This window comes from Falco punctatus, assembly GCF_963210335.1.
Source record: "Falco punctatus genome assembly, chromosome: 6".
NCBI classification, from domain to species: domain Eukaryota; kingdom Metazoa; phylum Chordata; class Aves; order Falconiformes; family Falconidae; genus Falco; species Falco punctatus.
In genome coordinates, this window is record NC_137585.1 from 1,432,808 (window position 1) to 2,009,523 (window position 576,716).

The 576,716-nt window shown below is 44.3% G+C and overlaps 7 protein-coding genes and 2 long non-coding RNA genes across 18 annotated transcripts; 4 read left to right on the forward strand and 5 right to left on the reverse strand.

Moving 5' to 3' along the window:
- Nucleotides 1-23,158: 23,158 nt before the first annotated feature.
- Nucleotides 23,159-41,616, reverse strand: CD86 (CD86 molecule). Of its 5 annotated transcripts, XM_080392339.1 has the most exons (6): nucleotides 39,255-41,616; nucleotides 33,457-33,506; nucleotides 31,844-32,182; nucleotides 27,628-27,939; nucleotides 25,443-25,577; nucleotides 23,159-24,653 (listed from the first exon to the last, which is right to left on the reverse strand). In XM_080392339.1, exons 1-6 carry the CDS (start codon nucleotides 39,326-39,328, stop codon nucleotides 24,634-24,636), a joined length of 930 nt encoding a protein of 309 aa, XP_080248465.1. In that variant the 5' UTR covers nucleotides 39,329-41,616; the 3' UTR covers nucleotides 23,159-24,633. The 5 variants fall into 5 exon arrangements, with proteins under 5 accessions (XP_080248465.1, XP_080248463.1, XP_080248467.1 ...); XM_080392337.1 differs by having other exon boundaries at nucleotides 23,159-25,577; XM_080392341.1 differs by having other exon boundaries at nucleotides 23,159-25,577; nucleotides 31,844-33,159; nucleotides 39,255-39,305.
- LOC308065835 lies at nucleotides 35,354-44,520 on the forward strand. The gene is made up of 2 exons (XR_013928938.1): nucleotides 35,354-35,648; nucleotides 41,616-44,520. It is a non-coding gene; the product is annotated as an uncharacterized lncRNA (long non-coding RNA).
- Nucleotides 44,521-63,827: 19,307 nt separating this feature from the next.
- On the forward strand, nucleotides 63,828-208,455 carry MAN1A2 (mannosidase alpha class 1A member 2). Of its 3 annotated transcripts, XR_013928736.1 has the most exons (14): nucleotides 63,830-64,662; nucleotides 93,020-93,275; nucleotides 108,516-108,612; nucleotides 126,530-126,648; nucleotides 129,053-129,133; nucleotides 153,290-153,384; nucleotides 155,978-156,101; nucleotides 156,510-156,603; nucleotides 175,042-175,157; nucleotides 181,860-182,079; nucleotides 191,457-191,629; nucleotides 199,795-199,910; nucleotides 203,753-204,268; nucleotides 207,054-208,455. XR_013928736.1 is itself a non-coding variant. In XM_080391112.1 (13 exons), exons 1-13 carry the CDS (start codon nucleotides 64,355-64,357, stop codon nucleotides 207,061-207,063), a joined length of 1,809 nt encoding a protein of 602 aa, XP_080247238.1. In that variant the 5' UTR covers nucleotides 63,828-64,354; the 3' UTR covers nucleotides 207,064-208,455. The 3 variants fall into 3 exon arrangements, 2 of the variants coding, with proteins under 2 accessions (XP_080247238.1, XP_080247237.1); XM_080391112.1 differs by lacking the exon at nucleotides 203,753-204,268 and having other exon boundaries at nucleotides 63,828-64,662; XM_080391111.1 differs by having other exon boundaries at nucleotides 203,753-208,455.
- On the reverse strand, nucleotides 207,135-231,021 carry LOC308065305 (3 beta-hydroxysteroid dehydrogenase/Delta 5-->4-isomerase-like). The gene is made up of 4 exons (XM_080391116.1): nucleotides 231,008-231,021; nucleotides 230,518-230,739; nucleotides 224,934-225,098; nucleotides 207,135-222,036 (listed from the first exon to the last, which is right to left on the reverse strand). Exons 2-4 carry the CDS (start codon nucleotides 230,669-230,671, stop codon nucleotides 221,222-221,224), a joined length of 1,134 nt encoding a protein of 377 aa, XP_080247242.1. The 5' UTR covers nucleotides 230,672-230,739; nucleotides 231,008-231,021; the 3' UTR covers nucleotides 207,135-221,221.
- Nucleotides 230,676-338,666, reverse strand: HAO2 (hydroxyacid oxidase 2). Its single transcript, XM_080391115.1, has 12 exons — nucleotides 338,214-338,666; nucleotides 290,685-290,864; nucleotides 283,107-288,761; nucleotides 270,972-273,561; nucleotides 251,036-253,826; nucleotides 246,076-246,229; nucleotides 245,167-245,318; nucleotides 244,025-244,308; nucleotides 243,440-243,655; nucleotides 241,595-241,753; nucleotides 239,108-239,177; nucleotides 230,676-237,812 (listed from the first exon to the last, which is right to left on the reverse strand). Exons 5-12 carry the CDS (start codon nucleotides 251,037-251,039, stop codon nucleotides 237,757-237,759), a joined length of 1,095 nt encoding a protein of 364 aa, XP_080247241.1. The 5' UTR covers nucleotides 251,040-253,826; nucleotides 270,972-273,561; nucleotides 283,107-288,761; nucleotides 290,685-290,864; nucleotides 338,214-338,666; the 3' UTR covers nucleotides 230,676-237,756.
- WARS2 (tryptophanyl tRNA synthetase 2, mitochondrial) lies at nucleotides 338,657-381,088 on the forward strand. 3 transcript variants are annotated; one of them, XM_080391118.1, is made up of 7 exons: nucleotides 338,657-338,827; nucleotides 350,702-350,803; nucleotides 359,816-360,073; nucleotides 372,440-372,520; nucleotides 374,254-374,339; nucleotides 376,993-377,111; nucleotides 379,205-381,088. In XM_080391118.1, the coding sequence occupies exons 1-7, from the start codon at nucleotides 338,774-338,776 to the stop codon at nucleotides 379,651-379,653; spliced, it is 1,149 nt and encodes a 382-aa protein (XP_080247244.1). In that variant the 5' UTR covers nucleotides 338,657-338,773; the 3' UTR covers nucleotides 379,654-381,088. The 3 variants fall into 3 exon arrangements, with proteins under 3 accessions (XP_080247244.1, XP_080247245.1, XP_080247243.1); XM_080391119.1 differs by lacking the exon at nucleotides 350,702-350,803 and having other exon boundaries at nucleotides 338,661-338,827; XM_080391117.1 differs by lacking the exons at nucleotides 338,657-338,827; nucleotides 350,702-350,803 and adding an exon at nucleotides 339,220-339,339.
- Nucleotides 381,089-389,194: 8,106 nt separating this feature from the next.
- LOC308065523 (uncharacterized protein) lies at nucleotides 389,195-406,010 on the reverse strand (the record flags this gene model as incomplete). Its single annotated transcript, XM_080391590.1, has 5 exons — nucleotides 389,195-393,926; nucleotides 397,682-398,075; nucleotides 398,666-398,802; nucleotides 400,315-400,732; nucleotides 405,992-406,010. 5 exons carry the CDS (start codon nucleotides 406,008-406,010, stop codon nucleotides 393,407-393,409), a joined length of 1,488 nt encoding a protein of 495 aa, XP_080247716.1. The 3' UTR covers nucleotides 389,195-393,406.
- Nucleotides 406,011-406,152: 142 nt separating this feature from the next.
- TBX15 (T-box transcription factor 15) lies at nucleotides 406,153-504,105 on the forward strand. 2 transcript variants are annotated; one of them, XM_080391113.1, is made up of 8 exons: nucleotides 406,153-406,366; nucleotides 464,668-464,881; nucleotides 473,495-473,596; nucleotides 475,394-475,565; nucleotides 475,938-476,105; nucleotides 479,502-479,566; nucleotides 487,147-487,244; nucleotides 501,932-504,105. In XM_080391113.1, exons 1-8 carry the CDS (start codon nucleotides 406,165-406,167, stop codon nucleotides 502,714-502,716), a joined length of 1,806 nt encoding a protein of 601 aa, XP_080247239.1. In that variant the 5' UTR covers nucleotides 406,153-406,164; the 3' UTR covers nucleotides 502,717-504,105. The 2 variants fall into 2 exon arrangements, with proteins under 2 accessions (XP_080247239.1, XP_080247240.1); XM_080391114.1 differs by lacking the exon at nucleotides 406,153-406,366 and adding an exon at nucleotides 409,092-411,527.
- On the reverse strand, nucleotides 503,730-544,589 carry LOC308065308. The gene is made up of 2 exons (XR_013928737.1): nucleotides 509,708-544,589; nucleotides 503,730-509,677 (listed from the first exon to the last, which is right to left on the reverse strand). It is a non-coding gene; the product is annotated as an uncharacterized lncRNA (long non-coding RNA).
- Nucleotides 544,590-576,716: the final 32,127 nt, after the last annotated feature.

Below are 576,716 nucleotides of genomic sequence, written 5' to 3' on the forward strand. Positions count from 1 at the left end.
TTATTGTGCAGAATTAAGGCAAATAGGATCTCACAGACTGTCCTTTGGGGCATAGCTGGACAAGTTATGTTAGACTGCTGATCCTTTTGATGATGCCTCTGATGATCCCTGGTCAGGAATAACGGCTCTGTTGGACGGCATTGCACACCCATCTTACACTGGCTGTGTGGATGACTTTTGCCACTCCCAGTTAATTTCCTAGTGAGTAGCCAGAGTAGGGAATGTGCAGGTACCATGAGGTGATGGAGTTCGCAAAGGCATGGGGAGTGGTGAGGTCATGTGTAGATGTGAAGAGGGCAGGTGTTAACCTATAAGGCAGAGTACTGAAGGTTGCTCTCTGCATACAGACATTTTGTTCACCCACAGAAGTGTTTTCCTACAGAAACTCAGCAGAGGGACAAATCTGTCCATCATCTGGACAAAGATGTAGGTGACCTCCCAAACAGAACTCTTGCAGCTCTCAAGTCCAGCAGTCAGGCAGCTCTCCAAAAGGGCTTGGAAAGCCTGATTCACCTCGTTCTAGTCAGGAGGATGGACTGGTGCTAGAACAGGCTTGCTGCTCCGTAAGTTAGCCTCTTCCAGCAATGTGTCCCTTATTCAGGGCACGATTGTAGTTGGGGAAAAAGAAAGTGTCAGGAGGAAAGTGCAAAGGCTAGATGGCAAGGTGTGAAGTCAGATGGGATAACTGGAAAGTCTGATGTTCATTCTGACAAAGCTCTCTGAGGGTGCCGCTGGTACTTGCCAGAGGTATGGTTAATAAAATGGGTGTGGATGCAAGTGGCTTCAGCCTGTTGCCTGGGAAGCTGAAGCCCAAATTCGAGCCAGGTTACTGATGGCTGAGTCTTGTTCCCAAGGCCTAATGTGCTGAAGAGAATTGTACTGATAAAGCCTAAACCAAGGTCTCTATTGTTCTGTTCTGTTACAGAAGTTGGGAGAAGTGTGAGACAGGGAGAATGACTGTCTGCCTCAACTTCTTAAACTACTTCTATTGCTAAAAAAAGAAGCTACACTGATAATTTGATGACTGATAACCCAAAAAGCTGAGGTCTTCTCTCCATTGGACAACCTGAGCACCACAGGCAAGGAATATCCCTGGCTCCCTCTACCCCAGAATGCTCCTCATCTTTGGCTTGTATAGGAAAAAAGGCTTTATTCAAGCCTTCCTCTCTGCTGAGACTGAATGATGAGTACTCGGAACATACACAAGCTGAGTTTTGACTGGGATTCCAAGAACATTTGAGCTGTTAGGCTGTGAAGGAAATACTAGAGAGGGGCTGGGGCTGTTACAGGGGTGTGAAGCTGACATACTTCGGCTATGAAGATGTGGCTATATCACTGTCTAGTGGCTGTCCCATGGAACACAAGTCCCCTCGCTGCAGCTAGACTTTATGGATACACCACATGCTCAGATAATGAGTTCTATGTTTTTCAAGCCAAAAATTCTTCCTCCCCTGCTGAGGACCATGAAGCCTGTATATCTGCAGCACACGGATCCCTTACAGAGGAGCAGATTTGCTCTTGGAGAGCAGTTGATGTTGTTTTGGTCAGTGCAAGCATGAAGAAAGGAATCAGCTTTTGGTGACTAAATGCTGAAAGGACTAGGCTGGTATTACACTACCCAAAATTAAATCTACTGGTCCAGCTAGGAGTGCAACACTAAAAGGGCAAAATCTGAATTAAAGGCTGCTAGAGAGAGACAGCACCCAGTGTGCATTGGATAAAACCAGCAGCCCTGTGGACTGAGGACAATCCAACAACAACTCCAGCCCAGCTCCACAAATGTTATTGAACAAGTCTCACGAAGGTGTGTCCTATGTGAATTAGCCTTAAACAAAGAGGACTAAAAATCTCAAGCCTGTTCCTTCTTCCTCCCTGCTGTCTTGGTTTAAAAAGTTGAAAAGTCATGATTAAATTGGCTGAACTTGTTATTTAATATGTTTTATTTAGTTTGTATCTATGATTTTTTAAATATTTATCGTATTGCTAAAGAATGGTGACTGTTTTCATAGAAACTGGAGATGGAAGAGACCCAGTAAGTTCACATCCAGTCCATCCCCCCTGCTGCCATTGCAGACTTGTTCTGCATGTACATTTTCCAGGACCACCTCCAAATTAATTTTGAAATGTTCTACTTTCTTGGCGAGGGTCTGTGCTCCTTGTGTACAGGTCTGGAAATAGCTGGTGATGTCCATTCCCATCTTTTCTTTACTCCTTTCTCTCTTCATCTTCTTTGTTCTCAAATTCCCTTTTCAGGCACAGGGGCTTCTTATTTGGTTATCCTTAAGTGTTTCTTCTCCTTCCTTAGCTTTTTAAAAATGATCTGCACAGTTGGGCAGGGCTACTCTGGCAGATACAAGCAGCCTAAGCAATATCATTTGAGCAGTTATTTGTTGAGCAACCCTGGAATATCCTGCCCTGGGGAGTATGAAAAACCAAAACAAAAGCTCCAAGGTATTTGCTGAATATCAAAGCAGAAGCATACAGAGAACATTGTCCCTCTATTAATCACAACCAAGCACACTCTTCTTAAAATCCTATTTTGCTGTAACTTCTCAGCAATGAATTTTCTGTTAAAAATGTTATTTATAACAACGTAGCTCCTTTGTTTATTATTCAGTCCCTTCACTTGTTTGATCTATAGATCATATTTGGCCTACTTGGGGCAGCTTAACGAGCTGGCTGTTTTCCCTCATGACAGAGTCATCTTGTGCTTCAGGAGCTAGCCATGGATAAAATAACAGTTTCATGTCCACATTTTATGACTGCAAAGAAAACTTTCCAGATGTGAGCCAGTCAAAATGGATGTAGTGATATCTGCACCAGAAGGCTGCCAGCTCCAAACAGTAACTCTGAGAGGTAAGACTTGCTTTCCACATTTCAGCTCCAGAGCCTGTTAACAACTATTTAAAAATTAGTGTGGTGAACAGTATCTCTGTTTGCTCATAAATGAAAAGAGACAACTAGTGTGAAAAAACAGGCCGCTGAGGATGAAGCTTTCCAGTGTTAGCACAATAACTTAACTGAAGGCAAAATTTACTAGTGTCTGGCTGTCTGCTTTTTGCAGTCAGGCTCCTCCTGTAATCTCTGATCTCCTTTCCTCAGTCAGGTGTGGGGCTTTTTTATTTTATTTTATTTTATTTTATTTTATTTTATTTTATTTTCCTTCTGATATTAGTTCTCTTGCTGTCTATCCTCATTTCAACATCTTTATTCCTTCTCTGTATTCCCAAAGTTTGATTCAAGAGAGCTACAGAAAAACCTTGTGCACACTGCCCTGTCTTTTTTCCTCAAACTGAAGCACAAAGGCAGCGCATCTATCTAAGGCAACAGTGATTACTGTCTGCCGGTCTGTAAATGTTATTCCTTTTGCGTTAGTCTGCAGTTAGTGCAAGTGAAGTGTTGGGATGGAGAACCATCAAATCTGACCTCAAAGGAGGCTTGTAAACATCCCTTCAGCACTGACAACCCAAGCAAAAGTTACATCATAGGATTAAAAACAAACACAGATCCATGTTGAAATCAGAAGACTTTGAAGTTACAGCCGCGTAGCTTAAGAATGTTTCTCCCCCTATATTTAGAAGTGCTTTTGGAGGACCTGTATGTAGGTATTCAAAAATTTCAAGGTCAAACCTGAACCTTAAGTGCTCATTTACTCTTGGGAAACCTCTTGATCTTCCCTTGTTTCCCACAGCTCCTTAGCTCCTGTCCTTCCTGACCTCCTGCTGCACTTCTATTAAGAGAACATGTCACAGAAGTGCTGCATTTTAGCCAGATTTCTAGCCATATGCATATAAGCTTGCTTTTCTGGGTTCTTCTCCCAACTCCTTCCTCTTGTAATTTCTGTTCCACTTCTGAGTTGCACATACAATCTGTCCCAAAACTGTAGCATTCCCAGAGAATTTACACTTCAGATAATAAACAGCCTTCTAAGAACAGAAGGATCTTAATTAGCTCACACACTAAAAAGAATTTCAAAATGTAATTTATTTAAAGAGTCAATTCTGTTTCATGCGGTTGCAGGTGTGAGCAGATTTTGACAGATTGACTGGGTGTGGTGTGGATTTTGTGTTTGTTTTTTGTCAGTTCAGGTTATCTGTCTGGACAAACATTAACTGAGAGATGAATCTTAAGTTCAGCTGTTGTCATGGTTAATTATTCATGATGATGAAGGTTAAGAGCTGCTTTTCCCTACGAGCTTTGTAAGTGAAAGTTTTTACTGTAGTAAAGGCTGAAAGCTAATGCAACCCTTCACATAAATAACAGCGATCTGCCTTTCCACAAATTAGTTGTTGTCTCCTGTTGTTCTTTAATAACAATAGACAGATTAAGAGCTGGCAGTGCAAGCAGTGATCTGTAAATGCAGATCCTTTAGGATACTTACTGTAACACACAACAGAAAGTGAGTGAAAGTGTAAGGCCCTATCAAAAGATCTGAACGGCCCCCTGGAGGTGCCCATCTCTATGGAGCAGAGAGGCGGCATGAGGCAATTTTTGCTTCTAACCAAGATACTCCAGTCAGGGCCTTAAAATTTAGATGAAGAAAAGTATCTTAAAAATAGGATGAATGTAGTTCTCAGTTATCTTTTTAGATTCACACAAAAGGCCATCAGTCTTACCTCAGCACTTCTACACAGTCATTCACAACAATTTAATCTGTTCAGCTGACGCTGGGCTGTTCATGATGGGTAATCCACAAACATTGACATTTGTTCGTGTATTTGCTATGGCTTAGTCCTCAACTGCTATGAAAGGAGTTGGACATCTCAATGGACATGTAGATGAACATCACATTCACCCAGACAGTGCTGCACAGAAAAGTGTTAATTTATAAACTGAGGATCTTCTGCCTCTGATTTGCACTGCTGTGGCAACAGATGGAATGATGCATCAAGACCAAGTGTTACCACTTTAAGACAGATGGCCTTAAAACTGGAGATGAGCAAGAAAAGGGATATAAGAATTATTAAAGATTTGAAAAAAAAAATACGTCTCTGAAAATTTGAGAGAGATTTGTTTAGTTTATGAAGAGGAAGGTGAAGGTGTGAGTTTATCACAGCCAGCAAGTATCAACATGGCAGGAGGAGATAGTGGTAATAAAGAGCTCTTCAGTTTCAAAGGCAAACACAGTTTTATGGTAGTAAAGCAAAAAGTAGATAACCTTACCTGTTTGGGGTTCCAAGCTAGGCAAAGAGAAGGGGAAACCCTCTGCTCCTCAGAAATGGACAGACACCCATTTGCCCGTGTTTACACCCAGGCACCTAGCAGGGCAAGAGACACTCAGTGGAATTTGAATTTAAGCAACTGCAGACTTGAAATCAAGTAAATTTTGTAATACTGCTGACAAATAAAACAATTACCAAGAATTTCTGATACAATCTCATGCCACGGAAATCTTTTCAATTCAAAAATTTTTTTTTAATAGTCAGGATGTTACTTCCAAATCCAACAGTCTCTGTTACAGAGGAGGTCAGACTACACGTTCACAATGCTTTCTCTTGTCTTTATAACATCCCAGCCTCTGAATTTATGCCTTTATTACAGTATTGTTTGATCATTAGTCTTAATGAAGCTCTCATTAACCACCTATGCTTTCCTGTGAAAGGGTCACATGTACTGTTCAGCCATTACTGAATAAAGCTAGTCGTTAAAGAAAGGAAATAATTATTCTCCTTTTGTCTTCTGTGTCACAGCTGCTAATGGGATGATATATCTATAATGTACATCAGAAAGTACATTCTGTTTCCTTTTAATAACATAACAGGTAATTTAACATGTTGCTATTGTTTTGCACCTACTTGCTGTCATATACTTTTCCACCATTATCATGCCTTAGAACATACTTCATGGGCAGAGTGAGTCTTCAGGCTTTTATAGACTTTTAAATACTCAGTTATTGGTCAACATTGACAACATTTTTGAAGGATAAGGGAAGAAGAGGTGTTATGTTTCGCTAGATGTCCTCCTACATTCTTTTTTTACATCAGTCTTAATAGTTTCTATGACTTAATGTCTCAGTTAAGGAAGTATTTTGCTTCTTGGAAAGTTCTTTGTTCCAAAGACACACTCAGTTAAGTATTGCATCTCCTTCACAAACAGGAATCAACTCACTTGAATTCGTATCCATATTCAGTATTGCAGAGATTAGTTTCAGATAGTTACAAGAATGAGTAACTGCAAACAGCCTCACTCTCCTGCTGGGCAGTGATTTGTTACATAGGCCTTTAGTGCTGAGTATTTGAAAACCTCTCCACCTTACCAGCTGTGACTTGGTCTAATTGTCTGTAACAAATCTTGGTACAATCTTGTTTACCTCACGATCTGTCAGTGATCTGCTAGTTTAACTAACTGATTCCGCAGCCACATCCAGTCCTCTGTGGTAGCTGATTCAACTAAGTCACTATCGAAATAAAACAAACGGACCTATTGTCATGACACTGATATTTCTGGATTTTTAGCGGAAAGAAAGGGTCTAACAAGATACACAGATGAATATCACATATCATCTGTCTGTATTGGAAGCTAAAGCTCCAAAAAAATCCTCCTAGCAGAGCCACAAGGTTAAGAAATTCCTGCTTGCCTCCCTTGAACCCAAACACTTATTCACTCCTCTTTGTTGTGTGTGGTTGGCCATGGAGTGGACAAGAAATTTGAGAACTGATCTGATTAAAGAATCAAAATTAAAAATACATATGGTTTTAATCTGGTCCTGTTCCCTGTACATCCCCACAATCACTGCTATCACCACAACTAAGTGGGCTAGGTAGGAACAGAAAAGGGAACCCTCCTGAATTAGGAGAAATAGCTATAAACAGTGGCCTGGAAGAATGCCTTTATTCCTGGAAGATTCCTGAAATTTTTCTGAGAAATAACCCAGAAAACATTAATTAGTCTGAGGAAGATTCTTCCAAGCTAACCCTCGCTTAGGAATTCTCAAAATGCTTTTGTAAGCTGAATTCACTCCTCAGGTTGAAAGCCCCCTTCTCAGTATAATCGAGTTTCAATGAGACATTAATTGAAGTTTTTGCCTCTCAGTGCTCACCTCATACTTCTAGGCATTTGGGGAAAGATTGATAGAAGTACAATTATAATCTAGTAACTCAATTAATTACACATTTTCAACTCTGAAACTACAGGAAGCACTTTAAACATAACTCATTTGTTATAATAAGGGTTCAGCAATCAGTATCACCACCTCACAGTTTTCCACTTTGAGATGACTGAATGACAGTACTCAGAGATGGTATCTCAGGTAGTATTCCAGAGTCTTAATATTGGTATTGTACCTTTTTCTTTATGTGGGTCATTGCATAGTCCTCCATCAGTACTTGTCATACTGCTTTCACCATTTGCCTTCTCTTTTAGTCGTTACACTTGTTTTGCATCATTTGCTTTTCTAAGTAGCACTTGCCACCCTCAGAAATTATTGTAGTTATTAATTTTTTAACTTTCCCAGAATCCAATTTATTTTGCTTGGAGTTTGAAATAAATTGATCATCAATCATCTTGTAAGGCAGAAAGCAACATTTGGCACTGTAGCTTGGTGTTAGTAACATTTTTCCAATGTATTTTTCTGCTGCTGGTTAGTTTTGGGTGATGGCAAAAATTTTGTTATTTTGCAGTCATTGGACATTTTTCTTCTTGGTTTTTGGTGGTTGCTAATTTTATTTATTTCATTCTTTGTTTTTTAGAAGTATTTGTATAGTATAAGAGGACTTAAATCTATTACAGCTGGTTGCAGTTCAGCTACCAGTTATTTGCCTTTTGACTTGTTGAATCTAGTAGACTAGGAGATGCCATGGGAACTAGAAGAGGCACAAAATAAAGGAATAAGAATATTCAGTGGACTGGGATAGCTCATGTGCTGGGAGACACTAAACAGGCTATTCAGTTTGGAGAGGAGGCAGCTGAGGTATGTTATGATAGAGGTCTGCAAAATCGTGAATGGTTAGGAAAAAGCAAAAAAAGAAATTTGCCATTTCTCATAATACACAAAGCAGACTGGGAGGCAAGTGAAGTGATATGGAGAACTGTTGAACAAACAAAAGGATGGAATGTCTTTGCCACATAGATTGTGGAGTTCAGTGACAAGGGATGTCATGGAGGCCAAAAGTATGAATGGGTTCAAAATGGGATTTGACAATCTCATGAAAGAAAGCACCACCCAGGACTGTTCCTGTTTAGGAAGGACTTGAACTGGTGGATTTCTAGAACCTGGAAGAGAACTGAACCACATTTGGACTGTTCTTTTACTCCTTCCCCCAGCATTTGCCACTGGCCTGTAGAGGCAGCAGGATACCTTCTTAAGTGGACCTTTAGTACAATTAAGGATGGTTGTTCTTATGTGCTTCCAAAGGTTGGGACCAGGGAGGGTGAGATGAGGAGGAGAGCTGAGCATTAGACTATTAGATCAAGTCATCAGTGAGACAGTGCTGAGTAATGTGATTGTTGAGTGCTAGATGGGAAAGGCAGAGATGAGGAGACCATGGAAAGCATATCTTTTCCTCTCTTTGTTCTGTACTTTCAAGTGACTCACTTTGCGGTTTTCAGTGTGAGGCTACTGCCTTGTCTCCTATCTTTCTCATGTTTTCATTCTCTTTATGACCCTTTGGCTTGGGCAAGCAGTTTCCTTCTTTTTTTTTTCTAAAATCTTTCAACATTATCAGTATACAGGTATGCATGTAAGGTGTTTGTGGTCATCTCTGTTCCTATTCCTGTCCCTTTCATAGCCTCACAACATTCCCTAGAGGCAAAGCATCAGTTCAAAAACAACTGACCTGAAGTGAGCCTTCCACATTCCATACCATCTCCTTTGTCACCAGAAGCCCTATAAAAATTGAATTTCTTCTGCAAGCTTCTGTTCCTCTCTTCTATCCATCACATTTCTTATTCCACACCAGCTACTTTAATGTCACTAATGGTTTCCCCTTGTTGTGCACCCAGTGTATAAAAAAAAGTTCTTTTTGCACAAAACAAAGTCGAGTTATCATCTTCGATCAGATTGTTTGGATCAGGTTCAGCTGACAACTACAGAGTTGTTTTTCCACCCCTATGCATTTTCAACACGCTGCAAATCCCTTATGCTTGTGGGATTTCTGTTTGTTTGCTTGGGTTTCTTCAGAGGTTAACTTCTCCAAAGAGCAGTGTGGAAAAGAGAGGAATGCAGCAAATTTCCCAGATCTGGAGGACAAAGAATGTGTGCTGCTGGCAGACAGAACATGATTGCTAAGAAACATCTTGGATGCCATCAAGATAAAAGCGTAAGGGCTGTGAAGTGAGAGGGCATCCACAGGAAAAAGGTGAAGCTGAAGCTGTCAGGCCTTTGAGCATATGGTGCACACCTGAAATAGATCTTCAAGATCAAAGGTTAAAAGTTATTTTTTAACTCATGTAAACAGTTCTTTTGTGCTTCCACAGTACCTTTTGTCTGAGGATGCCAAAGCGTTTTTGTAGCTTGGGGGACCATTACCTTATCTAACAATCAGGGACACTAATGTGCAGTTGAGGTGCAAAATCCACTCATGCAATCAGAAAGTAAGGGCTGGCAACAGCAGACACTACTCCTTTCTCTGTGGACCTTATTTTTACAGTATCAAGGATCTAATTTTTAAAAGGGCCAAATACTTTGTTAGTAGTGTAATTATTAAACTGGCTAACCCTTCCTATAGCCAAAAGACCACCAAAATGTGACTTTATAATGTGATTTACCAAAGGGGAGACTGATGACCGGCCAGGCAAGGAAGTATTGTTATTCCCATTTTAGAGATGAGGTACTCAACGCTCAGTCCTGTGTCCTAATGAATGAACAACATTTGCAACAATTTTTATGCAGCTATAACTCTACTCTGTCCACCTTTGTAAGAACATACATACTGAAACACATGCAGTCAGACAATGCAGCGATGCTTACTTAAATCCTAGCCTTGCTGCGGGCTCTGATCGACTCCTTGCCTCTCCACCTGGGACCCTGTACATTGCAGTACTGGTGCAGTCAGTATGAAAGAAGTTATTTAGTGGACACAGAACTTGACAAAAGCAATGCTAAGCATGCTTTGTCCAATGTATTAAACATCAGTGCCCAAAGTTCAAATTCAATTTGTGCTTTTCAGTGCTTACATATCTCTTCACTTGCCCTCATCAGTCAGAAATGAAACTAGAAATAGCACAGTACTATACAGATAGGTCAGATTGCTCTTGCAGTATTTCAGACCCTGGAACTGAAATGTGGGTTGTTTCTTTCATCTAGAAAGTCTGAATAACACCTAGAGTACCAAAGTGATCTACAGGAAAGGGCACAATGGAATGTATTCATTTTGCCAGTGTCTGTGATTTTAAATGAACAATGCTAAACACAGGCAGATGTTTGGAAAGTAGGAAAAGCAATTGGCAAAGGCCCTAATAAGAACCGCTGTAGAAGAGTGCCTGATTTGTGATATCTGGATAGGCATCAGTGATGTGAAAAAATAGAGGTTTACAGAGGAGTCTCAAGCGGGTTTTTGTTTCTGTGAAGGTCTGATTTTGAAGTATCTCTTCTTCCTGACATGGCATAAAGACCCTAAGCTTCTCAAACATAGTGAATGGAAATTCTGTGGGAAATAATCTGGGGGGGGGGGGGCGGAAAAAATAGGGGAGATTTGAAATATTGTTACGCTGATTTCAAAAACCACATTTTCCATTTGAGCTTCTAAACATTCTGAACATTTAAAACAAAAATATTTGAGACAAAAAGATTTTCCAGTTGAAAAAGAAGGCTTCATTTTGAAAACATTAAATTCAGATATCATAACTACATATTTTTTTCCCCAGACTACTACTGAGCAAATTCATGAAAAACTGCTCTTTCCCACTAGCTGGGCTGGTTTCAAAGAATTAGCTTTTCATAATGAACAGTGTTACTTTGGAAAGTCTGTAACCAGTTTTAAGAAGGACTGTGTTTAAGAGCAATGCAAAACTCACATGGGGGCCTGGGAGCACATGCTGCTTGTCAGTAACATATCATCACCTGGTGGTAACAAGCTTTTTATCAACAGCTGTCAAAAGGTACAGGTCAGCAAGACCAGTAAGACCAGCACAGAGAAAAAGGTGCTGATGCAGGTATCCTGAGTAGGAGTCCTGACCATGTAAGATGTAGAGATGATAACAAAGGGTTGGTTTTTTTTTTTTTTTTTTTTAACAGGGGCTGGAATTACTGGAGGCCACATGGATATGCCCACAGGGAAGCATGTTCTTTATGGTTACAAATGAGACAAGAAATTATTTACAAGGCAATCTGTCTATTTCTATATTGTCCCTAGCCCAGTAAAGTTCAAAAGCTCCCGATCAGCTTAGGAAGCTGGTCGCTGCTGCCTACAGACGGCTTCCTGGCACTTTCCACTAGCTGTATCTGCTCTGTACTGCTGATGCAACGCCTTTCCTTGGGTGTTTGGGAAGTGAGCGACTGCAGAAGGATTACTGCAGAAAATCTATTGACACTGCTGTGTACTGACTGCACATGTACAATGGTCTAGGATGCAGGATCCATGGAAATGCCAATGCCTGGTTTAAGAAATGCAGTTATTATTACAGGTTAATATACTTGTTGGGAAGGATGACAAGCAGGGATATTTGCTCTGAGTAGTACAAAAGTATATTCTGACAAGAATATGGGATACTTAAACCTATAAACCAATAATTCCTTTAATCCACATTTGTCAAACTGCTACTTTCAAGCCTCTGAATTGTTTCCTTCTCTGTGCTCTTTTTCCCTTGCAAAGTCTGCCCAGATTCTTAAACCTGCCTGTTATCCATTTGTCATTCTACATCCTTTTTTAACCTCATTCAAGCAAAGCTCAGAATGTGGATTTCCTGTTGGAAAAGAGGCCTGCAGTGCCTGAGATCAGTTGCTGAGCAGTTGGCTCAACAAGGAAAAATGGCCTTGTAGATCAGACAGTGGAGTGATTCTCAGGAGATCAGATTCCATACCCTGCTTTTTCAAAGCTTTCCTGTATGGCTTCAGTCAAATTGCATAACTGTGCTTTAGTTTTCCCATGGCTGGCACAACATGACAGTACTTGTCTACTTCCCTTGGGAACTGCTTGTATATTACAGTGATGCTGACAAATTGAGCACTTAAATGACTAGATAGCTCCAATGCCAATTTCTGTACCTGCCCTGACATACACATTAGTTCTACAAAGACACCAGGACCTTCACAGGTGCCTTCCCTTAAAGTTAGCTTCCTAAGTGTTTCCTCAGGTCTTTTTTGGAGCTGTTTACCTCCATTGTTTCAGTTCCAGGCTTTCCCTATTGCTGAAAGGTTTCATTTATGCCAGATTATAAATCAGATTGCAGCTAATTCTAACAGCCATTTTAATTTTTTCCTATCTACTTTCAAATGCAGGCTTTCCCTATTGCTGAAAGGTTTCATTTATGCCAGATTATAAATCAGATTGCAGCTAATTGTAACAGCCATTTTATTTTTTTCCTATCTATACTTTCAAATGCAGGAAACAAGCATCTTGGAATTTTCAGCTAGTCAGCTGTCCTTCTAATTTCCTTTGAACCATTTGTTCTGCAGGCGATGTTAAACAATTGCTGTGGTCCATCTCAGATATTTCAGTAGTGAGCTGTTCCTGCATAGAATGAATATGACACATACAGGATTAGGCAGGCCTCCCTCACTGAAGGTAACTTAATCTCTCAGGCACATTTGCTTGTGGCTGAGAGTCCATTGCAGGATCATTCTTGGGATGTGTTTAGCAGTCTTCTGAAAACCAGTAGGAGATAACTGGGCCAGATCTCAGTTCCCTATTTTCACATGGGGGTCAGGCTGCAGGAGAGAAGTCATTAAGGATAAGGGTCCATGACACCAGTGACTTGTTCTTTCCTTTCACCAGGGACATTGCAGAGGGCCCTGTGATTCTTTTTTTCTATTACTTAAAGGTGGCAGATTCCTCCTTTGGTCTGTGAATCAAGAAATTTTACTTACTTCCCCCCGCCCTCTGCCAATGCTTTTTGCCTTATGATACATCACACAAGTTGTGTAATTATACATTAGGCTGGACAACTAACAGGGCAACAACATTCCTCTTTCACTGAAAATAAATTCCACCTAGCACTCTGCTGAAGAAGTTTCGGAACAGAGTGGAGCTTCAGGCAAATATCTTTACTCTTTCCCGTGTGAAGAAGCATGAAACATCTCCAAATATGCAAACTCACACAGGTAAGTTCTCCTCCTGATGGTGGTCTATGCGTACTTATCAGAAAGATAAGGGATGAGGTTTTGATGTTTCTGCTAGTTCGATTCATGCAGGATTGGTTCCAGGGCCTGTTACATTTTCTGGTACAAAGTTTCAGAAGTTAGCCTCTTCTCACATACCTTCTTAAGATCAGTTAAGAGTGGCTTTATCACTCAGCTGCTTAATCACATCAGCTACTTCCAGCTCTCTGAGGAATAGAGTAAGCTTGTTCCTCTTAAGTAATAAACATTTTAGTTAACCACTGGGAGAAGACCACTGGACAAACATGTCAGAACCATCTGCATTCTCTACCATGTGTAAAATCTAACTCACTTTTTCCTGACACCGCATTCCTACCAGCTACATTGGACTACATACTGAAAAGCAGTAGATCTTCCCACTGAATGATGAGTATGCATTCACTAGAAGTGTTGCCATAAAGAATGTTGGGGGTTTTTTTCTGGTTTTCTCTTACTGAGCATTGTGAAGGTAGCTCTTGCTACCTCTGCATTGTGCTAATGCACCAAGGTCTAGATTTACATAACCTAAGGCTCAGAAACTTATCATCAGGAGCTACAGAGGATCTAAATTTTTTTCCACTCAGAATCTTTTGTAAAGAAATCACCTAAGCTTGTGGTGACCTGCTGTCATCTTCATCTTTTCACATAAACAGCATTTTGGTTGTATTTACATCACCTGGAAGAGCCAGGAAGGCAAAGACCCATTGCAGTTGCCTGCCACCCAATATACTGTGTTTGTTGACATACCTATTAGAAGTTATTTAAGGGGTACACTTGAATCAGGAAATTTACTTCTCTAGATGTTTTTCCTGCATATGTTTTTGAAGCTTCTTGTGCAATTTGGCTTTCAGGCAACTTTTTCTTCTCATTAGTAGGGCTAAGAGTATACAATGACTTTTGTTTCTTAGCCAGAGACCTAAGGGCTGGCAAGATCAGTACAGAGACTGTTCTTTTCCTTCGAATTCTTCAGATATGTACAGTGACAGATAGAAAAAAGATGCTCCTACTACAATCAAGGTATCAACTGCAACAGCCCAAGTAATATTGATGGCTTTCTTCCAGAATATTTTGTATTCTTGGAATGTGCAGAGCTGCTGTCAGGACTGGATGGGTGGGCCATTCCCTATTCTTTTTTTTTCTTTGGTTTTTTCCTGCACATGTGAGAGGGAGAAAGGGAGGAAAAAGGAGTGGGGTTTTAAAGTACTTTTTAAATATTGCCAAGGCAAAAATTTCAGTTAATATTGCTTGTATAGCCAGAGTAGGGAAGTAAACAAAGACAAAGTAGCTCAGAGAATCTCAGTAATAGGTAAGTAACATTTTTATATAAAGCCAATGGGTAGTTATGGTAATGACTCCAAGACTTTAAGTCCCATGTGCTCTTGTTTACCTCCTAAAATGCCCAGGGAAAGCAAAAGTTGGCTGCTAAAAATCCATAATCACAGGAATAACTTGCTTCATTCTGACAAAACCTTACATCTCCTTTGCTGCTGCCTTAAATAGTGCCATAAGGACATGATAACACTATCTTTCCAGAAGATGTTGAGGTCACCAGGGAATGTGGCAAAAGAATGCTTTGCAAAATGTCACTGTGACACCCTTACCCAGCTTCAGACTTCTGTCAGTGCTACTTTACATCGCACAGTGGGAGTCATTAGGGGTGTGTAATAAAAGCCATGTTGGACCCTTCACCTATAGGTGCCTATTCAACCTACCTAAATGCCTGGAAAAAAGAGGCATGCAAGAGAATGGATCTGCATATCTCAGATGGCTGATGTTCTGTTATATGGAGTGCTAGTGCAAACTGGAAGGATTTAGTACTACTGTTTCTTCACAGTTCTGTCATATGGAGACCCTTTTAAGGGGGCTTTTCTTGTGTGACCTTCTTGCTCTTAGCAGTATTAGTTATTTCCATTATTTTCTTATTGTTATTTATTTTTCAAATTGTACTTATTCACACCAATGAAAGATTCAGGAAATAGAGCGGATGGAGAAGAGTATACACAATGGAGTTGTACGTACTATGTAGCTTAAAAAACACTGTACTTCCATTGATACATGTCTAATGACACCTGTTAGGTAGTGGAACCTGTCTAACCAAAACTGTCAGGCCTCTCTATTCACTAGCAGATCTGTCTCCCAGCATTTCTCTTTAGGTCTGTGGAAATCAGCCCATGGAGAAAATTCAGTGCAGAAAAGCCTTCAGGTATTAAAAATAAAATTTCAACAGATTTTTTATTCCTCTTGAAAATGCTGAAAACAATTTGCAAAAATTGTCTTTGGAGGGGGACAAATAAAACTCAAAAGGATTATTTTGATATTTTATATGTTCTTATTCTGACCCTTATTTTGTTTGGATGGTATAGTACTGACACTACTGAAATTAAATGCTGAGACTAGATTTTTTCCCAGTTTTACAAATACTTTTTTTTTTTTTCATAATTCCCTTTAAGAGTAAGAGTATACTTCAAATTATTAACATTTTCCCTGAGAGGAAAACTGCTTTCTATCCACTGGAATTTTCACCTGCGCCATTTATAAGTTTCATGAAAAAGGAACTTCTCCCCTTAGAGACTTTCTGTCCCTGTCTCTGATGTATTATCATCCAGATTCTCAATTGTCTGTATGAATTCCATTCTCCCTGTTGCATTCAGTTTTCTGGATATCTTTTCACTTTCAGACACACCTTATAATTCATTTCCCCTCTTTTCTAAACCTCAGCCTTGTTGTCCCATGGCTTCTTTTTTTGCCTGGACTGACTTACAGTTCTGTTCACATGAATAAATCTCTTTTTCTCTGTATCTTCTGAGTACCTGCTAGTTTTACATGTAAAATTCCCAAAAATGTGAGCAGAACGAATTGCAAAGAATGTGTTGAGAGCGGGCTAGACTTGTGGGATTGGTCATGACCTAGGCCTGAGAAGAGGAGGAGAAATGACAAGAAAACTACAATGTGACATTAAATACTGTCAGCGTGAATACATAGCTACACAGTACCTCATCTCCAAAAGTGCTAGCTGCCGCTGCGGAAAGGACAGAGTGCCATCAGTAGTGAGCAGGGTACTGGTGAGATGATTCCTGTCTGTGTAGGTCATGACAGAATTGTTCCTGGCAGCAAACAGGGCTGGTGGTATCCGGGGCTGTGTTGACAGCAGCATTGCCAGTAAACTGAGCGAGGCGACTGATGGTGGTTTTTACTCAGCACTTCTTAGACCACATTCAGAACACTGTGTCCAGTCCTGGACTCCCCAGTTCAAGAAAGATGCGGATAAATTGGAGTAAGTTTGGCGGGAGACCACCCAGACGGCGATGGGGCTGGAGCACTTGCACTGTGAGGTGAGGCCAAGGGAGCTCCCTTTGTCTGGCCCGGAGAAGAGATACCGGATCGCACTTTCCCATACCTACAAGGAAGCTACCGAGAAGATGGAGCCAGGCTGCTCATGGTGGTATGTGGTGGGAGGATGACAGCCAACAGTCAGAAACTGAAAGAAGCACGGTTCAGGCTGCGTGTGAGGAAAAACTTTTTCCCTGTGAGGACAAGCAAGCAGCAGAGCAGGTCCCCACTTGAAGGTTTTCAAGACCTGACTGAACAAAGGCCTGAGGAGCTCAGGCCGGCCTCAGAGCTGGAGCTGGAGGGTAGACCAGCAGCCTCAGAGCCCGAGCTGGAGGGCAGACCCAAAGCTGGAGGGCTGACCCGAGGCCTCAGATACAGAGCTGGAGGGCTGACCCGAGGCCTCGGAGCCAGAGGGCAGGCTGGAGACGCCCTGCCATCGCTTCCAGCCTGCGGCGCTGTGACCCCACACCCGCACGCAACGCCCTGCCACCGGCAGCGCCTCCCCAGAGCCGCCCCCGAGGGCGCCGGCCCCGCTGCCCCGCCGCGGCGCCGCGGGCGGAGGCACCGAGCCGCCAGGGGGCAGGCGAGGCGCGCGCGTCCCGCCAGCGGGCGGGCGGGTCCGGGGGCGGCCTGGTGGCACCGCCGCGCCTCGCTTCTTTTTAAGGAAAAAAATAATGTCTAGAATGTAAAGGGCACCGCGGCGGCAATGCAGCCGGCGAGCATGGGCGGCTTTTCCCTCAGCGAAGGCCACGGGCTGCAGGTCGGGCCACCTGAGGGGCGGCCCCGCCTGAGGGGGCTCGGCGGCGGGAGGAGGCCGGTGTGCTGGGCCGCCCGCCGGGCAGGGCCGAGGGAAGGGACGGAGCGGACAGGGGAAATAAGGCGCCAAGGCCAGCGGCCCGGCTGGGGCCCGTCGGTTTACGAGGGTTTTTGCTCAGTGGCGTGCGCGGGTGTGGGCGTTCAGGGGCCCTGAGCCAGCCTCCCGCCCGCCCGGCGGGTCAGCGCCGCGGTGGGGGGCCCGGAGCCTGCCCTTCAGGTTGCTTTGGCCAAGGGGGGGAAGCCAAGGAGTGGTAAAAACCGATAGAGAGAATAATTATGTGCCGTGGTTCCTAACTCTTGGCTTCTGGGATCAAATAGCTGCTTTGCGTGACTTCAGGGGCAGCTGGGTTTTGATGCATCGGTGTGTTATGCTGATAAAGCATTTTGGTGTTTTGCTTGATCAAATCTACTCCATTCCTCTACTGCAGTTGTTTTTATGCATTTTCTGCTCTGGGTGCTTACCTGATATTGAAGGACTTAACCGATGACCCAATTAGAAAAAACCCTTCCTAGTGCTTACAGTCTAATTGAATTTCTATACAGGTTTAGGTCTGCAGGCTGGTTTTCACTCCTGAGCACTTCTAACCTGTTTCCCATGATTTCAAAGATGTTAAGCAGTATCTTTACATTCTAAGTATAATGATCACCTCTTAACTGTGGTTGCACCAAAGCAGAAGAAGGAATTAGTTGTTATTGAGAGGTTCTTTACTTTAAATGATCTTTCTTGATACATCTGGACAAAGATGACTGGTCATATGTCTGTTGTTATCCAGCCACATAATTCTGCCAGTCCCAGGCAAGCCTATCTGACCAAACCTCACCCGGGACACTCTCCAAACAGCAGCTGGAGAGTGGATCTTGAACAATATCCCAAATATAGAAAGAAAATCTCTGAAGAGAGAAGATGTCAGAGTTTTAGAGTCTTCCTCTGCTGGAAGCTTGACTCACAATATACTCTGTTGCCATAGGCAACTTGAGTAGTGGAAGCTGTGACCACTGATAGTTCTGCCAAGAAGCTATCTAGTGATGAGGGAATGTGCTACTAAGCCTCATATTTTCTTTCCTTGGGTTGGCTTGGCTTTCCTTCACAGATAGGGTCTCTTGCTAGGTGTCAGTTTTTCTCCCTCTAATATTTTTTTTAAAGTCAGTCACTTTCTATTCCACAGTACAAACCTTTATTATGTGCTGGTCCTTTCAGATACATTCCAGTATCTGCCTCTTTTAACCTAACTTCTTTGTCTCCTTTCCATGCAGTAGCACATGCTGGGAGCTGACAAGCTGGAAAGCAGCTTTGCAGGAAAAGACCTGAGGGTCCTGGCAGACACAAAGCTGAACATGAGCCAGCAACATGTCCTTGTGGCAAAGAAGGCTAATGGTATCCTGGGCTGCATTAGGAGTGTTGCCAGGGATGTGATCATTCCCCTCTTCTCAGCACTGGTGAGGCCACATCTTTAGTACCGTGTCCAGTTTTGGGCTCCCCAGTACAGGAGTCCTGCAGTGGAAAGGATCTCTCATGTCTTCCTTACCTAACCAGTCATTCCAAGTGTTGGAATGCTAGACAGATTCATCAGGTCCTTTCTCTGTTTTCTTCATCATTTCCATAGGTTGAACTCCATAAACTTCACATTGTAAACTTGCTTTCTAGAGCCTTAGTCACTCTTTATCCCTTTTCTATTTCTAATATTTTAATACCTTTTTGAAATGTGACATGGTTCTGGATACAGTAGTGCATTTAACAGTGCAAGGTAAAGTAGTAAGATCTCTACTTCTGTGTCTTACCTGGAGGCACCGCGTTACTCCTCTCAGCTGTGAAACAGATTGTCATTTTGGCAAACTGAAAGGCAAGTGAAAGCTGTTTTCATGGTGTATCTGGAGTCCCTTGAGAAAAAATGTCTCTTAGACTGTGGATTTTGTAATATTTGTGGGAGAGTGGGAGGGCAAAGATGAAAAAGAGTGCAACCGAAAGTTGTTAAGGTGGTAGAGAGGATCTCAGTTTTGAACACCCTGAAAAGGGAGCAGTTTCTCTTGCCAACAGCAATAGGACTAGGCTGAGGAAAGCTTTAGAAAATTACTCTGAAACAAACTAGTTATGCTTTTGATTTAACTTCTGTATTTCAGAAGAGGGTGGGCTGTTCATCAGCTGTTGATGCATGTATGTAACTGCAATTTGAGCTATTCTCGCCTCATTTTCCACTTTTTCCTAGATCTTTATCCTTCCAAAACAAATAAGCACTGGTTGTTAGGAATAGGAGGCTAGGCATAATTTTTATGATTCTTATGAGTTTTTGTTTTAAGAGCGGTATTAACAAAAGCAGTGGACAAAAGTTATGCAGGTCTCAGCATCCGGCACATGCCAAGTGCTAGAAAATTTGATCTTGCATATCTGCCATAAAATTCACAAGTATGTCAGGAGGTATGGCAAGTCAAGGACTGTGAGAATGTTCTGGATTTCAAGATTTCTGTGCAGAAGCTCTCCTTGGTAGTGGCAATGCTGCTGACTGGAGAGTAGCCTTCCCCAGAAGGCAATGGGCAGACAGTTGCCAGAACCTTTTATTTCCTGGGGTCTGTGAAGCAGGGGCTTGTGCCTAGGCTCTGCATTTGATGCACGTGCACTTCCAGTTGCAAGCTAGCCCCGTGTGTTACTCTTTTCCTTACACTTTCTCAGACTTTATCCATTTCTCCCCTCTTTCTCTTCTTTCACCAGCTTTCCTGCCTAATTCTATTTTTTCTCTTAAGAACCTTCTGGTAGCCCATTCTGAGATCAGAAAACATGTCTTCCCTAGATGCTTCCCTACCCCAGCGTTATGGCCCTCCCACTGTAGAACATGGGAAAGCAAAGAGGGACCAGCTATGAATTATGACAGAGTTTTTCCTTCTGAGTTTGTAAAGGAGGAAGATAATTTGAAACCAAAACACTGAGGTAATACACACAAAACCTAGATTTCTGTAATGGAGTTGCCATATTTCTGTGGTCAAATGTAATCTCCAGTAGCAAATAATTCACCTGAAGAGAAGTCCACCAAGGAGCATTTGCCTTGAAATGGTTTATTAATGACAATCCCCTCAGAAGGGACTGGACTATTCTGGAAATACAATGCTTCACTGTCCCCTCACCTGTTAACCATAGGAACGTATTGCTTGTTGCAATAGCACTGACTGACATTAAGAAATCTGCAGTAAAACTATACTGACTTTCCTCTTCACTAATGACCTTGATGATGGGAGCGAGTGTACCCTCACCAAGTTTAAAGATGATAAAAAATGGGGAGGAGTGGCACACCAGAGCGTTGTGCTGCCATCCAGAGGGACCTCAAGAGGCTGGAGAAATGGGCAGAGAGGAACCTTAACAAAGGGAAATTCAAAGTCCAGCACCTTTGGAGGAATAACCCCATGCACCAGTACTGGCTGGGGCAAACCATCTGAAAAGCAGCTTTGCAGAAAAGAACATGGGTGGCCTGGTGGACAAGTTGAAGATGAGGCAGCAGTGCGCCCTCGTGGCAAAGGTGGCCAACAGTATCTGGGCTGCATCAGGGAAAGCATCGCCAGCAGGCTGAGGGAGGTCATCCTTCCCCTCTACTCAGCTCTGGTAAGGCCCCACCTGGAGCCCTGTGTCCAGTTCTGAGCTCCCCAGTACAAGGGAGACCTTAACGTACTGGAGATGGTCCAGTGAAGGACCACAAAGTTGATTAAGGGACTGGAGCATCTCTCATCTGAGAAAGGGTTGAGAGAGCTGGGAATGTTCAGCCTGGAGAAGAGAAGCATCAGGGAAATGTCATGAGTGTGTATAAATGCCTGAAGGAACGGTGCGAAAAAGACTGAGCCAGGCTCTTTTCAGTGGTGCCCAGTGACAGGACCAGAGGAACTGGGCTCTGACTGAAACCCAGGAGCTTCCCTCCGAACACAAGGAAACCCTTTTTTGTTGCGAAGGGTGACCGAGCCCTGAAGCAGGTTGCCCAGATGAGTCGTGGAGTCTCCCTCCTCGGAGGTAATCAGAAGCTGTCTGGACATGGAGCTGGGTAACTTGTTCCGGATGGCCCTGCTTGAGCACGGGGCTTGACCTGGACAATCTGCCTTGGTCCGTTCCAGCCTCAACTGTTCTGTGATTCCGTGCTTGTTAGTCAGGAAACCTGAAGCAATCTATCACAAGTGTAAGTCTGATGTCAGGATTTTACCTTAGGGTATTGGATACTGATTTAACACACCATTTCCATTTCTTTGTTAGCATTTTCTGGAATTCAAAATGTTACACCCAAAAATAAAGGAATAGTGTTTTCAAGTGAAGCTGTTACATGCTGTGGTATGTAGTGGGCATATGCTCATTTGTTTGCTTGCCATGTTTATAGGATCACTAAATGACTGAAAGCATGCTGTCAGAGGAAAAAACCCTACAAAGCAGGTGAGGAGATAACCTGGAAATCTGAATGTATTTGTATGGAGGACAAAATATGCCAGTGCATCAGCTACTTTTTTCTTGTGCCTTGCTACTGTGCTCATTACACCTGCTAGTGCAGAGGATTAATGCATTTGAGCATAACATTTTCCCTGAAGCCCTTCTCCTTTTTTTCCCCTTAACTGTCTTTAGCTGCAGGAGGGAATTAGAGTTGATTTTTAAGAGCAAGAAAAGAGGAGGTAGAGAAACTGAGCAGGTAATAGAAAGAGGTTGGCAGCCTAAAGTAGAGAGATGGCAAGGGGTGGGGGGTGGGGGAAACAAACAACTGCACTAATTAGGAACAAATTAAGGATGGAAGGTAGCTGCCAAAAGATAACCTAACCCACCACGTGACTTTTCCCACTACTTACAGCTGCTGGTAGTGATAGCAGATGGTGTATTGGGGTGCAAAACCCCCTCAGAGGTACTAAGACATGTTGCAAAAACTGCCGAATTTCCAAGTGTTCAGAATGTTGGGGGTTTTTTTCTGCTAATTGAATGTGGTAGAGGAGTCCCAAATCCTATATTTCCAGATACCATAGGGTATAACCACCTCCATAACTACCTGGATAACTATTGTGAAAGAACCGGTTATTGTTTTTCTCCTACAGACAAACATGAAAGGTCAGTGATGGTTTTTTTCCTCAGTGCATAAATATCTGACCAGATAAGCAGCACATCAGGATTTAGGGACTAGTAGGAGAGTTCTGAGACTGTGACTTCAAAAGTGTATGTGTACGTGCATAAACCTAGTCATATGGAAGACAAAAGACCCACGAGGCTTGTTGTTTGGGTAGGAGCAAAGTAGGGTTTAGCTGTTGTTCTGACCACCTCAGTGTTAGTGAGGATTTGAGGTGGATGACTTGAGTGCGAAGGGGAAAAAAATGAACTGAATTACAGCATGTGTTAAAAAAAGCAGAAAAGACAACACAAATCGAGTAAGCATCTACCTGATTTAGTATACCTGATAGTTTAATACATCTTTATTTAAGGAGCCAAATGTTAATCAAGAGTTAGAAAAGATTGCATGACCCACTGGAGATACATTTGACAACTTGCAGCATAGAACCAAAAGGCCAGGTTTTCAGAGTGGAATTTTGTATCTAATCTTCGAGGTGTATTGGTCAATAAATCAAGGAGGTATGCACACACAGAGTTGTGAACATATATCCAGTTCCGTGAATGAATATATGAAACCTTCAGTTATGCCATTCTTGGTCATTGCAGCAATACCCTTTTTTATTCATTTGCTTCTGAGAGATAATTCTGGGAGTGTTTCTTCCCCGAGAACTCCCAAGTGCAGATATCCCCAAATACACTGCTTTAATGGCAGGAGAATAAAACACCAATACAGAAAAAGATGTATATTTTAATAAGTCATTAAATAAATTTGCTAGCAAATATAAACTTTTACATAAAAATAAAACCTTTAACTTTTAATAAAATGTGAATGATATTAATCTGAATTAAAATATTTGGAATGCTAGTGTAATAGCTTAATAAAGTGACTCCCAAATGGTTTAGCTAACTTAGAAGGGCATGCACATTCTCTTACACTCTCAAAAAGGGTAAAAATTGAGGTGAAATCTAGCAATTCACAACATCATTTAACAGAAAAGAATATTTGTACTCAGCAGAAACTGCAGAGAATTTATGTCCCTGGACTGCAACTCTGAGCTGAAATTTGTCTTGAGAATGTGATGCTAATGTCCCTGCTCTTGCTGAAAATGTCAGACCTACAAATGCAATCAAGCCCTCAGAAGAATTTTGTCACAATTCTGGTGCGTGCTTCCTCCTGAAAGATGTCAATGCTGTTGAAGAATATAAAGTGCAGAGATTGTTCAAGATTGGAGAACTGGCAAAGTAAAGACAATTTGTTTTGAGTAAACCAGACAATCTTTCTTTTCTGAAAGGTAAAACTACTTCCTATAGCTGAACATACCATAGCATACAGATTGCTCTGTCTTCAAGATTTGAAGCAAAATTAAGAAAGGGAGAACATAGTCAACAAAACTGGAACATGACCTACTTATATAATATTTTTTTTTATATCTGTTTATCTTAGTTTTGTATATTTCAATTTATACAAATATGAGTGATACCTCATGCTTTCATTTTCTATCTCTGCATCCACCTGAGCATCTGGTCAGAATACATAGGACCAAAGTGTGGAGGTACTAACTGTCTGGGCATATTAGACTTGGATGATAGTAAGAAAAAATAAATTAAAATAACCAGAAATCATGTTTAAAACAAGTCGTTTTTCCTTCAGGTGATTTCTAGTTTCAAATGCCTGATAGGAATTGCATGTCTTTTCTCAGAAGGTGGGTGGGGAAGTGCCCTGAAGTTCTTCTTTCTGCTGTGGAGCTTTACAGGAAAGTTGTTGGTACAAAGCCACACGGGCTCTGCCAAAAGCATTTGTGGCTCATGACTAGCTTGCCTCTGATCATGTTTCCAGTGATGGTTATGATTCACAGATTGTAGCCTCTTTCTGTTTTTGTGACCCACGCAGCTCTGCTTTCTTCATTGACTGTCAGGATTTTACAGTGACACAGTGCGTAATGAAAGATGCAGCAAAAAGTCATGCAGACAGGCAGAGCATCATATTTACTACCATTCTGGAACAAAAATAAAAATGGAGAACACGGGACAGTGGATTTCGGCCACCAGACAAAACCATCGTGTGTTGCTCTGTAGGGTATCTGGGGAGGATTCTTGTTCTGGCAAAACATCTAAGAGCATGGGACCTCAGGCCTTGCTATGCGCAGAGATGGTTCCCAGTCAGCAGTCTGGCTGATGTCCTCAGTTTCAAGCTGGATAGCTTCTAGACTGCTAGACTGACATCTAAAATAGATGAATATGTGATTGATAGAAATGTGAGAAATAGGAGCTGAAAAAAGGTTGATAGTAAATGCCCAGTTATCTTAGGATTTGGAGAAAGAATGAGGTGGGGCTCAGGACCCTTGGCTGTACAAGGAAACAGGACTGACTGTGAGGAATGCATTTCCCCCTTGCTGTGAGAAAGAGTAGACTGTGATGTCAGCTTGAGGATCCTTTCAGTGCAGAATAAAGCCTGGACTGCCGAGACCTAGTTCTGGATCAAAATAGAGAAATGCAATGCAAAGATTGAATTCTGGTCCTAGTGCAAGATGATCCTTCCAGTCTGATGTTGGGCAGCCTGTGGTGGAGCAATCCTTGAGCTCTGTGGTGACAGAGATAGTTGCTTTTACTGGACAGAAGTGTTACCTCATCCCTGCCTCAGCTCCACTCTTCTTATAAATGGTGAGACAAGAAAGGTTTATACAGCCTAATGATTTTAGGAACCAAATCTACTGAAAGAACAGAAAAAAAGGATGAAATTGCAGGCAAAGGTGGTAAGCTGGTTCCATGGCAGTCTCACAGAGCACAAAGAGGGAGAAGGGGATCCTAGGACAAGACAGGAGGAAAATGTTTTGCCTTGCTTCTGGGTGGACTAAGTTGTTGCGGGAAATAAATTGTCCAAGGAAGTTAGCTGAAATCCAGCATGAAACCTAACTTTCTGTCAGCAGCTTGAATGCAGGTAAAGGGATAATTATAAGGAGCAAAGTCTGTGACTTGAGGGACAATTGAGCTGAATGAGAAGTAATAACTTACTCTGGTCAGTAGATGAGGTATTTCTATTCTTCTTCATTATCACAAAACCCAGAAGAATTGTGATCAGTACAATCACAGCTATAAGTGGGCCAAAGAAGTTTATCTTCATTTGCTTAATTTCTTCCCCCTGTATCTCTGATTAAGAAAACAGAGGAGATACACACAGCAAAGATTTAATTTGGTGACAATTAGCTTGAACAACCTATCCCAAAGTTATGTGAATTAGAACTTTAGGGAAAGGCCCTCAGCATCCTTTGCTTTTACATTGCTTTAATAGTGTCAATAAATCACTATCCACATTGTTTCATTTCCAGTAACTAGTGAAACTGCCAGGTCTTACTGGCCACTTCAACAACGGTAAGGCAAAGTACTCTTTCTGAAATTTGGGTAACATGTGAGTGATCGGCAACTTAATAGAGGAGCCTATGGGGCAGCTACTGTGCTACTCTGTGGTGCTGTGCACAAGAACCTGGGATATGTTACTACTTGGTATCTGTTGGAAATTATGGTCAAAGCCTAATGAAATGCCATAAGGGATGTGAAAGTACCAGGGAATGCCCAGGAATTCCCCTCTATTTCTGGTTATTGAGCTTTGGAGGTTTTGGTTGCTAAGCTTAGAAACTGATAGAGCTTCAGTTATTGCCAAACCAAGCTTTTATGTGGAACTCCTAGTTTCTTGCCCACCATCACTGCTTATCAGGTGGCTACTCTCATAAAGCCAAGGAGGAGAGAACAATTGACTAGGGAAAAGCAGGATGCAACACTATAGCTGATATAGCAAATATAGCCATGTTAACACTCAGGAGCAACACAGAGAGCTGTGCAGACCTCAGAAGGCTTCTGTATTGCATTTTAATATTATTTCAAAATCCTACAATGTAAGGACATCAGAGACAGTTTGCCATATCTAGCATTGATGATTTAACCCTTTAGCTAAATTTATATGAAGAAAACTGCACTGTGGAACTTTTTTCAGAATAAGTGGCAAGCTTCTTTTACACCTGCATTAGTAAGGTGCATGCCTGGACTACCCTGTTAGGCTTTCCTGCGATGCTGCCATTCCCTCTTGGCTCCTCCTTCCTGTCAGCTGAAGCACAGTTCTCCATCTTCAACATTGTCTAAAGGAGACGTGCAAGCCCAACAAACTTATGAGCAGATTGGAAATTGTCTATATTTTGATGTGCTTGTGCCATAGCTTACAAACAAAAATACGTCAAAGGATGTTTTCCTGTTCCAGGAGTTAAATAAAATGTCGCTTTATCTTAAAGAAAGGATCAGTCCTGTGGAACCCTGAGATAATCCAGCAGTAAAGTCTTATTGGACTTTACTGAAGCAGATCCCCAGCTTCTTCTTGCAAGGGGTGTCTGAAAAAAGAACATCATCTCAGAGAAAAAAAAATCCCCAAATAGTCATTTTGGTATGTGCACTTCATTGTGCCCAATGTTACGAAAACCACGAGGAACGCTTCTAAGACTAGTCAAAGTTTTATGGTCTTTATACTTAAAGTCAGCACAGTCTATTTGGCAGTTTCTGAGCCTGATCTGGTCTGAGGGACTCCTTTGTTTAGACTTCTGCCTTTCTCTAAGGAATGGTTAAGAACAGCAGCTCAAGCACTTAAACGTCAGAAAAAAGCTTTTTTACTGTCAGGGTGGTCAAACACTGGAACAGCTGAGAGAGGTTGTGAAGCCTCTGTCCTGGGAGATATCTAAAACTCAACTGGATAAGGCCCTGTGCTACCTGTTGACTCTACTCTGAGCAGAGTGGCTGAGCTAGATGCCTCTTCTAGCCTCAACAGTTCTCTGATTCTGTGAAGCGGCAACCTCCCTTAACAGCTGTCACCTCTGGAGACTAGTGGCCACCTAATCCAGCCATCCAGGCGGCTCGGTTGCTACTGCAGCAGCACCTAGGGAGGGGATGAACAGGGCTGTGTTCTGGACTGTGCAGCAGTAGCCTTCCTTCTCTGTGCCCTCTCCTTGCTGTAGCTTCCTATATGGAAAGGGGAGGGAATTTCGTGGCCGTGGCTGTTGGTGAACAGGATGGAGAACATACAACCTTTGTAGCCAACTCCTGCTGCTCCTTAGGGTTTATTCGCTGCCTTGACTATGCTGCGATCTGTGATCGGCTCTACTGCAATGTGCCCTGCTCCGACCCATGCAAAAATTGGAATGGGCAAATGGAGACTCACCTATGCCTAGTGGCACTGAGACAAGGCTCCCCAGCTGCTCTCCGAGGTGAAGCAAGCAGCTAATATTAGTGAGGGTGTTTGCAGGAACTGTGATACTCAGCTTGCTAGTAACATTGTACAGCTTTGTTACAGCATCCTGTGAGATGTCCGTGTGATGCATAAACCTGCGTGTTTTGTTTTCATGTGAAATTAGCCAAGTCATCTGCTTGGGCTTTGGATAACCTCCGCTGGAAGAACAGGAAAGATTCAAGTATTCGTTGGGCTTTAGCTCCCCACCGTGCAGCTGTGCTATCTCAGGTTGACTATAGTTGGCTGAAACAGACCAAAGAGAAAGCATCGTGAGTCAGACATAGCACATCTCCTGACGCTTCCTGCCAGGGGGTTAAGATTTTCAGGCAGAAGAAAGCTTAAGCAATTTTCTCAGGAAAACAATGGGAGTCCCAAGAAGGGTTTGTTATGTTTTTGGTACATGTAGATTTGCTGCTCCTTGTCCTCAGGGTGTTTCTGAGTCTGATCAACCAGTCAAGGGACCTCTGTCTCTCCCACCTCCTATAGATCCATTGACACCTCAGGATAATCAGACCTGGCCTGCTTGCAGGTCAGTGCTTAGGCACAAAATGGGAATGGGACACAGTGCTGCCTGCTCTCAGCCTCCTGGTTAGGTAAGGGGAAAACCACTGACTTCTAAATGTGAAATGCAGAGAAAGAAATCGTCTGAGGGACTTCAGATGCGGTAAATTGGAGGTCCACTGTGTCATAGGTAGAAACATCCTTGGTATCAGTATCATGAGTAAACATTTTGCAGCATCTAAAGTAGTTCACTCAACTTCCTAGCAGGCCTCCTTTTGCTTGTTTTTTTTTTATGTGGAGGTGAGCACGACACAAGGTTTTTACTTTATGTTATTGGATAATAAATCCTGCTCAATGAAAAACATAGCTGTTGCTTAAAAAAGTCAAGTTTCCCAGGCAAGAAATAGTTACTGAAACAGGATTGAAAAGATTTTTTTAAACATAAAATATGAATGATAAAGGGAAGCTTTTAGTGAACACTGTCTTTTAAATCATCTCCCAAATATTTTCATTCAGGATTTGTTTGGTTCAGGGGTCGTAGTAGAAATAGTAGACTATAATGGAAAAGGAGGAGAGAACGTAGACATAATATTGACTGCATGTTGGTATACAGCAGTTTAAAAAAAAACAAACCCAAAACCACCACACCACAACAAATACCAAGGAACAGACTCAAGACTTCATTGAAAATACGTCATTATTTTAGTGCCAATAGGATTAAAGACAATATGGAGAAATATTGGAGAAGGGAAAAAGGATTCCTAGAAACATATGAGCCTAAGAGGGTCTGACTCTTCTGCACACGTGCTCAGTGTGCTGGATCCAGGCTCTCATCCTTGCCCTAGCGAATTCTTAATATTGCTGGATGAAGAAATATGATGTTGCTTTTATTTGCTCTATCCCAACACACAGCGGGTAGGATTTAGCTTAGTCACTGAAATCCCCAAGAGATTCCATGGCTGTGAATTCAAAATGGAAAAAGCCCCACCCTTTTTAGACCCCAAAATTTAGTTATGTTGTCCCTCAGGAGAGCTCAAGCTTCCTCTTTCTCCTCAGGGTCTAACTTGCTTAGCTGACTGCTCACTCCAGCTCCTAGTCTGCAGCATGCGTTCTCTCCTTGGCATTTTACAGGGAGGCAGGAACGTAAATCCATGGCTGTGAAACTTGCCACATTGTCCAAGTGATAGAAGAGTTTCCACCTTATTGACAGGAAACAAGTGGAAACAGTGGAATATACCCTGAACAAAGCACTTCTGTTTTATGGCTTCTGGAACCTCGATTTACTGAAAAGTGAAGCTGGTTGCATGCAGGGTGTGGGCTATGTGTGTGTGAGCTTTGGATTGTTAACATAAAAGCATGTTTCAGGAAGTCTCCTGTATTTAAGGATGATGTGTCTTCCAAAAAGGCAATGGGCTTAGATTTGAATAACTCAAGAGACAGCAGATCCGTCAGGCCCTTAATATTTGTCTCAATGGCTTAATCACTCTGCCTGGTTTTATTCCGTTTTGTAAAGTGTCAACATGCCTTACTTCTCACTTGCCTCCAGCCACTGACTGTTTTTATATCTTCGCTGAATAAATTAGCCTTTTTTTCTTTTGATATCCAGTATTTTATGTGTATTTCAGAATCTCACACTCTGAAAACAAGACTCTTCTCAGTCTTCTGTGTTATAAGGTAATCAGATTGATCTTTTAATGTCTCCAGTTGGACTGTATTTTTCCAGCCTTCAGAAAACTCTAGTAGAGCTTTTCTTCACGCTTTTAATTTTTTAAACATCCCCTTTAAAATGAGGACACAAACTGTTAAGTCTCTATCCTGCCAGCAATTTCACTCCCAACACTTGGAACAGCGTGTATTTTGAACTAGCTTCCCTAGTCTCACCTGCTTCTGGAGACATGCTGTAGCAGCAGAACTTGCAGTTAAGCTGCTTGTCACCACGGTCCCTGCCTTGCCTGCTTTAAGACCCAAAGCTTCCCAGTGTGAAGCCCACCGTTCCTTCTGGAGAAGGTTCTGTGTTCGTTGTTCTTATACAAATCATCCTGGCTGTACACAGTAGAATATCTGGCTATATATTGTGCTAATGTAATTCACATAAATAACAGGTGTAAACTGTATTAGAAGGTACTTCAGTATTTCTGGATGGGCTTGGTCACCGAGTGGTTAGATAGCTTTGTGTGACTGCCCCATCATTCTTGTACAGGCTGCAGTCCTTCCTATGGCCATTCCAAGTGTGATGTGCCATGCTACAGAGACCCCTCCATACTTAAGAAACAGTAGGTGAGTACAGGTACATTTCAACATTTCTGGTTTTCTTCTAATTATTTTTAAGGATTTTTTAAAAGTATGATTTTATATTGCTCTTTGAGAGCTTATTGAACAGAGAGTCATTTGGAAGGAGCACAGCAGCAGAACATAGTTTAAAACAGTCTTCCTAAATTAAACCTTAAAAGGTCTAGTAGAGTTTTAGTGCCAATGAATGAGACTTCTATAACATGTTGCTCAGATGTTGGCTAAGCTGATCACTTATTTAACTGCTTGAATTAACTGAACGGCTGATGCTAAGCATCAATTAAATTGGAGGCCTTGATACTGAGTGCATGTTATGAGTTTCTGAGTTCTAAAACTTTGCTGAAAATACTTGTCAAGTAGATTCTGGGAGAATGAAAATTGACAATCTAGGTTTTCTGTCTGTGGATTTGAGGGAATGCTTGCTGGTAGCACAAAACTCAATAGGCTGAGATGTTTTGGCACTCTGTTTTTGGCTGCCGTTACACATGGCCTGTCTCTCTTGAAGCACTGTGGTGACTGAAAACACCAGTGGAAGTTATTAGCTGTTGTGATTAATGACTAGCACTATCATAGTGGAAGAGAGAACACAGGCATATGGACAAAGGTTACTAACAGGACAGTTTAAAATAGAAAATCATTACGGAAATATATTAGGAATTACTGAAAATATTAGAAAATCTTAGGAAAAGATTGCTTCCTCACTGCCATTCCCCTGTTAAAAGATTTCCTGCCTTTTCCACTGATAAACATGCAAGAAATCAGGCTGAATCTCATCAACGTGTGCATTTTTTCTTCAGAGATATTTTCAGTCTCTCTTTAACTGAACATATGAATTTCTACTCCTCCACATGTAAGCTGCTCTTTTCTTTATTTTCCCTGTGATTTATATGATCATAAAATAGCTGGGTGTTTGCAGAAATCTTGTTATGTTTCAATTGTAATTTACCACCAATGATGATAACTACTGCTACTTTTAATAGAAGGTAGTGTATCAGATGCAAATAAAGAAGTGTGTTTTTCAGAGTCCTAAAAGCCACAAAACGTGCAGGAGTCAAGAGGAAGAAGGCAGAATAGTTTTCACTATAAAGTATGACAGGCTGGGAATCAGGAATAATACAATATTGAGCAAATTATTGCCTCATTTTCTACTTCTGATTGCTTCCACCTGAGCACTTTTCATCCAGAGCTGAGGATTTTCTATTGAGGATGCTCTTATCCATCTTTAGAAATTCTGCCCCAGTGCAGGTGCATCTTCAGTGGCTTGGGGACAGTACCACACATTTCTGGACAGAGCAAAGTGACAGAGAACTCCCCCTCAAAAAACCCAGACCAGACGACAATTAGAAGAGTCACTTACCAATGACGTTCAGTAAGCACTCAGATGTGTGTATGACCCTTGGTGATCCTTTCTCTCTCTGCTGTATAATACACATATACTGTCCCTCGTCCACAATTTCTGCGTTTAACAATTGCAAGGTCCATTTGTCCATGTCCATCTTGGTGCGATTTATATATTTAGGACTAAGGTTATCATGTTTTTCTTGGCCATAGTATACTTCATGCACGACTTCATCATCTTTTTGCCAAAATATTCTTAAATCCTTTATGTCGGTTTTCTGAGAGTTTGGAAAATAGCAGGATAGATATGCAGTGTGATTGAGAAATGACTTCACCTGATGCACACTGGCAGCAATACCTTGGACAAAGAGAGAAGAAATTAGGATTTCCATCAGCTACAAGAGAACACCAAGTATTTGTGCTCACAGAGACAACACTTAACAACAGTAACTATAAAAACACCAGCATTTAGACACAAATTCTCCCTCTAGGTATGACAGGAGACGTAGTTCTTCAAACTGACTCAGTCTTCTGGAGTTCAGGTCATAAAAATCTTTCTTATTTTTCCTCCCATATTTTACTTTCCGAGGAAGGCCTACCACACAGAGATTGTGAGCGTCTGTATTTTAGAAGACTTATCTGCAGGCAAAAGGTCCAAACCATTCTTATACATAACATCCTGACTGTAATGAGATTCTGCCACAAAGGAGATAGCTGCACAATTTATTTTTTAAAAGTTGAAATCGTTCTCCTAATAAAATAACACAGCATTGCTGTTTCGAAGAAAATGTGAAGTGCACACTGTGTAGTAAATGTTGGTGTCTAAGGAATATATGACCAGAAGGTCAGAAATAGGTGAACACTTTCAGTCTTGCTGAAGAATTAATCTAAAGTTTAATGACAAATTAAATGTCAGATTTAACTGTTCTGTAATTAATCTAGAGTTTGATGACATATTGAATGTCAGATTTAACTGTTCTGATGCTGATCTTGTTAACAGAAATAATAAACACGATTATGCCTTTGTGCAAAGAATGGATGAACTGTGTCACACAAGGGATGATTTTTCTCCCGCTTTCATCAGTGTGCGTATCCGTAGGGGTGGCGATGGGCCAGGAGGGCTGTCTCTTCTTGAGATGAGAAATGCAGTCCTCTGTCCCAGAAGAATTAAACACCTTTGCTCCATTCAAAAGGAAAAGGTTTACAGTCTCTCTCCTGGTACAAAATGATGACTGCTCTTCCAGAGCACCAGACTGCAAAATGATCTCCACGGCTGCCTAAAACTCCAGCTGTCCCATATCAGACTGTCAGCCTTCAGTTTAATACTGTTCTCCTCTGTAATATACAGAGGTGATATACACACACTTTAAAGACAGATTTAAATTGAAAATTTAACAGCAACATAAGTGTAATGTAAAGATATAAAGTTGAAGAGAGAAAGTAATTACTATATATTTTAGAGCGTCCCTGCATACAAGTTAAATACATGTCACATAGGCTATATGACCTTGATTGTGCAACAGAAACGATTAATTACTGCTGAGGAGTGAGCTGCTTAGTGGATGAGAGAGAATCGCGTAGCAGGACACAAATAACCAAACTGGCTTTTACAATTAAAAATGCGCCTTTTACCTGGGAAAAGTATCATAGCGTAAAGGAAGAATATGCAGACCTCCATGATGCTGTAAGAACAAGGAATGAAAGAATATGTTAGAGGTTGAAAACACTCCAGGACCTTCTCCAGTACTCCCACAGACACAGTAAAACAAGAAGTTTTAGCAAGAGAGGGACTATTGAGAAAGTTAATCTCACCTTTTCCCATGCACTAGAACTTCTGTGTGCTTCACAGCCTTTAGCAACAAGAGGCATGCCATGACAGATCTCTGGTTTACAGAGAAGGTGATGTGGTGCGAGATTGCTGCAGACAGGGTCTGCCATGGGAGGAACGCAGAGCCCCCGCGGTGCAAAGGACAGGACGAGCACCCAAAACGCCTGGTGTGGAGGAAAGAGGAATGGGGAGCATGCTTGACCTGGCAGGCTGGGGAAGAAGATGGGGGAATTGAAAGTAGAGGGGGAGGAGAAGGTGACACAGAAGGAGGAGGTGGGGGAGATGGCACGATGATGTCAGCTACCAGAAGCGATGAAGTGGTGACCTTCAGTTTTTTAACAGGAACTGTCCGTCACGACAGTAAGTGCAGTGTCCTTCACAACAGTAAAAGGTAACTGAGATAAATCCTATATGGTTTAAAGAGTCAAGGCTAAATGGTGCATAATTTGGGGTCAAAACCCCCTGTTACCTGTTTAGAAAAAAAGAAAAAACCCTGTAATTCGTCTCATAAGCACAACACTTCTATGGCTGCTCACGTTCCTGTGGTGTGAGGGGCTGTGACGCCGGTGCAGAGCCGAGCGTCATTCCCACAGCCCTGACAGCAGGGCGCCTGCGCCTGCCCGGCTGGTGGTTGTGGTTTGCATCTTGGCAACGCCTTCGTGTTTTTCCTGTGCCTTTTCCATATGTTTGGGAGAAGCTTCCACACCACCCCTGCCAAGGTCCTTCACTCTCCTCCGTTAAAAACCTCCAAGGAATGCTCTTTTGCTGGAGCAGATGTAAAACCTCTTCAGCTCTCACACTATTTAAACCCGGCGAGACTGCTGTCTGCTGTCCTCACTGGTAGTACAGCTCCCTGATGGTTTCCCATTTTTTGTCATGTTTTATTTTAAGCTGGTACACTTGGATCTTTACATTTACCCCAGGTTTCTGGGTGCAGGAGTCTCTTCTGTTTAATGCAGAATTCTCCTCGATCTGCTGACATGTTTTTTGAGTGCATGCCGTAACGTACAGAACTGTGAATGACATTTCTTCCAGACCAGATCCATCCTGCCTTTTCTTAGGAAAGGGGAGAAGGAAGCCCAGATGTCTCAGAGGGTTTAGGGAACTTTCTTTGTGATTCTCCTGCTGGAGCCGAGGAGGAGGGAGGGCTTGGGGTGAGCAGCGGCTGCTCTGCCCCAGCCGCCCTGTTACGCGGTGAACTTTTATCAAGGGGTTTTCCTCCTAGGCTGGGCCCCGCTGAATTAAACCACACAAATGATCGCCTAAATGAAATTGCCTGTGCCAAGCCACTGAAAACTGCAGAACCTCCTTCTCAGCACTTGTATTTCCCTTCTGCAAGTAAGAATTTTTGCTTTCAGTCAGGTAAAAAAAAAATAATAAAGGATAGCCCTATTTTTTTGATCCAGTGCAGGTGTCTAAGAGGAGAAATTAAAGCCATTTAGCAACTGGAAACGTAAGTGAAGCAGAGAGAGTGCACGCTATAGCTAGGTGTGTTTTGCAGTGACTGTCTCACAGCAGGAAAGGCCAAAACCGGAACTGAAAATGAGAGGGAAAGACAGAAATAAAGCCCACGCACAAATACCAGATATCACCTCTCGCCTTGCTGTGTGGGTTGGGTTTGGAGCTGGGAGGGCAGAAGTCTCAAAGATCCTACGTGGTGCCCTGGCTGCTGCCTTCCAGGAGAAGGTGTGTGGTGGGGGATGGCTGCACGGGGGAGGGTCCCACGGGTGGGCAGCGGGGGGGACACCCACGTTCCCTGCAGGGGGAGGCCACCGAGCATGACAAGCTGCTACTCCTAACGTGAGCTGCTTCATGGAGAGTTGCTGAATCATGAACCGGGCACTAAAACTTCAGTGCTGCGAGCAGCTTCTCTTCCTCTTTTTTACGAGATGCCTTTAACCAGCAGATGCAAATCCTTGGAGCCAGTGTCCCAAAAACCGAGGGGAGGAAGGAGAACTATGCAGTCTCTGTGTTGGCTACTTACACCGTTGCTTCGGTATATTCATTACAAATTCTGTGCTCATTACTCTTTTAGGTCATAGAAAGTCTGGTTGTGTCCCAGAACTGTTTGGCAGTCGAAGGGGACGAGGTAAGAGGGGGAAGAGAGGTTTTGCATCAGGGTATGGTCCGCTGTTGGCGAATGATACAGACCGAAGTGCCCTCTTCATGGCCAGGGCCCGTGCGTGAGCACGCTGCTCCGCTCCGCAGCCTTGTGGGGCTGCCTGGGCACGCGTGGGCTTTCTGTTTGCGTGCTGGGTGCATCCAGCGGTGGAAGCGGCACTTTTTCATGATGCCAATGACAACTGATGAGGTGGGAGTGGTTTGAAGACCCAGGGATTAAAAATTGTCTGACATGCAGAATGCTGTGAGGCCGATCCACAGGGAGGTAACCACTTTCCCTTGCTGAAGGAGGCTAGCACTATGTGGCACGGCCTTTTTCGCCCCTTGAGGCTGTTCCAGGCTTTCCTAGAGATGTCTCCATGACTCACAATTACAAATCATGTGTGGATGCAGGGGTGAAAAATGGGTAAGTATATTAATTGAAATTATGTCAGTAATCACATTCAACCCTTTATTTACTATCTCTGCAGTGCAGTCACTGAAAGGGGAAGGAACCATGGGAGTACATGCACTTTACTGGCTCTTTTCGTGACTGCTTTGGTTTGTCCCAAACCAGTCTGAGAAGAGTCAGGAGGCAGTTCCCGCTGGGCTGAGTACGGGCGGATTCCTTCCCTGGAGAACTCTAAGATCGGTGTCTGGGAAAAAGAGGCAACTTCATTCCCTTTACGTTTGAGGGCAATTGCCAGAAAGCCCTGTGTGACTTAAATGTGCAGATTAGCTTATGCTTTCTGTCTCTCGTTCCTCCCACTCTAGCGTGTGAATCCAGCATGTGAAAAACCAATACACACAGTGAAGCGTGAAGGTCTTGCAGTAAACAAGAGCTTTGTGTCTGGTATGCTTGCCTGGGCTTTCATCTGCTCTCCTGTACCGTTTGCATTTTTGGATGTAGTCATCGTTTGAAAGGCACTGTCAGATCTTTGCTCTTTGACTCTTAAATGCCATCACTGCCTTTCAGTTCCTTTCAAAATATTCCTTTCTTACATGTTCTTACATGTAATTAGCTTTAAGGGTAATTAGATGCAAGAGGTAAACTAATCACATTACATCAGGTACATATCTTCTATGGGAAGGCTCTCCTTCCCCAAGTTTCACAATGAATTCAGAACAAAACTGGCCACTGAACTAGTAACCTTTTTTGACTTTTCTAGTGTGGGGATTTTTTCTAAAATTTCCACCCGATGCCATGCTGAGCAGCTCCATGAGCAGCGCTGTGAGCCCCTGGAGACAGGACATCTGTGACTCAGACTTTCCACCGCAGACCTAAAAGCTATCCTAGAGACTTCTGCATGAAATTCTGCTAAAAATGCATTTACCAGCCTTCCCCCATGTTGTAAGCACAGATTGATCTGAACAAATGTTAACAAAGGAAATTGCAACTTAAGAAAATTCCTTTAAGGTGGTGAGGTCAGAGAATTCTAGGATGCCCTACACACAAATACTAAGCCACACGATCACATATATATCCAACAAGGGACACGTTAAAAACATACCATTACCCAGGCAACCTGTGTTTCCTACGTGCTTCTCCAGTTAGAAAGCGGCACCATTCTAATCAGTTGCTAAACATTTTCCATTGCTCATTCTTTTAGAACAATCTTTAAGTTACATTTAAAAATTCTGGGCTTGATGTTTGATGATGTTGTTATTACATGAAAAAAAGCCCTCCATCTCCCTAATTTTTGATTTCTGAATGCATTTTATATTCCTTCCCACTATCTTTCAGTAACATCTTTTTATTACATCTAAGACCTCCAGGGGAACTATGACTTTCTTTATGATTCTGGGATCACTTTGCTCTAACATCCAGAAACTGCCCTTTAATAACAACCAAACACCACCAATTATTTAAATAATACCTTTGGTCCAAAGGTCATGGAGCATTCCACTGCCTCTGCAAGCAGAATTCCTCCTCCACCACTGAAGGGCAGGTATCCCTGGCAGAGAGCGCAGTGAGTGCCCCACGGCACACAGCCCCGCAGCACAAACCATCGGGCACGGGCTTGAGCTCCATGGCGGTGAAACCGTGGGGGAAGTTTGGAGGGGAGGAATGTCATCAGCCAGGGTGAGACCTTCACTGGGATCAGCTGTGGTGTGTGTCCTGCGGTCCATCGAAAGCCTCGGGCAGGTTGCCGTCTTTTTTACATGCTGTAAGCTACACCTGGCCACAGAACTGGCAAGTTGGCTGAGCCACCTCTGCATCACAGGTACCAGCCACCTCAGGTGGCCTCTGTCCTCCTGCCCGGCCCTCGCACCCCAAGGTTATTAGCCGAGCAGACTCATCAGCTGGGAAGCAGCAATTACCGATCCACTTCTCACCAGATCATGCTAACTGTTTGTGCAACGAAACAGAGGAGGAGCGCGCCCCTGCTCCCACATGGGTGACAGTTTAGAGATGCCAGCTCCGTAACAGACCCGTCAGTCGCTGGAGTTCCCTCGAGAGCCGTTGTACAGAAGAGGGAATTCAGTGCCCGCTGCCGGGTTGTTTCTCTTCTGCACAGGACACTTTGCCTGGAAGTGGCAGCACGGCTGCACACTGCAGACAGGCGTAACCTCAAACGGCAGCTCGCAGGGCACCTCGAGCACAAGATACGTACTGCACGCAGGAGGGAGCATCCCTGCTCCATTGCCAACCCCTAACCAAACACATGTGCCGAGGATCAGCAGCCATACAGCACCTTATATGTTTCGTCCTCGGGTACTACATTCTTTATTTTCAATTAAGTGTCTTTCAAAATCAGCTAAGCATGTGACACAAACCTCATGCTGCTTCTTAAGCAGGAGGATCACTCATCAGGAGCTACTTTTTGTTGCAATAAATTAATCTCAATTGTTAAATGAAGATGTGATATTCAGAAGTGCGATTAAACGAGCCAAGCCCTCCTGCTCTCGGTTCCGGTGCAGAAATCGCTCCGGGGACACATACTGGTTTTCTCACAGTGCTTCTCATGGCACATTAACTGATTTACAAAGCTAAAGGAAAAGGTTTTGCCTTTTGGTTTTGGTTCCCTCCCTACAACCACCAGAATTACAGTAGTTGGGTACAAAGGACCCGATTCTCCTATCTACTGGTGGAAAATAAGACCACCATCCTTGTAACACTCATGATTGGAAAACGCCCTGCAGATCCACTTTGGTTCTTTTGCCCAGTTTCCAATTATAAATGTCCCGCTCCAGGAATTCAGGAATAATTGTGCTGATGCCACTATGGGCTCTGGCTCATTCTGCTACAGGCTGGTCAGCTTGCTCCAGAGAGTAAGGGATGTATGTGAAGCTGCTGCAATTAGCAGCTGTGACTCAAATGAAACAGCGAGCAGCTGTGGAGTCACTTTACTAATAGCAATTACATTTTTACAGACCTATGCTCCTACTTGTTTATAGGAACATTACAAAGGCTTGCCTCTGTAACTGCTCAAATTGTTACCAGATAAATAAAAAAGCGAAACCACTCAACTGAAAGCATTATCACAATCCTAGGGAGTACCTTATTGCTTTCTCCAGGCTTTCTGTCTCACAGGCAGCGAAACACTCCAGTATGGATCTCACCAACAGAAACATTCATTCTTTCTTCTGTCCTCAGTGCCTGCCCTCCACCACATGCAGAAAGCCTAGGTCACAGGGAATCGAACCCTTCCCATCACAAATACGTATGTGCTTCTTTTACAGCAAGCACCCTCTGTCCAAAAGAAGCTTCCTCTTTCTAAGCTGAAATTCCCCTTCTTTCAAAGCCCATCCAATGCTCTCGCAAGCCGCAGCGGTATTCACAGTGCCCCTGCGCTGCGGTGCAGCTCTGGTCTTCAAGAAAACCTTTGCCTGGGTTTTGCCTGAAGGAAATAACCCGTCTTGAATAAGGCTTAGTTTTCCTGGCTGGCAAATTCCATTTGCTTTTGTTTGCTTAAACAGGTCTTGTATAATAGAATGGGAAATGTATTTGTTGGCAAGGACCTAAGTTTCTCCAATGCGATCAGACAAAATTGTCTGTCCTTACCCAATACTCTGCCGCAGAAAGTCACCAAGTTAATTTAAGATCTGATGACACAATAAAAATACAGCTGAAGGGATTCTTATATAAGAATGTTGATATCAGGACTGATTCCGTGACATTTATGGGAAATGGGAGAAAGGTAAGGCCATACCTTTACCGCAGCTGCCGTGCTTGCCATGTTCCAATCAGTTTTTCTATATGACTGAGTGAAGAAGTCATGCTTACGTGTTTGACTATTTGTATGTAAAATTCTTTGATAAATTCATCACTTTATTCTCCTGTACTGTCAGTTTGTTGACACGGAATCTTATTTCTTCTGTAACCACATTTTGATTCTGCCACCTTAGTAAAACCGGCAACTTTATCACCCATTAAGGTTTGTTTTAAGGTGGCTGATGAGCATGCAGTGAGCCTCATAAAAGCCCAGCCTAATGACTGCGGTTGTGCTTGCAGCCGTAGATCAGACAGCATTCACACCTGAATCTTTTTTTGTCTGAATCACACTTTATACATGGCTTTCAAAAAGGGGCTGTCTGGGGAGAAACATTCATCCTGTGTCTGTTGCCTATTAAACTCTGTTAGAAATGAATTCCAAATCAGCTTCTATACACATGCTTTTCTTTGCCCAGGACAAACTACTCAACAGCTCTGATTAAAAATAGAGGAGTAGGCTGTTATGAGTGAAAAAGGGGAAGTTTTTTCTCCGGTCTGTAGCAATCTGAGAACTGTAATTTGCTTTTAACTCAAGTTTCCTGTGGAAGCTGCCAAAAGAATAATTTCTTCAGCTAGATTGATTGAAAACTAATTTGATCTAATTTACGTGTTTTCCAAACAAGTTCAGCAAAAATCTAAAACCTAGGAGCTTTTACAGGCTTCATTTTTTTTACTTGCTTGCAACTTAGTCTAGTAGTTAACAAGAAAAACAGGAGAGGTGCAGAGGATTTTCAGAGGTGATGGGCTATCTTCCCCCCACCCTAGGATGTCACCGAAAGTAATGATGGGTGAGACCTAAATGTACTGGAAGTAACCAAATTGAAAATGCTAAATATTGCTTGTCTTTCTGCTTACAGAGTCTCACCATTTGTACTGAATGCCATACAAATGTATTGAGTTCAGTTTCCATCTGAGTCAAACCGCCAGCCAGGCTGTTGCAGTTTTAGTGCCCTTTGTATGAGCCTGAGTAACTTGATGCGGTGGGATTTGGTTCCTTGCTCAGGATGAAAGTTTTGCTATGCATTTATGGGTTGGCTTTGCCTGTACTGTTAGTGATAACGATACTGGGTGCTGATAGCTCAGTTTGCAATGTATTGCCTGTGAGTCACTCTACAAACTTCCTGAGCGTCATCTGAAATAGAAGCCAATGTGGCTAAATCAGAAGAGAACCTAAAAGATTTGGAGCAAGACAGAGACGGTGTGTAGGCAAGGAAAAAGAAACTATATCAGGCTTTAATTGAAACATGAAATTTACATAAGAAGACCACGGAGAGACAGAGATTTTGTAGAATAGAGTTAGGAGTTAGCAGCAGATAAGAAGATTTTTAAGAAGACGTTAGTAAGAACACTCTTTTAAGAGTGTTACGGGAAAAGAAAATACTTGATGGTAGATAATGAAGAAAAGGTAAGCAATTATTCAGAAAGACAGACTGAACTTTAAAGCTCAGGTTTAAGAGTGATTTTTCATCAACTGTTCAGCCACTTTTTTTGTCTGTTGCTAGAAGAAAAACATTGAAATTGAAGAAACAATGTCAGGATGCAAAGTAAGGATTGAAAACAGATCTCCAAGATACCAGGCACAGAAAGAAGAAACACATTCTTTTTTGAAATGGGTCACACTAAACATTGTGCATATTTCTAATACAGCACCAACCGTACAAGACAACAGGTGCCTGGTGAGAGGTTTCCTTGCAGCCTAGATTCCAGATCCAGAGAGGTTTCCCCTGGAGATGCATAGCAGCAAGGACAAGATGCTACGGACTGCACAGAGCCTTGCTGAAATTCACAACGGTGCAGCAGGGATGCAGGTGAAAAAGATTTGCCAGTCTGGAGCTGCTTGTGATGCTGCAAGTCACTTAAATTACAGTAAAATGATACGCAAGAGATTAACTGAAGTATCCATGGACATACGCCTGCCACCCGCAGCACGGGTGCAAACGCCGTGAGCAGCTCAGGCTCATCCCCCCTGCACAGCAGATGCTCCAAGCTGCCAGGGGGCCAAAGTGCGGGTGGCTGAAAGCTTGAGTGTCCTACACACAGATACTACTTACCAGCTTAGTGTTGTAAGTAGATTTTCCTTACAGTAGGCAGTCATTTTACAGATACTTGCCAGAGTTGAACAAATGGCATGAAATGGTCAAAGGCAAGCAGATCTGGTGTCCTGCATCATGTGCAGCTATGGGGAGATTTTCTCAGAAAGCTGGTACTGGTTTTGCTGGGAGGGAGATAAAGGACATCCTGAAGGAAGGGATCGTAGTGCCCTAGGCGATGGTGTGGCCTGCGAGTGAGTGCTGCCTTCCTTGGGAACCCCAGAAAGCTTCCAGAGGAACCGTGTGATTCGTTGCCTGAGGCTGAAGTAGCCACCAGGGAGGCAGGTGAGAAATTTCCAGCAGCCCAGATCCTGGGTGATGCCGCCTGTGGCAAAGGGAACAGTCCAGTTTACGGTGAGAGAACCCCTCAGCCCTGTGCAGGATCTCGGTTTTCTGCTAAAGGCATCAGGGATGCCAAGACTCTCTTCATTAGCCCCAGAATATTACATGCTGATGCAGAGATGCTGCTTGACTGATTAAAAAGAAGGATGAACTCCAAAATGGAGGTGTGGTACAACAAACTGGGAAGTACCCAGGGTATTGTTGGGAGGCATCTTGAGGCTCTGGAAGTACAATTATGGAATTGTTTCAGCATAGTCAGTCTACAGTTTCTGTACCACTAAGGCCAAACCCTCTGCTAAGTGGTCTGAGGGTACAAAGCAAAAAAGATTGAGAAATGAAACTGTCTTGCTCATACCGCCCCAGCCCCAGCACCCTGTGAGAAATAAGAACAGCCCTGGCACGGAGGTTTCCCCAAATGGGTTGTACAGGACAGATTTTAAAATCTAGGAAAAGTGGTAATACATTCTTAGCCATAAATTGATAAGAATGTTTTGTACGCAGAGAAATATTTTTTATTAGATCCAAATATTGGTGGAAAAAACCCAGAAAGAGCTTGAAAAGGCTTGGAAAAGGCCTGAGAGTGTGCTTTCTTTTCCCTGGTGCATAAATCGCTCCAACAGCAAACATCATCTCTCTGCAAATCTTCCTTCACTTTGACTATCCTGGCTACAGCAAGGCTACTGTTATAATTAAGCCTTTGCATGCCCACATCCAGAAAACAAGAGATGCCAAAGATACGGCTTGCACAGTTCATGGGAAGAATGCAATGGTTCAGCATGGAAATGTTGACAATTAGCATACCGAGGAGGGAGCCAGCACAAACATATCTTCAATCTGACCGCTTTCTGCAATGTGGCTTTTCTTTGTGCCAACAGGTACCTGCTTTCCCACAGGATTCCCAGTCTAGAACTTTTCTCTGCTAACAGGTGTAGAGGAATTCTAGAGGCATGAAGGCAGGTTAATTAACATTGACAATATGCAGCTGTGGGCTGGCTTCAGGGGCGGGGTGGCTGATGGGGATGAGGTGCAGCCGTGGCTGGTTCCTGCTAAGGAGTTAAATGGCTCTAAGGGGGATGGAAGAGGAGCAGTCAAGGAAGAGAGAGCTGGAAGAAGCAGAGGGAGGAGAGAGTGCCCTGGATGAGGAGAGACAAGGAGAAGGATGCAGCAGAGGGACTGGCCTGAAGAGTATGAAGAAACAGCAGGAACAGTAGATAAATCTTAGAAACCTTGTGGGGGTTGGTGGCTGTGCCAGGGCAAGGTGTGGGAACCACTTATTGAAGTTAACCTGGGGTGGGAAGGTAAAAGCCTTGTTGCAGCTTGATAGTTTGTTTCTGCTGCAACAAATAGGTGCCTTCTTCTCCTCCTTTTTAAGGGAAGGGTGCACTGCTTTGTTGGAAGAGTCCAAGCAAATCCCCTTTCTCTTCTTTAGGAGCCAGGCCACTCGCTCGGCACACAGGAGGCCCATGTTCATGGTCACCGTGAGAAGATTCTAAGTTACTTTTATGCACTGCTGCTCTGTGTACCAGGCTAAAGGCAGTCCTGGAGTAGGACCAAATAATTCCTGAGCCAGTTCTGCTTTGCCCATAAGTATTACAAAGCCTCTGGGTCAGAGGAGAAGGAGCAGAATGGCATTCATTTTCTGGTGCTCCACGTGGGACATGGGAGCTGTGGATTCATATTGTGGCTCCCAGGACTGTTTCAAGAATTTTGCATTAAATATTATGCCCAATACGTTGGTGGTGGCTTGGGGTTGAGGAAAAGAAGACCAGGAATGACCTCTTCTGTGAGACTGCTTTCATCATACAGCTAAAGCAGTGTTCCCCTTTCCTACTTCCCAGATTCAGGGGTGGTTGAGAAATCCCTCTGCCAAGGAATGTCTACAGTGCTGTTTGGGAACCTGAGAGAAGGAAGTGTGAAGACATCTCTCAGGCAGGACGGGGAACTGGCCTGTACCCTCTCCATCTACTCATCAGGGCTCTAACCACTAAGAAGCTGTGAAAATAGTCCCAATCTAATAGGCAGAGACAGACAAAGTCCTTCTAACTGTATTTCAAAAGGAATAAGGGCCTGCAATCCAATTTTGTGCAGAGACTGATTTAATAAATATATTCTGAGACAACTACTATGTCAAGTCCATCAAATGAGACAGAGGAAAGGCTTTCTGCTGGGGCTGAATCGGTAAACCCTAAGAATATCAGGTTTTGTCGCCTGAATCCCTGGAGACCTATAGAATTTAGGTTAAGTAATGGCTGTAAAGGGGCTTTCATGTTTGTCAGTCTGTGTTCGGATGCTGTAAATCCAGCCCAGGGACCGCCCTTGGTACCGAGACCTCGGTGGATTTGCCCCGACTGGACGGACCTTCCCCCCTGCCCACGGCTGGGGCAGCTCCGGCATTGCCCGCGGTTAGGTTGTTGGTCGCTGGGGATTGCCAGTGCCTGCTGGAAACAGCATCCTGCATCATCTCGTAGTGTGGCCAAAATGCCTGGAGATTAAGGCCAATCTCACAGGGGATGCCCACGGCGGTTCCTGGGAGCAATGCCCAGCAGTGCCTGGGAGAACGCTCTAGCCCTCAGGGAAGATGGAGATTTAAAATTCTGCTGGTCCCAGGGCCTATTTCGGTGAGAGTTGTCTAGGAATAAGAACCCCATCAGAGTGCTGAGGCACACCCTAATTAGCTCTGATTCAGAGAAAGAAGCAGTTGCCTTTATGGGGCAGGGGAACTACATTTAAACTTCAGTCCTTCAGGTGCTTTAATTAGCTGTGTCCTACAGGAAGTTCCAGTTAAACTGGGAGCAGGATTTATTTAATATACAATGCCCAAGTCTTGTGAGACAAAGATTAAAGTATCCAGTGTGCTTGGAGAGGATTTCTTTCTCATGGCTTCTGGTTTAGCAACATGCCTAAACAAAGCGTGTTTCTTTGATGTGGAAGTGATGGTAACATAAAGGGAATTGAATACATAAAATTTAAATTCAGGCAATGAGCTTACAGACATATAACACTGTATATATGCTGGTTCACTGAAGTGATCCTGCCCATGCACCCTGTAGACTCACTCACTTTTTTTTCTATATTATGCTAACTGGAAGAATGATGACATTTAAGACCAGGGCAGAGAGCGCAGCCTTTTCAGCTCAAGCCCTCCCAGAGCACAAGAGACTCTGGCAGTCCTAATGAAAAAATAAAAACTAAAACTGGCTGAAAATGGAAGAACGTGACTGTAATCTGTTCTGGAGTGCAAGTCCACTGTATGGAAAAGTTATCAAAAGAGAATTGGCATGTGAAACAGGAGATTTTGCTCTTAAATGGTTTGCTTTTTTAATGTAACTTAAAATAAATATTGCTGAAAAATAGGGGAAAATCACTTAAGAGGTTAAGCTGACAGTTTATCATCACTTTTCTGTGTGGTTTTGTTTTCTTTAAAGTATTGAGAATAACTAGTTTTTCTTTGAAGCCATCACTTGGAGGCAGCAGCGAAATAAGAAGCCCCTTTGAACAAAGCTGGGGTATTTAAACCTCTCTTTCCACCCTCTCCTATGCTATGCTCTGCTAATGCTGGTTTTCTTTGCCTGACTAAATTTCTTATTAATGGAACTGCAAACAATTCTTTTGCCAGGGGTGACCTTCCTCTAGCTAGGGCGAACAAAATTACTTCACTTCCCTGACCCTTTGAAGCTAATAGGACTAAGTATAATTGAAGACTCATCGAGTGCGTACAAAGTATTGACATGTGCACTGGGGGCATCAATGAAGTCAGAGAAAATATTGGTGAATCAGGTCATCGATGAGACTAAACAGCCGGAGGGAATGAGAGAAAATGACATATCACCAACTCATCTTTTATCCTGTGTGGGAGTTGAGAAAAGAGCTGCGCAGTAATCTCCTTATCCCGAAAGCTTCATGTTTTGAGACCCTTCTATCATTGCTTTAAAAGAGTGTAATAATATGCAAACTGTCAGGAAAAGTGTTCAGTTTTCAGAGTTCTGATGTGAGGCTAAATTGAAGATCACCAGAAGTCAAAGGGGACAGCACAAGGAGAGGAGGCAGCCTGTTTCAGAGAGGCAAGATGTGACACCCCTCAACATGTTTGGGGAGTTACAGGAGAAAGAAGGATCCCATCCATAAGGGGAAGCAGCCCGGACGGCATCCCCTTGGAGCAGCAGGATGCCAGCACTGCTGCCCGAGGTGAAGCCAAGGCACCCGCCGCGCGGGGCTCTGCACACTCCCTGCAGATCCTTGCCTACCGGTGAGTAATCTTTGTAACCTTTAGAAACTGTGGTTAAGTGTGTCTGCATGATAGCTTGTAAGCATCCAAATACGCAGAAATTGCTATCTTAAATCATATTGCATTGCGAGGGTTGGAAACTGTGTTTGCAGAGTATTAGCTTGCCAAAATGGGAAACAGAGGGTTTTAAGCCATTTTGAATAAAACAAGAGCAATTAGGTTGAATAATGGAAAATTGCATAGGTTGCTCAATAAACAGCAATTTTGATATGTCTAGCAGCTGCCTCAAAGAGACTGAAGGAAGGTTATGTTTGTTATATTACCATTATTATGTGTTTTTAAGGCTCAGACAGGTAATTTCACAATCTGAATCCCGCTTGTGTTTATCTGAAGTGCAGTTGTTGACTTTATGCTATATCTTAAAAATACATTAATTCACTTTATTCCAGTTGTAATGTTAATTTGAGCATTATCTTGCTGGAGTTCAGTTAGCTTAGTGGGAGACACTGTTTTGTTAGGATATGAATGCATTTTAAGCTTGTTTGTTTATTAATAGGCAATCATCCTTGTAAAAGGCTCTCAGGTGTAGGGTGTTTCCCTTTCAGAAATGCAGTAAGGTTGTAAAAGCTACGCTCACTTTGCTGGTAAGTATTTGTCTCTGCCTCTTGATGTGTACTGCATTCGTCACAGAACATTATGCACCTCTGAGACACTTGCTTACCTTATCTTTTAAGACCATGACATTAGATGCCTGTATATACACCTCTGTGTGAGTGCAAACACAAATAGCAATGTATGAACCAGGAAAAAAATGTAGTTATTTCTGATGATGTATAACTTCAGGAGGTTTGATGGACTGTTTGTGTAGTTACAGTCCCCTAAAAACCTGTTTGGTCCACACTGCATCTCCCGCTGTGTTTTGCCAGCCCTCATCAGGAGGCTCTGCTCTTTGAACTACTGTAACTTGTAGAACTCAAAGTACTTCACCTTAAAATTGCATTTTGTGTAACAGCCAATGGATCTTGAACTACCGCTCAAGGTTATTTCACGTACTTCTGTTATCTCATTACAGTTCTGGCAAACTCCAGTGAAAAGCTGTGGAATTTATTAGCAATGCTCTGATATATTTACTCCATCAGAATGTGCCAAAAAAGGATTTTATAATCCCCAAGCATCTCTTTTTTTATACCTTCTAGCTTTACATCTATATTGCAAAGGCAAGCTATCCAGGCTCCGAGACCCCTGCACACGTTGCAGGGCTCAGCCTGTCTTGCCCAGAGCCTTCAGCCCCGTGGGCCCGCAGGAGCAGCGTGCCAGGAGCGGTCCCTGCGCTGCGGTGGAACCAGGTCCCCTGGAACTGAGGCAGCTGCACCTGCCTCTCTGTGGCACCATTCAGGCACCTCCTGCAATGCGTTATTTCTGTCACGTACTGTCTTTTTTATCCTACGAAAAGTCATGAGCAGCATTTGGGTACCTCAGTGCTATGGCACACTAACATTTGAAATGAGGCATGTTTTGAAAGATTTTTTTATGAAGCGTTGGGTTGCATTCCGATGAGGAAAAGACCTGAAGAAATGGAACGGCCTTAGTTAAAAAAACTGACGTTATCAATGACATTGACCTGCTCAGATGTTAATGACGTGAATGTTAACACCTCTGGTTATGATGTGATTTAGAAAAGAGCTTCAGAGGTAGGACTACACAGGGAATATATGATAATCTTGTTTTAGGCATGTAGGTCATAGAACCAGGGAGAATCTACATTGGAAGGGACCTCTGGGGATCATCTAGGGGAACCTCCCTGCTCAAAGCAAGTCTAATTAGATCAGGTTCCTCAGGGCCATGTCCAGTTCAATCTTGAGCACCTCCTCCTGGGACGAGATCCTGTAACCTGTCTGGGCAACCTCTCCCACTATCTGACCACTCTCAAGGGAAAAAGAAAAAGCAAACCAGACTAAAACAAAAAATATGATGTATGCTTGAGATTTCCTGTGTTCTAACTTGTGCCTTTTGCTTCTCATTCTGTTGCTGCGCACCTACAAGAAGAGATAAATCAGAAGTGAAGGTTCTGAATGGCTGTAGACTAGTGTGCCAGTGAACGCTGCCTGGGAAAATACAGCTGAGGTGGCTGGGTGGAAGGAGACAGTACGAGGAACTTGAAAAGGGTCACCCTTTTAGCTTAGAAGGGCTACAAAACTAGTGATTACATTGATGACTTACACCTAAGCAAGTTTCTACAATGGGTAGAATTAAAACCGACACACTTATGGGGAAATTAAAAACTGGGAAATTTGCAGATACTAATAAAATATCAATAGACTTTCTCTTTTTTGCTCAGAGACTTTCAGAGTCTCTGGCCAGAGGGGACCTCCCTCTTCACCCAGGCTGACCCTCCCTGGGCAGAGCCCGGGTAATGTTTATTCAGAACTAGATCAAAGAACATCTCTTAAAAAGAGATCTAATCTTGTCTTCTGCATTCAAAGGGATGGTGACCTAACCACTTTTTCTGAAAAGCTGGTAAAATGTCACTTACATAACTTAAAAGCCTTACCAGGGTAAGGTAAATATTTTGGACATCACCGCAAGGAATAGAGATGGAAGTTGCTGAATTGGAAGTTGGTGGTTGCCAAGAGACCAGCATTCACGGCCTGATTGTATTTCACGTGGCCAACCACAGGGGAGTCCCACAGGCAGCATGAAAAGCTTTGATTTCTCAAATCTCGAGAAAGTTATAAGCAGAATCAGTTGGGGAAATATATCTGGGCAGAGCGACGTAAAGGGCAGATGGTGGCTCTTGAGCAGGGTTTATTCGCTGTCCAAAAGTCACCGTCAAAGAAAAGAGCACTGGCCGTAGGGCTTTCAGTTGCTGAGGGAAAGCCACGATTCAAAATAAATAAATAATTTATAACAAATGGAAAAAATTTGAAACGGGTCGTAAGAATGATGAATGTGGAGCCACAAATCTTGGAAATCTGATATGGGAAGATAAGCCTGCCAAAGGCAAGGTCTCTGGCTGGAAGGTCAAAGGACAATATCAAGTTATTTAAGAACAGTAGTATTAAAAAAACCCAACCAAACCAGAAATGTTTCAGACACAGCTGACAGAATTGCTTCTAATGGTGCAGAAAAGAGAGAATAATTCTTTTACTATATTTAGAAGAAAACAGTGTGATATATGTATGGCAAATTAAACTGGTGAACTAATTGCTGACCCACTAATTATTGACATGTTAAGTAACAGCTGCTAGCATTGTTAAATCTGCAGGCCCCAATAATCTGCTCCTAGGACGCATGAAAGAATTGGCCGAGTTGGCTTCTGCGCCTCTGATAATGTTTAAAAAATTTTGGAATGATGGAAAAACACCAGAAAAACAAGTCTCGGTGATAACATTGTATCAGTGTTTAAAGAGAATGAGAATGGCACCACTAATTACAAGTTACTGAGCCTGGTTCAGTCATGGTAAAATAAGGGAAGAGTGGTTAAGGGATTAGCTGAGAAAGACCTGAAGGGTAACATTATAATTAATGGCAGTTAGCATATTTTTAGGGAAATTAGTCAGATCAAACAGTTGTGCTGGGAAGACAGCAAGTAATACTGATAAAGACAACAACGTTGATATAGTATATATGGATGTTTATAAGGCAGCGGATTTAGTACCTCATTACACCTATCAAAAAATTTGCATGGTGAGAAGAGAAGAGAGCCCCCGTTGACGGGGTTAATAGCTGACTGAGTGAGGGCTACCAGCACCTCTTGGCCAAGCTGAGGTGTCACTAAGCCACCGAGGTTCCTTGCTCAGAAGTGAGTTTGGGGCGGCAGTGGGCAGTGTGGGCACCTCTGACCCTGCTCTGGGGTGGCCGCGCTGTGACCGAGCCCGCAGGGAGGTGGGCTTGTGCTTGGCAGGACCACGTTGTGGGGCAGCTCCATAATTGCAAAGAGCCCGAGGACTCTCACCGTGATTAATTTAGCTGTAGGTAAAACGGACCACAGCTTCCCCTTAATTTGGGGGAAAAAGAAAAAAAAGACACCCACTTTCTTAGCGAAAGAGTGGGAGGCTTTGGCTGAGAGTCCATGCTCACAGACAAGTAGCTCAGCGGAACACGGTGAAGATCAGTAGTCTGATAACCATGGGCTGGCTTTTCTTGGGTGGGAAAGCCGGAAATCCGGAATCCTCCCTGGCTGTGGCACGAGTGCCCTGACTGCATCCAGCGAGATGCTTTCAAAGTCTCGTCATTTAAGTCAGTCAGAACTTTCTTTTTCTCAACTCATTGTTCAAGTTTCAGATGCTTTGGAGACAAGAGTGTAACAAAAGAGGAATTCCCCCTGCTTTCCTGATGAAAGAGGCTGAAACTGGTTTTGCTTAAACTTAACAGAAGAAAATTCAGCAACTGGGTAAGCCAGGCAGAGGAAATTCTTGTCATAAAATTATGGGTAATTGCAACCAAGGGATTAGAATTTAAACCCTTATGCTGCCTAGCCAAAATGAGCATTACTGATTCAATAAAACTGTATTGTAGATGATGCATATTTTGGTTAATCTCAGCTTTTCAACCCTTTTTCTTCTTTTCTTTTTTTTTTTTCCCCTCCCAAAAAGGCTCAGGGTAGGCACATATTTCTCCGTTTCCCGCGACTGGTCTCTAGGAGCACTGAGCAAGGTCAGGCGGAAGGGAATTTTTGAAGGATCTTTCAGAATGAATCTTGGGTGCTTTCTTCTTAGGTGCATTTCTCTTTTAGTAATGATAAAGAAGTCCCGCAGTGGAACATTTATTCCGACCTGCGGGGAATGTGTCATGATCTGTTTTCTGCTGGCCGCTGATGGAGCTGTGTGGTGGTTTAACTCCAGCCACCAGCGCAGCATCGCCCAGCCGCTTGCCCGCTTTTCCTGGGTGGGATGGGGGAACGGGTGGAGAGGTAAAAGCCAGAAGACTCACGCAGTGAGATAAACACAGGTTAATAGGTATAGTGAAAGCAAAACAAGGAATTTGTTCACCACTTCCCACCACAGGCAGGTGCTCAGCCATCCCCAGGTCAGCAGGGCTCCATCACACGTAACACTTACTCGGGAAGACGAACGCCATCACTCTTAACATCCCTCCCCTCCCCCTCCTGCTTCTTCCCCCAGCCTTATATGCTGCGGATGATGCCATATGGGGAGGATTTACCCCTGTGGTCAGCTGCCCCCACTGTGCCCCCTCCCAGTTTCTTGTGCCCCTCAGCCTACTTGCTGGCGGGGCAGCCCGAGGAGCAGAAAGGGCCTTGGCCCTGCGTAAGCGCTGCTCAGCAGTGACAGACATCCCTGTGTTACCAGCGCCGTTTCCAGCACAAATACAAACCACAGCCCCATACCAGCTATGGTGAAGAAAACGAACTACCCCAGGCAGAAGCTGGCCGAGCTGCCTGCGGGCGAAGCGCGGCCATTGGCCGTGCTGGCAGGAAGGCATCTCTGGTTTCTAGAGCCATCACCGGGCACAGCCCACGCTGGGGCGTGCAGCAGGGCCGGGGCGTTTCTGGGAGAAGCAGGAGCTGCGGAAAGGGAAGTGGGACCGAGGGAGCCGCGAGCGGCCGGGCCGGGCAGCTGTGGGTGCTGCTCCTGGGGGCAGGGCGGGCTGGTGGGGTGGGTGAGGGGGGTCCCACCAAACGAGGGCGAGAAGCCGAGCTGCTCAGTCGGAGGGTGACTCCCACAGTGCCCAGGCCTTTGGGAGAGGTGTGGAAGGTGGAACGAGGTTGCTTGCTCTAACTTCTCATTCCTTTGCTGCCCAGGGCCTGGGCTGTAGAGGCATGAAGGCAGGTTAATTAACATTGATAATATACAGCTGTGGGCTGGCTTCAGGGCGGGGTGGCTGATGGGGATGAGGTGCAGCCGTGGCTGGTTCCTGCTAAGGAGTTAAATGGCTCTAAGGGGGATGGAAGAGGAGCAGCCAAGGAAGAGAGAGCTGGAAGAAGCGGAGGGAGGAGAGAGTGTGCCCTGGATGAGGAGAGACAAGGAGAAGGATGCAGCAGAGGGACTGGCCTGAAGAGTATGAAGAAACAGCAGGACCAGTAGATAAATCTTAGAAACCTTGTGGGGGTTGGTGGCTGTGCCAGGGCAAGGTGTGGGAACCACTTATTGAAGTTAACCTGGTAAAAGCTTTGTTGCAGCCTTGAGAGTGCTGTGATGCTGGGTCAAGACCATTATCTCCCAGTGTACCTTAGAATGATCTTAAAAGTCTGTCAAATTAGTTTTGTAAGAGACTTCAATTATTAAACAATGCCTGTGAGGGAGATTGAGTGCAGCTGATGACAACATCTAAGGTGTCTTTGCTGTCACCAACCACACCTGAAGTTTAGGTTGCACTTAAAAGCTTCCTGTCTAATGTAAGCAGTACGTTTCTTCTACCTGTTGGTAATCAGGTAAATAGATGTGAAAAACCATGAAACAGCATAAGCGGAACTATATCAGGCACAGATCTACACTAAATGTTACAGAAATTTGCTTTATTTATTATGGGATATCCACGAACAATCTCTGAATCTCTGTCATGAGGAAAAGTCAACCAAAACTAGATTTCGATGTCTTCCTAAAAAGAAATCATAAAGCCAGAATGATGATGCTGGTATTTCAACAGTAGCATCTGAGCAAAAATGAATGGCTGTAAATTAGTCCAACCAAATCTAAAACAGATGCTAGAAGATTTTAATCACTGAAGAATGAATTTCTGGAACATCCTTGCACACTGAAAGGTAAGTGCAACCCAGGCTGAGACAAATATAGCACAAAAGAGGCAGAAAATGTGGGCATGGGTTATCATAGACTCATAAAAATGTAGCTGATCAATTGAGAAGCTGGTGGACCCAATGACAGGAGAACGACAGGCTGGGGAGGATGCCGGCTGGGCCACCGGCTCTGCCAGAGCTGCTCCTCTACGCAGGAGCAAGCAGGGTGAGAGCAGGCATGGGGTGGGAACCAGACCTGGAGGTGGGTACGGAGGTCCTTGTAGCTGCACACAAGCATCGCGGCTACAGAGCATGCTACGGGCGAGTGTCGTGAGGCAGCATCTACCAAGCACATCAGAAGAACAAGTCTTTAGTATCGTAAAAAAAATATTGTAGGCTGCACTGATTTCTAAGGCTTTTTATCAATATTCTTTTGTCTCTGAGAGACATCTCCTTCCTCTATGCGATGCGCCTGGCTGCTCAGGTGGGCCAGGTCTGTTAGGGAGGGTGATGCCCCGTAGCTGCATGCACCTTGCCCAGACCAAACACCTGCACCCCCTAAGATTTTGCTGGAAGCTGGCTGGCTGGCTGTGCCCCTGCGCCCTTATTTCACCGTTCCGCAGTTCCCCTGACTTGATCCTGCCTGGTTACCCAGGCCTGGGATTTCTCCCCCCACCTGGCATTTCAGTTATTCCTGTTTCTGCTTTGACTTTCCCAGATGGTTTTCTGGCTGTTCTGTATGTATGCTGGCGTGTGAACCGTTTGTGCCTGGTTTTATTAGGTATTCTCAGAAATTGCACATTCTTCCATTACCCTGCCTATAAGGAGCTTATTCCATCTTCAGCCCAAACATTTTTCCGCCTTGTGTGCCCATCTTTGGGAACTAGTTGGGCTCACCACTACAGTTGCTGGGCTTCTGCCTGGCACTTGAACATTTGCTATTCCACCTGCCAGCTGCTGTTTTGCAGACACTGTTTGGCACGTTTATTTCCTTTGCTATTTCATTTTCTCTCATCTTTACTGAAATAGTTTAAAACAGGTTGCTTAGTATCATGTAATCTGTGCCTTTTAAGGGCCTTTGGGATGTTGATTCAGTGGTCTTTCAGATATTCCTTTCTGTAATGAATCACAGGTTCTCTGGTCATTAATGAATAGTCCCGAATTAAAAAACAAACAATAACCGCACAACAAACAACAAAGCTCTTCAGGGGGTTTGTGTGTGGAAAAAAAAAGAGGCTGCTTCTGGTTTTTTTCTGATCTCTTACTGAGAAAATGGGAAACACTTCTTCCTGTGCACACAATGTTCTTCCTACCCTGGCAGCAGCATTTCAAATCGATGTTCACCTTTATCTCCCTATACAAAATGCAACCAACGCTCACCAAACCAGTGCCATTCCTTTAATCATCACCCATTTTACTAGCCCTAATGGTTTTCACGTACAACAGAAAGTGGTTGAATCTGACCTTTTTCAAGGATTAATCAGCATCTCTCATAACTTTTTAAAGCTGCCAGGTTATTTACATGGTGCCACCCCAGAGACTTTGGAGCTTTGTTTTTATTGTGATTTTTTTTTTTTTTTGTACTGAGATTAGTAATTTTTGTCCAACATCTTGGAAATATAGAACCATTTAGATTGGAAAAGACCCTTAAGATCGAGTCCAACCACTAACCCAGCACTGCCAAGGCCACCACCGAACCACGTCCCTGAGCACCGCACCTGCTCGTCTTTTCAATGCCTCCAGGGATGGTGACTCTGCCGCCTCCCTGGGCAGCCTGTGCCAGTGCTTGACCACCTTTGGTGAAGAAATTTTTCCTAAGATCCAATCTAAACTTTCCTCTTGTCCTGTTACTTGGGAGAAGAGATGGACACTCGCCTCACTCCAGCCTCCTTTCAGGCGGCTGTAGAGGGTGATGAGGTTCCCCCCTGCACCTCCTTTTCTCCAGGCTGAGCACCCCCAGCTCCCCCTGCTGCTCCTCATAGCACTTGTGCCCCTGCCCCAGCCCCCTGCCTGGCTCTGGACACGCTCCAGCCCCTCAAGGTCTGTATGGGAGTGAGGGCCCCAAAACCAGACACAGGATTTGAGGTGCAGCCTTGCCAGTGCCGGGTACAGGGGGACCATCACTGCCCTGGTCCTGCTGGCCACGCTGTTGTCCCCCTTGGTCACCTGGGTGCACTGGGGGCTCGCGTCCAGCTGGTCCTTTTCCTCCAGGCAGCTTTCCAGCCACCCTGCCACAGCCCGCAGCGCTGCATGGGGCTGGTGTGACCCATGGGCAGGACCTGGCATCATCTTCCACTCTCCTGTTCTTTTTTCTGTATTTACTGGGATTTGTGATTTCCACTTTTAGAACTCCATTGCATTCCAGGCCTATTAACTGCAAATGTTAGGTAACAAAAAGGAAAGCAAACAGCAAGCACAGCACTCGTGCTGCTATCTCTCAGCCTGACTTTAGTCCCTGCCTCTACTCAGGAAGGATTATGTGAAAATCTAGCAACAGTCCAACGCAATAACCTGCCAGCGGTTATTTAACCATTGGATGGAACATAAACCTCCGTTGCAAGGCTGCAGGGAGGCTGGACAGGCTCTCTGAGGCATGAGGGCGCTGGCTGCAGAGCTCTGGACGTGTTCAGATGAGATCAGCAGATTTTTATTCGTGCTTGAGAGGGAAGGATGAGGCTGGTTTCCTTCCTCCTGAGGGGAGATGGCTGGGAGTTACTACTTGTCAGAGTGCGCACACGTGTGTGCGTGCGTGTGTTTCTAGAAGGGAAAAGAAAGAGACTATATAATGTGGCGGAGGTATATAATCATGGCTGCAGTAGAGCAGAAGTTCCCAGCCTATCTCTGGGGGCATTCCCATCGGCAGTGGCAGCACCGGTCACCACAACCAGCAGAGGCAGCAGCAGAAACACCTTTTCTCCTCACCCCTTGTCACCTGCCTAGATTTCCCCAGAGAAACTCCGTTTTGTTCCCGGAGTGCCAAGCTTGCTGGAACTGCAGGATTTTTAAGTGTATCCGGTAGATGCAAGTGGCTGCAAGTTTCTTGCACGGCTGCTGCACCAGGCGGCCCTGTGCCTGGAGGTCACGACGGCTCCACGCGCACACTCGGCGGCTGCTGCGTGCCTGCCCAGCAGAGCTGACGCCGCAGGATGCGCTGGACTCAGTTACATCCCTCTGCTCCTCCGTCAGCTGAGCCTAAGCAGCGTTTCCAGCCGGTGCTGGGTTCACCCTGTGTGTATGACTTTGATTCACACCTTAATAAATGCAGCATGAGCCGAAAGCTGAGGCTTGCTACTCACAGACACCTACGTACATCTGGAAAATCCCAGCCCAGCAGTGGGAAACCACTCAGCCTCACACGGCACCGCTGGAATACAAGCAGGGATCCGCAGGGATTTGTGACTGGAAAGCCTCCTGCAGTGGGGGTGGGGAGGGTATTGGAAGGCGCTTGAGGCGTACCCGAGCTGCCGGCTAGGGGCACTTTGGAGACACCGCGCAGGGCCTTGGCTGGGCAGGTTTGCACGGTGGGTTCCGCAGGGAAGCCCTGAAGTGCTCGCCTGGCCTCTGGGCACGTGTGGTTACAGACCCGAGCACACACTCAGCTCGGAGGCTGTGGGAAGGAGGAACCGTGGCCACCTGAGGGCTGGGCAGCTTCAGGCAAGGTGGAGGGAACGATGGGAGAGAGGGAGAAAGTATTAGATAAGGGAGGGGGAGGATTATTGGAAAGTGCAGTGGGCAGACTGAGGGATGAAGAGAAGGCCTTGTGTCTGTGTGATGGGTATCATCTTTCCTGGAAAGCAGATCCACTGCCTCGACTTTCATCCTGCACAGAGGTGGGTGGGAAATCCCTGGTTTAGTGCTGCCAGCCCTGATGGGCACCCTGACACCTTCGCAAGGTAGGAGGGATGAGCACGGTGCGTGGGACGCAGCGACGCAGCTCTCCCTGCTGCCCGCCCGGTGCAGTGAGCTGCGTGCTGCAGGCTGGGCACCGGCGTGCCGGGCCGCGCTGGCTGAGCGCCGCAGCCACGCAGCACAGCCGTGCGTTCGCCCACTGCGGCTGGTGACGGTGCCTGTGACCTGGCTTTTCCTATTGATTTGGAACCAGGGAGCGTCGATACATGAACCTTATCTAGTCCACGACGTATGACGCTACGTGACAGCTGCTGTGCCTGGTCAATTTGCCTTGGTGCCTTTGGCTGCGCCCGCGGGCGTGATCCAGCCTAAGCGATGCCAGGTATAAAGGTAACGTGGGTGCAGGTGGGAGAGCTGCTGTCTGTGTGCAGCCTTCCCTCCCGCCAGAGCTGCGGCTGGGCTGGAGCAGGGAGCTGCTGATGTGAGAGCTGGTGCTGTTACTTCACATCAAGCGGTATATTCGCCTTCAACATCCGAATGCTTCACTGACTGCCCATGGCCTGACGAGCCATACATCCTACCTAAAGGTACTGGATACATACTACCACAAGGACTGGCGTGTCAGCTTGGTTTAGTTCCAGGGCAGCTTAGACTTGAATGTCCATCTTTCTTTCATGGTTTTTCTCTTTCTAAAGATTTTTATTTTATCTTTTAATTGCTCTTTTAGCATGGAATGAAGATAATACAGAACTATCAACAATGCAATGAGAAGATGTCGACTGGCAATATATGCAGGGGCCCTTCAGTTTTCTATGTATTTATGACTGACTTTCTTTTAATAGAAAACATTTTTTTCTCCTTTCAGTGTACAGATATAGAATAAAATCACTTGAAAGCCAAGAGTGAAATTGGTTCTCATTAAAACACGGAGTTAGTGAAATGGTGACAGATGGGCCTTGCTGGGAAGGAGAAGATCAACGCATGAGACTGGGATAAGTTAGTGAGTTTGCAATTATAAAGCATGTGGCTTTGTAATTTCTAACCCCCAGTTTTGTAAAGTAATCAGTGCAGTCGGACCCATATGCCTGCAGGGAGGCTCATTGAGACAGGCATGAATATCCGTGTGGAGGAACAGGGACGTGCAGATATTCCCAAACATAGCTGCAAGGAAGGGGATCTCTCTCTTTTCTCGCCAAATTTTAATCTGCCCTCTCTAGAATGGAAGAACACTTCACTATGAAATACGAAGCTGATTTCCAGGCTCCCCTGCAGCGGTTACCAGACCTGAGCTGGAGTTGTAAGAAAAACCTTAACCTTTCCAACACTGATTGATCTGCTGTTGTTCAGTGCTGTCCATCTCAGCAAGCCTGTGGCGATGGGCGAGAGGTTTCCTTAATTATGTTTCTAAGTGGACTCTGACTTGGTTTTGATAATGTTGAAAATCTTTGTCTTGACTCATTTCTGTAATAAACTTTTGGCAACGGGAAGCTATAATTTATTTACTTAGAAATTTCTCATCTCCATTATCGTAAAGATGCCTTAGCAATTCTGTTTTTAGGATTGCACAAGTGGGGCATAAATCCTGTTTTTCTTTTAAAGCAGATTGTGCTTGGATGTAAAACGTCAAATGTGTGAGATTTGTGTCCATCTGAATGATCAGCTTGGTTTTTATTTCCAGGGACAACTTCAGTCATCAAGTCCCGTCATATGCAAACCCAGACCACCATGTGGATGATATATTTAACTTGTTACACAATCTCTTCCGTATGTTTAACAAGCTCCAGTGATTTAGGGTTGGTCCCCTCAGTGCACAACTACAGGCAACTATTTGGTCTCAAGGTCCGGAAGCCATGTTGCTCTTGGTCCTTTTTTCTGAGCACCTTTGGAAAACTTACTTTCACTCTCTCAGCCAAAGAACAGCAGTGCTACTGCTGATCCCAACACACACTTGTAGACCCACATTTTCTTCTTCAGTCTGGTATTTATGCCCATTTTGTGTCAATGTACAGAAGTTGCCATAAGTAAGTTCAGTTTTCATAGCTGCAATTTTACTGGTATAGTCTAACACTCTTTCATGGTTCCAGAATTTCCTTTTTTTATGTACAAGTCCTTTCATGCCTTAGGGAAGCACAGAAGAAAGCATGGAAGTACTTGAAATGTTAATAAATAGGTGCTGGAGGCTGATATTATAGGCCAACTGGGTGTAGGAGGAGCTGGTGTCTTGGTGATGAATCAGAGATGCTGGGAGAGGAGGGAGGCATGTCAGGAAATATTGGGAGGATGCAAAGATTGAAGTGACACAGTAAGAGCAATTGCAGACACAAAATTATTTTTCCAGAAGCACTTTGAATGGATGGGAAAGGGGCAAGACTGCCTTTGTGAGAACCAGAGCCCAGGAAGCAAGATAATGCCTCGGTGGAATAGTTTGGCCGAGGTGATGGATGGCAAAGTGCCTGTCTTTGATATGTAACGCAAAAAAAATAATCAACAAGGTGTGGTTCAGAACTTGGATGTGAGGATGGAAGGAGAATCAGAGCAGAGGCCAGGCATGAGTTACGGGTCTGAACTAGGAGAAGATTGTGTTCTCCACCTCAATCAAGAAAGGAAGTAGGAGAATGAGATCAGGGCAGTATTGATCACCCTGCTGTAGCCATGCTGAGGATGAGCAAGGCTGGTCTTCCTCACCAAGATCTAAGACTAAGGCTTGTTTGGAACAAAACGGGATCTGAATCGGAGAGGTTGATTTGTGAGTTATCCACATAGAAATAATGGTAAAACATGTTTACATGCATTCAGCAGCACGGGGAGGAGGTATAGAGAGAGCTGGGAAACGGCCCAAAGACCAAAGTCTTATGGCAAAGCTTGGCTGCGGGTGTAGAGTCCCTTCCAAGGAAGTAACTGTTGGAGGGATAGGGTGAGAAACACGCAGACACAGGAGCCACTAGAGACCAGATTTCACAAAGAATGTGCTCGCAGGACCCCAGTCACCGTTGGGTCCAAGAGTATGTGAGTGCTGTTTCGAGCTGTGTCAGGCTTCCATGGAACTTCGAGGCCAGAGGAACAACTGGAAGGTGTTTGGGGGAAAACTGAAGAAAAGGCTTTGCAAGTAACGATTGCAGCCCACGTGCCCAGACTGTGACACCAGAAGGGAGCACTGCGGTCATTTCAAGAGGAAAGAAGTGATACGGGGACATGGATCTGTACTTCCAGAGGACTGACTTTGCTTTTGAAAAATGTGAACTACCCTAATAGCTCTCCAGATATGTTGGTGTGTGGAAATACAGTGACTTTAGTGCTGATGATCAAGCACTTTTGCACCTCATGCTCCCAGATACATTAGTAATTGATCAAAGACAAGGCAGTGAGTACAGGAAATTTCTGGTTCTTGTGAAAACCTTTAGGTTTCAGTGCAGGACACTTCTGAAAATGGTCTGGGCATCTCTGTGAAAATACTAATAGATGCAGAATCTACACAGTGTAGCACGGGCTCACAAAAACAACAAATTCAGTATAGTTCTATATTTAATGTTGTTCAGCTACAAAGCACCACTACTGCAGCGTGGAAAATCACTGGCAGACTTACAGGAATATGCATATTACCCAGTATGACAGAACCAAAGGATGAAAAAATACTCTTAGACTTCAGTAAAGAGTAGGGAAGTCAAAACAAGCACAAAATTGTAGAAATACAAAACTTCATCATGGTTTAGACACAGATGCTTTAGAATTTGGAAAGGTCATCATAAACTACAAAACCTACAGAAATGTCACTTCCTTGCAATGAGCTAAACACAAAGAAACATTTTATAAAGAAATTGGAAAGCTTCTGCTTAGTCTTTTAAAGCCAAAGGAAAACTAGCACTTGGCGGAGAAGAGTAAAGCAAAGGGCAAAAAGACTGAAGAACAAAAGTCTTCACGGACTGATCTTTTGCAGACTGTGCAAAAGCAATTTAACAAGTGAAGACTTGAACATACTTGAAAATACTTCAGTTTACCAGATCAAAACTAGAAGACAGCTGAAATGGCCAACAGACCAGTTGAAGCCTGTTGATCCTGTAGTAACAACACAAAATGTTAGGTGTAGTTGCTGTACTGGTTGGAGTGCATTGTGGTATCATTGATAATGCATCTCTTTTCGGGTATGTCCTCTCTTTGGTATTGCTGTCCCACACTGGCTCTTTGGTTTTTATCACCTTGTGGTGGAGTTTCTCACTTTATTTTGTTTTTTGCTAGTGCAAGACTAGTGAGCAGGGTCCGTCTGCCTGCTGCATGGCATTGTCGTGGGTCGTCTTTGTAAAAAACAGAAAAGGAAGCAAAAATGTAAATTGATGGAAGAGTTTAGCTGGGTGGGCAAATGGGAAAGGCCACTATCTCCGATATGTTATGCAAAAAGATCCAGCAAGGTGCGATTCGTAGCTTGGATGTGAGGACACGGGCAGTGATCAGAGAGGAAGAGTTAATCTCCTGTGGAAGCTGGTCACCTTCACCTTTATCACTTAACTTCAGATAACCCGACTGACCTCAAGGGTTTATCAATCTGGATTTTTTTGACCCACCCCACACCCTTGCCACTGCATTGACCATCAGAGTTTTTTATTAGCTCAGCTGCTTTTCTTCCCTGGAATCCTCCCAAGTTAAACTCTCTTGGGGCTTGATTTCCATAGTACACCGCAGACCAGAAGCCCAGCACTAACCTTCATTAATTGAGTATGTCCAGCTGGGCTTGGGACATTTTTTTCACAGGCCAGCATAATTCCCCAAAGACTCAAAATATTTAGAGCAAAGTGTAAGACTGATAACAGACCTAAATGCCTGGTACTACTGTTGTCACACCTGCCCCGCTCAGATACCAGCAGCGGCTGTGCCTGGGATGAAGGGCACCCCAGCTGCGGGCACTGGCAGCATTGGTGGCAGTGGGCTCCCGGCTCTGTGCCTGCTCGACACATGCCTCAAGGCTTTCTCTCCCACTTTCCTTGTGTATTGACACTGTAAACTGGATCGCTCACCCTCCTGCAGCTCAGCTGGGGCTGAGGACGTGGTTCCCTGCAGCGAGGTGCTGCCTGCCCTTCAATCCAGCCCTCGCCCTGCCGCTCCTGCCGCAACCCGGGGATGCTGCCTTACACCCTGGCAGTCCTCCCCAGCCCAGCCAACCTCAGCCCACCTGGCCTCCCCCCTGCCTTGGTGCTCCCTCGGCTGGGATCCAGCCTGGCCTGCCAGGTTGGCTGAGCACGCTCCGCTCGCTCCGTGACCTGGGAGCACCCAGGCTCCAGCAATACCGTTCAATCTTTATCCAGTGAAAAACATCCTACTTGGGAAAGAGCTGCGGGTGTAACCTGTCTCCCCAATTTATGGGCATGCTTTTCTTTAACTCCTCTGAATGTGGTTCCTGCAGCTCACCCAGGCCTTTTATTTGACCCTTCTGTTTGCTTTTTGCATGAAACCCGTTCCAGGCCGGGCAGCTCTGCCTGGTGCCTGTGTGCAGGTGGCAAACTGTGGCTGAGCAGGGTAAAGGGGTCACGTTTAATATTTGTAAAGGGTAATTCAGTTACGGTTTCTGCCCATCACTTCATCTACGTCCCTTCTCATAGCACTTCTGCCTTGACCCTCGCACAGGTTCAAAGCAGCCAGGGGAGCCGGGTGGCTCAAATCGCTGAAGTCACCAGCCCTGGCAGTGTTTCTTGCCGAGCCTCAGCCACACCAGGCTGCCTGAACGGACCAGAACAGCTGTGCCGGGCTCAGCCCCAGGCTACGCAGGGTACGGGGCACGCTTAGCCCCAGGCTACGCAGGGTACTGGCACAGTCCTGGCATAGCTCTTGTGACATGGCTGCAGTGCTGGGGACATGTATTGCTCCTTCGTGGGGCTGGGTTGGATCTGCACAGTGTTGTCAGAAAACGGCTTGGGTTCAGCTGCCCAACTGTGCCACCCTCATGGCACCGCTGGCCCGGGGCTGGCCCAGCACGGTGGGATGCGCTTTCCCACTGGGGCAACGGTGAGTGCCGGGGGAGGCTGCAGTGCTGGTGGCGTGCAGCTGCCCTGCCCTGCCTGCCCTGCCTGCCCAGCCTGCCCTGCCCTGCTCAGCTCTGCCCTGCCTGCCCTGCCTGCCCTGCCTGCCCAGCCTGCCCTGCCCTGCTCAGCTCTGCCCTGCCTGCCCTGCCTGCCCAGCCTGCCCTGCCCTGCTCAGCTCTGCCCTGCCTGCCCTGCCTGCCCTGCTCAGCTCTGCCCTGCCTGCCCTGCCTGCCCTGCCTGTCCTGCCTGTCCTGCCCTGCCCTGCCTGGCCTGTTCTGGCCCTTCCATGCCCGTGCCATGCCATGCCATGCCATCCTGTCTCGTTCTGTCCCGTCCCATCCCATTCCACTCTGCCCGGCCAATCCCATCCCATTTCATCCCGTCCTGCCCCACCCCATCCTGCCCGATTCAGCCCCATCCCAGTCCACCCGGCCCGGCCCTGCCCATCCCATCCCCATCCCCATCCCGCCCCGTCCCGCCCCCGCCCCGCCCCCTGCCGCGGGCCCCGCCCCGCCCCCGCCCGTGCCCCGCCCCGCCCCCGCCCCTGCCCCGCCCCCCCGCCGAAGGGGCGGAGCTCCCTCGGCCGCCGCTTCCTCGAGGCCCCGCCGCGCGCGCCGCGCCTGCGCGCTGCCGCCGCGCGTGCGCCGTGGGGCCGGGGAGCGGGGCCGGGGGGGGGGCGCGGTGGCCGTTCCCGGCGCCGGCGGCAGCGGCGCGGCGGCGATGAGCCTCCGGCCGGCCCGGCTGAGGAGGGCAGGCGGGCGGAGGGACGCGGCGCCTTAGGCCGGGCCCCCGCGGCCCGTGTGCCGCTCGCCACTACCGGCGGGGTCCCGCGGCCGCGGAGCTGAGGGAGCGCCGCTGACCGCAGCCGCCCGCTCGGGCCCTGCCGGCCCCGGGGCAAGCGAGGGGGACGCGCGGGCAGCGGGGCGGCTGAGCACCCCCCCCGGGGGGGCGGGGGCCGTCGGGGCGGCCCGGCCCCCCCCTCCCCTCCCCTCCCTTTCCCCGCGCCCGGTGGCCCGGCGGGCCAGGGGGGGCCGCGGCCCGGTGCCCGCGGGCAGGATGGTGCAGCCGCCCCCAGCCCCCGCGCCGGGCCGGGAGGCGGCCGGGGCGGGCCGGGCCGGGGCCGCCGGCCGGAGGGGCTGAGGGTGCCGCGGGCTGCGCGGCGGGCGGGCGGCGGAAGGATGACCACCCCTGCCCTGCTGCCGCTGTCCGGGCGGCGGCTGCCCCCCCTCGCCCTGGGGGCCGCCGCCTTCCCGCACCACAGGGCTACCCTGAGACTGTCGGAAAAATTTATCCTGCTCCTTATTCTTAGTGCCTTCATCACCCTGTGCTTCGGGGCGTTCTTCTTCCTCCCCGACTCCTCCAAGCACAAGCGCTTTGACCTGGGGCTGGAGGATGTGCTCATTCCTCACGTGGACACCAGCAAAGGGGGCAAGAACCTCGGCGGGTTCCTCATCCATGGCCAAGGGCACGACGAGCACCGGCACAGGTGGGTGCTCACCCGCCGGGAGGGTGGCGGGGCCGGGGTGCTGGGGGCGTCCCTTCCCCTGGCTCTTTCCCGTGGCCGTGTCCATCCTCGCTCCACGGCCCCGTGTCTTCAGACATCGTCACGGCTCCCCCGTGGGTGCCACCTCGGGGTGCCACCTGGGGAGCGCTGGCCCTGGGTCCACTAGCTGCCCGGCGCGGCTGTGGATCCGGCTCCATGGTTTTTACCTTTTTCCAAGTGAATTTAGCATTCTGGCTAAGTCCCTTCTGTCTAGCGAGGGCTGGGAGGATAAACCTGAGCTCTCCTCCAGGGACCGGTTTCTTTCCTCAGCCTAGCCCCTTCCCAGGGTCAGTCGTGGAAAGAAGGGGGTTAAGTTGTGGCATTGGTGGAGACGGTAGAAGTGACTGAAAACCCGCCACATCTTTTCTCTAGCTTTCATGTGTTTACTCAAAACAGCTGCTTGTTGCTGAATAGCGTAGTAAAACTCCAATCTGACGAAGACTTCGTGCTGTGATCCGGAGGCTGTCAGCCGATGACATGCAGGATGTAGAAATAGCGTAGGTGGCACACAATCGCCTTTCCTGGCCCTTAAAATCGCTTCTTGTAATGTTATTCCAGACAAGTGGAGGTGCTGGTGGTTAAGCTTCCTTAATTGTGGTTACCAGCATAAGGAAATCGGATATAAAATAGCAGTTTGGAATAACAAGGGTGATTGTCATGCTGTGGATAGCTTTTTGGGGCCACCTAAGGCTTTGTGCGGTGCAAGCCTCTAAATGTTCAAGGCAGGGTCACGTGGAGTTAAGCCTTCAAAAGTGACATTAAAAAACTTAAATGAGGCTTATACAGTATCTTTGCATCTAACATACTTTAATTGCTTAGGTGCTTCCCTAGCACCTGGATCACAGTGAAGCCGACTGATCTCTCTTCACCGTCAAAAATGTGCAAAATGTGATGATGGGTAATGAAATACATGCTTTTCCATACTCAAATTAGTAATACAGTGAAATGTAACGAAAGGTTACTTTTGCTGATAGTGTTCCTTTGAGAACAGCTTAAAGCGTATCCTATCGATTGATGTGATATAGGAACTATTTAAAGGTTATTTGTGCTAGCTTAGAAGGGGAGGGTATAACTACCTCATCTTATTCATCTGTTGTGAGTTACATGGTATTCGGGTTGTCTGTGTATTTGTCCTTAAGGCATCTTTGCTGTTGGATGACTTTGGGCATTTATCATGAGCTTTTCCTCCCTAACTGAAAGGGCATGGATGCTTAATATTTAACAAAGGCTTCTTTTGTCTATGATGTGAATTGCTGGTGCGGTTAAATGTTGCACAAAACATAGGTTTAGACACACTCTAATGTGACTTAGAAGGTCTTATCTTTTGTGGTCGTGTTTTTTTTTTTGTTTTTTTTTTTTTTTCTGTGATCTTATTTCTTTGCTTTCCCTGTCACTCTGGTACATACAGTCAAATTGAGGTTTTAAAATAGAAGACAAATGAAACAAAAGAACAGTTCAGAAATGTTCAAAACTCCAGCTGTGACTGTTGTACCTTTTGTTGCCCAGTAGATGGGCCGAAGAAAAAGGAGTTTGTTGATGCTGATAATTCTGGAGCGATGCTCTTGATTGACCTACATATGTGGGTCCTTTTCAGGTTTCTTCTTTAAGTGTAATTACTGAGGCTACAGCTTTAGTAACGAGGTTTGTACTGGTTTTGTCTGTCATGTACATAAGCAGTAACTTACAACTGTCAGAGCTAAATGTGTTTTGCGTGTTTGGGATCTGTTCTTGAAGGAAATGGTAATCCCATCATCAGTTAACTCTCCCAGGGTTCCTCCGTTAGCTGCGAATGTGTACACCTCCCTGTGCTGCTCCCCGCCCCCCCCCCCCCCCCCCCAAACTGTCCCTGTCATGTACAGTTTTTTATGGCTGCCTCTTGAGTTATTTGAGAAAACAATAGATATTACCCTTGGTTTAGCCCTGCAAGTGTGTTTTAACTACTAAAAAAGCCCACCTGCTTAACCTGCTTGTGAGACACTTGTGTGAATGCCGCAGCAGGCATTGTGAAGCAAGGCCATGTGCTTTACTTTTGGAGCACCTTTTTTGGCTTGTTACCACGTAGTCTTACCAACAGGCTATTTGCTAACTTGGTGCTGATGTGGTGACTGTTTTCCATGGAGGAAAACACCTGTTGCCGTTTTTGTTGCTGGGTTCCTGCTGCTGGATTGGCAGCAACATGGCCAGACAGCATTTTGGGACAGTATAGCGGCTTCAGTAGTAAATTCTAGCGTACTCAGTATCTGTTTGGGATGGAAAATTGTGTTTAGCATACTATCAAGGAGCAAAGTTGTATGTCAGCTACTCCGTAAGTATTGTTTTTTGGATGGCATTGAGGAGTTACAGTACAAAAGGTAAATTAACCTACTGGTAACACAAAGGAGGGTGCAGTCTTGTATGTGGAGCGTGATGATGGCTTGACAAGCTGTATTTCCAAGAACTGCAGGACTTCAGAAGGAATCAAGTCAAAGGTCATTCATGTGAAGTATACCACTCTATCATGAAATGACAGGTGTGTTGATTTAGTGGCTAAAGGTAAGTGTTTCTTCAGTGAATGCTGGTATTGACCTGTATCAAATGCTAAAACCCACATATCATTATTATGCTGCTCCCTTGGTATATAGGTGATAATATTTTAATGCCCATTTCCCCCTACCCCTTACATTTTGAGCTGTGCAGTTTATTGGGGCATGTTCATGTTTGTCTTCTAGCAAAATAAAGCGATGGTGTACGTAGAGTCTTGTTGTGCAGCCGTGCCTTAGTGTTGTTGGGTGTGCAAACAGCCATTCTCCCTGGACTTTGTACTATACTGCTTTCCTACATCTTCCCTGCCTCCCTTAACATTCTTGAGTGTTTTTATTGTTATTGTTAGAGTGGTTACTCCTTGGTGATGTTAACAATACACCTTCCACTGACCTGTTTGTTGTTGGTTTGTTTTTTTTTTACTGTTTCTGTCCCTCTTCTCCCCTTCCAGACAGAAAAAGGTGGGAAAACCCACTCCCTTCCTGATGGTCTTATTTGTTTCTGTTTAAGGACTTGTTTTTGTAAATAAGCATTTGTTAAAGAATTGCAGTGTCCTTTCCTATCATAAAGAAAAAGAGCTTTCTTGTGAGAAGATGGTTAAAATCTGGAATAAACCTGCAATTTCTATTTTGGGAAATGGATGGGCTGTAGTGCAAGCTAATACTTATTTTTAGCTGTTCATATTGTGGGTAAGCTCTTCGTGTGCACTTGCAGGAAAATGCGTGGGGAACGGGTTACTAATATTGGAAAGGTGTACAGTGAGATTTTGCCTCTGGGAGGAGGGAGGGTGGAAAAGGCTTGTCCAGGACTTGTGAAGATATGTGCATACACATGCTTTTTAAAAATCAATTTCACTTCCCAGAGATGAATTTCTCTCCATTTCAAATAGGATATTGCAAGGATTCTGGAACGAGAGCAGCATGCTTTTGAAAAGACATCTTGTGAAACAAACTTGTGCATCACTCAAAATTTATTACGCTGTTTTGGGTAACTGTCACTTCTGCCAAACTTCTGCATCTCCCCTGCCACACAAAAACGCATAAGGTGTTTCTCACTACCCTGTTACTTTCCAGCTATCTTAGGTATTTTATTGTTTGGTGCCAGGTCTGCAAGACCGTTTTGTTTTCATTCCAAAACTTTCTTACGGTTTCTTGGCATCTAATGTATATGAGTGAGGATGCAGATGCCCTGTAATTCTCTTGATTGATCAGATTTTTTTAAAATAAGATTATCTGTAATATGAAAATTGTGCAGACTTGTTTCTTTAATGATGTGTCAAGCAGCTGTTCTTTATATTACTTGACAAAAGCTAAGATGATTTCTGTGGTAAAAGTACATTAATCTTAGAGGCAATGAGTAATGTAATTTTATGAGCTGAAAGCTGCAAAGCCACTTTGTAAGAGCACTTGGACTACTGTTGTGCCAACCATTCAGTGCCTCAGAACTTGCAGAGCTGTATCTTCAGCTGCTAAATTCCCGTGTATTACTCCAACTCATTATTCCTGCCTGTGCCTAAAAAAGCCCTAAATCAACCACCAGCCCTTATGTTATCAGATCGATAGCAGGTGCTGCTAATCCCATTGACCGCCTCAGCTGGCTTGGCCTTGGCGTGAGTAGGTGCGGATGGGTGTAAGTCACGCCTTTGACTTGGTTCCTGTGAAGCTAAGGAATATTGACTTGTGTTATGCGAAGATATAATCAGCTTGGCAGTCTGGTATGGCCGGTTGTGGGTCAGCAGCTGTATGGCAATAATCTAAAAGTGCTCGCTCTGCTCTTGCTCAGTGTATGGCTGTCTCTGGCAGTAGCAGCTGCTGTCTCTACTCTTAGGAGGTGAAAGTAACAAAAATGACTCTGAAGACCTTTCAGTCTTAATGTCGTCTTTTCAATTGTGCATTATTTTTTTTTTTTAAAGAAATGTGACAGGCCTAATATCTCTTTTTGAATACTTCTGTCTTTGGTCTATATGACTTAATTAGCCATAGTAGAAGTGGGCAGAGGAGGTAATTTAACCTCTGTTGCTCAGTGGGATCAGTGTCTCCTGTCATCCTCAGCCATGCCATCAAGTATAAAAGTGTATAAACCTCTTAGTTTTTTCTTTCCTGCCTTTACTTGAGGCACAGCTCATTAGGGTAATTAAGATTATTTGCTACTGTGATTCAGAGAGCCTGTTTTCTTCCCTGAAAAATCAGGAGCTGGTCTAGTGTCTGGGCCCTGACTCCTGCTCTGTCCATTTTTTTCTTGCATGAAATTGAGACTGTCCTCGGAGTAGACTCCGCAGTCTCTCTGCAATGTGGGTACTGAGTTTTAAGGTGAGGGGCTCGGTGTAGAAACGAGGGCTTTTTAGGGTGCAACGTGCAGGAGGTGCAGCTCCTCATGGTGATGCCTGTGGAGCTGAAAGAGGGCAGGAGTGGAACATCCCAAGTCAGGGTTCAGACACGTCTTGTATGCCTAGGGTAAGAGCTCCTGTATGTCTGGTGTCGGGCTTCAGCTGCTGAAGCTATTACAGGAGCACTGCCCATCTGTACCTGGAGACTTTTCTCAGCTGGAGTTTTCAATAGCCACATGCCATTCTCTGTTCTGGGCTCCGTTTTGAGAAGAGGCTTGAGAAGCGATGCTGGTATTGAAGATTTGTGGGAGTTTGATTTGTCTTGATTTCTTCTGGAATCCCCTTGTTTTACCCTTAAACCCCATTTGGATTTCACCTGAAGTTGTACTGGATTGCAGGAGAGGTACCCTCTTGTATTATTCCAAAGATTTTTCTGAAATTAGCGTGTTATGTTGTAGGCTGAGAAATGCTTTCATTGTGGAATTACAAAATGCAAATTCTAGACCATCTGTCTAGATGTCCTCCCTCCTCCCCCCCATCTGCTGAACAGCCTACATCATATGTACAATGATGCTTTCTTCAAGTTATCTTGCTGTACTCCAGTTTGTCAAAGTATTTCCTGTATTATGAAAAAGGAGTTGAGAGCTGGTGTTCTCCAGTTCTTATGCTTTCCAGGTTTGGTTTTGGTTTTTTTTTTCTCCCCCAAAAAAGTTTTAACTTGTAGCTCACACAGAAACCCAACAGTGTCTACAAACTGGAATGCAGTCGGGCATGGGGAACTGGCAGAAAGTTTGCCGGCTGGATTTAGGCCAGCTAGTGGGTGGGAGGCAGTAGCACTTTGGTTCATTCGGAGTTTTGGAGATTAAAATCTCAAAAGAACCTAAGTATAAATGTGGGTTGCTTGATGATGGTAGCAGTGTAGGCAATAGTAAGAAGCATGGCTAGTTGTGGGCATGTTGCACTATAGGAGTTCTCCCATCTTCTGGTCTTCTCGATTTGCTGTAGTAAACGCAAATGTTTCAGTCCTCCCCAGCTAGTTCTGAGTGACAGGTTTTTGCTTCCTTACAACAAATGTGTGTAAAACTAATGGTGAGTTTGGTGACATCGTGGTGTACGTGTTTTCAGCACAATTGAACTGAGGCAGAATGCGGGCGAAGAGGAAGCATTTTGTAATGACTTTTTTCTCTTCTTATGCCATTCCCTGGGAAGCCTGTAAAGTCCAAAACGCGGTCAGTGCTCGTATTCCACCACCCCAGGCTTTCGTCCGCGCAGCGCTGGGTGTTGAGGACCCGGCCTGGCGGGTGGGCCGCCGCTGTTGGGGCTAGCAGCGGGAGCTGGGGCGCGTGTTCGGGTGTAGCTCCTGGGATTTGTTCTTTTCACCACCAGTTGCAGGCTCAAGGGAGTGCTATCACCTGTCTTAATTCAGCAGCGAGATACCACTTTATTGCTAGAATAGATTAGATTCAGAACACTGTTACAAGTTAGCTGTTTGTGGGGAAAGGAGCGTTCAGCAGGCCCACAAGGTAGTAAGGCAAGAAAGGGGAAAACCAAGTGCCTTTCCCCAGCTGCCCCAAAGCTTGAAATAGAAAGTCGGAGGCTCTCGATGTCCTGTATGACTAACTTTTCTGAAGTACCTGCGTTACAACGTAGATTTTTACCTCTTACTTGATCGATATGACTTCTGCTATTTGTTGTTAAAGTCAGCAAATACATTTTACTTTATTCGTTCTTGATACAATAAGGTAATACACTTACTCATGGGGGGGAAGTATTGGGAAAAGCTTTGAGAGCTGCAGAGTTCTGGCAATATAATGTTTGCTCATAAAATTTGTAGGCTTTTGGTTCCTTTTGTCTTTATGTTGTCTGATCTAGAGTCCTGTACAGAGCAAATAAGGTACCTTCATCCATTCATTTGCTCAAATAAAAGGTCAGGAGTTTCGGTATTATTTGTGTCGGTTAGTATTTGCAGATTTCAAAAAATAAGGGAGCTGATTTTCCCTGGTGAATTCTATTCTTGTTTTTTGAGTACCCAACCAGGTACACTGGTGTTTCTAAAACAAAACAAAAAAATTGGTAAGATATTTTATAGGTTATTTATTAACCTTTTCAAAGCTAGAGACTACTTTTAAAAGGCTGCTTTAGCCTTGTCTCCCCAGGAAACAAAGTTTGTGTGGCTGTGCCATACGTTCATTTCTAGCGCTGGCTGACCTTGTGCTGTTCTGTTCCCTCTTTCTCCCCCGTGACATCCATCAGCAGCAAAGGGTGACCTGTCAAAATAAGTATGTTTCTGTACCTTGTAAATATCTCAGGGCTGGGTGAAAGATAAAGACCTTAATTAGCAATGGTGCTGAAGGAAGAACTGCAGCCATGAGCCCAAGAATCCTTTGTGGTACTTGTTCTGCTGGTCAGCCTGTGCTGGGGTAGCTCTGAGCCAGCCCCAGCACGTGTCCTCTGTTCTTCCCTCATCACTGGAGAAGGGTGGCTGGAAATCAACACCGTGGTGGGAAAGGGCTGGGGTTTGTGGGGTGCCAGTAGTGATGGGGAGCATTGCTGAGGCGGTGGGAAACGTTGGGAGAGAAAGCTGAAGGCTGTTGAGGTGTGAAATACAGGGCTATGTTTATTCTGCTCTCTGCAGGTTTTATTCACCCAAATGTTGAATCATATTTGTGATTCTTTCTGCCTTCTTTTTAAAAATACTCTTATGATGCAAACCATGAACTGGATTACCTTGCATATGGTGTTCAGCACATTAATGTTTTATGTGCTTTCTTACTTGTTAGCCACCTCTTAAACCACCGGAGGATTTTGTAAGTGCTTGCCTGACTGCTTGCTGCAGGGCTGCCATCGAGGCTTACGGTGATCAGGTAGCTGTTCTCTGTGATTCCATTTGAGAGCGCAAGCTGGAGGTTTTTATTTGGTTTAACATGACCTAATCTGATTGGTACGGCATGAGCAAAATCACAGCTGTACGAGAGTGCATACGATGGAAGTATTTTCTTGCTGTATGAAGTTTTAAAAGCTCTTAAATGAGGTTACTTTGTGTCTATTAACACCAGCATGCAGAAATGTAGGTTTTCACATTTAGTATGTGCTGGTAGCAACTTCTGCAAGATGACATGCATCTCAGCTGAGGTTTAGCCCTGTTTGTAGGCCAGCAGAGCATCTGGGGTTTGCACAGGCAAGGTACATAAGTAGTTTCTCCCTCTCAGTAATTTTGTTACTGTATTTCCCTGGGACCTGCTGGCATGTTGGATGTCAGCATGCATGACATGGCTGGAGTGTACGGTCAGGCCACTTACGAGCAGGTGACAGTCAGTGGTAAATCAAACTAATCTGTTTTCCTTTTTATTGGATCAAACAACGTGCTCACAAAGAGTAAGAAAAACATCTTGTGTATGGGAACGGCATATCCCTTAAATCCTTCAGTGGGAAGGGGAGGATGACGTCTGCAGTGTTCTTGCTCTGAATATCCTGCTGGATAAGTAAACTTGTGCTTTAGGTTTAGGTTTGCTTGTGGTTTAGGTTTGTTGCTGGCAAAAATAGCTTTTCAGCATGTGCTGTGTCCTCGGCAGATGTTTCTTGGATATGTTGCTATCTTTACAAATGTATTGTTTTGAGTGCTATTTACTATTTTCCATATGCATATTAGGGGATCTGCTTTTGCTCCAGAATACTTATGTCCTTTCTGTGATATATTTCAATAAAATCATGATCCAGAGCTGACTTTCTGGACCACAGACTTCCTGGTTGTTTTAATTGCTTCTGTGAAATAAAATTTGCCTTATGCTTTAAGAACAAAACTTGAAAAAACACTTGCCACTCCTCTGGGCTTGAGATGATAGTAGTAGTGGGAAAGATGCCTCTTGGAGAAGAGGGCAGTTATTTTTCTGGATAAGATACAATATTCTTCCCTCTCTTTTTTTTCCCCCCAAACAAAGAGAAAATCCAGTCCTGAAAAAACTAGTGTGAACTAGTTTGACTAAGAACCATGTTTCTAGTGACCTTTTAAATCTCTTGTTAATCAGGTTTATCTTGGAAATGCTGAAGACTGTTTAATTCTAAACTGAATAATTGCAGATGATACAAGAATGTGTCTGTTTTCCTGGTGCTATAATCACACATCCTTAGTTTCCTAAAGGCATCTGTTCTGCTGTCATTGGCTTCTATTTGAGTGGAAAGTGTTTTCCAAATTATTAAGTAACGCATGTATTGAATTCTAAGTTGCAATCCATGGTGTTTTGGAGAAGAAAATACTGCAGAGGGGTGAGCTTTTCTGCATCACAGAGTTCTGGTGGTATAAAGGGTGTTCAGGGAATTCAAATTTCTACTTTTGTGAATAATTCCACCTTCTAGAGATCGTGGAATCTGTGGCAATTAAAATATTAATGGGTCTGTGAAACAGCTGTTTTCCAGTAAATAGGAAAAATCAAAACAAGTAAGTGGTGCTAAGAATTAGATACATTTTTAACTTCAGTTTTATCACTGTATTTTGCATGTTATTTTAACTGGTTGTTGTTGCTATGAACTGTTAAAAATGCTGATTTAGGTACTTAAACAGTCAGGTTGAATCTTCTAACAGTTAGTTATACTTGTGAAATTGGTCCAGATCAGTGTAGTGAGAAGTTCATACAGTATAAATGTTGTGCCTGTTTCTGTCTGAAATTAATTACTATTTCCCATCCCAGATGATGGAAGGGAACTTAACTGTACTGCAATAACTGCCACCCTGATAACTGAGATTATTTTTTTTTTGTAGTTTTAGATCATGTCTGGGAACTTTCTCATATTGAGGGACAGATACCTACGGAAGGATACCAAGGTATCTGTATATATGATATCCGTAAACTACTCAGTGAAGTGGATAATCAGTTGTTATTGCTGTCACTTCAGTGCTTGCATGTGAGACTAAAACCAGTGGCTAATGAGGTGACTGATATTCTACTGGAAGATTTTATAAATAACTTCTGTATGAACTTGGTTTAGCTTTTTCTTGTGGTGATACTGGCGAACAGAATGTTTGGGAATAATTCAAAGTTGTATTGGTAACCAAAGCTCTTTTATAAAACCCCATCAAACCCCATCAAAAAACCCTAGGCAAAACCGAACAAAAAGGACCCCATTACCCCATCATTCTTGGTATTGCTTGATGTGAAAAACAACCACAGAAAAAAAACCCCAGTGATGGAAGAGAACTTTCTGACTGGCTTTTAGCCAGTAGTGAGAGTTGGCACTGCAGCATCTGATAGCTGTTTGCTGGCCAGAGGCGGCGATGGGAGCAGTTTATTGACTCAAAGTCAAATGCCTAATGGTGACTTTGTTCTTTTGTGTGTTTTTGAAAAGCAGAATTTCTGAGATTGTGTTACTAACACTACACATGAACCCCAGGTCCTTGGTGTGCTCTGGCTTTTATACATCTGTAGTCTTTCGGTATGTTTGTTTTGGTTTCTATAACTCACGTGAGTGCTAATTTTATTCAGATGGATATGCTATTGCAGTTATGCATAGTCGTTTGCTTGACACCCCCTCTCCCCTCTTTAGACATAATTTTCTCAGAATAGCATCTGGCCGTCACACTACGGTGGGACTAGATCATCCAGTCTGCTGCTATTACAAAGAAAAATGAGGCTTGACATATTTGTGTCAATTTGGCAAGATGCCTGAATCATTACGCTCAATGAAATATGTGACGTTTGAAGTGGCAATGTAACCAGCAGTAACTCTGGCAGGAGAAACTTGGGGCACTGCAAAGCAAATGGCACCTTACCTTGGTCTGGGGGGCTCGGGCACGGGCATGAGCCCCCACCAGTCCCAGCACAAGGCTGCAGCTGAGGCCATGCAGGTATGCCATTTTATTCCAAAACTTTGTGTGCTCTGGGGTTTGCTGGTGGTGATCCTGGAAAAAGTTAAAGTGCCTTTTGAGTTTAAAAAGAAAAAAGCCCAAGGAAATCTCTGTGGAGCTTCCTTTCATGCAGTAACAGGTAGACAAACCAGCAACTAGCCTGAACCCCAAAATGGTGTGTATTTTTGACTAGGTTGTAATTACTTAGTAGTTCTCTGGTTCCCTAGCAAGTTTGTTTTGAAAACAAACTGTATAGTAGTGTCTAGTGTTCTAGTAACAAGAAAATATGTGGAAGCATAAAAAATTAAAATATTCCTTAAATCTGATACTTCACAAATTCATTTTTCTGTCTGACTTCTGTTAATAAGAAAAAATTCTAGAACCTGCGCAAACTGCAAATAGAGTTCTTCCAGGCTGCCTTGAAAAATTGCCTTAAACTGCGTCAGCCATAACCTGCCTCACCAGCTTTCGGGTGGATTTAATAATGCTTAAAATAAGAGTGCCTCTCGAGATTCAGGAAGCCTTACATTTACATCAAACTATTCAAAAACATTTGTGGCAGGTGGTTTGTGGGTTTATATTTCATTTCAGTTTCTGCTCTGCCTCCCCTCTCTGTAGATGTGGACGCCTGTTTTGAGCCGTCTGGCCCTGCGGGTCGGTGCCCAGCGGCTGGAGCGGGGCAGGGCTGGGGGTGGCGGCGCCTCGGGGCTCTGCCAGGCCACAGCGTTAAACCAGCATCACCATCTTCTCTGCCATGTGGAGGTGGGAAAGCTGGGAGGCGAGGGAGGGTTAGGAGGGGTCAGATAGGAGTGTAACCCAGTTTTTAATCTTTTTCTTACGCTCCTTTACGCCGTGCAGGTTTTCAGATTACAGGTAGCCCTTGCCGCCACCTGACTCCCCCAAAGGCTAGGTGTGCTCCTGAAACACGCTGTGCGGAGGTTTGGCTAATACTGCCTCATCTTGTAACCCATCAAGGATCACTGAACGTTAACCTCTGAGAAGCAAGAGTAAATAAAAACCTCCATAAAAACAAAGGAATCTTCAAGAAGGGAAGCTGCGTTAGGCTCTGACAGCCATCTTAAGTATCATGTTTTGTGTTCTTTATATTTTCTCCCATCCCTTTCTGGAATCCAAAATGATAATGAGTGAAGGTGATGTAATGTTTATAGGGGAGGGAGTTAAGCTTCCATTGCCTAGTCTGAGTGCTTGATTTTTGCAGCATCTTTACTTCAGCATTGGAAAGAATGTCCAGCTGATACCAACTTTCATGCATGACGATTGCAAGGATACGAGTTTTGCCATGGTGATAGTCTTTCTCTATAAAATTGCCATGGGTATGTTTGGCATCTTGCAGCATACACAGAGGTTCCTCAAGCAGGAGATACACAGCAGTTGTTTTCTGGCTGGTGCGGAGAGCCTGGCCAGTTAGCTGCGTATCGAGGACTGACGTCTGACGTGCTTACCAGCTCCGTGAGTCCCTGCTGGCCTGGGAGCTGCGCGGTAGGAAAGTATCAGCCTGCTTTGGTTCTTGGAGTGGGTTGGTTCTTGATCTTGTTGAGTCAACATATTCCAGCTCCACTTTTTTCTTTCTCAGATTTTTATGCCTTTTTGAGTCAATATTTTTCTTTGGAGTTAAGTTAGTGCTGCAGCAATTCCATGTTTTTTTTTCTTACCTATTGTGGCTTACAGCCATGGGAGTATCCTCTTGTGACTGTTTGATTTTGGTGGAGGTGAGCCCAAGCTCGCACTGGTCTTTGGGTGGTAAAGAGGGGAATCTTTTGGTCTGGTGGTCTTGGAGCCACGTGCTTGTTTACTCTGGACCAGTGTGTTTGAAACTACTGGGTCTGAACTTCCCCAAATAAACATGATTTTGTTGCCTGCAGCCAGTGAAGGAAAGAGCGGTGGATTGTTCCAGAATTTCCATTAGTCCAATCAACGATGTTATCCTGTTTGAGTTATCTCTTTCTTATGTACTGTAATATTAAAGATAATATGCTTGTTGGGGAAATGACCTCTTTTTTTTCATGAAAGAGGTAAGGAAGTTGCCATAATCATCTGAGCTAATGAAACAGATTTTAATTTAATCTTAGGGGAATCAAACATATGACTGCAGCTGTCCATGAACTGTATTTTGTTGCTGGGAATTTAGATAGTTGACTATGGAGGCAGTGGTGGTGATGGAAGAAATTTGACCTTACACGCTCGATGTATGTGTGATTGTATTAAGCAAATTAAGTGCAGACTCTGCCGTTTATAAAGCTATTTGAAAAATCCGAGGTCCTGTGATCTTTGAATTGTCTTCATCAACATCAGTAAGACATTTTATATCCCCAGCTCTTCTGTTGTTTTAGATTCATGTTCTGAGCTACAGTACTTCTGTGTGCATTCTGTCTTGGTCGTGTCAAGAGTAATTTGTGTCCAGCTCATCTGTTGTTTTACAGCCTACATACACAGGCTGTATGTATGCAACACTTCAATATTAAAGCGTTCCACTGGTAGTGGAAGTGGCATTGATAGCTGTTAATCGGCATTTCATTGTTTTAGTTTAACCTGTTAATTCTGTCATAGGTTTATGAAAAACATCTGTGATAGTCCTAGATGTACTACTGTACTAGAGTTCAAGATGTATATACTAGTGAAACATTGCTAGTTTGCTCTATTTTGTTTCAATTCTTGTATCTTGACTATTTTTATTGCAGATGCGTATGAACAAAGATCTGCTCAGCAGTTCCCAAAGAATGCCAAGTCATCTTTTGCTGACTTAATTGTAATGTGTAAAAGTAGTTTATACATCACAGTTTCCTCTTTTATACTTTTCTTTGTGTTGCATTTAAGGTCCTGATGGACATTACCTTGGTTGTGGCTCAGGCATTCCTTAGACTATGTCTGTGTGGACGTGGTCGTGGAGGCTCTGGGTGTCACTGCTGGAGCAGGGGGCTGGACCAGATGACCTCCAGAGGTCCCTACCCACCTCAACCTTTCTGAGATTCTGTGATGGGGACTGTATTCTCTTCTGATGTGCAAAAACCTACTTTCCATGTTCATATACGTGCTGAGTAGCATAAGCCTTGCTTGTTGTATTTTTTGTCTGGGGAGTTACTGATCCAGTGGTGCTTTTCTGGCCTTTTTCAAAAGGAAAAAAACAACACCCAATTATCTGTCTCTTGAATCAAAATTGTGTAGTTTATTAGCAGGGTGGATTATTTTAATATGGAAACTTATTAAAAGCACCTGGAAGGCTAAACCATTTGTCTCTCAGTTGCCTTTCATCCTTTGCTTTATTGACAAGATTAAAGAACTTTGGGAGCAATGAGATACAGTTTTGTTCTGTGGAACAGTGCAGATTAGACCGTGCGTCATGATTTCCAGGTATTTTGTTGCTCTATCTTTAGGTACTGTTTTGGCTGATTTGCCAAGTAGAGAGGAATACAGCTTTGCTGTTCTTTCCTTCTAATCAGTCCCAGTGGTGCTGTATGGGAGAGGAATTTATATAGATTATTTCTATTGTGATTAATCCAATATTACTGTTAAAAATATATCCACACTGCAGTCTGTGTCCTCTTATATGAAATCCTTTTGAATCACAGTATATTTGGATTTTTCCTCTGAAATAAGGATTGCGTTTGACAAGAGAACGTTACCTGCAGCTTCTGTCCTGTCGGGATTTTTCTCATGACATGTTGCAAAATACCTTCTGCAAGCTATTGATATTCTGAGACAGAGTTCAAATTAATTTTTTTTTCCTGTTGCCCCATAATTCTTCCAGTTTCTGTGAAGCAGGGCTACATCTTAAACTGCTGCCACGCAGAGGGAAGGGGGTGCTGGCGGCTGCTGTGGTCCCACTGATCCCATGGTGCAAGAAGCTGATCCGTGTCGGTCAGATGGATCAGACGCTGCTCTCGCGCCACGGCAAGGGCAGTCGGCTGGCGCTGATGCTGTGTTAGCCAGGAGGGTTATGCGTAACCGTTTCATGGTGGCAAGAGGAGCAATTCAAGAGAGATTGCTGTAGACCTGCGTGTGGACTAAGCTGCACGCCCCTAGAACTATCGTTCCCCTGTAAGGAAGAGCTGGTGTGGGACTCATGGTGGATCCCAGTGGTTCCCCTCTCCTTTTCCTCTTCAGCTCTTTGCTATACAGCATTTAGTGTATGGTGTATGATGCCATGTATATTGACGACTATTATTTTAAATGCATTGATAGACGGGTATCAATTTACCAGATAGCTTTATGGTAACAGTTGTAGGTGGAGGGAGAAGATGAATCTCAGCAGTACGTGTGAGCTTCCAACAGGGTGCTTAAAGCGGCGTTGCTGCTGGGGTGTGCAAAGCAGCTCTGGCTGGGTGAGTAAACCAGCATGGAGGTGTGGTAGCTTGTGCCGGTGGAACATTCTGTGTGAGGGCAGTCACTTCTCAGGGCTCTGTAGGACCTGCCAGAGGGTTTCGCATGCAGAGGACTCTGGTACCATCTGCTCACCTGAAAGTTTGCCGTCTCCGAGTCTACATTATATGCTGCTTGCTACTTGCTTTGCAATAGCCTTTTTCTCTTTGTCTTTTTTTTTTGTCCTTTGTCTAGACTAGGACCACACTAATATCACAGCTATTGCTTTAAATCGCTAACTTTCTCCAGCTGTTTTTCTTCTTCACCAGCTAAGGTGAGAGCCTTAGCATTTACTGCTGGAGATCAGGCTGCCTGGAGGACTCATGGTGTAAAAGGAGGGAGCTGCCATGCTTACTGTGGTACCTCTTCTGAACACAACATCAGGAAGAGGGCATTGCTTCAGTTAATAACATTCTCATTTTTTCCAGTGTAGGGGGTGGGGAAAATGGAAGGAAGTACCTGACTGATCAGTACCTGAGAACAGGAACCTGGAGGGGAAACTGAGCCAGGGCTAGCAGGGGGCCTGGGTGGTGGTGAGTAGCAGCAATTAGTTTTTCTGTGGAAGCTGGGGATGGGAACTGCACATGCCACAAAATAAAAGGGGGTGGGATGGCTGTGAAATTGTGCTTTTTGCTTCCGTCCCCTTTTTCCCCAAGCAGAAAAAGATGAGTGCTGGCTGAGGCAGCAGAAGAGGCGGGCATGGGCTGAGTTGAGGTATCAAAGACTAATCAGAGTGACCTTGGGTAGAGGAGACATTTGAAGCAAGTTGGTGCCCGGTAAGACATAAATAAAATTTAGGATGGTAGGGAGTAACTCTTACCTGATGGAGGAAGCAGTGTCATTGGGATAAACTAGAGGAGAGGAAAGGGTACGGCTGCGTGGGGGGACAGAGGTGGTGGCAGGGGAGGGAACGACGGCAGTTAATGGCCACCTGAGTTTGTGTGCAGAAAACATGTTCCTTTTAGCTTGGGCTCTAAGTTAACAGCCCTGAGCATGCAGGTCTGTAACACTTGAAGCTCATGCCCTGTTCTGCTGTGTTCCCAGACATTTAATCTCACCTATATCCTTGTCCGCACAGCAGTGTTTGGGCAGTCAGCCCGTTAGGAGACCTGATTTGGCCCAAAATGATCAGTGATTTTTCAGCTGGCTCAGCTCACCACTGGCTGACTGGCTTGTTGCCTGGTCTCCTGATACCGGCGTAAGGAGTAATGGAGCTTCCTTTTGTAGGGTGACTAAAGTCCTGAAGCTTAGAAAATTTGCGCAGAGAAGGTGGGCAACGCAAGGAATACAGAGTTGTGATATCCTTTATTGCATAAACCGATATTCCAGCTGTTACTGTCGATCATATTAATGCTGCAGTCATACGGGACCAGTCTGTAACCTAATAAATCAGCAGCATGCGTGGGCATACAAGAATCCTTCATGTGCACGTGCTAGTTGTCTTATTTCTACAGAACCACTAACGCCGTGGCCGTCAGTGCCGCGCTGCAGCAGCACCAGGGACGCTGTGTTCCCGTGCGCTGCCTGCCTGCTGCTCAGGAGAGGGGACCCGTGCTGATGGTGGGCAGCTCTTACTCATGCAGGGGTATTCTCCCACCAGTCCCCGCAGGTGGACTCCTCTGCCTCGGGCATTGGTGTCGTCATCTCTCCGATGCAGCCGGGTCTGCAGGTGGCTCCCCTCCCAGTCTGTCAGAACTTGCCAAGGTTTGACCGGCCGTGGCTTGTGCCTGCATTGGCAACCTCTCCTCTAGGTGCTGTGTGTGGTGTCTAGTCAGTTCATTTATTTCCCCATGATTTTATCCAATAGTCCTTGGTTTCCAGTAGATCCTTGCCTTATCACTGTCGGCTCTGACTGTTTAACTCTGAGCACTACAGTTAGTTTTATTCCTTCTTACCCCAGTCACCTTAAAGCTACAGTTCACACACTTGCTCTGTTAAGGGAAGGCTGTGTGGACTCAATCTGAAGGTTGCTCTTGCTTCTATACCCGTGCTAGCTTGGACTGTAACGTGACCCCACCGTCAGCTAATTCAGGGAGCTAACTCCATGCAAACCCCCTCAGAATGAACACATGCCCAGGAGAGTGCTACCGAGCCCCCAGAGGGTCTATGGTGTGAAGACCCTCAATCAGTTCACCAGCCGTGGACAAGCGCCAGAGCTGGTGCAAGGTTGAGTGGGACCTTTTACTTGGCAGTAGTTTGGTATTAATCAGCTTAAATATAATGTGAAACTGTAGCTGGAATCTTTTATTTTTCTGCTGCAAGCTGATACGTGTGAAACCCTGTCAAGGTATTTTTCTCTTCCTCTGTTGTTGACCTACATAGTAACTGATAGCAGGAGGCTGTCAGCCTCTTTTAGCTCAAATGGTGGAGTCTCTCATGGATGTAAAGCTCCAGCCTTACCATTTTGAATCATAAGGATGTTAAAATGATTGTCATAATTTTTAGTGATTGCTGCTTCTTAGTTTCCTATAAAAAAAAAAAAAAAAAAAAAAAAAAAAAAAAAAAAAAAAAAAACAAAAAAAACCCCAACACCCAACCCCCCCCACCCTACCCCCAAACACAGTTCTCTACAGCAAATGTCTTTTGGCACCCCGTTCTTCTCTTCTAGTGCCCCAAGCTCTGTCCTTAAGGTTACTTACTTGACACTTTCAAAGGTCAGCTGATATTTCTGCTCACAGTTGGTGTTAACTTTTTTCTGATTGTTATTTGAAACTAAATAAAACTTTTAAGTCTTGTTCTTAACAAAATAAAATCAAGTTAATTATGTAAAAGTGAGTTATTAGAGGTGTTCTTGGTAACTTGAAAAGTTTTCTTGGGTCTTTTTTTTTTCCCAAGGCAGGAGTAGACTAGGAGTTATTTTCTTTCTACTGTTGTTCTTCCTGGACTCACACATTTATTACAGGTTTTTGAGGCAAATTCTTTTCAAGTGTGTGCCCTCTTGTTATTTCATTTATAACAAGCTTATAATGTCTGTGGAATGTCACAGAGGCATCGTCTGTCCTACCACATGTGGAGGGCGAGGCTGCCCCAGTATATTAAGTATTTAGTATGTTTATATTTAGCACTTCCCATTGCAAGGAATTAATGCAGCTTTCGTTGTGACATTTTTATGTAGTGATTTCAGCAAGCCTTTGATATCTGCTGGAGGGAAGTTTTCAAGCTGTATTTGTGAAGGTAAACGGGTAAAATCCTGGTTTTCTTCTGCTTAAATGTTCTTTCATGTATTGCTGTTTCTGTATCTCAGGTGAAATGTTAGGAAACTTTTCATAGCTTATTAATTAAACTGATGTCACTATGTTCTGTTATTGGACTAAAGGATGTGAACAAGAGCACGCTATAATCCAGAGATGTGCTAAAGCAATTCCTTTTCTTCTTTACCATATGGGTGCGCAGAAGGAAAAGGAATTTCTGAGCTGGCCAAGACTCCTGCTTAAAACTTTTGGAGGCTATTTGGGTCCTTTCAGTCGCTCCTGAAGGTTTTCAGCATGCCTCTAGGAACTCTTTTCCTCCTCTGGGAGTCTCACGTGTGCAAGCGGGGATTTGTAATCCTGGGGGCAAAGCAGATGAGGAAAGAAGGGAGAGCAAGGATGCTCTATGTAACACACAATACGATTGGAGTTTGTTTGTCGCTTTTGTTCTTGTTTCTGGCCCCATCTCCTCCCAAAATTCCTGTACAAATCTAAGGCGGTGATGCCAGCATCCTGTCTTGCACAACTTGGGGGATGTAGCTAGTACAGAGGGTGAGGAAGCAGCAAGTTGGTGCTGTCGTGCTGAAGATGTAGTGCAGGCTTCTGTAGAGCGTATACTGAAACAGCTGCTGGTGTGGGGCAAAAAGGCACCCATGATTCATTTATTCAGGTAAAAAAGTGATGTAAGGGTTACGTTTTGACAAACCAAAACTTTTCACTCCAGGGAGTGTTAAAATGTTCAGGAGGTGCTAGTTCTGCACTTGCACATGCAACTTTAATGTGGCTTTTCATGTGTTCAAAAGGGTGAGAGAATGAAGGTGTAGTGGAAACCAGTGATATTCTTCGTTTTCAGGTGTTTGAATCTTTTTTTTAATCTAAAATTAGCCATCTAAGTCTGGCTAATTCTAGGATTCTGTTTAATAATGGACAGCTTAAATAGGACTGTGGTTTTTGTGGGCAAAAAGTTGCTATCAAACCAGGTTTGTTTTTATCATTGTGAAAATGAGTGTTTACAAATACTTTTGTCTAGAATAAAGAAAAATAACTTTTGTAAGGATTGTAGTGTGTTGAAAGATGAGCTTAGTGGTATGGAAAATACAGCAATGCTTCAGACTCTGCAGCAACTCCTGTGATCCATGCCAGGTCACAGAATGCACCACTCTTATTTTCCCTCCTGGCTTGTCTTGTTGGATTTGTCTCTGGTGGTTTTTTTCCTGATTGAAAATTTGGGTTTTGGTAGTTGTAGTTGTAGACTGGACATAATATTTAAGAGCTTGATGCTGTGCATGGGAGCGCTCTGGTTCCTTTTATTTCTGCTTGAGCATATGCTTCAGTATCCGATCTGTGCCATCGACATCAGCGGGACTGCTTTGTCCTATGTGTAAATGTGGTTATTTGTAAAGATGCCTCCTTTAATATTAAGCAGAGCTGATGCATTGCTCTTGCGTGAGAACCCAGTTCATTGCTTTCGCAGTAGTACAGGCCCAGTTATGTAGTATTCTGCCTTGATCAAACTTTTTTATCAATAAATAATATAGTATACAAGATGTTTGTCCATACTGTCTTATACTTGATTGTGATGAGCAGAATGTATAATATATTGCTATATACGTATCAAACTTGCACGACAGCAGTGATGGCTTATAGTAGAAAATTCTGTGGTTTGACATTGTTAATTCTAGTAGGCTTCCACGGTTTTGAATAAAAAATATCCTAGTAGTTTTTGGTGCTGTTTGAGGTCTGCATCAAAATAAACTCTGTTTCCAGATCTTTGTTCTTTTCTACCTTGCTAATTTCTAACTTCTTATCCTACCCAGTTCTCTTGTTCAATACTGATTTATTTTTCTGTTTCTTATTTCTGTAGTCAGTATGTATCTTTCACTCCTTGTAAAGTTCTTCAAAGCATCTTTATTATTTAAAAAAAAAATATCTGTCTCATTGGGGTGCTAATTGGAAAGGAAGATCCAATGCTCCAGTCAGCTTCCTGCCTTCCAGCATCATACTGTTTAAAATTCTTTTGCACAGGGCAGATAGCAACATTCGGGTTTCTTGATAAAACATGAAGAGATCCTAAATTTCATTGACTTTTCATAAGACTTAGGCTTTTCAGTATCCTTTTTTAGAAGGAAGATTGATTCCTAAAAAACAAAGTATTTTTTCTCTGTATTATTAGCATTGTAAGTGCTTTGACAATCAAACTTAAGATGTTGTGCTGTAGAGGCTTAATATTCTGCACAGAAGTAATTAGCTGCAGCTGTTAAATGAAGTTTCTTTAATCAGCAAAAATTCTGAAATAATGTCTACTTTTATTATATGTTAATGCCTTAAAACAAATATAATTGTACTCTTTTACATCGTATAAGCAAAAGGATATAAATGAGATGTTTGATAGCTATAGTGATTGAAAACTCTACATTGTTGAACTTTATGCGTCTATTGCTTTTCCTAACAAAGTGGTTTTGTACCTGAGTGACATTAAGACACTAAAAACTGAATGACTTTGCTTACACGTAGTTGAAAACTTGTGCAACCGTTACATGCAATTTATGTTTTTTGTTTGCTCCTCACTAATGAAAGTTGCATTCGTTGTTGTAGTCAAAGTATTATATTTCTTAATGAAAGAGTTGATCTGATTTGTCTGAAAATCTGTTTCAGCTGATACTGTAACTACAAAACTAAGAAATGTTATGTAAGCTCTAAATGCTTACGCAGTTTCTAGTGATCCTTCTTAGTGTTTGTGAGCAAATGCCTGGCTGCTGATACGAGTGCAACTGTTAGAATGTAGAAAGCATCCACCTTTCTTCACCAGTAAAACCGAAGCTGTGCCAGCTGTGATGGTGCTTAAGGGTCCCAAGGAAGCCATTGATTTGACCTTGGTACCCTCCTCCTTTTGAGCTGATGCTTGGGTGTAGGTGGCTGCTGTAGGCGGAGGTGAGGAACAAATGCCTTGCTAATGGTCACAGCGCATGACAATCTCAAGATAAACTCTCCCAATTCTGTTCATGTTAATGCGTATAACACAGGAAGCAAATAATTCCTGAAGGATGACCCCTTGCCTGCCTGTCCTTTTTTTTTTTTTTAATCCTTCAAAGTTATAAATGTTCTGCATTTGATAATGGAATCTGTGTTGTTTGGTTCTTAACTAGAAGCTACATTTTGTACGTTTGATTATCATTGTGAAAGAAAACAAGAGATATCTTATTAATGCACTTCACTAATGAAGTATTTAATTAGCTGTATTACCTTAAGATGATTTAGGAAGATTCTGACTATGTTCCAAAAATCTTATTACAAAAATACTTAGCAATACTAAGGAGTTCTTTGGCTTTCAGTTTTGCAGAGGACTTGCTCTTCATGCATAAGGGATGTGCTTCAGCTCTCCACTCCCTTCTGCAAGTTCTGTGTGGTTTTGAAATTCTGTCTAAATGTATTCCCCAAGGGTTTTGCTTGTCCTCATTCCAGAGCTGCTTCCAAAGGCCCTGCCTAAATTACAAGACAAAGGAAAACTGGGTAGAGATGGATACCAGAGTAACAAGCAGCAGTGGCCCTTAATGATCAGCATGGAGATCTGTGGATTTTAACATATCGAACATCTAGAAGTGGCTGTTTTCTTTCTGTTATGCCTAGAAAAATATATACAATGAATTACCATTTTTGCAGGAAAAAACCCCACCAGAATGGCAGTGCAAGGATGCAAATAATTAAGTGGCTTGTCTTCTGAACAGAATTGCTGGATGAACAGAACAAGATCAAGCTCTGAGGCTTCTAACTGTATGGGTTAAGAAAGGCTGCATTTAAAATATGGAATCTAAGCAGAGAAATTTGGGTGTCATCAAGTTCTAGGAAATGGGAAGTGTGCCCAGGCACTGGCAATCTGGGCAATGGGGAATTTTCCACTGCTGAACAAAAGATGTGGGAGGAAGATTAAACATTAAGTTCCAGTTCCTTTGGCTTGGAGGTGACACCCAGCTAGAAAACAATGTCAGAGCCAGAGGTTTGGTCCAGACGAAAGGACAGATCTGGAACAGGATCTGTGAGCTTCCAGCATCGAGGTGGGAGTTTTTGAGGGCAGTGAGGGTGAGGTTCTGAGAGCCCAGATCCTTGGTCTAAGACTTGGCTGCAAAAGAGATCAGTTAGGGCATCATTGCGCAGAAGTGGAAGGAAGTTTTGTGTGTGGGAAGCCTATGTGGGATTTAAAGGAGGGTGTTTAGGATTAAAGGAGAATGCCCGTGTGAGAATCTCCTCTCCCTAGCAGGGTCCAAAGAAGCTGCATGACGAAAGCAAGGAGGGCTGGTGTTCACAGTGGTGGCTGTGCCTTTGCAGAAGCCTGAGGAAGCAAGCTGGTGGAGCCTGAGTTGGTGCAGATAATAGTAAGGGAAGGCAGGAAACAAATGTGGAAAAGGTCAAGGGGAAGCATGATGGCAAGAGGGAAAACTTCTGAAGCTGGATGGAGAGGGGTAAGAGGACTTGAATAAGGACTCTGTGTCATGCTCCTTGTATTTGAGGAGCAGTACTCATCATGAACACAAATCTAACCACTTGCTAGAAATAAATTCTACTGTCACCTTTGTCTAAAAAAACCCACTTGAGGAATCTGCAACTTGGGTTAATACCGTGGGTGGTGAGGGTTAGCGTGTATGTGTATATATACATACACGCACACAGACATCTCCAGTGTTCTTGTGTGTTGTGAATGCATATTCTCCATATACCAGAACATGGAGTTGTAGTATTTATGCATGTTTTAAAATCGTGTATGCTGTAAGATTGGAGGGAAAGCCAACTTTTGTAGATAATGTGAAATGTTTTTTAGGTGCTGACTCTCAAAAGATTATTTTTTTTAAAAAATTATCACCTATCATTTTGTTTCACTGTGTCTCTGACAGTAGCCTCTGGTTGAAGATTAAACTTGGCAGAAGGTTAAAAGTTCAGTGTTGCCACAGGGATTTATTTCTGGATGACAGACTTACACAAATATTTATGTGCTTTAACAGTTCTTGTCTATCCATCTGCTGAAAATCCAAATGATAATAAACTGGTTGTCCTTTTGCTGTGGTGGCCCAGTGCTCTGCTATTTAGTGTGAGAACAGCTGCTGTTGGCCAGTTTTTCTTTTCTTGACTCCATTCTAATTTTTATTTCTTTTGGAGCTTGAATCTTATCAAGAAGTTTGAAAGCATTTTTGGGTTTGTTTGTTTTTTGCAATTCAGCTTCTAAAGAGCCTGTTGTCACAGCAGATAGGAGAGACATGTTAAAAGTCATTGTCTTGGTAAGTGAAACTTTAGCAGCCATTAAGTTCAGAAGGCTCACTACTGTGTGCATAATTAAAGCACATTAATTTTCGGTTAATGATTTGGTTATCAAGCGTTATAATTTATGGTCTTTTCTGAACAACATTTAGACGGTTCGTGGGTGCTTTGAGAGTAGATGCTGTTCCTGCATAAGCATCTGCAATAGTTAATTGCAGCGATTGTTTAAAAAACTTGCACCTGTTTCTAGTTTCATATTCTAATTGGTCTATTTATGGTCTTGCTGGCAAAAATAGTTTAATCGCAGATTCTTTTAAATAATGTTTTTAAAGTACTTACTGCTGTAGTTTTGTGATACTTGAACGTCTGTCATGAGACTTCAGAATAAACGGTTGGGGTGACTAAAGGAAGCAGCAGCTTTCTGTTAGGTAAGGATTTTGAAGGTTTACTCAAAATACTGTGTATTTTAAGACCTTGCTTATGTTGCCTAGAAGGCGGGGGTGGGTACTGGATAGGGAAGCTGACACATTTGGGTATATGAGTTTATGCTGGGATTCTTTCCAATCTTACATTTTTAGATTGCTTTCTGAGGTCTCTAACTCCAAGTATGTGAATGTAGTGCTATCTGCATGCATCAAACTGCCTGCCCGCCTTGTGCTGGATGGAGAGCTGCTTGGTGTTTGGGTGTCACTTGGGGGGAGCGGGGGGTGGCAGCTGCTCACACATTTGCAATCTTCTCATCCTCTTATCTTTATTCTGTATTTTCACTTAGTTCTTGTTGCTTAAGAACTCAGAAGAAACACGTGGTATTGGTATTTAGGGGTGTGATTTTATTTTTTTTTTCTTCCGTTAGGCTCATATACTTCAATATATTTGTAAAGTAGATCTTCAGCTGAAGTGTAGAATATGACATTTCCTGTAGCTCATGTTGTCTATCATTGGTAATTGCATAGAGAATATGTGTCTGCAGAAGAAGCTCTTGTAGTACCTCTTGTAAACTCCCTCAAATACCTGTTGACCTTTCTTTTCATCTTACTGTTTTCTTATTTTGTCTCCAAATGTCACTTCCTGGAAGACTTGGAGCTGATCATACAGTTAGTGCTAGAATTTTTCATCTCTATTGAGTCTGTGTGCTTTCTTCAAACACTTAGGTATTCTGCTGAGTGACTGAAGGAAAGTAAACTGTCATTCAGACCTCCTTAATGAGTCTAATTGGGTTATAGTGCTGTAGAAATCAACAGCTTTTGTATGTTTATGTAGTGGTTCCTGCAGTGTAGACAGACGTGAGTTCAAAACTTGTTTTCCAATTTATGGCTGTTTCATGCCATTTGAATCTAGAAATAAATGAAGTTGCTAGAGTGACAGAGCTTTTATTGTTACTGTTGTGTGCAGCACCTGGGACTGAAAATTTGTTGAAGGAAAGGTAAAGGCAAAATCTTCATGGCATTTGATCTTGATGGTGCACAAAGCCCATCACCAGTGACTCAGTTTAGGGAGTCAGGCTCACTTCTAGATACTCAAACACTGTTGATCTTTTCTACGCAGAGGGATTGTTTCTGGGGGCATGCATGTTAACCATGGGTTTTAGCAAAAACATTTCTGGTTATGAATAAAGCACACTCGTTGTAAAGCATCATCTTCAAATTAGGTTAATGTGGATGTGCCTTGGGTGTCTATTTATTAAAGTCTGAGATACATTGTTACCCTGTTTTTCTAAAAATTCATGTTTTTCAGTGGTAGTTGATCTTTTGCAAAAAGGATTTCAGTATCTATTGGCAAAATGTGAGTAGATCCAGTCAGAGGGTAAAGGCTGTCACTTGCCTCCAGAAACTAAGTTTTGAAAATGAGAAACATGCCTCCAAAATACATATTCCACACTGAAGTATTTTGATTCTGAAATGTTCAGTAACACATTTCTCATTCTCAAGCCATCTCCTTGGCTCCCGTACAGCATGCTGTCTCTTGGTGAGAACATGACTGTGGTGAATGATGTCTCGTTCTGGCGATCTCATTCTCTCTAGCTGCAGCTCGGCAGAGCCCTCTGCTAGCCCTGGGAAAGCGTTCCAGCCTACAAATGTATGGATTCAGATCCTTCAGCTGATAGAAATGTTCGGCTGCTTTTGTTACTGGGTTGAACACATCACTGCCACAACAGAATGTCGATAACTTTTGCAGGAATATGAAAAGTTATTTTCCCCATAAGTGGGTCACAGTAGAAGAGTTACCCTAAACGGCATTACTTGTGTTTTCTCTCTTTAGAATAATGTTTTGACACTTTGAAAGTTGTTTCTTTGCTGGACAGTTGAGAGAGAGAAGCACTGTTACTGTTAAACAGTATTAATGAGCTCGGATTTGATAGTCAAAGTGAGGAGCTCAGTCCTTTGTTTTTTATTGGAGAAATATGAATGTGATGTGGGTCATATTGAGAAAAGCGGCTGAAGAAATTCAGTTTAAAAGCCTTTCAGGCAGTGCATCCATTAAAACCTCTGCATTGTATCTCTAGTACTGAAATATTGAAAGGTAATAATGCTGCTATAATTTTTTTAAATGCAAGCCTAATAGCACTTCAGAAAAATGTAAGGGCTAATAAACCACCCTGTGTAACAACGCATTTTGCTGCAAGCACAAATGCTATAGTGCAGTGGTTTTCCCCCAGCACACTATGCACATTGGCCTGTAAACTGGGAAGTTATTTTCTGGGTGACATCGAGTAGTGTCAGACTTAGTCAAATTGAGAATAAAATGTGTGCCTAAAAAAAAAAAAGTCTCTATTTTTCAGCTCTTGAGCTCAAGCTAAAGACTGCAGAAAAGAGCTGTATAAATTTTAACTTAAAAATACACTGGATGTTATGAGAGCAGTCAGGGCTAGTGCACTGGGGGTTTGAACTGTGAATTTCCAGAACTAAAAGCTTGATTTATTGCACTTGGACCTAAAATCAGCTCTCCTTAGGCAGAGGACTGTAACAAGTCATAAACCTTGCACAAAATGGGCCAGTCTGGTGGGATTGCTCTGATACTATTGTGTCATAACTCTATGCCAGTTATTCATTACCAGCTTCATTGTTTGACCTTTATTTGTAAAGGTGAAGCTGTGCTCTGTAATAGACATGACATGATCTGTGAGATTAATAAAAATAGTTCTGTTATACTTGCAAAGCGCAGTGCGATCTGTCGTTATAACCAGATATTCCAGCATAGCACCCGTACAGAGTTCCGTAAAATTTGTTTGAATCTCTGGAAGTGTTAATTGGTTTATCATAGATTTTGTCAAACACTTTTAATAACTGTTGTAGGAAAAAAAATCACATTTTAAATGTGTAGATACATTGCTGTTTCTGTTGTCAGTGTTTGGTTATCATTTGTCAATCTTGTGTTTGTTTTTTTCTGTAAGTTTTGGATTGGCGTTTAGTCGCAGTTGGAGTAGGTGGTCACTGTAGGTCCCCTCCAGCCGAACTCTGTATCAGATGGTGGTTGCTCCTTTTCACCCATATGTTTTCAGTATACTGAAAAAAATGTGGTATGGATCAAGGGGCTCAGTTCCTCCTAAAAGCAGTTAGGCCAAGCTTGATATTTCTTATATGGATTGCTGCTTGTCATCTTTCCATTATCCATTGTCGTCTTCATACTCTTTGAGGAAAAAGTGTTTTTGCCTGGAGGAGGAAACTGGGAGGGAGTGTGGTGTTTTGTTGGTGGGTTTGGTTTTGTTTTTTTCTGCAATTGGTGCTTATTTTAGATCCCTCCAACTGTTTTGGTTTATGTTCGTCATTGAGCAACTATGTTTTAAAGACTCACAGAATGGTCGGGGTTGGGAGGGACCGGGAGAGCATCTAGCCCAGCCCCTGCTGAAGCAGGTTCCCCTAGAGCGGGGTGCACAGTCATGTCTAGGCAGGTCTTGAATGTCTCCGCTGAAGGAAGCTTGAATAGGTTGTGTTGTATTGAGAGCCTGATGTGTATCTTTCCGATGCCTTGAAATATTTTAGGACTGGAATGTCCTGAATAACATTTTTGTCTGTTGTTAGAATAGCCTCTTGTTTAACCCAGGCTTTAAAACAGCATTCTTTCATTTTGTGTGTGTCTCAAAACTTTTGCTGATCATTAAAGATTGTGATGGAAGATTGTGCTTAAAGCCAAGATGTTGTTTGTTTTGTTGACTGTGAGTTTCAAAATCAGGCTTTACTAAAAGCTCTTAATGTTCCTAAAAGGCTTTATAATTAACTCTGCATTTAACTTGAGGTTTGTGGGCCGTACTGACTGGAACAATGAGTTCTGAATTCAAGACAAAACATGCTGTGGTGGGGTTTGCAGCTTTTGCATTGCACACCTCATTGTTAACAAAAGGAGTGGCCACAATTTATGTTTTTTTAGTAGTTAGTTCAGATCTTTTCAAGTTGCATGCGATGTATTTATTGTGCAGAAGGCAAGTGAGAGCCCTTCTGATCTTTTTTCCTTAAACTGAATGATTGCTAGATCTGCCTCTGCATGCATCCTGCGGCTGAAGCACAGGATGTAGGTCTTTTCCTCTCTGAAGTCTTGAGCAGAAAAGCAAAGATGCTGGGACATAATCTAGAAAACCTCTACAACACATTTTTGTACAATAGTGTTGCTGATGTGTATGCTCTTGTTCTTTTGGGGTTCCTGGCGAAAATAGTGTATGCGCACTAACACAATTCAGTAACTGGTCTGAATCGCTGGAATTACTCTGAGTAAACCAGCTTGGGATGTGCCTTCTGTTTTGAAGCTGCAGTTTGTTTATAAGCAATGTGTTTTTAGTAATGAGATGCTGACTAGCATTTTTATCTCCAGAGAAGAAGAGGAACGTCTGAGAAATAAGATCCGAGCAGATCATGAAAAGGCTCTGGAAGAGGCGAAGGAGAAACTGAAGAAATCACGTGATGAGATTAAAGCTGAGATTCAGACAGAAAAGAACAAAGTAGTGCAAGAGTTGAAAAAGAAAGACAGCAAGCCATTGCCCCCTGTTCCTTTACCAAATCTTATAGGGATAAACAGTGGAGAACCAGCAGACCCGGATGTGCGAGAGAAGAGGAACAAAATTAAAGAGGTAAAGATGATGATGATGTGGTCCTATGTGTTCTTGTATCTGATAGCAGTTATTTATATGGCATTTAGTTGGTGTTATGATTTATATTAAAAAGAAAAGACAACCAGGATTACAAGTCTTTTTAATAAACAGTAAGCTGAAAGTGCACAGGAAGTATTCATGAACACCAACGCTATTGCATGTTTTTTCCTGGTGTTGGGGTGTTAATTTTTTAAGTTGTTATCCAGTGAAATATTATTTTAAGGATTTCTTCAGCTTAGTGGTATGGGTTCAGAGTGAGTTTGTTGTTAGCACATGGAACAGCACCAAGTGCATCTTCAAAGCAGAGCCTGACCTTGTAAGGTTCCATTCAAAGAATGGGATGTGCTAGTGTGTCACAAGATATTTTTAAATGTTAAAAAGGTGGATTGAAGAAAGGGGGGAAGAAATGACCTGTTGCTAAAATTTTCAAATTATCAAATTACCACACTCTTTTCAAAATGTTTTTAATGGGCCTAAAAAACTAGGAGTTCATTGAAGTAATTGCCTCATTTACCTTGTAAAACATTGACACTGAGATACTGGCCTAGGCTTTTGATTCTGTGGCAGCTTATGCTATGGGGATTGCTGTTTCTGGTCTTGTCCTTTCCACTCCTGGTTGGCCATGTGATTCATTGCCCTCTTTAGTCTGGGCAATGCCAATTTCCTACTGTTACTGCCAGGCGTTTTTCTCAGTCTGTACTTCTAACTGGTACGGCAGAAACGTTGTTTCCTGCAGTCTGCTTAGTTTTGTGCCCAAAAATGAAGTTAGCAACCGGGGATGGTTAAGGCCAGAGGTAGACAAACACAGGCCATGTAATTAAGGAACATCCAGGACAATAGGCGCTTAGTGGTTACATCAGCTAAATCTTTTAAATGATAATCTGAGTTTAGTTAGCTCATAAAACCAAATAAAAAAGTCAGTCATACACCTGCCCTCATAGCAGGGAGGAGTTGCAGCTGTATGTGCCGTGCTGTGGGTAGGTCACAGAGGCTGGAATTTTGCTTTGAGTATTAATGATGACTAGATGAAATTTACTCTTGTCAAAGAGTGAAGAACTGCTTTAGATGCACGAGTGATACGGCATGGAGCTGTATCGCTATTTGAATCTCTCGGGTAGCAGATCCTTCCCCAGAAGGTGTTCCTGTTCAGTGTCTACTGCAGAACCAGTTTTGACTGAAGCTGTGTGTGGAATATTGGACCCCCTTGACCCTGCTGGGTTAGGGCTGTTTCCCAAAGGACAGCACTGAATTGGGGATTTCAAAAGGCTCTACTGCTTTTTAAAACAGCCCTCCAACGTTTCAGTGAGAACATGCGGAGAATCTTGCTTTTCAAAATGTCTTTTGCAGGGTGAAGGTGAACGGTATGGTCATGTAGTTGTCAAAACTACTTAATTTTAACTACAGATTACTGTATTTAGATACCTTTGAGTTTGCTACTGATGGATTTAACATGTAGAATGAAATTGAGTGGGCCAAGCAATGCGAAAGTACTGAGCACAGCTAACAGCAAAGAACAAGATGTGAAAAATAATCAGCTAAGGGATTGGAGGGACTGTTGAAAATTAGTATTTGTGTTTCTGAAGTTGTTTGGTCAGAATGTAGACTGAGGAGTTGAGAAGCTATAGATCAATACAGAATGGCAGTTTTCTTGGTGACATGAATAAGTAGTACAGTTTACATCAGCAAGAATTGTCCAAACCTGGAGGTGTAGCAGTTTGTGGGTAAGGAATCCAGGGCAGTTTGTGACTAAGGCAGTAGGTCTGGTGATCCTTAGCTGCAGTTGCCCCAGATCTCCTGCTGTAAAAGGCTTACTCTTTTTTTTTTTTTTTTTTTTTTTTTTTTTTTTGTGATCAGCCTATGTGAGTCACGCTGACAAGCTGGGGTTTTATTGCTTAATATGTTGATGGGTCTTACTGTGGTTTCTGAAGTGTAGCTTTTCATATCCAGACCAAAGATTTTGTGGGAGTATCTATTAGGTAGGTAAGTACTTCAGTTAGGATAATCGTACCTTTGTACTGAGCAGTCCTCAATAGTTTGACCACTGTGCTTCAACAGTCCAGCATCGTAATGGCATGACTGAAGTTTCTGTCTTTGTGTGAATTGCCTTCACTGAGTCAGGCTTGTTAGTACTGTAGCTACAGGTGTTCTCCAGAATTTTTAATGTTTTTGATGCAGGGCAGCAGAATTATCACTTCTACAGCCAGGTGTGTGAAGACGTAAAATACAGGAGTGGAAGGTCTGCTAGTGAGAAGGGGAAACGATAATGCTGAGGAGCCCGTTGTTGGTGTATTGTCATTTTTGTTTGGCTTCTGGATTTTGGCATACACTGTCTTGAGGTGAATATAAATATAACATGGCACAAAACCCATGTATCGACAGTATCAGATAAATAATATTTTGCCTAAAACCTGTTTTTGACAGTATCAGATCTATCTGCAGCGATTCCAGAAATGCAAAGTGCCTTTTGAAATATGCTATGATCATCACCAAGGTATTCTCTCACTATTCTTGTAACCAGTGTGGACTAATACAAATGGTCTTTGTAGATGAGATAAAGACTTAGCAAAAAAAGCCCAGGTTCCAGGAGACAGTATCTCTAACAGAGGCTACACCTAGCACATATGCCATTTCTGACATGCAAGATACTATGGTTACCTGGATTGAGGAGAAAAAAGAAAAAAAAAAAGTAGCACAGGGAAGCTCCTAACTCTTTGGAGGCTGCTTCAAATTCCACGTGGACCTGGAATGGTGTTTGGCCTGTGCCGTGCTTTACTTTGAAGTGTCCTGATGCATATTTGAGGAACTTCACTTTCACAGAAGAGCTTTAGACTGTTTAAATTAACAAAATGAATGGGTTTATACAGTCTGTTTTGCCTAATATGAGATGGAGAGAAAACTATGTAGAATTGGGCTGACTACTGGGGACAGTTTGTAATACAATCAGGGGAGAGACTGGAAAATTTTCAAAGCAGGATTTAGTTTCTATCCTTTTTTACAGAAAACTTATTACTCCTTTTTCTTTCTGAAGAACAACTCAGTGAATCTTTTTTTTAACATCTTTTGTATAAAAAGTGGTTTTGCAGTACTTAAATATTTTAAAAATACGTATTGATTTTTTAAAGTGTGTATAAAAGTGCATACACAAAAAAGAATTTGTGTAATGCTCATAAGAGAGCTTTGTAAAGCACTTGAAAGCTTTATATGATAGAAATGTTTACTGAGCACAGAGAGGGAGGCTTCTTAAGGTCACAGAATAAACCAGGAGCAGAGTCCACATCGCTTGGTTTGGTTTTTGTGTGTCTCTTGGTTCTCGTATTTATATTTAGCGTTACATTGCATTCTCGATTGTAACTAATTCACAGAATTGTATAATTTGTCTATATTCTCCTAACAAGCTTTTCATTCAGTTATTTCAATAAGGCCCATTTAAGGGTTGGCTGGTTATTTTAGATGCACAGTGACAACTTTGAGAAGTAAATGTTTTCCACCTGCTCTTTGTACATGCTTTGTAGCACTACTTTAGTATATTAGCTTCCTGTTCTAGCTTTTAAAAATTGCTTTGTCTTTTAATTAACTGGTATTTAAGAATAATTACATCTGAAAATTATTCTTGCTGCTACACTTTTGTATTAATATTTTAGTGATTTTTTTTATACCAAGTAAAAGATGAGAAAATGGTTTTATAAGAGGGTGGGTATAACTTGTATAATTTTCCAAACAGATTTTAAGATTTGGGTTTTTTACTGTAGCTAATGCATAGAAATTAAGAACAAAACTCATCTTTTGGAAGTCATTGGATTCATTTCAAAGTTAAATTAGATATAAATTGCATGAGCACTTGGAATTTTTGGCACTTAATTTCCATTATTATGCCCTTTTAAATGCTGTTCAGAATATTTAATTTTTTTCTGCAGTTGAAGTTTAATCATTACATAGTGCTCTCTTAATGAGTTTTGTTTCCTTGAAGTTAATTTTTACCCAGCGAAATAACGAAAACTTTAAAATTCTTGTCACCCTACTGAGGGTTCATTTCAACCTAAGATTTCATGGTATTGTCTTACTGCCAGAGTTCATCTCGGATATGGGTTCAAATAGCGTTTTGCACTCAGTGATGGTACTAACCCCACGCAGGGTATTCTGTGCATGCACCTTGTTCTAACCGCTGTTCTGACTTGTTTGTGTAGAGTCCTTGTGTTGCTAAGGTCCGTAGGTGTTTGGTCAGTGAATTGTTGAAATAATGGATGTATAAGTTTTGCGTACAAGTCAGCGTGTATTGCATTGCATATGCACTGACTGCAGAGCACTGGGGGAGGTTGTCAGGGCCCTGGTGGCCTTGGGTGGTGTCCCCTTGCTCCTGCTGGTGAGGGGAAGGGGGTGCTGGGAGGAGGGCACCGGCAGTGCACGGCAGCAGCTGCTTCTGCAGGTGGTGTTGGCAACAGGTTTTGGGCTCTGCACCATGGGACCCTGTTTGCAGGGGCTACCTGGGAGAGATGGGATCCACCTCCCTGAGGCAGAACAAAGGTGTCCTTGACCTTGTCAGGGCTTTGGGCTAGGAATGATGTGGGAGGGAGAGAGCAACTAACAGCCCTGTGAGGGAGTGACTGACGGGGCGGGTGAGCAAATGGTGTGCAGTGATGTGGCAGAAAGGCATCACAAAAGCAACAAAACGGGGCCTGAGCAGGGTCACCTCTAGCGTTTGCACATCAGCAAGGAAGTGCCTCCAAGGCACTGCTATGGAGAAATCCCCAACACCATTTCTGGGAGATCAGCGTGCCCTGAAGCGTGTGGACAGTAACGCAGCGTGGGGAGTGACCGCGGCGCGGCAGAGATCTGTGCGCGGTCGCAGGGCTGCAGGCGGGATGGGAGATGTGGAAATGGATGGAGGAGCAGTGGGATGGCTTGCATGGCTGGAGCGCTGCAGGGAGGGGCACAGACTCCTTAAGAACAGGACAGGAAAATGAGGGGGTAAAGCATGTGCAAGAGCAGCTGGGGTGCCTGGAGCTCTGCCTGGGGATGGATGATGAACGGACGGAGTGAGGATTAAAGAGCAGACTGGCGTGGGTGACACTGCAGCATGTGTCTGCGTAGGCCACCTGCCCAGGAGTAACAAGTGGACGAGGTGCTCTGCAGACAGATTGGAGCAGCATCATGTTTGCAGGCCCTGGCCTTCATGGGGTGCTTCAACCAACTCTGTATCTGCTGGAGGCACAACACAGCAGGGCATAAGCAACTTGAGTTTTCTGAAGCGCATTGATGACAACTCACTCCTCCAAATGTCAGCGCAGCCAACAAGGCGAGGTGCTCTGCCAAATCTTGTATTCGGGAAGGAGGGGGTTGTTGGGGATGTGAGGTTCAGAGGGGGCTTTGGCAGTAGGGACCATGAGGTAGTGGAGTTTAGGATCTTGAAAGGAGGAAGGGCAAAGATCAAGCTCACAACCCTGAACTTCAGGAGGGTGGATTCTGGCCTGTTCAAAGATCTGCTTGGTAGAGTCCCTTGGGATAAGGCCCTAGAGGGAAGAGGATTGTGGAGTCTCCCTCTTTGGAGATACCCATAAGCTGACTGGACGTGGACCTGGGCAGCCTGCTCCCGATCACCCTGCTTGAGCAGGGAGTTGGGCCAGATGACCTCCAGAGATCCCTTCCAGCCTCAGCCCCTCTGTGATGGCACAGTGTTTGTTGGCTGAGCCTGTCAGCTGGAAAAAAGCTTCTCCAGAACGTGACGCAAGTGCGTACAGAAAAGAGTGAAATACCTTCTATGTTCTAGGTTTCAAAGAAAGACTGGAAATTCTGAGTTCCCTGGAGCTTGTGTTCTACTGCTTGTTTTGTATTTGTTGTGATAGACCGTCATGTCATTAGGCAGTGCTAATTGTATGTAGAGTTTTTTATATTCAGCTCAAAGGAGATGGGGTGTTCAGGCAAATAAGCCAGAGCTGTGAGGCGAGCGCAGCCGCTGGCAGTGTGCTCGCTTCTTGTGCGGTTTAAAAGCTGCTGCATTAAGGAGGTGGGACAGCGAGGAGGTATCTTAGCTACTTCTGATAAGCTCTTTTCAACGCAGCAGAATTTTGGTTCTGTTCCTGCTCGTCACGGCTTAATGGTAAAAAGAAGCAGCAGAGAAAGACGTTTAAGCAAAAGTTGTGAAATGGGTGTGCAGGGAGCACGGAGCTTCAGCGAGGGTCGCAGGCTGTGCCGACACCTGTGGAACCAGCCGCTGGTATGTTTGGATGCTCTGCACAAGTGAGGAATAAAGTCCTGGCTGGGAAGCTGGGGACCTTCTGGCTGAGACCGTTTGCCAGAGAACTTACTGTGGCCTGCAGCAAAACTTTCGGTGTATCCTCTTCTAAAATGTGGCTTGGGACTATGAAGACAATTTATTTAATATTAGTGGAGGTGGCTTTGGAAGTACTGTTAGAAATGTGCCAGGAAAAGTGATTAAAATGTGCTTTCATCATGGCCTCTGGACGATGCTCAAGAGGCTGCTAATGTTGAAAAGTAACAGGCAGTTTCAGAAGCAGTAAAACTAAGTTTCCCGTGGATTTTTGACCTACATCCCTTTATACCACCCCCTGCTCCTCATGCACACGTTGCTGTGAACACCCTCTTACCTTCCCTTTGACAGCGTGAATTGCAAGGTGTTCTGTGCCTGGTTTAGAGCTACCTGCACGCTTAAAGCTGCCCCTCTGACAGAATAAAAGGTCTTTCTAACCTATATGGCTCTATGAATAAAGGGTTGGATTGTAACTGCCTTCCTCTCAGTTGGGGTATTAATTTGTGTCTGTCTACCTTCTCTAGCCACAGATATTTTTTTCTTCCCCCCCCCCCCCCCCCCCCCCCCCCCCTTAAAAGCAGAGCTCTCAAGTGTCCGGTTCCTCTAAGTCTGTAAAATCAGGTTTGAAATGAGAGAACATATTCAAAGGCTACTGCAAACGTATGTGGTAAATGACAGCTATAGAGACAGCAAGATTGCATAAACCTTATTCTCTTAAGAAATCAGGTTAAAAATAGTGTCTCTTTACCTCAATTCTGTTTTGTGTGCTCCTTGAGAAAAGAACTGCACAGAAGAAAGAAATGTAGAGGTCTTTTCATGCTGCATAACTCCTGTTTTCGTAGTTACTATTTATACAACTTACACTGCTAATCTCATTTATTTTTTTGTAATTGCAGTGTTTCTGATCTAGCCAAATAGGCTGCCTGCTGTGACTGGGGAACTTTCTTTTTTTCAGTATCTAAAGCGAACTTAGAACGATCTTGTTATTGCTGACACTTCATACTCATTTTGTGTTCTTGGTCAAACTTAGTTGGACTTCTGGTTGGTTAGAACATCATTTTTTAGTAATAGATACCTATTGTGTTAGAGTTCTGCATTGTATTTTGTAGCTTGCTGCTCCTGGCTTTGATCCCGATAAAGAAGCACAATAAGTATTACAACATATCTTTCTCAGTATTTAAGACAACACTCCCTGCAGTGTGTGTGTTTGTATAAAATATATATACACACGTACAGAGCATATGTCCCTGAGTATTACATACTCTGTATGTGTGTATGTGAAAATGTGTTTGTGTCTATACATATGTATACATACACGTAGTTTGTGAAGTGTTTTTGTTTGTGCACTACTTGGATTCTCAAATGTAATTCAGCGTGTTGAGAACATCTAAGTTGGCTTTAAATTAGTTTCCCTGCACTTTTTTTAGTGCTGATCTTATTTTTACTGAACGAGTAAAATCTGCGTAAAGTAAGGATGGGTTCTTTTTGATTAAGCCTGTTAGTAAACTAATTTTCAGTGGATAGATTAGAATGAAAATAGTGCAGTTAGCACTTTGGCCAGTATAGGCAAGTTAGGAATGGCCCTACACAAAGTTGTGTCCCGGCATGTTGGGATGATTGTATAAAGAACTCATTTTACATTGGAGAATCTTTAATTTTTCCCTAGGAGAAGCTCTGTAGCTTTGTGTATTTATTTTGCTCTAACGGAAGGATGAAAAGAAGGCTCCTAGTGTGGATAGTGCGGTATTTCAGCTGCACATCCTGGACAGGTTGCTTTGGTTGGTAACTTAGAATGTGCTGCTAATGAGGAATTAAAGTTTGTGTTTGAGGATATTTAAAGAATGAATCAGTTTATTCATGTTGTAGCAATTACAAAATTCTCCAATTATGTGCATTATTGGAAGCATGTGAAAAGTTCAAGGTCTTCATTATTTAAGATTTTTTTTTCCCAGACTATTGTGGGAAGAACCTGTCTTTCAACAGTAAACTAGCACATTTGCAGTATTTAAATTTCATAAATGCAAAATAAAATCAAGAAAACAAGGAAATATTTCACTTCCCTGATACAATCAGCCAAACAAAAATGAGCAAAACCCCAGGAAAATTACTTATCTTCAGAATGGGTAAATGAAAAGATTCCGTGATACCTGATTGACCATGCTGCTATTTTTTATTTTATGTGCCATTTGTGCCATACTACAGAAACGTTGGTAGCAAAGATAATTAATTATGGCTAGATGGAAGAGAGCTCTATGTTAAATTAAACAAGATCTGTTATACACGTGACAATGTGTGTTTTGCAGCTATGGAGACTGACTGGAAAGCAGGAGCATCCTCTTAAATATAGTAAAACTCCTACTGTTTGTTAGTTGACTTTGCATAATTTCTCCTGTAGTCCCTCCTGTGTTTCCCAGAGCAGCTCCACAGAATATATGCCAGCGTGTTCTTTAACATAGTTTTCCTGATGATGTTACATCTCGGAATTATTGGTATTAATGATGTAATTGATACACCTTAGAGTGGATGAGTAACCTTTCATGGTGTGTTCTGTTAGGACACAGATATCAGTGTATGATACTGTAATACACGCAGCATGCAATAGTTTACTCTGACTCAATTTGCTCTGAGATTTGGATCTTTGATTTGCATTGCTGACATCCATTCTTATTTTCTGCTTTGTTACCAGAGGACTAAAAAGTGGCTAACAAGACATCAGTTATGGAAGGGGGTTCAAGGGGACATAAAAAAACTGCAGACCCCTATGCCTGACAAATCAACTACAGATTAACAGAAACCAGAACAGGGAATAGAGTTGTTGAGCACCCAGATATGTAAGGTTTCTCAGTGTATTTCTAGTGATGTCATGATGCACAAAACTGTAGAAGATCCCTGAAAGAGTCAACAAGCATGTGAACAAGGGAGACGTGGTTATAAAAGTAATTTTACAAAAAAATCTTTGGCAAGGTTTATCACTGACAGCTGTGGAACCAAGCAGCTGTGGGACGGAGGATTGTGGCTTTGCTGGGGGAAATTGGTTAGAAGGTGGGAAGTGGAGAGTACAAATTAATGGTGCTGGAGGCCACAGAAGACATGTGCTGGGGATCAGTGGTCTAAATTATAAACCCAAAACATTTACAGTTTGAAAATGGATGAGTAGTGATATGATCGATTTTGCTGTCAACACAGAGATCTGGAGTACGAAACTTCAGGCCAGGCTGAAGAATTGCAGAAAAATTTTATGGGACTGAGTGATTATCTTTTAGTTCTCAGCTAAATGTAAAACGATGCATATTGGAATTTCTCCCCCTCCAGCACCAACTTTATGCTTAATATGAGAAGGTGTGAGGTGACATTATCACTTGAGAATGAGAACTTGTGTTTATGATAGTTCCTTGGAAATGTCACTGTAGTGCTCAATAGCAGACAGAGCAAATATTCAGTATTTTAGGAAAGGAGAACAAAACAGGCAAGGTTCTTACGGAAGTGTGTGGAACTAAGGCGCCTCTGCATCTCGCATGCTTCATGTAGTTACAGTCTCTGCTTCAAAAAGGATACAGGAAAACTGGCAGAGGAGCAGGGGTAAGGCGATGAAGGAGGTTCCATTGATAGCTGGAAGAAAGGAGCTGCTTTCTGCTGGCTGAGGTGCAGTCCTCAAAATGATCTGGGAGGTTCTCATTTTCCGACTACCACAGGACTAGTCAGACCCGTGAATACCAGTTTCTTCTGAAGCCATGAGGATACATAAGGTCAAAAACACTGATTCATCATCTTGGGGAAAAAAAGCAGTTGGCTTTCTTGTATGAATCTGAGCAGCTGGTTCACTGCTCCAAGCTCTCCAGGTTTAGGCTTTTTACATCTACTGTTCCAGTTCTCACCAGTCTGAAGTATTTTCCCCTTAGTTCTGTCGGGAGTCTTAGACTTCAAGTATTTCATGCCAACAAAAAAGGACAAGCTTCTCATCTTGCATATATTTCATAAACATTTTAGTTCTGTTCTAGTAATGGATTTGTTACCAGATTTCAGTGTGTCTTAGGGACATGTTCCGGTCATCTTCAGTGGCACTGTTCAGAAACGCACAGCGGAGGCAGAGACTGATGCCTGAAATAATTTCTTTTTAGGCAGAGATTTGTAGCTCCTGGAAGAATAAGTTTGCTAAGTTTCTTCAAAAATCTGAGTATCTGTACAAGGTAGTTCTTTAACCTCCAAAAAGTACTCTCTGCAGACAGAAGGAAAGCAGTTATTAATTTTTAATCTGCTGATTGAGCAGTAATCTTGTCTAGCAAGTCTTTGGTTAATTTTAAAATAGAATTTTGAAGGTGGTTTATGTAAATCTCTTGAAATGGTACCCTTAACCAGAACATGGTCCTTTGAAAGCAAAACCTATTTGCTCTCTCTGTTATGCACGTTCCTGATGGAATGGCAAGAAGTCAATAGGTTTCTCATTTCTAGGCACAACCAGTAAATGCTGCAATTTGCCAGTAAATTGTTTCTTTTGCTTATTTCTCAGGGCTCTTATTTTCTATTTGCTAGGTGTCTGCCCTTTTTGAGGAGTGGAAAGGGGCTTTTGAACCGATCTGTGGTTTGAATTATTGTTTCTAACATGCTGCTGTGGTGATAAGAACTCCTTTATAGAAATCTTTTCAATCACTGTAACATCCTTTCACTGTTATGATTATGATTATTGTCAAAAGAGATCATTACCGCTCTGTCTTTAGGAAAACCCGGTTTCCCAGTGACTGTAGAGGATCAGATCTCATAAACATATTCTGAAGTCATTAAAAGCATCTAAATAATGATGTACCTACAAAAGCAGTTTGTTTCACGTGCCCTGCTTCTTGTCGTTCAGGCTCTCTTGCAGCAGAGTCCAGGTTCATCATCTTGTAGAATTTTCGCGCTGTACATGCAACAGCATCTTGCTGGCCGTTGTATATTGTGCATCCCATAATTAACATTTACAAGACTGGTATTCAGTGGACCTATCCCCTATGAATGATTTTTGCCTTCAAAAGCAAAATCTGGCATTAATAGCATCAGTAGAAAGTCCACCGCCAAACCTGTTGGCTCTCTGGCAGACAGGCTGCAAGGTCTTCACACGACGCGCCGTCAGGCACCAGGCCCTGGCTGGGCACACTGCTCCAGCTGTGCACGCTGCAGCTGTGGAAATGTACACCTCGCCTTTTTCACACTGTTCATCCACGCCTGGATCTGCTGCTTGTTACCACTCTGCTGAGCTTAAGGTGCCTCTGTCAGTGGGTTCTTTAGGGGTTGGCAGGTGGGGGTTGTGGGGTTTTTTTGCAAATATTTTACCGTATTTCTATTATCATTAATGCTGATGTTCCAGTCGTTGTCTGAGACTTCCCTCTCCTCTAAGAGACAAGTTTTTGGGATTTTTCCATGGTTGTGGGTTTTTTTTTGTGTGTGTTGTTTGGTGGTGGTTTTTTTGTGGTGCTTTTTTTTTTTTTTTTTTTTTTGTTAAGAAAAGCCTATCTATACTTGCAGCTATTCCACAGCATTTACGTAGCGAAAGCTGGAAATGCTGTCTGGCATAACCATAGAGATAATCTTGGTTTTTTTCAGATCAGGAGTTCATGTTGCTTGTATTTGCTGAGCCAAAGTGGCATCCTCTTAAATTTTTAGCTGTTAAAGGCATCTGTCTTCCATATCTCAAAAGCTGCTGCGTGCACAACTGCTCCCAATAGTGTAGATGATGTACCTAGAGTGTATCATGCTACGAGTTTCTGGCAGTAACAGAAATGTCCACGTTGTTACAAGATCTTTTAGCATATCATCCTTACAAAACTTAATACCACCTACAAGAGCTGTGGGGTTTCTCACTTGCCTGTGATGTGCCGTTACCTGCTAATGTGGTACCGAGAGCTCTGCTCGCTCGGCGGCAGAGGAGAGTGGCGAGCTGTGTGCCAGAGTGACGGTCAGTGTTCATCTGGAAAAAATCAGTTAACTAGTTAGTGTAATTAAATCAAAAGATTCTCAGGGAGAATACCCTACTCTTTGTACACTGTTTGGGGGAGGTGAGGGGACAGGACAGACACACGTTTGTCTTTATCACCGTGGCTTAGTGTCCTCAAAACCGTGGTGTCCTGTCTCAGAACCTTAGGTGATGCGGTCAGCTGCGCCTGTCACCTGCCTTCAGTGGAGTTCCTGCTCTCGGTAGTGTATTCTTGAGTTACTTCTGCATTAATTCATGAATCTAGTGAAATTGACCCCTTTACAGTTCTATCTTAAAGAAATTTTATCTTAGGGTAAATTCTATCTTATGGGTATAGGGGTATAGAAACATCTTGCATTGTGATGTTTTATCCCTTTGTAATTTCCATAATTTTCTTGGGGTTCCTCAGAACTAAACAGTCTGTAACAAAATCCTTCTCCCCCAGAAGCCCGGCAAAGTGGGACAGTGAAATATTCCACAATTAACACTCTGCTGTGAGGAAAAATGTCATTGTTGTTCTTTTAGCCTTAGCTAGTTTTGATCTGTACTGATATTTGCCTACACTTTGAGATTCTTAAAAAGCTAAAATGTCAATGGTCATTTGATTCTCCTTCATGAAGTATTTATGTGATGTATCCAGAGGTCTCAGAAGCCCTGTTTCCCTTATGGGGAAGCAAGTTTGTTAGATCTGCCACGTCATGGTAACCTTGTTTAAACACCCATCTGCTACCAAACTCGCGCAGAGGTCGCTGGTCAGTAATTCTTTATTTTCATCCTCTAGTGCCATCCAAAACTACAGGTCTGTGTTTTCCCAAGTAGAACTTTTAGGACTTGAAGGTGGACTGGCAAGCTGCGAGTTAGAGCAGGACACATTGTGGAGGCTTACTGTCCCATTCGGGATGGAGGAAACCTTGAGTCCACCTGAGTGGAGAAAGCCTTCTGTTAAGCCTGGTCTGATCCCAGCAGGAGGCTGACCTAGAGACATCCTGGGCGCCCTTCCCACCTGGATGATGCTGTGGTTCTGGATTCAAGGATCTTCAGTTAACAAACAACTTTTGATCTTAAGTTAATGAGCAACTTTGCATAAAAAGTTGTAGGTTGATTCTGCGTATTGTTAGCAGGAGATCTCAGAGGAACTTCTGTGCTGCCTGTGACCAGGCTTTTATGGCGTTTATTGTGCTGTAGTTTTCTTACCTGTCAGGAGAGGAGCACTTCACCTGAGTCACCTCGAGGTTCTAAGAGCTGTTAATTGGTCAGCTCACTAAGTGACTTGTAAACACTGAGGAATTTGTGAACACTAATGAAATTGCTTTTCTCTCCTCTTCTAGTATCATGAATATTATTAGTGTTTTATTGCCTAATCAGGGTCAGAATCCCTTACTGCAAACACCCAAAAGTGACACGTGAGCTGACCTTGAATGCCAGGCGGTAGAAGTGGGACCTGTGGCATCCTGAGGGCCGTCAGTGCCTAGGTGGATGCCAGCTCACCTTCCCAGCTCCAGGCCCGTGCATGTACCTTTGTTGCAGGTCAAGTTTATTGTCCGGATATTGTCATGGCTCTTAACGGAGCCGCAGGAAATTTGAAGGGAGCTTATGTTCAAAGGCATTACAGCTGCATAGGTTGGACAGGGATCTGCTGCTGCTTGTAGGGAGACAGGGACTTTGTTTTGCACGTTTAGATGCGGTTTGAAAGATTTGGGATTACCAGAGGCAGACTTGCGCTAAGTCCTGAACCCGGTAAGAGAAGAGAGCTGAGTGCGTGCTGGTGGGGCAGCTGGCTGCGCCTCGCTCTCCAGCCAGCACCTCCTTGTTCCCTTCCATCGTCTAGGAGTACAGTGACTCTCTGATTAAAATGGGAGAAATACAGTCCTGTAAATTGCAGTGAAAACTTTACTTGCTCTGGTACAATCAGATTCTTAAAGGGTCAGAAATGGTCTGTTAGTTACATTGGCATCATTTCTCCTTTCAGAGAGCATTTCTCAAACTAGTGGGGATCATGCTTTACATCCTGTCATTTTCTTGGGGATTTTGTTTATATTAACAAAATTTTAATACCATTTTTAAGATGCACTATAAAGATGAAATATGTATAATGCTGTGGATACAGCCACATGGCTGTTGTTTTAGAACAGATCTGTTCCTGACCTTGTGTCGGGGCAGTATCATTTGGAGTCTGATTTCTTCCTGTTTTAGTTAAATAATATTTAATTTTTATATTTTTTAATTGCATTTGCTATGCAGTCTGGAAGCTGCTGAATTTCTGCTTTATACCAACAAGCAAGGAATTTGAAAAGTTTTGGCAAATCCATGAAAGCACTGTTTAGTGGCTGATGAGCACAACTAATACTTGTGGGTCAACAAGATCCTTTGTTTTTTTTGATGTACTTTGCTTACTAGGTGGTAGAAACATTTATTAAAGAGCTGGGAATGTTTTGTGGAACAAATATTAATAATTTTATACTGCTTTGTTCATTGTGCTTTCTAACAAGAAAAACTTGATGTTTCTTTTCATAGAAGCTGTATGACGGTGTATCTTTGTCAAGTAGGTGTTGCTAATAAAAAAACTGATTTTTGCAAAATTGTTTAGTCATACTTGGATGCACCACTGTAAATCCCTTTTATGCTTTAGATATTGGTAGATATTTTTTAATTTTTTTGGTTCTTAGATGTTAGCTGGTATTTTTCACCAATTCCTTATGCTTAAACACATTCCTTACGGCTGTGTCTGTATTGAAGGGAAAGAAAGAACAAGAAAACGATGTAATGCAGAGCATCAGGCTCTATAGCTCAGCAGAGCATCAGGCTTTATAGCTCAAGTCAAATAGACTTGGAGTTGTTTCCAAATTTATTCATGCTGTACAGTCTGATTTCTGTAACAGATAGAAATAGTGGCAAAGTAATTATCAGTATGCTGGGATGACTGTGAAAGATGAAGTCTCAAAAAAATACTGTATTCATACAAAGTAGTTCTATAATGTAATCAAATCCTATTTTTTCCTTCTCTTAGATGATGAAGCATGCCTGGGACAATTATAGGCAATATGGATGGGGACATAACGAGCTCAAACCAATTGCCCGGAAAGGACATTCCACCAACATATTTGGTAGGCTATGTTTTCTGATTGTTTTTTTCAATATTTCTGTCCATGCTGTCCTCTTCGAAAGTCTACCCAAACCTACTAGCAGTTTTTAAAGTGTGGATGACAGAAGTGTATGGATTATTTCAATTGTACTTCAATGAATTGCTTTACTAAACTTTCTTTTGGGGAGCAATATGTTCTTATTGTTGCAAAAGCCAAGCTGTTTGTGTCCACTGTTACTTTGTGTACACACACATAGAAATAAAAGTTACACCCCAAAATATCATTACTGCATTGTAATGAAATAGAAATTTGTCTTTTTAAAAAACCAATCACATCTTGTCCAGACCTTTGTGGTTAGTTCCATGAGAATGTGATACAAGATAAAACATACATGCAACATGCTGAAAAACTGCTGGTACCATGGTGAAATCTAAAGTGGCCTTTAAAAAAAAAATCTGAGTAAAGGAGAAGTGACATTGTTACTTGATGTGTGGCTTATGGATCTTGAACCTGTAGACTGGAATGAAAGAAAAATAACATTCAAAATGCATAAGTTTGAGGGTAGGGGCAAGTTTTGAAGAAATTCAAGAAATGGAGTGTGAACATTTCAGCAGTGGAGTGTGAATGAGTGTTACAAATGACATTTAGAATAGTATGAAACATGAGGAAGGTAAAGATCAAGAAAATAAATAGCTTTGTGTTGCGTGTGTGTGTGATCAGACTAGATGACTTTTCTTCCTTAAAATGTCAGGGATCTGCAGTAGCACTGCTTTTTTGGTGTACTTGCACTGGCACAAAATAAGTAGAAGAGTGATTGGAAAGTGATAAGCATTTTATTGGTACTGGAACCAGGAAAAAAACCTTTTTTTGTCCCCAGTTCTGTAGGACTGATGGTTGAAAAGACCTGGTTGTAACTGTTGAGAACTGAGCCCTGGAGGTTCTGTAGGTTCATCCTCTGGTACAGCGAAACACATGGCCTTGATGGTAGTGAGTAGGGCTGTGCTGCCCAGGGCGCACAGCACCTAGGGTGGCTGAACCAGCAAGTTCATGCATTCATTTCTGAAACGGGCACAGGAGAGCTGCTCTAAGACTGGGTACGGTTTTCTGAATTTTCTTCAGGGTTTCATACTGCATTCATCCGCTCTGGTATCCGAAGGAGGTACAAATTTGTCATAACCGCTTTTTACACCAAGAGTGAGTGTGAATATACTGTGTATGCCCTAATTATGTTAGTATCGGTTATTTATAACAGTTTGCCTGAAATCAAGATGTTATTGGCTTTTATTGTAAGGCAATTGCCTAACGACTTTGGGGTTGGTTCCCATTGTAATTGGTGTGTTTCGCTTATCTTGCTTTAAATCTTGAATTTTTGTGGATGATGGAAATACAGATTAGGACTGCATACAGATCATTTTCTGTGTTTAGTGCCTGAACCCAGAATAAATTACGTAAACTTAAATCAAAATGTGGTTAGCTTTTTCTTTTGCTGTTCGTAGGGAAGAAATAAACTCCCAGAGGAAATCTTCCAAAAGAAGAGTCAAAGGACTTGTTTCAAAAGTATTGGAATACTTCAAGGGATTTTTCATTTTTGCTCTGTCCCATCCCCTAATCTCCATACATTTTTACCTTGAAATTGGTCTTATATCTTACCAAATAAACAAGTGGTTTTCTTTACACCCAAACAGTTTTTCCATCAGATTTATTTGTACGATGAATTACAACCTTAAATGTGTGTTCGATATGGAGAAGGGAGAACTTTAACTAGGCATGCTGCTTCTTGCCCCTGCTCCCAGCGATGGAAGGAGAGCCTTCGAGTTAATTTTCTGCAATACTTCAAATCAAAAAACTGCCCACAAATACACCCTTCTCCCCAAACCTGCAGTGTGTAGAAGCCTATTTAAATCCATAGGAGAATTAATTCCAGCTGCTGTGCTAGTCCTGCCTGCTGTAAGCACTGTTCACCTTTCCCGCAAGCAAACCCCTCAGAGCCTGGCGTTGACGGCTTCCGCTCATGCGCCGAGACCTGCCTTCTGGCACTTCGGGGTGGTGTGAGAGCTGATACTGCTCTACCTCTTTATATTCCTTTATATAGAAAATGACTGGGTCAGGGGGAGTTGTCTGGCGGGGGAGATGAGCAAGCTAGCATGCTCTGGAGAGAAAAGCATCTGGTCTGGAGGAGTTTGAAGAGTGAAATGGAAGAGTCTAAGATGCAGCCAGTACTGAGTGTGGGGCTGCAGGGAGGGCCAGAGCAACAGGCTTCTGCCGTGGCAGATGGAAGGAGATTTCTGGGATTCTTAAAGAGTATTGTGTAGTACTCTTAGATAATTTCTCTTTGCTACCTTGTACGTCAGCACTGCTTTCATTTCTACTAGAAGAATCTCTTCCGAAGCTTCCTGTGATCTAGGTGATCTGTGTTATCTCTAATACATGGGTTGCCTTTACATTTTTTTTCCAGTTGGTGAAGTTTGGTCTGACAGCGGAAATCTTTAATATTCACCTGTATGATCATGTAGTTTTTGCTGTTGAATTTATATGCAATTCTGTTGCTTAATTTGCCAACTGTAATTTTAGATTAGCCTTAGTTTGTAACCTAGACTCTCTGTGAAGTGAGGTTTTGTCTTTATATGGCAGGAAAACATTTTTCTAATGTTTGTTTTTAATGCAACTGACACAATATTTTGAAGCAATTTTGAATTATCATTTTACTGTAGTCTTTTCTCTCTGTTCCTCCTCTGCTTGCTTCTAACATGTTTCCTAATGAGTCTGGAAGACTTCTACTTTCGTTTTTCTCCTTGGAATGCTTATTCTTTGGAGTTTTGGCATTGCTGTCTGAAAGAAATCGCAGGCTTCCTCCACATTCAAGTTTCTGATCCTCTTATTCCAGCTAACTCTAGCAGCCAATTCCCTGTTTCTCTTTTGAAAATCTGTTTTGTGCCATCTAATTTTTAGCCAAATCATGTCAGGGTTGCTCTGTTCAAGGCTATTTCATAGGAAAACCTTTCTGAAACAGATCATCTGGAGTATATACCAAGTCTAAAATAGAATCAGCTATTGTTGGTTTGGTGGGTGGTTGATGGGAAGGGGGAAGAATAATGGTCCTTGTACTGAGGACAGTCTGGGATTGTATTGTTATTGCTAGTACTTTACAAATTTCTGTTACCTGTAATGACACCATTCCCAGTGGTATTTGCCTTTATAGAAGCATTACATAATTTCTTCTGGAATCTGATGCTATTTTAAATGAAAAGCTGCTCAACAAAACCTGTTTATAGTATTAATCTCAATGATGATTTGACCCAAGCCCTTCCCTGCCATTGCTGCAGAATGCTGTATTCCATCTGTTTCAATTTACAACACGTCTGAGATTCAGCGAGATGGTATCGCTGGTTGGCACCGCAACCCTTCGCATGAATCTTTGGGAAATCAGGTTTACTGATAACTCTCAAGCGAGGTAAAGGCCATTCAAATTTAGAAGGCAAATAAGCCATTAATCTTCCCCTTTCCCTCTGAAGCAGTGTATATCTATGTCTGTGCCAAGAGGAACATCAGTGTTCCTATCACTGCAAGATCTAGGAGGGTTCAACCTGGGATCAGAGAAGGGAACAGATTTCCTGCTCTGCTGCCATAAATCTTAGTTTTAAGTCATTTAAAAAAAAAAAAAAAGGTGATGAACTTCCAAGCAAGATGCTCTGTTCTCAACTGAAGCACACCAGCAAGAGCATCTGTGGGCTGCCCCAGTTATTAATTTGACTTTTTTAACAAAACCTGCCGGGGTTGCTTTAGCTGACCTGCAGCTGGAAACTCTTGACAGTCTTTTTTGAGGTGTCTGACCTGGTGACTGTAAGTTGTAGAGGAGAGCCAGTTAGAAAGGTTGCCCATCAGGCATAGTCAGTCAGCAGTTAAACCCTGGACTGGTACCTCTTCAGCAGCTGGGGCACAGCATCGGTGGCGGGGTGCTGCCCTGGGGAGGTCACTGGGCATTGGTGGCCTTTTAAGTGATATTTACACTTAGGTGACATATGGAACAAACCTTTATAGGTTCTGTGTTGGTGAAACAGGGTGATAACTTGCTCTATTTTTGTAAAAGTTGCCTGCTTTTGAAAGGGCTGGTAATCTCAAGATTTATTCTCACCCTGTAAGATAAAGTATAAAAGGCAAGAGAGGTAATTTCTCTCTTCAGTTTAGATTTTTATTTGCAGCTCTGCTGGTGGTTGTAGTGGCTAAGCTATAAAAAAAAGTTAACTTTTTTGTTTGGTTGCTTAAATTGCTGGAATAATTTGATGACAGCCACAGGGTGTTATTGCAGAGGTGGGGCTGAATGGAATCTGGGTCAAGTTCTCATTAGAACACAAAGGGGGAAGAGAAAAAAGGCTGATGGAAAATGATGTGTATAAGATAATGAGCAAGCATGACAAACTGCGCTTCCTTCAGAAGGTTTTTCTGGGTTTAGCAGAAACCAGAGTAGTTGATGGTATTGTCGGATTCTCTTGCTTTAATGAAATCTGATTGGATTTGCTTTTGAGGATCAGAGTAACCATCTGAAACATGAAGGGACAAATCATCTTTAAACAGCGCTTGTCTGGTGATCCCCAGGTGAACATCTTATGGAAAGATCATTAAAATTACTCAGTCCAGATATGAGTCAGCTTTAAACTATGTGTATCTGTGGCATCTTTAACTTCAATATCTTATGAACTAATTAGCATAGCACAAGCTTTGAGGATGCTTTACTGTGAGTTAAATTGAGCAGTTTGTACTAATGGGTTTGTATCAGTCTTCAATCTTTATTTTTCTAAACCAGTGCTTATTTGGGAACTTGAATGACTCTAAGGGGGGGAAAAAACCCTCAAAAACTGGGAAAAAAAACAAAAACCACCACAGTCCTTGGGCAACTCGGAGCATTTTCCTTAGCACTAGAAATAGTGTGCTGTCATCATACCTGATGCTTTCTGAAATGAGAGTTCTGAAATCTGTGGTGTGTGGGGGGTTTTATATAATATTAACTAAGAATAAAGTGAAGATGTGCAGTTTGGTAGTCAATGAGTACATAAAACACTGATACAAACTTTTGCAGAATTGTAAGCTTCCCGTATTACTAGCAGTGCATTCCTAAACCTTGCATTTGGACGTGTTACGTCTAGAGGTGAGCTGTATTATGTGAAGATGATCTGATGATGCACATGTATATCTGTTCATGTATGTCTAGATGTGTTTTGAAAAGTGTCTTTCCGAAGTAGTAACAATGTGGTATTTTTAAGTTATAGATGCTTGCATGCAGACGTGCCCACTCCCATGTGCAAAGACTTAATGAAATTATGATTACTTATTTTGTCCTACTTGAGCTGTCTCATGCATCAATAGCACTTTCATGCCTCTCCTCATCTCACATGCCATGCAGATGGTCAGTTTAATCGGAGATGTCTGCCAGTTCAGTCTTGGGATAACGTCTTCTGGAAGGAAGAGAGAATTGTGAGTGAAGTCACATTGTGGTTGCATTTGTATCACCTGGTAGTGCCTGAAGGCTGCAATGCAGTGCTGTATCTCTTCCCTAACACATGACCAAATAAAGCTGGTCTCTCTTTTTATGGGGGATTTTTGTCTGGCACATTCAGTGTCATGAACATAATGTGGTGCTGCTTCGTACATATGGAAGAATTAAATTTTGAGGTGTATGTTGGTTAACGAGCAAGACTTGTCCAAGGGTTTGGCTGGGGCAGCTAGTGAGCTAAATTTTTGTAACTTGCCAGTGGGGTACTTGGTTTCTGCCACCTTGTTGAGTGTGTTCTGTTGCCTGGCTCGCTGCACAGCCTGTCTCAGCCTTCTGCTGCCAGTTCCGCTGATAAACTCCCGTGACCTGGGAGAAAGTTGCTGAGCCAGCTGCCAGCTGCCCACTGCCGCAGCGTGGGATGCTCTTGCCGCAGATCTTTGTGTTGCTAAGCAATGGGGATCTGACAGTGCATTTCTCCGCTGAGCCGGAGAGCAGGAGCAGCGATGCTCCCAAGCCCCGTGGAACAAACGCATTTGTCAGACTGCAAGGGCATGAGGCTGTTGCAAGAAGGAGCTGAGTCAGGCAAAGGAATCTGTTTTTCCAATACCTTTGGCAAGTACAGAATAGCTTGGGAGCATAATGCAATTTTATTTTTTTAATCCAGTTTGTGGTCTAGAAAACAAGAGGTGGAATATTTCTTGTAAGCACTACAAGAAAATACTTTAACAGATCATTTTTTTAAATCACCTTGGGAAATATTCATTAGTTTATTAGACATTTTTGTCATCTGTCATTGTAACAGCTATTGAGCTGCTCTGACATTATATCTGCTGTCATCTGATTAGTTGTCATTTATTTTTGAAGTTCACATAATTGAGTGTCAAGGCTCTCAGGTTTCATGGAACTTTTGCTTTTCTGGGTTTTTTAGCTGCTAAATAACCTGCAAATTTATAAACATTATGGAGACTAACGTGGGGAAGAAACTAGATGATACACCCTGAAGTAAAGGCTGAGAAATGACCTTTTGAAAATATAGCTAAAAACTTCTGGTATCTTTTCATTGTAAAACCCTAATGAAGACGGAGGGGAAACAACTGCTGTTAAACATCTTTTTCTGTGCATGTTTTCAGCCTCTGAATTGGTGTGGAGGATAAATGAATGCAAAAGAGGAATATGAGGTATAAGTGTTCTTGACTTGGCATTTTGATGTAAAAAAACCTACTTGGTGAGCAGTAGTTTTTAATTGTACGTGCACAAGTAATCTATCCATCATTGCCTTTTTCTGTGGCAAATGAAAGGAGAAAGAAAATCCATTCACACCAACTAGTGAACGGAGATAACTTCACGATGCAAATCTCTCTTATTTCAGGTTCTGTTCAATTTTAAGGTAAATGAAACTGGCCTTGGAACAGGCCTGTGTAGCTGTGTCCTCACCAAATCCATGGTGAGGGACTACACTGTGGCAGTATTGACTATTACAGGTACATCGAATGTGGTGAGGATTTTTTGGGGGGCAGTAACACAAATTCTGGACAGATAAAATGTTAAGAAAGACCATAACTCTCAAGGGTTGCTGGCCAAATCTGTAATTGGCACAGTGTTCTGCTAATGCAAGAGAAGTCCCTTCAGGTCAGGTGAAAGATCAAACGTGATTGTTACTCATCCTCCAAAACCTGCTGGTGGCAGGTGCCTGGGGAGGAGATGTGGGAGCAGGGAGAGCCTGCAGTCAGGGAGCATTTCTCGGGGCTCAGCAGGCTTGCAGAAGTTCCTCAGCTTTAGTGTGTCTGTGGTCAGAGGCAACCAGCTCTATTAAACCACTTTTAGCTCATTTTTCTGTGATTTTTGTCCAGTCTGCTTTTGAGTCTGTGCAAACCTAAGAGCACCCACCAATCCCATTAGTGAGTGCTTCCGTAGCCTGAGTCCAAACTGTGTAGAACGCTTTTTAGCCTGCTCGGTGTCCTGGGTGACTAGTTCTGGTACTGGAAGAACCCAACCCATTATTCATCTCTCCCTTGCCGTTCCGGAGTTTGTAGAACCCCATACGCCCTCAGCTGTGTGCCTGTCTTATGTGGAGAGTCTTGGTCTGTTAAGTCATTTCTCATACCTGTGGGGTTTTTTCATATCCTATACATTATCTCCTTTCTTTGTATATTTTAAAGTTTGGGGTTTTTTTCTTTGAAAGAAGGACCAAAACTGTTCTATTTTCTGTTTTGTTCACTGTTCCTTTCCTAATAATTGTGTTTTGCATCTTTTTGCCTCCTTTATGGAGTCCAGAATCTCACTATAGGGTGGCTTTTCTGCAGTAGCATTCCTTTTCAAAATCCTCATCCACTGTATACGGTACTTCCAAATTATGTATAAATATGATGATTTAGAAGTATTTCCAAATTATTTCATAAATAAGCATGTTGCCCAAGCATTCATCTCTGTAGGATGCCACCGGTGGTTTCCCCTCACGATGATAACTGGTTGTTTATACTTTCTGTCTTACAATTATTCATCTGTGTGAGAACAATTTTCTCTTACCCTGTGCAGGTTAATTTGCTTTAGAACCTTTGTTAAGGGATGTTCTTACGTACGTTCTGTATATATATCCTCTGTCCATATGCAAGTTCACTTCTTAAAAAAGTCTGTAATGTTGATGCCGAGGTAAGACTTCACTTTGCAAAACTTCTGACTTTTCCTCAGTTCATCTGATACTTAAAGCTGTCCTCTGACTGACGCCGCTAATTGGGCAAATAGTGTTCTGTAAACACTGTTTTGCTCCGCTGCAATGGATGTCATCGTGTTTATTCAGGAGACGGTTGTTCTCTGCAACTTGCAAATGTGTGCAGGCAGGATGCAATCTGGCTGCGCCTTCCCTCTTGGCGATGCTGGTGCCACAGACAGACAACTGTGGTTCGCTAAAAATATTTTTTGAATGTTACTGCGATTTCATCAAACTGTCACAAGTGTGCCTGTGTGTATCAGGAAAAGTCACCATGAGCAGCTGTTGTCTTCTGGTCTTTTTAATAATCTGCTGAATTCTTCTCACCCAGTTTGTACTAGCTTGTCTGCGACACATTTAGGTCAGTTGTTTTCAGTGGCTTTTCGTACATGTTTCTGAACCGATGGTGTTAAATCCTATGGCATTAGTCAGAAGGTTGAAAATTCTGCCTTTAAAAAAAATAAAAATCATTACATTCACAGATGCAAACTAGAATTGGAGAAACACCTCATTTCTAGAACCTGTCTTACAGAATAGGTGAGGCAAACATCTCCATCAAATGGTAATGGAGAAATCAAGCCATGTTAGAGTTCGGGGCTCAGGCTGAAATTGAGAATTTTTGCTCTCTGCAATAGTATCCTCTCCTGGTTTTCTCTTACAAACCAGATGGTTTGCTCTGAGGAAAGAAGTATATTTGTTTCCTGTTGGGAATCTTTGGACTTAGGTTTATTTCGATTTGGGAATTATTTAGGTTATGTGAATGCTATTCCTGAATTTAAACTTGTTTCTCGTCATTTGGAATTAAGAACAGAGGGTGTGATAAGGAAACACAATTAAGGCTAGCCAGTCTATTTTGGACTGTTAAAATATTAAGTAAACAGGCATGACAACTAAATAAGGATTAGCATACTGAGCTCTAAAAACTGAATATGCTCAGGGCAGCGGCACGGGCAGGCGTGTGAAGGGGAGGCAGCGGCAGGTACGCTTGGATGTCACCCGAGGCCAGCAGGTGTGTGAGGCAGCCGTAACTCGGAGCCAGTGCAACTGCGCTCACGCTGCGCCTCTGCCCTAACACACTGATGTTGTTTACTCAAGCTTTGCACCGTTCTGATGAAGTTTTATGGCTACCACATTGAAATCGGCTCCTCTTCAGCTGTCTTAAAGAAAATTTAGAATGTGGTTTGGACCAAATGTGTGCAGTGGCTCAAGCTTTTATCTAAAGATAGAATGCGACGTGACGGCTGTTAGAGGTGCAGGGGTTTGGGGTTTGTTGATGCTTTTCCCGCTGCGTAGCTGACAAGGTAGTTTAACTTAAGATTATCTGTAAGAAATTTTATCTTCACTGTCTTGGAAGGTCAGTACTTCATTCTGTGCTCAGGTCTCTCAACTCTACTCGAGCCCAGGCAACATCTTGCTCTCCTGTTTACTGTCAAATGCTGACCTTGCTTTGCTTGCTGGTTTGCTGCCTGCCGCCTGCATTTCAGTTCTGCCGCCTCAGGAGCCCGTGTTCCCAGGTCCGCTGCCCTTCAGTCCGTTGCTTCCTGACGTCTCCAAGCGCGGCTGCTCCGGAGCAGTGCTTTGGTTAGGTGTAAGTGACCACGTCACGCGTGTGGCTGGTGGCCATTACCATTCTCCTGTTACTTTTGCCTCCCTTCTGGTGTACTTCTGTGTCCCCTCCTTTGTACTCAGTGTCATCCTCTCTCCCTCATTCTTTTCCTACTCTGAAGCTCATTCAAATCCTTCTGTCCTGACACCCCAGCTGCTCAGTTATCCCCCGGTCTTAACCTTTCACTAACTCAGATCATAGTTCCAGCATTAATCTTAATTATGGTCTGCCCACAGTCGTCCTTCTGTCTACAGTGATGCAGCTTTGTGTTTGTGCTTAAAACCAAAGTAACAAACAAACAAAAAAATAAATATGGAGGAAACAATTGGAAAGAAGTGTAGAAAATGGAAAGGATCTGGTGTTGGGATGTTAAACCCTTTTCAGGTTCAGTTTGGAGGACATTCAGGCTTTGGACTCGAGGGACTGCGTTCAGCTCTTGCTTGTATGAATTTTGAATTAAGCTGAAGGGCCACGTATGATTTAGTTGGGAAGTGAAGCAGTTCAGCGAGGAGCGGAGAAGAAGAAGGTTTACTGCAGGATAAATTTTTAGACAAAGTTTTTAAATTTGGGTCGTAAGGACATAGCTTTTTAAGCAGCAGTTTGTGGTTAATGACATCTACCTGCAGGTCCACTCTTTAATAAGATTAAAAGGCTAGCATACACTCCCATTACTTTCTCATTTATAAAATTAAGGAAAGCATTATAATTGATTATTTAGTGTTATTTATATGCTAAAATACTTTACTGTCTGGTACAAAAGATTAGGAACTCCTTTTCGTGTTGCCTATTATCAGCAATTTAACATAACTAAGCAATCAACGTGCTTAGGTTTTTGTTCTGCTTCTTTAATTAGTCTGAAATGTTAAAGGCAATTGGTTTCTTCATGGATACTTAAAGGCTTATTCATTGCATTTTATGGCTGAGCTGAAATCATATGTTGCAGTTTTGTATGAAATGTATGGTTTCATTGACTAATTTTGTGACCCATATTTTCACAGTGGAATTAAACTCTGTGGTTCAAAAGTTTAATTCATTTTCTTAAACGTTATCTTGTTCCTTGTGAGTCATTAAGGTATTTTACAAGTGGTGTGCTTCAGTAGTGGCAGCTTTATTGCCAGAGCCTCATAAGAGATACAGAAAACTGGGTTGATAATTGTTTGTTTTTAATTTTTGTTATGTGTTTTTCTACCATGTCTGTAACTGTCTATCACATAAAGAAATCTTGTTGCTACAGTCAGAAAACTTGAATTATTTGAATCTTTTTGAGTAGAAATTTCTACATTTTCCCTAGATCAGTACCACTTTTCCCAGTCTGCATTTTTCAGCCATTCTGGAGCTGGGCAGTCAGGAATAGCAATAGCAAGAATACTTTTTTTTTTAAGACTGTAATAACTTGGTATTTAATGTCAGGCTGAATTTATCAAGGAAGCATTTTTGCTCTGTTGCTAGGGTTTAAAACACCTGTCTGCGTGAAAAGTAACTAATCTTTCAGGTTCCAAGTGTAAAGCCTGCTCAAGGAGGTATGCCCTGGCACGCCGCCTCTTCTGTTCTGGGAGGCACCGTGCCGCGTGGGGAGGCTGTGCTCTGCGCTCGGTGAGCGGCGCTGGCAGTAGTGCTGGGCCGCTCCGAAGCTCGGGTCACCTGCCAGAGCGGGAATGTAACTTGGGAGTTAAGTTAAATTACGCCTCGAGACAGTCCTCTTGCAAATTGGTCCTCTCAGCCCCCAGTTAGTCACGCCGGTCGTCGAAGGCATCCTGCACCAGCGGGAGCAGGTTCTGCGCCCGGTAAATGCCCGTCCGGGGCCCTGAAGAAACGGAGAGCTGTATACGAGTGGCGGAGACCAAGGCTGCTTCTGGCGCGTGGGGCTGGGGGTGTCTGGTGGTCCTGTCCCTCAGAATGGCCGTCCTCTTGGCTATGCTGTTTTGAGAGCGAAAGCCCTTTCCTTATCTCCAGATCTCTAGTCTTTACACATAGCTAACTAAACATTCCAGCTTTCTATTGCTTATGAAGAGGAGCTGGCCTTCTAGAGTATAAAATAACTTCTCTAGCAGGGACGTCTTGACACAGAGGTGCTTGCTGTTTGTGTGATATATAGAGGTGCTTGTCTTCAGTAACAACCCAAATACTACTTCTACATCCAACTGCTTGTTTTTCCTCAAGCAGTCTTGCCAATTCCCTTGGCTTTCTTCAAAACGTAGCTGGTGGTGGCATCCGCAGGCAGACCTTGGAAACAAGGGGGAAGAGTCTCCATTAGATTCCTCTGGGATTCTTTTTTTTTTTTTTTGTCACCAGTTCAGGAAATATTAAAACCTTACCTTGATTGTAAAGAACTGATGAGCATCCCACGTCTGGATCTTTCATCTGCTATCTTGTCTACTGAATAATAAATATTTCCCTTTCAGTGACTGCATAAGGTAAAAGGGTAAGAACAGTTACGTGCATCTATTAGGCCCGTTGTGTATGACTTTCCTTGGAGGCAGAGTGGCCTCATGGTCATTTCCCACTTGGGCTGGTGTCCTTGTCTTTGCAGCAGCCCCGCGGTGACCTGGCGTGCATTTTGGTAATGAGAGATCCCTTTGAACAGGCTGTACTTCCGTCGGGTTTGTTACTCCTCTAACCGGTCTCTGGGTAGGTGCAGAGTGCGGTGTAAGACACTAACGCAAAAGCGTTACAGCACAGGCAGAGAGTGGAAGGGAAAGAAGGAAAATTCTCTCGCCAGCAAGGCAGGGGAGAAAATAAGACCAAAAGCAAGAAACCCCATGGGTTGAGATAAAGGTACTTTAATAAGTGAAGGCAAGGGGTGGGAGGGGAGGAAGGAATTTCAAGGCAATCGCTTGCCACCTACCACAAAGCAGACTGAAGCCCAGCTGGTCCCCAAGGAATGGCTACCTGCCAGGCTAACCCCCTCCCTGACTCGGCTTTTCTCGTGAAGCGTGATGCCGTATGGTGTGGAGCATCCTTACGGTCAGTCTGGGTCAGCTGTCATGGCTGTGTCCCCTCCCAGGCTCTTGCCCACCCACAGCTTATTCACTGTGGGGGGAATGGAGGTGGGGAAGAAAGGGAAAAGCCTTGATGCTGTGCAAGCACGGCTCAGCAGCTACCAAAACTGAAGTGTGATGGGCACTGGTTTAGTCACAAACCCAAAACACAGCACCGTGCAGGCTGCTGGGAAGAGAATTAACTCCATCCCACCAGAGCCAGTACACCTGCTCAGCCCTTGACTCGGGCTGATGACAGCTCCCATGGAAGTGTTTTTTGGAAGAATGAGGTTTGTGTGTGATGTCTACCTGTTGAAGAAAGGAGTAGGTATGGGCGACTTGTCAAATAACCAAAATTTCCATGAAGCACCTGTTTGATGACTTTTCAACTCTGAGTGCGTGGCTTCGGTTTGCTGGCAAAGTTTTATTGTGTTACCTTGTTCCTTGTTTACACAATGTGCCTGTGTCTCGAATTCTCAAAGTCTTCTCTGATCGTGATCGATCTGTGCTAGTTTGCGTGGGTTTTTTTTTCTAGTACCTCACTGCTCCTAGTTTCTTCTGCTTCCACATAATAAACTAAGCAATGCAATAGCTGGTATCAGACTTTCCAAATCTCTCAACTTATCATTATGGTGTAATGAAAATGGGCTATTTATTTTCTTCATGTTCCTTTTGTCATGGAACACATGAAAACAATCTGTCTCCCGGTACTTTGATAGTCTCTTGTGAGACTTTAAAATGGTATAAATAAACCCCTTCTTCATCTAGCACTTTGGCATACCACGAGGATTTTAGATTGGGAGGCCATTTTTCTTTTAATGGCCCTGCTGTTTATACTTAGTCATATGATTTGCAGGATATTTCGCACTGTAGATTTATGTGCTGTCAAGTGAAGGAATTATTTGTCTAATCTCGGGAAGCTGAAGTCCAGCTAAATATAAATCTGAATTACTATTTTGCAGTCCTCTGGAATAATACTCTTGCTTAATGAGAGTGGGCATGATTTTGTTAATAGTTCAGCTATTTCACTGCTAAATTCCTTCCATTAGCTTATGATGGATGTTCTGTTTTATTTAGAAGAATGAGCGTTGCATTCATTACGCAAACTTCATTAAATTTGGAGCTCAATCAACTAGAACTATAATTATATGGAGAAGAAACTTCCTAATCTGACATTTGTAAAACTGAGCCCTTTTGGAATCAGTTACTATCTTCTGCAACACGACTGACCGAGCCTTTGTGTTGAGCAGAGGCAGACCCTGGGAGGAGTGCCTTCAGCTACGAGAAGTGTTATTTTCTATTATAATTTAATTGTTTCATAGTCTTTTTTGCCACAATGAGACATCTGTGCTCTCTGTATCCAGAGCAATGATAGATCAGACTGGTTGAGGTGGTGTGTACTCCTATAAACATCATTTTGTTGTTTGGAATTACTTTATTACTTTTCAAATGACACCTTGTATCCCGGAAAGACTGTATTTTTGTCCTTTAAGGCAAAATTTATGGATCTTAGCATAGTTATGAAAGGGGGGAAATAAACCCCATACTATATTATGAATGGAAAATCATTTCTCTTTGTGATTTTTAGATTGAATGGTTTGTATTGACATCAGGAGGAGGGACTGCAGCTGCCTATCCCTTGTAGTCTGTTTTGCCTGTGGCACCACATGTGACCAATGCTGGCCAGTGACCTCTGAGCACTTGCTGTTCCTTCCTGCTTTAGATGTCAGCTGATACCTTGCTGGTAGTGCCAGGGCATCTGAAGGTAGAGGAAGACAGCTATGACGGCATCACTGCCTGTTCTGGTCAGGTTGTGGACCTCAGCAGATATACAGAAGAACTCAGTGGAAGTTCTTACTTAGGAGCAAATTGAGAATACCATCTGCTCCAGGTAGTCCTCCAAGAAAGAAGCTGAGAGCAATTAATTAATTTTGCTCTCTGACTCAGCCTAGTGTAGCTCACAAATGGTTTTCAGTTGTACCTGTCTTGCAACATGGGGCAGCCAAGGTGCTGCGTTGGTGTATTGTCCCCTGCGTTGCCTTATGTCCAGTTCCACCCTCTGTTCTTGTAGGCACAAGGCTTCTGCGTTCTGGATTCCTCCCCCTCGGTGCCCAGAAGGGAGTCAGCTGGACCTGTGCTGCCTGGCTGACACTAAAGGAAGACGACTGGGTAGACAATCTCTTACAAAATATTGACTTGTCTCTTAACCTTTTAGAAATGTGTTCAGCCAAAAAAGTTTAAAAGGCAAAGGTTGTTCTTCTGAGTCTTCCTCAAAGAAGTAGTGCTGGTGTGCAGTTAGGATTAGCTGCCATATGTTTAAGAAGTAGAAGGAACAATAAACCAAATTTGGTTGAAATAGCCTATTTATGAAAGAAGAAAACCTAATAATTTATTATGGGTTGGGATACAAATGCTATCCTTGGGAGACCAGGGTAAGAAATAGTTGGGCTCTCCCATAAAGTCTAGAAACTCTAACCATACCGATCTCCATCTCTGCAGCGGGCGTCGTGGCTGCAGGGACGGGGGCACGTGTGAGCAGGAGGGGCTCTGCTCGGTAACGTTTCGTTGGACGTTTGTGCTTCTGGGAAAGGCAGACACAAAGGTGAAAGAAAGGGGCAAAAAGGCAGCGGGAGGGAGAGCTTCAACACATGGTTGGGGGGTGGCAGAGACAAAAGCTTGGAGTATGAACCTGTGCCGGTGACCCTCGAGGGTGAGAAACGCTGAGCAAGCCTGGGTGGGCTGCCCCTGCAGCTGGAGAAGCCTGTGTGAAACGGGTTGTCATCAGTCCCTGTTGGGCACTCTTGGCTGGGGGGAGGTTTGTATGTTGAGCACTCGCTCAGTGCTGAGGTTGAAAGCAGGTTCCTGGTCTGTGTGATGGGGCTGGGGTTTCAGTCCCTGTGGGATGCGTCAGGAAACCGCGGAGGCGTTTGGGCAGCTCTGGAGAGAGCTCTGTCCCTGCAGTCCTGGCCTCTGCGCTCTCAGTCCCTGGGTGCATCTGTTGGCTTTGTGAGGTGGCAGAAATAATCACGGGCTTCTGCGTTTCCATGGCCCTTCTTCCACGGCTCTGTGCAGAGAACTCCGTGAAAAACGTTCTTTAAATTTGTATTTTTTAAGATAGCTTCTGGAGGGCTGAAAAGCAGGTATTCTGGAGCCCACCATACTGCTGTCCCACCTTGCAGACACTTTGGTTTACTTCTGAGACCCAGAAAACTGTGGGTGACTTTACAGTGGGGTCTCAACTTCTCTCTAGCGTGGTGGGGGATGCTGACCTGCCAGTCCATCCCCGTGCAACGTATTCTCCTCACCCCCTGCCAGTGCTAGAATATGAGTGTTTACTGATGTGGTTATCACTGTGTCTGACTATTAAGTTAAAAGGTTTTCATTTTTTGAAATTATTACGGGAGGAGCTTTCAGGATTTCCCAAGGCTGTGCGTCCCTGTTGGTTCAAACACCCTGTGTATTTGAAAATTTCCATCTATGTGGTTTAAATAAAGGAACAGAAATGACTTGGAGTGCCATAGCAGTATAACACACTCCAACTTCGTCAAAAATACCTTGTCAGCTAATCCTGAAGTTAGTCCATATGTGTCATGGTCTAATTTGCATATTTTTGAAGTGATAAATTAGGTAACTGTCACATCATGCTTATGAAGAGGTGCGAAGTTGAGTGCAGCCTCCGTGCAGCACAAGCAGTGGGATTTGGCACTTGGCTGCAGGTGTTAAACCTTCCAGGGCACCACGCTGGATCCAGAGAGCTGGAGGTGTGCCTGGTGGCCAGTTTGTCAAAGGAGGTGTCTTTTAATTAAATCTTGTGACAGGTAGCGTGTTCCAATCTGTACTTGAATATTCTTAACACACCACTGACTTTAGGCTTTCCATATCTAGTTTAAATTAATTAAAACAGATGCATGGCTGTCTTTGAAGAAATTAGTGGGTGATTACTTTGTCATAGAGACTGTTTAATTTTTATTACTGGGGGGAGGAAATCCCTGAAAATTGAATTAAGTTTACTTGTAAGCGTTGGTCATTTACGTATGTGAAAAGAATGCAATGGAGGTGATGGCTTCATTCAGTTACTGTTATGCTTGAGAGAGAAAAAAAAATAAATCTCTAAACAGGTAAAAGTCATTGTGGATTCCATTATGGATGAAAAGTACATTAAAAAAAAAACAAAACACAAAATTGGCTTAACTTGTTAGGAGAATACTGTCATTAAATTGCTAATCATATAGTTATTGTGCTGTTTTATAGAGTGCTGGTAAGAGCAGTGAAATTCGGCTGCTTTCAGGGCGTAGGCAGTTCTCTACGCTCCGTGACAATGAACCCTCGGCAGTTGTTGCTTTCCCCTGGCAGCAGAGACCCCAGCCCCCCGGGGCAGCAGCTGAGTGCGGGGTGGCCCGAGGGGGTGGGGGCTGGGGGGGGCGGTGGGTCCCCCCTCCATCCTCGTCCTGTCTGCTTGTGCAAACCGGGGAGTCGCTCCTCAGCCCGAAATTGCTGCTGTTTCAAGCGAATGGCGGTTTAGGGTGAAGCACCATTGATTTTTATTTGGCTTTAAGTGCTCCACACTAAATGGTGACGATTGAGGAGCCATTAGCAGCTCGTCGTGTGGGTCCCTGCGGGGGGGATGGGAACAGCTGGGGGCTGCGGCTTCACCCCAGCCCAGCCAGGGCATCCCTGCGCGTAAGCCCGTGCTTCCCTGCCGAGGTGGCTTCCGTAACTGCAAACCTGGGGAGGTTTCAGTAGGAAATGGGGAATGCAAGGCATGGCTGCAAGTACCGATTGCTTTTGTTGTAACACTTCTATCCTAGAATTCCCTATAGTTTTTTGAAGCTGAATGTCTTTGTCCTTTTGTTTTGTTTGTGTGTCAAAGTACAGTTGCTTATGTTCAGGTTAGGAAAGCAGATGAGAAAGTTGTTTGTGTGTGTGTCTTTCTTTAGTCTTTTCTCCCCAGAAGCCAGACTGCCAGAGGACCGATGCTTTGGAAGAGAAGAGTGATCCCCCTTATGCTGCTGCTAATTCCTTGCTCATTTTGATTACTCTGTGCTGTTACCTTTGTAGTAACTTTGTTTTGCTACTGCTTGGCTTATTTTCTCATGCTTGTGATGTTTGAGAAGAGTAATGAAATGATGATTTGTAATAGAAATCCTTTTTCTGTGTAGGAAACTCACAAATGGGTGCTACCATAGTAGATGCATTGGATACTCTTTATATCATGGGGCTTCACGATGAATTCAGAGAAGGACAAGAGTGGATCGACAAAAATCTTGATTTCAGTGTGGTGAGTAGAGCTTGGCCTAATCTTTCTCGAGTCCTTTTTGCACTGTTCCTCTTGGGGGGGGGGGGGAGACAGAAGGGGTCTTTCAGCTGGATCTTAAACTTATGATTTGAAGTATCAGATGCAAGCTGTAGTGAAGTTCTCAGTGTTTGTAACTTTATCTTGAACAAAAAAACCCCAAACACCCAACCTTTTCACACTTTAATTATAAGTAAAGATACATCTATATATTGTATTTTCAGAGTACAAATTGGATAATGGAAGAAAGGGAAAGTGGTCAGTGAGAACTAACAGGGTCTCAGAAATGAAGGCAAGAAGGTGGAGCTTTACTTGCTGGTAGTGGTTGGAGATAGTGGAGCTGCAAAAGACAATTTCTTTCCAAACTACGGTGTATAAATTACTTAACAATACAATTTCTTCTTCTTTCCTGTCCTTAAGATGTTTTAACGTGATGAATGCCACTTGGGTCACCTTGGTTTGCTGACAGGTTCTGAATCTGTCACAGGATGTTTCCAGTTGGCCAGGCAGCATTTGACATTCTTCATTGTGTGCAGAGTTTGGAAGTGTTAAATGGAAGAAATGGCTCTTTTATCCTTATTGATTACTGTCCTTACTACTATTTTGGGACTGTCACAGACTGACGGAATTTGTATTTAAGTCCTTGTACTTGTCCTGTGGTTCCAAAAATAATTTTCATTCAGTAATGCACAAAATGAAATGTAGGTATACAGTCAAAACTGGGCAGATGCTTCCCATTGTTTTTATATTACATCCTACATTTCAGAAATGAGGAGTCTGGGTTTTTTTTTTTCCTTTTGTGTTATACATCAACTGTCTGGCAAACATTAAAAAATTTCTGTTCTGCTTTTTTCAGCTAGTGCCAGATAATTATTCAGTCTAAAACTGAAGACCCTAAATATATCAGAGACAGTGTAGACATAATGGTACCATTATGAGGGTGAACTAAATTATTTCTGTAATTCTTGTCTGATCCGAGGCAATCTCGATATAAATTTGCAAAATTAATCTAGGATTTGGGTGGAAGAAATTTGCATGACCCACTGGGGTTCAGTTACAGCTTTCTGTGTATCAAAAGACATTTCTGGAGGTTAATGCCTTGCCTTATATATACACCAGACTTGACTTATTTCCTTATATGGTTTGAAGCTTATAAATAAATACTTTAATTTGCTCCTCTTGGATTCTTTTACTGGGAAATAGAAGTCATTGGTTTCAGTCTACACTGTACTGTTGCTTGTGTGATTCATGTCTTTAATAGGTATTAAGTGGAATCCTGTGGTGTATTGTTGATACTTTTCTTGTATCACCTGTATGTGAATGAAAATATGTCTCTTACTAAAAACCTTTATTTGGGAGTATTTCAAACTTCAGACTTCTAATCATCAGTGCTATTTGAGGAAAACTTTAAAGTATTTATATAATCTTTTAGAAATAAGTAATATGTGCAAAATGCATTTATTTTGGATACATGCAAAATGCATGATAGAAAGAACCACAGGTACCATAGAAATAGTGTGGAAGGAAAGACATAGCTGCAAATATCATTTTGACTGTGTGCTACTTGGTGGGTCAGCTTGTACAGCGCACATTGTAGTGGCTTTTCTGGATAAAAGGAAGGAAGGAAAAGTCTCCCTTATCTCAAAATCTTTTAATAAAACTATATTCCTGTGTCTGATGGGTTGAATGAAGAGATTACGGGGCAGACAGATGGGGTGTGTCCAGGCAAAGGAGTCAATGGGGGAACAGAGGGAGGCAGAAAAATGTTAAAACTATCTAGTTCCTCTTAATTTTTCAGAGGAGTGAGTCAAAAGGTACTGGTAAACTTAGCCCAAGGGTGTTAATGTGGAGGAAGGCAGTAAAATGGTTTAGTCTGTTCAGTTTCTCAGTGGTCTTGCAGTAAATGTCATAACATTAAATACGTAAAGGCTGTTCCTAGACAGAGACTGTTAAAATGGAGCTCTTGGTAATTCAGATTAAGAAAGCGCATTACAAGAATTCTCTTAATTATTGTTCTACTTCACCCTGTAAACTCAGAAGATTTGGTGTTATGCTTAAACGTAAAAGATGCTGAATCATGGAAATGTACAGTCCTTGCCTTCTTTCTCACCATCCTCAAACAACTTTAGTTGCACTTTGTGGTAATAATATGATTAGAGAGCAGGAGAAAAAACTAATTTGATTTTTTTTAAAAAAAATCAGTTTAAGCTGTAACTACAATTAACACTTGGTGTCATGAAGATGTGCACAGGAATGTCAGTATGGATCGAGATACCGAAACACTACAAACCTTTGCATGTGGATTGGCGTGCCTCTGCCTTGATGATTTATTTTTTTTCCCTTCTTTGATTAGGGGGTTGGTTAATAATTTACTCTCTTTCTGTTCTAGAATTCCGAAGTGTCTGTCTTTGAGGTCAATATTCGCTTCATTGGCGGTCTTCTAGCAGCATACTACCTTTCAGGACAAGAGGTAAGGAGGCTGGAAGGTGTCTGTGAAATACTCTAGCAAATGTTGCATATGAAGAATTTGCTAGAATCTTTGTTTCTCAGTAGTTTGCAACCTAATTTTACAGCAGCAAGTTGTCTAAAGTAACCAAATTCTTAAGAATATGAAATCTTTAAAGCTTGTTTCTGTGCAGGTCTCAGCCAGTGTAGCACCTTTTGTTAGAGCTTGAAAATGCATGTTTTATCAAGATATTTTCAGAAAATACCCACTCAAGTAAACATCAGCCTGAAATGTCAAGTCACTAACTTCTCATGCCAACAATAACTTGGTTTGTTTTGATATTCTGTAACTATGATGAAGAAAGAATAGTTTTGTCACTTGTCCTACAAGGCTGTCGGTTTGCTTCACAAAAGCATTACACAACCTTCTTACCATTTTCTCGGTGACAAACTGAGAAATACCAAGCCAATTCTATCCTGCTCTTGAAATTTCTATTAAAAAAGCTCATAAACTTATTCTTCTGAGCACTTATGCAAAGACATGCTTAGATTGAAACGATGCATATACCCAAAGACTTGCAATCATAGCCTACTTCGGTCCAGCAGTAACGCTGCTCATAGCTCTTATTTCACCTACTTTAACAAGGCTGGAGCCCTACCCAACCTAAAGTCAAGGCTCTTTGCGTGTCTTACCAGCTACCTGTCTTTTGATCTATTGCCTGTGTCTTTGATTTATCTGGTTTTATCCTTTATTTTTCATGGCCCTTCTGTAGCCCGCTACCTAGAATATTAGGCTTCCAGCCATATTTCATGGCTTAAGGTTTGATAAGCGTCAAGGCATTCATATGTATCTTCCTTCTTTGTTTAGGGGAGCACCACATAGGTATCAAAAAGTTCTAGGGGATTTTTAAGACCTCAGCCCTTAAAATAACCAGGAGAAAACCCCATATTTGTTGGTTCTTTAGGTCTTTGGCATCATCCTGGGATCTGAATTTTCTCCTGGAGAAGTGTCTTCTCTTTGGAAGAGCAGCTTAGTGGCAAAGCAAAAATCCAGTGCTTATCTTGAAAGAAATTGCTAGTCGATTGTTCATCAAGTGTTACTGCTTCACTTCTTTAGTGTCCACACCCTCCAAGCCCTCCATCTGCAGAAGGTTCACCTGCAAGCCATCCTTTCTGCTACGGCGGCTTTGTGCGGTGCGTTACAGGAGGCCCAAAGGGAAGGAAGGCAGCGCACCATTTTGCCCCTCTCTTTCCTTTGTGGCAACTGAAGAGCCGGCTGGGTGTTTGTGGCAGTGAGCCCGTCTGCCTTCGGGATCTGTCAGGCTTAGGGCTTCCATCAGAGCTCCCTCGCAGCTTGGTCAGGATGCCACCTTCAGAGGGTGGTGCTGGGCGCTGGGGTTGCTGGTCAGCCTTTTGAATCTGCTGTCATGGCACTGCTGCAGGTATACAGCCTTTGTAGCAGCCATCCCTTGTCTTGGAGTAGTGGTGAAGCTTAAGCTTGTTAGTTTACACTTTTGTCCTAACAAAAAAAGAATAAAAATCAGCGGATGATCAGCCCAAATATTAACTTGAGGCAGCTTCTGCGTTTCATCTAGGTCAGCTTCATTAACCTACCAGTTTTCTTTGGAAGGCTCCCAGGACAGGAGCTTTCTTTTGCTGTCAGACATAACCAAGGACAAATGCTTGTGGTTTTGTTTCTGTAGCCAAGAAGCTTCCCGGAGGGCAGCCTGAGCCGTGTCAGCCTTGTGCTGAGGAGCAGCTGCCGTAGCGAAGCCGGAGCTGTTTGGCGTGGCCATGGTGGTGCGGCCTGTAGGAGCTCAGCAGCACGGTGAGGCACGCTGCCTTGCCAGAAATCTGTGTCTCTTTTGCTTGGAGCACAGATCACACTGAGTACTGTGTGATCGCTGAAGCCTTCAAGCATTGAGTAGAGCGGTCCCACATGCTCTTTCCAGCTGGGAACGTTGATCCTGTCTCTGGGTAACTTACTGAGGCTGGAGCGTGCTCCTTGGAGTCCTCTACCATGAGCATGAGACACCTCAGAGAAAGAGCAATCAGTAGCTGGGTTGTTTGTATAGATCGATACCACACCTCTGCACAAGCTCATGAAAAGAACTTTTTTGCCCCAATATGCCTGCGGGTACAGCCAGACACCACCAAAACACGTGCTTTGCCTGCATTTGTGAAGCGGAGTATTTCTTTTCCTTCCAGTTGCTTCTAACCGCTTGGTAGAGTCAGAACAAGCTCCTTTGCTTAAGGACTTTTCATCACCACATTTCATTTCTTTCCTTCTTACAAAGCTTTTATCCTCTGGCTTTCCTAAATTTTGGCCACTGGGTTGACTTTTGTTTTTAGAAATATTTTTATGGCATCAGTCTCTCCAGTGGACTTCACATGCTTCATGACTTGTGGCAAAAAACTATTCCTGTCAAAGTGTTCATATGATTTTTTTTAATTATTTTCCAAAAGAAGAACTCCTAAAAAGTGTTCAAACTGAATTTCTCTCAAACTAGTGTGGCAGGTGGGGCTGCCGCTGGTACCTGAGAGACTGCTTCCGAGTTGGGTGGTTGCTCTGCAGTGTGCCGTGTGGGTAAGGCAAGGAAGGGGCCTTGAGGCTTTCCAGTAACTGAGCCCAGGAGATACCTGCCCCTGAGAACTTACTGGGCTTGGAAACAGGTTTGAGATGCCGTTTCCAATCTGGTCTCCTCCCTTCTGTTCCCAAGGAGGGAAGGCTTTCCTCAGCCCGGGGCTGGGGCACGCTGCATTCAGCCATGAGAGCCACTCCTCAGCCCTGCTAAGGCAGGCGAGCCTGACCCCGCCGTCGGGGTGTTTTGCCTGGTCAGGTTGGGAACATGCACACGGGCTTATGCCCCTGGGGGCGTCTCTGCCTGCTGGTGGGTATCCTGCCTTTGTTCACCAGGCCATCGCTTGCTCATATCCCTGTCCTGTACCTTCTTGACGTTCCAGTCCCCATCTCCCTTCCTCCAAGCCCCTACTTCTGTAAGACTGTCGCTAGATACTGCTTTAGAAGGTTTTCATCCTAATTTCCATACTTCTGATGCCTTGAAAAATTGGTCCTGTACAATGAACAGTCTGCTTGGAATGAATTCTGGTTTTCCCCTTTTAGTTTATATAAATTCTGCTTAGGTCTGCAACAAGAGTTACTGCTACTTGATGACAGTTATAAAAGATGTTCTTATTCCATTTTGACTTCTGTCACTCAGTGCTGGTAAAGAAGCTGTAGTGACAACTATAAAAGAAAGCGTCCAAGACTCAGTTATGGAGGTTCAGTCATTAAGTGGTCTCATCTGGAGAATTTGCTTGTCAGTGTGCTTTATCTATATGCTTTTGCCCTTTGTATGGAGAGGATAATTGTGCTTGGTAGGATTTTACCAGATCATGAATCGTAATGGTAGATATTGATCACAGTTTTTAAATACAGCTGGCTATTAGTTTAGGTTTTTGTTTAGATTTTTAATTTTCTTTATAGATTGTCCTGTTTTTAATGCTCTTACTAGAAACATGTTTTTAAAAATTAGCATGACTCTGATCTCCATACTCTTATTTTAGCTGTCGTGTTAGTGGTATTACTCGGAGGAGCATCAACTGTGCTCGTGGTTTTAATGATGCTGGTTACTGGTGATGGTAAAATTTTAAACCTTTCGTGTTAAGATCGTGGGTGTTGCTGTCCCTTCTTGCAGTAAGAGTTCCTTCTCACTGCAGTAGATGGGGGAATAGTGAAACGGAGCTTTAAAAAAAAAAAAAAAGCTGCTGTTTTTAGCAGCTGACAACTTGGCTTGAAATGCTGCAGGCTTGTCCTGTCTGGTGTTGAGTCACAAGCCGTTTTTTGTGGAACACAACACCTGTGAATTTTTTAGCAGCTCAGCCTTTTACATGTGGGAATTTCTGCTGGGCTTCCTCAAGTGATGAGCATGAAAAGCTGAAGTTTGAGGAGGATGAGTTTGCACGTCCCTCTGGCCAAATGTCTTGGTTGTCTTGCCTCACTGTACCTTTCTGTTGATGTAGAGACAAAACAGTTTCTCTGCCTAACAGACAGTGCTCCCGATTTGAGGAAAATCACCATCTTTTTTTCCATTTTTCCACGTCAGAATGCTTTTTGGATAGAAGAAAATTAAGGTATGCTTGTGAAACTCAACGCTGTGTAAACCTGCCTGTGCGTTCTGTTTCAGTCTGCTTGATCTGGAACAGCACTGAGGTTTCCCTGGTGGCAGGGAACGTCGGTCTGCAGCCTGGGAGGCCCTGGATTAAATCCTCTGCACAAGGAGTTCTTCCGGGCTGATGGTGGACGGGCCGCCTGGTGTCTGGCTAGGTGTATATTTGTCAGGTCGAAGAGTGTGCCTTCTGTCTCAGCTCCTACATCGCAGTGAGGTCCCAGTCTGTCATTGCTTTTGAGATTCTTGGGGATTTTTTTTAAGCTTTGAACCTGTGCCTTTCGTCCGAAGTATATTATTGAAATATATAATGAATATATGCTAAAATAGTGGAATATAGAGTCATAGAATGGTTTGGGTTGGAAGGAACCTTTAAACGTCATCTAGCCTAACTCCCCTGCCATGGGCAGGGGCACCTTCCACTAGACCAGGTTGATCAAAGCCCCGTCCAGCCTGGCTTCCAGGCATGGGGCATCCACAACTCCCTGGGCAACCTGTTCCAGTGTCAGCACCCTCACCGTAAAAAAATTTTCTTCCTTATATGTAGTCCGAATCTACCCTCTTTTATTTTAAATCCATTACCCTTTGCGCTATTGCAGCAGACCCTGCCAAAAATTTCACCCCATCTTTCTTACAAGCCCCATTAGGTAATGAAAGGCCTCTATAAGGTCTTCCTGGAGCCTTCTCTTCTCCAGGCTGAACAACCCCAACTCTGTCTGACTGCCCTCGTAGGAGAGGGGCTCCAGCCCTCTGAGCATTTTTATGGACGTGCTCCAACAGGTCCATGTCTCCTTTTGTACTGGGGACTCTAGAGCTGGATACAGTACTGGGGACCCCAGTACAAGTGGGCTATACTGTATATTGGATTATTATTATTATTATTATACTGTCAAACCAAAGAAAGAAAAAGAGACTTGATAAGAAGTGGAGGAAAAAAGCGTGAGATCTCCTGGGAGTGCTGGGTGTGCAGGCAGGCTCTCTTCTGTTCTGCTGTGTGCCAGAGCTTGCTGCCTAGTTTCCACTGAGCAACCAATACAAAGTGTTTACTTCACTCATTATTCCTTCTTAAGCTGTACATTAATAGGTGTTATCTCTGTGCACCAAAATCTCTAAATGGGAAATGCAAGATTCATTGTTTCTGTACCCAGTCAGGAGCTACTAATTACATATTTTTGCAGATAAAGGGTTTAGGAGAGTTGCTTTGAAAGTGGATGAGAGCCTTATCGTGAGAACTAGGCACTCCTTTTCTCCATCCCAGGTTATGATAGAATGGATAAAATTTCTACATTTTGCATTTTGATCGAAAAGGAAGCACGATCTTATGTTAAGGTGCGTGGACTACAAGTTTTCCACCTCCTGAGTTCACAAGCACCCCTGTGCTTCCCGTTTGCTGTCTGTCAAATGGAGTTAATGGGCCTCGTTAACGTGCTGGCAGTGAAATATGTAATGACTTCTGATCTGAACCGAGCCAGGCTGTTCCTTGGCAATCCCTGCAACAATCCTTTAACTTCTGCAGGGACTAGGCATGGCCTTCGTCATGCTGGGGGCTGGGGGGAGCGATGACACTGTGACATAGTTGGTAACAATAAGTAGAAATGAAATGTTCTGTATACCTAGTCTGGAGTAAACATTGAGTGTGGCAGTTTAGGATGAAAATCATCCTTACATGAATTAAAATAAACAAAAAAACCCCTAAAAAAAACCCCAAACGAAAAAGCAACATTTCTTTGTGTTTGCATTAATAGATTTGTCTTCTCTTATGCATCATCCTGGCACAAATCCATTTTTTTGTCTTTAGCTATGAATCCACTTTTTTTATAGTTTTCAATGATGCCTATCAAGGCATTCTTTAGCATTTTCCCTAGAACAGTAGGTTCCTTTTTGTTAATTCCCTAAACTTACTGTATAAAGGTGTTTTGTGTTCATCTTTCACTTCTTACCTAATACTAATGAAATAAAATATCTTGATATCACTCTTGTATGTAAGAGCATCAGGATGGAAATGGTTAATGAAAATATCATGTATATACAGAGATCAGAACAAGAGCTTGCATATCACAAAAAAAAGGATGCTATTGCAATGTACACTTTTATTATTGGAACTTTCTGTTCATACAGTCTTGAAAAAATCTCTTTCCAGGGAGGTTCCTCTGTTACTTGGAAATCAGCTGGATTTTATAGCTTATTTCTCAGGATGTGGTTTGAGAATTCTTTCATCTCCCATAGCGTCTATCCAGTTCTCAGAATTAAGACTTTGTTCAAGATCAGTCGTGTTTGGTGCTTGCTTCTTCACTGAGTAACATGAGGTTTTCTCTTTACTTTGTTGCTATTGGTAAATCCTTCTTTTCAACACATTATCTAATTGCTCTTTATTGGGTGTATGATTGGTTACATGTTCTTCTACTTCTGTCACATTTGTGGATCTGGGACTTTTTTGGCATCAATGTAGCTGATACTGCTTTCCAAGGAAGGCCAGGAGAGCTGCTTCGTAAAATCGCCGCCTGTCCAAAACGTGTTCAACTCCTGGCACATAAAAGCAACAGCCAGGCAAGCGGTAAGAATGAGTGGCACAGAGATCTTTCTGTGTTAATGCTGAAACAACAAAGCTTGCCAGCAGACCCCACAGCTGGAAGCTACAAAGTCGATCCGTGATGAGTGTGCCTGAATCTCATATCTGTGAGAGTAGGGTACCAGGAGATCAGGAATTACTATGTCCTCAAGGCTTAGGACAGCAAGATGTCTGTCAGAACCTGATGTAGGGTACACACTGGAATCTTCGGCAGAAATGGCATTTTCTCATTTTCTCATGGTGTGCTGAATCAAATGTTCGAAAAGCTCTAATTTCTATTATGCTGTCCCCACGCCTGGTTGGTAGGGGAGCAGGAAGTACAAGTAGGACATCACAGACCAGCTATGCCAGCTGAAACAAGCTGCAGCTCTTCATATCGGTTATGTCAACCTCTTTGAGCTCGTAAAGGCAGATGGAGATTTCCTACAGCATCTTGCAGGATCCCCAGCCCACTGTTCCCCATTTCTGAAGACCATCCAAAAGATGGCAGTGATGCTGAACCCTGCCAGGAGCAGTTTCTTCGCTTCAAGCCTTTGTGGAGACACTGTAAATTAACTTTCTGCTGTCCAAATAGGAGTTTGTTCAAGGAAGGAGAGAGACAGCTGCAGAGCCCAGGCAGTGCGTACATGCAGAATAATCCTGTAATTAAACACACTATATGATCATAGGAGCAATAAAGCATAAACAAGATAAAGAGCAGTGTTGCCATGTTTTTGCAAACAGAGAAGATAGCAGCGCTGATTGCTGCAACTGCAAAAAAAGCCGAAGATTTTCAACACACATTTGATGAATGCGCTTCTCCTTGACAGCTGCTGCCCAGTAGCTCCCAGCAGTGACTGCACCCACTGCTGGAATGACTGTGACACTAGTACCACGTGCCAAATGCCTGTCCGACTTCTTGAGGTATAGATAAAGTCCAGATTTTTGAGCAAATCTACAGGAATTGTTTCACAGTGATCCCAATCATAGGCATGTCCGCTGTCTCTGGATACTGTGACATCTCCCCTGAGGCTTAATAATCCTACAGTACAATTTATTCCCTGGAGCCCTCAAAGAAGTTGCAGTTACCTTTCCTGGATGAGGCCCATGCTATCACCATCATCCTCACCGAAGAGGGAAGACGACATAAGGCTGAGAAAGGTGAGTTTCTGATGGGGCTGGCACCAGCAAGGCTGGCTATCCCTGCTCTTCAGGAGAAGGGACTAAGAAGCAGTAATATCATCCCATCGCTGGGGTAACTTCAGGTCCAGTTTGCTGAGTCAGCATTTGCAGAAGAAACAAGAGCAGCAGGAGGCGAAGAAGCAGTGCCACTGTCTTCCAGCTGTTCTCCATGCTCTGGGGCTTCTTACTCCTCCTTTGTTTCAAGAAAGTGTCTCTTTCCAGAGTGACTGGGCATGCTTCCTTGTTACTTGGCAAGTCCTAGCCAAGCAGGAACGAGCCCCGTCCACTGATTGTTGTGGCGTTATCTGCATTTACCCAACTGAGGATGGAGTCTCCTGCCTTTGATGTGTCAAGTCTGCCCCTGCCCCATGGCTACAGCCTCACCCTTATCTGTGACACCGTGTGGCTCGCCATGGTGGCAAGCCCTCATTGCCATGGACATCTTCCATGGTGTCACCCGTGGGTGGGGAAGCTCCTTCAAATAACAGCTCTTCTCATAGTCCCACCTCTCCCCTTGGCTCTGTGAATTGGAAGGGGAAGTCCTTTGCTAGCAGAGTTTCACTAATAAATCTTCCTGCAGTGTGTGGTACCTTCATAAACTTTCAGCCTTGGTTAAGGATTTTGACGTATCCTCTGCATTATTTTTTGTGCTCTCATGTTCCATGTGTGAGGAGTTGGGCGAGATGCTGTGTATATGGAGAGCGGAAAATAAAATCCTCTAATGTTGAGAGAGAGAGTATCTGGGGCAAGCATAGCCAGGGTGGAGAAGGCGGGATGCGAAATGCATGTCATTGCCAGGAGGCTGAAGGGATGTAGTTAACTGAGACCAAGAGAGTCAGAGGAATGTGGTGTTACATGGATTTCTTTTGTTTCACTGCAGACTTTCTTTCAGGTACCTGGATTATATTGAAATTAAGATAAATCCTTTAAATGTGCGGGCTTCCCCTGCTTTTTTGAGCTTTGCCTTTGGGAAGCTTTATTCTTTCAGCCTTAATAACCCAGGGCATGAAAACTAACTCAGGTTGAAAATGTATTTAATGGAAATCTCGATTTGAAGGAATTTAAACATGACATCACTTCTTGTAGTTGATGTTTTGCATAACTTAATTGTGTCTTTCTGTATAGGCAAGAGCTTTATTTACATATTTTTGTAGTCTGTCTTCCTTAATGCTCGTTTTGAGGGGGAAGCCTATTTGTTTTCTGATCCTCAAGAAGTCTTTGTGCTTGTTTTGATATGCTTGTGCCATGTTTGGGTTTTTGTAATTGTATCAGGGGCTCTAGAATGCATCTTCTCAGGGGGTGGCTTTGGTATGGGTTCCCCCCAAAGCGGTGTGTGTGCCACTGTAGCTCAGTGCTGCAGCTCCTCCATTCCAGCCGGGAGATGGGCGGTAGGTTGCGGGTGCTTGGGGGGTATAGCCCTGTCCTGAAAATCCATGGGATACCAGCCCAGCCAGAGGGGAGGTCACAGGGGAAGAGCTGCTCATCACTCCTACCTTCTATGCAGGAGCTTTGACGGATGGCTCACAGCTTTATAGGCACCCAGGAGGAACCTTCTAAATCTTCCCTGTAAAATTGTCTTGGGCATGTGCTCCGTGAAGGTTTATGGTATTCTTGGGAGGGTCCGTGTTACCATGCTAGTTTCAGACATCAATAATTGCATAGTGGATGGACTTAAGGATAAAAATACTGGAGATATTCACTGGATTTGGGGTGCTTCTGTAAACAGAAGTGCGATTTTACCTTTCCTCAGCAATTAGCGTTCTGAGTGCCTGTGGTCCTCCCAGACTGGAGTCCTTAAAACTTCCGGAAATCTCACATGATGAACCACAAAAAGGAATGGTGCAGTTAGCAGGGGTCCCTGAAAACTGGGATGGAACTAGCATCTCACAGGGGTCTATAATGAAACCAAACATCGAGGCCACGGCTTCTGGGTTCCTCCCCACAGAGGTTGGGCCACAGCTGTTTGCAGCACCATTCAGGGGTTGTTCCCAGTTCTTGCCTACGTTCTGGTTTGACTGAGAGGGCTAGTTAAGTGATACGTGCTTTGCCTAGAACGTTTGTTAGCAGTCTGTAAAGATTTTCAGGGTGTGCAGGAGTTAACCCCATCTTGCCTTTAGAGCAACAAAGCACCATCATCGAAGCATCAGCATTGTGGAGATGGAGAGAGTGCACAAGCCACCTGCTGACTGCTTGCTTCCCCCGCCATGAAGTGGAGCTTCACAAATCATTAAAACTCCTAGTGTGACTGACAGAGGCAAATAAAATATTCCTGCTAGCAATAATGCATGGAAGGACAGGAGCCTGGAGGTGGGTAGAGGGTCAGTTGTACAGCACACATGGCCGTGCTTGAGAAACGGCATCAAGTAAGGAAAACAAAGTGAATATTATTCTACCTGCTGCTGTGTGATGGTGGCAGGAGGACACTTACACCATTATGACAGTGTGTTCTTGTCTGCTGATGACTTATTAATACAATAAAAAGGGTGGCTTGTTGTTGAATAAAGTTATTTAGGGAATTTGCAATATAAGAAAAATTAATGATTTACTTTTGCCAGCCTTAGATATAAGCAGTTCCTTTACATGATTGTCTTCCTCATCTTTATAAACACCATCAAAGCAATATATCTTTCTGGGCAAAATAATAATGTAATTCACATGGATAAACCCAGCCTGAAATCTCATTTAAAGCAGAGAGCGAGGGCTGTTAAGTACCTGATACTCTGTTAACAGATAATTGAACTAATCCTTCCCAGGAAACTGGCAGGCAGCATCTCTTCTGTTCAGGAAGATTCTTTAATCAGATTGTTATGTATACCAATGGATGTCCCCAACAACTGACCTAAATATATAAAGTATAGGTCTTCAGTAAGCAAGGCAACGTATTTTGTGAACTGGTTCATCTTCCAGTGAAGATGAGATTTCAGTTTGCTGCCAGGAGATGAGCAGCTTGTTCATAAGTAGTTGTGACAGCTCACTGGTCTCTTAACAGGACACAGCCTGAAAAAAAAAGATATTTTTCCCCCCCCCTTGATCTTTAAAGCATTGTTGCATACTGGGTATTGCCAGTACTCACTGCAGTGCAGCGTGTAATCCTTGTGCAGTTTGCTTACCACACTTGTAGTAAACTCTTTCTTGGATGGCAGATGACACATGGCCCAATTTACTGCTGCATCTTGGTACCACACAGTGCCCGAAGAGGAGGAAAGAAGGGGAAAACTGACTTTGCAATTTTGCTTCCTCTAAGTCTGATTGGAAATAAGTTTGCCTGTTAGTATGACCTGCTTTAAACTGGTAGAAATAAAGGACAAGGTGTTTTGGCGATAGAAAATACAATAGCCATGTAGTGGTAGCCGCTCTGAAAGCTCACTCTTTGCTCCAGTTCCTGTAGAGGGCTATAAAAGCTGAGCAGGTCGTTTGTAACTACTCACATCTGTCTATCTCCTGATGACCACGACTGTTAGTTTCTGGCTCCCTCTTCAGTCATGCTGATGCTGATGGGCACCAGTGACAGCAAGCACAGTATCTTACCTTGTTATTACATTGGTTTATTGGCATTGCTGTTGACACCGTGACATGTTAATTTCTACCTGCTGAGTTTTCCTGTGTTCGTTCTCCTTAAGTTAGTGTCTGCACTGAGGGTTTTCGTGCTCGGTGTGATGTAGGAGAGGGAGTATGGCATTCTCTTTTATCAACCAAAACCATAGTTCTTCCAGCAGGATTTTTTTTTCCCCGACTTTAAAACAAAACAAAAATGCAACTCTGGACTTGATACCACTTTAAAACCCAGGCGTCTTTGGCTGGTTTTGCCTTTTGGAACTTGTTTTCATTCAGTGCTGACTGTTATGTTTTCCTCTTAGAAAGCAGTTTGATTATTAAAAAGTGCTTAGACAAGAACAGGTAGTGTGAGGGAAAAAGAAAAGCCATGAATGCTAAAGCAAGGCTACTAAAAACTGGCAAAAATATTAACAAAACTCACGTTGCCTCTAATGACATGCGCAGCTATCCCATGGTAAAGGTGGTGAATTCTTCTGCTCTCAGGAATCAAAGGGATGCTGTCTGCAGTAGTGTTGCTACCATTTATGAGTTTGATTATCAGCAAACAGATTTTTAAGGAAATTACTAAGAAGCTCTCTAGCCCATTAACATTTATTTTTTAATTCAAGATACAAAATTGTGGATGCGTTCTCTTGGTTTAGGCACTTAACTATGTGTTCAGAAAAGGTCCTTTGAGGTGACCTACGGATCGGTGAGCCAGTTCATCTGGTTTCACTCCTCCTCCCCATCCTAGAAATTCACTTAATGGAAAATCAGAGATCATCAGTATAGTAGTGCCTTGACAATAGAAATCTTCTCATAAGAATTCATAGCTGACTGTAGATTTGCTCATGGTGAGATGGCTAATAAAGAGAAAACTTCAGCAGAATTGAATCAGTTGTTCAGCCTAGCCTGTATAAATTACATCCATTTTAATGTTGCCAAAGGTGTAGATACAGGCTCCGTGTTACAGGAACAACCAACCCACATTGGCCAGACTGACATGGGAACAGAACAAGGGGATGTGTTTTGAGTAGCTGCGGCTTTGAAGAGTACGTGGCCCTGCAAAAGGCAAGCAGCTCCCTTTGAATTTCTGGTATGAAATTCTGTGGCAAAAGACCTGTGAGCATTTGGGTTTATAAATAGGAGATTTGAATATGAGGAGGGATTTATTTCTGTATAAGTCTATGAATAAAGGGCCAGTGCTGGTATGCTGCAGACTTCTTGGTAATAAAAGGTTGTGTAAAACCAGAAGTGGTGGTAGAAAATGATGAGAAGGTAGAGGACCGAGAGTTACCTCTCCTGGACATATGTGGTGTATGACTCAATCCAGATACATCTCTGGAAGAAACGTTTCACTCAAATACTACTTACTGATGTAATTATAAAGGTAACTTGGTAATTAAGCTTTATACAGATGGTCTGATGAGCATTTTTAAATTTTGATTGCATGGTATAAAAGAAGAAATTTGTTGTCTCATGTTTCTGGCCTTGAGTTCTATAAATTATGCGGCAGGAGTTTAGGGTATTTATCTCACCATTTTTCAAAATAAATGTTTGGTTTTTCAAGTGCCTTGCAGAATTTATGCAGCTATGAAGATTCAGTGCTTACTAATTCATTGCTCATAGCTTTTGTTTGTCAACTAATTTTCTGTCAGGACTTGGTTCTCCTATATATACGTGTATATAAACCGTAGATAAGCTAAATGTATTTGTAAATCTGTGAAAACAAGCCAGTTCATCCGCTTAGAAAAACTGCACAAAACATTATTTACTCATTTTCATCAGGTGCAATGTAATGTACTTTGCATCTGACATAGTGGAAAGGATATGTTTTTGAAGGTGTATAAGCTATGTGGTTTTAATTTTTTTTTCTAGACTCTCTCTCCCTGATTTTTGCATTGTGATCTTTCAGATCATACTGAAGGGAGGAGGGAGGCTGTGTGTAGTGAGTGCACATAGTGTGAAACAATATGTAATTTCATCTCTGTGTAACTTTCTCTGTAAAGGCAAATACTGTCTAAAGGCGGGGACTGAGTCATTTCTGGCAAAGTCTAAAGGGGAAATCAAGATTAATTTAAAATTGAAAGCTTGGCAGCACATTCAAGAGAAACAGGAGACAGGAATAACTGAGAAAGTAAGTAAATTGATACAATAAGCACAGAACTGAAGGGCAAAAAGATGATATGGCAGAGAAAAATACAGGGGAAATTAAAGAGATATTAGACATGAGGGGAGAACATGTTAGGAGTAGGTGTTACAAAAAAAAAGCTATTGCCAAAGAGATTAGTATCAGAAGGCAGGTATTTTTTATTGCATGAAAATGATTCTCATAAGATTTGCAAGTATAGCACGAAAAGCTTAATTACTTAACTTCTGAAGCATTTCTTAGGGTTTGTAATACAGATTTTCCTTTTTAAAAACCATAGAGAGATTGGATCTTTGGTTGGGTTGGGACCTTGAGGAGCTTAATGCAGCCCGTTACTCAGCTCAGTAGAACAGCTGGTAGTACCAAAACACCTAAGATCACAGACTAATTAAAAAACCTCCCAAGATTCATTTTTTTGCCATTTGCTTTGCCTGGATGTATTTGGCTACAGGGGCATGTTTGGAGGCTGATGTGTTAGGGTCAGCTCTGGCTCCTACTGGTACGTTCTGGAGATGAAGCCGCCTTTGCCTGTCGGTTCCCCAGGATGTTTCTCATACTCCTGTTCCGTACAAGTACCCTCTTGGCACTCCCTCCGTGGGCCTTTCTTACGTCTTGTCGGCTTTAGCACTCCATTCATTCCCTGTCCCTCCTCCTGATATCTTTTGTTTCTTCCCTTCAGCTCCTGTCCGTGCTCTCTCCACTTCTCCTGGCACTTCACCTTGCACCGGGGGGACTGGAAGCCCTCTGTCCTGCCCTGCTGCTGCCCCGCTGGCAGAGCTCCGTGCCCATCCTGTCCCTCGATGGCTCTTGTGCTCGGTTCCCTGATGACAGTCTGGTTCATTTTGCTCCCTGCCCTTTCCCCACACTCTTGAAATCAATTTTCCTCGTTGCCAACAGCTAGTGGGAGAATGTTTTTAAGCCAGGTGCCAGACATTGTCTGTGCTCTCACATCTGGTTCCTTGTGCTGCAGGAGCTCCCACAGCAAGAAGAAATCATCTGAAAGGAGACTCTTTCAGAGGCCCTCTTGCATCCATGGGGTGCTTAGGCAGGAGTGACTGTGGCTGGTATGTTGTGCAAACTCAGGATTGTTGCTTCTAGTCCTGAGACAATTTATTTGCAAAGGTGACTAATCTGGCAGGTTAATACTGCTGGTGCAGGTAAACTTGCGGTGAAGTCGTCAGTGATGTGAAAAGCAGGGAAGATAAAGTATGAGCCTTGCCTAGGCTGAAAGCAACTTTCTAATAGCAGTAATAGACGAGACAATTAACTCGACTGCCGTGGGTTTTGGCTCATTTAGGAGGGATGAGAAACGGTGCGTTATATCTTCCTGGAATGATCAGATCAATTTGTATTAATTAATTGTACAAATGTATGGCATTTGTATGCCAGATTTTCATCACATTTATTCTGAATTTGAAATGATCTGTGATGCTGACTGAACGGTGTAAAGTGCCTTGGATTTGAAGGCCCTTTAAAAATGGAGAATGTGTAACTTTTCTATTCAGATATGCACAAAACCCATGCCAAGGAAGCTGATGGGGCCATTGAAGTGAATGGAAATTGAGTTTAATTGAGGTATTATTAGCCAGTGCTAGGTAGCTTAAATGTGATTAGCTGGTTGTCCAGTACGTGCCAAATTTTTACATTTAGATGTTCTAGAGCAGAAATTTCAAATATTTCTAATAAGCTAATATATGCACAAACTCTTACGTGGGTTTTTCAAAAATATCAATAGTGTGAAACCAATGAATATTTCATTAGATCCTAAGATGCTTCAGTCAACAGTAACTAGATTCCTCATGTCTGTTTTCCAGGAAAGCAGCTTTGGAAAACTTCAGTAAAAGATAAAGATAGTATCACTTAAGAATTCTGTTTGTGACTCTTTCCCTTCTGATGGTAGAAAGCCACCATAGCGTTTATTATCTTCTGCCTAAGAAGCAGCATTTGAACATATAATTGCTAATTTGTAAAATGTAAATAGGGAAGGTTTTAGTCAACCAGAGAATATCAGTCTTTTCTGCATTTAACTGATGCAGTTTAAGTATTTTTCTGTGTTTATTTTTCTGTCATTTGTAGACTGTAGCTGAACAATATGATCAGACAGGCATGTTAATGCTTTTCAGTGCAACTGGAACTTAAGAACTGCCACTAGGATAGCGTTCCTGCGTGATCTAGTCTGTCCAGATCAGTTGATATGATGGGGTAGTTTCTTGCCATCTCTTTCGCTAACGCTTTACCTGTCCCTGTATTCAGTATTCCAAATAAACCATGGCCTTTATTTTCATCTCGGAACAGCCTAGAGCCCCTAGGAAAGGGGAGATCCAGCGACGTGGGTGTATGAACAGACCTGTATGCTTCTGTGAGCTTTACTGAGCTTGTTGTTTTAGAAGTAAAGTGCAGGGCACAGTTGCAGCTTTTTCCTTGAAGTCAGAATAATGCTGATACAGCAAATTTATTTTTCTTTTTTGCAAGCTGAATCTTTAACTCTCCAGACAGAGATACTAAGGATAACGAGGCTTGTGTCACCATGACTTTGATATTAGAGGCAACAATTCCATCACCTGATTTCATGCATCATCTGAAACCAGACAGCCTTTCTAGCCTTCCTACCATTCTTCCAAATCGCCAACAAAAGCTAATCTTTCAGGGAGGTATCCATCGTGATTTTCTTTTATAAAAGCATTTGTAGAAGTCTTACATGCAATGTTACTGGCTAGAGAAAATGCCAGCCTAGTCTGCATGTTTTGAAAACTAAGGCAGTTTCAGAAAATCCCTTGACAAAGGTCTTTCAGTGCAAAAAAAACCTGGTTTGACTTTAGGAAGCTTTAAAGGGAAGAGAGGCATGGATCACAATGGGTGCAGGAGGCAGCAGTCCTAAGTATTCATAAATGTGGACTTTCTGAGTTTGCTGAATTAGTGATGGGGTTTCTGTTTTGGTATGAGTTGGGGGGGGGGGGGGGTTGGGGTTTTGTTTTTTTTTTTAGTAGATCAGCAAAGCAAGTTATATAACATATATGGATGAAGTACTATCTGCTTTATCCTGTTATTCTTGAGAGAACAGAACTCTCAAGGCACAGGAGGACTCTGCAGCAGCAGCTGCATGAACAGAAGTAACAAGTCCTGGGCTTCCATCGGGTTGAATTTGGCAGTGTTTTGAAATTTTGGAGGCTGATAGAATTAAGGAGTTAAACCCAGTTGCATTCTCTCTGCCTGTGTAAATCTTTTTTGTTTACCAGGTGCATGCCTTACAGAGTAAGGTTTAAATGAGTGTCACAGGGCACCAAAGCTAATGCATAAGGTGAATGGCATCACCCTTAGATCACCCCTACCTTCAAAGAGGGGCCCAGGGAACTACAAGGCGGTCAGCCTTACCACAATCCTTGAGAAGGTGGTGGAGCAACTGTTCTTGGAAAGCTATTCCCCAGCCCACAAACAGCAACATTCTTGGGAGCAGCCAGCATGCATTCCCATGGGGGAGGTCGTGCTCTGCCAACCCTGAGAACATGTGATGAAATGACCTGCTTGGGAGATGGAGAGCGAGCAGTGGATATTGGCTTCTTAGACTTTGGTAAGGCTTTTGGTGCTGTGTCCCGTAAGATGCTCACAGACAAGCTGGTGAAGTGCAGGCTGGATGAGCAGACAGTGAGATGGATTGAAAACTGGCTGAATGGCTGGGTGGTGGTCCCAAGTAGATTTGAAGTGTACTTCGAGGCCAGTACTGGTGGTGTGCCCCAGGGCTCAGTACTGGCTCCGATCCTGTTCAGCATCTTCATTAATGATCTGGGTGATGGGACAGAACATACCCTTAGCAAGTTAGCTGATGATGCAAAAATGGGAAGAGTGGTTTATATGCCGGAGCGTCATGCTTTCACCCAAAGGGACCTCAGCAGGCTGGAGAAATGGGCTGACAGGAGCGTCATGTGGTTCACCAGGGTAAGCACAGAGCCCTGCACCTGGGGAGGAGCAGCCCCACGCACCAGTATGTGCTGGAGGCCAACCTCCTGGAAAGCAGCTTGGCAGGGAAGTGGTGGACACCACGCTGCCTGTGAGCTGGCAAGAGTTGCCGAGAAGGTGAGTGGTGTCCTGGGCCGTGTCCCGAGTGCTGCCCCAGGTTGGGGAGGTGAGCCTTCCCTTTGCTCAGCACTGGCGCGGCCACGCCAGGAGGGCTGTGTCCAGTCCTGGGTTCCCTAGAACAGGAGATGTTGGACATACTGGAGAGAGTCCAGCAAAGGTTGACAAAGGTGTTTGAGGGCCTGAAGCATCTGTCATCCGAGGAAAGGCTGATAGAGCTGGGACTGTCCAGCCTGGAGAAGAGAAGCCTCAGGGGGAATCTCATCAATGTGTGCAAGTACCTGAAGGGAAGGAAGTAAAGAAAGCAGAGCTGGTTGACACCATAGCCATTTTAAGGTGACATCACAGTCCAGATTTGAGTTGACTCCTGTGTTTTTACCTCTGATCTTAGACTGCTGAGATGGGTTTAGGTTTTTAAATTCCATATATAATTTTATTTTCTGTCAGAGAAAGTAATATAAATTCACAGAACATCCCTTCGCAAGATAAGTGTCTCTTGTTTAAGGACTTGTAGTCTTTTGGAAATGCTAAGTGCTGTTCATCAGTTACTTTGGTAATCATTACAGCTCACTGAAGACAGCAAAATTACCTTAGTTATGGCGTTGTCTTTGCAGTGTCTGCAAATATTCCTTCATTTCTTCCTTGTGCATCTGCTAGGACTCGAGAGACCTACAGTGCTGAAGAGGTGCTGTTGTATCCATGTAATTCTACATAGTTTCACCACTACAGGTGGTCTAGTTTGTAGCTGCCATGCTAAGTCTCATGTGAACGTGGCTTTAAGTTCTCCAGGGCCAGTTCTAGATGTGGTGGCTGAGTGCTCTCCCACTGCCAATTCATACTAGGACCTGAACCGGGAATAGACTCTTAAAGCATCTCCCTCATCTCACAAGATCCTTTGTAATTAGGTTTGTGGAATGTATTGGAAGCAAATATGTGAAGAGGGAGTGATGTCTTGGTTTCCTGGGAGCAGGATAGCCCCCACTTGCAGTGGGAAATGCCCCAGGAACACTGCGCTGCCCACCTTGAAGGGGGAGGTGTGTTGGAACTTGGAGCAGCATGCAGGCGTCTTGCCGTGCAGTAAGGCTTCTACAGGAACAGGCAACAAAACAGCAATGCTTACTAAGCTAGCTACTTGGTTGTTTGTGTTTGGTTGTTTTTTTTTTTTTTTTTTTTTTTTACAACTCTGCTTTATTTTCATCAGTATGATGATCACCATGAGCCTCTATCCCTGCTCACGCAGAAGGTCCTGCCCCACAGGCTGAGCTCTCGGTGGGTGGGTGGGTGGCCACAAAGGGCAGCAAAGAGTTCGCTGCTGCAGGCTGAACTCTGAAGGTAGAAGGGGAACTATTCTAGCTGGGGCTGAGAAATACCAAATATTTTCCACAAGGGTCTGAGTCTACTCTTGCAGTCAGATGCTCTGGGAGTTTTCATCTGTGTTCAGAATTAGATAGGTCTGCCTCATCATCTTCGTGCTTAGCGTTTGAAGGAATGTGGTAGTAATAGTAGTACTGATGGTGAGTACTTGAGTACAACGTGTTTGTGAACTTCTGCAGGGTTTCTTTGTCTGATGCCTGTTTTTTTGAGGACCCAAAGTCATCAAACCTACAGAACCAGCCATATTGCATGACTGTGGATACTCACTAGGTAATAACTTCCCGAATTAAGCAGAAGTCTGGCATTTGTTACTGTTTAAGATTGACTGAAGGGCTAATCTGTGCACATAAATAAAAGATTCTTTACTTGTGTAAAACACCTATAATCCCCCTCAGAGCTAAGAACAGTGGCCGTTGGTGGTGCTGGAAGGAACGCCTAGCAGCAGCGTTAGCGCGGTACGCTCTTCTCAGAGCTGCAGCCGTACATCTCAGCAGTCACTGCATCAATCAATAAGGCTTTTGAAAGAATCATCTTAATCTTTAAGGCCTTTTCTGCTGAATGTTTTGGCCTCACTTGGATTAATGAGCTCAGGAACAAGCTGTTGTGTTGTGGGGTGGGTGGCAGGTTCGATGTTAGGCGTCAATTTAATGGATGGAAGTGGCTGAGGCCCTCACGGCTGCCTGCTGCATGCATGAGTTTTTCGATACTAATTGATGTTTTCATCTTAACGGGGGATCCGCTTACCCGATTTGGGGTTTAGGTTTTTCTGCTAATTTTCTCTTCCCTCCTAGCTGTAAACAGTTTGATATGTGTTTGATAGGAGGAAGAATCCTTCTGTTGCTGTACACCATTTGCAGAAAGAAGAGTTAACCGACCAAAGGCGGTGTAAATGGGTAGATTTAGCGTATTAGATTTTGCCATACAGAATGGAAACACTTCTCCAAGGCTGTAGTGGCTTCTGAAAATTTTCTGAAAGCATGTCTGTGTTCTGAGAATGGACAGATCAGCTGCCCTGGGGTTAATACCTGGGATTAATTCCCCTCACACCTCCCTTCGCTCCCGATGTCTCTCCCCGCACTCCCCAGACGGGGCTGGGGCTGCGGCCAGTCCCTCCCACGCTGTCGCTGCTGCTGCTTCCCCCTCATGGGGAGGGTCCTCACACCCTGCCCTGCCCCAGCGTGGGGTCCTGCATGGGCTGGGGGGGGATCTGCTCCCCGTGGGCTCCATGGGCTGGGGGCACACCTGCCTCACCGTGGGCTTCATCACGGGCTGCCGGGGGGGATCTGCTGCAGCACCTGGAGCCCCTCCTGCCTCCTCCTGCCCCGGCCCGGGGGGCTGCAGGGCTGCTGCTCTCACACAGCCTCACTTCTCTCTCCCGCTGCAGGTTTTCCCCCTTATTCTTAAATCCGTCACCCCTGAGGTGCTGCCGCTGTCACCGCTGGGCTCAGCCTTGGCCAGCGGCGGGTCCGGCTGGGAGCCGGCTGGTGTGGGCTCTGTCGGACACGGGGGAACCTTCTGGCAGCTCCTCACTGAAGCCCCCACTGCAGCCCTTCGTGGCGCAAACCCAATTCAGCAGAAGGGCTGGCGGAGCGGTGAGGAAGCTGTGTGGCTCTCAGTTACTGTTCCATTCTCTGGCAGAGCGAGATCACACCAGCCTTCTTAGCTGCATGTGTCGCACTGTGCGTTTGTGGAAGCTGGAGCGATGACTCTGCAGCAGTCACAGCCATGCTTCGCTATTAGTTACTCTTATTAGTTATCCTTATCACCAACATTTTCCTGGTAACTAACTTTCCCTTGCTCCATTTTGGTGTTACTTTGTATTCTCTGTGTCCTCGGAAAAAGTTACTATTTTTCCTTGTATGAGCCTTTTTTATACTGAAAAGTCATTGTCTTGTCCTCTTTTGAACATTTTGCCTCTGCACTGAATAACCCCAGTTCTTTCACTGTTTCCTAATGAGCTCTGTTTTCAAGCCATCCATTCAGTTTTTGTTCTTCTCTGGCCTTCTTGCCTATATGTTCCCTGAAACACATTGCCTGTCAGCAGGGAACCGCCAAGGCTGAAGTAGAATCGATCAGTTCAACCTGTCTTACTTTTTTTTTAAAAAAAAAAAAAATACTTACTATATGATAAGTAACCATGTTGTCTGATGCCAGCACATTATCTAAAAGCTAGAGCCTGAGGCATTTACTGATGCTTTTATGGTAAGTTGGAAACTTAGTAAAAGACGTGACTTTAATGAGCTCAGCAGAGCACTCCGGTCACATCTGCAGTCTCCCATAAAGGGCAGCTCATCTGCTACCACTTGCTACATCTCTATTATTTTATTTTTTTTCTTTCCTCCTACATCTCTCCAAATATAGTCTCCTGGTCACTTTGCTCCGATAGAAGCCCACACTGCAGTCTGCACGAGTAAACGCTGCAGCAGGCTGGGCTGGCTTTGTCCTCCAGAAGCAGCAGACAGGGCTGAGGTGTCGGGGAGGGCAAGTAATGGCATCTCCTCAGCCAATTTAAGAGCTTCCTTGCGTTCGTTCTTGGATAAGAGGGACCTAGGGAGGCAGCGTTTTGCCTTCTGATGCGAAATGCAGGGGACATGGAGCGCTCGGCCCAGCAGAGGTGGCAGGAGGGCACCTGTGGCTGCCGCGGGCGCTCGCAGGCGGAGGGGCTGGCGCGGGGCTGGCCTGGCTGCAACTGTCAGCGTCTACACTCACCGACGCTGAGATCAGCTCAGCCCGGACTTCATACGCTCCTAACAGAAACTCCTTCCAGTACTAGAGCTTGTTCCCCAAATATCGCAGTACATTTCAGATGGATTAAAAGCTGGGTAGTGGTGCGTAAATAATTTACTGTTAGGAATTTTATTCTAGCGAGGGTGTTTTTAGGGATGTTCTCCCACTGAATATTCTTACCTTAATATTTCAGCATCTTTTATTAATGAATAACACAATGCATAGCACTTTCAGATGGTGCAGGATCCAAAAGCTGAAGCTAAAATTAGTGCCGCAGATGTCTTTCTGAACTGTGTACCGTTCACCTGGCAGTTGTCCTTCTCTGCCACATTCGGTGGTGAAGCTTGTCCGTGCTGTAGAGGAATGCCCTGCAGATGACTGCCTAGAGATCGGTCTGGTCTTGGCCCACCTACCCCTTAAAAATCTAAAAGTTCAGGATGAATTGGTGACATGTATTTACAGATGCAGATCAGGTCGTTTTTGTGTAACTGGGCCGAGATAGAGCATTTATTTCTCTCTGAGTTTTTTTGTTTCCCCGCTTACCATAGACTCCACCAGTATTATACCTCTTATTTATACAATGCCTTCCTATTTTGACTTGGTCCTTTATTCAAGGTCAGAGTCTTACCTAAATTTTACTGCTAAATTTCTGCATTTTTTCCTCAAAGGCTGTCTCTTGTCAGTATCTTTGCTAAAAATCGTTCCAGCCCATATTGCCTCTGTTACGTTACAATTCTGTCAAACCATATTCTGAGGTGCCCTCTTTTTCAGTTTAGACACATCCTGTCTTAGAAGTCATTTAGAGTACCTCTCTAAAAGTTCTTTTTCCTGGCTCATTGCTTTCAGATCCACCTCCATCTCTCCATACTCTACTGCATCAAATACAATTAGATGTCATCTTTAATATTCTTTTCTGGTTTGCTTCATGTCTCGCTAGTCATCTCCTCAAATATTAAGATATTGATCTTTTCCAACCCTCATATGAAAAATGAGGACGTTCTTGATTACTTATTTTTCAGCTACTTTTCAGCTTGCTTTTCTATTGAGCATGTTTTCCATTTTCCTCCCATAGACTTTACAAAAGGGAAAAACCTTTTTAGAAATCCAACAGAGTTGTCTTGTGGTCCTCCTTAAAGCTCTTACTCTTCTCGATTACCCAGTATTGGTCAGGTAGCTGGTAATAATAGAATCATGGAATATCTCAAAGTGGAAGGGACCAGTAAGGGTCATGGAGTCCAACTCCCTGCTCCTTGCAGGACTACCTAAAATGAAACCGTTTGATGGAGAGCATCGTTCAGATGCTCCTTGAGCTCAGACAGGCTTGGTGCTGTGACCACCCTCCCAGTGAAGAACCTTTTCCTAATGTTCAGCCTGAGCTTCCCCTGTTGCAGCTCCATTCCGTTTCTTTGTGTCCTAATGCTGGTCACCAGAGAGGTAACGTTTCCATAGTCCACCCGTGTTGCAGAAGTTATTTTGGGGCATGGTAGCTCTTTTTCACATGTTCGTGCAGTGCTTCAGACTGGTGAATAGCATTATCTCCAAATTATAAAGATACATCTACAGAAATGCAGTGAATACTGACAATGTGTTAATTAAAATGTACACTAACAACTAGCTGGTAGAAACAGCTTTATGCCATGGGACTCTGCCAAACGCCTTCCTTGGGAAGGGTGTGTTCCAGAGGCTTGGAAGGAACTTTCTCCCAATGGCTTGTTTAACCGATAAACATTAAGCTCTGAATAAGCCTATTGCAGATTTATGTTCCAAAAGTAAGCAGAAACAACACTAGAAATGAAGGAGGTTTTGTCTTGTCAGGAATTTCTGTGAGTAATCAGATTTGAGAGGGAAGATTAAGCCTATCATTATTTTCTAATGCATTATCAATGAAGGAAAAGCCATAGAAAATTGCGGGTTTTATATGGTTTTTTTGATATGGTTTTGCATCGGCAATGTTCATAAAAGAACAGGAACTTTGTCTGCACTATAAATCTGTCTCTCATTAAGAAGATATTGGAAATTTGTAAAAGTTAAAATACTTGTGTGGGGGTGGGGGAGCTGTCTCTTGATTTCTAGCTACGAAATTTAAAGTACGATTTAAAGACTGCTTTGGAAAGCACTTAAAATTCCTAATATTGGTGGAGGGAGGTGGGAGGAGAATTGATATTCTTTTTTAATAGGAACCTAAGCACTATCGCTGGAGAGCATGGAAGGGAAGAAATGAAAATGACAAGTTTTCTTTTCATGTTGAAATCGTAATGAGATTTATAAAGTGAGCAAGTGAAAAATAAATGATAAGTTAATATATTTTTTACAGTGTAAAACTTTTCTAATACAAAGAGGTGGGTGGGGCAAGGAAATTTCAGCCTTTATAATTCTTGGAGATAAATCAGACTTTGTAACTATTTGCAATTGATCCTACTATCTTAGGTTTTCAAGATCAAAGCAGTGCAACTGGCGGGAAAACTTCTTCCAGCCTTCAACACCCCTACGGGTATACCATGGGCAATGGTGAATCTGAAAAGGTAACGCATTTTCTTTTGTGGGGAAGTGTGCTCCTCCTCCCTCTGACTTCAGGTTAGTTACGGCATACGTCAGTTTTCCTTAGCAGTAGAGCTGTAAAAGATGCAGACAAATTGGCATTCCTGGCACTTCGGGGTAACCTTAATAGAGTCCAAAGCATTCTACCTCGTTAACTGCAATAAATTGTGACCGTGACTTATTTTTTTTTCTTCTCCTCCTGATTCTGCAATAATTCCACATGTCGTTAGAACGTACCCAGCGTATTTTGCCACGTGTTGCCCTGGGGCTTAATCATTGGCTCTCTAGTCATTAAAAAACCTATTAAAAACCATAATAATTTCCAGGCAGTGGTTGGATTTACTGGGTTTTATGTACTGTGTGGGCTGTACGTTACCTTCAGAGGACTCATAGTGTCTGAGAAGATGGTGGGACTGAAGGTAACAATGAATTTACAGTTCAGCTGAGGTGTAAGGAGCAGGTGGTGAGCCCGCTGGGGTCCCTGCAGGTGGGGAGGCTCCTCGAGGTGGCTGTTGGGCTCGGGTGCCGGCGCAGGCTGCATTGCCCTGGGGAAGGGCATCGCCTTGCCCGATTTATCTGGAGCTGCTTGTTCAATGCCGGGATTCCCATCGGCTTTTGGGAGCGCGGTTTTGATGTGAAGTGTTTTGTAAATTTTTATGTTCTTAAACGGTAGCTGAACTGGGATGCGTGTCTGGGTTGTGTGCACAGTTAAGCAATTCAGCATAGTAAATAGCAGGGAGTTCTTCAATTGTTTTAAATCTTACCCTTTTAGGGGAGATATTTGTCATACTTTGTTAGATTGCGAAGAGGTTTAGGATTTCTTTAAGACTATCAGCCTCGTGTGCCACCTTGTGAAGGGGAAGAATCCTGACTTTGTCGTCACCCTCAGGTGAAGCCCGAAGCCCGTGGAGCCGGGGTTTGCCCCTCTGCTGGTGCAGGGTCTCACCACCCTTCCCTGGAGTTCTCTGCTCTGCTTGGGCTGCGTTTCCCCCTCCGAGGCCGTTTGTTGGACCTCTCTACAATTAACATTGTTTTGTTTAAATTTCGTGATGTGCTTTCTGCACGGCACTACGGTTTTACTCAGCCTTGTGTTCTTTCCGCAGTTTCCTAGGGCTTGAAATTCCTCTAAGTTACTATTTTTGCTTTGTTCAGCCCAAGCCTGTGCCGTGGTTGCCGTGTGCTTGGTGGGCCAGGGTGGCCACGCTCGCGGGCAGCACGGCGGGTTCCCTGGCTCAAGCGGCGCGGGCGGCGAGGTTTCGGAAGCTGAAGCGGTCGCTGCGTGGGGGCTGCAAAGCACAGGGCTGGTGGCTCGGGTATGGGGCGCAGGCAGGACGGCAGGGCCAGGGAGGAGGGTCTGCAGTAGGCGGAGGGGAAAGGGCTGGGGTGCCTGGAGCTCCCTGCGTTGCCGGTTCTGGTCCTGCGGCCGCTGTGTCGGTCCGGCTGAGGTGCAGAACCAGCCGGCGTCGCAGCAGAAGCAGCGCCTGTGTGCCGGGGGCAGGGGCGGCAGCAGGCGGGGGCGGGGGGGCGTGCGGCTGCCATGCAGTACAAGATGAGACCTGAAAAAAGTATTTGGGGAATTATTGACTTGTATTGTATTAGGTTTTGTGTTCATCATGAAACACCTAATTTTCTTTTTCTGAGAGCTGTACACCAAAAAAGCCCCGGGCCAGCCATGATTTTGTCTCTGCGCTCTAAGCAGCGGCTCCTGTGTTTTAAAAGGGGTTGTCAGAGCTACCAGGACTGCCCTGTGAGCAACATCTTCCCTTTACGTTTCCTCTTTCTAATTTGTAATCTAAAAAATAAGTAAAAAGACACTCCTGAGTGGTTGTAGTCTTACTGATAACTGAAATCTTTTATGAGAGGAGGTAGAAGTAATCTCCAGGAAAATGTAGTTACCTTCAGGAATTAAAAGACCTGATCCTGGAACGTGGTGAAAAACTCCCATTTTCAGTGAAACCAGAGGGAATTCAGGAGTTATGACTTAGCAAAATAGTATTTCTTAAAGTGCAAAAGACACGATTTATATGATACTTGCTGTTGATTCTTTACGTGAGCCTGAGGAACTCGTACTGTTCTGCCTACGGCAAGCATGCTGGTTTGGGGTGCAGGTAGGATAGGGCCTGCTCCCGTCCTGCTGGAGTGTCCGATACTGCCTGGAAGCACATCCCACCCAGGCCAAGGGGACGCAGCAGATGTCCAGCAGAACAGGGAAGCGAGTGCTGCCACCTTCAGAAGCATCCTCCTTCTCTGAGAATTGCTTTTGATTCACGTCCTTAGGGACATACAGTGAATAAACAACTGAGGTTGTGCCCAGTGTTAGGTCGTTATATTTCTGTGATGTTGAGATATTATTTCTTTTAATCAGAGGACTTTATGTTGATGAGGTTACGGTATCTTCTTTCCAAAAAGACCCAACCAATGAGCCAACTGATCAATCGAACCCCAACTCCTGTAATCTGAAGTAGGGGTTAATATTTTGCTGTTACTTGGTTAATTTGCTGCGATGTTTTTTACTAGTGCACAGTAATTCTGAATCTTGCTGTTTTCTCTTTTTTATGCATATTTGTTGGAATTCAGTGGCGTGGGTAGAAACTGGGGCTGGGCTTCTGCCGGCAGCAGCATCCTTGCAGAGTTTGGAACCTTGCACATGGAATTTGTCCATCTCAGCTATTTGACAGGGGACCCTGTATACTACAACAAGGTGGGTCTCAAATTCAGGTTTTTATCATACAAGTGTCTCTTATGCTGTTTCATCATAAATTGCAGTAAAGGGGAAGTACTTTCTATATTGAATTGTGTTTGCATTCTTGGTAGCAGGTAACTATTTTCATACTTGTATTTCTTTCAAGTAGAAATTTATGACAACACAAGTTTTCTTACATGTTTCAGCATACATTTAAAACCCATAATTTTTAAACATGTTTGTGTGAGCAGTCCTTTAAAAACAAAAACGTACTAATCTGCAGGAAGCCCTCAAGAAAGCAAGCTTCTGGGTTCAGATTAAGAAAATTACTGCTGAAAGAAAAAAAAGAAAAAAGATTAGATTTAACTATGTGCAGAGAGCAGATGAACCTTGTTAGTGGTGATCCTGATTCTTGATTTAATTTAGGTCATGCACATTCGGAAGTTGCTTCAAAAAATGGATCGTCCTAATGGACTTTATCCAAATTATTTGAATCCAAGAACAGGCCGATGGGGTCAGCGTAAGTATTCTTATTTTATTCATTCCTAATTAAAGCTCTACTTCTTACTTTGTTGCTGAGTGGGAGATCAGAAAGACTACTCTGTAGGGTACAAGCAGAATTGCTTGAGAACATGCAGCGTAGCAGTGTAACTTGGGCTTGAGATCTCCTGAAACCGATTTTTGCCTGTCACTCTCTGAAGGCACCAGCTCAGTTTTTATGGTACTTCCTGAAAGCAGCTTCCTGCTCGTTCTGGTGCCTGTCCTTTTAGCAGTCAATAAAGTCTTCAGTAGCAAAGCATGAGGCTGCAGATGGTTTCCTCACTTTGGTTTTGTTCTGCAAACCATCTGGTAAGTGGCTTACTGTACAGTAACGGGGAAGTGATGTGCGTTGTGGTGGTTAAATTGGAGTTCCTTCACCTGGTGTTAGGGCCGACGTTTACAAACATCGTTCTTCTGCTTAGTGGCATGTGGAATGGCACCACGAGCCTCCTCATAGATCCTGCTGGTATCAAGGTCTCATTTTTTATTTTTAAAAAGGAAGGGGGAAGGGGCTTTGGAATAAAAAGAAAAAAATGTTTTTGTTGCTGACAGCGTGAGTGGAGAGAGAAAACACAAAGTCACAAACACAATTCTTTTTCTTGAAGTGATTCTTCCAGGAAAACTTGAGTGGTGTAGTGCTGTCAGAGTGGGTGTGATAAGAGAATCTTTTTCTTCAAGGTTTCTGTTCCTGTTTCTTTTATGAATGCAAGTTTATTTAAGAAAAACAAGCAAGATCTATTTATGAACTGTTTGACATCATTGACAGGTTTCGAGGATTTCAGTGGTCGGCATTAGATACCTAGCAGAATGTGTTGTGGCTTGCAAACAGAATTTGCATCTGCCTTGGAGCCGGTGTACGAGGGACGTGCGTGCGGCTGGCGTTGCCACGACTCTGAAAAGAGTCACCTCATGCCATCATTAAGGCCAAAATTCTCTCCAAAGCATCTAATGTCTTTGAGAGAATAGTGACACCTTCTAAGATGGACACATGGGTAGATGACAGAAATTCTTCAGACAAATTTAGGTTGATCAATGCACTCAGAAAAAAGGTGAACAAATAAAAATATTCATCTAGTATTTATTCCAAAGACATTTCTACCTTGTTCTGAAATAATTTCTTCTATTGCTTTTTGCTGTTCCTAACGAGTTGCTCCTGCTGCTTCTATCAAAGGTGGTCTAATGTGGCGTATCACCTGGATTCTGTAGGGGCTGCCTGTCAGTTGCAATAGTAATGCTCAGAATTAGCAGCTCTTGAAGAAAATAATCCTGGTCACTAAGAATAAACATACAGTGAAAATTTTAACTTTGCAGAAGTTTGATGGAGCTCAAACATACTATTTAAATGAATTTGGAAAGATAATACACTTGGGACTAAAGCTTAGGGTTACAGGCTGAGACTTAAGTTCTTAGGATAAAAAGAATAAAAAGAATACAGCTTCATAGAGCCTTTAATTTTTCTGTGCTGCTCATGAGTCACAAACCTATTTCCTCTAATTTGGTTGTTGGGGGGTTGGGTTTTTTTTGTTTGTTTTTTTTTTTTTTTTTTTTTTTTTAGCAAATAAGCTTTCAGTTACAGATAGAGATGTTCTGGTAGTATTTCTAAGATTTTTCCCCAAATGAGCAAGCTTCTATAAACGTATCTTGAAATTTTTTGGGGGGGAAAAGATAGCAAGAATTGATAATTCTATTTTTCCTTTTGCAGACCAGGTGAGAAACAGTCTTTATTGTGTCTTTGATAGATTGCTCCTCACTGAAATCTGTTTGCAGAAGTTTAAGAGGTTACAGTAAGGGTGCATGTGCTCTGGAACCCTGGACACGTGAGCTGGAATAGCTGTGGCTTAGGCAGGAATTTTCCTTCTGCCTCTCTTGCAGAGACTGTCCCCTGCATCACAGCAGCCGGTTACGTGAGGGTGATGCCTTTATGCGCTGCATCTCAGTTCACTGGAGGGCTGGGGTCTGAGTCTGTGATACTGATACTGCCTTGAGTCCCATTGTTGTTGTTAAGGGCAGGCGAGGCTTTCATGTCCTCCTCGGAAGGTAATTTCAAAGAGCATTGTGTTTGGCTTGTTACTTACTTTAGTACTGGAAAGGCTGAGACAATGGGAAGAGTATCAAAGCGTAACTTCTCTTCTTGCAGCTTCTGGGAAGGCTGCCCTTTTCATCTTTGCTGTGACCTTTCCTTTGATGCATCTTACCTTGTGCAAAGTACCTTCTCCACAACTCTTTATTTGCCTAGATACGTGTAACTCTTGACTCTGACCTTTCTGGGGTTTGTTTTTCTTTTTTTTTTTTTTTCCTCTTCTGCCTCACTTTTTTTTTCCCCCCCTTCTCAGACTTTTTTGGCTCAATTTTAGTCAGCTTTTCTATTAATTTGTACAGTATTCCATCTAAGTCATGAGGGGTATGAAACAGGTAAAATAAATCTACCTAAATACACTGTTGAAGAAATATGGGATGTAGCTGCAATACAGCATCATTCTAGCAGTGGGTTTATTTTTTGTTTCCGTATCCGTCATTCTAGCAGTAGGTACATTCTAGTGGCGGGTACCTTTATTCAAAGTAAGAAAAACAGCAGTGATGTGCACATAGCAGTCTTAATATCAGTTGATTGTCCAGAGAGTATTAAACAAAATATATAATGGAAGAAACCACTGAGGTCAAGTTTTCTCAGTGTTTATTTTTTGTAAAGAAAAAATTTAGATGATTTGAGTAGAAGAGAAAAGATAGTATTTCTGTGTTGGTTTTCTGATTAATTTTGTTCTAGCAGGCTGATAGGTAGACTTGAATACTTAAAGGCCATTCCTGTTGTGAGACAGACTTGTGGAAGAAAAGTGAAGCCTCGTTCTCTTGGCTTTGCTGCGGCCCCAGGGGCCTGTAAGCCGGCTGTAGCTCTACTTGCAACAAGAGTTTATCTACCTTGATACCTGGTAACGTATTTCGACACCTTCTCTGAGGTGTTTGCACAAGGAGCCTGGGTACATCCTCATTTTGTGTTTTTAACCGAGAAAGCTCACGAGGACTGCATCTACTTTGACTTGCCATCCCAAGAATTAACTGTTAGCGTGAGCCACTAATGTGCCTTGAAATACCCCATCTGGAAACCTTCCCTTCCTTTGTCGTCTTTGCTCCGGGGATCTGTGCAGTCGTTGATGCTGCCATGTAAGCAACTTCTTCGCACATGTAGGGTCTCACGACATACTGCCTTTCTTTTTTTGAATCTCAGATTTTGCAGAATCTAAATGTCACGTTGGCCGTCAGAACGTTATATGAACTGGATATAATTCGTAAATGCGAAGCTTATATCTCAGCTGCGGGTGTTGGGAAATCAGAGTGTTAAGTCAGTGATAGGTTTTATGGAGGGGGAAGGTGATATTTATTTGTTTACAGAGTCATTAAACGAGCCTGGTTTTAGCTGCTGTCATTTTCTCCTACGTTTAATTCACTGATACTTGTGGGTACCAAACCACTTCCAGTTGTCTGGACTCAGAGAAGAAAGGGACGCTGGCTACCCAGTCCTTTTCACCTATCTAGGGTTCTTGGATGATGATGATCTAGCTTTTGGACAGATCTTTCAGAGCTTCTGGACATCAGCAATATGTTACAGCGTTTTTCTGTGCCTCAGAATACGTGTGTGTTTAGCCCGCGCAGATCTGAGGCCATGTTGCTGTGCCTTGTCTGTTTTCAGTCATTCAGATGCCTGCTTTAAATGTGGTCCCTTCCCTTGGGTTAGGGGAAGGGGAACAGTGGATGTGACATTCTGCAACCTTGTCGCTGTCCTTCTGCTGGTAGGGTGCAGGGTCCGATGAGTCATTTTGCTGCGGTTTGATTAATCAGAGCACAGGCCCTTTGATCTCAGCGTAAACAGTGTGTTCTGCAGTTTCACTGCTGGGGAGCGATGCTCTGGGGACAGTGCCCCAGCCATGCAGACCGTCCTTTTTGCTCATTGTTCCGCTGGTGCTCACAGAGATACGTGTTTTCATTCAAAAACCAGTCGATGTTTCTGAGACAAATACCTAAAAAGGTATAATCAGTAAAGTAACGAAACCAGTCAATTAGTAACTATGGTTTTGTCAGGAAGGATGTGACTGACCGTTGCTTTCAGGTTCTTCACAAGCTGTCGCGTGGAGTCATATTGTGTGACATAAATCTAATCTCTAGCCATGTCTTTGCAATGTTTACATTTTTATGAGCATGTTTCCCTGTGCATTTAATGCATTGAAGCAGGGTTCTGGGGATGGATTACCTCCTTTCTTTTTCTGCCTGCCTCATGAAGCAGCAGCAGCCAGGGCCAGGAGCCGCAGCAGGCAGGGCTGCACATGGGCTACTGTTGCATCCCATCATTTTTTTTTTTCCATTTAATGCCATAAAACCCAACCCTAAAAACTGTGGGGGCAGTGTCTTCCTGGTCATTGCTAAATCTCCGTGGTTTCCAGTGAAAATGCTTCATAATAGAGCTGTACACGGTGGGGCCCTTGCTGCTTGGAGCAGGAATGGAGCTCATTATACCCCAGAGGAGGAGAATGATGTCATGTGTAGGCTAAATATTTGTGCTTAAGATTGTAATGCGCAGGTATTAGCACAGCGTGAGTGGCGTGACAGACAGCTTCTTAATGGGTTCTGCTCAGGATTTGTCAGCTCACTGGGGATTCTGCTAGAAGGCAGAGCTATCATGCCCACAGGAGTGTTGACAGATTCAATTTTTACTTACAAACTGAGGTGATGGTCCAGTAGGAACAAGTGATTTACAACACTTCTGCCTTCGGGTTTCAGTTTCTGTAAGATTGAAAGGAAAATAGCCAGCAAGAAACATTTTCTAACCTCTCACAATAACCTACATTTAACTCTGTTAGCTTTTCATTTCACTTGGTGAGTGGCTGGTTTGGTGTAAGCATCAGAACTTTGAATTTAGATTATTTTCAAAAACGGTGACAGTGCTTTCTAGAGGAGCCTGCTAAGCAGATACAACTAGGATTTTTATTAAAAGCAAGAGATTTCAGAATTGTGGAAATTATTTGGTACTGAAGAAAGGTGATTTTTTTTTAAATGAAAATATATTGAGAACATTTAATTCTAATTTGCATTTGCAAACAGGTTAGCTGAGAATACCAACTAGAGCAGCAATAACAAAGAAAACACCCATTTGCATGTTATTGCCAAGTCAGGACATGACACTTGTGTTTGCAGATTTCTCTGAATTGGGCACTTTTCTGCTTTCCAATAGTGGAATAAATCACTGCATTTCATCTGGTTCCAATATCTCTTGCAAGTGATAGCGTCGTTGGAGGGGAACCCAGATCGCCCTGACTTCCTGCAGCTGGGCTACCTGTGGGATTACCTGGGCTGGTTACATTAGCAAGCTGTCGGCTTAACTAAAATCTGGTTTTAAGCTATATATGGCTTCCATATGCAAGAAAACAAGCAGAAGTACCTAGTCTATGTTAGCCACCTGTGTTTATTACACCTTAGTGATATGTGAGCACATTAACAAGTTACTGTAAAGTGAGCTAGTGTGAGAATTTACGGTGTGGGCGCTGAGTAACTATTGCTATTAGGAATGTAATAGCAAATACTGAAATTACCACCCCTGAATGCTGATGTGATGAATGTTCAGACTGCAGCCTGTTCCACAGTGCTGTGTTCACGTCTCCTCACTGAAAACAAGCCCCTTAGCAGGCAGATTTGCAAGTGGACTAAGTTAAAAGCATGATGAGGGGGGTACCCTGGTAGTGCAGTTACATCGACCGACATCGTGTTGCTGGTGAGTCCTTGTATGTGTATTAATGCACGGAATTTAACTGCTGCCTTTCACGTACAAAGTGATGACTGGTCTCTGAAGACAAATAAGAGGGTTAGACATGTTGCCTTAGCACCTTTTGGTGATGTTCTCACTTCCTTGCAGTTCCCTGCATCTGTTACTACAGAGCAAGTAAAGCACAACCAAGGTGGCTGAATGGGGGAAATCTGTACCCTCGATTTCCCCGTTGCTTGTGCTGTAGGCTGGCCTTTAAATGAACCAAAGCAGATACCTTTGTAGATGTGCATGTTTCAGTTTCTTCAGGTGGTCTTTCATTTCTAGCAATACATTACTAAATTAAACCAAACCAAGCACTTTTAATTTTAAAATATTATTTAGAGAAGGCATCTGTTGATTTAACTTAACTGGATGAGATTGACACTTCCATTAAAATGGTGCAATTTTCACAGGTAGAAAAAAACAATAAAAACAATTTTAAATTATTGTCATCAAGTTAGTATGAATACTGGATGAATATTCCTAATTTTTTATGCCTCTCTGTACAGCTGGTTCTGCACTAATGCTCTTGGGCTGAGCTACGTAATTAATGGAACTGCTTAATTTAAACTCTTGCAGGTAATAGACAAACCATGAGCAATACAACCCATCTATTTTCATTTGTCATATGATGTGGTATCAAATACATAGCACCATCTGTCTATATTTGTCAGTATTTAAAGGAAAACTGAAAATAAATTTGATCTAAGTGTTTGTAATGCAGTTTGTTAAAGAAGTTCATAAAACCACTGTGTCCAGCAGTCTCCAGGACTTGGAGATTCCTCCTTCCCAGTCGCTGAAGCCCAGCCAGGCAGGGGTCCCTCCATCTCAGACTGATGGATGCAGCTGCTGCTGTTACTGGGTGCAGGTCTGGCCAGCAGCGAGGCCGAGGATGTGTCCTAGAGAGGTGCGCGCGTATGCTGCGAGGAGGATAATGCGGCTGCCCGCAGGCTGCACCAACGGCGCTGCCTTTGTAGCACCCGGCGCCGCCGTGATGCGCATAAACCATACGTACAGGTCTTGCTGCTCCTTGATGTCCCCTGTCAGGTAGATGCATATGCTTGCACGCTCCTTGCAAGTGCCCGCACACTCGTGGATCCGTCAGCACCCGTGGGGCTGGCAGCCTGCCCGATGCCTGTGCTCGAGCCCTGCAGCCCAGGCACAGCTGCCGCCTCAGAGCTCGGGTCTTTTCAGGTGCAGGTCTCCTCCTCCTCACTGGTGTGTCCAGCTTGACGTTTGCTGGTGAATTCCATGTACACACATGCACTCGGGGTTAAGTTCAAGGAGGCGTGGGGAAAACACAACACGGTTGTTTCCAGTTGCCAGCACATAAACCACCATATGGACCTGCAGCCCCTTTCTCCAGTTGCTGGCACTCTGACCATGCAACATGCTTCCCAGTCCCTCCAGTTACTGGCACCAGACCTCTCTTGTGTGCCAGCCTGTCGAGGTGCTGGCATCTAGCCCTGCCAGCTCTGCAACCTCTGGCTGCTTCTCCAGCTGCTGATGCTTGCACCTTGCAGCACTCACACGTAGGATAGTGAGTGGGGTTACACGCTAAACCAAAGGATTTAATAAGAAGATAAGGCAGTCAGTGCTGGTAGGGTGCAGGGCTCAGACAGACAGCTGTGGTGATCTACAGCCTGTTTATGTGCGACCAGACCCTTTTAAGCCACCTCGTCTCCATTTTTTCCCCTGTTCATTCCTCCCCAGTCCACCCTGATCCTTCCCTTTCCGTCCCTTTGGCCCTAAATAGCTCATAAAAGTTTTATCTAAAGCCACAGGCCCTTTCTGCTGTCCCATAAATAGATTTTACAGTTCTGCAAGTCCCCTGAAATATCTCACAATGCTCATGACAATCATGTTGCCCCCTTCTCACCAGCGACAAAGTTCAGGGTGGCTCTCCCACGTTGTGCCAGAGAAAAGTTCCTTCAATGGCCCGTCAATCAGTAGCTGGAGAGTTCTGCTCCGGGTTATTGTTTGTTACCACCTGCCTGTTAATGTCCATGTTTAATTTACCAATTTCCTTGTCATTCGTTACTACTTCTATACTGAGTATTCCTCACCCAGATAACTTGATGAGGAAGGTGCTTTCCCATTCTGTGTACCCCGCGTGAGGATGCTGAGAACGGTCAGCACATCGGCTGGAGGGTGCTGTCCTGGCTCTCTGGAATGCAAACTGTCAAGGGTGCTGCAGAGGCTGATAAGTAAACGCTCTTTGGATTTCTATTATCGGCACTTTCATTGTTCAAATTAAGCAGGAAGCCCTTTCAGTCTTCGCACCTACCTCTGGGAGATCAAAGCCCTTGCAGATTGTAAGGTGGAGTGAATAATACTGAGAAATGAAGTGATCTTTCAGAAGATCAAAGATATATTGCAGACAGATATTTCAGATAAAAATATAATTGTAGCATAAACTAACAGGTTGATAGCCTAGTTATGGGTAGTGAGAAGGATGCCAGTATTGGATAATTCCTGTCTTTGCCAGCTGCAGCTGCTAGCGTTCTCCTTTAATTATGAAGGTGCTTTGAATTTTCTGCCCCCCACCCTTACATTGTTCATATATTTACTTAGATGCTTTGTTTAGCAGAATTAGTCTCTTAAATGTTATCTGTTAATACCCCTACAGGCTCTAAGAAACCAGCAACACCAAGAGTTGCAGAAAATCAAGTTGCGACATATAATGTTAGGTTCTGGCAAAAAATCCATAACCCAAAAGGTATCGGAGGGAATTGTGCCAAGCAAACCTGTATTTTACAAAATGTATTTTACAAAAATCTTCAGATAATTGCCTTCAATTTCGAACTGCGGGTAATAGTTTCTAATGCTTTAATTCTTGGGTGATTTTTTTCCTTTCGGTGCAAGGAAAAGATTTTTCTTTCTTAAATAGAAATGGTGCAGGATTAAAATAAATTATCTTGTCTATTGTAGAAATACTTGTAGGAATAGTTCCCAACCTGACTTCATCTTTGCACATGTATTTGATTTAGCAAGTGAATTTCTTTTTTTATGTGTGGTTGGAAAGTCAGTTATAGAACTGGAGATGTGCAATCTGCGAGGTGGTTACTTTGCTGACTGATGCAAGCCTTTATTGAGGTGGGTTTTTTTTTATTTCAAATCTGCTTTCAGTTGAGTACATTAAGAACAAATAAAAACACAAGATGATTATTAGACTTCCAGCAGCAGGCATGCACGTACCAGTTGCGGATGAGGAGGTGGGGGTGCTTCTCTGCTGTTTAATTTTCTTTGCTATCTTGACAGATGTCCTTAATTTTTCTTTCCAAAATATTGGGTCTCATTCTGTATTTAGGAACATGCATGTGTTTTGAATAGAAAATAATCTATGTAATCTCTACTGGGGAATTCCCCCTGCCCTTTTGCTTTACAACCTGGTACAAATGTAATTAACTATGTTCCAAGAAAAGGTTGCATTCAAATTTGTTTATTCATTAGAAGCCAAGAGCAAGTTAATCTGGTAAAACTTTGCTTTAATGAAATACAACAGAGCTGTGCGTTATAGGGAATAATGCTTTCTCTAAGTCTACAAGGTTAAGACATTTCACTGGTCTGTTGAGCAAGATGCTGAAAAAGCTGAACAAATAAAAGCTTTGTTTAGTGTGTTAAAGATTCTAGTGTTGCTGGAAGGTTAAACATGTGTATGAATTATGTATTTGAAATGGAGTGTCTATAAATAATTCCTAAAGGCAGGAGCTGGATATGGTGTTAACTGGGTTTTGAAAGTGCTTGCATACGTTACTGTGGAAAGAGGTGAATATTTTATTTTGCTGTACCACCAAACCGTACTTGAGAGCATGATCTTGGTGGGGAATGAATCAATATCTAGAATTTTAAATCTGTCCTGCAACAGCTTTAACATTTATTTTCTTTGCTGTGAATTCAGTAAATTAATTTGCATGAAGAGGGTCCAGCATGTCTTAGGGTACTGCCTGGTATTCCTGAGGGTTTCATTTTTTGGCTCTGCAGACAGCTAACTGAGAACAGCGGGGGAGTACAGAGGCATCCTTCAGTACATGCTCTGTGAGCTCCTGTGGAATCTTGCTATTTCTTTAACAACTGATTTTTGTCCTAGGGTCTCCGTATAGGTAAACTGTATTTTTGAACTATTCTAGATTTACTCATTTCTTACTAAAGGGGAGCCTGACAAAGTCCGGTTACAAACTTGTTGCAGCCTGATTACAGCTATGTGTGTTTATTTTATTCCTTCTGCATCACTTGCTGGAGCCTGTGCACCTCTGGTTCTGTCAGCGTTGTTCTCCAGCCCCAGATAGATCCAGATGATGCATAACAGCCATTGCGTCTCATTCTGTCTGCAGCATGTGAGACTTCATAGTCTGAGTTACATGTGGACGCTTCCAGTTTGGTGACACTGAGGGAAGAGGGTCTGTAGTTTTGTTCAGTGGATGCTGAATGTGTCTTCCTGATGAGTGCTTTTAATCGTGCCGTTCCGCTGGGAGCTGGGCTGTCCGTAGCAGCGAGGTAAAGTACCAGCTCCTCTTGGGCATCTGCCTGAAGAGATAGCTGATGCCTGGGTGCAGAGCACGCTGTAACGCTCCTTGGCCTATGTGGTCAAAACAAAAGGGAAGGATGGCGATGGCTGCAGTGCAGACATGGGCTGTGGTACCTCAGGCTCAGTCGTAGCATGTGAACGGAATGATTCTTACCATCAGCACAGTGTCCTCGCACCTACTGAGTGACCAGAGCCTCGGCTGGCTGTGTGCGCCGGTCAGGTGTCTGTCATAAGAAAAATGAGAGAGATAGACACAAGTCTAGAAGGAACAAACATGCAGAGTACCTGGATTTGTATTGCAGGGGGCGTAATCTGTAAGTACATAAAAAACAGAGTGAGTCTCGCGTTGCTCCTTTGACTCTTTTGACTGCCGGCGTTCGTGTCTCGTGTACATATACACGTGTGTGTATGAGTACGTGAGCGGCCGCGCTCTTGGTAAAGCTTGGAGGAGAAGGCGAAGTTGGTGACTGTGGGTTTGCCATTTAATTTTGCATAGATGGATGTTGGGTTAGATTTAGTCTAGTAAGGGTTTTCTCTCTCCCATGTTTTTGGTTTTAGTCAGGAAGAGGAGAGTTGAGATCTTACAGGTGAAGACTGAGGTGAATAAACTAAAGGTTGCAATGACCTTAAGAGCTTGGCAGTCCCCCACATAGACACTGTCCTTCAAAAGGGACTCTAGGGGCTATGGGCACATACCTACTGCAGCGTTGTTTGTAGCAGGTGATGTTACCACCCCATAGCTGTTTTTTCACAGCCACCTTATCAGATAAAAAAAAAAGTCACCAGAGGTAGACGTGTACCTCGCTTCCCATCGATCCACTGCAAATTCCAGCAGCTTCCAGTTGAAGCTGCCGCTGCAGGTGGGATTACACTGACTCCAGACTTGGCAGAGGCAGGCATGCTTCGTTCAGGGGCTCTCAGTGAGTGTCAAAATCTCAAAAAGGCAACTTCAGGTGATAAAAGGCCACGTCACTTTTCACTAAAAGCACCAATGTTTAATGTGTTGTTCATTTTCACAAACGGACTTGATGTATTTAGATGACTAGTCTTAATTCGTGGACATGTCTTCTAAGAAAAGGTCTCAGTCTTTCCAGAATTATAAATAACAGCTGGAATGTTTTGAAGTTTTAGGGAAGTTTGAATACAAAAAGGAAAGTATTTGTTCCAGCTGTGAGTTCCTGAGTGTGAAAGGAGAGTCTCTTGTAAGATGCCAAATTAGGATACTACTTTGACACTGCAGAATCAATAGCTGCATTTTGTTTGAAGATGTGTTTTAGTTCTAACGCGAGTTACCTAAGTATGTGTATGTTATATATATATATTGGGCTAGCTGTACTTGCTGGTCTGTTTCAAATTATTTCTATTGTCTTTGCACACACCTGAATTGGGCAAGTTTGAGAATTTTAATCTTTAGTTTGATAATCACTACAGTTCTAGGAAGTCATTTTCCTCTAGTTTATTATACAAGAAACTGGTAGCGCTTAATATTGCTCTACACTTTCCATTAAGTGATTGTGTTTTCAGTTCCTTGTAGCTGCCAAACTTCAACTCTTCCAACTGAATTACTCTGTCTGCCTCAAGCTGTTTTGTTGGGCTTTTTTAAACAGCTTTGATAAAAATCCTTCAGACGTTTCTAAATGAAGCTAGAGGTGGAATGCGGTTCTACCCAGAGTAAAGTCTGTTTTTTCTCAGGGTTACAGTTAGGAAACTCAGGAACCATCATGTTTTGGATATGAAATACCATGGGAATTATTTGTTTCAGGACTGCATGAGGAGAAAACCATCCATATTTTTCCAAACCTTTCGAAAATACATCTGTTTTCTCCATATGTAGTATTTGGAGTTGAGCTGCTACGTTCTCTAGAGTTGTGCGTGCCGAGCCGGCGTGATCGCGTACCCCCAGGCTGGGAAGGGCTGAGCTGTGTTTTTGTTGTGACAGTAGAGCAGGAAGCAATGCGTGTCCGGCTGCTCCTGGCTTACAAAGGCTTGGCTTTGCAACCTGAACTGTTCTTGGGAGTAGTTCTGTTATGTGACAACCTGCGTGTTTTCAGAAAAAAAATGCGTGCTGGTACCATGTTCTTCAGTGATAAATGATTCAGAGCTGACTAAAAATTGCACCTCCACCTCCTTTTATCAGGCTTGCCTCTGCTGCAGTTAATGTACAAGTGTTTGCACTTTTAAGCCATCCTTTATGGCTTATGGCATCCTTAGGATGAATTTCCACTGTGAATTGCAGCAGCTGCAATTTCCAGGGCCTCAGCCTTCTGGATTAAAGGATTAGAAGGGGAGCTTGCACCTATTTAGAGCAGCTGAGGGGCGCTAAGCCCAACTACACGAAGTAAAGATTGAACTGAAATTTAATGAGAGCCACTCTAAAGGCAAACAGAAAAATAATTCTTCAAAAGTTTCCTGCACAGGGCAAGAGGGCTCTTGCAGCGTAGGGCCAGTTGGTACCCAGATCAGCTAACGGTGAGGGGGTGTGGGGGTTTCTTAAGGAAAGTTAGTATTAGCTTAATCACTTCGCTGCTCCCTCCTGGTCACTTAACTTTTCCACTCCTTCCCTGACATACTACAATAGCACTTTGTCAAAAATACAGTGTTCGCAATCCTTGAGGAAAATCAGTCTCCCTCTTTACTACGTTCTTTTGTTGCAAAGTGGTTCTGCACTGCTACTCCTCTGGTTGAAATGGATTGGTAGTTTGTTCACCTTGGTCTTTCCAGTCTGTTGGGTGCAGCACTGTGTAGGCAGGTTTAAGTTAATTGTCCTTTACTTCAGAGTCACAACTAATGATTCCAGTTCTAAGACTTGAGTTGCTTTTACATATTGCCAATTTCCGATTCTTTGCTTGCTAGTTCTCTAGCTGCCTGTACTTAAAGATATTAAATCAGTGTTGTAGGTGCAAATTAGTGAATTAAAAACATTGTGGGTGTAGTTTCTCCTCATCTCCACCTGCTTGTGCTTACATACAGGTAGAAGGTTACCTCGCCGTACTGCCTTTCAGCATGGCAGCCTGTGCACGCTAAACACGCTTCTGCTTAGCGCTTTATTTCATCTTTTTCATTCCGTGTGCAGTGAGTGATGCGTAATAGCTTTATGGACACAGCGGAAGGACGGCAGGAGGTGCCCGGGGGTCAGGACAGGGCAGTGTCTCGCCAGCCATCTGCTCACGGGTGACAGGAGTCCTCACCCCCCGGTGTTGTGACTGCAGCATCCCTTCTGACATGATGTGCTGGTTTTAAAACAGCGCCTGGCTTCTTTCTTAATTCCTTCTCATTGCCAAGAAATGACAATTGAACAATTAAGGCACAAAGCAGAGAGGGTTTAGCAAATCATGAACTGTTTTTAATTTGCCTCGTTAAGCTGCTGTTAACTACTTAAAGCCATCTGCTTAAAAATAATTTGCACATCTTCAGTTGGCTCTAGAGAGCAGGTAGGCCTTCATTAGAGCAGGTTTTGTTATTAATGTTATCTTTAGGGGGCTTCGGTGGTTGTGGAAAATATTTTATTGCTCATTGAACCCAACTTTCCCTGTAAACAAAGCAAGTGGCACGTATTGGTGAGTTATAGTGGCTGCCAGAACCGCGTGCCTGCGAACCACTGCCCTTCGTTCCGAAACTGGCTGGCTGTGGAGGAAACTATTTTTCAGCCACCGGGTAGATCTGGGTATGATCTCCGAGGAGGGTGAGCTGTGTGAATGCCCCGTGTCTCTGTTCCCTACTGCCTTCCCCAGGAATTAGTCCTGGGGAGGAAGAACAGCCAGATGCATCGGAGTGCCTCAGCTGTAACTGAGGCAGGGGAACCCGGCTGCCTATGCCCTGGGGAAAAATGAGTTTGTCTCCCTGGATTTGTAAAGAAAACTAGTTCACTTACAGAGAACAAATCACCAGAGCCACAGCCTCTCCCTCCCGTCTCGAGCTGAGCTGCACTGTCGTGTCGGTCAGTAAGTATGTGCCCCCCGGAGCTGCCGTGTTTCTGCGGTTGGCTGTGGAGTAGTTGTCCTGCTTTTCCTCGGAGGAGACTGTCTGAGCAGTGAGCTAACGGGTTGCTGATATGAATAAGAACATTTGGAGTGAAACTAGATTTAGAAATATTCAATAACGATGGCGTGAGAAGTTTTTTAAAAGAAGATCCTCCACTCGTTCTGTGGAAAAGGGGTGGATGTGATTTTTGGAATATTAGCTGAGATACGGTATTTGACTTAATATAGATCTTCTTTTATCAATAAATTAAAAACTCATTAAGATACTGCTATGAAATTGATTGTATTGTTTATTTGTTTCTTTCCAATTGTGTGCTGCTTATTAAGAAGAAAAATGTCAATATTTACCAGGATGTATATCTTGTGAAGTATCCAAGCAAAAATGTTGCTATGAACTGTAAATATCATACTCTTTCTAGTAGGATTTTTCTTGGTTCTTTCTGGCAAGAAGGAAGCCTACAAACGGACTGACTGTGCAGGTTTGCACACGTGTTTCCAAGTGTGTGACAAACCAGAAAAAATAAGGGCTTTCTGTAAATGCTTCTGGTTGCAATAGTTGAAGGTATTCTTTGCAGCTGCTGTGTCTTTTAGTTTAAAATAAGACTTCCCAAGGAATCATTGACTTGGAATACTTTTAGGTTTGCCCAGTCATCTGAGCCTACATTTGAAAAAAAAATTGAGGAATGAAGAAAATATCTTTGTCCTGATTGGAAGGAATGAATGTTCTAAAAATGTATACGTGTCATTGAACAGGGTGTGTGGCTTCTGCCATGTTTGATAGGCCCTCGTGCTTCTGCTCGCTTTGCTATATTTGTCTTAACCTGGAAAGAATTTTCTTTCAGAATTTCATTGTGAAACACTTCACAGTAAAACCCTTTAAATGACATAGAGCTAATTAATTCTTGTAGATCAAATATTAGACATTTGCCAAATATTTATAAACATTTTAAACATGATACCCTCACAGCTGTCTACTGAAGAGTACCCAGTGCCAAGATGCTGTTGCAAACTCCGGTACTGTGATCATGAGTTGTTCCTTTTTAGTGCTCTGGATTGACATGCGAGGTTAGGGCCGATTGAAAAACTTAAATATTTTACGGGCAAAACGTTTATGAGCGAAACATTTTGAGTTGATCTTAGTTAAATCCCTGAATCCATCTAGGCTGTAGCTCAAATAGCAGGAAAGAGTGATAACTGCAGTGGACCTTCTGATGATAAGTTTGGGTAGAGAGCTTTGTTTGTAGGAGAGAATGATACATGATGACCCAAATCTAGAGTTTTCACCAGCTGTGTATTTGCTAAGGAATCTTGAAAAATAGCTCTTTAGTATTTCCACCGTAGGTGAGAGCAAGTTGTCAAAGTCCCACAGTCTGTCACAAAAAATATTTTAATTTTCAGCCATTTCTAGTTACAGTTGTTACACAAAATGCAGCAGATTCTGCTTTAGCAGTACCTTCTGACACTAGCAGAAGACCTGAAGAAGATCTTTCCAGGGTGCGGCTGTAGAAGTTGGAAAGCTTGCTGTACTTCACCCTCAGCTGAGCTGCTGCTGTGGCCTCCTTTGCACTTCCACCCTTCCCAGCTATTTTTTGCAGATGTGGAGGGGTCAGGGCAGTGAAGACAGCTGTATCTCAGCGCACTGGGCTCCCTTGAAATACTGCTTCCCGTCTGTGTGAAAGGCTGTGATGGCTTACCGTGTGCGACCACCAAAAATATTTCATCTGTCCCTGTACCACTACTGAAGAGAAGGATCAGAGTCAGTTTGCCCTTTCTGACAGGTCTGCCCTCTGATCCAGCTGTGAAGGGCATCAGCTGGGGAGTGGGGGAGCCCGCTGTTCCGTGAGAGAGGAGCCTTGAAAGCTCCTACAGTTGGGAACTGGAGTGAGCTACGTGAAACAGGGATAAAGAAAACGCTGCTGCCGGGAGCTGCGAGGCCCTCGGAAGCCTTTAGCCTTGCCATGGTTGCTTCTCGCTTGCTGAGTGGGAGGACGAGGATCTGTATCTGGGACGCTTGCGCAGCTCTGTTCTCCAAATGCGTGAAGAAGGTGCAGAAAGGGCTGTCTAGGGGATGGCTCAGAGTCCTGTGTGTCCTGATGCTTCCTGCCTTCCCTGTGCTTTCATCTGAGATGAGAAGCACGATGGAGGCGGAGGAGAGCTGCTGACAGAGAGACAGACAGTTCTCAGATGACTGCCTGAAGAAGTAGATGTGAAACGGGGTCTGTTTCTGATAATTGACTTTGGAAACTCACCTGGAACGTGGATTTCTCTGTTTAGGAAATAAAACTTTTTCCATTCATCTTCCTGCTCTCTCCTGCCCTGAAACCCAGCTGGAGCTGCTCCAAGACGAGCCCTGCTGAGGGGTCAGCAGCCTTGTCCTGGCCGGGGAGAAGCGCTGGCTCCAGCGGCTGCAGAGCTCGGCTGGGGAGGAGGCAACGGCTCAGCAGAAGGAGTTTTAAGCCGTGTCTCCTCTGAAGTCAGTCCCTGAGTAGTGCTGGCATGAGTCGTAACTGAGGTCTTGGCATGGTTTGCTGCTTTTTTTCTGAAAACTGTGGAGCCTTAGTTCTTGTGCCTCCTTGAGACTGTAACTGCATTGAAGGAATAATTTCTAGCCCTTGTACTTGTGGAAGAAAGTGACTCATGACCTGAACGCCCTCTTACAGCTCAGAGCTAGAAGGCTTATGAAAATGCATTGTTTGTAGTTAAATCACTGAGTAGCTGGGTGTGAAAAGGCTGTCTAAGAGAGACTGAGATAGGAGAGAAGGGCATGAATTAATTTGCTCTGGATTCACAACCTGAAACCAAACGGCTAAGCTATAGGCTGGCTCCTTCCTTTGTTCAGAAATCCATTGTTACGGAGCAGAGGAGTCAAGAGGCAGCGAGAAGAGTTGACGCAGAAGCATCTACCAGCTCTAACCTCCTACTCACATCTTCAGAGCCAAGCAGGCGTGCTGGGGCAGGACGGTGCTTGGAGGAAAAAGCAACAGAAGGAGAGCTCCAGCCTCTCTTTTACCCCTTTATCCCAGAAAGACTGTGAATACCACGTTTTTTGAGGTACTTTGGTGAAGGAAGTACCGTATCTTCTTTGTTTTCACCTGGTAAAATGCGTGACCGTAACAGCGGTGCAGTGAGTTTCTGGCATTGTGATGAAGTTGGTCTTAAACCTTTCTCTCGCCTCACTTCTGCTGGCCGAGGTCCACCTGGTGCCTATGTGTGGGGGGCTGTGGTGCTGGCAAAGCAGAAGGTTGTGTGGTTGTGTGCGCTTCTGGTTGGAGCCACTGACTAAATCTCATAAACGTACTGCCTGAGCGAGGGGTGCCGCGTGGGAGCAGGCGTAGCTCACCCGGAGAGGAACGTAGGTCGTTCTCATGGGGTCTGCCGGCACAGAGCGATAACTACGTGTGAAAGGCAAACCCTGCAAGAAAAAAAAGATATTTTAAAAAAAAAAAAAGAAAAAATATGCATGTTAGGAGTTGTGGTTTACGTGGTGGTGGATTTTAATAGTCAAGCAGCCTTACCCTGCTGCTCAGGTACAGTGGAACAAAGCAGGGCTGGTGCTGAACGCTGCAAAGGCAATTTGCCTGCCTTTTGACGGAAACAATTTAAATGAGAACGTTTACTTTGAGAAATTCATTAGTGTGTTAAGGAACTACCTAGCTGGAAATAAAAATCTCCTGGAAAGATGGGATTCTGTGTAGTTCATGGCAGTTCATAGCCAGCCACAGGACCTGGTTGCATCCTGGATACAGAGACCTTATGGGTGTTTATATATACTTTTACAGATGTAAAAAAATATTTAGAGAAACCTCAAACTCTAGCAAGCAGCAAAACAATTAGGTTTTGTGGAATGAAATAAATGAAATAAAAAGAGAGGTTAAATTATATTTTGATACGAGGGATAGCCTGTGCAGAATGAGAAATAGTGAAGGCACAGAGCTGCTTCCACGCCTATGAAGTTCGGACGGGACAGGAGATACAGTGCAGCCTTGTGCTGCTAAACAGGCTTAAAATATTGATAATTCTACAACAGTAGACCTTAAAAATGTAAGTTCATGTTTTGAATAAATTTAAGGTGCTATTATATAACAACTTCAACTTTTTTTTCCTCTTTCCCTCCTACAGATCACACATCCGTGGGCGGGCTGGGAGACAGTTTTTATGAATATTTATTGAAAGCCTGGCTTATGTCAGACAAGATGGACACGGAGGCAAGGAGAATGTACGACGATGCAATTGAGGTGATTATGATTCATTGAGTTTTCCAGTACAGTGGTACTTAAAAACCATCTTTTACATTTAACAAACAAAAAAACCCAAAAAAAACCCAACACGCCTCTTCCCCCCAAAACAAAAACCAACCAAAAACCCCATAGGGATTGCTTTGATTATGTAAGTTTTAAGAAATGCAGGAATGAATAATACTAGCTTTCACTCAGAGTAGTTTAAAATGTATTGTTGTGGAATACATCTGATGCAGATTATTGTGCTAAAAATAACCAGCTTGTCAAAAATGGTTTAATGTAAAAGCCTAAGCCATAGTTTATTGGAAAGAGATCCAGCAACCCTAAGGTGTGTGCGGAATGACCAAGTCACTTTTCTTTAGTGTTCAGAATCATTCTAGGAGTTGAAGTCCTGAATTGTTTTATTCTTTCAATTATTTTCTAAAATGTTTCAATGTTATAGTCCATACTTATCTTGTAAAACGTAGTTTGTACCCGTTTCTTGCTCTGTGACTCTTGTGATACAGCGTGGCTCCCTCTGACAGACACGTCGTGCTTGCCCAGGCAGGGCAGTACCGTGGGGCAGTTCGGTGGGCATTGGGATGGGGGTGGGGGCCCTTTTGTGGTGCCTCTGAGCTTCATGCAGCCCTCTTGCTTGCGTAGTTTCCCCATACACAGGCATCTTCTTTCATCCAGCTCGCTTGTGCCCCTGCGTGCCAACATGCCTGTGCTACGGTTAAGACATGTAGAGCGTAGCTAAGCTAATTTTAGTCACTAACCGTGCCACCAACAGCGGCAGGGACTGTCTAGTCTTGTCCAAGTGCAGACGTGTGTGGTGCCTAAGCTGTTCCATGCTCTAGGCATGCTGTGTTTCTTGCAACACAAGCTTTTAAAGCTTAGATTTAGTATAGTCAGTCTCCTAAAACAAAACACCTGTTCTTGGAGTTCTCAAAATTCACATTTTAAAAGACGCATAGTGGAAGTTCAAATCCGAAAGTGCTTTGAAGCTGCACTATGTCTTATTCCTGACCTGAACTTGGTACGTTTGGCTTTCAGCTACTTGAACTTTTTCATTCCCTACGTGTTTTAAAGGGTTATCTGCATCAGGCGGCTGGTTACTAACAAAGGCACGCTCAGCGTTCTCTCCTGAAGGAGAAATGCATTATTTTCTTTAGTCTCACAATATAAAACAGATCTTGAATTATTCTTAACCTTTTTGCTAAGTACTTTCGAGTGTCTTCAGTATGGAGACAAGAATATAATAGTTCTTCTAATGTCATTGCCTGATCTGTTCTCATTATCCTCCTCTTCATCCATCCAAGAGCTGTTTGCACTCTCCACCTTTGCTTTCCACTGTCATCCATCCACTTCCCAGTTGGTTTTGCTCAATGTGTGATCTTGTCTCTATTAAAATAAACACAATTGTTCAGGCAAAACCCATTTTGTCAGCTGCTCTGAATGATTTTACAGGACTGACTTTATCACTGTCTGCAGCTCCATCAATTTTTGTGTAATCTCCAAATTTTTTTTAGCATTTGTTTCTTGCGGATCACTGGTAGAAATGCTCCCTAGCATTGAATAAAAGTATCTTTGCAGAATCTTCATGGGTGAGGGCTTTCCACAATTTTTTGTTTTCACTTTGAACCGTTCTAGCAAGCCAACTTTTAATCCACTTGATATGTGCTGCCCTGAATTTGTTTAGGACTAATGTCTTGTACAATACCAAGGAAATTCCTGAAATTCCTAATATTCCTAATACCAGCATGCACTTGTCAATCAGTGTCAATCAAACATTTAACACCACATCCTTCATTTTATATGATTTTTCTATTAATATTTTAAGATACTGTTAAAGCATCAGCTATTTCCCAGTCCTTTTGAACTTCCTTAGCTTTCCAGGGTTTGTTAAAGTCAACATCAGTAGTTTAAAACAATAGTTGAGTACTTCTAATATTCTAAAATAGTCTATTGGGTCCTGTGGGTTTTAAAATGTTTAGCAGTTGATGTTTAACATGCATTGTAGTTATCATTGAAATATTTTATTCTGATTCCTAAACTGTGAGCACTTTAAAATTAGAGGAAATAAAACTTTCCCTTTCATCCTCTACCCTGTAAGCCCAGCCTTGCAAACATTTTCTATGGGCAAATCTCTGTCTCTGCATGGAGACACAGCAAAGCAGATCTGGGACTAGGTGAAAACACGCTGTGGATAGGAGGGAGAAGGAGCTGAGCTGCTCGCACTTCGTGTGACATGACCTGCAGCGCAAGCATCAGCTGGTTTCCTCTTCGACTTTCTCTCATCTAAGCCCACTGTGTATGTTTGAGTCTGCATGAACCGTACTGTTTAATGCGCTGTGGAGCATCCTTCTGGTTCAGGGTTTGTGTTTGTCGCAGGTCCTGTGTGACACTGGAAGATGTGGGCAAAGACTCAGTGAGTAGGATTTATTTTACTTAATTGCAATTTGAATTTTTATTTTAAAATTTAACATATTTTTAAGAGCCCATTCCCTTACTATTCTTTCATTGTTGCCCATAACATAGGTCTTCCTCCATAGCTGACACTTCTTATTCTTTGTTTTTCAAAACTTGGAGCAAAAGCTCATCACATCGTTTATGCAAGCAGAAGGGGGAAGGTGTAAAATACATTCCTCCCACTCAGTACAGCATTGGAAATGTTCTCAGCACCTGCCAGTCTAAAAGAAGGTCTCTGTCCAGCCACACTTCACTCCTTAGCTTAGGAGATAGACAGCCATACCCTAACTCTCAAGACTTGCAGTAGGCAGTGATACCCCATTCCTTGGTGGTATTAAGAGGAAGAAAGATAACAGCGTCTGTTCTTCAGATGTTATGATTTCCAGTCCATGGCGTATGAAGTGTTACCAGTCACTGCATACTTCATAACCAGAGTACAAACGAGTTCTGCATCTGTGACCTCTGCATGCTGTGTAACAGCAGTGCAGTCTTCCACTGTAAAGGACACTTCATTTCTATGTCCTAGTATGTAGATTCACAGCTGTGATGAAAGCTGAAATTGTGAAATTTGCTGAGAATTCTTTGTTGATATAAATATTGAGGTTGGGCCTCTTAACTTTGATTTCAACATTATTGTGTGGACCTCCCAGCTAGTCTAGTTTAAAGTGTCTTTTCTCCTTCTCGCATCAGCTGGAGGATAAGGAAGCTTCCCTTTGATCTGTTGCCTTAAGTAGTCTAGTCTGTTAGGCTCACAAATTTGATCCTCACTTTTCGTACTGCACAGCATTAGGTAGCTAAAAGGATTTAGCCTTGTGTTTGACCATCACAACATAGCACGGCAGCCCAGAAAATGCTTTTTTTTTTCTTTTTTGTAGTCATAAAAATAGCAGAAAGCATGAACATCAGGTAGAGAACATTGTCATTTCACATTGTGGCCTATTGTTTTGGGCATTTCACAGACTACAGAAGCTTCTTCCTGCAGTTAATCTCTTCGTTGATGTGAACAAAATCTTGTCTTTGGGAGCTTAAGGATACGTGCCCACTCTGGTGGGTGGGTACTCGTGGTCCAGTGGTATGGTATTGCTCTACGTACCCCTCGAGGTGCTCTGTGGCCCCAGGCACCCAGCCCAGGGTACAAATGTCACATCTGTCCTGCTCAGCTCAGCTTTTCTTGTCTGCTAGTCAGTGCTGCCAGCAGTGCCCAGCAGTTCCCTGGTAGCTATGTAAATATCGGTTGTCCTTTGTATACAGTTAGCAAGTCATGGGTTGTTGAATGATGAAGTATTTTGAGAGGGTTGCATTTTTATTTTTTTTGGTCAAGCTTCCTTTCTAACTCCTAAGACTTCAGCAGCCAACAGAACTTCATTTTCAGATTTCAAAAACTACCCCTTACGCAAGACAGCGATGTTCAAGTTCAGATGATGTGCTCTCTATGTAGAAGAGAGGCATATTGCGCCTAGATGATGTTCTTCAGTCAAACCCTGAAAGCAAGTTTAGAATGAAGGAGTAGCTTGTGGAGACGTGTATAAATTTGCCCTTTGCTGCCTGGTGCCAACCACAGCGGTTTTGTCACCCTGGAAATGCTCCTGCAACCATTTAGTCCTCAACAGTTATGAAATTACATAAAGATACAACTCAAAAGGGAATTTCACACAACATTTGGGAAAAAATGGAGTTTTCCTTCAGGAAATAAATAATCTAAACCCTTTTAAGTCTTTTTGCTCTATAGTAAAAGTGGCTTTCCTTTAAAAAGGACTTCTCAACTTTTATGTACCATATGGTCAAAAAAATCCTATAATCATAATGTCAGTGTTGTCACAGTCTAGGGTAATTGAATGAACAGCGCTGGTGCTAAAGGCGTCAGTATCATCTTCAGTGGCAGAATTTTCAGCACATCCAATCTTTCCTCTACCTGTACTTCCAGAACAAAGGGGCTTGGACGGTCACCCACCTCAGGGTCCCCGGCCACAGCAGCCCTGGTGTCGTGCCAGTCCTCATGGCCAATTTGTTAGACAGCCACTCTGGCAGCTGTCAGAGGCTTAGTGGCTTCTGCTCCATCAGTTATTTCTGTGTTGTTCTTGCTGGATCCTGCCGTCAGGACACCCTTCAGATCCATCAGTGGTATTAGTGAAGAAATGAACCCAACAGGAATGCAGACCAGCACTTCCCTGTCGTCACCTTCAGAACTCACAGGCTCGGTGGAGGACAGTGGAGAAATTTTACTATCCCAGTGATGGCCCAGTCCCCGGTGGAAGTAAGGAGCGGGGCCCTACTGATGGTAGTGCTGTCTTCTCCCTGTAATCTGCTGCACTGGCTTTTAGCTAGTGCACTCGCCGTGGCCATATGGGCACTGCCAGACCTTCGCTGGCTGCATGGCTGAGGTGTAGATTCGCATTGCTATAACCGTTCTGAGAAGTTGCTCCAGGCAATGCAGCATCTCAAGTCAAGAACGTATTCAGAAAACCATCCAGGAGCACATACATATTCAGAAACACAGCTATTTCATACTACCGTTTATATTATCGTCTTCCCCAGATGAGGCTCCTAATCTTACAAACTCTGCCTTTTCTAACTGTAATTTCAAAAACTTTGTTTCTAAGAAATTTTTTTTTGTTGAAGAAAACTTTGAAAGGCTTTCAGATGTTATTTCAGTACCTGGATGGAGGAATTCCATGTTACAAAATCTTGCTGGCTTTAATACGGCTGCTTCAACAGTCCTCTACCAGTTAAGCATCAGCTTGATTAAAAAAAAAAAAAAACAAAACCAACAACAACAACAAAAAAAAACAACAAACAAAAAAACCCCCACAAACAAACAAACAAAAAAACAAACCCCAAACTTGAAATACCTACTGTGGTCACAGAAGAGCTTGAAGCTTTTTGTTTGTCCATTTTGTGGAAAAAAAAAGTCTCGCTTTTTTCTTATTTGGAAATTGGTTATTTCACTGTCCACTAGTAAACCTGAAGTACAAGTTGCAAGCTTATTAATCTATTTATTAAATCTCTGTTGCAGCGAACTGCATAGTTTGTGCTGTGTAGATAGCAAGGAGGCAGTGGTGTGCAGCAGACGTGACCTCCACATCCATGATACCCGCTTTAGTTGTATGCGAGATCCTCTGCCTGTGTGTTCTCAATGTATCTAGTTTTAGTGCAAAATACAGTTGTGGACATTTGGGGTGTCATTTGCTGCAGGTACCAGAAGGGTGATGGGGAGGGGTGTTCACTGCTGGAATGGATCTTGAGGGTGGCAAGAACAGTAAATGCCTTTTTAATGGCACTTTAATCCTTCAACTCTAATCAGCCTTGGAATACTCTGACCAGTCACAGGTCGCGCACTTTGAAGGAAGTTGTGAACCCATCAGACGGTTATGTGTAGAAGTACAAAGGAGATTTCTGGAAAGAAGATAAGAATACTGTCTCCATGGTAAAGAAGATAGTGGTCTTTATTGTAGGACTGAAACTGTAACGAGATTCTAGTTACAAGAAAAACTGTCTAATGCTAAGGTAGAAAGTACTGCGGTAGATTGTGGGGATTGTGAAGCTCTGAAAGAAGTAAATGTGTTGTTCCATGTAGTTTGAAAACTAAGGTCAACTATTCTCCTACTACCACAATAATACCATTTATAAGTCAAAAGCAACAGCATCTATTGGTACAAATGTGCAAAGAAAAAGCAGGAGTTGCCTCACCTATAAAATAATGTGGTTTTGTGAACAGCTGCTCTAACCTTCACCCATCCCTTGACTGTGTACAATCAGAAAGCTGCTGTGAAGAAGCAGATAGAAGGTGGCTGGAGCATTCCTGTTAATTAATGCTATTAAAGACTGATTGAGAGTGCAGGTGCTGCCTTTATATGTGTTGCTGACCAAAAGTTTCCAGTGTAGGTGTATTTTTTAACTACACACAGACTGTACAGCAGTGCAAATGGGTACTTGTCTGAGTTAATAAGTAAACAAATATTGTTGGAGCTGTAAAATTTGTGCTGATTTCTCAGCTAAAAGTGCAATGTAATCTGTGTCGTTATTTTCCTGTGTTTGATTTCATTAGCATCGTTTAGCAGTTACGGTATTTTTTTGTGTGCATTGAAATTAAATTCTTACGGTTGTTTGTTCCTGTAGTGCTCAGAAATGAATCTGAAAGAAGAAAATTCTTTTTGTTTGGAAAACAGTACATTTATTCCTTGAAGGCGAGCTGGTATGTAAAACTTGCATGTGAAACAATATTTAAAAGTTCTCTTAATCTTCTTGTAGGCCATAGAAAAACATCTCATCAGGAAGTCCAATGGAGGACTGACCTTCATTGGGGAGTGGAAGAACGGGCACCTTGAAAGAAAGATGGGCCATTTGACCTGTTTTGCAGGGGGAATGTTTGCCCTTGGAGCAGACGGTTCCAGAGATGATAAAGCTGGACATTATTTGCAGCTTGGAGCTGAAATTGCACATACGTGTCATGAGTCATACGACAGGACAAGTAAGATAACGTTGCTGATCTGGTTATTTCTGTAGTTGAAATACAGAAACTGTCATAATCATTTTAAGTTTTGTTATGGACATATGCCTTGTCTAACACGTACTGGTTTTATACCAGTATAACTTCTTTACACCCGTGTATTTACTTCTGATCTACATCATGGTGAGTAAATGTAAAAATAGTCTTTATATGGTTCCTTCCTGCACATTTATCCCTGTTTTTCGATTAGTCAGCTAAGATGGGTGATATGGGCACAGGGAGGAAGGAGTGTGTGTGAACTTCTGTCTTCCACAATATATAGGGCAGGTTTTCATTTCATATATACTGTTCTTACAGTTACGTAGAGTGAAAAGTTTGCAAATAATACCTTTTACTGTTTTCAGTAACGGTGTATTCTGGGTAAGTACAATTAAACCAGAGAGAAGGAAGATGAGTATGGCAATGGTGAGATGGCCAAAGACGTGAGTAGTGCAGAGGCAATATCAGACTTCATTGTTGGGCTGGAAGTTTCTCAAGTTCAGTCTTTTGGACCAGGTTTATTTTCCATCTTTAATAGTAACCTTGATGCATGAAGTCCAAGTGTGCTGATGGCACTTACAGCGGCTGTGAAGTCCTAAGACACAATTAAAACAGAAGAGTCTTAGAGGAGTAAACAGGAAGATGTTGAGGACTGGACTGTCAGAAATAAGTTCACTAGAAAAAAGGCAGGAGCTCTTTCTGTAAACTGGGAGTTGAAAAATGCCAGTGCAGTCCCAGTCTGTATCAGCTGTAAAATTTCCAGCAGAGATTAGTGCGTTAAAAGACACGTATAATTTGTCATCCAGAATACGCTGTACAAATCTGAATTTCAAGCAGAACAGATGCAGAGAAGGACCAACAGAGTTATTAGAGCAAGAGAGCTTTTATCTTACAATAGGAAAATAAGAGAGGTTGGCCTGCTCAGACTAGAAAAATAATGCTAAAGAAGGGAATAAGTTTGTTGTCATCTTAAGGGGTAAACACTGAAAAGAAATAGAGTTATTTTAAGACATAAACAACAGAGCTGTACCAAGAGCAAGATTTGTAAGCACCCATGAATAAATGTAGGTTGGAAATTGGAAATGGCTTTGTGTAGCCATCAGAGAAGTGAGCTTCTGAAATAACTTCCCAGTAGAAGTAATGGTAACTAAAACTCAAGGAGTTTTAAGGTGAGAATTCATGCATTTATTCACAAGATCATGTAGTATCATTGTGTAATTGCCTGTCATTTTAAAGAATTCAATCATATGAGTGATACTTCTACCCGGGTGGCAACAGCCTTAAAAAAGAAGAAAAAATGTGGGGATGCTTAAGGAAAAAGGGAGGACAGAGTAGCTATTGATGCATTCTGAAAAACTGTGTTTAAATGTTTGATTCAACACAAAAACAAGCAATGCTAAATTCACAGTTGTTTGTGCAGTCCTAATTTCATTCCTTCAGATGTTTATTCTGTACCCTAAATAAGTCAAAAGATGGAGGGGATAAAAGTTTTGGTTACGTATTTAATGACTATATAAGAACACACATATGTAAGAAACAGACTGAAAGTTGTACAGACAGCTATAAATTTTAAGTGCCCTAGTTTTCTTTTGTTCAGTCGTGCAATCTCAGGAATGTGGAGAGAGATATTTGGGGTTTTTTTGCCTGGACTGATTTTTCAAAGAAAATAAAAGAACTGTTATGTGTGAAATGTCAACTTCATTATCCTTTAACAGAAAGATTTGAGGGATAATTGTACACTTTAATGACAGAACTAGCTGGTTGCAGAAAAAAAACCCTCTCTTTCAGAGGGTAGATAGTCATCCTGGTTCAGCTGGTAGGTTTATGTTTGTCAGCCTGATCCCTTACTGCTATAGACCTGGAGAACTCTTGCCCCATTTGGTGGCCCCAGAGGAGAGAGCAAGGTGCTGAGGCTGTGCTGGGGGTACAGAGCTCTTTTCTTCAGACAAAACAGCCACAACTGTCCCTTCCTGTGTCTTCCCAGGGCTGCTCGTAATAAACTGCAGTATAAGCCTGGTTTTATAATATTTTAGTATAAAAATACTTTATGAAGCAACCTGAATTTTCATAAGGAAAAAATAAATGCTGTTTCAAGGTCCAGTCTCGGCAAAATCAACACAGAATTTCACAGAATAAAAGCATTTCTGGAAAAGAGCAGCATTATATTGTCAGCTGTCAGCAACCTGTTGCACATATTGCAGGTATGAAAGCCTGTTTTAAAAAAAGAATAATAATTTGCTATTTCAGAAAGTTTGCCTGAAGCTGTATTTGCTGCTATCTTTACAATAATGTTCTCATGAATTATGGAATACAATCTCCTGAAATTCTGATTTGAAATCGTGCTTTCCCTGTCTTGCATAAATAAACAAACACGGTGACATGGCAGATGAATTAGGGTCCAGGACTTCTGGGGTTTCAGGTAAAATTCCACTGGAGTAACTTTGATCTGGATGGATTCTACCCATGTGATATTAAGTAAAATGCTCTTGTCTTGCAGTAACAGTCCACATGCCTGTTTAGCATTGAGGTGATTTTCTGCCATGACGTTCGTGGCTGGAGGTTCTTGATGTATTAGGATTTTTTAAGGCAATAATAGTGTCCTCTCAGGTCACTCTCATACATTACCCTGTGTCTCCAGATAAACTCAATCACCCTCTGTAAGGCAGAGCATTTGTGGTAAGCTCAGCCTTCTTTAACAAAGGGCGGCCTTACTTATTTTGTCAAGCTAATTTATAACCCTTTCACTTGTTCTTGTATGTTTGCCTCTCTCCTTCGTTCACTTGTTATCACAATTGATGTGAGAAGTCGCCTGTTGAATTATGATTGCCCAAACTCTCATCACTTCTAAGACCATCTCTCTGGTCCCTTGATTACATTTGCTTCTGTTGATGGCTCCTCAGACCCTCAAGGTCTTAGGCCATTATGAATCCTTCTCTGCTTTCTGGTCTGCCCCTTGATGTCAAGCATTCTGTCGCCATCCAGTTTGTGCTCCCAGCAGTGCACCTTCCTGGCGCTGCAGAGCTCCTGCCCCAGCTGGCAGTTATACCCTCCTCTCCCAGCTGCGCGGGGGAGCAGCAGATGGTGTCGCAGGAATTCCATGCAGGCCTAGCTGGGTTACAGTGCTCCCAAACAGATGATAACCGTTCCTCGACTCAGATACTTCTTTTAGGTTCCCCAGAAGCATGCTAAAAAGATGTGTGTTTTGCCACCAGTTGTTTGGGGAGGATTGAGCACCACCCTGCAGATAGAAAAGCATCCTGCTTCTTCACCTCTTTACTGGTGAAAAAATATCCTCTGCTTCCCATCCTTTCATTGCGTTTTGGTAAATAACTTCGCCATGTAACCAGCAGAAGTTGCCACATGGTCACGGATTTGCACAGTAATTTGTTGACTGACTGACTTGCTTAGCCTTGGCATCATTGGGGTGAGAGCTTTCCACTGTCATCCTGGCTATTCCTTAGTCCCCTGGAATGTGTATTTAGTGATCCCTTGCAGGTTTTTTGGCTGCTCACAGTGCATCACTGGGGCTTGCTGAAGATTTTAGGACATTTCTTAACTTCATTGAAAGTGTGGCACAAGCTAAAGCCCACCATCACATTTGGACAGATTGTTGCTGGCGTGACACCGTGCCACATCTCCCGACAAATAAATAAGGCCAACCTCAGATCTGTGAAGCTACCTTAGAGAGGCCACAGCCTGTTGCACCTGCATGTCTCACTGGGTCAAGCAACGATACTTGATCTCAACCCACACAACTCAGTCTCTTCCTCATTAGCTAACACCGTGATTGTTGGTAGTTGCTGCTGCTCTAGCCAGGATTACTCAGCACTAAGATGAATAGTTTTTTCATAGATGCAGATGTTGAGGAAGGATGAAACCCCATTTGGACTTACAAGGACCGCATGTGTTCATCACCATCCTGAGCTTATGGATGGAGGAGATCATTGCAGCTCTGCAGGGAGAAGGGCTTTCGTCTTTTGTCTCTTAAATTCAAGGATACTTTATTCTACATCTCAGTCAAAACAGGTAACAGGAGGTGGGTCTTGTGGTAGAAACAGACCTATTCCAGTTCAAAAGTCAGGTGCTTGACTTCTGCACAGATCTGAGGCTTTTCATAAGGTACTTGGCCTTCATAGTAACCAACTTGGGTGAAAGTATCTGCTTTTGTTACCCAAGTGGCTGAGTAATTAAAAGCAGGTTAATAATTCGCTTCAGGTTAGCTTGGGGCTTTTTAGCTTTGGACAGTTAAATTGAGTCAACACCCTGCTGTTTTTTGGGAGCAAGTCTTCCAGACCTACCCCCCAAGAAGATTCTGCTATCCTTCCTACACATGCTTTTTGCTCATATCAAGCCCAAGTCTTATTGTCCAAAGGTAAAGCGGTCTGTCTATATGTGACAGCTTTCTCCTCTGTGGCTTGTTACAAGTTGTGGCTTAATCCTTCTAGATGTTGCTCCATCCTTTGTGTTCTCTTTCCCACTAGATTGCTTTCTGTCAGCATGTAAGTTACCCATGTCATCTCTCATGACGCTGCCTGCTCCACAGTGCTGATAAGTACAGAGAAGCTGGAAAGTCCTTGTGACCATTCCTGGTGTATTTCCATGGGCATTATGTCCCAGTGACAACTGGCATCCTGCCATGTAAGCAAGGAGAGGTTTATGCAGGGACACAGTCTCTCTGATAATCCGATTCACCTATCAGTGTTCTTCAGGAATATCTGAGAGAAGACCTCAGACTCCTGAGTTTGTGGGCTGGAGGGGTGGCTGGGGATATCCTGAGAAGCTCAGGCCCTTCTCATGGCTCTGTGAAAATCCCAGTAGGTTCTGCTTAAGCTGAGGACCAGTCCATAGCACTTTCTGTAGGATGCCTTCCTAACTCACCAGCTGGAGGAAGCTGATGGCCTTTGGAAGGTGAAGGCAGGGGGTACAGGCATGATTCTGATCTGCCTCCGAGCAAGGGATTTGTGTTTCCAGGATCCATTGAACTTGTCAGGTTGAGACCCCTGAGGCTCTTCCTCTCATCAGGAAGTTGTGACTGCATGTGGCACCCCTTGAAAACACCAAAGATTTGAGAAGATTTATTGACAGTCAAAGTCAGAAAACTTAACCATAACCAGGATTTTCTTGTGATCTGTAATCTACATGTGCCTCTGCTTCCCACCTGCTCTGCTTTTTTCCGTACCATAACCCATTGATAATTATCGCTGCAGTCATCCTAAATCTCCCATCCTGTGATGGGAAATGTGAAGGTTTTTCTGTAGTTGCGCGTGCTCTCAGTTTGGAGAGATGATTGAGAGAACCAAAGAGAAAAGTACACCCTGATCTTCATGCCCCTGTGCCAGCACAGCACAAGGAGTCACGCTGCTGTCGGTGGGCACTGGTAAGGCTAAAGGAATACAGCTTCACGTGCTCTGGGGGCAAGTTTCTCCGTGTTTCAGCTTGTGTGTGGACTGCACATCTGGAGGTATTCCAGTTACTGGGGATTAGTTCTTTTTTACATGCTTAACACACACCACTGAGAAGCACGGCAAAGGCATAAAATAACTAGTAATGTGAAATCCATAAATGGTTTAAAAAAAAAAAAAGTCCAGCAAATGGAAAGCATCAAAAGACTGCTAACAAATGAATCTAAATAATTATCTATCAGGTGTATTGTAGAGGTTAGATCAATAAGCAAAATCATCTATATAGATGGCAGCATGTGCTGATTTATAGCACACCATATTTTTAGTAAAATATACCATCCCTTATGCATAAGAATTTTACCATCCATTAGCTGGTAGCATGTAAAGTATTCACTGACTACAGACAGATTATTTTAGGATGAAGTTTTTTGCACATCTTTAAAGTTTCTTGATGAGTACTGTCCTCGCAGTCTGGGTGCAGCTTTAGCTGTTTTTGTAAGTGTGACAGTTCCACTGCAGAATAAGCCCGATGACTAAGATTTCAGCTGAGACATTATAAGGGTATGAGTAGGTGCTGTGTCTGTCCCAAGACTCTCAGTCAGAAGCTAAACAGGTAAAGATGAAGAAACACGAATAATTACTTGTTTTCAGGAGAAGTATAAAATAACAATATGTGTTGATAGACTGGTTCAGAGAGTCTCAAACGAAAGTATCTTGGAGATTCTCCAAGTTTTGTATGAGTTAGATATTATGTATCCTTTCTTACTTACAGAAAAATTGTTGCTAGCTTAACTGTAGTCTTAAAGGAACACAAAAAAATTAATGTTTTCAAAATTATTTCTCAGATATATAAATATTTATCTAGAAGTCTGAGGATTTGCCCTTATTTTCAGCAGTGCTAAGTACACGCTTATTGAAGTCAACTTTAAATCAGTTAAAATCTCTTTTTAAATGGTGCTGGCTAAGCTTTAGTTTTGCACTACGACATGAAATTATTTCTCATGCGCTCTCCCTGCCTAGACAGGCCTGTCAGCCCTATTAATACTAAAATACCTGGATTAAAGTATGACCACTGTAGCACTGTAAAATGGCCTTAGGTGGTTCTTTGCTTAGAAGCATGCTCCCCTGAAAGGTACTGTGTTCATAGTAGCTTCTTTAATTTAGTCAGCTACTAATAGAAGTGCTGTAATTAATTTTATATCCTTAGTTTCAGATAAATAGACAGTGAGATTGTCACAATATACAGGGGTAACCTGTCCTTGGGTGGTATAATTTCTTGGAGTGCCCAATAATAGTAGAAGTAGATAGAAGTAAATAATCAAAGATATAATGCAATGGCAAGCTACAGAGCAAGAGAAGGTGTCGTCGTTTCTGTAGGTGATGCATCACCAGAACTGCCTGAAATCCACCTTCTTTGGGGGATAAGAGTAATGCAGCTGACATGGTTTACCTGATTTCCAAAAGGCTTTTTCATAAGTTCTCTACTAAGGCCCTTTAAGGATATTAGCAGCTGCTGCGTAAGCAGCAAGTACCTGCATGGAGAAAAGAAATAGTTGTAGTATGACAAATAAGGTGGAGGTAAATAGTCAGCTCTTACAATGAACAGGTGGTGATATTCTGGTATAGCTGATGTATATTTATACACACATGTGTATAGATGTGTATAAACTTATAGGATATTTACATTTTATATTTTAATATATGTGTGTATATTTACATATATGCATATGTAAATGATTGGGGAACAGGTAGAAATGGTAAGTGTGCTGTTAACAAAAAAAAATTACTCAGGATAGCAAGGATAAAATAAAGCTGGAAAGTTACACAAGGACTATATGAGGTTGAGTACTTGTGTAATAAATTACTAAGCTGAATTCAGTGCAGTTAAATGTAAGAAAATGTAAAGTGAGGCACCTATGAAAAAATTATTCCTAACCTCACATATAAAATTATGAGCTCTTAACTGACCGTTGCAACTCAGGAAATTGCTCCTGAGATTATGAAAATGTCAGCTCAGTAGCAGTCAGGAAAAACTGAGAACACGCAAAATAGAAAAAGTCATTATGTCACTGTATTAATCTTGGCTGCACTTCTAGCATGATATTCAGAGAGCTGGGGCTCTCATTTCACAAAGGATGTAGTAGAATTGGAAGAGTGGCAGAGAAGGGCTAGAAGGAAAAGTAAAGGTATGGAACAGTTCTCATTCAAGGAACAACTGAATTGGAATACTGTTCTTCCGTGTGGAGAAGGGACATTTTAGGTAGGATACAACAGATTTGCAAAATCAGCAGAGGACTGGTGGAGTGAATACGAATCAGTTGTTCACTCTCTTCTCCAAGACAAGACCTAGAGACTATTGAATGGATCTAGCAGGAACCAGGCTGAAAATGGAGAAGAACAAAAAAAGGTGGTTCTGCACCAAAGAGGTATTGGAGATGTGGAACTCCTTAGCAAAGGTGGGTTTGGATGCTTAAGGTTTGCACAGGTTTAAGGAAATGCCAGATAAGTTCTTGGGAAATAAATCTACTAAGAATTACTGAGCATATTAAAATATATGTCTAGATTGGGAGAAGCTTTGAGCTCAAAAAAATTGGAGACTGGTGGAGAAGCTGGAGAAAGGTATCTGAGATATTTGGCCTGTCCTTTCTCTTCCCCATCCTGGTCTGATTTTGGCCATTGTTGGAGATGTGATACTGAACCAGACAGAACTATGATTCCATCTGGTCCAGCATGGCCATTCTTATCTTCTTAGTTTTGGATAGGTAGAACTCTGTATCTAATATCATTGATTCTGCAGTAAAATTTGTAAATTATTTTATGAAACTGGTAAAATGACCCACTTTGAAAGAAGTATCATAAACTTTTCCTGTGGACTTCACTCACCACGCATGTGGCTGAAGCAGAGTGGTGCTTTTATTTGTTGGCATCCAGACATGTACTCCCTTGAAACAAAAAGATGAAGGAACTTTTTTTGGATGCCTTCTGCTGGGGCACACACTGGGAGGTGCTTATATTTTTCATTGTAGTATTCTAAGGTTCCCCTTTCAGACTCATGAGACCATGGTTAATTTGAGCCTATAGCCCCACAGGAATTATATGATTAATTGGTTTGATAATTTTTAAAGCTCGAGTGCAGCTTCAAAGTTCATTGCCTTAAAAATTCTCTGCCAAAGCAAAGGCTGGGCTGCAGCTGTAGATAAGAGTGCGTTATTTATGTCAGGTTCAAGGAATAATGTGGAGCTGTATAATAAAAAAAATATATGTAATCGCATCTTCATATTATAGAGGGTTTTTCTACAGGTACCTCCTCATATGAATAGTCTTCAAGCTGCTGGCACAGGGCCATTACAGATTCCTTTAAGGGCTGAAATAGTGAATCTCTTAGTTCAGAGATTTATTTTCAGGTGTGGCCGAGTTTTTGTTGCCTGGTGGTAAACTCATTACTGGAGGATCACCTTCTGAAGCACAGCAGTGACTGTGGTCTGACAGCACTTCCCTAAACCAAGAGAGTTTGGATAAAGATGTGGGTTATTTGAGATGGTGGTAACTGATTGTATTCTAAAATCTTTTCTTGCTGTGCTGGGTGGGATCAAAGGACGTCAGAACCTTTCCTGACCCTTCTTATTTTTCTTTTGCTTGCAAAGAACGGTCACTTTAATTTTGTCCTATAATTGAATGTGTTAATGTGTTTATATTCGTAGTGTTTCATTAGTTTTCAAGAGGATTACTGTGTTCCTGTCAAGATAGGTAGTTTTCCCACAGGAATTAGATAAATTATTCATTAAAAAAATTATAGGCCTCAACAATAGGAAATATTTATGAGACTGCTTAAAGACAAGCTAGTTCCTGTTGTTCTCTAATGCTTGGGTTATAGCAATCTCCTATCTACCCTTCCTGCAAAGGTTGGTAAGGAATATTTTTTTCTTTCTTTTTTATTTTCCCCTTTTTTCTCTGCAGCATTAAAGCTGGGTCCAGAAGCATTCAAATTTGATGGTGGTGTAGAGGCGGTGGCAGTGCGGCAGAACGAGAAGTATTACATCCTAAGGCCAGAGGTGATTGAGACCTACTGGTATATGTGGAGATTCACCCATGATCCCAAGTACAGGCAGTGGGGCTGGGAGGCAACGCAGGTAACTGTATTCATTATCTGTCAGTAATCTAATTCTATGTATTTTTCCTTTTGTAGCCACTTTAATCTCATGGTACTGAAACACTTCAGATGGTAAATGATTTTTCAGGAGCTCCTGTAAACCAGGGTACATACGGGGTGCGCGCAGTTATTCCTGTTTTGCAAGTGCTGAACCAGATGCACAGATGAGAATTGTGTTCAGCATTATACAGCTGCTGAGTTTTAGGCGTGGAAATAGAATCCACTGGTCATGATTCCTACAGTTATCAGTAGTCCATAGCCCCCAGGAGAGATAATTTATCTTGGGAGATGAAGGTGTTTTATAAATAACTGTTAAGCATGCGTTTGTACTCAGTTTAGATTAATTGACGAAGCTATTCTTACAGTTTCTTCTTGGTTGGCTATTAAAACACAACCGGTAGAACAACTGTTCTCAGATGGTTTGTAGACTAGATGTCATGTACATACGTATATATGGGCTGGTGTCATGGCTTTTTCTTTTCTTAGCTGTCTGATTGGAAGGAAAAAAATTGCCAGTCGGTTTAGATGTACTGAATTATAACAAAAAATTACAGCATCACAAGTAGTAGGTTGTAAAAGAAAGTCAGAAGTGGCACATATGGCAGAACTTAAAAATTGTTGGTAAGGTATTGTAGATTGTTGCCTTTTTTTTTTTTTTTTTTTTTTTTTGTAGCTCCTTTCCTGGGTTTAAATCTAGTTGTTGAATGTTTTAATCAAATTCGTGAGTGTGAAAATGCTTCTGAGTCTTTCTCATTGGAAATACTTGTACGGGTTCACAGAAGCCATGTGTTGTGGGACTGGGATATACCGTTCTGTGCCCATGGCCTGCCTGCCTTCATCCTCTGTACACAGATGGATAACTCCTTTATCTGGTGGTCATACACTGTGGGGTATGAGTAACTAGGCTTCATTCTCACATGGCAATATAAAATTATAATTGTAAAAATTACTTGTAATCCCCAAGAGACTTCGGTTTTTAAGTGCTTCCTAGGGCTGAACTTCTTGTCTTTTTTGGTCTCATGTTTCTCACTGCTCCCACCTGCTGGGCTGTACTGGGCTTTGGTCATTTGCTGGCCGAGCAGTTTTCAGGTCGTCTTCAAAAACTGCGGATTCCCACAGCTCGTCCACTTCCCAGCTTACAGCTCCAGCAGTCTTTGGAAACACAGCTTAAAGCTAGTTTCAGAGATGAGAATAAACATTAAAGATAACGAGACACTAATGCAATATTTTGACTACAGCCAAAGGAGATGAGGGAAGAGCAAAGGAAGAGATATGAACCAAGAGCCTGGAAAAACTTTATTCTGCAGGTGAAAACAAGTTTTGCTCCAGAGACAGGAGACCCAGAAAAAGTACTTGGAGGAAGAGATCTGTTGAGAAGCCTGTATTCATCAGGTGGAAGATAGTTAAGGCAGGTTCAAAATGTTTAGCTGAGCTGATCCCTATCCTGCCCTCGGCACAGTTACAATCACATAGAACAGTCCAGGTATTTTAAGAATGTGTCTTAGTCTTGGTTAGGTTTTGCCTTGTAGACTGTTCTGTTAAAACCAACATGATGTTATTCTGGAGAGAGGTTCTGTATTTGTCACATTCTCTAAAACATTAAACATTGAGTCACATCACCCCTCCTGCTCAAACTATGCATGTTTCTAGTGTGACAAAGAAATGGATTCAGTAACCTCCTCCTTGCCAGTGTGCGTGCGTACTACAGATGCTTTCTGATCTAACACCAGCTCCTGTCAGAAGCTATGGCTGGATGATCCAAGCTGAGACTGGGTCCTTTCTACTAGGTTAAAGAATTTACAGATGTACATTTTTTCAGCCCAGGAGCTGTCTTTTAAGCGCACTGCAAAGCATGTCTTTGAATTGAGTTTTGTTTGGTTTTCTCTATTTGCCTTCATATCTTGGTCCCCATTAATGCTTTCAAACCAAACCCTCCCTGCCTCCTCCCCTGCCTCCAGTTTCTGCGGCGTGCAGGGCAGGATTTTATTTTATACCTCTGTCAACCTGCATCAAAGTTGTCAGTCAAGCAGCCCGTGTACTTTAACTGCCTGTGTCCTTACAGAGTGCCTTTTTTTGCTTGCTTCCTCAACAAAAAGTTTCTTTATCCAGCATAGCTGTAAAATATTCTTTAACTCTTCATAAATGGTTTTGCATACAACTCCCTCCCACAGTTCCAGATTTTCTTACTCTACCAGCTAATTAACTAACTACTAACTCAGCAGCTTGGGAAGGTTTTTTGTTCCCCAGGGCTTTCTATTCCCTGCATATAGATAATAAATTCTTGTGTTTACTCCTCACACCTACACTCTACTTTTCCTTCTTCCCTACCACACGCAGCTCTTGTTGAGTTTATTCCTCCATTTATAAATAATCTGGTATGACACACAGAGCTGTCGGCTTGCTGCTGTTGTACAACACTGTCTGCATTAACTTCCCTTTTGCCTTTCAACCACTGAAGCATACTTTGAAATCTGTATTGTAGACGTCTCGTGGTGAATGATATTTTCTTCATCAGAAGTCTAGTAGCTCTTTTAAACTTTTGGGGAAACAGAGTGGGGTGGGGTTTTTTTTCTGAGTTCTAAATGGTCTTCATTTTCTACATTGAACCTGTGTAGCCTGGTGTCTGAGGACTGAGTTCTTGGTGGTCTCCCTTGTTTGCTTCTTTGAGTGGATTACATTCCTACCTGAATGGGTTTGGGTCAGTTCACTGATGCATTAGAGATCTGCTGCTGTCATTTTGACACTTCAGGGGTGATCCAGGATACACTGCAGAACCACCTGGCTTTTAAGTATACTGCATTACTTAAGTTTCTTTAGCACTTCCAGCCCAGACCTCTCCCTTTTATCAATGAGTATTTGCACAGAGGGCTAAATTGTGTGCATGTGCAGATCTATGTACTGTATTTTCTTAGTTAGTAGCTTTTTTTTGGCCTTATTTTCTAGATTTTTGGACAAAAATTGGGCGTTTTAGTGCAGGGGATGTGCTTTGACCAAGGCCCGTTTTGTCACGTCTTTCCAAATCCAGTGTCTGTGGGGGAAAAAAAACAGGTAGTTGAATCTTATATTGCCTCAGCAATCATAAATCCCTGTGACAGGGTGTCTCTCTTGCCCAGTAAGAAAAGGCTAATTCTCCCTAATACTATACTTAGCACTAGAGACAACAGCCATCTCAATTGTATTAGGCCAGCCAAATTGGATGATGGTAAGCTGGGGGGGCTGGCTGGAGTATTACAGAAATACGTGTGCAAGATATTCAGGGTAAATACAGAAAATAACTAAAATCCTTTTTAGACTAATTATTTGAAAGCAATAAGAGCCACCACTTCACAGTAGGCATGTAAAGCCAATTACTAATCTGAGTGAATGAAGGGTTCAGATATTTGTTGGGGACTTGCATATCTGACTAAGTAGGATTGCACCATGGAGGCTGCAGAGTTCATTCAGAGTTTCTACTTACAGTAAAAATGATATACGATACCTTGAGTTTGGGCTAACTTCAGGCAAATTGAGGATTGATGGTAAGATGGAGTGGAAAGATCTATAGCTCTCTGCTTAGTGAAGCGGAGTAGACAGAAAAGAGCCAGGCAAAAGTTGGAGGTGAAAGAAACATGGGTTCACAGTTGAGGGCTTGGTAGCTGTGAGTACCACGTCTGGTGAAGAAACTGGCACAGTTTCTATGAGCATGTTGTTGGCATCGTCAAGGAGAGTCACACTTGCAACCACAAGAACACCCTCAGAGGAACTGAGGGAGCTGGGGTCCAATCTAGAGGCACTTCTGATTTTATTTCCAAAGAACTTGGAGCAACTCTGACCTCCCTGTATGTCACAGGCCCTGAAATTTCACTTTGTGCCATTTTTGACACACATGCATTTGGCAAGAGTACACTGTTGCATATTCTTCTGCTCTATTCTTGATTTGAATAAAGGGACCTGGAAAATCCACTTCTTTTGGTAGTTTGTTCCATTATTTAATTACTTGTGCCGTTAAAAATACGTGCTTTATTTCCCATTTGAGTTGGTCTAGTTTCAGCTGTCAATCACTGGATTTTCCTATGACTTCCCGTACCATATTAAATGTCTTTTATTCCCACATGTTTTCTTTTCAAAGAGCTTTTATAGATTGTAATAAGCTTACTACCGAGTCTACTTAAGATTCTAAACAAATTGTGTTATCTTACTGTAAAGCATTTTCTCCAAATGTCTGCACCCACATCAGTTCATCATTCTTTTTTTAAAATTAATTCTAGAATTCCGTACTCCAATTTTGACTTTACCCACAGCCCTGTGCAAAAGTATAATTATATCCCTGCTGCTGTTTACTGTCCCTGTGCGTGCACCTGCCACAATAGCCTAGCAGGAGCTCCTCCTGAATTGTCTCATGTGGCCACTGAATTCTTTGAAGTGTCTCTGCTTCCCCAGCTAATCTGGTTCTGCAGTTACACAGCCTTTATGTCTAGATTTAGGATTATGTGCCTGGTTGTATGAAACTCGCTTTGTCTGGGGCCCCGTTACTGCCAGATTACGCTGTGCTGTTATTTATCTCTGTCATTTTTGCCAGCAGCGGCATTCTGGTGATTGATAAAACTTCAGACTGCTCCTTGTGGATCTCTGAGAGGCAGTTCTATTTGGTGATGATTTTACATTGCCAGTTCGTTCTTAGAGCACTGTGAGTCAGTTTTAAATTAAGACAGTGATATTAGTATGGTGTAGAGCTGCTTTGTCTTATCATAACATCCTATGGTACCATGAATTGCTTTAGAAATTTTTAAGTTTATTACAGCTCTGCAGTTACCTTTCTTTGTCAATTTGTAGACCTCAAACAATGAAATCAAGCTTGGGAGCAAGATAGTTTTCTATAAAACCGTGCTGATTGGTGTCAATTATCCTCTTATATTCTATATTTTTACATGTGTTTCCATAGTTGTTTGAAGCTAACGTCAGGTATGTCATCCTAAAATTATGCAGCCTGCCGATGCTTCATAATAGTAGCATTGCCTTGATACCCTTCCAGTCATCTAGGACTTCCAGGGTGCAACAAATTTAGCATCACTTTATCAAGGAGACTGGTCTCCAGCTCTTGAGTGAAAGGGCATCCAGGTGGCAAATCAGATGCCTCTACAGCAAGTACTCTGCGATCTGTGTGAAGGCAGAGCACTGCAAATGTCAAGTGCCTTTTAAGCAGCTTGTCTATGGCACCAAACTTTGCAGCCAGTGTCCTGAAGTTCTGTGCACCTCTCAATCAAGGACCATTTGTTTATCCATTTTTGGATGAATAGCTGTATAGCAACCTTTCAGAGGAATTTTTCCTCTGTTGTTTATTACTGCCTGTAGTGTCTAGATCTCTGATCAACTAGGATAAATCCTCTGCCTATCCTGAACTCCAATCTAGCCAGCGTCTGGTTCCCCAAGGAGAGATTTCCGAAGATATAAAACTACTTGGTAATTTCAAAGGGGGGGAAAAAATCTATATAAATCACATATTTTTTTCTTTCTTCGGGCTTCTAGACCTGCTATAGCTGCACCAGTGTTGCGCTTAGTTATCCAAGCATGAGAGCCCTACAGCACAGAGCAGGATCTCAGTGATACCTGTTATCTGCAATCTCCAAAATAAACGAGTTGTGTCTCTTACGATGACTTGGGGATTTAATTCTTCAGGGGGAAGGAGACAGTGTCCTCACAGTGATACCATTTGTTACTTCTTTTCATTTTGCCACAATCACTAGCAAGGTTTTCCTGTCCAAGCTATGGCACACAATGTCAGCATCGCTGAATCACTGACCAGAGGAACACCTGCAAGGTCAGGCTCTGCATGCTAGAAATTCTGGCAGAATTGTAACTGTTGGCGCTTCCCCCCCACATCTTGCCGTACTCCAGAGCAGAGACAAGGTCGTGCTCCGCAGTACTATATAAAAGGGATGGTGGCAAGAGGAGGCACTTTGTTGCCTGCCTAGAAAGCCAAGGTGCTTCGGTTCTTGTTGACTGACACGCCACCTGCCTAGTAGCTGTAGGACTCGTGGGGAGGAACATGCAGATGGTTCCATAAACAGCATATGCATCATTTCTTCAGAAGTCAGCCAAACAATTTTTTCTTTTCCCATTTTGGTTTGGGAGTTTTTTGGCTGCCATGTGATAGCTAGCATCACTTGTGGTGTGCAAGAGCATGCAGACAGATGGTCACGTATGTGATGCTGTTGGGCTAGATGTGTCACATACACCTTTCTCTCCAGACTGTAGAGAAAATATGGTCAACCCAAATCCTAGCATGTAAATAGTCTTGGTGTAGCCCTGGCCTGCACCAGTAACCAGATCGGAGAAGAATTCATGCAGACTCTTTCTCCTTTTAGGCTCAAGTCCTGACAAAAAAAAAAGGGAGTTTCCATCCAAACTTGAAGAAAGCTTTCCTTGACATAAGGAATTAGAGAATTAGATTTTGCCAAGAAAGACTGTACCTTTCCTGCATAAGCTCAGGCTCTAGAGCCACAGCCATTCCAGTAACATCTTTTTGCCAGTCTCTCCTCTCACTCTTTAAAAATCTTGGCCTTTAGAAATTTAAAAGAACTTTGTACAGTCTGGATTATTCTTTGGTCCATGAACAGCCTCACATTTCCACAGGGTAAGAGTGATACTCGGAGGAGGTTAGCTGTAGTACCTGATGTGCTGTGACTTACTGCCCTAGGTACCTTGCTCGTTGACTTTTCACTTTTCCTCCTGATTTCAATGATGGCATCTACAAGCATTCTTCATACATGTGTCCAGTGGAAAATTCTCCTTTGTGTCTCGATATTTCTAGTATCCAAAGGCTATAGTAAGGACCTTGGAGAGTTAATTTTTGTTTGATTTGTTTTCTCAGCAAAGAGGGACATCACTCAAAACTTAATTGCCCCCTGCCTTGACTCCCCTCAGCTTCTGTTGGGTATAACTAGCAAAAATCAGAATTAACAAAAATCTGGGCCTAAAGCACCATGCAGAGGGAAACTTCACACAGGCTAACAGGCAGAGTTGTAGGTCACCGAACTCGGGGAGCTGCCTACCTTCGGTGGCTGGTAATGACAGACATCCTGAACCAAACATTTTCCTTCATCGCTGCACCTTTTCTGCCCCTGTATGAATCTTTTGAAATAGTTGGTGTCTACTGAAGAAGCACTGCCAAACAGCAGGGAAGCACAAATAACCTGTGAATCATTTCAGAGTCCTTTTTTTGGGCCTGGTTTTAATGGCTGATATCCTTGTGTGCTGCAAGGTGGTGCATGTGAGTGGAATAATGAAAGCGTAGGCGAGAGGCGCTCTGAGCTACTAACACGTTCTTTCCAGTCTCCTCCTCTTCTATTGTGCTTTTTGCAGTACTGTGTTGGAGCTGACTAGCTGGGTGATTTGTGAATCACGGATCCACTGGCCCCTTTCTGCATGGAATGTTTATGGATTTAAACTTCATGCTTTAAAGATAAAGAGCTCTTCCGCAGCCCAGCACACAAGCTGACTTGAGTTTCAACTGTGTAAAGGGAAAACAAAGAGCAGCACATGTAGGAGATGGAAATGTGGGGAGAAAGCAGCAGCTGGAAGAGTTCATAAGGTGAATTCAACAGTCCCTAAAGACGAGTACAGTATTTTATTCCTACTTTCAGTAGGTCCCTATGACTTGCTACTAGTGACAGAGTTCCTATAACTCTTCAAACTCTTCCAGCTGTGAAATCCAGAGGCATTGGTCATCTTCCTGTGCACCTCAGCACATGTTGCATTGATTAACTGATGGATGTTCTACTCCGTGTTACCTATGAGGAGCTGTACCAGCTCAGAGCAAAAGTCTGCTGAGTCCATGTCCTGTCATTAATATCAGTCAACAGTAAATACCTAGGAAAGAAAGTATTCTTCCCCAGAATACTTTCTTAGCACCTGGCAGTTTGCCAGATGTGCTGTCATTAGTAGCCTTGGAGGGATTTTACTTCTGTATGTGTCCAGTCCCTTTTTTTTTTATTTTGGTCAGCATAAACTGTTAATATCCACAGCGTCCTGTGACGAGGAGATTCACAACAGAATAATGGATCGTGGAAAGAACTACCTCCTTTGTTGATCAAGCCTGATCCTTTAATGTTTCCAAATTTTGTTTTACAATTAAATTCTCCTTTTCTTTTTCCTTCCTCCTTGCAGGCAATTGACAAGTATTGCCGAGTCAGTGGTGGGTTTTCTGGTGTCAAGGACGTCTATTCCTCATCTCCTACATATGACGACGTACAGCAGAGCTTTTTCCTTGCTGAAACTTTGAAGTAAGTGCTCTTTAGTCTTGCATCTTCCTGTAAAAGCTGGCATCTAAGTTCTAGAAGAGTGTGGTGGGTCAACAAATAATCTTGCTTGTCTTGTCAGCATGGGTTTTTGCTTTGGGCTTGCTTTTGTTCCCAGGTTTTTGGTCCTGGATCAGTCTGTTTTACAAGCAGAAGAGACAAGTGGAATTTCCCATAAAAGAAGCTTGTGCTGAGAGAGCTTTAGTTTTTAAGATTTCTCTTTGATTTCTGACATCACAGCAGAGAAGAGGTTATCTTTTTTTAAGAAATTCCCTTTGCAAAAGACACTTTTTTTTAGTTGGATAAACTGACTTGACCTGTCTTATACAAGTAGTTGCTACGCTCTGATGTTGTACGACCTGTTTCTCCTGTGTTCACTGTAAGGGAGTAAATGCATGGAACAAAAGCCCTTCATGCCCTTGGATGATTTTTCTGTATTTATCCCACAACATGTTTTTCTAGAATGCTTTTTGGCATAAGCAAGAATATCAGGCATATTTTATAATCTGTTACATAAATATTTTTAATTCAGTCAGATCAGTAGGACACCTGTAGTCCACCCTGCAGAAGCTAATCCACTCTGTTGTGTATTTGGTTCAAGGTAAAATGTTCAGAGTCATTGGTCTCTCACCATGTTTCTTTTCTAATTAATAACAAAAAATGCTATACTAGAATATGCTATAACGTCTGACTTGTGGAGGTGATGCATACAATAAGAAAAACTAGTATAAAGATAGGAATATGTTATGGGGATTTTATTAAGAGACACATTTTTAAAACTGAGCTAGCTATGTCATGGCTACTCATCTTTTTCATCATTGACACAAACCAGCTATCAAGAGCACTGTTTTGTCACATGGTTGTCATCGCTCTGAGGTGTTTTGCCCATGAAGCAATGTCCTAACATGTGGCAATTTTCTTAATACTCAAGTTACATCAGCAAGTTTGGTAATACAGCTCTGGCATTGAAATCTCCCAAGATTCCTGTATTGGTTACCTCCCTGAAATCTTGTGAATTGTCTACTTTTGTAAGAAAAGTGTCTGAATTGGCTTATATTCCTTACGCCCCACCCACCTTTTTTTTTTTTTTTTTTTTTTTTTTTTCTCCTCCTGCATAACAGTTTGGAGAATGTTTTAGTTTGTTAAATTCATAGGCAGGTGCCACTGCTGGGAGTGTGAATGCGGCCAGAACTGCTATTAGGAGACACAGTTGTTGCCTCTGCTTACATACCTATACCACTTTCTGCCAACGTGTGATGGAAGGGATGATACATACGTTGTTGCACAAACGTGTTAGCAAGGAAGGCTCAGTAAGGTGCCCTTTCTGTCTTTACAAACCGGTGATATGACAAAAAAACCTGTTGTAATCATTTGGCAGTCTAGCATGCCATGCAGGCTTTGCACAATAAACAGGGTTTCTGTACAGTGTCAGCAATGTCAAATATTCAGGTCTTAATGGTAGCTGATGTATGTGAACATTAATTTTGGGTATTGGGAGATCAAAATGCAGCAGGGAGAAAGCAGGTCCTGAAAGTGGCAATGCTGGTGCCTACTTCAAGCACCACAATGTTTCACTGGCAAGAAGGGACTCCGGGTTCATCACATGTAAGAGGAGAATCTGGCTACTCTATCCTTCTGCTGGCTCCGTACCAAATTCCTCTACGTAGTCACAATACTACTTTTCCCCAGGTTATCATTATAAAACAGAAAGTCACCCACTGCCGCCTCTGTTGTTCTCAGGATCTGGAGACTAAAAGCTATACTCCCAAAAAGAGAGGCAGCAGTTTCAAACAGGTCCAGTCAGAGAAGCAATACCTCCCCAGGAACTGATCTTAAACAATGGATCTGCCTATAAAAGCCGAATTAGAGAAGGAACTCTGTAGTGGCAAGGCTGACTTTTGAAGTATCACCAGAATTCTGTCTGCATCTTAAATAATCACAAGGAAATCTGAAAATTCACTGATGCATCACTCAGTGGTGGGATGTACTACAGTGCAAGCATTGCAAAAGAAGCTAGTTCTAGGAAGGAACACAGAAAATTTTATTGGCTTTTAGTTAGGATCATTTCCCGCTTGTGGGACAAAGTGAAGTTGTATCGGAGAGCTGGATATTAGATTTTTGACATTGATGCAGTTGGCATAGCCAAACCAGAAACTGGTATCACTTCAAGATAAAATAGAGAACATAAGGTCAGGATAGCTCAAATGGCTGTGAAAATAAAGACAGGGTGTGATGCCATGAGGAAAATGAAGATGTCCCTCAGAAGAGGGACATAAAATGTGTGTTATGGAATGTTTGCTGTGACCTTTTCTGGTGGTGTTAACAACTTCTGCATCTTTATTCCTCTCAAATTCAAAGTTGATACCTCTCCCAAACATTCACTGTTGCTGTTCAGGTACTTTGGCTTATCAGTGATACTTGGCAAATTATGAGAGTTTGGGCAGTATGAGTGGCAGGGAGGTAGCTGTTGAGTGGGAAGGAGCAAGGCCTAGAAATAGGTAGCTTAAGTTATTCCAGGGAAGAGCATTAATCAAATTAGGAAGGTGAGTTTGAGTAAGATGAAACATTGCTGCTGTGGTGAAAAAGAGTTTGGAGAGCTGCAGAGGGAGAACGCAAGGTAGGAGTACAGAGGAAAGGAAAGGCGTGACTCTCTGAAGATGAATGAAAACCAGAGAAAGACACCTAGACATGTGGAACAAAATCATCTCATCACGAAATGTTTATCTGTAAACAGTTAATTGGTGAGGAAGGAGAGAAGAGGTAGAACTTCACTGACTGGATTGTGCTGTGGACGCAGCTGGCAAATGAAGGCCATGGGAGAAGCATCAGGCAGTGACACACAACTGTGGGCAGTAGACGCTACCAGCATCTGACTGAGGGAGAGGGAAGTGACAGCAGCCTCAGCAGAGTGACTGCAGAACATGTGTGCACATTGTGGATGTGACAGAGTGGGAAAAACACCCCATCTTTGTCACATGCTGCAAGACCTATTATTTTGTGGATGGCAGGAAAGCAAGCTGTAGCAGGAGCTTAGAGGTCCTCTACACCCATGGTGTTATGCTTGCACAGTCAGGTTTTCTGGAACAAGGGAAATGTCTTTAGAATTTTAGCAATTGAGTTTGGAAGCCTTGACGAATATCCCTACCACCAGTATCTCCTACAAAGTACGGCACAGCCACAGTCGAAAGTGTGTATTAAGAAGAACCAATACACATCTTCCACCTATGTCCAGAAACCTTAGCTTTGTTAAACACCGCATTTGCTCTGCATTGCTTTCTGATGTACAACACTTACGAATCCCCTCTGCACGATATATTGGCTCATTTCATCCCACCAGAAGCTGAACCAGCTTCCAGGACAGTGGTAACAAGTCAAATATCTGGCATGTCTTAGTGGCTTCTCTTGTGCTTTCTTGAAATCTTTGATGTAGGTGAAAGAGGATTAGTAATCTCCAAGTGGGTTTACTCTATTAAGAAGAATTTTTTGCTGTCTTCTCTGCTCCCCTGTCCCCCAAATCCTGGTGCCTGGGGTCTTGACGTTTGTTTTACATTGCAAGTCTTTGAAAGGAGTCTTGAAAAACAAGTTATTTGGAAAGATTAAAATGCTGTCTTCATAACTTTTCATTGAAGGGCTTGATCATGATAAAAATGACTCTTCAGATCACTCTAACAGGGAAGGTTGTGTGGGTGCTATACAAACGCTGAAAGCAAGTAACTTGGTTATAGCTTTAGCTGCTTGACTGGTGGGGCCTGAAGCTGCTGTGTTGCCCCAGCCTCTGTTGCTCTGCTTTAATACCCACCATTTTTCCTCTTTGTCTTGATACCTAGGTATTTGTATCTGCTTTTCTCCAACGATGACCTTCTACCACTAGACAACTGGGTTTTTAACACAGAAGCTCATCCTCTGCCTGTTTTACATTTAGCCAACACCACACTGTCAGGAAATCCTGCATATCGATAAAAACAGCTCTTTGAAGAGGATAAGAGACTGTTTTCAGCTCTGTTTTGTTTACATGGACCACTTGAGACTTTAAGCAGGAGAGGAGACAGATGCTTGATAAAACTAGACCTCTGAGGAAAGCAAGTACCGGCGTGAGAAATGAAGCACTTCAACATATAGATAAGTTAAAAGTTCTGTTTTACACATGACCAAAACACATTAGTGTGGTATTTGCAGGACAGAAACTTCATGTGCTTTGAACCCTAGCAAGACATGGAAGCTACTGTTTAATATAAATGCAGCAGTGTAAGGAAGAAGAGGCTTTCCCATTCAGGGAGAGGAACTTGCTGCTGCTGCTGTTTGCTGTTGAAAGGAACAACACGCCAGTCACGTCTTCAGATCGGGTGGGTTCCAAATACCTAGATTTTCTTTTTCTTTTTCTTTGTTTGATGATGGCATGAACAAAGCAACAACAAAAAGCAACATCACTGCACCAGCAGCATCAGGATTTGAATATTTTTTTTCTGTACCTGTCTGAATTTTCTAAGGAGGATCTGTTTGTCCGGATTGGCAGCCATTCTCAGGGCCTCTAAGCTATTAAAGCTAAACTCTAAAAACTATTTCCCTCCTCATTTTCCCTTTTCAAATAATGCTTTTATAATAAGAAAGATCTGTGTTGTACGCTTACATCCAAAAAAACAGTTAGTAAGCATTTAGTTTGTAGTTCACTGTCAGCAATGTGGGCTTAGTTCATTTGGCAAGTACAGTCACAGAGTCTGGAGCATATCATGGGTAGGAAGGAGGCTAAGTTTCCCTTCCTCAGAAATCCTGTCATATCAGAAAAAATCTTTCTTATTAGTCCTGGTTCTTAAAGCTAAATAAACACAGATGACAACATGAGAAAAACAGTCTCTCAAGATTTGTATAGGAGGGTATGTTATATGTTACTTAAAAATGCTCCCTGTAAGCTAAGCAGTAGGAGTTTGTTGCTTTATGTTTTTCCACACCATCTGGATTTTTCCCAAAAGTTACAATTTCATTCTCTGGGTACTATTCACAGAACCTTTTTTGCAGGTGTGTGTATGACAGAAGCCCCAAACTGCCTTTGAATTAGTTTATAAAACTCCCTTTCTTCTGGGTGCTCCAGTACAAAGCCAACGTGATCATCTTTGAAAAAAACGTAACATCTCTTGCATATGAGTGCGAAAAGACACGGTCTCTTCTTCCCTTAGTTTATGAGAAATTAAATGGTACCTGCATGTGTTTTTTCAAGTACTCCTGGGCTTGGCAGAGCAATATCACTTAAGTGGAGTCTGCTTTAGTCTTCACTTATTAGCTAAAAGAAGTTTTGTCTTTTCAGGTATATCTCAATCTCTTTGTTTTACTGTTGCTCTAGAATCCTTACAGCTCAAATTATTCCTTTTATTCCCCTTCATAGCTCTCAAATTCTCTTACCATGGTGGCTGGCCCCTTTGCTGAAAAAGAGCTGTGAGGTGCACCCTTCCTCCCTAATTAGTGCACAGGCTGAGTGTCTAAAAAAAATCTTGATTGTGTTTTCATACTGAAGTGAATGGAAGAGTTCTTCAGTGAGCTACAGCAGTACAGCATCAGATCTAAAGCGAGTGAGTGCTATTTGTCCCCCTCAAAAAATCTTTTTATATGAAGGCTTATATATAAAAGCTTTTCTCTCTATCATATTGTAACTGACTCTACGTTATACTAGCATTTCCCCCATAAGATTTTTCTTCACTCATCTTTGACACTTAAACATAGAAATCAGCACATGATCTAAGAAAAAAATGCTATCAAACGCTTTTTTCCAGTTACTTTAGTTTAAGAGGAGGAAGACCTAGAGCCTGGAAAAAACTCCCATCTCAATGTTTTTACCTTAGTACCAGTTATTTAGCTACTGTAATGTGCAGTAGTATCTTAAAAATAATTCGAGAATTATAAAGTAATCAATATAGTGAATAATAATGATTCAAGTAATTGTTTATTTAAAATGAGAAGTAGCTTAATAAATTGATTCTTCTTACTGGTCCCACTTTAGTTCATTTTTCTAATTAGTATTCAGTGACTTACTGAAGAGCTAATCATTTTTCATTTTCCAAAGTTCAGATATGTTGCATTTTCAAATTGAGTTCTTCCCATCCCATGAGAACTGTTATTAGTTTAAAACTGCACTCGATCACCTTGTTCTCCTAAATCTCTCTGGGTACAAAGGAGAAAAACGAAAAGCAGAGACTTCTATTTTCAAAAAGAAAAAAAGAAAAAGGCATTTGCCATGTCATACACCCATCCCTGTACACCTCCTGATAAATGCAGATGTAGAATGGCTGCCAGTCTGTTCAGAGAAAGGTCAAGCACAGAATTCTGGAGTCCCAGAAACAGCAAGCTTATCATTGCTGCTCTTCCATCGCCCTCTTGTGAATCAAAGAGCGACCCCTCAAATTAACCCCTCCATGAATCCCCATGGGTTAACTCACTGCCACAAGAATGCTTGAATTGAGGACCTAAGCCGTTTCATGTTATGGGATGGTGTTTTTCTCAGAGCAGGTGTACAGTACTGCTATTTCTTCTTTGTGTAGACAAGCAGCAGGTACCAAATAAAGGACGCTTGTTTCTCGTTTTCCAGTTACCCCAACGGCCGTCAGTTTCTACTCTATCACTCTTTAAAATACAAACTATCTTTTTGCTCCAGAAGCTACTGATGTGCATAGTCCATCAAAAATAATGCATTTTAAGGACTAATTGCTGTGTCATTTATGAATCTGATCCTGAGATTTCCTAACGCAAGCTGAGTTTGGAGGTAATGGGTTCTGGGTGAGGTGTGTGCATAATAACCAAGCGCCACGGATATTGAACCTTCTGACTGAAGTGACATGCCCTCGGTCTGAGTCCTTCACAGAGAAGTAGGTTCTGATCTGCAGGGTGGCGTTACGTGCAACCCAAAGTTCAGACTGTTTTCCCTCTGGGTACTTAAGGTACAGTAGAATATTGCCATTTTCATTCCGTTGCTGCTGTGTTACATACTTTCATGAAGATAGAGTGTAAATTTAAGCACAAAATGACTTTTTTAGTCCTAGTTGTTTCTGAGTCTTGCACTGTATTCTCTAACAAAACAATCCTCGTTTTCTTTAGGTAGCTGTCCCACTTTACCGATTTATACAATACCCTCTCCTCTTACAGGATGAATTAAAGAACAGAAAATCATGTACGGTTTTGGCACACTGGATTTGGGCAAGAGCCTGGAAATCCCAGAATTGTCTATTTCCTGTTTGCATGCAGTCAAAACAAGGATGTTCAGTTCTTTTCCTAATCCAAGCCTCAAGCTTGCCTGTTGGTCAGGATCTGCTAGCAGTAAATTTTTTTCTAACACTTACAGCTTGACTTTTCAAAGAAGCCAGATTTCTGCAGCTTCCATTGATCACCCCGGAGCTGTGTGCGTCCTGCAGTCAAGAAGTCAACTTCTTAAGCTTTGTCTTCTAAATAAAAACAAAATCCTTGAGTCATATTCTGGGTGTCCTTAAAACTGAATGTTTAAGAAAAGTATGGAAAATAGTAGGTACTCTGGAGTAAAGGGAAGAGCAGGTAATTCCCTGTGCCAGTCTCACCTTTGAGGCTTCTTTAGTTCCCTACTCCAAGTTTGTGGATCATTGTCTTCTGTCTCCTAATCGCTGACATGTTCTCACCCAGTATTTTACAAGATTTGAATGTTGATTTATCTGGGTTCTGAAAAGTAAAAAATAGTTACACTCCCTGTAATACCATCCTTTAAGGTTAAAGGTCTACGCTGTGCTGACCTGCAGCTAAGCAAAGCCCCACTGGGCTGTCTTTTATGACCCTGTCTTCTGCCCCTGAGGAAATGGTATTACAAACCTTCATAATAAGTCGCTAATGGCATCAACTTTGAAAGGATTAACAATGTCACCTGGCATCCACAGAAAATGGTGATTACTACAACATCTCAGGGTTGTAGTAAACAGGCTTTTAGCAAATTGAGCCTGTTACGTACATTAATAGGTCTAGTCCGTGTTTTTAAGGAGACAAATAAGAAACAGACTTCTTGTTATTAGGGAAAAATGAAAGCAAGCTGTTGATCCCTGATAAGGCATCCCTCTTTCACTCCTTGAATGTTGAGAAACAGTCTTCTGACTCAAGAGTTTAAGTTGCCATACAAAGAGGAAACCCAGGCTCTTTTGCAAGTTATGTGCGTACAACTGTAGCAGAGATGATAAGCACTAGCTGCTTCGGCTGTCACCCCCTTCTAACAAACTGCTCTGCAATTGCCCAGGAAAGTTGGGAGCCACCAAAGTCAAAGGAGACAACCTGACTTGTTACGGTGAATTGTTGCCTTTAATCCTAATCGCTTGGTGGAAGTTGGATTTGCATTCTACCTTTATTCTTGCTTTGTCTAAAACTGACAGATTATTTTTCCTCCAAAAATAATAAAAGGGCAAAAGTCTATCTTCTGATGTGGAAACCTTCTGCCTCTGACCTGGAATCCTGCATATGTACTTTTTACAGATTAAAAATAATATTGTATATAAAAAAAAAAAAGATTGAATAAAGAATGTCTTTAAGTGAAAAAGGTGTGTTTTGTGTCCTTTGCCTCCAAGAGCAACCTCCTGTAGCATGGGACTGTGAAGCTGATCCTGTGTCGTAGGCTTGGTGGTGCTGCAGCTTTTTTCTCCCCCACAGCTCTGCTCAGGACTTTGCCAACTTAAACGTGCATCAGGACCCCCTGTTGCAAAGTGAAACCCCTGTACCCCTTGCTTGCTTTTAACAGGTCACTGTAGTGCTCAAATTGTTCTCAAGATGCAGCTAAATGTACAACAGTTCGAGGCTGTTTGTGTGCTGTTGTGAAAGCCACCAAATCTCACAAAATTTTGAGATTTCTACCCTTTTGTTAAATTTGCATGAAAGGGGCTAAAAATTTCAAAGATTCCTAGTGATGAGGGTAACGGGGGCAGGCAGACAAGCAGTGCTACTAAATAAAGTTCTTAAGACACCAGGTTGAAGCCCCAGGTTTTCTTAATACTAACTAGCCAGTGAATTGGGCGATTAAATCTGTCTGTTCATTCCTCTGCCTTCGGTGAAAAGGAAGAAGTTTAAATGTTGTTAACAGGGAAATTGGTGTGAGGAAATTGCTTTGAGTGAGCCTGTTTCCCCCTGCACATTTAATTCACTGGAACTGCTGCTATAGCTTTCTGTTTTGCAGGACAGCAAGTGAAGAACCAGGTTTGCTTTCTGATTCACATTCACTGTGGATAATCCTTACTGTCTGGCATCACCCGTATTGCTCGTAAGTGGTCCCTTGTTTCCATGGCGTGCTGTGACTGCCATCCTGTGTGTCCTGTTTCAGTGCTTTATATCCAATGCCCAGCCTTCCCAGGGTGCTTCTGCCTCAGGATGCAATGACCTCCTGCAGTATTACTTCATAAGAGAAAATTGCTTCTGAAGTGCCACCGTTCAGTGCAGCACGTGACACCACGTATGTGCCTGGTGTCCTGGTACACTGTCCATGTTGAGATCCAGTTTCGCATTCAGCTGCTGCTCCCCAGCTTTCCACACAAGCACGGCATGTTCATCACTACTGCAGCGCCACTACCAAAGCAGCATCTTTTGTATCCGTTTACCTTCCTGTGGTGTCCTTAGCCCTTAAGCCACCTCATTGAAATTCACTTCTTCGTTCAAAGCGTGTTTGCTATGCCTATCTGTGTCACACCATCTCAGCCGCTGAGCTCTAAGGCACAAAGCCTTGCCTCCTGCTCTCTCTCTCTATCCTTGTCTATAATATTTTGGCCCATATGGAAGGCCTTGTTACTGTCCTTACTGCTCTCCAAATGGGATCCTGCCCTTGATGGTTGCACTGCATTTTCTCTGCCTCTTCAACGGTGAAGTGTTTCATCCCTCTGTTTCTACCTCTTCTGAAACACGCTTTCTTTGCACGTCCTCTATCCAAGGATACATAACAAATATCCTCTTTTATTTCTGCTTTGGCACTCTGTCTGCTTGTCACCCACCCCCTTCCCTTGTAGACTTTGTGATTGTGTGTGCTCCTTCCTGCAGACCCTGTGCCTTTCCTATGCATATTAATTAGCTGTATTTAAAAATCCTGAAATTGATCCTTAATGGGTTATTTTTAGCCTTCATCTTGCAGCTCTGAGACTTGGCTTCTCTCAGTGCAAAGCCATAGGCGTTCTGTGGGCTTTGGAAAGGAAACATTACTCTATTTGTGCCAGTTCACATGTGGGATGTGTGAAGGTTGGTGGTGGTGGCTTTCTTTTTAATGTGGCTTTTTCTTTTTAATGTGAAGAGCAAGAGTCTTCTTGATGACAATATTTCAGACTGAGCAAACTCCCATGTGAAAAGGTTTAAGAGCAGTCACTCATATAACCAAATTACTTGCAGGGATTTGGGGAGGAAGAAAAAGCTCTGTGTGTCCATGTGTACCAACAGTTTCAGTTTTCTTTCTCATGTGGTTTCCATTGTACAAGTAGTTCTAGGCAACAGGTACGATACCTGTCTGTTAGCATATAAACCAGAAACGGTGAGCTGCTACATGATGAGAAAATAGCATCATGTGTGGGTACGGGGTCATGTAGAAATCCCATGTGAACTGCATTATGGTAGAGCTGCAAAAAGGAAGAAGTAATTTCTTCCACAAGCTGGTGGTTTGTATGTTCATACCCATCTCCACCAATCCATGCTGAAGCTTCAGCAGGCAAATCAGTGGAGGAGACCCCCAAGAATGCAAGTGGATGCCAGCAGTCTGCTGCAGCAGCTGTGACAGAGGCCTGTGCACGGGTCTCGGGAGGTGAGGTACAGGAAGATTTCTCTCATGGACAGACCGACCCGTCCATGACTGGTGTGTGTATCATGCCGGCATTCCTGTGGATTCCTCCACAGAGCCTCTGGCTTGACTGGAACCATCTGTGAGACCACAGAATGTATTTTGAAGGGTCACTAAAGATGTAGAATTGCTTGGGAAAAAACAGTTTTCAGGGTAATCAAATACTACTTTTTCTTAGCTCTATCATTCTCCAGATGCAGAATGTCAGGTACATCTCGTGTAACTGAACTTCAGTAATGTATGCAGTACTACATCTTTATTAATTTGTCTTGAAATTATGAACACGAGGGCTGCACAGTGGATAAGGAACTGGATAAAGGAGAAACAAGTATAAAATGGAGAAAGAAACTTCTAGGTGTTTTTGTGAATGTCACTAAATCCTGGTACTAGGGACAAATCTTCTATACTGGCAAGAATTTGCAGAAGAAAGTTAGGAAGAATCTTCAACAAAGAGAATGAAGGGTCAGATAATCCTGAGACCTGGAACAGCAGGAGGCAAAAGAAATTTTAAAAAAGTCAAAAGGCAAACTTGTTCCTCCAGGGGCTAGGAATTAAACCTTTCACTGTAACTGGGATGTTGTCAGTCTGAAATCATTAACATTGGTGAAAACTGGAACATCCAGGCAGCCATAGTGACACAGATCAGCAATGCAATGGGAAAATAAGCAGGTGAAAATAAGAGAATGGCTGTGCCGTATCAGAACTGATGTCTGCCTAACCTAGCGACTTGGCTGAACAGTGACCAAGGGCAGATTCCCACAGAAGAGTAGAAAAATGTAGAGGCATGAAGGCAGGTTAATTAACATTGATAATATACAGCTGTGGGCTGGCTTCAGGGTGGGGTGGCTGATGGGGATGAGGTGCAGCCGTGGCTGGTTCCTGCTAAGGAGTTAAATGGCTCTAAGGGGGATGGAAGAGGAGCAGCCAAGGAAGAGAGAGCTGGAAGAAGCGGAGGGAGGAGAGAGTGTGCCCTGGATGAGGAGAGACAAGGAGAAGGATGCAGCAGAGGGACTGGCCTGAAGAGTATGAAGAAACAGCAGGACCAGTAGATAAATCTTAGAAACCTTGTGGGGGTTGGTGGCTGTGCCAGGGCAAGGTGTGGGAACCACTTATTGAAGTTAACCTGGGATGGGAGGGTAAAAGCTTGGCTAGTTTTGATAGTGATATGACAGAAAAATAAGTATATACCCTAAAATGATCTGCAGCTTCCTGAGCAGGGGAGATGTTCTTGGTAATTAGTCTGGTAAGTTCCTGAATCAGTAGAGGCTGTCAGTGTGCGGAACAAGCTCTGCCAAAGAGCCTCGTGGTGCTGGCAAAGCGTGTCTGTGCTGAAAGGGTACTTTGAGGAAACTAAAAAAGCATCCATGTTGTACAAAGCAGGGTGGACACGCTGGACATAATGTGTATGGCTCTGGTCACCAGTGTTTAGAAGGGCTTGTTGCAGGCACAGGTACAAGACAGGAGTATTTAAGTTTATGAGGGAATGGAGAGCTGGCGTTATGGGAGGTGAGAAGAAGAGTTTAGCCTGGCAAAATGGGAGACTGACAGAGGCAATAACTGCTGTCCACAACACATCAAGTGTTTAATCATCCTGGGAGAGAAAAAGGCTGTTTTTCCTGGAGGACAAACCTGGGAGGGTGGGGGATGACAAAAAAAAAAAAAAAGAAACCCACACCCACCAATTGATCCCTGCAATATCTGACATTCCTGACAATTCCTGACAATGAGGTCCTAGAAATAGGAAACATGTTGATCTGCTGAAGAAAAGGATGGTGTATGTGCTTGCCTGCAGTTTTAGATACCTGAATCCAGGATACAGGAGGTCCCTTCCTGTCCTACATTCCAGAGCCCCTATGGGAGCTCTGCATCTAGAGCTGACTTTACAGAAACGTTTTCCTTTGTGCTGTTACCTCTTTCTAGTGCAGGACAAGTGCAAAATGCCTTTGGCTCAGAAAAAAAGCCCTCCTTATCTACACAGATGGGAGTAATTAGTTCACGTTTGCTATGCTGGTTGAGTAATGAGTAGAAAATCACCAAAATACTTGCTATTAAGTTTTTTAACATGATTATCTGATCAGTTTTCACTGCTGGATCAGAAACAGGCTGCAATGTGTTGAAGCACAGCGCTATCAACATAGGACACCGATTTCTTTCATCTGAAGACTTGTTATTGAACAAGAAAGAAGGAACAAGGAATGCGATACTAAAATAGAGTGGAACAGTCCACAAATAAAGTCCTTTGTGCAATGATTCTTACACAGCAAAATAAGTAAAGATAAGTAAAGTGCGCTTGGAGAGACATTCGCTGAAGATACCGTCTGTTGTGTGCATTTATGTTCTGTTTTGCCCATATTTATATATGGCTCATTTTGTCTGGATACACATCCCATTATTACTTGAGGTGCTTTATGTCTGTGGGATATTTCTATATTACTTAATGTTTACATCAAAGGATTTCCCTGACAGTTCTGTGGCATTTTGCTGTTAGATCTGCACTGATACATAGTTAGGCATTTTGCACACTTTAGCCAGGCAAATAGTTTCAAACAATCCATACATTATTGCTCTTAGTATGCTCAAGTCTTAGAAACAGTGTCACTTGGGCAACCATTTATGTCAAGCTAATACTATAGTCTGCTAAAGCCTTATGCCAAGCTCCTGTAAACTCAGACCCTTTCCTATTTGTATCACAGCGAGGTTAGGTTTTCAGCTTGTCATTTGATATTTTTCAACTGAAGTGGAAATTTCCCCCAGGAAAAGAATCCCCAAAATCTTTGAATATCCACCAAGTCATAAACTTGTGGGATTAATTGCTTTCCTGTGAAGCAGACTTTGATGAGCTTAGTCACAACAGGGCAAAATTTACCGCCACATCCAGGAGACATCATTACACTGATGTTTTTTATTAGCTTGAATAATACACAGATGCTGCTTTCCCAGGTGTGTAGTCCAAGTAAACCTCTGATTTCCACCAGTTCCTGCTCATACTATTTCTTAATAGAGCAGGAGTCTATGAGGAAACACATCAACCCCTTCACAGGGCACAATGTGTAGCCCTGGAGATGTTCCCTCTGAACAGGTTATGTTCAGTGCCAGATGCTTGTTAGCTTCATCAGAAAGATGCTCTGCCCACGTCCGTGTGTTACCCCTGCAGCAGAAACTTTTCCGCCAGCTTGAGCTGTTGGGAAGGGGCACTGGTGTGGCTGGCTGTACACTGATGCTGGTCCCATCTTGCTCACACTTCTGCTGGCTACTGTATTCTGTGTTCAAGGCATATCCAGGCTAGTCAGCCCAAAATGTGAAAGTCATGATTTGTTTTCAATAATAGTTTCAATAATAGACTAAGTTCCAAACTGGTGACATTTGAACACATAGGTTCAAATGTCACAGTCTGTCTTCCAAACACTGGACGTCCTTTGCCCAGAGCTCTGCATGTGTAACACCTGATGCAGCTGACTCGCCAGGATGTGTGAATTCCCCTGCTTCAGGAGCCAGCAAGGCTCAGCAGACCCAGCCAAGCCCAGTGGACGCAGCAGTCTGCCCTCAACAGATCAGGAAATCAACACAAAGGATGGTGGTGAGTTTGTGATGTGAGACATGAACTGTGACTGTGAGGAGCTTTCTTCCTGCAGGGGAGCAAACACACCTGCCGGGGGTGGGGTCAGTTTGGTAACCTCTCTGGAGACCGTGGAATTTCGACTGGCTCCTGGTGAGAAAGGACTGCACTTTCATTTTTAAGTTTCATTTTTAGCTGCTTGACAACCCCAGTTTTTCATAAACTCTTGAGTCAGGCTGCAAGAATTATGAGATTGCTTCTAAATAATAACTTTGAGGATCTGTTTCCATGTCTCCAGTTTTTTGGCTTTTTTTATCTTGAGCCTTTGAGTCACACTTATTTAAATATTTCTAAGTCCTTTCTTTTTCTTTCAGTATGGTGAAAACACCCTTAAAAATAAAAGAAAAACAAAACTTGGCATGTCTCCCCATCTGGCAGAGGCTGCAGCGTCATGAAATGATCAAGAGTGGGCACTGCTGCATTAAGCTCACCCTGACCACTGCTACAAACGTTAAAGTAAGGGCAACTTGCTTTCTGGAAAGCAACTTTTTTTTAAACTTAAATCTGATGCAGATACAGATCTTTGTTCCCCAGACATACCAGGCAATTTCTCTTTTTGACAGCTCTGGTTCAAACACAATTGGCAGCATCCTGTTTTTAGTGAGATGGCTCACAGTAACCAAGTACAAAACGCAACACTGAATAATGTCATGGCTGAGTACAAAGTTCTCTGTTACAAATCTGAGCCCCACCCGCAATTACTTTTGGGTTCTTGCACTGATCTTTATACAGGCAGGTTAATTTTTCTACTCCGAAGTGAATAATGAATGGAATTCATGCACTTAGCCTTAACTCTATCACCTGTAGTTTTTCCAGCACCCACTGCAGGAGTACTGGAGGGAGAAGGGAAGGGAGAAACCTGGAGGTTTTTTTAATCCTGTGCTACATATCTACTTGTACAGAGAGGCCAGTGCAGACTGTCAGTGTATTAAAGGTTTTGTGCTTAGACAGGAGCAGGAAGCTAGACAGTGTCTAGCTGTCTCCAGACTCTATCTGGGCTGTGCTCTTGTTGTTCTGTTGTCACAGCTAAACGTGGCATCGCTGCCACTTGGGCAATCCTTAGAGGATGAACCAGAGACCTTTTCTTGAAATAGATGAGTCAAGCCATTCCCCTAAAGCTACACATAGTGAAATTTTGACTTGTAAAAGGGGCTACAAAGCACCCAAGAATGTTAGCAGGAGAGGAGGTGAGATGAATACTTGCATGAACGCTGGACACGATGTACCAGTTAACCTTTTGGCTCTCTGTCTGAATCTACCATACCCAGTAGCAGGCAGTTTGCACCAGCAGCCTTGCACTGTTATATGTGATAGAAGTGCAGGATCTGTGAATGCAGAAACTCAGCAGCCAGAATATTAAATTGGGCTTTATAGAGCAAGCGAGGGGAAACTGTTGCTAAAGATACCATCTTGTGGTAGGAAGAGGCACAGACCAACAAAGCCGGCAGATTTAAATTGTGTGAAGCTAGCATCAATCCTATCAAATAGCTGATCATAAACTCCTTCCTCTCAAAGCAAATGATGCTACCGAGGAGTAAGTACTAGGCTCAGATCCTTCTCTGCCCGGTGTGTCCTAGTCCAGGAGCTGCATGGAGGGGATGTAAGAAAAATCACAGGTTTATACTGCACTCAGCCCACCCAGCAGTTGGTCTGTGACAGCCCTTGTCCAAAACACCTTCCCCTGTGAAAGGGTGATGAGATGAGACTGCGGACCTTGTCCTTACACTGAGACATTGCCCAGATCTGCCTGGTGGCCACTTCCCACCTGCCTTCCCAGTACAGCAGGAAGCTTTGCCCTCAGTGCCTCTGCCACCAGCCCCCTGGGCCCTGATGTCCAGCATGGCTTTCAGAGCACGGCACGTCTGCCCGCTGCCTGCTGTTTTCCCACAGCCTGCATCCAAGCACGGAGGCGCTGGCACTAAAGCTGGGTGGGAGAGATCCCAGCTGTCCGGCAGCGGGACCTCGTCGATTTGCCATCTATCACAGTGCTCGTTACAAGAGGTGATCAAGCTCCTGCTGTGAAATTTTCTTACTTCTCTTCCCTCATTCATAACAACGCCATGAACAGAGAGTTCAAAGTAAATGAGATCATGGTAAAAGTAACTACTTTCTCTCTCTCTAAATATGTAACTAGTAAATCTGGGGACTGAGGAAGAGTCCCTAGAAGGAAGAAAATTTGAACACTGCAAAACAGTCGCCTCAGCCACTTCTTAGAGGCAAAACCTACCGTGCCACACTCAGTGTCAAAGAGTTTTCATGTCTTGATTGTTCCTTGTGGCTGGCCAGAAAGACCACATTGCTCTAGCAATACTTGTGTGCCAGAGCTTATTTCAAGAGCCTCATAGACAAGAGATACCAATTGCAAGATGGACCAAAAGAAGCTTGCCATGAGGATGGCTGTCCTGAATGTAGTGGTGGGTATACACTGTTCCTTATGTTGTCAGTGTTTATAGTGTGTAGAAAGCCCAAGAACGCGTAAAAATCCAGTGTGCTTTTGGTCTAGATCAATAAAAAGCTTACATGCCTAAAGTTGCATGTAGGATTATCAGAAAAATTTATATCTACCTCCTGATGAAATCACTGCATTGAAAAATTTGAGGTGCAAGAATATTTGAAAAAGAAAATAGCATGTAATGAGAAACTGAAGAGGCTCCGTTCCTGTAATTTAAAAAAAAAAAAAAAAAAAAAACCAAACACAAATGATGAGGTGATTACAAGGTATACAAGTACCTTCATTGGGAGGAACTTCAGAGTTCTTAAAAGCTTTTTATGCCAGTAGAGCTAGCATAACAAAAATCAAAAGCCAGAAACTGAACCTTCACAAATCCAGACTGAAGAATAAGGTATGAATTTTCAACAGTATAAAGGCTCAATCACCAGGCAAAGTGATACATTCTTCTTCCTTTGACACCTGGAGATGAGGTCTGGATATTCTTCTTTATTATATGTTTCAGTCAGGCCCAAATCATTAGGCGCACTGGACATAAGGTGGTGAAAGTCTATGGACCACATTATTCAGGCAGTAGGAACAGATAATGCAATTGTCCCTTTTAGCCTTGAGAACTATCGCAATAATTCTTAAAAGGCTTGGTTGGCTTTCTGAATAGTATCACTCGGTAATTAATGTGAGGAGAAAGTGCTACAGCAACACTTCAAAAGAGAGATCTTCAAACCAGGCTGTGCCTTGCTGAAGGAGAAAGTCCCTGAGAAGGGATACGGGTGAGACTCTGGGTTTGGAGTGCAATAGCTGCTTAACAAGCTAGGGAAACTCTCCTGTGTATTGACGCCTTAAAATTCTTTAATCATGTTGTCTTTTACAAAAACTGAGAAATACCTATAAAGACTCACAAAGGCAGATGTATTGTAGCTATTCTGCATTAGATAGTAAAGGCTCTCCTGGCTCCTGGCTGAAAAAACTTGATGAAGAAATGCCTCTCTACACCTTTCTTGGAGACTCTACTGCTTAATATCCAGTGCTTGCTGCTAGCACTGGAGAGGCACATTTTATTTAAGAAATGTGGGAAGTTCAGTTGTGTGAATGAGGAACTTCTAGAAATGACAAACATTGGTATGAGAAAGAAATGCATGGCACGGCCATGTGTGAATTCCAGCTGTCCAGTGGTTTTTGAACCTGGAGATGCAGGTGGAGATCTTGAAAGAGGGAGAAGAGTATTACGTGGGACTACAAGGCTCGTGACAGGAACTGGTATGCTGAGGATGTCTTTTGAAACGTACCCTACTCTACTCGAATTTCCAAGTTTTCAGGACTGTTTATTGCAGACGCTCCGCTATTTTGGGCAGATACCTGAAGGGAGAAACAACACAGACACAAACCTGAGGGTGCCCAGGGGGGATGGTTGTCTGCGTCCATCTCTCCTCCTCCCCTTCTGCCGGCCCTCCCTGCGCCCTGGCACCAAGAAACTCAAAGAAAGGATTAGAGGTGTAAAAATCCCCACCATGCTGCAGAATTACAACTAAAAATAAGTAACGTAGGCCTTATTTTTTCCCTCCTTTTCTGCTCTCAGGCAGGTTTCACAGCAGCAGACACTCTGGGGCATGGGGTGCAGCTCCACGGGGCAGTGAGCTGTGAGAAGCTCAGAGCAGGGAGCCTTTCTACAAATTTGAGGCTCTTCACCATGGTTTGGGTTTCACCCTTACCTCATGGGTTTGTTCACAACAGACAGGAGGTGCTGGGCGGCTGGGGCGAGGTGGGGACACCCAGGCCTGCCCGGGAGCTGCCCCTGCCCCCTTGTGCCGCCATGGAGGCCGCAGGGCAGCAGCGGGAAGCGCTTCCCGCCTCAGTGTCCCCCCCGTGCTGCCGCAGCAGTGACGGGGACAAGGGGAGACTGGCGGGTCCCCAGCCCGGGCCTGAGGTCAGGGCTTCTCCCAGGCGCCTTCCCGCCACGTCGGTGCCGGACACGCCGCGTGCGCAGCCGGCACAGCCGCGAGGCGAGGCTGCCTTTCTCACCCTGTGTGCCTGGTGCGGGGACCGCTGCGGGCAAGGAGCGGGGGGGCTGCGGCGGGACTGATGTGACTTCATTTTGGTCTGTTCTGAGGCCTGGGTTTAAGCAAAACTGGAAAATCAAACATAAACCCGAGCTAAGCGCAAAGCTAGGCAGCAGGGGCTGATCCTTTCAGCAGCTGCCTGTGGACAGGAGACCACCTTAAGCCATATTTTATTGGCTCTCTTTTTGGATAGGGCAATCGCCCAGCTTATGAAGTATTTTTTTTAGAAATGTGGGTGGCCAAATTATGTCCACCTGACAGCAACGACTACAAACATGTAGAGGGCTCCCCGAGTTTCTTCCCATTTGTTTGTCACAGGTTCCTCACCGCAGAGATGGAGCACAGAGAGGAGCAGGGCGCACGTGCCAGCTGCCCCTGTGTGTGGACCTGTGGCTCCTGCCGAGGTGTTGCAGCACCTGAGGCACAAGCACTCGGGGCTGTTCTGTTGGCTTTGCTCCCGGGCAAAGGGATGGCAAGGACCTTTGTAAACTGCTGCTGTAAGATCAGTTGGACCAAATTATGGCCTCTCTGGGGAATTAGTTTATTTATTAACACTATCTTTATTGTACTAATGTGATGTTGAGGCATGAAGGTCTCCTAGTAGTGGTTATACACCTAGTTTGCAGTCCTCACTGATGTGCTGCTCGTCTGCCACAAGCAGATTCAAATGTGTGAAGTAATGCATTTTATCTGTTTTTAAACTTTAGTGCACACGTCACTTTGCTTGGTGCAGATTCTATTGAGGAGTTTGTAATTCCAAATTTCATTTTCAAGTCACCTGTTCTTTAAGGTTACTGCAAACCTTCTCACCCTCCATCAGTCCCTAGAGGTGTTATTGACCTACAGTGCAGCTGGGGCTGTGTCTCCATCGGCGTGGGCTAGATCTGTGTGCTCACTAATACAGGAGGAACTCTGAGGGAGGTTTTAAGAGTACTGCTTACTCAGTGGAGAATGGTGGAGGTGTTGACATGGTTATCTGTGAAGTGATGGCATTCAAATAACATCCACAGTACTAGTTTGCTGAGTGTTTACAAAGCTTTCAATGGGAGCTTGGGAAACTTATTTCTGTGTCCCAGAATATGAGTGGAAGTTCTGGTGACTGATATTCTACTGCTTCAGATCTTACATACTTAACCTAAGATGTTACTAAAAAAATGGTAATATTCGCACTGGGACTACCTAATGTCTAGGGCACTGAATAATTAAACTCAACACAGACTTCAAGCTGCAAGCATCTCTGGAAATGTGATTTATTAGTACTGAGTCAGGTAAAATGTTTCTGTTCAGGGCACCGTGAACAGAACAGAGAAATCTGAATATCTTAGAGCTGTTTTCAGCAAGCAAGCTGTATGTTTAAGAAGCAAACACTGCATCACATCTATTTGTTCAGACAGGTTCTACATTTTTGGCCTGAAAGGCAAGTTAAGCATTCTGCAGAAACTCATACAGCCATCAGAAAAGCACAGGGACAGCACATGTGCATCTATCAGCTAAATTTAGGTTTTGTTCCCAGCTGAAACTTGGAAATAGCATGACTTTTTTTTTAAGCGGTTTATTTTTCCTCAGTGTTCATAAATGTCTTGACTCTGCAATGGAAATCCTTCAGTGACTAAGGCTGTCCTTCAACATTTTTCTCCTTTTCATCTTGTTGAAGCTGTTATTTTGCTGGGCAACCATCAAATTTATTGTAAAATAAACTAGGAAAATGAGAATAGATGAGAAATTCTTCACTTGACCAAATCTCCCCCTTCTCTCCCACCACACACCATCCTAACTAAAACTGTGTTGCTCTTACATTGTACTTTTGGCCTCACAATGCTTGAAGTACCCACATTTGCTCTCACGTTTGACTGTCAGGTGAATGGCACATGAAACTGGACAATGCTCTTGGAAAGAGTCAGCAAGATTTGTAACAGCTTTTGCAATTGGTGGCTTCTACCTGCTGTGTGTTTGGTAAGGCTGGCAAGCGCTGCGTGGGTAGGGTAGAGCTGAGTAGTACATATTTGCAAAATATAATCATAGTTCTAGGGCAAATTGTGCTTTGCAAAAGCCTCAAATGTGGCATGGAGTGAAAAGGAAGGCTGATGTGTTCACACCATGGGCTGTGTGAAGTCTTAGTAAAATAATGCCTTTGTGCTGCACGAGATGTAGAAGTTCATGCGGACTATACAGTAAAGCTACCCTGATCCGCCTGTAATCAGCAAACAAATGAACATTTCGCTTTTATTTTTTCTAGGTTGGGGGACATGGGGCAGATAAGGGGCTGTTACACAATGTCTTCATTTAAATGCTTTGTAGTTTGCTGCTGCTGCTGTTCACTCAGCTCTCCTCTGGCTCAAGGCCCTACTTGTTTAGCCAGGTCTCAGCTCCCCTTAAGACTTAGGCAGCCTTGCTTTTCAAGTACTCCCTTCTCTGTGGGACCATGGAGGCAATCCACTGACCAGTACACTGCCTGGCCTCTTCCCACGTGTAGCGGGGCACATAGCCAAAATCCTTCTGTGCTTTTCTATAAGAGAAGGTGAATGGGGTGTTCAGTAGAGTGACCAAGTGACGGTTGGTGGAGGGGATGTATCTGACAAAGGGCCGGAGCAAGAAGCTCACGAGCTCCAGCAGCAGCGAGAAGTAATACAACATTGTCAGAGGCATGGGGAGCTGGGACTCGATCCCAAACCCCAGCTCCCTGGTCAGCTCGTAATTTAGATCTGCATAGCTCATATGAGGAGTGTCATCTGAGATGTAGTAGAACTGCCCCCTGATGTGCTTGGCTTTCTGTGGGACTTGCAGGGCTTTGGCTGCCTGCACGTGTGCCCAGGCAATGTTCCCCACATACACAGGGTTCACCAGAGCCTCCCTCCTGGAGAAGCGCAGGAAGACATTTTTGTTCAACAGACACTTATCCAGATGACCTTGAAGAAATGGGCATCCTTCTCCAAAAATGTACATGGATCTCAGGGCACAAGTCATCAGCACGCCACCATCCTTTAGCACCTGGCCATCTGCTTTCAGCACAGAATCCTCTGCCAGTCTCTTACTCTCGGCATAAGGAAATTTGGATGTACTCTCATAAGCTGTGTCTTCATCACCATTGAAAATTGGGTCACCTTTGCAGTTTGGGCCTGTCACTTCTATGGTACTGGTATATATGAAGTGCTGAATGTTACAGCGGATACATGCCTGCAGCAGCAGCTGAGTACCTTCAAAAGAGAAACACGCAAGTCAGTCTAGACCTCCCCAAGCAAGAAAAAGTGGGCCTGTAGATCAGAAACAGCATCTCTGGCTTGAGCTTGGCCAGGTTTCCCCTCTCTGCAGCTGGAAGAATCCTGTCCTGAACCAAGCAGCACGTTCGATGAAACTGAACCTGCTCTTAATCTGTGTTTAAGTGCTATCAGTGCACCTGCTGGAGTTAAACAAGGATGAACACTTGATCTTAACTGCATGTTGTGGGCTTTTTTATGCCAAGAGTCAAATTTTGCTCTTGCTAAGATTAGTATGGATACTGATGACAGATTCAGGGGCTTGTGCCTGTTGGTTGGATTGAGTTGGCTTAAGGCAGAGAACCTTCAGAAGCCATCCCTCTCATTAGGTACCATCCATCCTGTATGCTGAAGCCCCAGTTTTTCAGGCTTGAGGATGCTTTAGGTTAGTTTGCTAAGGAGGGACAGAATTAACATGGGACCTGAAGGTTTGCTCCAAAATCAGCTTCACCCAGTGGAAGTCTATCCACTATTCCATTGGCTTCAGAGGAGGGCTTGAAGAGAACGATCTTATGTCAGAGCAATGCATGATACCATGTAGTCAAAGATCATAAAGTGCAGTCAGCAAAGTGAATCTTGTGTATGTATGCCTCCTTCTTCAACACATTCTGGCTTTTACTTGCATTAATACAGGATTTCTTACTTCTAAAAGCCTATCATAATGTTTTCATCAAGTAGAATCTTTTCCTTTGCTTCTGAGCTTTGAGGCAAAAACTGCCTTATTTGTTGTGCATGATGTGATGAGAGAGATTATATGTGAAAGGGCCAGTGACTTTGGAACAGAAGATACAGCTCAAAGACATTTGAAAATGTTTTTGGCAAAGGAACATTAAATCAGGATGACTGATATGATATCAGAAGGGTGTGGCCTAAAATCTGGGGGATAAAATCGAACACTAGCAATGAGGCACATAAATGATCTAACAACTCTGCTCAGTCTGTTACGACAACTAAAGGCAGCACTGGAGGGAGCATTGCTAGAGAGAGTATGATGAATAAAAAAGGTTCAGAGGACCAAGGAATATTGGCAGCAAAATACGGACCTATTAATGAGTGAAAAATGGGAAGAATTATTGAACTGAATATTGTTACAGCACCAAAATTCCTTTTTTTCAAGCTTGAACAAGAGAAAGAAAAAAGTTGAAACAAATGGAAAATAAATCTGCATGAGGCTTTAAGAAACACTAAAGAAGTGCAAAGAAAAACAGTTTACACAGCCAGGAATAAATTCATGTGAAAGGTGAGTTCATGGAAGTCACTATGTCTAGGTGACACACAAGTCAGGGTCATCTGGAAAATTAATTAATTAATTAATAAAATATATTATTTTGAAAATTAATAGCTTAATTCCTGCCATCAATGCTGTTTAGAAAGTGAGGGAAAGTAATACAGTGCAGAAAGGCTAGATAAAATCAAACGAGATTGCAAGTTTTTAAAAAAAGCAAACATAAAATTATCTTGACAGTTGGTACCTGGTCAAGATCAATTTCTCCCAAATAAAATGTGTTTTGTTTGCAAATCAAAGTTGTATCTAAAAAATGAAAAGGTTTTTCCAGTAATGGGAATCTGAGCATCTTTCACATACCATGTAATGAAGTAAATCTTCTACGGAGCAGGTCTCCAAGTTTTGCTTGGCTTTGACTGAGCAGAAATGAAAGGGTCTGGAAGCTAAACATACAGGCAATGACCCAGGCTACGGCAGCCAAAATGCCATCCCACTGGTTTTTAAGGTGCACGTGAGAGACAACGAGACTACAAAGAGTGCTGTCTTGCTCTGAACACTGGTGAGTAGCCAATATTTGTAAAAGTGGTGCCTGTAGAGGTATGTTGCTTATTTCTCTGTGAAGAAGCCCTGTATCTGTGGCAGAGAGGAACAAAGAACCAGGAAAACTATTCACGGGAAGAAGAACATCTTCCTGACATCTTCCCCAAGGACTGAAGTGGCACAGCCAGGGAGGTCAGTGTGCATGCAGGTGAGGCAGTACCAGTTCTCTGAAAGGCATAGAGGGTTTGGGGATCAGAGAGATGGGGATGAAATTGTTCTTTTAGGGAACAGATTAAAATTTCCTGGCAACTGATGCCATACAGGCTATTCTTAAGCCAAAACCCTCCCGCTTCATGTGGTATTTTCATGAAACACCGGGGCTCCTCAGTAGAAAGGGAGATCCCGTCACTGAGTGAGAAGTCACTGAAACCCTTCCCTCCCACAGCCTTGAGTTTGATGGGGGATTTTAATGATAAGCTCAAGGTGGGAGAACACCTGCTCCTCTGAACTGCATCCATGCCCACAGAGACATCATGGCAAATGGGAGGAACAGAAGAAGAGGAAGAAAAAGTATGGGAAGCAGAGAGCCACAGCATCTGGGATGTTAGCAATGCAAGTTTGCTGTGATTGCAGCCAAAGCCTGGAGTATTTGTAAAAATGGAAAAATGTACACAAGCAGGGATGCTACACAGCGAGGGAGAATAAGAACCGGTTTCTTGGGTGCACATTGGCGTTTCAGAGGTGAATTGCTTCCAGAAGGGTCCACTGAGCACAGGATTATGGCTACCCCGACTGAAGGCAGAGCCTCTGCAGACCTCAGGATGGGCATATGAGAGTGCTGACGAGTGAATGATCCTGCAGTGCCCTGCAGTGGAAGATGGATGGATGCCGGGTGTGGAGAGGACCAGGGCAGCACATACGTGTGCTGTGCACTCACAGGTGCATCTGTGCAAGGTGCAGAGCAACCCAGTTAATCTGGCTCAAAAAAACTGGTCAGGTGCTCCCTTTGCTGAGCAGATGATGGTCAGGACATAGTAGACCTGGGTTTGACAAAGGTGTTTCACCCGCTCACCTGTTACATTGACTTCCCAGAGCAGCTGCTTCTCTACAAGGCCCAAGGTGTCGATGATGGAAGCTGTATGAATGACGAGGGAGACCCCCTGACAGGCTCTGTGCAGGAATGTCACATCTCGGATGTCTCCTTCCAGGATTTTCACCTCAGTCTTACCTTGGAACTCTGTGAGGGCAGCAGAAAACAAAGCAAAAGTCTGTACAGGCATCCTAAGCAGAGCACTGAAAGGAGTGGCGAAGGGCTGTGAGGAAGCTGATGCTGCGCCAGGGAGGCGCTCACCACCCAGGCACAGGAGCGATTTTTTAAGGCTGGCAAAACAAAGGTGTTTTCCAATGGCTATATTGTCAAGTGCTAATTACAGTGCTATAGAAATTTATGTTGCATTACTGTATTTTTGGAACCAATATTCAACGTGGTTCTTTCCTTTTTTTTTTTTTTTTTTTTTTTTTTTTTAGGAGAAAACATTCCCACTGCTAGCAAGGGCTTGAAGCTTCCTTCAGGTGTGACTATTTTATTGTTCACAGATGGAGGAGCTTAAGCGATGCATGTGCTGGTGACCGGCTATTGATAGGTATTAACCCAAATATACCAAGCAGCCAGGCACTGCATACTTCTGTCTTCAGGGTGATGAATGATGATCTCCACCTACAGCACGCATGCACAGAGCTGTGTTCACACCTGTTTTCAGCCCCTTGACCTTGCCCATCTTTTTTATGTCCCTCAGGCAGGACTTACTGTGGTTCTTCTAACTCCAGCTCTGGCTCCATTTCCATGTCTGTGCTGCAGGGTCATTTTTAGCATGCACATCTTTCTGGTCCAAATCTGACTTCTCAAGGCTTCTCTCCTGAGCTACCTCAGCCCTGACTTGCTTTAACTCCAGCCTTTTAAGGCCTCTCTCTCCCCAGCAGCTAGTGTGTGTGACCCTGGAGGAGCTCTAGGTCTGAGAACTATCCTTCCCCTGTTTTGCTAGGCAGGAGCATCCTTTATACAGCCCAGAGCCACACTAACAAACTGAGCCAGCACAGTATGATCACCTGGAGAAATTTACAGCCTGAAGGGATGCTGATCTCCTGGGAAGTCTGCTGGCCCAGCTGCAGCTATGTGGGGAGAGGACTCTCTCAGCATCACCTACAGCTTTTAAGGTGGTGGTGTCCTTACAGCAAGTCCTCTTGCAAGATTCTGCTGTGGCTGCGCTAGAGGGCTGCCAGGCACAGCCGTGGCAGGGCACTCGGCAACACGGGCAGGTCCTCTGCCTTCTTCCAGCATAATAAAATGCCCATTTTAGATTAAGAGAAGAACCTGATTAATTTCTACAGCTTTTAGCCTCAGCCATGACTGAAATCTGAAGTATCCTAGTGTCACCAGCTCCAAAGCAGGCACTATTTCATCCCATATCTTTAATGGAGAAGCATGAAGAGAGACAGCTGATGCCATCTGGAACTGAGTAAGAGTATCTTTTTAAACGGTTTTATCTCATTATCTTTGTAGCAGGCTAGAATGTAATCCTGTATTAGTTTAACAGTTATTCTGATGCAACAAGCTTGAGGGGTTTTTGTCTGTTTGTTTTTGTTTTTTTTTTTACCACAACCAGTTGGTCTGAGATGTGAAATTTGTGAAACGTTCACAAAACTGTTACTAAATCTGGAGTTACTGCCCTCCCAGCACAGTCACTGCCACACAGTCTCTTATGCTTTTTTATTTTACAGAGTGCATTCATTTCCTAGGGCTCCATTTCCAGAAGGTTTACATTGACTTTTACTTCTGTGGGTGCCAAAGTGTCAGGCTATGTGGCTAGGCTTTTTGTTTAGTGCGTGGCAGTTGGATTTGCTCTAATAAACACTACTCTTTGTACAGCCCTTAGGCTGATGTTCTCCATGCATAAAGCTTTGTGGGGTTGCAAGAATCCAAAGGCTTGACATACATGGGTTTCAAAATTAAAAATGCTGACTTGGCCCTTTCAGAATGGTCGTGGTGCCTGAGCAGGAGTTAGGAAATAGAAGTTTCTACATATGCAAATCAAAGCTTTCAGGAAAAATACAAAAGAAACCTGTCCCTTTTAAAGTTGTTCACAGGAATAGTTGGTATTAGTGACTAGAAAGCTGCGGTCTAGCTGCTTTGTGCCTTGTTTGGGCTTGCAATTTAAGTTGTGTGTGAGGTACTAAACAGGAAAGCTGCTCGCCATTCCGATTTAGCCAGCAGAAATGGCCCATAGGGGCCTCGTTCACTTTACCAGCATCAGTGAGATGTCAAGAATCAGCAGCTTGATCTGGTTTTGTTCTGGGGCAAGAGGAAAACTACAGGTGAGCTTGGAAGCACAGAGAGGAAAGAAAAAATTACAGACGGTGGTTTCAGTCTGAGATGGACAGTGGAGAGAAAATTGATTTCCATCTGCACAGACCGTAGCGCAGGCATCAAAAAAGCACTTGTGTGTCAGCTGGAAGGGGGATGAAAAGAATAAATTCAACTCAGCTTTCCATTTTTGCACACTGTGATTACAAGAAAGTACCTACCCACTGGGAAAGCTGCTTTTATTTCACCGAAGCTTTCTGTGTCCTCCGAGCTGTAAGCAATGCTCCCTGCTTGCTACAGCGTAGTTTTTGCTTGGAAATGCAATGATTGCTCAATAAAATTCAGTGTCCTGTGAGCAATCCAGTCAGACTATTTGCCCTAAACGGTCTCTTTTTCCTATGTGTTGTTTGTTATTGAAGCAAACAGCGATGTCTGTGGGACTCCGCTTGAATTTTATAGAGGGCCTAACAGCTGTGGGGCGGATGGTGGGGAGGCGCACTCCTCATAAGAGATCTCCACTTCCCTGCTTAACTGGATGGTTCATCAAAATGGTCTACTTTGTGTATTCATAGGAGAAAACTAAAAATTGTATCTTATTTTCATTTGTAAAAGGTAAAGCAAATATTTCTTTAGAGAAGCTGAACTATTTATTCTGTTCCCATTTCAGCTACTGGGATGTTCTGTTGCTGGCTCTGCCTTTCTGCTCTGAATGCAGCAATAAGGCAAATGAATGCCTGCAATGTTGAGCAAAAAGCCAGGAGCAAGTTTCCCAGAGCAGGAACTTTGCCCCAGAAAAAGTTGTGGAAAAAAACCCAAAACATTCCTTCTTCGTCTCCTTTCCTTCTACTTTGTAACAGTACTGGATTAGCAGTGCAAAAACACGCAATGCTAAAGCATCACACAACCTGTAAATGTCTGAATAATGATGTGAAATGAGGGCTCAGCAGGAAAGAGGGGAAACAAGGGGAATTCAGTGCTTTGAAACAGCGAGAAATCCTTTTGAGAACAACCTAGGAGTTTCCAACTTTTCCAGAAATGCCAGAACAAAAAAAAAAAAAAAAGGATTGCGTAAGTGGAAACACCGGAAAGGCAGAAAGATACGTTTGGAGATGGGAGGTAGGAAACCCAAGGCACCAAACTACCATCTTCAACATGATGTTCATTCTCGACCATGCGGTGTGACTGGGTAGACTCCAGCTCACAGCACGACACCGATTGCCCCTCCTAGCCTCCCCAGAGCTGTTTCATGCAGACTGAGTATGACAGCCGAGGTCTCGGCAAGAAAGTTGTTTGGACACGAGAGGACTGTCCCTGAGTGCCTCCTGGTACAAGAGCTGTAGCTTGCACATACTCCTCTGCCTTACTACTGACAGCCCTCACTCTGCAAAGGTGCTGCAAGTAAAAGGTGCTGAAGAGCTTAGTGAGAAGGGCAGCCACAGAGCTCTGTTCCTGGCTAGGCAAGAAATCCAAAAAACGCAGGCTAGCAAGTAAAAATCCCGGCAGTAAAAATAATGCAGGTCAGAAGACTCCAGTCCCTTGGTTTTTGCAGCAGCCCTGCATTTGGAATATGAGCCACTGTGCTAGAGAAGGGCTTGAAAGGGAATGGCAGGAAAATATTCAGGTAGTCCCAAGCACAAGCACTCTTGGGAATCTTGAGAAGATGTAGCTAGAGAGGCTGATACAGGCAGAGGAACTGCCAGTCAAAGGGCAGGGCTTCAAAGCTGTTAAACACATCTGAAATGCCAGCTTGTTGTTCCTATACTACCTGTTTGGGGGGGGGTGGGGGTGGGGGGGGAAACAAGGCTCTGAGGGGGGGAAAAAAAAAGGCTCTGAGAAGTGATTTTTCCCTTCCTCATGTGCTGGTCAGATGGGCAGCAAGAACGTTACAAGAATAGGAGTGTCTGGGCAGTGTTTGGTGGAGGAAAGAGTGAGGGTAAGGAAAGAAGGTGCAGAGTTTTCCTGTTAACTAAATAAGAACAGTGAAATCTTTGCTGCAGTCCAGCCAGGACTGTGCTCACAGTCATTTTCACTCCCCAGGAAGCTCAGAGCTCTCCTGGCCCCAGTCAGTGCTGATGCTTTGGTCACTGCCCTGCTGCATCAGTGCTAAACCACACGGGCTCCTGCTGCTGCAAACGCTTCAGCCTCTGCTGCAGCTGCAGGTTTTGTGACGGTAGGAACTGCCTGGGAATCAGAGCAGGAAGGACTGCTGCAGGGCTCAAGGGCATCCAGCAAATCCTCAGTGAAATGCTGGATGAGGTTTAATGAGGCAGAAGTCCAAGTTGTATAATACCATCCTAAACGCTTGTGCAATTTGCACCAAGTTTATGGTGTGCTGTTACTACACTTTGATGACACTTACTCTGTAGATTGTGGCTCTTTAGCAAACCGTGTGCGGATAGTCCATAAGGGTTCCCGTATAGTTGCTTGTACAGAGGAAGAACAGTCTCAAGGTTAAGATGCGATGGAGGAAAATGTTATGTGATGTGTTGTAAGGACTTAAGAATTTGATTGAATTTAGGTTCCTATGTGCCTTTTTATAGATGTGCTCAGGATCCCGAGAAATGGGACATTTAAAATATAATACTCTGAGCTGCTCGCCCCACCTGAGACCATTTCTGATCCTGGGCATATCACTCATTCGTGCTGTCTCCAGTCCATCCAAGAAGCCAGAGCCCTGACTTGCCCTTTGGAAATGGGTCCTGTCTCTTCTATGCATAGCACAAAACCAGTCAGCTCTCTGGACAATTGTGATAATAACAATAACAACATTTTTTTAAGATTCCTCATCACAACTCTCAGCCAGAAGATGCCTATTAACCAAACTAGTCATAGCTTGAAGAAAACCATTATTAGCATTTGCACCCACGGCTTTGCCGCTGCCTCCTAGCCTAGCACATCCGAGCCCAGGACAGCAGGCTCTGACACCCCCACCCTGCAGCAATGCCTGTTTTCCTTCCCCCCAGGCAGAAGCTGAGGGTTTTGCACTAATTTAGCTCTGTGGATTTTGATGTAATAGAAGTCAGGTTGAAGACAGCCTGTTTACTACATGAACAGTATATAAGTCTCTCTTCCAATCTAGAGAAGCCTCAGGGTCTGGCAAAAAAACCCTCTTGCCTTTACATTTTATGTCTGATTTCTGCGCTGGAGGGAGAGGGAGGGATAAAGCAAGACTTCCTTGAGTTAAAACCTCTATCTGCAAAGCTGGTTTGGATGAGAGGCAAAGACTTCCAGGCTATCCACATGAGACAACAGCACATATACCTGCAGCACACAGTCCTCGCGAGACAGTACTTACTTCCAAATCTCCCAAGTGCTTCATTGCTAAAGGCTTTGTCCAGCAGTCGGATCTCAGCCAGTGCCTCCTCTTCTTCCAACAGCAAGCAGACAATCCTCTGGCCAAGAAATCCTCCTGCTCCTGTCACCAGACAGCTTACCCCAGCCAGGGACATAGCTCTGGGCTGCTCCTCGCGGCAATATGCCTGTCCCCCGAGCTTACACGATCCGGTTCCGTTTCTGCCTGAGGAAATGCACACAGGACATCACCCTCTGGAGTCTTTATAAATCAAAAGTACTGGTGTTACCAGGAGACACTACTAGAAAGCAATCTCTAGTTCCTACATTAAACAACATTTTTTTAAAGCATGTCTTACTTTTGCTAGTTATTTGTATTGAGAACTAGCCTACGCGTTTTTCCATGCAAAGAAAGAACTCTTTACAAACTATTGCAAACTAAAGAAATTAACAAATCTGAAAATGCTCAAAATCAACTTCAATGCCAAACAAACCCCACAAAAGTCTGCTTCAGTCCTTGGCTCCACCTCTATAGCACTCAAAAGGCTGTGGGGGAGATTTGCCTGTATTTATATACTGCAGAGCACCACCTCGGTCATTTTTCTTCCCCTCCCTCTCACATGTCCTTTGCCGCAAATGAATACGGGGCTTCCACCCCCACCCACCACCCACCCCCAAAGAGGAAGGCTCTGGATGTGGTGAGGTCTGAGCCTAGATGTGGTCCTATATGCCTAAATCCTTGGAAGGCAAACCCTCATACTGATAATTCTCTGCAGCTGCACTTGCTTGTGTAATACAGTGTTAATATGAAAATAGAGAACATTAAAATTAAATGTAAATAGCAGGAGTAGCTGTTTGTAATGGTTTGAGACAGGGACCCTGCTGCTGTCGTTTTGTGGGATACGGGGCTCCCCCGTTGTAGCGTGGGTTTCTCTCTTTTTGCAAGATTGAAAACTAACCTCTGGGACTTTGTAGTTGTTCAGTATACTTGAGGCATTTGAAGTGATGGGAATGGTCTGATGTGCCACTGAAGTTAAATTAAAGCTGTAGGAGAAAAAGATTCACCTCTGAAATGTCTGGTGTGGGAATACCTAGTTAAAATAAGGCTGTGGATGGCTGTTTGTGCCTTTGCAGTGACCTGTATCGATACTTTATACATCTCCAAAACACCAGGGAAATGCTCAGATGTTTCTCCATAAGGTTTCATCCCAGTTCTAGCAAAACTCCTTTCTAGCGTGACCAGGGCAGGGCTCAGGCATTAGCCTGGAGCTCCTTATACCTGCGCTGCCTTCCTGGGGCTTTGTGTACGTCAGAAAGTGCTGACTGGAGCTGTGCTTTCTCTTGCACACAGGACTAAGCAGACATCCCTGCTGAAGCAAGATTATAAATAGGTAGCTGCCTTGAGCAAGAAGGAAGTTACAAAGAAGCCCAGCAGCACAACTAATTAGGCTGAAATCACTGGGAAGGGGATCACTGTGACTGCAGGCACAGCCCTCTAAAACAGCTTTGCTTGCATTGATGCGACCAACCCCTGAACTCCCCTTTTTATTCTGACATTAATTTTGTTCATTCATTAAAGAGAGCCCTGGAGAAAAGCTACAGAAGCAGCACCCTCGTACTGTTACTTTTTTAGAGCAAAACTGGGCCTGAAAGTGACAGTAGGAAAGAAAAAAATTTTCTGTTGGAGGAGAAAAGTTTTTAGCTGACCCAGATGACAGTGTTTGGCAACTTGTTTCTGTTACAGCGTCCTTGAAAATCCTTCCCTGACCCCAACAAAACTTTAAAAAAATTGCTATCAGTATGTCTTTCCTTGGCTTCTCTCAGGCAGGACCTTGATGCTGTATGTTCTTATCAGAAGCTGTTGCAAATTAATTTTGTGCGGTGCCTGCATTTTGCAAGGAGAAATAACTAACCAAAGCCTGCTGCTGCAACAAGTGTTCTCTGAAATCATGTTTCATTTTTACTGTTAGAAAGGAAATAAAATGCCTTAAAGAGGCATTATAAAAACAGACAACATCACCTCTTAGGGTAGAAAACACTCTCCTGCACCAAGCTTGCCCTTTAGAATGACCAGGTTTCGCAGAAGAGCGATGTAATCCCCCCTCCCGTTCCTTCAGCCATCCCAGGCTGAACACACCCTGTAAGAGATGTTAAGAAAAGTTCACAACCACTTTCTCCCTTCTAAGGGGAGAATTTTGGTACTAATGAAACAGGAGATGTTTTCTTTGTCTGGTTTGAATGCACAGAAACACTGAAGCCTCTTAAGGTGGTAATCTTCACACCTTGCTTCAAGTGTCTTAAAACTGTACGAGAAGTTGTGTTTACTCAGCGTTCGACTCAGCATAGCTGTCCAAAAGTTACTTACTTGAGTCTTGTTGCTTCTTGTCAATGTGTAACCACAAAAGAGAGGAGGGAAAGTGCCTCCTGCTCTTGAAGACAGAAGCTTTCCTTGAGTAAATCTACATCTCAAAGTAGCTCTTTCCCAGAGCTGCCAGCATCTAGGCGTTTTGAGCTTATACAGGCATTATGATGCCAAGGAACACCTTAATTTTTTCACATGAGAAGCACATAGATATTTTTGTGGGTTTTTGGTGATGATTTTGGTTACAATCTATGTTTAGACAGCAAAAGGTCCAGTTAAAATAATGAGAATGCCTTTGCTTTTCCCTGCTTCAGTTCTCACCAAGTCTGGGCAACAGAGCAGACTCCAGAAACCTTTTTCCTAAATCAGTCTCTTGTTGCCCATCCTTGAAGTCCATCAAAATGTGCGACGTGGTGTAATTCCTGAGTCTTATCTGCTGAGTTGTCAGTCTGCTGGCAAGGTTTATTGTTACTGGAACAGAGGGAAAGGGCTCCATGTGAAGGTCTCTGAAAAATCACTGCAGACACTGTTATCTCTGCAAGAGACTCAGGTCTAAACAGAGTGAGCTAACAGTGCTGGCGCCTCTCTTCTGCCTCCTTAACTCTAATTTAAAGTAGGGCTTATGCAGAAGGTTGTTTCTTGGTAGCATGGTCCTCCCGTGCATGCCAGGGAAGTGGGCACCAGGGCAGCTGCAAGGCAGGGGGGTCTGTCCCGCTGGGAGCTGGCCCTGTGCCCCACAAGTGGTACTGTGCCACAGGCAGGGCCTTGCCTGTGAAACCGCAGCTGAGGAGCGGCCTTACCACTCGCTACCCTCTCCCCAGGATGCACATGCCCAATTCTGTAGCGGTTCCCCTTTGGTACTGATCCCTGTGGCATGATCCTTGCACAAACCTGACCCGCGACTCTTCCCTTCCTCTTACTCCTGGGGGCATGCAGGACTATCCAAGTGCACGGACATTGCCTCTGTTTTGGAATACCTGTTGATCTGAAAGAGAGGAAGGAGCTAAGAGGACGTTCTCTGTCATTGTATAGTTTGAAAAATCAGGTAGAAAAATTGTCTGGCTGCAAAGAGCCAAAAGCTAGAGACAGGACTGGAGAACAAGATACTTCAGCTCTGTGACGCTGCTCATTCCAGATGCTTGCAGTCCTGGACCCCTGCTGATCTTCATTTCACTCACAAATGCTCCATGCCTCTCAAAATCTGGCTCCAGATGTACTCCACCAGACATCCAGATCACAAGCGTTGCAAATTAGTGGCCTCTGCAAACATTTTTGGTTTAAAACGTTTATGCTATTTCAATACAACAAACCTATGGAACAGCTCGATCAAAGGCTGCTGTTTGTCTGGCTACCTTTAGTAGGGTTCACAAGTCCTTCAGCTCCACCTGCCCTCCCACCCTCCACCCCCAGCTTCAGTAAAAACAGAAAAGGTGATCACGAAATAAACCACTGGGCTGATTTTCAGGATGTGGCATTGCTTTTCCTTCGAAACAGATTTCAGTCCTATGGTTCTCAGCAATGGTGTAACTGAAGCCACCACAACCCAGCTCAGCAGTGCAGACAGTTGCCATCACAGTTGTTTCAGCTCCAGCAGATCTCTCTGAGTTTCTTAAGGTGGCTTTCCTCCTCGGAAAAGATTTCCTTCACAATTGTAACAGCCATATCCTTTCCAGCATCTTGTTCTGTTGGTTTTAAATGAAAGCCGAGATTCTGCAGCCTAAGATGAGAGGGGTTTCTGCCTCAGCAGAGGGGCGCTGAGCAGAGCCTCTGCCCAAGCAGCGCAGACTGCTGCAAGGAGCAGCGCGAGCAGACCAGCCATGCCACGGAGCACTGACGGAGTCTGGCTGCCAGTGAAAGGTAGCTAAGGGAAATGCAGGTGAGAAATGGGTGATTTTTTCAGTACCTGGATTTCTCCAGATGAAAGGGATTTCTTTCAGTGAATGGAAGTGTAGAATAAGGAGCGAAGGCCTTGATGGCCATCTGCCACGGAGACAGAGGAGCTCATTTTCATGGAAATAGAGCTTAAATGCAGTTGTCCCAGCCTTTCACCGCTTTCCCATTTCACAGCATCAGCTCCAGAAGACAGCAACTAAAGTCAGGCACCTGCTTACTCTCACACTTCGCATGCCCGTGTTTAGGTCTTCTAGATCATCCAGAAAGAGATCTAAAAAAACCCCCAGGTGCTTAGACGCAAGTCACCGAGATGAAGCCTGCTGGAAATCCTGCTCCTCCCCAGAGCTCAGCCAGATGTCTCAGGTCTGCCAGCAGGCCTCCTCAGCCACTGACGTCTGCATAAGCTGGAAGACACTCTTCTAGCAAGTTTAGGACCTAATGAGCCTCATCTGGTTCTTCTAAGATACATGCAAAAGGAGGTGCTGCTGCTTTCCCTTGTGCACCAGGAACCAGTGGGCAAAGTTCTCAGAGGGAACTGGGGGAGCAGACGTGCCATCTTCTCTGCAGAAAAAGCAGCTCCTCTTCTCTGCCAGGAGAGACCCTCGACCGGAGAAGCTCACAGGCAGTTTCACGGGAGGAGAGCTGGCACTTTCTTGTTGAAACTTGGCCACACAGCACTCCAGGGTTAGGTAACCATGTGGACCTGTGCACCAGTGGCTCCTGTGGCATCTTCCTCCAAGTAACTACTGGATAAAGTAATGACCTTGCATCCCCACCTTCACCGTCACACACAGGACAACCTCAACCACTAGCCGACAGAGCATCACTCTTCCCCACCCCTTATTTTTGGTGCTTTTACCAAGAGCTCCACGAGGAGCTGAGGTCGGTCCCAACTGGGGATTCCCACGCCTGGAACCCAGGGCAGTTTGCAGGAGACCACCGCCCAGGTTGCCTTCTGCCAAGAAAGGGGGCTTCATGTGCATGGGAAGATGGGAGATGCCCTGAGCAGAGGAGGTGCCCAGCAGGCTGGTACTTCTTTGGCACAAAGCAACATGTGGCATCCCCTTGCTGCCCACATCTCTCAGTCATTTTGCACAGCCATAGAGCACCACAACAGCAGCAGCTGCACCAGTGGGTCTGGCCTTAAAAATTATTTACAGGAAAACAAGGTCAGGTGCCTTACCAGATAACTTTAAGATCATGTTGCACTTTTAAAGATGAGGCACATTTGCAGTTTTCATGTATGTACAGTTCCAGTTTGCCTAGCCTCATTTAAAAGACCTGATTAAGCATGAGTAGTTAAATCAGTTAAACTCTTTATGGCGATTCAGCTTATTTCTAGTTACTCTGGCCCAGTTCCCCACTGATTTACACACCACGTTTATAACAAAGACCAAATGTGCACACAGGGCTTTAGCCATTTTAGCCACAGTTTTAGCCATTTTAAAAAGAAAAATTCTGTTTACACCTTTACTCGGGCAGCATTATATAAAGATTAAAAAACCAAGTGTTATTAAACTCCTCCTAGGGACAACAGTTCAGAGTAAATACTCGTGCTGCAGCCTGACACAGACAGACCCCAAGGGATGTCAGCTCCAAATAACACAACAAGAGCCTCACACGCTGGCTGCGGGACCCTGTGCCGTGTCCCTGCTCCCCAGCAGCCGCCCCAGCTCAGCCAGGCTCCTGCGCGGCGCCCGGGCAGCCGGACAGCAGCGCCGGCATTCCCACCAAGGGCCTGTGAGTAGCCTCAGTGAGGACTGAAATTGTCCTGAAGAGAGATAGTAAGGAAGGGGCACTGGGGAGGGACAGTGAGATGATGCAAGCATATGGAATGAAGGAGGAAGACTAGGTGGTGTAGCTGAAGAGTGTGCTCTAAGGAGTGCTACAGAGATGGAATCATCCAGGTGAAAGAGGACTAGAGGGAAGGAATGGAAGGAGGGGAAGGAGGGAAGGAAAAAGAGCGTGTGAGCTCCTAGTTCTTGTGAAGGAGCCATCACCAGCAGGTGACAGCAGGTGGGTAGCATAGCCACAGGTGTTCTTCCTCATGGGGATGCAAGACCCATGTCTTTGGAAGACACTTGGACAGGGAAGGGATAAGCACATGGTTCTGTCACTGTAGAGAGCACAAGTTTCTGCTGCTCTGCGCTGACAGCAGGCACACCACTGCCTCTGCACCATCTTCCAAGAGCAAAGGCCACGTGGTGCTGGCAGCTCCTGCCCACTCCACCAGCCTGCACTGACAGTGCTCAGCCCTGGCAGAGACCGAGGCACCCAGTGAGTTATTTACGCAGTGCCACAAACCTGTGACGTGCTCAGAGAACACATAGTCCTGACCGCTGCTCGGGTGAGTTTGCCTTGCACATTAACCGTGTAGTGAAGAGGGAGGCACTCTCAGCAAGGAACGCAGGGTGTTGCTTTGGTTGCTAGTGATTTCATCGCTCTGCATTTAGAAGCAGTGGGCAAGAACTGCCCCCACCTCCGAAGGGTAGCTGGGTGCTTGTGAGCTGCTGCATCTTGTTTCTGTATCTGCTACGACTACATCCAGGGAAGCCCAAGCCGTGCAGGGTACCAGCACCACACTTGCTGCCCTGCAGCAGGAAAGATGCGTAGATTGAGTTGCACTCAGACTTGGCAGAGCAACCAAGTGGGAGAAGCAAGGGATGTAGTTTTCCATGTCTGACTCTCCAGTGTAACAGAGCTTCGGAGTAAGGCCCAGCACAAGTAATGCCACAGAACACCAGTTTAAAGTAAATGTATTTAAGCAAGTAACAATTACCCAAAGTCTTAAAGAACTCATTGGTCTCAATAAAAGCAGAGAACATCCTTTGCTAAAACGGAGCCCTTCCTAATCTCCTCAGAAGTTCCCTGAAGGCCTTATCAGACACATATTGCACATTCAGCATCTGCCCCTCCTTTTTCTCTCTTGGGTCTGGCTGGGACCTCCGAGCGAGCTGCCTTTGTTCGGTGGGCATCGCAGGGGGCTGCTCACAGCTTTGCGAACTGAACTAGGTGTCGGCCAATCTCTGAGATGCTGGCACAGCCTGGAAAAAATAGAGAAATGAAATGTGTTGGTGAAAGGGAAAGGTCTGTGGATAAAACTTGGAAGCCCTCTCTGAATCATGGTCTACTCTGGTACGAGCCATGCGGGGATGGGTTGGTGCTTCAACAGCCCTGCTCCTCAATGGCACCTTCAGCCTTGAGGTTAGGCACCGGGCTGCACGCACAACAAGAGTTAGAAACATGAAAATACAAAGGATCCTGATAAGAAGCTGAGCAGGGCACCATCTGATCCAGCCAGAAGCGAAAGGCAGACAGAAAAGACACAGGGATTGCTGTGTGTCGAGTAGAGGTAGAGATTTGTATTGCTGTTATCATTCAGGCAAATCTGGGTGGAATTTCACAGCTCTGCCAGAAAGGTCCCAACCTACAACTCTTGCCAAGTTCAGTGCCCTTTTGCATGTAAAGAAGTGTGACAGCCTCCTAGAAAAAAAAAAAAAAAAAAACAAAAACAAAACTTGTAGGAATCTTTACTAGTTGAAAAAGTAACCCAAAAAACCTATTAAGAAATGCCCAACGGGATTTCAGTTCCACTCTCCTAGTCAGCATTGCTACTCGTGAACTACTTGAGTTCATGGTTTCATGGAGCATGAAAATCTTTAAACCATGATTTGAAGTGGTATAAGACCCTTTGCTGATGTCTGAATACTTGGGCACTGGATCCACATTGTACTTGTTCGCGTGTGAAACCGGACTTTGCACGGCACTCTGCAAACTGCTGGTCAGCGAGGGGCAAACACAGCGGCTACAGGAGGGAGCCCAGGGGAGAGGTGCAGGATGAGGAGCAACAGGAAAAGCTTGGAGGAGACACGGAGGTTTTTAAAGGCATGCGGGATGCAGAGAATTGAGCCTGCACCAACAGACTGTATTCTCTAATAGCCAGAAAAATATTCTGCATCCATTTTTCCCAAACGTTTCACGCAACAAAAAAATTGATTGCGTTTCACCCTGGTAAACGTTAAATTAAATACTGAAGAACATATGTTGCAATTCCCAGTGGAACAGAGATTCCAAGTTCTGCTCAGCAGTTTTGTGTCTCTTGAATTGCATCAGAAAGCTGCTTTAACCTACTCCCTCCTTGCAGGCTTCATTGCTATAGGGCCTGAAGTGCCAAGTGGTTTCACAGGATGTAAAGAATCACCTGAAATACAGCAATGAGGACCAGCACAGCTTGCGTGGATTGCCTTTTTGTGACCCATCCATCAGACTTCTGATTTTAGCTGGCTTGCATGCAGAAAGCTCGGTATCACCAATTACAACCAACCTGCAAAACGCTTACCAGCTAAGGCCATCGATAAACGAAACTCATCTTGCAAAATTCTCAAAACATCTTGAAGACCTTCTTCACCCTGCTCCAACAAAGAAAGCAGTCAGGGAAAAAGGAGCACTGGCACAGAGCAACGCTGCAGGATGCTTGCACTGTGAGAGCTGGGACAGTCCCTTACGTCTGTGCCAATTCCAGTCTCTCATACAGATGAATGATTAAAATGATGTGATGGATGTGCTCAGCTCATCACAGATTAGTTCAGATGCTTTTCCTTTTGTGATACATCTGAACAGGGAAAGAAAACAAAGCTGTTTTTCACTTCTGACATTTTCTAGCTGGCTTTTTTCTTAGCTTTCAGTTAACCAATGGGCTTGTTTTAAAATGTCAAGCCTTGTAATGCTGACAGTATTTTATGAAGTAGTAAGAGTTTTATATATGGTACAGCTTTAAAAACTTCAGTTTACTCAGATACCAGGCTGAATCTTTAAAAATAGTACACTCTGTTTTCCTCCAAGCAAGTTACACCAAGAAGCTCAAAAACCAATCAAATGTACATATGATTTTGATCTTACTGTAAAATATTGAAAGATTTTTTTTCTTTTTTCTCTTAAATTTTAATTTTATTTCTCACAATAAAGAAAGCTTTGGGTGCAGACCGTGTCAGTGCTTCTTCATGCCCTAGTCTAGTCTGTTCTGTTCTATTCTTCTATTGTTCTGTTTTGTTCTATTCTACCCTATTCTATTCTATCCTACCCTATTCTGTACTTTTCTGTTCTATTCTATTCCTCTGCTCTAGGGTAATGCCACTGAGATACATCTTTAGGAATATTCTGTGGAATATAACAGCAAAGCACAGATGAACTCAGAAAATCCCATCTCCTTTCTATTTACATCAAGGAAAAAATGCAGGCACTCACAGTGAGCCCCCCTCACGTTAGGCGCTTTGTCCTGCTTACTGGCGGCAGAAACAGTGCCGCCAGCTCTTCCAGGTTCTCAGAAGGTTCAGGTGATTTCTCACTGAAAGTCTAGCTGCCAGAACCCCCAGCAATCACAGCACTGGGCGAGAGTCCCATTTAAAAGGCAGGAAATGTTTCTAGACCCTAAATATTTCCCTATCCAGTTTCAGTCTCGTGCTGGACCTGTATCTTTCCGCATAAAGGGGGGTGGGGGCAGAATCCGAGAGAAACACCTGGTGGGGTGGCCAGCGCAGCCAGTCAAACCTCCAGTCACATCGACATGGTCATTATGAACACTGACCTGTCCAACTGCTCATGGTTCCGTTCCAGGACAGCTTTTTTCCCTTAGTAACCCTGCCAGAAGTCCTAAGAATCCCTTCGCACACTTGAAAATACTGGTGTAGCCATCTGCCCCTGCACCCACATACATACCAAGCAGTATCGCCACAGTGGTTTGTTTAATTCTAATTATGCAAATTAGAAATATCCCAAAACTGGTACAGTACTCAAAACGTCTCTGTTAGATTATTTATATTATCAACACAGAATGATAGTGCTTTGACAGACATTTACTTGCTACTGAAAATATTTACATCTGCTGCGGTTTCGTTTTATTTATGTGTTGGAGAGGTGGTATATAGGTATGTGGAAGCACTCACTAATGTATGGAGTGCTCAGAATGGGAATGTAGAAGTCCATTTGACATCTCTCCCCCCAGAAGACCATACTCTAAAAAGAGCTGGGATGTAATTTCAAAAAGCCTTAGAAATTTCTCACTGCAATTTGTCCAAAATACACCAAAAAAACCCATAAAGTACTTTTTTCTTCCAGAGAAAAGTTTGAAAGTGCCAGTCCAGAGCCTAAAAAGCAAAAATTTAGCAAACAACTGGTATAATTACATTTTGATTTTAAATACATAAACTTCTGCATCAGAGGCCTGATTCATGACTCTGGACCATAGGAATAGGCTGGCAGTTGGGAAGCAGCGAAGGTGGGACAGAGAGCAGTGGCACACTCCGGCACCCGCGGGACATGGTTCGGCTCAGTCTTGTCCAAAACATTTCAGACATCGGTGGGATGGAGTCCTACATGTATTTCTGAAGAATTCATAACACCACTAGGAAACTGCTGTATCAAACCCACATATTATTTCCCAGTAAGCTAACAGCAAATAAAATTATCAGACTCTGCGACAAATGAGCCGGCTGCCAATTTTCAAAAGCTCTGATGGTCCCAAGTCCTACAGTATTTTAGCACCAAACAGCAACACCAAGAAATCAGGTCCCACAAAACCATGTTATCAGCTTCAAAATAATATTCGAAATCATAAAATTCAGTGGTATTTTTAAATCAGAAAATACCTAGTTTTGATTCCGTTTGGGGCGTTTCCAACTTAAAATTCAGCAAAACCAACGAACAAAAAAAAAAATGGCTAAGAATCTTCACTGGTAAAAACTGCCTCTATTGACTTTTAAGTAACAACAACAACAGAGTGTTGGAGAGTATGAGAAGTCCACATGCAAACTCAAAGCTTGTTACTCACCTTGTAAGCCAGACCCCACAGAGCCGGTCTGCCAATAAAGACGCATTTTGCCCCCAGTGCCAGCGCTTTTAACACGTCACTTCCTTTCCGTATCCCACCGTCTAAATAAACTTCAGCTCTGCCTTGTACTGCCTCCACAACCTCAACCAGAGCATCAATCTGCAAAGGAGAATCCGATCTCAGCTTTAGGTCAGCTTTCGATTCCAAGAGACACTCCAAAGAGACAGACAGGGATGCAACGCTTTAACAGCATCTCAAAGTGAAAAGTGACAGCGCATCACGTCTAGCTCAGCACCAAAAGCTGCAGACCAGAGTGTGGCTCCCTGCCTGTTTGCCAGAGTTAATTCCATTTTCCAGTGCTTTGCTTATAGTGATATTCTTTGCTAGCACTTCTGATAAACGGAAAAGTTTATTCACTCGGTTTCCGAAAGATTTGGAAAATAAATTTCAGTGGAAATACCCGTTGTTTGTATCTTACTTTCAAGACAGTGGTGAATGAGAGAAATGTTTGTAAAAAAGGCTGACGTCAAACTTCCCCCTGCTACTGTTCAAATTGCCTGAACTTACGTTCCAGCCTAATCCTGGTAGCCACCTGTCAAAAGCCTCCGTGACCCCCCTGAAGCATCTGTGAAGGATTTCATTTGCTATGTACTACAGTCAAGGTACCATTTACTCTGGGCTCATTCTCCCAGTTCCCTGAGTCCTTCCTGCGGGCGCAGCGCGGAGCCAGGCTGGTGGTGCAGGGCAGCACCGCGAGACACTGGCTCCAGTCCCCAGGGCAGGACATGGCACTAGACCCTTCACAGCAGACCCAAAGGTCTCTTTTCTGCAGTCTCTTACACTCTTTTGCCTTCTTTTTATCTTTTGGAAGTAAAGCAGCTGTAAGTAAGATTACTAAGTAGATTTTTTCCAACCGGTCATAATCTTTTTTTCAGAATTTCAGACTGAAAAGTTTCAGGCTAGGAAGAAGAAGCAGAGCTGAACGAAGTACCTGCTGCTTTGTCTGTGTACGTAAAGAAACTTTTAAGGTAGAAGAGCATTTTAATACGGATGCCATTTCCATTATTACGTCCTTAGCATTAGCATTTAGATTAATATTTTTTTTTACTCATTATTGTCAGCCTTGGCATAGAAGTCCCTGGTACCTATTTTTAGTTTTGAGGAAAACAGAGAAAAGAAAGCCCCAAAGACACTGTGCAATACAGCACTGTAAAATCAGAACAAGTGGAAAAACTGACAGGAGCCAAATTAAACCAGTGAAACTCACATATGTCCAAACAATCCAGAATTTCTTTGTACAGATTAAAAACAGGGGATTTTTTCTCCAGATAAGTTATCCTTTTTCTGGCTCATGAAAGTCAATAAATTCCCATTTAGACTTGAGCCTGCAAAGACGCAAGCGGACCTCTCACTAAATCGAGCTGCATTGTTTGTGCATGTCCTGGCAGATGTGAACAAGGAGAACACATTCTGCTCTCGTTTGTACATTTTTGGTTCCAGAGTTTCAATTTATTTTTGCTGCAGTGCGCAAAGCCTACGTGTGCACTGCATCAGCTAATGAAGGCGTAGGCAGAAAACTTTCACTGTCTTAGGCCAGTAGTTCCTCTGCAGTAATGTGGGTTCAATGCTGCTTATACAGAACCCTCCCCAGAAGCTAAGAAAATACTCCGGTGGGTAGCCCATGCCAAGGCACGCAGCTCACCAGTTCAAAGCTGGGGTGCATGTGCACACCGCCACAGCCACGCGACGAGTCCACCAGAAGCACGTACACAACAACAAGCACAGCAACACCCGGCTCGGCACAGGCACAATAAACGCTCGTGGGGCGTCTGTTTTCTCACTTACAGTGGCAGGTACTCCATCCAGCTGCCTTCCACCATGGTTGGACACAACAATTGCCTTAACGCCATGCCTCACTGCCAGCTCAGCGTCTTCTTTCGTCAAGATGCCTTTGATGATGATGGGCAGGCGGGTCAGGCTCCGCAGCCAGTAGATATCGTCCCAGGTGACCGAAGGGTCCAGGCTGTTGGGTGGCAGGCCGTACTCAGAGTGGTCATCTCCCTGCAGCGTAGGACAGGAAGAAACCTCATCTGAGCTGCAACAATATGCAGGCCCCTTGAAGTCTTTCCTTGTCCTAGAAATGATTGATTAAACTGGCTAATGGATACGTTCATCAGCTCTGGAAAGCACGTGTCCCTGGAAGAGAACAATTACAATGGGAATGGAACCAGTGTCTTTGAGGCAGCTGGACTGGGATTTTGAAGCCAGAACCCAGGCTGGCAGGAGGTCAAGCCAGGACGCTGCAAAACCAGAGGGAGAGAAGATACGCCCCGGGTACAGCAGATGCCAAGGCAGCAGTTACCCAGTGGGTTTTGTCTCATGTGGTGCACGCCAGGGCAGGGAATGAAAGGACGGGCTCATTTTACAAACCTCAAAAGCTCCTTCCAAGTTCTTTAATTTCATGTGTGGAGGAAGGCGGAAACCATTGCGGACATCGTCGCGTCTTTTGCCCGTGTAGGGCAGATCTGCGGTGAGGACGAGGCCCTGGAAGCCCGAGACCTCCGCCCGTTGGACCAGCCGCTGGGCAACTGCCCTGTCACGGTGGATGTAGAGCTGGAACCAGTGGAGGCCACCGGGAGCAGCGGCAGAGATCTCCTCCAGCGTGCAGGTGGAGTACGTGCTGGCAATGTAGCAGGTGTTCATTGCTTTGGCCGCTGCCAGAGGAATTGGAAAATCATCAGGTGCAGAGTCATTTGAACCGTCCTGCCAGACACTGGGTACAAAATTATGTCCTGTTTGCAGAGACCACCTGAACTCCTGCATTACATGTATTGAACCAAGCACAGCACCGTACCAATTGGCACGTGCGCCCCTGGGATTAAAAATGGCTGTGTTTACCGTGTACAGTTGTTGGATCGTGGTGAGAAAGCAGGAAAGGGAGAGGGAATTTGCCAAGTGGTGCTTTCATTTTACAGCAATTTTTTTAAAGGATATTTATTTTAAATGGATATTATCTTTATGACTGTCCTCGCAGGAATGCACTGCTGAATGTGCTCAGTGTACACAGAAGCACAGACAGGAAAAAAGACTCCAACTTTTGAATTGAGTCAGTCAGTTCTCCAAACCCAGCACAGGATTTGGGAGGACATGTTATCCTTTTCTCTGAGGGAGACACTGTTCTGAACCAGTAGCAAGGAATTTACAGGCTGAGTCCCATCCACCACCTGTATGTCCTATCTACAGCCCCCAGGACTGAGAACTTTGTGTATTCGTGGTGCGAGACATGTGTCCACTGCCTCTGTCTTAGTTTGCAGCAGCCTTCACAGGGTCTTAATAGTGTTATTTTATACATATATATAAAAAATACATCACTTAATAGTGATAGCTGGAGAAATGACGCAATGACCAGGCCCAATGGGTCATCCACAGGCAGGAGTGTCAGAAAGTGGGAAAGGAGCTTTCCCCTTCAAGCCTGAAGATTTTGCTCAGTCACACTTCAGGTCATCCTAAGAGCTTCCTGAGGCTTTTCCGCAAACCCCTTCTGGCTACGTGGCAGCGAAGCAGCAGACTACCTCTGGCTGTGCTTTTCTCTCCGTCAGGCCATGCTAGCTGGTGGAAGCCGGTAGGGGCGATTCCTACAGGAAAGCTGATTTCAGTCCCCAGGAGCGTGGTCCTGATGTCCATCAGGGATACGTCCCGCAGCATACGGGGCCGGAAATGGATTCTGTAAGGCAAGTAAATACCCTTCGGGACAGTAACTGTTCGGTGGCTTTTCTAAGGTTTCATGGAAACCAGGACTTCATTTACCTATTGCAATGCAGGAATCTGAGCCAGTAAAGAAAACAGCATATAGGAAACGATTTCTGGGCTTTCTGTTTGCTTTTAGAGGTCAGTTCAGCCACTTCCATTTTTCATTAACCCCGTACTCCTGCTTACTGGCCATAGTATATAATTTCTGCATTTCCCACCTCTGCTTTTGTTGTCCCTGTGTCCATCCCACAGATTCCTTCTGCTTGCAGCCCAGTCCCAGGTCGCTGCCTTCCACCCCACCCTTCATACATCTGCCCTCAGCGCACACTGTCTGCCCCCACTCTCAGCAGCGAGTTCCTCGGATCCCACCCTACTTACACACAGGCATCCTGCTGTCCACCAAATGCTCCTCATTGCATCTCATTCTATTCTAGTTACTCATCCCCTTTTCTGTTGTACCGCACCATACCATACCCTTGTACCCTGAGCACCCCTTACACCTCATACAATCTGTCATATTCAGGATATGTATCAGAGAATAAAGCATATGTCATTCAGGTATGTAAAATTCAAGCGCATTTTGCTTGGGGACCACCTTGAAAGGGCAAGTGTTAGGTATCTTGGCTTGAAAAGACAGCGTTAGCTACCTTTGCTTGTGAAGTCCAAACACTTGCAAAAACCATAATTTAAAAGCTTCCAGTACAACACCCCTCCTTTCCTCCTCACATTACCTTTTATATGCCAGGATATTTTCATCTCGGGTGCTACAATCATCTGCTCCAGCTGCAAAAAAATCCCAAGCTATCTTGGGTAAATACTTTTTAGCGTAAGCTTCAAAGTCTGAGAGACACACCATAGCCATTGCCAAGAGAGGTTCTGGGAACCCTGGGGAAAAAAATAACATGGAGCAGAAATTAGATCCCTGAACTGTCATTCTGTCTTCCAGGGCCTCTAATGTCATTTAATGCAAACCTGGGACCCATCTGTCTTCTAGAGGAGTTGCCGAGAGGTTTTCTCAGTCTATCTTGCTATTCAGCCTCTGCCCTCATATGAGAAAAATGTGCAGATGCAGCCGTAAGAGTAGGAAGAAGCTTGCACCTCTGTGCCTCGCTTCCTCCTGCCTTAAACAGAAGCCCGAAGAGGACATTTTAGGTCCTCTGCTATTTTAAGACACACCAATTGTGCAATTCTGTCATAAATTCCACCTTAAAACTCGCTGGCTTATTTGTTTTCCTCAAAGGTTGTCCCAGAACATGGTTTGCTGAGCAATTAGTTACGGGGCGCAGTGACTAGGATCGAGCTTGTGGAATCTGGAAGCAAGTTAATACAGAATCTACATCTAACCTGCTCCAGCATGAACGCATCATAAAAATATGTCCAGACTCTGAGTGCAAGTCACTGTCAAGGCCAGTGCTGGGGAAAAACACAGTATTTTCTACAGATCCTCATTCCTCTTTTCTAACAGCTATCTTCTGGGGTTTGCAGGACGTGCTGGAGCACCGATACATACTAAAAAAGGAGCACAGAGAATTTGGACAAACGATGAGAAAACACTGGCAAAAAGAAAATTCCACAACATGAAACGTGATTCTAAGAACTACCCTCGGTTTTTCAGGGAAGAGAAGTGATGCTGTGCGACCAAGATGTCTAATCAAGCTGACATAAATACTGCCTACCAAATGCCTGCCCTTTCCTGCTTTTGAACTAGCCAGCACCAAAAGCTCTGCAAATTGATGTTTTAGCAAGCCGTGCCCCTGTGCGAGGAAACACGTACAAAACACAGACAAAATCAATTTGCTAAATCATTTGCTGCAATTACTTCTGCAGCACTGATTAAAACAGGCATTTTGCAAAGCATATGAAAGCATTAAGTTTTAAAATAGCTGTGGTTTGGTCTAATTTTTCTAAAAATGCATGGGAAGAAGTAAATATCCTAGTGTTCAGGACCGCAGATTAGCAAGGGTTGCAAGCTTCACCAAAACCAGCCCCGTGGGCCTGACGTGTGCCCCTGGCACAGATAAACACCCGGGTTACGTACACGGAGCCAACCTGTCGCACTGCAGACAGTCTCACTGACAGAGGTGCCTCTGCATAGACTTGAAAATTAAGACTCATCATTCTCTGCTAGGAAAGGGCCCAAGACGAGGGACTCATTGGGAGGTGAAGAAGAAATGTGACTGATTTCATCAGGTCTGGCTCCTCTGACAGGCACCAGGTGATACCAGTACCCCGAGTCCTCTCCATATGCCTCAGCCACCAAGTGCCGGTAGCACAAGTCCTGATCTATCACACACCACAATATACCGTAACCCACGTATCACGACTTCTGCTTTTCCAGCCATTAGAAAGGCCAAAGCCAGCAAGCACAAAAAGATAAACCCAAGTCCTCTCATGACAGAATAAATGGGAATTTTAAATAACCCAGCCCAGTCCTCACCACCTCCCAGTTCAGATCTCAGCTCAGACTTACCTGTTTGGGGGCGAGACCTTTCCCTTGAGCCAACAGCACGCAGAGGAGGGCTTTTCTGCTTGTCACTGAGCAGCTGCTGGGTTTTCAGGGGTCAATAAGCAACCACCAGAGATTAAAGCTCAATCCTGCAGCAAACTTTGTACTGTTTATACAACACTAACTCTGTTTTGCTATCAGGTGATTAAAAGCTGCTTCCAAAAATGTGCATCCCCTTGTCAGCAGCACGGCTGCTTAGGGCACGGTGCTGGCGCGGTGCTCTCCGGCTGCGGCTGAAGGGTGCGTGTCCATTTAGGGAAACAAAAGTATTTTGGGGGGTTTGATGCAATCTCTAACTGTTGGTAAATTGCTGCTGAATAAGCTACAAATCCCATCAAAATGACGATTTGCGACATAAGTTCTTACAGCTCACAGCTATGGAGCCTTGAATCATTACCGCCAGGTGTGGAAAAGACCTTTTTTGCTTCCTAGCGTATACAAGCAAGTCAAGTGTCCTTTGCCTTCTGCCATTTTTAAAGGGCTGTGAGTGCTCTCATGATCCAGTTGCTCTCCCACTGTGCTGGCAGATTCCCTCCTTGGGCTCCCCAGAGGACCACTGATCACGTCCCTTCCTCATGCCTAGAGCTGGTGAGACTTCTCTGTGCTTCCCCCCCATCTCCCCTGCTAAATATTACGAGCTGGGACTGAGGCGCCAACAGATTTATGATATTGACTAAAATTTGCAAGATATGAAAAGTAAACACTGGGTAGGTTTATTTGTCTTTTGATTTTTTTATCCTTTATGGTTCATGTTTTCAGTTTTTCCATGCAAGCACGAGAGCTTGAAACTTTGATTTTTACTAACTGCAAATTGAGATATTTTCCCCATAAACATACAATACCAGGTGCAGAGGGTGAGGCAGAAACTTGTGAAAACATTCCCAAAATTTTGCCAGTATTGTTGCCCTCCCAGCCCCAGCAGCGGCAGTGAGTGAGCCAAGGGAAAAGAGCTGGAAGCTCAACAGAGCTGCAGCCTCGGGACCGGGTGTCCAAGAGGCTGGGCTGATCCAGGGCTGGAGATCTGATGCTCCTGGCAGCAGAAGGCCCAGGGCACTGACAGCAGCTGGCCAGCTGCAGGGAACACCAACGCTTTGGTTAGATGTATTCACCTGACCCTGCCCAGACTCTGGAGGCAAGCTCATCTGTACTATCGGCTACTGAAACAGGGGATCCTGCTCCAGCAGCTGGACTAGATGATCTCCAGAGGTCCCTTCCAACCCTGACCGGTCTGTGCTTCTACGAAACTTTTTTAAATTCAGCCTTCAGAGCCTGTTATCCGCTGTGAAGCTGGCTGCTGGCATCCAGCTACGGATGCAGGGCTCGTGGACGAGATGAGGCGGGCACGCTGGGCTAGAGGGCAAGCAGGCAAACTGGTCCTCTGTCCTGCCCAGGGCAAGCCAGGCAGCAGGCGGCCTTCGGGTCACTTCCGAAGCGAAGAGCAAAGAGTCTTCATCTGCAGGCAGGGGAGCGCATCCCCGGGAAGGGAAGCCCTGCGCTCGCTCTCCCTCCGCTAGATGTCAGCTTCGGGTCACGTACCGACCCGCGCGGGGAGCCACCGCCAGCCAGAGCAGCCCCGACGGCCCGCCAGGCACTACGGCCTCTACAACTGATGTGCTCACATCACCAGAGTGCCTGCTAATACGTTTGGAAATCTTCATTCCCCATGGTTTATTCTTAACATTCTCTGGTGCGCAGCACAGCAATAAATGTAGCTACATCTGGTCTGGCCTGATCTTCATTTCAAGTTCTGTGGGGTCCTCGGGCATATTTCTCATCATGCTGATCTCACTGCTCCCCTACTTTAGGAATGCACACCGCAGCCAACTCCCCAAACCATAAAGTTCACGGTTTAGGGGTTATCATGATTTCACATGAATTAAAAATGGTCTATGACTACTGTATTTCAGATCATGAGAGGGGAAACCTCTCTACTTTGGTGCTGTGGGGTTTAAGAGACTGTACTTCACATCAAGATAAATTCTCTTCCTTCAGCAGTGGGCTCAATTCAACATATCAATGACTTCTTGTCCCATAAGTAGTATTTTCTCTGATACTATTAATACTTCCGATTCAGCTATAAAGCTCTAAGGAAATCAAGATTTGCCACAGAGGTGATTTCTTTCATCAGAGCCCCTGCTATATACTGGGAAAAAGCAGAGAAGTTTTAAAGTTCTGGATCCCTTTCACTGGAGTACAGCAATAGACTTAAAAAGACTCTAAAAACTCTTCTGGAAGCCTTGCTGGCTTCTTTGGAGAAGTGAAGAAAAAAACATCAGAAATACTCACGCTGCTGACCCAGCCTTGCAGGTAAAGTGTCAGGCAGTCAACAGCCAAAGCTGGATTTTTGCACAGATCTGCATAGCTGCGGTTTTACAGTTGCTTACTTTTCAGTACTGACATAGTCAAAGGCTCGTGAGTCCAAACACAAAGATCCTGTGTAAATCTGTGCTCCAGTTCCTATTACAATCACAATGCTCATTACTCCAGTGGGTTATATTTGTTTGCTTTTCACAGATGGCAAATTGCCGTGGGTCAAGCTGTCATCTGTCTCACTCATGTATCCACTAGTGGTGGGTTCAGTCTGGGACTTTACAGCACTTCAGTGAAGAATCTGGTGAACTCTAAGCAATGTAAATAACTCCAATCACATAACAGTTTGCATACAGTTACCGCTTTTTCCTTATCAGATGTCTTTCTTGGGCATAAGCCTCATGTTTGTAAGGAAAACACTTTTTCCTTGCATGTCAGTCATGCAAGAAAGTTCTCCCAAAAATTCAGTATTTAGATAGCCATCCCTCTATTATAGGTGGAGATGGCAACAAATCTTATATTTAACATTGCCTAACACTTGTTATTATAAGATCCAGTTTTCAGTTGCTTTTAATTTTGTCATATTTTAATCATTCTAGTCTGAAATTTTCCATCCTTGGTCTGTGTCGGGCTGAATTTTTTTGGGAACATTTCACTGAAAGCCGGTCAGCAACTTCCAAGAATGAGGTTAGTGAAAAATACGGTGGTTGGCCCACGCTGAAAATGTCTTACAGCGGTTCCACTGCAGTTTGGTGCTTCATGCAGGGCCTTGAAATTAGCGGGGGCTGATCCCTGGGGGCATCAGCCTGTACTCGCTGGCCAGATGAAAATCCAGCCAGCTCTGACCTAGCTGTAAATCACTGCGCTCCACTTACACATACTCAGCAGAGCTTGTCTGAAATCCAGATGTTTGCTTTGCTGAAGACTTGCCTAGTGCCGAGCATGCGTCTGCCCGTGGCCAAAGGACCTCAGAAAGCCCCAAAGATGAGCAAAGGGTTGGCTGCCCCCCGTGCCACTTGTGCTTGGATCCAGCCTGAAACAGCACTGGAGGGGAGAAGGAAGAGAAAAAATAGTGGCTTAAAGCCACAGGACAGAACCCAGGGACAGGCAGGGCGGGATGTGCAGGGGCAACAGGGTCAGAGACAGAGCAGGGGGGAGTAGATCAGGACAGGGGGAGGATGACAGGACTTCAGGTGGGTAGAAGAACCAAGAGAAGGGTCTCTTGTCTGAGGAAGAGGCAGAAGGGGACAGCCTGTGACATGCTGGCCAGAATGAGTTCTAGGAGACTACCAAATATTTGGCTGTTCTTTCTGTAACCATCTCTGTCTCCAAAGCCCAGAAGAGAGCTCCATTTGTTCTTGGCATTACTCTGTGGAACAGCAAATACTACAGAGCCTGTTGGGAAAACAGGTCTCATCTACCCCCAGCGTTAGATTCTCAAAAAGGAAAAGTGTTTCCCACTAGGTGATGCCTCCTCCAGCTCATGTGGCAGGGCTCTGTGCTGTGTCTGGATGTCTGACCATATAAAGTCTCACATCTCCCGTATACTGTCATATGTGGCACAACGTCACTTTTGAGCTTTTCTGCCCAGCTCACCTAACGGCCAATGTGTCACCCAACTATGAGTCTCCCCAAGAGGCAGCTGCACCTCACCTTGCCATCCGAACCAGAGTTAGAGAAAGGGTTTGAAACCACCAGCTGTGACGAGCGTGCAGCAGGAGAGCACCGAGCACAGATCTGCTGAGCCAGGGACAACAGGGCACAGGGAAATTGCAGGATGCCAAATCAGAGTGGGTCTGCAAGGAAACACCGAGGCTGGTAACCCACCGCCGTTACCTGCTGGTAGCGCTGGGTGGGCACAGCCCCTGCCCCCTCGGTGAGCACTCGGAGCTGTTCCTGGGGTTACTGCCGAGCCCTAACCTCTGTGCTCCGCACTCTCAGCTGCAAAACAGAGATCCCACTGTCACCACACTCAGCACCGCCTCGGGACCATTCTTTCTTGGCTGGGTTCCGCAAGAGGCTACTGGACTTGGACTGCCTGAAACAGGGCAATTCAAATTCATGGACATGCTGGGAAAACCATGCCTTTTTGAGTCCTATCCCAGCTGCCTCAGGCTGCCGCTACGGTCCTGGATGTGACATCTCCTTTTTCCTCTGGAGAGTTTAGGTCAGAAAAGCAATGATCTTTTTTCCTTGCAAGGTGCAGCAATCCCTTCTGCCCTCTCACAAGGTGAGGGGAATCAAGCACAGCAGACTTTCCAAATCACAGGCTGGATTTCCAACTTCATCCCAATCCAAGCCATGGCAGGACCTTTTGGCTGATCACTCCTTTGGAATTGTCCCACACCACATCTGTCTTAGTTTCCCTGGACATGGCAGCTTGTAGGTGGAGCACAATGTATCCTGCCATCCATCAGTCTGAATCTTCCTACATCTCCAGATGTAACTCAGTAACCTGGATTTTTGTGGTATCTTTTCTTTCATCTCATTCCTACCCTTTTTCTCCCTTGCTCCTTTCCCTCCCCACCCCACCAAAAAAATTAAATAAAAAAAACCACCCAGGAGAAAGCAGGAGCATGCTCCTGGGTCCTACTGTGGAAGTCTGTTCCCTTGCATCTCTTCAAGTAAGGAAGGTCTGGAGTGCTTTGTGGCACTAAAGAGAGATGAAGCAGTCTTCTCACCAGGTTACCCCTCTTCATAAAGATGCTGGAACTGCAGACTGACACCAGAAACGCTGGAACCAAGCCAGTAGGTTGGGAGGAAAGTTCACATCAGGCTTTGATGTAGGAGATGCACTCGCTGTCACGTGAGGAGTCATGGGCTGCAGGTAGCAAGGAGAGAGTGCACCAGCAGGGTCATAAACTGAGTACACAACCATTAAAAAAAATAAATTCAGAGAGCAGTTCCAGAGCCATTTAAATATTGCTTGGAAGAGCTGAAGAAGGGAGCACAATATTCTCAGTGTGAAAACATACAGCACTGCTCATCTCAGGCACGTATCTAAGACTACTGTCAAGCAAATAACTGCACAAGTAAGCACAGCCTGAAGCACATATGCAAAATAGGAGTAAGGGTATGAAGAGAGCAAGAAAAGAGTTAGGGAAGAAGGGCTGAATCCACTGTTTCCCAGAACACCCTTTGGTTCTCACTAGCTGCTACTGAAGCTGCCTCCAAAGACACTGTGCTCACACAAGGTGGAGCAGCAGAGATGCTCAGGCACCACTCAGCTTTGAGTTTCCCCCTTGATTTTCATGGGCAGCTGTTCCTCTTAAAGCCAGGGAGTCAGAGGCAGCTGGGTACAACATTAACCAAAATACACCCTTATGTAGGTTTATTTTGTCCATCCCCTTACCTGGGCTACTCTGCCGGTTCGGCTCACATAGTGCATTCTTTCTCTTCCTGCTTTGCCTTGTTTTTCAAGTACCACGGTGCTGACAGTGAAAGAGGTAGCTCACTCAAACCCACAGAGCACAATAAAAAGAGAAGCAAAGTGTACCTGGGACCTGCAGCCATCTGAGATGAAGGGCACGCCAGGCTTGATGTCCCACTTCCATTTTACAAGGTGAGCAAAGCCACCACAGCTGGGAGTTGCCAGGAGAGTGCTGCTGCTGTCTGACCACCACCTGGGAATGGGCCGGGACCAGGGCTCCACCTGCCATTGCACAGCTGTCACAGGAGAGCAGGAAAGCAGGGCTGAGAGAAGCCACTTAGTCCACTCCTCTTCGCAAAATCAGGATCAGCTATACCTGTGCCCATCTCCACTCCTCCAAAGAAAACCACTTTCACTGATTTACCACCCTCAACACAAGGAAGGCTTATCAATATTTCACCTGGATCTCCCTTTCCCTAATTAAGCCATTACCCACCTGCAGTGGGCACAGAACAAGATTCAATCCTGTTCTCTTTATGTCCATCTTTAAAACATGTAAAGAACATTGCCGTTCTTTTGTACCCCCCGTTGTCTCTTTTGTAAATCAGACTATGCAAACTCCTTCAGCCTTTCATCATGAGCCATGTTTTGTAGCCTTCTGGTCATCCCCAAATCTGACTCCCCAGCTGTTCCACATCCACCCTTAATTACAGCACCAGAAACTGCTCATCATCCTCCAGCTGAGCCCTCTCCTGCCCTTATCTGGGACAGAGCAGAAAGAACATGCTAATGCTCCTGTTTATTCAGCTGTGATGGTAGAAGAGTATTTTTGTGTTCATTACTCAGCAGTACATTCCTTACTCGTTTCTTCAGATGTGCTGTTCCATCCTGAGATAAAGAAAGGATCCAAATGCTTTTGTTCATCTCTTTCAGACAAAGAGGTGCTCTCATCCCTTTTCCAACTAGGATAAGGGTAACAGAAGTCTCGAACCCCAGAGATCAGCCACCTTGCTAAAACTACCAATTTTCACAAAAAATACTGAGAATAGATGCCATAAGACGAGTCCATCCCAATACACAACAGAGACACCCAAACACACCCAGGATGTCTCCTCAGAAACAGACAGAGAAGACCTGATATACATCATATAAAGGAGGCCTCTGAACAACAGCATCAAGAACAGTCTTGATCGTGATTCACATCAACCTGGAGATTTTGTGGTGATGGAAGGGCAGAAAATAAAGGAGATTTTCATGACTCGGTCCAAATGAGAACATGGACTCAAAACAGAGGGGCTCCTTTTAGCCTTGAGACTCAATTAGTAGTTAAGCAAAGCCCAGGACTCTGGAATCCCAGAACTGATGCCATCAGGAAAGGAAAACTGTACTGGTGCCTTGGAAGCTGGCTTATTTATTGTGGTTCACAATAATAAACAATTATTCTGTGGCAGCTTTCCACGGAGAGATTTCTCTGTCTCGCAGCAGCATTGCATGCACTTTCCAGCTTGGGCACACTCCCCCCTGCAGTGCTGCTCTCTAGCTCATGCCCAGCTGATAATTGATAGCTAAAGGCAGAAGATGTTTTCCTAGTAAAAATTGCATCCTAGTTTTTCCAGACTATTTCTCCAGTTTCTCAAGGTCAGCTAAAGTAATTTCACACCCTCCCAATTCACTGTGATATGGGAATATAATGAGTGTTCTCTAGTCCATCATCCATTCCATTAATTAAAAAGTTAGCAATAGAGATATCAACATATACTTCCAGGCTAACAGTGACCTAGCAAGAACTACTCTCCAAATATGCTTTTCAACCAATGTTGCATTCATCTGCTAAAAGTTATCCACAGCAAATATTTCCTTCTCTTGCTTCTGAGAGGCCCATAGGAGACAACGTTCAAAGTGTTACTGAAGTTCAGCAACACCTTTCTGCTGTTCTTCCCTATCCACAAGTCCCATCACAAAAGAATATTATATTAGCTTGGCATGATTTGTTCTTGATAAATCCATACCAGTTGCCACTCACCTTGTAGTTAACTTTTGGAGGCTCAACAATTGCTCCCCATGCCCCCTCATTACTGAAAAAAAAAAATACTAAGAGGCATTTATCTCTGTATGCCCCGATTCCTCAGGGGTAACAGCTAATAGTTCTGGCTTTGCTTCAGACAATCCTCCCAGCATCCTAGCAGGAATTTGATCAAGTCCAACTGATTTGAAAACATCCCAAATATCTAACTCTTTCATGCTATTGCCTGGTCTTGCAGCAAATTGAAAACATTCTCAGACATTCTTAGCAAGAGGAAGGCCATAGACAGTCATTTTGAAATTAAAATATTCCCTAACAGGCTGGAAAACCCAGGTATTTGGGGAAAGCTGACAGGTGTGGAAAAGCCCAGACTCAGCATGAGCACGCTTATGAGAAAAAAAAATAAATAGGAAAGTTCTGAATCCCGAAAGAAAGCACAATCCAGAAGATGCAGATAATCCAGCATGGCAAGAGAAAAAACACATGAGGTTTTCTACAAGGTACCAATAAAGGCTCCAAAGCAGTGGTACGTTCACTTCTACACAATGTTTGACATCTAACAAGTAGGTTGAGGAACCAGAATGTCTGCTCCAAGCCACCAGACACTGACATCCAGGCACCCTGGGACCCTGGGGGAAGGCAGGCAGTCCATGGGCCACACCACAGAGATAAACCATGCCAGAGCCGGAGCAGCGCTTCGCCTTACTGAAAGCTCAGCATCAAGTCACATTTCCAAGCTCACCAACTCAACAAGTGACAAAGTCTGTACAGGTTGAAATTCCAGGCCTAAATAAGACTACTATAATTATGAAATATAATGTTACTGACGTGGGATAGCAAAATGCCTTGGATTCCATAAGCTGAAAAAGTCAGAGAGGCAGGAAAAACAGTAAAGTAATGGGAGAGGTCAACTGCCCTCCTGTAGGTTGACAAATGTCATGCCAGGACATGAAAGAGATGACATCTTTGGGCTCTGTCAGCAATTATGCCACGGAGCAGCTGGTTAGAGAGCCCACAGGAGCAAATGCAGCCCTGGTCTTTGTGGCTCTAGCCCTTCCAGTGGAAGCTCCGCTCTGCAACAGTGACCACAGAGGACTCAGCTCCACCAGCTCTACATGAGCACCACAGGCCAAATATGCCACTGCCATTGTCCTCAGCATCAAGAAAAGCTATGCAGAACTGGGGAAGCTTGTTAAAAAGAAGCTAGAAAGGTCAGCAAAGAGAAATCCTAACAAGCGGCGTGGAAACTTCTGAAGAACACCAGACTGGAAGCATAACACCGCTGCGTATGACCTATTGAGAAAGGCTGGAGAATGGATTAAAGGAGGCCAGCACACATAAACAGCCAAGCAAGCAAGTTTATTAGCAGTAAGAAGGCATTTTTCAAAAAGATGCCTATTGTATCCAAACCAATAAAATGAAATGAATAGCATAGTCAAGCAGATTAAAAGCAAAATCCTAATTAGGAAGGCTAAAAAAGAGTTTGAGGAGAACTAGCTAAAGAAAGTACTAGTTTTAACTAGTACTTCCTCAAAAATGTCAGAGGCGAAAAAAAAAAAACTGTGAGAGACTCTGCTTGGCCAGCTAGTGACATGGCAAAACTTGGAGACAGTGTAGCCACTGCACATTGCTGGTCACTGGGAAGAACTGGGGGAAGTTTTCACATGGGGGAAAATGTAGAGGACGTGCCTGAAATCAAGGTGATTATGGATGAGATTGTTTCAAACAGACAAAGTGAGAAAGAACAAAGTGAGAAAGAACAAATTGCTGGAGCCAGATGGTACCCAGCAGAAATCAAGGATGAAAACACCAAGTGGCCAATGACCACTTGTCATGTGCAACCTCCCACTTGAAACCTCCTTGGGACCTGAAGACTGGAAGGTGGTATGTATGGAGTCAATCTTTGAAGCGTTTCCTGGGGGGCATCCAGGGAAGCACAGGTCTTATGCTTCATATTGTTTTTTAAGCCTAGAAAGGTGAGCAGCTCAGCTCCAGAGGACCAGGGTGCGCATGTGTGAGCGGGCAAAGTCTGCTTTTGATGAATCGTTAGCACACATTAGATAATTCATTGATATGTGATTAAATAGAACATACTTCAGGAAAATGCAAAATTGCACGTGTAAAGAGAAGTCCTGTCTAAGAAGCTTCCTTGGACATTTCTGAAGTGATCAGCAGCAGGCGGGTAAAGATGGCCCCATAGACAGAATCTGCCTTCAAAAGTTGCTTGCTAGAGGCTGCAAAGTACACTAAGCAGCTAAAGTATAGGAAGGAAAATCCTGAAAAAGATTTAGTTGAAGTAAAGGAAATAGAATGTAGGAGCAAACATTTTCAGACCTGGTGACATCCGTCTGAATTGTTGCACAAGGGTCTGTGCTGGGGCCTATGTTCAACTCACAAATGACCTGATGGCACAACAATATTCAAGCTCACGAGGACAAAGGCAGGCTGTGGAAGGATGGTGGAGGGATTTTGGACAGCTGAGTAATGAATGAATAAATTGGTGGGCAAAATTTAGTGCAGATAAGTAAAAAGCAACATACACAAGGAAAAATTGCCATTTCTTATATGAACTGATGACCTCATGCTGACCATTACCACTAAGCATTGAAATATGAGGGTACAATTCCATGAGGATGCTAGCTCAGTGCTCAGGGGCAAGTAAAAAGCAAATCAGAAGTTAGGAGTCACTAAGGAGACAGCAGACAACAAAACAGCAAGTAACAACATGCCCGTGTATAAGGCCATAGTTAGCCCCAAACTTGAACCTGCATGCAATTCTATTGCTACCAGGTATCACGGAACTGGAAAACATTCCCAGAACAGCTACAAGGATGAACAAATGCATAGGATGACTTCTGTAGGAGAAATGACTCAGTAGACTAGAACTTTTCTGTCTGGAAAATAACTGGCATAAGAGAGTTCTGCAAAAGCTTGAATGAAATTGTGATTATGCATAACAATAGACTGTCTACTCCAGCTCAAGAACTAGGGACAACAAAATGAAGCTATCAGAAATCAGGTTAAAAAAACCCAACAAACAAAAGTGAGTTTTCAAACAAGTAATAAAACTTGAGTACTTCATCTAAAGATGTTTTTGATGTGAAAAACCTACAAGGATTCAAGAGAAGAAGGACAAATGTTTGGAAGTACACTACATCAAAGAGATATTTGAGAAAAAACATCAGGAAATCTCTGGAGCTAAGTTTGTTTGGCAGTTAGGAGTATCATTAATGCCTCACCTGTTCTTACCCTTCTAAAGACACCTGCTGTGGTCATTGTTGCACAGAAGCTACCAGGCTATGAGTATCAAAGCCAGGAGAGCGGTTCTCATACCTCTTTCGCACATAGAATCATTTAGGTTGGAAAGTGTTACATCACTATCAAAACTAGCCACGTGTAACAAGGCTTTTACCCTCCCACCCCAGGTTAACTTCAATAAGTGGTCCCCACACCTTGCCCTGGCACAGCCACCAACCCCCACAAGGTTTCTAAGATTTATCTACTGGTCCTGCTGTTTCTTCATACTCTTCAGGCCAGTCCCTCTGCTGCATCCTTCTCCTTGTCTCTCCTCATCCAGGGCACACTCTCTCCTCCCTCCACTTCTTCCAGCTCTCTCTTCCTTGGCTGCTCCTCTTCCATCCCCCTTAGAGCCATTTAACTCCTTAGCAGGAACCAGCCACGGCTGCACCTCATCCCCATCAGCCACCCCGCCCCTGAAGCCAGCCCACAGCTGTATTTTATCAATGTTAATTAACCTGCCTTCATGCCTCTAGAATTCCTCTACAGAAAAAGACCTTTAAGATCATCGAGTCCAACCACTAACCCAGGAGTGCTAAGGCCACCATCAAACCATGTCCCTAAGGACCACATCTACACATCTTTTAAATACCACCACGGATGGTGACTCCACCACCTCCCTGGGCAGCCTGCTCCAATGCTTGACAACCTTTTTGGTGAAGAAATTTTTCCTAATATCCAATCTAAACCTCCCCTGGTGCAGTTTGAGTCCATTTCCTCTTGTCCTATGGCTTGTTACTTGGGAGAAGAGACTATCTCCCACCTCACTACAGCCTCCTCTCACACAGCTGCAGAGAGCAATAAGACCTTTTCTCCAGGCTGACCCCCCCAGCTCCCCCAGCTGCTCCTCATAGCACTTGTGCCCCAGCCCCTTCCCCAGCTCTGTTGCCCTTCCCTGGACATGCTCCAGCACCTCAAGATCTGTCTTGTAGCGAGGGGCCCAAAACTGAACCCAGGATTTGAGATGCAGCCCTCCAGTGGGACAAGGGGGGCAATCACTGGCCTAGTAATGCTGGCCACACTATTTCTGAATCAAGCCAGGATGCTGTTGGACTCCTTGTCCACCTGGGCATGTTGCCGGCTCTTGATCTACACCTCCAGGTCATTTTCTGCCGGCAGTTTCCAGCCACTCTTCCCCAAGCCGTAGCTTTGCATAGGGATGTTGTGACCCCAGTGCAGGACCCAGCACTGAGCCTGGCTGAACCTCATACAACCGGCCTCGGCCCATGGGTCCAGGCCATCCAGATCCCTCTGCAGAGCCCCCTGCCCTCAAGCAGATCAACACTCCCCCAAAACTTGGTGTCACCTGTAAGCTTACTGAGGGTGCACTCAAGCCCCTTGTCCAGACCATTGATAAAGCCATTAAAAAGGACTGGCCCCAGTACGGAGCCCTGGGGAGCACCCTGTGTGACCAGCAGCCAGCTGGATGTAACTCCAGTCCCCACCACTCTGGGCTCGGCCACCCAGCCAGCTTTTCACCCAGCAAAGCATACACCCAGCCAAGCCATGAGCAGCTGGTTTCTCCAGGAGCGTGCGGTGGGAAGCGGTGTCTAAGTCTGTCAATACGGTGCCAACAGCCCTTTGAGTGACCGGTCTGGGGTGTGCACCGTAGCTACATTCAGGCCAGGAGCAACAAACAGTACAAGGGTCATCATCTACCTTATCCAGGCGTTATCAAAGCCCCGTGCACTCAGCCTCTCCAGTGTACCCTCATAGCCTGAGTGTGCAGTAGATGGTACGGAGTGTCTTTTCTCTAAGCAGGCTTTCTAACTCGTCTATTCCCCATTTTTAAATAGATGGAAAGATAAACATTGTTTGTAAACATGAACTGCAAAACCAGTTACTAGTTCACATCTGGCTCCTTAGATAATGGCAATTATTTCAGCAGTTTATAGCTGTCTAAGCGCAACCACACGTCTCTGTGCAGCGCACAGTAAGACCAGTTCTGCTGTCCAGCCTACGTTTCTTGTCCAGTTTCACCTGATCGTGCCAAGGTGTCACCAATGCAGTTCCAGTCCCTTCTACCATCCATCTCCTTGATCCAAATCATCCTCTTTTCATAGTGTTTACGCAAAAAAACTGGCTGTCAGATATGCATACTTTTGTACTACCCCACAATATTAAATCATCAGCCCTGACAGAACAGAAGGAACTCCTTGGGATGAGTTTGGTTGGTTGAATTGGTCTGCTCCATTGGAACAGGGCAGGAATTGCTCCATTTGGCCAGCTCTCCTACTAGATTATTAAAGAACTCTTTAGAATGTAGTATCTATTACAATGAGAAATTTGAATGACTGCATCATTTCCAGTGTGGTTTTGATTTTTTTTTATATGCACCACTTCTTTCTCATCATTTTATTTTAGAGCAAACGAAAGCTTGGGGGAAAAAAATAAGCAATCACTCTTCCTTAATTAAGGGATATCATTCCCTCTGGTGAATTTGTGGAGAGCAGGAACAGAATAAATTTCTTTTCATTTCCTCACTGGGAATATTAAATGCAATGCAGCTAATTTGTCTGTGAATTAAACTTCCAGCTTTTTTCAGCTGTTTAGTGCTGCTCTTATCTTTTATTTTACTGTAGCAGGGGAAGATGCAGCACTACGCTAGCTGAGGTGTAGTGGAGGGAAAAAGCTTTGTATTCTGCTTGCTTTTTCTGGTATTGAATTTCTGTAACAGAGAGGCATATACAGAAAATAATACATGTAGTTGCTCTACGACTCAATTTCTTATCAATCTTCTCAGCCTATTGAAAACAATAATTCTCCTTTAGAAAGCCAACTTACAACAGCTGACAGGGATTCTTATTTTTCAAAGTGGCATTCTTCCTCCATTTTCACAGGTTTCATGTGTGTCACTTCTGCCGGCTCCTATCAGCCAGCGGCTCTGCGGCAGGAGCATTGAAACCAGCCCCTCTCGGTGCATTTCCACGTAGGTCTGGAGCCTGGGCAAGACTTGGGGGGGGCTGCTGGGGGCAGGTGGCGGTGGCAGTGACACACATCCTCAGGCTGGGCCGAAGGACACCAGAGCCTCTGTGCTGTGTTAAGACTCCCTCCAGCCTATTCCTTCCAGAAGCAAAGGCAGTGCTATCCTGCACTCAAGCAGGATGAGAAGGATTATTTCCTTTTCCTTTCATCCTGTCCTGATGAAAAGGATTATTTCTTTAGAGCAAAACCGTACGGAGTAAACATGTTTTAAGGTAGCAGACCAACATATCTGCTTGCAGACAGAACCCACTGGCTGCCCCATACATTCATCTTCTCTCCCTTCCTCCGCTCCCAGCACTTTTTAACTGTTCAACGTCTTTTCCAGCTGTGTCACTTTTGAAGCCTGAAATCTGGCTGTTGCTCGGTTAGTTTGGAGGTTGGCTGGAAACGTTGCTTACTTGTTGGCTACTGCATTGCTCTCCTGCTTACTTTTCCTGCAACAAGGCCAATTCTTGCCCCAGTGAAAGCATTATAATCTCAAGTATAGTAAATCATCTCACTAATAAAGTCACCCTAAAATTATTATATCTCATTATTCTTAATTAATTTGCAGTGTTTCCACATTTTTCCCCAAGCTCCATGCTGGAGAGAAGAGGATATGCAGCCTTTCTCAGAGCAGAATTAAGGATGCGCTCCAAGAAAGACCCTAGGGTAAATTTTACTCAAAACCAACATCCATTTTGTCCCTAATGTTCCATGTTTGGGCTGTATTTTACATGTGGCAGAGTGGACATTTAAGTTTACACCGAGTTTAACAACTCCTTGACTGTTACTGAACAGGAAGAAATAAGACTGGATATGTTTGTTACATTCACATGTGAATTGATCATGTAAAAACTTTCTTGCCCTATTTACTGTAAGAGCTTACAAAAACCTGTCCAGATATGAACCTGGTACTCCTTTAAGCAGGCCTTCTATGGGCTGCTGTTCCACTTTTCCATTACATCTATATCTGCCTGAAAATCAAGTAGAGTATGCAGATAAAAAAGTGTTCCTGTGTTACATTTCATGTTTGTAGTTCCAGCTGAGCTATGGTTCTCCTTCACAAGCTTTCTGAAGTGGCCGAGGAAAGCAAGGACGCTGCGGCTAGGAGAAGCCTGCAGAGCACAGGTAGTGGTTCCCTTGCCCTCCTCGGACACCAGCAGGCTGGCTGACCTTTGGCCATTCACTCCTCAGGATGTTCTTTCACTTGGGACTTCTATTTTCGTCAAGGAACAGTGTCCTGAAGGATGTACTGTTTATGTCATCCAAAGAATGGTGTAGGACACTTGACAGAATGCAGTTGCCTTATCATGCAAATAGTTGCCTGCTATATCAACATCTTAATTTTCTCTCCTTATCTCTTGAAATTTTGACATATATCCTCCTGACTGGCCTATCCCAGACCCACACACCCTAAATCCCAGCTAGCCTATGGGATGGGAATGGATGCAGAACTGGTGGATGGTCTGCTGGTAAAGCGGGGAGAGCACAGGTCTACCCTCGTGCTCCTGGGCTCTCGCACTGTTCAGGCACCTCAGGAGATACCAGCTGTGGGTAAAGGTGCTGATGTTTCCTGGGAAGGTGCATTCAACAAGCAGCAGTGGGAAGCTGAACCTCTGCAGTGAACCTGTGGAGTCCATCGGACGTTTCCTCTGCTCCCCACCTGCTCTTCTCAAAGTGTCCGCATTCAGTCCCTACAGCTGACTCCACCGTCCCGGAAACAATCCTGAGGACTACAGGGCAGAGTCACATCAAAAAGGTGTCACCCTCAACTGAAAAGAGCTCCTAAAGCCTCATGAAAAATTAGGAAGAAAATGCCATATTGCATTTTAGAGGAAACTAAGAAATAACGAAGGCTAAGGGCAGACAGCAGTGCCCTGCTTTGGAGGAATATCTTGAAATGGAAGTTTGAACGCATCTTGTGTGGCTTAACATCTGGTAGAGTGGAAAACGTGGGTGACAGCTTTCGATCCAGGTCTGAATAACATTTGCATCCATTTAGGTCAAATGTATGGCATATATTTGATCTTGTTAGGCTCTATGGCTTAGACTAGAGGAAGAGCTAAAAAAAAAAAAATTAAAAAAATGGAGCCTGTGTCTCTTCTCCAGTATGTTCAGCACACTTAACGTAGCTGTCTTATCCTTTTATGAAAAACATACACATATTTGAAGTCCTTTTCTCCACCTGTCCTCTCCTCAAAGAGGCAGGGTCTGGGTTTATTATTTCCTGCTACAAGCAGGCCCATGACACAGGAACAGGGGCTCAAAAATTTTGTTCAGAAAAAAAAAAGAAGAAATAAAAAATGCTTTAAGCCATCTATCCTCCACTCATTACAAGGAATCCATATGCTCGGGGATACAAAGCCAGCCTCTTCCCTTTTCACACAGTGGAGGTGCAATAGCATTTAAATATAGCAAACACAGAAGTAAAAGGCGTGCTGGCAAGAGGAGACGACTGGAGCCCCAAATCTCTTTTGTGAAAACACACATGAACAACATCAAGGTTACAGCAGAGCAGCTGATACTGCCTTAACACAGCACAAACCTGCTCCCAGGGTCTGTTGCTCCCTTAGGCTTAGATCCCTTCCATTTGCACAGCTTGACAGTACGAGGACAACCGATGCTGGAAGAATATGGGCTCAGTATGTCAGTCCAGCAAAAGGAGATGAATAAGTATCATACAGATGGTGTGTGCTTGGAGGAGAGGACAGGATGGAGACACTCTCCTTATAGCTGGCCCAAAATTTAATCATCTGTGCACCTGGCTTCAGACAAGAGCGGAGATGTGGTTTTAGTTAGGGGTGTATGCTGCATCACAAAGGCAGAACGTCTATTAGTTAATGGCTAGTATCAGCTTTCATGCCTTTTAAAGCCATAAATATTTTAAATATCAAGGCCTTTTTCTTTCATGTGTGTATCTATTTCTCTTAAGTGCATTCCACTGCTGTCTGTCCCCTTCTCCTCTGCTCTGCTCTGCAAAAGATTAGACATGATTTTGTCTGGTGGCCACCTCCAAGCCTTCAGTCACAGAAGGTGTTGCTGGCTTACCACAGGTCACGTCACATTAATCCATAATTATTTCATAATTCCTGTTCCCTTTGAGAGAGGACTTCACATTAGAAGGCTGGGCACTCAGTCTCACAAAGATGTTGGAGATTATGGCTCACAGCAGGGATCAGGCACTGCTCTGGGAGATATGGGTTAATTCAAGAAAGGCAGTGTGAAGCAGTGACAAAGCTCATATTCCACTTGCCTGTCGATGCCTGGGACTGCTACAGAAGCACAAAAGCAGGCCTGTCCCACACGGTTAGAGCAGCTTCCGAGAGCCTCGAAAGTGCAGGGTGGGGCCTGATATCTGTGTCCGTTTGATACGGAGTTGCTGTTTGATTCGCCAGATGTGCTCTCCCCCATTCCACTCACCCATCATCTCATTTCCTCTCCATCAGCGACTGTGGTATTCAGAGTGTGTTCTACATATAAGGGCTTTCCTACTTGGTGCTGGGCAGGTTTTATTGGAAAGGCGTACTGTTCCTTTGCCCTTGTGATGGGGAATACACTGACCTCTCCCCTGCCTTGCCTAACGTGAGTCTTCTCCCACTCCCCACTCAGCTGGCACGACAAGGATAAATGGACTTGCCCCCTTTTCTATGTATGTATTCCGCTCCACAGGAAGTCCCCGCTCTTTGCATTCATTAGACATCAAAATCAGTTAGTGATGTCTGTTTCCACGGTGACATACAACAGAAATCTCCAAGTGGGGGGGCTGACAGCACAGGTGAATCGTACAGTGATGGGGAGAAATATGAACGTGAATTTACCCTTGGAGAGAACTGTTCACAGTACAGACAAGCTCCAGGGATGTGTCCAGATCCCCTGAATTCCCCTGAGAAACACTCGTGTAATTAATTTAAAATAGACAATTCCGGCTCCTCCAACTTAAGTTTTTGTTTTAATAATGCCAGATGTTAATAAAACTGGCAGCCTTTTTGGTTCCAGAAGTAACAATAGGACCTAAATAGTAGCTAAATCCTGGCTGAAGGATGTAGGGACAGCAGAGATGCAGCTCCATTATTCTTATCCTAGATGTGGCATACAAAGAGGAATAATCCTGTTTAACTTCTGGCATCATCTGGTGGCAACAGAACATGACAGAAACTCAAGACTTTTCATCGTATGAAGCTTATCTGTCTTTAACACGCTTTTTATGAGTGCATACTTTGCAAGTTTTGTCATTTTCTGGGAGTAAAAGCCTCCCTGCACAATTGGTCATAAATGCAGATTCGCCTGTGTATGCCACGTGGGTCGCCCGGGTCCCTGACGGTTGAGCACTCAGATGCTCTCTTTAGGCATTTCAGCATTGAGACTCTGCTGCATTATGATCACTAGCAGCACGAAAAATTCCTACTTTTATCAAGGTTGATGAGCAGGTAAGTTTGTAATTGCTTGTCTGCTGCTGAGGCTTATGTGTCCAAAACTAGATTAGCTCTGTAATTTTCCCAGTCATATATTTAGAGGTGTTTAGCTGAAGTGACTTCTTTAGAGACATCAATTGTTACTTTCACATTGTCCTTTAAGAACGATCTGCTAGACCTCGAGCAGCTGGGGTCCAGATTGGAAAGAAGATGCCTACAGCAACTGAATATGTCATTTAACATCGTAAGCTTCACAGAAGGTGTTAAAGGGAGCTGGCATGCACGCTATGCAGGGGCCAGAGGGATTCAATCATACACTGTGCAGTTTCAGACAACCTAACTGCAAAGAAAGAATGAAGTGAAATTTGTGCTATTATCTAGGAACGGTCCAAAACACTTTGAAGTCAATGGAAAGATTTTCACTGACTTCCAGAGCTCTGGATCAGGTCCTGGATAGTCTTATACAGAATGACAGGGAACTTTCATCTTCAGGAATTCCTTTCAAGGGACGTTGCATTAAATGGCCTTTACTAGCTGTCAGGGTCAGCATATCTTTAGATAATGAAATGGAAAATGTTTGGATCTTCATGGCAACTTCAGCTGTTGTCCACTAAGTGATTCAAATCTAGACACCTACACTGAGATGTATAGATCTATATTTAACATCTCTGTAACTGAGGTCAGATGTGCAGAGAGGATGAGCTCTTAGCGCTTGGCATTGAGGTTTATGACAACTGTGGGTGATTATTTGATCTAAAAGACTTGTGTTTTGCTGCGGTGCCTAAATGCAGATTAAGCAGAGGGATGGACCCGGGAAGAGGCCCTGTATCCAACAGTGCATACCCATGTTTGCTCACAAACACACCTTTGCTCTTATGCAAGTGTCTGCAATCAAAAAGCAAGCATTCCACAAACGTCCTGAGGGATCATACACTAAAGGGCACCATAGCTGCAGTCAAACCAGCCAGCTGTTTGAAATTTGAATAAATGGTGTTTTCCCAACATTTGAACATTTCTCGTATAGAGTTTATGTAATCATTTATGTATAAAGCACTATATATACACACACATATAATATATATACACACACACATATGTGTCGGTCTTACCAGCTCTGTCACAATCTTTGTTCCTTTCCACTGGATTCCTCCAGTTTGTCAATAACTGCCCAGCAATGACACGGCTACAGCCCCAGCTGGTGTGAACTGGTGCAGCTCCACTGGCTTCAAATCCCCTGAAACTCTCAGGTGTGGTCACACCAGCCGTGTAGAGGGGGGGTTGTTATCATGTTCTCTGATGTGGTGCTTTCGTGCACGCATCCCAAACTGCATTGCTGACACATAGCAAACTTGTGTCTGATTTACTGTCTGTGCTCAAGCTTAGGTTTCTTTCAGCCTACCTATTGCCATGGCTCCCTCAGTGAATAATGTGTTTTAGATAATTTTCCCCATATGTATCATTCTGCACTTTTTCTCAAGTAAGATTTCATTTTGTCACCCAGTGACCTACTTTCTGATTCTTTGGCTTCTCCAGTTTTGCTCTGCTCACAGTGCCCTGAGGGAGTTCCCTCCCGCCCGCAGGCCCCAGGGACCTGAGGCTCACCCTCTTTTCCATTATGAAAAAGCTAGAAAACATCATAATTACTACTCAGTGTCCAATATTTTATGCAAATTTCTGGAGAACTATTGATCATTAACTGGTTTTCAGGCAGTCCTCAGCTTGCCTGTTAGTGACAAAGCATTTTAAATTGTGCTACTAGAACCAAAGGCACAAGGCTAGAGTTACAACGTGATTGACACAACCCTAAAAGCAAGACGGGGCGAAGCAGCTTAGCAGTGCGGTACCTGAGCAGGGAAGCACCCTTAGCGCTTCCCAGCCTGGCCATCAGCGCCTCCGAAGAGCCAGAACCGCTCTGATTCACCTCACCGACCTCAGGCCGGAGGCCAGGCACGGTGGGGACGGGAAGAAAGCAAAGGCGACAGGTCTGCATTGGAGACCTGGAGCAGGGATAAAATAGAAGGCAGTGTGGCTGCCTTGCTGCAGGGCAGGAAGGGGGGTGCTCAGGGGGCCATGGAAGGGACATTTGAAGCTGGGTCTGTGCCAAAGATCTCGTGTCAGACCTTCTCACCTCCTGCCCTCCTTCTTCCCATCCGTCCCACACACTACTAAAACCTATTTTAAAAACTTCTCTCTGGCAAAGTCTGCTTTCTCTTCATGCTTCCCTAGTGCAGATCCCACTGCTTGCTTATCCCTTGGCAGGTGAGATCAGACGCAGAGGATCAGGGCTCAAAGGCAGCACTGGGTTTAGGCACTCAAATGATGTACACGCAGGGGGATCGTGGGGAAGCAGCTGCAGCAGAAGGTGAGAGCTGAAGCACAGAAAGTCTGCCAGGAGCTCTTCATAAAGTGGCACAGCTCATAAGGTGGCACACCCCAACCTGCAAAGCATGGCCACAGCTTCTCTCCAAGTTGGAACCCACATTCCCGGTGTGTCCAGATCATAAAATCACAGAGGCTGTGGTGCTGTACCACAAATGACTGGCATAGGGAACTTATGAGTACTTATAAACAGAATAGAAATTAGACATGTAGGACACTGTTCATTTTTAATAACATTCTAATTGCTTTCATCAGGTTTTCCAGTACCATCTCTGCTGTTATCAATCACGACTTCATCATAAAAACTAAATTTGAAAATAGAATGAGAACTTGCCTGCTAAAAAATCATAGCCTACATCTACCCCAGCGTCTACCCTGAATATTAAACAACAGCCAGGCCCAGGCAGTAGAAGTGGTGCTCTGTCATCTCCCTGTTAAATCTCCGCAACTGCCCTTTGGTGCAACCTTGGTGTAGAAACCCTTAGTGGAAGGCAAGATGAAGGGTCCTTTCCAAAGCAGGGACCTCACAGTGTACGGGATGGTTATCACCTTCCCAGGTGGGGGGAAGCCTTGCGAGAGAATGGCGTGCAAGGCAGGGGCAAGGTGGAGGCTCCTGAATACAGCAGCAAGGGCAGAAGAGTTGGCAAAGCGTGGGGGAGCAAACTAGGAAGGTCAAGCAGATGAGATCAAGACAGGGCAGAACCTGGTAGCACCTTTCTATTGCATAAGGGACCAGACAGCAAGTTGTGGCTAAACTGTGCTTGGAAATCCAATGTTCCTTGGCTCCTGCTTTTATACCCATCACAGATCTACATCCTGGATGTTGCAATACAATCGCCTTGTAGTAATGCACAGTACATTGCCCTTCGCTGGGCTGTATTCCTGGTGAGCACATCTGAAATATCCAACAACAAAACTGAAGTCACTTACTCACCGTAACAGGATCCGTATTTCCCTCTAGTCTCATTCAGTTTCTGCTACTGTCTTGATATGTGGTTTCTTCTACAACAAGGTGACTGATTTTGCCATTTTAACTCGAACTCATGCTCAAGAACCTCCTTGTTGAATGTTTAGCTGAACAGCTTTTTGAAATACCTCAAGTGGCAATCTCTTCCCATCTCCCACCTCAAAAGTGCAATGTCCTCCCAAAGCCTTTTGGGTGCCCAGATAGCCAAGCCGAGATTTTTTTCATGCCACTTTTCCTTTCCCGTGGTTTTATCAGATTCTCATGGTTGTTTCTGCATTTGTCGTACCCAGAAGGACATCGCTGCTCCGCTCGGTGGGCCCGCAACTGACTAGGAGCGGAGCTGTGACCTGCCAGTGCTGGGGACAAAGCAGGCTGGTGCGCAGCCAGAAACTCCCCTGGATTTTAATTCAAAATAACTGAAATGTTTTCTGTAGGTGTTTTCTTTAGGTGATGGCTTTTGTTCAAGCTGAAATATTTCATTTCATTAATGCAAACTCGCTGCTGTGTATTTTATTAAAAGATAAAGCTTATTATTATGCTTTTATTAAAATATTGTATTAAATAAACCAGTCTAATAATAGACATTTCCAAGTGAACTAATCAAAACATTATGGCAAGTTATACCACTGAAACTAATGAGGTCATTCACACATTTATGTAGTGGAATTATAATAAAAAAATCGGCCTAGGAAATAATTGTAGCTATCTCCAATCGTGTAAGTATGCAGTGAATACAAAAACAATACTAAAAAATTCTATATAGAGTGTAGAAAATCAGGAAATAGTAGATTATGTAAATACATTTCTGACCACTGAGGTAGGTGGGAAAGGTAGCATTCACATAAAGCAGAAAACAAAGTCTTTCAATATAATTCAAGCATATATGAAATACAAGCACAAAGCTGTGGACAAGTAACCTCAGCTGTGGGATCCTGGGACCCTGACAGCAAGCTGCTGCTGTTGTCATCTGTGTCCCCTCCTCTCCTGCCTTGCACGGGCAGCCCCACGTTCACCCGCACTCCCTCGTTTCCCCATACACATTCTGTCAACCTCGTCCCCCTTCATTTTCTGCTGCCTCCTTCTCTTCCTCACCACTCATTTTCACTCCTGTCCCAGCCCATGATTCCCATTCAGGCTATTCACACCCTGCATCCCCTTTTGACCCATCCCAGTCACCAACCTTCCTACGGCTCCCTTTCTTCTCCCCCACCCTTCATTTTCTCAGGAATTCCTACCTCCCCTCTAGGACAGTTGTATTTTGAAGCTGCCTGAACCTGCAGGCTCTCCCATCAGCCTGCCCTTGCACCCACAGCCCTGTGAGCCCACCAACAAAGACTAGCAACAGTCTTCCATACCTCCTGGAGCTGTGTCCATCCATCTCCCCGCTCTTCCTCACCTCCATCTTTTGTTTCCTGCAGTCACCTACAGCGACAGGTACTCTGAAATCATCTTTTCTTCTTCTCCATTCACTCCTTGTTGCCTTTCCTCAAGTGGCTGGCTTGGTGCCATTAATGACCTGCTGGGCCCTTAATCTCTTCCACAGTTATTAACCAAGCCGCGTGAGGAAGGGTCAGGAATCAATGTGAATATGAAATCCAGTCTCCTCCAGGTCCAGGACAAGACTGTAAGAAAGGGCAGACAGAAAGGCCCCAATGACCTCATTCCATGCGAACCCCTCACCCCCCGCACTGCTAAACCCCAATTCCTAACATGAGACCTGCAGCACAAATAGCAAAAACTACGTGTATCCCATGGAAAAGAACTGGTGGTATAAAAATTACAACAACAGGAAAACTCTGACGGAAACATTTTGTGCAAATCTGGCTTCAAGTTAAAGTGATGCTGTTGGCACACCAGACCTGGCAGAGATCTAAATTCCACCAAGTCCTAGAGCCTGGTATCTCTGTCAGGCTCTGAGGACAGCTAGCGCTCAGCCTGAGCTTAGGCTGTGTGTGGATTGCCACCCAACTTTGCAGCCACGGTGTCTGAATCTTTGTGAAATGAACGTCAGGGCCTCAGCCCGTGGTCTGCTCGTTTGCCGACCACCGGCACCAGAAGGTGAACAGGGAGCTGTGCTGAACGCCAGAAGCTCAGCAGGTAGCCAGGGGATGCAAGGCTCTTGAAACACCAGCACTGCCTGGGGTCCCCCCCGGGGTCCCCCCCTCCCTCCTCCCTCACCCCAAAACTCATGACAGAAGTGGTCAAGCAGATGCCCCACCAGCAAGCGGCTCTTTCCCAATCTCGGAACCCTGGATGTGGGGGCACCTACGGGGCGCACGGCACAGCAGGGCAGCTGTAGCCATTGTGTCGAGCAATCTGAGGTGAAGAACAATTTCCTTATGACCCTAAATCTGGAGAGTGGTTTAACCTGGAGTCTACAAGCAAGCCATGCCACACCTGAAAGCTGAGAGGTCCACCAGTAACCTCAGGACCCCTGTCTTAGCTCCTAATCTAAGGAGTACACGTATTTCCTCCATGCAGGCTTTGGGCCTGACTACGAAGGCCAGCAACATTTTTGGTTGAATCTGGAAAATTCTGCCATGGGGGTTCCCAGTGTGGCTCTGTTGTGGATGGACAGGTGAGTTACCTACGGTGGCAGACTGCTGCTCCTCTATCTCAACTGCAACACTAGCTGCATCACCTTACAACTGCTCATTGCCATTGTGCACAAGGACACAAAAATATTCCTTGAAAATAAATGCAAACCATGGCTGGATAAACAACTCATAGCTCAATGTCACTTACTTCTCTGTGTTCCCAGGTCTCGGTGTGCCAGATATCCCACAACTGCAATACCATAGGCAGAAGACAATTGTTTTAATTGATTTTTATTGGCAGAATCCCCATCTGCAGATTGAAATTCCTGCATAAATGGTAAAACAGATCTCTTGGCAAAGGACAGAGAGATTGATTTAGCAATTGGGAGCTAAGAAAGAGGAGAAGAAACTTCCTCTTGAGGGAAGAAAACTGGGAAACAAATCTAAAACTACATTAGAAAACTCTTCTCCACAGGTACCAAAACAAAAACCAGTCAGACGCCCCACCTGCCTCCTTCCTCTCCCCCATTAAGGACCAAGGACTGAGAGGCAGGTATACTCACAGCAATTAGAATTAAGCAAACAAAACAAATTGGAGAGGTCACAAGTGTGTTACCCAAGCGTAAGAACAGGCCTCTTGCATCAGCATTTAGTGGGCCAGCATGTGAGAATGATGGATGGAGAGCCTGGGGGAAGGGAGATAAGGAAGTGTCCTCACTGCTGAAGCCCCCGTTGAGTTTGATTGGAATATGTGAGCAGGAGACTTGCAAGGAATATGGAGCTGATAATCAAAAACATGACAGGGAAACAGATGTTGCCTGCTTTGGAGACTCTCCTTGCACATTCAACACAATGGAAAGGGCTCAGATAATAAAACAGAGAGGATCCCAGCAAGAAATATAGCGTGCTGACACTTTTATGACCTGAGATGCTTACAAAATACAGAAATGGCGTTTTGTTTGCTTTCCATGCGCAGCTTGATATCACATGCTCAGCTCTCTCTGCTGCCACTCGGAGTCAGGAAGGACGATATATTTTCCTTTCCAGATAAACCTAGTGATTCTAGTCAGGTGCAGAAAGCAAATAAATTACATAAGAAGACTTTCTGTATCTATTAATCAAGAGGCTTGTCATTTTCCAGGCCTTGATCCACATGAAAGAGAGGAGGGGGAGGGGACCGAGGACGAAGGGAGGATGTGGAAGAAAGCAGAGAGAAGATGCTTGCTGGAGCTGCTTGAGAGGTTTCTCATAGCACGAAGGGCCACAGCATAGACAAACACACTGAAAAACAACTCCCTACCCTCTCCTTTTGGAGTTTTCCTCTGCAAGCCAAGGGGATGCAGTCCAAGAGGAGGAATGCACGAACCAGAAATATCCCATTATGCTTTTGCAGCAGTTGTTCTAACATTTCCTTCTTCTTTTGAATGTTGAGAGGAAAATTCCCTGCCGCTGATAAAAGGACACACATTCAACACCTTGCCTTCACGTACGTCCCCACAGGCCATGCCCCATGCTTCGAGGTGCCCTTCCAGCACCTAGCCAGGTATTTCTGGAGTATTTATGGCATTTTTGAGATCTTCCAAGAAAACAAACTAGAAAAGAATAAAATTACTGTATGGAAGGACTGAATTATTGCTGCAGCCCAAACATGAATCAGAATAATATCCCACATGGAAAACTGTCAGGAAAGTTCTTGAACCAGGAACCTGGTTCACAGCCAAAGAATAAATCTGGTTCTCTCTGAATCAACTGCCTGAGAAAATCTGTCTACACACTGCTAGATAGGCATGCAGCAACAAGATGGGCAAAGCAATTTTCTCTCTGAGGATTCTTACCAGAGCTAACAACCTTGGCTTGGGGAAGCTGGTCTCTCTACGTTCCCTCTACCATTTGTGACAAGAAAATGGCTTTTCCCAGAGGCAGCTTGGAGGACCGGAGCTTGGGCTCTTCTGCACTGCTTCCTGGAGCTGCCTGTACAACCGCGTGGCTCTCACCTGTCTGATTTCTGCACAGAAATGGGCAATGAAACAGTTAGTGCCCACAGCTGAAGTATTATTTTGCCCAGGGATGTGGTGGAATCACTATCCCTGGAAGTGTTTAAAGAACGCATGGATGTGGTGCTTAGATGCATGGTGTAGCGGTGGACTTGGCAGTCCTGGGTCCATGGTTGGACCTGATAATCTTAAAGGTATTTCCAACCTAAACGATTCTATGATTCTGTTATTGTGATTGCAGCAATGGTTCTAGTTTTGGTGTCCACACCCACGTGAGCATGGCAGAAATTGGAAGGGGTTCAGAAAACAATTTAATGACTAATACGAGATCAGGAATAACTGCTGTATAGTAAGGAAGGCAGACAGACGCAGCTTACCCAATCGGCACTTTAGAAGGGATTTCACCTTACCTACAAGTACCTATGTGGGGAAGAGGTATCTGATAAGGAAGTGGCCTTTATTTTAGCAAGAAGAGACTACAAGAGTTACAAATTTGGATTAGAAGGCATTTGTAATTAAACACTGAAATCACCTACTGGGAGACATGAGGGATTTTCCATTACAAAAATGCTTTACATCAAAACTGAAAAGATTTGCAAAGGATATGCTATAACTCAACCACAGGCTACTAAAGTAGCTAAAAAAAATTCTGAGTCCTTTTGTTTTATTACTTTGATCTTAAATCCTCTAGAGACCTACAGTTTTTTGCAACTTCCAATAACCTCTTAGTTTGTTGGCAGTCTCTGCACTTGGTAATATTATCAACATATTCAAGATCAACCAAAGATGATTCAGTAAGTTTTACTCCTACTTTAACATCTGTTGTCAGACAGTCAATGGGAACACTGAAAATACCGGCTAACAAACATTCTTCTGGCACATCGCTGTTGAAAGTGAGTCCAGAAGACATCCGTCAAGCCTTTCATAATTAATGGCAATGCAGTTAAGTTTCCTAACTGGATACCTTAACTCCTCAGGCTGGGGATACATCTCTAGATTTACATTCTGACTTGCTACATTTATACGTTCTGTGGGTCCTGATAGCTAGAACAGAATACCAACCACAAAACCTTCTTCTCATCTGCATTCCTTGTAGAGATATTTTGTTTGTCTATGGCCTCAAGTTGGACCAGGGGATGTTTAGACTGGATATTAGGAAACATTTCTTCACCACAAGGGTTGTCAGGAATTGGAACAGGCTGCCCAGGGAAGGGGTGGAGTCACCACCCCTGGAGGAATTTAAAAGATGTGTAGATGTGGTCCTTAGGGACATGGTTTGGTGATGGGACTCAGCAATGCTGGACGAGTGTTGATCTCGATGATCTTAAAGGTCTTTTCCAACCTAAATGATTCTATGATTTTAAGTGTTGCTCTCACTTTCATTATATTTCCTGTTCTGGAGGAATCCAGTTACTTAATTAATAAACCTCCCCTTTAACATTTTCTTCTGCCTTAGGAAAACCTTCATCAAGTACCTCCTGTAATATAATGCCAAAGTATTCACAGCATTAAAATGTATCCTCCCAATTCCTTTTCGGTTGGAGCTCATATAACGTTATCAAGAGGGGAACAGAGGAGCAGCTAATCACTGCATCGATCTGGGCATTAATAACCTTTACAAAGAGCTGAGAGGGCAGGTACAGCGGTGTTTGAGGACAGCCAGCAGCCAAGGTGTCCCTTAGCATGGCATCACTCCCCAAGACGGTGCAGTGTGAAGCTGACCTTGGCAATGGCATGCTGGCTTGCAGAGGACAACCAGGCTATGTGGTCTGCACTGCCCAGGCTCAGTGTGGCTCAAAGCGGCCCGCCTTTCCCCCAACATGTCGGGCATGCTCTTGAGATGCCTGCAGCATGAAGCATTCCCATTCTCTATTCGTTCTCTAATTACTGGTAGGTCTTGAAGTGCCAAGTGTTGTTCAAGATGGCAGGTAATTAATACATACCCTGTGAGACTCAGTAAGGTCCTCAATCTACAGATATCCGTTTTTCCAGTAATCCCAGCTCCTCGCTCAAATTTTCTTCCATTTTCTGTGGAGGTCCCTATTATTCTAAATGATTTTAAATTAACTAACAGGAGCTGGGATGGGAAGATGCATGATTTGCAGCATTAAAAAAATCATTATGCAAAATGTGTGAAGAATTTAGAGATGAGATATATAGATGAGATATAATATAGAGATATGAGACAGGGTAGCATCACAACGTGAATGTGTCAGTACAGTGAGCATCAGCTTCCAGGGCTGACCACACAAACCGGGGATTCCTTCTGGTTTAGGCTGTGCTATGCCATCACTGTTGACTATCAGTGGTTTGCAACAGAAGATGGCATTGAGGGTGGTTACACGTGATCACCTTCTGTTCCTGTTTCATCTTCTGGTAGGCCATAATGGGACCATCACACACCTGTGGAGCATGAGTGACGGGCTGGGAGGTGCCCATTCAGCTATGCATTTGCAATGGGTGGAAATTCTGCCACAAAATGGGGCCCAGGTGGAAAGCCTGTGAGAACCTACGGATAACTGTCACACACCAGGGTTGGGGTGCTGCACCCTGCTGAGCCCACACAGCTCCTCACGCTCTGAAACCGACGCAACCACCCGACAGAAGCAAATTACATCGTAGAACATAAGTTTTAATTCTCCACATTGTAGACATGTCCACCACACTAGATGTGGCTGTTTATAACATGTTGTCTTTCATTTTATTTGTTTTATACAGTAGGTACCCTATGCTGCTCAGGCATACCCCACCAAGAAAACCCCAACAACCTAGCATGGTTTTGCTCTGCATTTAATCTCCACTTTCCCTCTTCCACTCCAACCTTCACAACCGCAGCATGTTTTTTCCATGCTGCATGTACTGTGTGGTCCCAACAAACAAGGCTAACTAGGTCTCCTGACATCCATTTCACTTGTAGATTTTACTAGAAAGTAAAGACAAATTATCCGAAACATTTCTCTCTATACAAGTCCTGATACTCACCCTTTCCATACGCGCAAAGGCTTGATTTAAAAGTCCTTAAGTACTAAAAAATCCCCCATGTCTCTAAATAAGTTGCTTCAGTAGTTAGCTAACTCCACAGCTATGCACATGCTTCATATCCAGTCTCAATTTGACCAGATTTAGCTTTCAAACACCGGGCCTCTTGTGCCAAAGCTGTAACCCGTCATACAACATATGCATCCTATTGATTTTCAAAATCTAAATAGTATTTTTGTGGCCCAGCTCTTAAACCAATCCCTTGGGAGATTTAGCACCTCCACTATACAGATGGAGGTTGATGCCTTATTAATAAAGACTAATGCTAACAGAAATTTTTATAGAAGACTCATTTTTCTAGAGGAAGGGTTCATAAATGTGAAATGTGATTGGGCTGGAGCACCTCTGGATCTCACAGGTGTCTATTCCAAAGAGAACTAGCAGGCATTATTGTTGCTGATTCTGAAATTATCTTGGCTAACACGTGTGGATCCAGCACTAAGGAATCTTGAACTTTCTTTTTTTTCCTATTTTTTTGGTAGCTAATATATGTGAGATCTTTTCCAGCGTGATCGCAGGGGAGTGTGACCAGCCTGTCGCAGCAGTAAATACTCATCAGTCCACATGAGCCATAAACGATGAAGTTCAGAAGAGCACCAGATTCCCACTTATGCATCCAACAGACAGAATTCACATACTTCCACCCTGCGCATCTAATGTTCATTCCCAGATCAATATTTTCCTCACTTCTCAAGGAAACTAGCCATATCTGCACCCAGGTCCTCTGCTGGGAAACTACCCGGGCTGGGGACAACTGTTTTTGAGACTTCTTTCTGATCATGGAACATGATCTAACCGCATTTCAAAAATGCTTAATTCCTGTTTGTTTCTAGATTATGAAAACAAGTTCTGTCTGGTGTTTAGGGTACCTTTTACCAAGACACCTCGACCTTTTGGAATGACATCACATCTTAATAGACAGATTTCAACTGATGTACTGTCTACCACAGAACTGCAGAAAGGTCTGGAAAGGAAACTCAAGGATTCCCATCACCATTCATATGAAATTTGGTGACGTGGTCTTCTTTACAGTGAGAAAATGTCATCCTGGTCAGTTCATACAAGTGGAAGCTAAGTGTGATGCAATCCTTAAATGTATGTCCATGCAGAAGAGATTTCCAGCAAGACAGAAGAATGTAAAAGGGAACCCAGTGACCAGAAACTGAAGGAAGAGAATTTCAGACAATAAATAGGGTATACATTCTTGTCCATTGAAAATAGCCATTGAAGCCACTTACCCAAGCAACTCTTCACCAGTTGAGATTTTCAAATAAAATAAAAAAGAACTTATTTCTAAAAGCTCATTTAGAGATAAAGCAGAAGATACTGTTCTATTGATAGAACCACCAAGTGCAATTGCTTGGCCTATCTTATGGAAAAGCCTAGACTGTAAGTACTGTAGTGGTTCCTCTGGGCTTTAAGATCTCTGAAAACATCATCAGTGCCTTGTGTTCACAGGGGCTTAGTCTTTATTTTACCTCTTCTGTTTTTAATAGGTTGATTTTCAGCTTTTAGCCACATGCAGCTTCTTTATGTCTAAGTGTCTCTCTTCTTGTGTTGAGCAGCTTCCTTCTGCATACAGGGCATCATCAATGGAAAAAAATTGCTCTTTTTAAAAAATACTTATCCAGACAGAGAGCAAAATGTGGTTCTATTTAGCCCACTGAGATGATGACATTTTCCTCTCACATAGCTTTCTCAGTAAGTGAGGTTTCAACATCCTCCTTTGACAGAAGCGGGAAAACAAACTTTCAGAGAACCTGCCGAGATCTCACCAGCTGGCAGATCCCCACTGAAAGTGGGTTGGAAAGCTCACTTTGGCTTCCTTGGGCTACAAAAGGGCTGGTGGGTGTGGGAGTGATGAGTGACCAAGGGGGTATGGTTTATGTTCAGAAAACTTAAAACATGATTGTACGGGGGTGGGGGTGATGTCTTTATTAGTGCCTGGATGGGTTAGACATTAAAAAAAACTAAGGGAGATAGAACGTGCAGTACCAGTGAAATCAAAGTGTGGGCACTGTACATGACAATCAAGAAGCATTTCTTCCCAGCAAGACCTATCATTTTTAGATTAATGTGGACTCCTGAGCTTTGCTGGCAAGGTCAGGAGAGGCCCTACATCCCAACAGTTCAGCGCCTCATTCCCTGCATTGTGCTGCCTTACATCAGTTGTCAATGTGCAAGCCCATGTGAAACACATGTAAAATGTGATCACTCATTTTTGACGTGTTTCACTTTACGTCCTGGCCGCAACGTAGCAATGGATGGTTCTCCATAGCCTAAGGAGCTTTCACAAAAATAAAACCATTCTTCTTCCTCCCCATCCACCTCCTCCCCAGTAATTTCTCCACCTAAAGATTCAAACAGTGAGCATGTGAGAGACACAGCTTTTCTGACTGGGTGAGAAATGTGACATCCAAGTTTTGTTCGTTTTCTGTCAGGGTCTACAGCTTATCTAAACAGTTTGCAATTACCCCAACTAACACCTCTGGGAAGCCAGAGCTAAGGTTGCATATGCCGCCTGTCATTTAGGAGCTTGATAAAAATATAGATAACGTTGCTTAAATAAAATGAATCTGAATTGTAAGAAATGGGAGGTAAGATTACAGATAAAATATGTTGGGAAGGACAGAAATGCAGAGTTAGCAGGGAATGCAGAGTTCTCTGGAGTATGGCTTTGAATATTGTGTATCTACACAGGAGATCACAGCACCTGTTAAATTTAATACGTATTAAATCTTGTCATATCTTATATATCTGGGCAAATGTAGCATACCTTCATATTTTACTGGCAGCTTACAACTCCCAGATTTCAGTTTATGTTACATAAAGTATGTAGTCAATTCCCAATGAAAAGCTGATTTAAAGGGCACCACTGGGGATTGTAAGGAGATTAAATTGTTTTAATATTTTCAGTACATGGAAGGGGGAATTTAAATGGGAAGCTGGGAATCCTTGTTCCTTATGTGAAACGTAAAGGTCAAGATTTTGCCATAGATACAAGAGCTGGAAGATAGTTTCTGGTTGCATAGATGTCCATGTGTCCTGGATGGGTGCTTGAGTTGTCCTTAAATCACACACAATGCACACTGATGGCTCACCTTGTCAATGTACGGAGGGGCTGCAAATCTGTGTGGGTTTTTTTCATTATTATAAATGGGAGATGTGCAATGAGACAAAAGCAGATGAAAGGTTGTCGAGATCTTGAACTTTCTGGGGGTTTAGATTTTTAAGTTACCTCATTAAATTTCCCTTTAACCCTAGTTATTTTAAACTGTAATCTTTCACCATTATTTTTCATTCTTCACATATGAATAATATTTTTTATTATTTTAATCTAATTTAGATTGTTGGAGCGCTGTTTTTTCTGTGGAAGAAATGTCACCTCTTTCTAGAATAAAACTAATCTTGTGCAAAAGCCAGTGCAAGACCTAATTTAAATACCAGTGTGGGACATGAGGACTATGCTGGCTGCAGTGGTCAGATTCTGCCCTTATGGTCACACTGTTCTCCTCACAGCGCTGCATCATGCTGCCCATCATTGCCAACTTGTCCATCACAAAAAATTCATGCAAGCCTTGCTTCTAGGTTAACCCCTCACAAAGCTCTAGCTATAGGGTGTATATAGCATTATACACACTACTCGTGAGTTACCACAGTTTTTGAATGAGAGCAAAGGAAACAGGAGCAGGAAAGGATGGAGAGTTTCCTCTCCACTCTACTCACTCCCATGATAAAACAAAACACATCCTATGCTATTTTATGCTTTTTTTTTTTAGCATAGTCTATACCCTGTCAAAGCACTATTTCCTCTACTTCTGATAGGAACTGAGCACGCCAAGAATAAAAATCACACCCCTAGCTTACTGCTTGCATGGGGAGAGAGCACCTGTGACCTGAGAAGCTCAACGACAGCTGACAAAGCCTTCTGAACCTTTGGCTTGATGGCATTATCATGGAGGAAAACTGGATATACACAGCTCCAATGACCTCCGCAGTGCTTATCACTGCTTGGGGAAATTGCCCCGCACCCACTGAGAATTCAACGTATGCTATATCCAAGAAGGGAAGCTACAAAAAATGTTACGTGTGTCACAGCTGGCTGAGGTGGGCTTCTTTAGGCTCATAAAAATCGGCAAGCGAAGTCCTTACGGCACCTGTAGGGTTTTATTCAGCCTAGCTAATAAACTTTTGCCAAACTAGTCATAGGCACCAGTCATTGATGAAATTATCTGATTAAAAAACTGTAAAATAGGACTACAAAAGATATTGGTGTAAATAATTAACATATTTGCCTGGAAAAACATTGTTAGGAGTTAATAAAAACTATTCATAAATCCATACTGAATTTAACCATTCTACAGAGATTTTTTGTGAGGAGGACAGGAAAAAAAAGAATTTCAACATTTTCTTGATAAGAACTTTGATTTTTCTACAAAATATGTTGTTTTAAAATGGGACTACAGTTAGTATTCTTAAGAATAAAAACCAATTCACAAAATTGAAATTAATTCTCTGCCTTGGCACTGCACAAAAAAAGCATCTTGAAAGAATTTTTTATTTTTCTGGGGAAAAAAGACCAATTTGTATTGGAAAAAAAATATTATTTCAGTATTATCAACTCAGAATTCAAACTGAAAAACCACTTACTGATAAAGCACTAATGTGACACATTCAGCAACCAGCACTCAGTAAACGGTTGTAAAAAAGGTTGGCATTGACAATGGGTGGCGTTGGCGCAGTTTGGTCAGCGCTCTGCCGGGCTCATAAGCCTCTGTTCCTGCGACTGAGAGGTAACGGGTAATCACACGGGAGGTTCTCCTTCGGAACACATCATAGGTCCATCAGGCAGGGAAGGGGGAAAGACGACCGACCGAAAAGAACTGCCCCTTTTACTCATTTTACTCTGTGTGTACCTAGAAGAACCAGAAAACCTAGAGTCGGTGGAGAAAACCTATGGTCTTGGCAGATCTGGAATTTTCCAGCCCATGTTGCTTTTGAGTCATGACAAGCCCCAAAAAAAGTAAACAAAAAAAAAGGCAAAAAAAAAAAGACAAAAAAATTTAAAAAAATCTGTTTAAAATAATGCATCAGTTTCTATATGAATCCAAAACTGCCTCATCCAATTTGTCTCATATTTTCCAGAAAACTTCTGCTCTGACATGAGATCATATATATGAAATGTAAGACAGACTGGGTTGCAGTTTTGGCAAAGCTGGGGAGGAAGACAAATTGGATTGTATTTCTAAAAAGAGAGTTAGGGTCTCATCTTTGAATTATCACCTATTTAGGCAAGTCCTGCCACTCGTGACACTCTAATCGTTAGAAATTATTAAAAGCGCAGTAAATATGTTACTGGGAACTACTTTGCCCTGGCAAAGAGATCACAGAGCATGTAGGAGGAGGAGACGTAAGGAAAACAAGGATGTGTGGGGAGACCACAGAGAATAAAGAGGAAGGAGTTACAAAAAGCTTGTGAGGATGCTGTGTGCAAGGAAGAGCTGCCAGGGAGCGCAGGGGACTGTGGTGTAGGAGTTTAAGGACCACAGGGGACGGTGAAGTACAGAAGGGGAAAAACAAAGAGATGTTGAGACTGGGGAGGTGAAGAGCCTCCTGAGGAAAGAGAAGGAAATAAAATGTAATTTTCCCGGAGTCATCTCAAATCAGAGAGGAGGGAAAGACAGTTTATGCTGTTGCTGGCAAAAAAAAAAAAAAGTAAAAAAGTGGATGGCCTAATCACTTGGGTGGACTTGGACTTGGGACACCCATCCTCCAAGCATTTGTACTGCAGGAGAGCTCCAGCACCACCGCCCACCTTGCTGCCAGCTCCCTCTGCACTGCAGGGGAACTACCATCGCTCCCCGGCCAAATGCACCCCTGTGCAGGTGTTGTTAATGGTAAACTATGCTTTCAACGTAACCCCAAAGCAGCTTACACTGTTTGAAACATGCATAAGGATACCTGGGCTACAGAAAATCAGGTAAGGTCATCCAGTTGTGCTTTCAGTGTACTGAAGGTCACCACCTTAAAGACATGAAACACTTCAAAATAAAATAAATAATGATAAACTACAGCACCCAGTAACAGTCTGCCACAAAATAATTCTGAGCTTGAACATCCCCCCCCCCAGCTCCTGTCTTAAACCCCTTTGAATGCCTCGGGATAATGGCTTTTATTACTTTTTGTCCTGATTTCATTTTTCCTTTGCAAAGAAGAAAATCTCTGTTACTTTTGGAAAGACGCTGGAGGGAACCTGAGGTGTCGTGGCGCTCACTGCCAGAAGCACATCTGAAGGCAGCCTACTTGGCAGGAGGAAAGCGACTGGCCCTGCCTGTCAGCTGCATGTGTTTCCTGGTCTTTCTTCTCCCTAGCATTACCACATGTCCCAAAGTACGCTACAAAGCATTCACAGGAACTGCAGGCTTCCCACCCAAACAAAAACGCCAAAACCAACGCTGCAGTTCAATGTGCACGGCGAATTATGGAGCCCGGAGGTGGGTTGCTGCTCCACAGCTGACACAAGTGGTTAAGACATTTGAATTTTGCACTTTTTTTACGGGCAAGGGGGAGCAGGGAGGAGGTTTGGTTTATTTTTTCCCCTCATCACTCTGCCTTTTGAGGGGAGAGCCAGGACTATGGGCATTTAGGTGATGTCATCTGCTAGACAGCTGCCATATGGAGAACATGAAATGGAAGTTTTCTACCCAGCTCCTGGCAAACCTGCAGCAGATGCCATGTGACTGCTCAAAGCAGGACGCTGAGATGCAACAGGCATGATCCTCATCCTGTAAAACATTCCAAGGGGCCACTGGCGCAACCCAGGCGGCGGATCCGTGGGCAGATGTTTCATCCCAGCAGCTCTCTTGCAGCCTGCGTCTCCTCCAAGGGCTGGTGTCCAGGGAAGGACTACATTGGCTGAAAGCAAGCAGAACACAGGGCCTTAAAATGAACATCCCAAGTCACCAAAGCAGGCAAAAATCGCACCATGTAATCCTTTTAAAATATTTACCAGCCCTGTCTTAAAGTTTGTTCAGCTTCCAGTTTCCATTATTCCTACCGATGCTTTTCCTCATTCTCCCAATTCACAGCACACATTTGCTCAGAGCCATTTGTTCTTGTGCCAGGATGGTCACTCTGCTTGGATTGCTCTGCTGTACCCCACTGCTTGGCCCTGGATTATGCGTAGGGAACATTAGCATCTTCTTCCTGGTCTTCTGCACGGCTGAGTCAAAAAAAACCAAGTTGTCTTGGTGTCCACACGTAAGACAGGCTTCCTATTCACAGACACTCCAGCAGGCATCCTCGGCAAATTTACCTCCAGTTCAGCCTTTGCCAGGCACGAGCTGTGTACTCACTGAACTCTGCTATCACAATAGTACAGAAATGTCTCAATACACTCTAGGATGAGGTTTGTTTTCTCCACAGTCATAGTGCACCAGTGACTCACAGCCAACCTGCAAGCAAGCAAAACCTCTTACCTCGCTCTGCCCTCCCCTCTCTACGCACCAACATTCATGGCCAGCTGCTTTTTCCTGGGTCAGTCATGACCTTTTCTGTGCTGACGATGTCTCCAGCTCCATGCCATCAGCAAAAGCTGCATTGCTTTCTCACGTTTTGTACATTACTGAAACCAGCCGATGAGATCCGTCCCACCTTCACAGGCTCCCACACCGCTCCTTACCCAAGAAGGTTTGTCCTGGGAATCACTAGGGTTTAGGTACAACATGGAAAGATGTCCAGCCAGAGAACCCAGAGTCCAAGAGAGAAGGGAACTTGAACTACGGACCCTGTAATGCAATAGAAAAGCTTATTTTAATAATGAAAAACATTTCCAAAAAAAATCAAAATGAAACATGATTTGGGGATGTTGAAATGTTGTGTTTATATGAAGATGTCAAAAAAATTTACCTTTCTAGGTAAAGCCTTTCAGAACTTCCACTGCAGAAAAGCGGATGGTCCAAGCATTTGATATGCTAATGTTCAGGCAATTTTTAGAAAAATGTATTACCTAAATATTTCTTTCCGTTCATTACTAAAATTCAAAATGAAGGTCACTTTTGGATCAGCCACATCAGACTCAGAGAGATTCAGCTGGAACACAAATGTTAATATATTTATGCACCAAATTAGACAGGTGACAGTTGGCACAGTTATCAGTTCATAAGCAAAAACAAAGCGAAAATGCAGGCTAGACTGCAAGGCTGCTCATCAAGAAAAACACTCCCTATCAAAATTACGGATTTTGCAATGAGGAGTAGTATCTGTTGGGATTACAACCTTATTCTCTGTCATAGTAGTTGAACTTTTAACTTGCTGGAGCAAATTGAGAAAAGAGCAAATGTCTGTACCTGTAGCACCCCTTTTGTTGCTCTAGCACTTAAAACTCACGGAATTCAGCTGGTTATTCTCACATCTGCCTGGGTTCTCATGTGGCGTTCCCCACTAGCGTTAATCTGAGTGGGAATCAGCCACGATTTCATCTTGAATTTGAAATAATACAACAAAAAAAACCTACATGAAACTATAGACATAGGAGAAGAATTCTGGAAATATGTTTTCTGGCTTTAAAAACTTTCAGGGTTTTTAAACAAAGTTTTCCAAACTGACTTTGCAGAAGAATCAAAACGCATCAAATTGGCTTCTGCAAAATAAAAGCAAAACGTCTTTTGAATGGGCAGGTTGGCATCTCTTATTTTAATTTCCCACGTTTTGCTTTTTCGTTAGGAGGCTATGTCAAAGTGAAAATGCTGTAGATACTATAGACATGATCTATGACGCAGAACAATATTTATAACATGCCTTTAAAGTTATGTAATGCTGAGAACAGAAATGCAATTAAAGTAGAGAGGAGAGGAGAGGAGAGGAAGTTCTGCACTCTGCAGAGCGTGCTGTCTCATCTTTTAAACGATGCAACATGATGGAAACCAATAAATGTTTCTGCAGAGGTGACTGGTTTCTTGTATGATGTATTGATATGGGAGGAGTTGATCTCAAAGATGCATTTTTTTCAAAATCAATTTTTCAAATTCATTTGGGGAAAACAATGACATTTTCATTTTCTTTGTAAGAAAACTATGTGCTATCTTCCCCATATGTTCTCCGAAGAGTGCAAGCAAAAGAGGGCATTTGGAAGTTATTTTCTAGTTTGTACTAAATTATTTCATGTGTTTCAAAAATAAAAAGCCATGTTTATGTGCACGGCTATATTGCAGAGAGCCAGACAGCTTCTCAGAGATGGGAACCCAAGATGACAGTGGCATCAGAGACTTTCTCAGGGTGCCAGCTACACCAGAGAGGTGGCTTGTTTTCCACTGACAGAGTAGAGGTAATTAATTTCCTCATTTCACTTTCACAGAGATATTTTTTTTTTATTTGCTTTTCATATAGCAACTTAAATATTTATCTCTCACTAGTTCCCATCTGCCACATTCCCCTCCATGCAACTGTTTGCTTGTGACTGATAAGTACCAGAAATGTGCCAAGTATTCACCTGTGTTAAATGCCCATAGGATACCAGGTATCAGAATTGTTAACCCTTCTCAAAACATATAGAATGTAACTTCAGGGCCATATCCCAAAAGTTCCTCGCCACAAAGCTGCCCACAGATCTTTGCCTTCTAGTGCTCCGAGCAGAGGGCAGATTGATCAGAAGAGCTGTCACCATGCAGCCATGTAACCAGCGGTGCACAGCAGTGCCAGCAGCACTGATGACATCCCCATCGAGAGACGTTCCCCTGCATCCCTGAAGAGTTGTGGCCTGGGTAACTCATGCCGCTGTGCCTCTCCAGCACGGTGTCCCAGATAACTCCTTCACGCCCTGCCACAAAGGACTGGTGGTGAGAGAGATGCTGTGCAAGACAAAAGTCTGACAGCTGGGGAGAAGAGAGGCACCAAGTAAACCATTTACACTGCAAATCTTAATTTCTGGGGACATGTCGACTCTCTATGGAAAGAATCCAAATTCCCTGGGGAAATGCCCAAATCAAATAAAAATTCAACACTTTTCAACCAGCTCTAGCATACAAACAAAACAAGAGGGTGAAAAAATGAAAATGCATCCAACTGCAGTAATTTGGAAGTGGTTTATGCTCATTATTATCTCATTTGCTTGATTTTCTTTGGGGGGCTTGACCTGTTTGGGAATATGAATTTTGCCTTCCCCTGTATCAGAAGAGCAGGGTGTATACAAAGGGAAATGCAGACCAAAGCCTGATGACACAGAAAGGAGAGATGGCACAGAAATGGAGCAGAGGAAAGGAACGGGGTAAGGAATGTGCATGAAAAGTTGAGAAGGCTGCTGGTTATCAATACCAAAATAATATCCAGCAACTGAGGGTCACAGCCTGAAGACATCACACAAGGTGATGGAGAGAGCACTGGGGATCACAGGCAAACCCGGCTGGTTTTCCTCCCACTTCTTCTATCCTCCAAGGCACAACAGCTGCAGGTGAGGGTGTTGTATCAGGTTTGGAGTCCTATCTAGACCGTTCCCATGCACCAGTTTTACACAGCAAAATATAACCAAAATTTTATTCTGGGAAGTCTCTGCGTATATAATGCACATGTGAACTTTCCAGAGATAGGGCTCCATAGATCACCCTCTTCTGTATCAGGTGAGGAGGGTCCTGAAGGCACCTGGACTCATTCGCAAGACCATGTACAAGGATAATTAAGCTCCTGTATATTCACGCCTATGTAAGGGGAGGCAGATTATTGCTGATCACAAAGTCAGCTCCCCACACATTTTAAAATCTGATCCTTCTGCTAAGCCGCTCAGACCTGGCAAGCCCGTCTCTTCAAACCCAACCATGTGCCCTCAGCTGAAGCAGTTCAACATGCGAGGGCATCACCAACGGCTACACTTGTATTTCTCCCTCACAGAAGCACCAGAAGTGGACAGAGTGGGACTTTTGCAATAACAGCTTCAGAAATGTGAACATTTATAAAAGAGAAACTTGAGGGGAGAAAGCTCAATTGAGCCTTTTAGCATGTCACACCAGCCTCACGTGAGATCCTCTCCAAAATGGATATAAATGCATCAAAATGAACAATGAATCACAGCAGGTTAATTGTGATGAAAATGTTCTTGCTGTAGTTATTTGTTATTACAGCTTGATTTTGGACAGGATCTTATGAATTCTGACCTATTTTTTTCCCTCTCCAGCTATATAAGACTATGCCACACTCAGAACTGGGATCAGGCTAGTTTCTTATGGGTATAATTAGTTATTTAAGGAGCAAATATAGAAAGCAAAGGTGTTCTTCTGACTGAGGCAAGCTTCAGTGACCCAAGGATTAGCCAAGTGAGGACCGAGCCATGTAGATATCCATTTGGACCCTCCTACCAGGGTGCCAGAATAACATTCTGTGCTCTTCCAGGAGTCTGGACACAAGCCAGTGCCAACAAACCGTAGGAACAGAAAGACAAGCCACATTTTACAGAGCCGAGCTTACCCCACCACACTGCAGAGGTTTTGAGTAACCAGCAAACGCATCCAGTGACTTGGGGTGTGAAGTCAGGGCTACTGCTGTATTAGCCCTGCCTCATTAAGTCTGCACTGGGAAAGAAAAGGGTGCGCACAATATTTTTAACATTTCCTTTTCAAAAGCCTAGAACTGAGAAAAGAGAAGAAAAACAAACACATGCATTTTTGAACAACCAACAAAAGCTGACAAATCCCAGCCCTAAGCACTGAGAAATGGCACTCTAAAATTTGGAGGTTAGGTTTTAAGAGGAATACGTGAATAGCTCAAAGAAAATAAGATTATTTTGTGGAATCTTTCATTTTCAGTAAAAACCCTCCTTTTTTTATTTCACAAAGTGAAGTTTGGATGGACATTTTTTTAGCTAGCTCTCCTTGCAATCAGATATATAGCTCTAAGACCAGGCACATGGGCTCATTTTGCTAGGACCCTAGCAAAATATAAGCTCTTCTTTGACTTCATGGAAATGAAAGGAAGCCAACTTCTTACGTTAGACTTTTGTTTCCCTCCTTTCGCTCTTCAGGACAAATGAAGAGTTCTGAAAAATGAGCTGAACTAAACGCATGCACTCTCAGAAAATTGACACAAGACATGCATGCTGTGGTTCCAGAACTGTAGGTCATTATATCTGGTAATACCTCACAGAAAACTTCAAAACAACAGTCAGAAATAATGTTTATCAAACACTCCCATTTTTGCATTGCTCTGCTCCTGCTAAAAGAAATACGGATATTTGCATAAAAACTGCTTTGGTCTTAATTTTGTTCTTTTAAGACACAGGCGTTCTGCTGTTTAGTTCTCACTGGGATTCACAGATTTCTTCTGTGAATCCCCAGTCCACATCACCAATAGTGATGTGCTAATTTTGGACTAGAGTTCTGCTACTTGGGCAAAGATCAAAAAAATAAGAGGCTATTTTCTTGCAAGTACTTGGAGAAGTGTTAAAACCTGGAGCCAGAGGGAGAGCATGCAGGTCAACCAGTGGGCTGCTAGTTCTGCCGCCCTGCCAAGCTCACATTTGTTGTAATGTGAGTTGTAATGGGGACGGGCCAAGCAGACTGGGGCCACTGGGGCCAGGTCCAGATGCAGGGGGAAAACCAGACTCTGCCCAACAAGAGCTTAGGCTACAAATGCCACCAACATCCCTGAAATCAGATTAACAGAATTGTCTGTATCCACAGAAGAGGTTTTGGGGGTTTTTCTCTTAAAATGATCTGGGTTGTCTAAGTTCAGTAAGCTACTGGAACATAGTGTCATGGCCTTCACCAGAGCAGTCCCTTTCATCTTAATGGACTGCTCACAGGCTACGTGGCGTATTTAAGAATGCTCCAAATTGAAGTTTAGAACATCCCCTCTCTGTGCTCCCATTTGATATCTGCTCCAGAACACCGCGCCTGCACAGTGATGTCACTTCTCCATAACTGGTTTGTCTCTAACATGTAAGAAATGTTAAATAAAACATCCTTACAGGCATTTTGCAGGCTGTGAAAAGAGACTGGCAGTAGATGGTTCCATACCCAGTACCTTAGGTGCCACCACCTGCTCTGCAGCAAGAACATTCATGGAAATCAAAGGCAAGATGGTAAATGTGTTTAAAATGTAACTTCACTACAAAATTCTTCTTAAGTCTTGCACTGGGGGAGAATGAAACAGAACAGGATCTTATTCCTTTTGTATAGCAACCCATCCTAGCACTGTAATTTTCATTTGGGTTATCTTCCTTCAGGTTATTTTCAAACTCTGAGTTCATTTAGAGCTGGTACCCAGATGACCCCCCTCTCCCAGCCATGCAGGCTGGAGTTCACTGGCTACAGGGCAGGTGCAGCACCTGCAGATGTAGCATGACCTTTTCCAGATACTCAAAGAGCACATCCATCAGGAAAACGATCCTGTTCACAAAACACACAGTGACACTGTGGAACTCATTGCTCCAGGAAACTGGCACAGCTCAAAACCTAACAGCAATAAAAAAGGACGGGATAGTTATGTGGCTCTCAAGAACATCCACAGTTGTCACAGGCAATGACAGCAAACATTTTGTGTTTGAGGGCTTACGTCGCTTCCTAACTCCTGAAGATCTGGATGGCACTGGACAACAAGGTCAAATTAGCCTCTTCTCACCCACTGCGCCACAGGATCCTCAAGCCTTCCTCTGAAGACCATTCTAGATCATGTGGGCTCTTGACAATGGACTGGATGGGCAACAGTCGAACAAGGTCATCAATTTCCACTTATCTATACAACAGAAGAAGGGAGAGGGGAGTTCAGTTGCTCGATGTTTTCCCTTCTTCACCCCTTTCCGTTGAGATTTGCTAACAGCTGCCAGGTCCTTCAGTGCCTCTCACCCACAAAGCTCAAAGTGCTCTCTGTAGAGGTTATGTCCTGCCATCACCAGCCTAGAAAAGGATGTCAAAAGAGCTGAAATTACTTTTGTTAGCTGTCGCCCAGCAGCTGAGGGTAAGAATCAAGAAGAAAACCCTGACATGTTTCTAGACCTTCATAACTTTGCAGCCATGCTGGTATTTTCTTGTTGAGTGCGCGTGTCAAGATTCTACCCACTGTAGGCTGGTATCCAGCCTGCTGCTTTCTTCTAATCAGACTGGCTTCTCGCGTTGGGATTGTGGTGGGCTCTGCTTTGAAATGAGATGCCTGAAAATGGTTGACACCTGTAGTCCTCTGGCTCTTGGGAAAATCTGTTAACCTTCAAGAAAAGTCTTGGAGAGGAGGGACTTTCAAGTTTTACAAGATGGTGAAGTTCTCTTTGGTTCCTTTAAAAAGCATTAGCAAAGGTCAGATTAACAAGTCAACACTGAAACTAGATACAACCAAGTCTCCCAAAATTGATGCAGAAAAGAAAAGAGGTGGGTGGGGACAGGGTGTGGGGGAGAAAGGCCCACAACACAACATTGGCTCTGATCCTTTCCCCCTTGTTGGGCCTGGGGCACACTTGATAAGGTGAAGGGAAATTGTAAAATTAGACCTGGCAACCTACACAGAGAGGCCCAGTGCAAAGCCCTTGGCCTGAGGCAAGCTGAGAAAGTTGAGGAATTGTGGGGGAAAGGGGACTTGGCAGGCTAACTTCCTGTGGCTGCATCCAGGGCTAATTAGTTTTCAGTGTTCTGTGTGTGTTTGAATGGAAATGAGCCAGCACTGAGAGGCACGGGGTGAGGAAATCAAAAACACATGCACCGAAAAGGAAGAAGGGGGGGCGGGGGGGGCGGTAGGGAAGGGAAGAAAAAAAAAAACAAAACCTGTCCTTTTTAGCTACATTTTCTTTTTCGGGAGGGGATCTCATCATTTTGTTCCATGAGCACTAAATCACCCTGGCTCCCCTGTCTATCACATCTCACATCTGCTTCAGAACTCATTAAACATCAAAAGGCCTGCCCTATCAGTTCTGCTTAGTTAGAAGTCTGAGTTACTAGAGTCCTAACCAGGGAAGATTTTGTATGTTTTTAATAATAGCTTAAGGAACTTCTTAGCACCCCATAAATTACTTAATGCAACAAACTCTTCCTGTGGACCAGCAAATGTTTTACAGAGGAGTTGAATGCTGCCTTAACATGCTTGTGGTCAGTCCAGAGTTACATAGCAACCTGCTTAAATGAACCTTTAATGCACGTTTCAGTTTAGGAATTGTTTTCCCATGTATCCTCTCCCGCCGCTAGCCCACTCTCATTTTTACTGCCGCTCTAATTTTATATAACTACATTATAACTTGTATTTCCACAGCATTTTGATCCTTGAGGACTCAAAGTCAATCATTAAAGCAGCGATCAGAACGCTGCGGCACCAATGAAACCTGCCTACCTCTGCCAAACCCCTTCCCCCACCCCAAACACACATGGACGGTGCCCTCCACTGCCGCATGTGCCAGGCAAACGGTTCATGAAAATAATTTATACACAGGAAACACAATGAACACTCCAGTGGGCGTTCGTTATTAGGAGTACCACAAGAGCTCTTCAAAATGAACTGAGCCTAGACCGAGTGCTTGTTATTCAGACAAAAGCAAACCAACTTCCATCAGGACACTCAAAAACTTTTTGTTTCTAGTGAAGTTTTTTTTCTGCCTAATTTGAAGTTTCTGTCAGCAGTATTATCACTAAAGCACTTCCATCCCCTTTTCTAGACTCACAAACACGAGGTTTGCACTTTTCCTCATGCTCAGGAATTACTAAATCACTTTTGGTCACGCTTTTTAAAAAATCTAACCAGTGGTCAGACTGGAAAACGTTGAGTCCCATAGGCAAACTTTTCAGATGGTGATGGGCAAATCAAAAAGAGAGGCTTTGAACTGAAAAAAAAATTGATTTAGCAATCATCTCCACTTGACTGACTCCACTAAGCTTCGTCATTTAGTTGCAACTGTTTCTTCTTCCATCTGAGGCTGGGGCATATCTTACACTTCAGACAGCCTGAGGTTCTGCAGCATCCTTGACCCCTCAGGGTTGCCTTGATTCTTGGTAGAGCCCCAAAACTCAGAATCTCTTCTCCCTCAGTTCTGGGTGCAAGAAATCAACATCTCGCACTTAAAAAAAAAAAAAAAAAAAAAAAAAAAAAAAGGAGAAAAAGTTAGGAAAAAAGCTATTAAAGAATGGTGGTCAAAAAGCAAAAAACATAGTTGTATATAAATGTTTCTTTTTATTTTCATTTACCAGGAGTGACATTCTAGCCTAAAACGTATATAAGAATGTCTCTTCCAAAAACTTACAAATCAACAAAATATGTTTTTTCAAATTTTTTTTCATTTTTTTTCCAAATATCAGCATAAGTAAAAGGAACTAAAAAATAAATAGCATGGCCCTCAGCTAAACTTATGGAGCCTGAGCAGAGATGTGTGTTAGCACATCCATTCCAAGGCTCCACGTCTCCGCTGGCTATCTAACCCTACCTTTGTGCAGGTGAAACAACCTTGGACATCTGAGGTGCTATTAGACTAGAGTCAAGGAAAAATGAAGTCAATGGCAAGTTACTAACCCTCTTCTAGGCTCGCTGTTGCTTGCCAACGAGCTGTGGATGCTGCTCACTGAAGGAGATTTCCCTTCCCAAATGCAGCGTGCCTGGGTCCTTGCAATTCATTGGGGGACAGTCCCACCAAGCAGCAGGGGCTCCTACCCCTGCGGTGGGGGCAGACAGCCTCTAAGGGAGCACACATGCCCCATGCTCACTCCTCCTTTACACAGAGTGTTCCCAGTGCTCTCCAAGCAGATCAGATTTAACAGAAAAGTACCAAGTTTATTCCAACGTGATGCACCATTAGGGAAGAAGTTACTTGGTTCAGGACTAAATATGAAGAGATACAGTCCAACAGGAGGGATGCCTAGTTCATTTAGCTCCATTTCAGGATCTGTGTGGCACTCCCTCCAATGACACGGCTGCTGATAGGACAATTTCACAGCTGTCAGAGCTGCCAGCGAAATTCCTGGGAGATCCATGGCCTCTGTTCATTGCTCCTCTAAAGAGGGACCTTTACCTGGGATAAGCTTCCCATAAGAAAACCCCAAGTGACCAGGGGTCCTGTTCAGTGTACCCATGCCTCTGGGGACTGTCTGCAGCCCTTCACCTTGACAAGTAATGCAATTAAGACATCAGCTTATAAGAGATCATCAGTGAAATGCAATGAGCCACAGTATTAGTCTCTCTTTATACTCTGCTTAAGGAACAAAGCATCAAGCTAGTCAATAAACCAACTCCCTTGTACAATGCAAGGCTGACACCCCCTACAAAACATGATGTTGGGGATTAAATTTAGTCCTTGAGAGTTCACATACGTCTAAGCACAGAGCTGTTCAATGGCTTATGACTCCAAAACTATCTACTACACAAATACTTAAATGACAGAGAGGAATCCAGCTTACTAGCTCTAAACAGAGACTAGGCACATCAGCAAACGAAGACAACTTGAAGGTAAGACTGAAAAATGCCTCAGCCACTGACCACTGTGCTTGAAAACCCGCATCAGACCATGAATATTCCAGAACCACTGGAAGACTAATATCACTAAAATGAAAAGTACCTAGAAGGTATCACTGCATAGGTAAGTCTTTCAAACAGGTTGGCCACGTGCTCGGGATCTGAAATGAGCTACGTTCAGCCCTTAGCTGATGTTCTCCAATACAGCGTTCAACAGCTGTAGTCTTCCTCCTGTAACCGCTATTTTCCTCTCTATTCAAGATTTGTATCCTGCACCAGTTTAAATTAAGTACCCCTATGGAGGAAATGACAGGTTCTGAGTGAAAGAAGCTCTAGGGAGTGTGTGTGCTTTCCCACTCTTTGATTTCTCCCTTCATGTGGAGCTCACACTGCCTTGGGATGATATTTACTCTTAACTTAGAGTCGAAGAACATATTTGCTTTCTGTTTTTCATTAAATACAGAGGGTTTCACAAAAGAGGCCATTTTTCATCAAAAAATTGTTTTCAAGTGAAAAATATCTATCAGCTCTACTCCTGACTCTAAACAATTCCTGGCCTAGGAGCACATTACTGTGACTTTACAGTTCATAGAATGTGACTCAAGAAATGAGAAAAATGTTTTCAAGAGGTTACCACAGATACTTTTTTTTCCTAAAAAACAAAGTATTTATATCCCAGCTAACAGTCCAGCTGGTAGCCTGCATGCCATCTGAGACAGCCACAGCATTCACTAGCATCAATCTCACTCCCTTTTTTTGATGACGGGCTCTACATTTGCTTTCACTCAGCCTCCTGGTTCCTCCTTCATTTTCTATCACTCTAAAATAATTGTCAGTAGCATGATATAAGCCGTAGTGTTTCTGTCCTTCCACCTACCATGTCTTGCTGCACTTAAAGATGCCCCAGGATAAGGACAGCTGCCTAGGCTGAAGGAGGCAACTGAGCAGAAGGTACCTGAGAGGTGTCAAGAGTCATAAATTGAAGGTGCTTGATGCACTGTGGCTAATATACCACACGGGACATTACATTAAAGCTTTAAGGGGTGAAGTATATCTTACTTTGGTTCTAAAAACTTTCATAAGACGTTATTCATATGTGCTCAAATTCTTTGTGGCTTCATCAAAGCAAAATCTAGCCTCTGTTCAAGCAGGCAATTTTCTTTTTTTTTTTTTTTTTTGTCCTTCTTTCTTTTCACCAGAGACTTCCTGTGAATCTTTTTTTTTTTTTTTTAAAATGACATAAATCCCTCCCTCATCAGACTGGTGCATACAGCATATTTGGAAGCAGCTTACATAACCAAAATAAAACTGCATTTCTTAGCAGAAATTAGGTCAATGATCTGAGCCCTCTGTAGTGGTGCGGTTTCGCACCTATGGAAGCCAACAGCTTTCCTTTTAGCTTCAGACTAAAGCATTGCTAATCACAGAGTTCAGAGACCATGACTCAAATGCAAGAAAACTGTTAGACTCACTTAAAACTCATGAAATGGGCTTAAAAATAATAAACAGTAATATCTTTAATGTCTTTCTATATTTTCAGCCTTCACATTTGGCCCTCTTAAGGTGCAAATATGCTGGTTTTATGGACAAAGGATGAGATACACAATCGCTTCTGCAAAACAAAGAAACTAAAATATTATCACAAGACACACCGGTAAGTAGCATGAATTAGCAGCATGAAGTGAGGTGAAAAGGCACAGTGGAAATTCAGTCTGGTTTGAGAAAAGCACCGATTCTCCCCTTTTTCAAGTTCTGAGACAGAAAATAAGATAACAAAAATAAAAAGACATCTGCACTCAGAAGATTTGATAATGCATTCCATGTTGGCAGGACACTGTGAGCTAGCTACTACATGCCAGTAACACAGCCAAAGAAGGCATCATTGCCCAGGCAGAGAGGCGAGCTGAAGTCATTAGGGATATGCTAACAATACAACCGCCGAGTTATAACTGTGCATCATGATTTCTCTAGAGAGCTAAGCAGAAAATAAAACTGCTGCCTCCTCCGATGGAGTATAGCCAAGGAATGCAGAAGCAATGCTGTTTGACATCTCTAGACTGAGTCCTCCCAGTAAGCAAAACACTGGATATAGAAAGCAGGTGTGATTTTTTAGCATCTCTGCAACATCTGTCCATTTAAATATCTAAGCACTGGTAGTATGTACATCACCATGATATAAAAAAGTCCCAGAGTTATCCCGACAACGTGAAGCCACAGTCCAGTAGCTGAGAGAATTTTTAACTTTATTTCTTCTCCTCATTTTCCATTCTCTTTGCCTTCAGTTGCTGTTGTTGTTGCTGCTGTTTTAAGCTTCAGTGAAATCAGGAGTTTCTACATTTTATTCAAAGGATGCCAAAGTCCCATCTCCACTGCAGAGCAAGCCAGTCGCTGCAAAGATTTCACCTCCTGCTCCCGTGCTATTGCTTTCAAGTCTGACAGTTTCATAACACTGCCTGTAAAATAATACACAACTATCCACCATATCATTTGATCCCTGAAGGCGTATCACTTCACCTTTCCTTATCACTTAATTTATTTCTTCATCTATATATTATTGCCCTTGCAAACCCTTTGGCAGCACATGCTGTCACTCACCTGGAAAGAATGACAGTGTCAGCAAAGAGCTGGAACGTAAGGAAGATCCTGGTCTGCATGCACCTGGAGGTTCAGTTTTCTCTGGAGCAAAGAATTATAAATAAATTTCCTGCAAATCAGCAGCACTTGGTTCTGGACAGACCAAGGTCTTCTGCAGCATGATTTTTTCCTTAATAGTGGCTCTTACTCCCACTTCAGCTTTGTGGAATAAAGGAAGTTTGACTCTTCAATTCTGTTCTTAACTATTTGGGTTGGACTTGATGATCTTAAAGGCCTTTTCCAACCTAAATGATTCTGTGATTCTACAATTCTATTAGTGGTCCTTTCTCTGAATATGTTAATGAAATCTCTGCCTTTCCTCTCACAGAATAAGCACACTGCATTTTGCATTTCCAACTTCCTGTCTAGAAAATGAAGCTGATAATGCAAGAAATAAAATATAACATAGAAAGTTACCCATTATTTGCAAACACCTACATTCCCAGGCAGCCATCCTTCCAAGGGCTAGATTTTCTGAGGTCTAGTCAACAATTCAGGCTCCCTGAATGGTTTTCCCTTCTTCCTTCCTTTCCTTTTGAAAAACAGGTTTTAAAGAATCTAGGTCAAGCATTAACTCTTCTTTTCTTTGCTGCTCTTCTTCTCTCCCTTTGAGTCTCAGGTAACTCTTGCTTTGACACTATCCCAACATTTTCATTTACGGATCAGTTGTGTTTCAAACCTTCCGTCTCAGAACAGCCCCTCATTACATACACTGCCTGCCTCTTGTTCTCTGAAAATGTGGGTTTTTTTCATGAAGGAATGCTAGCTCTTTGTGCTGTAATTACACTGGGTCTGCAAGAGGAGGCTCTGGGGAAAGGCAGGCTCCATGAGGCTGTCTTCATGGGGACTTCTTAGGAGGGCTACAGGAAGGACACAGCTCTCCCAGGAAGGAAAACAGTTCCTCTCCCAGAGCATGTGAATCCTCAGGGATATACTGAAGACAAGGCCATCAGTGGAAAAACTCTGGATTTCCCTGCTCCCACACATGTAACACTAGTGGGAGGGTGTAAAACTGAAGACACTGATGGGAAGAACCAGCTTGTTGTCAGCCTCACTGTGTCCATTCAGAAAAGGACCATATGAATGCACACGACTGCCCTTCCTCTTCTGCTGAGGATCCCAGTTTCTTAGTGCTTGTTCTCTCATCCGCTAGAATCAAAATTACAATGGCCCAGTTCTCCTTTACTGAGGTTTGATTCCTATAAATTCCCATGGAAGTCAAACGGAGCCAACTTGAGTAAAAAGTAAGTAAACAGTGAACATGGGATTGAGGGTTTGGTCCTACATTTTCTAACCTTCTTTTATCCTCTCTTTTTTTCCTTTTTCTCTTCTTTCTTCTACTTCTTCCCTACACTAGTGAATTCAGGAATTAGCTCCATGTCCTCTGTCAGCAGAACCTCCTGGGTCCGGGCACCAAATTGCTCTCTGCCTCCCTCACCCCCTCCATCCCTCTCAGATGGCAAAGCAGATACCAGACAGTGTCTTCACTGACTAGACTCACTCCCTTCTGAAAAATAGTTATTTTTTTCCGTTCAGTTTAGGAAACTATTTTGTTCTTTTTTGACTAAATGGAATTTCTGACAGTTATCAGCATACATAAAGCTTGCGCTCCTCCCTAAACTTGGCATTTTGTGGCATTTGCTGGTTGGAGAATATTTTGTTTTCTGCCTTGGTGGTTAGCAGCAAATGCACATTTACATTTGTTTGTTCCTTTTTCTTGCGTCCTCACTTAAAAAAATGAATCAGTACACTTTTCACTGCTGAGTTATAGCTAGCTAAAATTGCCTCTTTACCCTCTTCTGTTCTGTATAGCTTGTACAGCTCATGCTGTCCTTCCAGATTTAAGCATCACTTTATTAAATTTTAAGGTTTACTGCATTGTAACATACATCCATTAGCACAGAACTGCTTAACTGATTCACAAGCTCCCTTGTACCTTAATACATTCAGACGCTCCTATTTTAAATGTTTAAAATAGCACCATCTTTCGGCTTTTGTTTATCTTCTGATGTAAAGAGAACCCACCGGACTATGTGTGTTAAGCCAAAACTTGTGTTTCTTATCAGGTTTAGACATACACCAGAGGAGCAAACTCATCCATCAGGAATCATTTACACCTGTACGTGTCACCAGCTCGTGATCATTCGCAGTGCAGTGGTAACACGTGTACATAATGCCAAAATGAGATCATCTCTTGCGTGGTGTTTCTACACACGTAAAGCCCCTACATGTGAAAAAAGAGGTGCAACTATTAGTTACAACTGTAATTTTGCAAAATTGAACAAAGAAATTAACACTAGCCTGACAATCAGACCCAACTCTTCTCTTCGAATCATCGCTGACAGGAATATTTTGCTGAAATCCCCAAAGCTAAAGCTGAGCTATACAAATAAATACTGTAGCAGATCCTGACAGGAAGACGTTCAGCCCAATCTTTTCCAGATGGCAGTGATGGATGGCTGTGTGCTTCTATTTATTTGGTTTCCCAGGCAATGGTGTCCTGCTTTCACTGGTCATCACTTGAAGTGCTTTGGCTTACAGACCGGCACACCAGTCATGCAGGCTGCCAGGCAGGTATTCTGGTGGGTTTACTCATTGCTTGGATGTCATGACTCCAAAAAAGAAGCAAAATTTTACCACCTTGCTGGAATTATTTTCTAAAAACTGCATGTCTTAAAATTTGTGACAAACTCTTGGCACAGGACTCAAGGAGCTCCCAGGTAAAGCAGAGACCGGTCATACATGACTTGCTGATTTCTGAGATATGCCAGTTCTGAAAACAATACAGTGACCTAAAGACTGGGGTGGAGGGGGGGGGGTGGGGGGGTGGGGGGGAAGTGAGAGAGAGAGAGAGAGAGAGAGGAAAGACATCCAAATCCCAAACCACATTGACTGAAAATGTGGCTGTCACTATTGTTCTGTTCTGTAAAACACATGGTACTTTACATAGGGCTATAAAACAAACGTCCATAGATCAGGGACTTATGTTATAGAATAATGTGTGGGGAAGAGTGGAGCTGGGATACAAAGGCTTCTGAATCCAGACCATTCATTTTGCTTGGCCATGCTTGAATAGTGAACCAAAGTTATTACCAACAAACACATGTTTGGTGGCCTAGGTAAAATGATCCATTGTCTCCAGATGATGTTCATTTTACAGGCACCCATACCAGGAAATAAAATGAGACGAGAACTGCTTGCTGCAGAGGTATGAGTTGCGTGGTGCTAGCACATTGTAAGCAATTTGGGGCAGAGGCTGTACTTTCATGTGTTCATTTAACATCAAACATAACAGGGCCATATTGATGACTGGGGCTTTTGAGGCTACTGCTAACACAGCAATGGATAAATGCAAATTCTTGATAACAAGAACTTCCTGGTGAAACCAGGTGACAGCTGAAATGTGGACACACACAGGACTGAATGCAGAATGGAAACAGGCACAAGGAAATGCATGCCCTTCCCAGGGTCTCAAGTCACCGGTGTACACAGTCATTTTTAGGAGGGCAATACAGCCAGTCCAGTGCAATTATGATAAAGCCGCCTTCCAAATGAAAGCACTCACATTAACATCAGTAAGTGGACAGATTAGGGGAAGGTTTCTCAAAAAAAAGCTTTATCTGGAATCCAAAGACAGCAGGAAGTGAATAAAATTGGTTGAGGCTGTGGGGATGTGGTCACGCTTCTCTGTGTAGATGAACAGATGGGCAGCAGAGTTCGGCATGTGCTGGTTTGGACAGCTGGGACTTGAGGAAGCCCTAGAAAGGGAATGATAAGAGTACAAGAAAATGAAGGCAGACTGAGGATTTCAGCAGACACTGACTTGCAACACCAGTGCACTCAGGCACAAGTCTTGCAAAAGGCAGTCACCACCTACTAGATTAGAGACTAAGGTAACCTGCCGGGCTGAACCACACTAGAGTCAACAAAGAGAAAAATGAAGTTATAAAAACACCAGCAGCCATTGCAATGGCAGATAATCTGAAGTCAGTAATAAAGCAGTGTGCCTGTTGTTATGCTGCCTACATTAACTAGGCTCTCCTGTGGGTGCACGTTATGGTTCTACCTTTAACTGCACCACCATATGTCATTTTTTCTTTACAAGTTTTCATTTAACATCAAATAACATCATTTAACATTCACACTGAAAAATTGGAACCACAAAAATACGGCACACCAGTGGCACGTGTACGGCTCACCAACAGCATAAGAGTCTTTTTTCAACCAACATGGCTCGAAGTTGCATTTTCAAATACCTGGCAGCAATATTAGATTGACAACTTCTTTCATCCTACATAGAGCCCTCTCAGTATTATTCAGAGGTAAGTGAATAAAAAAGGAATGAAGACTCTTTTCCTTCCAATCTGGCTCTTTTAACCCATTCTACTACACATCTCCGTCCTGCTTCTTTCTCACCTTGGTCCTGCTCTCCTCATCCAGCTGTTCACAGCTGCCTGCCTCAGAAAAATCATGTTGGCCCCATACCACCACAGAGCAAAATCTAGCCTCATCCCTTCAGCCAGCCCCTCCTGATCCCCTCCCACCCTCCTGCCATCATGTGCCAGGTCCCAGTCTCCTGCCCACGTACCTCTGGTCCCTGCCAGAACTCCAGCCTGCCAACAGCAGCCGAGCTGCCTAAGGAGATGCCATAGCTAAGGAAAGTGAGGGTTTCTAAATGGATCACAGCAGTAATTTATTTTATACATACTCCTGGCAAAAAATTCATTGCTCACACACAATATGCTGTTGAGTTCCAGATCATTTTTTTTCCTAGCCACTCAGCACCAGTGCTACAGCTGCAGTTGGCCCAAAGAAACTGAGGAGTGAGGTGAAGACACAAGCAGCAGCAGCAGCAGCAAGATCCCAGTTATTTGCTGAACGTGACACTTTCATACAAGAACAAAACTGCAATAAGGATAGGCAAGTTTCTTTGTTTACGATGAGAATCTGAAAAATGATCCCGATGACTTTAATTCACTCTTCCTGTAGATTCTGAGTAGAAAACTATCTCAGCTTTCAGGATCGTGCTCAAAGCCCACCACAAAGGGAAATAAGCAATCCCACATGCCAAAGAAGCAGATGAACAGGTAGGCACACAGATTTTATAGCTAAAGGGGAAAACTAGGAGGTTATCATGACTTCCAGTGTAAGGCACAGAAATCCTACATAAATCCCAAAAACTTCTTGTTGAGCTGAAGGACATCTCACAGGCAAACAGCCAGCCATAATGCACATTAACTCAGTCACTTCAAGTAAAGAGGAATATGCTGCATTTGCTGATGAGTTTTTTCCAGCAACTCTTTGGCCTCCACTGTAGGTGTCTGAACTTGATTTTCAGTGTGGATTTGTCTATCTTACAATGTCGAAACTTGCAGTCTTTTGGTCATTTCAGCCTTTGTCTGAGCTGTTTGATCAAAATCCTTTGTTTGTATAGTTACCTACAGACCATCGCTGAGCTTTCGCCTAATTTCCATTTGAGTTGCTCTTCCATTATGAAGACTACTTCGCAGTCATATTTGTAATTGTTTCTAAACCCTCATCATTTTTTCATCACCTTTTCGAAGTGTAGACAGCAGAACTGGGTGCACATCTCATGCCAGCTACGTATTACCAGTGCTGTTAGCAGAGGAAACACGATCTCTTTATTCAGTGTTGTCTGTTTATACACCCAGTGATTACCCAGCCATCACTCACTGGGCTCACTCAGCCATAGCCCTGCACCAAAAGGTCATATTCAGTAATTGACCACAAGCCAGACCTTCCTTCCCAAGTTACCGCTTCCCAACCGATAGACATCACTCCAGGGCTACCTACTTTCTTTGTCCTACTAGTGTATAGCATTCCATTAACTCCAAACAGGTGAAAATAAGTGACTTTATTCCAGCAGGGTGGGAGTCGCGGTGTCAGCCCCATGCAAACTTTCACAATTAAGAGCATTTTGATGACTCACCTCTACAGCATGGTGCTAACCGGGGGATTTAACAGATCTAGCCGGTTCCTTTGCAGACCATATATTTAAGTTGCATTTCCTGCTAAGGAATATCCTTTGTGTAGCAGGTCAACAGGAATTCTATAGGCTGCACCATTTACATCCTGAGAGAGAGGGAAACTGGACATAAACCTAAAAGGAAAAATCCTACCAGGTAAGAAGGAGACTGGGAGAGATCCCAGTAATGGATTATTTCTAAATACAGAACCCTACTTGAGTGCTCAGCTACATGCAGAAGAAAATAATCGATCACATTCCACTCAGTCACACTATTGATGTTTGTCATGGACATGTTTATTCACCTGACTTTTGGCCAGCTACAGATACCGTACCTTTCACCACCTAAGGAGTTCCACTTCTATTGACATTCCATCGGGGACTGTGGAATTTCACTCAAAGAGCTCACCACAAAGGGCATGCTCTGTCAAAATAGCAGCAAATGCATAAAGAAACTAACCTCCAAATACCCTGTTTAACGTTTGTGTGAGGTGATGCAATTTGTCTGAAGACAATGTGTTCCTAGCTGATGTTAGGGCCAGCAATGGGTTTGACGGCCCATTCTCAGCACATCTGAACAGGATTGTAGGCAGGCACTGGCTGAAAATATACTGGGATTCTATGACTGATATTCCATCATTTCTGCCAATACACTGTAGAAAACCAATTTTATTTCATTCAACTAGAGACATTTTAAGGGGGAAAATATACGGGGGGGAAAGGCAAATCCCTAGAGTTCAAAACCAGCAGTTCCAAGAATGGAGAATCAAGATCTCTCTTTCAGAATTTATTGGACCAGAATGGAGGAGCTCAAATTTGCACAAGTTTTGTGTGAAGGGACATAAACTTGGGGAACTGTGTGCTGCTGACACTCTCAGCAGGGGCTTAAGAGTGCTTCTGGCTGAAGTCCATGCTGATTTACAATGCTCAGCATCCTATCAAGACAGCAACATATGTTATTCCTATTATCTTGCATTCCTTCCTTCCACTCAGTTGTGGAGTATCAACTCCAACACCATATAGTCCAGTGCTAGGAGAGATGGCAATCATGAAGATTGTAATTATATTGATCTAACGGTCCAAAGGACTCTGCTGAAGACACATTCTCCTGACCAGAACCATGGAGCTGAGTTTTACCCATGTAAAGCCCAATCACTTGAACTTCTCTCAAAACGCCATGCTGCTGGTTGCATGAAAGCTATGCTGCATATACTTAGAGCCTTTGCAAACAGAAAACTAACACCTTTGCCAACCATTGAAGCCATTTTAGCTATGAGACAAGAGAACTGCACTGTGTTCACGACTGCTATTCTAAAAATGTTAGAAGATTTTGTTCTGACTTTTAAAGAAGGAAATTAAGAGAATAGCTTTCTCCCTTTTGATTTCTGTTGATGGGATTACTCTTCAAATAAACAATCAGGCCAGAATGGGAGCCAAAGTGACTCCTGTTGACTCCAAGTGACAGATTCTGCAGACTACCAGATATGGCACTTTCTTGGTGCAGGTGAAACCGACATTCAAGTCCCTGCTCCAATTAATACTTACAGAAAGTGGCATTTGGCACATGAACTGCTGGATTTCCAGAAAAGACCCAACAGCTGTCTGGCCTGAGTTCTCACTGGGAATACGTGAGATAAGGGCTGCAAGTGTGGATCAGGCAGCCTGGGGACTTTCCCAGAGTTTCCCACAATGCAGTTGAAACACTTGCCCTACAGGTCTTCTGGAGAAGGTGAAGATACATCTCCCCTTTATACAGAACAAATCACTTTTGGAGACCTCTTCTCAGCTGAGTGTTTCTTTTAACCTAATTTAATACTGCCCCAAACTGAAAGCACAGCATCTGTTTTCTGTTAAGAGAAGAAATCATGCTCTTGACTCCCTTTCACACAAAATGAGACCGACAGCCTAAGAAAAAACTCGATGAACACACACTACCCATGTTCCCTGGAAATGGGGTGAATCTTGCAGGCAAAGCTCTTCTGTGAGCTCCTGCAAGCTCTAGAGCTCACATCACCTCTAGACAGTGATTAATTTAGATAGAAAATTCTATTTCCAGCTAGAAAACGTTCTTTTCACATGAGCTAGTTCAAGCAGAATTCAAACACATAGGAAAGATACTAACAGAGCAGTTTGTACAGAGAAAATTTTCACCTAAACAATGAGCCAAATTTCTAACTGTTCCCGCCGTATTTTCAGTTCAATAGTTGTCAGGGCCCTGACTGCACTAACAGGCCTTAGCTGTGCCAACCAGCCTTACCTCTGGACTTCTCCCACACACCCTGCCCATGGGCCCAGGAGCTCCCTGCAAGTTCAGCCCTGAGCTAACCAGCCCTTGCTTGAGATCTGTTGTAGGACTGCTGGTCTCTAGAGCAGCCACAGCCTTGCCTGTGCCTCAACTTGAACCTCATTGTTTTGGACATTGATCATGGACCCGTCTTGTCACTACAGCCCTTCCCCACGATCACTGGACTCTGTCTGAGCCTGGTTACCCTCATGAGACCCAAACTTGACTTGTGAATTGGCTTCCTGGCTTGACCTTGTACTTGCTTCATCATCACAAGCTTGTCTAATAATCTGGACTCTTGGTTGAACCTGGCCCTGGTCTGCTCTGCTCACCTCATTTGGGCGTGGTGGAACTAGACCTTGCCTGGTAAAGCCATTGCCCTGCCAGGCATGTTACTCTCCTTGGCTCCCAGGTCCCCACTCTTTAGGAAGCAGCTTGTCCTCGCTGCTCTCTGGCAATACTCAGTTATTAGGAAGAGAACTCACTAAAGATGTGCTTCCCAGATTTTAGGTAAATTAATCCAACCGCCCTACCCATACTGTTGAAAGACTCTTAATTGTAATGGCACATGTTTACTACATCTCCCACTTGTCCCTCATCTCTCAATCAGGAAGCCTAGGCAATGGGAAATGCCAACATAGCTCCTTGCCAGGACGTTCTTTCTTGGTGATCATAAACACTGTCATACTTAGACATTATAGCCAGAGTCTAGTACCTCTCACCAATATGAACAGAGCATCCATATCACATGGCTTCTTATTGTTACAGATGGTCTACAAAATGAGGAAGATGGTCTACAAAATGAGGAAGATGCATCTTAAATTCACTTGTACTTTTGAAGGCCTTCTTCAAAATTTTAAGTTTAAAAAAAAACCAAAAAATTCCACCAAATCGAAATTTCAGAGTCCTCTAAATATAAGACAGCTTGTGGGATGAGGAAGAAAAGGTTTCAGAAAATACACTCTAAACTGCCACTCCACATCAGTGTCCCTTTCTATATTGAATGTTCATAGACTCCCCCCGCCGACAGAGGAGGGCAGGTGTGACCCCTGCTTAGAGCCCGCTTCCCAGCACCTCACACGGAGACAGCAGCAGTTCAAAGTAGCAAGCTTGCGATGCTGGAAGACTGGAAAATCCTGACCTAGTTTGTAATCTGAAGATAGGGAAATACCTGATTTTTTGTCCTGTGTACAAAGTTAAATATCCCCTTTCCAAAATTCAAATACAACGAAAATATTGTCTTCCATTCAAAGCTGTCTTGTGTTTGGGTAAATGCATTACTTACAATTTAAATGAAAGGTAAGAGTAGGGGAGGCTTATCAAATCTGACCCATTTTCCAGTCTTATGTCTTCCAGACAGCTACTTCCAATGCTGCCTACTCCTCACTGCCCAAGATGTCCTTGTTCTGGGAACCAGCAGCCTGGAGCTAGCAGAAAGTCCAGTGAATGTTTTCCATACACATGAGTAGCCCAGAACAGATTCCAAACAAAGCTTCAACATTTTGAATCATTAAGGAAAAATATTCTGTAACTCTGGAAAGTCTTTCAGAGGCAGAAGCATCTTGTTCTTTTCTACAGGGAGTGGATGTGCTAAAACTCACTGTGCCCTATACAATACTGGGCATGCATAAAAATCTGTATCTTTGTTGTGCGTAGACATTGTGTTGGTCAAAGCAATATTTCTTCGAATACTGAAAGCACCAGAACTGTGATGGCGCCGGAGAGCCCCTGACCACAGAGAAGAATGCACTAAAAAGCTGAATGTAAACACCAAATTACATGAATATGAACAACCTGAACAGCTATTTGGTCCCAAAAAACTGTTTCAGATAGTATCTCATGACAGTTGCTTCTGAACTTTATTATTTCTTGGAATGGGGACTGTGATAAAGATAAATCTTCCCCCTTAAGTAGGGACACGACAGGCAGAGGTTGACAAGGAGACCATCAGACAGCAAAAAGGCCACTGGTTATTTTCAAGCTGTCTGAAATACAGTAATGAAGAAAAGCTTTCCTGAAGCAAATGAAGGAGAAGGAGAAGGATGGCTATTGTCTCTCAGTTATGAGGAGACTAGATAAGAACAGGAATCAATAAGGTATCCCTGATTGCTGTATAAATGCATGAATCAAGGTGTTCCAGTATGTATCAGAGCCTGCCCTGAGTGCATCAACATGTTCTGCAGCCACCTCCCACCCCATCCAAGGGGCTTGGCCACTGGGATCAAGCTGGGCTCTAGAACGGCACAGCTGTGTAACTTGGATGTTGCCATGTGAAGAGCTGTAAGATGCCTTGTCAGAGGCACTGAGGCTTAGGGCTTCACCTTTGGTCCCTGCCTGTGCCTGGCCTTGCACCCCATTAATCCTGAGCCTGACCCACTGAGCTGACCTCCTGCCCTGTCACTCTGGACTGCTGTGGCAATGGGATTCTTCGCTGTGCCCTGTTACCTTCACTGGACCTGCTTTTCTCCCTGTCTTTGGGTGCTGTGGGCCTGTGCTGCTTTGCTGTGAGGTCCCCACCCCTGCCTGCCTTGCTGTGACCCCCAGCTCCCACCTCATCCCCCCTTGCAGGGCAAACCACTCTGGCTGAGGCAGTAGACAAAAAAAAAGTCTCAATACTTAGAAACAACTAGTTGAGTTACAAACACTAGGTTTCCTACAGATAAGTATTACGACCAGAGTAAACTGTGACAAAACAAAATGTCTTTTTTGAATTTACAGAAAATCACATGCAAAGGAGCGCGGATTACTGCTCTATGCAGAAAGCAGCCCATGTAACAAACACCCCTGCTGGCTGAAGCACGGAACGTCGCATAGCTGGTAGGCTTACTTCAACAGAAAGTGCCAGCCTATGGCCTACGGCTCCTTTCTGAGGAGTTGCCTAAGCACAATAACTGTGCTACTTGCACAAGATCTGAGGCATGGCACCGCCACAGTGGTACCATGGCACACGGGCTCTGCTCTCTTTTTTACAAGCTTGAGAAGTGGGTCCATGTGAAACCCATGAGGTTCAATAAGGCCAAGCGCAAGGTCCTGCACCTGGGTCAGAGCAATTCCAGTATCAATACGGGCTGGGGGATGATGGGATGGGGGATGACAGCCCTGCAGAGGAGGACTTGGAGGCACTGGTGGATGAAAGAATGGACACGAGCTGCCCATGTGCACTCACAGCCCAGAAGGCCAACTGTATCCCGGGCTGCATCCCCAGCAGCGCGGCCAGCGGGGCAAGGGAGGGAGCTCTGCCCCTCTGACCTGCTCTGGTGAGACCCCCCTGCAGCGCTGCCTCCACCTCGGGGCCCCCAACATAAGAAGGGCACAGACCTGTTGGAGCGGGTCCAGAGGAGGCCATGAACATTCTCAGAGGGCTGGAGCCCCTCTCCTATGGGGACAGGCTGGGAGAGCTGGGGTTGTTCAGCCTGGGGAAGGGAAGGCTCTGGGGAGACCTTACTGTGGCCTTTCAATATGTAAAGGGGCTTATGAGAAAGATGGGGATGAACTTTTTAATAGGGCCTTTAGCAATAGGACAAGGGGTTAATGGTTTTAAGTGAAAAGAGGTGGTAGCTGCCCCATCCCTGGAAACATCCAAGGTGAGGCTGGACAGCGCTCTGAGCAACACAATCTAGTTGATGTCCCCGCTCATTGCTGGGGGGTTGCACTAGATGATCTTCGGGGGTCCCTTCCAACCCAGACTATTCTATGATTCTAAGATCAGCATCCAATTGATTTACAGAATAGCAAAGAAGGCACAAGAGGGTATGTATATGAATGCATACACATACGCATATACATATGAATGCAAAGTAGCCCCAGCCTAAATTCCACAGTCCTGTTGTGAAAAAGTTAACATCCAAGACAAAATACAGTTCTGGCACACTGTGAAGAGCACTGTTGTCATATAGCTGCAAACAACAACATATGCAAATGTATGCTACAGAACCATAACTCACAGTTTATATGGTAAAGCAATACCAGGAGGTTGTTACAGCTCAGTCACATCTGCCCTGATACTGGCTACAGCACTGTGTTTGGATGTCCAAGGATGTGGGATTCCAGGAAATACAAAATTACATTGGGAGATGACTCTGCCCACTAACACTTAAGCCATATGATAATAATAGTATTATAATATATAAACTGTACATAAAAATATATAAAATGGTATAATAATAAATAAACAACTCCCAATTAAGTATTGCAATACAACATGGAAATTCTTATGATTCCCTAAAATGGAAAGTAACAGCACAAACAAGGCTGTGATTTGATCTGCCCATACCAGTGGAAATGTAGAGTAATTCCAGTGACTCCAGCAGAGCCCCAGCGGATTGACACGCCAGCGCAGGTGACATTGGAAACTGGTTAATTGTCCATCACTTTGCTTGTTAAGTCTCTGTGCAATACACAAAACTATCAGACTGTGGCAGAAAAGACTGTTGGGTGCTTTTGCTGCTCAGAGGGTAAACAAAAACACATCCTGAGGAAGCAAGGCTTATAAGGACATGTGGGCTGCCGAAGGCGAAGATGGAAGACTGTGATGTTAGCTTGCTCATAATTTCCTTTCTATTCAACTTGTTCTCACCATGTTGCTTGAAAAAGTCAGCCAGTTTCAACTACATCTGACACAAGTGACAATATTTCAGAGATATTAACTCCAGATAGGTGACAGGACAATCACTAGCTGTTGAGTACCCTTAGCAGTACCTCCCTGCTGATGGGGAGATGGCAAGGTAAGCTCAGCTCTTCACTGACCCCAGGGAATCCATTCAGGAAGCCACTCTGGAAGCCAATTAGAGGAAAAGTCTCAGTTCTTTGGTGTCATTATTAGACACCAAAGTTAAACTACCACGAGATGCCAATCAAGTTCCCTTAATTCCAGAATTCATGAAGTTGTCTTCTACCGTGTTTAGTGCTATTCAGATTATGTTCTTCTGTAGCCATTGACCCATGAAAGACTTTAGCAGGGGATTAGCCAATTCAGGTAATAGGTCTGCAAACTGGAACTGAGAATATAATTTCAGTTATATATATATATATATAAAAGGGAATCCATTTCCAGAATTTGCACTAGACTGTAAACTCTTAGATGTCATGAAATGCAAGCCAATGCTCTCCAGGGACCCCATGGAGAAGAATTCTCTTCCTCTACCAGCAGGGATAATTTCCTGGCTTTCCTGATGGCTGAGTGAATTGTAAGGATAGTTTCATGTTAGTGAGAGAGAAGGGGGGGGTGGGGGGGTGGGGAATGGTGGTAACAGCCTACCACCATTTCAAACCAATGGTTTGAACAGCCTACTCATCTCAGACTTCATCTTCTGAGATGCAGTTCCAGGTGTCCATCTTGCCTTAACCTAGACACAGATATCCTTTGCATAGGTTGTTGCCCACAGATTCTATCTGTTCTGAAGACCCCCCTCGGAAAGTCCATGGCTTGAATTAATGGGTTCTTGATGCTGTTGAAAGGTCCAAAGAATACATGGCAACAGCTGATCAGACAGAAAATACTACGTACATCCATACTCCAGGGAACCACGTACTTGAATGTATTTCAAAGTGCAATAAATGCCTAAGATTTTTCCTTGGCCGTAACAACTGAGTGAGCCCACAGCCAGGTATTTTTGTAGTTACTTTCATAAAGAGGGTGGATAAATGCTGGAATGAAGGTTTGAGTCTCAAAGCTTTTGTTAAAATGCAGAGTGTGTAGAAGCTTACCCACAAAGGACCAGGAACTTGTATCAGTGACCAGCTTGTGAAGGCAAAACCACCACGGAGCTTGGATTAGGGGTTCACAGGATTCACAAGACCCTCTCACGAAGCTGAGAAGTCAGGCATGTATGCCATTTGAATCTTTTTTTCTCCCAATCAGCAGTAGTTTTTATTTATTTATGGGGGTTTATGTGTTAGAGACCTTGGACTCCACTTTAGAATGCTATGTCCTGAGAACCAGGTGCAGTTACCGCACTCTTCAAAGGACTTGCATGTACTGGCAAGAAGGCTGAACGCTGTATACCCTGACAACAGGGAGTACAGAGACAGGGCTACTGATTCTGCAGACTTCACCTTTTGACTCCAGCTGTAAACAGAGCTAGATGGAGACACCTGCCTGACAGATGACCATGGGCACTTAATACTAACCCCAACAATTAACTCGGATTCCGGATCACTCAGCTCTGGCTGAGCTACCATGCTCTGTGACTTAGGCTTATAAAATGTTAATATTATGTCAGAAACTAATTCATTTATCCCTGCTGTAGACAAAATACAAATAATATTAAAATCTTGGGGAATGAGTTTGCTGGCTCAATGGCAAGCAGAAAAGTGATACAATGGCAGCTGAGGGAAGCTTGAAGAAATCCCATATCTGATTAAATTTACCAGTACAAGATTCATTAATAGAAGCTAGACTTAAATAAAAAAAAAAAAACCAACAACCAAAAAAAATCTCATAGCTTTGAGAATAGTTAAATCTGCAAAACTTTATTTAGAGGTCAAGTCCATGAAGTAAATGAAAAAAGATATGCAGACACTCATACTGTGTGTGTGCTCCACTACAGAACCTAAATTTTATTCCTTATAGTCTTTCATCAAATTCCTGAGCGTTCCTCTTTGGCATGAAAGAATAACAGGCAGTTTTCACACTTCTTGTTTAGGAACATTCTGAATACATTTCACTTTGTTCAAAACTTGACTTCACATCACCTCTGCTGCTTGACTGCCAAAGTCTGGAGATGATATGGTAAGGGCTTTCTTGAATGAAAGGTGAGCAGAAAGTCTGGGCTTGGATGGGCTAAGTGAGCTAATGGCTGGGTTATATTCTTTAGAAATTGATCAGAACGATCCTCAGCCTTTGTTTCTGAGCATAAAATAATGCAACAAACCACCTTGGAGACAATGATTGCCACAGTGAAATCAAAATCTGATTGAACAATGCCCAGATTTCTAGATACCTGTAGCTAAGAAACGGAGTTACTTAGGATCAATGTTTTGGGGGCAGTTTAGGAAAAGAAAGGAATCCAAAGGAATTGAAGGCATGCCTACTTACAAGATAATTTGAAGTCAGATATCATTAGATGAATGAGTATATTCTGTTCTGGAGAAGATGAGTTTTTCAAGGCAGAAATTCCCCCGCAAATTTCCTCTGTCCTCACAGCTCTGCCCAACTGCTCTTTGTCCCGATGCTGATGGTTTCCAGGTGCTGAAAACTGGGTGATGCTATTATCATACGATGGAAAAAGATGTAGAGCTAAGACTTGCTCACCCTGCTTACAGCTCCATCTGTGCTGCTTCAGTCCTGTTCAGTCGCATCAATGGTGCTGGCAGAGAGAGCAGCAGTGAGGGGGATGTGGGAAGAGTCACAGTCTTCATCAGTTTGAGGGCACCAGGCAGGGGACTCTTAACCTTTCAGGAGTCACTTCAATATAAACTTCTTTCAGCTTGCTTTTGTCAATAGTACAGCACCTGCTTTATAGGTACTTCATGAACATATGGTCACCTTCACCTTTATCCCATGTAAAATACATTAGTATAAAAAGCGTGGGCCATGTCGGGGCCTCTTGCTTGGCTCCAAACCCATGCCTTACTCGTGTGGACTTTGTTTCACATCAGGAGTATTCTGGGGTCTGGGACTGTTTTTGTTTTGTGTCTTGTTCAACACAGAGCACGCTGAGACTGCTTAACACATAATAAAATAAATAATAACCCTAAATGAAGAGGAAGCCTTGAACTATGGAAAGAATAAAAGCATTTTCAGAGGTGTCCTGACAATATTTTACAGGTTTCAAGCAGCAGTTCCATGGCTCATGATCAAGGTCTGCTCTTTCAGACTCGGCATCCGCCACCCCAACACGGTGAAGAGCATCCAAGCTGAAGAAAATGTTTTGTTTGCTGCTAGCGCTCATGGTCACAACAGCAGCATCCCCTCTCGCAGGACAAGAGCCCTTTGTCTCGCAGCACATTCTGCCACAGCAAGCGCAGGGCTGAGACTGCACCTCACCTTTTATCCCAATTTCACACATTGGCTTCACAGCATTAATAAATTGGTTTCGTTTGCCACACATTTGGCAGGAGAATTTTCTAATAACATTTTTATCCCCTTTGAGAACATGAATCACTCACATGCTGTGTATAAAATTACTTCCCTCCCTCTCCTTATTAAAGGCACCGCACGTTAGCAGGGGTCAGGCACTCAGCCTTGCCAGTGGCAAAGTCAAAAACAAGGGCACGGTTGGGAGGCACGAATGTAAAGCTCACTGCTTTTCTTTCCTACGGATGGTGGATAACCTATTTAGCACTCAGAATATATGGTTTTCTCCAGCTGTCAATCCTACCTGGTTGGGGTACAGATTGAGAAAACGTGTGAGATTTACCGCGCCTCTCACGTGGCCATTCCAGACAAGAAATAAATAAAGCATGTGCAGCTGATGGCCGCCCTCGCAGGGGCCACCAGAAGCCCTCCCCTGCGAGCCTAGCCCCCTGGCCAGAACCACCACCCGGCCCCTGCCACCGAGCAAGGTCCCTTCCCCGCAACGGGCATGTCAGGCTGCACTCGGGTTTTGCCCAAAAGCAGGGGGAGTCCAGTGACAAGCTGAAAATCATGGTATTCACTAATTTATAAATCTACCTGGGCTTCATTTCTGGTTTAAAAAGGGGGAAAAACCCACTTTTTTTTTTTTTTTTTTAATAATATTTAAGGGAGATCTTTGTTTGAAAACGTACTTTAGACAGCAAGCAGGTCATGCTACCCAAGCTGATTAAGAACGTGACTCAAGGAGCAGTGTATCCCAAGTGCCATTTTGTTCCAAACCCACACCTCCATCAAAACACACCCCTTAAAGATACAGAAGACCTGTCCTCATGTTACCTTTCTCCCAAGTTCTTTGCAGCAGCTCCCCGCAACGGATGAGGATGGAAAGAAGACAAGAGAGACAGCAAGAACCAGCGTGGACAGGGAGCTACGCCTAATCCCTGCTGCCAGGGGGCATCACCGGTGGGAGAGGCAATGGGACAAGCACAGACATAACCCCTGAATCCTGGGCACGGATTTCTGTTGTATCACAGAAACCTGAGGGGTGCGCAGGGGAATCCTGCTCACACCACGCTGGTTTTCTTCTCAAGACCTTGCAGGTTACGTGCTGTGCTACGTAAAGCAGTGGCAGACCTTCAAGCTCACAGGGAGCTTTGCTGCCAACGGCACAGCCCTGTAAGGAATTTAGACACCTTCAGGTCTGGCAGCAGCTTTGCCAGAATTTTGGCGTCTCTTTGAGCAATCTAGGTGTTGGCTCTCGGTGGTGGGCTTTTTTAACGAGGCCTTTGTATTTCATTTCTGGATTGTTTACAGGAATATTCACGCAGAAGCATTACACAGGTACAGCTCAAAGCTGTTATTTCAGTGATGGTGTCACACATCCCTTGTGTTCCACAAGAACACCACTGTGACATCAAACGTCAGCATATTTTTCACCATTTTGTCCTAATATGCTACTTGTTGCATGGACCTTGTCAACAGTTCTTTTAATGGTTCTGAATCAATTGGTGGGGGGCGGGGCAGGGGGGAGATTCCATATCCAGCACAGCATGCAAACTGCTTCCTATCAACATATTCATATTTAAATACAGAAATGAAAGGCCACACTTAGCGAATACCACCAACAGACAGTTGTTCAGTGAGTGCGAGGTTTAGAGGGCTCCTACGCTTTTCACATTTGACCCTCAGAGGCAGGTTGTGCTTTTTCTAGCTTCTGAGTCATCAGCCAGAACAGCCGAGTGACCAGCTCCCAGCACAAATACAATCATCTGGGGCACCTACCCGCGTCTTCTGCCGGCATGGAAATAGCAGCCAGCAGCAGAGCCTGCACTGCAGCTGTCTGCATTAGGTTTGATTGGTCAGATAAATCACATCGTATTGTTTCCATTCCTTTGGCTGGGGGAATGTGTAAGCACTTCAAAACTGAATGCTTATGCATGAGAACTTAGAACTAGTTTACTTAAATGCACACATATGTATCTTCGACATGGACTTTTTACAGATTTTCTTGTCAATAAAAGTAAATTGCTTGACTGTTCACAGAAAGTTAACATAAACATAGTCAAAGTGTATTCATATTTTTAAATTGTATTTTAGCATGTGACTGCGTTCAGGGACAACTTTGCCAAAAGAAATGATAAAGCCTTTACTGCTGTGACTCCATGCCAACCGCCACGCTCAAGCCATCTCTTTGACCGAGAGCCCTGAACTTTAAAGAATAACAGAGCAGACACTGAATGCCTATTTCAGAGCAGAGGACTGGCTGATTTACGGCAAGTTGTGGGTAATGGAATTGTCTCAGCTCATCAGAGGACGCAGACACTGTCCAGCTACTTTCCAACTGTGCGAACGCTTTCGTTTCAGGGCTGACAACTCTATACCTTTTCACCACTTCTCAGGTCCTTCTTCAGGTTGATGGAGAAAGCCTTTCAGCATACAGAAAAAGTCATGCCTTGCCATCTTTCCCAGCTCTCACACATCCTCGGGAAGCCATCACAGCTGCTCCACGGAAGAAGTCCCAGCACCTCCTACCTACCCACCCCCTCGGCACCACGAAGACATTAAAGGAACAGGGAAAGGTAATCAAAAACCTTAACGTTTAGGAAAGTGGCTGGAACAAAAGGAGTGAAAGACAGGGGAGTGTAAGTGGTGGTGGAGTTTTTAGAACAATTACTGTTACGGCATATATGGGAGTACTGATGAATTAGCTGGGTGTGTTTCTAGTCTCTCTGTCTTTGCTATGAGTCCCAGTTACATGAAGTCCATGGCAGCTCCTCCAGCAGACCTGAGCCTGAGGGGACCGCCACCTTCCCATCTGCCCAGTCCTCTCAGTCCATCTGAGCAGCTCTGGTGCAGCATCACCGTTTGCACTACTAGCATCAAACCCTGCTTGATCCCCCCTAGGTTAACTGTGACAGGAAGCTTTTCTGGATGTGTCAGTATTACTGCGACAGTGGTCACTAAAGGGACAGAGGCAGGTGGGGGCTAATTCAGTTTCTGACATTTAAGAGCAATAACTTTTGCCTGGAGACTCTTGCAGACCTGACTGATGGGTAGGCTCTAAGGCATGTAGCTATTGTAAGGTTACCTCAGTCATGATCTATCCTTGATCAACATGGCTGCTTCAGTCTCTGCTTCCCTTCATGTGTGAAGCAGCTGCCCTTGTTTTCTGAGGATGTGGGGTGGAACTGACACAATTAAAGGTCATCCTCCATCTGGGAAGAGAAAGTTCTGGTCTACAGTGAAGCACGGGGGCTGGTTTCCATTTTGTCAGAGTTATGTAATCTCTAAATAAAAAATAATTCCGCTGTTCACTACAAGATCTTGTTGCTTAATGCTCCCTAGAAATGGCTGCCAGATATCTGTGCGAACGCAGCGTGTACACAGTGTTTTAAAAGCTACATAGATTGGAAGTTCATGAAATTGTAAATGCAAAGTGTTATTTTATAGAAGGGAATCTGTTCTTCCAACTGAAAAACATTAGTGCCTGATTTTCAGAGGTGCTGAATTCCAGCTGAAGCCACAGGCAGCTGCTTTTGGTTTTGTGCTGCCCCTCTGAAAATTAAGTCTACAGTATTAACAGTACATGTTAATAACAGGCATGTTAGGTGCAGGTGAGAGACACTGAAATAGAGACACAGATGATACACACAGAAGGAGAAGTAGACGAAAGGGGAAGCAGTCACGCCTTTAAAGAAAGGCATCAACAACAACCGTTTGCCAATTCAGATTTCATAATTCCCGATCCATACTCCAACTGAACTACATTGCAAAACCTGAAGCCAAAAGCTCTGGGATTTCCAATGTAAATACCTATGCTCATGAGCCAGTAACAAAAACTACTTTCTTCCCAGGATGAGGTGAGTATGCCCTTGATTATTTTAGACAACAGAATTGAATTAACTATTTTTCCCTCTATTTTCAACGTATGTCAAAATGCACTAATGTTCAACAAAATGACCAGGTTGTCAGCGTTACCTTTTCATTCTTCGTATTCATATGTCATGGTTTAACCAGCCCAAACCAGGACAACATATTTCAATCTTCAACCCAGATTCACCTCTTGAGGATTGTTTTTTTTTGTCTTTACTCAGAAAAGTATCTTTTAACTCCTGATTTCTTTCTGATTGCACTGGACCAGCATAGCTTGAAGTGGATGGGATCCACATACAAAACCAGGCTGTGTTTCACTGTGGCTTCTGTAGCAGGACTAGAAGAGTGGCAGAACTAATGAGTTGGAAACCCCCAGGACACAGATTTTCCACAGTGCTGCTCACCTGGGCCACCCTGCTTGCTTAAAGAATGGGGCACAAGGGCATGGGCAATGTGCTGGAGAAGGCACAAGGTCAGGTTGGAATGCATTATGCCCTGGGAAAGCACTGACTCCCCACCTTTCTGCTGAGGCTGGCCCTAGAGCCTCCTGTGGGGACATTTCTGGGTTCTTCTCTTCAGCTTGAGCGTTTCTGTTAAATTCACAGATATGTACCTGTTATGGGAGCGATAGCTGGATTTCCATCACCTGATGTGTCTTATCACATGGCATCATGCCATTTGGGAATGAGAACTACAGGGACTACCTGGTGGCACCAGCCATGAGAACAACTCACAAAGCCCATAACTGGCTCTCCATACACGTGCCTTGAGGGTGGCAAGAAGTGGACTGAATGCTGCAGGAAACCATGTGCCAGGAAATATTTATCTTGCAAGCCATGGTTTGGCCATTCTTGAAGTTAATGATCCTCCAGAATCTATCAGGTGAAGTGCAAAGCTAGCAAAAAGAAATATGCTACTGCACTGAGCTCTGCTTGTCCAGAGTAGGACCTAAATATATAGCATGTGCAAGCCAGAAAGAAACCAGCTATTGTCTGGTTCCGTTTCAATTTGTTGATCTAAACTCAACTAACATGCTTAACTAACATGTGTTAATATAAACTAGTGTGCTCTGGCATCGCTGAAAGACAAACTTGATCCCATCAGGCATATTTTTTAATTAGCTTGCAGTATATACCTTAGTTTCATTCTGTACATACACAGCATCCAGTATCTGTTAAGGTATCTAAACTTATAAACCTACAAAATTGTGAGTATATATTTATGTGAAGAATCAGTAAGGTGCATTGCGTTGTATACATGTCATAATACCCAACATTATTCTGTTTGACTACAGAAAATCACAAGACGTTTTGGGAAGGAAACAAAACCAAAAGGACATCTGTCAAAGAACCCAGAGGTCTGTTATTTAAAACAATGCTTTGAGCTGCCTCTACTCCCATTACCAAAATTCGTTTTTCCTAGGCCTAAGCCATGGATCTACGACAGCAAGACCACAAACCTGCACTATATGGGTAGGCTGTCTATGTGGTCAGCATCCTTCATTGGTGAGATTCACTGGCAGAAGGCAAAACAAAGTCTGTTTCTCCTTCTGCAGTGATGGAGATAACTAAGCTAAGTGGAGTTTACTGAGGTTTGCAAGGAAAAGTTAAGATCTAGCTACAGGTAGCAACACATGTAAGCTTCTGGTACACCCATTGTGCCTGGGGGTCACTTGTTTTGGAGTGAATGCATAAGCAACAAAAGAAGCTGTTTCTAGAATACAGCTGCCACAAACAGAGGCAATCACAGGCTCTGAAGAAAAGGGGCTTAGAGGTGCTGAGCAAAACTAGGATCAAAGGTTAACATGGTGGCTGAATGGGCCATGGTAGCACTTTGACCAAGAGACAGCACAGAAGAAAGAAAACACAATGGAGTGTCCTTCAAAGGGATTAAATAAGATCTGGATTAGAGATCAAACAAAACTGATTTACAGTAATTTGCACAGGATCAAAAAAATTTCACCTCTAAATCCAGGACATGTTTGCATCTGTGCCTGCTATTGTTAAGGAGGTAACTTTCACTCTTGGATGTCAGCATCTTCCCTGTGCATGGATGTCATGCCCAAGATGTCCCCACACAGGGATTTGGGCCAGGTACAGTATACTTCACTAACAGGCAACCTATTCCAATCTAATGCAAATACCTCATATACTGTGCATCCTTTCTTTCTGCACATACAGAACACTCCTGAGAAGTTCCACCAATCCAGAGAGCACCAGTCACCATGCCTTTCTTGAAACAAAGAATAACTAAAGAAACCTGAAGATTACAAAACTGCCACAAATTTACAATTTAAATCCATGCTTCTTCCCATGAGAAAAACCTTTCGTATTATTTTCCTGCCCACCCCAATAGGCACAAACACATGCTATCTTCTTTACAAATTTCACAAACATAGATTGCATATAAATGGCTTTTCTTTCACAGACCCTTTAGAAACAGTCCCCCAATTTCCAGAAATCTGTTGATCACAAGCTGAAAGCTACTGACATAAGGATACAGCACCTCATAGGGAAAGATGAGAAAAAACAGTGAGTTAAAGACAGAGAAAAGAAAGTTACAGCAGGCCAGTCATCTAACATACTGGTAAACATCAAATTTTGCTTCTAAGTCAAGGTTTGCTTTTTTTGTATGTAGATGCTCTTATTCAAACTTGGGAGGGAGGGGTGCGGGGAAGGAATTAGCTTGGGGTATCCCGGTTGTTTAAGTCAGCCCTCAGGTAAGACTCAATTGTCCAGCTACTCCCTCTTCAGCCATGGAAGCCCATTAAGAGCGATGACAACTGTACCCAGTATTTGCATGCTTATAACATATTTTGCCCCATTACACCTAAAGCTCAGCAAGGTTAGATAATAAAATGCTTAGGGGCTGGTTTGGCCCCTTCTTATACTTAGAACTGTAAATCGATGTGCACCTACAGACACCCTGAAGGTGCTCAATACGCACTGCCACAAAGACAGCTCCTTTGTGTCCTCTCTCCTGCAGCCCTTTGACATGAGACATTCTCACCAGCTAACAGACATAGCCACGAAAGCATTTTCCTCTCAGTACCATCCCATCATCGGCATCCACCATACACATATTGAACCCCTCATCCTCTTTACTCCTGTTTACTGGGAAGGCCACATTAGGGAAAATAGGGAAAATGGGGAAAAAAGGAGCTTTACTAGGGGAACAAAATCATGTGGCTCTCCACAAACAGATTACCAAGACAGTAAACATCCAGCAGTGCAGAGGGAAATGTCCACAGTCTTCAGACAGCTGTACAGCTATCAATAATGAAAAGGAGAGGAAATCTTTTCAGAGGGAAAATATGCCAAGATCTGCCCCTGTGCATTAGAGAGGCAGGAGATCTAAGCATTGGCTTTTAATGAGGTAGAGCCTGAAAAGAATTCCATATATGTTAGGTGATGTAAGAAGCATTCTATCACAGAACAGAAAGTGTTGCAACCATGCCTCACTGTATGAATCGAATTACTAAAAAAACAGCCAGAATCCAAACGTGGAAGATACCTCATCATCTAAGACTGTTAAAACAAAACATGCACTGTTGCACATAATCTTGCATTGGTGACCTAATTTAGTGGACTAAATTATCTGATGCTTGGGTTCCCATTCATATGCATTTTTATTTGCAGAGGTGGCATACTCATAAAGACTGAATCTGAAAGGGCACCTTTGTATTGCAACTTCTTAGCATCACTAATGTAAACTTCACTAAGCAAGAGAACACTGTGATTCACTCTACCCATGCCGCAAGTATTATGTTTTTAAAGGCAATAAAGATCATGTTCTAATCTATCCGACACTGCTTTGCTGCAAACATTCCAGATGTCCAGATGCAGCCTGCTGCATCCTTTAGAAACTGCCACCTTTGTTTTACTGGGCTCAGAGTGACATAAGTCATCTTAAAAGAACAGTGGAGAGTGTGAGGACAAGAGAAACAATTCATGCTATTTAAACATGGACACTTTGCTTCTCCATTCTGACAAAGGGGGAAGTATCCAGTATCTTGCATTGCCAGAGAGTGCTCATTTATAAAGGCTGCCCTGTGTGGCTAAAAGCATAGGTAACTGTGCTGCTTGCAACAGATATGTCTCCAGCACAATCTCAAACCCAAAGGGACCCTCTGGTGGAACCATACCAGGAATCAAAAGTATTGGAGTATTGAAGTATGTCCTCTGGCTTGAATGGAGGCTGCTGAGTGTTGTAGCATCCCTGCGAATAGCTGACAGTAGATCTGCCTTACTGTCGCCTACAGAAAGGACTCTAATCTCTCCTAAAGTACAACATGAGAGCAGGGCAATCAAAGACCTAATTAGCAGTGACTGCATCAGGGAACAGAAGATGGAAATGGGGCTGAGCACAACGCAGGGATACATTTCTCTTTTGCACAGATGATGTAGGCTGACCCCCAGTAGCCACCCAGAGTTCATCTTCAGCATCTGACCCAGACCTCCAGTCTTAACCCATGTCCCAGAGGGAAGACGGAACATGAAGCTCTGTGTTGTTGCTACATCTCTAATAGATGCGCTGCAGAATGTCGCTGAAAGCCTGAGAGTCACATTCCCCAGGGGCACCCAAGCTTCCAGCATCAGTGAGGTGAAAGGCAGCTGCCATTCGCCCCAGCACCAGCTGGAAAAGCCACAGCAATGTGTGAAGAGTGTCAGTGGTGAAAGCCTCAGGGGCAAAGAGGGAAAGAAACGACGTCACTGCAATGGAACCCTTCCCTGCCTGCCTGTCTGTCTGTCTGTCTGTCAGCAAGGACTTCTGAGTCAATAAATACCAGCCAGAACGCACAATTCCTGCTGACCTGCAGTCCCCCCTTCATCTCTGGAGAAAATAAACATGGGCTGTGGGTGCTGAGCTGCTCTGCCTTCTTCAGAGCCTCCATTGTATTTGTGTTCACAGCGTTTCAGCCAGCAACACTGGGCAGCGTTCACTCCCAGTACTCCCAGGAACTTGGAGGAACTCCCTGGTTATTATGAGATTACCCCTTCACTGCAAAATAAACGGTTCTTTACAGATGCCCACTCAAGGGTGTTCCCTCACAGATGTGCAGGAGTCAGGAGGGGTCAGGACAGGAGGGATTTGACATTGTATATAAATCCTCTTGGCAACCCCCTGAACAATGCCATTCACTGTCCAAAGCATCCGCGAGAGCAGGAGCTGCCTCTAGAAAGCCTGAAGGAGACCCTCTGTCCCACACCTCAGCCTGCAGCAGCACCCTGCATGTCTGCAGGCAGCTCCAAAGCAGAAGCAGAAGGGAGCTCCTCATCACTTCTGTCTGAACAGGAACACCAGTCACCATATCCAGCTTTTCCCTGTTCTTAGGGGAAAGTGTTTTGGTTTGGGATTCTCTTGCTATCTCATTCCACATCTTAATAGAGCCATTAGTCCTTGCTGTCATCAGTCAATGTTCACAGTATAGTTGTCAAACTACTGATTTAATAACAAAAGGCCCAGCACCCCTCATGCTTGCTATTTGCTTGTGGGAGTGGGGTGAAGGGACAGAAATGTCTTTGTTTCTCCATCTAGCAGCAGCAGGCTGCCACTTCACACCTGGCCTGGCCAGGAACGGGGGTGAGACATGCTCGGCCCATGGGCTCCACAGGTACTTGATGACAACAGTGTGATTCAAATGTTTTCTGGACTGTGTTCCACTTTCTCCAAATTGGACCCTGGCAGTGATAGATCCCTCCAGCCCTATTCTATGGCCATGATGCAGCTGGCTACTGCCTTATCCCATTCCCAGCTTGAAGCTCTGAATTTTCCTGTACCCTGTTCTTTGAGACTGCAAGCACACTAAGGCAGGGACTGTTTTACACAGGGCCTGGAAAACACCTGACACACTGAGGCACTTCACTGACAACTTCAAGCCCTTTTTTCTCCTTCTTCCCCCTACCCCTTCCAAACACTCAGTTAAAAGAGGAAAAGATTTAAAGATATCTGTCTGGCAGGGAAGGTGCAGGATTATTTGTTTGCTTCTTTGAATTTAAAAAAGAGATTATTACTGCCAATTTTTGACAACAGAGGACAGCAAGGATTTTCTTCAGAAAAAAACAAGAGTATACAAGCATTCTAGCAGGTTTCAGGTCACTTTTCTCCTGAGCTATTTGGGGTAATTCTGAAAGCCGAGGCTGCTTCACAGTTTGCAGAATTCGCTTTCCATGTTTTCACCTAGAGCACCACTGTTTACAAGGCAGCCCCACAAGCCTGAGAAACCACCTGAACATCACACCACGGTCCTGAGGCTGAGCTAGTGTGAAGGCAAGACACACTTCACCAAACGTTGGACAGAAGAGTGGCCCAAGAGGACACAAGGGTGGAGAAATGACCTTACAGGTGATGTGCACAGGAGTGTGCGGCATAAGGAGTTCAACAGCAACTTCTCAGAGCAAAAGGCAGAACAGCAATCACTGCCGTGAGATGGTCCGGGGGGCACAGTCCCCTCTGCTGTGCCCACTGTAACTCACGCTCTAGAAATCACAGCTTGCATTTTGAAAAGCTTCTAACAATTGCTATGAAAATAACGGTGAGAACCTGAACCCGGGGGTATACCGTAGCTGCAACGTATAGAGCTGCCTCAGAGCTGGAAACACCAGTTCTCGTGTCACCTTCTCAAAGCATTTCAGTCACAGTCTCATTAACTCGTTTATTCTGCAGCAATGAGTTTGGTGCTTTCCCAGAATGCGTAAATACAGTATTTTATCAATGTCTGCAGTCAGGTATCTGACATCAGTTTCTGGGCCGCTTGCAAGCCAAATGCGTGCACAGCCAGGGAACAGGCTCTCCACGGCAAGCCAGGCAGCCAGAGCGCGTGGCAGCAGCAAGGTTGAAGCCTGCGATCTGGTGAGCTGCTGAAGCCATCTACCAGTCACCTCCTTCCCAGGCACACACCAGAAAAAGAGTCCTGGACTATGCTTCTTGAAACAATACTTCAGTAAACAAGGCCCTGACAATGGAGATAGATTGCCTGGAGACATCGTGAGGCCAAGAAAAGATAAAAGCTTTCTTGAAAGAATGGTTGAAAATATTCATTGCCATATTGAAGTGATGACTATTTTCAGCAGATACGGGCCGCAGCTGCACATGTTTGTGTGAAGAAAGGAAGACAAGAATGGAAGGATTTTTTTTACATCCTTTCTGTTTGGTCCCGTCTCGTTACAGAATACATAGAAGCTGGCTTTGCAAAGGATGAGTTCTTTTGAATCCTTGTGGCTTGGAGCCAGAGCTAAGGTAAATAGTTGTTGATTTGTTTAATTTAAGCCATTTATGAGATATAGAATCTAACTCACTTTGCAGCAGTGTAGGTCCTGACCTGTATGCTATACCAGGTCTATGTACTGTATAAATAATACCATGCTAAGAAATTAATTAATGCTGTAAAGTCAAACATGCAGATGTAATGGATCATCAGCATTAAGCCTGACATTATTCCCGCTCTATGAGCTAACTTGCCATCACTAATTACATAACCATATAACAATATATAACACTGGATCTCTGTTGAAGATCCTGCACACTTGAAGTTCTCTTTTACATTCATTTTTCAACATGGTTCTTGTCTTATTTATTGCATAACATCCAAACTCTGCTCTGAAGCCTGAAACATTACTTTTCGAAGGCAGAGGGGTGTGGTGGGTGTGGGTGTGGGTGTCTGTTATATGTAATTTTTGATTTTCCAGTATGTGGAAATTCCTGTTCTGCTTCTGGAGACAAGCACCTGAGGTCCATGCCTCCTTCGTCATGTTTCTAGTCCTACCTGTAAGCCCTCCTCCCCTTTCTCAGAACATCAGGGTATCCAGCCCAGCATCTCTTTGTGTCAGTGTCTTTGTTCCCAGTAGTACAGTCCCAGCTCCCTACCTTCTGCAGTCTTCTCAGAAACGTTCCTTCTCCTTTCCCATGCTCTGTCAGACAAACACCAAAACCACAGCAGAGGCAGTAACACTGTTCATCTCCCATGTCCCGAGACAATGTGTCCAACCACGTTCCCCACTGCTCCATTGGCAGAGAAGGCTGCCATACACGCCTAGGTTTGAGAACAGGCAGAATTTTTTCAGAGAATATGAATTTCTAATGTCTTTGTGCAAAATGGGACTTTCTGAGGCTCATAACTTGAGTAAATGTGGGAAAATTTTCATGGAAATAGGCAAGTATATATTCCTGACATCAGAGGGATCCTCTGCCCCAACTGGTAATCAAAAGACAAGTCTTTCATCCAAATTAGGTAGGAATTATTAGTTCTTATTGGTATCCCTTTCAGGTTTTTTTTAACATACACATGTGAATAAAGTCTCCCTTATTTTTTTCTAAAAACTCCGTTTTTCCTCCCTTTTTCAAAGCAAGGTGGAAAGAAGGATGCAAGGTACAGAGATTGATCCCTGACGTGGGAAGTTTCACCTCAGCCATTTCAAATGTAGCAAAGTTCATACACAACTGAAAACAAGGTATTCTAATGAGGTGGCATAAATTTTCAACATACTTAATCATAAACATTCCCTTATATGTTGGCTATAACAATCAGTTTTCAGGACTATTTCTGTTAAGTGGAAAAAAAACCCTGTTTTGCTCTCATATTGAGATGTCCTAAGATCGTGCAAATATTTAATCAAAACCTTGTTAATAATCCTTCACGTACTGAAAATGTTTGGCTCAGTCTGAGCAACCTTTTCAAGTGAATTCCCACAGCAAGCCCCCAGCCACCACAATGCAGAGTTTTCCCTTACCCAATATACACAACATGGATAAAAGCAGAGCAGTACAGCAGGATGCTCAATACAAATTAACCAGGGGAACATTAAAGACTCCAAGCTATCAGCTTGTGAACTCACTCTCCTTCTCCTGCCAGCAGCCCATCCAACTTCCCAAGCCCCACAGCCTCTCTCCTTCAACCCCCTGCCCCCACCACCATGGCACACCTTGGTCTCTACCTGGGATGGGAGGTTGGCAGGGGATGCTGCTATGCAGGTCACTCGGAAAACAAGAAGAAATCATTTTTTCTCATACTTAAAACAAGGAGTGACCAGAAGTGAAGGAGCAAAATGCTTACATCCCTGACTCCTGTGACACTATGGTAGGGTGAGCTCCAGCATAGATTTTTATCAGTCTTAGCATCAGGGTTGAGGACTAATTAGAAAATTGAATTGCCTTCTTCCCAGAAAGGCTGAAGAAGGAGGTGATTTTTCTGGCCCGGGTGAGGTGCTTTGAAAGGGGATCCCAAGGCACATTGGTATGGGAGCCAGCAGTTCTGCTGCTTCAGTGGTACCTGTTTTGTAGACAAACAAATGACCTCAGTTTCCAAGGCTGTCAATCTGGCACCCTTCAACACCACCAAATTAATAAAAACGTCTTTAAAAAGTGGATAAAAACCATGTAAAATGCACTAAGTAGTCAGCAGTCTGGCACTTGAAGCCCAGGATCGAATGGTAGGGAGGGAGCAGGGGGTCTCTTTCTCACCTAGGTAATGATTATACGAGCCCCATAAGGACATAGTTAAATCAAGTATTAAGAAGACTGCGCTTAAGAGGGGAAAAATATGTCAATCACACTTTGCCTTTGACAAAAGGAAATTCCTTGAAACTGAGAATGGGGAGAGAGCAGGAGGGAGAGTGTCTCGTCATGTGGGTGGCCAGGAAACTGGAGGCCAGAAAAGTACGAGAAAGAGAAAGAGTAAGAGACTGGGGAGGGGGGGAAACCCACCAGACTGAATTCTAATCCAAATGCTGTGAGGCGTTCACACCAGGCCTTGTGAGAATATTAACAAGGTTACAGGAGAGGGGCCTTTAGCCTCGGGAATTATTAGTGAATATGGAATTATATTTGCGCAAACACAACCAGATGCAAGCAGCTAAATGCTCTGCAGATGTGAAAGAAGACGGAGTGTGTTCCAAATGGGCAGCAGCTTCATGTGTTTTAACCCTCCATCGTGGTGCCTGGTTGCCTGTCAGAACAGGGTTGCTTTTCTGAAATGGCAATGGGACAGGAGGGACAGGGTCTTTTTTTTATCAGAAATTCAAACATGGGTACATTTTTGTGATTATTCTTCCCCAGAGGCTCTAGCATCTCCCAGCTGACTGACTGTCATGCTGAAGAATACGTCCTGACTACATTCTTTTATCTCTCTGTGACTTAGATTAATTTCCTGTGAGTTTTCATTTTAGTTCCATTTTGCCACATCTTTTTCTAAAATCTCCCTCTGTCCTCCTTCCCTGTTTTTCCTCATTGTTTGCTCTCACTGGTTACATTGTCTAACTCCATCATGGCCTGAGCAGTTAGCCTGTACGCACAACATCGCAGGCTGTTTCCATTAGAATGAGAAATGGATTACAAGAGCCAGGTATTTCTTTGAAGTAATCCTGGTTTACTACAAAGTCCCGCTTCTTGAAATACAGTAAGACTGAACAAGAAGCCACTGCTTTGCTCATGATCCCAGATCTGCTTGCACTCAGGGCTCTGCTCAAAAAGCTCTTTCCCTTGGCTTTTGTTCAAGGCCATTGTGTATTCACTTCAGTTCTTGTACCATGATTTTTGGGTTTGCTCCCTGCCTGTTTCCTCCCGCTTTCTACTGTTTCATTCACTCTAATCTATCCTCTGACCCTGCATTCAATGGTTACTTCAGGCTGTAACCTCCGTTGTTTGAGTTATTACTAAACACAGGGTGTTCCCTCTGTTAGCCAGCGCAGAAGGCAGTGAGCACACCTAGCACCCTGAGTGGATTTACAGATGATTCAGAACCAAAAAGCTGCCTCTCAGCTCCAAAACTCACATGGTTAGGTGCATAATACCAGCATCTCAGTGTCTCAGTTGAGAACACAGGTTCAATGTTTTAGAAGAATCGCTACTTCTAAAGTAATTAGTCCCTACTCAGAAGAGGAGAGAGCATATATTGAATCTTTAAAGGTCAACTCTACCAATTTAAGTACAAAGGCACTGAAATGGCTGTAAGCATAATGAGAAATACAATTTTATAATTATAAATATAATGTAATTTTATAATTGTAGTTATAAATGGTTTTAGCGTCACTTTGTGGCAGGGTTAAGACTTCTGCTCAAGAGGAAATTTTCTGCTCTGAAGAATAATGGCAGCAAATGACTTCATCCTATAGAACTGTAAATGTAAAATTATGGAGATCTAGAGGCTTATGCACATGGGATTTTAACGGATTACAGTTTGACTTGGGTGAGTATGCCAACTGTGATTTTAATTACTTGAATGGTTTCAATTCCTATTAAGATCTTGCCCATTTATTTCCTTGAATGAATCACAAAGCTTGATTTTGAAAATAATCACAACATTCCTACAGTATGTCTTGTGTAAATTTATTGATGACGTATGCCCTCCAATGTCATCATTTTTTAAAATATCTTCTATCGCTGAATGCATGTTTCAGAGGCAATTAAAGACTCGAGAGTCAGGGCAGAATTTTCAAATTCAGGCATCCTTTATGATCATTCTTTACTCTCTATGAAAAACAGAGTGTACTCTCCTTAGCAGTACACTATGTATGGATGGATTCCAAAATAAATTTTCTGGTAATTTCAAAGATGTATTTAAATATATTAATTTGCATAGAGATTAAAAATCCAGCATTTTGAATGGACAACTCATTATTAGACATCTTTTTGCCTCCTATGTTGGTAAAAAGAATACAGACTCCAGCAACCCAAGAGTATATGAAGCAGGAGGCTGCCCCATGCAAAGGGAGGGTGGGAAAATACCACATCTTCATAGATGATACGCTGCTTATACTGTGACAAAAATAATTTCCTATTGAAGTGTCAAACAAGAATTTGGTTCTCTTAGTATTTAAGGGGGAGTCAAGGCACCAATGGGAGCAAGCAGCAAAAAGGACTTCAGCCCCCCCTACAAAACCAGCTAAAAGCTCTGCTAGCTCCTACTCCAGTGGAACTCATTGTAACCTTGCACAAAGACTTTATTTCACTCGCTTCTTGTAATTAAGCTGGTTTTGTTCTGGTACTTTTCCTGTTGCATGTAATCTTTTCCCCTCAGGCAGAGCCCAGAGGCTGGTCGGTGGACCACCACCTCCCCTCAACGTGGCTGCTGCTCAGTGCTCTGGCCAGGCCGAGAGCCATGGCAGACCTCAGCTGGCGGCCACGTTGAGAAGGCTCTTCCCCATTGTTCCCAATGGGGTCTGTGTTTTATGATGCCTCACAGTATAGGCAGCCACCATCTCCCCCGAGGGCAACGGCAGTTTCTGTTTCATCGAGAACAATGGATGATGGTGGCCAGTCCAAACGGGAACAATTCTGCAGGGGGGGGAAACAACAAACAACAACAACAAAACAACTTCTAGTTACAAAAAATAACAGCGAGTATGTCCATTCATATGAAGCATCTGGGAGGGAAGCACCTATTGTGCCAGAGCCGCTTTGCAGACAGGCTGAGAGGGAGGTGGGAGGCAGCACTTCCTGCACTGAAGGGGAAGCCAGGAGCTCCGTCCTTGGAGGAATGATGGAGAGGAAAGCGGACATGTGTAGACAGCTGGCTACAGGCTTGTAAGCAACATGGGCAAAATCATGCCCAAAGGAGAAGGGACAGGGTCACTTCTGCCATGAGATGGAGGAAAAGTGAGGAGCTGAGGCAGAGGGCTCAAGGAAAAGCTGTGAAGAGCTCACAGTTACTGTCGCCGTCATCACCAAGCCAGAAAAGCTGGAGACATGGCTTGCCCTGCCAGAGATGGCTCCCTGAGTCTATGCCTAAGAAAAGCATGAGGCAGAGCAGGGAGGTTTTGCCGTCACCCCCCGACCAACCTGATGCTGGAGGCGGCCAGTCACTCTGCCTGAATTAAGCACCACTTTGGCATCCAAGCAGAGCAGGACTGCATCAGCCTGGAAACTTCATACAGTCACAGGACAAAGCCAGTTTAAAGTTAAAGTTGAGGGAATGCAAACAAGGGGGTGGTGTATGAATAATAATTAATGGTGGGAGGTGACAACTCAGCAGAAATTTGGAGCGCAGAAAGCAAAGGGTGCAAGAGTTTATTTCAGCAGCTTTTCATTGGTCTGGTGAAACAAAGCAGCTGCAAACCCAAAGTGTTCCACAATCCATTGGTGTTCTGCATTCCCAGATGGAACACAACAGTCAGAGCATAGCCACGGATGTTGGTATACATGGTAAAATAAAAAAATTAACATTGAAAATATTTATCTGGGAGTGTTATTTAATATTACATTAATACTTTTAGAGATAGTTATAACAGCTCCGCATTTTATGTACTTCCATCTTTCTGGTATGCGGAAATACACCTGCCTGTGCCATAACTACATTTTTCTAAAGTGTTTATTTTGGTACTTTGTGTCAGTCTTATTTTTTAAATTATCCTAAAATAATCAGTCATTGATATGTAATGTACAGTACAATTGAACTGTACATTAAATGGATTTAAACCATTACCAGTTCAACCGGTGTTAAGGTCCTGATCTCATTTTAGCAATTAGTACTTTTATTAACCCCATAGAAGAAAATACGAAAGCACTGCTAGTAAAGTTTGCAGGTGATGCACAGCTTGGTGGAATGATAAACAGTATTGATAAAGAGCCAGTTATACAGAGCTGGGTTCCTTGGTCAGAAGGGGAGCGCATCCAAGCAACGTGGCTGAACATACATAAATGGGGAAAGTCACACACCTGGAAACAAAAAAACCTATGTATTTTTGGCATTGAAATTGGTAGAGAGATCACATAGAAAAAATCTGAGCTCTCAGTGCGGTGCAGCAGCTAATGCTGTTCTCAGATATATAGATGTTATTTACCATTTACATGTCATATCAATCTGTGCATCATCTGCAAACTTTCTTAGCAGCATTTTTTTTTAGCAGATGGTTGAGTAGGAGCAGACAAATTATCTTGAGAACTGCAATAGTATTGTGACACATTTTTGTGCTTACCCTGAACAGAAAATCTTGAGAAACTGAAAAGATTATGGAGCCACAATTGTAACTTAAAATGCGTAGTCTATTTTATGACAGTTTTGAAAAAAAATCAATCAATGCCATTTCTTTAAGAAAAACAAATTAAAACATTCTTTGATTATAAGGGAAGAAGATTTCTGAAAGTAAAACGTGTTTCAGCTTAAAAGGCAATGAGGTTTTATAATCTAAAAGTGGAAAGTGAAATTCGACTAATTTAGATTGGAAACAGCATACTTTTTTGGAATTGGAACATTTATAAAAATACATCATCGGTTTTACATCAATGACTTTTGAAAAGTGTCTGGTGCCTAATGACCCCTGATATAATTGCAAATTAGGCAAGCAGATCTCTCTGTACCCTACTCTCACATCTTTAAGATCCTGATTCCAATAAGCAGGTTGAGGGATTAACTTTGTTATTCTTTGTAGAGTCTCTCCTGAGAACCCTGGGCAGACATGTAAGTCACAGGCAAATGTTCACACTGTAATACATCCTCTAGAGAAAGTGAGAGAGATGTCACGTTAATTGCCACTGTAAAAATGCATCTGTAATGTTCCCTTACTAAACCAAAATTACAAAGCAGAGGTTCAGACCGTGTGAATCCCAACCTATTCCTAAATTTCCCAATTCTGTTCACTTATGAGATTTTTCCTAACGGACTATTTCTTAACTTTGCCAAACTTGTTTAAAACATTTACATTTTCTTCATTTTTCTATTAATTCTAGTAATAATATCTGCAGTCTTAAGAGGCTGTAATATGTTCACCAGTATGGAAATATCACCATCAGTTGGGTATACCTGAAGGAGATGTAGCAGATGGGGGCAATGATTCGGAGAGAGAAGAACATCCTTGCTAATAATGTCGGCCAAAGTAAAACTCCAGCCCATGGACTGTTACTTGACAATGTGCTTCCACTTCACAAAGGAAGAATCGCTGTTGCATAAAAGCAAAAGTCTCCGCAGTGCCCAAGACAATTACAGCTGAAGAACCAGTCCAGACAATGATTTTATCGAATTTTTTCCCAGTTTTTCATACAACTTAACAGACCTTTGGGTACAATGGGGTGAGACAGTACATGATTCTAGAAAAACATATTTTGGGTGGCATTTGCATTGATGCCTATTAACGTACTGAAGTTTTAAAAGGAGGGCATTTATGTAGGAGACAGCAAAGTCTCAGAGCAGCATCTAAACCAATACGTTTCCCTCTTCCTAGGGCTAAATTCCTGTAAGAATAACAGAAAGTATGAGAAAGTACTGTATATCTGGCCCCCAGTGCTTCTTACATCTTTTTCTCTCCTCTTCCAGTCTTGTGTTCTTTAAAAGCAGACAGATGGATGATACGTCAGCACTATTATTTTTTTTCTTTGTGAAGTCTGTTGACAGCCATTTTTTTCTGTCTGTGGATTTCATCTAACTTAAGAGAGGGTAAGTACGTCCATTCACCATTTCTACTGACAGTCCCTAAGAACGCTTATCTGGACAGCAGTATTTGCATATAAAACTGAATTTCAGACACAAAAGGCTGGAGTTGTTAAAAGCATTGCTTATGTTACACTCAAAAATACGTTAAGCATTTCAGAGATCTAGATTAAGATAGCACTCTGCTGGGAACAATGATCGAAGGTCTCTTCAGACACCCAGGCTGCATTAAGCACCGGAAATAATAGCAGAATTGGGTGTTCTATTTACTGTAGTAAAGCAACCTTGTCTATAAACTCCTTATTGCTGCAAACCAAAGGTGTGTGTCTGGGGAGGGCAAGCTTTTCCCCTTGATGTTCCAGGACATGGAAATACAATCCTTTTTCAGACACAGATGTTTGCAATAGAAAACTTTCACTCCACTCTCTTCTGTTTTTAATCTGCTCATGACAGGAAACACAGATTCAAAATGAATGTAAAGAACACAGTCACCATAACTGATGGTAATACAAAAGAACATGTAGCTAAGATTTCTTTTTCCCAACATATTACAGGGAGAAAAGGCTTACAAATTTCAGAAGATTCTAGGTGGTTTTATTTCTCAGTGGCTACCAGTACAGAGTTTTTCCGTGAACTTCACAGGATATAGCTCTCTGCAATGCTATGATACTATCAACAGTTTCAGCATACAAAAGATAACACAACACTTCTTCATGCTCTCTGCCAGACTTTCAGCACTTTCAAATGACTACCCTGCCAAGGCTTCACTAAACACACAGATGTGTAAAAATGGTCAAAGATTCTTACATAGCATGTGTAAAATGTGAAATGATACAGGTAAGAGTAATTGATTCACCTTCTTCAGCTAGTCATGCTGCTAACCTCTAGGCTCTCAAGAATTTCAAAGATGTGCTTTTAGACTACACCAACCTACCGGTCTCAAGTGGAGTTCTTTATGTATGACAATGGGAGGGGTTTGACTGGACTCCTTGTGCTTTTTGGTTGCCTATTCCAACTTCTTCTCTTACTCTGTTCTTCAGATCCCAAACTATCTGGGATCTCCGTTTTCTGCCCTCTCTAGTTTGCCTAAATCCTCTTTCCTTGCTCTTTCATTAGGTACTACCTTGCTGACGAAACAATGGGAGTCACAATATTTACATGGCAATTTCTGCAAATTCCTTTGTCACACTGTGTGTCATCAACTCTTTGATCCGTGTCCATTTTGTCTGTTTAGACTACGAGCTATTTGGAGCGAAGGTCATTTGGTGTGTGCTTCAGCAATGCATAGCACACAGAGATCCTAGCTTAGACAGTGCCTCAGCAATAGTGTAGCAAACAATAAAAACAACTGTAATTATAATTACCACTCCCCCAAGCCACATTAAAAAACATGATCAAAAAATCAGAAATTGAGAAATGACAGCATCAGCTCTGTGATGTGATTTTAAATCATTTCCCTCTCTACTTCTGTTATGATAATGTCTCTAGCTATATGATAGCATATTATTTTTTCTGCAAAGACCTTGCTTCATTATTGTTCATGTTTAAAAATATTTTTTATTAAAAATAGTGTCCTAAAACTGTCTTACCATAGGATTTTCTGTCATAATCACTCAATCGAGTAGAAAATTACTAATTTCCTTCTACATTATTCTCTGTTACTTTTATCAGAGAATGTGAATGACTCAAGAGTATTCGTGAAATTATTTTGACAACGCTGACTTGACTAGCTGTTACTCTATTTTAAAGATAGGAACTAAAGCACCAATAGATAAAGCATAAAACATAAATCTTCCATGTTAAATTAATAGATATCGGTTCTAGTATTTTAGGCTGTTTCATGTTTTTAGCATATGGTATATTAGAAGCACAGTAGCAAAAAGTTAGCTTTTAGCCAGCAGTGCACAGAATTTCTGCTAATTTTTCAGATGAGGAACACAAAGTATTTTAGTAGCCATGATTTTTTACAGCGGCAAGAAATAAAGCCAGGTTTTCAAATTTATTCAGTTTTTTTAACCATTCTTCCTTTTTACAATATGTGGCCAACAACTAAACTTCTACTTTCTATGTCAAAAAAGACAAGAAGGCTGTGCATAAAAACTCGCCTCGCAACACATCCCTAATTCCCAGGACCCGCATTGTAGACCAGCCAAGGCTGGGTCCTGTGTAAAGCACTGTCTCTTCAAGGCTTCATGAAAATAAGTTTTGTGGGCTGTAGCTCAGCTACAGAGGTCTTTCTGCCCTGAGAACAGAATCACAGACTTTCTATTCTGCTCCTAGCACTACCCTAACTTTTCACTAATCACTTACTTGAGCATATGCCTAAGTCTTCTCTTAAACTGTTTTACGGCTATTACCTGTAGCTTTTTCCTTGATTTTTCAAGAAATCTTTTCAACATGGAAACTCAAAGTGGACCTAGTATTTACTGACTGGTACCCCAGTACTAAAAAAAAAATCACTTAATTGATCATTTCAGCAACAGGATTTTACTAGCAAACAGAGATGCTTGTCTGGCACAAACTCTAGATCTTTTGCAGAATCACTGTGTCCCCAGGGGACACACACCCATCTAAAAGATTTATGGTCTAGAACTCTTGTTTCTAAGTCAACAGACAGTTTGGCAGTATTAAAAAATAAGAACTGCACTAGTGACATTTTGACTGAGTACTGATTCATGTTCACCTGTTACTGGTATTTTCTTAATTTGGGCTCAGTAGCAGATTCTGCACAGCTGAACAGTTTTGAATGGATTCACAATGTGCATTGGGGTAATATGGACATGGGAAAAGCATCTAGAAATCATACACAAGAAAGGTCAGAAGAGTTTCAGTAGCAGCGGGAGATTTCAGAGGACAATAAATAAAAGCAGTGAATCTTTCTCCTCCCCTAACTTGGCTATCTCTCAAGGATGCAAGCTATCCCACCTTCTGGGATTCCCGAGCCAACCTCTTCCCGTTCTCCCCTACCTTGCACATTCACACTACTCTCCTCTGCCTGCACCAAGAATATCTCATGCTTATTCTTCTACCACTGCCAGGTTTCTAACATAGTAGTGGGCTCTTCTTGGGTTTGTACTGTAAATACTGCATGGATTTTTTTGTTTTGTTTTGTTCAGCTTGAGTTTGCATTCAACAAAGACTTCACAGTAATAACTCAGACTCAGTTCTGGTTAAACCAGCAACTTTAATTCAAGTTTTTGCTTCAATTTAAATATGATTTTAAAACATGCTTTGTTTTAGTACACTCCTGTTGTCAGAATGATGTGAGTGATCACCATGTTTTTAGCATTATTTACAAGTCTGTCGATATTTGTGTCAAGGGCACATTTCAACGTAAATTACTCAGTATCTGTTTCCAGATTGCCAGTTGAAGTACTGAGTAGGGCAAAGCACGGGTCACTGTAGAAAGTCTCCCAATTCAAATTTAACACGTACTTTTGGAGAGGTGTCAATTAAGCAGCCCTTAGTCATTTAATGTGTGCTTCTCTGGTATGGTTAATTAGAATGCTCTGTGGCACTAAGTCGAAGGTATCACAGAAGTCTAAAAAGCATCAACTTTTACAGTTCTATTTATTAACTCAGATTCTCATAACCTTGAAATTAACACTAGTACTTTTTAAGTAGTATTACCTATACCTTCATTCTTTAGTCTTTTATCACTGAATCCCACATAGCTTTTTTCTTCATCATTTTGCCTCAAACCAATGTCTGGCTTACTGATTTGTAATAACAATATTTATATTCAGTAGATGCTGAAAGCTTTCTCCTTGGTAATTACATACTGGAAAAGAGGGGTTCTTTTAAATTCTTTACAACTGCAAAATTTTCTTAACACTTCCTTATCACATTATCTCAGTTTTCCTTACAACTTTTTGTAGTGAAGTTTATATTCCATTTGTCTCTTCAGCATCTCCCTCTTTACCATGTCAAAGACAGCTCTACCTGCTTCAATTAGTCACCAATGGAGAACAGTTCAATCCGTGAGACAGAGGTTAAGGCACCTATGCACCCCTCCCAACCACCTGGGTGGTCGCCTGATGCTCTACTCAAAGCACATCTTCAGTTTCACTTTGGCAGAGCAGCCACAGGCTTTTGTCTAATAATTTTTGGCCTTAGGACTGGAAAATCTCAAAAAATATCACCTGGACTTTTCCATTTTCCAGCTTCTTCCCTGATGTCTCCTACAATTCAACCAACTTCACCTGAGTTTTGCCTAGTTATGTTCTCAAAAATGGCTGACACATTTTTGCTGAAACATAACACTGAATAAACATGTCAGACAAAGATGAACATTGCACATCGAAGTTTTCAGCTCAAATTATAAACAGTATCTATAGCGACGATGGAAATGATGAAAAAATTATATGTATAATTTCTGTGTTCTAGTTAATGTTCTTACTGGCTTTGCAAAGTAGACTTTATACAATTTGTACTCTAGTAAGGTCTGATTAACTAAATGAATATTAGGTTCCAATGTACTAAGCACTGTATATGCACAGTTTTAAAATTTAAAAATTGTTATTAACCAATGCATCAAAGTCAAAATAAATAAACAGTTACATAAACTTACAGTGGGTTTAGCTATTAAAATTACTTCAGGATTTTACAGTTAGGCGGAACATTCTATGATAATATCCTCAGTGATAGGGTTTGGACTGATCTTGCTCACTACTGAGTTCGCTACTGGAAATAATCACCCATACAATGTGTAGTGCCACCGATACCAGACCTACAAGTGCACCTTTTTTCCTGATTGCTGGTTTGTTTCCCCCAATCCTGCAGTAGCAGATTCCCAGTCCCTGCCCCATGTTTCCAGCCCTGCAGACGAGCCACAGTTCACACCATCCAAACATTGGTAACAAGCATTTTGTGGCTTTCCAGCCTGGGAATTAAACTGGAGAGAAAGCTAGCACCCTTCCCAAAAGAGTCAGTACAAGGGGCTCATGTACAAGGTCTTCAGAAGCATGCTTATCTGTTTTCCTTCTGTCACTGAAATAGGGAATTAAGAAAACTCCTTAACACCAATGTAGCATTAAGAGGCAGGCATTCCCTCATTGCAGTGCTGGATGCACAGGGGATCATTCCACCTAACATGCATGCCGCTGTTGTCTTCAGGCAAGGTTACACCGACCATACACGTTTATGCATTACATTTCTCAGAAGTCACACATATTCATTCACTCTCCAAGAACGGGCAGTACTATATTAATTAAGCATAGCACATGCTCCTTACAGGTACTTTAGAAAACTCTTGGGGGTCTCAAACAATAGTTGACCCCCTAGTTACAGCTGACAGAGCTGAACTTCATTTTGCTATCCCTGTATGGGCTCGCTCTGACTGCAGTTCAACTTCTTTTGGCAAGTTTTGTTTCAGATGTGACTTTGCAAGGAAGACCTTCGTTTCAGTTCCTTCTTAGAGATAATGATCAACCTTCCCTTATCAATATAACAGTGCACAACTAACATTTCTTGGTAATTGTCCTGAAACAAACAACACATGGTAACAGTTCTATTACCTGGTGCCACGGGAAGCAATGATGACTGGCATGAAGACTGAATTTGGGGATGCACCATGTCGGGGGCAAGAGCTGCCTCGGCCTTGGCATTTGGGGCAAAGCAGGGCAGACCCAGGGCAGAAGCAGCTTTTCGGAGTTTTCTGTGGGGAGTGCCTGTAGTTTGATCAGTAAAGAGGACTGAGGCAGGTTTCTCCACGCAGCGGCCTGGCTGCGGCGCCCTTGCCGTCACGTGAGGCAGCCTGAGGGGAACGGCGGCCGGGGGGCTGGGCGGGGGGGGGGGGGGGGGGGGGGCACACCGCTGAGTAGGGCCCTTTCCAGCGCAACCTGCACATAAGGCAGGACCCCGTGGAAAAACCCGAGCAGCAAGGCGCTAGCGTCGGCAGGGCGGGCACGACCAGCCAGGAAGCCCGCCCCGCCCGCCGCAGCGAGGGCACGGCCGGGCCGCCCCGCCCCGCCCCCACGGCACTGCGCACGCGCTCCGCCCGGAGGGGACCCGCCGCCACGCGCGTGCGCGGACGCTTCCCGCTTCCTCCCCCCCCTCACCCCTTCCCGCCTTTGCCATGGCGACACCGAGCGGCCTCCTTCGCGCCCTGCACCGCGGGACCCTCGGCCAGGTAACGGGCCTGGCGCGCTTTTCCCCCGGCCGCCGTGGCTGCGGGGCCCCGGCCCGCTCCGGCCGGCGTAGGCTGAGCCCCGCGGCGCCGACGAGGCCGGCCCCGTGGCAGCCCGCCCTCCGTGTGGCGGGGCGGCCCCGCGCATGCGCACTGAGGAGGCGGCGTCGCAAGGCGGGGCCGGCCGCTGCGGGCCCCCGGCACCCCGGTCCCCGCGCCCCGGCCCCTGCCTTCCCGCTGGTTGTGCCCGGGGCCACTCGGCCGCAGGGGCTTGTACTCCGCTGGGGACACGGGGATCAGGGACGCGGGACAGGGGGCGAGAGGCTTGAGGCGGGGGGTGCGTGGGGGGGGCTGGTCGCTATCCTGGTGGTCGTTAAAGCGCTGAGGTACCGCCGGGCGTTATCTGAGTTTTCAGCGTTAGGTTTTACTTTTCCTCTAAAACATTATCTTCCCGTTTTAAATGTACCTACAGGCTACAAAGACCTGTCTTCTCCAGCAGGAAAAACCCAGCATAGGTATCTGGATTGGTGAGAGGATGTATGTCAACCGTTGGTGCTTACACAGCTTCAGTGAGGCGTATAGGGGTTAAACTTGCCTAATTGGGATTTTCACTGTAATCATAAGGAACAGGGATTTGCTTTACCCTCACACACACACACACATTCTATTACAAAATTGAAATAAAGGAGCAATTGATTGCATTTATCATGTTTGGGAAAATTTCCTGAGCAATCAGCAGTCAGGTAGGAATATATTCAGCAAGCACATGTTTGTAGGCAGCCTTCTTCATCGGGTTTTCTCTCTGTAAAGGGTCTGCCTTACCAATCTAAATTCTTATGTAGTTTGTATTCATGTTTTTTAAATGAGTGGAAGAATTATTTATCAAAACAATCTGGTGAAAATAATACGAATGTTGTGTCATCTTAGTGGATGTTTGTTTCCCTTAGCTGGACAATTGGCTTTTTCTTGAAAATCATACTTATGTTCATATATCATCCGAATCCTGAATATTACGCTGTGTTTCTATAATGAAACACTTTATCCAGAGTGGGTGTCAGGGTAAATGTGTCTCTTGTTGCTTGTGAGGAGAAATAGAATAAGTAGATGATCAAAGATGGCTCTTGGATTCTTGGTGTTATCTGTGCTGTGACCCTGGAGCAACTGAATTATGTTACTCTCAACTGCAGAGTTGTTATTCTGAGAATTTCAAGTTAAAGTGTACACTAGCAGGTAAAAAGTTTGTGTATATAGTGGTGAGTATGGGTAAACTCGAAGTTGCAGGACTGTGAGTTAATTTAGTACTAGGATTTTTAAGGTTAAACCGAAGAAATTAAGGCATATTTCAGTCACTTGTCAAGACAGCTAATAGTAAGCAAATTACCTTGATTCTGCCCTTTCTATTGAATAGGTAGAGTGAGAAGGAAAGAGGGAGAACCTGTTAACCCATATGAAATTTTCATAACTGATGTTTTAATTACTGTCTACTTCCTACTAAGTGTTACTGTGAGGCAGAGGTAATGTTTCAGTTTATATTTTTTGTTTCAAAATGCATTTGTTTATAAGGCCACTTTGAATTTTAGCCATAACTATAAAGAGTCTTGACATGGCATACTCAAGAAGCTTGTTGGTTATTTCCTTTAGGTGCTTTGATTTCATTTCACTTATGTGTACCTAAATTTTCCTAGGTTTTTAACACTTTAAAATTTGCAGTTACACTGTTCCTGTAATACATTCGCCAAAGCAAACAACATACAGATCTTGTGAAGATGCTTCAAGCCACTCTGTTTTTAGAACAAGAACTGCAAAGTTATTTGAAAACTGTTACGTGGGTTTGTATATGCTTATCTTCCCAGCTCTTCATGGTGGCTTTTTTTGATTCATTCAGTAACCTTGCAGGTACCCTCCCCTGGTCTGATTCTTCTAGCAAAGGATTCTTGTATAGTAGAGAAATCTGCTTTCAGTGGACTTGGCTCTGTTATATCCTAATATTGTACTGACATGAACTTTTTTGCCACCTGAGTTACCCGTCAGATTGAGATTACTTATCTGGTGCTTTGTCACCTGGTTACTGGTACCTGATGTCCTTTAGATGTGATAGGTCTGAAAATTAACTTTCTTCCTGTTATTCTTTAAAAGTTTTCATTTAAAAAACAAGAAGCCCAATGTTACTGTTGGTTATGTAACTTCATACCGCCTACCTCCAAATAACAGTAGTAATTTAAGTTGTTTCTCTGAGTTTAAATTTGCAAGTCCAGTATGCTGTGGGCATCTGTCACTTCCCTCTCTCACTTTGTGCCCTTTATGTCTTTCTGGAAAGAATTGCACTGGAATTGAAGTGGTACTTCAGTGCTGCTTCGAAAGAATTGAAGAAAAAAACTGGCTTCCTAATTTATGCTGTTCTTATTGCCAGTCTGGACTTCAGAGTAGTTTAACTATTATGGCAGACAGCTTGGAACAGATCATGTATTTGCTGTGTGCTAATGAGAAATATTCCATTTTCAGGCTGGAAATGTGTTTTTCTTCAAACTTGAGCAGTGTGTATCTACTGGCACCCTTATGGTTTTGATGTTTAAGCATTTGATAATTCAGTCATAATTATCAGAAGATGTAATTTCTGTGGTTTCAGCTTTGTTTCACTATAGTGCACAGTTCATTGTTATGCTGGATTTATCATGGTGTGGAAAAAGTTCCTTTATATCTTTTGTTGTACATATTTGTAGTACAGAACTAGAATATGTAGGCATAATTTATGTGGTTAAGTAGAAAGTAACATTTTTTTTGGAGAAATTAATTATATTTTGGGTTTCTTGATTTTTAAGAGCTTATTTTCAAATTTCTTGATTTACTGTTCTTCCATGGTCTCTAAGCCAGGGTTATAGAAAGTTATTTCATCAAGTCTGTTTCTCTGATAAGAGACACTTAAAAACAGCAACTAACAGGTACTCTGGGGAATTACTGACAAAATTCTGAGAAATCCTATGGCATAGCCTGACAGTAGGAAAATTTAATCTAAGGTGAGTCAGTCAGCTGCCAGTGTATGACCTGGTAAAATATGAATTGAGTTTAGTCCTGTCAGCAAAGCTCTAGAAGTTGTTGCTACAAGTGTAAGTGGTCAGTTAAATCTTCCTAGATCAGGCCTCACATTGTGTTGGTGAGTCAATTTCATGGGTTAGCTGTTACATTAGTATCTTCAGGTGATACTCGGTAGTTCCTCTTTGCAAAGCCAAATCCTTCAAGATCAGAAGTGGTTGTGGTCAAATCCCAGCCTGTGTAGGCTTTCTTTGCTCCAGTTCAGACCTTCATTCCTAACCATGACAGCTGCTGGTGAAAAAAATCTCAGGTGAATGAAGTAAAGATCAGGACTGTTTGTGCTCATGTGTCTAGAGCAGAAAATCTTATCTATCAGCAGTACTACCAATGCCAGTGACTAACTGTGGAGAATTTCTGTACTGGTGTGAACTCAAGCTCTTGGACAAGTTATCTCTTTTTCTCCTCTCTACTCCATAGTGGACTTCTGATTTGTTCAGAGGAGCCTAGTCAGCATTGCACATACCCTGTTCAGACTCTCTGATCTACATAGCTCCTGCTGTATAGTTTGAGTTATACCAGAAGGTAGTTTCCTACCTTCACCGTTACCCCAGTGAAGTAGAAGAATGATGAGGTCTTGCTTTTGATTATAGACTCTCATGCATCACTAGATGGCTTTCCAGGCTTCCAGCGGGAGGCTTATTTTTAGATGTTATTTGCCTTCAAGAAGAAGTCAGGAGCATGGCACTATTCTTCTTCTCTAGTAGCAAAGTACTTATCACTATTACAGTTGTAAGAATACTCTAATACCTATATTGCTTTTCTTCCTAAAAGCATCTTTTAAAGAAAACATGAACTTCTCATTTTGCTGCCTTTTCTTCTACCTTGGTATTCCCCCTTTGATAGGTTAGCCTTTCCTGGCCTCCACACATGACCTGTTACAATGGCTGTATTGTTGCTGAGCTGTACATTTTGATGTCCTACAAACTTCATCTCTTGTCAGCTTTCACAGGAATGATGCATTGGGAAGTAGATTCTCTTACCTTTATGTGATACAGAACTGTATCTTCCACCCACAAAGGCTGGTATTTTTTAACACAAAATAGTTTCCTTTTTAGTGCTAGAATTTGGTATTTTTTTTTTCTGGCACTCAGAGTTGGATTTGCTGTAATGAAACTCAGGATAGTGACTCTAGCAGGTACTGTTCAGATCATACAAAGGGAGTCCCACAGTCCCAAGGATGTTTCTTCTACTTCTCAGTGAGTGCTGCATAGAACACATCTCTATTGAATGTTTTGTCAGGACTACTCCAAGTACAAGGCCTTCAAATCCAAGGAATCTCAGCCAACATGTTAGTAATCTTAGCAGCTCATTTAGGAATGCTGCTGTTTCTTTGCCTGAGTCAGTATCTGAAAAAATGCCACAGGGCAGATCCCTGTAGGTAGTTTCTCTAGCTTGCTTTACAGTTTGTGACCAAAGGTGGTGCTAAAATCAAGACACATTTACTGTGTCTTCCTCTACTGTGACAGCCTATTGGATCACAAGGCCAAAGTTAGACTAACCTGGCACACTTTGCTCTTAACAAATCCATGTTTTACTGTTGTTTTTCTCTAGTTATCTTCTAGGGAGTTGCAAAATATGTCTTTTGTTTACTGAGAATTTTTTCTAGGCAGACTGTCTCCCAGACTACTCCTATTTTCCTGTGTTTTTTGAGACAGGAATGACATTTGTCCTTTTTTGGTCCTCTGATACTTTGCTAAGCCTCTGTAAACCTCAATGATTCTGGCCAGTATTCTCAGTACTTTAAGAAGAGATCTTCAGACCAGTTGGCTCTGATGAAATTTGATTCATTTTTTGAGGAAGTATTGTTCTTTCTGTATTCAGGCCACCTGATCACTCCATTGTTACTGTGCTAGTCGTGTTAATAACTGGTGATGTTTCATATTTTTTAATAAAGACAGCTGTGAAGAAGGCAGTTAGATAAAAATTGAAGGGTTGCTTTGGAGCAGATCATTAAAATGCTTTTTCCGCAAATGTAATCTTGAAAATTTTTACCTGTAGTTACCATATGGGTTCCAGAAAAAGAAAGTAACTGAAATTACCAGGCCCTAATCCTTAAGGATTTCAAAGATTGTAGTTAAAACTGTAGTGGGGGAGAGAGAGCTCAGTTTTTAGTGTCATTCAGATGTGTTATGAATGCAATGCAAACAATTCAAAAGCATCCGTGTTCCCATCTAGAGTTTGTTGCTGTCATGTAGCGGTCACTTTGTTAACCATTAATGAAACGAGTCCCCAGACACATGTAACAAGCTGCACACATACACAGGTTACTGCAGCAGGTCAACTTCAGAATGTCTGTCCAGGCAGTTGTGTACTGAGATTGACGGATGAGCAGACAGGTTTTTAAGTGCCTACCTTGGATTTAGGACTGTGACAGTCCCCAGTGTAGCATCTCTTTTCTTATGGAGAGCATGAAGGTTGGAAGTAGCAAAGTGCTTTTGACTGAGGGGAGAAAAAAAAAAGCTAGAAATGCAAATACCTGTTCGACAGTAAAAGACCCATGCTGTTTCCTGGTGTCCAGTATGGAGTTGTTCAGTATGTTGTAATCTACAGGACCTTTAGGAAAGATCTAAGTGTCCTGACTTGAGAAATGCTTTCAAAATACAGGTAACCTCTATGTGGATTCATGTGTAGAAATTGGTACCTTTTTTTTTTTTTTTTTTTAGTTTCCTGTTTTCCTGAGTTTTAACTTTTTTGGACTACTGTTGGGCACAGATACTAAAAGTCATTTAGCTACCCAATCCCTCATGAAATCAGCTGGATTTAGCAACATGTTCCAATAGCTTTTGGATTAAACCTCTAGTGTCTCCTGTCCAGACTGGAATGGCAGTCTTTCCTAATCAGTCATTTGTTTTTATTTTAATCACTATATACTTTATATTTCATCCTCTAGGGAAGCTGACTTATCCTTCAGAGAAAGCATTGCAAGTGTTCTCTATGCCAGAATGAAACCATTAGCTTGTGTATCCTTTTCAGAGCTGAAGTGAAATTAGTATGCAATAAGAGTATACATTTCTTGGGTCTTCACGGAGTTTGAGAGAACTCAGATTTCCACACAGATTTATTAGACCTTCCAGTCATAGAGAGACTTCTCCTAATCTGCCTTGCTTAATGCCTTGTTTCTAGTGGATTTTGGCCACTGTTGAGGCTGCACAGGAGAGAACCCCCATTGTAGACAGAAATGAAGGATCTTTGAGGCGTGAACGGGTCCTATTCATTTCCATAATGGAGTTGTAACAATAAAGTCTGGCAAATGTAGATTGTTTTAGCAGGAAACAGCTCTTTATTCTGGCGTCTTGGCAGGGCTTGGGTAGAGTCCCACCATTCTTTCCCCCTCTGGCCCTAGCTTTCAGTTTCTTGGCTGAGCCTGTTTTTTCTCTTGAGAGACTTCTGTTTTTATTAACTTGGTTTTGTACAGTGAGTTTAATGAAAGATGCTACTCTGGCAGTCCTTGATGTTGAAGTTTTGTGTAAATTTCTCTGGTGCATATGTTGGACAAACATATTGTGAATTGTGCAGTCTGTGGATCACCTCAGTCTTTAGACCGCAGACTGGGGGTCTTGTTTTAATGCTATTTCATTGGCAGATAGCATTTCCATTTACTAATACAGCAAGTGCTATTCTAGACATTCAACAATTACTTTTTCCATGACACAAGTTGTGGTTTATGCTGGGACTCTAGGGTTAGATGAACAAACATTTTGTGGAATTGACTCAAATTACAGTAGGACCAGAAGTTGAAGTGAAGAAAACCCCTAAACACCAAGTCAGTTAAGTCACCTTAGATCATATATTTTTTTGAGCTCTGCTGAGTTCATGAGTAGTGAATTGAAATTGTTTTCCTTTTGGTTACTTGAGCCCTTGATTGTAACGATACCATTCTTGGACAACTCAGACAAATAATGTAGCAGATTTTATAATTTTCTGCTGTATCAGACAAATCCAACGGGGAGGAATAAATACATTTTTGCCCTCAGAGATACTGACCTTGAGAGTACACTGAAGTTCTCACTGTGAGGGAAAGGAAATAGATAAACATTTGTATATATGTGTACACACACACATACAGTGAAGTTATATATATACTTCTTCATTTCCCTCATTCTTGTGCTGAAATGTGATGATTGCTACCAGAAATGAAATGTCTGCTTTTACTTTTAACTTTGAGTTCTTTGAATTATATAGTAGGGCTTGCTTCCACTTCTTGGAGCTGGCAGAAGTAATGGAAAGGTGAAGCTTACCTAATTGCTTTGGTGGTGTCTACATGGTATCTGAATGAAGGATTAGTGTTGTGTGGAGGGAGCACTAATAAGAGTTTCCTCAATTTTCATGGTGTTGCACATAGGTCATGTTATGAACTACTGTGAGGATGCTGATGTTATTTTCATAACCAGGCAGATAAAACCCTGCTGTGCTTCATTTGTATTTAGATGGCACTTCCATAACTGTACACACTAGGAACTTTTTTTTGTTTAGATTACCTTGTTTATAGGTAAGGGGGTTGGAGCCTTACAGTACACATTAGAAGGTGTATTAAGTGCTTCTTGTTGATATTTCAAAGTGGGGTAAGCCCATCTATTTCACCTGCTTTGGTGGAGTCAATATTTATGTTTCTGTGCAGAAAGATCCCAGGGTTGGATAGTGCTGTTTCCATTTTTGAGGCTCAGAGTTCATATATAACTCTTCCAATTCACAGAAGCTAAAGTGAGATGAGATTGTATACATACTTCCACTCTGACAGATGGAGCATGTGTGGTATTGAATCCCATCACTGTTTCTGGTCACATACATGCAGTGACAATAAAATATTGTACCTTGGTCTTCATAGTGTCCTCCTCACAATCTGGATGCTGAACTATTAATCTCATTTGGAAGGTTGCTGGCCAGCATTAAAAAAATTTGAATTGCTAGCATCTTTACAACTTCCTAGGCTTACCATCATCTTTTTCCCTTTTGTCAGGTGCATAGTCTGACTTTGGAATCTGCCATGTTAGCTGCACCTTGGAAAACATATAGCAACATTTCCATGTTAGTAGAGGGTGCCAAGCTTCCTGATGATTTCGCTGAAGATTCACGTAGCAACTGTTCTCATCACTTGCTTTCACACTTGTAGATATTCTAATATCTCTGTCCTTTGGCAGTGAGTTTGCTAAAGGGACTGTTTTGAGGTTATCCAGCAGCAGGAACAGTTCTTTTCAGGGATTCTGCCTTAATCCTAGGTCTCACGGGCATTTACTTCTCTGCTTCCCAGCATTGCTTTTTACATTAACAACAGCAAAGAAATATAGGGACGTACAAACTTTTGATGACAGAACCACGTTATGCTATCCTTCCTAAATGTAATCTTTTTATAGCCACATCAAAGTTTCTTTCAAAGGCGGTCTTTGACTTCTACTTGAATTGGGTTATCCATTTGCAAATATTTTTCTTGAAATCACATACTTGCCAAGATGTGGAAAGACTTTACTTAATAGGCATCCATAGGGTGCTTTCCGTTTGCGTGGAAGAACAAAACAGTTTCAAACATTTCAAAGCCTCTTTGTTGCTTATGTAAAGGGAATGAGAGGTCCAGCCCTCTGAATTCCTGATCAAATCTCATTTTGCATCTCTGCTGGCAACAAATTAGCCCATGTAATTGCTGTCACCAAGAATGAGTACACATTCTGCAGCTCTTACACTTCCACTGTTTCTTTGGTTTGGGTTTGTTTGTTTTTTTCTGGAAGATATCCACTTCTGAGATCTTTGCAGAGATAAAGCAATGTCAGCACTTTGCATGGTCATCAAGCATTAAGCCAGGCCAGAACAGCCAAAGGTGCTGTCACCCCCTTCAGAGCGCCATTTTTACAGCTGGCGATGCAACATTGATTGTAAGTCTGTAGAAGAATGGAGTATTACACATCTCTGAGATACCTGCAATACAAACAGTCGGCTTCTCTTTACACTGATGTACTCCAGAGGGTACAGCTAAACTGAGAGAGCTGGTAATTTGCCTCGTTTCCTGTGGGCCAGTTTGAACAATACAGGTCACTTAGGAAGGGAGATCGCATCTTCATAACAAAGCAGTGAGTGTCACACACGAACTAGGGAACTTCTCATTTGACATTTCTGGGCTTAAGGTGTGTAATAAGGAGGACTGTGACTACAGTTTGCTGTGACTTGGGTGGTATATGCTGTGGCCATTCTAGTCTCACAGGTAACTTTCTATAAACTTCTATGTGCTTTAGGTCTCAAACATGATAACCCTTAATTGCACTGCTACAAATTCTTATGTATATTGCTTTGGGTTTTATGTTCCTTAGATGTTAGTGACCAAGGGGCAGACTTTTCGAAGCAGTGTTTTATTGTGGTAGTGACTGGACATGCTCATGCACCTTAAATAGCAGTTCTGCAAGAACTCATGTAAGCGAAGAATTTTCTCTGTATATAGGAAACTTCATCAGTAGTAAACTCAGTCTGCTTGTTCAGTGGAAATACAGACACTACACTCATCCTATCTTCAACTCAACCCTGGATTAAATTCCTTAGGAAGAGAATATACCTTTTATGTTGATCATTTACTATTTGGGGTCAGTGCTTGTATCTAAACTAGGGCATCCAGATGAGCTGCTGTGCTCCTAGACATGGGAACAGGCCTTGGCTACATCCTTTTTGAGGTCAAGACCTAGGCGCAAATTCATACCTCTGTCCCCCTCATCCACACTTGTCCTTTCTGTGGAAGCAGCCCAGGCTGGTGATTTCAGGACTAATCTGCACTGATAAAAACAGTTTAAAAGTAGTCTATGAGTATTGTCTGTCTTCAGAAAACGTTTTTAAAATTCTGTAGAAGTCCCTGATACAAGTATGATTACTATGTCTAAAATATTTAAATTGATAGGAATCTCTTCAGTACAGACAAGGAGGACCAGCTGTAGCATTTTCTTTGTGCGCACTTGCACCATTAAGGAATTTTCTGAGACTTCTACCTCCTAACGCCTCTCAGCCATTAGGTGGTTTTAAAACTTTTTTCACCTGAGGTGAATTTCAGGTGGTGACCACAAGGTGAAAGTTTTTGAACAGCTGTGTTAATTTTGGCCCCATGTGAGATGAAGCCAACTTTTCCTTGCTGCGGGAAATTGCCAGATAAAATAGTGGAGAGGAAATGAACTACTCTTTGAGTTTCTAGGACAATATTCTGAAGAAACATAGTATTTCCAAACAAAAAATATTTTTTAAAAAACATCCATCTAGATGTAAGCTGATAGTCTTTGTTTATATTGCATAGGGCAATCTTGGTAGCAAGCAGACTCCTCACTTGAACAAAATATATGAAAAAATACAATAAAATCTCTTTCAGCTAGAGGTCAGAGAAGGAGCAAGAGTGATCATATTTTTTTAAGGGATTTGGATACTACTGTGATCAAAAACATAAAACTTCTCTAATTTCTCTGGGAGGGATGTATTTAGATATGGGAGCATTCTTTAGCTTTTTGTTTTGTTTTGCTGTAAGATTGTGATGGTTTTGGTACTTAAAATGTTTTAATCTATTAACTCAAAATCATATCAACATTTCATATATCAAATAACCTATATTAATAATTTAGAAATACAATATACTTTACATTTTGACAGTAACACCTGTATCTTATAGCAAAATGAGTGCTAATTGTTCGTTGATGCTATCAGTTTTATTCTGTTGAAAGCAGTGGACATTTCTAAATGTGGGTGTGTACCAGTTTACAAATATTAAATGTTAACCTGTATATCACATCTTTAAACAACACAGAATGTGTTTTCAGAGCATGTAAGTGTTCAGCTGCTACCTGTGAAAAGGCTTTAATCTTAAATTTTGTTAAATGCAGGTAGAAAGACTTGAATCTTAAAATGTCATGAGACCTAGCCTATCTAAATAGAACTTTGATCTCTCTTCCATCCTCTTTGGTCATCTTGCTTTGACCTTAATTATACCTGTATAAGATCATAGGCTCAGAGGACTAGAAGAGACCCAGCTGGAGGTGATCTGGTGCTTCTCCTAGCCTAAAACAAAAATTACTGCCTCTACATCTTTATCAATACATCTTATATACTGTTTTTTAATAAAGAACTCTCTAAGTGCTCTTCTGAAGTGTTTTCTTTTTCTCTGTTGGAAGGTTCTCTTTACATCTGATCTGAATCTTTCTAAATGCAACTTAAGCTCATTGTTTCTTACCCTATTAACCATGGTCCCAAAAGTCATATGTAGAAGACTACATATCTAAGGCATGTTTAAGGCCTTGTCCCTTCAAGATCTTCCTTCCACTGGACTAAACCTCAGTTCTTTCAGGCTTTCCTCTAGTCTTATTTCTGAGGTCTCTCATTGGACTTGATTGTACTTCTATGGCCTCCTACCACCATCTTGAAAAACGAGACCTAAAACCTGTCCCAGTGTTCCAGCTTGAGGCCACCCTCATTCTAAGGTGAGCAAATTGTTTTGTGTCTTCTGGATTTTAATCCTGTTAATATGTTCCTGTGCAACTTTTAGTGTAGTTTATAAATGTGAATGTTTTGCAGCAGCGTGATAATGATTCATACTCACCTTCTAAAACGTTACAAACCCCAGATCCTGTTCCGCAGTTGTTGCGTGAACACTTCTCCTTCCTGTGTTTGTGCAGTTGAGTAGTCCTTTCTGTGTAAATCCATGTACTTTTGCCAAGTAAAGAGCATCCTGTTTTCAGACCGTTTCTTTGCTTTGTCAAGATCATTTTGAGCTCTTACCATCCTTTTGCCTTTGTATCATCTGCAAATTTAATGAATACTCTTTGTTTCATCATCCAGATTACGAAGGAAGATACCAAAATATCAAATAATACTGGACCCAGGACAAAACCCTGCAAAACTCTGTTTGGTATATCTTTCCACAACCACTGTAAGCCATCAGTAAGTGTCATTTTGGCTTCTTTCTGTCCAGTTCCACTCCCAGGGTATAATATTATGTTCTAGGTACTGTTTCAGTAGCTCATTGGAAGCTGAGGTAATATCGGAACTTAGTGAAAATCAGGACATAACCTTTAGTACAGCTTCTCCATTCTAGCACCTCTTCCTCTATAGAAGGCTATCAGAGTGATCTGACATCACTAGTTCTTGAGAAATACTGCTGACAGCTGTTCAAAGCAGTGATTTCTTCAGAGTTCTGTATTTGTTCCTGGGTTTTTCCAAGAATTGAAGTTGAGCTGGCTGATACAGAGTAACTCCACTTAGGTGAGGTCCCAGAGCGGAGCATGAGGTTCCCTGCTTGCTCCCTGGCCCGCAGCTGCTGTGCCAGTGTGTTGTGCTAGCCCGTGGGGCCACAGCTGGGTCAGGAGGAAGACAGACCGGGGAGGTGCTTTGGACAACTGTTTCCAGAAGGCATCTGTGCCCTCAAACTTTGGTTGCTGCTGGTTCAACCACATTGTTCAGTGAACAGTAAACTAGTTTTTCTATGGATTTGTGGTGTTCTCCACAGTGTAATAAGGCTGTTCTCTGCTCCCTCTCCTTTTCCCTTGTGCCACCTTCTCCAAGCAATCCCTACAGTACTGTAACTATCAAGTTTTCAGCTTTGAGCATTGTGTGCATCATTTAATGGACTTGGAAGCAGCACGTACTGTACTGGCCTGACCTTCATGCCTTGCCCGGCTGGCCAGAGTGTTCCAGCTGATAGTTCAGCATGCTTAGCTCCTGCTGCAGCCTCCTGTCAGTGAGGCACTAATTTGGTTTATCCCTTAGCAGCCTATTGTGTGGTAGTTGTAAGAACATAGTGTTATTAAGTCCTGTTCATCCTTACAGTGTTATTAAGTCCTTTACCCTTTCACTGGGTCTGAAATGGGCTACAGTTAATGTCTGTGGTTAGGTAGTTTGGCTGGAGCAGCTTTGTTGCCTTAGCTTAAAAAAAGGCAGTAAATGGTTTGAGAATAGTTAATGCAGGATTAAGGCTGATAGGCTTTTGCCTGTCTTGGACCATCTGAGAGTGTTAATTACAGTTCTGTGTATGTCTCTGAAAACCAGGAGGTGAAGGAGTAGTGCATGTGTCAGCATGCATTGGACCTGCTCAATAACTAAGTCTCTTTGGGACATGCCTCAGCTTTGAACAGCAGCCACAACATGCTGCCCTTCCAGCTGATGGAGAGAACTGCAGGGAGCACAGCACAAAAAAAATGAGATTGTCAGGCTGTGTCCTTGCTGAGAAAGACATCATGGTTTAGAGTAAGGTTGGTGACTGCCGCTGGCTGCGTGCAGACCCAGTGCCTGGTTCCTTCCCCAGCTGTGCACAAACCTTTCCTGCTCTGTCGAATGTTATCACCACTTCTTGTCCTAGGACCTCTGCAGAGTACTTGAGCCAGCTCTTCTGTTTTGTAGACTGCTGGCTGCTTAAAAGTCCGCTAGACAGAGTTTGTATAACCTGCTTCACTCTGCGTGGGAGGGAAGAGCCCACGGTGCCTCTGGTCCAGAGGTACCTTCTGTTGCGTGGCGGTGTGAATTGCGGCAACCTGCTGTAGATAATCCTTGCTGCTGTCGGTACAGCTGTCACTAGCATATTGAGTGGCACGTGGAGCTCATAAAGGCAAATGAGAGAATACATTTGTGGGACGCAGCACACCACATTAAAGGATCCATTTGCTTAGTCATCTTTAACAAGGCAGCATGAGAGGGCAGCCTAACCCAAATGCAGTTATACTGTATTCTTTTGCTAGCCCTAGAGGGCAGAGTTAAATTTATAGGGTGGGGTTAGTATGTGCTGTAAATGTCCCTCCTTTAAATGCGTTTCTCATTTTAAATATAAATATTAAAATCTTACTTACATTTAAATATAAATGCATTTGACATTCAAGAAAGAGGTACTAGGCAGTGCTGTTTAAATCTTAATTTACTTCAGTTTCTAGGCAAAGAGTTAATGCTTTCTCAGGAGCTATTTATCTGAAAACTTGCTCTGGTCTAAGTATGTTTCTTTCAAATTTAATGTTAAGTCTTTAATCCCTAATTTTAAGAATTAATCATGATGAAATAGCATTTGAACCAGATTAATGTGATGTATTGAATTACTAGATCAAGATAAACATGTTTTAAAGGTTTCTACAGCAAGTTTGCAGAGAATTGCTTAAAAAGCAATAAATGAAGGAAAGTCTGCAGCACATAGAGTGCTTCTAAGTTTCCCTTTTCCTTCCATTTTTTTCTATCTCTAATAACATTAACACTTAAATTGTCCCAATTAGGGTTTAAAATTTATGCTTTAGCTAGTAAAACCTGACTTGTCTGGTTTTCCTTCATTTTGCTGTTTAATAGCTGTCTGAAAACAGGTTTTGCTAAGCCAGTATTAACAGACAAGCATATCATTTTAGCAACAAGAGCTTTGAAGTTGCAAAGTATTAATGAGGGAAATAAAAAAACTGTAGACATGCAAAAGATGCAGTAGTTGGGGACTTGGGGACAAAGAATTTCTTTTGTCTCTGAGGTTGAGGCAAGTTTTTCGTGGGTTGTTGGGGTTTTTTTCTTCCCTTTTTGATCCCTGTTGGGAGGATCTTCATGTCTGAAATTTCAAATTTTCCAGTTTGTGTGTTTTACTCATGTCTGTGTTTGCTTAATGCTGCTCTTTCTTCCCTTTGACTTTCACATTTTCTTTTCCTCTGGCAAATTTGAACTTGCTTCGGTTTGGGACAACTAGGGCAAAATTAACTGCTATGAATAAAATTGTAAGAAGAGCAAAGCCTGTGAATGATCCTTTGCTGTTTCCTGAGTCGTTCCAGTCTCATTAATCAGCGCTGGTGCTGTGGAGGCTGTGTGGTGTGTTATGTCGCCAGCACAGCAGCTTCTCCGTCCCTTTCCCCCACCCCCTGTGTGCCTACACAGTGGGGAAAACTAGAGAGGGAAGCCATCAATCTTTCCTGTCATAGATGTCAGCAGTGATTCTCCTGTCGACTTCCTGCTCTCTCCATTGTGCCCACCACCTGTGTTTAGAATTAGCTCTGATGCTGCGGGATCTCACTCAGCTCTTCACCTGTTCTGCCCCGACTAAGTAGCTGTTAAAATAAAGCAGAGTAGCTAAATGCTGTAGCATGTGAATAGTAACAACCGCTGTGGTTCGCAGGGTGATTTCTGGTGCATCTGCTATTGTAATTGCATGCTATTGCTATTGCAATACCATCATCATTTTTTGTAATGGTGTGAGTTCTGGGTCTGAAATCTCTTGCTTGTGTTTCAGCCCAAAGGTGAGTTTTTGAGCAAGCCTTTTTTTTTAATTTAAAGATGAAAATATTTATTAGACACATTATAGATAGAGGCATAAGCCTGTCTCCCATCAATTAGCTTACTGGAACAGATTTATGAAGGAAGTCCAAAGAAATTAATTAGTCTGAAGCTTTGTCCTTACCTTCAGTTACTCAAAGGATACAATTAGCAAAAGACTTTCTGGGAATTGTATATCTCTGTATCTGGCTAGTGGAGGTCTTGAAAATAGAAATGTCTGTCTCCCCCATCACTGAGTAGCTTGAAAAGCTGAGGTGTAATGCCTCTGTACTTCTAGGGCAGGATTGATGTCATCATCTTACGGCCTATTCTGTTACATAATAGGTCTAAATAGGACTCTAACCAGGCAAATTTTTATGTAAACTTCTATGTAATTGTATAAGTGTTTTCCTATACCAAATTAAAAGCAAAAAGCAATCCTAAGAATTGTCTGTCTGTTGGCAGCTTTCTCCTGCCTCCTTGAACTGGGTGCAAGCTTTTTACGGTTTTAAAACCTACAAAGAGATGAAAGTGTAGGTGTAAGGTTTCCTTATAAATTGTAGCTTGTCTGCTGTCATTTCAAGTGTATGATGGCAGTATTTCTGTGGAGTTATAAAGAAGAGAGGCTCTGAAAACATGCTGTGGATGCTTTGACTTGATTTTATTTGTGTAAATCCTTTGTGGAGGGAACTGTGCTATGATTGTTTTTACTACATATTTGAGAAGGAGTTTTCTGTTGACTGTGCCAAGGCGAATACATGCATTCAACAGGTAAATTACTTTTATTCAGCCCTCACAGAATTCTTAAAGCTAAACATGAAAGATATAGTCAGGCTACTAAGGGTAGGCTAGTGACATGGGATGTTTTGATCTGCCTGGATCTTTTCCTTAACTTCAGCAACTTTGGTGTGTTCTCCAGTTCTGGCACATTTGTCTCATGAGCAGGGAATGAGTGTGTTTTTGACTGCTGAATTGAGGCCTTGGCAATTGTATCTGTCCTTATTGCAAGTGTGACACAGTGAGAAAAGCTCTGCTTTGGTCCAGGAGAGCAGCATTGGATTTGGGAAATTAGCATCTTTTCCAGTATACTCTTTTACACTGAAAATGGGTGTGGCCATACTGCAGGGTGTTGGGGCCAGACTCAGCTGTCCTGCTCTGGGACAAGAATGTAGTACTTATCCAAACACTCTCAATCAGGGATGTTTACAGTTTTTCAGTATATGGAGCAGCAGCTGTTTATCTCATCATGAAAAAGAATGTTAGGTAAGAAACACCTGAATCTTAATGGGGTTTGAGCCAAGCTTCATTTAGAAATGCTGCTGAGAAATGCCATGCAGAAGTCTTATTGAGAGAAAACAATAATAGATGTTAAAACATCTGTCAGATACTATGCTCTTAACGGGAGTGAAGATTAACATGCAGCACTAGTGGTGTAGGTGCACACACCACACAGAGTTAAACATACGAACAGCAGGCTCACACTGTGCTTACTACAGATGTCTGAATGAGTGAGTGCCTGTGGGCTGGAGCTGCATGTCTTGTGGCTTTCACTCTGCTCCACTGGGAAGTCTTCACTCCTTTTGTTTTTATCCTTTTCCAATTCCAGTACTTTTGAGCACACAGCTCCCATCCCCTGACCTAACAGCTCCATTGAAGTGCATTCCAGCCCCATGATTTCATGGTACCAGGCAGAACTCCCCTGCCACGCTGCTATGCTGCCCGCTGCTTCTCACGGAGTGAACAAACAGGGAACATAAACTCTCTCCAAAGGAGCAGTATTCTCTGTATATTTTTAGTGCTAGAAATCCAAGATTCATTTAAGGGTGTTTTTTGTGGGCTTTTTTTTAATATAGACTCCTGGTAACACAATGGAATATTTCATACCAGCCTATTTGCTGTAACATCTCATGCTTTATGTTGTTAAGTGGAATCAAAGGAGTTAAAGATGAAAGACTTCTAGTCAACTGCTGGGAGTCAGTGTGGGTTTGTTCTTTGTCATGTATTTGCAAGTGTTTTACCCAGGTCCAGCCTAGCTCAGTTTTCATTATCGGGTTTACTTTTTCTGCAAATTCCATACTTTAGGTTAAGTAATTGCTGAACTTAAATTCAGTATAATGCTGCTACTGTTTGTTTCTCATGTTTAACTTGGTATTTATTGCCCATATAGTGAACAAACCTTTCATAAGCAGTTGTTTACCATTTGAACATGCAAGCACCATTAAAGATGCCATGCTTGCTTTCACAGGCATTCTCTTTACTGGATAGACAGAGAACTTTGTTCTCTCTTTCTGTGAAGCTGTGTCCATTTTACATCGTACTTGGTTGTTTTCTTTCCAACATGTAGTGTGTCACCAGATGCTAACTTAAGTAGTATTACAAGAAACCTATCTTTAAGTAGTACAGTTACCCTTCAAATATTTGGAGTTAGTACAGCATTTGAATGTACTGTTTATGTTGAGACACTGATATCTTGTATTTTCTTGGTGAAAAACATTCTCAAACTGATTATTTAAATGTCACTATTGTGTTTGTACCATCTATTTGAGTATATTATACTCACATTAGGGGACATAGTTTTGCCAGTACATCCAGTATGTTCATAGTGATATGGTCTAAAAAATGGGCAATGATCCAGGAAGGGGAAAAGGCAGATAATGAACATGTTGTGGGAAGCATATGAAGAAGTGGCTGCAAGGGAATGGAGACTGCATGACTAGGGGACCAGCAAGGTTTGTAGACAGACCTGTTCTCCGCAGGCTCGGGGTGCCAGCTCTTTTTGGTGTGGGCACGTGAGCTGATCTGTGCTGACTGCACAGATTCCCCCTTTTTGCCATAACATAGTAACTCAAGGGGGTACTGAAGTAGCACTAGCTTCATGTTCCCACGGAAAAGAAGCAATAATTTCAGGAGACATTTCAGGTGATGTCTTTGTCAAAACCGCAGCTGAAAGATGTGCAAGTTCATGCACCATGCTTTAACATGGTCATCCTAGCGTACTTTATTTGATGCACATCCATAGTGGATTTCTAGAACATTATGAAGTTTCTTAGCTCTTCTAACAGCACAGATAGGAAATTTATTTTATGTAAAGTCACTGGAGTCTGGCAATAATAACTTCTTTACCACATGGCATTCTCTGTGCCTCCTTACTATCTTGATACACAATGCAAGATCTTTTCTGGGAAGCAGGGGGTGTAAAGCACAAATGGAAGAAGATGATGATACAGGAACACAGGAGGGGTGAAACTAATAAGAAAATTGAGAGTAGGCCTGTAAGAAGCTGTAGCCTGTGTAGGGGACTGTGGTTAAACAGGCATGTAAATGGGCACTGGAATGCAGGCACTGTGGGGACAAATAATCATGGGAAAGAGCATCAGAATTTGAACTGAGTCAGGGAAGACAGGGAGAAGAGAACAGGAAATGTGCTCTGACAAACAACTAGCTGTTCTGGGATCCCTGTAGGGGCAGAACACCATCTTAGTGGTCATCTGTATGTAGCCTTGTTCTCTTTTTGAGTGCTTGTTCCTGCTCTTTGCCAAGAGAATATGGGGAGCACAAGACGGTGAAGTACCTGTTGCATTACCTAGCAGTTGCTCTGCACCCTTAATAGAAGTACAGCTCTGAAGCCTGGTGAATTCCAAGTTCCCCAAGTTTCTACAGGACTTCATTTAATTTATGTATGCTGGGATGTTGTATGCCTCCCTCTCTAAGTGAGCGCCTGGCCCTTCTCAGTGGTAACAAGAAATTGGCTGAAGTCCTTGGGCTGGGTAGTAGCTTAGTGAGAGGTCAGTGGGTTCTGTGAGTGGTGATAAATGCTCTGATGTAGGTCCCTAGGAAAACAAGGGATCAAATAGCAAACAAGAAATTGAGTAGCATAATTCCATTTTTACATAATGGAAAGAAGAGGCATGGGTGGTCAAGGACTGGAGCACAAGAACTGTAAGTTAGAATTGCTGTTGGAGGAAATTACGTGCTTTTCATTGGTGTGACTGCCTTGCAGCTCCTATGCTGGAGGTTCTCCAAGGGCACTTAGAAACTGACTCAAGAATATATTTGGAATGGGGTGACGAGGTTGCCACCTGGACTTAGATGTGTAGGCATTTATGTGAGCAGGAGAAATTAGCATGGCTGCTAGCCCAAACCTGCTCTTACCTGTCAGCACAAACACTTAAACATTGGATAAGAAAATTGTCTTGATCTGAAAAACAGGCTTACTTTGAAAAGAAAGAGAATTTTCCAGCAAATTTTGAAGGAAATGGGCTAGGCTTTTCTGAACTATAGATCATGTAAAAAAAACCCCAACAACTATTCCCCTTTGAAGCACTTTCTCATTAATTTTTCTTGCGTCTGAGTCAAAATGAATTGAGTCAATTTGAAGTCCTTTTTTTAATAGTTAAAAATAATGGTACTAGGCCTTAACTTCTGCTGCCATTTTGTGTGGTTTCATAGTTGTATGACTTTATTAATTTTTTTTCTCGCCTGTACATTTCTAAGAGATTCGCAGAAATGAAAACAGAGAGAATTTATTTACTGATGTAGTCTGATATATATGTTGCTTTATAAAATATAGCAGGAAAAAAGATCATGCAGCCAGATGCATAATGAAGTTGATGTTCCTGCCACACAAAAGAGTCTGAGGGTTTGTGCAGCTTTGTGACTGGGACTCCCTGCTGAGGTTGGTAGGACCCTCATTTATACATTGAGCAGTCTCACATGCTTTTGTAACTTGGCATGTAACAAGCATTTTCACATAAAACATTGCTGAGTTACTTCTGAATATGGTGGAATTCATTCGAAAGGTCGAGGAGGTAATTGATCATATGCTGACAGCTTGGGGCTCTGAGAAAATGGTCAGATGGAGGGCTGGGATGCAGGAAAACAAACTTTCCAAGATGGTAGCTGTCACTTAGCCAAGCTATACATGTTTTAAGCTTTTTAATCTTTGCTCACAACCTCAGCTTCTTAATAATTTTTTGCTGCTTTTCTGTGAACTCTCTTCAGATGTTGACATTTTATTGGTACTGATGCACCACAGTATTCCAGGTGCAATCTTGAGCTATAGCAGTATTTCTTTGTATTTGCTTGTAGAGCCCTTTTAGAAACTCTACTGCTGCCGCGATGGGTAGTTTCTGAACTTTAGTAATCACTTTCATTATTCTTTGATGTTTGGGTCAAGGACTGGGTTTCTTTCAGGAGCTGCTTAAAACGTTCTTTGCAGCTAGAAAAGTAAGACTTCAGTGTTATGGGACTTAAGCAATGTCCCAGTAGACTGCCACCTTATGTTTATAACAAATGTTTTAACTTCTCTATGCTGTGATCCTAAGTTTCCATATCAGAATGGATAATGTACTAAAGAGAAACTTACCACTTGGGTGCAAAAAAAGGATGAAAAAAAAGTCTACCACTTGGTTTCTGAGATGTAGTTTTCACTGATCTTGTTTACAGCTATGTTTGTTTCCATACGCAGGCTGATGGCTTAAAATTACGCTAGCTGTCAGTCTCTCTGCAGTAAGGTAGAGTATTTTGACTGACTTACTGCAATTATTTTTAGTCAGTCCTGAGGTAATTTATACATTAATGCACTGACAGGAGGAATGGGGAGACAGGCATAAGTGATGTTTTATTAATGACTCTAAAACAGAAAAGAATCTATCAAAAAATGTATATGTTAATTTTACCAATGCTTTATAACAGAATATGGTCGTGGATCGGATTTTCTCTGGTATCCAGCCAACTGGGACGCCCCATTTGGGTAACTACCTTGGAGCCATTCAGAACTGGGTGAACCTGCAGGAAGAGTGCAGCTCAGTGCTGTATAGCATTATGGACATGCACTCGCTCACCATGCCCAAGGAACCAGCTGTCCTGCGCCAGAGCATACTGGACACCACTGCTGCCATCCTTGCCTGTGGTATTGACCCAAAGAAGTGCTTCCTGTTCCGACAGTCACTGGTTAGTGCTCCTGTTAAAGTAGATTTGTTTCTCAAGTGAGAATAAGTGCTTTCCTCATATGTTAATGAATGAGCATAGCATTACTGAACATCTTTATCATTGTTGCATTGGTGGCCCTAGAAAATTTTAGCAACGTTGGATTTCAAACTTATCCCTTGCTGTTGTTTTGAAGTAGCTGAAACTATGACTGAGAAGCCCGTTTAGGAATAAGTACATTTTCAATTTCCCAAGCACAGCTACGAGTTTGTGCAGCCTGTGAGTAAAATGCTGAAAAGACCTGTTAGGAGAGCTTTAATTTAGCTCTGTAAGTCTCACGTTAGTGACAGAAAGTTAACTGATAAATGCATAAACATAGTCTGTGCAACCATAAAGGCAAGTAAAATATGTTTCTATGTTTTTGTATCAGCACTTACTACTTAATCTGCCAGCTGCATAGCATCTCCAACAGGTGATTGGTATGGTAGGCTTTGTGTAGTTCCATTGTAATCACCTGGGAGTTATATCTTCTCTGGGATTTCCCACCACCACCACCCCTTCACTATAACCTGCTTCTCATATGCACCTTTTTCAACTTGATCTGGTAATTTGTACATGAAATAATTGCTGCTTCTCTTGACCACCCCAAGGGGTATTGGGCTTACCTTTCTACTTGGCATATGTCAGCCTAGTCTGTCACATGCTGCATTTTCCTGGAACACAGCTTAGTTTCTTGCCTGATTAACTTCCCGTTACTGACTCTAAACTGGCAAACTTCCGTAATTTCCCACTGAGGCAGATGCATCATAGCTTCTGCTCTTGTGAAGACATCTTTAAACGGATGTCCAACTTGCAACAGAACTGTGAAGATGATGTGCGCAGGATCTGAATTTTATCAGTGCGAGATGAAATCATGGTATTACATTCCTCCTTTGAATGTGGTTCTTTACAGGCAGAGCTTCCTGTGGCTGTCAAACTGCAAATGACGATCATAGCTCCTTATCCCTGGTGGATGTTGAAACGATGACGACAGGAACACTTCCTGCTTCACTTTTCTTCTTCATTAAAAAAACAGTCTAAATAGATTATCTCAGAATTCTAGTGGAGATATGGTTAAACTAATTTATCCTGTGCTCAAATCTGTTTATCCTTTTAAATAATTCACCAGCTTGGGTTTTAATTCTGCCCTACTCTGACTTAACTTCATTCACATTGAGGTTGACATTAACTGGAATAATCTCAAGGTGAGTTACAAGCCAGTGAAGCAGTAACAACCAGTCTGGAGTTTTGTTTTTTCTTGTTTTCAGGTAACTGAGCAATTTAGTTACAACACAGGATCAGTGACTAGGTACACAGAGAGGACTCTTCAGCCTAGAAGAAAAATGGTTTGAAGGTTATGGTTAGAGAGGAATAGATTAAAGGTTTATAAAACTCCAAGTGAAATGGAGAAAATAGATAGGGAACAACTATTTTATCTACTAAGAACTTTAACAGCAAAATAAGATAATACCTGGTAGATTCAGCATGAGCAAAACAATGCTGGATTTCATGAAGTCTGCAATTAGGCTACAGAACTCCTTGGCACAGGATACAGTGCATGCTGAAATATGTATGAATTCAGAAAAGGACGCAACAAATTAATCTGAAAAATCTGTTGGGGCTGTTACATACCTGAGGTGCCACCTCTGCAGGAAGTGGAGGACCTTGCACTGCAGTCAGACACAGAAAGTATGTTGTATGTTTCACAACAGAATAATGCATAGATCGAATCTGTGAGTCCCCAAAGAGAAAGTGCCAGACTTGGGAAATGGTGGGAGGCCAGGACTGTAAGTGATGCTTCTACAGAACCAATACAGTCAACAACCAATGGAAACTTCAGATAGCTAGACTTGAAAAATGTTTAACTTTATCAAACGGAAGTTTCCACCAAAGATTATTCTGGTTTATATTATGGTGGTGAGGCTGGCCTCTTTTAAATAGACTCCCTTTTATTTTATTTTTTCTTGGTGTTCTTATCTGTCCAGATCTGGTGGTTATTCTTCTTATTCTATCTAAACCATTCTTTGCTTTCTGTGGGCCATGTCTGTTGTCTTGAACCATATCCTTACAAATACTTAGCAAACTTGTATCAATACAGCTTTCAGAAGTGGCTGATTCTAGCACATTTTTGAAAGCTCATTGTCACACTGCAAGCAGAACTATTACAGTCATTTGTGAATCCAGACTGTTTCAGTAATGCTTCAAGCTGAAGTGGTTTGTTGACTTCCCAAAAACAAGTCTATTCAAGCTGTATGTAGTGGTCAGGTATACCCAGAGTTGCACTATGGTCTGTTACAGTCACATTGGCAAGACCAGATGTTTCTCTGGAAGCAATTAAAAGGAATATCTGTGTGTAGCTCTTGATGCGAGGAAAGGAGACAGGAACCTTACTAATGTGATTATTGTTTTAGTACAATAATGAAATAGTACATTGTGGAATGTCATAATATCAAGATGATTGTTCCTAAAAACAAAGGTGTAAGGTGGAGTGCAGCTATTGCTAATCACAAAAGGTTATTGCTTGATTTTTGGATTGGCAGATGCTCAGTTTTCAAAAAAGGACCTGGCCTCTCCTTTTCAGCCACTGTAGCAATCTCCAAGGGTGATATAAAAAGCCACAATTTTGCTTACAAACATTTAGGTGAATTGTAAAGCAGAGTGAAAAATGGATTGTATACTGAAATAGGTTGTACTTCCAGAGGTTATCAGGAAAGCAGTGAAAATCAAGCTGCAAATAGAGAACTGGTTTAGGTATTTGGTTATGGGCAAAGTAGCTTTCTTTTTTCAATATCAGATCAAACTGATAAATGAGCGAGTTCTCAGTAGATTAATGTACTACAATTATTGCAGTATTTTGAGTCCTATCTTGAAAATTACCAAGTCTGTCCGTCACTGACGTGCTACTGCAGTTACGTCTGATTAACGGTTCTTTTTTTTTTGTTTAAACATCATGAGACAATATTATTATGAAATAAGAAATTTTGGTTCTAATCACCAAAACCAGCTACAACTAATGACTGGTAGCACTGTGGTTCTGTAGCAGTAATAGCAGAATGAAATTCTTGCACTGCAAAAGTATGCGAGCAATGGTAAGCCCCATTAAGGGAATTGCTCATGCAGTCACTATTGTAAATGCTGCTGTGTCCTCTTACTTTCTCTGGATTAACCTGGGTAAGAATGGTCCAGAACTGCTGAAAAAGGGGATTTTTTTGTTTGTTTGTTTGTTTGGCCTGCTCTTCCTGTGCTTTCTGTTGCTTTTTGTGTTGCTCCTCTGGAATATGTTTGCCATATGTGAAAAAAGGATTGATTCAAGAAACTTTTCCTGAAAGGCATGTACATTTAGTAAGAGTTTCATTGTGAGTAGGCTTTTATTTACAGCAGGGTTTTTGCAGATCAAATCTCTAATCCAGAGCTATCTGAAATACCTGCCTCCAGAGTTCTCCCACATTTTATCATCCTTTCCAATACAACCAAGAGACAAAAGGCTGAAGAATATTAATCACAGATTGACTGCTGGGAAAAAGTCTGATGAGAACAGATACCTCTCATGTTTACAGTAGGTCCAAAAGGTGCTGCTATGATAAGGATACAGGGGAAGTTGTCTTGGAGTCCCAGAACTGATTTCAAGTATGTCCTTGCCTTCCAAGTAAAATTAAACAACAGTGAGAGGAATTTTGCACAGACTGATTCTTATTGTATTTCTTAGGCGATATGTGGCCTCTGTTCTTATGTATCAGTTATACAGCTAAGTTACCTATAAATAGAAAGTGCTAGTTTGACGAAAATTAGTTTTCTATGCTTCAGAATCTACCATTTGTAAATTACAGGTTTTTATAACATACAGAAACAGAAAGTTAATGGCTGGCTGTTAATTTGGTCTCCATACATAGCAGTTCGCTAAATACCTCCCACACTTACGTTACCATATACAAACTTGAACTCCATCTTAGGGAAGTAGTGGCTACAAAGAACAAGTGATGATAACTTGAAAATAGTTGGAAGCAAGAAGGATGATGATGAATATTTAAGGTAGTGTTTGGAACCACATTGTCTGTGAAGGGTTATAAACAAGCACATTTAATTAGAGTATAGAAAAAAACAATTGTGGAATAAGTTGGACACTAGAATGGCCTCCCAGTGAGAGAAGCTCTTTTGTTACAGCTTGTTTAATTATATTTTCTTAAGTAGGAAGACAAGTCATAGAAGATTGATGATTTCTGTAAGAATAAAAATAAATGCATAAATCAAAATAATCCATTTTTATTTGGAGCACAGCTGCAAGATGTATGAAACTCTTTGCTCTTAGAGAAAATAATGTCAAGATATGTTTTAAGTGGCTGCCTTTGCCTACCAGGCATAAAAGAGAAGTAACAGAATAATGACTTATACAACATATCCTGAGAATACTAGAAGAAAGAGCAAATATATTCCTTAAATTGTACCATAACTGATAAAAGCTGCAAAGTCATCTTTCATAAAACTTAGAATGTTTTATTAAAAACAAAAAGGACTACAGGAGGGAAATAAGGAAGACAGTAAGCAATCTGCACACATGGTAAGCTTATACAGTGTAACCTGTTTTCTCTGACTCCTGTTTGGGTACAGTACACATTTCAATTCTTACCCATAACCATCTTGTATCTCATCTGCTTCACAGTCAAAACAATTTTAGAAACCGCTGTTGCTTTTATGTGGTTTCAGGCTGTTCTTCCTGTCCATCTACCTATCGTAGTAGACACATGCTAAAAGTCCCAAGAGAAACTAGAATTCCATCAGAGTTGATCAGCAGACAGTGGTTGATATGCTGCGCTAACACTTCTCTGAGGAGTCCTGTGAGTTTCTGGACAACATAACATTCAGTTTCTGGGCGGAAAATTGCAGTTTTCAGCCTTCTGGATGGGGTGATTTATTTTCTGCCTATAATCAGCTGCAGTATTCGTGCAGTGTGCAAGCAAATTGAAGCAGTAACTCTGGGAGGTGGGAATTTGCCAATTTGTCTTAGCCTTAACTCCAAAAGCCAAAATACAACAATTTAAATCTGTGCACTAACTGTTTCACTGCTATTATTTTCCAGAAATATCCAGCTGCTTTGTTTTGTGGGCAGGGTTTGAATGGATTCATGCTACTTCTTGTCCAATTTTCAGAGGGGCTTAAAAGCTTCCATTGCATCATAGCTTATAAATTCATTAAAGTACATTAATTTAGCATGGTCCATTGAAAACTTCCTGTCATAAGAGGAAGTATGTGACTATTTAATTTAGAAAATTATTCTGCCCCTCTCATCCCTCGGTTTTCTCCCCCACAGGACTAGGCTAGACATAACTAGAGCTCAGGGGGAAGAAGAGTCATGGTTCAATAGGATTTTTTTTTTCCTTCATTAATTTACCTGGTTTATCTCATCCTGTTATGTAGCTGTTATATGTTCTTCTCTTCCAGGCTTTTGGGCACACCAAATTAATTACTGAAACAATATTGTGGGTTAGACTAGGAGAACGCTTCTGACATTATTTCGTAAAGAATAAAGGAAAGGAAAAGGGTGTCTTGGCCAAATAACTGTGCTCTATCTGGGTTTATAATCATATCACCTGATTCCAGTAGGGGTATTCTTGGTCAGGCTCTTTGAAGAGACAGATCTTATTTGTGTAAGTTTTAGCCAAATATAAATAATGATAAGTTATTAAAATGTTCATAGGTAATAGTGAAAGCTTTAAATACTGATAGATTTACCAATGATAGCTAGATAACCACCCCCAAATTCAATACATTGCTTAACATGTTCTTCAAATCAGATGTTGCCTTTGTAACCTTGAACTTACTCCACCGACATTTGAATTATTTCTTTGAACAGGAATTTGGGATACCATGTCAAATTGTATGTCATAGAAGTATCTCACTGGATGTTCAGCTGCTGTGTGCATTTGATTCAAGAGCAGTCTGTTTTGTCTTGTTTATGGCCCCATTATTCTCTCTAGCTGTATAATATGGAGATGCATTACCAAGTATCCTGAACATGTTGCTTGCAACCTTAGGCATTAATAAAATTTTCCCTCTTATTCAAGAAAAATAAATGTGAGGAGCACTTTCTTCTAAAAAGCCTCTTGAATTTCTTGGAAGCACTAACTGGCACTTCTAGAAGAGACAAAAATCCTAAAAAAAAGTTGCTTTTTTTTTTTAAATTTGGGACACTTCCCTCCTCTTTTCAGATTTTTCTTAGTACACAGCTACCCAGATTACCTCCCCAGACCTGTTTGTCCCCTGCACTGTTAAAAACAAATCTTGAACACTCATTGTCTATTTAAAGTGTAGCCCTTGAAGAGGTTATGCTGCTGAGGGGAAGCTGTTCCCATATAACAGCTATGCAGTGAATTTACAGTCCCTTACAGAGAAGGGCTGTAGGTTGCAACTTGAGGATATCTGTCTTGAAAATGAAATGCTGCATCCCTTTTTGCAGGAAGCTACTTCAGCTGCTGACACACAACTTTGTATAATGCGCTTCAGAAAGCTGAGTTCCAGTGTTGTTGATTTGCCTGCTTTCATGTCTGCGTACAGCATCCATGCTTTTCCCTCTGTTATTGTTCTTGAATCTCATTGCTTGCTGTCCTTCTCAGCTGTATGTCTCAGCGTGAAAACTCATCTAGAATTACTTGGGCTAAAAGTAGCTATTGGTTTTCCATGTATATATCACCAACTGTGGCTGTGGCCAGGGAATAGCAGCAATAACTTGGTAGGGAATAGCTAGGATCAAGGACAAAGTGATAGATCTGCAGGGAGAAGCCCTGAGGCTGTACTTCAGCACATAACACCCCAGAGATGATCCAAGTGTAAATTGTGATCTGAGTTTAATAATGTCAAATGGCCACACAAGTAAACAATTAAGAAGCTATTTGTCTGTAAAGAGGGAGAAGCAGGGCACTCAGCCCGGTGAAAAGGGAGAGATGTTTGTGCCTTCTAGGTAGTTGCTCATTATCACTTGGAAGTGGTCACCTCTGTTATATGTGTGCTTTAAAATACTATAAAATAAAAGGAATCTGACTATGCAGACTCAGGCTTGTCGGGCCACAAGCAAGGGAAGTAAGTAGTTTGTTCTGGAAATCAAACCACTCTTTGATTAGTGGTTAGTGAGCCCGGTTGTGGGGGATGCTTAATGCAGTGGAAATGGAAGGAGGAAATGTGTTGCTGGTGGACAGCAGAGAGATGACCATCTCGACCCTTTGAGAAATGTGGATGGTTTTTACAGACTTGTAACAGATTAGGAAAGAAAACTTTGTTAAAGTGGGTGAAAGCACAGAGCAGGAAAAAAAGATGAAGTCCAATTATAAGAAAAAAAAAAACCAAAACCCAAGAAATCTACAACTGTCCTGGAGGTCATATTTTTTAAAAAATAAACTTATTAAACAAAAAACAAAGAGTTAAACGCATGACACCATTCATGAAGAAAACATCAGTCTAGCAAATGTTTTTCCATCGTTCCATAGGTTAGGAGGCAATCATAGGAAAAGATTAAATTTTCAGAAGAGAAAACTTGACCAAATTAGAAAAACAAGAAAGTGTGTAAAATTGTCGTCTCCTTTTTTTTTAAAAAAAAAAAAAAAAGTAATTAAGGGGGCTAAAAAAGAATTTGAGGAACACCCTGCGGATGATTCTTAAGCTGATAACTAAGTGGTCTTGCATCAAAAACAGGAGATCACTTAGGGGATCACTGAACTGAAAGCATAGAAGAAACTCGGGGTTGATAAGACCCTAAAAGCAAGGCTCAGTTCTTGGTATTGGACTTTGCTGCTGGAGGAGTTGGGAAGGTTGTCACTTTATGCATTTTGTAGCAGCAAATCAGAAGAGCTAAGTCAGTTTCTTGTAAATTTACAGAAACAGTTATGTAAAGATAGACAGTTCAGCCATCAGCTGGCATTCAGCTGGGAGACCGAAAAAAACCTGAGATGTGAAATGGCAGAAGTGGTGGCCAGGGTGTGCAGCCAGCCACCATAAACAGTCATTGTCAGAGGAGTAGTTGATGGAAGTCATATTGGCAGCACACAAGGAGAACTCTAAGTGGGACCCCAGAAGCTACAAACTGATGATTTTTACTTTTGTCTTACCAGGGACGGTAGAGTCTTCAACAGAGAGTAGGATGCTGAGTGCACAAGTAAACAGTCCCTTTGGAGAGTTGCTATCATTTCTTCAAAGGGAAATCCTTTCACTAAACTGCTGAACTCTGTGGGAGTAGTCAGTAAGCATGTGGATAAAGGGCATCCCAGGAACATAATGGATTTGAGTTTTTTGAAAAGCCTTTGGCAAGATTTATATCAGTTCTTATTTTTTTAAAAGATGTATTGGAGGAAATGTTCATTACTAGTCTTGCAGCTGGCTAGAGCTGAAAGCCAGATAGGGCACAGTGATCACTTCCCTTTTAATGGCACAGTCAGTAGTCGTGCCCCTTGGGGATTCACGCTGGGAGCAATTTTGGTCAACATGTTCATTCATAACCTGATGAAGGTAGTGAACAGAAGTTTGTGGGCAATGCTAATTTCTTCTGGGTAGTCAAATGTTATGCCAAGGAAAGGAACTCCAGAAGGACTCATGAAACAGAGTGGGTAGGCAAATTAGTGGTAGAAGAGCTCTAAATGCAAAGTAAAGCATCTGGGTAAAAGTAACGGGAAGCTTCCTTTGCACAGTATTGAGCTGAGTCACAATGCAGGAAGAAAAGTCTTGGAGTCGTCTTCATTGGCAGTTTACTGAAATCATTGGCTCAGCACAAGTAATTTTCAAGAAAGCCAGCAATATGTCATCGCCGTATCACCAGGAAGGGTATTCAGAACAAGGCAGAGGTGATGCTTTGTCACTATACAAAACCTTAGTGTGCCCACATCCTGAATGTTGGGTAGGGCTTTAGCATCTGCATCTCAAGAAGGGAGTAGTGAATTAGAGGTGACAAAAGATAGAGGGGAGTTAATGCTACAAGGGACACAGTAGCTGCCCTAAAAGGAGAAGTTTAGAAATCTGGGGTGCTTAGTTTGAAGAGGAGAAGGCTGACGTGTAGATGCAATCAATGTTTACAAAATCAGAAAAGCACTGGATAAACTGAATATGGAATTTTTCACCCAACTGTGCAATACAAGACAGGTGGCATTCAAAACCAGTAAACAAAGAGTCTGGTGAATAGATGAAAGTACTTCTTTACACATCAGGTTTGAGCCTCTGGAACTTGTTGCTGCATGTCATTGTCAAGTGGGCAGTATCAGCAGGTTCAGAAAGGGATTAGACACATTCATGGGGAACACAGGTAACAGGACTGGGCCAGGGTTATTACCTTATGATATTCCCTAGTACAGCCATTACGGATGCTGGAGAAGTATGAGGAGAAGGTACTGTAGGAAGTGGCAGGCTCATGTGCTCACCCCAAATGCTGTCTCGTGTTGCTACTTGTGGAAACGGTGCTAGGCTACAGCTACCTCTGTGGTGATCCAGTACAATATTATTTCTTACGTTCTTATGTTTTGGTTGCTCAGTGAGGGCATTTCTCAGAATTTTAAATGGACTCGGGTCAGGAGGCTGAGTGAGTTTGAGGGAATGGCTCCTGATTGTGATCCATTGGTATTGCTCAATGACAGAAGCAAAGTTAGACTGGGCCTTTGTTCTGCTGGTGTCATATATATCTTCACTTCTTCCAGTTTCTTTGTATCCAAATCTGTCCAATCAAAGTGATGGACTACTGTACCATAATGAGTAACCACATTTGAGCTGATGCACGGTGACTGACCAAATGCAGCAATTACCTGCCCCTCTTGCCAAGTAAAACACAGTAGCTTAAACCATGATTTAGTCTGACAAATGATTTGTGGTGTAAGCCTAGTACCTCCCAATTCATAGACCAACACAGAGTCAGTTACTGCAATTTGGGTGATGAATGTTAACTCGTTAGGCTCCAGTACTGAATTTTTTTCCAACTGAAATCTCTACCCTTCTGTGTGCATTTTTATATTTTCTCCCCCTTTTATCAGGCTTTTTCTTCACAGTATTCAGCACTCTAGACTTAGTTAGGAAAGGACTGTGTGTATTTGAGGATTAAAAGTGAGTATAACTTGCTAGAACCCAGATCTGCAGATTCAACTCAACAAATACTGTTTAGATCACTTGGTGTTTTGGTAACTGATGTAATGTCAAAGCCACTCATGCAGTGAAACACACGTGCAGTCTTGGCTGTGGAAGCAGTGTCTGAAAGAGCTGGATCAATGACTGCACAGCTTTTAAAGGGAGTCCTTGTCAACACAAGTGCAACAGAGCACCAGCTCCTCTCTATCCGTGACTAGAAGAAAGGCATGAGAAACCACTTGGAACCAGATGGTGATCCCTTCTAAATGAGATAGGGGTCTCGAGCTTACTATTTTCTATGAAATTCAGTTTACTCTTTGTATCTTGCAGAAGGTCCATTTGGTGCGTCTCACTGTACTTTTTCTTGCGCATGGGACATTGCAAGTCAAATAAGCATGAGGAAATTAAAAAAGAAAAAAAAACTCTGGGAAAGGCAGAAAGAAGGGAAAGAGAATCAACCTGGAATATTTCATATCTCTAACCACTTAGCTATTATCTTGAGGTCTGATACCTCTATACAACATTGACAACTGAAATAGTCTAATGACTGTTAGCTAGGGAATTACTACATTTGAAATGTGACAGCAAAGGAATTGCCATGAGCAATGCTAGTAGTTCTTACTTGTTAACACTTTACTGCCTTCCATCTGGGTTGTTACATCATTTTGCAAGCATGAAGTTTTGAATGTCTTTGAGACAGTTAGCATGCCCCTAAATAGCCCAACCCGTCGATATTGAAGAGTGAATCAAACATGCAAGCAAAGCAGAACAGAGATCACCTTTTTCTTCTGATGATTATCATACACAGATAGCTAACAAACAACAGACAAAATGACAGGAAAGAAATTAAAGAACAGTATATGTGTCAGCAATGCTTGCCTCTTTTACTAATCCTAAAATGAATATTTGAAATGCAAAAGCTGAAGAGCGTATATGAAGCAGCTAAACATGGATTCATCCAACAGAGGTTGTTGAACAGCACATTTCTTGTCTCTGCCTGTAGGAGGAGCGCAATCACTCTGATGTCTGAAACTATTAAAATTCCACTATCACTGCAGTCTCCCCGGAAGGCTACATGAAGAGTTTTTTGTATGAGCTTAAATGGGATCTTCTTTCCTCTTTTGTAGCAAAGGGTATGTGGAGGCCTGGTCCTTCTTTTTCATCTGCAGATCAGTATTATTTTTGACAGGATTGCAGAACTGAGGGACAAATTAAGTCACAATTCAGGCTGTACTGCAGTTTCACTTCAGCTGTTAATCCTGTTTTGCAGCAGGTCAGGGTCATTAAGACCTGTTGGTGCACCCAAAGCACTGACAAGCCTCATCTAGACCATTCACCCATGCACCTTCTGCCCAGTGCCCCAGGAGCTCCAGTTAAACTCAGGCTCAGGTCCCCGGTCTTCACCTGAGCTATGTCACAGTGTACTCATGCTCAACCCTGGCCCTGCTGCCCCAGTTTTCTCACTGGGCTTCTTCATGAATTGACCTAAGATGTGACTAATTACTTTGCTGTGTGTGATGAGCACCAGACTGTCACCACCCCTGCCCTAATTACATGCAGCAGGACCTTGTCCTGGTTAGGGAGGTAACTGTTCTTGCCTGGCTTGTGGCTGTCTGCAGCCACAGCCTTATAGAGCAGCCCAGTTCTTGTTCCCTGGCTGCTAGCTCAGGCTTCTGTGAAGGACCTGCAGTTATTATACTGCCAGACTTGCTGCAGTGTGATGTAGCTCAGGTGAGGACTAGGGCAGTCTAGCCTGAGCTTAAATGGGGCTCCTGGGGCCATGGGCAGAGGGTATGGGTGGAGCGCTCAGGTCAGGCTGCTGAGGACAGTTAAGGGAAATTAGGGCATTCAGGGCCCTGAGGCAGAAGAAACGAAGCTTGGGTAACTTACTGCAACTGGAAATGAGAAAGGCAAAGAGTTTTTTGTAACTACTAATGTATTATCTCAAATTGTAGGGAGGCTGTAGCACAGAGGCCAGTGGTTGGTTAGTTTACATATGGCTCAACTCTGTATTGCTAAAGCATTTTTTTCCTTTTTTAGAATATGAGCGGACAGGATCAAGAACCTTGCTATGCTGCTTGAATGCAGTGCATTGAATCCATGTGGTGTCTAAACCTTTCCGTTAGCTTGTCACTTGAACTTACTGAAAAAATAGTAGATTAAAAATAAATGGTTTTCTGATCTCTGATACTATTTATCTGTATTTTTAGACAACATGCATATAGATGCAGAAGGTTAAAATAGATTCTGACTTTGTACTTCCAGGTTCCTGAGCATGCAGAACTTGCCTGGATTCTTGGGTGCTTAACTAACGTGCCGCGTCTGCTACGCTTGCCCCAGTGGAAGGTATGGGCAGTTTCATAAATTGAAAGGAAACGCATGGGAATTCAGTAGAACTGCTGTCCTTGAAATACTTGTTATCTGTGAAGTACCAACTGTATCTTGGTTATCCTTGCTTTAGGTTTAAGTAATTCTCTAGTCCTGTGGTGGAAGGAGGAAAACGTATCTTTCCAGGTCTGTTGCTACAAGTGAATGTTTTCCTGCTGGAAGCTACAGGATAATATTTTGGCAGAGACTTGCAGAAACTGTACTAGATAGGAGGTTTGTTTAGTGTTGTTAAACTGATTTGCTAGAATGCTTGGAGTTATTTCAATGCTTATTGAATAATGCAAAACAACTACAAGATACTGCAGTGGAAACCTTGAGCCTCACTGATTAAGGAGTTCCATAAACAGCTTTTCTTTTTCCACTGTGGAGGGTGGCTGTTCTATAGATTTTATGGAGGAGGGTACAAAAGAAGCATATGTTGGAAAAGGAGTGTAGAAATTATAAATGCTAGAAACATGCTAAGTGATGAAGTTAATGCACCTTAAATGTTTGCCTTTACAAGTTTCAAATGTTCATCTCAATCTTGGTGCTGCATCAGCATGACTGCATCAACAGAATTCTTGCATTTAATTTCCTTGTATTTTATTTTGGCATTTAGTAAGCAGAAAAACCAAAAGGCAGGAGAGAAGAGTATCAAAAAAGGAAAAAAATTCTTTAGAACAGTTTGGCTTGCAGAGTTCAGAGCAGTCTTAAATACCTCCAGATGTTTTCTTTTTCCCTGTTTTTCTTCTTAATTAAATAAAAACAGTAAAACTTAAATACAGCAACCAGCGTTAATGCATGGCATAGATTAAAGCCAGCCTTTTCAAACCTCAGGTTCTAAAGTTAAGCTCTTAAATCCAGCTTTGACTGGATTGACTTTCCAAATCTACAGATAGGTGTTACAGGTGCTAGGCTTTGCCAGTTAGGTCCCCTGAACCCCTAGGCACTTAGAGGTGTAGACAGAATACAGGGTCTGTATGAGAGGGTGAGAAAAATCTAAAGATATTTGAATAGTCTTAAAGAAGTAATTAAGATTTTAAGGGCTTTATTGTATTTAACTATTGCTAAAAGCAAAAAGTAGGTATGCTATTGCTAGAACAGAATTAGTATCTGTAGCCTGACTATCTTGATTTAAATGATCCATATTCTAGAGTGGGGAAGGATTCAGGACAGCGGGTGGGTTGTGGGGAGCAACATGAACTAATGGAGAGAACGCTGGACTCTGCCCCTGTAGTTATGGGTTCTCTTAACTGTCACTGACTTCTGGTGACTGTGATCACTATGTCTTGATCTCTTTTTCTGTGAAACACAGTTATTAATGCTTTTTTAAATCTCTATTGTAAAGTGTTTCAAAAATGTATTGCTGAAAATTAAATGTAAGAAGTAGGGGTTATCAATACTGAGTGTAGTAACCCAGCCTGATTGGTTTGTGGTTTTAATCATTTTCATTAGTAAGATTACAAACAGAAAGAAAACAAAAGCCTGTTTTCTCCCCACTACAATATCAGAACACTGTAGCAAAATTCAAAAATGCAGGACATGAAATGCGATGTGTGTATTCACAAGGAGTAGATTTTACATGGTATGCTTTTCTCTAGAGTTACACAGTTAGTTACTCAAATTATGAGAATTCTAATCAATTAAAAATCACGGACTTTGATACCGTTAACCAAAAGTGTGATTCCTCTCTGTTTTTCTTTTGCAAACAGATGAAGTGTGCCAGCCAGAATAATGAAGGAACTGTTGGTTTGTTGACTTACCCTGTGCTTCAAGCAGCAGATATTTTGCTGTACAAGTAAGAGGCAGAATGTGAGCCCATGGGCAATTTCTGTTCAGCTGCATTAGAATGAACGTTTGCCAGGTCGACATGCTAATTTATTAAGTGGGGGAGCTGGGTGTGATTAGGTCGGAAGATTGGAAATGGGTGACAGCTTTTTACCTCTCAAGTGGCTGGTTGAAACCTGGTTTGAAAGTAACTGAAAGGGCTGTAAAAAGAAAAAGCTGGTCACTTCAATTCTTAGGGAATTATAACACATTGATGTTTAATTATACATCTGCATGTTCACACACATACATATACGTTACCTTCTTTTTAAGTAGTTACGCTTTATTTTATGCAGTGTACTGTAGAGATACTTAAACTGGCTGTGTGTGGTATACCCATATTAGTTTGGGGTTCTGTGTGGGCTTGTTGATACTGATGAAAAAGTGAATAATTCACTGCACCTTGTGGCACCTGAGCTAGTTCAATTTTCTCTGCAGTGTACTATGTGCTGCAATAGAAATACACCCTAATGAGGGATTGGGTGACTCAGCATGCCTAAGTTTGAAGCCTAGCTGATAGAACTTATAGGGCATTGTCACGACTGGTTGTATTTCATAATATGTTTTAAACTGTCTCAGTAAGTACATGTTAGAGGCAATGCACTATGTATTATTTTTTAGCTTCCAAGTGTTTGTACTTCGTGGAATTGTTCTGAATTGAAGTTGTGAATATTTGTTGGGACAGAGAAGTAATACAGAACTATGAGGACAAGGACTTTAGAGGACAAAGTAACCCAAGATTAGCCAGCTGTTAACCCAGAAAAATGTACTTAAAGAAATTTAATCCTAAGTGATCATTAGTAGGGGAAAACAGTATTGTTACAAGACCAGTAGATGGTATTTCTAATTCACTTGAATTTTAACTAAAAATAATGGAAAGCAAGCAAAAGTCAGAGTGAATTTGAACATTAAAATGATCTTCTAAGCAGCGGGACCCATTTGATTGTCAAGCAGTACCTAAGCATGAAATTTAGACAGCATTATCAGGAATTACCTTGTTTTGATTGAGCCCAACCATGTATGTCTCTTCCATCTCTAATAAGATCATGTGATTCATCATTCCTTAGTGAAGCCTGTGGTTTGTTTGCTACCATGTGTATTAACAGCAGGCTGTCCAGACAGAGCACAAAACAAGGAAGTGAAAGGGAAACAATATCTCTTTGAAGAAATTTGACATAATATCTTTAACAAGAAATGTTTTAACATAAAAACATAATATGGGGAACAAGAATCAGGGAGAAATGGAAACACAGGAAGGGAACAGCAGTCATGAAGAAGAATTAAGAGCTGGAGGAGGGGGAGAAACAGTATTAATTTGGTTGAACCAAGGATCAAAGAGACAGGAAAATGGACAGAAGGTAAATATGCAACAGAAAGGAATAAAAACAGTACCAGGGCAGCAATATTAAAAATTGAGCAAGGAAAAAAGCAAAGAATCATGCAGAAGCATTTCTAAAAATAATGTGGTTTCTGTTTAGTGGCAAACTTTGTGAATATGGAACCATTTTGTCATGTGGAAACATTTCTTTTGACCTGCTTAAAGTATATTGATTATGGTAACTGATTTTCTGTTAGTTGTAGGCCACTGTGATTTCCTATTGGCTACTGTAACAGTTTTTAGATTGCCTTGCTGACTGTTTGGTGGGGAATAAAGGTGGACAAATTGATTCCTGGATGTCAGCCCAGTAATTCAGAATTGGAAGGAGGGAGCGCCATGTTGAACTGAAATTTTCTGGGACCTTAAAAGATGCATAGTGAACTTTCTTACACTGGAACATATCCAGGATTCAGAGCCGAATACCCTACAAGCCTTAGAAAAAAAGATCGGGGGGGGGGGGGCGGGGAGGGAGAGTAATCAAAAGCTGGCAAGACTTCAAGTCTGCCTCATCTAAAGGAATCATACATTTTTAGTGAGTATGATTAACTGTGGGAAAGAATCACCAGGGGAAGCAATGGATTCTTCACCTCCTCATGTCCTCTCATGCGGATTTTGTTTTCCTCCAGTACTGCATTCAGGCTATTGAGTTCACTACAGAAGATCAAATGATCCTTTGATCTTAACAGTTCTCCTCTATGAATGATAACACTTGCAGCAATAGAGGCACTGGCCAACATGATATTTATACAGTGGTGACCCATGAGGAAGAACCATTCTCTTCTTTCCTTCCCTTGATAAATCCACAGTACGAATTTCTCAACAACAGTTAAGTTTTCCTGAGACTTGACAAGGCAAGGTGCTTGCACTTTATGCCTTACAGACCTTCCTTACTTTGTTCATATACTGTAACACATGCTCTTTGATCTCTAAAGAGACAGCAGGAGATGCTACAAAAACCTTTCTTTGAGCTGAGTTTAATGATTTGCTCTTATTGGTATCTTTACTGTATATGTTGTTGCAAAGGGCTATTTTTGCCCTTGGAGATATGCTTCAGTTCAGCACAAAAGGGAAGCTCATCCTGGGATATAGTGAATTTGGGATCTTTTCCCAGAGCACCTATATCTAGCTGGGACTCGGTGGCTCAATCTGGCCCTCAGTCATGGAAGAAGCTGTGACAGTCTTGAGTAGCATTTCAGCAGAACCAGAGAGCTTTGCTGAGTTTCCTGTATCTGTCTTTTATTAAAAGGTCGACACATGTTCCCGTTGGAGAAGATCAAGTCCTGCACCTGGAACTAGCCCAAGATATAGCACACCATTTCAACAAGAAATATGGAGAATTCTTTCCTGTGCCCAAAGCCATTTTAAGTGAGCTGGTCTTGGTGTTTTTTGTTTTCGTTCCCCTTAACTGCACTTCAGGGTTGAAGATGGATTTAAATGTTGTGGAAATAGTTTCAGGGACAAAGAAAAGGGAGCAAACTGGTGCTAAGGGAGTGGAAAATTAAAAGCTGACAACAAGAGACTGGAGGCTGTGAAATTGAATTCCCCAGATAGACATAAGGCTTTCCAAATCCCTGGTAGAGGAATGTATGTGACGTCTGGTATTCTAGTCCAGGGGGCCAGATGCACTCTGCTGCTGCCAGTCAGCCTTGCTCTTCAAGTATTGGACCTTTTAAGAATTGGGTCTCTGCTCCATGTTGTTAGTTCAGGAGACAAGTAAGCAAAAAGACAAGAGACCTCTAGCAATCAGAATTCTTCAGGATCTGAGTGGTAGGTGTTTACATTAAGCATGCTAAACAGCTTGTAGGTTTATTGGTACAGTGCTCAAAAATCTTTTGAGTGTGTTTAGTATATACTTGCATGTTTCAGTAGGGGTATCTTGCAGAGCTTACACTTTCCATTTTTGATCTTGGACTCAGGGAGACTTACAAGGCAAATCTTCTCAGCCATTTTTGAGCTGTAAGGTCATAGGCCGGGGGAGTGAGGAGGAATCAGATGGCGCAAATGGCATGTTTGTTAAGAAACGTGAAGAATTGGGCAAGGAAGAAGCATTGCATCTTTGTTGTAAGTAATGTAGAGGAATGCACAGCAGAGACCTTCGCCCCTAAAAGGGCAAGGAGCTCTCACCTTAGAAAAGACAGGCAGTAATAAACCTTTCTCAGTTTTCAAGCCTCAGTGACAAAAATGGTGTTAGACCCAGAGTGGAGCTTAGAGAATGCTAGGTTTTGCAAACTCTGCCATTTCTAATGAACAATTAAATACTAAGCACTGTAATGAGGAGCTGAGTGTAGCCTATGATACAGGTGAGACTGTTTCCCAGGAAATAAAAACCTCAATTTGAAAAAGAAACAAACCAAACAAAAAAAAAACAGGGTGGGGAAAAAAAAACCCCAAAACTTTTAATTTGTCTGATGAAGAGCATACCTTCATAAGTTCACAAGTATATGCAAACCAATGAAATATCCTAAATGAATGGAGGAGTTAGGAACCTATTCATACTTACTAGCTGCAGGCAGTTAGATTACCTGGACTCCTTCAGATTCACAGAAAAGAGACAGACTCTTACAAAAGGTGATTCAGAGCACAGACCTTTCTGGAGCAGTCTGAATTGGACCCTGGAACACCCTTTCACTGAGTACGTACGTGTCTATGAGTAGTATGTGGATAATTTAATGGGCTGTATTAGGTGTCTAAAAACAACCAGCATGAGTCCTTTCTAGATCAGTGATGGTGTGTGTACTCCATGCATGATGTTTCATGGTAAAAGACTGAAACAGTTTCAGCTGATGCTGTTAAAGTACCTCACAATGTTCCCCTAATACTCCTACTCTATTTCAGGTACACGCACATATATCTTAGTGGTTTGTACAATACCCGCACCTTTCGTATCTGAACAGTGCTTTCCCTGTAACAGACCTGGTTATTGTTTGGTTTGGGAACTTTTAATAACTGTCTTTATTGATATTTAGGAGAACTACCAAGATATTTGCATGGCAGTTTCCTAAAATAAGGAGACTAACTGTTCTGGGTTTCTTTTTTACCAGTGGGTTTAACCTGTTTCTCCACTGTTACAGAACCTTTCAGTAATGTGCAGTCTGTGCTCTCTAGGTAACTTTTCTCCGGTGCCAGGAACACAAGGGAGAAGAGAGTTTTCAGGGAAAATGAGCAGGTAGACACAGAAAATATTAGGAAGTGGCCCAACAGAAGTTTTTGCTTAGCAAGGAGGGGAGAAATGGTGCAGGTTTTCATTTAGTTTGTGGGAGGAGAGAGGTGACTTAAGAGGGCAGGGAAGGCATAAGGAATAAATAGGAATGTACACAATTGTGCTCACAACTCATTTTTAAACAAGGATAAATAAAGAGCTTTATCATGCTGCTGCAAAGTGTTCATAGCAATTGTCATAAAAAAAACATTGTCTTCCAGTTTTCATAATTATTCCCCCTCCCTTTTTTTTTTTTAAGGTACAACGAAGAAAATAAAATCCCTCAGAGATCCAACAGTGAAGATGTCCAAGTCAGACCCACAGAAGTTAGCTACTGTTAACATAGCAGACAGCCCTGATGAAATAGTGCTGAAATTCCGCAAAGCTGTGACTGACTTTACCTCTGAGGTGACCTACGACCCAGCCAGTCGCCCTGGTGTCTCCAATCTGGTCTCCATTCATGCTGCAGTAACAGGGCTTAGCATCAAAGAAGTGCTGCACCAATCTGCTGGTCTCGACACTGCTCACTACAAAATGGTGGTAGCAGAGTCAGTTATTCAAAAATTTGCACCTATCAGGAATGAAATCAGGAAACTCCAGGAGGACAAATCCCATCTGATAAAGGTTTTAGAGGATGGAGCAAAAAAAGCCAAAGAACTGGCTGCCCCCATCTATCAAGAAATAAGACAAATGGTGGGATTTCAGTAGAAACTGCTGAGTAGTTGCAAGGACTTTTGTTTCCTGGGACAGACGTTTTGTTATTTCTGTCTTCTTAATCATTTTGGTTTGAAACAACAACTTTTTTTCCAGGAAAAATCCAAGTAGAACATTGAAGGTGTTTGCATTAAAAAAATCTGCATTAAGCCAGGTATTTCTAGTGGGACCAGCACTGAGCTTGTCTGGATAGTCAAAGAGGGAGGGCAGAAGCACTCACAATTCATGAAGAAATCATGCAAAACACACTATAAGGTTGCCCAAATGGGGTTTTGGGCTTTTCCATTGACCGCTGCAAGCAGCTGAGGTATAGCCAAGGTGATCAGAATCTAGCAGAAAGATCTTTAATCTTCTGAAGAACATCCTTAGCTGTGTATGTGATCTTGGTACAGATGGACAGCTCATCCCATTGGTGGTTATTCAGCTTTGATACCGTGGTGGAATGTGTTCTTGGATAACTAGAATAAAAACACAGGCTTGCAAATCAAAATGCTCAGGGTGATGAAGAGAGAACTTAATGCTTCTCCCTATCGTGTCTTCAAACTCCCTATCGTGTCAATCAAACATGATTTTATATCTGCATCTAGTTTGCGTGAAGTGAGTCAGTGTGTCGTATGGATATGGCTATCCATACTCTAAAACTCACTGTGACTGCTGAGCTAGATGGCCTCTTTGATAGTCACTCCACAGAATCCAGAGAGTGGACTTGAATGTCACTTCTGCTGCCTGTGCCATCCTGGCAATCAGGCCTAAGGTGCTTTAGTGAGAAACGACATGTGCTTCAGCTGCTCCTATTCCACCTGCTGTTTGGTTTAGCAGGGAGCTCCAGGATTTTCAGTTCAGCATCAAATCTAAGATTTCTGTAGAAAAGGTGCAGTGGAAAAGAGGTAATCCTATGTGAAAGAAATCTTAGGTTGAGAAATCAGAGAATGTTCTGTAAAATTTACAAAATTACTTGTTTAGAAAATTGTGCTGAAACCAGAGATAGAATGGGATTAAATAGATCTTTATGAACTCTCAGTACGGAACCTCAAGAAAGCTCAGTGATGGGAGAATGGTGTCAACCTGCACTGGACTTAGGCCCCACAAAACCCGCAGACTGGGACTCAAGGACCATGGCATTTGTTGGGAAACGTGTGGCAAAGGGGAATTGCCAAAAGGAGACAAGCCTCTTCTGAAGACTGAGTAGTAGTACATGTTAAAAGGTAATGAAAGCCCTACTGGTCCTGTGCCAGCATATTTAAGTGTATCATTGCACTTAATGGTGCTGTGTTTGAAATTGCTGTACTGTAATGTAATTTGAGTTCATCCTGTACTCTGGCAGCTCAGAACCGTTATACGCCTATGGCATTTGTCCTGAAGGATTGCAGTCCTGCACGACTGAATTAGCAAAACTGGGTGGAGTTCTGCGTAGTGAGTTTGTTTGTTTCTTTAAAAAAAAAAAAAGAAGCTATTTAGTTTTAAATTTAGTTAATTATCGTAGTGAGGTGATTCAGAAAGAATTATTTAATTTTGCAAAACAAGAAGTTGTGGACTGAGCATCTGCAGATCTGTACTGAGACCTGTATTTATTTGTTAGGTATCTGGAGAAGAGAACTGCCATGCAAGAACTCTATGATGACAGAGTTTCTAAAGTTAGTCAAGACTAGAGGAACAGAGTGGATGGAGACAGAATGATGGGAAACCAATCGGTGTAGTCAAGTCCAAGGTAACGTCCTCTGGAAAGAATATATTCAAAAATAGTCTTTGGTTTCAAATTAACTGTAGCAGACTAGGAAGGGACTATAACCGCATATTTAGGTAGTTGTACAAAACTTTTGTCAGCGTTTAACAGCTGCATTGGTCTGCATGGGAGCTAAGACAAAAAATTAAGGCACACAGTTATCACTGCTTAATGACTTGGCATAAAATGTTTGCTGTGACACTTGTGCACTTTTAGACATGGGTTGATTGCTGCAAAGGTCCCACAAGAGAAGCTAAAACACTGCTCATGGAGATACTGCAGATCTTTAACATGAGTGTCTCTAGCTTCTACCTGTTCCTCTTTTTCACTAGCAAAGATAGGAGCATATATTCAAAGACAAGTCATAGATTCAAGGTGTCTTTACACTTCTGATACTCAAGTCACCTAATATATAGGGTTGCCATTCAACACACCTTCTTTGCAGTGAAAAGGAAATAGCAGTGTTCATGTGTCTTCAATAAAATTTATTTTAAAAGGGGGGGGTTGGGGGGTGACATCAACAGGCAATTCTGGCTTGTTACCCAAACTGTTCTGAGTAGTCTTTCCAAAACTTAGAGATTATTATTTTTTTTAAGAAAATCACATAGGTGAAGCAGGAAGAAAAGTTTCAAAAGAGCCCTTTCTTTGGGGTAGGGGTTTAATATATTACATACTTAGCAGTGTTTCAATAAAATTTACTATTTTTCTCTTTTTAATTCAAGAATGGATTGCAGTTTTCCCCTCCCTTTCCCCTATCAGTCAAACAAATCTTACTTGCCTAACCTATTTCCTTCAAGTAAGGAAACATGCCTGTTTTTTCTTCTTCAGGAAAGTTAAACTTGTGTAAAATGAGTATGTTCACCTACTGATTGTTGACTTAGCTTTTTATTTTAGTAGCTCCTGTGGAGGAATTCTCAAAATAAAAGCTCTTTTTGCCCAATGTGAAATAATCCCAGTTCCACTAACAGCCATGATCATTAGAGTCCCCTGAGAGGAGACAACTGTAATGTAGGTGTGTGCAGTTATCTGCTGCCTATTTCAGTTTTCTTAGAGTGTGACTTTTCTGGGAAGTTAACCATCTTGGCATTCAGGTTGAGTCTGGCTGCCTCTTTGCGTTCCTTGAGCTGTTTACTTAGCATCTGGGAGGAGTTTGGCAAGAAGAAGCTGAGCTTATGGCAACGTGTGCTCACTACTACCAGCAGAAGTTGTTTGATACTAAGCTACTCTGATGTCTTTGCTCTTCTTCTACCTCCCTGTTTCCTTTTCAGAACATCTTTGCAAACACCCTTTCCAGATGGTGTTCTGTGGCAGTGTTAACTTTAACAAAGTAGTGTGGATGAGTTAGAGCAGCTTTTTGGAGAGTTGTTGGGGAAGGCTTGATGCTATGGTATTCAGAAGGATTTGTCTCACTCACTCTAGTCCAGGTTATTACAGTGCCAGGGATTTGCTGTTTGTTTACATCTGGAGTGCAGTAGGTGCACCACTGAAATGTGTTTTCATGTTTGGTTTCATCCAGTTCATATTCCCTGAGACTGCTCTGTGATGCCTGCTGAAGTCTAGTTAGTGCAGACAGTGGGGGGGGTCTGCAGAAGCACACTCACTCCTGAGCCCAGCCACAGTGCTGGTGTTAAGACGTTCCCTGTGGTGCTGTGGAAGTCATTGTAAGGTGTTCTTTTCCAGGACTGGGTGGGAAAGAGATCCAACTGCGTCTTTCCTGGCTGGAGAAAGAAGAGTTGAAGGATGGAGAGGTGTCCTTACCCCTTGCTGTGTGGCCCTTTGTGTCAGCTTCCTTTTCTTCAGTGATCCTTTTCCTCAAGTGTGTGCAGTAATTTGTGTCTTAGTCTCAGAATCTCCTCTTTTCCCATTCCTGTATGTTTAATGCCTGTGAAGTATGTATGTAGTGGTTGGGATCTGCAGATCCCAGCATCTCCAGGTAACGGAAGAGTTTCACTTTAGAGATAAACACGAACTCCACGTGAATAACTAAGATCTAAGTAAAACATTTATACACATATTACCTTTGCGGCCAGTGGTTCCTAGGAAGTCATCACTGATCACAAGACACTGATAGTGAGTCTCAGTTCTGTGCTTCCAATTTAGAGCACAGAATTTACTGGCAATTTTAGATTCAGGAACAATAAGCAGAGACTCCAGATGGTGATTGACCTCATAAATTAATGCTGCCACTGCTTTTGTGTACACCCCTGCCTCAAATAACTGGAGAGTAAGTATATTGTACGTTATACTGGCATTTGTTTGTAACTCTTAAAGATGGGGCTGAAGTATGCTTAGTTTTCAAACAGCATGGTCTGGGTTCCTAGATCCTCCAGAAGGTTTTGTGCATAGTTCTGATTCGGTGTGTGTTTATCTACAAAAAAACCAAGCAAAATTCCTTTGCAGGATTATGGCTGCCTCTATTCAAGGTTAGGGAGTTAATCTGAGTGAGCTGAAAGTTTAAGGAAGGACAGTGAAATGTGATCCCTGGGGACTGACCTGCATCTGAATGTTTTGGGACTATAGGTTATCAGAGCAAATGTTTTATTATCCTTGGTTAAGGGCCATCATCATCCTGACAACAGCAGAGCAGTAAATACTGCTAGTGAAAGCCTTTATGTTAGCTTATGTAGAAACTCTATCTGATTTGTTGAGGACTGTACTATAGCATGAAACTTTTAACTTTTCTGGTCTCCACAGTTTGCTAGATGATTTTGTTAGCCGAGGTCTGTTTGGAAACCATTAGCTAAAGCCAAATCTAATCCTCAGATCCAAAGCCTTTGGATGTTTTCCCAAAATGGGGATTTCCCAAAACAGCTTGTTTTTGATAAGCTACAATACCAATTTCAGTAGTTGTTGTAGGATCAGTAAGAGCCAGAGGGCCCTTCTGAATGACTCATGCGTATTTTTCATTACTGCTCTGATGCACGTTCTAGTTATCCATATGGTTCAAGGATTATGACAAAACTCAGAGAGGGTCTGTGTGTGGTTCTGGTAATAGCAACAATATGGACCCAAGTGGGTTTGAGTCCTAAATCTAATGAGCATGCTTTTTCAGTGGCCCAGCTTGGTTAGATTTATGTTCAGAACAACAGATAGATCTTTCACCTGTACCGATGTCTCTGCATTTGAGTTCCTGGATGCTGCCTACCTGTTCATTTATGACTGATTGATTGCTTCACAGAGCAAAATAGTCTAGCAAGCTAGCATAGGGAGTCTAGTGGAAAAGGGTTTCTGTTCAGGAAAGACGTTATCTGTTCTTGCAAGGAAAACAAAATCCGTCTTTCTGTTATATCGGATGGTCTAATTTCCTCAAATTATTTGATCTGTTCCTTCATTCTGCATAAACTCGGCAACAATAGCTGCAAGAAGAATGCCAGTGTATTGCATTGTCAAAAGTCTTGAAGGACTCAGGCATGTCCTCTCGTCATTTCAGAAGTCTCTTACATCGTGGGACTTCACTGATTGCTTCAGCCAGTTTCAGGGAAAATGCTGTAGCAAAACTGTGATCATATGTGGCATTGTTCATCTAATTAAAGCTTTTGTGGTTTGGTTTGGTTTTTTTAATTCACTAGGTTGTGAGAGAAGACTTTTGTTAAACACTGAATTTCCAATGAAGCTTTCTATCACGCTTAGTCCTTTGGTGACCAGATGACAGCTGAAGTAATGGAGAATTCTCTTCATTGTGACAGAAGGTTCTGTGCTGAATCCCACTGTCTTTGCTGTCAGTTTTGTTGGCTGTGCTAATGGTAGTATTGTGGAAGGTTTGACAGAGTAGTAGTTATTTGGTTTTTTGCCATTGAAAAACCAGTCCACCTGCAACAGTCCCACATTATTATGTAAATGGAATTCATTGATCATTTTGCTTTTAGGCAGCAGCTTTGGTTTCACAATTATTTTGCATGAAACCAAATGCCAACCTCCCGCACCAAGGGATGAGCACATGTGCCCAGGTACAATAAACAGTTTAACATCTGGGAAGATATTTTGCTACTGTGGTAAATTGCTGTCATAGAACACCATGACTGAAGATGAAATTATCCACTACAGGAGCGGTCTTGTGCTGCCTGTGGACATGAAACTAAGCACTGAGCTTAACGTCTGTTGTGCTGTTGTGCTCTCAGCACTCCAACATGGCTGTGAGACAGGAACAGCAAATCTGTGCCACACCAGAAGGCTCGATCAGTTCCAGATGTGCTATATTTGGTCTATCTGCAAGATGAAATGTCAGGACAAGAGTTCCAGCACCGAAATTCTTAAAAGTTATTAAATGCTTGGTGGTAACAGCATGCTTGTAAAAGCCTGGGTATGATAGCATGGTCATATAGCCTCATTCATATGGCTGACACAAGAAGTCACACGGCTGTATGGGATGGTGGAGTAAAGTAAGCCATCTGCTTCCTCGATATGATCAATATAAAGACAGTACGAGGCTAATTTGAAGGGGTAATGGAATAACCCTTACAGGTGGGAAGCAACAGCTTATGGCAGAGCAAGGTGGTACTAGATCTCTCTTGGTGTCTGTCATGGTTTAATCCCAGCCGGTAATGAAGTACTACCCAGCTGCTCACTCACTTCTCCCCCAGTGAGGTGGGAAAGAAAATTGAAAGAGTAAAAGTGGGAAGACTCGTGGGTCGAGATAAAGACAGGTTAATAGGTAAAGCAAAAGCCGCGCATGCAAGAGCAGAGCAAAACAAGGAATTTGTTCACCACTTCCCACCACAGGCAGGTGCTCAGCCATCCCCAGGTCAGCAGGGCTCCATCACACGTAACGCTTACTCGGGAAGACGAACGCCATCACTCTTAACATCCCTCCCCTCCTGCTTCTTCCCCCAGCCTTATATGCTGTGGATGATGCCATATGGGGAGGATTTACCCCTGTGGTCAGCTGCCCCCACTGTGCCCCCTCCCAGTTTCTTGTGCCCCTCAGCCTACTTGCTGGCGGGGCAGCCTGAGGAGCAGAAAGGGCCTTGGCCCTGCGTAAGCGCTGCTCAGCAGTGACAGACATCCCTGTGTTACCAGCGCCGTTTCCAGCACAAATACAAACCACAGCCCCATACCAGCTATGGTGAAGAAAATTAACTACCCCGGCCAAAACCAGCATATTCTCCTAAACTATTCTGAAAACAGATGCTTGCCATTCAGGTCATTCAAACACAGGCAAGATCCTGCATGGCCAGCATCACTTGTCCCACATGCTGTTGTATCTACAACTCTCCCATTGGTCTGATTTCCGAGGCATACCTTTGTTGTTGGTGTGACTTTATTGTCATCCATCAACATGAAATAATGGTCACGTGCTGATAAAATTAATGAAACTTCTGTTAGAAACATTGAAAGTATGTCCTCTGCTACCTGTGGTGAAAACTTTCCTCATGCCCCAGGGTTTATAGAAACATATTGTTAAGCTAAATACAGATGAAACTTATCAAAACGAGACTACTCTCTGGCATTACCCAGAGTTTCTGGTGTAGGTGGTCTCTGGCTTCATTCACCCTGTTTACCTCCATGTTTGCTTCCTTAAACCACATCACTCTCTGAGTAAAGTAAAACCGTGTATGTTGAGTGTTGTGAGACTGACTTTTTATTGTGACTGGAAACAGTTGTTCAAGTATATTTCAAGATTCTCTTTGTGGTGTTTGCTGAATGAATAACAAAGGTCTCAATAAGTGCCTCTTGAGTACTCAAGCCAAGAAAGATCTTTCTGAGTGGGTCGGGGCTTGCTCTGCCCACACTTACTCCTTCACAGCCTGCCTGGCAGATGTTCCTGCAACAAGAATGGGAAAAAGAGCAATTTTCTGTTTAGGCTTGTGGGCCAAATGCAAACTGTGAGTGGCAGTGTAGCATTTTTAGGCAAACTTCATCAACTGACATATGTGCTTGCAATCCCCCAAAATTGACGTTGTGTGGATATTCGGAGGAGGGGGAAAGGGCAGGTATTTACCTTACAGTAGCTGTGGTTCTTCAAGGCTTGTTACCCACATATGTTGTGCGTCCTGCCTTCCATCTGTTCTCCTGAGATTCTTGCTATTAAGTATAGGTTACACTTTTGTCTTGCAACAGGAAGCAAGGTGTACAGAGTTAATGCTGGGCTTCATTGCCTGTGTCTCTTAAAAGAATCCAGTCATATGTTCCTGGGGCATATGTGGAATCCGTGTGGACGAGGCATCTCAAAAGGACCGCTGTTTTAACTCTAGCTTTGATGCACAGAAAGCTCCTCCCCATCCTACCAAGAACACTTCGCAAGAAGCACTGGATTTACTGTCTAGTCACAGGCTGAACACACTGCATGTCAGCGACTGGACCCGTTCCTGTCCCAGAGCTAGCGTGTTTGCTCAGCACGCACCTTGGCACACAAGACAGAAGGGCCCTGACATACCTTGGGAAAACATTAGTTGGGAGAGGATTGCTGCTGCCATGGAGGCAACTGATCTGAGCTGTGACACTCCTGGCTTATGCTCAGCAACGTGAATCCCCCCTACTAGAAGGAAGCTGTGAAGTGGATGAACTTACTATATGGGCTGCGTGAAGGCTGCAGGTGGCGTAGCGTTGGTGTGACCTGTTGGGAGAGTATCATTTTGGTGTTTAGTAACTATTGCAGAAACGACTTGGGTGGGCTGGGATTCTGAAGATCTTGGATTCTTGGATCCAGGTGTGCTGCTCAGTTGTACAGAGGAGCAGGTTGTTCTGGCTCCGCTGAAGATGAAATGTGCTCTTGCAAGGGACTTATTTCTAATGGGCTTAATTCCTACAGAGAAACAGTGCTGTTAAAGTAGATTCACAATATACCTGTGTAGAGTAACAGCAAAACTGAGGTGGTGAGCATCGCTGCTGTTGTAATCCATTCTGCTTACCAGCATCACATGCTGGCAGGAATAGAAACTTTTTTCCTTCTTTAAGGCAGCAAAGTCCCGACTCAAAAAGGGCTTCACTCTACTCTGCTGCTTTGGAGGAGATGGATTAGCTGAAGTGTGAATGTCATCTTTGTGGTTTATGAGGATGTTTCAGTAAATGATGAGTGGGGTTGTCAAGGGAGATCTCTGGATGGCCTGAGAAGATTTAATGGGTGCTGGAAGGTTGGGGGGTGGGGGTGGCGTTTTAGTTCTCGTTAGTTTAAAAGAAAAGTGTAACGTAGCTGCAGCTGAGGATCAGCAGCTGAGAATTAAAACAGAGAAGATTTCCTGTCAACCTTGTAGAATGTTTTGCTACAGCTTCATAGAAAACAATGAAATGTGCATCACCAAGGCCATTTTGGTCTGATGTTTTTAATCTGATTTGGGTCTTTGTTGTCTGCCTTGCAGTTTTTCATTCCTTTAGCATTATTTCTGCAGGAAGAGTTTTGCTCTTTGCTTAAGCAAAGAAAATCTAAAAATATTTTACCTTCTTTGATGCCTTGGAGCAAGTTGCTTAACTGCCTTGTCTCAGTTTCCTCGCTATGAAATGAGATGTAGGAGACTTCATTACACAGGTATTGGGAGGCTAAACTAATATTTGCTAAGCACTTTGAGCCTTGCAGTTGAAGATACCCTCACTTGGTGCCGAGTGACAGTATTTCTTCCTGAGATGCTCTATTAGTGGTGCTTGTGGCATAAATAAACACAGTGAAACGTGCTGGAGGGCAGACAGTTCAATCCAGAGTAATAAATAATGGATCCAGTGAAAGCGTCAAAGCTCTCTGCTTTGCAGAAACCTGTAGGCTGTTGCTTTCTAACTTGATACTTTTTGTTCTGCTGCAAAATGCTTGAAAACGTCCTGAAAGAAACTTACACTATGGTCTCTACTGCAGCTCCTTAATCTTTGTCTCCTCTTTGCAGCCTGAAAGCGAGGGCCTCCAGCATGGATCTAGTATCAAATGGAGGGTAATGCCACTACAAGGAGGGGAAAAATAATTACTAAATTTCCTGAATAGTAAACAGTTTGAGGTGGGTTTTTTTCTTTTTTAAGGAGCTGGTCCCTCTGCGCTTTCGGTCCCTCACTCTGCCGGTGGGTGTCTCCAGGGTGCGATGCCTCTGCCTGCCGCTGTTGCAAGCCATTCCCTGCTCCCCACCCCGAAAAGAGCGGCCCACCGAGGAAACAGGCTTGAGTTAAAACAGCAGTGGGGAGCGTTGCTCAGCCTCCGTGGGTGGGAAGGAGCATCCCCGCTGCGGGGGAGCTGCCTCCCGCGTGGGTCTCGGCGGGGGAGCGCAGTTTGCAGCGGCGGGCGCCAGGGGGCAGCCGCGGGCTCGGGGCGGGGGCTGCGGGGCGGGCAGACCCCCCAAGGCCCCCGGGGCCGAGGTTCCCCGCGGCACGCAGCCCACTGCTGCTTCTGCATGTGTCTCGCTGCTCTGTCCGCGGCGGGAGGGCCGGCCCCGGGCTCCGTGGGTACCAGGAGGTGCAGCCCAAGGCTTCCAAATTTAAACTGATTCCCGTGGGGAGGGAGCCCGGTATTTCCGGGGTGAATACAGGTCTCCCAGCAGCTTCGTGCCGCGGCGCTGCGCGGCTCCGCACCGGGGCTGGGCTGTGGCTCCCCCGTGGCATCAGGGCACCCACCGAGCCCTCCCAAATGTAAAATAACCAACCAACCAAACACCGAAACCCAAGAACAGGAGGCGTCTTGACGCTCAAGTTCCGTATCGCCTTTCCGAGCCCCTTCTCCTCCTCCTCCCTCCCTCTGGGGCGATGCTTGCTTACTGCACGGAGCAGAGCCCGGGCACCCGAGGCCATCCCGAGATCTTGGCATCCCGAAGGGCTCTTTCCTCGCCCCTTCCGTAAATTTCAGAGCAGAAAACGGAGCATAATACCCTGCCCCACCTTCGGGGTCGGGAAGCCCCCCAGGGCATGCGAGGGGGACTCCAGCTCCTCTCCCGGCGATTATTCAAGCTAGCCGGGGGCTGGGGCTGCTTTCAGTGTCCGAGCGGTTTGAAAGCATTCGGGAGGGTGCTGTGCAGGCGCGATCAGATCTGCTCATCAAGAGTTATTTGCTAAGCCCTCCCCGCTTCCCTAAACGCGATCAACTCGAAACGAGCCGAAGACTGGCCCGAGTCGTCCCCTCCGTAACATGGGGAAAGGGGGAGAAGCGTGCTGCACCGCCCGAGAAACCTTTTCATTACTTTGTTTTCAAGCGAGGGCAATAGGATCGACAGGGCAAAATACACCTGATCCTGCTGATCGCAGCCAGGGCAGGATGAATGCCTCGGCAGGCTGAGACGCCCGGCTTGTGTTGTTGCAGCCCGAGCTCCGATACACGACCTTTTCCTCTTGGCTTTACTGGTTCCCCGCCGGCCCTGCCGCGGCTGGCTCCATCTGCCTTCCAAACAAAAGCAGAGACGTAGGGTTTGGAAAGCCACGTCCGATCCTGGCCGTGTATCCCAACCCTGAGCCTCTTGCAGATTTGCAGTGCGATACTAAACCTGGCGTGGCCCTGCATCCCCGCGGGGTCGGAGCCCCGCCAGTCTTCCAGCGCCAGGAGCAGGCTGGGGGCGCGGGGCCAGCCTGGAGCCCTCCGCCTCTGCCGCCCTCCTCGGGCCTCACGCTCGTGAGTGGGCACAACTTGTCCCCGTCCGGGGTCTTTCGGGGGGAGCTTAAAGCAAGGCAGTGATAGCCTGCATCCTACTTTGGCCAAAGCGAGCGCGTTTCGCCGAGGCGGGAGTACACGTGCGAGCTGCCGAGCGCCCCGGCACGCAGCACTGCCGCAGTGCGAGCTCCGGGATGAGAGAGGTTAACCCCAGGTTCGCCTGGAAATACCCCACGGATGTGCGGGGGGGAGGCGGGGGGCGGCAGCGGCGGGCAGCAGTGCTCTTTTCAAGCATCTCAGTGGGGAAAATTAGGGCAACTTCCCTAGGACGAAAACCAGTTTAGGGGAGCAAAGGAAACAGAAAACAATTAGAGAGTTGATAGGTTTCGAGAAGTGAAGCCTTGAGCGGCCGGCACCGTTCCCTGCAGGGGACAGCGTCGCTTGCCTTAGCTAAATCCCGCTGGTCAGTTTTTATTCTTCTGGCAAAGCCCGGCGGGTCCCGCCGGGGCAGCAGGGGCCGGAGCCGAGGGGGTAGCACCTCACCGCCGGCCCCTCTCCCCCAGTCCCCCGGTGCTCACGCCAGCGGGACCCGCGGTCCCAGGGCTCAGCCCCGCCGGGTGCCGTTTCTCCCTCTTTTATTTCAGGCGCCTACATCAGCGATTCGCGTTGTGCCTCGCCAATTTTCACGGAGCGTGTTGTGCCCCGAAATACGTTTTCTAAACAAGCATTTGCCTCCCAAGTACGGATATAATCTTCCTGGGCTTTCTTTTTAATGACTTCCATTGAATCGGTGCTGCAAAGCTCTTTATCTTATAGTGCAATACGGAATGTGGCGTCGTACACATATGGTTTAGTTTTTTCCCCCTAATTCTTGCGAGCTGGGCAGCTTTGAGCCGGGAAAGGCATATTTATATGTATTTGACTCCTTCCACATTCTAAGACTCTGCAGTGGTGTAGGGTGGTTTGGGAGATCTATTTGGGCAGAGAGTCTCGGGCAAATGCACTTTAAAGCGGATTCCGAGGAAGCGAGTCTATGGTTAAGACAGCTAAAAGTGCCCTGGGAAATCGTTATTGCTCTCGCTGAAAATAGCACAAAGCTATCAGTGGCCGTAGCAAACAGATCAAGAATAAAAGTTAAGATCCCGTGTGAGAAAAAAAAAATAATACAGAGAGAAAGAAAAAACAACTAGAAAGGGGGGGGGGGGGTGTAAAAAAGAGGAGGAAGGTAGGTGTAAAGCCGGGAGAGCTGTGGGGGCAGGCAGTGGCCGCTAACGCGAGGTCTGGCGGGCGGTGCGGGCATGCCCCGCAGGGGGGAAGGCGGGGGGGCGGGGGGGGCAGCCTGTCCCGATGGAGCCGGGGGTCCCCGCCTGGGAGCCGTTTGGGGAACCCCGCCGCCGGCACCAAATCACGCCGCCGGCTCCCCGCCAAGCTGCCCCCACCGCACTCGGGCCCCGGGCGAGCAGGGGGCTGCCAGGGCTCCCCACGCCATCCCGAGCGCACCCCAGGGCCCGCCTGCCTCCCACGCTGCGTGTCCCGCCGCGGGAGTGTGCGTGGAAGCGTCTGGGGTGCGTGGAGCTGCCTTAGGCGACCATGGCCGTGCCTGGTTGCTCTTTGAAGGCATCTAGAGCTGTAGTCTCTGGTCTCCACACGACCCGCTGGCAAGGCAGAGGGGGTGAGTATTGAGTGGTGTAGCCCCTGGTTGTGACCCCTTTGTGCTGTGCCGGAGCTGCCAGGCCGCCTTGGCTGGGCTGTAGTTTTTATCTTCAGCTGCTCAGGAAGAGTTTACTCCGCGTTCTCCTCCTTCCTCTGAACCTGACAGGGAAGTGTCAGTGCGGGTTTATTTCGTGCGAGGCAGTGCCTGCAAAAGCGATATATGCTTCCATCCAAATAAATAAATAAATCCGAGTGAACTCCACTCTCTGAACTGTGCCACCCCTTTCCAGGGTGAGCTCAGGCTCCTTTCCTAACTTGAAAAATATGTCCGTGCCCCTGCCCGCCCGTCTGTCCATCTGTCTATCCGTCTATCTACCCTGTGGGGTACTGGGAGAGGCAACCTGGATCAAACCAGTAAGTAAAGTCTATATGCAGTCCTTTGCCAGTTTGTTTTGGGTGGGTTTCCTGGGCGGAATCCCCGCGTTGTTCTTACTTAAGTGATGAGACAAAGAAAGACCCGTCTCCCTCCTGAACAGCGAAGGCCCCCAAACCCGGTCACAGCAGCCAAAATTCAGAAGGCTTCTTTGAAGGAAATGTATTTCTATTTACATTTATATACACGAACATTAGCCCCGTAAAAAGCTCCCGAGCCGCGCCAGCGTGTAAACGAGGTGTCAACTCGTTTTGTGTGCAAAGGGATAACGTTCGTCGTCTTCTAGGCGCATTTGTAATAGGTTACCGGTTTATTGTTGGGTTTGGGGTTTTTTTTCTCCAGAAATAATCACGAGCTGATTTCTGAAGTCATTTCGCCCCCTGCTATTTCCCCCTTTTCTATGATGTAGCTGCCGTCGCAAACGGGAGACGAACAGTTTTGAAATCTCGGATCACGCCAAGCCAGCTCCATTCTCTAGGCAGACATAACTTTGGGAAATGGCAGCACGCTGAAGGAAAGGTGCTCTCCGAAAGGACGAGCCTCTCGGCGTTGAGCCGTGAAAGAGGAGGGGTAAGCTCTGCAGCTGCGGAGATCCCGGCCCCGAAACGTTTGCTCGGGAGCCCTTTACGATGCGTATTTGCATCGAGCACGGCAAGGCTGCAGGGTCGAGCCCTCCTGGCGATTCAGGGGTTCGCGGCCGCGCAGCGGAGGGAGCTGTGCTGCACAGCCGAGGTCCTGGGAGCCCCCAGAGTGGTGGGACACCAGGGCTCCATGCATCGCGTGGGGCCCCGAGGTGTCTCCTCTCCAGCGGGGCTCCGGCGCTTGTGTGCCCTGTTCCTCCCGGGGCGGGGGCGGGGGTCGCTGCGCTGTTTTCCAGTGCCGAGGTTAAAACGAAAAGGCCTTGGAAGCGTTGCTTATGAGACGCGCCGCGCAAACCTGGGAACCGACTCGTGGGGGATCGGTCGTGAAACCTAAAAGAGGGGATAGGGAGCTTGGAAATCTTTGCAAATCGTCTAACACCGGCCAGACGGCGTCCGCCGTTTAAAAATCAGAACGCCGGCACTGAGGGCCACCGAGCTCCCGAAGAAGAAATCCCGGTGGGGAGAATGGCTTGAGGAGAGCGCGGTTTCCCCGCCCGCTCTCTTCTCCCTTCTTGGGATCTGTGATCCCGAGGGTGCCGGGGCAGGAATATCCCTCCTAGCAAACGGGACACAAACGCTTCTCTGCCGCTCCCGGGACCTGCACATCCCCCCGTCAGCCCGAGGGCGTCTGCTGGGGAAATCTTCCCCTCGCCGCCACCCGCTGCCCCTTCCCTACGAGTTATTGGGTTACACTCGGCTGCTGCGTTATACGGGGCATGTGCTGGGTTGTTAGAAGCCTCTATAAAAGAATAAAGACTTAGTGGCAGCCCGAGCCTGAAACTCGTTTCCCTACACGTTATAACACGGTCCGCAGACGCCGTTTAAGTAGCGACGGGATTGGGGCTAGTCGAAAGGCGAGTCTCGTATTATTTCTATTTGATGGAAAGAAGAAAGCCGTGTAAGGTGTTTCCTGTCTACTCGAGGTTTTGTACGGCCCTTTAGGCAGGTTATTTCTTTGGAAAACAGCCACGGAGCCCATTGTCTTTATCTGATGCTCGAAAGATTGGGGAGGAGAGGAAGGAGAAAAATCATTGTTAAAAAACACTTTGAAGTTCTGCAACTGTTGCTGCTCCAATTTTTTCCTCCAGTTTCCAGATGCACCAGAAATCGTTACTTTGATCTCACAAAGCAGCAATTTATATTTTTTAATTTTTGAAAAAAAAAAGGGGGGGGGGAAGGAAAATAAAGAAAAGCTTGGGTAACTGAGAGCGTAATGGCAAACATGCAGGGGATGAGGTCATCGGGCAGCGCGGGGAGGGCCCGGGGGGCGGCAGCGAGCGCCGGGAGCACAGGAATGAGCGGCGGGGGGCGGGGGGGCTCCCCTCCAAGCTAGCCGCTTGCCGGAACATCTGCTCAGGGCTAGTTTTACATCCCCGCTCGTTCACAAGGGAAAAATCTCTGCCAGTGCACATGGGGGCTGGCTGCAGCTTGCGAGGGGACCTTCCCTTTCCTGCGCCTGCCCGGGGCTGGCGGAGAGGCGCGATGCCACGGGGAGAGGCGCGCACGCAGCGGCTTGCCAGGAGCCCAGGAGCTGTTACAAGCGCGGCTGGGGGTGGGGGGACGTGGCGAGAGCCAGGACCCGGCGTGGCAGGGGGTCCCGACCCCTTTTCCTCGGAGAAGACGGGAGACTGGGGGGAGGCTCTGCTTTCGCTGGTGCATGGCCAGCCCTCTTTGCGCGCTCCCCCAAAATGGCTCGCCCCAGACAAAGCCCACCAGCCTCTCGTGTCTTGCAACCCTCCCAGCTCAGTGGGCGCGGGGTGGCGTTACCAAAGCCAACCCGACCCGGTGCCTGCGCTCACCGGAGTGGGGGCAGTTCTCTCTCCTCCACTGCCCCCTGCCCGGGGGTGGCTGGACCGGCATCCCGGTCCCTAGGGCCACGGCCGCCGCCGGGCCCGCGGTGATGGCAGCAGCAGTGCTAGGAGGGCCCGGACGGGAGCCACATGCCACCAGCTGCCTCCCCGGGAGGGCGTGGGGCGGGGCGGGGGCGGAGGGGGCTCTTCGGGCTGCCCCCCTCCCTGACCGAGCCACAGCCACCTGCCTAAGAGGCTTGGCTCCCGGGAGAGACCCACCCGCGCGCAGGTCGGGTGTTCATTTTGCTAAAGAAAATCAGATGCGGGGGGGGGTGGGGGCGGACAGGGGGACCCGAGAGACCCTGACCCTGTCACTCTCCCACTGAAAAACAAGCAGCGCCCTATTCCCGGCGCGGGTTGTGTTGAACCCGGCGCTGACCGCGAGTGGAGTGATGCTCTTTGCTGGGCAATCACTGCTGCTGCCTGGCTCTTCCATGCCGAGGTACCGACTCGGGTCAGACCGCTGTCCCTACAGCCCACGCAAAGCGTGAGGTAGCTCCCTCGGGAGCACGTCGTGCCCCCCGTGGGGGTGTTTCCAGAACCTGCCCCTCCCCCCTCGCCCCCGGGTGCCCGCGCCAGAGGGAGCTCTGCTTCTGCCGTGCCTGAGGCTCGGGATGCGCGGAGGATGCGCCCTTCTCCCCCGGCGCGCCTGCAGACGGACCCCCAGCAGCCGCTGCCAGCAGGATTTCGGTGTAAGGCCTCCTGGGCCCCCGCGGGCCACCGGGACCACGGAGAGCTGGCTGCCATCCCGCTGCTGCAAAGGGCCAGACGGCTCCGGCCGCCGGTCTCTGGTGACAGCGCCCGGGCAGCGCAGGGCAGACACGTCCCCACAGGCTGGGCTCCCGCGGGGGCTGGCGTGTCACCACCCGGGCGGCCCCGCGACCGGAGCGTCCCGCTGCCTCCTCCGCAGGGAGCCCCGCAATCCAGGGGTGCGGGGACAGGCAGCGAGAAGGCGAGGTGTCCGCGGGCGACAGAAAGAGACCTGCCGGCTGGTGGCCAGCGTGCGGCCGCCTCACACCGCAGCCTCGGGTCGGGAGCCGCGGGTGGGGAAAGCTGTGGTCTTCAGGAGAGGGGGCAGCCCGGTACCGCTGGAAGTGGCTCTCCCCTGGGAAATGGGACCGCAGTGATCCGCGGGTGAGGTGGCGGGATCTGTGGCGATCGTTCAAACCCCGTATTTTTAACAGGGGAGCAATGATCGGGGGGAGGAAGGAGTAGCGACAGAAACGAGATGCTGACACTGAGGAGTCACAGGGAGACATCAACAATTGGTGCCTATAGACCACATCAAAGGGCTGCAGAGCAACAATAAAATGCCTTGAAATACTTCTTAATGCAATGTTTGCATTGGGCAAGTCCACAAATGACGCCGAATTTGCCATCACAGGGGAAAGAAAGCAGCAGATGAGGTTTAGCCAACATTCCTCTGAAACCCGGCTTTAGAGGGAAAAGAGAGGAAGGGAGAGGTTTTTATAATCCTGAAAGGCAAGAGGAGAAACCACATCAACGCAGAACGAGCAAATGCGGCGGGGCGGGATTATCAAGGCACAGGGGCATCTCGAGAGGACATCTGTAAAGAAGAAAACTTCCCGTCAGGATTGCTACGGGGGCATTTTGGACTCTGAGGCTGTTGCTCGGCCCTGCTATTTTCAAAAGAGGCCACAAATGTCCCCCTTGCGCATATGTGTGTGTGTCCGCGGAGGGAATGTGGGGACACCCACGGCCTGAGGCTCGTCCTGGTGGCTTGCGGCGCGTTCCCGCGGCGGCACGTCCCGGTGCGGGACGCTTGTCGCACAGACAGGGAGGCAGGAGACGGGCGGGCAGTGTGCGTGCCGGCGAGGGGAAAGCCTCCAGGTTCTGGTCAGGCTCTGCCAAACAAGCAGTCACACTCAGATGAGCTCTTAATTGCTATTGTGGGGTTTTTTTTCTTTTTTGAGGGGGTGAGTGGGTTGGTTTTTTTGCTGTTGTTGTTGCTGCTGTTTTCCGAAGGCAGAACCGCTGTTCCCCGAGCGCGGCTGCAGTGTGGCACAGGCTGGCTTTGTCTGGTTGCTGCGCGGCCTCTCTCGTCACGCTGGTCCCGCCTGACTGCAGCCCCGAGCCAGGAATACTTATTTGCCCGCCCGCCACCCACGCACGACAGAACGGCGGGATGCAGACGGCTTGCCCCCCACCCCCCGCACGGGCAGCGGGCCCGACCCCCGCAGCGGGTCCCTCCCCCTCCCCCGCTGGGCTGCTCACCCCCGAGGAGGTGAAGCCGCTCCACTCCCCGATCTGCGCTGAGCTGCCGGATCCCGCTCGGCACTGGCTTTGCTGTTTCCCGTGGGCGAGCTGTCGTCCGCGCCGCATCCCGCTCCCGCCTCGCCCGGCCGAGCTGCCCCGCAGCCGGGCCGTGCCGTGCCGGCCGGGAGCCGCCGCCTGCTGCGAGCGGTGCGGGGCAAAAGCTCCGTCCTAAGCTGGATCCCGCTGCGGCTGAGCCGCCCGCGCTGTTTCACACGAAACCTCCCGGTGCTGCGCCCGCGCCGGGCAGCCCCGGGAAGCGCCGCCGGGCTACCGGCCCTGGCCCCGGGGGCTCCGCGCTCCCCTGCTGCGGGGATGGCGCTGCCGTTCGGCCCCTGCGGGCGGGGGCTGGCCGCTGCAACCCCCCCTCACGTACCCCCACCCTCAAAATGTTGTGCTGCGGGAGCCTGAAAGGCGACATTGCGGGAGAAGGCGTGGGGGGGGCTGTCCCACGGCGGGCTGGGAAGCTCTGGCGTCCCGATCCCGCCGGTCCCCTCCCCGGTCCCCGACACCCTCCCCCTACCCCGGCCCGGATCCCGGCCTCGCCGCCCCAGCCCCGAAAGCGCTACGGAGTGGGCTCTCTGCTCCCCGGGGGTGGGCTGCAGGCTCGGCCCTCGCACTCCTCCTTCGGGGATGGCACACGCCGTTCGCTTGACCCCGGACGACTCCGTGTGTGTGTCCCTGCGACAGGGACACGCCGGGGGGCGGGGGGGGGGGGGGAGCACGACGACAGGGAGAGGCCTTGAGGCGAGGGAAGCATCGCCCACGCGGCTGGGGTCGCGGTATCGCGGCTGCCTGGCCACGTCTCCTCCGGGGCATGGAAAGAGAAGATAAATGCCTTTGTCGTATCAATATCGTGACAGAAAGTGACCCCGACAGGAAAGCAGCCAGCACCGAGGCGCGGGTGTGTGTGTATCTTTGTAGGTTCCCCAGCAAGGGAATTACCGGGATGGGCTATGGAGAGCCGGGAAGCTGCGCCGATGGAGGGATGAAGGTTCAGCTGGAGCAGGGGGTGCCCCACGGCATCGCCCGGTGCCCTCTCTTCGCTCCCGAGGTTTCCTTCTTCCAGCCGGGAAAAAGCCCTGCGGGGCGGACAGGGCGCACGGCAAGGGTGACCGCAGGCACCGGGAGCAGATCCTCCCGGGACAGCCCAAACCGTCACCCGGAGATAGCCCAGTCCCCGGCAGCTCTTTTTGTTAGCAGAAAATAGTGAAAGACTATTAGAAACGAGTAAAAAGCTTGCTCAATAATACATGTAGGTAAATTCCGGGCGCAGAGCAAGAGCGGGCGAGGTCTGGGATGCAGAATGGGAGCCCGGGCCGGGCCCAGACGACCCCCAGCTGCTTCGTGGGGACCCGAGCCGGGTCTCTGGCGTGCTTGCTTTGCACTGCAGCTGTCTTTCTCGTGGGGGAAATAAGCCGTGTTTGGAGCTCCCGGGCTGTGCCACGGCCTTTGCCCTCCGTGGAGGCCGGGAATCGCTCTCCTGCCTTTGTGGTGGTGCCCGATAGCAAGGCGCGATAAACGCCAGGTTGCGATAGCAGGGTGAGCGCATCCCGCAGCCACCGCATTTTTTGAATAGTCCCATTAAAGTCTGCTGCGCTTTAGGATCGGCCCTAAACCGGATTGTTTACAGTATAACACACCATGTCTGAGGTAGGGGAGCGCACAGACCTCTCTTGGTTCAAAGAGCTGTGCCTTGAAGAGAGAGAAAAAAAATCACCTTATATTTATTTTTTTGACTGAACACACATTGAAATGCTGTGCGCAGCTCGGCTTTCTTCCCTGGAAAAGCGGAGTTTGGATCCCGGCTGGGTAACAAGGGGCCGGTTGTGCGCCTGCAGTGCCCCATACGAGAACCCTTGTGTGTGCAAGACTCGCAGCGTTTTCTGGGGGACGCCGCTTTTTCGGTGTGTGCGAGGTGTGGGGACAAGGGGGCGACAAGGGGGGAGCGTGGCTGCCCTGTGGGTCCCGCCTGGGCCGGAGGAAGGTGAAACCACATTTGGTCGCTACAGCTCCTCCTTCCCAACCCGGCTATCCTCCAACTGGGGCAGCTGCGAGGTTCCGTGGGCCCCGGGTGCGGGTGAAAGCCCCAAATCGCACACTCAGTCCTACGGCTTCGGGAGCCGAGGGCTGCATGAGGCGTGTGTGTGTGTGTGTGTGTGTGTGTGTGTGTGTGTAGGAAATCACAAAACAAACAAACAAACAAACAACAAAAAAAAACACACCAAAAAACTTCAAAACCCTCAGCACACTCCAGCGGGTTTTGGAACCGATGATTGCACTGGGGCTGGGGAAAAAAAAATCAAACAAAAACCCCCCACCCCCCACCCCAAACTTCAAAACCCTCAGCACATTCAGTCCTGCGGGTCTGGGAGCCGATGGTTGCATTGGGGCTAGGGAAAAAAAACCCCAAACTTCAAACCCCTCAGCCTACCCCACATTATACTAGCGGCGACAATCTGCCAAGGAGTAGCTCTTCAGTGCACCGCCGTGTAAACGCTGTTTGCTGGTGGCGCGAAACTCATTGCCCTTTCCTTCCCGGTGGAAAAGCGGAGCCGGCCGGCCGGCTGGGGACAGGCAACTTTTAGACAGACCGTCCCCGCCGGGACTCGTGCATGGGCTGCCCCACGCGGGCCCCGGCTTCCCCGGTGCTCCAGGCCGGTAACGGGGGCATCCGCCGCCCGGTGCTGGCTCGGGGAAGCAGCGGTGCCGACAGGGCTGAGCCCGACAGCCTCCGGGAGATGCTGGTGGCCTCGGCGGCGAGCAGCCTCCCCGGGACCGGCTCATGTGCCCTGGCTGTGACCGTGAACCTGGTCAAAAGCTTCTGTCCTAGAGCTTGGCTAGATACTGCCCCGCTGCCGGCTTGTCCCGGCTCTTTGCGAGGTCCCCTGACCTTCTGGATTTCCTCGGAAATCCCGCAGGGATTTTCTTGGAAAAAAAACAACCCCAGACCCAAGAACCGCTTGGAGATTTCGGTCCCATCCCGCCGGCAAACACCACCCTCGGGTCCACCTGCAAACGGGGGCAGGAAAAAGGATACCCCGAGGAAAAACTCGCGACCCACTGCTGCTGGGACCGGGGGAGAGCGCTGGGCCCGGGGGGGCGGAGGCCAGCCCCCCCCTCCCCGCGGCACCAGCCTTCCCGTGTGAGCCACCTCGTCTCGCTTTACCCCCTCTCCCTGGGGCGGCTCTCAGGGAGGCAGCGTGGCGGGTGGTGAGCTATGGGCAGGCTGGCAGGGCTGATTTGGACACCTTTTCCTCCACATCCTTCTCCTCCTCGGAGCCGAGCGGAGCGCAGCCTCTCTGGGGGGGAGACCTGCTCTCCGGTGGGCTTGCCAGCCTCTGTCCTGCGTGGGGCTGCCTCGCCACCCGCGGGCTGCACCACGGTGATTCACCTGTCAGCAGAGACCTCAGCGCAAGGGAAATCTCCCGAGGCAGGTTTCTCCCCGAGGAGGAGGGGGGAAAATACAAATATTCTAAAAACAGCGGGCGGCGAGAGCAGCCGCGAGCGGGTCCCGGGGCACCCGTGGGTGTGCAGGGGGTGTCCCCGGGGGGAGGCGCGCCCCCCAGGCTGTGCCCGGGGACTGCCCCGCACAGGGAGCGGGGAGTAGACCGAGCGCGCCCGAGTGTATCTGCGGGTTTTACGCAAGCAGCGAAAGCGGAAAGCTGCAGAGCCTCCGCCACCCTGCTAAGAGCCAGGAGAAGTGGGTTTGTAGGCGGCAAACGAAGCAAGAGACCATCTAGACCCCGCTTTATCGTTCCAGGTTGTTCTGAAGTTTGGCGTGGTAAATACAAAATGCATGGCTTTTAACCCCGCCTGCCTTCCAAGTTAGTAGCTGCAGAAGCAGAAGGGTCTCTAGCCGGGAGTTTGTCTTTTTGTTTGCGGGGGGAACCTGCTTTGTTTGAATTATTCCTCCTAATTGCCTATTTCCAAACAGCTCCACGGGGAGGCTCCGAAATGCAGGCAGGTCTGGTTAGTGCCTGCGAAGAAGCGACGCCCGGAGCTGGAGGAAGTTCAGGGACAATTTAAGTTCCCGATTCGCCTCCCCTCCGGGAACACTGGGGCCGGGATGGGGCTGAAGAGGGTGGCGGGGGGGACACAGGCCCGTAGACACGGGGTATTTTGTTGCCTTAAGCCTAGGAAACCTGCCGATGCGTTTCTGCTCTGCCTGGGCTCCTTCTGCCGCCCCGAAAACGAGGGAGGCAGAAATAACGTATGCGCCTTGGTCTGCGGTGCCGAACCGAGCGGGAGAGAAGTCCTGATGAAATGGAGGGAAAGTACTGGCTGTTTTTTATAGTCCAAGTGTATAATCAGTTTTTTTTCTCTCTCTCCTGATAGAAAGCAGATAAATTTAGGAAGGGAGAGCTAAGAGAATAATTACAGGGTGAAGGTAGTTAAATTTTATTTCGAGTCCCAAAGGCAAAACCTGACATTTTATTGCAAACATCTGGAAGGCTTAAGAGACTGGCATGGTGTTTGTTTAAACACTAATAGAGATTTTTATTCTGTAAAACACAAACAAAGCCCATTTAAAAACACTTGAGACTGTAAATATTTTGCGGTGGTTCAATTCTCAAAGCCTGAGAAAACCGGGGGAAGGGGGGTGGGGGGGGGAACGAATCGACGGCATAATAGGGGTATAATTATGAATTAGTTAATAATACGCAACAATACCGTTTGTGCAGACCATAAAAATAAATTGCAGGCATATTTTTTTCCGCAGTCACAGTAAGTGACCCCGCGCAGCCCGGGAACATCACCTCGCTCCAGTTTCCAAGCGGCGACTCGCGTTGGCTTAAACTCGCCCCTTAGGAGAGCGCCAGCCTCGGGATCCGCCGGCCCGTTTTAAAAGATAATCGACGTTGCATTAAAGTCCAGTAAATCACTCGCTGACGTTATCAGACAGCCTTCAGCCCGCACCCGCTGACTAGTTTTAACATTGTTTTCAATTACTAACTAAAAAAAAAAATAATAATCCCCGGGCTAGGTCTGGCTGAAGGACCTTCGGGAAGGTTTTCCTTGCTGTGGAGCAGGGTTTGGAAGTGGCTGGGCTCAGCCCCTGCGAGCAGCACATCTGGACAGCACTCCCGCCCCGCAGCCGGCTCCCCTTATTTCTCTTTTTTCCAAATATTTCCATACATAAACAAATATTTTCAGGCTCGCTCTGCGACAACTGGAAAGCAGGAGTGAATGATTTCTTTATAAACCCCGGGGCCTGGCCCTGCGACCCTTGCTCCTGCCACTTTATTCCAGGGAACAGTTTCCTGGATTTAATGGGAGCTACCCCTGCGAATAAGGGTCTGGAATAAAGACCAGGCAAAGGGACGCATTCATCTCTGGCGGCCGGGGGTCAGAGTGGGATCGGAATCCAGGTTCGGCCCCGGCCGGCTCCAGGCTCACGCCACGCGTGGCGGGGACCGGGGACCGGGGGGCGAGGAGCCCCCGCACCGCCCTGGCGCGGGGACCGGCGGCGCAGCGCGGGTGCCTTTTTGTTCAGCGAGTTTTGGTGCGAAAAAAAAGCTAAATCGAAATCCCATCCCCCGGCTTGAGGAGCGTGGGTTTCTCTGGGCGCGTCCCCCTCCGAGATCCTTGCGAGGGGGCAGCGTTGGGTCCCCTCGCCCTCCCCCCCCAGCCCCATTCCTCCGCTTTCTCCCCGGCGCAGCCTTGTGTGCGCGGGGCCGTGGGTCGCTGCAGGGGCTGCCCTTGCGCCCCGCTCGCCCCGAGGAGCAGCGGTGCCTTTGTGTTTTTGTGTTTCTAGCTTTTGCACCACCCGGCGAGGACGGGCAGAGGGAGGGCGAGAGACGAGCTGCGCTAAACCTCCCGGGCACCGCCGGAGCGGCGGGGAGGGCGGAGAGCAGCGGCCGGAGGCGGTGGGGGGTGGGTGTGTGTGTCCAGCCCCCCGCCGCCGGCCACCGCTCCCGGCCCCGGCGGGGAGCGGCCGTCCCGTCCCTGTCAGAAGGGTCTGCTCCCGGGGGTCTGGCTGTTCGGGGCCGGGCTGGCGTGGGAGCTCCGCCGCGGTTCTGCTCGCTGCTGCCGGGGCTGCGTCCCGCTGCCAGGGCCGGGCGCGGGGGGTCTGAGCCGGCCCTCAGACCTCGGGGGCAGCGCGGGGAGACCCTCGGTGAGGGACCCGAAAGGGGTCGGGGCTGCTTTAAACTGCCGACCCGTAAACGCACACTTAACTGGGTGGAAAACGTATTTCTAAGCTCTTACATCAGCCCCCAAATTTCGTTTAAAACGCCCTGCCTTTCCAACACCATTTCCTCTCGCTAAAGCGCTATAAATAATCCTCTGTTTTCTTGGGCTCTCTTTCTAAAGTCTCCCTCCAGCTTCTTTAAAAGCTTTCCTCGGTATCTCTCTCCCAGACGAGTGTTTCCGAGGCTTTCGGGAATAGGGAATTTTTTTTTATTTTTGTTAAATTATTTGGGAGACATTCCTTCATCGGGGAAAGGACACAGAGCCGGGGGACCCCGCCGGCAAGACGTGTGCCCGCTCCCCGCTCAGTCCCGCTGCCGGCTCCCCCACGCCCCCGCCGCTGCCTCCGGCCCGGCGGTGCTCCCCAGGGCAGTGCGGGGAGGGGACACAGGGACAGGACACCCCGCTGTGCCCGGCGCAGAGCCCTCGGCGGGCGACCTGTCAAAGGCGATGTGCAAGAGGGGAGGGGAAAAGAGCGGCGCGGGGTGGTGGTGGTGAGGGGATGTAGGGCGGGTGATGAGGGAGCACAAAACCTGCTCCTCGGCCTAGATAACAGTTTAATTTTTTCCGGGGTTTTCCCGAAGAAACGGCTTTTTTCTGGGTTTTCATCCCAAATCCCTCTCCGTGCGTGGGAACCCCGGCGGGCTGCTGTCACGCCGGCCAGAGCCAGCGCTTTAGGCCGGGGAGGGGGGCATGAAGGGCAACGTGGGGTCACTCTGGTAGCTAAAGGAGTTGTCGTGTGTATGTGTGTCCCCTTCACTCGTGTCCAGCCCCATCGAAAAACCTCGCCTAAAAAAATTCTCGCTCTCCCGGCGCTGCTGGAGGCAGCTCCGCGCCTTGGGGAGCATCGGAGAGACCAGCCAGAAATAATCCCTTCCTGAAAATCCGTGTGATTCCTCGCCCGCTCTTCCACCGTGGCTCGATCCGTATTAATTCCTTCCCTCACTCTGTAATTATTTATTATTTTGAACCTGTATTCGGTCCTCGGGATCGAATTAACTCCCGGCGGCTTTCCCCGGTGTATTTTCCCTGCCCGGTGTTTCGCTTGCCTTCACCTCCTGTTCCGTGCTCCCATCAGCTAACGAAAGCACACGGTCTCCCTTCGCCTTTTCAAATGCAGCCCGTGCTCCTTTGTCACGGCGAGCCCCCGGCTCCACGCGCGACCGTGGGAGCAGCTGCGGACCCGCCTCGCCGGCGGTGGGGGGAGCGCAGAGCGAGCGGGGCAAACTGCCGCGTTATCAGCCAGGAGCCGGCCGGGGGCTGCACCGTAGCTAAAGCGGCCAAAAGAAGCGGGAAAGGGAAAAAGCTAATTATAAAAAATACAATTCCCCCTTCCTAAAGAGAGGGTCCCTGCCCGGGGGTGCCGGCGTCCCTCTGCGCGGCCCAACACCTCCCACGCAGCCCCGCCGCTCCACGGACACGCGTCTTTCGGAAGGGACATTTCACACCCCAGGCCGGTGCCGGTGTCGGACCGAGCACCGATTCCGCCGGCAGCGCGAGTAACGCGGAGTGAATGACGTTTAAACACGCCCTGACCCGGCACCCCCGGGTGGTAAAAGCCCCTCCGGGGGCCGTGGGTGGGGGTGAGCTCGCAGCAGCCGCGGGGAGCCGGGGTGCGGCGGGGCGAGTGCGGGGGTTGTTACCTCTCTGCATTTAGGGCTACGAGTTCCCCACTGCCACCCCGCTCTCCAAACAGTTAATTCTCCGGCCGGGGCTCCGGGCTCGGATGGCCAAAATTCCGAAGCCTGAGTCTCCCTCCCCGCCCCATTGGGCCGCAGCTTTTGGGTCTCTCCCGATCTCCCCCTCCTATTGGCCGGGGACAGGGTTTTTTTGGTGTTTTTTTTCTTTTTTTTTTTTTTTTTTCTTTTTTTTTTTTTTTCTTGACAGGCGCACGCAGCCTGCCTAACTCTTGCAGGGGAAAAAAAAATCCCAGAAGTTTGGATCAATCAGAGAGAGACAGAAGGAAAGGGGAGAAGGGAAGGAAAAAAAAAAAAAAAAAAAAAAAAGCAATCCAGCCTGCAGCCCCTCTGAGCAAGTGCTGGGGACCTGGGCTGAGCACACCCTCCCGGCTCTGCCTACGGAGTATCCGCAGCCTCATGTAGTGCCTTCGGGAGAGTGAGGGCTGGTTCTTCTGGGGGTGCAGCTGGGAGGGGTGGGGGGAGAAAGGCGAGAGGCTCTGCCGCTGGTCCCCGGGCTCTGCGCTCCCAGCCACTGGCCGCTCATCTGCCCGAGGGTCCGGGCTGGGGGATAAGATGAGCGAGAGGCGAAGATCGGCGGTGGCCCTCAGCTCCCGGGCGCATGCTTTCTCGGTAGAAGCCTTGATCGGGACAAATAAAAAGAGGAAACTGCGAGACTGGGAGGACAAGGGGCTGGATTTGTCCATGGAGAGCCTCAGCCCCAATGGCCAGCTAGGGGACAACGAAGACCCGACTCAGTGCCTGGACCTCAACCCCGGTTAGTGCCACTCCTTTTCTCTCCGGGACCCCCAGCCCCGCACCCTCCCCGCCGGGAGAGCGGCGCCGGGCAGGGGAGCAGCTCCCGGGAAACATCCGGGGCTGGGGGTAGAGGAAAAGCGGGGGAAGTTTTTGCGGAGATTCCTTGGATTTTAATTTTAAATTATTTTATTTTTTTTTTCCGTTTACGGGGACTTCTCTCCTACTCACTGCGACTTCCCCCTCCCCGTGCCTCCCCGCCGCCGACTCCGTGATCTCCGGGAGGGAACGCCGTGCCCACTCAGCTCCTCCTTCTCCCTCTCTCCTACCTCTCCCTGCCCGCCGGTCGCGATAGTCCCTCCCGGCTGTGTCGGGACACGCGTTTCGCCTTGCCCCAGCGCTTCCCGACCATCGCGGGGGTGCCGTGTGGGTCAGGGGCAAAGGAGTGGGGCACGGCACTCGCATGTCCGCGGGACGGGATCCCCCCCGCTCCTCTTCCGTGTGCCTTTCCGAGACACCGGCCACAGCCCCGAGCCTGCCCTGGCCGGGGATTCGGGGGGCGGGGAGCGAGGAGGGGGCGGCCGCCCCAGAGCAGCATTGCGCCGAGGCGAGGGGCGCCGGCTCCGCCGAACGATGGGGACACGCTGCTCCGCCCCGCGCCCCGCGGCGGGCTCCCACCCGAGACCCCCGCGGGCCGGGCTCAGCTCTGCAGTGAGGGGCTGGGGGCCTGATCCTCCCTCCCGCCACCTCCCCCAGGATCGGGCCCGCCGGGGCTCCGGGACGGGGCAGCGAAAGGGGCTCAGCCGGGAGCTGGGCCAGCGGGTGACGGGGGGTCCGCGGAGTCGGGCCTCCTCCCGGGAACCGGCCCCTCGGTGTGCTGCGCGGTGTTTGGGGAGAGGGACGGCGACACTTCCCTCGTGGCATTTGTCCTTTTCATTTTAGACTTTTATTTGGTTATTTATTTTTGTTTTAAAAGGGAACCGGTAGCTTGCAGTGATCATTTGGCTCAAGTGAAACCCTCAGTCAGCTCTTGTCCCCCCCACGGCTGTTTCTCTCCGGTCTAAAACGACGGTCCCGCAAAGGCGGGCTGCCCCCCCGCCCCCGCTGCCCCCCCGCTCCGCGCCCCGCTCCCCGGCGTCTGCAGCTGGGGCGGAGGGAGCGGCCCCGCTAGCACGGTGACAGCGCGCGGGGAAAGCGGGTTTAGGTAATTTCTCTTTACTTTTAGTATTCGGATGGGGGGGAAGTGTCAAGCGATTTCTGGGCGCGATCCTATAAGAGAAAGGGCAGATACTTCCTCCACTGGCGCCAAGTCCACTCCGATGCACTTGGAGAAGAAAACACTTTTTTTTTCCTTTTTATTTAATTTTTTTTTTTGCTCGACGTTCCCCGCGCTATCAATAAGCATCAGTTGCCCGAAACCCAGCATAAAAAACACCCCCAAAAATAAACAAAAAAAAGGAGAAAGAATTAGAGATCGAGATGTAAAAAAAAACAACCCTAACCCTCTGCCGTAAAAATAAAAAAATAAATCTGTTAAGTGTTTTTGAAGGGAGCGAAAGACCAGGAACTGCCAGACCTCGTCCCGCTTCGCTCTCAAGGAACCGCATTTCGCTTTGCTTGTAGCAGCCGCAGCCTTTCCCGGTGCGGATCCTAAGGAGAAGTAGGTAAAATCTGCTGTCTGGGAGCTCCCTCCCAGCGGAACGACGGGTGTAAAGGAGAGGAGACAGAGGCGATCGAAAATATCAACCACTAAAAAAATAGCTCACGCTTTCCGAGTCCTCCCCGTTCAAAATAATATAACGAACGAAACAACAAAAAAAAATCCGCTTTGTAATAATAGCGCAGATATGTGCATTGGTCTTTTTTTTGAGAACCGTTTCTCGTTAGTTTTTAGCCCCAGTAGGATGTATTTCTGAACTGTCTAGAAATTTACTTTACCCATTTCTCCATGAATTCGAAATAAAAAAACTGGAAAACTCCCCCTGCGCCAGACTGGAGAGCGGGAGAGAATGGCTGCTGATGCCTGAAACCTTAGAAAGCAAACGTGATGTTTTTCATAAAGCAAAGGAAATCAAGAACAGTTTGAGAAATCATTTTTTTAGGAGGTTGATAGACTTTAAATAAAGTCCGCGACTGTAATTTGCGCAGTCACTTCATTAAACCTAAATCCTCGCTGGTGTACCTTTGCTGCCGGGTGAGAATTGATTAGAGGCTCTATAATGGCCACCAAATTCCATCTTTACAAGACCCAATTAAGAACATTTTACACCTGAAGTGTTTTAAACTTGACAAAACTCCAGCGATATCGCGAAAAAAAGAAAATTAGAGAAGGGAGTTTTTATAGCGTCCCAAAGGTTCAAAACCAAAACTCCAAGTGGCCGCCCTCGAGTAGCGTGGGGCTGCTCCTTCCTCCGGGGATACTAGCGGTACGGGGGTGCGCACCGGGCGGCCCCGCACACTCCGCGATGCACTGGGAAATCAGGCGGTGGTTTGGGGTGTCATAACGTGAATCGATCTGGCCCGATTTATCGATCGCTTCGCAGGAACCCCCTCGGTTCCCACCCGTAGGGCCCGCAGAGCTGGAAGCCCTCCGCCGCGGGGAAGCGAGCGCCGGCCGCGGGAGGGGGGGGGTCGCTCTCCGTTCCGCAGCTCTTCCCCGTGCAGATGGGGACGGGGATTTCTCACCCACGCCTTGGCCGTGCCCGGCGGGGGTTTTCCCCTCCGTGCCCGGCGGGGGGGTCGGCGGGGCGGCCCCGCTCCGGTCCCCTCGGTGCGGGTCCGTGCGGCAGCTTCGGGGGTCGCGGGGGGCAGCGCGCGTCGTTGCCCCGTTTTGGCTAAAGCGCCACCCCTTATGTGGGGTTTTCCAGCTGTGCCCAAACCCTTCGGTGACAATATTACCCATCCCGTGGCCCCCGGTACCCGGGACAGCCGGCCCGCGGCCGCATCTTCCCGGGGCAGCGAGGCGGTGGGCTGGGGGGTGGCGGGCGGGGGGCGGCCTGAGGAAGGATGTGACACGCCAGCGGCCACAGCCCCCCGGGCTGTCAAACGTGTCCCCCGCGCCCCCGCGTTAGGTACGTCCCAGCCATGAATCTTGTCGCCGGAGTTAATGTGCTGTTTTACGAGACTCGTTTAAAAGGGGAATAAAACCTGGATTTTAATCACGTGCGGGTTTTAATCACGAAGCTGTGAAAAGGAGTTGGGGGTTAGGGCGGCTGTTCCCCCTTCCTCCCGCCCCGTCCACGCAGGGCACGCCACCCGTGGGGCCAGGGGTGCTAGGGCTGGCGCTGCCGCCCCGCAGCCGCCCCGCAGCCGCCTCGGCCCTCGGCTCCCGCGCCGCGGGGAGGAGGAGGGGGAGGAGGAGGAGGAAGGTGGCGGGCGTCCCTCGTCCCCTTGGCAGGTTTGGTTTCAGAGGGCAGCAAAACAATGGGCTCGGGTGTCTCCTGGGTATTTATAGATTAAACCTGAGCAGCGGGAAAGGTCGCGGGGGCCCAGGCGTTGCCTCCCTTGATGTATATGTTATTTACCATCGTTTGCAGCCGTGGCTGTCGTCCACCCTTCCCTCTGCCACCGCAGGGGCGCGGGGCAGCGCGGGCAGAGCAGGCGCGCCCCTGCCCCCCCGGGCGGGGTACCACGGGTTACATGTTGTGTCTGGGGGCGCATCCCCCGCGGCCGCGGTCCCCCGCACGGCCGCTGCCCCGGGCGCTCGGGCTCGTTGCGCGGAGGACGCGGCGGCGGCACAGCTAAACGTGCGGCTGAGAAACCCGGCACTGCTCGGTGTGGGACCGGCCTGGCCCCCCAGGCAACACGCCGGCGAGTCTGCAAACGAATTTCGCCAGCGCTGGCCTCATAGCGCACATCCCGTCTGTATTTTTGATTGCATATGGTAAAAACTGCACACAGCAGTTGAAAAAAAAAACCAACTAAAACCCAAACAACGGCCAGCAAACCAAACCAGGACATTGTTGAGAGTTTTCTGTTTTGCCAGCCCGCAAAGACATTGCATTACGAATTGTTTTTCGTTCCGTCTGTTTTTCTGAAGCTACATTAACGAACTACTGCGAGGCTTTGCGGCGCGAGAAAAAAACATTTTAAGACCTGCAACGTGTTTGTTACAGCCGCTTATCCATAAGCTTAAGATCCGATAGCTTGACAGAGCCTTCCGTGGCTGGCAAGAACAAACCCACCATCTCTTTTACCACGGCGTGTTGTTTCTCCTGCCTGGCCCGGGAGGCTGCAGGGACACAGGGACATCCATCCCAGCCCACTCCCCCGCAGGGCACCTGCCCCTCACCTCTGTGCTCTGCAGCCCACCCCCCCTCCGCAGGGGCAAACAGTTTCTAAGAGTGGGAGAAACGGGACTGATAATGCAGGATTAAATACTAATAATGATAATAATGATAATGATAATACTGATAATAATAATAATTTACCACTGCTTCTGAATGCTTATATTGATGAAGTCCCATTTTTTGAGCAGCGGCTGTTAAAACCTTGAGCAGGGAGTGACTTAATTTGGTTCCAAATGTAGTTTCTCACTTCAGCTTTGGTTTGAGTGCTGGGTGGATGGAACTAGGATTTCAAGAGCTGGCAGGGAAGTTTTTCTCATCTCTTTCCTGAGGTAGGGTGAATTGCTGTACACCATCCTTTGCACGGTCATCGAGGCTCGCCAATGAGCAGTGCTCCGTAACAATGAGGTGTAAGACAGAGTGTCAGCTTTGCCTTTGGCAGAATTGCTAGGGACTGGGATTTATTGATGCGATGCCTTTCTAGCAAATGCGTGTGTGACTGGGGTTGTATGAATTCATTCCACCTGTTGGATCATCGGTTCGCCTCCTAAAGAGGGAGTATCGTGCTCAGATCCATTGTTCCCTTGTGTATACGATGGAAGGAAACATGAAAATCTGCCCCTGGTAACTCCTCTGCTTGCCCGTACTCTGGTCGCAGAGCTAATGCTCTCGCCCTTCCCAGAGGAGGCGGTTGCAGGAGGCAGATGGAGCTGTCCAGATGAGAGCCAGGAGAGCCCTGGGGGGCTCGGAAAGGGTTGCCTTAGTCAAGTTCATACAACTCTGACCTTGGAGCCGGAGGAGACAGAGAGCAAGAAGGATTTGTCTCTGCGGCAATATGCATCTTACTGCACTGGTGAACTCCTGCTGCTGGCTTTGCGAAACTCCTCCTGCAGTGAGGTGAATTGCTCACGTTGTATTAAGGGGGCAGGTAATAGAATAATAGAGACAAACCTTACGGAACAGCGGAGAATTAGAAGAAAGGCAGCGTGTCAAACGTCTTCTTTCTTTTATATATATTTTAAACCTGCAGGGTTTTTTTACACAGGTTTATTCCATCTGCTGGCAAGGGGAAAGCTGCTGTTTCAAAGGACGTTTCTTGTCTTTGACAAGAACTTTGGGAGAATCCAAAAAGCTTCTGTTACAAGCAAAAGTCAAGTAATTCCTTACAAACCATCAATCATTTCTCCCTCCTCCCACTTGGGACTGAGTGCTTATATCAAATATCAGCCCAGCTAGCCTCTCCTCGGGCAGAAGTGTCCTGCTTTATCTGTATCTGTCTTTAAGGAAAACTGATGCTTTTTTCAGATGGAAAAGTTGAAAGCTGTCTTCCAAGAGCGCTACATTCAGGAAAGAGCACTTGCATTGTTTTACAACACAGGCGGTACCACTTACATCACTTCTATTCACACAGATCACTGCTCCTATTTTAATCAGCTGGATTCCTGTGTGAACCTTTGCTTGCAGCCTTATGTCTTCAAAGGTCAAAGTGTGTGGCTTTTGTTAAGTTATCTTTTTTCCTGCCTTCTGATCTAGATTAATAAGCTTACACTAGTTTAAAAAATGCACTAAAATTGGTCTGAGAGCACTCGGAAAATTCCTGGATATATGGAGACTGGCTCATATGGCATTTACATCAGTTCCTGTTGCAAGTAAAATTTATTCAAGTGTGATTTAAATCACCCCAAGTGTCCATATTGAAATCCGTAGTTTATACCGGTGATGTAAAATCGAGTTCAATGAAAGAAACTTAAGTTTTCTAAGACTAACAATGTTTCAGAGATCAGCAGAGTTTCCTGGAGAGGCTGAGCTTGCCAGTGCCTGTTGATGGAATCATAGGATTTTTGCTAGCTCTTAGCAGTCTGATATCCTCCTGAGCAGCACAATGACTTTGCAGTAATGGGATGGGACATTATGGTTAAACCTTGTCAGCAAAGGCAGGGGGGGTGTACAGGCAAATGGTCAGTGTCTGTCAGCCTGGCAGCTGCCTGGCTCCTTTCAGTAGAGCTGCAGTGGGCACCTGGGTGTGCAGGGAAACGCGAGCAGTGCCTAATCCTGCCCGGAGCAGCTCTGCGTAATGGGACATCAACAGAGTTGGCTTTTCTGGCTTATTATTCAAGTTTCTACAAGTAGAGAGTACTGTGCAGCAGCACTGAGCCATTTTGATTTTCAGAGACAAAAAATGGTGTAGCTTGGTGCTGCTTATTTCCAGTACTAGTTCACACAGGTTATGGTTCCAGCCTTTCTGCCTGCGAGGCATCTGCTGCTACAAAATCCAACGCCATTGCATTTCGTGTGGTAAAAGCTGTAGTGTGCATTGGTGAGAAGGGCTAGGGGAAGCTAACATGGGGTACGATAAAATGAAATTGGAATATCTTTGAAAGCAGATTAAGAAATTTTGAAACTGTGAGAGGAAGTGTAGTGCCAATTCAAATTTTAGCAACAACATTCATGGCGGGGACATCTTTTAATTGCATATTCTGCAAGATTAGAAAACAATGAATCAGTAAATCAATCCAAGAAGTGACAAAAGCACTTGTTAAAATAATATTTACAATAATATTTACATATGACATTTGCTCACTTGAGCTATTGATCTGACAGTGTTGTGAAGATGGTGAAAGGACTGTCTGAGTCCAGCCCTGTGGCAGAGGGCTGCCAGTGTCTGCTGTATTTTTGCAAAAGAGGAATTCAGAGGAGGATTTTTCATGTGGGGACTGAGCAGAAAAAAAAGTGAAGGTGATGAGGAGGCATTTAGGTTTTCTTGCATAAAAGCTATTTTTTTAAAACCTTTATTGAGAAATGGGAAAACTTAGGTTTTGGCCCACCTTTAAATATTTATTTTTGTATCATCAAACTAGCTCACATTTTCAAGTTATGCAACCATTTTAAAAATGGATCTCCAAACCACCTTGTTTAAATTAATTTAAAAATATTGTTAAAATAAATTGTAAAATGAATTTGCAATTAAAAAATAAGACATTTAAATTTAGAAAATAATGAGGTCAAGCATTTGGACATTCAACACTGCTTCCCAGTTTTTCATCTTCAAAGTTCTTTGCCACGTTCTGCAGTATTTCATGAATAAGTTTCCATTTCTCTGAAGCTGTATTTTCTTGGTCAATTCACTCTATATATTTTTTTTTAAAAAAGTTCAGCTAAACTCTTGCATGGTAGATAGAACTCAGTCCCTGCCCCAGGGGACAGTTTCACTGCACTGCATCTGCACCTGCTCATTCTTCTTAAGGCTTTTGCTTTTTGGGAAGGAAATCTTCTGGTATTGTTAAATGGACATTCTCAGCCGTGTCCACACATGTGGCTCTTGGAAAGGAGCTTGGGAAGAAATTATTGCCAATCGCCTTTAAAAGAACCGATTTATCGTTTTTAAAGAGTACTTCAGCAACTGGTTAAGAACTGACACAAATCATATTAATAATCAGCCCATTTATATGAACGCAGCCACAGCAAAAATGGTTTGAAAATCAGTGAGCCAGGGCACACAGAATGATTATGAATGACTTACAGTTCTTCGACTTCACTCAGGGACTGGATGCAGTCTTGGCTAGCATTAACTTTTTTCCCATGACCAATGAATTAACAAACCCAAGCCTCAACTTTTAGGAGCTTCAGGAAATAGAGAAGTCCCCAATCAGAAATCTACCCACAAACTAAGGGGGAAACTGGAGACACCAGAGCACCTTTGCTTTTAATGAGAGTGAAGAACTGTGCACGATAGACTTCTTAAGAAGCTGCCCCAGTTAATAGCAGTATCCCTAAATAAGATACCAAAAATGCTGACTGACTGTGTGGATGCAGAAAATAATTCTAAGGAGAACACGTCATAACATTTAGAAACACATGGTGCATATGATGAGCAGGTTAGGGGGTCTTCGAAGATAGGTTCTTGTTCATGTTATGCCTGAAATGCCTGCAGATAGTTCTGTAAGTATGAGTTTGCTGAGGAAGGAGAGACCTTGGGAACAGATGGAGAGATTCACAGACAGGCTGTTTTTTTTCACCTACTTGCCACATCAGATTGTCCTCAATCCTGCTCAGAGCATCTATTTGAAGGTCAGTCATTAAATGTTCATGGGTGTTATTGTCACCACTTCTACAAGCCTCACTTAGTTTGGTGAAGAAATTATTCCAGCACTGTCCTGTCATCCCTCTTTTGGCTTTGCACATAGATGCACTTCGCACAGAAAAAATGCAAATGTGTTTTTATTGTGCTTTAAGCAGTCCTTCTTCTCTGTGTGAAAAAACAGTAGAATACCTGTAGAGCAATCCTTTGTACCTCAGACCTGAACGGAAACACTCCCACTGGCTTTTGTAAAAGCAGACTTTGGCCTTGAGGTTGTACTGGACCCTGCTGCTGCCTTAACTTGTAAAAAAATAACATGCTATAATTGGGATTGGCAATCCTAATTTTTCAGTTGACGTATCCTCTTGCAAAGCTGTGTATTGCCCCTGAGTTTGTTCCTTTATTTATCAGGTATCTGCAGAATTAGAAAACAAAGACACTAGAAGTGTCCTATGACATTGCAAAATACAGTAACGCAAAGGCTGCATGGAAGTGCGCTGAGGAGGCAGCTGCTAAAGGAGGGCCTGATTCTGTGAGGGGCTGAGCATCTGCATTTCAAAGGCCTCGATGGGGCCGATTTGCAAAGGTGCAGCTCTTGTGACCTTATTTTCAATGTCATTAAGGATGTGTAATTGCTCCGCTCTTGACCTCTAGCTTGATTTCTGCTCTGAGATGCCCTAAACAGCCAGTGGTCACCCAAGCACTGCCTCCCCCTCAGCACAGCTGCCAGGGTCCGAATCGCTTTGACTTACGGATGGGGATTTCTTTTTTGTCTGCTGGAATGCTGTGTCAGTCTGTAGGAGTTAAAATAGTCATGACAGTGAGGTTAATGCCTGGATGATCACTTTTATGCTATGGAAGGATCATGTTTTCCTCTGGTCCTCAGTTTTTCTGCAAATGGCATACATGGTATGAACACTATCAGGATGGGTCAGATGTAGGTTTCTGGATTATGCCCGTCTTTGCAATTTCTAAGTGCTCCTGCCTTTTTAATGTGTAATACAGTAAAACAGTGCTCCATACAAGGCAACGAGGCTGTTATTTTTAAACTGAGGAGTTGTTTTTTTACTTCAGAAAATTTGATCTTTTTATGCCGAAAGGTTGTAGGAAGCTGAGAAAATATAGAATCCAGCACATGGCCGTGGGTGCCTAATGGTTTTTATTTTGCTACAGAATTTAAAAGATAAATAGCAGATTTATTATTGTAGGATTTGGGGGTTTCCTGTGCCAGGCTCCTTGGAGCAAATAAAAAAAAAGTCTTCATTTACCATCAAACAACCCTAGCAAATTCTCCATCTGCCTAGCGGCAAAGCAGTCACGTTATTGACTTCAGTGCTGGGGAGTGTTACCCACATAAGACTGTACCATCACAGTTCTGTTATGCAGGTCCCTGCAACGCGGCCGGAGCGGCGGAAAGCCTACACTGCCCCGTCAGACTGCTCCCGTTATTCCGTACATAGTGATTCTGTTTACTCCATAACTCAGGAAATTGCGCTTGGGCTGGGGAGGGCGGCTGTGGAAGTGCCTAGCAGTGTGCCGTTACAGAAATGGACAGTAATTAATAGCTTTTGTGAAAATATAGTCATATAATACAGATTCAGGAAAAAAAATAAAAATCCATCCCAACTTGTTCTGCTTCTTGGAATGAAAGATTCAATTGTGAAGCAGCTGTTTATTACGAGTGTTTCAAGACTGATTGCTCGAGTTACATAATTAAGGTGCTGAGCATCATTTATCCAGGGTAATTTGGGAATAGTTAATTTAGAAAAAATGGAGAGAGGCTTGACTGGGTACATGCGGGGCACACAAGCGAGTAATCCACTACGGTTACAGCCTTTAACAGAAAAGCAGTTCAGCCCCAAAAGGGGATGGCAAATGTCTGGGGTATTTGTTGCCTCTGCCCTTTTGCCACGCTGGATGCCCTGCCCTTGGTCATGCTCTCGGACAATCCCCGGGCTGGGGGGGCCCGGCCTTCTGGAGGTGCTGACTTGTCCTTGGGCTGGGAAGTGGATGAGGAGTAACAAATGCAGAAGAGGAGTGCTGTAGCTCAGCCTGGATGGGGACTGGGGGGTCCCTCGGTGGGGAGAAGGGACACACCGCCCCAGCGGGCAGAGCGGCTCACCGCCCTGTCAGCTTCATTTGCATCCCGAGTTGCATGCGTACGCTCTCCTGGGGATGGAAGGATGGTGAAACTGGGAAGAGATGTGTTAATAGGGGCAAAGAGTAGGAAACCAGGCAGAAAGGGGGGATCACTGCTGGGGAGGGAAGAGGAGAAGGAGGCAGGAAAGGGAGCAGTGCAGTGCTTCATTTCCTACCCACCGGCTGCTCGCGGCATGAGGAGGAATTAGAAACTATTTTCAGACTTTCTCCCTGCATCTGGGTACCCTCCTGGTTGGTTTTTTCTTTTTCTTTTTCTTTTTCTTTTTCTTTTTCTTTTTCTTTTTCCTCCCCCCCCTTCTTCCCCCAACTAATGTATGGCATGGTTCCTATAATGAAATATACCATTTAAAATAGTTTCTGAAGGCAACTTTGTGGGTTGTACCGGACAAATGTGATCATTTGGTGTAGCTTAGATATGTGAGAGGCGTGAGGGGAAAAAAGGGAGAACCTCTCAAATAAGCAGACGTTCTCAGGAAAAAGAGCAAGGTTTCTTCCCATGGTCTTTGTTCTTCATGGTTTGAAGTGAAAAAGTTAGGCATTTCAGGAAAAATTGTAAAGACTCTTCTACATGAAATATTTTCTTTTACAGTGAACTCAACAGGATTTTTTAGAAAAATATTTTAAATCCTATTTGCTACTTTCACTACTTTTATTCAGGCCTTCAGCTTTTTAATAATCAATAGGTGTTACATGTGGAGTTGTTTTAAGTCTATTTTATTACGCAGTTGCATTGACTGTACATTGTTGATTTCTATTGTATATAAAGTCAGATATTTATGCTTTATATTATTAATATTTAAATTGTCAGTGTACAGAAGTTTTTTATGTGCTGAGAAAACACATTAGTCATTATTGCAGTGAGTGTAGTCATTTATGATATAGGTATACCTAAAGGCAATTTCTAATTGATAATTAAATTATGCATAGCACATTTCTTATTGTTAAGGAAAGAATCAAACTTGACTTATGATAATCAACTGCTACCGATAATTCAGTCTTCCCCATCTATTTGAAATTTTGACTTGTTATTTTGTTTATTGTGTTTTTTTCCTGAGGGTAGGGGTGGAGGGGAGAGGGAGGCAGCTCTTTTGCACAGCAGCAATTTTTTTTTGAACTGTCACTTTGGCTAGGGCCACATAAATTACATGAAGAATTATGAATAATAGTAATGGTTTCTTATTACAATTATTTGTGAATTGACCCTTCATCATTTTATTTATGAATATTCAGACGATTGCTGAGTATTCATGAAAATGCTTGAGAGCCCTGAATTAAAATCTAAATAATTACTTCTCAGATGGTTGCTATTCACTGCAGCATTTACACAGTGGTGTTTGCTGTGCAGATAAATGGGAGGAAAAAGATGGAGTGTATACTAGTTATTTTGTGTTTCTTTCCTGAAAAGTGTGTTTCTTTTTTAGTCTTTTTTCCCTGTTTCCGCTTCCTTTTTTCTTTACTCCAGATGCACGGTTGCAGTATTTTTGTCTCGTCTGAGTCATGACTTTTCTCCTGTAAATCAGGATGCTTATCTAACTTTATTTCTGAAGCAAGAGGTGATTCGTTGTTAGCACTCGGGCTGTTGCACATACTTGGACTGTTGCCTCTTTGGGACAGCCCGATGATCTCCTTTGCTTACATGTAACACTACAGCAGCGTGTCAGTCCACATCCAGGGCTTCGGGACATTACAGTTGCACAAAGAATAATATTTTGAAGGTGTTGCTGGTTAGTCACCTTCCTTTAATAAGACAACATTCACACCAACCGTTTACACTGCGGTTGGTTAAATTTTTTCCCGTGTACATACTAAGATGCAATCTTCATTTCATATGCCAGACTTTGCTTCTTTGAGCACAGCAGGTCAAATGCTCTTAACCCTTCCCTGGTATCTCTGTCATTAGGGAAATGGGGACTTCAACTAGGATTTGTCATTATGTTACTTGTGGTCTGAGTTTGGCATCATTTAATAATGAATTCAAAGGGACGCTCGATGATACTCGAGTAGGAACTCAAATCTCAATACAGTGGAAACCCTAAATGAATAACGAAGAAATAATGAAAGCACAGTTCTGTGAAGTAGAACAGAGATCGTGTGTTGTTTCTAGTGAATTTCTAGTGAAATCTTTATTTTATAAAGGAATATTTTGTGAAAAAAAAAATCAGAAATTCCTGAGGTATGATTCTTCTTCCTCTGTCTAAGACATTGAGAGAAAAGCCCCTTTCTTCTGGTGTATCTTAAAAATAAACAAGGGAGTAGAACGCAGTAGTTTCTCATTTGTGGGTACAGAGAGCCATCTGAAGCTGAAGTCTCAGTCTGCAGAATTTGCAGAGCAATTAAAAATAACAAGGTTCCCAATTCTAATTGTTGGATCAAAATACATCCTGATTTAGTAACGAAAGCACAGGGATCAGTCAGTGACTGAGTCCCTGACACAAGGGATTTGCAAAATTGGAGATTTAAGGGTTTCATTTTCTTCAATTAAATTTTGGCTACCCTCGCACAGATATAAAGATTATTTTTTATGCGGACATGACTTTCAAAAGCTATTCTAAAATATTTGTTTCTTTGTTTCTCTTCAGAACAGTCTATAGATACCTATTTGGGACCAGATTCAGGAAGCAGCTGAGAACTCTAGCCCATCCTGTCACTGTATTTAAACAAAAGCTTAACAGTGACAATGACTTGTACCAAATATCTAATATTGCCCATTTTTAGTGAGTGTAGTTCTCCCTCTCTGTTTTGTTTCCCCCCCTCTGGGATTTCTTTTGTTTAAGAATTAGGGATTTTTTAGCAGAGAACAGATTCTTGCTGCTCTTATCGGTTCAGAAAAAGCGACTGCCTAATATTGAACAACAAAGAATTTGGGTTCAAATCCCATTTTGCTTGCTATATAATTTCTCCACGTTGCATGCATGTATAAGCCTTTATATAGATAGATGCATAATATGTACATGTATATGTTATACTAACGGTATTTTGGATATATATTTTTTTTAATAGGACTGTAGTCTAGTCTTTTTCTAGGGCCACTAAAACCCTAAATTTAATCATTCAACATACTTTCACTATTTTAGAAATACCAATCTTTTCTGTTTCTATTTTGCAATTACAGTTTGTTATGGCAACGAGTATTAGATACTAGCATTACGTTTGATGGCTAGAAATAAGAGAATGGTGCTCTGCAAGAAGTTTCAGGCATTTGGCAATGAAAGCTACTTTCATTTTACAATGGGATTTAAACACCTGTTTTTGCACAGGGCAGCAACACAATGCCTTACTTTTTTAATGGGACAAGCACTGTTTTATGCATTCATTTATCCAAGCAAGTTTGCTGCAAGTTCCTAATGTTGGTAACTTGAAGGCAGAACTGTCTGCTGTCTTTGGTGAGAACCACTTGACAACAAAAGCATTCCCTTTTATCCAGCAGATATATTCGTGGCAGAAAGGGTTTCCCTCCAGGCAAAAGTGGAGGTGAAATCCTCTTTTAGAAGGGCAATTCAAAAAATTCCCCGTGTTAAACAGAAGTGCAAAAAACTCTTTTAATGAAAGACAGATTGCAAACCTTTGCCTAAGATTATCACTCCACTAAACTGAAGCAGAGCAGCCGAAATTCCTGCATCATTTACATCCCATGAGCAAGGCAAGGGCAAAAGCTGGAGGGAAAATACTTGATAGCACAGGAGCAAACAGCTGTGAGGAAGAAAAAGCTGCGCTTTTAGTCACTGAATCTCTTAGCAAAAGAAAATAATAGTTTAGTAAAAGCCAAACTAAGCAAACCCTGGGCTGTGCCATGCCATAAATCCTTAAAGGGACACTCTCAACTCAGATTTTTTTTAAAAAACACAACAGTTCTGAAGTCCTCCAGTTTCTGCTCCCTTTAAGTACTCTGGCTGGCATTTAGAAGTGTATAAAACAACTTCAATTTTTGTTCCTGGGACCCTTCCCTCTTTGTGTTTGCAAAGGTGGTTTGTGTTAGCCAGTTTCCTCCTTGCTATCTGAGGCCCTGATCCTGCCAAAATGTATTCATGTCCTTCACTGCGGCGAGACTCCCATCAAAATCCCTCCCAGCAGGAAAGGTGAGCTCACATTTATGTGTTTGTAAAATCAGCGCATAATTGTAGGAGAAAGAGAAACTGCACAGGGTTCTATCCATGGCACAAAGTAAACAACAGAGAATATAGAGTAAAATATATTTCTTTAATATTTCAATTATAGAAACAGTAGATATGATGTCTAACTCAAATAAGGGACAGACCCTTCAGAAAGGAGTGTGATTTTTCATGTTATAAGTATATAATTTTAAGCAGAAGTAGCTATTAAAATAGCATGTATTGAAATTATTGTAGTTGCGAGATGAGGAAGCAAGTTCTTTATTTTAATTCTATATTTTCCTTTGAAGGTAACACTGTCAAGCCCTTTTGTTGCTTGCCATTGAGCTCCAGTGGGACTTTGATTTTATTTCCCTGGTGCGTGATCTTGGTTTGCATATTTAGCAGTTCTGATTATGGAACTTTAGATGTCCATTCAGAAATTGCAGTATTTATTAAGTCATCTTTTACGGTGGCAACACATAACAGCATATTAAACAAAATGAAATTGTGACCCCTTATATGTCCTCATTCAAAAAAAAAATAGTCTCACTGAAGTCACTGGGAGCTGGAAAATACATCAGATGCAATTTAGACATTTGTTTGAACCTCAAAGCTTAAACTGCATTTGAAAGTGGAAAAAAGAAAGCGTGCTTAAATAATTTACATGCTTTCAAAGATGCTATCAAGATTTAAAGTATGATACTGGCATGCATGACCATAATTGAAAGCTCTAGCCTAGCTGTAGCATGCTCCCTTTAACTTGTGCTAGAGCTGGCTGAGATAAAGACTGCAGACCTGCTGTCACCTTCTAGAGCTCGGTAAGGTCACTGCACAAACCTCTGCCAGACCCAGCATGAGGAATGGGAACGAAAGCAGGCTGAGCTGTTTGGTGGGAAATGATCTTTCTTTCTGGCTATCAACCTGAGATGAAAGTTGGGGAAAGGTGTTTTGCTGTTGCTCAGGGTTTGGACTTCAGTTCCAGGAAGGTGATGAAGAAGAGGGGCAATCGTTGGCTCTCATTCTCTCTTCTTGCACCTGGTGCAGCTGTTTTACTGAGAGCCATTTGCAGAGCACAGGCAAGATGTTAGTCTCTAGATCTTGTAAAATAAAATACAAATGGCAGCACAGCAGCACTTCAGGAAGATTTTATAAGCATTTTCCATTTCAAAGGCCTAGCTTTGCTCTTCTTCTGGATTCTTGACGACTTTTAAAGGATATTTTTGGTGAAAGAAGCAAGCTTTGTGCAAGCAGCTGGACAAATGACTTGTGTTATGTCCTGATGTCCTCGTCACAGAAGTGTTAGCTCCTCCTGCCCCTTCCCCAAGGGCTGTATGCTGTTGTTTACCAACATTTTCACCTCCACATATTTTTCCCTGTATATCCCATACTATCCCAATTTCAGTCCCAGCTCCTCTACTACAGCCAGGCACAGGGTAGTGTTTTCTCTGTCTAGATCCTGTCTTGGGATGTTCTGTCTGGATGAGCACACAGACCAAGTAGCCAAGAAAGCCTGTTAGTTGAGGGTGCTGATTTGTTTAGACATTGATTTTCACAGAATTTGTAGAAATTTAATCCCTTTGAGTCCTCTGTCCCTCTGTGAAAAGTTGCTTGAAGCTGACCAGTGAGTCAGTTTGGATCAGTGGGTCCAGAATATTAAGGGGAAATGGAAAACTGCCCTGCTGATGGCCTCCTCTGAGTCTAGTTTCCTAAGAAATAAAGCTAAAATAGGTAGAGAGACAACCTATCTCCTCAGTTTTACAATCCGGTGTTCAAAGATGGTGCTTTAGGCTAGAGTTATTTTATGTGCTTATGAAGGGGTGATGAACAAACAGTGTTCCACACTTTCCCGCAGTTTTTGTCATTTGTATAGCTTCATTCTTCAACTTTCAGATCTGAGAGCCACTTTGGGAAACAAACCCAACTACAGAATGCTTCAGCACACACTGCTAAACGGCACTGATTCTCTGTGCACAGGTCTTTCAAACGCAACATTTCCTCTCTGATGAGGAGAGATAGCTAACAAAAGGCAGTCTATCACAACTAGTGAACAAAGTGGCACCTGAAGATACAAACAGAACGTCAAAACTCGAAGCTATGGGTCTGGAGAGGCTGCAGCCCCACACGCAGGCCCGCGAGGCGAGGCGGTGCAGCCCGGCTTGGCGGCGGGCCTGGAGGCTCTTGGCTTCCCGATGGCGGGGCCCGGCGTGGGGCCCTGGGGAACGAGCGCGGGCCAGGCCTCTGTGCACCTCCTGCTGCACCTGAAACCGGGCTGAGGACATGCTGGGTTTGATCCTGCAGATTTTGTTTCAGCCGGTGTTTAAGTGTTCGATCAATGATAAATAAACCTGTTTGTGTGTGAGACCCGTTATCTGGTATCTAAAGTACACTCAGATAGGGTGGAACAGGGATTACCGTTTGAATGCAGAGCTTCAACATGAACTTTTGTTTTGTGAAGTTCAGTGTATTAAACTGCATGATTAAAATGCTTTAGGGTTTTATGAGTGTCATTTTACTGGCTTGATTTTTCTGTGTTGCTACACATTTAACTGATGAACTGTAGTATTACCTTAACTCTGACTCCGGCAAACCGTTGAAGAGCATTTTCCTGGAGAGGGCTGTGCCTTAGCCACTGCCCCTTCCCTCAGGCTGTTTTAGAAGCCCTGACAACTCAGAAGGAAATGTTTCCCCTTCTTTGGTAAATGTTAATATTTTTCTAATGATAATTAATACAGAACTGACCTTTCATAATTTTTCAGTGGTTTGATATAAATAGTTACATCCTCTGAGTGAAAATCTCCCTGGCAGGGAAACCCAGATTAAGAAGCCATTTACCACATAAAACTAATTTAATCCCCATACTAAGGGCTTAGTATAGTTTGTTGGCTCTTGTGTGGAATACTGGATATGAATTTCACCAGAATATTTATAGTTACAGCATTCCTCCTTTGTATCACCATCTGCTCGCCACCTCTGTTTCTCTAGCTGAGCTTCAGGGTCTGTACCAATGTCAGCGGAAGCTTTAAAATCTGCCATTAAAATAGCAACAACAGCAGAGATCTGCTGTTAAAATAATAGCAACAACATCCCTCTGTGGGATGCTAGGGAACACACCACTATGGACAGGCCTGATCCAGCATTCCTTTCCTGCCCTGGCAGCTTTAGTTAGGGAAAAAAAAGAACAAAAAAAAAAAAAGAACGCATGGGCTGACTCCATTTGTGTATAGATAGATGGAAATATGGAACTACTTTCTCCCATTGTCCTTCTGGCTGAACGCTGGGGAGAGTGTGGAACAATGCATGGAAATGCCATTGAGGGAATGTAAAGAGATGCTCGGCAGATGTATTCAATATAAACAGAGCTAAACCCACTGATAATGTTAATTTATACGTTTTCCAAATGACTCTCCATGAAACTGTGACTGAGCCAGCTTCTACACATATTACAGTTAATGGTAGCAGGATTACAGTTAATGGGAGCAGTCTTTGTATCTGATAGCAGTGGGACTGAACTTACAGGTCATGTGAAACACCTTGAGAACACAAGACAGTTGTGAGCAAGAAAACAAGGTGCAAAAATGAAAGTAATAAATAAACATTAAATGTTTGGCAAATTTTCGTTTGATTGTAAGGGAAAACCATGTGGCAACATCATCTGTTTTGGTTCATGAGTTATTCTTTTTTCAAAGGGTCTAGGTGGCCAACGGTATAGAAAAAGTTGAGAAATGTTTCTGGTAGGCATCTCAACTACACACACATCTAATGAATTCACCTCATATTCAGCAGCACAATTTCTTAGCATATTTTCAAGCATTTGGCTAGCAGAACTTCGGAGACATGAAAATAAGATTGAGGTGGCTACTATGAAAGAAAAAGATGATCACAGTGATTAGTATATCTTGAGAGGCTTTACTTTTCATATTTTGATGCTGCTTTGGAAAAAAAAAATAGCCTAAGACTTTAAGGAGGCAATCTGAAATGTAGCATAAATGGGCTTTTTTGAACAGAAAGAAACGAAAGGTTTTTAAACTAAGAGGAGCTAAGCTAGCTGTACCAAAAGGGTAAAACAGACAAATCCGCAAGACAGAAAGTGCCTCTGGATGATTTCTTGTCCTGAAAAATGCTTGAGTGACCATTTGCAATGGATGTTAACTGTGGAAAATCAATGAGGTGTTTTAGGTGCCTGGGGTGCGATAGGGCAAAGGACATTTTCTCTGGTGCAACAAGACCTGTGAATTTCCATCCTTCAAAAAAGGAAGTTACTGTAGTTGATTCACCTAGTGAAGTAGAAGGAGGCCTGCTGGTTATGGTGCAACTATTTGGTGAACAGCTAGGCAGAGAAACAATTCTGTGTCTTGCGGTGCAATTGTTGTGAAGTGTCACGCTCACTGGAGGAAGCATAAAATCTGGAGTACCAAGACTATTATTAAGTATCAGCTGTATGTCAGTGAAGTGACTGCATGGAAAATATTAGTGATAATTGATAACTCGACATTTCAGAATGGCAATGTTGTTATTGGTGAAGTGTTCAGTCTCTAAAATGCTCAAGATCCTGCTCAGCTATTGCACAACGCAAATAGACACTTGAAGTTTTATGGTATAGGAAGAGTATACACAAAATTAATCAACAAAGAGCAACACAAAATGGCAGTGTATTAGGCAGTCAAAGCTTTAACAATGGAGAAGAATAGTGGGAGTACCGTCTTTGTATGCAGCTTTGTTTCCTTTTGTATCGTGCAGGATTTTTTGCCTTGCTTCCCTTGGCATTCAGAGTGTGCCATTGGTTATGTGGGACATCAGACAGTATGAACTGCTAGCGTCTCCACTGTCAGAGGGAAAGAGGCTGCTGCATTTTGTTTTCATCTAAACTGTGTGAGTCTGTCAGCAAGACCATGTGGAAATGAACAGGAGACCAAAACAGGAGGGGAAAATAAGAGATCTCCGTAAGATAAGGGAACCCAATTTATTATTTTTAATGACAGGCATATGGAAGAGACACATATACCACAGTAGTAACAAGAAACAGTCTGCCATTTAATAACTGTAGAAGATAGCATTCATTTTTATGGCAGGTCAAGAGCCCGATCCACAAAACAGATGAAACTTTACTTTCATGAGCTCAGCAGGCTGAACCCATACCATGCAAGCCACGACTACAGTTGGACTGGTCTTTGAAGTTCCTTGTATCTGCCTTTGCAGTATCAGGCATGTGAAGCCCAAGAACATTAGGAGAAAAAAATCTTTAAAAAATTATTGTAGAGAAAAGGGGAAGTAGCATAAAGGAAAACAAAGACAAAATCCACATTCTTGCGGCTATAAATCAGTTCCAGTGACCTGAGTGAATTTTACCTTGTTGATACTATGTGAGGCTGACCCAGAAAGACACGGTAGCCAATTGGGCAGAACAGCAGTGAGATAGGCATTATCTGTGTAATCTGAGATAAATTCCCTTTATTTTTGTTCAATAAAAGTAAGAATTGCACAGTGCAAGCCATACAGATGAGGTCAGACGGGGCTCCAGCTCTTCTGTGTGCCTCTGACTGCCTGTCAGTAACCTACCAGAGCCTGAGACATGTGTTTGGGGCTTTAATTTGATCTTGCACGTCTAGTGCCTTTTACTCCCTTGGTCCATTAAGACACTGTAGGATCTCTCCTACTTGCTCTGGGGCTTTGTAGGGAAGCAAATTGGGATGAGATGTCCAGAAGAAGGTTCCTGGCCCAACACACCTTTTCTGTCAAGGATGTGCCTGCCTGGTCAGGAAGAGGTATCCATCATTAAAACAGATAGTTTATTTGGGTACATCAACCCTGCTCCTTCTTGCTTCTTCCTGGCTACTTTAAGTTACTTTCTGTTCAGCTTGTTTCCTACTCTCTCTTCCCCAGCCATCCAGCTTCCCCCTTTTGCTCCAGAATCCTCTTGCTTTGCTTTTCCCTAGAAAACTCACCATGCTCATACTCAGACCGTCTTGCCTACAGCAGCATTAATGCTGATAATTCTCTCCAGACGTTGTCTGGCATATGATCATCAGGCCAGGCACTTCCTAAGTTATTTACCTTCCGCAAAATAAAAAGAACAAAACCAAAACCAAAGACAATTTTCTGTTTAGACAACTAAAAAACCCAGACCAAAACACAGCTAGAACATGTAGAAATTGCAAACCAAGATTCACAAAGACATTAATATGATACAGTTCATGTAACGGAAGAGTCACACCTGTTAACAAATGTAAAGAAAGTAGCATGTGAATAATGTGTGTGCAATATGTAAATAATCAATATTATTCATGACTAGAGACTCGGGCTTATTACCTGGTGAATTTCTGCCTTTTGCATACAGACAGAATCTGGATTTACAAACACTTTTTCCTCTTCTGACTGATTTCTAGAAATATGACCTGATGGGGTTCTTACTTTGTTACAAGACATCCCAGAACCAGCAGGCTGCATCTTTGAGGAGGAAAGGAAAGGGCTGGTTCAGTTAGGAGCCTTGGTATCTTCCACACTTGATCATTTCACACTTCAGGTCTCATGGCATGAGGGACATCCTCTCTTCCTCCTGCACCAAGTGAACTCTGTGTGAGGAGCAGGCAGTAGGCAGCCCAGCAGGTCTGAGGGGGTATTTCTGGCTGCTGCGGCGGCTAGGGCTCTGCTCAGAGTCACTCAGGATGTTGGGGTGCCTCGTGCAACCCAGGATGATAGAAAAGGGGCTTGCATCTCAAGGGGTTCTCCAGTGGGAAAAGTCACCGCCGTGGAATATACATTGAATTGCTACTGAGACAGATACATAGATAGAGCTATTTTAGTTGGTTTTGAGCAAGTCACACCTGGAAGATGAGTAGCTTCTGTGTTCTCTCTCATTCCCTGTGCTGACATATCTATTTCTTCATTAAAACAACATGTATTTTAGAAATTATTCTGTTTTTCCTTGAGTTCATTGATGTCAGTTGCTCAAAAGAGCAAAAAGGTCATATGGGAGCTCTTAGACAATTATTGCTGATAGAAGAGAGGAATTCTTACTTTATTATCACAAATCTTTTCTTAAGATTTGATGTCCTCATCTGAAAGAGTTAATCTATATGGGTGACAGCTGCCCCAATGCAAAACGAACTATACATTAGATTCAGTGAAGAAGTCTTTATTTTTAACCAAGACAGTAAATGAGGAAAGACGAAGGGAAAAGAGTTTCTTCCTATTTATCTTTGTATATCAAGGATGGCCAAGTGAAGAGGTGGCTTTAATTTTATTTTTCCTTAATCTCTTTCTTACACAGCATTCGTCTCAGAAATTCCCTTACATTGTTCTCATTCTCTATCAGTCTACAAACATGGCTTTGCGCACGAGTATAAAACATCCTTTGGCCAAGTGCCTTCTTTCAGCTGAACTCTGTAATAATGTGCCACTTTTTCAGCCCTGTAAAATTCCCCATTGTGGGAGGCCTCAATAGTACAGAGCTGTTTGATTTTGGTTCTATTGCCAGATGAAATTAATGACAACAGCTTTTCAAGTCTTTAAAGTGCTGTCTGGTACACATGCAAGTAAGCAGTGAAATAGCAAAAGAATGTGAGGGAGTATATTAATTTTCACAATTTTTTTTAGCCCATCTCAGAAATCTCTGTTCTTACTCCATTTCTAAAAGCTTCCCTCCCCCCCCCCCCCCCCCTTAAAATAAATTTTATATTTTGGACCAGATTAATGCCACATGACATATTTAAAAACCTGAGATATCCAGCTCTCTCATTGTATTTTTCATCCACAATAGTTTTGTATCTGAGCTTTTTTTTGGAAATGCAGAAACCCAACACTTTTATTTTGACTAACAATTTTATGTGTAGAAGCCGAGCTGTATCTGCACTTTTGAAACACTACTGCTTATGGGGCAGCCTGTGCTGAAGGTTTCACAGGGAGTTATCGAAGGTCCTGTCTCCGATCTGTCCCCCAGTTGCTTTATTTTCAGAATTCTGCTTAATTCCTCACGGCCAAAACAAACAGCCGTCAGCTGTCAGTAGGGCTTTGTTAACCCTTTGTTAACCAGTTAAGGGCTTCCTCTTGAAGACATTCAGTCTGCTAACAGACGAGCTGTAGGACCTTTACAGAGCATAAGTGCAAGTCCTCAACGTATTCTCAAAGTCATATTTCAGTGTCATGACTCCAAGTCCCTGTTATTTGATCAATTATATTTCTACATCCAGAGACAAGAAGTCCAACCTGTATAATTTTCAAGCTTTGCAACTATCTGGGTTTTTAAATTTTAGTTTATTTGTTTCTTCTGGAAGAGAAACTGCCTCTTCTTTGCATGATCTTGGTAAATAGGTCTAATAACACTGTATTTGGTCATAAATCCATCTGTTCCTGCTGCCTTATTTGCACTCAGACTTTGGATGATAGTACTCACTTCCTCCTTTTAAGTGGGTTATCCAAGAATTCTGTATTTTTCTTGTGGTTCTGTGGGAAAGAAGTCCTTAAAGCAAAGTCCTTAAAGCAATTTAAAAGTTGTTGGCTTTTGGAAAGTTGACCTGCATTCAATAAAACCTTTTGGTCTCAGATCACCCAGCATCTCTTCTCAACATGTTACCAGATGTCTCTTGCTGTCCTTTTTCAAGAAACTGCCACATTATCTGCTTTTTTTTAAAGCCTGTCCACCATCTTTCCCTGATACAATGTTTCGGTTTCTGTGTTTTGAGGCTGGTTCTGTTGAACAGATTCGCAGGAAATGTGGACTTAGCATTTTTTACCAAAACCTTTTAGTACCTTTCTGCTTATCTCAGACTGAGAGGGATCCACCAGGCCTTTTTCTTCACTGGTTCTTGATTTTTTAAGATGGAAAGCTTTACTGGTAACTTTACCATTTATCCTTGCCTTACAAGCATTCCACAGTTTTCTTATCTCAATGACCTTACTGCTTTCTTTTAGATAACTCTGAACAAGCTATAGCTATTTATTTTGGCCTAAGTTATCAGCAGAGTTCGTTCCAGTTGCCATCAATATAATTTGTTTTAAATTTCAGTCTTTTAAAATTAGGCACAGGGAGTGAGGATACTGACTGATTACATTCAGAGAGATCAAAGTAACAGGATTTAACACGCTACTAGTGACAGGGAACACATCAGTGCCTGAATACACATTACATGGTTGACAACAGTAAGCACATCCCCTGAGTTAATAGCTTACTGCCTTTTGAACATTACCAGCATCATAGGTGACCAGCTTTAAATTACCTTCTTACCAGCAAATCCTGATCACCTTGGTCTATCAAGAGCGGGGTTAATGAACTGACTACAATTCTCTCTCTAAATGTTATTAAAAATTCTTAAAAAAAAAAAAAAGTGAAATGAAAGAGGCTTGTCCTTGGATGGAACAGTATGGAGTACACACTCTTTTAAGTAACCCTTTTAGAGGTCTTTGATCAGAATATATCTGCCATCTTCAAACACCAGGCTTTTAGGATGAAAAGGAGGTATTTGACTAATAAAACTGCCACCCCTTTTCCTTTTGATGGCCTAAAGAGCAGTATGGTGTCTGTTCTCATCTTGCATCTCAAGCAGCTTTCATTGTTGGTCTGCAAAGGAGTTTCTTGTAACTGTACAGTTGTGTTATTCTATTTTTTTTTTTATTGCTTGTAAAACTTGTTGACCTAAGCTGGTCAACCATCTAACATTTAAAGGCACCATTTGAATTGGTTTATCTGTTCTACTAGCTTTCCAGCTGTTGCTTTTCTAACACTTAAAGGCTCTTGTTCCAACCCTTATAGCTGATACTTCTATAAACAATTCTGTGCTGCCTGTTGCAATAGCAAGCATCCCCTTCTATTGACAGAGGAGATGACACATCTTCAGATGACTTTTCAGGCTTCATACTATACTTGGTTTATTTCCTTGCTTCCTGTGTTTCATGCCCTAACATCCACTGAGATAACTTTAGCCATTCTGAATTTTTCTTGTCTTAAATACGTTATTGCTAACCCTTCTGGGTCTCCAGGCACTGCTGTGCCCTGTGCCCTTGGGGGCACAGCTGTGGGTCTGAGTGCCCAGAAATTACTCCTTAACAGAAGGTGTTGATTGCTAAGTGGAAGTGCAAAATAGAGAGGGATGCTGAGAGTGTAGGGAAGGGAGAGCATCGTTATTTTAAAAGCTCTACGGGCCTGGCCAGTGGGGTCGATGACTAGTCTGCCTGACAGCCCACACAAAAAGCAGCTGCTTGCCTGTGGATCTGCAGTGGATCATTCTGATCCAGTGAAGTACAGGCTTTCAAACACTGCCTGAACCCAGGGGCAGCATGCCCCAGCCAAGGTGGTGCCTCTGTATGTTGTGCGCCCGCTGCCAAGAAGAGGGTGTCTGCTAGGAATTTTATTTCGTACAGATGGAGGGGGCCTCACCATCCGGGGTAACTTGGCAGTGCTGAAGACTTTGGGTGTCCCCAGAGCTTTTGCTCTCTTTGAAAGTCAAGGCAAGGAAGGCACCCTGCCTCGCTAGAGAGATTTCTGCTGCCCAGACGGGGGAAGTGCTGCTTGTTATTAAGTCTCTTGAAACTGTGAGCAGTTGTTAAAGCATGTTTGAAAGCAGGATATGCTCTACAGTGATATCCAGGGCTCATAAGAGATTTTAAAGGAGTTTAAAGAGGAAATCGGACCTGATCAAGAGAGCCTGAAGATGGTAATTTAACAGCGGAGCTCTATATAGTCTGAGGGTGTTGCTTTCCTGTGTATTGATTTTTCTGTGATTCTGAACTAAAAAAAATGCATTAGGATATTAAAACCAGAACTTCTGGAATATGGTTTGGATGAAATCATGAAGTGGGAGAATGTGGCAAATTTGCCCACGCAAAGCCCAGAGTAAGCTTTTCCATAAAAAGTCACATCAAAGCCATAAACATTGCAAGATGTAAAGCATGACAAATGGGCAAGCAGAAAAATACCTCTCCCTGTTTTTTTCCATCTGAGCCTACAGAGGAGAGTATAGGATAATCTAGAACAGTAAATGCTCTGGGATGCAAAAGGGAATATCAAGGCAACCTAATTCAGGACCTAATGCAAACATTACATTACTCTTGCAGGCTTTGCTGCAAATTTACTGCCATATCCATCTATCTGAGAACTGTCTTTAGCATGGAAGCTGGTGCAGACGTGTGCTTCTGGTAATACCTTTCCTGTCAACAGAGATCCTCTGGAACCATGCCACTGGTGGGGGAAGGTGAAGGGCATTATGGAATTTGGTCCATCTGCATTGGATGAAAAGGAAGTTGCTTTACCTCTCAGCTTTTTTTCAGCTTTATTTCTGATTCAAACTGCCACTGGTGTTGAAGCTCAGCAGAGCTGAATTGGGTAGATAACTGATCACTCCTGTGATGTCTGCCTCTTCTTTGCAGCAATACTCAGAGAGAACCTTCGGCTTTCTAGCTTTGATAACATTCTTTCACAATAGTGGCTTTTTAGTTTTAATACAAGTAAACACAAGTACATTACATACTTTGAACACTGCAGATTGAACTTTTTCCATTCGCAGCAGGAATATGCTGCAGACCACAAGGAGCACCGACTAAATAACCTCCTGATGGTTCCTAGTGGCCTTTGTAGGATTTTCTTGGTATTATGCTAATTAGCTATAGTATTTTACTATTTTCTACCAATAAATGACATCAGCAGCTTATACAGGTTTTTTACAATGCAAAGCAATATTCACCATTTCTATATTTGCTATCATATGGTATTAGGGAAAATGCACATGTTGAACTTCTATATAGTTTTTTTTTCTTTTACTACTTAAAGGGTCAAAGCCTCCCACAGAAAATGGGCTGTTAAGACCCCTTGAAGTTGTCATGATTATCCAAAGCCAACAGCTTTTTCATTGTTCAATGCTTTAATGCAAAAGCCTCAAAGTTCAATGACCACAAGGACTAAAAGAGTTACTTCTTCTTAATGAAATAATCTGAGATGACTGTAGCTTTATGGTATCCTTGTGTGGAGCATGGAATGGTCTTTGCCCCTAAAAACGTTCTTGGTTACTTTGATGAAAAACCATGGAGACCCATGTACCTTCTAATCATGATAAGTAACAGCAGTTTAGATATGTGGAGTTTAAGGACCAAAGAGACCATTAGAGTGTCTCATTACCTTTCCATCTGCCACAGATTGCAGCATCTTACTCAGTCACCTTATTATGTGGCTAAAGTGTATCTTCCAGAAAAGCACATAGGCTTCATCTGAAAAGTTCAGGAACTGGAGAATTCAGCACTGCCTGCAGCAGGAGGTATCACCTCACTGCTAAGAACATGTGTCTTCTTTTCCTCAGGAAAGAGTTTCACCTTCCTGCATTGGTTCTTATCATTCCTTCCTCCAGGAAATTAAAGAATTCTCTTATATTTCATGTTTTATACTCTAAGCATATTCCTGCATTGTAATAAAAGCACTCTGTCTTCCTTTGGTATATGAAGCAGGCATAGCTCCTTACATCTTTCTCCGTAACACATTTTTCTCCAGACCAGAAGTAATTTGGCAGTTCCTTTTCTCTATCCCATTGAACTTTTAATCATCCTTTAGAAATATGTGTGCAGGTCTGTATACAGTATTCCAATAGTAGTACCACTACTTTAAAAATCTACATTAAAATGACCTCAAATCCCACTTAATACTCCCTGGTTTAGACATAGTTACTTGTTTTTTCCAGAGTGTTACACTGGGAGTTCATATGGATGCTTGTCACTGTGACCCCCCCTCTTTTCAGACACATCACTGTTCAAAACACAATCCTCAGTCTGTAGGTTTGGCTCCCATTCTTTGTTCCTAAATATACAACTTTGCATTTGGCTGCTTTAGCATGCCCCATTTAACAAGATTTATGTTCCATAGAATTATGTGATATAGCTTTATTTTTATCTTTATTCTTCTGTTATTTTATGAATGGAATCCCTCCCCAGCTTTCACGTTCTTCTTGCCCAGAAGGAATATCAGGCTCGGCAGCAGAGCTCCTCCGTTCATCCTAATCACTTCATACTGACACTATCCTAATCTTTCATTGTTCCCCTGCATTTCCAGGATCCGTTCAAGACCATCACAGCAGGCCAGAGGTCTCTTCAGCCAAGTCTCAGAATCTTTGTGCACAAGTGGTCTTGGCCTGCCAAGTTGAATACCTAGGGGACTGATCTGAATTTATGTAGCATCCTCCTCTGTTACTAATAAATATAAATGTTCATCATTCTTACATGGTGCTGTCTTACTTCTGAGTCTCAGACATGAGTAATTGTTATTCTGTATTTATATTAATGTGTCTGAGTTAATTGTTCCTATTAATTCAGCATTCTTAGTTTTGTAGGCTACAAGCTAATATTTATTGCTGTTTTCTGATGAAGAATGTTATGCCTGTAAATTCCCTGATACATTTATCACTTATTAATGCAGACTTCCTTGCTGTTTTTGGCTAATTTACCCTTGACTCGTTGAGATCATTTAAAAACAAAATAACCTCCGTTGTCCTTTGCTTCCCTCATGCTGCGGGTTCCTATGGACCCCTATTTTTTTCCTCCAAAATTGTATTGGGACATTGAAAAAATTTGCTTCTAAATACAAATACCCATGCACTTTTAACTCAGGCTTGAGAACACAATTTGACCCTTAAACTGTTAACCACAGAAGGTGTTAATCTTCTGCCCCCTCCCTCAGGCAAGCTATTTTTATGAAAGCGATTATCTGGATGGAAGCACTCACACCTGCTATCAGGAAGCCTTGGTGCAGGCTAATAGTTCTCTGTAACACTAGAATTACAGCTGCTTCAGGACCAGGGGCTCTTGGTCCTGCTGTCATTCATGCGGACACAGGGCTTTCATTATGTGGTCCTGCAACCTGGGCTTGGTGGCTACCAAGTTGTATGGCAGGGTGCTGCCTCCATCTTCAACCTCTGGAGGAGATCATGATGTTTGCTTAGTTCAGAGAAGAAACCATCATTTCATTAGGTTTGAATTCTTCCTGAGCTTGCTCTTCCCTCCCACAACGGGGAATCAGTATTGCATACATTAATTGCATACATTTAAACACTTACAGGGGGGAACCATTTTTCTTCAGGTTAGTATTAGAAGGAAATGCCAGGGGAAAGGAAGAATTAGAGGGAATGCTCACAACTGACAAACACCTGGGGGATACATGTTAACTTCTGCTCAGTCCTCCCCCCAAAAAAAACCCCTGGGGAACAGAAATTATTTCTAACATTCAAGCCTTCAGAGGCTGAGAGACTGAAAAATTGCAACGATTCAGTGTAGCTAGAAAAGCTAATTACCAACAAATGAATAGGAAACTGAAGGTAAAGTTTTCGTTTTAGTAATATAAAAACAATGAAACAGATTTAAGAACAAAATGCCTCATGCATGTAGCAGAGATCACAACTGAACTGAGGGCTCCTGGTACCTCTGCAGTAAAAAACACAAAACATGCATGAAACAGAATATAGCCTTTTCCTACATGAAATTGTTCAAAATGTTGGCATGTGACTGTGTGAAATGTCATATAAATACTTAAAAAGGTAGCACCATGGCCTCTGTTGTAACCCTAGAGAGCCATTCTGGAGTGTACTGTGTTTGCTCTTTGCTCAGGGGTGGTTTTCTTTAATTTTCAAAACGGGACTAAAATGGTTCCGCTGTTTGTAGAGACCAGGTGAGAGCCCAGTGAGCAGTTTATGTATCCTAAACCAGAAATCCCCCTCCTTTCCTGCAGGCCTGTAGGCTGGAACAAGACCTGGACATTTTACAGAGTGATATTCCCGTCCCACTCAGATTTGGTACAAATTCCCGCTGGCTCACGTTCATTGAAGGTTTCTCTAGGCTTGTCCCATGAGCACGCTGCTTTGATGGGTGGACTCTAGCCGTACAACCCCTTTACTCTGCCATGGGAAGGAGCTTGGGAAGATGCAGCAGCAGCAGGGGTAACTACTGCTGTTTCCCCTTTTTCCTGGGAGAAGGCAAGAACTAGAGAAGGGGAAAACAGGCGGTACCAGAGCTTCTTTTGCATTCTTTGGTTTGAACTGGATGTGTGTCAGTGCATGTGAATATACATACATTTGCATTTGCACAGAACATGGAAATATAGGGAAACAAGTGGATTTTCTGAGGTTGTTTCCTTCACTTCACTGAGAAGCAAATGCTCCCTAATCTTCTTCCATGTAAAACACATCCCCAAGCCCTGCATTGTCTTTAGAAACAGGCATATGTTCTGCTCAAATTCACTTATTTCACTGAAGAAAGCAGCATACCCTAAAACTGATCCAACATGTTTTTCACAACACACACCAGCATTACCTCATAAGTCGTGAAGGGCAGCACAACCAAGTTCTTTTCTCATCTCCCTTAGCGATTAGATGTACTTACAGTGTCGGAGGCTGAAAATCCTTATATTACCAAGAAAAACGTAAAGGCTCGTGTGTCTGCTGGAGTGAGTAACAATGGGCAGTGAATGAGGCAGAGGACAGCAAGAAAAGGACTGAAATTTTGCACAAGCAAACATAGATCTGCCACCTCCAAAGTATCCAGAACTTGAATATTATCCCGATTCTTTCTGTACACGGTGTCGGTATACAGACAACTTGGTATGCAGGGGTGATGTTCACAACATGGTGGTAAGAGACAGTGAAAATAAAGCAAGAACTACTAAAAGGTAGATCAGGGAAAGAAGTCAGATACCCAAACGTCAGGCCCATGGGGCAGCAGGAGTGATAAGCTAGACATGGGCTTACAGTGATGCAGGGCTGGGCTGGGCTGACACCTTCCCTGCAGTGAGTGTGCAGGCACAGCATGTTCCCCAGGGGGCTGTACCTACGGCGGAGGGGGTGCAGAAGTGGTAGCCTAGTTTCTAACAGACTATAGTATCTGGACCATCAGAGCAATTAATGATTCTGTTGAAAATCCCTCTCTGCTGTTGCTTTTCCAATGATTCTCATGACCTGGGCAGTGAGCGGGTTGCAGATGAAATGAGCTGTTTAGGCAGCTGGCCACTTGTAGTTGTCGGACCTGTCTTCCTACTGCCTGCATCCTATGCATTTAGTTCATGTGACAAACGGGCTTCTGCTGAAGCTGGAGGCATATGTATAATCACCACCCCAGATGGCAGGGTTTAAGGAATCTGTTAAATACTTATGGTTGAAGCAGCGCATTTAGTCTGCTATAGTTTCTCTTCATTGACACAGTTGCTTGATACTCAAATAGTTATTCAGGAGCTCCTGAAAACTTTTGAACTTCAATAGCAATACTGGAAGTATGTTAACTAATGACTTTACTACAGAAGGATATGCTGGAAAGTTAATATGAATTAAGTTTTAATGTATTAGCTAATTTACATGGAAATCTGGGATATCTATTTAGAGATTAAGTAAGTGAAATCACATCAGGGTCATCTTAATTCTCAGTAGGGTTTTCCACTGAAGTGGCTTAATGCATTTCAGAAAATCCATTTCAAATTACCAGCTTCATTGGCTTAGTATAATTTTGCTGAATGTCTCTGTCTCTTGAAGAAGAATTCCTGTAAAGGTGGTAGCTTTTAAAGCAGCATGAATTCCACTCCCCATCCCCGTTTTTCTTGAGATTGGCTTAAAAAATGAGATGACATAAGGTAAAGTTAAGTAATTTACTCTTTACCTAGCCTGGAGAGTTCCCTGTAAGGTTTAGTGTTGGCTTGCTTAGTTACATTGCTTAATTAATTCTTTCTAATAGAACCTTTTTAAAGCCCAGGATGGAGGTCTTCACATACAGACTACATCCAGGCAAGCTGCTGGTGGTAAAAGGGGGGCTGGTACAAGCAGGAGGGAGACCTACTTGGCCTGCATGGGGCTGGAGGGAGGGGGCACTGAGCCACTCTGCAGACAGCCTGTCTCTTGGAGGTGCAGTTTGCTGTCCTGGTAAAGGAGGAGAGGCCTGAAAATCACTGTAATTAACATGTACAGAAGTTTTCATGATGAAACAAAATCATGGAAAGTGATACGAAAAATAATGTCATCATAAAAATAATGGAAAACAGGGGGTTGGGATGATTGAAGAGCAAAACTTCTGCATGAGTGAAGCATCAGGAAGGCACGGTCCAGGTCACACTGACCATGTGAGAATGAATTACAGAGAAAAACCAAACCTGAACTGGAAAGGTTCTCTACTAACTATACCAGCGGTTACTGATGGCTCTAAATTGGAAGTCAGTTTTAGCTAATATGCTGCTATTTTTTTCCTCCTCTGTTAAAATGTTTTTCATTTTCTGGTGTGCTGAAAATATCTCTGAATAGGACCTTACAAATATATGAACTTTTACCGCAACCCATGCAGGCAGTGGTACGAAGAATGTTGGAGAAAATTGCTTTTGGCTTCAGGGACACAGAAGACAATGAGAAGCTTCTTTAAAAAACCCGACAGTCTAGTTTGCATTTTGTTGTGGAGCTGACCACAGGACCTGTGATGGGAATCATCCCACATAGACAGCCGGCCAGCAGCTCTCGCTGTTGATTTGCATTGTGCAGTGGAAGAAGAACCAATGTTTTCTGCAGCATTGGTGGGGAACAAGAAGTAGAAGCGAACAAACTATCATATACTGCTCTACAAGAGGACAGCTTCACTCTTTAGCTTTCCAAGACAAAGTAAAAGCTGGAATCCTTCTGTCCTCTAGAAGGGGAAAAATTAAAGGGAAAGCCTGCCCACCACGTTAGAGCTGGGGAAAACGGTACGGTGGTGGAAAAAATAGCAAACTAGCAGTTTATAGCCAGGCTGTGCAGTGTGTCGCCCATACAGATTTTCAGAACAGAGCTTCTTTTTGTCAGTGTTCACAGAATAACTGTTCTTGGCCTTTAATAAGGAGCAATAGCTATTTGGAATAACTGCTGTACAGAAACTGAATGTGCAGAGGCTTAAATCCAGACTTAAATCAGCACCTGTCCTGAGCAGTGGGGCCGAGCAGCGGGCAGGGAAGTGGGGCGGGAGGAGCAGAGGGAAGGAAACCCTGGGAGCTGCTTTGAGCCTTCTCCACAGAGTCCCCACAGTCTCTTTTGTACCAGGCAGTGGCCTCGCTGGCCTCGCTGGTGGGCTCCTCCTCGCCACCATTGGTGCGGGGCCCCATGCAGCCCTGGGTCACACGTGGCTCCATCTGGGCTCCTTTGCACTAAGTGCAGTGATGGTACTGGGTGGGGATTTTTCCCTGTGAGTCATTAAATGTAACATTTACGATTCATCGAGTCCTTTTGCAATTATATTTCTCTTTCTGAAAACTTCTCGTGGTATTTTTTCTTTTTGCTCCTTTTCTGTTTCAGTTCCTTCTTTCCATTTGGTAACACATCTCAAGCAGCATTTGTCCAGCCTGGCCAACTGTTGCTTTCTCTGTCTTTGGTACAGTCATGACTTCATCCAATACTTCGTGTCTTTTGCTGGCTTTCATCCAGGTGTTCTCCAGTGTTTTACGGAAGATGAGCTCCCCACCTTGCAGACACTAGCCATCATACATAGTCCTGAGATTTCTTTTAGAGGTTGAAAATTGAAAACTGAGGGCAAAAAAACTCCTTAAAAACAACTTCCTCAATCAATAAATCAAGGCACGTGTTTTTCAAAACTGCCTGTGGGTTTTTTTGGGAGGAAAAACCTGAATTGCTGTGTGTGCATATTTGGTTTGCATGGTGTTTTATAGATTTCTCAGTGTTTGCCTTAAAAAACCTGTTTTAATTGAACGCAATCACAAAAACCATTGAGGCAGAACACTGGTTAGACATTAAATCCTAATTTATGTCTAAACTGCCTTTGCATGCAGTCAGATGAACAGCAATTACAAATAATTGTACGGCCAACACACTGCAAGGCTGAGAATTCCGACTACAGGCTGCACCTCTGAATCCCCCCACTTCCCATTTCTTGTGAAGACCAAAAAGGAAAGGAAGGGAAAGGAAAGGAAAGGAGAGGAAAGGAAAGGAGAGGAGAGGAAAGGAGAGGAGAGGAAAGGAGAGGAGAGGAGAGGAGAGGAGAGGAGAGGAGAGGAAAGGAGAGGAGAGGAGAGGAGAGGAGAGGAGAGGAGAGGAGAGGAGAGGAGAGGAGAGGAGAGGAGAGGAGAGGAGAGGAGAGGAGAGGAGAGGAGAGGAGAGGAGAGGGAAGGTGAAACTATTGTTATGAATTAAGCTGCTTGTGTTGCATATCTAAACTGCGCTGTGCTTCTGCCCTAAAGTCCATAAGTGCAGCTTCTAATGACATTGCTCCAGCTGCAGGGATCTGCTCAGCGAAAGAGGGGGAGAAGAAGGATGGCTGCTGGCCATTTTTGTTTTCTAACGTGCATGGGTTGAAGAAAGAAAAATCCCTCGTGGGATTTGATTTAGATGGTTTTGGCAGCTGTAAATTACTCACAGCATGCTGCAGAGTTCGTGCTATGAGATATTTTCAGTTCCGTCGAAATCTCATGCTAAAAAAACCCCCACCACCCTCGCTAAACTCAAGTAAAAATAAAGCAGAAGGACAGAAGATAGCTGCAGATGACTTTCAGCTGGCTCATGCCTGCCTGCTCTATAGGAGGAGTTTTAAGGAGCTACATTGACCACTTAGGCCTGAAGAAATGACAGTGAATGACTCTGAACTGTTGTTTTTTCATTCTTAATGGCAAAAAAGTGCTTTTCTTTAGACTTTGCATTACCTTAGGATACACTTACAGAGGGTACTGTCTGCTTGTCTTAAGATTATGCTGCAGCACAGGTTTTTAGAGGAACTGGATAGTAATGAGTTACTTTCTAAAACATTATTTACTTCTGTGGTTATGTCCTGAAGGCCATTTAAGAGTGATTCTTAGTCAAAGGGCAGAGCTGCTGCTTATAAATTGTACCTCCACAAATGAGCAAACAAATAAACAAAAACCTGTGCTAAAGTTAAAAATCTCCTGTAATTTTAGGAGCACTGTGTGCAAATACCTCTATTTTGTAGAGGGCTGCTCTTAGAGTAATTTCTTCTTAAATTTTTTTTTTAAACCGTATTTTTACAACTTCCTATTTCTTCTGCTGCAGTAGAAAAAGTAGCAAGAGAAGTGAGATTGCTTTCTGTCAGGGAAGGTGTTCCTACAATCGCAAGGATAAAATCTATTTCAGTGGAGGGGAACCTCTCGGAGGGAGCTCAGCTTGTGTCTCAAACCCCAGGCCAGCGTATAGGGCTTGACTTCCCCCCAAACCAAGAGAAACAATAACAAATAAACAAAAAAGAAAACCCTCCCCAAACTTGTTTTGCTTGAAAATTGAGAAATTTAATAGATTTAACCTAAGAATGATTGAAGAGTGGGGAACACAGGCGTCCTCGCTGACACTTCAGGTTTTCAGACATTTGACACTGACAGGCACGCGGCCATACACCTTCCCCCAGCAAACGGAGCCTGCAGCAGAGCAGGGCACCTGCAAAATCAAGTGCAAAATCAAGAGCCACTCACCAGCAGCTGTTTTTACTCCACAGCTCTGCTCGGTATCTATTTTTCTGTTTCCTGTATCCCTGTATATAGTACAGAGTGAAATATTTTAGAAAGTAGGAATATGCAAGACATTTCTGAAAAATATACGGACATTTTAATATTGGCTTTTTTACAAATGTCAGTACAAAAAGGATTGTAATCATCAAAACAAAACAGGGAATTAGAGTTTCAATTATGAAACGATAGTAATTCCTCTTTGATACACTTCTACTTTTACAAAATGGCATTTTCTAAACGAAACTATTTCATCAGCATGTTTTGACCAGCTTCAGTCATAGTTTCATTTTACCATTACTTTCTCAGGAGGACTAGAACAACAGAGTCAAGAAAAACACTGGTATCTTGTCTTACTAAATTAATTTTCATAAATGTCCAGCCTCCTTGCTGCCTTCCTTCTCTCAGTGGATCCTTTGCTGCAGCTACAAATGCACCTTCACCCGTGGCTGGGCAGCGGGCAGCCAGCCAGCTTTTGGGCTTGCTTGATGACATGAGCTTTGTGTCACGGTCCATCTGCTCCCACCACCGCCTGCCTCTCTGTGCACTCCCTGGCGTGAGGAGGAGCGCTGCAGGGGACATGCTGTCGATCCCTGCAGAGCTCTTCCCCAGGTTGAACAAAAAGCCAAAGGAGAAATCCCATGTCAGGTATTCATCCCCCATTTTCCCCCTGGGGCCAGGGCAGGGCTTCCCAGTCTGTTTGGTGCTGTGGGTTACGGTGGCTGTGCAGAGTGAGCAGGGCTGTTGTGGTTCATAGTTACATGCTTCAGCACTGTGCTGAAGGTGCATAGATAGAAAGATCATTTTAGACAACCTAGATGTCTAAATAAATCAATAATATGTACTCATTAAATAAATAGATAAATACATAAGATGGTCACAATCCCTGTTTTACAAATGCTCTTAATTATTTCTGCTACTGAGAGTCCCCATGTGATGCAAAAGGCAGGCATGTGTGGAGGGCTTGTGGTTGCCCTGCAGCCTGGTAGGACACCATGGTTATAGGTTTCTCCTCAAGAGACTGTTGTTAGAGGACCATGGGACCCAGCCAAGCCTTCTGCTGGCTGTCCCTCAACCTCCTTTGATCAAGAAGTGTTGGTGGATGAGGAAACAGCAGAGAAACAACGTGGACTGCAATAAATTCTGTTGTTGATGTTCATTTGTGTAAGGCATCTTGACCTGCCCTCTCTCAGCTATCAGGGGAATTTTGAAGGCTGTGCAAAACATTTTCTCCTGTTCCTCTGCTGGATTAACAGCTGCAAAAGCTGGGGCAGCTGAGCAGCTTTAACCCCTGGGCTCCTGTGAGTGCTTTCTGGTAGCAGAGGCTTCTGTTGGTGGAGGAGAGAGAGGTCATAGCTTGCTTTGGGGCCAAATGTTACAACAGTGGTTTCATGCTGTCATTTGTTGTCTTGTATGTTATCTTTGCATGTTTTCCAAATAAATGCATAATCGCTTCTACCTGAGCTTCCACTGGATGGTAGGGGAAGTCCTGGCTTTCCCTGTCTGAGTAGGTCCACTCAAGGTCCTCTGCAAGAGCTTTCTAATTTGAGATGGAGATGTAGAAATATTGTCTCCAGTATATTACACTGTAGAGCTCCTTCTCCTTTGGTTTGCTGCCTGAGCTATACCTGCACAGAAAGGGAGCACTGTGGAGAACAGTGAGAAATCTCTAGTATCACACTAAATGAGGAAAAATGCCATCAAAGTAGGTAATGGTACTGCTGTGATTGAGGAATACAGTGGGGGGTTAAGATTCAATATTAGAGGAGCTTCATAAATGTCCTCCATAATCCAGCGTATGTGGCTCTGTCCCCACCTGAATGGGGTTGACTGTTCCATGCAATGTGGGATCTCACAGAAATATAGAAATTATACCCAGGGAGCACTGAGGGGGTGTTCAAACCAGAGTCAGAGTAATTTCTTGACTTGCATTTTCCATAGTCCATTCTCTTTATGTTTTTCTTTCATGATTTTGTCTTTCTAACATCCTTTTGACGTCTTTTACTTTATTATTTGCTCTATGCTTTTTTAAAGCTGTGCTGTTACAGCTCTTTACTGTCTTTTCTTCTCCTAATCTCTTCCCCCATGGATCTCTTTAGCTTTTTCCTGTTCTCCTTCTCCTGTGTCTCTCCCCTTTCTTACTGCTGTGCAACCTGCAGTGTTTCTACCTGTTTTCCCTGAAAACACGTGGACTCAGGCTGGTCTTAAGAGTTCTTGGGGCAAATATAAGCCAGCAGATCTTTTAAGGAATCCTATAGTTGAAAGCTTAATTTTAGTAAATAAAAAGTATTGTAGCCTTCCCTGTGGCAGGAGAGGTGGCTCCTGAGTGTTTGTGTTGGCTTCCAAGCTGCATAGGAAATTCTTGAGAATGGTTTCAGAGATTCAGTTTGTTGGTTAGTAAGTCTGCAGTCAGTGAATTATGGGGTGTGTGTGTGTGTGTGGACAGATTTTCTCTTTTTGCTTTACTTTCCCCCTATTCTTTATTTCATTATGTCTTTGGCTTTTTGCTTTTATTTTTCTTTTCCCCTGCCTTAAATTATTTTTCTCCCCATAACACCACCATATCATCTATTTTCATCCGCTATGTCTTTCCAGATCCTTTTCATCTTGCTGCTTCTACCCTTTTTCTGCTTGTATTCTTCTTGCTTTTATTGTCCCTATCATACTTTGCTTGTTCCATTTAAAAGTACTGAGAGCAGAGAGCCCTATGCCTCCAAGGAATAGGTTTTTATGATATTAAAATTTGGAGTGTTCAGCTTAGGATGTCTGAAGGTTACCTTTCCTGAGCCAGTAACTGAATTGGACCTAAAATTCACTCCTTCATTTCTCCTGTAATGGTCCATGCTGGATACTCTGATTTTAGGAGCAGAGCAGGGAAACTGCCTGTTGTGTCTGTTTGCTTTGCTGGGAGCTCTGGTAGCATGCAGAGAGCACCAGTGGCTGCCGCTTGCCATTGCCTGTGGCAAGGAAGTGGGGAGGAGTGTGAAGGGATCCAGGCTGGGAGAAGGGATTTGCTGCCCAGGCTCCTCCTGTCCGTGGTGGCCTTCAGATCTCTTTTCCCTTGGAGCCTGGCTTCTTCCTTCCATGCCTGGGAGACTCCTGTGCAGGGCAGGACGTCCTTCTCCATGAAATGTGTGGGTGTGAAAGCTATTGAACTGGTGCTGGTGTTAACCAAGTGAATTTGTTTTAAGACTCTGCCATGGATCTATCTACTATAAACCCCACAGTGGTGCTGTAAGGAATGATTTGAGGTGGTTTGTGCTAGTCCTCAGGCCCCGCAGTGAGCTGACAGCCTTCTGTGTGAGGGTGTCACAGGTTTACAGGAAGGCAGTCTGGCTGATGGTGAATGTTAATAGATTTACTGCTACTTTGAGATAGCAAATGTGAATTAATCATAGTCCCTGTGAGGGAATGGCTCAGATTTGAGCAATTCGGGTGTGATTCAGCTTGGACTTCCCCGGGACACTTCTAGCACAGCTGAGCACAGGCACAGAGCAATATTCCTGGCAGGGGTTTGAGGGCATTGTGTTTTCCTTTGCCTTTGCACATGTGTAACCCTTGTGTAAACCCCCTCAAACCAGCCTTGGTCTAAAGTAAGTAAGAAACGGAGCTCATTGAAAAGGCTGGAATATAATAGATTTCTGATGGAAATTCTGCATAGACTTGCTTTAAATTGTGTGCTGAGATTAAAGCGTTTTGGGGATCTGTACTAAAGCAGCCTGTGCTACCACAGGGGTTTGTGTTTTCTGGTGGCTTACAGTATCAATGCAACCGTGCTGCCTGGTGAAGTTTGAAAGCTCTGTTCATTCTTAGGCAGACTGTGCTGGCCTGTGTGATTGATTTGTATGAACTGCAATATGCTTTTTGCTCAAGAGCTCTACGGTTCTGGCAGATTCTTTTGAGTGCTTTGCAAACCTTTGAAGTAAAAAGCTGTGGAGTATTTGAGTACATAAATAAATGGGAGGAAATCACATGCAGTAAATCACCAGGAGCGCATAGACAGTGTAAGGATTGTGAAAGAAAGAAAGTGTGAAATAGCAATGATACTGTAAAAGAGATATAATAAAATCAGAAAAAACAGTGGGTCAGGTGCTAAGCAGCCTGAAGGCTGCTTTGCTGCACTCTAGCAGCTCAATATAGCAGTTAAGCAAACATTTTATGGCTGGAGGTACACATACTCTGGTTCCTCTGAAGCTGAGTGCTGTGCCCCTCTCACTGTGAGGGTGAAATAGTAGCACACAGTCCTTGGGCCGGCAGCCTGCAGGACTCGTTCAGAGGGTCAGTGTGTGAGGGTGGGACAGAAGCAGTATTCACTGCATGCTGGGTTTCATGTTCTGCCTTCCTGCTTAGTTCCCCACCAGTTCCCAAGCTCCTCTGCCCAGTCCTGTATCCAGCAAGACTGGGGGAACCACAAAGGGATGCTGAAGTCTGTGGAGCATCTCCTGACTTAATTGAGGCAACTGGGAAGTTATTCTTACCTTTTAAATACATTGCCTCCTGGAAGCAAATACTGGTTTCCATGCATTAGTGGAATGCCACAGAAAATTCGGTATTAAAGGCAAAAAGTACAGGGGAAAAGTTTCCAAGATTGGTGTCAGCTCTGCCCTCTGGAGCCTGCGCATCACACTGTGACCCCAGCACCACTGTACTTGTCAACTAAGGAGACAAAGTGATGTACTTTTTTCAGCCCATCTCCTTCACTCCCAGTTGCTGGAGTGCCTTTGTATTTATGGAAATTATGCTTAAACTAGACTGTAGGGCTTTAATTACAGGGGCATTGTCGTGCCAGAGGGTTTTCCCTGCAGGAGCTCAGCTGTACTGTAACTCTTCCCAGGGCTTTCAAATGGGTCTGGGCAGGGAGAGTCTGAAGCAAGGGCTGGAGGGGCAGGAATGACCTGGCTGTGTACATGTTTCCTCCTGTGTGTGAAAAGTGCCACAGGAGAAGTCACAGAGACACTTGCTGAGGTCTGTAGCTACTGGGAATAACTGCTGGCAACGAGAGCCTTTCAATATCTTCTGTGGGCATGGCGGGGGGACAGAAAAGTTTGAGCAGGTCCTTGAAATGACAAGATCTTTCATTTTTGTATGATGTACATGAAAAATGGAGGAGGGTGGTGGAATGAGGTACCACAAGGGGGTCAAGTGACAAGATGGGGAGTTTATCCTCGCAACGGCCAGGCTGTGTAAGGTCCTGGAAAAAATGATTTTGCAGTGAGCAACGTGCAAGTACTGACAAATCTTATCAATACTGGTGATGACAGATCTTAGGGATTTATCATAAAAAGGCACAGGTTTTGCTCACGCTGCATCAGCTTCACAATGCAGACAGGCTGCTGGCTGTACATGGCTTTTAAGAAACCAAGTCAAATTGGTTGACTTGAAAAGGGCTTCTCAGAGCCTTGTGGAGAAATGTGTTATGCAGGAAACCCAGGGGAATCTCCAGCTCTCCTTATGAGCCCAGGTCTCGCTCCTTCAGGTATGGCTAATCTCTGGTAATGGCTCATCACAAGGTATCACAGGCAGGGTGGGCACCTGGAAGAGCTGGAAATGGAGTGAGGTATCTGTCCTAGCAAAGTTCAGTCTCTTTCTTTTTGTCGTGCAGTCTTCCAGAATGAGCATTTCAGAGAAGACATTTCCTTTTCTTTAATCATCTTCTCGTCTAATAGCCATTAGTACCATGTATCACCCTCTGCAAGCTCACCTACACATGGCTTTTCTTGATGCTTCTATCACTTTTACATGAAAAGCAACTGATTCTTTCTCTCAGGTGTAGACCTGAGGCCTGTTTCTCACATGTGAAGGCTTCTCTTGAGCACTTGGCTGGCAGTCGTAATGGGACTTTGTTATGTTTGCTCATGTTAAATGCTAGACCAGGGGTAGAAACAAAGAATTTGATGCCCACTATTTTCTACTGGTAGATGCCTGCTTCGGTCCTTGCAAAGTGTAGTATTGGCATGTTCATGTAAAGAGTAGCAACATACTTCTTACTTATTACTTGCTCTCCTGTTTGCTTTGCTGTTAGGTAAAAGTAGGTGTAAATATAAAGATTTTGGTTTAAGCTCTGCTACTCTTTCTGTCCTCTTGAGTTTGATAAAAACGTACATTTATGTGAAAAAAGTGTAACGATCCCACAGTAATTATTAGCGTATTTTTGTGTTGTAAACACATGAATACTGTGTTAGGTGCTTTACTTGCATGTATGCCGTGTCCATTTAAAGTTAAGGGGGTGGCAAACAGAGTATTTGTACCCAAAGACGATGCTCTCTGTTACGCATAGAGTATGGAAGACTATCAGCTTTTAAAATCTCAGCTTTGGTTCAGTCAATTTCTTTCCAAAAAGCTAGCCTCAGTTTTTAACATGTAGCACCAGCAGGTATTTAGGACACAGCTAGCAGGTTGCAGAGTCTTTCAGCACCAGCTCAGGACCCGGATCAAGCCCAGCTCGGGGTACGTGACAGTTATTCCCAACTTCATGGTCCCTCTTTAAGGTGAGTTTGAAAAGTCTCAGTTCCTCCTCCTCCGGTACAAACTGGCTGCTCAGCCTTGCCCTGTGCAACAGTGATGTTCTTTTGCTCTGTGCTTCTCAGGGGTTTAACATAATGATTGCCTGAGTCCAGATAGATTCTTGTATAAGAGCTCTGACCAGGGCCAAAATTGCTCCCGGGAAGGTGTGATGCTTACAGAAAGCTGTTTGCACCTGCCGTTTTACAGCATTGAATGTCTGGTAAATGGTGACGATTTTGTGATGCAGGCTATGTAAACTGTGTCAGGGAGAGGCTTTGGAGGGTGAAGTCTATGTAACCTATTTTTCTTCTGGTCAGATGATGTTTTCCTGTGGTCCTGCAAGGGTGAGGCTGGGACACTTACCGGTTGGCAGGGTGGAGATGTGCTGTTGCTGAGGAGAAGGCTTGTGGTGGACTTCCAAGCAAAGCTGTTTGTGGACTTGCTGAAGCCTGCTGAGAAAGACACTGAAATTTGAGTTGCATGAATTTCATAAAGGAGGGAAAGACTTGCAAAACCCAAGGTAAATGGTGCTCTTACTGAATGGCAGCTGTCTCGGAGCACCCTCTGGTATATATTCTCCTTTTCTTTATTATAGCTGCCAACACTTACTGCTGTGTAATGGGTTAGGTGCGCAGAATCACAGAATGGTCGGGGTTGGGAGGGACCTGGAGAGCATCTAGCCCAGCCCCTGCTGAAGCAGGTTCCCCTAGAGCGGGGTGCACAGTGTTGGGTTTTGAATGTCTCCAGAGAAGGGAACTCCACAGCCTTTCTGGGCAGCCTGTGCCAGTGCTCTGTCACCCTCAAGGCGAGGAAGTTCTTCCTCATATGGTGCACCTGCATCTCATCAGTGCAGGGTACCAAGGAGACAGCATGTGCCGCATTCTGAGGTGGAACGCAACCATCCGTTTGCAGATGTGTCTTGGTGCCTGTGCCCCCTGATACATGCAGGAGAGACCTGTGGTCTTTCCTGGGGTGAGGGAACGCTCTCTGTCACAGCCTTTCCCAAAGGAGCGCATGGTTGTGCGTCTGGTTTCAACCTGGGGGACAGCATGTGCCTCCTGGGTGTGCCATGGAGGGACAGCCACCTGGCCCTCCGGGGAGTGCTGCCTGGCCACTCACTGCTGGAAACACAAGGGACCAAGAAGGACAGATTTTGGGGTGTGAGGCTGGATGAGTGCAGGGGAGGTGGATGAGATGGAGGGGCTGGTGGGTGTGGTGGAGACGGGTGGGACGCCATAGGTTGCCCTAGCAATATCCTGCACAGGACACTTGCTTTGCACGCCAAGGGCTTCTCAGCATGGCAGGTTCTTATCGAATTTTTTTGATTGCCAATCAGTGTAAGGTATCCTTTAGTCAAGAAAAAAACAAAGCCAGCATCATGCCTGCTATGTAAATAACCCAAAAGTATCTACAGCCTATAAATCCATGTGGAGACGCCTCGCTGGATTTAGAAACACCCATTTTTACAGAAAGTCTCATGGATGTAACCTTCCTCGTTCCTCCCACTCAGTAAACAGTGGAATTTATTATTCTCTACTGTGTCTTCCGTGCAGGAAAGGCACAATTTTTAGAGCAGGATACATAAAAGGAAGTTAGCTGTCTTTCTGTAAAATACTTGATGTAATGAGCGTGGGAGGGGTTTGCCCCGACTGCAAAGAAAGTAATGGAGAGGTGGGGGGTGATAGATGCAATGTTGGATTTTCTTTGCTGCCTTCTGGAGGAAACTGGTTGCTCCTGTTTTCCAGTGAGGCCGCCAAAGTGCATTAGTTTACCTTTCTGTAAATATCCTGACTTGTTTTAGCAGCAAAAAGATACCTGTGGCTGCAAAACTGGCATTTTGCAAAGACACCTTGAGATTCAGCCATGGAAATAGCCATTTAATTCCAGCCAGCCAAATTTCCTTTCTTTTCTTTTTTCTTATCTTTTTTCTTGTCTTTTTTCTTTTCTTGTCTTTTTTCTTTTCTTTTCTTTTCCTTTCTTTTCCTTTTTTTCCCCCATTTCTTTCCTTTATTTTCCTTCTTTTCCTCTTCTTTTCCTTTCTTTTCCTTTTTTCTCTATGCCTCAGTGGAAGTTGCCTGCAGCTGTGCTGTTCGTGAGGAACGTTGTGAGCCATGCTGTCTGCTCAGAGCTGGGAGAAGGATTCTGCAGATGGGTGAAAGGCTTTTTAGTTTCTTGACACCTAAACACCGTAAGATTTAAACAAGGAACAGACTCTCTCATCAGAATTCTGGGTGCTTCATGCAACAAAGGGTGTCCTGTTGAAGCCACCCGACATTTCTCTGTTATGTTTGCGTTTCCTCTGTCATGAAATGGAAGAGGGCAAGCGAGCGGCTGAGCTGGGCTGGGAGGTCCCCGCTTCCCCAGCGCACGCAGGAGGGGACGGGCTGATGCGCCCGAGCAGCTCAGACCTGCAGCCCGCTGTAGGAACGAGACAAGAACTGCAGAAAGGCAGGGAAAGAGCTGTATGGCACTGCGGGCATTCGCCTAGCTCGCTGTCATTCTTTCTGCTGGGGGGTTTTGTGAGAAGCTGTAGGGTATGGGGTTGTAACGCTTCCCGGCCTGTCCTTCCTTTACAGCGTTTGATGTCAAGTAGCCAATTCCAACAAGCTGTCCTAATCCCCAGCCTCTTCCTTCTCCTTTCATACTCCATACATTTCTTTAACTTCTGTTTTATCCTTGTTTTCTTCCTTTCCCTCCCTCTCCTCCTCTGCCTCTCGCTGAAGAGCAGCCCAGCTGCTTCTCGGAGCCTGCTGGGCTCCAGGCTGGAAGGGGTGGGTTACAGTTTCCCTTTGAAGCATCACTGTGGGGCTTCACAGCTGTACCAGGGGAGGAAATTGCTGCCTCCTCCTGCAGCCACATGGCCAAGCTCAGCAGCATTACAGACAAGCTTGGGCTGGTTTTCACATCAAATTTTACCCCACAAGAAGAAGATGAGAGAAGTGTGACTGAAGGGAAGGTGCAGAGAGGGGAGGAAAGCGTGTTTTTTTGAAACTATCTTTTCCTTCTCTTTTTCCCCATGAGAACTAGTGAGCCTCTTATTAATGTAGTGCTTCTCCCCAACCACCTCATACTGTAGGAAGGGAAGGGCTGAAAGGAACTTTTGGGCCACAGATGGCAGCATTTCAGCAATAAGAAGGGCATGGGAGGATGCACAAAAGCACCAGCGGTAATAAATTAAGTGATGAAATAATATGTTTAGAGGCCCAATGAAGGATGTGCTAATTGGTTGCTTGTGCACTTATACCCCACTCATAATGAAACCCCAGTGACAATTAAAACTCTCCTTTGCCTCTCTGCTCTTCTCGAGCTGACTGGTAAGGTGAATGTACAGGAAAGATGTCAGGTATCATCAGCATATCAGAAAAGTCACGTGCTTTTTCATTAAGTGTGGAATATGCTAAATGGTAACAAGCACTGGTAGGACTGGAAGACACTGGATTCTTGTTGTGTTGGTGTCCATTGGTGTCTTTTCACCTCCGGGCTCCAGTGTGAATGATTTTGACTTTCCATTCTGGGTAATTTCTGCAGTAGCACACTATGGGTTTTCTCTGTGGTGCAGTTGTTTGTGATGGAAGCCCCTCAGTGCGGGGTTAATGGTGATGTAAATTCTTTTGTTTTCTACTTTAAAAATATAGGGAATATTTGCATTCTTACCTATAGCTGAGATAGAAAATTTTGAGAATTTTGCAGATTTCCTTTCCATATGAAAATTTTCATCCTCACTTTCTAGCCAGAAGTTCTAAAGTAATTCAGTAAAATGCATCCCATTTCTTTTTATCTGCAGTAAGAAACAGCAAGACATTCTTCCTACTCTCAAAAACCTGAAATTTTTTAGAAAGAAGATGGTTGGGAAAAAACCTCAGTAAGTTCAAAACATGCGTATAATTTTTCAAGTGTAGTACATGCTTTTAAAGGTTTTTAAAGAATGGGTTATGAAATTGTTTAGTTCTGCATGGCTGAAAATGTGTGGGTATTTATACACCCAGAAAATTGCTAGCCCTGTTTCTGACATCCATGAAGGATGCTATCTGAGGGCACAGAAGCCAACAGGTTTCTGAGGTCACCACTGATGTGTTGATGTCATTGGTGGGGGAATCAGGCAAACTCGAGACCTTTGCAACCTCAATACTTCCAGACTCTGTGCTTTCTGGCGTATTTTGCTGTAAGGTCGAGTTTGCTGAGAACATCACAGTGGAGCATCCCTCAGTTTTCAGTGTGCTGAACTGAGAGCCAGGCAGGCAGAAGTGCTATTCTGAATTAAAGTATTTTTCATAAAATGCCAAACATAAACCATCAGAATTTTTTGCCCACATTCTCCTTGAGCACATCTTTTACATCAGATGTGGGTGAAAGAAACAAAGGGAAACAGACTGGAAATTTCTGGCATCCAGAAATGCTGAATTATGCCAGTATCAATTTTAGTGTTAAGCGGTGGGATGGTTTTAAGTTAACAGATATCTGGATATTTGTATGTGATTCTTCATTTCCTTTTATCAATTTTATTCTGGCATGACTTCTAGCCAGAAAGTGGGAAAGTGAGTCTCGTAGCAGGTAAGGGTATGTAGGCACACGCAGGGGTATGACCGAGGAAGAGAGAGGTATGTATGTGTATGCACGTTATGTACAACTCTTGTGGAGTGCTTATGTCAAAAGCTGTTCATGCCCTGTTATTCAGAAGGGACTAAATGTGTGCTTTAGGAGTAAGTGCAAGCACTCGATGGTATTTCTCTGTGTGTGACTGTAAATGCCAGGTTAAGAGCACATACTTCTTTCAGTGAGGTGGGAAAGGTTATGCACCTCTTCAGTGGACGTATAGATGAAGTGTTAGTGAGTTTTGTGAAGACGAATGAAGTTCATGGAGTTGTTACAGTTAGCTTCTGATCGCCAGATGTTGGAATATGTGTGTGCACGCACGCTGGTGCATCTGTTGTTTGGATAATAGGGTATACATATGTGGGACAACTGTGCAGTGTAGGTGTTGTTACACTCGGGACCGTAGCTTCAGCAGGCGTAAATCAGGGTGGCTCCGTGGAAGGCAACGAAGTCCAGCAGCGTGTGCTTCCTGGAATATCAGTGTGTGTGCCTGCATGGAGGGATTTTGACGTGTGGGATTGCGGTTGGCAGAGTGTGTCAGGATGTGACTTTGGGAGCTTGAACTGAAGACCGTAAAAGAAAAGAGAAAAAGCCAAGCCACAAGTACACATCCAAGGAGTGTGGATGTTAAGGGAAAAGGAAGGAATACATGCACTGAGACTGATCCTCCAGGCTAAGCCACTGGGTTTGTGCTGCTGTTTCTCTCTCGAAGTACATGGAATCTGGGATTTTAGAATACTGATCTTCTACATAATTCAGTTGCTGGCGATGTCTGCAGTAACAACGTATGCAGCCCAACAGGAGCAGAGCTGCAGGCTGAAACAGTTGGTATTCAAGATCTGATTTTCAGACTGTCCAGGCTGTCTGACTTTTGTGTAGGTTTAATCTAATTTAATTACTGTGGTGGAGCTGGGGACGGCCTGGAGACTCTCTCAGCCATGACCTCATTGCTTTTTGCTCTGCTGCTCCGTAGGGGAACAGTTTATACCTGCTGCTGTGCCACCTCTGATCGTGGGCATGAAGCTTGTGCTGCCCTGTGCCCCGGCCCTTCCTCATCCTGCCTGGCTGCTGGGTTGGGGAGGAATGGAGCTCAGCATCCCCTCCTTCTGCCATATGTGACATGAGAGTTTCCAGCTCCAGGGCTTCCCAATGCCTCGTTTGCTAACGCAGCCGCAGCCTGGCTGTCGCTGAAGCATTGTCTTCGTGTGCGCTGCCCGGGATCACACGGGGGTATTTGGTCTGGCCAAATGACACAGTGTGGGAGCCCGCTCAGCTGTCCCTTCTTACCCCTGGGTCTCTTTCAGCATCCCCTTCGCTGTCTTCTGTCAACTACAGCTGCTGGTGATGCGCTGCCTACATCAATCTTTCAGCTCATGTGGGCAGTGGTTTAATTACATAAATGCTCTTAAACAGCACCTGGTTCCCCTCCCTGGATGTGGAGTCAAACATCGGCTTTTGCAACTTTGAAAACTTGTACAGTTTTAACACTTCCTTGTGAATAACCTCATCCTAAGCATCGTTCACTTTTGCAAGCTGCCTGATTATTAAGATAATTGTTTCAAATTGCTATGAGGTGCATTCTTTGTTGTAGTTGAAGGAGAGATTCCATTTATGGCTCGGCATGTGTGTCTGATATTTGAGATTTCAAATTAAATTGGTTTTATATGACACAGTTGCCTTTCATAGCACAGGCTGGACTGAAGTTCCCATCGCCTCCTTTCCAAGTCCATGCACCATGCTGTTGTAATGTAACCTGTTCAGTCTCTTGTGCTCTGTCCCCTGCAAAATCGTACCAGTGCCATCCCCTGTTTTGTCACTTTTGAAGGTAATTCTTTATGTTCCTGGCTCAGTCTAGAAACTCTAGAAGTTAAAAGAATCAGCACAGTGCTCAGGCGCTTCTGGAGAATCTTCCCTCTCAAACGTACCTGCTTGGCTGCATAGTCAGAGGCAGGAAAACTGGCTGGTTTGGATGTAAGTCAGTTGTATGTTCAAATAAAGTTGTTTCTGCAATTATGTCAAAAAATGCTTCTGCAAGTCAGTTGTTTCTGCAAATAAAAAGAAGAATATGTTTATCACTTGTGAAAAATGTCCCAGGCTCATTGTTCAGTAAAAACATCTGGTCACTCTGCAGAGGTGATCAAAACAGCAAACAGAATGTTAGGTTGCAAGAAACTTCGCAACAGAAGGTACCACTGAAAATCCCATAATTTCTGCTATGGGAGCCAGTGGCAGATCACTGATTTAAAAGCCAAATACCTTTTTTGTTTTTTTCAGAATTCAATTCCATATATATATTTATGTGTCTTTGTGTGCGTATGTGTGCACACATATGTAATAAAAATAGAACAGATTCAGAGACAGAGCAATTAAAATGTTTAGTGTCAAGGAGAAGCTTTGGTATGAATAAAATCTGAAAGGATTTGGATTACAGTGGAAAAGTTTAGATAGAAAGCAATCAAAATTGTACTAAGGCAGATAGTCTTCCAAAGTCTGGTTCAGCAAGAGGTGTGGGGGGTCTGAAGGACATCTTGGCTAATGTAGCATGTGGATGAAAAAAATGTAGTTTAATGATTTGTTGAACTATTACAAACCCAAACATCAGTTCAACAGGGCTAGCCTGATGTGTTTTCCCAAAAGAAAATTGTAGATTGTGAACAAAATGAATAATTTAAACTTGAAACTTCAGCTTAATGGAGCTGCGTTTTTCTTGTGAAACCATTCCCATTGAAATTTCCTAATTATTTTCTTTTGAAATGGTTTCGCTTAGAAAGGAAATACAAGCAATACATAGCGCGGTATTTATCTTGTTGTAACACTGCAGCAAATGAGCACTCGTACTAAAAAGGCAATGCATTTTGAAGTGAAAAAGGCCTCTTTCTCTTCTTGTCTGCACAGTGACACGGTGGAACTCACCACCACGTGATGGTGGTGCCAAGAGCCCAGTAGGACTCAGGAAAGGGTTGGACGTTTCTTGTTATTAAGATGCCAGCTGGCTCCCTGACACTGCTGTCATGATAACCATCCCGGTATAGGGAAACATATGTAATGTCTCTTTCCCTGTGGTTTGTAGGCCACCAAATATCACCTTGCAAATGTTTATAATGTTAATTATAATTTGTTTGTGCTGTGTTCATACCTACAGAAGACAGCAGTATTTTCTGGACTTTGCAGTCATTTTAAATCTCTCAGCGATTTCACATCAGTCTCAGAAGAGAATAGCTACCTCTGCAGCATTAATCTTGTGTTGTGTTTTCCTTTTTTTCGAATAATTTTTTTCCCTGGCTGTCAGAGAGCAGTCCAAGCTGCAGAATCCAGAAACAGACTGTCCCCAAGCTTGTGCCCGCTCCCGTCAGGGAAGGGCCCGCCGCTGCGCTGGGATCCAGTTTCAAACTCCTGCACAATTTGTGGGTATTGAGAGCCAACATTTTGATTTAGTCTGGTCTCTAAATATTTGTTGTATGGTTTTATTTATAAGAATAATGACTCTATGTTTACAGGCTACAGCATATAATGCAGCTAATGCCTGGTCTTTCATTTTTTTTAGCTTTCCCTAACTTTCAAGTGTGTTTCCACTCTTTAATTTTACACAAACTCTTGGACATCGGCCAGACAAATTCTTTGTAGTCTGTACAGTTCAGGATCTTGGCCAGATTAAAGTTGTCATCAATTTCACCTCCTTCTTCTTTTAATAACATCCCGCTTTCTCCCTAGTACTTCTCATGTTTTTAAAGGTTGCCGTTCTCTGTGTTCTACATTTTCTTGAATATTACGCTCTTTTATTTTATCTCCTGGTTTAACTGAACCTTATTTTTCTGCCTGCTCTTTTGAAGCCCTTTATCATTGTAAATACGGGCTTTCTGAATTCTTGCTACTGAGCAGCCTTTCTGTGAGCCTGTGCTGGTGATTCCTTGCCCTAAGGCAATCCTGACTGATGGTTGCAGAGGATCTCCTCCAGGGATCTCAGGAGTCTCTTGGTTTCTTCTATACTGAAATTTCAGTTTGCAGTTTCCTCAAAGCTAGTCTGAGGTACTGAAGACTCAAGCTATTTTTTGCTTTCCAGAAGACAATAATATATCATCAAACACTGAATCCAAATTTTTCTACTTCAGTGGGGTTTGTTCTCCTGAGATATGGTTGCCAGAAGCCTCTGCTGGGGAAAGGTTACACTTATAACATACTTTTAAACAGACAAGTTATCTCAGTCCAGAAGTGGAAGAGTTTATAGAACGGGGTTTTGCTTGACATCCATTTGATGAGGTATTTTTAGTTCTGATGGACAGTCTAAAGCACAGACTGATGAGCTGCAGGCAGTCTTCCTGAGAGAAGGTGATGGGATTTGGTATGAAGCGTACAAAGAAATCCTATGCCGTGACAGTATTCAGAACACGTGGTCACCTAGCTTACACTTCTGTAATGAGAACTCGTGTTTGCCAAGGATGACTTCAGAGCTCAGCAGCCAGCATCTCTGGTTTTTTAGCTGATGCAGCTCAAAACTGGAGCTGGTCTCTCGAATGTCTGATCCTAAACTGTGTGTTGGCAAAATGTGTGAGTTTTCTTTTTCTCAGCATTCTTAAAAAGATAATAGATTGTGAGAATTCAGCTGTGGCTGATATTGTTTCTCCTGGCTGGAGCAAGAGTTAACTTTTGAGGGCAAACCCCCAGAGCTAAGTGTACTAGTAAACTCCAGCTGCTTTGTACTTCTTTGCCAATAGTGAGAAGCCGTAAACCCAATTTAACTTGCTGGTTAAACCAGGTTTACAGCTGTTTTGCATTGCTGGAGTGGAGCAGAGAAGCTGGAGCATATCAGTGAGTCAGGGTGATTTTTTTCTTTGCTGGGTCTTGTGTCCCTTTGTTGAGTCTTACATGGAGTAAGCCAAGGCAGAGGCCGTCAGTTCTTGGCAGGGCACAGTCAAGTTGATGCAAGACTTGCATTTAGAGCCAAAGCCATCCTGTTTTTTTGCCTTTGCATTTGCTTTTATGTTCTCCTACTAGTTGTGTTTGCCATGGAGATATAGATACGTCGCAATTCCATGTCATACTGGCCTTACAGTTAGTCTTTGTTTTGGTAAGGGCAGCCACAGCGTAAGTGTTTTACAAGCTTTGCTGGCTCAAGTCATCTTAGGAAAACGCCTTATAAAACTGTAAATCAGGAGGATGAAGACGTCTTTGAGGTTAAAGGACCAGAGGAATTCTTCACTTCAGGATCAGCTTGTTTCTCATTTATTTTACTTGTGACTCTGTCAGATCTCTTTATTTTTCTGTGCCACATTTTTCCATCTATACATATTCTAGTTTTGTCTTTTTGAGTCCTGCTGATATTAATGCCATTTTGTCCTGCTGTAGTTTCATAAAAGGGTCTTAGGCTGGAAATTAGTTATTTGAAAGCTGCTTTTGGCTGTCTGAGATTGCAATGCAACGTGAGTTTAGATTAAGTTCTCGGTTTGGACAAGCTTGTACTGTCTCCAGATCAGTAAACCCTGATACTACTTGCAACTTGTAGTCACTAATGTAACAGTAATAAATATTATTGGGGGTTAGACTAGATGATCTTTGAAAAGGTCCCTTCCAACCCAAACTATTCTATGACTCTGTTATCAGTAGGAAACAGGTTACAAATTTTAGCTGTATGTAGCTGGTAATGGAGCTAACGCTGGAAGAAGGCATGGTTATGGAGCAGGGTATCTGAATGAATGGAAAACAGTTTAGGGGATAAGAGAATATGTAAGAACACCTGCAGAACTATCTTCATGTTATTTTTTGTGTGCAGCATGTGCATATGGTTACAGTCACCTGGGAAGTATTTAGCAACCTTTGCCTACAGCAAGAGCAGTTGCCAGATCAGCTGTGTAAAATGCAGCCGCGCTGGCGTGAACGGCTCTGCCAAGCCCCAGCCCGCGTCACCTCTGCTGCTCCTGTCTGTGCCACAGCCGGGCATCCCGGGCACTTCGGGACTTACCAAGGGCTTTGGTTTAGCTTCTGCCCAAGTACTAGTTATCGGGGGAAAACAGTTGTACACCTGCAGCAGCTGCACCAGCAGCCACCACAGCAGATGAACTCCCACTCTTCTGAACTGGCTGGACAGAGTGAGCTTCTGTTCTTTCATTTTCACAGGGCATCTGTGACATTTTGTGTCCAGATTCCAGTAACGTTCCACCGCTGTATGCATGGTTCCTATGCTGCTGATTTTGTGAGGTGGCAGTAGCTGGTTTGAAAATCAGGAATTAAAAACCCGATGCGATCTGTCTGCAACCAGCAGCAAAAGCAAGGTGTCTGCTCTGTTAATTTCAGCTGGGTTCATGGGGGGGGGGGGGGGGGAAGTGATGTCCCCCAAATTTTCTCTGCCCATGCATGTCCAGGACTTTGTACCTTCTCTATAGTCTGAAGATCCCGATTGCCAGCAAATTGACTGCAGGGCAGAGGGAAGGGCCACCTGTTGCACTAAATGTTCACAAACCTTGCAACAAAAATAAACAGTTAAAAAAACCCCAGCCCCTAACAGCTTGTAACAGCTGCCACATTCCACCCAAGAGAAATCTTTATGCTAATGGAATCTGACAGGATCTACATTAGATATCTACACATACACAAAGAAAGAAAAAAAAGGGGAAAAAAAAAGAGGAAAAGAGAAAGAAAATGAGTCTTTTGGGCTCCTCTGGGTAGGTGGTTTATGTATAAGGTTTCTGTCATTGTTGTCACTCCTGTAGTTTACCTTCTTTGATACCTTGGAGTGAAATATTTGTTGAGCGCACAAGCTGCATGATATGGCCAGGGACTACACTGAGCTCCTTTTGTTTTATCGGTTAAGTAAGGGGAGCAGTGTCCTGCTGTGCTCCAGCTGCAGAGAAAATTCTGCTGAAGATCCATGCATGTAATTACTTAGAAAATTAATGTCTTTTAATATCTCACATACCACTTTGCCTCTTGTGCCAGACTGATGAAAAAGCAGGGAATGTACAGGAAGAATACTAAGCTGTAGAAAGAAGTCAGGCAGTAGCAGCTCGTGGTTTTGTGTAAGAGGGCTCTGATCCCAGGACACACAGCGCTGGTGCAGGAAGCCAGTTGGGGTTATTTCCCATCCTCTTGGGGCACTCAGTGGGGATGCTGACCTCAGAGTCACCATCCTTGTGAGAATGGTGTTTTCCTTCCTATCTGCCAACAAGAAGCCTGGGAATTTTTGGATCAAAAGGAATTATGAGCTGAGGATTTACAGGGCAATCTGGAGATGGTAGAAAAGGGAAAAGGATTAAGAAAGAAAAAACCTGAACTAGTTAAGTGTTCCTCTGTATCTCAGCAATGGCCATGGTATCCCTGGGAGCTCTGAAAGTGACCCCTTGGTCTTGATAGGCTTAAAGGTTGCTGAAAGTGCTGAGAAATTCCTCTCCTCCATGCCCACCACTGTTAAAGTGCCGTAGTGGGATACGTGGCCAGTGTAGTAAGGGGGGGCGATTGGAAGCCATCCCACAGGGCAGGGAAAGGGAACAGCCTTTTGCACAGTGGCAGTGAGGCAGCACCGAGCTTCAGGCTGTGCATTGGACCCATGGGTCTTCTCCACGAGCTTTTCAGTAGTGTCACTTTAGATAGTTTCAAGCTCCTTGAAATCCAGTGCTTGCAAGACCCTGTCTGTTTTTGACAGATCAGGCCAAGTCCCCTGGTCAAAACCACTTGGTCAGCTCGTTTGTCCAACAAGCTGCCTGTAACAAGGGACAGTATTTTGGAAACTTTTCTCTGTATCATCCCTTAGGAGAACATATTTGTCTGGAGGAGTTAAGCATTGGCATTCCTGTGCGGTCATCAGGTCCTTCTCCACACAGACCAAAATAGCTGTTTTTTCTTCAGGCTACACATCACTCCATAAACCAGCAGAAATAATTGGTGGAAACATCAGAAGAAAAGAACATGAGGAATGAGCAAGAGTGAAAATGGATGCTTTTAGAAGAGATTTGCAAGAAGGGGAAAATGAAAAAGGCAGAGTGATACGAACTGTGCAGTCAGGAGGAGCTTTGGAGATGTTCACCTCAGTCGCTGGTGGTGCCGCAGGAAGGGCCCATCTTAAAGCAGACGGGTGAGGGGAAGGACCTTGTAGAGGAAAGCAGGAAAGGTCAGAAGGTGAAAGTTCATGGGTACCTGGAAAAGCAATGGGGAATATTTTGGCCCGAGACCATCTTAACTGAAGGTCCAGTGGAATGCCGTAGGTTTCAAAACCTCAGTTGTGTCCACTCCTGCTTTTGCTAGTTGCCAGCAATGGATGAAATTGGTTTTGAAGTATCCTTTCTCAAGGACTGTATTTTGTGCTAGCAAGAGAAAAACATAAAACTGTTTTAATTGCTGCTTGCCTTACATATGCCAAAAGTGGCACCAATTGCAACCTAACGTGGCACCAGAGAAGCAGTGTTCCTGTGGCAGCAGCCTGAGAGCTGAACTCTGAAAGCAGCCACTGCATGGGGGAGCTGCACGTCCTTGTGGCTGGACCTTGAATTCAGCCCGTGGGCTTTTGTACAAGGCACCTTTTAAAGGAAAGGAAAACAATCTTATCTTGTCACTTTGGAGCTATAGGAAATTATAGGAAGCTTATCTTCCTCAGAGATCCTTCTGTTTGTCCGTCAGCCAGACCAGTATGTAGCACCAGCCACAGTCTGCACCTCAGGGTGCTCATAGGCATGTTCTATTTTGATGGAGCTTCAGGAGCTATTCCCTGATTCCCTTCTGCTTACACCAACGTAAAGTAGAATTAGTATCTTTGAGTCTGGTGAAGTTGCATCTTACTGAAGCTGGTGCATGAAGAAAACCAAGCTCCCAGATCACATACCACAAGAAAACTCAGATCTTCTCCCTGTGTTGTTTCATTGTGAACAAGTACCTGCAGCAAAATGGCTTGAGCTGTGCTAGCTGCCAGCCGCCACAATTAATTACTACCTATGGAGACCAGTTCACCCTGCACCCCTCCATATGTTGCTCACTTACATATGTACATATGTACACCTGTCTCTTGATTAATTCAGAATCTTAACACATGCAGAGAACTCTAGTTAAGAGTCACAGAGTCTTATAGAGCTGGATGTCACCAGGGATGATTTTCATATGTCAGATGGACTTAACTTCCCCCAAATTCTCTGGGTCTGGAATGAACTCAGCGTCTCCAACTGGATGATGACACCATTCAGGAGGACTTAGCTCAGGAAAAGCTGAAGAAAACACAAAACCCATCTCAGTGCCTACTGAGACTGAACTAAGAGCAGCAACACTAGTGACTCTCCTTCTCTCTTTTCCAAAACTGGAGGAGGGTACTTGTTCTCTGCACTAATTTGGGGGTAATTACAGATCATATTTCAGGGCACAAAATAATAGACCTTGGAAGTAAAAAAAGTTCTTTTCTCTTTTGTGTGGTACTGCATGGTTGGGTAGATACTGGCTTATCAGTAATTAGTGAATTGCTTTTGCAATTTTTGATTTATGCCAGCATGGCAAAGTATATCCAAGGTTGTGGCTCTCCTTCCGCTTCCATTGTGATCAAAAAACCCCTCCAAAACTCTGTAAAGTCAGTGGAGTGATACCAGCATAAAATCAGTGGGAGGGGGCTTAAGCGTCTGCTATTTAGTTTTCTGCAGCATGCAATCCAGACAATTCCCAGGGATCCCCAAGGCTCCAGCCGCAGGGCCGGTTTGAACGGCTGGAATGAAGGAGGACAGCATCCAGCCAAGTGCCGTCTGCTGGCCGTTTGCCATATTGCTTCAGGGGGTGCACACAGTTCTGAGCGCCTGAACCAAGCAGAGATGGTGTGGCCTAAACCAGGCTCTCTAGACTCAAACCTGTAGTGTAGCACCTCATTTCGGGAGGAGAACTCCGTAATGGAAGCTTTTCCCTAGGTCCCGTCTCTTCAGACTCCCAATGTAGTTCACCTTTACTTTCTTAGGACCTCAGAGGAGACAGAAGACTTTTGGTTAATGGTTCAGCACGTAAGGAGCTATACAAAAAGTTCTTACTGTCATTTGTGAAGCACGCTCTTGATTTTTATTGAAGGTTAAACTCATTAATCATCACCAGGAAAACAAATTCCCTAAGCGTAGTGACCCCTGCTCAGGCTTCCCCACTCCAGCCCTTTGAGGGGAATAATTTGAGCTAGAGGAAGCAGATAACTTTGCTGTTGCACCATTGGGCCCCTGAAGCAGGGAGCAAATGTCTCAGCCCCTCTCTGCTCCCGGACTGATTCTCTGTCTCGCAGCCACAGAACCCCAGCAGGTTCTCTCATATTCTTTAGAACCAGCCTGTGCCTCGGCTGTCAGTGATGGGTGTAGTGCTGGTCTCCATGCAACAACCCTCTGTTGATAGGTTTGTGCTGCTCCTTTGGAGGGGTGGACCTGTTATTGCTTCAGCCCAACTGGGAAGGCAGTGGGAGACATAAAGGACTCCATACTCAAAACGGACTGGGAGCAATACACACTGAACCTTTCTGATGGCCTACAGAATTTCCACATTGTACTGGTGGATTGTCTAAACTGTTGGCAAATTTTACTGAAAACATCCTTCACGCAAAATGTCCACTATCTAATGCCATATCACCTAGGGTTCTCACAGGAGAGAAGTGCTTCCTGATGGCGTTTGGGGCTGGCGGTTTCTCAGACACTCTCAGCCACACAGTTTATGTCCGTGCCACTGCAGCAGTATGGATTTCCCAGCACTGTCTCGATGTGGCAGGAGGTGGGGCTGGTGGTTCTGCAGTGGCATCTTCACCCCCAGCCTCTTCCTAACTACAGCCCTCTGCACCGATGTGCAATCTGCTCCAGGAGACACAGTCTCTCAGAAACACTGTAAATCTGAGACTCAGCCTCCATGACCTCAGGGTTATTAAAGAGTTTCTGGCATTTGCTTGGTATGGAAGGAATTTTAGCTGAGGTGATTTAATCACATTTTTAACATACATTGTTACTTTTTGTCTCCTAAGCTCCCCTGCAGACAGAGATCTCTTTCTTTCCTAAAGTGCAGAGAATACATATAAATAGCTGGTTTATTCCTTCACTGGGATGCTTGAACTTATGTGATCAATGAGGATGCTCTAAAGTACTGTCTCCGTACCTTCTTTGAAATCCAGAGCTCTTCTCCAGCCATTTGATTGTTTCACATCACTTTATTCCTGTCAATCACCTACATAATACTAGTGTCAATTTGTTAAAAATCAAGTTCAAAACTTAAACACATTGCTTTTCAGAAGGTATTTTGAATTATTTTGATGTAATGTAACTGTGCACCCTATTGCAAAATAAGAGTGCTACTTGCAAAATTCCATCTTAGCCCCACCGTATGAGCACTAGGACCATATATACAGCATATTTACCTAATATATACATGAGGTATTTTTGCAAAGAAATGGCCATCTGACTCAACACGCCAACCTGGATTTTTAAACTAGTTGAACATCACTTTTTTGTTTGTTTGCTTATTTTTTGAGCAAGACTTCTTCTTCTGCCCTGTAAAGAGAGGTGGTTGTCTCATGTGCTCCTCTCTGCAGTTTGCTTCAGTTGCTTTCCTTGATAACATATTCCATATGTTTATTATCTCCCCTTTTTGTCCTTCAGTAGCCTAAAGCATTTTTGTCACCAGAAGCTGCATGGTTGTTTTCCCAGGAAGTATCATTGTTCCAAAAAAGATATTATAGCAGCTAATAAAACACATTTCAGAAATGGTGCTGCCAGAAGAAAAATAAATAAATAAATAAAGCTCATTATTTTTGATGACAAGGATATTAAAAGAAAAAAAAATGTTTTGTTTAAGAAAACCCCAACTCTTCAATAGTAGTGCGGGGTGATATTCAATTAAATGGAATGTAGTTCTCCAGTGAGCCCTTGTAATCTTGGATTGAAACTATAGGTTGAATTAATCTTTTTTTCATGTATATTTTTTAATCTGTATTTTGCACTCCATTCCCAGCATTGTTTATTACTGTTTATATTTTATGTTGAAGTTCCTTCTTTCAGCTGTTTCTAAAACTTGACAAAAATGCCAGATGTCATGTTGGAAACCCAAAGCTCCAAATCACGCTATAAATCACGACAAACCATAAATATATATGTGTTTATGTAAAAGGCCATTGTACTATTCTTTGGCACTTCCCTTGTTGGATTTCCTCCTCCCTCCCTTTACTGCTCGCAGCAGGTCGAACTGAAGTGTCTTAAACCTGGCGTGTTTGCGTTGCAGACTCGGAGCAGAGCACTGGGTCAGACACAGAGGTGCTGGCAGAAAGGACGTCCTGCTCGTTTGGCTCCCATTCTGACCTTACATCTGGTGGCTCAGGCCCTCAGCCTCCTCCACCTTCATCCATGGAAGAGATCCAGGTAGAGCTGCAGTGTGCTGACCTCTGGAAAAGATTTCATGACATTGGGACAGAGATGATCATCACGAAAGCAGGCAGGTAAGATATCTCTGGCTTTCTGTCTAGTTGAAAAAAAGAGGTCCTAACAAAACAAATTTAAAAAATTAATAAGGAAACTCTTTTTTTTTTTTTTTTTTTTTTTTTTTTTTTTTTTTATTCTTGATAAGCAAAAGGAATAAATATACAGGGAAAATTAAATGGCTATCAGAGTTTCACAGCTGTATCTCCTATTTGCTGACTTAAGACAGGTAAAGTTGTTTCATATTACTGCTTGTATCAGTGGCTCCAAAGGAGAACTGGCAGCTGCAGGGAACTGTTGAGGACAGTCTTCCCTTTGAGCAAATCAATCAGGAAATTATCATTGTACTCTTGGCTGTACGGGATTTAAGATGAGTTAAGAATTTGGGGGTGAGCCATTTGAGTTGCCTTTCAAGTTCCTGCAGCGCTTCATGAGCCAGCGATTTAATCTCAAATATAGTGAAATTCAAACTCACCTTTGCACCAAATTAATGTCTTCCTGCAATTCTAAATAGATAAAATGTTAATGACTTCCTGTAGAAAAAATGGGCAGGCTTCATCTTTCCCTCTGCTATTGCAACTGATACCATGTCAGCTGAGGTTAGGAAGAGCCAGATTTTTACGAAAGAAAAACTCAGCCAAGGGCAAGGTCCTCCCTGCTGGCTGCTGGTAACAAACGGCTCCACCTCTGTGTGCCAAAGCACAGCTCGCAGCCCGCTGTACGTTTCCAGATCCCTCAGACCGGGCTGTTCAGCCCCGTTCGCGTGCCCGCCCCGCTCCTCGTCCGGCCGCCCGGCGGGGCCGGGGTCAGCACCACGGACAGGGCCCGCCCGCCGCCCTCCGGGACCCCCCTGCTCCCCGCCGGTCTCTGTGCGGCGTGTCTGCCCCCTCGGAACGGGCCAGAGCACCTAGGCGTGTTGTCCCATGTTCTGGCTAAGCGAGCATTATTGCTCTGTAGTCCCAGGAGGTCCAGATAATTGGAGAACAGTTGTATGGGACAAACAACCCAGGTAATGCCAAAGAAGGTTAATTACCAGGGCTGGATTAGCTCCTGGGTTGAGATGTATGATCTCTGGGCACGCGGAGCATCTTGCATCGGTACAGACTGGGCTGCTGCTTTTGCCCTTCTGCCTCAAAGGGAAGAACTGAAGTAGCACGAATTGTAACACTTGCTATTGTGCAACAGTTTTCTCTGGAGATGTCAAAGCAGACACAGACAAAATTATTATTCTTATCACCTTTTCATCGCAGGCGAAATTGAGACCTAAGTGATCCGTCCAGCATCATTAAGTACGACACTGGCAGAACCAAGTTCCTCGTTTCTGACTTTGTTGTCCTGGTGCTGGTGCCTGGGCCATGCTGTCTCAACACATCAAAATAATGTATTGTTATGATCCACAGAATAGATAGATTTAGCAGCAGCATAAATATCTCAATGCCCACCAACACCAGTGCACACTAAAATGCCAGAGCTTAGTGGTATGAAGATGATCTTAAGCAGCTCATGCATTTCTGAATGAATTAGCTGACCTCTCTGGGATCTTAAAAAGCCATACCCTGATTACAGTTTGTTTGGTTTTTTTTGTTGGTTTTTTTTTTTTTTTTAAGTCACCAAAAATGTTGCAACATCAATGCCAATGCAATTTTGCAGATAGTTCAACACAACTTCTCACAAAAGCCTTGAAAGTATTGGCAGGGGTCCCAAAGAAGGAAAGGTTCATGGAGAAAACCACAGTGAAATATTCTGGGGAGATATCATGAAATTAAATACTTTGGATTGGTTAAAAAAATGAAAAATTTGGTCAGACTGACACATATATGCAAAAATATTCTGTAGTTCCTTAGAAGTTTTTAGGAAATTACAAAATTGAATACATTACTGTTTCTTTTTTTTAAAGAAACAACTTTTTGTTGAAATTTATCATCTGTTGTCTTCCAGCCATAAACTCTTATTTGTTGATTGGAACTATGTATTTTGACACATTTGCTATAAAACTATTGTTCTGACATTTATGAATTGAAATGTGTCATGTCAGCAATGGCTCATGGAGCTCACCATTCATATCACCTTTCTGACAAACATGGCTTCTTACATCGCGTCTCACCATAACAAACAACAGATACATGTCACTAATTACAGAGTAATAAGAGGAAGCTGATTAAGAATTGTTGTGAGATGTACGTAGTTCCTTCTGTGTGGGTACCTGATGCAGCTGAACTAAAACTGCAGTGAAGCACCATGCCAGGAAAAATGAGTCCCATTTAGTAAAGCAGCATCCCAAACCAAAACATTTAGGTTCACTTTTCCCACCTGATTTTTATCTCTTTGCTTTGACCTGGCCCCAAATAAAAAAAAAAAAATGTTTTGATTTTCTTAGATTTTGACTCAAAGGTTTTGGTTTTCATGCTTTGGAGGAGAGGTCTCTATGTCCTGGAAAAAAGCTTGCTCTGCATTTTCTGATGAAATAGCTCTTTCCCTATTCATGCAGCTGTCAGAGGTGTTCAACAGCACAGGCTAAGAAAGACAGACACCCTAATTTTATATAAGGAGTCCAGAACAATATGTATTTTGTTAATTTTTGGTAGGGAATAGATGTAGAGAAACCTGTAAGGACTGTAAAGAATATTCCTCTTTCCAAGATTGTTTTCTGTAACACCATTAATAGCATTCTCAAGTGCCTTTGCAAGCTCCAGTCTTGATGATTTTTCCACTTACGAAAGATCACCTATCACAATGCAGAATCACAGCTTACTGTGCAAATCATATATTCTTTACAATCCTAAATAATATTCTTTCTCCCTGAAAGGAGATGCTTGTCATTACCTGAATCCTGATGGCCAACTGGCTTATCACTGGCTGCCCAAAGAAAATCTGTATAGCTACTTAATATATGAATTTTTTCTGCTTGATGATGTTCATCTGCAGAAGTGATGTTGAAAATATTGGAAGGAATTTTTTTTTCCTGCTGACTACATTTGTAGGTTAACCATTGCAAAGCATAATGATGAGTTGAGCAGTTTATTTAGGTAGTGCATTTGTTTATTGGGGATGGTCCTTACAGATATGATAAAATTTACAAATTAAATGTTTAACCTCTCAGGTTAAACCTCTGAGTTTTTCTTTCAGGGAGGATGTGTCTGAGAGGTGAAAGCTGAGTCCAGCAGTCCTGTTTCTCCATATGGTATGCATGATATATGATGTGCATCCCATAGACTAGATTGTATGATTTCTAGCAAAAATAGAGCTGGTGTTATTTCCTGAAGATTTCCTGCTACTTGCTGAAATTGAGAGAGACGCGCAGTGTAATTCGCAGCTTCTTCTTTCCCCAGGGAAGATTTTGCTCTTCTTGTTGCTTTCTCTTTGGAAACCCTGTTTGAGTTCTCCAAGACCTTCTTGTTTTGAAAGCTCTTATAATTACAGACTCAGTTGCCTATAACTGCAGCTGCTCCTTAATTTTCTGTGACTCGTAAGGCACTGCTTGGTTCCTGCCTGACCCCACAATGTCTCTCTGCTCTTGCTGTGTAATGCTAGTTTCTAGCCTACGTTCTCATTTCAATCATATTTCTGGAGCTATATCCTGCCTACATCAGGACTACTACACTTTTTAACTTTCAGAGTCCTGCTCCCACTCACATTTAATTCTGCTTTGTTTTTTTCTTTTCTTGATTCTGTATTTATAGATGTCTTTTTTGACTGTTTCCATAAACCTACTTTAGTCCTCTTAGAACTTTTCCTTTCTCCTTTTCCATCAGAACGTCGTTATTCAGAATTTAATACTTATTACAAGAGTCCTTTGTTCTGTGTACAAAAGATGCAAATTGCTTTCTTCAGCTGCAGTGCATTCAAATCTGCAATCACCCTTATCGCCTTTTTGTTTGAAAGGCAGTCTTAGACTCTGTACAAAAGAAAAGAAATCAAATTTAAGCCCCAGGTCATACCGATGTAAGTGACTAGTCCCCTAAACATCTTTAGACCTCTTTCTCTACTGTCCTTCACCAATGTTGATCACATACATACCGTAGCGACATCAGCAGAGGAATGTGAATCCCACCCCACACCCCTACAACACCTAGCTGAAGTCCACAGTCACCTGAGCTGGGGGGTAACTGTTCCTTAGCTGCTGCATAGAAGTGCTGCCCCAAGAGGAACGCAATCTGCACTTACTATGGGGGGATGCACTAGCAGGAGCTCCTGGAGTCCTGCTCGGGAAGGGAAGCGCTGCCTGCTCTTTATGGAGTTGGTTACACCAGTGCAACCAGCCGGGAGATATTCCTCTGGGAACCCAGGCTTTGCCTGCTGCAGAGCCAGGATCTCATCTCAGCAGTGAGGGAAAAGATCTCACCTGTCATATCATAGGTATCGTATCTGTACTGCGGGATGGCTCAAACCTGTGCTGAGGCTGGGCTCAGTGGCAAGAGTGGAAGAAGACCGCAGCGAGGGGAGCAGGTGACCTGGTCCTCTCTCATCTCCTCTGTGCCTCCTCATAGGTTAAATGGTATTTTTTCTGGGGTTTCTTTGCCTCCATGAAGCCATGAGTCTGAGTTGTTGGAAATGTGTACTTGGGGCTGTTTACATTACCAAATGTTTTGGGTTTTTTTTCATTTCCAGTGGAAGGAAGGGCGTGCCCCACAGTGCTCTTCAGCTAGCCAGCAACAGAGATTTTGTTGGGAAGCTTTGTTGATGCTGAAGGGGCCATGGAGAGGACTTTTCAGAGCAAGGGCTGGCAGGCTAAAGCTACCAAACTGCTGGCCAGGGGTCCTGGCCCAGTGAGCCAGATAAGCTTTCTCCAGCTTCCATAAAAATGTCCCCTTTGGGAGCTACTTAGAAGATCTGCTGGGCTCCCTCACCCTCATAAACAAAACCTTTTGCTCCCAAACCCTGCCCTCAGCCTTTCCTCTCAACACACATCTCCTCTACATGATCCCATGCTGCAGAGGGAAACAAAGGCATTCCTCCCTTGCCTTGTCTTGTCTTGCTTTACCTTCTTTAACTCCTCCTAGGTTTGTTTTTATAAAGAAATAAACATTTGACACCAACCTTAAATGCAAGGAAAGATGAGGTATAAAATAGCAACGGTAACTTCAGGCTGCCCTCTAAACTCAAGCACTTTGTAAACACCGTGCGCACTTAATCTGCAAACCTAAATCAGTTTTTTTTGCAGAGTTTTTCAATCAGACTTCTATATGACTGGGAAATATCTACTGACTACTCTGTCACTGTCAATAGATACATTTTTCTACAATTTAGGAGCACATCCTTTCATTTTAGGATTTGCATTTAGCAGATGTCACCCTTAAGCAAATTTAATATTAAGTTGTTTACACAGTGTATAAATCACTACACTGAACGGTCATGAAAACTATACAATAAACTATGTCAGTCCTTTTAAACTCTCATGTGAGTTCTGCTCACTAAACTTCATTTCCAATGTTTGGAGAGCTTCAAGGAATTGCTTTGGTGTTTTGAGACGAATGTTTCTACCAGGTACCTTTTAGTTTCTTATCCTCTAATGGGGAATTGCCATCTCTAAAACTAAGCTGTGAAACAGAATGAATTTATGTGCGAAGGGATCTTTGGAGGTCATCTGGCCCATGCCTCCACTCGGAGCAGGCCAATTTTGAAGACAAATCCAACTTGACACAAGCCTCACGTGTGCTGGTTCAAGGGGCAGGAATGAGGGTTGGCACCTTGAGACTCTTAAGGGTTAGAAACAGAAGCTTTATGCTACTGAAAAATAATCCACTTTCGGGATATACCTGTGATCCTCCTTATTTGAACAGTTTTCACAAAGGAAAATTGAAGTGTGTTTTTGTCTTAAATGAAAATTTTAAACAACGGCAAAAGAAAATAATGCTGGCTGCCACAATCTAACTGCTTATTTCTGTTGCTGAAAGTTTCCAAACATGGTTCTTAATATCAGTGCACTACTGTGCTGGCAAATAGTATTTTAATGAAGTTTCAGGGGTTTTTATCTGTCATTAAACTTCTTCATATTCAGAGTTTCATAAACCTCATTCTCACCACGGAAGGAGACAGGAACTGAGTAGATTGAAGCGCTTGGTTGTTACAAAAATGCTTTTGAAAACACTTCTAAGTGGTCCTAAAATAATTGCGATAATTTGTTTCATATCACATTATATTTCCTCTAAAAGGTTACCGTGTGTAAGTTCACAGTCTAAGTTTAGGAAGACTGCTTTCCTGCTGAGCGCTAAAGCTAACATATAAATAACTTGATCATCCCAAACTGCTGCTGATATAAAACCTCCTAAAATATATCAGATGTCATCACATGTTCCCTGTGAAAACAGGGCGGCCGTCGTGTCTGTGGATGTTGGCTATAAAGCTAGCTGATACCTTTCTAGATGCAAGCTTCTGGACTGCTTATTAACACAGCCATATTCACACGGCCCGAATTCCTTCCAGACCTTTGAGCCTCCCATCTTCTGGAGGGCTGGTGCCTCATGGGGGGCCAGGAGCCAGCCAAGAGGAGACACAGGGCACGGGGACTTTACGGGGGTTATGCCTGTGTACACGCCTCGGGCGCCGCTGCCCGCCTCTGCCTTTGCCATTCCCCCCTTGCCAGGCAGCAGCGCTGCTGGAGACCTGCTGTGACAGTTCCAGGCCACATCCTTACGGCGAAGAAAGTGGAATTACTTCTACACCCACAGAAAAAGAAAACCAGTAATAATTTACCAAACTGTAAAAGTACACTTAAACCTTAGAGAAAGCAGTGGGATCAGCCGAGCTCTCTCCGATCATTTTAGAGATTAGCCTCTAAGCCTGCTGAACGGGCTGCGGTAATCTTTTACAAGGAATTTCATAAGCAAACAACCCCGCAGGCTGTACTGCAACTTTACGTGGGGCTGCAGATTTGGAGAGAGCTTCTTGGGACACACAGCATTCAATTTTCCTGATACAGTGCGCAGACTTTGACCCAGAGAGACTCAGATTTAATCCTGGGTTTCTCATCAACCCTCTGAAACTTGACCTACCTCTTAAGCTGCTCCCAAGCCACCTCTCTCCAATTAAGGGGAGCTGGACTGTAAAATGCCACATCCTGCACCCATTTGGCTTGGCAGACTTAATGAGGCATTGTGGTAGAAACAAGGTAATGCCCTCAAGCCACCGAAGACTAATCCGTTATTCCCTTCCCCCCCCAAATCATTCAGCTAGCAAACTCACACCAGCAGTTGCACAAATCTGCTCTCTACTTGAAGGGTTTCTGCAGCCAGTTCTTCTGGCAGTTTTCTGTCTCATGAGTCGGGTGAGCTGTGCTCTGGCAGCTGTGGCATGGTGCTCTCCCCGCCCCACATGACAACGGCCCTTTTCCAAGGCAGATGCTGTTACTAATAGGTCAGAACTTTCCTTCTCAGTGTCCTGAAGTGGAAGAGCTGTGAGTAGGGCGAGGGCTGAGCACCAGCCTCCTCCTTCCCACACTGCAAGTAGGTGTATGGGGCCTGAATGGGAAAGGTTAAAGTAGTTTCTCATGGTTGCATCCCCTCAGTGCAAAGTTTCAGACGTTTGGAGACACTGGTGTAAGCTTTCCTCTTTTCTCCCTTCTCCAGGCTGTGCCCACTGGTAATATGTTGAGAAACAGAAATGCTGGGAGGAGATCTAAACCTTCCTTGACATTGCACTGCCCCTCGCTAAACAGAAAGTAAAGTGTTGTGATGGTATAGGGATGGCCCCTAGAAACAGTGGACAAACCAGAACATTTTTAAGAAGGAGAAATTGTGCCATAGCCACACTGACACTGACATGCTTTGGGCTTAAAATTGTTCTGAGCTGCTCTGTTCTGAAATAATTGCGCAGCTACCAACACCTCCAGAGCAGTGAGTAGGACGCAGCAGAGCTGAACTGGTGCTCAGGGAAGAACAGCCAGGCTGGGAACTGGTTCTTGCTGGTGCAGAGTTTCATAACTTGCCTATCAGGAGCCTAAGGCAGATCTGGACATATGATGTAGAAAAGACAAGACTTATTAAAAAGGTTGTGCAAAATACTACCAGGACTTCAAGAAAACCATGACCATAATGCCAGTGTTTCTGTTCAATGTGAAATATATGCCGAATAAGCAGATTAATTTGAGGGACATTTATTCTTAAATAACGATAAACGTAAGAGTGAGAGGACCTTTCAGGATGATGGATTTGGTTTAAATGTTACCCCTGTGCCATCAAACTCTATACTGAAATGGGATTTTCTCAAAAAAGAGAATTAAAGTCATCTTACATTTAATGGAATATGAAGGAACAATTATAGATGGACAACCAGCAGGGAAAAGAGCAGGAAGAAGGTACACTGCCCATCCTTGAAGTGCCTAGAGAAGAGAATTTGTGTGGAACGTAGCAGAACGATCTGCTAGGAGCTGGGAACAGACAGAGTGCTCAAGCTGGGAGTGTTTTATTGTTACCCACAGGTTGTTATTCTGCTACTCCTTTTCTTAAGTGGGAAGAATTTGAAGGTTCAAACCACTGCCAGCACAGTTTTCTACCCACACCAGGCCCAGTGGAGTCACACCAAGAACTGGGCTGTGAAAAGTTGCATGCTCCTGGTGTCAGAGAGGGGTCTAAGGAGCGCCTTCAGCTTCCTTATTCACCATTTCCGCCCCCTTATTTCTACTTTACTTTTCCTAGGAGAATGTTTCCAGCCATGAGAGTGAAAATTACAGGCTTGGATCCCCATCAGCAGTATTATATTGCCATGGACATTGTGCCTGTGGATAACAAGAGATACAGGTAAGCTTTTTAGGTGCAGGGGTAGTTACCTTGCAAGAGCTCTCTGTCGGTGACAGCCTAGGAAGGACACATGCCATTGTGCACCGCTGCAAAGTTATGCTGGAGGAGACCGTGCTGATGTACACCAACACAGCTGATTTGAGCAGGATCATGAGACACACACGCAGAGGTTTAATATACACTCTCGTACTTTTTGGACTGAAATCTTGCTCTTCTCAAATAGCAGTTTTTGGCTGGGGAGGTCCCCAGCAGGCATTTCACAGCTGACAGGGTTAGCAGCAACTGTCGGAGGGACTTGATGACTGGAGTAATCAGTGGGGGGTCTGGAGCCTCCAAAACTACTTCGGTGAGAAGGGAATGGGCCAGTAGCAGCTGAACTAAGCTGAGCACCTCAGGTCTGGCCTGAACTGAATCGGGTGATTTTTATTTTAAAAGCATTCACTGTCTAGCACAGCAGCCTCAGGGAATATGGGCCCTGACCTCCAGTGTGGAGGCATTGAGGAACCCTCTGGTGAATCTCCACCGCTGAGCTGAGAGACAGGAAGGAGAAATTTCTCTGGTATTAACGGGCTTCCGATCCTAAAAAAGTACTCTGGAAAATTCATGCTCCTCTGCATCCCAGAAAACTATCCAGACAGAGGTGATTTATTTATACTCATTAAAGAGACCCCTGAGAGCAAGTCTTCTCCCCAAATAGTCTTGACTGCACCACTTTTTGAGGATTCAAGAACTAATCGTCTGCTCCAAATGCTAAATATTACATTTTTGCTCTCAGATTGCACAGAGCGTTTCTCAGGAAAATGCTTTTCCTGGGAAGTATCAAGGTAGTGCCTGATACTCACCCAGATGTTTTCCCCCTTTCTTTGAGTGTGGTTCTGACAGCATTAATGTCAAAAATAGGTGTGTTGTCTTACACTTTGTTTCTGTCCTTGTTAGCTTGAGCAGGCACATAGAGCAAACTAGCAGTGAAAGGAATAGATATTTTATTTTTTTGTTTTCTGCATTTCTTGTGAAAATACAGGAAATGAGTCACTGTTTGTAGGTAAGGACTGAAACAGCTTAGCAGAGCTGAGCAGAGAGCCAGTGTGGGGCAGCCCGGGGCAGAACTCCGAGGTGTTAGCAGGACTGTTTGTGAAATGCCTTAGGCTGAAGGAACCATGAGGCAGAAAGAAAAAAACGTGTCTAGGCAAAGCTACGGTAGAGAAATTTATGATATATATAGCATGGCTAGATCAGCAACACAAAAGATCACAAAAAACCAGGAACACAAAAATTCTTTTTCCTCTAATCCCAACATCTGTAATATTGTATGGAATTTCCTATTTTGCAGCATTTCAAACCAGATATTCTGTTTTATCACTTGTTTGGGTGGTATCCATTGGATTTTGCCTTTCTGGGTGAAGACACATGTTTTGCACAGTCTGGCATGGCAGCCAGTGCAGATTTCCGGAAATTACAGGGCATTTATTAATATTTTCAGAGAGGGCTTTGTATTTTCTAGCCTCTTACACTGGCTCAGAGGGGGTTAAAGTGTTGAGAAGGCACATGTGGCAGAGTTTTACAGGGAAAATAACTGCAAAGGTGGTTTTAATAAGGAATCAAGCCTGAACAAGTGGCTCAGGGGTAATCTGGCTTTCATTTAGAAGGTAGGAGGTTGCAATAAAGCACATTCTCCCCTGACTGCAAATGAGAGCTTGGGGTGCGTGCGGTAGGGTGGCAGGGGAGGGGGAGCCCTGGAAATGTTCCTCTGGTGAGTGAGTGACAGCTTCCCTTAGCCACCTACCCTTCCTCTTCTAGGTACGTGTATCACAGCTCCAAGTGGATGGTGGCTGGCAATGCTGATTCCCCGGTGCCCCCCAGGGTTTACATCCACCCTGACTCGCTGGCTTCTGGAGACACCTGGATGAGGCAGGTGGTCAGTTTTGACAAGCTCAAGCTGACCAACAACGAGCTTGATGATCAAGGCCACGTAAGTCTGAAGCTAATCCTGGTGCCTGCTGCCCTCACCTTGCTCCCATCAGACTTGAAAGGGTGCTGCTGCTTCCATGCTCCTGTGTCCTGCTGGGCACATGTGTCTGTAGCCACTTTCCAGAGTTATGGAACTTTTCCCTCTACTTCAGTGCTTTTTCTCAAAATGCTGCCTGACTCTATAAAGCAATAAAGCCCCTTTCTCTCTGCACATAGCACAAACTTCACTGCATACATGTTTGTAAGGAAAGGGTAATTGTCTTCATATTAGCCCTTACTCCATCCCTGCTTCCTTGTACATCTGGATGTAGCGTAGAATATTTGGAAAAAACCCAACCTTTAAAATATCCTTCTCCTTTTGTTTTGTCTTCAGATAATCTTACATTCAATGCATAAATACCAGCCCCGTGTTCATGTCATCCGCAAGGATTTCAGCAGTGATCTCTCTCCTACAAAGCCAGTTCCTTCAGGAGATGGGGTGAAAACCTTCAACTTCCCTGAGACTGTCTTCACCACAGTGACAGCCTACCAAAATCAACAGGTAAAGCTGGGTGCCTTCAGGGTACTTATATGTTGCGTGTTCGTAAATATATCAGCCTCCTCTTTGTGTTTGAGACTTTTAACTTCTCTAAGAAATGTAGCTCAAGAAAAGTGTACTCTTTACAGCCTCTCTGGCTTTTTTTTCTGCACAAAAAGAAACTGCTTACTGTGGGGTAGTGTGTAGACATGAGGCATCTGGCCAGAAGACCACCTTGCAGATCAGGTGCCTGCGGGTTTTACTGTGAAATAGGTGAGATCAACCATAAAGGGTTGTATTGTGTTCACATGTACTTGCTGCCTTATAGTACAAACCACAGTGTCCTGTCCCCACTGTAATTTTAAGGCAGTACAGCTAGTCTAGATCTGCTATCTGAGAGAGAAAACACATAGTTGTTTTGGGTTTTTTATAGCAATGAGGGGAAAAGTTTTAGAGAAGCACAATCTCACTGGTTTGCTGACAAAAGAAGCCTTTGAACATAAGCAGCAGCTGTCCGTGTATTGCATATGAACTGAAAATCTCATGCATAAATCACATTTGATTCAGATCTTGCACATTCCCGGGGGAGACTGTTACTATTGACTCCAGATATCATAAGGAAAAGATGTTGTGCCAGTGGGATCCTATCTGTAGAGACTTTGACTTTGTTACTGATCTGCCCTTTTTTTTGAACTAGACTTCATGGCACTAAGAAATGTAACCTCAGCACACAGTAGTGTTTGATTACAGAATTCCCGGTCTACCCCCATTTTCCCCAGAGATATGATATGTTTAAGAGGAAATTAATTGCTAGGCAAACACGAGTGTTTGAGAATGTGAGCACTTGAGACACCAGCAAAGAAAGGAGATTTGGAAAGGCCTCGCTGTGGATTACACATGTTTGCTCCCCTTTCTTCTTCAGTGGCCAGTGAAAGGTGATGTCCTGGTCTCTGAGGTGGCCTGATTCATCGCTTCTGTGGGCATGTTCATTGCACCCACTGAGAGCTCCTTATAGCCACCCATTCCCCTTGTAGGCTCCTTACGTTTCGCCGACCTGCCAGCTACCCCTGCCTCAGGGATTCCCGTTAGCCTTCCCACCCCCGCTGTCACCTTTGGGCTCTGTGTGCTCCTCTTCTCTCAGTCATGCACACCTACTCCCGATTTTATTCTCAGGTGAGAGGTGCTGTGCACATCCCGGTTCCCTTTCATCCCCTTCTCCTCCTTCCTGGGGTGGGGGCTGTGATGGCATTAGAAGGGCTGTGTCAGGGAATTTTTTCCCAGCCGTGTGAAACAGAATCTGAGTTGGTGAAACTTTTTGCTGTGTTAATAGTGTGTCCGCTTAGAGAGCACGAGGTACTGTTATAAGCTAGAACGAGAGTACAAGTTGGCTTGGAAGAAAAACAGTCTGTTATCAAGCCAGTTAGGGAAATAGGTTATTCAAATTTCTGCCATAAATTACAGTGGAGTCTAGAATCAGAAACAGTGAAGTAAATATTTTTTTCATGATAACATCTGTGCTTCTGGAGAATGACTTCATGAACTCAGTGGACATCATTATATTTAGTATTCTTGGACCGAGGGACAGACCCATGTCAAATCAGCTTAGGGAAGATTGTAATATTTAGCCAATTTTTAATAACTGTGAATTATAACAATGTAGTGAATTTAGTATTTTGCAACATACAAGAGAGAGCACACATGCTGACAGTGCTCCCATGACGGATACCCGCTCCTAACTTCTTTCTCAGTATGATTTGGACGAGACTGAGTGCCTTTGAATTGACTTAAATCAGGATCCAAAATGGATCAACTATTCCAGCAGAAAAAAATATTACAATGCAACGGGGGGTTTGCTGTCCTGGCAGCACTGAAAATCTCCTGACCCCCTTGCCCAAATGCATATACTTGACAAACTTTTAACTGTAGACCAGACATGGAAAGCGGGTAGAGAAAGGAGAAGAAATTGGCAGGAAACAAGCCTGTCATTCTTCCCTAATGACCAGAGCTATAAGGCTTAATTACACAGGTAAGGGAGGTGCCAAGGGAGGGGTCTCTGTCAGGCACTGGCACTGGAACCCACCTCACTGTAAAGAAGCACTGGAATTTCTTCCTGTCCCTGAATTCCAAACATTTGGGGGTTTTGTCAAAAAACAGTTGGGTGTGGTGTGTGGTGGGCATTTTTATAATACCAGTAAAGGAGATTCAAGTTAAAAATAAATATAAATCCCTTGAATCTGCCTGCATGCCCTCCAGTGGCTGTAAAACTTCGCCTTACTGGGAGAAGTGTCTCTGGAAACAATTGTAAAATGTTAGCAAATCCACCACAGGGATTCCCTCTGCTGTAATTCCATCCTACACAGAACGTATCTGTCTCTGTACACACAAGTCCCAGGACAGCTGCAAAGTCAGGCTAACGGAAATTAAGTTCACAAATTAAGCTTCTGCAAAAATAGGAGCTGCATTCCAGATCTGAGGTTAATATCCAGAGTAAGGGCTTGATTCTGACAGAAGCAAAACACCTGCAAATCCGCTACAGATCAGGCTGCATTAAACTAGTCCCTTTTGAGTGGTTTTACCAAAACCACCTCAAATTTGATAGGACCTGGAGATCTTGCTCTCATTTCACTCCAGAGACAGGGTCTCTGGGGCAAGGTGAGACTGGCAGAGGGAAGTTCTTGCGCTGCACCAAATTGGGGAATAGCCAACAGGTAGTATGATATCACGGGCTGCAAGGTTAAAATTATTTTCCAAGATGGAATTATACCTAAAAATAAAGCAGGAAGGAAGATTCCCCCAAAGCATTCAGCCCAGCTGTTGTCCTCTTTGTTTAGAGGAGGGGGAAGGAAAAAAAAAAAAGATTTCCAGATCAGAAACCCCTTGAAGGGCCACCCAGATGCTGACCAGAACAGCAGCACCTTGTGGACGTGACCGGGTGGCCAGCTGCCATCTGCAGAGGCTGTAGCCCGTGCTTGGCTTGGCTTTTTCTCCTTCGCATTGTTTGAAGGTCCATGAGTGCATCCAGCTGCTGGATATCTGGAGTTCTGAGGCTGGGATAACTCAGGCACCGGCCAAACCTGAGCAGTATGCCTGCCTCCCGACCCGCACGGCTGCTGATAAGTTATAGCTCCGGGGGTTTTGCCGCTGGATCCAAGGTGTCCTTCTCCTTCAGGAACAGCTTCTCAGCCCCAGCGCTGCACCAGGTGTCCTGATGCTGCCAGGTGTCTGCCGCTGTCACCGCTCATGTGCTGAGCAGAGAATCCGTTCATGGCTAACAGGAGGGCAACTTCAATATAAGTCTGGGGAAATAAGTAGGAAAGGTCATCGAACAGGTGGTTTGGGCAAGAGGGGTAATCATCGGTAGTTTTTATTTGTTGAAATAGAATTGGAGAGAAAACTAATTCTCTTTTTCTTCCTTTATAGATCACCAGATTAAAAATTGACAGAAACCCCTTCGCTAAAGGTTTCAGAGATTCTGGGAGAAACAGGTAATAGGGGCTTGTTTGTGTTTCCTCACCGATCTCTTCACTCTGTGCTCTGATCAGTGCACAGAGCACTCGTCTAAGGCCGAGGAAGGCGTTTTGTGATCCTAATTAATTTTTACAGGAGTTTGCTGTTGAGTAGTTCTTAGAGGAATTAGGACTGTTTTACTTTGCCTAAACAGTTCTAATGTATAATGACGGCTTCCTGAGGAAACCTTTCCTGGTTAGCCAGCTAGACTGACCCCGTTTCTATTCAGAAGTCTCCTCCAGCGCTGCTCCTACCTGTGCCTGGATCCTGACCCAAACCCTGACAGAGGGGCTTAGATATTCTTAGGCAGCATATCAGTAAAGGCAGCTTATCGCTTTCCTGCTTGACAACATTTTCTGTGACTGTTTTTTTGCTATCGTATGTTTAATTTCCTGTTCACTGCTACCTTAGTACCCCTTCTGTTACCACTACTTTCAAGGCTTCTTTCTTTCTGTATATATGTTTTGCTGTTTCTGTTTTTTTCCTGCTGGATGATTAATTTATTTATGCTCATTTCTATTATTTGCATGTTCCTCTGAGCTTTTCCATTTGTTGTTGAGAAACATATTTGAGATGTTCTTTAGCATCTCTGATAGTTGATAGTAAACTATTCATGTATTACTGATATAGTGCCATGGTATCCAACGAATTAGGTAAAATAGATGAACTTGTCAAGATCCTTCAGTTTAAAAAAAAAAAAATTGTCACTAAAATGAAGAACAGAGAGACAAAAATGGAGGACTGCAGACTGTAAAACAGGCTAACTGGTCACAGGCTAACGCTCTGCAAAGTAGTGGAAGTTGTAGGCAAGGGGACCTTGACGTACTTTGCTATAAGCAGAGCTGGCAGAAGCACATTTTGTAATTTTAATTTTCACAGGAAGTTCCAAAAATTGGAGCACAAATGCTTGTTTTACATTAAAGGAAAAAAAGAGTCTCTGATAGGTTTGCAGGATAAAAGTTCAAAGATATTCTAGTTTCAAACAATTACAGTTTTTCTCCAGTGAAGTCAAATTCTTTCACTTTGACTGTGTGGCTTAATTTTGCCAGGATTTTAATGAAAAGGTTAAGTACAACACCTTGAGCATTATTTAGAATAGGTTGAATTTTAACAACACAATAGTAAAACAGGAACTCTAATAAAAACTCCCTTTTGTATTAGTAAAAGACACTACAGACTTATCAAAAAGGAACAAGAAAGTCCAAACAAAAAGTTCCAACTTTTTCTGCCATTCATGAATCCGGCAGAGTGTACAGCAGATCTAAATGTTTTAGATCTAAATGACACAGGTATCCTTTAAATCAGTGTGATAAAGGCTTTAAACATGAAATTACTTACAGAATTAGACATATCTGACTATGTTACAAGAGCCCTAGGGTTGTAAAGCAAGGCTCTGAGTGTGCAGACCAGAGTGAAAGCTGCGTGCATAGCCCTTGTTTGCTGTCCCCATGGGCACTGTAATTCAGGTTTTACTTGCGTGCTCCTCTCATGTGTGTGTTCCCCAGGACCGTGACCTCGTTCGTGGGTTGGTATGGGAAGTGTTCAGCAAACAGGCATCTGCCCTGTCTTTCCCATCACCTGTTCAGATGCTACACTCTCTGTGATCACAAAGAATTCTTACTGATCTAGCGACTTCCTAGCTTGGCTCCTCTGTTCTCATCTTACTGTAGCTATGCAAAAAAGACGTTATCACCCTTATTTAACCCCCACCGTGAGCGCTGGTTATTCGTGGTAGTGATACTTGAGGCATATGTGACTTTGACTCTTCTCTCCTGTGTGGGGGAATTAGTATGTGCCCTGGGTACAAGGTCTTCCCTGTGTGCAGAGATACAGCTGCACTGGAGGCTGGGCTTAGAGGAGGGATTGATGCAGTTCCAGGTACATGGTGGGCTAGATTAGCATGGAAGGCATTAATAAGGTCCTAGCCCAGTGAATTTAGACAGTTTCCTGAAAAGGTTGGGAATTACTGATCTTTGTAGCTCATTGATTTAAGAAAGGGCAGGAAATTGCTACACGGCTGCAGCTGTGGGGAGGGCTCAGTAAGGCTCTCTGCTGATGTAAAGAGGAATTAAAATCTTTAAGGTATTACACATCAAAGAGAGCAGCCTGAGGCTTTAGGAAGAAAAAACAGGCAAAGGTATTTGCAAGCATATATAGCAGTCAGGCGCCTGCCTCACAAGCAGTGGTCTGGCTAAGGTTGCACTGCTGTTGTCAACGAGCGGAGGACACTCCAAGGCTCAGCTGCTCCCTTTGAAAGGACACGCACATAGACATACACGCAGAGGGCAAAAGGCATTAGGGTCCAAGCCGTGTGAGGCAAGGACTCTCCAAATGGGACACTGGTTTCTCTTCCCCTTGTGAACTTGTAATCTCATCAGGATCACTGGTCAACTGGAGTGACAATCGGGATGCTCCGTGGCTTCCCACATCCTCCCAACTTTGGTCAGCTGCAGTGCCTGTAGCTGGGGAACTTCCCAATGGAAACGTAAGCCTCCTTTGAGAAAGAAACAGGGTAATTTGAAAAAGGGGCCATTTGCAAAGCAGGCAAGTGTAGTATATGTCCAAGAGGGTTTTTGTATAGGGTCTTAAAAAAAAAAAAAAAAAAAAAAGATGTGGCAGCAGCAGGGGCCACAGTATGTCTGAGGCTGCTGCAGGGTATCGTATCTCAGTGACATAGGGATACCGAGTGAGAGCTATGGTTAGAGTTTGCCAGCAAATGATGTAGGGGAAAAAAAACCCAACCAAACCACTGGAAAAATCAGCATGGTGGGAGAAGAGGAACTCTTAGGTCACTTCTTCCCTAGGACGTTTCCTTTCTGCTTTGGGTTGAGGCTTTTCCATGAAATGGAGTTGGATGTTTTTCTTTCACTTACTCTGTTTCGCTGTTGTTGCCCACTGCAGAAATTACAGAGTTGACTGTTGTTTTTAAAACTGATTTCCATTTTAAATCTTTCACTTCCATCCGCTCACAGCCTTCCAGTATGGTGCCTTGTGACTGGTCTCCCTTAGTATGAGAGACTGCTGAAACCCTGCTGCTCTGGGGACACCCCGTCATGATGTAACTGCCTGTACCCAGCCGGGGGAGTGATCTTTTTATGGGTCCCTTCTTGGATCTCCTTCAGTTGTTCGCGTGTTTGTCTCCCTGCACAGCTGCCTGCCTCAGCCCTTGCGCTGGGAGAAGGAGCACTGAGTTATTTCGGAGGGAAGGATGGAAACAGTGCAGCAGCTGGATGCTGTTTTGCAGTCTATGAGCGCTCAGACTGGGTGAACTAACGGTGTTCAGCGATATACCCGTTAGCCTTGGCGGCTGAGCGGGTGAGCCTGTCTTAGGAGGCTGAGTCTTAGTTCCTGCTTATTAGAGATTCCCTCTATGTGATTTTTGGTCCCTGTTCGCTTTACCTGCAAAAGCACGTGAAGCATCTGTAAAAGTGAACCAAAAGAAGTGGTCCTGGTGGTGAAAGCATGCCCACGTCATGTACGTACGAGGCATGTATTACTTGTTTGCTCTCCTCAGCTTCAAGTGTTTGAGAACCAGGGTTTTTGAGGTATGGAGCTCAGCTAGCCCAGTGTTTGGGTGGTGAGGGTGCAGGTTTAATGCCACACAGCCTATTTTTTTGGAGCCTGAGTAGAGTTCATTTGACCGTGGGGTGCTTGTGGGAGCTCCTTATCCAGGAGGAAGCCAGAACGGACAACAGTCAGGAAACCCAGCAGAGTGATGGAAGAAAAAACCCTTAAGCTTAAAAGGCAAGCAACAGCACTTTCCTTTCAGATGTGGGCAGCCGAGGTGAATAAAAATTGTTCGTGTTGGAAATGCTCTTTAAGCTTTTGTCTAGGATAAGAAAGCCAGGAAGGCGCTTGAAGCCAGTAGTTTGGCTTCCCCAGTGAACAATGAAACGATGACCTGGATCCTGCGTGCAGCAGGAATGGTGAGGTCGGCCATATGGTATGGATTATGGAGGTGCACAGATAGCTCGTACATCTTTTTTCATTTTTCAGACAATGGAACTGTTCCATTTATTGCCTATTATTAAAACTTTATAGCACTAAAAATAAAAGAATGAATGAAAAAGAGCGAATTTTGGATACCTTTTAAAGGACTGACCTTATTAAAATAAAGCTGGCAGTGAGTCCTCTTCTGATACTTTTTTTTTACTTCCTTCATAAAGATGGTGTGAGAGGGGAGGGTTTATGGCCTGATAGACAGTTTGAAGTAAGTTTTTCAGTGCAGTTCTTTGGAAGAGAAAGTGGATGCCACATGGATAATGTTCAGCATGCTTGGTACCAGCAGCCCTCACCAAAGCCTAAAAGAAGTTGCTGAGATTTCAGAAATGCTGAAAACAATTCCTCTTTTGTCAGCATTTATTATTGCTGTCCCAAAATGTTTCTTCATCGGCCAGGTGGGGTTTGTTTTCCCTGTGAGGGGCTGGAACACACAGAATAGCACTCCAGGGTTTCTGTTACTAGGGGAGCTCTACCGTTCTGTCCCGCAGTGGAGGTCTGTGGTGGGGCTGGGGTTATCTTGGTATCACACCAACGGCACGAACTCCTACGGGAGGGAGGGTTGTAAGACAGCGATGGAGATTCTTGATTCCCACCTCCTCATATCAACATTTGCTTTAAAAAACAGGAATACAGACGGAAGAAAAAAAAAATATTGAAAGACTGGGGATAGAGTTGTAAAATGAGTCACGCGGAAGTGGTGTGCCTTCTCACCGAAGCTGGTTTTGGCATGGCTGCACGTTCTTTTTCTGCAAGACTCCATACCGGGGTGGTATGTGCCTAGCAGGTTAGCAGATGAGGTTGCTGTCTCATGGATCTTGTCTGATGCATAGAAAAAGGTTAAAGTTCAGTAAGGGTGTGTTCTGCTTAGATGCTATTTCAAAAGCACCCACAACATTTGTTCTGCACAAAAAACCCCAACACCCAAACCCAACAAATTAGTAGGAAAAAAGGATGATCTTGGATATAGGGACCTGAATTTGTGCATAGAACTGGACATTTGAGCTCTGTCACCCGCATACTTAAAAAGGGTGGTTTATAATGCACATCCAACATGTGCACACCTCTGGGGGAGTAAAGGACTCTCCTTTGGGGCAGGAAGAGGAAAGTGGTGGCTTGAAGCCAGCTGTGGAGTGTGGCATCCATTCTTCAGGTACCTGTGGCTTCAGCGCTGCCCTCAGCATCACAGGGCAGCCTGTGAATCCGGGGAGGCCATGGTGTTGCTGCTGGCACTTGCAGCCTGGGAAGGGGAGGGTGACAGGAGCCAGGTCCACTGCAGAGGGGCTGCTCTAGACCTGCTCCCCTGGAGCAGGAGGAGGGGGGTCCCTGTCTGCATCCCTCCTTTTTCTGGATGCCCTACAGGGCAGGAATTGAGCAGCTTCCCAAGCTGCTCTGGTGCACTCAGTGTTGCCATTTACCCTCTGTTAGCTCACAGGCACAGCGGAGTCCAACCCTTGAAAGCAGTATATGATTCCTGATTTAGTCTTTTATTTCTTCTTTTTATTATTTTCATTTATTTGATTTATTATCTTTTCATTATTCTCTCTTTTCCTTTTCTTTTAGAAGTACAAATTACACAGTACTTGCAAGAACTGTATTGGTACTGGGGAAAGTGGTAAACAGAGAGCTAGAAACGTTGAACTGTGAGTCAGGCTGAGCTGAGGATGATGCAGCTCCGCGCAGAGGCAGGGCAACAGCCGTAACCTGCCTTTACTGATTCCCTGAGCCACATCCTGTTGGGGGTTGGACTTTTCTGGAAGGGAGTCACGAGAGCAGAGCTAGAAGTCAGACACTGGTGCAAGGTGGGGTTATGTGCACGGGGATCTCGTGCCCGAGCCAGACCGTGTGAACACCAGTTTGGTGAACTGGCCTCCCTACACGATCCGCGAGGCAGACGCGGAGCAGCTGGATGAGCACAGCTGGAACTTTCAGTCTGCATTTCTGGATGTATTACTTGTTTTTAATTGTCAAGGGAGGTTCTTTCAACAGCAGGTCTTGTTGCATTGCAACTTGCTGAGGGCATTTTATGCCCCCTGGATATATGGTACCAGCAAGTCCTGCCTCAGCATTTGGGCTGAGGATCATTTCTTGAGGCTGCAGAAAGGTACCGGTCTCTTCCCAGCTGTGTGAGTCGAGAAGCAGACGGAGTCAGAACATGTGTGGCTTTCTCACACGGGGAGCGGGGGAAATCCTGGGGGTGGTACTGGTAGTCAAAGAGCTGCTTTTGCACGCAGAGCCCAGCTCAGCAGATGGGTTCACGTTCTGCGCAGCCTTGTTGTCTCTGAGCTCCATGAGCTGGCAGGGGCCACTGTATTAACCAAATAGTTTTGTTGTAATGTGCTCAGCGCTAGTGTGAGACTGCTATGCAGAGATGTCTTCTGTTTCTACTTCTAACAGCTTAGCAGCTAATAAACACCATGCAACAACCTCTCTTCTAAACCTCCTCTTAAAATACAGAGTTTGGTTTGCCAACTCCAATGTATTTAAAGCATCCGAGCTTCCGGGGAGACTTTGGAAAGTTAACTGAGTGAGTGGAGGCACGTGCAGAAAGACATTTTCAGAAGCAAAAGGCAGCTCCAGTATCAACTCAACATCTGATGAGAGGCTCTGGGGATGTTAGAGCCTTTTGCATTGAAAGGGGATATGTTCTTGCATTTGATGAAGCATCTCTAGTCGTGTCCAGTCAGTGTGAGGGCTACAACTCACTGCTGGAAAAGAGGCAGGAGAAGGCGAGGAATGAGGAACAGAGCAGTTTGCAGCTTCCACCGGGGTCAGCCTTTCCTGGGGTGAAACTCCGGGGGGGTGTCTCATAAAGAATGTGGGAGTCTTTTCCTGGTAATGCACCTACGTCCTTACTGAGCCTGTGGAGTTAGAGACTTTCAGCAGATCTAGTGTTCTGTCATGAAAATAAGAGCAAATCTGATACCTCAGCTCTTCAAGAGGAAAAGCTGTCACTTGATTTTGGGGTTTTTCTCTTTGGTATTGTCTTTGCGGGGAGTTAGGGACCCAAAGCAGAGATGCCACTGATCTTTAAAAAGTCTCTTATGCATTTCTAGTAGAAGTCCAAAACCAAGGAGATTCCTTTTTGATGGCTTCCCGTAGCACTTCAGAACAGTGTCCAGAAATAGGAAGTGGCAGGGAAAGGCAATTCACAAAATCTCTCTGACTCTGTAGGCTGAATCCCAGACCTCCCTTGTTTGCATGGCAGCTTGTATCTACAAAGCGTGGAATCCTGCTCCATCATAGAGCACGCCTTGACAAGCTGACGTCATGTGTCCCCTGCAAAGCAGGCAGAAAGTTGGGGATCCTTGTTAAAAAAGAAAAGGGCACTGGGAGACTGTGAGGAGCTTTTGAGATACTGGGCTGGGGAAATTTCATTTTACTCTGGTAGCCAGCACCTGTGCGGGAAGGCTTGCTTGAGGAATTCACAGATGTCAAGGTGACCTTTTGGTGGCCGCTGGCAGCCTGTCAAGCAGGGTCGGAGCCCTCTTCCCCCGGCGCTGATACCCTTGCCAGCTGACTGACATTCTTCTCTCCTTGTTTTATTTTTATTGCACAGGACGGGGCTGGAGGCCATTATGGAGACCTATGCCTTCTGGAGGCCCCCCGTGCGCACTCTCACCTTTGAAGACTTCACTACTATGCAGAAGCAGCAAGGTGAGCATACGAAGGGCACGCAGAGAGCGGTAAAAAGAGCAGAAGAGGGTGTAAGAGCAGCAACGTGCTCTGCTCTGCATCCAGCATCTGGGATGGGGATGTCATGCTCCTTGTTGAGCTCTTCGCTGTTGTGCAGGGACACAGAGCAGAGAGGAGGGATGGAGGGAAGGACTATGCCTTAGGATGTGCAGTAGAGCTGCTCCATCTCCCTGGCGCTCCCAGTGCCAGGACTAGAATCCTGGGAGGTGGAAGGGACAGCAGGATGGAGCGCAGGGTTAGGCAAACCAGCCTGAGTATATGACATGAGTTAAGTGTGAAGAGAGCATCAAGAGACCGAGGAAACACTCCAGCATGTCACACACATTCTCCATGTACAGTTAATGTTTGCCATTTGTGTGAAAACACAAGGGGAAGGGGTGTATGTCCTCTGGAAGCTTTAGGAGACCAGAAATGTGCCTCCCCCCAGGATCATGCTGCCTCTTGTTCAAAACCTGGTGGCCTTGCTGTAGAGACTTTCTGTTAGTATGAGCCTGGCAGGAATCACTGGGTAGGCCAAGTGTTTTCCGCTTGTTCATGCTGTGTCTTTTCATAGCTTCTGCCCTTTACATCTCTCATTTGTTAAGTAGGGCTTTCATCTCCAGTTTCAGGCTGTGTTACTGTTTTTTTTCAGGGACAGGACTTCCTCATTCACTTCATTGCAGCTATTTCTAGTTAAAATCAGTAATCACTGGAAATAGAGGTATCAGGGAAACTTGGTACTTTCTTTAATTCCAATATACATGCAAGAAATGAAACAATCCAAACCCGTGTTCAAATGTGACACCTATGAGGTTAAACAATCAAAACCAGTTGCATGCCCTGTGTAGCAGATTGTCCAGACTCTCACCCTTGAGCTTGACATCACTTCCCTCTACCCTTGAACCCACCTGGGGATTGTGTGGTCTCCTCCAGAGGGAGCAGAGCAGCACTGGCTGCCAGGGCTGAACAAGAAGGGGATACAGTGCAGGAATCTCTTCTGGCTGGCTGTCACCCACGTCAGTTCCCCGTGCAACGCCCCAGAGCCCAGGTCACCTGCTACTCTGTTTTTCTGATGGCACAGCACCAGCGGCGGACAGGGCACACTTCTGTGGGCTGCCTTAGGCTCCCCGTGCACGCTCCTTGGGGGGGGGGGGGAGGTTTTGCAAAAGCTCAGGGGCTCGTGCCAAGGAGCACTTCTGGTGGGCTGTGCGGTCAGAGATGGGTTAAAGCAGGGATTCAGAAATGTTTTCATCACCCACCCAAATAGAAACATAACAGCCTTTCCTCCTGGTCACAGTCGCCGAGGCAGCCTCCCTCCTCGCACGCCTTCCCGTCCCTCCCACTGGTTATCAGATAACATCCTAGTGGCAAGTCCAGCTATTGCTTACGTGGTAAGGTAATATTAGGAAAGGAAAATATTTAATGTATTTTTAGCTTGTTTTAATATAGTTTGGCAGCTGAAAAACCAGGAAGCAAGCCAGTACCCTGTGACCAGCTGGCTCTGTGCAGACCACCGACATTGCACCAGAGACCACTAGGGCTTAGGGCAGCCCTTAGCTAAAGCTGTGTCCGCAGGTTGGTCTCAAAACTTAACAACTCACTACAAAACAGTGCTCTTGAACTCTGCATTTAGCCATGCGAAGCGATCTCAAGATAAGGAATCAGAAATATTCCCTCCATCACAGTGCTTACCTCTCCAGTGGCTGCTGCAATGAGCTGACCCCTGGTCTCAGCAATAGGTGCAAAGCCAAGGTACAAACACAGCACAATTTTAATTTCTGCCTGCTGGGACAGTCCCCAGGGGCCAGCACAAATATGTTGGTCCGGAGGCCTTGGAATTGCTGGCAGAAAGAGCAAGAAACACTGAGGTGGCTTTAAGCCACATGTGATTCTTCCCTCCAAACGTAAGACGACCGGGATGTACAGTGCCCATGCCTCTTCAGCTCCTTACGTTCAGGCACATGAGCTGTGTGGCAGGTGAGTGGATCCCTGGTGTTGAACAGCTGGCCGCAGTGTACGCTATTGCACTTCAGTGCTGAGCCGTGGCCAGTCTCATCATGGAAGTGATTTGCCTGGGGCTCTATTTCTCTCTCCCGCCTGAAGTTCAGGGCTCTGAATGAATATGCGTCAATATGTGCGTGAATATGCCCTTGCATATTTATGAATTAGAAGTTTTCAGGGTATTGTTTTAATAATCAGATGCTTTAATTCTAGAATGTGCTGTTGTCTCCAAAGCTGGGTGAGTATATGCCATTTCAGAATAAACATCTGAGGAAGTGCACGCCTCTGTTTTATCCCTTGAGTTGTTGGTTGGGAAACGGCACTGGGGCTATGAGAGACTTTGGGGACTAGATGTGTCCTCTGCAGCTGAAAAGGAGCGCATGCTTACTGCAGAGAGACAAGATGAGAGCAACAAAAGTGGCCACGTGCCTAGGAAGAAACATCATTGATGAGGAACGAGTTATGGTTGTTCAGCCTGGTGAGGAGGGAGAGAGTACATAACAGTACTGAAATAAGACGCTGTCTGGGTGGAGAGGAAAAAAGCAGTAGGATCCAGTTATATGAAGTCTAGCAAAGTGCTGGATCGGATCCCTTGTAGGAACTGTGGAATTTAGCCTTGATTTTCAAGAGATTAGTCCCCCCCCCCCGAGTTTTCTTGTAGGAAAAATGATGCTTTCTGGGGCAGAAGCTTGGGACTCCAGCAGTATTAATACGGTGCCTTTGCCGCTTTCCAGCTAGGTTTTTCTGTGCTACAGATTGCTATGGATTCTTAGCTTTTGGTTTGTAATTTGGTAATTTTTTCATGAAATGAAAATGTTATCTGCCTTTTCCAAAACAGTTTTGTTAAACAAATCCATCTGAATTATTTGGTTAGGTTAGAGATTTGACTGATAGAAATAACTGTATAGGTGTGATGGATTTTTGGAGAGCATTTAACTTATTGCCACATGTACCAGCTTGGAAAAGTTAGCATTAGCGTGTATTAAGAAATGAGTAGCTGACCGATGGCAAAGCTGACACGATAACCGTAAATCCAGCATCCAGTGAGGACAGTCCCAGTGTCGCTCTGCAGGGGCTGGTTCCAGCACTAACTTGTCCAGAACTAAATGAAACAGTGCAGTTATTAAAAGGTACAAATCTCATAAAAGTGGTCAGTAATGATGGGTTCAAAGGTATGAAGGGCGATAGAGTTTGCTTGGTGACCTGCATGCATTCAAACAAAGCGTGGCTTTTCGCTCAGCCAGATATGATATTGTGTGTCTAGAAACAAAGCATAGGACGTACATACCCACCAAGTGTACTGGAAATTGTTGGCACGGTGAGAATTTGGAGGTCTCAGTGGATAAGCCATTGCACAGGCAAGAGGCAGTGTATGTAAAACTGTGATGCGCAATCCTTGGTGTAGAAAAAAAATATCAGTAAGCAGCGGGGAGGCAATTTCCTAGCTGCAAACTGACATTGCAATATGGCCTTCTACTGTAAGTATTTTTAAAGGGCAGAAAGAGATTGAAGAAGATTCAGGGAAAAAATGTAGAACGATTTGTTGAATGAAGAAGATGCCTGAGAATGAAAACTCAGTTTGCATAGTTAATAAAAAAGATTGAGTACTGAATCTTGTACCGAATCTTGCAGAGAGAAGAGTACGTTATAGCTTTGTCTCAGCCATCCTCAACAGATTCTTGTGACTGCAATTTCAGTGTTTTCCTGACCCAACTGAGTCAGTTCAAGCTTCATTCAAGTGGCTCTGAGTTTTCTACTCTAACTGAATTCTCATCCCTTTTCGTGGGATCTTTAAAGGTAAAGAAAACAGAAGTTCCCACTCATCCACCTTCTTCCTTCATACATTTAATTGTTTACAGGTTTTTATGTCCCCCTTCTGTGCTTCTCACAGCGAATAGCACCAGCCATTTCATTTCTCTTCAAGTGGGAACTTTTCCAGGTCCTTAATCGTTTCTTTAAAAACAAGTCTGCACAGAGTATTCCAGATGCATCCACATGATACAATTATCTAAAGGTATTATAATTTTTTCCACATTATCCTTTCTGCCATTCAACATACATCCTAGTGCTTTGCTCATTTGTTTGGCTCAAGCTGTATGTTGAACAAGGGCCGCAGTGACACACCGAATTGATACTTGGTGTGCTGGATGCAGCTGTTTCATACAGGGATTAAATAACTTTCTAATCTATGCAATGATGGGCTTCAGCTGCCACACAGACTGGAGAGCCTGATATTACAGCCAGTCACACAGATGCCTGCTGCGGCTGGCTTCAGCGGTCCGCCAGCTTTATTTGCAGGTGTTGCTGTTGAAGTAAAGCACGTCAGTAAGTCTCTGCAGGTGTGTGACCTGAGTGGTCATCATATTGTCCTACCAAGGAGAAGGACATGCTGTTTCTGTCAGTGAAATCCTCTGGCCTGAGAACAAAACCTCTCTTTTGCAGCAGGTGGTCCAAAAGTCATCGCAGCTTTACAAGGGCAAGTACCATGTTTGACACAATCACAGCAGATTTGCAGCCAATTTGGAAAAAAAAAGTCCCCCCTGAACAAAACCTTTGCAAGAAATGATCAGAAAACGGCAGTCCAGGGGAGGCTGACCTTCTGGAGAATGATGTCACCCGCTCTGCAGTCTACTTACTACTAGGGAAAAAGGGGGCTTGGGATTATTGAATGCACATGGTAATGAGATGTGGGGAAAGCCAAGAATCTATTAAAGTCTTTAATTGGAATATATTTTCAAAATTTAGATTGAACCTCATCCAGATTCTCATTATTAAAAATATGTGGCTCAGTTTCTTGATTTAACAGGGAACATAAAAAAATAAAGAAGAGAGGGGGGGAAAGAAAATAAGAGTTCCAGTAACTCTGGATTGTGTTGCTTTCCAAGAGTAAAAAAGAGCCATTGCTGGCTCCTATGTGATTTACAGTTTCCCACAGGATATTGTGATGAGCAGATTGCTATCAGTGACTGTAAGTTTTGCCAGGACATAGAGATTAGAAAGGCACTGTAACAATACTGGGATAGCGATCAGTATCTGATCCGTCCTACAAAAGCTGATGAGTTATGCAAGAACTAAAATCAAAGGTGTGCTGGCAGCTGGTAAAAAGAATTGCCTCCTAAGCAGAATTTCAGTACCAGTATGCGAGTCACACGATGTGGTATATCAGCAGGTTTGCAGCACATAAAATTTTACTTCACCATTAAATTACTGGTTTGATACTGGCGTACCAGATCTGGGAGAGTCAAACGACTTCACTATGGCTGGTGAGTTCTCAGGGCAGCTTTCCTTTCACATGGGGTTTCTTTGCTCGAATAAGTGCCTTTGCTGAGGACTCCACCAATTGTTTTCAGTAGATTCAACCCATCCTCCATCAGCTTGAGCATCTGCATTGATCTTGGGCTGGAGCCCTGAGGTAGAGAGGCCACCTGCTAGAGAGTCTGCAAAATTGTCATTAATGGTTGTTGAGATTAGCATCAAGAGCTTGAAATTTGTCCAAAAAAGGTACCAGAGGCAAAGAGGGGTGTGCTTCTCACCAGTAAGACAGCTGTTGGTATCTCCGGTAGCAGCAGGTATCCTGCTCTCTCTAGAGCAGCATGCGTGTACAAACTGGTGATCGAATTTTGACTCAGTCTGTTCAAGACTCCCTCGCTCTCCCTCGGAGAGGAACACTGGAACCCTGCAGTCTTGTGTCAACAAGGATATGCACAAAAGGCTCCCTTCCTCTGTGTGGAAGAGGTTCAATCTTCTCATTTACTGCAGGAAAGGAATGATGTCTTCTTGTAGTCATGATGCATCCAGACAGACCCTAAGGCTGCATGATATAGCAGCAGCTGGGGGACTGATACGCTGAGGTCTTGCTGCTTTTCCAGCTTCCCTGTCTGAACGTTACCCTTTTCAGGCAGGCATCACTCTGTCTTACCCAAGTTTGTCTGTGCCGCTTGTTACTCATTTCTTCTTTGGTATAATACTCTTCTCCGCATCGGGGGGGTGTGTGTGCTCAGAGAGCTGCCCTGCTTGCACCCATCTGAAATCAGTATCGTGAGCGCACAAACGTGTATCGGTGTCAAGCGGAGGGAAGACTGAGCCCTCCAGAGCTTTGTCTGAAGGCAGCACAGGCGCCTTGAGGCAAAAAGAAGGAAATAACTGTTCAGATCCTTTCAACTTTATCTGAGATCCCAGATCCCTGAAATATCATCCCCCAAGATGTCAGAGGAGGCTGAACAACCTACAAATACATCTGCTTGGCCACTTGCCTCCTGACGGCAGCCATCGGTTCTCCCAGCAATGCCACCAGGATAATCTGGATGCGGCTTCCCTTTCGAAATCAATTGTGAACGGTCCAGGCTATTGGCAGAGGTCAGATATCTGGGTTTGGTCTCAATTATCTTCTTGATACTTTTGACCTTGAAGATGAGATTGGAAACAGAGCAGTTGTTGCCAGAGTTATTGGGATCAAGCGCTGGTTTCTGCTGCATACTTCAGATGGCTCATGGATTGCCTCATTTAAACGAAGCAACAGGGAACAAACTGTTCCAGCTTCTTCTTGGTTGAGCTGCAGACAGTTTTTCTTTAGGGAAGGGGCGTTTCTGGTTCTTCAGGGTCTCATCTTTCACAGTTAAAAGCTAAGATATCCTCCCAGATGTGACATGAAGGGCTGGGAGTCAAACTCTGTGCCACTGGCTGGTGACCTGAAAGGAGCCCGAAGCACTCTGTTACTCCAGGGAGGTGTTTACCCCGATGTCTAATTACTGAAGTGTAAATCTCTGTTATCTCACGGGTGCTGATCAGATTTCATGTGGATGAATGGAGGGGGGCAATGGCACTTTGAAGATTTGCACAATTTCCTCTGAGCGGCACATTATTCTGTTACCAGTAGAAAGTGGCCTGTGCTTTGAGCTTGCCGCCATACTGCGACATTTCTCCTCAGTTCAGAAATTTTGAACCACAGTGCCTCTGGGGTTTGATGGTTGGTTTTGGTTTTTTTTTACTGTTTAATGTGCTGGAGCTTCCATGGTCTGTGCTGGCCCACAACAGACTCCATCAAGAGTGGCAAGAGGGGTTTGCAATTCAGTTTGCTTCTGTTACCACCAAAGAAATCCCCACGATTTCAGTTGATCTCAGCTGCAAGGTTGCACCAGCTTCTGCTGTGAATTTCTGAGGGATTTGTGTCACAGGGGCCCTTTTCTGCCTCCTGTTTTCATTCAGTGTCATCTCCTGGGGTAGCTTTTGACCCCTTTGTGATGTCTTTGCCCAGCTGCTGGTTGTAAATGTGAGTGGCAGTGCATAATTATCACTCCTGAGCTATTTTCTCCATTAAGGTGGGTGCTTGTCATCCTTCAAGCCTGAGTTGATTTGACCTGTTGGTACTTGAAGAAGGGAAACAGGAGCTGTTTCTGTAGGAGCTGAGGCACAGCTCATGGAAGAGCTGCACATGCCATGTTACAACTGTCTGTGCACGACGCAGAAATAACGTCCATCAGGCCTTCTCCTGAGCCAGCGCCGAGCTGCCCAAGATGCCACCTGTCTGTATGGGGAGCAGAAACTGTCGTATTAGACAGGCTGGGAAGGGGATGTTGTCTCTTACTTTTGGGAAAGCTCTTTTGGTGCTCTTCATACAGATGGGAGTGGAAACGAGATGTCATGAATTGTACTTTTTGTTCACATTAGAAAAAAAGGGATGTGTTTTATCATTAGATCTTGAAAATATTTTATCTTGGAGGATGATTGAGGCAAGTTTTATCTTGAACTTTCTGTCTGCCTAGTTTGTGGTGCAGAAGTCTGGAAGAGCTAAAGGGAAGTGATGTGTTATTCTGAGTTGTTCTAGATTTATCATTAATTCCAGTTATTCTCCTCATTTCAGGCAAACCTATAAAAAAGGTCTATTATGTTATACTAACCCTAAATAAAATTTCCTTTCATTCCTCACTTCTGTGCCATAATTACATACTTTCCCACTTAAATCTATTGCTGTAACCATCATTTTTGCTCTTGGTGAGCTGTATCTCAAGTAACTACAACACACTTTTGATATTTCCCCTACCAACCCAGCGACTTGGCATGCAGTAGGTTTTGGGTCTCATTTGGGCCCTTTAAAGATTTTACCAGCGGGTTCATAATTTGATAATTGGCCAAGGGCTCTACAGAGAAAACAGACATCTACACTGCATGAATACAGAAGTGGCTCTCATTCCCATTAAAAGGGGGAAGTTTTCATTCCTAGAAGTGGGGAAATAATGAAAAGAGAGTCCGGCACGTCACAAACCAGGCGGCCTTGCCCTTGCCTGGTGAGGGGACGAGGAGGAGGCATCAAAGCTGTTTAGTTTCCCAAGACAGTGAAGGGGGAACTCAGGGTAATGATGGCACAAGAAGGATGTGATGGAGAATCTTGCAGTCATTCTGAAGGTTTTGGGCTTGAGCTTTGAGCTTGCTAGGAGTGGGAAGAGAGGCCTTGGGCTGCAAGTTAAACTTGCAAGGCAAAAGTTGCCATGGTATGGAAGAGCAGGAGTGACACTTGATTTTGTGGCTTTTAGATGCCTGGAGGTGCACATAAGCATCGAGAAGGGCTGAGGGATGTGTTGCTTGAAGCAGAAATGAATCCAGGTTTGTGCTAGGCCTGGCTCTTAAAGGACATGGGATCAGATGGTTACAGTGACACTCTGGGCTCAATCTGTCAACCAGATCACCCGGCAATCTGCACAGACCTGCCTTCGTTACTGTCTCAGATGTCCATCTTTGGGCAAGTACTTCATTTTTCTCCTGTGACCAAAGCTGCAGTAAACTTTGAAGGCAGGCAGTAAGTTTCACAAGCCATACTCAGAGTGCAGACACGTGTGAGTGCATGGAACGGGAATGAGATTTTACCTTTTTGTTCAAATTTGTTTTCCTGTGTGCATGCTGTCACATTTATCTACTGTTGCTTCCAAGGGTAGAACACCGCAAAAAACTGGGAAGAGTTGGTCTCTCTCATGCTTTAGGAAGTCCCTTTACCTATTTTTGGGCTCTGTAGAGTCTTCACAAAAATCAGACCTTTCAGGAGTGACTTAGAGTTTGTCTGCACGGCCAGACTCCTCTGCTTGTGCTCCACGCTGGCCCGACACATGCCAGCTCCCCGCCAGCTCCGTTTGGAAAGCTGGAGAGCTGCGTTAGTGTGGCTCTGTGCCCAAGTGAATGTAGAATATAAACTGCCTCTCAGGAGGCCTTATTCACTCAAGTTAAGCGCCAGGAGGAGAGCCGTGAGCCAGATGAACGACTAGTGGCCACAGCCCCTCTTTCGCGCACCCTCGGGTGCTTGGACACGTGCCTATCACGCGGTGGAGGTGCCAATGTGTTGGGCATGTGTCAGAATCGGTCGGTCAGCGAGGCTGTGACTCCCAACCTTTGGGCTAGGTCCTGCTCACATCTGCAGGTGGGAGGAGGTGGCTGGGCTGAGGTTGTGGGTCACTGTCCTGCTGGGCTGAGTCCAGCCTCTGGGCTGGAGGCTGTTAGGTGGAAGCGGGCTGAACTGTTTAAGAAGCATTTGCACTCAAAGAATAACTTTGTGCTGACACGTCAAAACATAAAATCTTAAGGCAGATCACCTTGTGGTTTCCATTCTTGTTAGAAAGTCAAGGCACGAGCTCTGAGCACCCTCAGCCACGTCTGTTCTTAACGAGACAGTGAATACCAGGTTATCGCTGGTGGAGCCCAGCCGTGCTGGTAACTGGTGGTCGGCTAACGGCAGTGATCAAGTTGTCCAGGCCACTCTAAAGCTCTTGCCTGTCTGGGGAGGCTCCGTCGCTGCACAGGACATGGCACTCATGTTTACATATCTTGTGCTGGCTGCAGCTTCAGCTTGCGCTTTCTCCCCTCCTCTCCACCGAGCAAGGTCTTCAGGGGCTGAGCCATTTGTACAGAGGCACTGCAGGTGACAGTAGCAACTGTGCCTGGAAACATTAACAAGGGAAATACACTGCGGTGGAGTCCAAAGTGTGATTTATGTGCACCTTTCAGATAAAGGAGGTTGGCATGAGTTGTGGGTCAACTGACTAGTGTGGTGTTATTTGTAAGAGAGATCCCAGAAAATTTTCCATGCACAATAGCTTCAGACTCTCTTGGCCCTGATGTTCTCCCCCCTATCCCCCTGTTGCCAGAAAGCTCCCTTGGCTAACCCTGGCTCCTGGCAGATGTGTTTTCCATCTACACCGCAGTGTTAGAAGTTCTTGAAGTGACCTGTCCTGTGTGGAAGAGGTCTCCATTGTCTTTCAGATGCCCTGGCATGATGAATGCTTAAAGAATACTCCAGCCCCTGGTTTGAAGGCCATCATGCCCATGGACTGGGTATGCTTGGGCTTGCAGTTTACCCTGAACTGTCCTTACCACAAGCTCAGTCTAGGTAAAAAAGCAAAAGCAGGGTTCTACTGGGAGCATAGAGAGAGACAGCGCTGTTACCGAGGCTTAGAAGGACACAGGTGACAGGAAGGAAAGAATGGTCATAAGCTACCTGAGATGAAATTTTAATGGCAGCTCTTATTTGTACCCAGATAAGAAGCTGTATTTTCTTCCCTACTCTTTGCGCACAGGTATGTGACACTGACACACGGCCAGCATTTCTATATGGTGTCACAGAAGGGAATGCTGGCATGAAGAAGAAGGTTTGCCCTTACGTCCCACTGTCTCCCCAGGGTTTCTGTTTTCCACTGTTATTTCATTCTTCTTTTTCCCACCTCCCCTCCTTACCAATGATTTCTTACTTCTCGGTCCAGTTTGCAAGTTTTGACCTTTCTTGCACTAGATCCTACTCCGCTCCCCCTCTTTGGAAATGCTCCCGTCCCTTTGATAAGATCAACTCAGCCATCACTCGTATGCCCACAGAGAGCAGGCTCCTGCCAGGATAGCACCGGTGCTTGGCTAAACCCTGTCCGTAACAGCAGGACACTGTGGGGACAGGCACCTTCGTCTGCCATGGAGTTCAGATACAAAGGAGGGGGCGTTGGTGTTACAAACCTTGTATTTTATACAGATGTGACTTGCTACCTGCATGTATGTGGGGCTGGTGTGTGCAGGGCCACAAATGAACTTCTGGGGACCGGACTCAATAGCAGTTAATCACTTTGGAATCATGGTAAGTGTGGAGGTGAGAGATACTGTGACATTACTGGTAAATGATGTTGGTGTTGGCAGCCATTTCCAAGGGGAACAGTGGGTAGAGAAAAGGAACAGAAGAGAATTATTGAGGGATTCATTTTGTTCTTGTTTAAATGTGGTTTCAGTTGACTTAAACCAGACCTAAACATAGCCTTGTGTATCAGTTTAACTAGACTGGTTTGTATCCATGCCTTCCATTAAAACGACATACACATCTGTGTATCAGAGCCTGTAGTATGGTGTGGATATTCTGGCTGGGCTTGCTGCCATCTCTGGGGGTATTTGGCTGGCTTCGTAACAGCCGCAGTCCAAGTTAAAACTTCAGAAAACTCCAGGTTGCGTTTGGCCCGTAGCTTGTGCTGCCAGCAAAGGCGGATCAGAAATATCATTCAGAGCAGAGTGGAGCTGTTTGCCTTCTGCAGAGCATCAGCTGAGGTGGGCCTTGCTTTGTACTGTTTCCCATTCCGCTTAAAGGTGCAAAGATTATTCTGTAAGTGATCAGGAACTTCAGGCTTCTGCTTTGTGCTCTGCTGCAGCAGGAGCGTGGTGTGTCCTGTGCTGCTGGGTGGCATCCAAAGCATTCTTGAAAGAGAGTCTTCAGGTCTGGCATTTGCTCCCATTGATACATCTCTCACCTCCTTCTCATTGTAAAGTTATGGAGAAAAAGAAAAAAAAATATATCTTTTTGACATTGTTTCCTAATGGCTGTGTTGTCACTTCAGGGTTTCTCTGTTGGCCTGGAAATAGGGATAATTCAGGGCAGAATCGCTTCAGTCCCTCTTTAGGGGTAACCTGAAATGTGTAGTTCTCAGTTCTGGGACCATTAAGCAACCCTGACGATTGCTGATGGAGATCTCCACTCACCCTTACTGTGGTGCCAAAGCCTCAGTTACAGCTGTGGCTCGACCATAACTCCGTAGCAGATGTTTGAAGCCTAATGCTTAAGGTAACTGGTGTGTGCTCTTCTCCTGCATAGTTTTTAAAGGTTAACTATGGGGTAAAGGAAGACTGAAACGAAGACATTGCAGTTAATCATTTATTCTACATATTTTATTTCAAACAGATCATTAAATGCTCATACATATGTATTTTTACTTCTTCTCCAGACACTGTCAGCAAGTAAGTCACTGTCTGAAGTTTGTTCATGAAATATGTGGTGTAAAAAATGAAGTGTGGGATTACTGTGGGTTAAATACATCTCACTTCGTGCTGTATTTGTTTTGTGATTATGTGACCTCTGTATTTTGGGCTTTGATAGCTAAGTGATGATATATGAACTCAGCTGCCTGCCTGCCCTCGCTGTCGGAGGTTGCCCTCCCTAGTGCAGGGCTAACAGGGAAACGTGTGTCTGCAGTTGCGTACCACGGTTCAGTCTCACTTCTATCAGCAATTTCAACTAAAATGGACTTGGCAATGAAACTGCTTGTGTAGAGGCAGATGTTCCCTTCTGCTGAGCCTGCTGCAGCATGGACAGCCTGAACAGAGGGGCAGGGAGGCAGGCTGGAGGAGGTACCATCTTAACCTACTGCAGCAAAGTCAGCCAGAGAGTGGCTGTCAGAGACTTTAAATAAACTAGGGAAGTGTGTACCTTTTAAAATAAATGCTAAATCAGAAATTCACTCAAAAAGTCTTTGAACTCTGGAAATAAAATGCACTAGCAAGCTTGAGCACTTGAGTGTTGTCAAGAAGGGAATATAGACAGACCATGATGCCATTTGAAACTTCAAATTTTCCTGTTAATTTTAATGGAGATTTGACACAATGCTTCTCTTCTATGGTTCTGACTGCGATGGAAGGAGTCAGTGGCTTAGCAACAAGCATTCCTCCCCATGGCTGGTAATGGGAACGACTGCTTTGACTCAGCAACACAGAAACATGCATTTTCTTGAGGCTGCCTGGGTCAACGGCAGCCACTCCAGGCTGCGCTTAGCCAGGGCTGTTTTTCTTCTTTTTTTCCTGGCTCTCATATAAAAAATGTTTTTAAATAAAAAAAATCCCCGTCTCAGAGTTACATTTTCACTCTAATGCCCCATTCTGTTTCATCCTAGATTCTGTGTTAGAAAGAGTCAGATATAATCTCACTTGCATTATCACCATCAATCATATACTGACACAGAACCTGTCTTTCCAGGGCATCTTTTGACCTTTAGCATCACCTGTTCTCTTTTTTCCAAGCAGCACTGCATCTCGTTTCTCCCCCACTGTGCAGCAGACCTAGGCTGGTCTCAAAATCCTGCTGGTTTTTTTTTTCTGTAAGGTGACACAAGAGAAAGCTGTCCCTAACTTTTGATCCTCAGTGTGCAATCTCTGCCTGAGTTAAATTTCAGCTCCCCACTCTAACATCCTCTTTTCCAGTCGCTTTGCCTCTCACCTGTCATCTTCTAGCTTGTCCAAAATGCTGCCTCATTGGTTGTCTTCCTTGCTCCTCTGATTCTACTTATCCTTTCATCAAATTTATTCACAGCACCTCTTTGCTCCTTTTCAAAGAGTCTTCAGTTGCCCAAATGCAGAAATAGAATCTCACGCAGACAGAATCATTCAAATGAGGAAAAAAAAAAAAAGTTTCACACCAGCAAGCTGCAGTCCCTTGAGGACAGAACTGGTTTTCCTGTTTGCTCAAGGAAGCTTCCTCTAACTCAGAATCTTGCCTATAAGTAATCTCTTCTCAAGCTTAAAATTGTGCCATCAGGTGCTTCATATTGCTTCCTTTCAGTTTGTTACTGTTCTTGGTAGTATTACACAGCACTGTTTTCCCAGGTCAGAATGTGTGAGCATCCCTGCTGCGCAAAATGATCAGGTCTATCATTCATAGCATCGATACTGCATAATACATTGAGACTACGTACATGCATATGTACCAATATTTTGTTAACACCAAGTGATCCAACATACGGAATTTCTTCTAAAGTCAAAGCACATGACTGAAAATCCTGCCACATCCCCTTTCTCCAGCCTGTGGAACCGTGTCCCTTCATTTTAGCGTTACTTCTGGCTTAAATCAGTATTGCCGCACCTTGAGCCATCCCAAAAACTGTTGCACGGTGCAGAAGTCCAACATGCTTTCAGCCACCTCCTGCCACAAGGAGCGGGTGATAAAGCATGTTTGTGGTGAGCCCGTGCAGCTCATTGACTGGTGGTCTTCCTGCAGACCAGGAGAGAGGAGAAAAGACTTTTTTTTTCCTCCCAAAAAAAGGACCAGATAAACATGCCTGGAAATGCCAGATCTCTTGACTGGTGGAGCGGTGCTTCCTCACAGCTTTTTCCACTGCCTTGGGTTGCTCCGTGGCAGGCTTGATTCCCTTTCCTCTTTTAAAAGGGAAGAAAACCTCCATCAAAAATACAAAGTCATAACAAAAAGGCAACAGGAAAGACCAAGGGATGCTATTAATAAAGTGAGGGCCCTTGCCAAGAAAGGCTGAGTTTTCCAGCGGCCATTTTACCACCCTTGTTTCTTTATTAAATTAAGCTGTTTTTTAATGAGACTGTCTCGTATTGCAGATGTGGTCCCAGGTGCTGAACATCCTCCCATCTGTTTTGTTTTGCAGGAGGCAGCACAGGCACCTCCCCGACCACCTCCAGCACGGGGACCCCGTCGCCCTCTGCTTCCTCTCACCTTCTCTCTCCATCCTGCTCCCCTCCAGCCTTTCATCTGGCCCCCAACACTTTCAACGTTGGCTGCCGGGAGAGTCAGCTTTGCAACCTCAACCTGTCCGATTATCCCCCGTGCGCCAGAAGCAACATGGCCGCATTGCAGAGCTACCCGGGGCTGAGTGACGGTGGCTACAACCGGCTGCAGAGCGGCACCGCCTCTGCCTCGCAGCCCTCCGAAACCTTCATGCCTCAGAGGACTCCATCCTTGATCTCAGGAATGCCGACTCCTTCCTCCCTGCCCAGCAACAGCAAGATGGAAGCGTACAGCGGCCAGCTGGGATCCTTCCCCAGCTCCCAGTTTCAGTATGTCATGCAAGCAGGCAACCCTGCCTCCACCTCCTCTTCTTCACACATGTTCGGTGGCGGCCACATGCAGCAGAGCTCCTACAACGCCTTCTCCCTGCACAATCCCTACAACCTCTATGGATACAATTTCCCTGCTTCCCCCAGGCTGGCAGCAAGCCCGGAGAAACTCACCACCTCCCAAAGCACTTTACTCTGCTCTTCACCATCCAGCGGGGCCTTTGGAGAGAGGCAATACCTTTCCACAGGGATGGATCATGGGATGCACATGATCAGCCCTCCTTCCAGCAACCAGCAGACGGCCAACGCCTGTGACAACAGACAGTACGGTGCGGTTCAGGGCTCCTCCTCACAGATGTCTGTGCACATGGTCTAACAAGCCATGCCTCTCCTTGGCATCGAAGGCAGCTGGACCTTCGTCGTTTCCAGGGGTAAACCCATCCCAGTACCTTTTTGCCTTCAAACTTATAGTGGAACTAGTATTGTAATGATAAATAAGAACACGAGCCATCTAGGTATGTGCCACAGAATCTTGTGGAAAGCCTCAACTGACAGCCATCGCAGCTGCTTGTAGCCCAGGGTCTCCAGACCTGGCATGGAGCGTCTGCTCTTTCTGGACATTTGCAGAGAGAAGGGCATGACTTTAACGAGAAGCAGCTGAATAGACCATTTATGCATTAACTCCCACCTAGCCTGAGCGCTCAGCGTGGAGGGAGCCGTGCCCCTGTGCTGTCTTCTCCGGGTGCTGAAGAAAGGCAGCCTCCTGGGGCTTTGCCCTCTGAAGCTGCGCTGCCTATAGCTTTAAAGACCTCCCCCTTCCCAGACCGTTCCTTGTTGCTGGAGCACCTCAGCCTGTTTCTGAAGCCAGCGGTGGCCCGTGGGTCCTTCTCCCACCGTAGCACAGGAACGGCACTGCTGGGCTGGAGCCTCCTCCCAAAGAGTTTTCTGCATTTTCATGCCAGCGGTTTCTTTGCGAGGGCTGAGCTTCCCAGCGCCCAGCCTGCAGGTGGAGATGGGAGAGAGAGAGAAGAGGGAGAAGAGTTTGAACCCACAAGTGAGTCTCAGACATAAGCAGGGACTGATCTTCGGGAAGATGCATGGAGGAGAGGGGGGCTCAGCTCCTGGTGGCGTGACCTGAAGTGACGCACCCAAACCAAAGGGGTGACAGCCTTCGTGGGCATGTGTTTCCCACAGCACTCAACCCAACGGGAGGAAACTGTCCAGACTGAGCTCACGGGGAAGAGCGATGAGAAAGGACAGCTCTGCTCTGCAGAAGCGCAGCCGGCCTCCCTCACCCTGCATGCAAGAGTTGCCATTAAAACCATTAGCATTTCAGTATTCCTGAGGTCGAGTACTCGCCAGCCTCCCGCCTGCTATGTGGTCTCTGTGTAACCAAAGAGATCATTGCCTTTTGACATCTTTATTTTCTGGTTTTTTTTTGTCTTTTTTTTTTTTTTTCTTCTTCAAATCCTTTAAAAATAAGAAAACAATTGTAGCTTGGTGCAAGCTATGCATTTAAGTTGTGTGAAAATGCAAATACCAAGTAACAGAATACAGATATTATTGAGATTTGTTGTGAGGTGTTGTAGATAAATGTATTTATATGCCTAGTGGGGGATTCAATATTATGAATATAAAAGAGGGCAATAAAAATGGTATGTAAAATATGTATGAAGAAAAAGGTGTATAAAGATTTGCCCTATGCACGGAACTCTGTTTCTAAGTGCCAAGCACAGAATGCGCTAAATAAATCTTTGCAATTGTTCCCTCTGTGTTTTTCTCTGTCTGCGAGGCTTCCTCAGTGCTCTTCTAGGGACAGACACTTTCAAAATACTGTCACGCGTGTTTGCACAACAGAGGTACTGATGGCACAGCGCTAGATTGTGAATCCCAGGCAATATTACAATAAAAATAAAAAATTCTGTCTTCTCAAGAAATTTTAAAAATGGAGTTCTTGGCATCTGTAAGGTGCCTGCCCTCACCGGAGGTGTGTTTTATGGACAGCTAGAGATGTTATCCTTATTGTTAAAGTCTAATAAAAACCCTCTTCAGAATACTTTTTTGCAGCCCGTATAGAAAATAATACTTACAAATAACGGTGTGATTTGTTTCTCATGTTTCAGTGTCATTTGCGGGGATGTGTCAGGTTTTCATTTGCACTGCATTTCCAGCAAGAGACTGAGCCACCAGCACCACAGCAGTGGGGGGCTGAGGGCGCCTGCACCCCGGCTCCCAGTTACGGCTGCAGCGTTTACAGTTTCCCTTGGATCAAGACACTTTTCTTTTTTCTTCTTCTTTTTTTTTTTTTTTTTTTTTCCCTTGAATTGAAAAAGCACCAGGAAGGTAGAAAGACCTTGAAAGAGAAATTCTGTGAGCATTTCTTATTTTTTGTTTTGACAGGGGAATTTAAATATGCCAGTAGCATTCCCAGTTCTGTGCTCAGTCTGTGCGACTGCATGCTGGCTTTTACTGGTGTCTGCCGGCGGATGCTCTGGGAAGATGGGAGAGACTACGGGTGGGAGAGAACCTGTCCCTCCCCTTGTCTTCTTTTTACCCCTAGTAATTAATTTTTGGTTTAATCTTGAAAGAGGGAGGGGTTTAATCTTGAAAGAGGGAGGGGCTTAGTCTTGAAACTTTAGCTTTTCTAGTCCTTTCAGAATCTTTCAGAAAGACTCTTCAGTCCGCGCTTTGAGGTTTGCTGCGCTTTGGGGTTTGACTCTATCCCGCGGCAACGATCCCCACAGGTTCAGGTGTGGTGGGTGAACCAGGGCTTCCTCCTGCCAGCTCTTTGCATTAGTTGCTCTTTATTTATTCCATTTAATTCTTTGTGAGTGAGCCTGTGAGAATGCGATTCAACAAAATCAAAATTGCTCTCAGTATCAAAATGCACGTTCCTAACCTCAATTAAACCAAAAAATTAATGTGGTCAAAATTTATCACTGGAAGCAGCTGCTGAAGAAAGCAAAAGGCAGATGTGGGGTACAACCTGCCATATCAGTGTGGAGAACTGGAACCCCAGTTTCCATGCATTGTAGTAGCAATTTGTGGGGAAGAGCTCTGAAGTTGTCACCCAGACGTTTCAGCAATGGGATCCTTCAGGTTACTGAGCACCCTGTCCCTGATCCAACCCCGCGCCTCAGCATGCTGAGATAAGGTCACTCCATCCAATTGGTATGAGAGTTATGGATCTTTGGGTAAGCATTTATTGACCATATTTATAGATAGATTTATTTAGCTCTTATGTGGCATATATATATATATATATATATATATATATAAAATGAGAGATCTTAATTTAGCTAGATAGGTATTCCTTCATCTTAGCATACATTTAAGTGTTCTGTTGATTCAGTATCAGAATATTCAGCATCAAAACAGGAAAAAACCTGAGAGTGGCTTCCCTGTCCCAAGATGTGAAGTTGTAAGCACACAAATATGACCTGGAGTGACTTACACATGAGGATTAAAATCAAGCAAACAGTGAAACGGGGAAAAAAATAGCAACCTTCTTCTTGGGCTGTCAGTCTGCAAAGCAAAATTAGAGCAGTATTTGGAAGGCAGTATCAAAAATAACAGACTAAAACATGTCAAAATTATTTAAAATAGATTTGTTAATGTTCAGTTAGGCACACAGATGAAATCTTCCCAGGATAAGTTCCCCCTGAGCAGACAACCTGCTTAAAGCCTTGAAAGCCCCCCAGAAACACAAGGGGAGCACTTGAATTTGAAGCGGACCCAGTATGACAGAGGTGCTGTGTACAGCAGTGGCTCTTCTTCCCTGGCCACTCCTGTAGGGACACAAGGCTCTGAGCCCTTTGCCACTTACGCGTCCCAGCAAAGGGGTGATGGCGCTGGGCAGTGGGAAGATGCACCGGGGCTGGTCGGGGAGATCCACCTGGGAGCAGCTCACCCGGGGGGCAGCCCTGGTTGCAGCTCACACGGCAGCCACCCCTGGAAGGCTCCTTTTCCTTGGGTCACTGCCCTAACCACAGGGCTGGAGAGCCCTGGCATGGTTGTGCTCTCATCCAGGAGCCCGTTGATGGCTCATTTGCCAAACGTGCGTGCGTGGGGGGCAGAGGGCCAGTTGCATGGTTCCTCTCCCCTTCCTTCCGTCCCTGCCTGGCCACGAACATTCGAACCCCTTGGCTGGCTTAAGGCAGCGTTGACAGCGTGCTCACAGTCGCAAAGACGTACGTTTGCCCATGTTTCTTTAGAAGAGATGCGGAGGGCTCTTACTACTCATTTTCCCAGTGCAGGGAAGGTGACTGTGTGACATCTCCTCATTCAAAGAAACCACACAAGGAGCAGGTATCCTGCGTGCACGCTCCCCCACCCCCCATTTCAGCTGGCCATTTGACACCAGAGGATCTACCACAAGCTGCAGAAACCAGGGGGTCTTTACTCCACCACCCCTGGGCTGAGCTGTTTGCTCTTAGCCCATGCAGACTTCTGGCTTCCAGCCCAGAAGAAGAGAAGGCTCTGTGTCACCCAGTTTAGATGCTGCGAGTGTAAAAGGTGAAACATCCTGCACCTCTTTGAAGTACCCTTTTTTAAAAGCCCAATCTAAATGTCAGGAAGGGTAGTGGGAATCTCAGTGATGGGAGATCCCTCACAGAACCCACAGAACCCACATGCAAACCTGGCAACTTGTTACACAAATGGAAAGGATGGGGCAGAAATAATTGGAGCAGGTTTGTCAGCTCCGCAAAGTTTATTTAGCTTCATTCTTTAACACACTGACAGGTACAGGACATAAATATTACCGTGACCACAGTCAGTGTAGCTCAGCAATACCAGGACATTGCACTCCAGTGCGACATAGCGTTCTTGGAGGGAATGTCAGCGCTATGTGCTAAAGCAAAATGCTCGGGGCACAAACAGAAATACAAACTAAGGTACACAACCTGTGACATTATGTCAAATATACTACAGAAAAAATCACTAGCAGAGGATCTGCTAGTGTGGCTGATGTGCTGCATACTGGGTGAAACTCTACTGATGTAGGTGAAGGCTGACAGAGAGTCATTTACCATTACACAAACAAACAAAAAATTCAGATTATTTTTTTTCCCCCCAACACAGCTAGGCGCAGTGACCCAGAGCACACATCCCACGTTAGGCTAGCGCTAGCAGATGGGTTTTGCTGGCTGTTGCTCATCTGGCATCGTTCTAAACCCAACAACAACAACATGAAGGTGCACCCAAGGTCTGGGCAGAGGGATGCCCGAGCGTGCCGGATCTGTGCTGCAGATGAACCGGGAGCGCAGCTATAAGAACAGTGAGAGAACATTGTGAGCAGGGTGCTAGAGTGGCCAGGGCATCATTTGCCATAAATAAGTTCCTGTCCAAGGAACATCTGACTCCTTCAGCACTTTTTCTTCTTTAAAGCAGCAGCCTGCAGGACCAGGCGTTTTGGCCCGGTCTGCCACCCGGCGCCCCGAGCCCGCTGATGGCACCGCTCTGACCGCTCGTCCGTTGGGCTGCGGGGAGGGGGTTGTGTGGCTGCTGCCCCATGAACCGACAGCTGGAAAAGCGGCTCACTCCTCACCGTTTTCTGACTGCTCCTTCTAATTTGCCTCTCATTGCTCTCTAGGAAACTGTACCGCACACAGCTAAGGTCCCTGGAACTGCTCTCAGGGGTTGTTTTTCTGTGGTTTTAAGTGTTGCTTATCACCCCAGTAGAGTAACCTGGCTGCACATGGCAGGCGCAGTGCACGGAGCACACCTCTTTGAAGATCAGCTCCTTTCTACAATAAAAATCTCCGAGAATTCCAGCCTGGCTGAATGGGGGCCAAGGCTGGGGAAGCGCAGTGTGGCCGTGTGCCATGGTGGTGCTCAGCCTGGCGACAAACACGGCTTCTGTGCTGGAGGTGGGTGGCATGGGCTGGTCGGGGAGGGGTAATAAACCTCCACGGGAGGGTTAATTGCGCAGTCGTCTTGTCTCCGGAGCACTGAGCTCGTCTAGCTTTCTGACTCAATGTGCAACTCATCACATGCTGTGGGGGGGGAAGGATTAGGAGCCTGTCTAATTTTACACTGATTGAAGTTTCTACAGATGCTGTTCTTATTCCAGTAATGTTCTAAATTTGCTGAGCACTTTGGAAGCCCTGACATTCAGCTGGATAATGCCCTTTACTGAGATAGGGTGACTTCTGTGGGCTCCTCTTGGAGAGTTTCACAAGCAGCCCTATGCTCTCTGCCTCCCCTTGAGCATCCAGCACCGCACACACCTCAGGACACTATTTTCCAGCCGACTGGATGCAGCAGTAGTGCAGGGACACAAAGCTGGCCCGAGCAGGGAGCACCAGCCCTTCTCTGAGGGTGACGGGAGCGTGGTGCTGGTTTGGCCAAAGTGACAGGCTGCCCCGAGCCATTTTCAGCAGAAGCGCCTGTGCCTGGAAAGGGCTTTTCCCTCCAGACTACAACAAAGCAGCCCTGGGGGCAGGCTGCAGCGCCCACCGCCTGCCCGGTGCTGCCTCTGTAAGGATCAGGGGTGGTGGGAGGGTGCCATGGCCTTGAGGTCCTATCCTACCCGAGCTGGTTTATAGCATTTCCCTTAATGTGCAGTCAGTTAATTGCACATTAATACAGTTGCATTTTAAGCTGGTGTAACTGGACCAGAAACTGGTGCAGAGGAAAACTGCAGTCAGTTTGTTATATTAAATAGATAACGCAGTCCAGTGATTGGACACACGATGTAATTATCTGCATCTGCCTCCCCCAGCAGACAGAACAAGTTGCAGTGCAATTAGCCTTGCATAAACTGCAGTGCAGCCTGCCAGTGACCCACACCAGTGCCAGTGCTGTTCTCCGTGGTTTGTACTATGTTGCTATGCAAAGGACTGTGTACAGAAATAGTAAGATTAGTTAGAAAGGAGTATGAACACAGACGTGTGTGTAAAAGCACTAGAGAAACAGGAGAACAAGGTTTTAAAGGATGGCCTGTACTGAGAGCCAGGGATATGATCAACAGCAGTGAAACCAGTAAACCCCGAGGAAGGTGTTGCTTTCACCAAAATCACAGCATGGGTGACCCAGCAGCAGAAAACTGGCAACCCAGTAACAGGGGAACGGCAGCCAGGCTACAGCACACCGTGTGCGCCATTTCTCTTCTGTAACACCAATGAGAAGCCAAGCTTCACTAAGAAGCTTCCCAAAAATGAGGGAGAAAACGTGCAGCAATGTCACCCGAGATTTACAATGGGTAATTAGCCAAGGTTCCAAGGTGAAAGCTCCATACCTGTGAGTCCTCAAACATATAAAAGACCTGTCGAGAAGCCAATGCATTGTCATCAGTGAAAAGAAAGCCATAAGATGAAGGTTCAATGGCAGAGCCCCTTGCATGCAAGATATTGTGCCCAGAATACGTGGACACATACATTTTGGAGCTTGTGAGTCCCATGTGTGTGTTGGCAGTCTCATGTTTTTTAGAAAACAAAATAAAAATCACTTCCATGTCTATACACTCTTGCACTCTTTTTATGTGAGTTGCTACAGCTATAGTACTACCCATAAAATCCTCCAACCCCTAACTGTGAACGTTACAAAGTCGAGTTTTACAGACGATCAGAGGAAACCAACACAAAAATTTAGTGAAATGAGGGAAAAGAAGTAAAAAGGAATGCATTATTATGTAAAAAGAGGTGGAGGTAGCCTGAAGAAACCTACGTAAGAATGAAAAATGATGCGCACAAATCTAAAATAAGAAAGAACTGGCCATACACACGTAGCAAAAAAGACAACAGAGAGTCTGGAAAGAAGTTCTGCAAATAGCTCGGGTACTTTTGGATAACGAGTAATAAACCACCTTCCTTCCTGAATGGAGAATTTGAACTTGTCCAAAGGAGCTTGCGATGCTTTAGCTTCTGATCCCAAAGAGAAAAATTGTTTCAACAAAAAAAATCAGCCTTTGAAAGGAAACATATTCACTCCTTAAACATAAAATGTGCTGTATTCAATTTGTGGCTTACATTGTATACACTATTGTATAGCCTGTTTGTAGCTGCTAAATGTATCAAGCAACTAGTCACTAAACATTCACGATTAAAAGCACATAGAATTGGTTCCGCTGTCTATACACAAACATGAGTGGGTTTATGCTATGCCTAATTGTCCATTCTTTGTTTAGGGTGACACAAACACCACAAAGTGTTAGGAGTTCTCCCTCAGCTGCCTGTCCCTGTAACTTGGAAAGCATTTCCCATCACTGCCATGATCTGGGAAGGAGTCTGATTCAAAGAACTTTTGGAGTTAAAAACCTGTTTAATAGTGAGTGTTGATTTATACTTGGTTCCTGTTGAGAAATAAAGACCCTGGCTCCTGTCTCAGCTCTACTCATGCACAAATCCAAATTGAGTAATGAAATAATTCTGGGGTCTGTGTTTTCCACCACACAGGAGGTGGTGGGGAGGTTCTGTAATGACACAGGAGCAACGCAAGGCTGGAAGCATCTGCCCGACGTGACCGTAGCTTGGGCAGACAGTAAGGCTTATCAACAGTACAGGGTGAGAGGGGGAGCACAGCTCAGCTCCATATGGCCTTAGTTCTTTGCCTTCTGCTTTCTAATATCCCCATCACGTTGAGCTTGTGAGCGCACGAGCGTGCTGTGACACCTGATGTGGAGGGATCTGCCAAGGCCCGTCTCTTTCAGGTCTAAGCGGTGTATTGGCACCAATGAACGGCATCTACAAAACGCAGCCCCAGCCATACACAAACCCTGTGACCTACGTTCAGGGCAGCTTGACACCCCTCGACACTGACTTTCAGTGGTGATTTACTTTTCATCATAAACAACAAGCAGTGAAGAGAAGATGCAGGGAGAGAGGGAATTCAAGGTGAATAACAATTGTTATTCAAGGGAATAACAAGTGGTTGGGGAGCCGAGTTGAGCTGTGGAGCAGTCACAGCTCTGACACCTGGGGAAGCGCTGCAGGAGCAGCCCTGGGTGGGCTGTGGACTAGGTGCCCGGTGCTAACACAATTTTCCATTTCTAAGTCCAACAGTTCCACAGAGCAGTCCTTCTTCCAACAGAAGGAACAACATACAGCATCCATGAGTTGCCCCTACAAGGCAAGCGGGGAGTTTTCACAGTTTCAATTGAGCTTGAATCCAAACCTAAAAAATTCTCTATGTTCATCCATCCATAATATCTATGTTTTTTTCTCCCTTCAGCTGTTGCCACAATTGTGCCACTGGGGGGTTCTTTAATTCAGTTCTCCGCTACTTTTATCCGCATTTCCCAGAAAGTTAACAGCTGCAATATAGTGAGATTATTTATGATTTCTAAATATCATCTTCTAATGTATCTCCCAGGCCAGCAAAGCAGCAGCCCAGCAGATCTCACTGAACCAGAGCTGCCTCTAACAATCCCAAAGTGTCCAGCCATCCATTTCCATTTCCCGGCCTCATTGGCTTCGCACTACACTTTTTCAGATTTCCTTCTGGAACTTTTTTCTTATCTTTTTTTTTTTCTCTTCACAGTAACAACGTAAAGAAAAATGTTATTGGCTGCTGGTGTTCGGTCCCTGAAGAGGCGTCGCAGCTGGACTCTCTCTTCTAAGGGCTCTTTTGGTGGTGTACAGGTGAAAGAACACAAGCTCTGCCCTCAGTGCTGTCCCCAGACACAGGCACAGTGTCCCCTGGCCCAGCAGCCCCAAAAGAGACTCTGCAGTGGCGTGGATGGGTGTGCTCTGACTACCTTCTGCTCTGCTCTCTGCCGCCAGCATTTCTTCCCTCCCTGCATTTTTCTCACCCACTTCCAGCCTTGCTCTTTCAGACTGGTACATATTTTAGGGGGAACACATTTCTAATGCTGCAGATGAAGGCTAATCTCCTTCAGCATGGGAGTGAGTTGATTGCTCTTCAGCAAGCTTGTTGGGCTTTTATGTCTAAATAAAGACTTCCATACAGCAACAAAACATAATTTCAGATTTTCCATTAAATTATGTTTTATGTTCATTAATTTTCAAGAGAGCTTTCGCTGCTTTATATAGCCAGAAAAATACCTACAAACTCCTCTTTGGGACAGTACTTGCAAATTTATCCTCTGCTTTCCATAGCCAAGGCATTAGAGAACAGCTACGTGCCTCCCTTGCTGGTCAGGGCAACGTAAATCCATTTTACAGAGTAAACGGAACCAAAGCCTTGCCCTTGGCACTGCGTACCCCAGCCACACTCTGCTCCATTTGTTGCCAAGCTGCAACCACTGGTAGAAGTGATGGCGAAGTCCCCATATTTGCAATTTGGTGCCGTGTTAAAGGTAATGGCGCTTGGTTTATGCATTCCAAATTTAAGTCAGATAGGACGAAGAGCACACTGTGCGCCGACAGGTGCCACCAAGCGCAGGGAGTCTGAGCAATATTTCTCCCATCACTGTAGCGACACCACCCAGACACGCAGGCTTAGTGAGACCGAGCTCAGTATTTTATCACCAACCCATGGCAAGGCGGTGGTGAGATTTTCCAGCTGAGGCTGCACAGGCTGTGGGTCACAAAGGCAGGAAAACTTGACCATTGCGTGCTGCTGTGGAGCAGTCCTGCTGCTGGCCAGCAGAAACTGCTGGGGCACGGTGGCTGGCTCCCAACGGGCACGCCGAGCTGAGCCGTGCGCCCCTGGAAAGCAGTGCGGTGCCCACGGTGCCGCTCAGTTTGCTTTGTTCCTCCCTCTGCGTGCGGGTAAGCACAGCCCAGTGCCAGCGGCATCGCGTCGGTGCACAGAGAAAAAGGCACAGTTGTCCAAACAATACGGCATGGAGGGCTGGGGAACAGGCATGTTGAAAATGTAAAGGACGTTTACGTTAGGGGAAGGTGTGAGAGCTGTAGGAAGAGCCAAATTACAAAAAAAGTCAGTATTTCAAGAGCCAAATTAAACAAGACACAATGGGGGCCAACTTTGCCTCCCAGGCCTCTCACAGTCCCACCCCCCAAAGTTCAGGGGGTGCTCGGGGGAGAACCATGTGGCCCTCCAGGTCTTATTTAACTTGGCCACATGCACGGAACTTTAACTCTTCTGTGACTTGCCGGTTTCTACAGCACTTGCATTCCCCCCCCCCTCCCCTTTTTTCCTCTTTATTTCTGGGTGTTTTTTGTTGGATGAGTTTTAAATCCTTTTGAAGACAAATAATATCTTTCTGTTTAGAAAAATAATCAGTGGAAGCAGAGCATAAAGTCATTTTGGTCATAGTATCTTGGAGGAAAATAGATACAGTATTTTGGAAAGAATTTGAAATGAAAACACAAAGCCTGATGGGATTTAAATGTAGAAAACCAAAAATTCAGTCTCGCCCCCTCTTTTCCCTCCCCCTATTCATGAGGTCACCATTTCTCATTTCACAGACTATGGCATCTTGCCGCGGTCCCGAGGCAGCCACCAGGAAAAGTATTCTTGCTCCTGCGAGCGTAAAGCAGGATCAAACTGGCCAAGAGGAAATAATCGGAGTGGTTTCTTGAAGCTACAAAGAGAAGCTTTGTAGAACCAGCAAGAAAAAGATGTCCAGAAAATGCCGGCAACCGTTCTTGTCCCCTCAGAAATGTGGTGCATAAGAATGAGAAAAAGGAGACTAAATGAACATGTGTGAAATAGTGAACGTGCCCTGAAATCCAGCGTTGGTGTTTGCAAGCAGTTTGATGGTAACGGGACTGCGTGTGCACGAGGGGTGAGGAGCAGGAGCGGGTCCCTGCTTGCGCGGGACACAGCAGACCTCAGCTCAACAAGCTTAACTTGTGTCTTGCTCGCCAGCGCTTTGCTGCAGCAGGCTGGCTCTGCAGGGGGAGGGCTGACACTGCTGACGTCTCAGCTCTACTCCTGCTCCCGCAGCGAAGGGCTTCTCTCACCGCGTTACTCGTACTGCTGCTGGTCAGACCTCGGGACCTTCACTCAGCCCTGGCCTGGTGGGAGCAGCACCCAGGCTCTGTGTCCCACATAACTCTCAGCCCACCTGGAGAAACAATCCCTCTCTGCTGCTGCGTTGGCCTTGTTCAGCTACAGATATTTCCACCTTTTTTAATAAATTGTCACCCATTTGGGGGCAATTCAAGAGCCTGTAGGGAGTAGAGATTGTGAATATTCTCCTATTGCAGATTTCTCTGCAGAAAGATTCTGCAGACTCAGAGAACCTACTGACCACATTGATGGGTCCTGCTTGCCCTGTCACAACTCAGATCATAGAATGTCTTGAGTTGGAAGTGACCCAAAAGGATCATGGAGTCCAACTCTCTGCTCCTCTCAGGACTACCAAAACCATAAATCATATGACAAAGCATCGTCCAGATGCTCCTTGGACTCTGACAGGGTCGGTGCCGTGACCACTTCCCTGGGGAGCCTGCTCTAGTGACCGACTATCCTCTCCGCAAAGAGCCTTTTCCAAATGTCCCATCTGAACTCCCCCTGACACAACTCCACACCATTTTAGCAAGAGGAGAGTGGTAAACAAACATGGTAGCAGACACAGATCATATTTAAAGGTTGACTGTTAGAGCAGTAATCTGCTGGTCCCTGGTGCTTAGTTCAGATTCTAAAACCTGCCCAGCTACACTTACTGTAGAACCACAGAGCAGTTTGGGTTGGAAGGCCAACAGACGGGGACATCAACCAGGTTGCGTTGCTCAGAGCCCCGTCCAGCCTGACCCTGGATGTTCCCAGGGATGGGGCAGCTACCACCTCTCTGGGCAGCCTGTGGCACCGTTTCACCTCCCTTGTCATAGCACAGGCAAAACTAGCAAGCTGCAACAAGGCTTTTACCACCGGTCAGATTCTACTTTCATGCTGTTTCTCCTTCCTCCAGAGGCCAGACCACTCTCCTCCTCCATTCAGCCCCCATCACACTCCTCAGGGCTATTTAACCACTTAGTGGGAACGAGCTACAGCTGCACATCGTCCATGTCCATCAACCCACTGCCTTGGAGGCAGTGCAATGCTAATCAACCCACCACCTTCATTCCTCTACACACCCTCATTGTAAAACCATCTTCCTTATATCTAGTCCAAATCTACCCTCTTTTAGGTTAAAACCATTTCCCTTTGTCCTAATGCAACAGGCCCTATTAAAAAGTTCATCCCCATCTTTCTCACAAGCCCCTTCAAGTACTGAAAGGCCACAATAAGGTCTCCCCGGAGCCTTCTCTTCTCCAGGCTGAACAACCCCAGCTTTCCTCCTAGATGTCTTCCATCCCTCTGATGGCTCAGTTCAGCTTCCGGGACAACAGTGGCAAAGCGAATGCTCTGAGTCACCATAGCCAGGCTGCCGTACAGTTGTTTTCAGTGTACATTTCTGAGTTTTTATTGCTACTTAAGTGCAATGTTGAGTTGAAGATCCAGTTCAAAATTGTGCCCTTATGACAATTTCCCCAGTGCAGGAAAGAAGAACTTAACTGCAAAGAAAAAATTGTGCCCACTAGAGAGACAGGTTTGTCTGTTGAATTTTGGCTCCGGGTCAGAGTTGTGTCCAAGGAAAATGGATGGCATTAAGTCAGTTTGGCTAGATGGGATAGTCCTCTGAAATAGGGGAAAGTCTTAAACGTGCTCAGCACCGGGCACATCCCTAATGCTCTGTCCACACCGTCAGGGATGTGCGTCTGCCCGAGGCTGCTGCCAAAGCCTTCAGCTCAGTAAAAGCCCATCTGCTGCCCAGGGGCACGAGTCAGCCACCAGCGAGGAGCCCAGCTCCTGCCTGTGCACTGAAAATCACCGCTCAGTCATTTACCACCGCGCTGACGTTGTTGCTCAGGACAAGGCAAGCTCGAGCTGTACCTGACGAGACCTCCGTCCTACCATGGTGTCAATCACATCGTTCAGTTTAATGTTAGGGGATTCTTCTCTCAATTTTCCTGTCCAGTCTGAAAACCTCCACCAGCCATGTTCTTCTCAGCTCCTTAAGAGCAAACAGGAGTTTATTTCTGTGCAGTGCCACGCAGCACCCTGTCTTGAAGCTCTCCCATGCACCTCATGGACTACACACTGGGATTTTTACCCAGGCCTGCAGTTGTCCCCAATATTTCTGAAAGCCAAATCATTTGTTTTTTATTCTTTTTTCATCCTCTGCTACTGCTTTTTCCCTGGATCAGATGGAACTCCTCAGTCTTGCAGCAACAGTTATTTCCCCTCCACTTCTTGAGGGAATGTAGGGATGAGCAGTGTCTGGCTTTGACACTGACAGATCTCACGCTGCTCCCAGGGAGATGCCCAAACGTTACAAAGATGAACCATATGGGCAGCCCCAGCACTTGAGGCCATTAATAGGAATTTTTAAGCAACTGTGATTGATGGGGCAGCTCTTACAAGTCTGAGATCAATGAAAATGCAACTTGATCTTTTGAACCCAACTCCTTAATTTTTTTGTTCCCTTTTCTGCAGAGAATCCCATAAAAACATTTCTGTGCAGACAAAAGCTGTCTGGGACACTTCATGTGGATTTGTCATGCATTTTCCTTTTTCTCCCCCCTCTGCCCCATTTGCAGTTTCACATGCAGTTTGGTTTTCAGTCTTTCTCTGTGATTTGTACAGTCATGTCAAGATCAGCTTTTTCTATACTTGCGATTGGACACTGTCCTGAGGGTATTTTTTGAGACATTATTTTTCATTTGTTTTCAATTTAATTAATTTACCCCTCATTAAAACCTAAACACCAGGAAGAAAAGAAAGCGGTAAGAAAAAAGAACAGCAAAGGTCACTGAGGACAGAGGAAAGGCTGAACAGCCTGCAGGGGAAAGCAGGGAGCCCAAGAACAAGAGAGAGGACCATGTCTAATGAGTCTTGAATTATCCAATATTCATATTTTTCCCTCGGGAAACCACGACACAAACCAACAGTATCCAAAATGACTCCATCTTCCAACATTCTCTATCAGACTCTTGACCAACAGAGCAGTCACTCCTGTAAGTTTGGATTGAGCCAGACCTCAGCCAAGATGTCAATAATCTTCCACCAGCTGGATGCTCCTGGAAATGAAGAAGGCTGGCAGGCCACTTGTAACAGAGAACCAGCCTAGAAAGGCAGAGGGAAGGTGCAGCTTCTTAGAAAGCCAGGCAGGGAGTGAGTACGACATGGGGAGCTGTAGTTAGTGAAGGTCACAGCCTGAGGACACGCCAGAGAGTCCAGGGTGTGGGAGGGGAGAAGCCAAAAGCAATGCAGGCAACGTGGCTTGAGCAGTATGGAGAACTGTGAGGCACAGCAAGAAGAGACGGCAGAGTGGTCCAGAGCAAAGATGTGAATGGCAAAGGGCTGCAGAGGGGAGGAGGGGAGCACAGCAGTAAGGAAAACTGTGAGAAAGGCAATGGAAGAACCTTGGAGAGGTTGGGAGGGATGCAGTGGGAGAGGGGGATATGCAGAGACAGACAGCATCTCTTCCTTCTCTAGGGAAGGGAAGAGCAGGACATGGCACCCATGTTCTGGGTAGGACTGACAGCTGTATTTTGAACTTGAGACAACCACATTTCAGTCAAAAGCTGGGAAAATGTCCCTTTGGGCACTCAAATGAAGAAAAAGGTGAAAGCAATGAAAGCCACGTGTTCATTTACACGGTGCTGAAACCGATGTCAGTGCAGTGGGTACTTGGAGAAGGAGTTGCAGGGGTGGTGCTGACTCTCGGATTAGTAGAGCTGGGGGTGGGATATCGTCCCTTCCCTTGACTAGCTGTGGGCTCAAACAGCTCAGCGCGTGGCTCAGGGTAGGTAAGTTTTAGCAGTCCTGGGACAGGCTGGGTTTCCAGGAAATGTGAAGGTCTGTTCCCAGAAATCCCAGTTTGAATGCATTTTCTAGAGCACACCAAGCCTTAATGCAGTAACGCGCTACTAAAAGTGGGTAGGATCTTTTTGCCACTCCTTCCCACTTGGCTGCTTGGTATGGGGTTGGGCACATTTACCTGATTATTTAGCTGATTATGACAAATGGCATCAAACAGGAGTGTTGGTGCAGGAGGATAGTCCCTTGGAGTTATACAGCTCTTCCAAACCACTGCAAATCACCGTTCTTGCCTGTCTTTGGGGCTGTTGGGGTAAGGCTCAGCTAAGGGAGAGGCAGAGGGGTGGAATGAACTGGTGAAGAAAGGTGTGAGTCTAGAAGCTGGGATTATCCAGCCTGTCCCAGTTGCAGACTTAGTCCTCCCTAGCTCATGCTGCTTCCCTCCTCTTGGCCATGGTGATCATGGAGCGAGCCTGGGTTCAGAGCACCCAGCCAGCTCAGAGTCCCTGAGGATATGGATGGGGTTGGGAGCACCCAGCTCTTCAACAGCTATCAAATGCATGAAGGAAACTGAAGGTGTTCCCATGACCCAGCGACACAGCTCAGCTTCAGACAGCTGGTCACCAAAGTAATCTGGAAAATTACAATATGTGACAAACTTCCCAGCGCCGGCAGGCTTTCATTGAGCTCTGCGTCTTTTTCACCAGGGAAAGTCAAATCTTTCCTCTGAACAACACCTGGGATGCTCCCTTGCATTATCAGGTTTCCAAAACTAGTTCCTCCAGGACTAGAACTGTACATGGTCCTGTACAGGCAGAAGGGAGGGTGCCTGCAGTGGCAGGGTGGGAACAATGGGTCCAGTATGCTCCTTTTGGGGGTTGCACCCACTTCTAGGAGAAGTGTGAGCAACTGCTAAACAATGGAAAGTGCTTGTGCACTCTGCAGACCTCGAGCACCCCGAAGTGTTCAAGGAACTTTGATATGTTCTAGCAGTGGGCACAGTCGCAGCTGTATGCAGCCTGGAGACTGTCATCTTCAGCAAAGGCCTTCAGTGGTGCCCCGTGGATGGTTCACAATGCAGGTGACTTCCAGGGCCTCACCAGGGTCTTCTGAAGCACCCACGCCTCTGGTCTGTGGTTCATACGTGACAATGTGTTATCCCCAGAGATGCACTCACACTAGGTGGGTTCTTCTACTAAAAGCCTTAACATCTGCAAAAGGCAGCTCTCCCTCAGTAAAAGTATTGCGCTCATTTAGCTGATGGGTAATGACTCAGACGTGCCTTAAGCATCAAAGTGTGCCAGTAACAATGCTACGAACCTGAGTGGTTTGGACTTTACAGCCTTTTCTTTGTAACTAATACATGTGATGAACATTTTCCTTAAAAATGGTCAGCAGAGCGATGAGACGTACCAGGCTGGCAGCGTTAAAACTTGGAGCTGTGTCCCCAAAGCGCAGATGTAGGCTGACAAGAGGCAGGGCCAGGTTCTCACAGCCACGGAGGGCTCTGGCCACACAGCCTGGCCTCGCACCCAGCCGGCAGTGACCGCTTCGAGACGTGAATGGCGAGTGCAGTCACCACGGCTTGTTCAGGCGCTGGCTGCAATTACCAAGCCTGCCAAAAGCCACAAGAAGGCAGCCAGATCATCACCTCATGCTGGCAGGGCTTGTCTCTTATGAGCGCCTACCGACTGGAAGCCCTTTCATTGCCATCCCAGCGCTTCCCCAGGTCACGCCGCAGCACTGGGCTGAGCTTTAACAGGATACCCAAACCGAGCACCCATCGAGCATCACTGACCACCCGCCACCTCCCCTTGCAGACTGTCCCCCAGCTGGGTGCTACTGGAACCAGCTGAGCGTTTCCTTCATCGGAACAGCAGCCTGGTCTTACACAGTCTCCACGACTGGTTGCACTTAGCTTTTCCCCACCACAAGCATTCGGCAGAGACTGAATGGTTGCAGGGAAGTTCCTTTCAGCCTTGCTCTCTCTGCACCTCTGCTTGCTTTCTTTCCTGTCTTCTGTGCTGTTTTTAAAACTTCCTTTAAAATGACACCGGCTCTCCTACTTATAGTCACCGCTCTGGAGCTCAGTCAGCCTTGTTGATCCCTGCTGCAAGTGACAACATTTCTCACTGTCTTTTATATATCAGCTTAACAGCCTGATAACAACTGGGCAGGACTGGATATTCCTGGCACTCCATGCGTATACCGTGCAAGGCTTGGAGTACGGCACTAGCTATATTTTGCTGTCTCTTGCTCTTGAACTGTTACCTTCTGATTGCCTGAAAATGACTCATAAGGTTCATATGGTCCAAATTAAGTGAATGGCTGAACACTCATGCGGTAGATTACTTAAAGGATTTTAGGCAGAACCTTAATATTTCATTGTGTGCCTGCAGACTCTGGAGATTTTTTAGCAGGAACCAAAATGCAGATTTTGCAAACTGCAGTTGTGTTTCGTGGGCTGAGGATCTGAGCCCTACTTCCATGCTCATTTGATACCTTTTGTAGCTCGCTATGGTTGGTGTAAAGCAGTGCTGTTATGGAAACCTGCAGTCCCCATTTTTGTGCACTAGTCCAGCACTAGAATTGTTCTTCATATGGTGGAGCATCTTCACCAGGTGTTTATTTAAAAAACACGGTCAGCATCTATGGGACATTTCCATTCCCTTGGGTTGCATAAGATGTTCCGTGTATACAAGTATCCGTTTGGAGCTCTGCCAGGCAGAGTGATCTCTCCTGCCAGCAGCTCTTCCCCAAGCCATCCGAGGGGCTCCTCTCCAGCCCTGTCCCTGCCCTCAGCCTCCCCACATCTGCAGCACTGGTCCTGCGCTCCTGGGCCACCAGCTCTGCTCCTCACCACAGAAGCAATTCTCCAGCATTTTCCAGAGCGTGTTTGGAGACGTGAATCGCTGAAGGACAGGCAAACACTGCTCCTGGTGCGCAAACCCCTACTGCATTCAACAGCACTTTCTCAGAGCTGCTGCTAAGCTTGTTCTCCATTTGACAAGCATGTAGGTGAGACTCAAAAAGCTGAAATGACAAAAGTCTTGGCTTCTCTGCTCTCCGTTACCCTAAAAACCTGACCTACCAACTGTTTTGGGGAGCTCTACTATTGGTCTGGAAGTCATTCTTGCACCCCAGAATTCGTTGTGGAAAAAAAATCTTTACTCTTCCCTAGGTCTCAATTCCATTATGCTTGAGTCCCCAGCGTTCCCAAAGGGTACCCAAAATGTCTTTAGCACTTGGACTGTCCTTTTTAAATTTCAGAAAAGGCTGGAGGGTTTGCCAGTGGTTTTGCTTTCCCAGCATGAGCCAAACATGCCTGCCAGATTTCTCAAGAGGGGATGTAAGATTTTCCAATTTCTAAATAGGCCAATGAAACATAAAAATATTGAAACATGAAATGAATGCACTTTATGAAAGGATTCTCTGTTGTCAAGGAAGGAGGGCTGGCAAACACCTGAGGGCGCCGGGAACTTTTCTGCTCGGTGACCTGGGGCTCTTGGGAAATGACCTTTACCGGCCTGGAGGCGCAGGAATGCGGTGGTGCCAAACTTCCCCTCCGCGTGCTGTGGGCACCCGAGTGGAAAAACCTGTAAATGTTGCAGAATGTTGTGAATTGTTAGTAGTATTACTACGCCTTTAGATAGAGGCATGTACTATGCATTTTATTCTCTGTAACTCTCCTTTCGTAACAGTTAACTACTGTCTAACAAGGAAAGAGAAGTCAGAGGTTTCATGCTTAGAGGAAGTATATAGTGTCGATGGATTTGCATAGTATTTAGAAGAGTTAGAGTTACATTGCAGTGACGCAGTTCAACAGCACTTGCTAATTCCCTCTTCTCCCCAAATACTTCCTCCTGGCTGCCGCTCTTGTTTGTTTGAACATACCCAGCCTGTTATTCCTCCCTCCATGCACCGCACAGTTACCAGACAATTGTAATTTAACATATTAATGCCACATTTAATATTCTGCAGCAGATGTGAGGCTGACGGTGTGTCCAGATAGGGGTTCACTGCCCTGTCCAGAAGCACCAGACATGGTCATCCAGACTCTCTGAATGGGAACCCCAGACATTTGTCTCTTGCTGTGCCTTTCCATCTTCCTTTCCATATCCCTTCATCCATCTATTCTGGCAATTGCAGTAAACCAGGTCTTGAAACCAGGTCTGGGATCAGTTGACTGCCTAGTGAAGCGGAGCACAAAGTGCTCCCAGGACAGTTTGTACGATGGCAATTTCCACGTCAGAGGCAGGTTTTATATTTGTCAGATTTCTATCCAGAGTTCAGGTTTCACACAGATATTGCCCCATCCTGACACACTTGTGGCAGCTTGTTGCTTTGCAACGTGTGTGACCAGAAGCAGCAGAGCTGTTGTACCCCTTTGGCTCTGGTGCTGGTGGAGAGGCGAACCTCCCACCAACCATCCCACAGCACCGACAGGGTGACCCTGGAAAACTCCCTGGAAATGCCCTTTCCTCTTTCCACCTTGAGATCTGGTTTCAATTGCCCTCCTTTTGTGGCAAATGGGGGTAGAGGTGGTGACATCAGGCCCTTCTTGGCAGCTCTTTTCAGAAGGAAGCATGCATTCAATTAGAGGATTTTAATTAAAATACTTTCCTGTAGCATCCTGTTTCCAGGCCCTGCTGTAAATTTAACTTGACGTTCTCTCATTTAACAGGTGGGTGAGATTATTCTGAGAGCTGCCAGATGGAAGAAAGCAGCAACAGGGCTGGCTGTTGAGATAGAAGAATGAAGAGAGGAAGAGAGAGAGCAAAAGCAAGGAGCCGGACAGATATCTGCTGCGTGTCTGTCAATATTTACTCCGTAACATGCTATCCCTTTCTGTGGTGGTTCTTTGCTGCCATATGCTTGCAACTTCTTGAACTTCTTTTGAAGGATAAAAGTGGCAAATCCAGGACCAACACAGTTGCATTTGATTTCCTTCCCTTTCAGACTGCAGCAGTTCAGGCATAAACAGTGACTGGCAATTGATGCAAAATTCAAAGATCCCCCATCCTACCCCCCAAAAATGAACAAACCCCACCCTTGGAGCTGGAAGCTGGGAAGCAGAGTAACAGCTGTGAAGATGAAGTGGGAGCCATGGGAGTGTGCGGTGGGCTAGTGGTCCCTTCCACTGCTGCAGCTGTGTCAGCACCGGCTTCCAGATGCAACAGGTTAAAGGATATGGGAGAGAAGAGATGGTTTCCAAGAGGTTACAACTCAGCGGCTAGCAGGAGTAAAGATGAGGAATATGGAAATCTGCCAGCTGGGAGTCTGTGAGGTAGAAAGGCTGGAGTGGCTGGGAAGGAAAACGGAAGGGACCAAAGGAAGAGAGAAAAAGGGAAGGACAGTCTGGGAAGAAGGAACCTTAGGGAACAGGCAAGGAAGAAGTGCTGGTGGTTGCTGAGCAGAGAGAGAAGACTGAGAAAGCCACAGAGGTGAGGTGGAGAGGAATGCGGAGGAAGACGAACAAAGACCCTTATGCTCTCTTTTTCCCTTTGGAAGCAACAAAACAGAAGAACTGAAGGCCAGACTTGAAGCTGATGTGGAAGGATGCCTGCACCGATCTCCTACCAGTGTGCTATGTAGAACTGTAGTACTCTGACCCATCTGGCATGAGCTGCCAGAGGTGAGACCTCCAGAGCAAGGCAGGGTGGAGGCTGCCTGAGACGGTACACAGCTGCGGTGCAAGCAAGGAGGATGCTATAAGCCCCCAGAAGCATTGTACACTGCTGCCTTAACTTGTAGTGGTAGTGCAACTAGTCTCCCTTCTGCAGTGGTCACCTGAGCTGGCTGCTTTCAAAGACTTTTGCAGCAGAAAGCCTAGCAGATAAAGTGCTACGGGGGAAAATTCCTGGGAAGCCCTTTCTTCTTTCCATTTGTTAGAGATTGTTTTAGGCTCCAGCTTCAGAGGCCTGGAGCTTTCAAAGCTATTGGTTACCTCTGTAAGTTTGCTGTTCTAACTCCAGAGGCCCATTGAGTAAATCCATGGTCTGTGTGATTTGTTTGGAGGTTGATAAACTTTTGCCCAGGTAAGTGCTGAGAGTCCTCATGGTTTCCCCACAATAAATGGGTTTTCAGACAAAGCTGCAGTCAGTCCAGGATGGACACAAGAATGCTTCATGGAGAGGTAACCTCACAGAAAAGCCTACCCCTGGGATGGAACAGCAAAATGGTTAAGCATATTACCCCTACATTTGTGATCAGACCTTGCAGTATCATGGACAAGTACATCTTTGCTTCTACTAGCAAACTGAAGTATTTCAATATACACCAAAACAGATGGCTTCAGTTCTCCAAACGGGAAAAATCCTATATAAAATAACCATCAATTTAAAAAAGAAGAAAGAATAAAAGAAGAGGGAAGAAAAAAAAAGAAAAAAAGAGGGAGAAAAAAAGAAAGAAAGAAAGAAAGAAAGAAAGAAAAAAAGAAAAGGTTTGGTGGAAGATGCTTCACGAGCAAGCACAACCTAGATGTTTGTACAAACTCAAGCTTACACCAGAAAGTCATTGCACAAACTCAAGTGCTTTGGCCAGCAAACGTACTTCTACCAGTCACATAATCACTGTCTAAAAAGAGATCTTAATTTTTTCCAACAGGATCTGCTCTGCATATTATTGTACCAATGGCCTTTAATTGAATCAGTATCCTTTAATTCTTTACCAGTCATGTCTCCTATGAGTCTTTCTATAATTTTCCCTGGGATTGATGCCAGGCTAATGTGCCTGTGTTTGCTTGAGCAATCCCATTTATCCTCTTGAACACAGGAACAACAGCTAACTTTTTTTTCCCAGTCATCTGGAACTGTCTTAGCATTCCAGGACACGTGAAGTATCAACAGGAATAGCTCAGAGCGCTCTTCAGCAAGTCCCTTTTTAGGTGTCTGGTAAAATGTACCTGGTCTTGTGGACTTTAAAATGTTTAATTTTAGAAATTGTTCAGCTCCTTCTCAAATTAGTCTTGAAAGTATTTTCAGGGATTCGCAGGGAAGAAGGGCCCACCAGGCTGTCTGCGAGACCTCCTGTGTGTCACTGATGTGTGACTTTTATTATCAAGTTCCCAAACCAAAGCCAAGGGCAAGGCATGGCAGGGAAGCAAGCCACAGGCACAACCCACAGCCCTGCAAACCAAGTGCACTCTCTGCTGCAGAAGAAGGAGAAAACCCCCTCCCAGTCTTGGGACACCCTATTGTGCCTCAGGTAGGTCGGGGACTGTGACCTTGAACCGAGCGGCGCAGGGCATCACCCCCGAGTGTCTGCAGTAGAAGCGCTTTGGAGCACAGGGCAGCTCCAACTCAAAGAGCCGTCTTGGACTCGAGGTGATCTCTCAGGCCACAGGGAAAAGCAAAGCAAGAAAACAAATTCTACTTCTTTTGCCCACACCAGAACACGTTTGGTCAGCCGAACATGGAAGAAACCCTCCCTTCGGATACTGGCAGGGAGCTAGAGGAAAACCTGATGAACTGTATTTGCTTTCAGCTCCTGCTCGTTTAACAAATTACACAGAAGTGACAGGGGTCCCAGCCCGCTGAGGGCAAAGGGAGAGAATTTTTTTACTGAGAAGGTTGCTGCATGTGGCTGAGCCACCACTTTCCAAACTGTGGGTTCTCAGGCTGGAAACCAAACGGGCATTTTCCCAATGGCTCTACCCTTCGTAGGCCCCCAGAGCAAAAGTAAGAATCCTCCAAAGCTTCCCATTTTCCCCAGACTCCCAAGATTTGGGAGAGAGTACGATTCAGGAAGGTCCCTTTACTACTTAAAGAAACTTCGTTCTTTAATTGACGTAGCTTCTGTCTCACACCTTCTTTTGCTACAGACCTCAAACTGTTTACTCCATCCACAGTATCATACATAACATACAATACATGTATCATACATAACAAACACTACCCCCTACCCCCACTTTATTTTGTCTGTACAACTGAAATACAGTGTGGACTGCACACCTCTGACTTTACAATTCCGCTGTTAAAGCTATCTATAACCTGCTACCTGTAAAAACCTGCAAGGCTTTTGAGGCTTTTTTTTTTTCTTTTTGTTCCTAATATATTTTAAAATGTTTTTTTCACAGCCACACTGGTAATTTTGTTTTAAAATCTGCTTTATTTTGACTTCTCATGCATGTATTTTTAGTTTATAAATTATATTAGGCACCTGCTACTTTCTCTATTTTTTTGGTCTGACACCTTGCTATTTAATCACTGGTTTCAGATAGCCTTCTAACCAGGATGGTTTCCATTCAGCTGTATTTCCATCCATACTCAACAAAACAGCATTTTACGCCTGCACACAATGATTTCTTGTGAGCATTCATCTGCTAGGGGATCCACAAAGGACTCCCAGGCTTAGCCAAGCTTTTCCAAGTTTTCCAGTTCAAAATACTTATAAGCATTGGGAAATAGCCTTTGGAGTTTTAAATGAAAATTAAGTTACTGTTTCACACAATTCTGTTGGCAGGTGACAAATACATGTTTGCCATCACTGGTGTTGAGGCTACCAATCACCCTTAGGTTAGGTACCAGCTCCTTGTCCATCACAAGAGCTGGTACTGAGCGATCCCATCCTGGATGCAGGATGCTGGGTGTAAAAAAATTACCACCTATTATTTTTAGAAACTCTTAGAAGTTTTGTCATTAGTAACATGAGAAGCCCGGCAAATACTCCCCAGGTTCTTCTGGGCCAGATGTCTGTCATTCCCCATCCTCAGTGAAAGTCGTTAGACCTTTAGCCCACATGCATTCAGATTTTGTGATTCTGGAACAACAGTGGCCCTTCAGTAGGCTACAGCCTGTCTGATGTCTGGAGACACAGGGTCTTTGCTGTTATCCCTGCTGGACAAACGGATCTTCATGCCTGTGTCATGAGCCCCATCCTTGCTGTAAGGACTGCTAGGTTTTCTCGGCTCTAGGATTGATGTCACCCAGTTTGGTTATTATCTCACGTGTAGGTGGAACAGAGAAACATTCCTCTCATTCGTGCACAGAGACATCTTAGAACTCGGACATATCAACTGGTTGGAGAAAGGTGCCTCAATGTCTTTGCTTTTATGTGCCATTACCAAGTGACCAGTCATCCCAGGTCAGCCACAGCCGTCATGGTCTGACTCCATTCTCACCCATCTCCTTTGGAAACAGAGCTCTGTCCGTGGCCAGAGCTCAAGGGGACACAACTGGGAAGATTTCTTACCATTTTGGATGTACAAATATGAGTTAAAGTAATTTTTTGAAGTTTGTGTGAATGCAGGTTTTATTTCTGATGCTGTTGCTGTAACATGTCCCACAGGATTAGTTGACCCAAATGTTGCCAGTTTTTCAATGTTTGGACTGTTTTGTGCTGCAGATTACTGCTCAGACCTCTACATCTCCCATAGCCTTGTTTTTTTCTGAGAAAAAAAAAAAGGGATAAAGTGATTTAGGAAGAGTTAATGCCCCTGAACAGATGCACCAGTGAGAGATGTGACAAAATGTCAAGTGGAATGTGCCTGAGGGCTTGGAATTTGGCTGTGGAGGCAGCAGATGAGTCCCCAGGATGGCATGTCCCCCAGAGGCCTGGCATGCTTTGGTGACAGCTGTGATTTTTATGACCTGGCTTCGATGACAGTTTGGGAGGGGTCAGCTCTGCTCTTTTCTGACAGGAATTTGGTTTGTCATCAGATTCTAAAATCCCTCTGATTTATGGCATCAGCCACTGCTGGCGTTTTACTCAGATGTGTGTCCTCTACCCGGTCCCTGCAGACTGGGAGGTTAAGGTGCAAACAGTAATGTTCAAATTAAACTAATCGGGAGGAAAAGGGAAGTGGTAGGCCAGGAGGTGATAGGAAACACTGAGAAGAGCTAGCTCCAAAAATCTCTCATTAAGAGCACTTCACCTGCAAACCAACAGCTCTTCCAGCGCCCCCAAACACCAATGCCCTGCTAACCTCCACCTCCCTAACAGGGAATTAAAAGATAACAGAGATAAAAGATACTTGCCAGGTCCAAAGCAACCTCCCAGAAAGGTGATGTGCTGGGGATAGAAGCTTGAGGAGTAGGTGCCGAATGCCTCCAGCCGGGCAGGGTAAGGGCCATGGCAGCGCGGTGCTCCTCAGCTTCTCGGCTCCTGTGTGGGGTGGCCCTGGGGTGCATTTCCACCGCCACTCAGCACGGGACACCCGCGGCACTTACAGACAGTCCTTTAGGGCACAGGTATCTCCCGTTTCCCTCCTAGGTCTTCTGACTACTGAAACTTTTTTATTTTTGCAGCCTGGTAAGACACAGTAGCACAAAGTTCTGCAAGGCAAAAGCCCAGCTGCCAGCAACAGTGGCATTTAATTCACAGACTAAAAGAAGACGTTATAGAACAAGATAGGTCCATTCTGATGACTCTTTCAGCTGCCACCACAGCTGAAACCAAGGGACAAACAAGGTTGCTGCTTCCAAACATCACCTTCTCGCTTTTTACTTACCTTACAGGTACAGCTCTGATCCCAACCAGAGGTGCTAACTGGCTCCTGCTGGGAAATCCAGTTCTGTTCAGTCTTCATAGCAGCTGGAAGGTCCCAAAGTATGGGCTGTTCTCTGGGGAAGTGAACAGAGAAAGCTGAAGGTGACCAGTCAAATGTCTGAGACAAGGAAGGACTGGTTCTGAAGCAGCCTCCCTGCAACGGTGAGAAGGACTGGCCTCCGACCAGCGCAGCTGTGGCCACAGCATTATTATAAAGCCCTAAACCGGGTACGAGAAGCCACAGGCTCATCCCTGTCTAAAGCGATGAGGATCTGCTCCACTGCTCCTCATGAACTGTGCTATAAACGTGGCTGCAGAAGCCTGGGACAGAGGCTGGAGACTTCAGGGATTCTTTTTGGGGAGATGACAAGAAAACATTCAAAAATCACTGGACACCCTGTGGCTGAGCTGTGTGTGCTCCGGAGGATCAAGAGGGGCTGAGTGGTGGGAATCCTTAGCATGGCACTTGACACTCTTCTAGCAAAATACGTGTATTTCCTGACTGGATGCACCCACCATCCCTGCTCTTACTCTTGGGACTTAGGCATTTGCCGCCCTCTTTCCCCCTTATACTCTGCCACATGGAGTTTTTAGCAGTCTGAGGTATAAAGATTGAATTTTCTACTGTAAATTTCTAACGAAGTGAGTAAAAATTAAAGAAAAAAAAAAGACAAAATCATATTCAACTCTTTTTTTATCAAGCGTGACTCGAAGGAGTGCCAGGCTCATAATTTTCATTGAAAGTTATCTGGCCACAGGGTTTTACAGGATAAATACACTCCTTTCCACACAACTGATTAAAGGGATTTTACATCAGCTTTCCCACAAAATTTGCTTGAGATGTTTGGCGAGTTTCTTTTTGCTTAGGCAGGGGAGAAAATGCAGATATTCCCAAAAGTGAGAGAAGCAATTCAAGTAAATCATTTTTTCACCAAAATGAGAAAGCCTGGGAGAATCATGGTAGAGCAATAGCAAGAGGAATCTCAACTCAGCTCCTTGCCCACAAAGGATGCAGGGGACACCGAGGGTCCCAGAAGCTCTGTCACACCTCCTGGGGACTTGGAAAAAAAGCTGAACTGGCCATGGAAACATTCCAGTTTGTTTTCTTCATAAACCAGCTACAGTTTTGGTCTGTTGAAAAAACTTCATCTCAGTAAGAAATGTCAGGCGGAGGTCAGTCAGGATGTCTCAGTACTTCTGATGCGGTGGAAACCCATATTTTGTCATCCATTCATCAGGATGAAAAATATTTTGAAATATCAGGATTTTCTGGTGAATGGGTGCTACAGATTCCAACTGTATTTATGTAGGGTCAGGTTTTTTTCCTCTCCATTTGCCATCACAGGGCTCTAGTAGTTATGTTATAGTACTTCTCACAATCAGCTCTGTGTGAGAGACGTATATGAATGGCAGTGGAAATCTGTCCCAGAGGGACTGTTCTGCTTCCTTTATGGCTATTTTGGTTTGTCTTCCAGTTGTCATCCTAATACGCCACTGCCTAATCAGATAGCAAATGCTCCCTAAAGACCTCAGGATGCTGCATGACGTTTGGGGACAGCACTGAGACAGGAAAGGCCATGCCACATGAAACAGAAGAGCACATTTTTCATTAACAGTTAAATATTTTCCCCCTGATTTCCAAGCAGCTGAGTTCAGTAGGCGCAATTCTCCTGTTTCCTCAGAGGGATAGCGAGTCCAAGGCACAGGCTTTGGGCAGGATGAGTGGCCAAAGAATTGCAGGGAAAACAGAGGGCCAACTGATTACAACTGCTAACACAATCAGAAAGTGTGAAATACTGCTCTGAGGGCCTGAAAGACTCCCAAACTCCGAAGCCATTTGAATAAGCAATCAGAATTTCAGTACCATCTATCTGCCTCTAGACTCCACAACACTTCACAGGTTTTTTTTTATTTTTTTTTTTCCCTGAGAAATGTTTTCCAGATTTCCTCTATTTCTGCTTCTTGCCAGTGATACAAATACCACAAGCACGGTCCATCTCAAAAGTGTTCTGGCAAACAGTTCAGGTGCTGGCTGAGATTCTAATGTGCATTGGCTACATTAGGCTTTTATAATGTGTCAGCTAGCCCCTGATAGCTGCCATGTGGTGATAACGATTATTCAGTCCAAGCCCTAAATGAGATGGAGAAAGAGCATGTGTAAAGCGGGAATCCATCCCTGCAACCATGCCCTCATCGCTACACTTGCTCTATTTCCTGGAAAAGGGGAGGATTTGGAGTCCTGGATTATTAACATTGCAAGAGGTCCCGCTCTTCCCAGCCTCGTACCTATGGGTTCCTCAGCACTACATCTCCATCTTTTTGTTTTTCCCAACTTAGTGATGCAGAGGTTGTGGAGCACCTGGTGCAGCTCGCACCTCTCTCTCAAGCAGTGAATGATCCCAGCATCTGCTGGGGAAAATTGGTTGTTTCAGGGCAAATGAGCTGCTGCAGGGCTGATCAGGCTCACCGAAGTCCAGGTTTGCACTCAAGCACCATTATTTTGACATTGTACATCAGGTATAATTTAGTACTGGAGTGTCTGACTGGACTTTGGAGAGAGCCTAACCACCCCGTTCTGCATGTCAAGTTAACTACCCAGTAGTGAGCTCCCCTGGCTAAATGATCGCCCGCTGGCCAGCTGCCACACCACAAAGCTCCCCATACAACCGTTGCAAAAATGGAAACTTGTTATTCTGGAGCTGCCCTGTGAATACCCGTTCTGTCAAGGCTGGAGGGAAATATTTGGGACAGGCAGGCTGAGAAAACAGAGAGGTGTTGGGTGTCCGAATTGATTTAAATGGGCTGCAGCTTTGCGCGGGAGCAATGGAGCTCAGCAGCCAGAGGATGGGAGGCAGCCAGGGCAGGGGGCTCGGGGGATGAGGAGAATGTGCTAGAGATAAGCCTCAGATGCCCGAGAGCATCTTTTGGATGAAAGAACAGAGCATTGTCTGTTCCTACTTGATGTGCGGGGCCTTCCTAACTTCCCCGGTGCTCACAGGTAGCAATTGCCTTCTGCTGCTGGTAAGTCAGTGGGGGGGTCCCCGGGGGCCCTTGCTGGCTGAACTGCCAGGGGACCTGGGAAGTATGAGAGCGACAGATTCAGCCTCAACAAATGACCTTGAGTCAGCTGTTGAGCCAAGGGTGCACCTCACAGAGCAGGCAGGGACTGCCTACGAGTCCTTTGTGAAGACCCTTTTGAGGGTGCTGAGAACTTCAGGGTGCTTCTCCCTGCAAAAGATTCCTGTGTCCCTAAAGCCCCTGTGTTATCCAGAACAGGGGACCTGCTCAAGTGCACCACACCTCCCTTGTTCTAAAGGAAACCAGGCTGGATAGGGGTTAGTGAACACCAGACATGCAACCAGAGTAGAGTGTGCCCAGAAGTCCGGAGCTAGAAAGTGGTACCATGGGATCCCTATCAAGGAAGACGTGACCATGACATAGAATCCCAGGATTAGTCAGTGTGCCCAGGAATCAGGAGCTGAAAAGTGGTAAAATGGGATCCCTTGATAAAGATGTGACCGTGACATAGAAAGCTGGGATCCTGCCAACCTGAAGGAGGTCTCCACCCGAATGCCCTGCTCAAAGCAGAGCCGGCTGTGAGAACAAACCAAATCAGGGCTTGCTCCAGCTGTGTTGTGAAACCCCTCCGGGCAGCCCGTCTGCTTTACTACCCATGGAATGAGCTTCAGCAAACAGAGGTTCCCAATGTTTCTATGCCACCACAAGGCCAAGAAGCGGGACAACACATTCATGAGGCGTGACAGAAAATGCACCACAGTAAGTCAGCAGTTTGTCCTATAACCTTTCCATTGGCCACAGGCCACCCAAATCAGATCACATCAGTTAACATAACACAACTAGCTGAATACACACGATATACACAGGTGTGTATCAGCACTAGCAACTTCTTAATCTGGCCTGATTTTTATGCTTGGGTTGGCAAGTTACTCAGAAAAGATGCCCACATACGTTTTGCCATCGTCCTGGGCTTTCAGAGAATGATCAGCAGGCTTGCCAAGGCCACGGTACTGAGCAGGCGTTGCGCCTGTGTGTAGTGTGCGATAGCTTTAAATCACATCAGAAGTTTAGTGGTCTCAATTTCTCCATGTTGCTCTTGCTGCAACTAGGAGTCTAATGCTACCTTCACACGCGTTTCCAAAGTACGGGGACATTTATGTGTGTTTTTCACTACTCTTTATATGACAAGACCACTTTCCAGGGAAAGCTTTGCCATAAACCCAGAGCGGTAGGTGACTCTTTGATGAGGTGTTGCGTGCGTTGTGTCTGTTTTAGAAAAACAAGAACTCTAACCTCGGGGGAGGCCTGAAGAGTTCAGTCAACAATGTCAGCACCTGAAGCTACGCCACAAAAAGGCTGGTGGGAACCGCTGTGAAAGGCAAGAACGCTGAAGGGTTTAACATGGAATGACAAACAAAGGTTGTGTGGATCACATTCAATTTTTGAAAGCTTCGGATAAGACTTCAGTATGATGACACTCCTGACAGTGTGATTAAAGCAGAAGCAGCAAGAATTCTGCTTCTTTGCCAAACGGGACTTCAGAAAGGGTGTCCTGAGGTGTTTGGGCATCGCATGTTAAAACTGTTTCTTTTCTACTTACTTCTGGAGGGATATGACAATTGTCATACCTGACCAAATGCGAATGAGATGTGTCCTTTCTGTAGCCAAGCCTGTGGAATAGGATAATGGGAAAAGCTCCTTCCTAGCTTCTGTCAACAGAAGGGAAGGGATTCATACTACTGCTTTTGAAAATATTATTTTCCACCGTAACTATATTCTCCTCCACCACGCCCACTTTTGACTCTCATTTAACTATAGACACAGTCCTCAGATATTTTTGTGACTGCTATGGATTCATCATGAACTATGTAGAAAAAAAATCTCCTTTGTTTAACCTTCCAACCTGATGGTGCTGCTCAAACTCAGGGATGCCTTTTGCTCGTGTCAGCATTTCCCCTCCTCCATCTCTCCTTTCTACACAGAGGAGATTTGGTGCCCTCACTCACGTGGAAGCCTGCCGTGCTTACACCCACTCCTGTGGCCTGACACAAACCCTTCCCCAGAAGTTAGCTGGAGCGGTTCTTTCCCTGGGCAGCTCCACCTGTGTGGCCGCAGTGCAGGCGGGCGGCACGCAGCTCAGAGCACCCTGCCACGTTGGAGCTGCTGCTCTGCCAGCTGTGCCGTTACCGGCAAGCCCTCATACTGCTTGTCTGACAGAATGAAATGCAAGCTTTGGAAGACATTTCGAAAACGGCTTGTGAAATTTCACTTGTGAGCCATGTGCAAGTATGGTCTATTTTGAAATCACAAGCCCAAATGCCATAAAATCCAAGCACGGGAAGCTTGTGCGCAGACAGGCGGTATAGCCTGTCTGCCTGTGGATTGGTACTGACACGCATGAAGGGCCTGGCTGTGTCTCAGCCAGCAAAATTAAATTATAGAAATGGAAAAGAGGAAATCTCTTAACTTCCCTCAGCAACTCTGTGCTTGCAGAACAGCAGGTGCAAGTTTCAAGGGCAGGTCAAGGTCACTTTCAAAACGTGGCCCTTCATGTCAGGTTATCAGACAAAGATCATCTATTCCTTCCTAAAAGCCCATAACAACACAGGGTCTCAAAAAAAACTGAATTATCTTGCCTTTGCCAGCATGGAACCTTTCTGTGTCATAAATCTGATGCCCACTTCATGTCAGCACTGCAACACAAACCTGACCCCAGGTCTAAGGGGCTTTAACTACTGCGCGGTAGGTGGGGAGATAGAGACTCGCACACAAGAAGAAAATTGCTATTAAATCCTCCCACGTAGTCTCCCTGCCTGTTCCTTTTTAGGCCTTCTATTGCCTAGCACCAGGATGAGTAAGGTGGCTCGTGGCCGATGCATAAGATTCTCATCTCCCTACTTCACAGCTTCCCAGAGGACATCGTATATCGGTCTGACAGATCCTTTCCATGCTGACACTCTTTGAGGCCCAAGCAAAATCTTTCTGTCCTTTCAACCTAATCAATATCCTTGCTCAACTCATGCTGACCTTTCCTTCCCCTAGGATTTCCAGGCTTTCTCCTTAAAAACGTGAGCTGCATCCAAAGGCCACTTTCCTCCTAAAGAAGGTGGAAATGACCCGGTGGTGTCATCACTGCATATGGTCTCCCAAGGGGAGCATTCTCACGGCTCCTCCCCAGCTAACCTGGCCAGAGCTCTCGTCAGCCTACCAGGAGGCTCAGAGCTGACAAGCTCAGGAGCATATTTCAGGGATATGAAATTTCTGTGTGACCTTGTACATCACAGGAACTTTCCCAGCTTTGCAGTTTCCCCAGAGGTGGAGTTCTAAAACATCCCCTGAAACATTCCCAGTACAGCTGCTCTGAGAGCACTTCCCAGCCCCACCAGGCACGTTCCTTTGGGATTCGCAGTGGCACTACCCCACAGTCTCTCACGAGGAGCAAGGCACCCATTGCCTCCTCGGTGCCCCCCCCGAATGCATTCCCCCAGGTGCAGGTCTTCTCACCTGGTCATATTTCTCAACCCCCTCCCCCCTTGACTGTTCTTTTCATAACTGCTTCTTTTTTCTTTTTTCTTTTTTCTTTTTTCTTTTTCTTTTTTTTTTTTTTTTTGAGAGTGAGCTCTCCCATCTTGTAAACATCATATGCACTTTTCTGCTGCTGTATGTGCACTGTGTATTCAGATATAGTCACACATATGTTCAAGTGTCTTCAGCCTAATAAGTAACCCAGTTTTCTTTACATCCGCCTGATGCTCCCATCCTCACTTACTATACCATAAATCTTGTGCGATCAGCTAACTTAGTTAGAAATACTTTTTATACTTGCTTTTGGGTTAGCAGTAAAAATACTCAACAGTGCTAGACCAAAACCAGACCTCTGTGGGACCACATTATAAACACACATTCCTTTACTGAAGATTCCTCGTTAGCAAATACAGTTTTCAGTCACTTAGCTGGTTTCTGATTTGTTTAATATGTGCCACCGCGTCTTGGCAGAGTCCTAGTTTTTAATCAGAATGCGAAATACTTTAAAATCACATTTTGAAGAAATTGAACCCTATATTAACAGGATTTGCTTTGTCACCCAGGAACACAATCTTTTCAATAAACAACATGAAGTTATTTTAATAGAATCCCTTTTCCATGAAAACTCATTGGCTAACACATTGAATTGCTGTACTTTAACTGCTTTTTGATTGTGTTGCACCGTTATTTTTTCCCAGCATCAATATCACCCTAAGTGACCTGTAACTTCCCCTGTTATGCCATTTATCACTTTAAAATGTCAACAGACTGGCTGCTTAATATTTCATTGGAATCCTTCCAGTTCTTCAAACCCTGAGAAATTAAATCCAGTATCTCTGAAAGCTTCCTGATCCACTTAAAAAAACCCTTGACTGCAAGCAAGCTAGATCTTCTAACTTTAAGATATTTAAACTTTGGTAGTTACTGTTTCACTCGGCTGTGGCTGGGCTGTGCCACATCTCTCAGCACGCTGCCCTCAGCGACAGGTCTCTTTTGGGGCTGCTTTCCAAGTTTTGTTCTCCAGGAATTGCCTGGGCTCCTGGCTCCTTTTCAGAGGAAGATAGTGTTTTTAGTTTTCGGAACTCTCCACATTTTGGTGCCTGATATGATGGTTATGACTGTTTTGACCAAAATTCTTCTAATGAAGTTGTTTTTGTGCAAAATCACAGCTACAGGGTCAAATGTTCTCCAAGGAAGGCCCACATTCTGCAAGACACGTCTTTAGCAGCACATCAGTGTGAACTATGTTTCATTTTTTGCTAACCAAAGGCAATATTTTTTTAAAGAATATTTCTGGGTTTTAATGTTATTTACATTTTGTTTACAATCAGTTGACAGTATGTGGGCATTTGGCATTAGCAATGCAAATACTGAATAAATTAATCTGCTTGGACTTCTTAAATTCATTAAAACAATCTGGCCGACTGAAACTTTACTGATTTTGTGTGTAATCCAGGATGGATATCTTCTATATGTCCTACTGCATGTGTGTGTGCATCTGTATAAACTGTATCTGACATCGATATATTTTGCCTGCATTATCAGCACCGGCAACTTCATTTTCTCATTGTTCTTCATCTTTCTTTTTTTCACTATTCACAAGTCTAGGAGACCAATTCTGGATGCCAACCAAAATAATAATAATAATAATGATGATGATGATAATAACCTTTCTTTCATTCAAATCAACTTTTTTTTTTTACTAGCCTGGTTAGGAAAAGCAGGCAGCGGTAGGTATTATTTTTTAACTCTTATCCCCAAGTATGTCACCAAGCACACAAGCATCTGTCCAGGCTGTCTTCGTCTTCAGTAATCCTCAGGGATCTTCTTGCTAATTTTGGTTAAGACCACTTTTTTGATGGGAAGATTGGCAGATGTCATTCCTGTTACTGCTGCATCGCTGGTGCCAGTGCCTCTGCACTCCAGAGACTTTCCCTAACAAGTTGGTGTCGGGAAGCCAGGACATTCCCTTCTGACAAGCCTGAGCCCCATGGTGCAGCAGGCACCAGCACTCAGCCGAGCCAATACGAAATCTGTATTTTTAATGCTTCTTTTTGCAAAGGATAGCGATTAGGAATTGTTGAAATTATTCTTTATAATTACCATTTTCATAGTAAGTGTGCAATACTGCTGAGCACCTGGCGCACCCGAGGCATTCTTTGAGAGGGTCGAGCAGTAATGCGGTGCCTTTTTTACCCCCCGAAGATGAAGTTCAGTAGCCACGATGCTACCCTGTGTGCCTCAGCCCCTCCGGGCTCTCTTGGGCTCTTCCTTTCTTTTTGCAGTTGTCGGTGCCGTGCGTGTAACAGGAGCCCGCTGAAGCCATGCAGCACTTTCCATTCTCCCCAGCAGCATTATGCACATGCTCTGCTAGCTCAGCTAATCCCTGTATTTCTCGAGAATGGAGGTCACCTCCTGGGAGAGGACTGAAGGGAGATTCCTCCTCCTATGTGGAGATGCCAAATACAGCAACACATGGAGCCAGTTGGTGCGAGTTCATGAACAAACTGTGACACATAAAAAAGGATCTTGCTAGCGGGTGTTCTTTTTTGACATTTCCAAGTCTATAAAATACAAAGTGACTATTAAAATGCAAAATCCAGATCTATTTCATCCCGTGGCTGCTGCAGGGTGGTAACAAGTTGAGAAGTTTTCCCTGCAGTCATTCTGATTCTAGCACTGATCACCTTCCCTGTTTGTTTTCAGACGATGTGGAGCAAAGCAGGGAGGACCGGGCTCCCCTTAGACTAGGAATACGCGGCTGCCTCACTGGTTCTCTGCGCCAACACCCGCCGTGATCTTTTCCTGCAGTGACAGCGTTTTGGGGATATATCCAGGGTAGTTTTCCAACATTCTTCATTGACGTGCTTTGGGCATCACTGCCAATGTCGAGAAAGTCTTCTAAATAAGCACAGATAACAGACCAGCCAAGGCTCTAAGACGAAAGACAAAGGCTTGAATGGGGGGATCTCTGTGGCATGTCCAGCTGGGGTGCTCTGGATAAATCACCAAAGAAAGTGGGAATGGCACTGAATTGACTTCAGTTTCCTTGGATCTTATGTTCTCATGACCTTGAGGAGTTAGAGGGAAGGGGAAGGCAGCTGGTATTTTCTGTCGAGGTCATGAGCGGCATGGATAGGACTCTGTCCCTGGGCCAGCCGAGGGCAGCATCCAGAGCACACACTGACTTCGATACAGCAAAACCCACCACTTCTGCTGGTAAAACAAGTCTCCTGTAAGGTCTGTGCTGCCCCACAGAAGCCCTTAGGAGGACCTTAAAGGAGAAATTTCTCTGGCACGTTTCTCAGTTGCCTGTAGTTCTCTGTAGCTAGGTCTGCAACTTCTGTGTAGCTAGGGCTGCTCCCTCAAGGGCAGAGAAGAGCAGACACTGGACTCCTGAGCATTCTCAGCCTGGGATGTGAACATTTTCCTCTGGAAGGGGCAATGATGTGCTGTGCCCAGCCCCAGGTCTGGTTCTGACCAAAGCCTGGATCTCTGATTTCAGTGACGCAGTCTTCCTGCGCCTTGTCAGCCTGATGGAAATAAAAACCACTTAAGTGAAAAATCCTCTAAATCCTGAATTCACACAAAATCACCATTCTGCTCTTTCACTATTATTCAACGCACTCTCAGCAAACGTTGTCCGTAATCGTTATTTTCATAGCGATGCTGGCAGCGCTGGCTGCTCCTGCCCTTCTCTCTCTTGCAGCACTGACTGGAGCAGCCTTGGCAGAAGCCATTGCAAAAATCTTCTCCTAAATCTTTCTTATCATTCTTAATAAAAGAAGTCCTAGCCACAGCATCCTGGCTGAAGGCCAGGCCAGGTAATTCCATACTGGATTCTTGTAGTTCCATGGAGCGTCAACTAGAGTCAAGGTTCTTCGACGCTGCCTCCGAGTGCCATGCACTCTGACACTCAGCTCATAACAAACTGTATGCTCCACCATCACCTGAGCACCCGCTCCATAATGCTCTCTGCCTTCTTTCAGCGTCACCCCAAGATATGTCACATTTCTATGACTGCATAGATTTAATCCAGAGCTGTAATGTAAATATTTTCCAAGCTTTATGTCCTGTGTTGTGTGCTGATGTAATTAAAGACCTGACCAGAATGCAGCTAGCAGGCACAGACTTTTTAAGGCAACCATGACTCTGAATTTCCTGATATTTTAAAATAAAAGTCTTAACTTTCATGCTATATAATGTTAATCCTCCCCCCCCCCCCCCAGCATTAGAAATATCTTTTACCAATTATCTATTCCTGTCCTCTGGTTCCTCTGATCTACCACGTCTCATGCCCCTGGGGAGGTGGGGAGGTTTCAAGCTCTTATTGAAATTCACCAGATTCCCCTCATGTTCCTGACCCAAGTCACGGCAAATAATTCTACCTAGATGGCAGATCATCGATGCTTGTGCTACATCAAAAACTATGGTGCATGCTCCTGTAAAACAGAGAGGGAAAAGCACTTAAAGCCTTGAAGGTAGGACTAATTTATTAGACAGTAAAGTTGTCAAAATTTTTATGTTTTGTTCTATAGAAAGTTCTGATAGCAACGTTTATTTTGGATGCACATCTGTACGAAATGTTGAAACAGAAATGTTTTTACTGAAAGCAAATTTGTTGTTTCTCAGAAAACGTTTAGCTTCAGCTCAGTTCGATATAACTGTGTCCCCCTTGGAACTGCTGTGGTGCCTCATGAGGGTGATACATCATGTTTCTCTATCAACGAAGTTCCCAGCCAGTGTTCTGTGATGTTTTGTGGCCATCTGACTCTCAGAGTACATTGCAAAAATTTAATGAGAGGAACGATTATGATGCATTATGGGAGTATGATGCCTATAAATTAAAATGTCCACAAAACACATAGTAACTCTTGTGGACATAAATTAAAGCTGAACTGCCCCATCATGAAATGTTTTAATTCAGTTTGACAAACCAAAGTATTTCAATTTAGGCTGAGCTAATTCAAAACAAAGCATTTTATTTTTCCCAATGGGGAGTAAAAAACTCCAGCAAAATGCCATGGGGAAAATCAGAGCTCTTAAAGACTACATTTCCATTCAGAAAAAGATATTCATGGGAAATATCTGACCCCCTACAACACATACCCCATTTCCACGTATTTATATAAGTATATACATAAATATATTATCACAGATAAAGAAACATAGGCCAGGTCTGTCAAATATAGCTTAGTGTGCTAAATATACAGCTGATGATATTTAAATTACAATTTGATGTATAATAGCCAAGTAGCAAGTTGGAGAGAGGAAATCATAGAACATTTATTTCTAATCCCTATAAGGATGGATTTATATGTTGCAAGCTCAGCTCACTAGAAGCTATTTTGCTTAGTTCCTTGGGAAGGGAGAGCTGAGAGGAAAAGATGATGCATTTCGTCTCAGCCTTGACGTGTTCACAGCATTGACAGGCCCTCCATTGCTTCGTTATTCCCCTGTAACACTCCTAGCAATTGGGAAACATCTCATTACTGCTGCACAGCTTTATGGCTTCCCATTTTACAAGAGGAAATTTGTTTCCCTGAGACAGAGCCCTGCTATTGCACCGTGGCAGAAAGCTCGTGTTCACGCATTGCTGGCAAAGGCCTGCCTCCACCTTCTGTGTTAACGGTGTTTACTGGGAAAGATTTCACTTAACGGGAGCTGCGAATTCTTTCGGTTTGGGCTCACAGAAAAGACATTTCCCATTTTTTTCTGAATGATTTCTGTTTCCTGCAGACCAAAATTCTGTTTATGCCCCAAAGCATGGTGCTGGTCCCAGGAATCTGTGCCATCAGTGGCGGAAATGTGTAAACAGCATCAAACCCAAGCATCTCACAGTTTTTAATGAGATTTCACCATGGGAAAAGTATGAAGTTACACTTTTGTTATTCTTTTTTCAGGAACTGTGAGTCATTGCAAACTGTTTTGGACACAAAATAACGGCAAAGCAGCTTTAAAAACTGATGGCAGCCGTTCTCGCAGTGGCATGGCTCGTCGCTTGCAGCTACCAGGCGGTTTCTGTAAGAAATGCGGTGTTAACCTGCCCTGGGATGCAAGAGCTGCATCAGCTCTGCTGGCTGCATCCCACTGCCCCCAGGAGCCAGGACCCCCACAGGAGGGGACGTCGCTGGTGCCCAGCTGAGCCGTAGGGGTTGCAGGCAGCAAGGGCTCACAGGGAAGGGGCAGACGAAGGGAGCCATGTCCGACCTTCCCCATGGTTTTCTGACCCCACCTAACTGGGATCGCATCTGACTGTGCCATAACGGCTTGTGACTTGAGTTGCTCCTTGACAAGCAAACCAGACCGCTCATTTTCCACTCCTCATTTTGCTCTTTCAGCTGTGTGGTCTGACTTGCTGCTCCGCCTCGGCTGCTTGCCTGGTGTTATCCATCCTTGTGACCTTTCCAGAGTCTCTGCTTTCCAGGATGTGTGCCCACTCTCCCCAGGTTGGGGACAGCTTTCTCTTTGGTGCCGCTAGATGCGTGCCCTGGCATTTGGGTTTATTCAAGCCTGGGTTTGCTCGAAGGGTCCTGTTCCACCAGGTGATCAGGACTGTATCAATAGTATGAATCAGTGCCCCCCTCCTCCCCATCCTTCACTGCACCACCAGCATTGTCTTCCCTGCAAACTGCGTCGGCTACGAGTTTGTACTTGTCACAGCATCCTGAAGTGATGGTCTTTGTCCCTGCTGGCTGAGATTGCACGTCTGCCATTTCCACTCCAAAGCATCACCGTAGAATATGAGCAGAAAATAAACAAGTTAACAGCTGACAAAAGAAGCTGGAATATTGCCTCTGGAAGAGGAGCAGCAAAACACACTGTATGGTAAAACACAGGGTGAAAACACTCCAGGAGATGTGTCTATAGCTTCTGTACTCAGTCAAGGTTGCTATCAGCTTTTATGTGCATCAGGGCAATAAGGCCCTGTGAAACTTCCAGAGGGACACCAGCATCCAGGGGGAGACAAGTCTGTGCAGTGCAGGTCGCCTTTCCGTGGAGTCCTGAGCCCTTGCTACATGACAGCATCACCATCTGTAGCTGCAATTTTGAGCTACAAATAGCATGAAACATTTTTTCCTTCCTCTGTGCCCGCTATGCCATTCACGCCACCAATGTCCTGCTGCAGACCCATCCAATCCTTATCCCGATTACCCTCCTCCTTCCCTATATTTGTGCCAGATTTATTTTGAGCCCATTTATGTGAGCCATTAATCATAGCGTGGTTAGTCATTTAAAAATAAAAAGAATTACTGGTCTGTGGACGTGACAAGTCATTTCCAGCTACTGAGCAACTTGGCAAGGTTTGGGGTTTTTTTTTCCCTCTTTGGCTGAAAATATTCTAGATACACCAGGGAGGTTTTTTATCCATGTGTTTGTATATGTAAATGTGTCAGAGGGGGGGAGATGGGAAACAGCCAACTCTTGAGCAGTTGCTAAAAGATGACACTTTGTAAACTATGTTGATAACCCTCTGTTGGAGGAATAGCAAAAACTTAATTAGTACTGAAATACACGAGGGGAAGTCTTACTTTCAGAGTTCCAGAAGGAGCCTGCAGGGACGTCTTGTCCTTAACTTGTGCAGAAGTACAATGGCTCCACGGGAAGGTGAGAGGCTTGACAGGGAATAAGGTGACCCACCGTTTCCCGTGACTTGGCTTCGCTCAGTCCGCACAAAAGTCTTGTTGACTTCTAGGAAGGACAAAAATCAGGCTTGTAATTTCTGGGATCTAAACTAAAATGAAGAAGTAAATGGTCTTGTCATCTGGGAAAGGACGGCAGCTATGAGGTGTCCCGGATCAGTTTGCTACTGACTCCTGGCGTAATCTCGGGGAAAGTCATTGAACCTTTTTGTACTTCACCCCAGTGCTGGCAAATGGTAATAGCAGCAGCAGCTGGGACACAAATAGCTTTTCCACCTTGTCAATAGTTTTGCTTTTAACATACATTGTGCTTTTCACATTAAGGTGTGTCAAAACCCTTTTAAAATTACTTAAGAAAGGACAGAGATGGTAGATGAAATAGCTGGTAACAGCATGCTAGGATCATGTGTGAGGGGCTCAAGACTAAGTCAAATGTCTGACAACACAGACACCTGAGCTCAACTCTTCTTCTTCAGATGTTAACCCCTTAGCTGCCAGGCCCTCGGCTATCCTAGGTCAGGCCAGCCCACTCTAGAGTGGAAGAGACCCTTCTTCTTTCAGATAAAAATCTTCCATTAAAAATAGTTCTGGCCCTTCAAAATTTGTAGTTTCCTGATAAGAAGCTGTTCTATCCAAATATTTTTCCCCATCCTACATAACGTTTTGCAGTTTTCACTTTGGACCAGTCTCATCTGGTGTGTTGGCTTTTCGATGATGCTTCAGTTGAAGCGAATGGAAAACAGACCATAAACTCTTCGCGGCGTTTAGGTATTGCGCTTAGCTGAGGAGGAGACTCCATTCTTGTGGGAAGTCCCTTGGGTTTACTGCAGAACACGAGATAAATAATGAATTAGTAATGACAAAACAAAACAGCGCAAGCCAGCTGCTGAGAGCCATATGGCAGCACTGCTGTGGATGCCTCTTCCACTGTGTGAAAAGTCAGAGATGGCATAGCTGAACAGGAAAACACGGTGAGAAAATCTTTGTAGAGCATCATAGAAAGAAGCCTAAAAATAGCCCAAATCTCCTTTCTCCGCTTGTTTAAATAAATCATCTTTCCAAGGAGAAATGACACTTTGCAACCTCACAGCCATATTTATAGGAGGTGGTAATAATTCGCAAGAATGGTCTAAGCTGGGAGGGAAGTAATTGATCTAGAGGGGCACGACAGATCGGTGGTGACTGATTTAAACTGCAACAGGGTGAGCTGAGATTAAAGAGCAGGGAACTTTATAAAAATGTCAGCAAAAGAAAAGGTTTTGAGGAGGTGCGAAGGATTCAGGGAGCTTGGGATGCACCAGCTCAAGGCTCGTGATCTCTCCTGACATAGGGCTTCTCCAGCAACCCAGACATCACTCCAGGGGGTACTTGCAGCCCTGTGGGATACTAAGGACATATCCAGACTACTTTGGGTGATACTCTGGCTCTGCCTCCCTGCACAAGGGGATGCAATGTGGCAACACCATGGAAAACCACCCTGTGACATCCAAGCCTTTGAGAATCTGCCCTTGGGCTACCCAGGGAAAGGCTTCTGAGCCACTGCTGTTGGTGTGGTCCAGACTGTCAGCCGTCAGAGCTGAGCAAGTGCCCCAGCCGTAGCCAGCCAGTGCCAATGCAGTGTGGAGAAGACCATTACCTTCAGGAGGCTCCATCGCATCTCCGCCCCATGCAGAGCCACACGGGTAGTTGTTCTGGGCTGGGATTCCCAACCCTTCAGCAAAACCACTTCAGTAAATCAGACGAAAAGCCACCCTGCATGACACACCTCTCTGTGAGTGTCCCATTCCCTGGAGCCTGGATAGCTCCGAACATTTCTGCTAACAAACACCTCCCTTGTTTCCAATTGTTATTCTTATTTTATTGTTATAATTATTTATAGAATTACAAAAATTATATATATATATATAAAAATATATAACAATAATATAGTTATTGGATGATAAATGAAAGGAAAACAGCCATGCCCAGGGAAAGGAAGCCCACAAGGAATTTTGAATATGAGTGAAATACAAGTGTCAGTGTATCATAGGGTGACAAGAAACACTGCTCTGAGCCACACGCATCTGCCCCCTTTCTGTTTTCTAATGCCCCCCTGGGCTAGCTGATGGCATCATGCTTTCGTAACTGCCTCACGTTTTCAGGCTGTCAAAGGAAGAGTGCTGAAGGACTCATCAATTGTAATGGCCAAAGGAGTTTTCTTTTGTGACAAGAACCATTTATCAAGCCTATTTCTAAGATGGGGAGGTGGCTAAAGACAAATCTGACTGTATCTGTTAAAAACATTCAGCTTTATTAGAAATTGTTGCTAGAGCACAAGCAATATTTTATAGCCTGTAAAACCATGCCTTCTGGAGAATTTCAACAGTGGGAATGTTCTTCTCTGTGCTTTCATGCCCTCCTGCTACACATGTGGGAGGGAGAAGGAAGTTATCAGGGATCAGGGCATATTGAAATAGGCATAAGAAAATGCCTGCATCTCTCCTGCTTGCTTTCTTTATAGTGCTGTGTGAATGCTGCCTCTTAGAGATCCTCAGCCTCTCCCAAGTTTCATGGCTGCCTCTGTTTGAGAAATTAAATTGCTGCTGTGGCTGTTACCTCCTCCTCCTTCATTTTCACTCCCAGGTCCGGCTCAGCAGAGGGATGAACGGAGTGAACACAAACGTTCACCATCACAGCGGTAAAACCTTTTGAAGAGGTACAAGAGTGCCGTACTTCAACCACACCATTTTTTTGTCCTGCAAACAAGCCCGCCAAGCTGAAGGGCCATGTTGTTTTGGGAAGAATGGAAGACTGGAGCTGGTCATTGGAGAGCACGGCAAAGGTGGCATTTCTGTCAGTTTAGCTGGTCCCTCAGAAGAGTGCTGCCCAGGCTGATGCACTCTGGGGTTTCCTGCTACCTGGTGACGAGAAGAAGGCAGGCTAGAAGAGATGGATCCATCTGCTTCATTGGAAAGTTCCCTGCACCCTGAAAAAGGATGGGACAGAGTCCCTTGTGGGAAGGCAGTCATGTGCCGGCCAAGGCTGGAAGCAGAAACAAACTCCTGCGGACTTCCTCTGTTATCGGCCAACTGTTAATCATGTTTGGAGAGACAGCCCCAGCTTGTGCACAGCAGATAGGGTGTCTTGTTGCCACTTGGACTTCTAAGAACCCACTCTGTTGTGGCAAGCACTGGCCATGATTAGTGCTAACCATACCGTGAAGTGGTTGCAAGCTGAATTAAAACATGTCATATGCACAGCCACTAATGTGACTATTATGGATTTTGGGGAAGAGAGTGAAGAAAAGATCAAATATAGCACAAGGGAATCCCTGAGAGACGGAAAGACTCAAGCATTTGTATCTCCCAGCTGGAAAACTGAGCTGTTGAAAAGAGACTGTGGTTTTAAGGAAGCTCACTGGATAAAATCTGACAGGGCGATAAAAATAGTTTGTGTTTTTGTTCCATCTCCAGCAGCACCCATGTTCTTCCCAGTACGGTCTCAGCCTCCATCTGCCTGCTCCGGGGCGATCCTTTCATTGTGCCACCTGTCTCAGAGTCACAGATGTGCACAGAGCTGCTCACCTTCTGCAGCAGTCTGTCACGGCAGCAGCATCCCTTTACCTGCATTTATCTGAGTGACGGCCTCTGCCCTGCCTTTCACAGCAAATGCCTTTAGACACCAATCCAACGCCCAGCGGCGACACCTGGGGTTAACCTCAAAGGCGATTGGATCAAATTGTCAGGGTAGGATTCAGCGTGTCTAATTTCAGGTGTCTGCAGGGAAGTGGTTTATGACTCAGTGGGTCGCCCTGGGTCTTCTTTACAGTCACAAAGAGAAATAAACACTTTCAGGATCTGGTCTGTTTCACTCATTTTGGATGTCTGCATTACAATGAGGTAACTAGCATTTTGTTAAGGGAGACCGTGCGCCCAGACATGTAACTCTGAGAAAGATGCCCACAGCTGGTCAGCTGCATCCCACCCGTTGTGACTAAAGGGAGAGAATCCATCATACTCCCTCACACTCAGAACTCACACTGCCCGAAGCCCTCTGCCAAAACTTGGTGAGACAGTAGCATTACGTGGTTCTCTGTTACTCCTTGAAACCCGAAGAAATCAGACACTGTAAGTGCAAGGAAGTCTGTAGTGCTGCGTTGCCCCTACCACACACGAGCATCATGCAAATACATGAAGTAGATGAAAGCCCAGCTCCCACTCACAGCTTCTGCCCGAGGCTTCAGGCCCTTAATTCACCCACTAACTTAAAAACGTCACAAAAGCTCTGTTTAATAACAATGGAAACAATAAAGGAAAAGAAAAAAGCCAGGATTTGCTAAGAAATATAGTTCAAATTGTTCTTACCAGAGCACAGGCAATTTTTTTTGCTGAAGCAAGGCAGAAAGAACCTACAGCTAGTATTTAAAATACCCCAAGCAACTGAACGGTGCTTGACCCAGCAAGATTGCAGCTTGAGGTTCCTGGCAGCTCATTGCCTAGAAATGGATTAGGTGCAAATATGAAAATAAATAGCTTATTTTCATTGCAAGGAGCAAAAGTGATTTTATGGAAATTAGTTGAGTTTCTTGAAATTCTTCCATTTCCTACAGTAAGAAGTGATATTTGGAGCAACAATATGTAGCATTTGTAGCACAGTAAGTAGTTTTGCTGTAAATTTGCCTAGAAGATTATGTGACGGGAAAAACAACAAAAAATATATCTGTATTGAATTTGACAGGCAGGGACTTTTCCATCTTCAGTGACTCCAATTATTTCACTTGCATTTGATCAGAATGAAAAAAAGCCATGGAAGACTTAAAATTGCCTAAACCCTCATGTCTTCCAGCAGTTCTGTGGAGCGTCTCTAGATGCTTATAAATCTGACCATCACTTCAGTGTTTAGCAACCGGGGATTTGATGATAACATGTAATTGTTGGTTCATTCTGGCTTGTGGCACCGGATAGTTGTGGTCCACTCTGGTCTAACTAACTTTGCTACATCCTGATTTTTTGCTGTTGTAGTTCTTACACTACCGGTTGCTAAATAAATGGAATCCTCAGTATATTCAGCCCTGAACAGAAGCATAGAATCATTGAGTATCTCCAGTCGGAAGGGACGCATCAGGATCATTGAGTACAACTCCTGTACAGACCATTTATTTATATAGCGGGCTCGATTCTGTGCTGCCTCCCACCTGGAGGTGACGCCGCCTCTTGGAAATGGAAGGAAAGCTGTGAACGCCGCAGGTGCCTAGGCTGGTGCCCCAGGCAGTGCACACTCCCACATGTGCACACACACGGTTCACACCATGAAGAAGAAAGATAAGCAGCCCACATACGTCGCACACTAGCCATCCAACTGTTCGTGTGGGAAGGAGCATTGCAGGTGACAGTAAATTAGAGCCGAGCTTAAATTTTTGGGGGTGGGGGTGGTGTGACAGTGCACAGGATGGAGGGAGCCTTGTAGAGTGGCACTGGGCTCTACGAGACCCCCCCAGCCTCAACCCCGAGAGGTACCTGTGCTCTGCTCTGACCCCCCAGACGCAGCAGCGGTGTGCGCCATGCTGGGTTTGCTGTGGTGATGCTGAGCCCAGCCCCAGGGCCACCGCTCCACCTTGGAGACACGGGGACTACACGCACCGCTGAGTCAGCTGCTTGCTCTGGCCTTTAGTTTAAGACCCACAGAATTAAAGGTCTCTCCACGGTGTTGACAGCTGGATCTGTTTTGGTTATGACTACCCTCCAGCGTCACACTGCTGCTCTGATTATTCCGACTAGATGACGCGAAACAAAACTCAGCTGAATTTTTCAGACTCCAAAACAGCTTTGCGAAACCAGAGTGCCCCTGCCACACAGCCTTGGGTAACTACCATCAGTCATCCTCAAGAACCAGCTTCAGACAGCACCGTCTGTTTGATACGCCCATTCCAAACATCAGGATTTATTCTTGGGATAATTTTTTACTTTACACAATACCCTGGGCCTGTATTAAAGGACTCATTGTTAGAGCCCACAGGACTCAGTAAACATGTCCCAAGCTTCAGCTTGCCATTTTAAAGGAAATAATGTCAATTATATAGATAAAACGAGGAAAAATTGCCTCACACTTCATCTGCCTATGATTAACAAACCATACCCTGAGCTGAAGCTGGAGAAAGGGCATCATCCAGCCTGGCTGTTTTGGGAGCTCCTGGAAAGGACATCTGTCTTGGAACCCCTGCGTAACACTCGGCATTGCACAACATTGCTCCGAGTGCTCCTCGATGCAGGCACGAGTGGCACAGCCACCCCTGCCCTGCCAGCCTGGACCCCTGTGGATCATCGTGCTGAGGCTCTTTCCCCATCCTGCACCTCTGTGGGAAGCTGGTGTGGGAGGTGCTGGTGCACTGCAGCCGAATGCACCCGCTGCCTGCAGCCAGCTCTGCCCAGCACGTGTGTGCTGCGCTGCCTCTGGCGCTGTGCAGCCAGGCATGCGGGCATGAGGGAGGGGGATGAAAAGCAATTGCAGCAGAGTTTGCTGGCAAGAGGAGTGCCACAGGCAAAAAAGGGAAAGCACACCAAAGATGTAGGGGGCCGATAGAGCAGCTTGTTTTACTGAGCGGGAACTAAGCCAGCTTCAGGCTCTCAGGTCTTATTTTTAAAGAAATTCTGCAATGCCACTGAACAGGACATGCAGCGAGAACCACGGTGTTCTACCCCATCTCCGCAGCACTGCCTGCCTTCCAGGTGAAGCAGGCAAAAGCAGCTGATGCTCTTTGCAGCGAGGCATGGATCTGTGGGAGATGAGAATGGCCCCAGATGGAGGGACCTTCAGAGTGAAACTCTTTTCTTTAGCCTGTCTTGATGAAAGGAAGAGAAAAAAGAACAGAAAGAAAGAAAAGAAAAAAAAGAAAAAAGAAGGGAGGGAAGGGAAGGGAGCAAAAGACAGATAGACAAGGAGAAAGGCAAAAAGCAAGCCAGGAAGGAGGCAGGAGAAACTGGAGACAAACGATATAGGAGAACTGAAGGGGAAAAGGTGAGAGGAAAGATTAATAAATTTTATTAATATAAAATATAAGTAGAAAAGCCTGTAAGCGTGATGACCGAACTACGTGCCACCTTACTGGTTTGGGAAGAGTTCTGCATAAAAGAGTAAGTCTAATTAAAGCCATGGGGGACAGGTAACCCCCTCTAGAAGGAAAAAGAAATTGGAAGAAGGTTTCCTTGCTCATGGCCTGTTATGCTGGTTCTCCTTTTCCTCAGCTGTCCCAGAAGCTTACGTAATGGTCATTGTTTTTACTCACTTGTGCTCCTTCACAACGTAAACCAGAAGAGTGAGTTTGCCGTACAGACAAGGGGAGAACTTTGGGCCACCCTGAAATTTTGCCATCTCCAGTGAAGAAGGTTGAAATAGTGACAGAAGCTTTACAGCACCACACAGGCAGAGAAACAAGACACTCCATCTTGGGGAGATGACACATACCACCTTCTAGGCTTGTTATTGATGTCCTATCAGATACAACCCCATCGGATTATCCTCGCAGGAATAGTAACATGTAGCACAGAAGGTGCAAACAGTCATTTTAACTCAGCACAGGAATACATGCACTCACACACTACACGTTTTGAGGATGTTATCATGCAGAAGGGACACCTACCAACTAAGGAGAGGCATAAAGCATTTGTAGCCTTCTCAACACATGCCTGCCCGTGGTATTTTTATTTACAAACAAGCTACTTCTTGAAAACAAAGTACCGAAGCTCAGACAAGTATTTATTGGGCACACACCTACTAAAATGCTGCTTTGCTGCCAAAGCGACCAGACTCAGGATGAGAGAAGAAGGGATGAAAGTCAAGAACTTTTGAACTGAAGTCCTTGAAAAACAAAGACTCATGAAACCACAATGGCTCTGAGTAAACGTCTTATGTGAATGGTGGTTCTTGCCACTGGAAAAGTACATCTAACATCAGCAACAAGGAAAAACATGCATGTTTTAAACAAACAAAACCCCTCCAAACCCACCCCAAATCCTGCGTGATGCTGGAATGCAATTACTTGGGTATATACCCCCAAGGAGCTGTTTTGATCAGCCACTGGCTGGATTACGTGTTCTCAAATAAATAAATTGTATGCTTGTGACTTTCTGTCACTTCATGAAAACAAAGTTATGTAAAAGCCAGTTATTTGCAGCATAACCTTTCTGAAGAAACCTCAGCTGATGTCAGGTAATTATTTGTCACCCGAATCTAATACTTTCCTCCCAGTGCCAAGTCATTTTCATGGGATCTGCAGGGTGTGATGTGGATCAGAAATACCTTCACCATCCGTCACTGCTGAAAATCACTGGAGCTGGACCCATCTGCCTGTGTTTACGCAGCAACCAGAGTTGCGTTGCTAATGCGAAGGTCGTCCCATGTGAACCCATCAATCAGCAAGCTGGCATTTTCAGCCCCGTACCAATATCAGAAATAAGCCCAGGGGATCAGCTTTTAACCCTTTACTGGGTCCAAGTGGCCGGACACCTCTCTCCTCCGTGGAAGTGATTTTCAAAGTCAGGTCCAAAGCGACCTTCCGTACACAAGTGGAACGTGGTGCCTATGCGATACCCGTGACCTGCCCATCCCAAACCGATGGACCTGTTGAATACATCGCGACAGAGGTCGTGTGGCTGACCGAGCTGCAACTGCTGGAGTTCAGCATCAAGAAAACTCCTACAGCATATGTTCTAAACTGATCGCTAAGAACACAGTTTAAACATTTCAACTCAAAACACAATGTCACATTTAACGACAAGTAGCTTTTGATTTCCTGTGAGGTTTAAATGGTTCCTGTATTTGTTTATTCCTAATTTGCTTTTCTGGGGAGGTCTGCAACAAGATTATAAATGTAGTCAGCTGCTCAATCATACTTTAAGGTAACGTGCTACGTGCCTTTTTGCTTTGTACAGACCCATGCCTTCACGCTTTTTTTGCGATTAAAGTTAGCCAGACTAATTAATTAAAAAAAAATATTTCTATTTCTAAATTGTCTGCAGACCGACTGGGATTTCCACTAATTTCTTTCTTGTCTGAAATTGTTCAATGGATGCTTTGTCCAAGCATAGCTTGGACCGTAAACTCTTCATAACTGACCTGCAATGACTGATCCAACCACCTCATGTTCCCAGTACTGGGCCTGGGGGACTTGTGTGACTGTGTGTGGGTGGGAGCCCCAAGCAGAGAAGAAAAGATTTTGAAAAAGGTATGTGCTACAAAGATTCACAATTGCTAGCCCTGAAGTACCTTAGCTTGGAGCTTATGGAAAATAAATATATCTAAAAAAGACAAGACCTTCATGTACTACTGAAGCGTATCCACCCCTGGGCCATAGTTCATAATAATAGTTTAAATCTCCCAAGTTGTTGAGGTCAGAGAGTGAAAAATATCAACTGAAACCAAGGGAGTTGATTTTGATTGGGGGCAATCTACCTCCTCCGGGTCGACCCTGGCCTGGATGCTGACTTTACAGAATTTTAACCTTATGGAAGTGTCCTGAAGCATTCAGTTCAACAGTTGAGGCAACACAGATTATAACTTGAGCTAACAAAAGCCGGTCTTTTAAGAAGTTCAACCCTATTGCGTTCACGATGTCTTTGTGGGAAGACTGTTAACTATGAAATAATCCATAGCATTTCCCTATGTATCCTAGGTTATTTCCCCACTTTTTTTTTTCTTTTTTTTTTTATTTGGCTGGTTTTGGTTTTTAATAAAACTGTTTTAAAGCAGATACTCTTAAACAGGGTTTATAATAAAAAAAAAGAAGCGGTCAGTTGAAAGTCACCTTGTTTTGAAAACAATAAGGCTGGTTTTAGGTGAATCAATTTTCTGAAAACGTCAAGAAATAAGTGGTTTATGGCATGTTTTTGCAGAGTCTACCACCTGTGCTTGAGACCATTGGCTTACATCATTTCTCACCTGTATCGTTCCCCTAAAGCGCTGCAATGGGGAATGATTTTGGCTTCTTAAGTGCTTTGTTGCTTACACAAAATCCAGTGACAAGTCATCAGAATGTCTGTGATGAGGCAGTGGTCTCAGCAGCTTGCTGCAGTGGCAGAGATGACAGTGCGAGGTGCTAATGCAAGTCAGTGATTAATGGGATATAAGAACCCCGATAGATTAGATTGGATTAGGCATGCATGCGCTTCATTTAAATTAAAACCATAAAAAAAAAAAAAAAAAAAAGAAATAATCCTGTGTTTCGCTGCCTTGCCAGAGAGACCGAGCTATTCCAAGTCAGTCTCTGGCTTTCCAGTGGCAGGGACCTTTCACTCAAAGAAGCCTGGGAAATGTAGCCTGGGAAATCATGGTCTCTAGACCTGAACTCTTTCTGTCTACTACCTGTTTTATACCTGTTGCTGCAGCAGCAGCAAAGACAGATAAAGGAACCATCAGCAGGTTCCAGGGTGACCCTGGCCCTGGTCGTATTCCACGTTACACTGGTGTAGGCAAAGGTGGCATTTAAATCAACCAACCCATGTAAGCAGTCACTCCTGATCCAGTAATCATGTGGCTATATGGTGTTAACTCAAGGTAGCAAAGAACTGCTGCTTTATTTTTGGTTCAAAAAATTGAGAAAATACTAATCAGTTAAGAGTAATCCACACTACGGCAGCAGCAGCCACCCAGTGTAGTACTGTTAAAACCAACCAAAATTCCAGATGTATCACAGACATACTCACTGTGCCTAACTTTTCATGGATGAAGTGGGGCTGCAATGCTTAGCAGAGTTTGCAGTTTGTAGGAACCTGTGGTAAGGGTTGCAGGAACCCATGTCTATGTGTTACCATGCACTGGTTCATGAAGTGATCTCCTCATAGACTCCTCCAAAGGTTTCCCTTCCCTGTAAGGCCACCAAGACTGTTCTCTTATGAGCTAGGACTCCCTGCTCCCCTGCTAGCTCGTACATCAGCCTCAACAAAGCTGGGTCCATGCAAGCACGGTTTAAGCCGCCTCTTGCTTCAAGAAACAAAATGTAGTAGTAGTTGGGTATCTTCCTATCATTTCTGTGGATACGTTGATTTGAAATATTAAGAGGTTTTATTAAAAGAAGATAAAAATCCTGTGTATTTTCTTTTTTGTGCCAAATCATGCTCTCCACTTTCCTCTCTTAAATACCGAGTGACTTTAAGGGGATCACTGAGATAAGGAATATGGAAGATTAGTGTCTTGCCTCAGCAGCAGCTCCTCACGTGAGCGAGGGAAGTGTGCTTTGGCCTTCAGATATTTTCCCCCTTGCCTGCTTCAAGTCACTGCCAGATCAGAGCCCTTCACATCCAGCACCTCTAATCCAGCGTTGTTTGATAGCAGGAAAATACTGTGGGGTCTACTCAGAGAATCCTGGCTCAGCTAGAGAAAGGAGGGCATCAGTACACACCGTGGCTGGTATCTGTACCGTGGCTGATACACAGGCGTCGGTGGCCGTGGAAGGGGACGACAGCCACCGCGTCAGCGCAGACACTCCACCGTCAGGGCTTTGTGTGAAGCCAAAACCAGCCACAAACTGCCAGGTAGTGCCATGCATCTAGACCAAGGCTCTGATAACCCGCCCACTTCAGCAAAGGCCTCTTCCAAAGCCTCTTAACCACAGCTAGAAAGACAAACAAAGCCACTCGTGAACATGCTATTGCTGAGCTCCGTCTCACTGGCAGAGTTCACAGGGTGCTCAGAAGATACACTGACCCACCTGCAGGGCAGCTTGGGCTTCAGTGCATCAAAGCAAGGATGGAAATTAATGCCAATTCCTTTTGCTCCAGCATCTGAATTTTATCCTGGAGCTTTTTGCTGCCCCAAGCACCCCTTCTCTGCTGGACAGCTGTGCCAACCATCGTGGGAGCAGTGAGGATGGGGACTGCGGTGGGATGCTGCGGATGGGCGTGATGGCACCCCAGCACCGCCCGGGGACAGCAGAGGAGCAGTCTCCCACCATTGCCCTGGTACCACTATGCCCTTTGCAACTGGGAGGGAAGAGGGTAGCAAAGGAAAGAACGAGCAAAAGGAGAGTTTAGGAGTGAATTAGTTAAAAAATTACCCTCCATGTGAACATGTCAATCTTCCATAGAGGATTAAGCCCACCGGGGTGAGGAAGCCCAGGCGCACACACACACGCTTTCACATAGTATCACTAAGGCCTTGCAGTTAATTATAGCTCTGAAATCTGACAGAGAAAAATTAGAGGGGAAAGGGACAGCTGCGGGATCCTGGGGTGTAGGGTCTGATTTCCAATGTAATCTGCAGCCCACCAAAGATCTTCACTTTGGAAAAATAAAGTTCAGCCATGCCTAGTCCCTGCCTGCTGCTTTTCCATTGCCTCATGTGTGCCATGAGCCTCTGAGCTCCTAGCAGGGTCCCCAGAGCAGCAGCCTTGCTAAGCAAGGGTGGCTTGTGCCAATGAAAAATATACACAAATAGGGATTGCTCAGACCTCCTTTCCTTTCTACCCTGCTTTTCCTTCTGCTTGTTGCAGGAGACAAGTCAGGAAGACTAGCACTAGTTTATTTCTTCCTAGGTCTGCCTGGAAATCTCTCCTAAACCTGGAATTAAAATGAAGTTGGCAACTTTTACCCTTTTCCGATCACACGTCATTTGGCTCTTACAGCCAGAGCCGGAGCCTCCAGAAACAATCCTGTTGATCCCACATCTTGAGGATAAGGATAGTACAAGGTCTGTGTATTGCATCTGCCTTCCTTTGGAGCACGGGAGACTTCAGGGGGTCTTGCTGCCCATCCTGAACCTGCTTACTTGCAATGATCTTGTTTTTAAAAAGACCCCAAAAGGCAGTCACAACATGAGCTGAAAGGGTGAGCACAAGGAATACACAAAGCTGGGATCACCATTTTTAAGGTTGGTACCTCTGCTCTGGGTTGTAGTGGTTTCAGAGTCATTTTAACGTATACAGGCAAATAATAACTCCTCAGAGGTCTGGAGTACAGTCACGAGTTGGGACTGGGTCTCCACTACAGGGTCAACACCATTGTTGGATGCAGTCATAACTTTTAATGCATCTTGGAAGGACAAAGAAGCTCCAATGAACTGGAAAATGTTAGCGATGTGCCAATGCCTGAAGAGTAGATGTGGTGGGGAATTATAGACCGCTTGGCTTGACAACAGCCTGAGGCAAAAGTCATGTACTGGCTGATCAGAAGATGGAAAATCCTACACAACTTTAATAACTTCTTTAAGTTAGGAATGTCTCATAGCAGTTCCTTCTTTAGTATTACCATTGTTTACCAGTATTTTCCAAAGAAGATTAATTTAAAACACCCATACCAGCTTAATGTCTTGCTGCATTACCAGACACATATTAAATGAGATTTGTCTTCCACGTAAGAATAAAGTTCAAACCTCACACAAACGCAGATCCCAGACTCTTCCAGAGGTCATGAGAAGTTAAGCACAATGCAAAATATCACGTTCATTTTGAAATCTATGACAAATTATTTTTAAATTGTATACTTATGGTTAACCAAATTCTCATTTTGCCATTCATAGCCACTCATCCAGAGCACACTACAGCTTCCTAGGCTTCTTGTGGGTAACAGATACAGGCAGGCATAGGATCAAGGAATCATGGAATCAATTAGGTTGAAAAAGACCTTTAAGACCAGTGAGTCCAACCATAATCCTAACACCGTCAAGTCCACCACAAAGCCATGCCCTTAAGTGCCACATCTACAAGTCTTAAATACCTCCAGGGGTGGTGACTCAACCCCTGGTTGGCCAAGCAGGCAGAGACCTTCAGGACATGGGTGAAGCAGCTGAAGATGTTATCAAACTCATTTCCTTCAGCCAGACTTTCTCTAGGGCTCAGCTGGCATAACTTTCGTCACAGCACAGGTAAAATTAGCAAGCTGCAACAAGGTTTTTACTGTCAGTCAGATTCTACTGTTCATACTGTTTCTCCTTCCTTCAGAGGCCAGACCACTCTCCTCCTTCTCTCTGCTACATCCAACCCCTTTCCCACTCCTCAGGGCTATTTAACCTCTTAGTGGAACGAGCTACAGCTGCACATCATCCAGGTCCATCAACCCACTGCCTTGGAGGCAAAGCCACAGTGGCAATTAGCAATGTTAATCAACCCACCGCCTTCATTCCTCTACAAACATTAGCCAGAGCTAACCTGGTGTAATGTAAAACATGTAGGTTAGCTAAAATTACCTTCCCAGTGACTTGGGCCCTAACAGTCCGACTTGGCCCTCACACAAAGATCCCAAAAGCTGGTTTGCCAGCTCTCTGGAGCGGACAGTAAGCAGCAGCATGTATGCAAAGGTAGATCAGATTGCTCAAAGCCTTGTCCAGCTGTACTTTGAAAATCTTTAAGGATGGAGATCTTAAGAAAAGCCTAAAATGACATTTCTCCCTTCACAAAATACCCATTCCCCTTTGGAGAGAACGTTTCCCCTTTGCTGGGCTCCCAAGAATAAAATCTTCTGCATTCAGGTGTTTACTTGCAGCATCTTCTGTATTCTGCTGGCTTTGCAAAACAACCCTTTCCTGTTAACCCATGCGTGCGGTCATACACCAGGGGACACAGCTCCAGCGACCCAACGTCACCACCCACATGGGATTGGGAGGTCTCCCTGGGTGCATGCATTTACTCCAGGTCCAAAGCTTTTCTTGCGGCTGATAACAGCGAGGCGAGAAGCCTTGTTCTGGTTTGGATTGCATGGTGAGGTGGCGGTGGATGGCACATGTCGCCTGCCCGTGCAGTTCCAGCTCACTGCAGTCACCATGATAGCTGGCCACTTGGGTAGTTTCACCTCTCAGGAATGCTCTGGGATTGCCAGATGGAGGCTGTGGCAAAAGGCAAAACGCGTGAGCCCAGTTCTCCACTAGCTTACCCCTTCGTGCCATTCGGGGGGAAAAAACTGCTGAAGGCATCAAGGCAGCCGAAGCAAAGCAGGGAATGTGGTGCTGTGGGGCTGCCCTCAGGACCGCTGGGCCACCCGCAGGGAGCCAGAGGCCCCAGGAAGGCAAGTCTGTGACGTGTCCCGAGGCAAGTTGGGGATGCGCGTGCCTCTGATGCTCCATTGCATCGCAGCATCGCTTTGGGGGCCTGAGCGGGTGGGCAATGCCGAGACTCGGTCCAGGGAGCTGACAGACCCTGTAGCCACAAAGCTGCTTAAGCACTTGCTGTTTTCTTCATCAGGGCAGAAATTACTCCCTGCTTAACTATTGACACCACAGCCTAGAGAGAGCGTAGTCTGAGAAATTACCCGGTATTATAACACCGTCGTTATCTCACAGCTCAGCTGCTCTCATTTCTGCTTGCCTTCGTTTCCCTCCCTTCCCCTCAACCCCTCCACTCTCCTGGATTACCCACCACCCATTCATTTGCTCCTTTTGGTATTTTTTTCTCCTAAGCCTCTTTTTTACTTTCATTCTCCGAACCACTTCTCCTCCCCTTCCCCTGCCCTGCATTTTCTGGCAGAGTTTTGGACTCTGAGTTCAGTTTTATTCTCCCCTGGAGAAATGACTTAATGCCTTGGCTCTAATGAGCAGTTTGCTGACTGTGAGCCCTTGCTGCTTAGCCTGTGTGGAGATGTGCATGCCAGTAATTGGGAGCCCCATTTTTCTTCTGCTTTGCTTTTCTTCTCTCCCCCCCTTGCTTTTCCCCATCCCCAGTTAGCCGTATGGTGGCTGAAGGAGCAGAGTCAGACAGGCTCGGTGAGACCTGTTGTATTAGGTCTGCTCCGGCGCTCCAGAGAACAAGCTCGACAGCTCAGGGAGCATGGACTGTGACAGGCACGACCCTCCCGAGTGTATATAAGGTCTCCCCTGTGGGGATATTTCCCCGTTTATTTTGCAAGCAGGTTAAGCTGCCCATGGGCTGCCTGTGTCCGCAGTGGGGACAACGCTCTGGCTGCCATCTGCAGAGGCATGTGTCACCCCAGCCCTGCTCCCCCAGAGCGTCGGCTGGCTGAAGCCAGTCCATTCACCAACAACTTTCCAACGTTCCCAGCTCTGACCAATTCCCCTCTACCTCATAAACACAGGATTTCTCTAAGTTTTAAAGGCCCTCGGGTGCCCTAACTTGATCTGTTCCATTCAACCACTTCCTGTAAACAGACATTTATGGTAATTTTAGAGGCCACCGGGGCCCCTTCTCTATTCAAAGTGAACCTTTGCTCCCAAATGTCTAGACTTTGACCTCCTCTCTCCCCAGCCTTCATGCCCAAACTCTGCCGTGCTTCCCACTTCGGTGGTTGCCTCTGAAGTGCCTGGTCCAGCCGCCCTGGTTCTTTCTTGCGGTCTTCACAGCTGCTGAACAGCCAGCTTGGGAGATGGGAGCCGGCACCAGAAGGGGTCTGTGGCAGGACTTCCTTGCGCGGAGGAGTCGGGGCACCCCCCGGCAAGAGGCCAAGCTGCAGTGCGCGGCGGCTCTCCGTAAAACAGAGCTGGGAATACAGACGGGATCTTGGCTGCAGCTGGCAGGAGGTGATGGGCTTTTAAAGTCATTTTAGTGCCTGAAAAAGCTCCAGAACATGTAGATTCATGTTGAAAGAGCCACTCATATTTCTAAAGCTGTAGTTCACGTGTCACCAAACCACCGAATTAACTGTGTCACAGAGGTGTCCACATGCCTCTTGGATGGCCCTTTCAAAGTCACCTGGAGGATGCTGTCCAGTAACGAAGGCCACCCTCCTGCCTACTTTCTTGGGATCCACCAGGGCCTAATGCTTGGTGGAGCTGCACATGCACCACCCAGATGGCTGGCCACTGTGGCGGTGCCAGCAGCTACTCACAACACCTAGCTAGCCTTTGTCCATTGCTGTGTGCTGCGCCACTGGTGCATCCAAGTCCCTCATTCATTGTCTAGCCTGGAAGCCACATGCAAGATCTTTACTCTGGGTGCGTTCCCAAGAGCTGTAGATGGCAGCAATCGGAATTTTAGTGCACAGCCTGGACTCTCTGTCTTGAAAGTACAGTATTTCTTTGTGTCATTCAATACCACATCCTCCTTTCCAAGCAGTAAGTTCATAAGAAGACCTAAACCCCATCATTAATAGAATGTACAGTTAAAAACATTGTAATCAACCTGTTAGCTAAGCTGATTAACCGTGGCCAGTTAGGGCTACAAAATGCCTTGCACTCACACTTGGCTCTGCAAGTTTTACCAGGATGTCAGTCATGTTGATGACAGGAGACAGCAAACTCTGTTGTCTTAGCGATTCCACACCTGAGGGCTGCTGCAGCTCGGACTGCTGCTGCTGTTGCCACGTCCTCTGTATCTTACTCTCTTTGGGAACCGGGTAAGATGACCACTGTCCTCCCGCAAACTCAGCCCATCACAGGTGATCACCTCATATCATCATGGATTAACACATCATTTTCAAGAAGTGGAGGCAGTTTCCAACACCATGAATCCCATCTGGTTCCCCACCCCCACCCCCCTTATTTGCTTTTTTTTTCACTTTGGCAGGTCTCTAGTATCTCTGACATCAGCTTCTAATTACTTGGGCCATTCTTGGCTTTAGTTTTCTACTCAGCAAAACATCAGAGGGTGACAAGCCATGCTGACAATCTGCAATTTAACAGAGCTAAATATGGATCAGAGTCTGACTAAGCATTCTTCTTCAGTTATTTTTACACCATTTCCCACCCATCAGTTGTATTTGGAGTAATAGTAATTAGTAGTTCATGCCCAAACCCCAATTTCACTTGCAGCTACTTGAACTCCTGGCCACAGATTGGCATTAATTTATCAGACCTCACTGCATCAATAATGCCATGTAAAAGAAAATCAGATCTGACAGCTGCTTAAATTGCAATAGCATACACCAAGGGTATCTTCTGTTGGTTACAATAGTAGTGCAGAACAAGTACATAGTGTTTTTGCAGGTAACACAAATAAACACATGCTTACTTTTCTCCATGGAACAGTTGTTCTTTTGCCAAGGGAAATGTCTCCCTGCTCTTTTATACTTTTTAATGGCCTAGATTTCTTTTTTTTTTTTTTCCCTGCAGTACTTTAGGACTCAACAACCTCGCACCTTTAAACAAATTTCCATCTTGTAGTGAGATCTTGACCTCAGACTGGTGTGGGGTGAATGTCCTAGCCATTCTCAACTAGTAGTTTGAAAAGTATCCCCAGCTATAGCCCTGGGGATGTTTCATCTGAGAGCTACCACGTTTTTGGTTTTACTTTGGTTTATGTTAAACGAGATATCATGTATGCTATCTAGTTCTAAGCTTTGCTCCACTGTTCTTTGATGTTATAAAACATCCCTGAAACTACTGTATCTTTCCCAGATTTGTCTTTAATCTTCAAATTTTCCTCTTGTACCTAAAAAAGAAATGTGTGTATTTTACAGCCTGAGAGGTTACCAGGTCCCTTTTGGCAACATTAGGAAGGTTTTATGGTCAGTTCAGCTAATGCTGGCTTCCCATAAATAAATAAGTGAAATTTTACACCTGTGGATGGGGGCCAAAGCTGCCTTTCTATTTGAACATGCTGACACTCTGTTTTCATTGGTGTGTGACATATAAGCCACCGGTCTCTAGTTTTGACCATGCTGCTATAGGAAAGCCACAGCGATGCCCTCCTCAGAGGCGTCTGTGGACAACCTACTTTAGAGTTTCCCAGGACTCCAGCCTCTTAACTCCTCCAGCTTTGCCAGCTGTTGAAAGTTTGCACTCTGTGTCTTCTGGACATCTCTCAGTGGTCACTTTCTATGCTCCTTTCTGAGCTTGGTGAACACATCACCCATGATTTCTTTCTCTGAACCTTCCTCCTTTGCAGGCGGTTGTTGACCTGTCACACTGCATGCCTGCGATCTACAGTTGCTACTTCAAGTAAATGAGCTAGCTGCAGACTTTCCTGCGCGCTGCACTGGCCCAAGGAAGCTCTCCGTGGCTTCCTTGTCTCTTGAGGCAGGAATACTGGTGTTTTTCTGACCACCTTGAGATATGTCATCACCTCTTACTTTGCAATTTTTCCAGTTTTACTCCAACAACACGAGCTCTTTCTTAAGATGCCTGAGGATCTGGTCATGCTTTCCTGTTTCTCCCCAGGTCAAGACGATATGCAGGACCTGTTACCCTCCCTACCACCCAAAATTCACCGCACTGTCTTAGTGAAACACACAGAATACTAAACACAGCCCAAATCACAGCCTGCAGAAATTGTGTCTCCCAAAGAGTATGCTGAATGTGCACACACACATGCTTTGTATTTTGAGGGGGTCTTGTCAGAATCCTGCTGGGGCATCTAGCATAGGAAATATTGGCATCAGCTACATCCTCCAGTGTTTTTCTCCTTTCAGGTAATGGAAAACTTGCCTTTATACATTTTCAGTTCTTTTGAGGATCCAAAGATCATCAGATGTACTAACGATTTCACTTCTGCCACCCCTGATCAATTCTCAGCATGACTAGCCTATTAAGCTGCCATTTTAAGGCAAAAGGAGTTTTCCCATTGCAGCGAGCCGTGCAACAGTTGTATACCTTCAGCCCTGTGCTTTACTGTGCTGACAGCTTCCTCATCATCTGGAAGCTGTCCTCAAACTCTTCCTCAGTGTTTTGCTCTCTCCCTCCTCCAGTAAAGGCACGTTTATGGGAGGACTGAAGGGTCAGCCCATCTTTCACCCAGTAAGGGCTGCTCTTCTTTGTACTGTTCAAGACTTTTAATTGGTAACAGAAAAAAATCTAGCTCATGTATATACTTTTCAGTGGAGGTAAAATCAATGCCTTTTTACCATCACCTATGTGTAGATAATCTCTTACATTAGTGTCCAGCACAAAAGTATGTCTCATTTATTGCTTGACAAGTCCATTCATCATGAGTTACAGCCACTGCTCCCATGGAAAAGCCGTCTGTGTAGTGCTACCGTTACCTTCTCGTCCACGTTGTGGCTCTGTTGGACTATGCAATGCTTAGCAAAGTGGTAGGAGCATGTTCCTTTTGCATTTTCCCCTTTTCCATCAGAAAAAGAGTACCACAGTGTGCACTTTGGTATGTTGCTATAACTCTGCCTGAACACTGCACACCTTTCTGCTCACTTTTTTCCCCAGTGTAGTCAAAATCTCCATCACGTTGCATAACCTTCCTTCCTTTCTCCCCTCCAGCATCACGCCACCCTCCCGTACCACGTTCTGCGCACAGCTCCGCAGTCCGAACAACCACCCTGTACGTGGTCCTCACCGAGGGCTTGATGTTCTGCATTCTACCATGTGGCTTGCTTTCTCTACCTAATTACATTCCAGAAAACATCCAGGCAAAGTATGACAACAAAAGTAGTCAACAAAGACCTCTTATATGCCTAAAACCCCTTGATGTGTATTAAATTCCTTGTTCAATACTTCTGTGGCCGTTTTTCATCCCCAAACCTATTTGTTTTGATGGCTCACTTTGTGTAGCCTAGACTTGTTCACCTAACAAGGGTATTTCCAGTCTCTGCATGATTGACTAACTTTTTGTAACTAGGAAAGATCTAGCAAAGCAATTTCAAGGCAGAGACGCAGATGCTTCTAGAAAACACTTTGGAACTGATTTCATGACATGCTGATCTTCCCTGGACTTGGTAACCTACCTCTGTGGAGCTCCAGACTGAGCTATGCACAGCCCCTTTCTCAGTGTCCATTATACTTCCCTGTTTCCTCTCATTTTTTGTAACTGAAATCTATTACAGTCTTAATTACATTAGCCAGCGTTAAGCATATCAAACCATGGAACTTGTTTTTTTTTTCTTAATAATTTGGAAAATTTAATTTAGCTTTTAACATGACAACATCAGCTACAGGATTACCAACTGTGATTCAGTTAATTTAGATACAAGCTGCCACATAGTTCTTGCTCATTTAGCCCAGCCTTGAAGAATAATTAGAAACTTACTTCTTTCACATAGTAGATTATTTGTAATCTGCTTGTACTTTATAGCGTATCGTCACTGACCTCAGCCATATCATGCTGGATCTGCTTCATGACTACATCAAGATAAAAGTTTTAAAGATGGCATAAAACCAAGATAAAAATGCCCCCAAAGCCAGGCATATTGGAGTTTTTAAGCTCAGTTGCATTATTTTTAACACGGTGAGCATTCACTTGAGTGTCTGGAAATTATTCTTGTGTATCAATACATGTGAATTAGCAAAACCCTCTGATTATAACCAAAACTGAACTGAGCTCCTGTCTGAAGATTTTCTAAGCGGATTTGTCACCGCTCTGCTTATTTCTAGTCGATTTTCAGTCATCGCCAGCTAGCAGAGGTATGGCTAAAGGCTTCTGATCTCATTTGCTCTCAGCCATCATCCGTATTGCAATGTCACAGTCTTTCATGCTCTTTCACAGGGGGATACTCACGTCAGAGCAGATTGAAGTAAAACTTTACGGTGCCTCAAACAGCTCAAAGGAACATTTGTGTCAAACGGAAAGGCTGACTCCCCTCTAATTCCTGTAAACTCGGCCATTAAATTCCAACTTGTGAGCAGCAATAAAGGCAACTGAATTACATTTGATTGTGCCTCCCAGACTACCCAGCGTACTACAGGGTGGCTGGAGCATTCCTGCCGCGTGTCCCAATGGCTCGGAGCACTCTCCAGTGGGCTGTGTATCTCCTCCGCAGGCTGGTCACGGCTTCCTCTCCGCCACCGTCAGATTTTGCTGTTGGCCACAGCTCCCTCTGAGATGACACGAAGATGGCTGCGCACCCTTTCCAGGTATTTTTACAAACCATAACTCCCAACTTCCCCGGCATTCCTGGAGCACCTGGGGAGGATTATAGTCTTAGCCTCCATACAGACTTACAGCGACATAACAGAACTATAAAACAGCTTCTACAATAATTCTTTTCAAACAAATCATTTAAGTCTCTGAGATTTTCATTGAATGGACAAAAGCAGTGGGATTCACACTGGAAGTTTGTTATCCTTGTATTATTTCTGGAGGAAAGAGAAGCATGTCTTCCCTAGTTGTGTTGGAGCCATTAACATGGAAAACAGCCTTAAATTTGGAAATGGCCTGGCAACGTGTCTGTTAATGAGCATTATGAGGTTTTCTAACTTTTAGGGAAATTACAAGATCATTTTTGTTTGAAAATTTACTTGTGCTGAAATACATGGTATTAATAATACTTTTCAAGCTGGAGCTATGAACGCCTAGGTGTGTGCACCTCTGTCCAGCTACATTTAAACACCACGTAGATTTTAAAAAGTGACACAGCTGAGGCATCAAGTGACTTCCCCAAAGCCATAACTCTACTCAGCAATATCATTACAATCACACTTTTAAATCTCTATGAAAAAATATTCAAGGACAGAAAGTCAAGGACGCAGAACTGGGATCTGCTTCTGCAGTGCTGAGGTGTGGTTGCAAACTCATTTTCCTGTAGACACCCACCTCCATCAGCTTGCCAGAAGGCCCCAGCTCAGGAGGAACCAGGCTGAGCAGCAGGAGGAGCTTTCTTACGCAGGATGCTCACAGCATCTGCTGCAGCAGCTGACAGGCTCGAAGCAAATGAAATGGAGAAATATAACAAGACAGCCTTTATATGTTATGGATTTTCCTAAGTTGCAAGAAACAATGTAGGAATTTAAAAAAGGAGAAAAAGTCTGGGTGAACTACCCAACCAGTATGACAGTAGAAAGTGGGGGAGAGGGGAAGGGAAGGGGGAAACCTCTGTCCCATCTGCAACACCGGAGGTACAGGGCCAGGAGCATGCCCAAAAAGCATTGGGTCTTCAGGAGACAAACCCCTCAAGAAGCACAGACTTACTGACTTGGAGGCTACTGTGTTGATCAAACTTAGAAACGTTTTCACAGGGACAGGGGAAAGCACATGCCATACGTAAAGGCAGCAGCCCTATGCCAGATTTCAAGCCCTTACTTCAAAGCTTGGACTTGTTAATTAAATATCTCTCCCTCTAATCTCATGTTTGGAAACTGTCATTCCAGTTTAGCTGAAACAGTTGATCCATCCTCCCAAAGTCATCATTAGGTAAATATTTGGCATGGAAATCTTCCATCTGCACTGTTTGTATTTGGCAGAACATTTCATGGGGAAGTGCTTTAGAAGAGTATAGCTGGAAAGTGTGGTACATTGTTAATGGTGGGATGTGTCATGGCATGAGCCGTGAAAATTATTCAAGGAGCTTCACAGGCCTTCATGGAATAATTTGCAAAGCAGGAGGGGAATGATCCTGAAAGCATAAACTTACTTGCTCAGGACTATAAAGAGAACTATCCAAAGAGCTTGGAATAGAATTGCTGGGATGGTTTCCCAAGCTTTTTTTTCCCCAATCTTTACCAGCTCTCAAGACTAAAGTCTGGTTGTTTTGCCTCCTTTCTTAGCCTTTAAGACACAGACACCGACAGTTGTACATCTCCAGTGTGGTTGTCGCTATGATTCCTGCATCTTGTACTTGCACATCTAGAAGAAAGTGATTTCTGCCTGGTATAGTAGGGTGTCCTCAACCCCACCTACATCCACCAAATATCCAGTTCTTTATTTGGTACCCCATGCAAATCCTTCCTCTACATAAACCCTCGCCCTGCTGTACCTGTAGCTCCAGGTCAGCCACAGCACAATCCCTTCACCGCAGAGAGCCGTGTTGTGACTCACCAAGAAACACGTCCCACCCCAAACCGTGCGTTGGTTCAGGGGAAGTGGAGATGGCAGCAGACCAGTGCATTGTGCAGAGAGGAGAGAGCAGGCAAGCTGCCCTCCACCAGCAAGTGGAAAAAAACGGGTAACCACAGAGTGGTTTCTTCAAGCAGGGCTGAAAGTCTGATGGACTGGTCACCACAAGAGCAGCTCTCGCAGGAGCAAAACAGGGCAGTCGTAAGAGTCTGCTAATGCTGCCCTGGTGAGCAGAGGAGGCTGACCACAAGGGACGAGCAGTCACAGGGTTCTGAGACCGTCTGTCTGAGAAAAGGAAGGATGCCAAAAAACTCCCGAGCTTCTAGAATGCACAGCTTGTGCTGGGTGAGTTGAAAGTGTCCTGGGGTGTTATCTGCCACAGCTGGCCAGCGCAGGGCTCGGGGCTGAAGGCTGGCACAAGTGAAGGTCTCCTCGTGCAAGAATGCTGGAAATAATTTCTATTCTTACTTAATCTTTCTTTTCTTCCACTATTTCTGGCTCTTCCTAGTCTATAAAATCACGTCATTTAAAAGAAGAAAAATCATGAAGCACCAAAAAAGGGATCCAAACTGACTTTCCAGTCACAAACAGGTCAACACAAGCCAACTGGCATGGCCACTGTGTAGCTCCCTGTAGCTCTAACCAGCTACTTCTCTTTTCCAGTTTGCTCAAGTGGTCTAATCGGCCCCTCTGCAAAAGGTGATTCAGGGAATGTCTTTCTCTGTGTAGTTTATAAAATGTCAACCCAAGCTCGATAGCTAACAAACCTCAACCTGCACCGAGTTCAGCGGGGGTGATTTCATCCTGCCTCGGCCATCCCTCCCCATCCATGCCCACTGGAGGTGAGCAGTTTGTTTATACTACTTGTGCCTTTTCTCTCTGAAGCCGAAACTCTTCTAAATGTGTCAGGAGCATGGGAAAACACAGGAAGAATTTCTCTGGCCTGCAAGAAGTGCTAAGCTTAACACAATGGTATCTAATAACAGCAATGCCAGTGGGACTGGCAGCTGGCCAGGGTCCGTACCGACTCCAGGGCTCGACACAGCCGCGCACGCTGAGGCCTCTTGCTTTGGCTGCATCTGAAGACTTCTGCCTCATACCCAGCCCACGCTGCGCTTGGCATGGATGAGTGGGGAGACACTGTGAGGTCTGGACATAATGGGATCTCCATCTGCAAGTCTCTCTCTTTCTCCAGAGTGACCCCCTCCCCTCCCCGATTCTTCTTTTCTGCAGATTTAATTTGCTGTGAAGTTCACAATTTCCATCTCAACAGCCAGGATATACAAACATGAGCTCAGCTTCCACCTGTGACCAAACTCAAAAGGAGATCTTCTGTTATTGTGGTCATTGCAGAGGAGAGCATTTCTTAGCTGGGGAAGTGCCAGACCAGGAGGCAGAGGCACTGCCCCCGGGCACCACCACCTCTGTAAGCACCATCTCCAAGCTGCATAGGCCACCTGGGGATGAGGGAGGGAAGCAGTCAGAAGATGAGGGTGATCTGGTCCAGGTTCAGAAAAGCTAGGAACTTCTGTTCAGCAGCTCCCTATTGAAGCCCTGTTTGAAGGTGAGAGCCCACCACCCTGTGATGCCCTTGGCAATCTCCTGGCTTCTGGTCTTCCTGCTCCTGGAGGGTGGGAGGAAAAGCCTTCCCCTCCCATTTGCATGCAGTGCAGCAATGGTGGAAAAATACCACCAGTGTTTGGAAAGGAGCTAAATGCTCCTTCACCTTTGCCAGGACCAATGGAGAAAAGATGGGCTGGAGCTGCAGTCCTTGTGTCCCAGTCCTTTCAGATGCTCCAGCGAACAAGGCATGTCCCTCCACACACAAAGGGACATTTTTGTTGTTTGTCCAATCAACACTGATCCTTAAGTGGATAAAAAAGTGCTTTCCCCAAGGCTGCTGGGGGTGGTTTAGCAACCTGCTTTGAGGCAGCAAGACCTGAAGGAACCGTGGTTTGGAATCCCAGCAGAACCTTTTAAGCAGTTTATCCTCGGACAGATAAAATGCCTATCGTGTGGTTACCGCGCTCAGAGCCTTTTGATGAGACCTCAGAGACTGAGCTCATTGCTGGGCTTAGCAGCAAGTAAAGACCTCATGATGTCAGTGGTAAGAGCAGAAGTTTTCCTCGGTGACTCTGGTTAAGTTTTTTTCCAGGCTCCCTCCAGTGCGGCTGCGCGCTGTCCTGCTCACTCAACAGCAGCCCAGCGCACAGAGTGGTCCTGTGCCCGTGCTCTGCTCCCTGTGGCCGTCCTCGGAGGGCAACCCATTCCAGAAATACACAACGTGCTTAGGAGCAGGTCAAGCATAGAAGGTGTTGTTTTAAGAGTCAGAAAGATCAACAGAGAAAGGGTTTTCTGAAAAAAAAGAAAGAGAAAAAAAAAAAAAAAGAAAAAGAAAAAAATATTTTCCTTTCATTTCGGATCAAAGGAGTGGAGTGGCAAGAAGTTTTCCTGCTGAAAAATATATTTTCATCAGAAAACTTTCCGCCTAGAAGTTCCCCAATTGCAGATCTATTTTTAATGTGTGACTTCCTAGATTAATTGTGGTTGGTCTTGCTGTCTTTTTTTCCTGTTGTTATGCAATTTTCAGATATTAGGTAATTAGGCTGTAACTTCTTCCTTCCTCTTTCTTTCCTAATTTCCCCCCTTCCTTCCCCATCCTTTCTCGGCCAGAAAGAATTTTTAACAATTCAGAATGCCGAGAAAGTGGAAGATGAGCATTTTGACATATTTATTTATTCTTTTGGAAGACAAAAGAAAGAAAAAATGTATCTATTTCTTTCCACTTTTGCCTTTGTCAAAACCAAAATCGTAAGCAAGACTGCTTGGGTGTTTCTTGCATTTTTCATGTACATGTATTTCTCATTTCCCGCTGTTTTTTCTCTCTCCTTTTTTTTAGGAGGGAAAGGGAAGATAAAAGAAGTAAGGAACAAAAACTAAAATGTGTTTCTCTTCAGGGATAGAATTTAAATGAAAACTTCAACATGAAGCAAAGTAGCTAATTTTATTTTGATTAGAATTTTTCTCCAGAAGAAGTCATTTGAGCACTTTGAATAATTTTTTAAAGAGCTTTTCACTGTATAAAGCGGCTTTTCGAGATAGTGTTTCAGAGAAGTACAGCTGGCAACAGGCAGTCTCCAGGACACATTTCACCCATACATCTACAGTAGGAACATATTTTATCAAAGCAATTACCAGACATATAAATCTTACATGGGACCTACTATAAGTCACAGCATAGACGTTAATTTATGCCAATCAATAATAAGTAACTGTTTAAAGCACAACAGGAATTTACCTCCAGTAGGAGAGACAGTGTGAGGAAGGAGTGATTTTATTCAAGGAGAGATGACAGATTTACCATCATCAGATTTTCTGAGTGCAAACAGGATGGCAGGATTGCAGCTCCTCACATTTAAGGGACCGTAATAAAGGCTGAAATGTTCTCTATAGGAAGGAGATGAAATATTATCAGCGGGTCTTAATAGGGTTGCTCTGAAAGAGAACAGATGGTTTTACACAACTGGACTTGCAGCAAAGCTGAACAAAAGCTGGAAAAAAAAATAATAATTTCGGTTAGAATTTGTGTAGCTTTCCCAGTTAATTCACTGTGGCCATGCTTATCTTGCTTCTTCATTCATTTCCCATGAACATCAGAGCGATCAAATTTTACCCACAGCAATTACCGCAGAAGGCACATTTTCAGCTTGCTTCCTCACGTACTCAGCAATGATGTATTTTAAAGTTGTCCCCGGAGTTTATACAGTCTGATATGAAACTGGCCCTGGATTAAGAAAAGCAGGCAATGGCTTCCAAAGCCCCTTACTGGAGCCGTGGTGTTGCAGCTTTTCAGCTTATAGGATCTTATGTTACCTCTTGAAATCTACAACAATTTTTACACTGTGTGACTGTGATCACAGAAAATTAAAAGAAACACTGCACTTGTCTTCTAAATTTCACGTGAAGCAGTGTTTGCCAGGGAATGATGCTACAGGTATGGCCTGGCTCACTGAGGATTTTTTGTTTGGTTTTGGTAGGTTGTTTTGTTTTGCTTTGTTTGTTTTGTTTGGGTTTTGTTTGTTTTTGTTTAATATTGTTCAGCAAGCTAATCTGAATGCTCTGCTGTCTTTTGCCAAGCTGCAGCAGCTTGTTTGAGCCTTGCTACTGATGAAGGCATGCTACTTAGCACAGCACACAGAGAAGTATATTATAAACATTGCAACTAAGCATAACTCATTAACAATTTTTCAGCTGTGAAATGATCTATAAGAATGCAATTCCTTAGAGAAAAAAAAAAAAAAAAAAGAACAGAGTAATTGTGAATGAGGCGTGCCTGGCGAGGAGACAGCAGTCGGTGGAGAAATGACCGAGAGATGGAGCAAGAACCAGGAGTATGTCACGGACTGAGCTCTCGTTTGTATCTTTATGAGCAATACCTCATTTGCATGACCTAACATGGCCAGTCCTCGGGTGAGTAACCTCTCTTTCTATACATAGCAGGGGCTAGCAAGTTTTCTTGGCATTTGAGAGAGAGACAGCAGCCCCCTTTTTTCATTCCAGAAGAACTGCAAAACAAAGGTGCTCCAGCAGTTTTGCTGGGTTGGCTGAGGGAGGGAGGAAGAAGTGTGGATGCTAACATTTCTGCTGTGAGACTTTAATCTGTACCATCAACCATGTATTAAGGATGAGGAAACAGTGAGTAACGTAGCAGACATGCTGCTAAAGCTTGTAGACCGACAAAGCGCCTGCTGCTATTTCCTCATCCTATGTAGAGTGAGAGATGGAAAATAAAACCTTCATCCCTCCGAGAAGACACCACCACATCCCCCCAGAATGACACACTGGTGTCACTCCAAGGGTGATGTAAACTTTCTGATGTGATGAAAGGCATGTGATGAAAGAAGGATCACTGAATTATCTGGCCGAAATGCTGAGTCTGACCCCGAGGGCACTTTGTGAGCAGCACCGGCCCATCAGCACTGCCAGTGACAGCTTTGAACGCTGGAGTGCTGTCCTGCACCGAACTCCTCTTTCTCTTGCCCTCTCTCCATCTCCCCTTCCCTTTAGGGGGATGGTGGTAGTTAGGCAAATGTCCCCCTCCCCATCATCTGGAGGAGAAAAGACAGCCAGACTGTTCCTCCCACCCTCTGGAGACATGCAGCCTGGCCTCCGCCACGTAGTAACACGCTGGAACCGTGCCACATGTCATATTTGGGCGCAGTGCGATCTCACACGCCGGGGCTAAGCTGGACTTTCCAAATGTCACACTGGTTTGACAGTGGGATGGGTTCAGAGCCCTGCAGCCCACTGCAAGGAGCGGCTGCAGCGCTGAACCCCTGTGGTGCCCCGGTGTAGGGCAGCCCCCTGGGCACCGTCGCTGGCCTGCAGGCACTCAGACCCCATCTAAACTGGTCTAAGCTTAGGCTGGAACTGGTGCTGCTGACCCGCTGGTCCTCCTCAGCCCACAGAGACCCCAGCAATGCCCTTCTTGCTGGCTCTCCTGAGGGGTGCAATGTGAGGCACTGATGCAGATTGGTGCTGCTCCCACCACTGAGCAGCATCATATCCCCACCCCACTGCAGGGCAGAAACCTCTGTCACTTCCCAGCATCTTCCTCATCCACAGCGCTGAGCACCAGGTGTCCTGTAAGGGTTGACAACAGCTCAATAACTCCACCAGCTTCCTACCTGGTTCTCTTCCTCTGATTTCTGTTGCAAACAAAGATGCTGTGCTGAACACTTCACTAGTGATGAAGTCCTTCAGCTACGTATCCTGGACCTCAAAAGAAAACCCTGCATTCAGACTTTCCTTCTAAAGGAAAAAGGCCCCAGTTCTGCCAGAATCGTTATTTTCCTACAGTATGCTTACATATTTCACTTCTTGTGAGAGGTACCAGAGGGTAAGGAAGGGTGAAAATCACAGCACTTTGATGCACCCAGTTGCACCCAAAGCAGGGCAAGCAGAAGCCCCCTCACACCACCTTTGCCTGGTCACTGCATCTCCTGCCTGGTGTGTCTGCAAGTCTCAAAAGGGCTTTTTAGCTCCCACCAGCACATGTCTCAGCAGTGGAGAACGATGGAGCAGCTTTGTGCCCTGGCTTGTGTTGCATATGTTCAGGACGGGGCTATCCACCTCAACCTACTTCAGACAGACCTGCCAGAGCACACGCTGCAGCTGCAGCTTCCAGCCACTGCCCGCTTAGGGCGGATTTCAGACCGTAATCTGGGGGTGAAAAGATGTACATTCCAGTAAGCATTCCAGATCTCACAGAGCTGAGTTCACTGGGAAAAAATCTTGGATCAAACCAGCATTAAAGGGATCACTTTAAAAAAAAAGGAAAATATAGGCTTAGTATCAGGAAATATTTGCTAGCAGGGAGCTTTGTTCAAATGTGCAGCTTTCTCCCAGAGGAAGAGACGGGGCTTCCATCACCGCTAGCCCGTTCCAACCAGACCTGACAAAGCCCTGAAGAACAATTCACTCGTACTGGCCGGAGGGATGTATTAAATGTGATAAGAAGTCTTTTTTCCACTTCTAAATTTTAATTATTCCTCTTTAACTTTCCTTTTCTGCTGGGGATCGCAGTGGATTTCAGCTGCTGGAGACGAAGGAGTGGAAGAGGCACAGAGCTCAGCCTGAACTTCTGTGGGCCCCAGTCCAGGAAGACAATGGCTTCCCAAGGTTGGATAATTAATTTCTAATTTAATCGTCAGCTTAATATCAAACATTTAAATGCAACAGCTATCTGTGCACACTGCAGACTTCTATTTTCAGGCGCTATCTGCTTTAAAAGTACAGCTCTAATGCTGTTAGCAGATGGATGTGTGTTATTGCAGTATAGGGAACTGGAAATTCTCCATATACCAAGCTATAAATATTTCTTTGACATTTATTATCCTCACTTGAGTTCAGGTGCTAAAATACTTGGACTGGAGTCATGTTTGTAGCAGAAAAAGTCAATCTTGGATCTTACCTTGTTGCTGGCAAAATTATTAAGAACAGACAAAGACACCAGGGAAAGGGAGTCCCCACTTAGCAGAGGTCATGCAACCTTTGAATCAAATTAGCTGAATTTTTGACTCATTTAATGATACCAGTTCTCAAACACTCCTGCTCAGACAATATGATAGATCACTTCACCAGGGCTTTTCTTATTCTCTCTCCCCCCCGCCCCTCCCCGCTTTTCTTGTCCTTCTTAGTGCGTGTGCAGTAGGATTGCATTTGCGGTCATGAATCTGAATCCCGGTTTTGCCAGCTGCATTGGATTGTAAACTCCAAGTCATATGAATCTCAATTTTGATTGCCCTAAGGGAAGTGTTAGATTATGTAAACCAGGAGATAATAGCCCTTATAAAATCCCTCCAATAAAATAAAATCAAGGTGTATCTGTCATGGTGGATTAGCAGACTTGCCTTTTCCTTCTTTTTTCCTGTTTCAGGCTCCTGGTTGCAGTTGACTAAAGACACGTACCCCAGGGGGAAGGGGAGTATGCTGGCATTTGTGAATCATGTAGAAATGTGTGATCATCTTTAAGTCAACTCCCTGTGGTGAAGATTAAACTGAAAAGAAATGGTGAAATTATCTGTGGGACAACACTCAGTGACTGCTTACGTAGCAAAGAGCAGCTATTTGAAACAGCTTGGGAATGTAACGAGGCAAATCAACTGGCCTGACTTGGCATTTGTGCAGGACAAATCAACAACCATCCCTGCCCTTCAGAACCCACGGAGGGACTTCTAATAACTAACCCCCAGATTTACTCCTAGCAGCCAAAAGTCTCCCCCAACGGTACCCCTGGAACAGCACGAGGTCCCTCAGCTTTTCGCCGGGCGGAGGCGTGTTGTCAGCTCAGTCCTGGCTGCCCAGCCGTTCCCAGTACCTCCCCACCATCACCCCTCCATGGTCGGGTACGGATGACTGGGACCTTTCTGCTGAAATGATTCTTTTTTATGGAAGAACAGGGAAACAGCTCTGCAGAATAGATGTGGAAAACTCCACGTTGGAGGAAATTCTTGATTTTTGTTTGATAAAACCAGGCTTCTCCGTTTCATTTGGGGCAACTGGTGGTTAAGCTCTGCAACACTGCAATCCCCAGACCATTAGAGTTTGGAGGACGTAGGTCACCAGCCTGTACCACAAGCTAAATTACCCCTGTGGACTGCATCTCCCATGGTGCCCCACTGTCACAAGGAGGAGGTCCTATCTACAGGAGGACCATGATGCACTACGTAAGGGCATCTGTGGATGGGCTTTTCAGCTCTCTTTTTATATGGACCAGACAGGTCAAACACTAGCAATAGGGGGGGTATACCAGGCAGCCTAAAGAGTTGGGGCTGTGGTCCCCAAGATCTTGTGCCTGATCTACAGGTGCCTCTGCAGCCGCAGGTCTAGGACGCTCTGCAGGTGGAAACGTGCCAGTCCTGGGCCACAGGCTGCCAAAGCCCGTCGGTGAGGAGGTGCAGCCCCACGACAGCCTACAAGTGCAGGTCAATGTTAATCCAAAAGTAAATGAAACATCTTGATTCATTCAAAAAGGAAAAAATGCAGAACCTTTTGTCCCACACCAAATTTCAGCATCTCCATCTTTGTGGGGGTTTTTCCTCCCCTTTTTGGGCCTGAAAAACAGATGTCAACATTCACAGCAGCAGTTCTGCCTGTCTATTCTCCGGGTTAGTTTCAAGATGCTAATGCCAAATCCTGAGCCCTCTGGTCGCTGCTTTGCTTACAGCATGGTTCTGGCAGTGGTTCTGCCATGGTCCTGCTTCCTAAAAGACACATGCTTTTCAAGTCATATCACACTTATAAAATCTGATTTAAAGTACAAAAATCGATTCAGAGATGAGTTGATGAGGGCATTTCTAGCATAAGAAGGTTGTTGAATCTAGCAAACAAAGGCAAAATAAGATCAAGAAAAAAAAATCAAGTAAGAAATGCCATGCCTGTTTAAAGCCCTGCAAGTGATTAACCTTTGCAAGAAATCTGCCACAGGATGTGGTAAATTCTCCATCACTTGGGTCTTAAAATCAAGGTTAACTTTTTTTTTTTTATTATTTTTTTTAATAAGATAAGCTTTGGTTCAGCTACAAGTTGTTGAAGTTAAGGCAGGATTTAGCTGGTGACATTATTTGGCATGTGCTATGTGGGAGGCAAGGCCAGACCAGATGATCATTAAAGTCCTTTCTGGCTTTACAATCTATGAAATTACTAACCTGAGAGCTGAGCCCTTGAGCTTGGCCACATTGTTAGTGGGTGAAATAACTCCTCAAGGTGTGGACAGACCCCCTACAAGCAGCAAACATCTTGCTCTACAGGGTTCAGATTAAGTGAGGGCATATACCCCATAAGGAACGCATGTTACATGTGCTGCTCAGAGCATCTTTATGGTCTTGAGGGGGTAAGGCACTTTTGTAAGACAAAACAGTGTCTTTGCACACTCATGGCTTATTTATGGCTGCTGACACGTCTGCATTAATGTTGAGCTGCATTTGCCCACCTCCAGAGCTAGTTAGATAAGTTTTATTGCCAGATTCCTGCTGACCATCTTAGCTTCATAAATAAAGGCTGAAAGCTGTCTTGTGGGACAAATTGCTAGGAAATTGGGACACGCTTCGGAAGGGATGGCAAGAGTCTTTACCTTTGGATCAGTGGCCAAGGTAGACCCTTCCTACTAAAACTGCACCATGAAACTTCAGAGAAGTATCCATCATCAGCTGTTCATTCTTCTCTTTCTGAGTCCTCAGTTCCTGGTCTGAATTCATGGCGATTTTCTTTAAAGACTTCGCCTCTTGTAGGAATCTATTCCCTCAGCCTCACTCTGAGTCTTTCCAGGATGTGCTCCCATCCACCTTGGTCCTGACTAGTCCTCTCCAAACTCACCTGTAACACGCTTGCTCCTGCCCTGTCCCCATGCCAGAGCAGCACATGGTGGGCAGGAGGGAGAGCACCTCTTCAAGAGGAGCATTGAGAAAACAGACAAGTTTGTTCTGAACACGGGTCCCAAACTACCTCCATGGTCGGGAAGTTGTCTTGACCTGACAAGGAGTTGTAGCTCAGTTCTCAACACAGAAGGTACGTCAGTCTTGGTCTAATACAGGTCCTGGAACTTCAGTAGCATCTGCTGCTGTTCTAGCAGTAAAGCACTTTATTTCTCTTGACATTCACCCAAATTTTAGAAAGGCTAAAAGGTTAAATAATCCTAAAGCAGAAGGAGTTTATGTCTGGGGTTAAACGAATGGCTGGAGCTTGGTGCAAAATGATTTTACAGATCCAATGCGTTTCTTTTGAACTCTCTCAATGTCTTCCTTATTCCCACAGTTGTCTCCAGCACCGTGTGGTCAACTTCTAACTGCATCTCCTGTCTCAAGAGGAACTCCTCCAGTTCACAGGAGTCAGCTGAGGGAGGAGGTAGGCAGCGATTTGGCCGACAAAGGCTCCAGTTTATTAATTGCTACAGGCAGC

Coding starts and splice junctions, on each gene's coding strand:
- MAN1A2 (XM_080391111.1), top strand. CDS start 64,355: ATGACCACCCCTGCCCTGCTGCCGCTGTCCGGGCGGCGGCTGCCCCCC. Junction 156,102..156,509: donor ACCCTGTATACTACAACAAG/GTGGGTCTCAAA, acceptor GATTTAATTTAG/GTCATGCACATTCGGAAGTT. Junction 175,158..181,859: donor TGTACGACGATGCAATTGAG/GTGATTATGATT, acceptor ATCTTCTTGTAG/GCCATAGAAAAACATCTCAT.
- TBX15 (XM_080391113.1), top strand. CDS start 406,165: ATGAGCGAGAGGCGAAGATCGGCGGTGGCCCTCAGCTCCCGGGCGCAT. Junction 473,597..475,393: donor GTGGATAACAAGAGATACAG/GTAAGCTTTTTA, acceptor TTCCTCTTCTAG/GTACGTGTATCACAGCTCCA. Junction 479,567..487,146: donor AGAGATTCTGGGAGAAACAG/GTAATAGGGGCT, acceptor TTTATTGCACAG/GACGGGGCTGGAGGCCATTA.
- HAO2 (XM_080391115.1), bottom strand. Junction 245,319..246,075: donor AATATCCTGGCATATAAAAG/GTAATGTGAGGA, acceptor CTTGCCTTACAG/AATCCATTTCCGGCCCCGTA. Junction 243,656..244,024: donor ACTTGGAAGGAGCTTTTGAG/GTTTGTAAAATG, acceptor CCTACGCTGCAG/GGAGATGACCACTCTGAGTA.
- CD86 (XM_080392337.1), bottom strand. CDS start 39,328: ATGTTTCTGTTGGTGAGATCCATACTGGAGTGTTTCGCTGCCTGTGAG. Junction 32,183..33,456: donor CGCTATGATACTTTTCCCAG/GTAAAAGGCGCA, acceptor TCTTTGTCCAAG/GTATTGCTGCCAGTGTGCAT. Junction 25,578..27,627: donor CTCAGTGCCACTAGGCATAG/GTGAGTCTCCAT, acceptor TTTCTTAATCAG/AGATACAGGGGGAAGAAATT.
- WARS2 (XM_080391118.1), top strand. CDS start 338,774: ATGGCGACACCGAGCGGCCTCCTTCGCGCCCTGCACCGCGGGACCCTC. Junction 338,828..350,701: donor ACCGCGGGACCCTCGGCCAG/GTAACGGGCCTG, acceptor TTCATCATCCAG/ATTACGAAGGAAGATACCAA. Junction 374,340..376,992: donor GCAGATATTTTGCTGTACAA/GTAAGAGGCAGA, acceptor TTTTATTAAAAG/GTCGACACATGTTCCCGTTG.
- LOC308065305 (XM_080391116.1), bottom strand. CDS start 230,671: ATGTCCCTGGCTGGGGTAAGCTGTCTGGTGACAGGAGCAGGAGGATTT. Junction 225,099..230,517: donor AGCACTTGGGAGATTTGGAA/GTAAGTACTGTC, acceptor CTGCCCTCACAG/AGTTCCAAGGTAAGACTGAG. Junction 222,037..224,933: donor CTGGGAAGTCAATGTAACAG/GTGAGCGGGTGA, acceptor TCTCTTTTGAAG/GTACTCAGCTGCTGCTGCAG.